General features: G+C 33.4%; 59 protein-coding genes, 2 long non-coding RNA genes and 2 other non-coding genes across 116 annotated transcripts in view; 32 read left to right on the top strand and 31 right to left on the bottom strand.

Moving 5' to 3' along the window:
* Positions 1–19,950, bottom strand: part of LOC123007627 — a 23,148-nt gene extending 3,198 nt beyond the window's left edge. The window contains exons 1-2 of the mRNA XM_044403021.1: positions 19,640–19,950; positions 6,769–6,829 (exon numbers count right to left, since the gene is read on the bottom strand). Of these exons, the coding sequence (XP_044258956.1) occupies positions 6,769–6,829; positions 19,640–19,796 (218 nt within the window). The 5' untranslated portion in view covers positions 19,797–19,950. The remainder of the gene's footprint in view (positions 1–6,768; positions 6,830–19,639) is intronic.
* Positions 19,951–20,659: 709 nt separating this feature from the next.
* LOC123007486 lies at positions 20,660–32,872 on the bottom strand. 9 transcript variants are annotated; one of them, XM_044402815.1, is made up of 13 exons: positions 32,355–32,872; positions 31,808–31,933; positions 27,104–27,517; positions 26,706–27,055; positions 25,784–26,656; positions 25,610–25,732; positions 22,174–22,438; positions 22,069–22,095; positions 21,702–22,004; positions 21,581–21,651; positions 21,505–21,520; positions 21,256–21,264; positions 21,006–21,149 (listed from the first exon to the last, which is right to left on the bottom strand). In XM_044402815.1, the coding sequence occupies exons 2-13, from the start codon at positions 31,901–31,903 to the stop codon at positions 21,141–21,143; spliced, it is 2,556 nt and encodes an 851-aa protein (XP_044258750.1). In that variant the 5' UTR covers positions 31,904–31,933; positions 32,355–32,872; the 3' UTR covers positions 21,006–21,140. The 9 variants fall into 9 exon arrangements, 8 of the variants coding, with proteins under 8 accessions (XP_044258743.1, XP_044258745.1, XP_044258742.1 ...); XM_044402808.1 differs by lacking the exons at positions 21,256–21,264; positions 21,505–21,520 and having other exon boundaries at positions 20,660–21,149; positions 32,355–32,548; positions 32,622–32,872; XM_044402810.1 differs by lacking the exons at positions 21,256–21,264; positions 21,505–21,520 and having other exon boundaries at positions 20,660–21,149; positions 32,355–32,400; positions 32,622–32,872.
* Positions 32,873–33,661: 789 nt separating this feature from the next.
* LOC123007294 (geranylgeranyl pyrophosphate synthase) lies at positions 33,662–35,054 on the bottom strand. Its single transcript, XM_044402510.1, has 7 exons — positions 34,892–35,054; positions 34,688–34,842; positions 34,497–34,641; positions 34,323–34,443; positions 34,135–34,274; positions 33,984–34,086; positions 33,662–33,926 (listed from the first exon to the last, which is right to left on the bottom strand). Exons 1-7 carry the CDS (start codon positions 34,955–34,957, stop codon positions 33,733–33,735), a joined length of 924 nt encoding a protein of 307 aa, XP_044258445.1. The 5' UTR covers positions 34,958–35,054; the 3' UTR covers positions 33,662–33,732.
* Positions 35,055–35,196: 142 nt separating this feature from the next.
* LOC123007003 (tachykinin-like peptides receptor 86C) lies at positions 35,197–45,330 on the bottom strand. 3 transcript variants are annotated; one of them, XM_044401999.1, is made up of 10 exons: positions 45,109–45,330; positions 43,668–43,857; positions 43,510–43,621; positions 42,326–42,427; positions 39,710–39,844; positions 39,582–39,659; positions 38,300–38,450; positions 36,393–36,589; positions 36,181–36,293; positions 35,197–36,000 (listed from the first exon to the last, which is right to left on the bottom strand). In XM_044401999.1, the coding sequence occupies exons 1-10, from the start codon at positions 45,133–45,135 to the stop codon at positions 35,810–35,812; spliced, it is 1,296 nt and encodes a 431-aa protein (XP_044257934.1). In that variant the 5' UTR covers positions 45,136–45,330; the 3' UTR covers positions 35,197–35,809. The 3 variants fall into 3 exon arrangements, with proteins under 3 accessions (XP_044257934.1, XP_044257937.1, XP_044257935.1); XM_044402000.1 differs by lacking the exon at positions 35,197–36,000 and adding an exon at positions 36,016–36,128; XM_044402002.1 differs by lacking the exon at positions 42,326–42,427.
* A 1,161-nt stretch (positions 45,331–46,491) lies between these two features.
* LOC123007036 (tyrosine kinase receptor Cad96Ca) lies at positions 46,492–59,745 on the bottom strand. Its single transcript, XM_044402050.1, has 8 exons — positions 59,416–59,745; positions 53,961–54,208; positions 53,397–53,903; positions 53,218–53,343; positions 53,032–53,167; positions 52,646–52,980; positions 49,784–50,065; positions 46,492–47,059 (listed from the first exon to the last, which is right to left on the bottom strand). The coding sequence occupies exons 1-8, from the start codon at positions 59,465–59,467 to the stop codon at positions 46,835–46,837; spliced, it is 1,911 nt and encodes a 636-aa protein (XP_044257985.1). The 5' UTR covers positions 59,468–59,745; the 3' UTR covers positions 46,492–46,834.
* A 614-nt stretch (positions 59,746–60,359) lies between these two features.
* Positions 60,360–63,209, bottom strand: LOC123007033 (nucleolar MIF4G domain-containing protein 1). The gene is made up of 7 exons (XM_044402045.1): positions 62,888–63,209; positions 62,629–62,830; positions 61,532–62,573; positions 61,308–61,483; positions 60,911–61,260; positions 60,735–60,866; positions 60,360–60,687 (listed from the first exon to the last, which is right to left on the bottom strand). The coding sequence occupies exons 1-7, from the start codon at positions 63,122–63,124 to the stop codon at positions 60,403–60,405; spliced, it is 2,424 nt and encodes an 807-aa protein (XP_044257980.1). The 5' UTR covers positions 63,125–63,209; the 3' UTR covers positions 60,360–60,402.
* Positions 63,210–63,543: 334 nt separating this feature from the next.
* Positions 63,544–64,701, top strand: LOC123007034. 2 transcript variants are annotated; one of them, XM_044402048.1, is made up of 3 exons: positions 63,544–63,642; positions 63,695–63,745; positions 63,802–64,701. In XM_044402048.1, exon 3 carries the CDS (start codon positions 63,811–63,813, stop codon positions 64,588–64,590), a length of 780 nt encoding a protein of 259 aa, XP_044257983.1. In that variant the 5' UTR covers positions 63,544–63,642; positions 63,695–63,745; positions 63,802–63,810; the 3' UTR covers positions 64,591–64,701. The 2 variants fall into 2 exon arrangements, with proteins under 2 accessions (XP_044257983.1, XP_044257982.1); XM_044402047.1 differs by having other exon boundaries at positions 63,551–63,745.
* Positions 64,696–66,059, bottom strand: LOC123007035. Its single transcript, XM_044402049.1, has 5 exons — positions 65,948–66,059; positions 65,786–65,888; positions 65,269–65,366; positions 64,865–64,988; positions 64,696–64,818 (listed from the first exon to the last, which is right to left on the bottom strand). Exons 1-5 carry the CDS (start codon positions 66,012–66,014, stop codon positions 64,728–64,730), a joined length of 483 nt encoding a protein of 160 aa, XP_044257984.1. The 5' UTR covers positions 66,015–66,059; the 3' UTR covers positions 64,696–64,727.
* A 1,110-nt stretch (positions 66,060–67,169) lies between these two features.
* Positions 67,170–69,194, top strand: LOC123007467 (chloride anion exchanger-like). Of its 2 annotated transcripts, none has more exons than XM_044402778.1 (5): positions 67,170–67,463; positions 67,508–67,793; positions 67,841–68,011; positions 68,058–68,713; positions 68,757–69,194. In XM_044402778.1, exons 2-4 carry the CDS (start codon positions 67,685–67,687, stop codon positions 68,273–68,275), a joined length of 498 nt encoding a protein of 165 aa, XP_044258713.1. In that variant the 5' UTR covers positions 67,170–67,463; positions 67,508–67,684; the 3' UTR covers positions 68,276–68,713; positions 68,757–69,194. The 2 variants fall into 2 exon arrangements, with proteins under 2 accessions (XP_044258713.1, XP_044258714.1); XM_044402779.1 differs by having other exon boundaries at positions 67,171–67,793; positions 68,058–68,359; positions 68,406–68,713.
* A 909-nt stretch (positions 69,195–70,103) lies between these two features.
* On the bottom strand, positions 70,104–75,694 carry LOC123007606 (odorant receptor 94a-like). The gene is made up of 9 exons (XM_044402990.1): positions 75,602–75,694; positions 75,443–75,547; positions 75,237–75,392; positions 75,131–75,183; positions 70,723–71,340; positions 70,577–70,676; positions 70,425–70,529; positions 70,218–70,373; positions 70,104–70,163 (listed from the first exon to the last, which is right to left on the bottom strand). The coding sequence occupies exons 1-9, from the start codon at positions 75,611–75,613 to the stop codon at positions 70,104–70,106; spliced, it is 1,365 nt and encodes a 454-aa protein (XP_044258925.1). The 5' UTR covers positions 75,614–75,694.
* A 1,740-nt stretch (positions 75,695–77,434) lies between these two features.
* Positions 77,435–89,576, top strand: LOC123008124 (vacuolar protein sorting-associated protein 13). 2 transcript variants are annotated; one of them, XM_044403751.1, is made up of 23 exons: positions 77,435–77,807; positions 77,854–78,138; positions 78,190–78,410; positions 78,462–78,600; positions 79,447–80,040; positions 80,094–80,340; positions 80,386–81,238; positions 81,288–81,441; positions 81,491–81,991; positions 82,039–82,274; positions 82,321–83,205; positions 83,254–83,820; positions 83,871–84,059; positions 84,103–84,286; positions 84,408–85,345; positions 85,393–85,896; positions 85,948–86,163; positions 86,222–86,269; positions 86,368–86,571; positions 86,621–86,905; positions 86,954–88,684; positions 88,733–88,902; positions 88,948–89,576. In XM_044403751.1, exons 1-23 carry the CDS (start codon positions 77,708–77,710, stop codon positions 89,399–89,401), a joined length of 9,705 nt encoding a protein of 3,234 aa, XP_044259686.1. In that variant the 5' UTR covers positions 77,435–77,707; the 3' UTR covers positions 89,402–89,576. The 2 variants fall into 2 exon arrangements, with proteins under 2 accessions (XP_044259686.1, XP_044259687.1); XM_044403752.1 differs by lacking the exon at positions 86,222–86,269.
* LOC123008125 (DNA polymerase zeta catalytic subunit) lies at positions 89,571–94,713 on the bottom strand. The gene is made up of 7 exons (XM_044403753.1): positions 94,441–94,713; positions 94,208–94,394; positions 93,197–94,161; positions 90,558–93,088; positions 90,286–90,476; positions 89,790–90,240; positions 89,571–89,744 (listed from the first exon to the last, which is right to left on the bottom strand). The coding sequence occupies exons 1-7, from the start codon at positions 94,586–94,588 to the stop codon at positions 89,601–89,603; spliced, it is 4,617 nt and encodes a 1,538-aa protein (XP_044259688.1). The 5' UTR covers positions 94,589–94,713; the 3' UTR covers positions 89,571–89,600.
* A 2,069-nt stretch (positions 94,714–96,782) lies between these two features.
* Positions 96,783–99,959, top strand: LOC123007617 (protein toll-like). 3 transcript variants are annotated; one of them, XM_044403003.1, is made up of 5 exons: positions 96,783–96,919; positions 96,970–98,290; positions 98,337–98,897; positions 98,945–99,100; positions 99,150–99,959. In XM_044403003.1, exons 2-5 carry the CDS (start codon positions 96,983–96,985, stop codon positions 99,858–99,860), a joined length of 2,736 nt encoding a protein of 911 aa, XP_044258938.1. In that variant the 5' UTR covers positions 96,783–96,919; positions 96,970–96,982; the 3' UTR covers positions 99,861–99,959. The 3 variants fall into 3 exon arrangements, with proteins under 3 accessions (XP_044258938.1, XP_044258940.1, XP_044258939.1); XM_044403004.1 differs by having other exon boundaries at positions 96,804–96,903; XM_044403005.1 differs by lacking the exons at positions 98,337–98,897; positions 98,945–99,100; positions 99,150–99,959 and having other exon boundaries at positions 96,970–97,948; positions 98,013–98,182.
* On the top strand, positions 99,951–102,526 carry LOC123007619 (cAMP and cAMP-inhibited cGMP 3',5'-cyclic phosphodiesterase 10A-like). The gene is made up of 4 exons (XM_044403008.1): positions 99,951–100,594; positions 100,643–102,133; positions 102,181–102,367; positions 102,414–102,526. The coding sequence occupies exons 1-4, from the start codon at positions 100,090–100,092 to the stop codon at positions 102,508–102,510; spliced, it is 2,280 nt and encodes a 759-aa protein (XP_044258943.1). The 5' UTR covers positions 99,951–100,089; the 3' UTR covers positions 102,511–102,526.
* Positions 102,527–102,581: 55 nt separating this feature from the next.
* Positions 102,582–105,253, top strand: LOC123007618 (cAMP and cAMP-inhibited cGMP 3',5'-cyclic phosphodiesterase 10A-like). The gene is made up of 7 exons (XM_044403006.1): positions 102,582–103,152; positions 103,202–103,482; positions 103,532–103,972; positions 104,023–104,376; positions 104,424–104,841; positions 104,892–105,078; positions 105,126–105,253. The coding sequence occupies exons 1-7, from the start codon at positions 102,630–102,632 to the stop codon at positions 105,220–105,222; spliced, it is 2,301 nt and encodes a 766-aa protein (XP_044258941.1). The 5' UTR covers positions 102,582–102,629; the 3' UTR covers positions 105,223–105,253.
* A 29-nt stretch (positions 105,254–105,282) lies between these two features.
* Positions 105,283–108,096, top strand: LOC123007210 (cAMP and cAMP-inhibited cGMP 3',5'-cyclic phosphodiesterase 10A-like). The gene is made up of 7 exons (XM_044402365.1): positions 105,283–106,023; positions 106,068–106,514; positions 106,561–106,676; positions 106,729–106,966; positions 107,013–107,430; positions 107,477–107,663; positions 107,710–108,096. The coding sequence occupies exons 1-7, from the start codon at positions 105,325–105,327 to the stop codon at positions 107,768–107,770; spliced, it is 2,166 nt and encodes a 721-aa protein (XP_044258300.1). The 5' UTR covers positions 105,283–105,324; the 3' UTR covers positions 107,771–108,096.
* Positions 107,791–109,309, bottom strand: LOC123007212 (sorting nexin-12). The gene is made up of 3 exons (XM_044402366.1): positions 108,977–109,309; positions 108,689–108,909; positions 107,791–108,240 (listed from the first exon to the last, which is right to left on the bottom strand). Exons 1-3 carry the CDS (start codon positions 109,151–109,153, stop codon positions 108,135–108,137), a joined length of 504 nt encoding a protein of 167 aa, XP_044258301.1. The 5' UTR covers positions 109,154–109,309; the 3' UTR covers positions 107,791–108,134.
* A 421-nt stretch (positions 109,310–109,730) lies between these two features.
* Positions 109,731–113,444, top strand: LOC123006897 (myelin expression factor 2). Of its 3 annotated transcripts, none has more exons than XR_006412836.1 (4): positions 109,731–110,457; positions 111,321–112,241; positions 112,320–113,280; positions 113,327–113,444. XR_006412836.1 is itself a non-coding variant. In XM_044401805.1 (4 exons), the coding sequence occupies exons 1-4, from the start codon at positions 109,852–109,854 to the stop codon at positions 112,780–112,782; spliced, it is 1,722 nt and encodes a 573-aa protein (XP_044257740.1). In that variant the 5' UTR covers positions 109,731–109,851; the 3' UTR covers positions 112,783–113,444. The 3 variants fall into 3 exon arrangements, 2 of the variants coding, with proteins under 2 accessions (XP_044257740.1, XP_044257739.1); XM_044401805.1 differs by having other exon boundaries at positions 112,320–112,455; positions 112,724–113,444; XM_044401804.1 differs by having other exon boundaries at positions 112,320–113,444.
* Positions 113,445–115,234: 1,790 nt separating this feature from the next.
* LOC123007348 (fibrillin-2-like) lies at positions 115,235–132,718 on the top strand. Of its 2 annotated transcripts, none has more exons than XM_044402595.1 (30): positions 115,235–115,289; positions 116,052–116,205; positions 122,461–122,543; positions 122,597–122,809; positions 122,857–122,952; positions 123,002–123,196; positions 123,250–123,654; positions 123,702–123,947; positions 124,016–124,258; positions 124,312–124,461; positions 124,508–125,097; positions 125,189–125,414; positions 125,463–125,765; positions 125,814–126,155; positions 126,213–126,341; positions 126,391–126,885; positions 126,931–127,124; positions 127,173–127,485; positions 127,540–127,788; positions 127,838–128,043; positions 128,093–128,345; positions 128,395–128,553; positions 128,633–130,020; positions 130,073–130,205; positions 130,255–130,503; positions 130,553–130,756; positions 130,801–131,540; positions 131,587–131,832; positions 131,879–132,073; positions 132,123–132,718. In XM_044402595.1, the coding sequence occupies exons 2-30, from the start codon at positions 116,060–116,062 to the stop codon at positions 132,339–132,341; spliced, it is 8,610 nt and encodes a 2,869-aa protein (XP_044258530.1). In that variant the 5' UTR covers positions 115,235–115,289; positions 116,052–116,059; the 3' UTR covers positions 132,342–132,718. The 2 variants fall into 2 exon arrangements, with proteins under 2 accessions (XP_044258530.1, XP_044258529.1); XM_044402594.1 differs by having other exon boundaries at positions 115,245–115,452.
* A 2,865-nt stretch (positions 132,719–135,583) lies between these two features.
* On the top strand, positions 135,584–171,724 carry LOC123007526 (Krueppel-like factor 13). Its single transcript, XM_044402879.1, has 3 exons — positions 135,584–136,262; positions 169,467–169,617; positions 169,999–171,724. Exons 1-3 carry the CDS (start codon positions 135,743–135,745, stop codon positions 170,132–170,134), a joined length of 807 nt encoding a protein of 268 aa, XP_044258814.1. The 5' UTR covers positions 135,584–135,742; the 3' UTR covers positions 170,135–171,724.
* On the bottom strand, positions 171,722–177,527 carry LOC123007524 (protein Peter pan). The gene is made up of 6 exons (XM_044402875.1): positions 177,297–177,527; positions 176,919–177,242; positions 176,687–176,871; positions 176,192–176,637; positions 175,960–176,144; positions 171,722–171,968 (listed from the first exon to the last, which is right to left on the bottom strand). The coding sequence occupies exons 1-6, from the start codon at positions 177,477–177,479 to the stop codon at positions 171,789–171,791; spliced, it is 1,503 nt and encodes a 500-aa protein (XP_044258810.1). The 5' UTR covers positions 177,480–177,527; the 3' UTR covers positions 171,722–171,788.
* LOC123007525 (tRNA (guanine(10)-N2)-methyltransferase homolog) lies at positions 174,091–175,942 on the top strand. Of its 2 annotated transcripts, none has more exons than XM_044402877.1 (8): positions 174,091–174,251; positions 174,299–174,364; positions 174,414–174,662; positions 174,705–174,839; positions 174,891–175,154; positions 175,202–175,340; positions 175,385–175,583; positions 175,638–175,831. In XM_044402877.1, the coding sequence occupies exons 1-8, from the start codon at positions 174,186–174,188 to the stop codon at positions 175,690–175,692; spliced, it is 1,173 nt and encodes a 390-aa protein (XP_044258812.1). In that variant the 5' UTR covers positions 174,091–174,185; the 3' UTR covers positions 175,693–175,831. The 2 variants fall into 2 exon arrangements, with proteins under 2 accessions (XP_044258812.1, XP_044258811.1); XM_044402876.1 differs by having other exon boundaries at positions 174,092–174,251; positions 175,633–175,942.
* Positions 177,528–178,341: 814 nt separating the features above from the next.
* LOC123007830 (cell wall protein DAN1-like) lies at positions 178,342–179,050 on the bottom strand. The gene is made up of 2 exons (XM_044403297.1): positions 178,969–179,050; positions 178,342–178,884 (listed from the first exon to the last, which is right to left on the bottom strand). Exons 1-2 carry the CDS (start codon positions 179,038–179,040, stop codon positions 178,621–178,623), a joined length of 336 nt encoding a protein of 111 aa, XP_044259232.1. The 5' UTR covers positions 179,041–179,050; the 3' UTR covers positions 178,342–178,620.
* A 681-nt stretch (positions 179,051–179,731) lies between these two features.
* Positions 179,732–183,916, top strand: LOC123007214 (anosmin-1). Of its 2 annotated transcripts, XM_044402370.1 has the most exons (8): positions 179,910–180,029; positions 180,083–180,179; positions 180,721–180,916; positions 181,593–181,916; positions 181,966–182,168; positions 183,244–183,385; positions 183,439–183,653; positions 183,702–183,916. In XM_044402370.1, exons 2-8 carry the CDS (start codon positions 180,135–180,137, stop codon positions 183,870–183,872), a joined length of 1,296 nt encoding a protein of 431 aa, XP_044258305.1. In that variant the 5' UTR covers positions 179,910–180,029; positions 180,083–180,134; the 3' UTR covers positions 183,873–183,916. The 2 variants fall into 2 exon arrangements, with proteins under 2 accessions (XP_044258303.1, XP_044258305.1); XM_044402368.1 differs by lacking the exon at positions 180,083–180,179 and having other exon boundaries at positions 179,732–180,029.
* Positions 182,237–183,254, bottom strand: LOC123007215 (prothoracicotropic hormone-like). The gene is made up of 4 exons (XM_044402371.1): positions 182,921–183,254; positions 182,665–182,868; positions 182,500–182,618; positions 182,237–182,444 (listed from the first exon to the last, which is right to left on the bottom strand). Exons 1-4 carry the CDS (start codon positions 182,921–182,923, stop codon positions 182,237–182,239), a joined length of 534 nt encoding a protein of 177 aa, XP_044258306.1. The 5' UTR covers positions 182,924–183,254.
* Positions 183,917–184,190: 274 nt separating the features above from the next.
* LOC123007100 (zinc finger protein 845-like) lies at positions 184,191–187,387 on the top strand. Its single transcript, XM_044402144.1, has 8 exons — positions 184,191–184,423; positions 184,512–185,028; positions 185,079–185,319; positions 185,371–185,568; positions 185,810–185,977; positions 186,024–186,216; positions 186,267–186,588; positions 186,638–187,387. Exons 2-8 carry the CDS (start codon positions 184,554–184,556, stop codon positions 186,787–186,789), a joined length of 1,749 nt encoding a protein of 582 aa, XP_044258079.1. The 5' UTR covers positions 184,191–184,423; positions 184,512–184,553; the 3' UTR covers positions 186,790–187,387.
* LOC123007101 (carbonic anhydrase 14-like) lies at positions 186,574–188,513 on the bottom strand. 5 transcript variants are annotated; one of them, XM_044402150.1, is made up of 7 exons: positions 188,408–188,513; positions 188,201–188,323; positions 188,034–188,154; positions 187,884–187,989; positions 187,605–187,835; positions 187,416–187,555; positions 186,574–187,302 (listed from the first exon to the last, which is right to left on the bottom strand). In XM_044402150.1, exons 2-6 carry the CDS (start codon positions 188,313–188,315, stop codon positions 187,454–187,456), a joined length of 675 nt encoding a protein of 224 aa, XP_044258085.1. In that variant the 5' UTR covers positions 188,316–188,323; positions 188,408–188,513; the 3' UTR covers positions 186,574–187,302; positions 187,416–187,453. The 5 variants fall into 5 exon arrangements, with proteins under 5 accessions (XP_044258085.1, XP_044258084.1, XP_044258083.1 ...); XM_044402149.1 differs by having other exon boundaries at positions 186,575–187,302; positions 187,416–187,561; positions 188,379–188,510; XM_044402148.1 differs by having other exon boundaries at positions 186,579–187,310; positions 187,416–187,561.
* Positions 188,514–188,684: 171 nt separating this feature from the next.
* Positions 188,685–214,073, bottom strand: LOC123006990. Its single transcript, XM_044401978.1, has 4 exons — positions 213,643–214,073; positions 193,362–193,534; positions 190,004–190,110; positions 188,685–189,955 (listed from the first exon to the last, which is right to left on the bottom strand). The coding sequence occupies exons 2-4, from the start codon at positions 193,395–193,397 to the stop codon at positions 189,445–189,447; spliced, it is 654 nt and encodes a 217-aa protein (XP_044257913.1). The 5' UTR covers positions 193,398–193,534; positions 213,643–214,073; the 3' UTR covers positions 188,685–189,444.
* A 5,143-nt stretch (positions 214,074–219,216) lies between these two features.
* On the top strand, positions 219,217–221,769 carry LOC123006989 (putative carbonic anhydrase 3). The gene is made up of 7 exons (XM_044401977.1): positions 219,217–219,429; positions 219,792–219,830; positions 220,525–220,674; positions 220,725–220,845; positions 220,898–221,003; positions 221,055–221,279; positions 221,334–221,769. The coding sequence occupies exons 1-7, from the start codon at positions 219,375–219,377 to the stop codon at positions 221,520–221,522; spliced, it is 885 nt and encodes a 294-aa protein (XP_044257912.1). The 5' UTR covers positions 219,217–219,374; the 3' UTR covers positions 221,523–221,769.
* A 2,338-nt stretch (positions 221,770–224,107) lies between these two features.
* Positions 224,108–225,496, top strand: LOC123007236 (odorant receptor 33b-like). Its single transcript, XM_044402416.1, has 6 exons — positions 224,108–224,642; positions 224,689–224,887; positions 224,936–225,035; positions 225,090–225,194; positions 225,242–225,397; positions 225,449–225,496. Exons 1-6 carry the CDS (start codon positions 224,108–224,110, stop codon positions 225,494–225,496), a joined length of 1,143 nt encoding a protein of 380 aa, XP_044258351.1.
* A 179-nt stretch (positions 225,497–225,675) lies between these two features.
* LOC123007235 (facilitated trehalose transporter Tret1-like) lies at positions 225,676–227,362 on the bottom strand. Of its 2 annotated transcripts, none has more exons than XM_044402414.1 (2): positions 227,145–227,362; positions 225,676–227,102 (listed from the first exon to the last, which is right to left on the bottom strand). In XM_044402414.1, the coding sequence occupies exons 1-2, from the start codon at positions 227,203–227,205 to the stop codon at positions 225,787–225,789; spliced, it is 1,377 nt and encodes a 458-aa protein (XP_044258349.1). In that variant the 5' UTR covers positions 227,206–227,362; the 3' UTR covers positions 225,676–225,786. The 2 variants fall into 2 exon arrangements, with proteins under 2 accessions (XP_044258349.1, XP_044258350.1); XM_044402415.1 differs by having other exon boundaries at positions 225,676–227,092; positions 227,145–227,222.
* A 906-nt stretch (positions 227,363–228,268) lies between these two features.
* Positions 228,269–229,342, top strand: LOC123007237. Its single transcript, XM_044402417.1, has 4 exons — positions 228,269–228,773; positions 228,821–229,028; positions 229,079–229,212; positions 229,263–229,342. Exons 1-4 carry the CDS (start codon positions 228,269–228,271, stop codon positions 229,301–229,303), a joined length of 888 nt encoding a protein of 295 aa, XP_044258352.1. The 3' UTR covers positions 229,304–229,342.
* Positions 229,343–230,981: 1,639 nt separating this feature from the next.
* LOC123007605 (odorant receptor 94b-like) lies at positions 230,982–239,691 on the top strand. The gene is made up of 10 exons (XM_044402989.1): positions 230,982–231,516; positions 231,560–231,782; positions 231,838–231,937; positions 231,988–232,092; positions 232,145–232,300; positions 232,350–232,380; positions 235,682–235,926; positions 239,283–239,387; positions 239,433–239,588; positions 239,641–239,691. The coding sequence occupies exons 1-10, from the start codon at positions 230,982–230,984 to the stop codon at positions 239,689–239,691; spliced, it is 1,707 nt and encodes a 568-aa protein (XP_044258924.1).
* Positions 239,692–240,688: 997 nt separating this feature from the next.
* On the top strand, positions 240,689–241,805 carry LOC123007631. The gene is made up of 3 exons (XR_006412879.1): positions 240,689–240,916; positions 240,979–241,451; positions 241,515–241,805. It is a non-coding gene; the product is annotated as an uncharacterized LOC123007631 (long non-coding RNA).
* A 7,388-nt stretch (positions 241,806–249,193) lies between these two features.
* LOC123007508 (histidine triad nucleotide-binding protein 1-like) lies at positions 249,194–249,889 on the top strand. Of its 2 annotated transcripts, none has more exons than XM_044402852.1 (3): positions 249,194–249,350; positions 249,401–249,622; positions 249,671–249,889. In XM_044402852.1, exons 1-3 carry the CDS (start codon positions 249,264–249,266, stop codon positions 249,830–249,832), a joined length of 471 nt encoding a protein of 156 aa, XP_044258787.1. In that variant the 5' UTR covers positions 249,194–249,263; the 3' UTR covers positions 249,833–249,889. The 2 variants fall into 2 exon arrangements, with proteins under 2 accessions (XP_044258787.1, XP_044258788.1); XM_044402853.1 differs by having other exon boundaries at positions 249,198–249,309; positions 249,360–249,622.
* Positions 249,890–252,145: 2,256 nt separating this feature from the next.
* Positions 252,146–253,748, top strand: LOC123007946 (odorant receptor Or1-like). The gene is made up of 4 exons (XM_044403483.1): positions 252,146–252,912; positions 253,230–253,434; positions 253,483–253,638; positions 253,692–253,748. Exons 1-4 carry the CDS (start codon positions 252,146–252,148, stop codon positions 253,746–253,748), a joined length of 1,185 nt encoding a protein of 394 aa, XP_044259418.1.
* An 8,028-nt stretch (positions 253,749–261,776) lies between these two features.
* Positions 261,777–276,092, top strand: LOC123007604 (odorant receptor Or1-like). Its single transcript, XM_044402988.1, has 11 exons — positions 261,777–262,360; positions 262,413–262,512; positions 262,571–262,675; positions 262,730–262,885; positions 262,936–262,986; positions 274,622–275,156; positions 275,204–275,447; positions 275,499–275,598; positions 275,650–275,754; positions 275,807–275,962; positions 276,013–276,092. Exons 1-11 carry the CDS (start codon positions 261,783–261,785, stop codon positions 276,061–276,063), a joined length of 2,181 nt encoding a protein of 726 aa, XP_044258923.1. The 5' UTR covers positions 261,777–261,782; the 3' UTR covers positions 276,064–276,092.
* Positions 268,937–270,242, bottom strand: LOC123007947 (odorant receptor Or1-like). Its single transcript, XM_044403484.1, has 4 exons — positions 269,647–270,242; positions 269,392–269,596; positions 269,185–269,340; positions 268,937–269,021 (listed from the first exon to the last, which is right to left on the bottom strand). Exons 1-4 carry the CDS (start codon positions 270,225–270,227, stop codon positions 268,956–268,958), a joined length of 1,008 nt encoding a protein of 335 aa, XP_044259419.1. The 5' UTR covers positions 270,228–270,242; the 3' UTR covers positions 268,937–268,955.
* A 1,633-nt stretch (positions 276,093–277,725) lies between the features above and the next one.
* On the top strand, positions 277,726–278,938 carry LOC123007948. 5 transcript variants are annotated; one of them, XR_006412912.1, is made up of 4 exons: positions 277,726–277,840; positions 277,892–278,038; positions 278,095–278,172; positions 278,246–278,938. It is a non-coding gene; the product is annotated as an uncharacterized LOC123007948 (long non-coding RNA). The 5 variants fall into 5 exon arrangements; XR_006412911.1 differs by having other exon boundaries at positions 278,223–278,938; XR_006412910.1 differs by having other exon boundaries at positions 278,095–278,938.
* A 3,692-nt stretch (positions 278,939–282,630) lies between these two features.
* On the top strand, positions 282,631–284,123 carry LOC123007945 (odorant receptor Or1-like). The gene is made up of 6 exons (XM_044403482.1): positions 282,631–283,165; positions 283,222–283,432; positions 283,485–283,584; positions 283,634–283,738; positions 283,795–283,950; positions 284,003–284,123. The coding sequence occupies exons 1-6, from the start codon at positions 282,631–282,633 to the stop codon at positions 284,048–284,050; spliced, it is 1,155 nt and encodes a 384-aa protein (XP_044259417.1). The 3' UTR covers positions 284,051–284,123.
* Positions 284,124–284,627: 504 nt separating this feature from the next.
* LOC123008326 (mitogen-activated protein kinase kinase kinase 4) lies at positions 284,628–290,031 on the top strand. Its single transcript, XM_044404129.1, has 11 exons — positions 284,628–284,806; positions 284,884–285,073; positions 285,122–285,584; positions 285,640–287,042; positions 287,658–287,793; positions 287,845–288,006; positions 288,060–288,526; positions 288,611–289,007; positions 289,055–289,346; positions 289,398–289,504; positions 289,558–290,031. The coding sequence occupies exons 2-11, from the start codon at positions 284,949–284,951 to the stop codon at positions 289,756–289,758; spliced, it is 3,753 nt and encodes a 1,250-aa protein (XP_044260064.1). The 5' UTR covers positions 284,628–284,806; positions 284,884–284,948; the 3' UTR covers positions 289,759–290,031.
* A 491-nt stretch (positions 290,032–290,522) lies between these two features.
* On the top strand, positions 290,523–480,349 carry LOC123007161 (disks large 1 tumor suppressor protein). 16 transcript variants are annotated; one of them, XM_044402267.1, is made up of 22 exons: positions 290,523–290,736; positions 315,198–315,329; positions 389,932–390,065; positions 422,793–422,861; positions 426,127–426,291; positions 443,393–443,428; positions 455,400–455,438; positions 458,825–459,100; positions 460,150–460,371; positions 461,979–462,126; positions 462,674–462,779; positions 476,677–477,042; positions 477,092–477,341; positions 477,392–477,494; positions 477,622–477,675; positions 477,931–477,972; positions 478,077–478,163; positions 478,935–479,084; positions 479,135–479,307; positions 479,358–479,467; positions 479,519–479,610; positions 479,661–480,349. In XM_044402267.1, the coding sequence occupies exons 1-22, from the start codon at positions 290,715–290,717 to the stop codon at positions 479,765–479,767; spliced, it is 2,883 nt and encodes a 960-aa protein (XP_044258202.1). In that variant the 5' UTR covers positions 290,523–290,714; the 3' UTR covers positions 479,768–480,349. The 16 variants fall into 16 exon arrangements, with proteins under 16 accessions (XP_044258202.1, XP_044258204.1, XP_044258199.1 ...); XM_044402269.1 differs by having other exon boundaries at positions 290,524–290,733; XM_044402264.1 differs by lacking the exon at positions 290,523–290,736 and adding an exon at positions 307,270–307,345.
* LOC123007166 (tetra-peptide repeat homeobox protein 1-like) lies at positions 321,015–322,372 on the bottom strand. Its single transcript, XM_044402284.1, has 2 exons — positions 322,254–322,372; positions 321,015–322,203 (listed from the first exon to the last, which is right to left on the bottom strand). Exons 1-2 carry the CDS (start codon positions 322,266–322,268, stop codon positions 321,109–321,111), a joined length of 1,110 nt encoding a protein of 369 aa, XP_044258219.1. The 5' UTR covers positions 322,269–322,372; the 3' UTR covers positions 321,015–321,108.
* Positions 322,842–324,537, bottom strand: LOC123007164 (fibroin heavy chain-like). The gene is made up of 2 exons (XM_044402281.1): positions 324,383–324,537; positions 322,842–324,332 (listed from the first exon to the last, which is right to left on the bottom strand). Exons 1-2 carry the CDS (start codon positions 324,395–324,397, stop codon positions 322,917–322,919), a joined length of 1,431 nt encoding a protein of 476 aa, XP_044258216.1. The 5' UTR covers positions 324,398–324,537; the 3' UTR covers positions 322,842–322,916.
* On the top strand, positions 330,432–332,225 carry LOC123007165 (PCI domain-containing protein 2). Its single transcript, XM_044402282.1, has 2 exons — positions 330,432–330,793; positions 330,866–332,225. The coding sequence occupies exon 2, from the start codon at positions 330,870–330,872 to the stop codon at positions 332,064–332,066; it is 1,197 nt and encodes a 398-aa protein (XP_044258217.1). The 5' UTR covers positions 330,432–330,793; positions 330,866–330,869; the 3' UTR covers positions 332,067–332,225.
* Positions 392,985–398,821, bottom strand: LOC123007172 (cuticle protein-like). The gene is made up of 3 exons (XM_044402290.1): positions 398,666–398,821; positions 397,945–398,606; positions 392,985–393,540 (listed from the first exon to the last, which is right to left on the bottom strand). Exons 1-3 carry the CDS (start codon positions 398,675–398,677, stop codon positions 393,045–393,047), a joined length of 1,170 nt encoding a protein of 389 aa, XP_044258225.1. The 5' UTR covers positions 398,678–398,821; the 3' UTR covers positions 392,985–393,044.
* Positions 400,062–400,883, top strand: LOC123007167 (cuticle protein 21-like). Its single transcript, XM_044402285.1, has one exon. It carries the CDS (start codon positions 400,102–400,104, stop codon positions 400,792–400,794), a length of 693 nt encoding a protein of 230 aa, XP_044258220.1. The 5' UTR covers positions 400,062–400,101; the 3' UTR covers positions 400,795–400,883.
* On the bottom strand, positions 402,443–405,608 carry LOC123007174 (cuticle protein-like). The gene is made up of 3 exons (XM_044402291.1): positions 405,582–405,608; positions 405,045–405,527; positions 402,443–403,018 (listed from the first exon to the last, which is right to left on the bottom strand). Exons 1-3 carry the CDS (start codon positions 405,591–405,593, stop codon positions 402,506–402,508), a joined length of 1,008 nt encoding a protein of 335 aa, XP_044258226.1. The 5' UTR covers positions 405,594–405,608; the 3' UTR covers positions 402,443–402,505.
* LOC123007170 (larval cuticle protein A2B-like) lies at positions 407,077–407,743 on the bottom strand. The gene is made up of 2 exons (XM_044402288.1): positions 407,678–407,743; positions 407,077–407,625 (listed from the first exon to the last, which is right to left on the bottom strand). Exons 1-2 carry the CDS (start codon positions 407,708–407,710, stop codon positions 407,140–407,142), a joined length of 519 nt encoding a protein of 172 aa, XP_044258223.1. The 5' UTR covers positions 407,711–407,743; the 3' UTR covers positions 407,077–407,139.
* On the bottom strand, positions 409,951–410,869 carry LOC123007169 (larval cuticle protein A2B-like). The gene is made up of 2 exons (XM_044402287.1): positions 410,721–410,869; positions 409,951–410,565 (listed from the first exon to the last, which is right to left on the bottom strand). The coding sequence occupies exons 1-2, from the start codon at positions 410,730–410,732 to the stop codon at positions 410,020–410,022; spliced, it is 558 nt and encodes a 185-aa protein (XP_044258222.1). The 5' UTR covers positions 410,733–410,869; the 3' UTR covers positions 409,951–410,019.
* On the top strand, positions 412,389–412,953 carry LOC123007171 (larval cuticle protein A2B-like). The gene is made up of 2 exons (XM_044402289.1): positions 412,389–412,413; positions 412,473–412,953. Exons 1-2 carry the CDS (start codon positions 412,402–412,404, stop codon positions 412,851–412,853), a joined length of 393 nt encoding a protein of 130 aa, XP_044258224.1. The 5' UTR covers positions 412,389–412,401; the 3' UTR covers positions 412,854–412,953.
* LOC123007168 (cuticle protein 21-like) lies at positions 415,151–416,199 on the bottom strand. Its single transcript, XM_044402286.1, has 2 exons — positions 416,040–416,199; positions 415,151–415,873 (listed from the first exon to the last, which is right to left on the bottom strand). The coding sequence occupies exons 1-2, from the start codon at positions 416,049–416,051 to the stop codon at positions 415,226–415,228; spliced, it is 660 nt and encodes a 219-aa protein (XP_044258221.1). The 5' UTR covers positions 416,052–416,199; the 3' UTR covers positions 415,151–415,225.
* A 40-nt stretch (positions 480,350–480,389) lies between the features above and the next one.
* Positions 480,390–494,248, bottom strand: LOC123007162 (protein GDAP2 homolog). Of its 3 annotated transcripts, none has more exons than XM_044402278.1 (11): positions 494,160–494,248; positions 489,253–489,450; positions 488,789–488,931; positions 488,585–488,717; positions 487,532–487,641; positions 487,021–487,260; positions 486,377–486,548; positions 482,493–482,646; positions 481,893–482,087; positions 481,695–481,838; positions 480,390–481,643 (listed from the first exon to the last, which is right to left on the bottom strand). In XM_044402278.1, the coding sequence occupies exons 2-11, from the start codon at positions 489,438–489,440 to the stop codon at positions 481,602–481,604; spliced, it is 1,521 nt and encodes a 506-aa protein (XP_044258213.1). In that variant the 5' UTR covers positions 489,441–489,450; positions 494,160–494,248; the 3' UTR covers positions 480,390–481,601. The 3 variants fall into 3 exon arrangements, with proteins under 3 accessions (XP_044258213.1, XP_044258215.1, XP_044258214.1); XM_044402280.1 differs by having other exon boundaries at positions 494,219–494,242; XM_044402279.1 differs by lacking the exon at positions 494,160–494,248 and adding an exon at positions 491,841–491,966.
* Positions 494,249–496,727: 2,479 nt separating this feature from the next.
* On the top strand, positions 496,728–496,800 carry Trnak-cuu. The gene has a single exon. It is a non-coding gene; the product is annotated as a tRNA-Lys (tRNA).
* Positions 496,801–505,838: 9,038 nt separating this feature from the next.
* Positions 505,839–517,982, bottom strand: LOC123007349 (terminal nucleotidyltransferase 5C). Its single transcript, XM_044402596.1, has 2 exons — positions 517,566–517,982; positions 505,839–508,547 (listed from the first exon to the last, which is right to left on the bottom strand). The coding sequence occupies exons 1-2, from the start codon at positions 517,734–517,736 to the stop codon at positions 507,273–507,275; spliced, it is 1,446 nt and encodes a 481-aa protein (XP_044258531.1). The 5' UTR covers positions 517,737–517,982; the 3' UTR covers positions 505,839–507,272.
* Positions 517,983–550,284: 32,302 nt separating this feature from the next.
* LOC123008040 (2-oxoisovalerate dehydrogenase subunit beta, mitochondrial) lies at positions 550,285–553,433 on the bottom strand. The gene is made up of 7 exons (XM_044403612.1): positions 553,077–553,433; positions 552,579–552,859; positions 552,371–552,526; positions 551,702–551,873; positions 550,867–551,012; positions 550,507–550,593; positions 550,285–550,457 (listed from the first exon to the last, which is right to left on the bottom strand). The coding sequence occupies exons 1-7, from the start codon at positions 553,201–553,203 to the stop codon at positions 550,317–550,319; spliced, it is 1,110 nt and encodes a 369-aa protein (XP_044259547.1). The 5' UTR covers positions 553,204–553,433; the 3' UTR covers positions 550,285–550,316.
* Positions 553,434–553,681: 248 nt separating this feature from the next.
* LOC123008036 (centrosomal protein of 290 kDa-like) lies at positions 553,682–564,535 on the bottom strand. 4 transcript variants are annotated; one of them, XM_044403609.1, is made up of 22 exons: positions 564,056–564,535; positions 563,917–564,002; positions 563,684–563,866; positions 563,503–563,638; positions 563,319–563,455; positions 562,890–563,270; positions 562,657–562,841; positions 562,310–562,608; positions 561,960–562,261; positions 560,582–561,912; positions 559,670–559,961; positions 559,161–559,583; positions 558,938–559,110; positions 558,676–558,894; positions 558,421–558,619; positions 558,184–558,371; positions 557,599–558,136; positions 554,423–554,589; positions 554,186–554,375; positions 554,009–554,125; positions 553,871–553,954; positions 553,682–553,816 (listed from the first exon to the last, which is right to left on the bottom strand). In XM_044403609.1, the coding sequence occupies exons 1-22, from the start codon at positions 564,357–564,359 to the stop codon at positions 553,757–553,759; spliced, it is 5,994 nt and encodes a 1,997-aa protein (XP_044259544.1). In that variant the 5' UTR covers positions 564,360–564,535; the 3' UTR covers positions 553,682–553,756. The 4 variants fall into 4 exon arrangements, with proteins under 4 accessions (XP_044259544.1, XP_044259541.1, XP_044259543.1 ...); XM_044403606.1 differs by having other exon boundaries at positions 553,871–554,125; positions 564,056–564,532; XM_044403608.1 differs by having other exon boundaries at positions 553,871–554,125; positions 558,676–558,885; positions 564,056–564,531.
* Positions 554,813–557,618, top strand: LOC123008037 (cytochrome P450 6a2-like). Its single transcript, XM_044403610.1, has 4 exons — positions 554,813–555,733; positions 556,064–556,641; positions 556,781–557,032; positions 557,402–557,618. The coding sequence occupies exons 1-4, from the start codon at positions 555,198–555,200 to the stop codon at positions 557,566–557,568; spliced, it is 1,533 nt and encodes a 510-aa protein (XP_044259545.1). The 5' UTR covers positions 554,813–555,197; the 3' UTR covers positions 557,569–557,618.
* Positions 560,405–560,528, top strand: LOC123008330. The gene has a single exon (XR_006412946.1). It is a non-coding gene; the product is annotated as a U4atac minor spliceosomal RNA (small nuclear RNA).
* On the top strand, positions 563,609–566,953 carry LOC123008042. The gene is made up of 4 exons (XM_044403614.1): positions 563,609–564,678; positions 564,725–564,847; positions 564,892–565,016; positions 565,061–566,953. The coding sequence occupies exons 1-4, from the start codon at positions 564,489–564,491 to the stop codon at positions 565,145–565,147; spliced, it is 525 nt and encodes a 174-aa protein (XP_044259549.1). The 5' UTR covers positions 563,609–564,488; the 3' UTR covers positions 565,148–566,953.
* LOC123008041 (probable enoyl-CoA hydratase echA8) lies at positions 565,151–566,328 on the bottom strand. The gene is made up of 4 exons (XM_044403613.1): positions 566,163–566,328; positions 565,871–566,115; positions 565,528–565,822; positions 565,151–565,482 (listed from the first exon to the last, which is right to left on the bottom strand). The coding sequence occupies exons 1-4, from the start codon at positions 566,215–566,217 to the stop codon at positions 565,202–565,204; spliced, it is 876 nt and encodes a 291-aa protein (XP_044259548.1). The 5' UTR covers positions 566,218–566,328; the 3' UTR covers positions 565,151–565,201.
* On the bottom strand, positions 566,325–567,967 carry LOC123008038 (DDB1- and CUL4-associated factor 13). Its single transcript, XM_044403611.1, has 4 exons — positions 567,796–567,967; positions 567,030–567,744; positions 566,677–566,977; positions 566,325–566,623 (listed from the first exon to the last, which is right to left on the bottom strand). Exons 1-4 carry the CDS (start codon positions 567,863–567,865, stop codon positions 566,372–566,374), a joined length of 1,338 nt encoding a protein of 445 aa, XP_044259546.1. The 5' UTR covers positions 567,866–567,967; the 3' UTR covers positions 566,325–566,371.
* Positions 567,968–568,090: 123 nt separating this feature from the next.
* Positions 568,091–568,876, bottom strand: part of LOC123007125 — a 117,555-nt gene continuing 116,769 nt past the window's right edge. For all 4 annotated transcript variants that reach the window (XM_044402191.1, XM_044402192.1, XM_044402194.1 and 1 more), the window contains one exon: positions 568,091–568,876. This exon is cut by the window's right edge and continues 172 nt beyond it. In XM_044402191.1, the coding sequence (XP_044258126.1) occupies positions 568,839–568,876 (38 nt within the window). In that variant the 3' untranslated portion in view covers positions 568,091–568,838.

Genomic DNA, 568,876 nt, shown 5'->3' with positions numbered 1-568,876 from the left:
ACTTCATTCACCCTTCTTTAAGAAAATTCCAAGGCATTCGTATGGAAATTTTGTATATGGTACGTGCTTTCGCATTTTAGTTGTTCACAATGAGCTTTTTATTAATATTTTACCGAGAAAGTTCGCAGACACGGAATTTAACATAATCAAATTGGATGCCGTATTGCACAGAAAATGCGATATTAAGTAGCTAAACCCGATGCACAAAATCTTAGCTGAAGCGACTAAATATTAAATTTATCCATAATTGAGTGCGACATTTTCCATCTAGCACATGGCCGCCCTGCCGGCTCTTATTAACCCTATCCTCGGTAATAATCGTTTACAATTCCACTTTCTCCTGTAATTCTCGTTTTTAAGCCCTCCATTTAGGCAGAGCAATAAGAAACCGTGGTGTTAGATATACTTTCTTCAGTAAGCAACCTCCCTCTTTGTAAAAGCTTTTCCCGGACTTGACAAGGAGGTAAAAGCTCGAATTACTATTCTAGTATACATCGGACATGCAAGAATGGCAAACGGTTGTTTCCGGCAACGTTATAGCCCATTAAGACTTGTATCCTATAATTCTCCGAGTTTCTTTTTTCCTTCCAAGTTCATAGTCGCCAAGAGTGGGATTATCATATTTTTAAATAACACCCCCGGTTACCTTATAAATGCAAAATCAGAGGCATAAATAAGCAGAGAAGAAATGACAATTTTATGAAATTGGGTCGAGGGTTTGCGGCCAAAAAACTAAAAAAATTTAGGTGTGAAAGTGGAGTCACAAGTCTGCTAGAGGAGAAAATTAATTTCAATGCTGGTTTAATCTAGCGCCTTTGATAAATAACGGTTTAAACCAGAGTCTAATTAAAATATCCAGTGTAATGTTTCACAAGGTTGTTGTGGTTTTGTTGGTGTCTTCAGACGCGACCTGGGGTGTTAAAAAACTTGCAAATGAATGAATATTTAGTTGATGTGCGAAATTAAACTTGAAGCTTTCCCCAAGCTGTGATTTCGGTATGATTGCAGTTCTAATGAGGTCAGTGTAGAATAAACAATGCCTCGGGCACCCCAAATATGTTATATTCGGCCGGAAAGAGATAAAGTAAAATGAGAGACAAAGGATACTTAGGTTAGGAGTAGGCCTGCAGCAGGACACGTGTCAGATTTAAATCCCCACAGAACGCTTTGCTAAATAAGCGATGAAGATGATAACACCTGGATTTGATTAATCCTTGGTGAAAAAATATTTTTTTAAAAAAGCTTCGTTAAATCATTCAAATTAGGACGAAGCGTTTGGATTGTCATTTACAAGAAAAGTAATTGATTTAGGTCTGGTTTCCGAGTTGTATAATTTGGAGGTAGTCACGTTCGCGACTGTAAAACCCCAGGCACGACAATGTCAGATTTCTAGTGGAAAGATCTTTACGTATTCTATAATATTCTTGAGGTTATCAGGGTTACAAGCCACGTGATGCAGCCGCCACAACGAATTTTATTGGCTTTTTGTGAATTAAAAATTTGTTTTTGGCTATTGGTTCTTGAATCCAAGTGTGAATAAAAAAATTATATCAAATAAACTCGGCGCCTCCACCTTTTTTTATTTTGAAATAAATAATAAAGAAATTTAATTTTGCATTAACTGCTACTTTTTAAATAATTTCAGTGGTTTCCTGAAACAAGAATTTTTGTTATTTTATATTGGTAGGTTTTCACCACACATCTGTGAAAGTCAAAATTAGGGCAATTTCCTTTTTTATGACAATATTTCATCAATTTTCTTTTGATTATTTACAGAAATTCCATTTTACAAATTTTGTGAATTCTTTTGGGTCATTATATTTTTTAAACATTCTTTTTTTACTTCAGTAAATTTTTCATTTCTAACAAAATGAACCTAACATAACTAAAACAAAGCGAGTGACAAAAAAAATATAAGTTGCAACTCTGTTATAAATTTCTGGAAATTTTTGCACATTTTATACACGTATATTATGTTATGTCATATTATATTGTCAGTACACAACTTTGTGTTGAGATTTTCAAAAGTGTTTTTTTTTTATTTAACTAGTGCAGTTAGTAGTGCAACATGTCAAATGCTGATCTACAATGTACCTCTCCAAAAACTGAAACAGCGAAAGACACATTGGTGAATGTCAATAATGTCATGGGACAAGTAAAAACATTTAGGGGCAAAAAAAAATTTTTACTTTATAGCTGACATTTTGTGACATTTAGTCATAAAAGTGTTGTTTAAAAGTCTCAAAGATAAAAAACAATTTCAATTTTTCTGATATTTGACCTTAGTTATTTCTGCTTTAAAGGTAAAAAAGTAAAACATTAATAATGAAATTCAAAAGTATAACGTTTGTTTATATTTCTAATAACTTGAAAAAACTAAATGAAATTGTTATCTATATCAGCTAAATAAATGGGATCAGACGTGCAAACTTTAAAACTCCATAATTACGAAATTATTAAAGATTGAATTTTTTACCATTTTGTTGGTTTGATTTACTTACTCCCTAAGTAAAAAATTAAGTTTGTCGTTATTTTACAATTTAACAAATTTTGCATTTGGTATTTGAGTTACCCGGCGCATCCACCATTTTTAAATGATTTATTTAACGTTAACCGATAATTTATTTTAAATAAAAAATGTAATTTTTGACGTATGTTGATGCTGAAGTAAAGGTGGAACTAATGTTTTTGCGTTTGTTCCATTATAATCTCGTTTGTGGTGGAATTTATGCAGGCAACAATTTTTCACTAAATATATTAGCCTTATCAGCAATAAATTCTTGTTAAGTTTTTGTTCTCTCCTCTTCACCATGTAATTTATGATAACTGTAATTTCTCAGGTGTGTTAGAAAAAATACGAGGTTGCTTGCAACTGTTGTTGCAAGAACTCTTTTGTTTATTACGGAAGCTGCGGTTAGAACATATTGGATTTTGCACCTGAGAGATCTGAATATCTAATATGTTTCGTAAGCTGGAAGCAGAACAGAGTTGAAATTAGTTAGTGTTCTTCAGGATCACACGGGAGATTGCACTTTGAGTTTACACAAAACTATGAGAATTTACTAGCAACATCGCAAACTTTGGATTATTTATATATTTCCGTCTGAGAAGTGTAGTTGCGAGACGAGCCCCTAAATTAAATAAAATTATTTTTGACCGGCGGGTGTCTAGTGGGGCTAATTTACACTTAACCAAATTACAAGTTTACATACAAACACTGGTGGCTTCAGCGGTCTAAACAGTTTTATTTTAAACGCGATTAGTTCAAACATTTATGACACATTAAAGCAAGTTAGTGTATTAAAATAAATTGCTTGATTTAGAGCAAGCATGAAATTTTTATTGTGCCAAATTGGATGAAATTATCCAAGCAGCGTGTTCTAGAAATGAGCTTTTAATTACCAAGGGTCGAACTGTTGGTCCGAGTTTGTCTTTCCAAAGTAATTATGAAACAAGTGCGGTAAGTCACAAGGAACATGCCTCGTTAAGTCATTTACCAAGGTGCAGACATTTGACCCTAACGTTAAATTAGAACGCTAATGGCCATTTTAGAAGCGAACTTCAATAAGACGATAGGCACTTATTTTTCAAACATTAATCTTTAAACTCAAATTAAGTTTTATCTTTGAGATTTTATAATGACGGAACGAATAGCGAATAAAATTTTTACTAACACACAATTTATTCTCACCCGGCGCATCCACCATTTTTGCAATTTATTATTTTGGTTTGTAACACGAATTACTTATAAAAATTGAATAAAGCGTGTCAAAATTTGGGAAAAACAGCGAAATATCAATGTAACTTTATTAGAAGTGACGGTTGCGAAATTGGTAGAAAATTGCCTCAAATAAAAAACTTGCTATCGTAATAAACCAATTATTGGTTTGATCATTCCAAAAAAGCCCGAAATTGAATTGAATAAATTGAATAACGTGAACAGCAAAAACTGAAACGTGTGAAAATGTCGTTACAAGCCGGAATTGTTTTTCCAAGTTTCACTTAAATAATTAATCAATTACGGTATCTCGTCAGTTATTCAGACAGTTGGAATAATCCGGCTTTTAACGCTGATAAATTTAATCTAACTATAATTCCCATTATTCAGATTCTTGGCATAAAATGGTAATATACAAATAAAAATTTCCAACTTTTGCAATTAAAGTTTGCCATTTTAATTTGAATTTAATTGAGCTTTCACAATAGGCTGAGGGTTTTAGCATAATTACTTTTCGAGAACTCTAATTTACTACCTTGCAACAGCCACGTACGGGCTTTTCTCGGGTTAAATCGTGCTTAAAAATGTTGTAAGGATCAAATTGATCGTCTTTACTTCCCAATATTAGTGTTATATCTCGGCCAAACAAAAGCTATTGTAGAAAGCCAAGTCGTTTTGTAGACGTTACTTTGTATACCAAAAACGTTCACCAGATTTGAATTCTATCGGATACGAGATAACATTTTCCAGTATCATATCGCCGCACAAATCTGCTATTTGAAAACCTCTTTGAAGTATGAAAAATTCAAAACACAACAAATTCACGCTATACATATTTCATAAGCAAATTGAGCCACGCTCTGTTTTAAGCAAATCAATTAATAATTCAAGTTTTGTTTACAGATAAACAACTTTGAGGCCGTTACTGTTTTTAATTTGTTGACAATGTAGTTTGATGCTCAAATAGTGGCACCGAAACTTTGCTAATTTATGTACACAACTTGCTAATCTAAATCGGCCAAAGACCGACTTTTTGCCCCAACGACTGGTTCTCACTCTCTTCGCCTTCGAAACACAACAAAAAAACACAATTTCTAGTAAAGAAAAAGTAAAAAACATATAAAAACTGACACTGCGCAACTACCATTTTTACAAATAAATAAGCGTAATAATTAAGGTAGCATCTCCACTGCCGGCAACGGTGCCCGTGCCAGCAACCGGCAAGGAATTTTTAGGTTATGCCGCTTGTTAATTTCACTAGTTGTATTTTCGCAGTTTAAAATAGTTTTTTTAAGTACCAATAATAGTTTTTGAAGAACTAACCCGAGGGATTGTCAGCGACCAAAACCCTCTATATTTCAGAATTTAGGTATAGTTTTTGCTGTTTAACTAGTGTAAACATTTACAGAATGTAAATTAAAATAATTTGTTTCTTCTGATTGCTTGACAGTATAGGGTCAAAATATTTAGATAATAATTTGTTCAAACATCTAGACGCATAGTAACAATTGTTAATTGTTTATACATTATTTGTTTAGGTAAATATTATTGTAATGTAACGGAAATGATGAGTGTATGCAAAGTTGCAGCTTGTTGGAAAAGAGAAACTGTTTCTTTGATTCATAAAAACAGACAACAAAGCAACAAGAGACAAAACTTTTAAAAATAATTTACTAAAGGACTATTAAATTCTTCATATAAAGAAAACCTGTCTCCAGCTTCCCTTTAGATATTTTAATGTTATGAAGTTGACAGTTTGAAACTTGTCTTTGCTCAGAGCGCCAATACTGAATTAAAATTATACCAACAAAGCCCGGGCACCGTATTAATTAATATTATTTAAAAAAATATTTTTAAACCGATTAGTTTAGAGCAAGAAAAGTGGTGATTATTTATTTCATAGAGTTATTTTTAATTGTTTTTTTTTCGAATTTCGACAGGTTAACTACGAGTAATTCTTAAACGTGAAGAAACAAATTTTTTAACATGTTGTCTTCACCACTTTCTACGGGTGTTTCTACCTGTTAATGACGGCGATATTGCATAAGAAAATCTCCGCCGAGGCAGTCTGTATTTATTCGTGTCGCGCCTTGCTCGTATTAATTTGCTTTTTTCCCTTGAGCAACAAAAGTTTAGCAAAAAGTCTAATCCTAAGACGTGGATATTTTTCTGGTCGATTTTCGATTTAGTCTCTGTAATCTTATTAGAGTCTTCTGCTTTTCTGTATATGAAAAGCCATTTTTCAAAGGCGAACAAAGCCAAGGATCGTCGGATAGAAACATAAAGCGTATTGGCCTCAAACCAGCGGTTTCATTATGTGCGTACCGACCACATACGCATCCAAATGTCACCATCAACAAAACTTGAAACCACCAAATATCGAAACAAAAGCTTGAACGATGCTCTCGCACGTAGACAAAGGCCAGAGATAGGTGAGAGCACGTAAAACCATAATTAACATCGTACAAAGGATAAACAAAGTTTTAATTGACCTTGACGTGTATGTTTGAAATAATTAGCCTTTGTGGGAGCTTGTGAAAAAGTTAAGATGCTTAGATCGGTTCCAATTCGATCCTTCTGACTCAATACACCGAACTAATCTCCTAATGAAATCTTAGTTAGGAGCTCCAGGAGTCGAATATGCATGATTGTGATTATGTTTGAACTGTCTGAAAAGCTTTCCTGGCAAGTTTTCATAACTCTTTCTCTGAAAAGTCCTTGCAAAAGCTTGAATTTTCATCGTGTTGCTGGTGAACATTTTGTGTTATGTAATTGCACTCTCAAAAGCACATCAAACGCAAAAACCTTTCTTGTGACTATTGTTATTTTGCTCGAAAGGAAAAATAAACAGTTACGAGCTTTTATATTAAATCCACATCTGAAAATAATCGAGATTCAATTTCTAATTTCGAGCTTTCACGCCTTTTTATTTCTAAAAGGATTAAATTTGCACAAACACGCCTCGAGAACGTCAAGCTCGTAAAATCTAATGGCGGAAAACATACGGGAAAGGAGGGTTGTAAAGCTAGTGAAAAATATTTTTTACTTACATGAGATAGTATCCGGAATTGTGTTTGTGGAAGGCCAAGTCGACTCCGACTCCGCAAAGTACTGAAAAAACACAAAAAATTACAAGTCGTTTTATCGACTATCGCAAAGTAAACAATTTTTCAAAATTAATGTTGGAGCGGCTTTGTATATTATTAAAATTAGAACCATTTAGGTTCTTTGAACCGCGGTAATTATCCGTTTTGTAAAAAATCCCAACTATCCGTTATAATTTAAGTTGAAGCTTTGATAATTAAATTTTTAATTTTTCGTTTAGCACACAACAGAAATTTCTTCTTTTTCTCTGCAAGTTTATAATTAGAAGATTACTGAAAGTTGGATGGTTAATATTGCACAAAAGTCGTTAATAATGCAGAACCACTTTAATCTAATATTTACCCTATTTGTTTAAGTTACAGTCAATTTTAAAGCAAGTCAGAATTTTTCGCAAAATTTTCAATAACCGATAATTGAACTAGGCTTTTGCCCTTTTTGATGTGACACAAAATGACAAATCGATGGCAAATATTGCCAAAAACTTCGCCGATATATTAGGTCGTGCAACAGCAAGATGAAGTGGAGTAAAGTTGCGATACAAAATAAATTAAAACACTGAAAATCTACTAAAAGGCTTTATTACACGAAATGTGAATTGTTGCAATAAAATAAATTTCAGTCATTAAATGAACGAGAGTAAAATTCAACTTTGATAATGAAATTGTTTCGTTTCGGGCAAAACCCCAATGGCAAAAAATCGTTTAGAAATTAGTATTTGGCTCCTTTAGGCAAGCATTTGGAAATATGGTAAAACCATCTTCAGGCAACCTTTTATTGTCTCGTCTTTAATATTAACAACCCTCTCGTTTTATTTGATTACGATTCGTCTTGTATAAATACGAAAAGTGAAAAGGTCTTAGAAAGACGGTCAACAGTGTGTTCATAAGTTTGAGGAAAACCTTTCATGATATATCTTTCAGCGACAACACGTAATCATCCAGATTCAGGAATATTACACTTTCAGCGTTTCAGACTTGTAAAGGAAGAGAAACAAGTTAGCCGTGATTGAGTTTCAGCCCTCCATATCTCCGAAACTACGCCTTTTTGTTCCTTGATATTTTTCATGTGAATTTCAGCAAATACTTGAAAGATTGCCGAAATTACAAGTCGAGATTTAAGTCTCATATTTCATTTTTTATTAGTAACGTGTCATTGATCCTGAAACGTGGCTATAATTTACTAGTTTGTTGTAAAGCTGTAAAAATAGAGACGCGTCTGAAAACATGAAAAACGATGCTTCCCTGCTCGTACAAATCCCTAGGAAAACATGTTTAATAAGAGTGCAAGTTTACTTTTATCCCGTATTATTTCAGGTGTGTGTTTTTGACGGATGATTTTCAGCTGAAACCGACATCAAGTGATTCGATAATCGAAAACTTCGCGAATGACATCAATTGCTGGAAATTTAATCCTTGAATTCCTGTCAATATTTACAACTCATTTTATGTTTTTGTGCGCCAAATCCATTGTTACTAGGCAATTTTATTCAAACAAGAGTCCACGATCGTCTTGGGACCTGACTTTCAGGTCTACTCTGGGTTTTTAAACCCTCTTCCATTGGCATATTTATAGCCTTGCTAAAAACGCTATTCTAGGGAATGTTATTTCGGGAAGGTTTTTATTTAAATAAACTCAACTTTTCTCTGGCATCAAACAGAAGCAACATTCAGTTTTTAATGGAATGTAATGGCACGACGTTATTTTAACTCAGTTGTATTTAAATTCGTCAAATGCAGGAAAAGTTGATTATCTTTGACGAGACAAAGAGACGACTGCAAACGTATTTAATTTGCATTGTAAACAATAACAATTTTGATGTCTCCAGCGCAAACCCTTTCATAAAAATTTAATACCTCGTCGAAATTAACCAAAACAAATTTCTAGTTCTAGAATTGATTTCTTTGCTTCGATTGCAATGTCATAAATAAGCCATCGGAATAATTCTCGTCAATTTTCCAAACGTTTGAGCGGGAGATTAGGTCGTAGTAAAATGCATCACAGGCAGAGTATAGGCCGAAGGGATGAACAAGAACCCGCACCGTGTTAAATCACTGAACATTGCGATTAACTCCATAAATCAGCGTTAGTAACATTGCGTGTCGCATTTTTATAGACTCATCTCGTTTCTCACCGCCTAATCGAATTTTTCTCCAATTACACGGAAATTTATACTTAACGATAATGAAGCCAGTGTTAATAGTCGCCATTTTGCAATCGACACGAGTTGAAAAATTAAGCACGATTTGTATGAAAAACGAGCGCTCTCTCTGCAAGTCAGCTCATGCAAAATGCAGAAAGTTCATCACGAGTCGGGCAAACGTTTAACTAAATTGCGACATTAGAGTGCAAGTTGCAAGAAGCGAGCTTTGGCTCACCCAACCTCATAAACATTAACACAAGGTAAAAATAAGTAATGGTTATAGCTCAAACGGTCTAAATGAGCCAAGAATTAAGTAAAACTTAATTAAAAAAATCGGTGCCTTTTTTAAAATCGATACAAGCAGATGGCGTTTTCACAAGGTGAAAATCTTAACACTTTGAGAAAATCCTCTTTTTTCGTTCACTACAGTGGAAGTAATTTGACAGGCTAACTAATGCGACAAGACTACCGGTTACGTGGCGCTTTATTTACGATACTTGTGTCAACAAGACCAATTTGCACGGTTATTGATTGCTGAAGAGGTTTCCAATCAAAAGTGGATGTTTGTTTAAAACTTCAATACGCCAATCAAAACAAATAAACTCAAACACAGTTTTAAAATTTTCTGATTCTAATATTTTAATTAAATAGAGTAGTTATAATAGTGCATGTTTTAGACCAGATTTTTATGTTTCATTTTTTTTAGACAAATGACATTGTTTTTAAAGTCTTTGTTTTCAAAACACTCATTTAGATCGTTACCGCTGTCAAGTTTAGTTTAATTGCTAGACCAGATTTTTTGGTTGTTCAACAACTAGATCAGATTTCAAAAACTTCAACGTCAAGTTTGGTTTAATTGCTAGACCAGATTCAAGAACTGCACTAGATTTTTGCATTTTTTTTAGGTAAATGAGTCTGATTTTATGCTTGAAAAGCTGGACCAGATTTTTTAAAATGACGCTTATTAGTTGAAAATGATGTGAAAAAACAAGACTATTTAGTTAAAGAAATTAAACACAAATGGGTAGAAAAGAGAGGTGTTCATTTTGGTTTCAAATTGTCTCAGGAATTTCGAAAACTTCAACGGATAAAATTTCAAAACAACCCATTTTCCCTCTAAAACGTGTTTGGAAAAATCTGGTCTAGACAAAATGGAACGATTTTCATGGGCGATGGGGAGGGCAGGGGGTGAAAAAAACTTCAACGCTTGAAAATCAGGGTTAAAATCCTGATTTTTGTAAGTTTTTATAAACTTCAACGATAAAAACTTAAAAATCGAGCTGTTTTGTTCAAAAAATGCGTTTTTAGAAAACCTGGTCTAGAAATATGTTTGTATTTTTAATGGTTTTTGGTTAAAAAATGAGTGTTTTGAAAACAAAGACTTTAAAAACAATGTCATTTGTTTAAAAAAATTAAACAAAAAAATTTGGTCTAGAACATGCACTATTATAACTACTAAGTAGAGAACAGGTAAATCAACACAATGAAACACAATGTAGACAATTTAATTAAATTCTCAATGATAACAGAAGCGAAGAGCAAACTAAGTTCTAAATAAACAGGCGGTAGCTCCACCCTTGTCATGTGACTGGAGACAAGACTTCATTGGTTGAAAAGTCATCACGTGACTTGACTATTTTCCCAAGTAACACAACCCTAACCTGACTCTAGTCAGACACACTATATTATATTTTACACACACTACGGGGTGATTTTAAAGTATGTGCAAATATTTAACAAGTGGTAGTAGAGCTCAAAAGAAGTCAAAATAACTAAACTTGCCTTATACAAATGTTTATAGTTTCTGAGTTATAGAGAGTGCAACCTTCACTTTGACGTTGGAAAAATTGTCAAAAAAATGCAATCTAAACGAAATTTAAACTTTTTGAGTACCTAATTTATCCAAAAGTTTACATCTCTTGTCGGTAACATTTGACGTAATAAAATTTGGTAATATCTTCATCAAAATTTTTAGCATCTTATGATTTTTTTTTATATTCTCTGCCTGTTTTTGCAAATTTTAACTCAATTTTCTTATAATAATGTAATAGATTATGAAGAGATAACCTCAGAGATCATATTTGTTTAAATTTGAGTTGGTGAAGTTAAAGTCTGCGCCCTAAATTTAAATTTATTTGACAAACATTACCCTCTCTATCTCAAAAACTACAATTACTCGAGTTGTTTTGACTTCTTTTGAGCTCTTCTATCACACATACTTTAAAATCACTCCGTATATCATAGTGTGTTTATTTTGTTTTTTCTTTATATTTGAGCTTTAAAATGAAGCGACATTGTCATTTGGATCAAATTATAATTTAAGTTTCAAACACGATATTGAAGTTCAGTAGTTCACTTTGAGTTCTTAGTATGCAACATTCTTGTAATATTATTACTTGATAAGAATCTTGGATTTAATAAAAAGTGTCTCACTTTTATTAGAAAAGTTTTTGTCACTTCAGATATAATTTTTATCATTTTTGTAAAAAATATTGAGATCAAGAAACGATAAAAGCCTCTTACGGGCAAATTCTTTTCAAGGGAAAAATATTTGTTTAATCTGATCAGCAACAATAGCTTCAGCTGCGAAAAAATACAAATTATTCGTATTTTTACTGGGTACAAGCATCTCTGTGACGTCAAAAGGGTTCTATAAAAATCACAAAAAGCTCTATCTACACTTGTAAAATGTTTATTTGTTTTATTAGAAGAAAAGTTAGTTTTTGTTTTACAATGACATAAATTAACAGTGTGGCTGTCCTAATCAGCGGTTTAATTTATGCAAATTAGCACTAATCGGACACTATTTACCTATAAAACCCAATCATTAACATTATGTCAATCTCTGTGATAAAATCTTTTGAACATGGCCAATTAATTTTGGGAAACCAAAAAAATTACACTATGACATACATCCATCATTGGGAAATCGGATAGTTCAATTAAATTATAGAGTTTGGGATAAAGTCGATAAATTTTGATTTAGTTATGAATTATGCATTGAAACAAATTTTATGGATTTATTACTGAGTTTCTCACCGTGTGAGAAAACACGTTTAACTAGAGGGATTGTTTGATCGTCTGCCTTGTTAATGGCCATACTCCGGTTATTTTATGCCTTGTTTGTGTTTATTTATCAGTGAGTAGCAATTGTGTTAAATAAACAAGTAATAATAACTTGTTTCAGCTTAGTTTGAAATTTGCCAGGATTACAATTTCATTTGGGGCTAAGTCGCCTACTAGTCCAAAATTAGCTTTTGTAATTTATTCGTCTGTTTTATATGCGACAAACGTTTTGGCTTAAAGTGAAAAATGATCAGCATATTAATAAGGCCCTCGGCGTTATCATCATAAACATAGCGCAATATTTATCCTCGTTTTTTGGTGATTTAACGTAGGGGATTAGTGTTGGAGAAAATAATTTCAGTGTTTACATAAATTCATAAAATCGATATGGGCAATTTACCGAAATTTTAATATTCCACCCGAAACGCATTGAAAAATAAACAAGCTAACTTGAGTCAACAAGAATTTGAGAGATAATTGGAAATAGGCCCATCGGAATTTCGAATTAAGTCGATTTCGAGAATGATAACAATTGAAATCAACTGGAATTCCAGTTATTATTATGTGCTTGGTATCACCATTTCGGTCCCAATAATAACTAATCGTATCAGAAATAAAACCATTGTCAAGGATTTTGTGTTTCGAGAGGCGATAAGGATTGATAAGAAGAAAAACACGGCCATGACATGCCAGGCAGAAAATATGAGAGTGGACGTCAGTCGGTCGGAATGAAGTGGCCCCAAAGGACACCGCGACGCCAACTCCAGCGTCTCATCACTTTTTGTTCGAGATCAAGGTAGAATAAGTTGTTCTTGTTGAACCAAAAGCGATTAAGATTCTCTCCTTGAGCTAAATTACTTCTTGATTAATGTTACTGTTGAAACTTGTTCATTGTCTTTGTGGCACAAATCCGATCCGATTATTATTGCAACTGAACCGTATTGATGACTGTATTTACGTTTAATATTACTATCTGTTTACTCGGTCCAACGGAAACTAGCGCCAGTACATGCTTGGCTTACACAAATGCAAGCATTTGCACCGAATCTCAATTAGAACGACTTTGTCCAATTAACTATTTATTTCGGAGACTGGCAACCCTTTGAAAAGATGATTGACATGTTCGAAACCACAATAATTGGGGTAACTCCGCACGAATAATTTATAAGATGTGAACGAGTATCAATACATGATTTATGACTGGAACATTCACCAAGATGGGGCCGATTTATACGAGAAGCTCAACCAAATAATTAAATACTATGTTTGTGTAAGTTTTCATGAAATATACTTCAAGTTTGCACTTTATTTTATGTTTTAAAACGGCGGAAGTCAAGTGGGAACAATAAAAAGCAGCAAGGAAGAAAAATACGTTTTCTGTTTAGTTAACTCATTATGGCTTATTTCTGCGACTTTTATTTTATTAATTTAATTCGTTTTTCGTAAGTTAATTAATTTGAGTGTGATGCAGTATGAAAAATAAATTTGTGTTGAAATCAGTGTTTCGGGATAACGGAGTAGTGCAAAACTGTCAGCTCCGTGAAATAATTATTTCAATTACAGTTTTGGTGTTAGAATTTCAGGAACAATGTCGAAGTGCAGTTCCCGAGTTGTGAATATTCAGAAACATTCTTGCAATATCACTCAGAACATTCCTACAATTATGACACAAGTTAAATCAGACTTAATTTATGCTCGAACTCAATTTTACAAAAATACTTGAATTAATTTCCGAGAGTAATAAATAATTTACCAACAATGCCATTGAAACCATTGTCTTATTGCCTCAGGACCTTATCAACTCTTATAGAGACCTTATGGGAACAATTCTGATTCAACATTCTTTGTTGTGTGATTTTTAATTATTTGTGTCGGATTAGAATCAAATTTTTATTTTATTTGTGTGACAAACTCCTTCGGGAAATCGCCCAAATACCTATCGGAAAAATTAATAATTTATCCCGACGTGAACCTGGACATATCAGGGAACATAAATTTCGCCCAGAATTTGCCACTTGAAGATCCGAATTTATGGCTTTTGGGGGATACTTTTGTTATTTCACGTATGCAAAATAGCCAATTAGGCGCATTTCGCCGAATTTGCAAGTAAATGCAGGGTACCTGTGACAATTTTAAATCACTACAATGTTAAAAAAATCCCAAGAGAGTGTTTGTTATCCAAAAATTATGCTAAACACGTCCGGGACGCTATTAATTACACGAAAAATAATAGGCGCGGTGTTAAGAGACCTTATCATCGTTTCCCCTTTTCGTGATTTATTATTATTTAAATTGAGATTTTTACCTGTTTCATCCTTTTGTAATTCTCTTTGAGTGTTCTTCAATTTTGTTTACATCCTCCACTCAAACGAATTAACATCACTAATAAACTTAGAAGTTAGTAAAGTCAGTTCCCTCGAGTTTACCCAAAGTTGAGTATCTCAGATGTAGGTACAATAAATTAGTGTTTGCATATGTAGAAGATTTTCAAAGAAATCCAATATCATTACTACATCAGCAAAGCTGTTACATTAGATATACAAAGAGACATGTGAATACTCTTATCTAGCAGGACAAAGCTTTCACCAGAAAGGGATAAAAAGAAACATTTATTGTAAAACTCATAGCTATTGACAAGCTTTTGAGAGTATCGAGGTGCATTAAAAAATTCAATAAATGAAATACGTTGTTTTGTTTCATAACATAAAGACGTGAAGCTTTTGTATACATTTTATTACGACTCTTTGTTCTGTGTACGCTTCATAAGTCATATTTTATCTAGGAATTTTTCGGGAGTACATCTGTTTTAGTCTGTCACTCTTTTGACAAGTTAGGGTAATTCTCCTGTCTGCTCGCTGTGAAATGGCACATTTCTTTGCACTCCCTTATCGCTTTTTTATGTTTTTTAATATTTCAAGATGGTGCTAAGTCTTAATTGCTACTAATCTTCCTTTTGGTTGATTATTTAGTTAATTAATGCGACCTGGAGTAATGTGGGGTCGCTTTCAATAGCTATTCATTATGCACAGCTAATTGCAAATGGAGCGACCTGTACAAAGGTAATTGCATTTGCAGCATTATTGTACACAAAGGTTTCGGTTTGTTAGGATTGAGACTGCAATACACCATTCAATTACGTGATGTAACAAAAATCGCTGCACAGGGCAAAGACCCCGATAATAGAGATGCGGCAAGTTTAAATTAGTAGAGCGATAGAAGTTTTAATACGGAAAAACAAGCAGCTGAAGAAAAAGTTTTTCCGATAATAAATGGCTAAAAAGTTGCCCCCCATGTAAATTGTGGCCTTAAACATCGAGCTCAACTTTTCACATAAATCTTTTCAAATCCTCAGGAATTCGTGATTTACACGGACAGAGACAATGTCACATGTAACAAAAGAGATTTTCCAATTAAATGATTCCGCAATGGAATACTGAAATTTTGAATCAGAAACTTTAAATTGAGTTGATCAACTTGTGTAATTTTATTATTTCACTATAAAAGCTCTTAAGTTTCAGCGAATTATTTCAATGTCACAACTTTGAAGAACTAGCCGCTTCACATCTCGACAACTAAAACGATTACAAGAGCATTTGAAAGTTTTGCACAAAATTTAAGCTTGTTTTACATAATCCTTACATCGTTTAAGATGAGCCAGTTATAGACCTGGAGATTGATTAAAGAGTTATGTCGTGTACCATTTTAATAATGTAAAATGAAATTGAGATACAAAAAGGAAAATTTCAGCTCTCGTTTTACCCAGCTTTGTAGGAAAATAGCACAAAGTTTATAACGGAAACTGAAAATTAATTAAATATTTTTACATTCTACTTCCATTATTTAAGTATTAATAAAACTAATTAAAATGTGTTCTAACTGACATAAGCTCTTTTCGACTTATTATTCATCTCATCAAAATTTAAGTCGATCGATAAACTCGTTCTAAAGTTTCATTTGTTTGACTTCTTGATAAACTTTTTAATACTTAAAATTTAAGCTCGATTACTTAAGCCACTTAACCGATTATGCAAAATCTTCATTGCTAAATTCACAGTTGGTAATGTTTTAAACCTGAAATTCGGCTCATCAATCTCGCACGTCTTCGCGAGTATACAATGAAATTTATGAAAAGCTGGCATGTGTAGTCGCTTGTATATCACACTCAAATACGCTCTTTAATTCAGATAATTAAACCTAAATTAACTAGTGGGATAATTAATTCCAAGGTTCAAACTTAACTAAGACCTGAAATTGTTTGATTACAGTTCAAAGACAACGTAGTGAGCCGGCTTGATGGGCATCCGGCTGATTAAGATTCCGCAAGTTTGATAAAGGGCTACCGACTAAACAATAGCCGTCCGCTTGCAACCAAACATCACAATCCTCCTGCATTTATAAAATGGACCGACGACAGATAACAAAGATTGATGACGAAGAGCATCGATGTCATCAAGTTTCATTAACGTCCAAATACCTTCACTTGATGCGCCTTTTGTACAAAACAGATGCTTTCTTTGCAAACGGCATGGCTCAGACAAAATTCTGCCTTTTAAAAGCTTATTTGAGTCGTTTGGTGTCAAGAAAACCGCAAAATTCTTGATTTTTGTCTTTACCAGCTACTAGCTATTTTTCAATAACTATTTATCGCAGAATTATGATTTTTTTCTTATACGATAGGGAATTAAAAGTGCTTTTCAACGATACCAAACATAAGAGAGTTATAAAAAAAAGTGTCAAATTTATTAGTTGATATCCACTCCGGGTACCGAAAATCTTGACAAAAATCGAAAATACCTATAGTATCTTCAAAATTCAACCAATTGCACACCTTGGGGTTTAGGAAACTTAGAAAAGTGCCAAAATGTTGTAAAATACTCACAAATGTGTATAAAACCTTATAGGGTTGAGTTAAAAAAAAATCGTGTTTTTTTGAGTTGAAAAAAAAGACAAAAATGAAAAATTTCACCTTATTAGCTTGACACTAAATTTTAAGAAATCATGATTTTCGTCCACTTTGACTTAAAAAAATAAATTTACGAATATTTGTCTTAAAAGAATTGTTATTTTAGGAAAATACAAAAAACAAAAAGAAGAAATTCTGCCTTTTAAAAGGTTAAAGTTTGACACAAATTGTTTAAAAAAATCATAGTTTTTGGACACTTTATTGTAACACTTGACTTAAAAAAATCAATTTGAAAACATTTGTCTTCTTCCCCGAACACAATTTACAAAAACATTATTTTCATTATGAGAAATTACATTTTTACACCGGAACTGTTACGAAATGGTTTTTGTGCCGTTTTTGACGAAATTATTACAATAATTAGACTTAGCCAAGCTCCCGTACGAGTTACTTGAATTGTAATAATTGTCCAGATAAATTATTACTTATTTGGTGGTTCAGTACGAAATTCTGTTGAACTGGAGACTGTACACACAGTGAGTTTGTGTTGTGTATTTTCGCGTAGGAATAGACATTTAGTAGTGTGCCATTTTTAAAAATTTCTAATGATTAGTGGGTGGCAATGGGAGGAGTTTTCTACGGAATGGAGGAAGCAATCGTGTTACAAAGATCTAGAATAAAGAGTAAGTCCGCAATACTTTTTTATTTTTTAGAAAAATTACTTTTAAATGTTATTTAATGTTTTCAACTAATTTAATAAATACAGTGTACTGATTTTGTGTTTTTTTATTTCAGTAGGTCCGTTCTATGAAGAAGAGGAGGGAATCGATACAAAGGGCAGCAGAAAAAGATGCCATAAGTATAAGGTCAGTATATAGACGAGTGCAAATTTATTTTCATAATAGTTTTTATCGAAAACTTGGACCTTTTGTCTAAATTAAAGTCTTCAGCAAAATCAAAATTTTCATCCACTTGGCGTAAAAAACAGTTTGCAAATATTTGTTTTTCTTAAAGTTAACAGTCATTAAAGAGTTGTTTTTTAAGAAAATACAAAAAGATGGAAAAAGATAATTAATTCTTGTTTACTTTTCTGGCAAACGAAACGCTTCTTTTTACTTTTACTTTTGATTATTAATTAATAAAGAACAGGTGAAAAAGTCCAGTGGTGATTTCTTACTGATGGGGTTATTAATTATGAGAAGTGCATTAACTGTAACTGAAATACCTGGAGCAAACATCAGGGACTGTTGAAAAATGCCTTCTTCCTGAAATCCACATTCAATTATTCTCCCATCCTCTGGAAATCCCCTCTCGAATAAATGTTTAAAAAAACTGGACAAACAACTGCATCGCCTAGTTCAAAACTCCAAACTTTACTTTAATACCTGGAATTTTTCTTCCTGAATTTTAAATAAGTTTGGAATGTTTGTTTAATGTCACGCCCGGAAATATCTCCAGAATTGACCGGAACCGTAAATTAGGGTGACGGGGATTTATTGCGGTTTAAGGGTCACAAAACATTTCAAATTGTTTCGGAAAGTAGAAATTTGCTGATTTAGAAATTCTCTCGCGGCGCATCCGCCAAATGTTCAACTTACTTAATCTCCATTTATATTGAGGAATAAAGAAATAGGAATGCAATTTTTCGGCCTTGTCGTGTTTCGAGAATTACCAAAACTACAAAAAGTGTTTGCGTTGCATTAAATAGCGCCATGTCAACAAAATGGCACCCCTCTAGTGCAATTAAACTTTAAGATAAATGTTGTTCCAAATGTGCTAATGAAAACATAAAAGTAGAACTCGCTTTGACAGCAGCTCCGGTTAGATCCCACGAGGACATAATTTTGAATGTAGTTTAACCGTGGCAATGTATCTCCACGTTGACAAACGTTTCCCAGTTGTTACAACTTAACTAAACCGTCTATAAAGCACCTTTAATCGTATCAAAAAACACCAATTTCAATTTTTAAAAGCTCATTCATGCAAATTCCACGCGAGATTGTTTATTATTATTCAATTTAAATTATAGTTGCAAATTTTTCAATTTTCTTCCCCGACATGTGTCCCAAATTACTTTCCAAGAAAGTGGAGTGAAGTATTTTTCAGTCACGATAGCCAATCAAAAAAACAATGTTTTGTTCCTCCTAATCTTCCTCACATTGAATATTTTTGCATCTCGCTGTTTCGCTTGTTTTAATAATTTATCCACACACCGATTCACCGAAATTGGATCGGTAAATGAACATTCGACACACAGTTTTGAATTCAGTGCGGCATGCAATGAGGTCCTTTATCGAAATGTTTTATTTTATGGAATAAATGCAAAGAGTTTGTGGAAACGTTATTTCAATGCGGAATTCTGTATGCATAAAATGTAAAGTAAGACCTTCGTTGCGGCATAGGCTTTAACGACTCTTTGTTTCGTTAAGAATGATGGCCGAGATAAGAGTATTAATTAGACTATTTTCGAGTTATCCAAATTCGGGGGCGCACAATTATCAACTTTGAGGTCGTTAAATAAAAGAGTAGATATTATCCGAAATGATAAATACCCAACAGAAGAAGAACCATTCGTCTTGTAAGTCGCTATATCCATAAATCAAAAGAAAATTACTTTTGGTCTTACATTTCCTTTTAAGACAAAAGGTTTGTGCATTTTCGGGGACAAAAGGAACTCGTCGTCAATAGTATCCAATTTCTCACTTACCAATAGCTGTAAAAACTCCCCAAAAACGAGTAAAAGGTAGAAAACAGTTGAAAAAGCTCGAGTACCGATTAGGACTGTCTCTGATAGGAACATTGTTCATTGTTCTCGGACCTCCCGCACATTCATTGCCGACTGGGGGATTTATACTCGGGAACATTTTCAACAATTTAATCACTTGTTATTATTTATTAAAAAAAAAATTAGAAACAAGTCACATTTTCAAAATTTCCCAAAAATTACATCTGGGAAAAAAGCGTCAATCGAATCGAGTCACGTAAATTCCAAATATCGGAGATGAAGCTCCAGCGTTGGGAGCTTTCGCCAACAAACTACGTACTCGGTGAGCTTTGGAGCTTTCGCGAGAGGTGCTTTAAGAGTGGGGAAATGATGCTGCGGTTGCGTGCTTAAAGCACTCAAATAAAGCAACTTGTCATTAAGTTTTACATAGAAATGATTCTAATAGGATTAGATTATGCATATCATAAATTTCTAATTTCATCCTTATCAAATATGCACCACCAAACTTTAATTACTTTAAACCGGGACCACTTTCCCTGCTTTTGCATGCAAACGTCGCACACAAATTTTAAAATAAACTCGCCGGAGCTACTTTTATTGCGACTGTAACATCATTTGTTTAAAAACAAACTAAAACTGCACTGCAGGAAATCGTAGAATTTTACGGGCTCAAATATCAATTTTTCAAAGCTGCATTCTCGCTGTTTGTTTAGGTCAGGTAATTAAATAACCCCGCAATTTTAATTGAATTTTGTCTTACGAAATGGTTTTTGTGCCGTTTTTGAAGAAATTATTCCGATAACGAGTCACTCTTAGCCAAGCTTTCGTACGAGTTACTTGAATTGTAATAATTGTCCGGATAAATAAATTATTACTTATTTGGTGGTTTAGTTAGAACTGTGTTGAAATGAGGGCTATACACAGTGAGTTCAGGTTGTGTATTTTCGAATGCTTAATAGACATTTAGTAGTACGCAATTTTTAATAGTAAATAAATAACCCAGCAATTTGATTTGATTTTATTCTTACATAAATAATACATTTTTCTATTTTATTGTATATACTTATTTGAGTAACAATAAATAAAAACAAGAATCACCTATTTTTCCGAAAGTTGAATTTAAGTTTTATTGTTGTAGAGATTAGTATGACTTTTCTACCAGTTACATGTTGTTATTAGGTCAAGTTTAAAGACTGACACCTTCAACAAAAAATACGTTGAAAAAATAAAGCCACTATTCCTTAACGTAACAAAATCACAGTCAAAGTTAGTCTTTTGCCATTCTTTACAAAAATAATTAAAAAAAATACATAACGTTATTAATTAAAATCAATATCACGATGGTATCGAAGGCGTTCTAGTCCGACTATTTGCACGACGAGGGATTGATGAGTAACGTTGGGGTGAAGGGGGCTCTCCAGGTTGCCGCCACAATTTCGTAGTTTTTTTTGAAGATTGATGGGGCCGAGATCTTTGGGGAGATTCATTCGCACTGCAAAAAACGCCAATTTTTAGTGCAATAAAGTTGGTAGTAGTGACAGATGGTGCAACACCACCTGTGTTTGTACGTGTTGTGATTTTTGACGCATTAATCTTACCCGAAATTGCTACAAGGCAGCGTGAAACATTCAAATTCGCTATTACTAGTTTTGGATATGGACATTTAATAATATATTATTAGAAAAATAACGCTTCAAGCCGAAACTATACTTTTATAAAAAATATTAAGACTCTTCAATGAACTGATTCAAGTAACACGAGGAACAAGAATATAAAATGTTTAAAAGGCACAATAAATTAACAGCACACAAGACAATCACACCAAATAACAAATCAGCTAACACTACCTTCCCAATCCTAAAGCTGTATCCAGCAGCACAAAAAAAACTGTTAGGGTTTTTCGCACCAAAAGTGATTTCTTACCTGACTAGAGATCCGATACTTCCTTCGGAAGAACCGTTAAGCAACGATGGACCAGCTGAAATTGGACGAATCTAAAACAAATAAAATTACCCCAATTACAGATTCCTTTTTTATCAAATACCCGTTCTGTTTGCGTGGCAGCATTGCACATTGAACTTTCAACGGCAACAGTCGAGGCAGGAGCCGAGTTTGACGTATAATTTTCAGTTGCAAGTTTAAGCATTTGTTCTTGTAATTCTTGAACTGTCTTCTCCTTATCCTCCAACTGGCCTTGTAAAAACAACACCTGTCTTCGCAATTCCGCCAATTCGAACCTATTCTCGGCGGTTTCATCATTTTGTGCGTCGTCTGATGAGGAGCATAGGCCATTGAAGAGACCATTCGTCAGACTTAACTGACCATCAAATGGAATGTGAGTTTCAGACTGGAACAAAAAATTCGGATGCAACCACTGGCGAGGTGTTTTTTCGGGACAAAACGCGACTTACCCTCAACAAAATATCTTCGTCTGGCTGCTGTGATGATAATGAAACATGCAAAAAAAAATGGAGACGGCACAAATGAAACAAAAAGTGAAAAAACTGAAACTATACCTCGTTTAGGACACGTCGTAGTTTCAAAAGCATGGTTTTGATGCTCATAATGTCCTGTTTCATTGCGGAGTGATTCGCTCGATCTAATCTGATTGAATCATCCGAATCGTATCCAGATAACGGGATTCGGGAGAGTCGAAGAGGACTACTGGTGACGGAATGGCGCGACCTGGCTGTCGATCTACTATCTACAGATTTCGGTGAATCAGGAATTGAATTCGGCGTTCCGGTTCGAGACCACAACAGGCGAGTTTTACTCGCATTGCTGCAACAGAACATTATGCTCTAGTTCGATTAGATGCGACAAATTTGCTTATTAGAGCAAAAAATCCTTTTTGAATGACAAAACCACTTCGAAAAATACCTTCGGCCTAATTTCGGCGAACTTATTGGCGAACACACACTCTCCTCGTCAATTTTTCTCCTGCATCTCAGTTCCGTGGTTCGATTTGTCTTAACATTCTTCATTTTAGCAAAAATAGGCTCATTTTAAACTAGTTAAGGCACTTTTTTCGGTCCGAAAACTTTAACTAGGTCTCTGGTTTCATATTTAAGTTTTTTTGCACTTGTTAAGATAAAGATTTGACGCTCCCGTAAGCTCATTTGTTGCATTTAAAACGCGCAAACTCGACCAAATTTTGCTCGATAAAATTAACGATGCGCAGTTACTAAGGCCGTAAAAGCATTTTTTCTACACATAAGAGAAAATTAAATTGTCTTGCGGCACTTAATTTCAATGAGATTTTTAATATCATTCGTGTGGGATTGCACCCAAATTAAATAATTAAATTTCTCCACAATGCACAGTTCTCATATTTGTTTCGGTGGCCTAAATCGCCCAATTCGGACTGCAGTGGGAGTTTTGAAACACAAGAATAAAATATTGTTTGCCTATTTATTAGTCACCTTTAGCCTAGAGCCTCAATTTCAATTTTTACAAATTGAAATAAAAATAAAAAAATGAAATAAAAAATCACATGATCAACGGTTGATAAAATGATAGATACCCATTTTGGTAAATCATCCCGGGCGTTTTGGGTTGAGTGCCTGCGCTGGCACTTCTCAGTCGGTTCCCTTTGTCTTTTTGTCCTTTGTTCATCACGAGTTCACTACTAATTTCGGACTGAAACGTGGGTAACTCATAATCACACACTTCGTGATAAGATAATATGCGAAATAATTTTGTAAAAGTTTGTTGGGTTCAGCGCGAACGTGGTACAATAACTGGTTCACCAGCAGGTACAACTCCTGCTGTGTTGCCAGCATTCGAACGGAAAATGATGCAAAGTTAGAACGCGGAACGATTGTTCTTATGGTATTTTAACTGAGTAGGTAGTGGTGGGTGAGTTATTGTTTTACCTGAATTTGAAAAATGTGGCAACGGTGCTCAAAATATATTCACTTGATAAAAACTGATAACTATTGAAAGGTGTGGAACAATTAGAGCATAATTGCAAATTCACCGATCAGAATAACTATAGTTTTGCTTTGATTTTTAATTAGTTAATTCTATGATGAATTGTATTAAAAATTACAGTAATTTTACTGAAATCAACGATACCTTATTGTTTGTTTCAATTAAATTTTCTTAGATAACAAGTTAATAAACGATTCGAAAAGTGAATCATCCAATCCTAACTTCATGGTTTCTGAATTATGAAATAAGTGATTCAATATTTTAAATTTCGCGCGCTAGCAAGTGTATCAAAACAATTATTACAAAACGACAAATGATTTGAAAAAAAAGAAATTAAATTGTAACACACTAATTCTTGTTTAAACTATTTATGTATTGAAAAAAAAAAGATAAAGTACTAGAACGTTTTTGAGTTTTGCAAAAATTTTAATATTGTTGAAATGCATGAAAACCCACTATAATTTTTTTTTACAAAAATTGAGATCTAAGGAACTAAAATGCATTCAAGTTGTATTTTCCCAACCAGATTTAAGAAATGTTGCAAGACTGAATGTCATTAGGCAGTCATAATGTAGCTAGTAATTTTCAAACCGTTATATTTCATTCTTGTTGTCAGTTTGACATCTTTTGAGTGGAAAGTTCAGGGGTAAAATATTTTAAATTATATATTATTAAATTTTTAATATAAAATTATTTTAATAACTTTCCGATTTGACACACAGATTTGGTAGCTATAATGTTACCAAATCAATTCTTCAGTAACTTATATACTGCTCAATTTTATTTCCAGACGATTGACATAACTAAATTAAAAAAAAAATGACCTTGAGCGGGAAAATCCAATTTGAAAATTCTCATAGAAACTGTCATTTTGAAGAAAAATTGCTCAACTCAAAAACATATTTTTTATAGCACTTCAATTTTTAATAATTATTATTTTCTAAAGACAATTAATGATTATTTAAAAAAAAACCTGCTTGGTTCCATGTTTTTTGTTCACTTTGTATAAATATTTTAGTACCCAAAGTTATTGACACGTACGAACATGGAACTATTTAATTACCAAATTTTCCGCTAAAACAGATAGGTGAATATTTAATCAATAGACGAATAATAATAAGCTTATTAGTGTAATCAAATAAGGTTCACGAGTTCAATGATCTGAAGTTTTAGGAAAGGATTAGTTTCCTCTAATTACTGAACCAAAATTTAATAGCGATAGGAAACAATAAATCTTAATATGTTCAAATAAGTAAGCCAATTAAAATTTCAAAGCCAAAATGTTGTTGTCTTTAGAAACAAACATACAAAATTAGTCAAGAAGAAATTAGCACCTAGAATTTAAACTTTTAGAAAAATTACGATCTTCATGTTGCTTGTAACTAAAATTTTTAGAAGTAATTTTGGTTGGTTGCCCGTTGTTGTTAACGGTTAACGTATTCTGTCAATATCAATTGAGTTATTCATACAAGCTGGCAGGTGATTTAACTTGAATTTTTGACAAAATCTTTTGTTTTCTAGTAGCAAATGTCCTTAAATTATAGGCAGTAATTTCTTGTATAGATACGACAATAACAACTTTTACAATTTGATTTTGTGATTCATTTGTTACAATGAAAATTAAGTATCATAAATTTACATTTACTATAAATGATTTAAAACGGGAACTATTATTTATTATTTCATTGCAATTTTACTCATTGGAATTACTACAAAACATATAACCACTAAATCCTAAATAAACTCATGGTAAAATGACCGATGTTAAGTGCAATCATATATTTTTATCATTACAGAATGAATAATTCGTCAATCGGTGTATAATACATTTATTGTAATTACTTTTTGTATCATTTTTACTTGCTATATAATGTTAGTATTATAATAAATTGCTTTTGGGTTTGGCTACAGACTGAGTGTTCATTTTTTTCTTCATAATTATTAATTATAAATATTCAACGAGTGATTTTTATTTTTAAACCAATCAATACAAAACTGAATAATTAAAGTGTTACTTACCTTTTTATACTCTTGTGCCCCCCTAATAAGCTCGCCCAGTCCCTCAATCCCCCTTCCTCATTTTCCGTTTTGCGTATCACAGTTTCGTCCAATGACGAAAAGCCATGATTGTGGCTATCATTCCTGAAAAAAAGCACAAGTCACAAAAATTCCCCAGAAATCGTTGTGAAATACCTGTCACAATCCTCCATTCCGCTGCTTTGACTGTAGTCATAATCCATCATCAAATCATCGCTTGCTATACTCTCACATGGCGATAGGGTGTCTAAAGACCCGGTTCGGCTATGATAAGCCTTTTTCTTCCTCAGTGTCAGAGGGCTGTTTTCGAGGAAACTCCTCCGTTTCGGTTTGGGAGTCGAGTCAACAATTGTGGTACTTTCCGAGTTATTCCCGACGAGAGTATCGTCGAAGAGGAGTGCCGGCTGGTCTGCTATCTCATCATCAATCAGGAAGTCGTCCTTTCCGTCTGATAGTGATAACGAGTTTGATGCGTTAGTTGGAGTTCCAGGACTCGGCGGAGTCAATTTCTCGTTAATATCCTTTGAGTTGGAGGAACTCCTGTTTATTTTCCGTTTGAGGATTTCCTCCGATTCGGAACAACTCAGTAAACTGTCGACGGGGGAGGTTTCATCGTCGAGGAGGAGACTCGCATTGCTTGCAACAGCAGCGAATTTCGGGTCCTCGATTGTTAAGAGGACGTTCCTGAAGGTGACATTTGTGGGTGTTGTGACCGGTGCTTGCTCCTTCTCTTTACTTTCATCACTTGAACTTATCGAAAAACTGACTTCGTCAGCCATTGCTTCGCCCCCGTGGGCCCAATCGTGCTCGTCGGAACTTGGAGGGCTCGAATCGTCCGATCTTGGCTTGAAAAATGAACCGGACTTGATGAAAAACTTCTCGTTTTTGTATTTATCGCGCGAGGTTTTTTCTTCATCGTAATCACTGAAACCTTCAGAAGAAGTGACGGAGATTTTTCGTCGATTGTCGGAGTCGAGGTGGCGCTCGTACTCTTTTGCCTTTTCTCTCACAAATCCAGAATTGTACACTCTGAAACACATTATTACTTTGATGATAATAACTAAAAAATCGTAATTACCCTCTGAGAGTTTCCGGATTGGTGAACGCACTCGGAAGTTGCGGCAAAGGCACACAACTTTCAGAGTCGTCCAAATCCCGGACGTCGAAAGTATTTCCGGTTTTGACAACTTCCAAATTCCTAGATTTTATAAATCTACGGCCGTAAGTCGGTGAATGGTTCAAGCGTTCCAAACCGGGGATTTCATTACTGATTTGACTCCCAACTCCTGAATCTTCCGCCGAGGAATTATCCTCGTTGTAGGCTATTTTCCGGCTGTTATTGGCTAAAGTCTTGGCTGCTTTCGTTTCAATCACTCTGATTGGTTCCGGTCGTGGCAACTGTGTCGATTGTAACATAAACCGTTCCGCCTTGAACAATTTTATCAACACTCGAGAAAAATTCACCAAAAAACTCACCTGTGGCATGCCACTTTTTATCATTTTGTTCTTATTGCTGTCAACTTTTTGAGTGACTTTTTTGGCAACATTATCCAATGGTGGATTATTCAAATCAGCTACTTTATGTAATCGGTTGACTTGAGGTTGACGAAAACCAAACCGATTGACTTTGGTAGCAATGCCCTCTTTTTTCGGGGGCATTAATCGGGGAGTGGAACGAGCTGTTGGTGCTATGTTTGTTGTAAGTGGTTCAGTGTCACCGTTGCCGTTTCTGTCGATGTAATCAATGTTGGCAAGACGCCGAGCTGCATTCGAGTTGGATGCGATGGAAGGAGCGGTTGTTGGACGACGCTTGAAGCCGAAAGACGTCGCGACGCCTTTCGTGCAGTGGGGGGGCTTGCGGGGCAGCTCTCTCTCGTCGTCGCCGGGACTCTAAAATACATATGGACAATTTTTGCAAAGTTGGTAACGCTTCTATTAACATCAAATTTTAAAAATTAGCATTTAATTGTAAGTTTTTCATTCTTCTGTTTCTACCGTTTATTATTAATAATTTCAAATTTTTGTAAAGACTCACACTCATTGTCACCGCCATCTATGACGCCAAAAAATAAACACGCATTATTAATATCAAAACTACGGGGAACTACATACTAAAGGAGACGAAACGAGATACAAAAAATAAACACGCATTATTAATATCAAAACTACGGAGAACTACATACTGAAGGAGACGAAACGAGATAGGTACAAAATGCTCGATTTTTTAGACCCAAAAAAAGTAGTACGGCGAAGTAAAAATGAGGGTGCTTAAAGCGTTTTACCGTCTCAGTTTCAAATTGTTTTAAATTAGTTTAAATTCAACCAGTCTACTAATTGCTTGGAAAAAAAATGCAAAAATGTCGGGCTTTACATTCTTAATAAGCTGTGAAAAACGAACGACTAAATTTTTCACGAGAAATATAAAAAAAAAATATTTAAAATTTAAAATCTGTGTTTCGTTTCATGTTTTTCAAAATGCTGCGAATACGGTTGAAGATACAAGAAAAATGTAAGAAAGAAAGTTGTAGAGAATAAAATTTTCTTGTAAAAAGACCATACCTCTCTATCTTTAATGGTTTAGGCTTCAAAAACGTTCAAATTCGCTCAAGTTTCATTTTACTGGTGATTCAGTGCCAGAGGACCACTTTAATGCAATTTAAACCTAAAATAGAAATATGGACTTTTTTGTAGCAAATTTTATTCTCTACAATTTTGTTTCTTACACTTTTTTGTACCTTTAACCATATTCGTAGCGTTCTCAAAAATATTGGGAGGAACGCAAACTGATAATTGTTTATTTTTTTTTTTTTCGGTATTTATGAAAACGTTGCGAATATGGTTAAAGATATAAAAAAAAAATGTAGGAAACAAAGTTGTAGAGCATTAAATTTCCTACAAAAAAATCTCCGAGATCATATCTCTATATACAACCGTTTAGGTTTAAATTAATTTTCCGTCTCTTGACCATCGGTAAAAATGATATTCATCACTTGAGTGTCTTTGAACGTCTTTAGGACTTAAACCATTGAAAATAGAGGTACGAGTATCAATAGCGGACTTTTTTCTGGAAAATTTTATTCAACTTTATATTTCTCTTGTATCTTTAACCGTATTCGCAGCATTTTCAAAATTTTGAGACGGGGCGCAAATTGTTAAATGTTTAAAAAAAATAATTTTTCAATAAAAAGTTTTCAATAAAATTTTTGCATTACCTTTACCTCTTATTATTGAGAATTTAATGCTCTAGGGGTCTATATTTTTTTATTTGCGTTTTGGCTCACCGTTATGTTAATACAGCCAGAGAACGGGGACTTTTTATTTTACATCGTGTCGTATCCTAGTCTTTAGGTATCCGTAATCAAAACTAAAAAAAATCTCATATAATTTTGTATTTATTTTTAGTTTTTCAGTTGTTGCAAAGTTTCTATCGTTTATTAATAAAACACTCATTTCAATGTTTTTCCTTTTTATTTGTTGTAGAGACGCCAAAAAATAAATACGCATTATTAATATCAAAACTAAAAAAAATCATATAATTTTGTATTTATTTTGAGTTTTTCATTTGTTGCAAAGTTTCTATCGTTTATTAATAAAATAAACATTTATTTTTTTTTCTTTTTATTTGTTGTAGAGACTAATCTCATAAAAAAATCACTGAGTGTTTAAATAGCCACTAAAACACATATTTCAAAATTTCAGTTCTTAATTTTTGATAAGTTGGTGACATTATTTATATTTAAATGACAAAATTTGTAGATTTGATACATTTGCGGTCACGGAATTTTGGACAATTTGTCATTCGATTGACGTAAAAATGTAAAACAGACCTTATGTACAATTAACCTCACTTTTGGTTTTTGTAATTTATATCCTGACAGTTAAAGAAAAAATGACAATAAATCAAAATAATTTATTGAAACACGTGCATGCATTATTGGCATTATTGTTTCGAAATTGTACTATCGCGGACAAATTACTTTGGTCGTCATCGTCAATGTCACTTGAGTGACATAAATTTATAAAGCAAGCATTAGAATGGTTAACCTTATTTTTTACTACTATCAACCATTACCATTGACTGTCACTGACACACTCCTCATTACAAAATGTTAAATACCGAAAAATGGATCACTGAATGAAAATTTCCAGGAAGGAAAAATTGGAAGAGTTTCCTCAAGGCATTGCAATGAACGATGAAAGGTGCCATATTTTTGCCAAGAGAAAAGTCAATGATTTGTAATTGTTATCAATGTTGTCTTGACGTTAATATGTTTTTTTGAAGTGACAGAAAAATGATGACCAAAGTATTTTGTCCGCAATACTAGCATAAGAAATGTTTATTTTTGTACAAAAATAAATACATAATTCATAGTTTTTCATTTGTTGCAACACTCATTTCAAAATTTTTCCTTTTTATCTTTTTGTTATAGACCCAAGAAAACACTCATATTCAGTTCTTAGTATTTGTCAAGTTAATGACATTGCTGATATTTAAATGACAAAATTCTTAGTTTTGTCAGATTTTGATACAATGTAGCATAAGAAATGTTTATTTTTCTTCAGAAATAAATACTTGCTTTAATTTTTTTCCGCTCGAAAAACATCCATAATTTTTTTTGTGTTTATGGCGTGTACCTACTTGGTTTAAGTTTGTATTTGATTTTTGACTTGTTTGTGAGTTCTTAATTGGACTATAAACAGGAAACTGTAAACCGCTCTTCAAGAATAGCTCCTGTGTATTTTTATGGTTGAGAATGCACCAGGTGGGGAGGTGAAAGGTGACGATAAAATCTGCTGTCATCAATCAGCGAGAATTCACACAGCAGGAGGTATTGTTTGTTAATTTTCTTACCGCAAATAATTAGATTAATGAATTGCAGTAGCGTGGGATAATTAAAGTAATAAGGATTCAAAGTTGAAGGAGAACTTTATCAGTTATACATAGCTGTATGACTTTTTTTCAAATTTAATTGCTACACTCCTACGTGTTTACGGAGAAAAAAAGCTTCAAACGGTTGACTGTTCTAATTTAATTCACATGATTAGAAATTAGAGAGTGTTGTCGTGAATTCCTCTAGGATTATTTGCAAGAAATTTACCACTTTTCACGTGAATAAGTAAACAAATAGTTCATAGCTTCCGGGGACACGTGTAATGAAAGTAAACCGATTTTGAGATATCATTTACCGGTTTTGCGTTGCTTTATCAGATTGAGCTAAAATAACAATTTTTTGATACTGGAAACTGGAAAGTCAACAAACTCTTACGCAAGACACAATTACAGCCAAACACAAGAGATGCTTTACAATACTACAATGAAGTGTAATTATTATTAGTCTCTACTAGTGGTAAAATTAAGTCAGTTTCTTGCTCTTTGAGGAGAGAAAATCCTCTTTACTAGCCATGGATATTAGGATAAAGTAAGGTCCAATGGCCACGAAAAAGTCATTATGTTTGGATAAGTGAATGTAGAAACGAGTCTTGAATTTTAATTGCGACAAATCCGACATGTGTTCCCATGAGCCAATCGTCCACCTGACGCTCTATTCATCTCTACACACCGTTTTGCATTCCAATAATTTCCTGTGCGAAATTAATTTAATTACAATATGCAAAAACGCTAAGGTTTGAAAAATGTTCCACTTCCGCTTTCACCTCAATTGATACAAGTTTTTTCGCCCGCATAAATTACCGTCCTGTCGCAAATAATAATACCTTTAAAAAATAACTGATGCGATTCATTTAATGAGTCAAAATATTTGTATGTTTCTCCTTTCGCCGTACATTTTACATAAAATCGTGACTCGGTTCTGTAACCTACAAGACAATAAATATCAGTGATTGGCTGTTTTCAACGGAACATTCGAAGAATATGCGCTGAATGTCTTGTAACTGTACACAGTTACATCTCATTAGGGCATCTGACCCCGAGTTTCGCGCAAAGACTCACCTGCAGATCAGGCGGACATTCGTCCATCAAAAGATTCGACAAATTTGACATTTTTCGCATTTAAACACCGAACACAATGCAGAAGTGATTCATCTTTGATTCGCGTCAAAGAATTGATCGGCGGCGGAAGGCCAATGCGGCGTCGCGACGGCATGCGCCGTCAACGTCATTAAAACAATTAAACATTTCAATGTTATTTTTCTAATGCTCAGAAGCGGTTTATTTCTTACCTGAATATTATGCTTCTGCATTTTGGTGGGCTTGTGGGATGCGGCTGCAGAAGCGGCGAAGGCACCTGCGGCCTTACGCGACATGCATTGCCCCATGAGAGTTCAAACGAAGAGTTTTCTCGAAACCTGGCAAAAATATCGTGAGAGGAAAAAGATAAGTGAGAAAGAGTAGTTGCGTAATGAGATATTTTACAGACTAGAGTGTGTAAATTATGAATCTTATTAGCTATAAAGAGTATAAAGTGTGCAGAAATTAAGTAATTAGGAATAAAAGACAATTAGAACCTTGACCAAGCATAACAGTTGAGACGGACTTGTTATTTTTATCGCACTTTCTTTTTCATTCTCATTTTTATGATTCTGCCATTGCCTATGTTAATGGCATCAATTAAATGCAGTTAAAAGTTTAGACCACTTTTTTAAGATTCTTATCATTTCTTAGAAAAGAAAGTAAATGTAATGCATTATCAAAAGTAGTAATGAAAGTTTCAAACTGGTCTACAAAGCCGATTTTTCCCATCACCGAAGCGATTGAAACTGTACTTACAATAAAAAAAATCGTTCCAGTAAAATTTGTTTGACGTTCGAAGATGCTGGAAAATTACTCTTTGATTAATCGTCCTTTAAGGATAATGTATGCGCATAGTAAAAATCTGAAATCTCCTTGACGCCTGAAGGTCAGGTCGTAACTTAGTTCAATCACATTTTTCAGATTCCAAATTTTGTAAAGGTCAATCACGCCTACGCAGACATGCCGAAGATACCAATGAGTAATTTCTAAATAATCATTAAAAACTAGACGAAAAATTTTTACCTTCCTGAAAACGAAAGCAACTCCGAAAAAACATATTCACATACTCCGAAAACCGCGACGAAATGTTTTTAATTCAATTTGAGCACTTTAATCTTTGTGTACACAGTGTTTTGAGGTGAATGAGATAAGCGTCAAGTGTTGTAACACAGGTGTTACACCTCCGTAACCGCACACATTCCACCGACTGCACTTAAATGGCAAAAACGTTTTATTACAAGTGCATTGAACATAATTCCCAACCTAACTTCCCATTCCCATCCCATTCAGTAACATCGAGAATACGCAATCTGGGGCGCATGCCTCACATAGGCAACACCCTATACAACTTGTCGATATACAGCCGGGCAGAAATACAAGTGAAGTCTGTTGGCAATACTGAATTCAATTTTTGTCTGACAGTACTATTCAAAACTTCAAATTTGGAAATTTCGCATCAGTTTTTAAAATGAAGATTACGCTGGAACATATTATACCTACTCATTCATGATATATTAACCCACCAACAATTAAGTATCACAAACCGCTGAAAAAAAAGTGTTTTTTTCAACAGTCATTCATAAATTTCATATTAATGTGCATCAAGTAGTGATGGGCGATAACTATCGATGTTAAACGAACATCGATATTTAACTTTCCATCATCGATGTTTTTGCATCGATAGACTTAAATGTCAGAAATCGATGTAATATCGATGTTTTTTCAATTACCAAATTTTCGATTACTACAAATATTTTTGATGCCATCAAGTAGGTTGTAGTAGTCCAAATGAATCTTTAAATTAAAGGCCGATTCACACAAAGTGTCATTCAGAACAAATCTGATCACATCAATAATGACAAAAATCTTTATGTTTGCTACCCTATGTTAATTACGTCGTAAATTTTAATTATTTTTTGCTACCTGGAGTACACATTTATTTGGAAAAATAATTTTAAGGGAAGATTGAGTTTAAGAGATTGTTTCAATTTTTGCATGGTTGCCACCTTAAAATGTTCCCCTGAACGACTACTTTGATGCTCGTTAATATGAAAACGAGTATATTCATGAAATAGTGTTTATTTAAAGCAACTTAACATACATATCACAATAATTTTATCTTATCTTGAAAAAATTACTCTAACTTAAAGATGTATTCCATCACTTCTGCCATGTACGGGTTTTCGCCTAACTTATTCACTTCATCTTGGGCTTCTTGTTTCAGTTCTGCCAACACTTTTTTGGTATAGTCGAAACTCCCATATTTTTCTAGCAACGAAACACAGTATTTTTTCACTTCATTGTCTTTGGTTCTTTGCCTTAAAATATCTAAAATTGAGTTAAGTCATTTTCGTCAATATTTGCTAAAAAAGTGTCAAAGGATACGAATAACTTGATTATCATGTGGTTGGCTATGAATTGCGTGAATTATGGGGAAACTAAATTTGCCTTCTGTTAAATCCTCACAATAACTCTTGTGTAACATATACTAGAAAAAAAATATTAAATTCAAATAATTTAACAGTTTGTTGATTACATCTTTAGAATATAGGTTTAGAAAGTCGTCCCGAATTTGGAAAAACAATCCCAAAATCCCCGTAAGTTTAGTATAATCAGCCTTATTTTCACTGAAAAGTTGCATTAATCTAATTGCTAGCATAAAAAGGCCCCCAGTTTCTATAAAATATTTTTTTACATTTTATTTTAATTGGGTAAGAAAAATACTTCTAATCGTCATTTGTTTGTACTCATCTTCTGTAGGACATGTGTAGCTATCTCGCCAATAAATTTCCATGCCTTGACCTCTGTGAAGCTCCAAAACTTGTTGTGTGTACACATTTACAGCCTAAAATATTTGAAATTTCGTAAAATGAAACCTTTCGTGTGATTGAAATCTACTTCAGGATGATTCAGTTCTAAAACTCTTTGCAATGCAATAAAAATTACATAATTGGCAGCGTTTATGGTGCTTGGCACCCCGTAGATCGAGTGAGCAACAGGTACACCTCTTCTCAATATTGAGTTATCTTGGATATCATCTAAACTACAATAAAATCTTATAATCAAGCCTAAAATTAATAAAAACATACAGAAGACTAGCATTATGCATCATTTCAACAATCTCCTCAATCGCTATTAATTTCTCTTCGCAAATATTCAACCAATAATTGAAAGCTCGCGCTAATTTCGACCGGATGTTTTTCCCCGGGGTTTGCATGATGTAAGTGAATGGTTGGAGCAATTTCTGAAAGGAAAATGTGAGAAAAATTATAAATTTCCAAGTGTGACATAACCTCATCTTGGCACTTGTCGTTGTCCCGACTGTACACACAAGGGGCTGTTTTTTTCGAATCTCCCATTGTTGGTGACTATGTAAAAGATAAGTGTTTTTTTTGTGGGAAAGTAAAAATTATGGGTGTTTTTTAAGGTTAAAAAATTTGAAACTACCAACATTTGGTGATTTCGGGATAAAAAACCCTAAAAAGAAAAGGCGGGTCTTGGAATTGATCGGGTTTTTCCATATTTAAATTTAGTTTGTTTTTCTGATTCATTATGAGATATTGTGTTTCGACACGAAAAAATAGAACACTTCTTCCATTTACGTCTTTTATTTTTTATTGAACTGAGTACATTTTTTTGTAAAATATTCAGAAACACATACTTTAAATTTAAAGTCGTGAAAACAATGATTGCAAAGTTGAATTTCTAAGATCTGGTAAATTTAAGTCTTTTAAGTTGTCTGAATACAGTTGAAAACAATCTTGGTACAAAAATCAACAAATGTTTATTAGAAGAGTTAAAATTTAAAAAAATGTTACTTAACTAAAGCGTCTCAACCAATTTTGTACCATCCTTCAAACAATGGTTGATTCTATATAATTTATTTTTCAATTGACATTTTTTTGTTTTTCACTAAATTTAATTGGGATATACCAACTCGAAAATAATAATAAAGATCACTTCAAGGCCGCCAATCATTTATTTCACGAAATAAGTTGCAACTTAGGTGCAAATATGATTATTTTACCTGTAACAAAAATGTGTCTAAACTAGGGCAGTAAATTTATTTAAAAAATAAATATTTTTGTTATTGTTATCAAATATCACAGAATTTACATTCAAGTCAATACACTGTAACAATGCGCAACAATTAACTAATTAAAAAATGGATAACGTACAACCGCTTTTTATTATTCTGTTCTCAAAACTAACTATAAATTGACGGTTGTTCTTTTACTATCGTTTCGAAACGACGTTCGCACCCATCTTTGAGTGTTTTTCGCTTTGTCTCTTTTAAAACTTTCGTCAAATTCGTGAGTTTTCGTTGTCGGTGAAGCAACGTTGTTTGGACTATCGACTCCTAACTTTTCCTCTCGTTTCGACTTCCTCGATCTATAAAACCCTGAAAAAGACATTTTTTACTCGTGATGATTTAGCAGTATAATTCAAATCTTATTTTAAATTCAAATCTCTGAGATGCAGGGTGGTAATGACGGGTATATTTGATGATTAAGCGCCCGACTAAAATCTCTATTAACCGGGATTAAGTCTCTCTGCTACTAATTATTAAAAAATATTTTACCCGAATGGGATTGTCGAAACTCAGTGTTAAGGGAAGAGTCATCTCCTTTGCATTTCTTGTGCAAAATACACTCTTTCCAGCCACAAATCGCTGTCTTAAAATATTGACGAAATCTGAAAATTCAAATGGTTAGAAACTCGTATCTTTTTTCCAATAAAATATTTTAATAGAGTTATACATAAAACTCTGAACTGAATCAAATTTTTACATACCTCGCGTTCATCCAATAATATATCAAAGGATTTACCATCGCGTTTGACATTGCGAACCAGTAAAATGCCAGGTAAACGTGTTGAGTATATTTACTGAATATTATCTCCGTGTCATAGTAAACATACAGGAAATAGCCGTGGTAAGGAAGCCAGCAAATCGCAAAAATAAAAACCACGAATATAAACATTTTCACCACCTAAAAAGATCAAGGAAACAATTTTAGTGTTTTACTGGTTGCATAACCACACATTATGCAACAGCACAGTTGGAGACAAAATACTTTGGTCGTCAATGTCACTCGAGTGACATTAAATTGTAAAGCATGCTTTAGGACTGTTACCTTTATTTTTAGCTACTGTCAATGACAGTTGGCAAGTTGTATGTACATATTTTTGATAGGAAAATATAATAGCTGTCATTAATTTGAAATTGTCATTCATATTAACGTTAAAGCTTGAACTACATTAAAGTGTCAGAAAAGTGACGACCAAAGTATTTTGTCTCCAACTGTATTAATACAGTGACTGATTCAAAATTTTGGATATCAAATTTATGTCAGTTAAAAATGTCAATGTAAGTCACGCTTTATTGTCATTATGATTGACGTTTGAAACTGGAATTTCAGAGTTTTAGTTGAAATTGATTTTTGGCGTCGATTTTCCGAAACAATAATACTAGCAATACATGTTTTTATATAAGTTCAATAAAATATTTTGATTTGTTGTCATTTTTTCTCTAGCTATCAGGTAAAAATTACAAAAATCGAAAATAAGGATAGTTGGTTAAGGCCCGTTTTACATTTTTAGGTCAGTCGAATGACAAATCGTTCAAAATTCCGTGTCCGACAATGTAATTAATTTTAATTAAAATCTTAAAATACAAAATTTTATAATACTGCAGATTTTACAGTTTTACGATATTATATTAAAATACTTATTACACAAGGCATTTATTCCAGCACAAGTTTGAAATTGTGATACGAGCCCGAGTTGAGGAACAAACGATTGCTTGAATGGGCTTTTGTAACGAGTCTTTTATATTATTTTGCGATTTTTATGTTGTTTTGAAAAAAAAAACATTGTTATTTAGGGAATTTTGCGTCAGTTGGTGACACGTAGCTGAGTTATTTATGAAGGCGTTGGAAAATTCAACTCAAACTGACATTTGTAATTGTATATAGACTGAAAATAAGTTTTTCATGTTTACCATAAAAAATTCGTAAAATTGGTAACTTTATTGAAAGCAATTTACTTCTAACGGCATTATCACCGATATTAAGAACATAAAATTCACTAAGCTGTTAAAACGCCCAAACGAGTTCATCACAGAAAAAAATAATGTTTTTCTTATTTTAAAAAATTAACAGCGAAATGTACTTGTTTCGTGTTTCATAATGAACAGCGTTTCCGCCTCCAACATCACTCCTTTAATCAACTTTAAATTAATTTGCAAGTTTCTAATGGTACATTTAAAACAAACATTAAAATGTCTAACTGATGGATTACAAGTTTTTTCATGCCACATAAAGAGCTCTATCTATCCACCAAGCGTAACAAATATCCTGACAAAACTTTTTCCAAGTTCATTGTGAAAATGCAAAGTTTTCTAGAATTTTATTTTATTCAAATTTCACAAAATGAGATTCTGGGGAAATTTTGAATCCACTACTGGTACATACGTAATAGCATAATTCCATTCATTAGAATACACAAACAAGGATCGAGAAGTGTTTTGAGGAAAAGTCTTGAAAACATTATTAAATTTTCATGAGGCCTACCTATCATAACAAATTAATTAAGAAAGTCGTCTTCGGTCGACTTTGCCTCATTAACTTTGATTAAAGTACAATGAAAAGGAATTTTTTATGTAGATTACTTGTCTGTCTAATTGAGAAACCCAAACTCACCTTTCTTTTCGACCGGATCGAGTCGATCTGTCTTTGGGTCATCTCCCCAATCGAGCGCGAGCCCCAAAGCTCCTTCCCCATTATGGTGTAAGAAAAAGACATCAATGTGACGGGAATTACGTAAGTTATTATTAGAAAAAACATCTGGTACCTGAAATAGAGCCAGGAATGTGTTAAATGAAATTCCACCCCAATTACAAACTCGCAACTTTCCGAAATGAACATGAACAGAGTCCGATTTAATTGGAGAAACAAACTTGTGTTTTCTACTTCTCAAATTTTTGCCTTTATTGCACGGCGATAAATTTCATCGAAGACAAAAAACAAATTTGTTTATATTAAAACAAGAAAGCTTCGAATTTGAACTCGGGTATAATTACAACAAAAGTATTTTTCACATTTAAATTTAATAAAAAGTTGAAAACCGTGTCGTGTTTCGTGGCAGTATTGACCAAAAACTCTCAATTTTTCTTAAAGTGTTAAATATCCTGCCAACAGCAGGATCATAAATCAGGACAGGTGATTCCTCAGGCTAGACTTTGACCACAAATTTACAATTTTTTTAAAGTGCTAGATAACTTGCTATCAGCAGGATAATAAATCGTGACAGGTGATCCCTGAGGCTTGAATATCATGATAAACATACATTTATTTCAGTTATAACTTCACCATTTTAATTAAATAAACGCAACAAAGAATTGTCGATGTCTTTCGGGGTTTCACAATTTCCGGTTAAAACTAAGCTTAGTTTACTGGTGATTGTTCAACGATCTGTACAACCTACATCAAAAAGTAAAACGTGCAAAGTTGTCTGATACAAGAAGATATCTTTCAAAGGTTCTATTTATGGTCGACAACTTTCTAATTTCAGAAATCAGCTCGTTAAAACATCAGTTGTGAATGCGGGCTGATTACATCTTTGGTGGGATTATTTGATCAATTGATTGTTCGTAAAATCAGAAGTCGGAATTTCGCACGGTCTGATTAAACATTTCAAGCTTATTTTGATCAAAAAAATAAAATTGTATTATTTGAGTTGCAAATTTGCAACTTTTAAAATTATTATTACAAATTGGGGCGTCGCATAATGCTTCGAATGGCCACAAATTATCGAACATTTTCGAGTATTTTTCAAGCACACTCTATCATCATCAACCATATAATACCCTCCATTGTGCCAGGATTTACATTTTTTTATTTCATACCAACTTTAAAGAGGCACAAAAGACGGTGGTCTGCACAAAAACACTCAAATCGAATTGAAAAGATTGATTTTACTCACGCAAAGTCAAAATGAGAGCCTACGACTTTACCGTCTGGCCAAATAAGAATACAACCTGTTCTTTCTTTCCCTTTATATCTGTAACAACAAAGTATTAATAAGATGGACTCCAAGTAGTTGAAACTTACTTATTTGTGATTGTGGTTGAGTACAACAGACACGGAAAAGCCACTGTCATGCTAGCCAACCAAATAAACGTAATGGTGATAAGTGAGGACCGTTTAGACATTCGTGGTTTAAGCGGATGGACGATTGCTAAATATCTGCAAAATATTTAATTGTGTGTGACTTGGCAGAAATGTGGTTATTACAAGTCTGTGTGGATGGAAACAGTGGTTGCTCAAGTCCAATTACAGTACTAATTAATTAATTAAACAATGCAGAGCCTAGACGAAAATTCAGTTATAATTAACCTATTGTTTGAAATACTTCAAGAAAAGGAATAAGCATCAAGGCAAAAAGGTGTGTTAGTTTATGAGGTCTGACATCTCACTGAATGCCAATGAAGACATATGCATGCTTTGAATTTGAACGAGAGCTTAGCTGTATATAAAATTTAATTGAAGGATGGTAGTGTGTCAGGAATACGGCCGTGTTGAATACGATTAATGAATTCATCTCTAATTAATCTAAATTCAATGAAACTTTTACCGTTTTGTATTTTTTCGTGTGCTGGAGCTTTTAATGACAATGAAAAGTTAATGGTTACATTTGCATGACACGAAACTTTTAATTAATTCTCTGATGTAAATGACTCAACATCAATAATGGTTTTGCTGGAAATAACTGAACGTAGCAGTAAAAGTTAGCGGTTTAGAACAGATTAGAAATGGTGGATGCGCCGGGATAATGTTATTATAATTTACTCAATTACAAATTAACATTTGAATTATTTTCTATGTTTGTAAATTGATGTTAAATGTAACTCGGCTAAATTTAAATTGGTAGATTTATAGCCGTGTAAAATTGGTGGAGGTGTCAGATAACATTAATTAGGTATATTTACACCGATTTCAATACATTATAGCACACAAACATGATTTATTTTAATTTTTATAGTTTAATTATTTTAATTCTTATAAAGATGTGTTTCTAAATAATTGATCAAAATACAACCAATGGAGAAAAAAGCATTAGCTTCATAATGGAAGTGACAAAATAAAGATTAAAAAATAAGTTGAAAGCTCTTTGTGTTTCTGTTTTTAAATTATAAATAAATATCCTACTTTATTGAAAATAAGAATAAAAGAAAATTGTTATCGTGTATGACTGTTTTTCCAGTTTTTTTGTGTTTATAATGTTAGAAAATATTCAAGATAAATAATAATATGAAACCAAACGGTTGTTTTTAATATTTTTTTGCTATAAAAAATATGATTGTGTTCAATTATTTTTTCTACGAAATATGTAAATAGTATATAGTTTAAGTTAAAACATTTTTTTAACAATATTAAAGAAAATTGAGTTTTAAGTCATTGTGTTTGGATTTTTTCAAATTACACACAATTAAAGAGAAAGTAAAGTTTTAACGTCAAATTGTTCCACTTCTTAAAATTTTCTTAATTATGTTAGAAGTTAGCAAAAATGGCATTTAAAAAAAACAATATTACGTTTTTCAAAACTAATATAGATCTTATAAACAATTCAATTTTATTGCGCTAATAATTTTATTAACAAAAAGTAAGTTTTTCCACCTCAATTTTAAAAAAGAAAGTATCAAATTACCTCTCAGCGCGGTAAAAGTTTTACCTCGGGCTGTAACTTCCACCTGTGGGAGCAAAAGATACACTTTCCTACTTTGTAATACTGTAATCATAGTGATAGTTCCACTTCTAAGCTTTTTTTTTTAGTATCGTATATTAACCATTGTGGTTTGTACGTTTTTTTGAAATTTAAGCTATAAATCGAATGGCTTTATTATTAATACTAAAATTGTGTTTTGGAAGTTACATTTTTGATTTCAGAAATGGATGACTGAATGTTGACTATGTGTAACATCACTATTAAGTATTAGACAATTAGCAAAAAAAAAATAATTTTTTCCTTTAAATTGTTGACTGGTATAATGTGTCTTTTTTAGCAATCAGTTTTTACAGTTTTTGAAGAGTATCAAATAAAATAAAACGTTTTTGTAAAATACAATGTAGACAATTATTACAAGTCAATAATTTTTCTTTGAAGTGAGATTTGAAATTTTGTAAAGTATAAAAATTGTGCTTCAATTACTCTAGCTTTAACAGTCATTATTTTTTAAGCAGGAAAAATTGTGGCTGCCACAAATAGTGGTAGCCGTGCAGAAATAATTGCATTTGGTTCAATATTGCACCTTATTAAATGCTATTGTTTCTTATTATCACTGTATTTACTTGCATTTATAAATCTTTAGTTATTTATTAACAATTTATAAAGCAGAAATTAGCGACGCTAGCGCTGAATTTACGTTTTGTGAGCAAACACACTTTTGCAGGTCCTAATCCAATCTCAATTTCCAAACACTTTTCAGTCGAGATTAAGTTATGTTTTATGAAAATGGCGTAGGCGGTACAAAACGACGCACTTTAGCCGACTTTCGAGTTTTGTGTCACAAATGCTTTCTTCCCGATATAACCGAAAAAAACCCTTACATATCAGTAAAGTTTTATTATTACGAGTGGATTTGGCTAGTTCTTTGTGGAAGTATTGCAGACGTTGTCTAAACGTAATATTTTTTGAAGCACGAAAAATAGTAATTAAAAAGTACAAACCTGTCACAGGAAATTCCAGTCAAGGTAAATACGCTGGCTGCTACTGTAGCGTTTGCAATAAAGTTGCTAACAATGCAATAAAGACTCCCAAACGGCCAGTCTCTACAAAATTGTAAAATTGTTAATTAAAAAGCTCAAGTGGGTTCAAAACTGTCCAACATTTTTCCACTCATATATAGAAGCAATTAAGGAAAGAATTTTAATTAAATCTGTCCTTAAAGCAATTTTCTGTGTACACCACAAAAAGCTTATTATTCTTCTCGAACACTGGAAATGAGCGGTTTGGTTTCTAATAATAGCACTCCTTATCTAGATGAAAGTTTGATCTCAGTAGAAAACTCAAAGCTTTTTTCTTTTTATTAATATTTATCGTTGAGAAAAGTGCGAGCTATCCGGTTTTAATCGAGTGAAACTCTAACATGCCATGACAGGATTTGAAAGAGTTTCAATTTCAGGAAATTGAACAAATCGAAGGACGCTTTAGTTATTGCGTTGGATATTTCAGGTGGAGAGCTATCAAAATCATAAAGTGAAATACGTTTTTTTGTCTGTGACACAACCAGAACAAACGAACAAACAGAAGGGTCTCTTACGTAAATATCCCACAGCTGTGTCTTCTATCCAGACTTTTAAAAGTTTTTTAAATGATTTAGCGGAGATTCAATTGCTTTCTAGTGGTGATTACTGAACTTGGTTTCATCGAATCTAATCATTCTTTTATTGGTTTTCTTTGGGAATGCTCTTAAACCTAATTATAACACTCGATTTTCTCCTGCGATGCAAGTAATTTTTTTTTAGTGAAAGCCAAAGTTCGGGGATCATTTATTCAGTGAACGAAACTTTCCTTTTCACACATAGTTAATTATTATCTGGCGACACTCTCACATATCTGTGGAATTTACAGCCACAATAATGTTCAGAATTTACAACCCTTTAGTTTGTTTGCATCCTCGTAATCCATTTATAATTTAGTTGTTCCATTTTTACCTAAAGGTTAATAAAATTAATAAATTGCGTCCAATTTAATTGCTTGAGTACTGGAAAGCGTCTCTAAAAGCCCGTTTAAATCTGATATTTATTGATCCTCGCAAAGAGCGTGAGTGCAAATTGGCTCTTTCATTAGCATCATATTAAGTTTCGTGTCTTAATTAGATAAAAATGTGTTTCCTAAATAAATAAATTACCTTTGAATCATGTAGGAGAAATTAAAAATGCAATTGAAGGTTGTTAGAAGTAAGTCGGCTAAACTTAAATTAACAAGGAAGTAATTAGTGACTGTCCTCATCCTGCGATGAGCTACAAAGTTAGAAAATTAAAAGTGTAATAAAAAATTGTGACCTACCGATGACAATCCAAATAACTATACAATTCCCTCCCGATGCAACTAAAATCATGACCAGGAAAGTAATCGTCCAGAGGATTTTCACCCATATGGGCATGAAAATTTCCCCGGAATCGGCAACAGGAGTTTTGCTTGAAATAGGTACAAGCAACCCGTAATCAAATCCTTGGAAACTTCCGTTAACTTCTTCCTACAATCATGAAATCCGACGGCTTTACGGGTATATAAAACTCATTTAGTTAATTAAATTGAACCGTTTTGAAAAATATTTGAAATTTAATCGCGTGCTAGGGTATCACTTAGGAGAAGCTTGATTTATCGACAAAATAACCCCATTTCGAGTGTATTATTACAGTTAAATCTGATTTAATGTGACGATAAGCTGGGAAAATGGGAGTCTAGCGAACGCAACATCATACTTCGAAGACAGAAATCTCGACGTTAATTTACTGGAATTTACAAGTTTAGGTTTGATTAAATTTGCCTGATTTAGCGGTGTTTACCAAAACAAATGTTTGGTCCAAAATTCTTTTAACGCAGTGCTTTGAAAACCATAGAAATGCCAAATTAAATTGTTTCCTTAAGATAACGATTATTCTTGTCTGTTTTTTGCATTCAAAACCGTTAAGCAATTATTAATTGTAACTGAAGTAAAGCATTTTTCTTTTTATGCAATCATTTTGCTGTTAAAAATTTAATCAAAAATGGGATTTTAATTTTTCTAACAAAAGATTTTAATTTGAAGAAAGTAAGTGTTTTATTGTAGTAAACTGAATTAAATTAGATACTTTTTCTTTTGATTTTTTAATAATGTTGGACGCTATTTACAGATTTCTTTTACAATCAAATAAAAAAACGTTTGTGTTTACTTTTAAACGTCAGTCGCAAGTTGATTAAATAAATATAGATTCGCTTAATTTATTTTTATAAAAATTATTTATTTTTTTGTAATTTTAATATGAATTAAATTGAAACACTCGTTGTAAACTTATTGTAATAACATAAATTAGTAATATGTCCATTTTCAATTATTATTTCAAAGAGTAAAATTAATAAAACTTGATTATTTTGTTGCAAAAACAAGATATGAGATTCTAAAAATGTATTTATGTTTACGTAAAAAAGTAATTTTTTAAATTGGCAAATTCCAGCTTCTATTAGTCAAACTTTTCTATTTTCCGGTCGATTATACTTTTATTGTCATACTTTTAGTTTTAGGACTACTTGCAATAAACTTCAAGTTAGAAAATTTATTAAAATTCCAGTAGCATCCTAATATTTCTTGTTTTCAAATAACAACGTCGTCTACAATAATTTTTCAGCTTTTCAGTCTCAAATATTTTTCCAGAATCTCATTAGAAGCCACTGAAATGTCATTCGAGGAGACTTCACATGAAATAAGCTTCTTAAAAATTTCATACGCATCTAATTACACTCTTACCACTTTCCAGTTTTCCGTTGTACTCATTTCTGACTTTTAAATGAGTATTATTCGACGAAAATTACTCCGCAATTATACTCCACTTGAAGCATTGTAATACACTTAACACCAATTAAACTTGAACCACACGTTCACGTTTAGTAACAAAAATAACTTGAGTCTAAATCAGGATCAACAATTGTTCGCGAATTCTTGTAACTTCTCTTCCAACCTCATCCTTTGGACAAATTATGGCAACTGGCGGGAAATTTACACGACCTGGAGGAGGCGCATGCCTGAAATGGCTCTCATTCACGAAAAAAATAACAATTTTTCATCCACAAGTGTGTTTTTTTCAGAATTTTTTATAATCAAAGGACGGCAATATCGATTTAATACATAAACATGAACTTGAAATATTTTCCTTGACACGTTGATACTAATTGACATAGAATAATCCAGTTAAGTGTCGAGGAAAATGTCTTTGATTTATATTTAGACGCAAGATAAAATAAATGAGTAATTTTGTTAAGGGTTTTTATTTTATTTAGAAAGACAGATGAAAGAAAAATGTAAATGTAGACCATAACAGCTTCAGGAAATTCTATTACGTCTTCAATGTGATTACAACACAATGCAATTTTATTTGAACTGAAAAGGGTGCAGAAGATCCGTACAAAGACCACCTTCTAGTGTCAGAATCATGATTTGCTTCGCAACTTTATAAAATTGACTTTGATTTCATTTTCTCGAGGAAATTTATTTATCCTAAAGTGAGGAAAGGGGAAATTAATATTAAATTAAAAAAGACAACATCTGGGCATTTTTTCACTAAAAAAACAACCGAAATTTATTAGATAGTAACGTTGAAAAGTGAAAAGCGAAGTTTCCAAACTTTCTAGATCAAGATAAATTTAGACAGAGCGTCTAAAACTATAAATTTATTTGTAAATATTTTTGAGACACTTTATCGATTATTGGAATAATCTGGTTTTTGCTTTGAAATTCTATACCCTTGTATAATATTTTTCATAATTTTGAAATATTCTATAATTACAAGACTCGAATCGACTTCAGAGGTAAAACAAATATTTTATTGAAATAAAACAATCCTCGTAATATGGAAATTCTTACTATTGCGTTTAATGCATGCAAACTCTTAGACTTGCATCCATAATTGCTACGGTTATTGTTCTTTGATAATGGTACAAGAGGGCAGTAGTTTCTAGGTCAACTTCCTGAGGCAGTTAGTGGTGTTTGTAAGCAGTTTAATTTAAAAATCATGAATACGATATTTACTAGCAAACATCCCTTTGAAATAATTCATTTTCGACTTTTATTTTAAAATGCATTAAAAAAATGGTGAAAAGAAAGGGTAATGAGAGTGAAATGAGAGTCTTTGGGTATTTTCACTTTTATTGCACATTGTAATAAAATAAAAATTATAATTTAGTAAATAAACTTAAGACACCGGACTTGCAGGTACTTATCGTCCTTTGTGTTCGCATCACTAATTGGGATTTACAGTTTGTGACTGAAAGTGCCCTTCTCAAGATTAATACAATAATAAAGTTGGGCACCCAATTCCAATTAAACTTACCTCAAACTTAACTAACTTACAGTCTTGTCACTAAACCTAGCATAAATAATTTACAGTGTGTGAAAAACTGTTGTCATAACTTTGGTTATTTCTTTGTAACAACCACTGGGAGTGAGCTTAACTTAAAACACTAAAACTTTGCAAACATCAGAGTTTTTCGCCACTCAAACTCATCATGTTGTAATAGGAGTGATCAGGGAAGCGTTCTAATTCGATATAATCGGTTTCCGTCATTAGAAGCTTCTCGAGCAGCTGGACGCATTCTCCAAACGAGGGCCGCTGTTTCGGGTCTTTGTCCCAGCAATAGTACATTATGTTGTAAAGTTCACGGCGGCAGTGCTCCGGTTTGTCCAGTCTGTAGCCATCCCGGACCTGGACAAATCAAACAATAAAAAAACACATAAAAATAAAGAGTTCATTTTTCACGCTTCTAGTAAACATTTATACCCGCAAGGAATCGCTTAATGAGATTTATTGGAACGGATGGGGCAGAAAGCCAAGACGTGATTGACTAAGATAAGGATTTGTTGTGCTCACAGAATTTATCTAGGAAATTTTTTATTTTAATGAGATATTTTTTGTTGTTCGTTTCCAGTCATTTGAAATAAAGCGAAGAAAGGTAAAGTCCAGATAACAAGCAGTTGAGTTTGCAAAAACAAAGTTTCTCAAGGAGAACAAAAGGCTATTTTGACTTATTAGTAAAGTCACTTTTTAGATTTCTTAATTCTGTACCTTAAAGTGAAAACAGCCTAAGCCCAAAATGTTTAATATTTAGAAATAATTCAAAACCAACATTTTCAATTAGAAACCAATGTCACAATTTGACCTAACATTTCAGAGTTCGGGAGCATTTTGTTGAAAGTGAATCTAGTAGATTAATAGAGAGATATTTGTTTTATTTATAGTTGAACAAAAACACGATCGTGTTTCCATACCAAGAAGATCCAAGAAGAAGAATTATTTATAGTTTATAAAACACACTAAAAAGACTTAATAATTTAGCGCCCTAAACATGTAAAGTTTTTTTCAATATGAAAAAAAGCTAAAATAAATGAAGTCTAAGGTATACCTAATTCTTGTTCAATTCATTTAAATTATAATGAAATTTTTTTAACAGTATATTTATTAAGTGGAAAAGTTTTCTTCCGGAAAATCATCATCATTTTGAGTAAGGAAGATTTCTATAATAGTCCTGATATTCCTCTGGTTATCGTATTTTGCTTTATTGATGAGTTTTCGTTCATTTCTAAGTTGAAGGAGTGATTTATGACAAATTTAAAAGTTTTCTTGGTTTTTCCCTGAAATGAAATTAAAAATTTTCTATGTAATTTGTATTTAAATATAATTTTCCTGTCTGTTAATTAAATCTAAAAAATTCATGATTTATAAATAAATTAGCTTTCAAACACAAGAAATAAACGCTACCAAAATTCAAAAACTCTTCTAATTTGTCTTTTATATGTAGGTATTTGTACAAATAAATTCTCTGAGGTTTTGTTTATGATTTTTTTTCCTTTTTGATCAACTATTGTTATTTGACAGCGAGAATAAACAAATAGGGGAGTTTCAATTGTTTTTAATTTTAATTTTATATGTAATTTGATGTGTAATGTTAAAGTTTGTAAAGTATTTTAATGTGAAATTTTCTTGACGTAGGGCTGATGAAAGCCAAATTGGCCGAAACCGGTACCCGATAATAAACAATTTGAAATTGGAAAAAAAAATGATTTTTGGACCATAAATTACCTATTGTTATTCCGGTTGTTAAACATTTTTTGAAAGCTTCACGTAAAAATACAGTACTAATCGATAATAAATTAAAAAAAAATAATTTCAAAACTTTCACTATTTGCATATTAATTTGGAAATGAAAATACTCTCGGCATTGTCTAACAATACTTTTTGGAACAGTGTAAGCGACAAGAAACTACTTTTTGCTATGAAAAACCTGTTTTCCAAAAATCAATAACATTTGCTGGCACTGTTCTATTATATTATTAACGATTTGCATTATTATATTCCAACTCGAATTACTTCATGGTGATTTTGTGTTTTTTGCTTCCACAATATATTTTTTTTACTTAGATACTATTCACCTCTTTTTGGATTAATATTTTGTCGCTCTAACATTACCCTGGACTTATAATACGAGTATTTCAACATCTGTTATTTTGTTAATTAATGCCGATTGCAAGATTTTATGCATTGTTTAAAATAGACAGTGTATTCAATATTCACTTTTAAAACTATTATTATTTATTTCTTGAAAAAATTGGACTTAGGCGTGAAAACAGAGATAATAAACTTTTGCAATTAAGACCTTCTAAAATCGTTAAATAAGTCGAAACTAAGAACCAAGTCACATATTCCTTGCATGAAACATTCATTTGAGATTAATAACGACATTCCATTTCACTTAGATGAGATTAAGTTGCAACTGTTGCGTAAAATCGATAAAGCTTTCAAATAAATATTTTTGTAAACGAGAGACACTATTGAGTAGTGGAAAAGTGAGGTTGTTGGTCCAATACAAAACAATCATTTCACAATTCGTGTGACTAGACGGGGTAATGGAGCGTCGGGAGTGTCGGCGAAGCTTTTACGATAAGCTCGTGAAAAATGTTTAATAAAAAAGCTGTTTAAAGCAATTAGAAATATGTGTCAACGCGTGAATTTTCTTATCTTGTCCATAAAACGTAATGCAAAATTTTACTTTTCGTTTAGTGTATTATTTACCTGCCTTGCAGCTTTAAAACTGGAGCTTACACAAAGTAGATTAGACCAACTTTGAAAGCTCCATGTTTTATGAATAAAAAAATAAAACTGGTTAATTTTTTCGCTTCCAATTAAGTGGAGTAAACAGAAATATTAAATTTGTTCGCCTCGATGCAATTATTATTGAATCGTTCAATCATTTTAACGCGAGGAGACAAAGAAAAATTTGCGTCAATATAAGCCCCAAAGCGTCTTTAAAGACACTCCGATTGTATTACTCAAACAGCATCATTTCCTAAAAGAAACGCGACAATTTCTCATCGAGTAATGTGAGCTTCTGCTCAGAGTTTTGCATTTAAATGCTCGAAAATAGTTTTATACCTTCTTCATGACCTCGGCGGCCGATAGCCCCGGATATGGCGTACTTCCCAGCGTCACCACCTCCCAAATCAGCACCCCGAAGCTCCACACGTCCGACTTGACCGAAAAAATGTTATCGTAAAGTGACTCGGGGGCCATCCAGCGGATCGGGAGTCGCCCCTCGCTCTTTCTTTCGTAAACGTGTGAGACTATAACGTCTCTAGCAAATCCAAAGTCGGCCACTTTGCACGTATGCTCCTCCGTAATGAGGATGTTGCGGGCGGCAAGGTCCCGATGGATTATCTGGAAAGTTGAAGAGTTCATTAAATTTAGTGAAATTTAAACCCAGAGATTGTTTAGTGCAAGGGATGTTTTTGATAGTTTGGCAGGACAGGTAATCGTGTTCTGGAAAGAAATACGTGATAAGATAAGAGTTTCGCTCTCGGGCTACTTTAATTATGCAATAGAAAACAGCTGTGGTGCTGTGGAGGATTTGAATTGGGTCTATTTTAGGAGAGGTAAATTACGAGGTTGGAAAACATAAAGACGACGAGGTCGAGTACGTTAAAAGTTTTGTAGAAAACAAAAAAAAAACATTTTGATTCAACTTATCAGTTTCTTCCAGAACCAATTTTTGCTTAAATCTTTCTTCTAAATTCAATTCTATTTTATTCGAAAATTTCTTTCTCAAAATTTGTTTAAGCTTTGCTTTTAAATTCTGGATATTCTGGAAATCCTCCAGTGTTTTGCAGCTTGATACTTTGAAAAATTCTAAATGTAACAATTTCTTTTTTAGAAACTGTCTCTTGATATTTAAAAATCTTTCTACAAAATTTAATGAAATTAAAAAAAAACTTTCTTAATTTTTTCTATTTTATTATAAATATAGAGTTTTTGGAAACTATTAATTCTTGATAGTTTTTATTCTCACACAATCTTTTTTTTAATTTGATATGTTAAAAGTCAGTCATATTTTTTTTTAATTCCAAATTTGTTTTCATATTTTTTGTACTCTGTTGTTTCTAACTGTCATCTACAGCTCGATACCTGTTTTGAAAAGATTCAAATGATTTTTTTAAATACCAAGTACAATTTCTTTTGTGGCTTATTTGAAGTGTCCAAAATTTTTTTTAGCTGATTTTCAGCATTGCTTGTTATTCAGTCTCTTTAATTGCGCCCTTTGAAACACTATATTTTGAAAGGTTTCTACCTACATTTTTATTTAGTCTAAATTTTTGTTCATTTTGCTTCTCGAAAATGTCTTTGATATAATTGTTTTTGTTTGTTAAAAGTCAATAGTAAATTTTAAATCCTCCATTTAAATTGGTTTTATTTTAGGAAAAGTTAATTAAGAGGTTGAAAAATATAAAAATGACAAGGTCGAGCACGGATCCGTATCCGTTAAAACTTAATAAAAAATCATTAAAACTTTAATGTTTGGAACAGAAAATAATCCTTCTACAAATTTGCGTTAATTTAAATTTAAATCAAAATTTATTTGTGACAAAATAATTGTTAGTTCCATTGAGAACCAATTTCTCTAATAATTTTTATTCTTCTCAATTATCTTTTGAGTGCGTTAAGTCTAACATATTTTTTAATTCAAGAATTTCTTTCTTGATTAAAATTTTTTATGTCTTGATAACTCTGGATATTTTGGAAAGTCCTAACGGTAACAATTTCTATCTTAGAAAATGTCATTTGTGATATTTAGAAACCCTTTCACTAAAATTTATTGTAATTAGAAAATTTCTCTTGTAGATTTTTTTATTTTATCACAATTTTATTACAAATCAAAAATTTTTGTGAACTCTTATTCTCGATTTTATTTGCGCAACTATTTTTTTTGTATATCTACGCTCTCAAAAGTAGCTATTTTACAAACACATTTTGCTCTATAAAATGACTCTTTTTCGAACTGTTTCAGAATAATTCCTAAAGTGTGTCTTTTTCGAACTCTATTTTCCCAAAAAGTATAAGAAAGACAATTTTAGGAAAAAGTCCAAAAAGACTTACTTTAAGGACTAAAATGTGTCCATAAAATAGCTATTTTTAGGAGCACAGTAAAGGAACTTTAACAAAAAAATGTTTGTTGAATTTTAGTTACTCCAGCTATTTCAAACATCAATTTTTCGTTCAAAAAAATAGTATTGTACGTACTTGTAACAAAACTAACTATTATTTAACTTGGTATGTTAAAGTCAGTATTTTTTTTTAACTCGAGAATGTTTCACAGATTTTTTTGACGGCCATCTGTAGCTCGTTATTTTTTAAGTTTTTGTCATTTTTGTGTGGCTTATTTGAAGTCAAATTTTTTTATTTGTTTATCTGAATTGTTTGTTTTTTCAGTCTCCTTAACTGGTCTTTGTAAGACTATTTTGAAAAATTGTTTCTACAGAAGTTTATTTTTTGCAGCTCGAAATCTATAGTTATAATTTTTTAAATTCACAAATATCTTTCATAGAATTCTTTTGTCACTTATTGCAAGTCAATAGCCTTTCTAAAGGTAGTATTTCTAAGTAGTTTTTTTATATTCTCAACTGTCTTTAGAACTCGATATTTTGACTAATCCTGTAACCCAACAAATCTTCAATTTTTTATTTTTCTTATTTTCAAATCAAAATTAAACGAAAGCACTTTTATGACCTAATTTTCTTATTTCGGATGCATAGATGTATATATACCTAAAATTAACTTCGCTTGTGTTAAGGAAAAACTGTCGAAGCAGCAATTTCTCCCCAACGAGAAATAATAGTCAATTACTACTCTAAACGAGAATTCATAGAAGCGTTGGCTTCCTTTATACCCGGCTTACACTCCCCACACGTGCGACCCGAAAACGTCTTCGATTTTATAATCACGCAACATGCCCCCCATACGTACCCCATTAGCGGACAGAAACTCCATTCCCTTGGCGACTTGATATACAAAAGATGTTAGATCCCTCGACGTTAGCGATTTGCTTTGGCCGTGCATGTTGTTGTAATATCTCTCCGCTCGTGAATTTCTCAAATAACTCTGCAATTTGCCTTTACTGATATATTCCATAATCAAAAATATCGGCTCTTTGTCGGTGCAACAGCCCAAAAGTCGCACAACGTTCGGATGAGTTTCCAGCATTTTCATCACGCGAAGCTCGGAAAGCAAATCCGATTTCTCTTTTTCGTTCGCGTTCTCTTTCAGGGTTTTCACTGCTACCACGGAAACGCCCTCTTTTCCTGCATAAAATGCGAAAAAGTGACTTTAACAATGTCGCATTTTTCACTTACCGTCAATATCGGTAGCTTCGCATTTCCAGACTTGTCCGAAAGCTCCTTCGCCCAAAATGTTGAAGAATTTGAGACGGTGTCGGGGAAACTCCCAGTGATCGGAGTCCTTAATCGGGGCAGAAATCTGATGACTGGCCTTAAAACAACAAAATAACACAAAAATTTCAATGAGACTTAAATAAATACCTGTGAACGGTTTACTTCACGTTCCCACAATTCGTACCGATTATTGAAAGCTGTCGGTCCTCTCCATTGTTGCATACCAACAGATGGTTCTTCTGGTAAGACAATTCCACCAGAAGATGGTTTCCTCTACAAAAAAATATTATTATTGTATTTAAATTTTGTGCAAAAGTCTCGCTTACAATATCATCTTTGGAACTTTTGGGTTTCCCTAAATGGATTTTTTTTCTAAAAACTAGAGCAATGATGCCAACCATTAGAAACACAGCACAGACTGAAATAATTGGTACTACTGTAACGGCTAAATCGGGGGGTGATTTCACCGCTTGGTCTAGTGTTTTATTATCGTATTTTATCGTCGTCTCAATTTTCCTCGTTGTTGTTTCTTCTTTTTCATCGATTTCATTTTTGACCGGTTCTATGACCTTGATCGGTCTTAGAAGCGTTGTAACGTTTGGTTTTTGTTGAAAATGTGGTTGTCTTGACGTAGCCGTTGGAGGGTTTTTCGGACGTTGATTAAAATTCGGAATTGTGAGAAATGGGGGTGGTACCAACCCATTCTGTTTACTCCCCGGGAAACTAAGGCTCGAATTCGGATCCGAATCTTTCAAAATGTTGACAAAAACTTCAAATTTGGCCGTAAGTTGGCCATCAGACGCCGTGACATACAACCGGACGTTTTGTCCGGCCTGAAAGATGCATTTGCTTTAGTTTAAATTCTAAAAGGATGCTGAATTGTGTATTACTCTTCCTTGCAAGGACTCGTTTAAATAGACAATTCCTGTGTAAGGATCTATCCGGAATGGCAGTTTCTCAGTTGGTTTTTCGTTCCCTAAAGACTGGAGGGGCTCCAAGCCGTAAATAACGCGCCCACCCTCATTGTCTCTACCGTGCGCTTGGATTATTTTACTTCCCACAGGTTCCGATTCGGGAATTTGCCAGTTCCGGTCTAACCACATGGTGGGAGGGGTGTTGTCGCTGAGCTGGCATTTTACTGAAATTGTCAAGTGATTTTTTAGGGATTTAACACAAAAACAAGAATTATGAATGATCACAATCGAAAGCTAATAAGTGAAAGTTGATGCTTGAACAGGCAGCTTGTGTTGAAATAACTGTGACGTCAATGCATCCCGGATTTACCACAGAAAGTATGCAAAATATGAGGCTTTGATAACGTAAACAATTCGGGGAAGAATTTCAAGTCTTTCATCCAGTAGTGTTATTCTTATTAAAAGACATTTTTGCACAAGTACAAAAATCAAAATTTAAACCAAAAAAATTTCAATGCAAATAAGTAAAAAATCAAAAATTAATTTTTGCAAATCAATTTATTTCTGCCTTGAAATACAAGTTGTAGCAGTCATACATACGAGCAACATAGCGGCGAGTTAAAGAACAAACTATAACTTAAATGGCTTTTTGTAACGAGTTTTTTATACTATGTTTTTGTCTTTTGCGCTTTTTATGCCGTTTAAAAAAAATAATTTAAGGATATTTTGTGCAGTCGGTGACATATTTGTCATTGCATGTAATCTGAAAATGAAACTTCAAGATTTTTTCATGGATGCCACCGGAAAGCGGGAAATCGGTAACAAAATAATATTGAAAACAATTTACTTCCAATGGCATTGTTACCAGCATTAAAAAAAATATACTAGGCTTGTAACGCATACTGAGAAGCTGTTAACACACCTAAACAACTTATTCATGTTTTGCATAAAAATTTAACTCATTTGACACATTTTTTTGAGCTAAATGCCGAAGCTGAAGATTACGTTCTAAATTAACTTAATACATTTTGAAGTTTATTTTTTTTTAACATATTTACAATGCAAAAACTGTTGTAAATTTAAATTTATTTAGTTAATTTAAATTGAAAAAAATTCACTAAACAACAGTCCAGGTGATGCTGGACAAGAGAGTTATAGAAAAATTAATATTTTTAAAAAATATATAAAATTTGTGAAAAAACCAATTTGTGGTAAAGCAATCGAAGAGATTGCAGACATAGACATCCAATATGCTAATTATTCTTTTGCCCCAATAACCTCATGCGACATAACACGTGCCTTTTTATGAAATTAAAATTATTTTGGGCTCTTAAAATTTCTACACAATTAAGTGTAGCGTAAAATGATTGGCGGAAAATAAATACTTTCAGTGGCTCACAAAGTCTATAAAATTTTCTAAAAATAGTGGTTTCGGAGGAACTAAGATTTTAATTTTTATCATAAAACTTCATCATCCTGTGTATTCGTAACGAAGCTTTATAGGACTATCGTTTATTTGATAGTGTTATTTTTCGGTGTAGAATATGTGGTTGAATTTTTATGCAGTACTAAGAAAACCCCTGTATTCCTGTTTTTAAATTTTTTTACAAAAATATAAAAGAGTTATTTATTATACAAGACGATAAACAATCTTTATCGTCGTGTATAATATTTCGTTTTATTTTGTATACCCACCTACCCGAATTTCTTAAATATAAACAGTAGATAAAAATTACTTTATTTTACTAGACGATAAAAAACAATTTTATCTACTGACATTAGTTGATAAAATATAAACAGTAGGTAAATAGTTATTTATTATACAAGACGATAAAATTGAATTTTATCTTTGAGAGCACAGCCGAGACGCTAGTGTGCTCGAAAAGATAATGAAAATTTTATCGTCGTGTACAATATAAAATTTTATTTAATCCTCACTAATTTTGTAGTCAATTTGATCGATATTTATAAATGTCATAGTAAAATTCAACAATGAAATCTAATGTCAAATATCATTAGCAACTAACAACCGCATACAAACATATACATATATAACAATAGATGTATTCTTTATCATCTAGACAATAAAATTTCATTTTAACATGGAGAAAAGAGTAGATAAAATAAATAAAATAAAATAAAATAAAAAAATAAAATAAATTAAATAATAAAATAAAATAAATTTTAACATAGAGGATTGAAAAAAATTACTTCATTTCACTACTGAAATTAGTTGATAAAAGCACTCTTATGTTATGTTATGTAGCAGTGTAACACACTTTTGAGTAATTGTCATCTCCTCGTTTTAGATCATGATTCTTAGCTTTTTTATCGATTGGTTGAACTGTCGAGTGTCGCTTCAAATTTCTTACAGTTGGGCAACCGGCGTCGTCGGTGCAATCCCCGACTTTCTTTCTTTGAGAGAGAGTACGGAAAATGTCAAAACCGCCTTCTTTGCTCATAAATCTCCCCTTTCCTGCAAATTTTCGCAACAACTGATTTCCATCGACACACACAGTCGACGAAAAGAGAAATTGTAGGAAGAGGATGTTTATAGAAAACTAGGTTGACTCATGTCCTTGGAAGTCTCAGTCGTTTGAATTATCCGAATAAAAGGAAGACGTTTTATTGCTCTCCCACCATACAATTTTAATTTGTTCGTGATAAGGTTAACGAAGTAAATGGAAGCCGTGCAAAACGGTTTTCAAAGACTCGCCGCATTTCGTTTTTAATTACGCTCACACAGATTATAACGAAATTGAAAATGAGAAGAGAAGACACTTTAATTCAACTTTAAACATGTGTAATTAGTACAATGACAAATTATACCTAGTCTTCTTAAGAAATCACAGATTAACGAGCCGAAAGTAACGTTGCTTCCATTTAACATTTCATGTGGATATTTGCTACATAACGAGTTTATTATTTTTAAAAAGGCTCATTTTGACTTATGACCCCTAAATCACGATTTTGTGAAAATTTCGCTAAACTCGAGACGAAGTTGCAAACTTAGTTCCCAACTTGGCAAATCTAAATCATTTATTTTCAGGAATTTCACTGTTTTGATCAAGTAATTTGAACCGCAGCTCAAATGTTATAACTTGTAACTTGAGACTTTACACATTTTTGATTGGACTAATTGACTAATTTGAGTACTTAATCCAGAATAGAATATTGATTAGGGCCAATAATAGAGCACCCACATGCAACTGACGGACTGAAATTATTATTGATCTCGTGGATACCCATAAAAATAAGTAGGACGTGTAATTAATTCAATTAGACGGTCTAAATAACCTTAAACTATTACTTGATATTTTTCGCGACATGAAATTTATACCTAATGTTCATACTTGAGGTTCCTGCAGAAGTCGCGTCACAATAATTACATATCAACATCAGAAAATTTACATTTGCTGAAGACTCTCCAGGGAATACAACCGCATGGTTTCGCACACTTGATTTAAAAACATTCGTTTGAAGTTTCCCAAGCATGAAATTTGTTATCGTGTTGGGCTTGAGGCTTGGCTTCATACTTTTTTGAAAAAAATCACAAAATAGAAAATTGAAACCGAATTGCGTTCTTTTATTAGGGAAAATCTTCCAAGACTGGTTTATGGGATTGTTTTGGAAGTGAATATTGATGAAGATAATTGCAGGTAAATATGTCTGTTAATTAATTTCAATGGCGATGCCTTGAAGTATTTACTAATCGTAAGAAATTGGATTATTTTAGAGGTAATTCGTCCTTATTCACAAATTTTGTAAGTGAAATTGTCTATTGGTTTGAAACGAGCATAAATAATCAATGCAAAACACAAAACATAATGAGTATTTGACAAAAGATTCAGACTAGAATATTTTTGTAAAGTTTTTGTTTAGCTACAAATTCCATATTTTATTGATTCAATTTTAAATTATGAAAATTTAAGACATTTATGTGGATATTTATGATTTCATTTTAAATTTGAAATTTTATGCATGGCCATATTTTTGTTTCTTCAATAATGTTTTATTAAAAACGCAAATTGAAAGTCATAACATCGCTTCTGTTCTACATAACTTGTCAATATAATTTAACTAGATACAGAATGTCCCAAAAGTCGAGTACCAGAGAAAAATGCCAATAAAATAAGATACCGGGTGCCTATAAATGATTGTGATTTTTTAACTCAAGTTGTGTCAAAAATTAAAATCTTAGTTTGGCAACCTTGACTTTCAAAATAAAACGTCAAACTTTTATTATACTGCTGATACAGCCGTCACCTCCATTCTGGTTTAAAAAATTGCAAATATATTCTACCCAACAGTGTTGCAAAGAGATTTTTGATTTTTTGTCACAAACAAAATAATTATAAAAAAAACATATACAAGATCATCGGTAACAATAAATAGACATAAAAAAGTTAAATGTCAAAAAATAAATTTTTTGACAGATAAGGTTTTTAAATATTTTTTTCTGCTTTCCGGCATGTAATATATTTTTGTGTTAGCCAGTTATATGAATAAAGTTGAAATGAATAAATAAACCTGATTTGATTCCTTATTTCTGAGTTGGAACATTTCTAATCTAAAATGCAATTTGCGCAATATTTTCAACTCAAATATACAAATAGATGTCTGTTACTATTCTCGAAGAAATACCCACATTGTATTCTGAGAAAAATGTTCAAAATCAACAAAGTTGCAAATACTCATAAACTCTTTTATGAATTAGATTTTTTTAATCAAGTTCCCATAAATTAATTAACATATTAGCCTTGAATCTTTAACAATAATAACGTGGGTTTGTATTACACGAACTGGTTGTGTTTTAAACACAATTAAAATGATATTTTGTGATATTGGTTGTTTTGTGCTTGTCTTAGTTTATAAAATTGCACACGTGTGCGCTATCACACTTATCACCTTTCAAACTAAACATTCTAATTAAAATTTTGGTAAATAAAACATGTTTGAAGGCAATCCAGGATATAACACTCTAAATCAATTTTTCCTTTCTAAAACCCGTCCCCTCCGTTTTTAATTTCCTAATTATTTGCAATTGTTGCTAATGGTCCGATAACAAATGTATTATTTCGTGACGTGAACGAAAACTTTGCTCTTGACCTTTAAATTTAAGCGGAACCAAAACAGTTCCTACTAGATTCATTTTGTTTGGAGGAAAACTGAATATTTACACGAATTCTTATGTAACTGTATTTTGCAACAATAGTTATTGTTTTCACATACGTCCATCTAATTAAGTACAAAATAATATGCCTTTGCGAATTGGCACATTGACGTGTAGTAATCCTTAATTATCCACTAGTCGCTTTGAAGGTCTTCCGAATTTAAATCACTTGTTTTATCAACTTTCTCTCTTACTTTCGTGTCCCAAATACGAAAACTCAAAAATGCGAAAAACCAAAAGATGCGCTTTCTCTTTTACCTTCGACGATCCAGGTGAAAGAAATTAGAACAAAGCAACGATTCCAAAACATTGTTTATCAATTTAGTCACTACACCAGAATAGTCCACATCTTCTGCTTGATCGTGCGTTGAAATCTCCCAAATCACTCACATTTTTCCGTACAGACACTGGGAATCACAGAAACTTTACACGTTCACAAAAATCAACCTTTTTCCTTCATTTTGCGAGGTTTTTAATCGGTTATAGTCGGATGGCGAACTGGAGAATACTGAATGGAGTAGGCCATGTGAGACGGCGAGTACCACGACAGGTATATCTTTAGAAAGTTCGATTCAACATTCAGGTAAAATAAATTAACGGGACTGCGAAGCGCTCGATTCAAATTGGAGACACCTGTTTCAGCAAACTTCCTTACGACTCCAACAAACATTCCAAAAGGAACAATCGAAAGTGATGTTTTTACAAAATAGACAGTTTTACAAATCATGACGCAAGGAAGTTTCTAGTTTCTACTTTGTTACAAGAGTTTTAATTTTTCCATGTTTTATTCATTTTGCGAACACAGTTGAGGAAATCTCACCAAGTTGGCAACCATTCGCATTCTTTTCCCACTCTGTTATTCACCTAATAAGGTTGTAAGTGGGAAGATGACGGGCGTGACGAGTTTTTATATCTTCCATAAGTGTTTGGCAAACTTGTAAACTTTTTTTTCTACGAATTAAGTGCTGTAGGTACCAAAACAAATAATACGTTGTTAATTCTAATCTAGTTAATGTCGCCAACAATAAAAACATAATATATTACTTCATTAAAGCAATAATTTTCAGTTTCAGTAATTACAAAAATTCCAACGGTTAGGCGACCCTTTTTGATGATGTGTATTATGAGTTGCATACTCTCTTGTTTAATTAAAAAAAATATTTTACTCTACTCTTCAATTAAATATTAAATGTAAAACGCTGTTTATTATTTCGAATTTTTATTCATCTTTGCAACAGTATCTAATCACAATCTAATTTCTTTTCCAATTAAGAGTTTTTCCACGATTTTGACCCTGTGCTGCAGCACCTCTCTCTTCTCATTTCCGATATTTTGCGATTCGAGATTTTTTAACAAAAAGTGGTGGAGGAACAGTCTCAGACTCTCCCTAAACATTTTCAGCTTATCAGAGTAGGCGACTTTTTCAAAAACTCCTTTACAAACGTCTAAATCCTCGTGTAATAAAATCCCCAACAAAATCTGTCTTAGAAATCGCAAAGTAACTTTATCCAATTCACTGAACTGGACGACCTGCAATCAAATTATGGCGAATTGTTTTATAAACTGCCTGAAAGAACCTTCAATGTCGATATTGGGAGACCTTTTTCTACAAATAGATGACTCAGGAGCTTGGCTAAGTGTGAGATTTGTTTGGCTGAGTGGTCCTTAAGGGCTTTCAGTTTGTCCCAAATTGAATATTTGATCGTCATCTGAAACCGTTAGTTTTACAAAATTCAGAAAAGAATAGTTTTACCTGAAATTTGCGGTCATACTCGCAGAATTTTTGCGCTAAAGTTGCGTAATACGGATTGTATGTTTTTTCCTGCAAACAACAGTGTAAAATCACGTGGATGATTTCCCGTTCTTGCTGGTTTTTCAACGAGAGACGGAGGAGTTTTTCGAATGCGTCCAAGTAATCCTCTGCTGACATAATAACACAAAAGATATTTTTTCGTGTATCTGTGTTCATTCTCTGTCTTGTTGCTAATTCTAATAGTTTTTGTGAAAACGTGTTTGGGGTTTCTTTAACAGCTTCTGGAGTTTTATTCTCAGAATTGCCGACCCATGCAGAACCCACAACCCACCATTTGCCCTTTTCTTCAGCTGTAAACTTGAGAATTATACTAAATAGTTTTAGCAATTTAAGCAACCTTTTAGTAAGTCTTCCAAAGAAATGTTAAGTTGAGTAACGTAATTGCCCTTTCTTATAAAACCTTTTATAATTTTTTTCAAATGTTCCGAATACGTCGTGTCATAATTTGGGATTTTAGAAACGTTGTTATTTTTTATTGCTAATAAGATATCCAACATGAATTTTACTCTTGAGCTGTGAAAAAAACAATTAAAAAAATGAGCAAATTGACGTAAAACGTACTTATCCTTCAGCTCATCAGACGCATTAGACGCCCGTTTTTGGAGCCTTAAAATGAGATTTTTTAGTGCAATTGGATTATCTTTCCGCAGATTAAAACCGACATTTCTTAGAATATGTAAAATACATTCGACGTGTTTTTCATCGAAATTTTCAGCTAAAGTATCAAGAATTTCATAAATTAATTTAGAATCAAACAATTTAAAATTGTAGAGTTGTGCCAAAATGATAATAACATTGTCAAGTTTTTTATTTTCAACATTTGGGGATTTCAAATGTTCGTCAAATAATTTTACGATTGTTTGCAAAAAGTGAGCCCCGACTTCAGTCCCAACATTCGCGTGTAAAATCGTAATTAGTAGAATGTGTTCCATGAGGAGTCTCTCTGGTGCTAGAATATTTGCAACTAAAGCTTCAGTCACTAAATTTGTGATTGTATTGTTCATGTCATTTCTGCTATTACTCATGTAGAGTTCTTCAATTTGTGTGGTAATGCTGTGCATGTTACTCTCAGCTAATCTATTTATCAAACCTTTGAGTTGTCTTTTCAATCTCTCCATTTTTTGACTCCTTATTTTATCTTCTGGTCCACTTTCTGAGGCCATTCGTGCGGCCGGTGGAACGTAGTTTTGGCCAGTTGTTACAACAGAGCCATCTTTACTCCGCAATCGGCCATAAATATCTTCCCAAGTCCCGTCATTTGTCTCTTGAGGGGTTTCCTCTTCTGAAGTTTCCTCTTCTTCAAAACTTTCCTCACCCCAGTCTGACTCTTCCCCATTTTTTTGGCTTTTCTTCCTATCAATTTCGTCGATTTCCTCAATTTTCCGCTTCTTGGAAACTGGAATTTCTGCAGTATCACTTTCACTAAAATCTTCCTCATCCTCAATTTCATCTTCAGATGAGTTTAAAAGATCGTCGGTTGGATTCTTAGTATTCTCTGTCATTAAAACTAAATCTTCTTCAAACTCATTATTTACTTCCACCAACTGCTGCTCAGCAAGTGCTGTATTTTTCAAATTTTCAGGATCGCAAACTTCCAGCAAATCTATTTATTGTTAAAGTAGCAAGAATAAAAATGGACAAAAAATATGAAAGGATACAGTCTAAGCCGTCCCTACTGAACGAAGCAGGCACCGATTTTGATTTTCTCTTGTTCAGTTTCAATTGTTTTTCCAATCTTCGAATTGTACGGTCTTCCTCCAAATTGGCTTCCACTAATTGTTTATTTCTTTGTTTATTCATGTCTTTCTGCAACTTAATTTGCTGTTTTTTCTCTTTATCTCGCACGTTTTCAGCCTCCATCTACAATGGTATCAAAGAAAATTTTTCGGTGTCAATTGGGTAACCAAATTTATTTACCTTAGTTTTTACTTGATTTTTCAGTTTTCCTTGATTGGATTCTTTCAGTGTTTTTGTGGCGTCTTCACCGTATATTTCTGCAGCCATTTGTGGGTTAATTCGAACAAATTGGCCCGGTTTTTTCCTATTTGTGTAATATTCAAGACGTCGAATTTTTTTTGTTTTTCTTTGCTCTTTTCGAATTTCTTTCCTCGTTTTTGGTTTGTTTGGCGACCTTTTTGCCTTCTTAGCCGACATAATAAAAATTATACGAAAAATTGATCCTAGTCGTGAAAAACACAAAAATATATAAAACGTGGAAAAGCAAGGTTATGATCTTTTTGACAACTGTGACCTTGAAGAAGGGTAAGTTCCACATTTAGGTATTACAAAAAACAAACAAAAATATATAAATATGTAAATTTTGTAAAATTGAAGTACATGGCAAGTTATTATACGGTAATAATATGAAATACACTTTTTTGTAATTAAAAAAATCTAAAATTCAACCAATTATGTAATCCCCTAGTGATATTTTATTTGTATTGTTGGCGGTTTTGATATTGAAACATTACATAGTTTTGGCTAACGTGACACCAGCTTTCTTTGTTGCACTTGGCAACTTTGATAGTGTAAACAGGGACAAGTAGATGTTTGTGTACCCAAAACTTTAAACGAATGTTCTTGTCATCTGTTTTTATAATTAAACGTCAAATTGAGCCAAACAAAAAAGTGATTTCAGTTCGATTTCAAATGAGAATTGTTTTCTTTTTACTGTAAAAATGATTTAAACTTCTGTATGAATTGGTGAAGTCTTCTTTTTTTTAGTATTCTATACGAATAAGGAAAAGTTTGAGAGATCAATACTTGGGCTAGTTGGTAAGTTGTGAAATCTCTCAATTGGGGTCAATTATTTTAGATTTTCTTTTTAAAAGCATTAAAAAATGGGAAACGAAGATATTGGCGAATGTTCACAACAAGGTGACAATTGCGAGTTTGGTAGACCTTTAAAAAAAGCCAAATATGTGTGGCAAGTGAAAGGAAAATACCATCTTAAGGCTAGTTATCAGAATAAATCAGAGTCTTCTGTAGAGGAAGACGAAGAAAAACGTCCTTGTGAATGCGCTCAACATAAAGTTTCAGAAGAGAGAAAATGCATCGATAATTTTCTTGCCAAATCGGAGTCTTTCTTTGACAGTGAAGAAGAAGAGGAAGAAGTCTCCAAAAACATTGACAAATCCATATCAAACGAAATTCCCATAACTTTAGTCTCCCCTTACCCTAAACCCCAAGACTATTTTTTGCGAAAATGGCAAGCTAGACAAATCGCGCGCGGCTACATCGAAAATACGATAAACAGCGTTTTGGAAACTTGGGGCTCTGCCCCTTTCGACGCTGAAGATTTTGTGGAAAACTGTGATGAAGATGGACATATTGAAGATGAAGGGATTTTAGTGGCAATTCAAGCACACGGACTTCAATCTACCAAACCTAAAAAAGAATACTCCCTGCCTGAACTCGCAGAAAACGCTTTTGATAAGATTGACACAGTCAGAAGTCAGATTCTGAGGCATGAATTAGGTCTGGAACCGCCCCCAGAGTGTAACCCTTCAAAAGATTGTGAACCTGAAAACTTGGGTGTTGAGTACAATGTAGTCGATATCCTAAATTCTGCAATTCTAGTTGCCATTGAAAAAAAGGGGCTGTCGTCCAACAGTGACTAATTCGAGCAAAGACTGTTCTTTTCTATTATAAATTTTGTAAGATTTAATTGGTATTACTAGAATTTTATTTCGTCACTTTGTCATCACAAAAATAAAAATACTTTGAAAGTTGCTGTTTTTTATTCAAATAACTAAAATTACACAAAAGAAGTTGTGGGTTTCACCGGAAACGTTCTTTTTTCCTTTTGTTTCTTTTTATAGGAAACTGTATTACCAACTTTGCGGTCCCTTCAAAAAATTATTAAAAATATTAAACTGCTGGCTAAAAACCTACTTCATGTGGACGTAAACACAAAACGCTGTTACAGCAATTGACCCAAATATGACCATGCCAAAAACAAACAATCCGGCAGCTATCTGGACTTTAATCACCGCTTCCACTTGCTCCTCCAGGTGGACTACAAAAATTAACTTGTTTTTATATTTTTCCTACAACTCTAACAGAAAGTAAGTTTTTCTATCCAAATCTGAGAAAAGAAAGTGGCTAATTATTAGGTACCTCCCAGGAAAGTAAAAATTTTACCTTTTTCAATGCTAGGTCGTAGGAAAAATTATATGTATTACACACACACGAAAGTGTCTTTTCCTCTCTTGGCGGTTACTGCCAGTAACTACCACCGGTGGGAGGAAAAGATGCACTTTCTTCTCTTGTAACACAAAAATAACTGTTAAACTCACTTATATTATCCGTGACTGTTATTACAGTCATATTCATAATGTCTGAAGCATTATAAATTTGAACACATCCCACACTTTCCCCCATCCAAGAATGAAATCTGGAATAAAATAAATTGCTGTTTCTCGTTTTGAAATATTTACATTTTACACAAATGTAAAACAATATAAACATTGTGTTTTTTTATCACTTAATATTTGATTTTGGGCCAAGTTTTGTTTAGATTTTACTCTGGTGTTAATTAGTAAATGCCATGTTTGTGAAAGAATATATTTGTAGTGGAGTTTTTATTTAATTTGAGCAAAATTTAGTTCGGTTTTATTGTTATGAAAACACAGGTAAGTAAAATTTTTATTTTTGTCTTTGTAAACGAGCAAGGACCTTGGTTTTAAACTCATTGATATACTAATTGCTCTGTTTTATGTTATTCGAGTCTTAAAATACCTGATTCAAATATTTTTTCAGGTTTTGCACACTTTTTTTCGTTATTATAATTAATTACCTAATGGTAATAACTACCTATCACAAAGACATCTCGAGGTATCTTCTTCAGCAGGAAGGCATTCATATCGATGATCCGAGCATTCTTCTGTGAAATTGCAAGGATCTCCATACGAAAGTCCTATGAATATATTTTTTATCATTAAAGAATAAATATAAAAACGGTAATTGTTTACTTACTTTGACCGAACGAACTAAAAACTTTAATAAAAACAAAAATCACTCTAATTAAATTTTCACATGCCATGTTTATAATGTTTGTGCGAACCGCGACTCACACATGAGAAGGATAATATTAAACTGTATGTGACTATAGAGCTTGATCTATAATTAAAAACATTTGTTTCACGTATTTTCAAAATAAGAATACCTGAAATGCAATTAATAAAACTTCACAAATTTTACTACAAAAAAGTATTTGTAATATTTTACCTAATTTCATAAAAAGTATTTATCTTGAACAAAAATGCAATAAATATTTCAAGTTAAAAATAAAAATGTTCTAGATTTAGTTGTAGATCATTTATCAGATCTGACAGTTTTGCCAAAAAAATACGAAAAATATTACTCATGTCCCTTCCAAAAATCATTTTTTATTCCAAAAATAATAGTCTGGGATCAATTAAGTGTACAAGCGGAAATAAAGCCAGCAACAATTGCCAAACAATTTACCAAACAATTATTTTTAACATAACAATTTTTTTTTTTGCAAATACAACTTTATATGTCATTAACAGCTCATAACAAAGCTTGCCAAGTAATTTTTCAAATTTCGTGATTTATCCATTCAAAACCTGAGTTGTTTTTATTAATATCAAAATTGCATTTGAAAAATAATAACAAGAGGCGAGACTGCCAACTCAAATGGATTATAAATTGTTCTGGATATTTATTAGGACGTTTCCAAAGATTTACAATCGTTAAATTAATCCGATTTTAATGCATTTGGAATAAACCAAGTCATAAAAGATTCAGATTTATGGTAAAACTCGCGTTTTGCAAATCATTATTTCATTCCTGAGACACGTTTTGCGTGAAAATTAAAAATCGCAAAGTAACTATTTGTTTTATTTCATTCTTTTTATAAATAGAAACGACTCGGTGTGGTTCTGCTCGATTTGAAATGACTTCAACACCTACTGGGAGATATACAGTGAAAATTTTAACTGTCTGTTTTATTTAGTTTCAAGCACGAAAATAAGTTTCTTCAGTTAATTGACTCTAGAAAATAAATCAAGGAGAATCGGGAAAAAGGCGAAAATCAAATTATTATTTATTGTAACAAGAGTGGGTTTTATGTTTTAATAAAAATATATTTACAATTTTTTGCAAAAATTCTTTTAATTGTTCTTCAAATATTTTAATGACTTGCAGGATACGCAGTCTATAATAAGTCAAACAGTTATAAATTAGGCGTCTTATCTTGACAAGGCTCACAAAACGGGCAAATAATTCTCTTCAGTGTTCAACGAGTGCGTTTCAATAATGCATGCGAATAAATTGTGAAATCCGATGAAGGTTGAAAAAGTTCAGCGAAAAAATCGCTCAAAGTTTCACGGAAACGCCAAAAAATGTATATTTTGATTCAAGGATGGACGAGCCAGTTCCGTGCCAAATCAAAATCGATAGGCCCATCTACGAACATGATACCAACTCAGGAAAGACTTCTACTGCAGTAAAAGTGACAAAAAGAAATGTGAGTAGAAAAAATTCGAATGTAACACTCGCTCATTAATATAGATTTGAATCTCGATGTTGACACAAATTTGAAGAATTGAAGAATCTTAAAAACAATCCCAGCCCTCGAATGGCTAAGTTACTATACATATTGGCCGATTTTATATCAGGATTCACCGTTGCCATAATGCACATCCCTCAAGGTAATTAAATTAAGTTAATTAAATTGAAATTATAGGAATGGCAATTGCCCTTTTGGGCTACGTCCCTCCTGTTGTGGGCCTTTACATGGCCTTTTTCCCCGTCTTAATTTACTTCTTTTTGAGGACTTTCCATCACAATTCCATGCGTAAAAATCCCAATTTTCCCGTCAAAATTTCATAAATTTTGTTTCAGGAACCTTCCCTGTTGTTTGTTTAATAACCGGAAAGGTAGTTTTAGAACACAGTGATCCGTCGTATTTCATGAAAAGTTTAAAAATCAATACCATGAGCGAAAATCCGGTCATTGAATCGGTCCATCCCGTAGAAGTGGCTGCAACAGTCATTCACTGTAGCCTTGTTTCAGGTAAGCGAAATTCAATGAAAAATGAAAATATTTCAGGAATTTTCAGCTAGCAATTGGGATTTTCTGCGATTGGGAATTGTTAATAATTTGTTTTCGGAGACTTTGGTTAGCGGTTTCACGACGGGAGCCTCTTTTCAAGTGATTGCCTCACAAATCAAGGATTTATTAGGATTAAAAATACCGAAACAGAAGGGACTTTTTGTTTTCACTAATGTAAGCACATCAAGAATCAAACACCTACAAGTTTTCACCAAACGTTTTTGATGAAATTTCTTAAACAAACACGGCGGCTGTTGTTATTTCTTTAGTCACAATATTTATTCTCATTGCACCAACTGCACCAAGTGGGTATGTTGACGAATCAAAAATCCTTTGATTTGACACAATTTCGCAGCCTCCCGGCGCCAACTACGCCCCCAATGTTTTTACTAGCTTCAGTACTACTTGACGGAGTTACTATAACAATAGTTTCGTGGAGTATCACACTGTCAATGGCTTTGATTTTTGCCAGAAAGCTCAATTACGAAGTGGACGCAAATCGGGAACTTTTAGCGTAAGGAGTTGGCAACATATGTTCGGTTCGTGTATGCCGTTCACAGCATCACCACGTTCGGGGGAAAAACCCAAATAGCGTCACTCGTTTCCTGTTTCCTCCTTCTTGTTTTACTTTGGATTGGACCGTTTTTTGAGCCACTACCAAAGGTTCTTTGGGAAAAATTAGAAACGATTTGATTAGTTTTTAAAGTGTTTTAGCGAGTGTAATCTTAGTGGCCCTCAAAGGAATGGTGTGGCAAATTAAACAGTTGGTTAAATTTTGGAAAATGAGCAACATGGATGCCCTTGTCTGGTTGGCCACTTTTCTGACCGTGGTTTTTGTTAGTATTGAAATTGGGCTTTTGACCGGTGTTGTCATGTCTCTAGCGACAATTTTTGTACTTAGTTTGAAGCCCTACACTTGGGTATATTTATGCGCTTTTTGAATAATTAAAAAAATGTTTTTAGAACCAATTTACTAAATGATTCACAAATGTGGTCTCATCAATCATAAAACTTCAATTCGGACGTTTCCAACAGTTCACGATGCCGTGGAATGCGCCACTGAGATATTTACCCTGAGTGCTTCCCCTAATTCTACAATTAGTCGAATGTACATAGTTAAGCTTTAAATTAAATAAATATTTGAAAACCGAAAAATTCGAGTTTTTGTCAATTAAGTGTCAAAAATATGGCTCCTGAATTAAAAATTCCAGAAATGGACGATTCAAACTTACTTTGCATAAGGTGCTCTTTCGAGACTTTTTTTTTGTTTTTATTTTTTTTGCTCATTTTTGTTCTAGATTTGCTTTTAGGGCCCCCCTAAAAGACATTATCAAGTCAGTTGCATTAATTATCGCTCCCTCAAATGCAATTTGAATTGTAGAATTGTAAAAGCCTGTAAACACAGGACTGAATCTGAAAGAAAACCTACTTTCTGGCGAACTGCGCTACGAGAAGTCCGTTACATGTCTGAATAGAAACTACATAGACAAACTATATAGTTCCTACATAAATGTGCTTCTAGGGGTGGGACTTACAGTATTTGCAAAATAATTTAATTAATTTAAATCTAGAAAAAATATTTTTTTTTGTATACGCTCCCGATAACAGCTGTTTTAGGGACTTGATACATAAATAGCTATTTTTGTATACGCTCTCGAAAATAACTGTTTTAGGAACTCATTTGAATTCTTAAAATGGGTTTTTTCCGGACTCAATAAAATAGTATGTAAAATGGTTATTTTAGGTACTTAGTCCTCAAAAACAATTTTTCCGGACGAAAGAGTCAATTTGGTTACTATGGTGGCAATTTTTTTTTTTATTTTTTGGGGCTTTAACAAAAACATGTTATTTGTAACACGTATGTACCTCGTGTACTCGTAAAAATATTTTCGTTTTTGGCATGCACTCGGGATATACCTAACTATACCGATTGATAATCTTATGATTACAGTAAAAAAAAAAACATTTTGATTAAGGTTCTTCTTTATTTATTTCTACAGTTAAAGCTTTTCTAACATTCTAAGTCATCTTTGTAGTTTTGTAAAATTAAGATTTAAGATTTGTTATACAAATGTTGAAGTACAGCAACATAAGAATATGATGATCTCAGGATCTAAAAACTGAAAATTAAAATAGGTACTTAAATAAAAATAGCACTGATATTTACGATGGTTAGAGTTATTAAAGAAAGAGTGATAAAATTCCCAGCTGTAAACATTATAGGCTTTTTGACTCTTTCCATAAAAATAATCAAATCTTTTCTAATTGCCACATCAGATTCATACCAATTGGACATGTAAAAATCTTGTCCGATTTCTTTGCTCTAAATATTTTTTAATTATTAGTGTATAGTTACAATTGTAAATATCCTTACTGTTGTCATAACGTAATGGCCATACCAACAATATATAGCCACTTGTGATAACATACACGTAAAGTATAGTATTAAATACAAAAATTGCATACTAAGAACAGGAGTCTGAAAATAGTTGTTTAAAATTTCAGTCGAAATAATTACTTACTTACAATTATAATTAAGAATCCCGTAAAACAAATGATGATAACACTCGCAAAAAATTGAAAAAAAATCCCTTTGGAAAAAGTTTGTTCCACCGTTTTAATGTAACTGTAAAAATACATTAAACACAATAAAAAGACAGATTGTTTCTTACTTGACGATCTCTTTGTGATGTTTTACGCAATTTTTAAATTGAATCTGAAGTAATTTTGCTTCAAGATTAAAATCGAGATTTCTGAGTTTTCTTTTCAAAATGTCAAACTGAACAGCTGCTATTGTTATTAACTTCCAGGTCAAAATATCAATTGTGGAATTAATAGAAGCAGTAATGGAAACAGCAACCATTTGAAATACACAAGTCTGATAATAATATTTAGTTGTATCATAAGGTAACCATCCTGGTAGTGGCAAAGCCATAGCTTTAGTGTTGTCTAAATACGGAACCAAACCATATGCAATACAAGCCAATGCACAAAAAATCCTAAAGAGTTTTGCAACCGTTTTCGTCGATTCAATTCCCTCTTTTAAGTTCTTCAGCTCGTTTTGTGAAAACCCGTAAAATTTTGGACGTGTTAACAAATCTTCAATATGTAGCAAATTGGTTTTGTAAAACAACAGATTTACCAATTTGCACATATAAGTCAGGTGTGTCATAAAAAAAAGCAACGTTTCTGATAAAACTGTTAAATCGTTTCCTGCGATTATAATCTGCATTACCATTGACAGAAATTGGGCTATTGTTATGAGTGAAGCAATAATCGTTATAACAAGTCTAGAAAATTTAACTTTTTCAGTAACTTGCCTCGGATAATAGCCTGAAAATAAAAAAATCGCTTTTTCAGTACTGAAAACAGTTCTGAAATCATAATCCTAAAATCAGCAAATGTAAAATTAGTTGAATTAATGAATTAAAAATACTTCAATTGTGACTCCCATTACTTCAAAATCTGAAGATAGACTGTATTAAAGATAATTTCTGAAATTATAATTATTCATGGATAGATTTAATTAGTAGTGCCTGACTGATTATTAATTGAATAATAATCAAATATCTCTTGGCCACTTGGTCAAATATTAATGCAGCGAGGGTTGGCTCTTCGACTGCTTATTATTTATTTAAGTGTATAAAATGCTGTAAAAGGTTTATTTTGGATAAATCAAGGATTCAATTTTTTCCTTTAAATGTGTCATTCCTTTTAACCTGTAATCTTGTTTTTTTTTTTCTATTTGCGTAGATATTTTTCCTTTAATATAAATTTTTCAGAATGAATACGTTTTACAGTAAAAGTGAGATTGTATACAGTATATCCCCGGATTGAGTTTACAAGAGGAAAAAAAATATCTTTGATTTTACGCCAAAACTCCAAAGGAAAAACATTTTTTGATTTATCTGAAACGAGCAAATCTGCAAACTTCATTATTCTCATTCAATGAAAAGAAAAGTAATTTTTTGGTTTTGGAATAATTTTTCTCTGCTTTTTAAGTCCTATCACATTAGCGGTTTTATTTTTTTGACAATGATGTCACTTTAACAAATGTTAAAATTAAATAACAAAAATGTTTGTGAAAAACATAATTTTAATAAATAGCAACTCAAAGAAACAGCTTTAAGATAAAAAACAAAGTCATTTTTAACAAGAACTATCATTATTCAATTAGTAAATTAATTGTCAAAGTGACATATAGTTGTCAAATAAATAAAACCGCCAATGTGATAGAACTTAAAAAGCAGAGAATAGTTATTTATTATACAAGACGATAAAATTGACGCTGACGCCGCAAATTGCTCGAAAAGATAATGAAAATTTTATCGTCGTGTACAATATAAAATTTTATTCAATCCTCACTAATTTTGTAGTCAATTTGGTCGATATTTATAAGTGTCAAAGTAAAATTCAACAATGAAATCTAATGTCAAAGATCGTTAGCAACTAACAACCGCAAATATACAACAATGGATGTATTTTTTATCATCTAGACGAAAAAATTTCATTTTAACATGAAGAAAAGAGTAGATAAAATTCAATTTTAACGTAGAGGATTGAATAAAATTTATTCTAAATTCAAAAAAAATGCTTTTCTTTTCACTGAATCAGAATAATGATACAGATTTGCTCGTTTCAGGTGAAGCAAAAAATGCTTTTCCTTTGCAGTTTTGGCGTAAAATCAAAGATAATTTTTTTTTCTCTTGTAAACTCAATCCGGAGGCATACTGTAAATGACTAAAACAAAATTTGAAACAAACTCGCTAATGAAATAGTTATTTATTATGATAAAGAAGTTGTTTGTCTACGAGTGAAAAGGTTAAGTTTACGAGTGACGAAGTCACGACTTTTTTCACGAGTAGATAAACAATGTTTATCGTTGTGTATAATATTTTGTTTTATTTTGTACTCAGCTACCAGAGTTTCTTATGTCAAAGTGGAATATAAACAGTAGATAAAAATTACTTTATTTCACTAGACGATAAAAGACTACTTTATCTACTGAAATTAGTTGATAAAAGCACTCGTTAACATTGAGTACAAAATAAATACAATAAATTTAGTTAGGAATAGAGGACCTATCGTTTGTTTTTATTGTTACAAATTTAAACAGGTGATAAAATATTCATTTTAAGACAAGTTTCCTGCAAAAGTTTATCGAAAAAAACAAAATAGTTAGAGTATTTTTAGTTTAGGACTTATTTCTACATTTGATCCCTGAATTCGTTTAGGTGTAATTTTACCCATAATGGCTTCTGAAATATTATAAAAAAAAACATTAAAAGACCCTTTTTAGGGGGTGTAGCTCTCTCTCTTACATAGTACATATTTTTTAATGTATGGTTTACAGGAAACTTTTGTCTTAAAATTGAATATTGTATCACCTGTTTGAATTGTTACAATAAAAACGGAACAGCCTGTACTGTAAAAAAACAACAAATAAAGTTTGAGAATAATTTTTTTTTGCTTTGTAATAAATCTGTTCATCCGCAAATGTCATAAAAACGACCACAAGTAAAAGTTTTATCTTTCAATCATAAACTAAAAATACCATGACGTTCACCATGATGCATTTACCAATGTTGTCTCTTCCTTACGTTTGCGGATAAAATAGTATAGGTATAAAATCGTTTTCCTAAGACCCACTAAAATTTTTATTACTTTTAAGTTAAATGCGGTTTTGTTAAGAGTAAACCAAAGGGTAAACAAATCATAAATTAGTGGAACCCACCCGGACCCTGAAACAGGTCAGTTTTGAACAGGGCCGGATTACTTACTTTCTTTTTGTGTAAAATACTTGAAATGTTTTAATCGTTTTTGATGTAGTTGTTATTAAAATCAATTATTTTAAGAAATTTAAAAAAGCCAGGTGGTTATTAACAAGCTATTATTAAATAAAGCCGATTTTTTTTTAATAATAGCTTGGTAAAACTATACCACTACTTTAGTTTTAAATACGGCCCTGTTTTATTCTAGTGGGTGCAGCAACACTTGCAAAGGCATGTTGCCATTTATGGAGGGTTACAAATTCAAGCCATTGTTTGGTTAATCCCTTATAATGTGTCATAAAATTTTTAGTAGGTCTTATGAAAACGATTTTACTATACATATATTACTTGAAGTAAAAGTGAGTTAAGTGACTCATCAGGTTTTATAAATGTTAATAGCTTCGCTACATAAGCTGTAACTTTTACTCCTAATAACATAATATACTCCCTATTTTTAATTCTATTTGGGTATTCATTATTGGCATAAAAATGAACTTTTAGTTGGAACTGATTCGCTTAGATACTGTCATTTAAAAAATTATGTTTTCTCTTAGTTTCTAAAAAGAACCTAAAAAATTATAAGAATCAAACTTTGCGTTCTTATCTTATAGATTTCACTGATTAAATAAATAAAAATGTATAGGTACAATTAATTATGTGCATTTCTAATACGAGTATATTTTTTAAGGCATAATCTTGACATTTGTTGCTTTAATTTTTCTGTATTTTTATTATTTGTAGCCCATAATTTATACCGGGTAAACAAAAAGTATGTCTAAGTTATCTTTAGTAGACATATGAATAAGATATACCCTCGCGCGTTATAAAAGAGCATTTCAAAAGTTATTTCCAATTCAAACTTGTATACACAAAACTGACTAAATTTGCTGATTTTTTACATAACAATCATAATATCAAAATAATTTAACTTGTGTTTGAGAATTCCTCATTTAAAAAAATAATACAAACTTTAAGTTTTGCTACATTGAAAATAAGAAAATATTTATTTTCTATTTTGTTCTATTTAAAAAGTACGATATTTTGTCATTTTGTGTTTTATCTCAATCATATCTCATTTTTTACTTATAATATAAATTTAAATGTAAATAATTACCTATATTATTTCTTTAATAAGAGCCGTAAAAACGAAACAAAACAAAACAAAAATAATAAATCAGACTTTATTTTACAAAATGTTCAAAAATAAAACAATTTGATACAATGATATCTACATCTATTACTTTAACTATGCTAAATAGCAATATACATATTTAAATCTGTAACCGGTTCTTCAAAGGAAAATTAAGACTTTTTGTACAAATGTTCCAACACTGCGAAATAAGAGTAAGCCGAACGCAAAATCTGGAATAAATTTGTAATAAAAATACAATAAACAAACATATTTCTTTTTTTACTCGAGTAAATGTTGTCAAAGACAGAACAACAAAGCCTCCAGCGGTTAAAGTAATGGGTCTTTTTGCTCTTTCTAAAAATATTGCAAAATCTTTGCGCATTTCCAAGCTCGAGTCGTACCAATTTGCCAGACCGAAGTACTGTCCGATTTCATCGCTCTGAAAAGTCCAGATTTTATACAGTTTTGACTGTTTTAATTATAATTAACTGTGGTTATAATTTCGTGTCCGTACCAACAATACATTCCAAGTTGTATCATCATACAACAGAAATACATAATTGTATTAGCAAATTGGAATGTAAATACTGGGACCTGAAATTTGGCGGGAAATGGAAATTTATTGTTATTGTTATTTTGGTAATTTACAATAAGCATCATGAAACCAGAAAAACAGATAACAAGAGCACTACAAAGAAACTGTAAAAGAATTCCATGAGAAAATGTTTGTTCAACTTTGGATGCAAATCTGCAAGAACTGTTTAAAAAAAAAAATTAAATTTTTTCAACAGACTTGACGATCTCTTCGTGATGTTGCACACAGTCTTTGAATGCCTGTCGAATTTCATGTGTTTTGTCGTGTCTGTAATAAATGTTTTTTAAATTTTCTTTTAATATATCACACTGAAATGAAGCTATTGTTACTAATAGCCACGACAGAATATCAATAGAAGAATCCATATGACCAACTATCGAAATTCCAACAACTTCAAAAAAATATGTTCCATAATAATATTTGTTAGTCCAATTAAATGGAAACCATCCAGGTGCAGGCAAAGTTTTTGATTTTCCAGGATCAAAATACGGTATCAAGACATAAAGTACCACACACCATACGCAAACAATTCGAAATATTTTTGCAACCAAATTAAATTTTCTGATTTTTTCTTTCATTCCTGTCTTTTCTATTAAATCAGGAGATAGTTTTTTCTGAAATCTGGATGTTTTTAACATGTTTTCAATATCAAGCAACAGATTTCTGCGATACTCCAAGTTAGCCAATTTACACACAAAGGTAAAATGAGTCGTTAAAAAATACAAAATTTCCGAAAGAGCCATCACATTGTTTCGTTTAATTACCGATTCAATTATCATCGAGAAAAGCATACCCAGACAAACAAACCACTGAATCGAGTGACTAAAAAAATAAAAATAGTTTTTTTCATGTTCCGTCAATGGATAAAATGCTGAAATTGTTAAAATTTTCTTTTCTCTTGCGAAAACGTTCTGAAAAGTGTAGTCCTAAAACCAATAAATTACTCGTTTCAAAGCAAATTTTCTCACTTCGGACATAATTTTCGACCGACTTTATCGGAATTTCGAGGAGAAGTAAATTTCTCGTCGCTGGTTTAATACCAAAATCGATTTTTAATTAATGGTCACTATTTGTTAATTAGGTAACTGAATAGAACTCGCGTAATTATTCATTGAAACTAGGGTTGTTTTCAACTAGTTATTTATTAAACTGGCAAAGAGGGTTGGAATGATACTTGGCACTTTTATTACAAAACAATTTACACCAAAGATATAATTTACGTTTTTAAAATAGATTTGTGTGCGCTGTCTGACCAACCCAAGTTGCTTAATACATAATTGAATGAAATGTGATTTTTAAATCGAGATTCCTTTGTTGAAATATCGGTTTATTACTTAGGACTTACTTTATGGAAATTTTTGTGCCTATGTATGTATTATAACAGTCTCAAGCGAAACCAAACTGGACCAAGGTATTTTTGTACTAAATTTTATAATATGTTGCCAACTGACTTTTGTAATTTGTCTACATGTCTTTTTAAGAAGAAACTTAAAGAATTTTTAATTGAAAAGTGTTTATATAATATTGAGGACTATTTTCTCTGTAATTTTAACCTGTAAGTTTTGTATTTTATGTATTATTTGACCTATGTATGACACGTTGTCTTAAACGTCAATAAATCTATCATCTATAAAAGTCGCAATAAACTTCTTGTGGTATAAGAATTATTAAATAATAGATAAAAATGGCTATATAGTATTTAGGTGTAAAAGAATTATGGACTAAAGTTCAACAATATGAAATAAATAAAAATAAGATTTAATTAATAAAAAATGCATTGTTATCATTTTTGGAGTTTTAATGCCTTTTCTTATGCAACCAACAATACACATTTTACCGGCGATTTTTAAAGTGTCCTTAGCTGTCAAGGTCAAATCTGACACGGGGCATATTATTGTCAAAATATACAAAAGTGGGTCGGAAATTCACTTTAGTGATTGTTTCAGAAATAATAAACATAATTCGTTTGATTAATCGATAAAGGAGTCAACCGTGATATTGGCTAGTTGGGTCAAGTTGTGAGATGGATTTACAAATAGCCATTGGTTGATGTCATCTCCCTCTATAGCATTTTTGTTATAGCAGAAGCAAGTAGGAGTGCATGCAAGAGCACTCCTACTTTTTCTTACCTACTGTAAATAGACCGGCGATAATAAAAAATGGTTTTTGAAAGTGTATTAACTCAGGTATTAAACCGCTTTCTTGGTGCCTATGTAGAGAATTTGGATACAAATCAACTAAGAGTGGGAATATGGGGAGGTAAGTCAATATTGTAGTTCTTGATTCGTATTGAGACTCTTTTTAGGCGACGTCGAGTTGAAGGATTTGGTCTTGAAGCAGTCCGCTTTAGACGACTTGGACCTCCCTATTCAGACTATCTATGGTAGAATAGGGAAGCTTGTTTTGAAAATTCCATGGAAGAATTTATATGGGGCTGCTATTGTTATAAACATTGAAGATATCTACCTGCTTGCGGCCCCAAATCAACAAGTTGTCTACAATGAAGAGAAAGAAGATATCAAAAAGTCTGAAGCCAAGAAGAGAGAGATTCTTAAAGTTGAATTAGCTAAAAAACAAGAAGCTGATAAGGGTTTGTTATATGTGTTTATACTGAAAAAAATATTCAATTAATATATTACAGACAAACCTAAACCTGATAATACATTTGTGGAGAAACTAATAACACAAGTCATCAAAAATATCCAATTAAATATCAAAAATATTCATATTCGGTATGAAGACAAGGTTACAAGTCCTGCACCATTTGCGCTAGGTATCACTTTGAGTGATTTACATGTCGTCAGCACTGATGAGAATTGGAAACCTGCTATAACAAAAGAAGATATTACTAAAATTTTTAAAGTATTTCTTTGTCTTTAAAATTTATCAGCTTTCACAATCAGAATTTTGTAGATTGTTACATTGGATGGTTTAGCTGTTTATTGGAATTCAAATACAGCTTGTTATGATAGACTTCCTAAAGTCGATTTGTTACATAAAATGTGTACAGAAATTGCATCAAAAAATAATACACCCATTAACTACACGTATGGTAAGTTTTCATATGTGAAACATTATGACATCACTAGTTAGTCACTTCTGACATAACTAATGTGATAAAATATGAGTCCCTAAGGTCAATTAGAGTAAACAAATTGATAAAAATATTCAGAATAGAGTTCTTTTACCAATTTATTTTTTATTAAAATACTTAATTTAGAGTAATTGAACATTGTCATAATTATAATGGCCGCCCGGAAATGTCACAACACTTCCATTGTTTGATTTTGACGACTCAATGAATAATAAAACTATGTTAGTGTTATTCTAATCTGAAAACAAAAATATATAACGAGGAAATATATTTCAATCGCGATAAAACGAATTTTGTGGTTATTTTTAGAATTTATTGGCATGCTAAAACGGAAATATTGGCCGGCTTTTGTGCGCTTTGGAAAAAGAACGATTCACACAGAGATATTTTTGAGATCAATTCTTCAATACACGTTTTCGGTTCAAAATAAATCAGTTTTATTGAGTTGAAGTAGGTCCTGACATTTGGATTGAAGGTCATCGGCGCCTGTCCTTTGATCTGAAATTATGTCACTACTAATTATATTAATTTTAAATTTTGAATGGTTTTATAAACACAAATTTATCTAAAATATTTCAAACATGTTACGGCCTTGGAGAAGTGTACTTAATTGTTTTGCTAACAAAAAGTATTTATAGAACGTTGTAAATTTGTACATATTAACAGTCACTGCATAAATACATAACGGTCATAAAACATGACATAGCTCCAATGTTATTCATTCTTAAAATCGGGGAAAAATGCAGGAAAGCTTTCCTTGAGAAATGTTTAGTCTGCGGTCCGCTACAATTTTTTTTTTTGCAGTTTTGGGACCAATCAATGCCTCGGCTCGCCTCCGCATCAACCAACGCCCCGAACTCGACAAACCCGCATTTAGCATCCCAAAAATCCACCTAAATCTCGACATGGAGCGACTTTTTGTCGGAATTACCAAAGCGCAATATCGCGATATTATAGCTCTTGGTGATTCTATGGATCGCATGATGAAGGGAATTCCCTACCGCAAATTTCGTCCTAACGTCTCTTCCTATAAAAACCACTATAAAATGTGGTGGCATTTCGCATATAACTGTGTTTTGGAAAGCGAAGTCAGAAGAAAGAGACGCAATTGGGATTGGAACCACATTTGTAAACATCGGGATTTGTGTCGGGAATATGGGATCCTGTACGAGAAAAAATTGCAAAATAATGCTACGAATGATGAATTGAGTCGTATCGAAGAGTGTGAGAAAGTTATCGATGTTTTCAATATTGTTATTATAAGACAGAGGGTTGAGTTTGAGAATGAAAGACGGGTGAAGAGTAAAGGGCCAGATAAGGGTTGGTTTGGGTGGATGTGGGGGAGTAAAACGTCTATAGATATGGATAATCTTCAGTCCGAAAGTGGCATCGAAATCAGTAAAAACAACCGGCTTTTGCTTTTTATCTCGTATATTATTTTTTTATTGCAGGAAAACAGTTCCAAAATGCTATGACCAAAGACGAGAAAGAACGCTTGTATAAAGCCATAGGTTATCAGGAAAATGCTTTACCGTCTGAGTTCCCCGAGGCTTACGTTGATAACTCTTGCACTTTTATTCTACGAACGCTTGAAGTAGAATTAAGTGACGACACAGGAAACGTCACAAGAGTTGTTTTTACTGAACTCAAAGGTGTAAAGTGTCGGGTGGACACTAGAGCTGCGGCTAACGCCTTAAAGTATGTTAAACATTGTCATTTTCGCAAATAATTTTGTTTTTAAAGGGTTCACGTCAAAATCGACGAATTCCAAACTTTTGGCCTCCAACAAGACGACTTTTTGCCAAAAATAATCACCTCAGAAACCGGGAAAGACGACAGCGGGTTACTTCAAGTCCTCTTTGAGACAAACCCTCTTGATAAAAAATGCGGTCAAAGACTCCATGTCACCTCCCAACCTCTTAAAATCATTTACGACGCAGAAACTGTCTTAAAAGCCATTGAAATTTTTAAAGTTCCCTCTTCTTCAGCTCTAGACCAGATATCGGCAGCGGCTGATTCTGGTCTTTCTAATATGAAAGAAATGACTTCTAGTGGCCTCCAGCATGCTATTGACACTCACGTTCATCTCGATCTCAAAGTCGACTTTCGCGCCCCCTATATTATAATCCCTTACGGAGGGAAATATACCGAAAATGAAAATGTCCTAGTTGTTAATTTGGGTAACTTCAAAATGCACTCACTAGATCGGCCACCAAGGAGAGATGTGAGACAGATGTATGCCGAAGGGTGCGATGAGAAGGAAATTCTGAAACAACTCATGGCTCAAAGTTACGATCAATTCGCACTCGAATTGACTCGAGTGCAAATTTTAATCGCTCAAAGTGATGAAGATTGGAAAATTCACGTGAATGAAGTGAAAACCAGCGACATGCACATTTTAGAACCAATTAATTTGAAAGTCAATCTCGCGACTTGCATGATCACTGATGATCCTAAGTTGCCACACATGAAAATTTCAGGGGAATTACCCTCGATCATTGTTAATGTTTCTGATGCTCGATTGTTACTACTTATGGCGTTGGGGAATAGCATTCCTCTACCCAAGAGTGAAGTTTCAGAGCCTACACCTCTAGCAGTAAGTTGCATGATTTTTTATAGGAACAAGATAACAGTCGATATTCCAGAAAGTTGAAAAGCGTGATTCGAGTATGATGTTGAAATATCTGGAAATGCAAGAGAAAGCGTCTAAAACGCGTGATTTACTTCCCTCCAAAGCGAAGAAAAATGATGGTCAGTTGGTCCAGTTTACGACACTAGAGATGCATTTTGCAATGTCTGGTATTCTTAATGCATTCGTTTTAAACTTTTAATAATTTCAATTTTCAAGAATTGTTACTCAATGTGAAGCATCAAACCGATATCTCGTCCTCCATCACAAACATCGCTTGTTTCAGTGTTAAATCACTCGAATTAGGTTTAATTCAACAAACCTATAATACAAAAATCACTCTAGATTTAGGTGGTATCGGTCTAGTGCAAACACTAAATGATACACAAATCAAAATGATAAGTTCGCCGACTTTTGAGGAGGGTGAACAATATCTCTTCCAGATTAAAATCACTCAAGTTAATAAAAATTCACCCGAGTTTCACTCAACTTATAAGTCGTGTGAAACTAGTCTCGTGTTGGAGTTTGCAAAACTGGGAATTATTTTACATAAAGAAGGTTTGTTGGGTTTGATTCAGTTTGCAACGAACTTGCAGACTGAAATTGATGATATATGGGGTAGTAGACCGCTTGAGAGGGTCGGTTCAACTCATACGCCGACTTTTAAGAGCCAATTATCGACAATAAGTGAAGGATTGGGGACACAATTGGTCTCTCAAGGTAAGTTTGTTGTGTTTCAAAGGATCCAATTCATTGATTTTTAATAGAGAGAAAAAAGAAACACAAGGAAACCAATATTGTTGTTGAGACAATTAAGTTTAAATTATCATCGACTCTGCAAGAGGTCAATGTTGAATTTGCGACTGAGTATGAAAGAATTTCATTTTGGGCTCTTAAGGGCGTGCATGCGAATATCATCGTCAAGGAGCCTTATACACAAATCAACGCCAACTTGAATCAAATTGTTGTGGTCGATTTGAATCCGAAAACGATTCATAATTTGGTAAATTACAAAATGTAAGATTCTCAATTTTGACATATTTTTTCAGATTTTGACTGTTGAAGGGACCGAAGCTTTGGCAGCACGAATCGTATTATACAATCACGACAAAATGGCCGAAAGTGAAAAATCTGATATCTCAGTCGACTTGACAATGGGTGGTCTGAGGATAATCTTTCTCAATTGGTTTGTGACTCGAATGTTAGACTTTTTGAACGAATTCCAAATGGCCCAAGCTGCTATAATCGAAGCGTCTCAAGCGGCGGCGAAAAGTGCCAAAGAAAATATGCAAAATGCTTACGAAAAAGCGACGAAATTATCACTTAATATTAATGTCAAAGCTCCCGATATTATAATCCCCGAAAATTCAAAAAGTTACGACGCTGTTTTGCTCGATTTGGGTCACATTTCTATTTCGAATCAATTCTTGACTTTGGATATCAGAAACGAACAGAATTTTTCGGCTGTTATCGACGAAATGAAACTCAGTCTTACTGACATGAAGATGTCACGTATTAAATTGACCACTAGTGACGAAATAGATAAAGAATTGACACTTTTGGTACCTTTGACGTTTAAATTGACCATTAAGAGGAATTTATCGACGTCGTGGTACAAGGCTGTGCCCGATATAGATATTACAGGTCGCATATTTTCCATCACGATTCTCTTAAGCCAGCTTGATTACAAAACACTTATGAGTGTCCTCAATGGTAACTTGAGTGAAGGACAGAAAAAGCTCCCGCCAAAACAACCTCTTAAAGAAACAATTGAAGGAACGAAGAAAGCCTCTGACGATAAAACCTCAATCACGGTTCACGAAAAACTATCGCATTACGAGGGCGAGAAGGAGACAAAAATCAACACTTTCTTGCGATTGACTTTTACTATGGATAATCTCGTGATAACACTATTCACTGGTGGTTCAAAAGCGGTGAGTTTGTCTTAAATATGTGTGGGTTTTGAGTCACATGGTTTGTAGTTGTCTATTGATTCGCCAGCTCATGACGAACGCCACGCCTTGGGCCGCTTCTCATTGGAGGGAATTTCAGTTAAAGTTAGAATGTTGACTGATGGTTCAATGATTGCATCGTTTTTGCTTCTCAATTGTCTACTTGATGATATGAGGTTGGGACGTGAAGGGAAGTTGAATCGGCTTATACAGAGAAGTCATCAATTTGGGGAAGCACAGTCGGTTAGTTCGGTTTCACTTTCTGAAACTGCAGCATCGAAAAGTATGATTGATATTGTTGTCCAAATGAAAGATAAAGATATTTTTACCGATGTGAGGGTCTATAGCTTTACTCTGATTTTATCGATGGATTTTCTTATGAAAATTGCTGACTTTTTGACGGTTCCGCAAGAGGAAGTTAAAGAGCCGCCGAAGTTTAGTAAGAGTAATACTTCAACGAAATCGTCCATTTCTGCGGGAATGACCGAAATGGAAGAAAAAGCATCCCAAATTACCCTAAATTTGAAGATTGAGAAATCTGATATTGTGTTGGTTGAACATATGGACAGTATTGACACACAAGCCATGTTTTTAAATGTAAATAAAATCTTCCTGTTTTTGTTTTCAGTACTAAAAGAATATTTCAGAGCGAAGTAGTAATGAAACTGCGTATGTCTGGTGAGCATCAAGTCATAAACGGTTCGATTAAAGATTTACAATTGTTCACTTGTAATTACAATCAATTGAAAAGAATTGACACCAAAAGTAACGTTTTGCATCCTGTTACGATAAGTCTAGCAGGATCAACGCCTGAAAATAAAGGATTACATCTCGAGGTGTGTATTTTTTATTTAGTAACAAACCTGATTCTGCTTTTAGCTTTTAGTAACCGATATTCAGCTTTGTGTTTCACCTGCCACTATAGAATTGTTGAGTAGAGTAACAGCAACTGCGACTGGAAGTAGTACTGAACGAACAAGTGACGATGAAGAATTACAAGACCATTCTGATGCTTGGGATCACAAAGTTTTTGAGGTTGAAGATTACTGGTTCTTTAGAAATGGTAACTTACAGCCTGAAATCATAACTTTTTTTTTACTCAACATGATTAAAATCATATTTTAAGAAGTCGTCTGTGGTTTAAATGCATTTTTTAAGATAAATATTACATGTTTTTTTTTTAGATGAGGCAGTTGAGGCGACAGAAACTTTGAGCCTTGTATCGACTACGCCTCCCAAACCTCCCAGCAAAACGCAAGAAATGTGCATAATCTCCATGCCTTCCATCATCCTAACAATCGAAGCAGGCGTCGGTAGCAAAACTTTCCCCATGTTAGTCCTTGAAAGCAGTCTGAAAGGCCATGTCAACAACTGGAGTTCGCAAATGAGCGTCGAAGCCAGTTTAACTCTCCAAATGAACTACTATAACAGTCGTCTTGCACTTTGGGAACCTTTAATCGAACCAGTGGAAGTGACCAACAGTAATAAACCAAAGTGGGTTCCTTGGGAACTCAAATTGGAAGTTTCGAAAAACGAACCGGAAGAAGTCACAACACCTACCGATTTCGAATCGTTGGAAGGTGCTCCACAGCAAGCTATGATGTGTATTGATGTATCTTCAGATCATAGTATCGAAATTGTTGTGACTAAGACGTGTCTCGAAGTGTTGAATAATCTAGGCAAGGCTTTTGCCACTGCTATGAAACCGGGAGAGGTGAAAATGCTTGAAACGATGGCTGCGTTTAAAATTGTCAACGAATTGGGGAGTTCCGTTAGTGTGAATTTGAAAAGAGGGTCGTTTGCATTGTTTGGGGGTGAAGAACCGGAGGAAGTTATTTTGGAAAGTGGAGCTGAAGCACAATTACAGAAAAAAACAATGGTACTTAGTTCACCTTCAAGACTTGGTTTACAATTAACAACCGAGGCTCTCACTGTAAAAGATTACTTTGTTAATGTCAAAGTCATTGATAAGAATTGCAACATCGATTTACCCGTAGTTCGGGCAGATAAAAGATTTTTCCCTTTGAATTATAGAGGAGAGGGAAATGATCACTGGGGACTTATTTCGGATGTTGCAGTCGATGAAGGTGTGACTATTATTACGTTACGAAGTATTTTAAAAGTGAGTCGCGCTTTTGAAATTTTCAAATTTGAGTAATTATTTTCAAGGTTTACAATCATTTTAATATTCCAATTGAAGTTTATTACATGACAGTAAGAGGCAATGAGCTTGAATCTATCACAACGATTCAGCCTGATTCACACGTTAATATTCCGTTGAAAGCCGTGTATACACCTACGAATGAATTATTCTTCAGTGTTGATAGTTATTCAGTAACCACAACTCCTTATGTGTGGAAAGACTTGCAAACCAACTTGACAGTCACTAAAACATTACATTGTCAACCTAAAGAAGTCGAACTAAGGAATGAACCATTCATTATCCAAGCTGTTGGTGAAATGGAACAAGTTTATTTCGAAAACACGTCAAAACATACAATGTCAAGTACTTGCTATAATATTCATTTAAGACCAGCTGTAGTTTTCAAAAATTGTCTACCGATTGATATCATTTGTTGTATTGAAAACACGGTTTCTGAAGTACCAGTCGAGCCTGGAAAAACACTTTTGTTACCTAATGTCGAACCTGGGAAATCCGCTTTAGTGATTAGAGTAAGTGTGAAAACTGCCCTTTGACTTCTATTAACTATATTGTTTTGTTAGTTGCCATCTTATTTGGAAAAAGAGTGGTCATCTAGACAAGAACTTCACAGAGATCCGAACGAATTTTCCGTTTGGAACTTCACAAGTTACGATAGTGCCGTCCAAATGACTTTAGCTCTGGGAATGCATGTGGTTATCGATAAAGGTTCAGTCGTTATGGCCCTTTATTGTCCCTTCTGGATGTTAAACAAAACCGGTCTCATGTTGGCATATAGAGTAAGTATTGATTTATATTTTAAATTAAAGAGAATAACATTTGTATTAAAATTCATAGAAATCTAAAAAAAGCGACAAGAGTGATTCGGGAGGAACGCCGAGCAAGGTATTTGCTGGGTGCTTTTTCGCTTTTATTTCATTTTTTTGTCATATTTATGTATTGCGTTTGTTTCGATTGTATATTTATTCGTGTTTTTTAATCAGAATTCTGAAGATTGCCTCAATGTGTTACACCATCCGGCTAATTTCAAAGGTCCAATTTTGTTTTCTTTCAACGCGAAGAATTTCTTCGGTAAGAAGAAAGCGGCCGTGAGGGTCGAGCAAGGGGATTGGTCGGATAAATTTTCGTTAGATGTCGCAGGATCATCGGGGGTGGTCGTTTGCAAATACCAGAATATGCTATATCAGGTTGGTTATCAATAAAAACAGGGGAAAATAAAGAAACAAAATTTTACAGATTGGTGTACAAAATCAATTAACTTATAATGGACTCACTAAACAAGTGACTTTCACACCGTATTATGTCATTATTAATAATGCGTCTTTTACTATTGAATTTCAAGAAAATGATAGGCCAGCCGATCCCTGGATTTGTGTAGAGCCAAAATCGTGTTCGGCTCTCTGGCCTAAAAGCGAATTAGACGATAAGTTGCTGAAATTAAGGGTTAAAGGTACAGAAGAAGTTTCAGCAGCGTTTTTGTATACTGAGAGTCATACTTCGTTACTGAAACTGAAAAATAAGGTATGTATTCTTTTCATTTTGACAGAAAATAATTTGTTTTTCAAATAGTATGGCGGCATCAACGTGGACATTCAAATCTCCGAAGGCGCCATCTACATCAACCTCGCCCCTTATGATGGCCATTCAGCCCCCGCCCTTATCATAAACCACACCATCGACACTATGAACTTTTGGGAAAAAGAATCAGTCCAAATTCGAAAACTTCCCTCCAAACACTGCATGTTGTACACCTGGGAAAACCCCTCTGGTCCTCGCATCCTAGTATGGGAAGGTGCAAATAAAAAAGAGCACAGTAACGACCTCCGTAAAGACGACATGGGTGAATATACGATAAGAGAAGGTTACCACATTTATTGGGTGTCATTCCTGGACGGAATGCAACGAATTTTACTTTTCACTCAGGATCAGTACGTGGCTCAAAATGCCCGAGCCGCGAATTTATTCGAACAGTTTCAACAAGAAATCTTAGTTTCGATACATGGAGTTGGTTTGTCGCTTGTTAATAATGTAACGAGACAAGAATTAATGTATATGGCGATCGCAAGTTCTGGTATAATTTGGGAACATTGCAAAATGACTGGTCGGAGGTTCAAACCGTTTGGGAATAAGCAAAGTTTATTGTTGGAAACGGCCTATCAGAGATTTTTGCTGGATATGCAGGAAGGCCATTCACCGAAAGTCGCGATTGATGCAAAAACTGAAGTTGATTTTAAGATGAATGTCATGACAAAACCGAACAAAAGACGGATAAGGAGGACTTTCCAGACTGGGCTGTGGATCCAAATGAGGACAAGTCCAAGTCAATTGCAAATTCATGCGAAAATAAATCGATTACAACTTGATAATCAAATGTATGACTGCATTTTCCCAGTGGTTTTAGCACCGGTTCCCCTACCAAAAAGTGTGGCTATCGATAGTGGTATGAAGCCGTTCGCTGAGCTCAGTATAGTCCAACTTTTGATGAAAAATACCCAAGTCAAACAATTCAAATATTTCAAACTTTTGATACAGGAGTTTCACATTAAAGTCGATCTAGGATTCGTCAATGCCCTTGTTGATATGTTGCAATCAGCCGAATATTCAGATACAGAGGAACAACAATTGTTTTTGAAAGATATGAGTCTAGTTGACGAACCTCTCTATTCGCACGTTTCGACCCAGTCGTTGCAAGAACAAAAAAGTTTCTACGATTTGCTCCACTTTTCACCACTTAAAATCCATCTCAGTTTTTCAATGGCGGCTGGAAATTCAGCTGGACAAAGCAGTTCGACCCCTAATTTCCTCAATGTGTTACTCCAAGGTCTGGGAGTGACACTTACAGATTTACAAGATGTAGTCTTCCGATTAGCCTATTTTGAACGCGAGTATACTTTCCTGACCCAGAAACAACTGATGAGCGAAGCGACAAGTCACTATGTGGGACAGTCAGTTAAACAACTTTACGTCCTAGTGTTAGGTTTGGACGTTTTGGGAAACCCCTATGGTTTGGTCCGGGGAATCACGCAAGGTGTTGAAGATTTGTTCTACGAACCGTTCCAAGGTGCGATTCAAGGTCCAGGCGAATTCGCTGAAGGTTTGGTACTAGGAGTTCGGAGTTTGTTTGGACATACGGTAGGTGGTGCTGCCGGTGCGGTTTCAAGAATTACAGGAGCTATGGGTAAAGGAATCGCAGCTTTGACGTTTGATGAAGATTATCAAAGGAAGCGGAGAGATCAGATTAACAAAAGACCGGCGACTGTACAAGAGGGGATAGCTCGAAGCGGCAAAGGATTGGTTATGGTGAGTCATGTGCTACATATATGTTGTTTGTGATTGGTTGGTTCATAGGGCGTGGTCGATGGTGTTACTGGTGTCTTTACAAAACCGATCAGTGGTGCCAAGGAGGAAGGAGTTGGGGGATTTTTCAAAGGGTTGGGAAAGGGAGCAATGGGGCTTATCGCACGGCCTACTGCTGGCGTAGTAGATTTCGCAAGTGGGTCACTAGATGCCGTTAAAAGGTGCATACGTCAAATTGAAAACAAAAAATTTTCATATGTTTTTAGGGTGACTGAGGTTGGCGAAGACGCAAACCGATTACGCCCTCCGCGATTTTTACAGGGCGATGGTTTGGTTAGACCGTACAACAAATACGAAGCTCAGGGACATAAATTGTTGACCGATTTAGAAAAAGGCAAATACGCAACGACTGATATTTACGACAGTCATTATGTAATAGTTGAAAATCGCGACATTCTGTTATTGACAGATAAACGTTTGGCTTTTATTTCGCATAATGATATTTTCGGTGGGTGGCAAGTCGAGTGGTCTTACACGTGGCAGGAAATTAGAAATCCACCCAGTGTAGTGCCTAAAGGAGTCGCAATTCCTACTTCTGATAAAAAAAAGAAATTAGGTTTGTTGGGGCATAGTGATAACGGGAAAATTATCTTGATCGGAGACCCACAGAAAAAGGAAGAAATTTGCGCGAAAATTGAGTCGTTGAGAAGTCATACTTAACTAGTTAGTTTTTATTATTTCACTAGTCATATGGACTGCCCCTTGTAAAATCTTTTTTTATTAATCTTTATGCAACGTAATTTTCTGCATGCAACAACTTTTTAATTGTGCTTTATTTCCGCTTTTTGCATTGGTGATGTATTTTTGGGAAAATTAAATAACGTTTTTATCAAAATTTGTTTTATTTAAATAAATATGACTAGATTTTCAGAGTATTAATCACGTTACGTACATATTTGGCTTGCTCCAAGTCACGCGATGTTTGATTTATCCTATACAAGAGAGGACAATCCAATGATATGCACACGTTTTCATCGAAAATACCCGTACAAGAATGACAAATCTGAAACAACATTATTAGATTAATTTTTTTAAATAATGTTTATACCAAATTGACGTTATAGAAACTCTGTTCCCAAATTCGCACTTTCTCATGTAAAACAACAGTCGTAGTTTGTGTATTATTCTGACATTTTTCGCACAAATCATTCTGGGTTTGCTCCCCACAGCTGGCACAATTATTGGAAACGAAATACTGGGAAATTGTGCTTTTTTTAATAGGTGAAGCGTTTCGCAAATACTGGAATTGTTTTCGCGGCATTTGGTTAAACCACCCATTTAAATCAGCTCCGATTAAATTAAAACAACGGTTAATTGGCGGAATTATCACTTTAGTAATGTAGTAAATAGCATTCGGTCGTAAACTCGGATCGTTTAAAAAATCGTGAGGGCTTCGAACCAAACGAATTAGAGGCACGCCAGGGGGACCATGTGCGATGATATAAGGGACGCGTTCACCTCTCCTTGGCTCGCTTCTTCGATCCACGGAAGTCCATTTTCTAGAATATTAATTTATGTTTCAATTAAAAAAATATTGAGTATACCTCGCGAGTTCTAAAGCCGGAACACAAGCGCCAGGGCGATATCCAGATGCACCTCTGTATTCTTTAGCAAAAGTCAAGTCCTGCAGACTCACACGACCTGTCAAAATCTTATCTAATTGTCGCAAGACGTACTTTTTGACCAAACTGACATCTTTCGTTTCGAATAAAAGACGTAAGCATTTTTCCAACATCTGAAATTGAGGTATTTAGCAAAGATTTTTGGATTTTTATTTGATCGGTGATTCAAAATTTGGAAAATAAACACTACTTACTTTTGAAACGGCTGGGCACCCATCTCGTCGCACAGTTTCAATCCCTTTAGCCAAATAAATCGGTTCTGTTTGATCTGGACTTTCGTACATATACCCCACGTATCGTTTCTTAGTCTGAAGTATACAAGGATGGTAAATTTTCTCCAATTTTAGTTTGACAGGATCTGGGTTTGAATTCGTAACAGCGTCTGCAATTTTTTTACCGATTTCGAAGGCGTCTTCTCGACTTTTCCCCGGTACTAGTACAAATAACGAATCAGTGTCACCATAAACGACTCTAGCACCCCATTCTTTTGTGTTTTCAACTAATTCGATAGCCCTCTGTAACGTCTCTCGACCTTTACTTACTACACTATCACCAAGTTCAACAGCGGGCATTCGGCCACTGAAATTCGCGGAAGTGTAACCATAAGTGACGTTCGCAATCAATTTCAGACCTAATTGTCTATTGTGAAGCACTTTCTGTAATAACTTATTGTCTTTATTTCGTTTCATCGAGTTTTTCACCATGAGTCTAGTATCGAGTATCTCTCTCAACATCCTAGGGAGAATCCCATCCCGCACTTGTTTTTTAACAAAAGCAACCCCACATGGCGAAAAATTAATACAATCCTCATTCAACAATTTTTCGACTCGACTTTTCGAAACTTTGAGTTGGTAGGCCCCAAACTCGAACGGCGTATTTTTACCCAAATGAACCACTTTACCCAAACAAGTCGAAAAACAATAATTATAAGCAATTATCATGGAGGGGTACAAACTTTGAAAATCGAGCACTATGACCGGATCAACGTACAATTTAGATTCTGGTTCGAGAATCAAAGGGAGAAACTCGGGAGCTTTCATTTTGGCCCTCTGTTGCACACTTGGAGACACAGGAATGTAATTTAACGGTTTAGCCAACCTTAACATCATTGATTCGACCCGAAATTGCGAGCCACGAGACAAGACTTCGAAAAATTGGATTCCAAAAAGTCGAGCAAGTTCGCTGGTGCGGCCTACTAAGTCTAGTTGTTCCAAAATTTGCAAAACACTATTTGTTCGGAATGTATAGTGGGAAATTGTTCGGTGGCGAAATAGAGGGTTGTGCCACCAAAATGCCAGATTCCTGAAAGAATATAAGGGAATCCTCTGGTGTAGTACGTGATAGACGATATTTTCGAAAGTGTAACTCTGAAGGGCTATTTCATGTCGTAACAACCGCCAAACGTCCAATAAAATTCGACCAGTGATTCTTAAATTGTCTTCATTGCGACTGTGTTTTTCCTTTACTCGTGATAAAGAAGTGACGAGGGAGTGTCCGAGAGCTTGGCCACGATCTAGTAAGTAGCCCCAGGACAACATTTCGATTTCATATCCGACTAAAATATCAGGATCATGTTTTTGGACCAACTTGACAAACTCATTTAACAGTTCTTCTTCAGTTGAAACATTCATTAAATCACAGCGGACTTCACTTAGTTTAAGTCGATCGAGGGTTATAATCCCACAAACATTCCCTCCAGGGCCGTCTTCAACAATTTTATAAAAAATAGCTCTAATGGAATCATACGCCGGATCTGGTTTCAAGTCCCCGCGGGTCTGTATGTGAAGTTCTAGTGACAAGATAGTGATGTATTGAAACTCGTTCAAGGCTTTAGCATTTTGATAATTCTCAGGAGTCATTTTAAAACCATAGGTGTTATTGAGACTGGTTCCAGTAATCTGACAGGAATTATCTTTTTTGGTGATTTTGACGGGTTGTGATTCGATTAATTCATCTGCTGAAAGTGACAAAGTGAGTTCCATGTCACTTTCCTCGAGCCGGTCCGGACTAACAGGAAGTGTGATTTTGATTTTCTCACTCCTGACTTCCGGTTTTGTCACCGTACGATTTTTCAACCAAATTTCAGCATCACAAATACTCGGAGCCGGGTTTAGAGGAGTTATAAGGATTTGGTCGGCACTACAGAATGAGAGTTTTACTTTTTTAACATTTTCGTTTGTGAATTTTATGCTGGGCGGCATTTTCTTCCTTCTATAGGTCTCCAAGCCGGCACATAAACCTTGAAACTCCTCCAAATGAGCCGTTGTTTTGCTCGGAATTTTTAAGACAGAGTGGCCAATTTCGACACTGCTTGTTACATCAGAGACATCGCTGTAAAATGGTGTTTCGTAGACAACTCTAGGTAAACCGAGAGACTCTAAATTTTGAAAAACTTCACTTCTAGTAGGGGGTCTGACTGATGGAGTTATGAGAAAATAATTTGCGTCGGTTTTTGGAGTTGAATTTGATGGGAAAATATCAGATTCTGATGATAATTTCAAGTCGGTGTCGGAATTTTGGGTGAGGACAGTCGAACAGCCTTCTTTTGGCTTGTAATTGGTTTGCAAGTCGTATATTTCTGCTACGGTTAAGTTTTGAGTCTCAACAATACATTCCTTTTCCTTGATTTTTGGTCTATATTCACATTCAACACTGTCTTCACATATTGTAACATTATTTTGAAAATATAATCGACGTTTGGCGTGCTCCAATTCGTCATTGATTTCTAAAAAAAATAAAGTTTTTATTCAGGCGATTCCTTGGGGAATTTCCAGTTTTACACATTGGAAATATTTACTTAGAATATCGATAACGATAAATATTTTTTATTTACCTGAGCTTCTCCCGTTATGTGTCGACACAAAAATTGGCAAACACCCATATTTACTATTTGGATTATTTTTCCTTTCTTTTTCGTCTCCTGATCCGTCCAATTGAGGAATTAGTGTTACATTAAGATCATCATCACTAACACTTTCTAATATATTTTTAAAAGGCGTAGTATCGGCCATTGAAACGCTCAAATCAAGTTCGTTTTCTTCCTCTTCTTCTTCCTTCGGTAACTGCGATAAAATACTATCCGCTTCTTCACTTTCATTATTTCTTCTCCCCAAATCTTGCAAAACTTCAAACAAGTCTCTCGCATCATCATCAAAAGTTGCATTTAGACCCACACTGTCGTTCAGACTTGACCCGGACAAAGAATGATTTTCAACAAAAGACGCATTTTGCACATTTATATTTCGGGGCGTTTCAGCTGGATAAACGCTAAGATTCTGATCAACTGTCTCGTTAGAATCACTCAAAAAACAGAGTTTCTCAAAAAAGGCCCTTTTGAAAATTTCGTGAGATTTCGTAGGCTCCACTTGTGAATTTTCAAGAGTCAAGCAAGGCCCTATTTGCGAGTCTTCTTCTTTATCCCTCAATCTTTGTTTCTCGTCTTCCCATAACGCTGCAATTCCCGGATTTATTCCCATTTTACCATCCATTATTTCCAGTCTGTTGAGGATATTTTCGCACAAAGTGTCTGCTTCAAGTTGGCAGTAGCTTTGTTTAGGGACACTCCCGTGTGAGTTATCTCTGACTTTAAGATCGTTAAGCAAAATCCTACTCATTCCATGCAAATTATAATCAATCATGAATTGCAAAATGTATGGGATGTGTGATTCGTGAGGTTGATACAACCGGCCGAGAATAACTTCGCTTTGTAACATATTACTAACTTTGCGGATTAAATTAGGATTAAACAAATAAATCTTAAAAAATTGATGTTCCCGAGTGTGGTAACCATAAAACGGACTGAAAAATTTAATTACAAATGGTAATAAACATTATTTGGACTCACATTCCTGAAACTGGAGTAATTTTGTAGACGTGTTGGGTCAAAGCTGAGGCTTGACCAAATGATACATTTAAGGCTTTATCAATGTTTGCAGCAATTTGATATTTAAGACTGTTGCAGTCTTCAATGCCATCGTATGGGATGTACAAATAGGGAAAAACGCCATGGATGTGTAAACAAATTTTTTGCCCTAAAACTGTTACTTCAAAGTGTGTTATACATTTATAGACACAAACCTGTCTCAGTAGAACCAAAAATGCGAATTATTGGGACCTGACTTATTGAGGAACCTCTAAAATCGGAATACATGACATCCCAATCCTGAATGGGGGCTGACATGTAATAATCAACGTTAACGATTCGGACAGCGTTTTTAATAGACATTTTATTTAACAAAAATAAATTTTTCACAATAAAATTAAGAACAATACCATAAAAACACAAAAATATACATAAAAAAATAGAACTGAGAGAAGCAAGGTTATATCACATGTTTACGTTCTTGTGGAGTAAGCACAGGGAGTAAGTCACAGAACGACAGGAGTAAGGATCACCGTTGGGATTGGTTGTTTAGTCACGTGACTGTCATTCATACTCCAAATTTAAAAATCCTTCCTTATTTTTTTGCTAATAAATCTCAAAGCCGTTGGTGAATTTATTTTTCGTGTTTTACAGCTTTAAAAAATAAAATTATTACAAAGTACACCTTCTAGAAAATAATAATTAATATAAATTAAAGTACTTTTTTTTCAAGATTTATTTATTCAATCCTAATTTAATCCGTTGTATCAACCTCACGAATCACACATGAATTTGCAATTCATGATTGATTATAATTTGCATAGAATGAGTAGGATTTTGTGATTGTATTTTGAGAACGAAATTTTATTTTGTGACAACTTATGTAAAAAAATTGGATAAAAATTAAATATAAAGTATTACAGATAGTTGTAGTCCTTAGATAATAAAAAATGGTTTTGTAGTGGGTTGCCATTTAAGAAAATAAAAAAAAAATGCAGAACTCAAAAACAAAACAAAAAATTTCAAAACAATTCATTTATTAATAAAACGTCACATTTTTATAGTACTTCATCATTCATCAATTAGTTTTTCCAAAAAATTAATAGTTTAAGCAAAAAATATTTGGTTCCATACTTTGTAGGGATTTTTTCAGCTTCTTTCAAAATTTTTTTGTTAGTTTAATTTTTAGTATATTTAAGAGATTTCCAACAAATATTGTTTTTTGTATACGCTCCTAAAAACAGTTTTAGGGACTCATTTGAGTTCCTAAAATGAGTCTTTTCCGTAAAGCCGTTATTTTAGGTACTTATTCCCCAAAAACAGTTTTTATAAATAATAAAATTGGTTACTATGGTAACGAATTTTTTTAATTAGTAAGAGGTGTGAATTCGTGTTTTGGGAGCTTTAACAAACAAATCTTCTATGCACCACGTACGCAACAGGTTTTAGGTGACTCCTCTCATTAAAGACTCGATTCGTCCCCTAAAACCCTATTTTGCGTAGTTGATACATAAATAGCTATTTTCCAAAACATTGCAAACATTTTATTTTTATAATAATAATAATGTATGTTGCTGTATCCGATTATCTCCCATGAAAATATAACAATTATACAACGAGGATTACTTTATCAAATCTACTACAATTTCCTTAATTACAAGCTAAATGAAGCAAAATATGTATAAACTAGTCTTGGATGGTGAATTTTTGTTTATTTCTATACTTCAAAATTTATTAAATAGTTTCTTTTTGCATCTACCACAAAAAAACCTAATCTTTAAAATTCAATATTGGCTTCTATTATTTTGATAACGATATCATGAAAGAGGTCCTTGTGTGTGAGTTTATACAAATGTAATCTCCTACTCATATAAGATGCGCCAGAACTTGCGTCCCAGAAAAAAATGTCATACGTACGATACCAGGAAAATGGAAAAAATGTTAAACAAATTCTATCTATAAAAATTTCGAAGTTATGAGAGTTTAAAATTTGATCATTGACTCTATTTATTGCTTTTGGAAAAATAATTTTCCAAGTTTTTTTGCTACAGGCTATTAAAAGAGGAAACAAGGAAGTAGGTATCATTAAATAGACATAAAAAAATGTCAAAAGTCAAATTTTTTTTACAGATAGAATTTTTATAGCTATTAATATAACCATAATAATTAAGCGATTTATAATAATCGAGGACGATGCTAGGTGACGAGGGTAGCCGATAGTTTAAACCGCTAATATTCGAGTTATATTTCAAACTTTATCGTATCATGAACTTTTCTTGTTAATGCCGTTGAAAACATTTTAGATTTGCAAGATAATTGGGTGTATAGGAGAAACAATGTGTCAAATTCAGTGTCAAAATTTGAAAGATCAATGGAATGTTTACCATGATTTTGTACCTAGTATAAATAGATAGGTATTTTGAGTTTGTATCTAACGTAAAATGTCTCGTATCGAACGTATTAAAGGATTTTAATAGATGATGATCCGATAAAACATTTTTTCCATGTTCCTGGTATCTTATCTTATTTGAAATTTTTCTCTGGGCGCGAGTTCTAACAAACCCTGTATATTACTAAAAGTGATAGATAAAAGTAAGTCTAAATAATACAGCAGTAATAAGCTAACCCCAATCTCACAGAACAATATAAACATCAAAAATTTTGTAATTTATACAGAGGTGAGTCCAATTTCCTGTAAGTAATAAAATGTTCTTAAGTACTTGTTATCGATTGTATATTTTTAGATTTTGTTTCATCATGCGGATATTATGGTTGGTTACAATTTGCACACTTCTGAGCTTTGCTTCTTGTAAAATTATTTGCAACAACTCCAAAGAAAGTAAATGTAAATGTTTTGGTCGTCGCATACAGTGTCGTACAAAAATTCAGGATGATATTATTATTGATGTTGACAACTTTGTTATTGACATTGAGTGTCCAACTGAATTAAAAAATTTCCACATTAACAAATTTCCAAACGTGACACTTGATAGGAACATTACAGTATTAAATATGCGATATTGTCCGCTACCGCTAAATGATTTCAAAGAAATTTTTGACTGGTTTTCGATACAAAATATGGATACATTTAGATTTTACCACTCAAATTTGAACGGCACGGTCTTAAGAAAAGAATATTTTCAGTCTTTCGACACTTTGAGACATTTAATCCTCACCTATAACGGAATTAAAAATTTAGACAAAAACTTTTTTGCAAATATGACACAACTAAGGCTTCTAGAGCTCCAGAATAATAACATCAACCTGACAAAAAACATATTCAAAAATTTGCAGTATTTAAAATACTTGGATTTGTCCTATAACAACTTACAATATGTACCTTATGGAGTATTTCAAGCTGTAAGAACGTTGACAAATTTGCATTTGAGGGGCAACCAGCTGACCAAAATCGACGATTTTATTTTCGCCGGACTTTTAAACTTACGATTGCTAGAACTAGGCTTTAACAAAATAGAAACGATAACCGAAAATGCATTTGCCACTCTTAAAGATTTGACACAAATTAATCTCTCATCCAATTCTCTTACAACACTACCTAGGAGACTGTTTCAAAGAAATAAAAATCTAACCAAAGTGTATTTGAAGAAGTGTAATTTAAGTGAGATCCCGGAAAATCTTTTCGAGAATACCACAACATTGCAAGATCTTATGTTGGGAAAAAATAATCTAGAACAAATATCAGAGACATTATTTAAAGGACTGGTGAGTCTGGAGACGATTTTTTTGTATGACAACAAAATAAAATCAATCTCACATTTGTTTAAAGGACTTGAACAAATTACATTGTTGTATCTACAAGATAATTTAATTGAGGAATTATCAAGTGAAACTTTTGCCGACTTGATCAATTTGAAAGAAATTAACTTAAAGGGAAATAGAATTAAACAAATTCACTCCCTTGTTTTTTCAAAGAATCACAAATTAAAAAGTGTTATTTTGTCCCATAATGAGATAGAAGATAATTTTGAAACCGTCATAACTTCAACACAAACAAACAGTTTGATTAACTGGAATTTGAATCACAACCGAATACAGCAAATAAAGGTAAATTTTTATTTGTGTTTACATAACTTCTACTTTTAAATTTCAGCTAGAAAACTTGCAAAACGTATCTATAAGACTCGATTACAACAATATCACAGTTGTTGACCTAAAAGACATAAAAGTAAATACTACCCTAAAAATATCTTTTAATGAGAATCCAATTATTTGTAATTGCCGTAATTACAATCTGCTAAATCATCTCAAAAATCAATCAAAAAGTAATTTGACAATAACTGCCAAAAATGTTACATGTTTTGGTTCTCAAGAAGTAAAAAAGACTTTTGAAAATCTTGAATTATCGAGTCTTGTCTGTTCTCTGGAAGAAATTTCAAAAAATTTTACCGAGTGTCCTAAAAATTGTTCATGCATTTGGAGACCTTTTGACAATTCTGTAGTGATTAACTGTTCAAATAAATCACTCGCGGAGTACCCACAAATTGACTTAACTCAGTTCAAGAATTTTAATTATAGCGAAATTGAACTACACCTTGAAAATAACGAATTGGAAACAGGCCCCATGAACCACTTTAGTTATGTCAATATCACAAAATTGTTTCTTTCAAACAATAAAATTAAGACAATTAATTGGGTACCACCAAGGCTCAAGGTAAAACATTTTTTTTTTCGATTAAAGTTTAATAATTTAACTTGAAGTCACTACATTTGGACCAAAACCACATCAGTAAAATTCCTCCTAAAGTCATTGAGATTTTAAACAGAACAGATTTAGTAAATTTAACCTTAAATAACAATCCTTGGTTGTGTGATTGTAATGCTGAAATTTTGGCCCAATTTTTGCGCACAGTTCCGGTAAGTTTTCGCTATTTCCAAGTTTTAATAATAAATATAACATTTCTAGGCGCTTTCTACTAACATTTATTGCGCTAACACAACCCTTCGCTTCATTGATATGAAAAGAGAAGATTTTTGCAAAAGCCAAACTTTCCTCTATTTGACAACAGTTATCATCTCACTCCTTCTCATTTCAGCCCTTTTCGCCATTTTCTACTACCGGTACAAACAAATGATCAAAATCTGGCTGTTGTCCCACAACTTATCTTGGCTCAGTGAGGAAAACCTTGACAAAGACAAAATCTACGACGTTTTTATCAGTTACTCACACAAAGACGAAGTTTTTGTTCGAGATCTCATATCATTCCTCGAAAACGATCCTGACTCTTTCAAAGTTTGTGTACAATATCGAGATTGGATTCTTGGAGAAGATATCACGACCCAAATCACCAATTCGGTATTAAAATCACGCAGAACTCTGATGGTACTTTCAAAGAATTTTCTGGAAAGTAAATGGGGTAAAATGGCGTTTAGGACTGCACATACGCAAGCTCTGAGTGACGGGATAAATCGAGTTGTGATACTTTGGTATGAAGATGTTGAAGTTGAGAAGTTAGATGATGAGGAATTGAAGGTGTATTTGAAGACTAGAACTTATGTTAAGTGGGAAGATAAGCACTCTAGGAAAAACTTGAGAAATGCGTTGCGACGGACTAGAAACTGGAGGCAAAAAACAGAAGTCCTAGAAGATGAAGATATGTTAATACAGCCCCTTTAAACATTTTTTCTTTTTTGTATTTATGCATCTAAGTATTATTTTTTTTTACTTTTGTAATAATTTGATTTGTCGAATACATTTTTGTACGATGTGAGCAAAGATCTAGAAAGTACTTTTCAGATGTAGTTGTCATTAAGACTAGTGGTAGTAGTAGTGTTTTTGCCACGTTTGGTGGCAAATTTAATTATAAGTAGTTTAATTTTTTGTGCCGTTGCAAAATTATGTAAAAATGGCGCACATGACTAAGAAAAGGCATGTACGACAACTAAAAATTAAAGGGAACAGTAAAACCAACACTAAAGAGACTAATAAGCCCGATAAATCATCAGCATGGCGTGTAATTGCTCCCTTTGTAACAGTACCAATAAAGAAAACTCACAAAGAAGTAGAAGATGAGCAGTTTAGTTTCTACTTGAAGAAAAAGCCGGCTGTTCTTCTTCAAGACTTGTCAACTTTTATGTCAGACAGTGTCGACTTGCCATCATTGTTCCACGAGACTGCTGATGTTTTACAAAAGGTTACTAAAGCTTCGTGGGTTACTCTATATCTGGTCGACAGGGCCACGAACGAAATCTATGTTAGTCACCCAAATATGGCCAGAGAAAGGCATAAAGTCAAATGGAAAATAGACGAACAAGTCACTGTTGCTACTTACGTGGCAAAGAAAATGGAGTATGTTGTTGTAGAGGATGTCCTTCTTGACATCCGATTTCCAGAAGGAATTGGTTATGACGGTAAAAATTTGCCCATTTTGTTACCAAATTATCAGTAAAATCCCACAGCAAGTACAATCCCGAAATCCGTGATGTGCATCCCGATTGTGACCCCCGACGGAGACTGTTTTGCCGTGATTGAATTTGTTAGAGAGTACCACATGAAGAGTTTCGTCGAAGACGACCTCAAAATCTGTGTTATGGTCACAGCGTGGATGGGTGTGGCCATCCATCAAAACCAAGAACGTCTAGCTTTGAAACGGCAACAAGAACTCAACGACTACCTCCTCGACCTTGTCAAGTGTTATTTTGAGGACCACGTCCTTATGGAGAAACTAATGAGCGAGGTTGTTAAATTCGCAAAAATCACTCTAGGTGCCGAAAGAGGATCTTTCTTCATCATTGATAAAGACAGTGACGAAATGATTGCCCATTTATTCGACGAAGGAGGACAAACTGAAGGTGCGGGACGAAAAGTCCGTTTTTCGAAAGAAAGAGGAATTGCCGGTTTAGTAGCTCGAACTGGACAAACGGTCAACATTAAAGACGCTTACAATGACAGTAGATTCAACAAAGAGATTGACCAAAAAACTGGTTTCATAACCAGATCAATACTTTGTATGCCGATTTTGGGAAAAAATGGAGTCTTGGGAGTTGTGCAAGTTGTTAATAAGAAACGCGGAGGTTGTTTTTCGAGCAACGATGAGAATCTTTTCAAGACGTTTTCTTTGTATTGTTCCATGGCGGTGCATTACACGAATATACATTCCGAAATCAAGAAACAAACATATTTAAACAAAATTAATTTGAAAGTTGTCAAGTTGCAACAAGTGCCGTGTATCCACGACATGACAAATTTCATCAATAGGTCCTACGTGAACATTCCGGTAGAATTCGATAACTTCCATTGGAGCATTAATAATTCGGATGAACTCATGTTTTTGCCCCAATATACGTTGTATATAATGACCCAATTGATCAGCATTTCTGAAATTAATCTTAACGTAATGAAAAAATTTATTTTGACAGTTCGCAAATTTTACAGAGACTTGCCTTACCACAACTTCGAACATGCCTTTAGTGTGTGCCATTGTATGTATCTTGTTTTAAAACGAAATTTAGAACAATTCAGTAAATTGGAAGTCAAAGCTTTACTCATTGCTTCTCTCTGTCACGACATAGACCATCCCGGTTTCACAAATAATTTTCTCCAAATCATCAAAGACGACATTACCATACTTTACGAAGCTCCAGCTTTGGAAAACCACCACTGGGAAGTAACAAAAATGGTCCTAAACGATCACGACATTTTCCCGAAGATGACTGGACAAGAGCGAGAGTTGTTTCATAGCGAAATCCAAAAGGCGATTCTCGCCACCGACCTGTCCACTTTTTTTCAAACAAGAGTTACTCTCGCAAAATTATACAACTCGAAAATGTTCAATCGGCACAATCCGATCCACAGGATGAACATGAAAGCGATAATAATGAATGCTTGCGATTTTTCGGGCATGGCGAAGCCGTTTTTGGCCGCGAAAAGAGTAGTTGATCAACTTTATCGTATGATAATAGCAAAGAATTGCATTTGGGTTAAACAAAATTTTCAGGCGAGTTCTACAAACAAGGAGATTTAGAAAAGGAGTTGGGCCAATGTCCATTGTCGGTGATGGATAGAGAGAAGGAAAATTGCATTCCAGAAGATCAGATACGATTTTTGAAGGTTGTAGTCATACCCTGCGTGGAAATTATTAGAGTGATTCTGCCAAATTGCCGGGAGCTTTACATTGGGGCTTTGTAAGTAAGTCCGATCGTAGAGTATTTTACCATTTTATTTTTTCAGGAGGTTACGCCAAACCTGGGAGGACATTGTGAAAAACACAGGACGCAAAATTTGGCGGCAAGACGATTCCATTGTTAATCCTACTTATGTTTATTAAATAATGAAAAATTATAGTTTCTTCTTTCACAAATCGCCATATCATCCTTCAATTATTTTTAAAATTATACATTGACGTTTGTCACGTATTTTTTTTTTTCTCCTCAAGTTTCCATAAAAATGCCCAAGCTTCAGACTAAAGTGGCAAAAAAAATAATCTCAGGCCATGTCACTGAGTATAGCAATAAGCCCCAGATCGTAGCCGCTAATTTACCAATTAGTGACAGAGCTACAAAGAGAGTCATTGCTCCATTTGTCCGAATTATCCGAAAGGGGCAAAAACCACACGAAGCTGAAGAAAGCAAGCATTTTAGTTTTTTCCTTCAGAGGAAGCCGAGTGTCTTAATCCGCGACTTATCTTCCTTTTTATCCGATAGTGTCGATTTGCCATCTTTACTTCACGAAACTGCAGACGTCTTGAAAAGTATAACGAAAGCAGCAGGAGTTACTTTATACATGATGGATCCTGCAACTAATGAAATTTACCAAAGTAAGAAAACCTCGCAGCGAGACCGCTATAAAATTAGGTGGAAAATCCAAGAAGGAACAACCACGGCCGCTTATGTCGCTTACAAAAAGAATTACGTTTTGATTGATGACATTATTGAAGATGACCGGTTTCCTGAAGGAATAGGATACGAAAGTACCACGTTCCCAATTAATTTAACAAAATAAACATATTTTTTTTTTAGCTGAGACTATCAAATCGGTTCTTTGTGTTCCTGTTGTCACCCCTGACGGAGAATGTTTCGCCGTTATTGAACTCTATCGCCAATTATTTGACGAGCCATTTTCAAAAGACGATCTCAAACTCACTCTCATTGTCACAGGGTGGATGGGGGCTGCCATCCACCAAAACTCACGGCGACTTGCTCTCCAACGCCAACAGGAACTTAACGACTACCTCCTCGACTTGACTAAATGCTTTTTCGGCGAGTCGGTCGTTATGGAAAAAATGCTATCAGAAACAGTCGTAAGTATCACAGTGGTCGTACTCACAAATACTTGACGACAATTTGTAGAATTTTGCAAAAGTGACTCTAAACGCGGAAAAAGGCACAATTTTTATAATCGATCGGGAAAGTGGAGATGACCTCGTCGCCGATATGTACGATGATAGTGGAGACGGAAAAGAATTTAAAAAATCGCAAAAAGTGCGTTTTTCGAAAGAACGCGGAATTGCAAGTCTTGTTGCTCGATCAGGGATAACAGTTAACGTCAAGGATGCGTATAAAGACGTACGTTTCAATAAAGAAATCGACCAGAAAACTGGGTTCATTACAAGATCGATCCTGTGTATGCCTATAGTAGGAGTAGAAGGGATTCTAGGTGTCGTACAAGTCGTCAATAAGAGAAGTGGTGGCCATTTCACCAGTACTGATGAATCGCTATTTCGAACATTCTGTGTGTATTGTGCTCTAGCACTGCGTTTCACAAAAGTGCAAAATCAAATGCAGTCGACAGTACTGAATATCACACAGTTATTGCTCTTCTTACCTTTCTGCCATTACAGAGACTGTTGAATAATTGTTTCTTGAAGATGATCCATCTACAAATGAAACCTTGCATCCATGATATCATGACATACAACGTGGCAAACTCTCAGGTGGTAATTCCCGTTGGTTTTGACCATTTCAGTTGGCACATTAGTACAGAGGACCACCCAAAAATGCCTCAGTTTATACTTTACATGTTCCTCCAGTTGATTAAAAATACACTAAATCCAGAACATTGCATCCACTATATCCTTTCAGTGAAAAAATTCTATAGACGAAATCCCTACCACAATTTCGAGCATGCACTTAATGTTGTTCATTGCATGTATCTTATGTTGAAACGAAACATCAAACAGTTTAATCATACCGAAGTACCAAAAGTACAATATCAGGACTAAGAATACAATATTTTTTGTAGATTAAAGCCTTGATGATTGCTGCTCTTTGTCACGATGTGGACCATCCTGGATTCACAAATAATTTCCTCGAGTCGAGTAATAATGATTTAGCAAATTTGTACGAGAATTCGTGTTTAGAAAACCACCAGTATTACGTGTCTATGCTTTTACTAGACTATAGTAAAATTCTTACACATCTCTCAAAAGATGATTACAGTGTTTTGAAGTATGAAATCAAAGAAGCAATCATTGCAACTGATCCTATGGTTTACTTTTCAAACAAAATAAATTTGGAAAAGACTTGCAATACGAAATCGTTTAATTGGACAAATGAGACACACCGGAGTTATTTAAAAGGGATTATGATGATGGTTGCTGATCTTTCAGGGATGTGTAAACCATTTTTGGTATCGAAAAGAATTACCGACAGCTTGTATGGTAAATAACAAATTTGGGAGATAAATCAAGGTATAAGTAACGTTTTCTAGCTGAGTGTTACTTGCAAGGGGATTTGGAGAAGGAAATGGGGCTTTGTCCTTTGTCCATGATGGATAGAGACAAAAGTAATTTTATTCCAGAAGATCAAGTTACTTTTCTATCCACTGTAGTACTTCCGTGTTTGGATATATTGAGGCAACTTTTGCCAAACACTGACGTTTTATATAACGACGCCAAGTTAGTTTTTGGAATTTAAGTCAAACCTTTTAATATTTTTTTTGTAGATTATTGGTCCAAAACTGGCAAGATATTATCGATGTCAGAGGAAAGAAATGTTGGCGTCAAGATGACTCTATTGTAGAAAAAAGATATAATTATTAATCTAACAGAAATAAAAAAAATTAAACCCAATCAATCCAGTTGTCTTATTAGTTAGTCAAACGTCATTTCTGATTTGTTTTTATATCTTTTCTGATTTTAACCATGATGGCAGCGCCTGTGAAGGACCTCCCTAAGTCTCCCCGACCCCACTTTTACCGCCAAACTTTTCAAGCAAAAGACGACAAACTTTTGAGTTTCTTCCTCCAGAAAACCCCAAGTGTACTTTTACGTGAACTGTCGTCCTTTTTGACTGATAGTGTTGACCTTCCCTCTCTTCTTCACGAAACATGTGATGTTCTCAAGAACGTCACCAAGGCGTTTGGGGTCACTTTGTATATGGTTGACTCCAACAATAATGAAATTTATTTGACAAAGAAAAAAGTGAGCGAATGGCCAAAATACCGGTGGAAAATCGAACAAGGGACAATTGTGGCGGCTTTTGTTGCTTATAAAAAAGAATACGTAATGTTGGATGATGTAACTCGAGATGAACGATTCCCTGAAGGGATCGCACGAAAGGGTGAAGCAGTCAAATCAGTACTATGTGTCCCTGTTGTGACCCCTGATGGGGATTGCTTGGCAGTTATCGAATTGTATCGACAATCAGACCAAGGGTCATTCTCCAAAGATGACCTCAAAATCACCATCGTGGTCACGGGATGGATGGGAGCTGCCATTCACCAGAACCAGCAAAGAGTCGCTTTGAAAAAACAGCAAGAACTCAACGAATATCTCCTTGACTTGACCAAAAACTACTTTTCCGATACTGTCATGATGGAAAAAATGATTTCAGATGTTGTGGTACGTTGGAAAATTTCAATGTTCAAATTCTAATGATTTTTCAGAAATTCGCGAAAAAAACATTAGGAGCCGAAAGAGGCTCGTTTTTTATTATTGATAAAGAAAACGAGGAACTTGTTGCTGATTTATTCGATGAAGGAATAGACGAACAAGACACAGGTCTGTATAAGAAAAATACAAAAATCAGATTTGGGAAAGAGAGAGGGATTGCGGGATTGGTGGCAAGAACCGGAGTTGCTTGTAACATTAAAGATGCTTACAACGATCCCAGATTTAACAAGGAGATCGACCAAAAAACCGGATTTACTACTAAATCCATACTTTGCATGCCGATAATGGGAGTTGAAGGGATTTTGGGAGTTGTACAAGTTGTTAATAAAATAAATGGCGGGTTTTTCACAAGCACTGATGAGAATCTTTTCAAAACTTTTTCTGTGTATTGCGCATTAGCTTTACACTACACCAAAGTCAACCAAGAAATGAACAAAATGGTAGCTTCTTGTTAATTATAATCACCATGAAACAATAAAATTTCAGATGCACGTTAGCAATATTTCGTTGAAATTATTACGACTTCAGATTAAACCTTGCAGTCATGATATCGAAGAGTTTATTCAGCACCCGGATCCCAAAGTAACTCCAGATTTTTATCAGTAAAATGCCCAAAAAGTAAAACAATCATCTACGTGAATGTGATTTTTTCAGGTTCAGTTGGTATATTAATCTTAATAGTTTCGACCAAATGCCCCAATATTGTCTTTATATGATACTCCAAGTGGTGCACGTGTCGGAAATCAATATCAAAAATATGATGCAGTTTATTTTATCGGCGAGAAAATTGTACCGGAATAACCCTTATCACAATTTTGAGCACGCTTTCAATGTGTGCCATTGCATGCATGCGATTTTGAGGCGCAATTTGAAAAAATTTTCGGTCGTTGAGGTAAAAAAAACTAGATAAGGATAAGACAAAATCAAGATTTTTTTAGTTGAAAGCGTTGATAATAGCGGCATTATGTCACGATTTAGACCACGGAGGTTTCACTAATAATTTTCTGCAATTAATCAACGACGACTTGTCGCAACTTTACGACGAATCTTTTTTGGAAAATCACCACTTTCGTGTGACTATGACAATTCTGAATGATTGCGAAATTTATAGTAATTTGTCGGAAACCACGTACAAAATAATTTCAAAGGAGATAAAAGAAGCCATTTTGGCAACTGATTTGGCGTTGTATTTTAAATTTAGAGCAAAACTGGCGCAAATTTGCAACGACAGTCTTTTTGATTGGGGTAATCCAGTCCACCGAAATTTCGTTAAAGCTATAATGATGACAAGTTGTGATTTGTCGGGGCAATGTAAGCCGTTTTACGTCGCAAAGAGAATCACAGATAACTTGTATCGTGAGTAATAATAATTTCTAAGTTCATGAATAATTTTTTTTTCTAGGTGAATTTTATCATCAAGGAGACATGGAAAAAAAGATGGGTTTGCATCCTTTATCCATAATGGACAGGGAAAAAACGCATACCATTCCCGAGGATCAGGTCCAGTTTTTAAGCATTGTTGTTATTCCTTGCGTGGATTTGTTAAGGGTTGTTTTGCCCAATACCGAGGATTTGTACAATGAAGCCTGGTAAGTGGTAGGATACTTTAATTAGGTGTTTTCATTGATTTTTCAGTGCGTTACGTGACACTTGGCAGGAAATGATTCATAAGAGAGGGACAACACCATCGAAATAAATGCACAGTTCTACAAAAAATCTTGATATAAATAAATTTATTTGAGTAAATATTACATAACTGACATAATCTATACATAAAGCCTAATTTTCACAAGATATAGTATGGAAACACTTCCATCAATTAACTTATTTTTTCATAATTTTATTAGTATTTTTATCAAAGTATCGTAGGCTTCATTTCTTCTTAAAAAACTACCAATCATAACATATACAATCATACATACATACATGATTTTTTAAAAAGATATCAGAAGAGAAAAATATATAATAATAAAGGTCTTAATTTCAAATTTGCAGCAGTACGTAAAAAACTCAGAAAAAGATGGAATTTAAATATAAACTACTTTTGCATCTGTGCTGGCTTACGTATTGCGAATTTTCCCGGGAACGTAATTTTTGTCAATGTGAGGCTCTTGCAAAAACATGTGTAAACAACGCTCGTTTTGGGCTAAGGGATGACCCGCAATCCTGAAATAATGATATTCAATTATAACTTTGAACTTTTCTTAACTAATTCACAAGTCATTTCAGGGTTTTGTTGATTGCATAACGTCAAAAATAGTATTATTCAAATGGTTGACCTAATTACAGTTCCTAAACGATCATATTTCACACATTAAAACATTTGATAAAAGATAAAAACACATTTTTTAATATAGTTTGGTGTGGTTTCCCATTGTAAAGAGTAACAAACAAACAGATAGAAATAATTGTATTTGATTGTGCTGAATATCCGCTGGCGTTTTTGTTACGTGTGCCAGCACGAGGTTTTCAAGCAAACGATTATCAAATCAAAAATAATATCTCATTATTTTTAATTATTCAATTTGTTCTAGTAGGCAAAATAAGAAAAAAACTCACTAATATGATCAAATGATTTTGCAAATGGAAAATACAACTTTTACTGGAAACTTACTTGTTAATAAAGACTTCCAGACCTTTTCTCCTCTCTTCAATGAAGTCTTCCTCAAATATACCATCATCACCTCTAAAAGGCAACTGCCTCTTCCAAGCCTTCCCCGGCAAGGGAGGTACTACAATTTTACTGTCCCTTTCCAATTCATTCCTTAACCATTCAAAATCGCTGTACCTCCGTCTAACGCTGGATTCTTTGACTTTAAAAACTGGCAAGTTAGTCTGAAAAAAAAACACAAAAAACTCGTTAATATTTTAAGTAAAAAATAGCACTTAAACAAACACTGACCCTCATTTTCACTTCATAATCCGTATAACGTTTTTTGCCAACGCCGATCGTTGTTACTGGATTTACAACGTCGATTTCAAGGAAATTAGCCGGGGCGGCATAAGCGTCATCTAAAGTCTGCTTTTTTACATTTAGACGTCTTGTGGCTTCTACCGTTGCATCCGATTCGGCCATCATTCTATCTGGTTGTAATACAGCTTGATCAAGAATTTGACAGTCTTTTAAGGGGGCACCAACAGGCGATTTTATTAAACTTTGGAAAGATTTTACTAGAACTTTAGAGCACCTTCGTTCACAACAAATCGCAGACAAATGTCAAATTCTGAATCTGTCAAAAAAGGAGATGCTTCGGTCGGGATAGCAGAGCGCATATTTTGCAAAGGGTTCGAATCTTGGCTTACATTGTGTGGAAAAATATGAATTGTTAAATGCCATATTTAATTAAATTATTTTTTAAATAAACTTTTAAATTTAACAAAAAATTAAATATTTGTTAAAATAATTGTAAAAAAAGTTTGTATTTTATGCGACTTAGCTAATTTAAAATGATGCCAATTCTTTTACGAGCTACTTGTTTTGAATTTAAATTTGTAGACTTATTTTGATTACATTGCATTAGTTTAAATAAATTGTATTAATGTATTTAATTTTTTATTAAATAACTTAGATTATTATTGTTTTTACTTGTAATAGAGTATTTAGCGCTGATAAGTTTTTGCCACTTTGAGAAGTGACATTATGTGCGCATGCGATTTACTATTTGTATTCTTCGCCATTTTGTAAGACAACTTTGCAGGACTACAAAGGCTTGGTTTTCGTCTAAAATCACCCAAAATTGTGAATAGACTAAACTTCATTTGATCATTGTGTGGAAAATGGGTGACCGCGACTCTTCGGTGGAGAAGGACCGGTCTCGGGAACGCTCCCGGCGAGAGCGCCCCAGCCGCTTTTCGGAGGCAAGCAGAGAACGGAGTTTGGACCGAGGCCGCGAAAGAGGCGGCATGAAGTCCTCCAACTGCCGAGTGTACGTATCAAACATTCCTTACGAATACCGTTGGCAGGATTTGAAAGATCTGTTTCGAAGTCAAGTCGGTGATGTCCAATTTGTTGAGTTGTTTGTCGATGATAACGACAAGTCTCGAGGTTGTGGCATCGTTGAATTTTCTGATTCTGCTAGTGTTAAGAAATGTCTCGAGGTGATGCAGCGGTTTGAGGTCAAAACTCGTAAACTTATTATTAAGGAAGACGCCGGTAACATCCGCGATAAGCATGGCAACATCATCGGTGGATCAGGCAGCAAAAGGGGTCGAGATGAGAATCGGTACCGAGACGAACGGTACGATTCTCAACAGAGTTTGTCGAATCGGTCGGGGCCTGACGTGCCTGAAAATAAATGGGGCAATACCTACGGGCTTAGCCCGCACTTCTTAGAGTCTCTTCGAATTGAAACTCCGCTTTGTAATCGAGTTTTTGTTGCAAATGTAAGTATAGGGATCATCCTGGTTTTTTATTAATGCCCCGTGTTCATCAAGTCGTCAGTTTCTTCTAAGGGGCCCTGATAAGACACGTGGTGTTAATAAAATGGTTTCACGGGGCAATTTTGTGAACCCTTTTTGATATTTGTCTCAGTTTTGTAAATATTACCTATTTTTGGAGGGTTTTTAAGGAAAAAAAAAGTGGATGTGATTGTAATTGCCAACTATTGTCCTAACCAAAGAGAAAAAGTAATTTTCTTTGAGTGGTTTCAACAATTTTAACAAAATCTCTTCAGCAAACCCCGTTCCCTTTTTTTAAGGTCTCTGGTAAAATTAGCCTGTACTTGAACGGTAGATGTCACTCATGTTTGTGATTCTAAAGTAAAGTAGTTCATAATAAATTTAATCCGACTTTTCAAGACGTTTTAAGTTTAGAATTTAGTCTTTTTCGTTGAAGAAAACTGTTACTTAAATAAAAATTTCAGTGGCTTAACATAAATGTTGAAAATGTAGTGTCCTTAGTTGTGTTTCTTTTGCAACGTTTGAAATTTAAAGTATTTTGATAAAAGTGTAAACACCTTTTTAAGCTGATTTGTGCTTATTTTTTCATAAAAAACCAAATTCTAAATTGCTGCATCAAAACCGGCTCTTTTATTAATTATTTTGCGAGATCTGCATTGTGTAAACACGCTCTCGGATAATTGTCCCCATTTAATTATTTGTTTGCCATATTTTATGAGTAGGTATTTTGTGGATTGGACCAAAGAAAAGGAGAGATATTTACTTGGAGGAAAGGGCTAAAGGGTTCACATTCTTCCTTGTTTCTTCCTGTAGTTTTTTAACCTAACGATTGTTGATTATTTTTGCAGTTGGAATATAATGTTGATAAGAAAAAATTAAAGGAAGTTTTTCGCTTGGCTGGTCGCATCGTGCGCGTCGATTTGCATACAGATAAAGACGGTCGGAGTCGAGGTTTCGCCATTATCGAATACGACCATCCAGTCGAAGCAGTTCAAGCAATTTCAATGTTCCACAATCAGGTTTTGTACGATCGTCCAATGAGCGTTCGAATCGATCGCGCCAACGAAACATTAAAATTACCAGAAGGTTTGAAAGGTATCGGTATGGGTTTGGGGACCAACGGTGAGCCGTTGCGCGACGTTGCTCGTAACCTACCCTCGACAACAAACAGCTCGCAGCCTTCGAATCCTGGCGCCGGTCTTCTGGGGGCGGTGCCGAATCAGGCTCTGCAGATGGCGAATGCTTTAACCAGCGTCGTAGGTGGCTCGGCTTTTGGCAATTTGAGTACCAATCCTTCAGTGCTTCAAGCGGCCAATCTCGCTGGAATGAGTGGACTTTTGAGCGGTAGTCTGAGTAATGCCGATCTGTCTTTGGCGAGTAATCTCGTTTCGAATCCTCTGGTGCAGAATAGTACTCCACTTGCTGCGTTGGGGGGATCGGGAGGTTCGGGAAATTTGCCCCAAAGTCTTGGTAGTAACAATTCAAACTCCCAGTCCTTTTCTCGAGAAAACAATTCTTTCGGCAATAATCAGAACAATAGTTTTGGTCAGAGTCAGAGCTACAGTAGTGGAAGGAATTTTCAAAATTATGAGACTAAAAGCTCAACAGGTGGAGGTTATAGCTTCGGTGGAGGAAGTAGGGACGGTTACGGATCTTTGAGTGGTTCTCTTGGAAATTTGGGAGGTACCGGACAGTTGTTGCGAAATCAGAATTCGGCAAGCAACATTAAAGATGGCGGCGGATTTTCCCGAAAAGTTTTGGTTTCGAATGTAAGTAGATAGGTTGTTTGTTTTGTTTTTTGTTTTTACAGGAGGGGTAGGTTGTGATTTGTTGATGTCGTATTTCAGTTGCCGGCATCAGCTAGCTACAAAATGTTGAATGAGAAATTTAACGAGTTTGGAGATGTTCAACATATTGAAGAGAAGGGGACCGGCACTATGCTTATCGTTTATTCAGCTGATTGGCAGGCTGAAAGGGCTATTAGTATCCTTTACTCCTCTTTGCTTTTACATCTTTGGACATTTTTTTGGGTAGTCAAGGTCTGTTTATTTGATTTTTGGGGTTCTGACTGTTGTACCTTTCTTCGTCTTTATCATTTCGCTTGATTTTGTTTACGCCCAATAATTTTTCCATGGTTAATTTCGCACCCCTCTTTCTGATTGGAATATTCAAGAATCTTATAAACAGACCTCTTCTCCAACTCTCGACTTTCTACCCCAGGTCGGATATTTTTTCCTTAACTTTGTTTCAGAAAATTTGGATCGTGCTCGTATTGACGGAAGAACTATCGAGGCGCGCTTGTTTTATTAAAGTGTTTTGAGAAATGAATTTGTTTTGTGTAATGTTAGCATAAGGTTGAAATTTCTTTTAATTATTTACCATGGTTAATTATGACCATACACAACAAAGTGTTAGCATGAGGACCTTTTTTTATTTTCCAAATAAATTATTTTGCACACTCGGTAGTCTTATTTACGGAACCTTCTTGGTGGATTTTAATTTGTCAATAGTTTTGGAGGTAAGCACTGAAGAGAAACGGATACAATCTCAGGTATGTAATGTTTCTATCTTATATTTCCAAGTTGTTCACTTTTCAAATGGGGCTCTTGATTGGTTTTTGTTACTTCATCGATGTTTCTAAAGGGTGGAATATTGCTCAAATAACAATAAAAAGAAATTTCTAAGCACAATGCTTACTTTTTTATTTTTATTGTAGTAACACTTTCGAATGATGAAAGAAAATCGCCTAGTTGAATTTGAAGAAGAATGAAAGATTATACCTAAACAACCGAGGATAAAGATAGGATTGTAAGAAAAATAAATCCTTTTATTTTTTTGATTTATGTTTTAACAGGAACCCCACATGAACCTACCTACCATCATTGAACACTGTTACCCCATGTATTAAAAAAGATTGAATGACTTGTATCTAACTTTGTAAATTGATAACAACAAATAAATGATTTACATATTCTATGTGTTTAAATACTTACTCATAAAAATTTATTTTATTCTATTTTTCATAAGGTGACTAACCGACCTGATTTCATCAGGACATGTTTACATTTTTTTTGTCTTGTCCAGTTTTATATTTAGGCCCTGATTTGTCCCGATTTAAGAACAGACTTAAATGTGCCGTTTTCGAGATTTTTATTTGCAGTGATAACAAAGTGTCTCAAGTTAAAAAGTCTTTTTGTATAATTTCAAATATGGTAATTGTGTTTGGTCCCCTGAAAACTAAAAATATAAATACTCAAGAATCACTTATAATAACCAAATTAAATATTAATTTGGCTTGCATATATAAAAAAAGTGTTTGCTAAGAAAGAAGCAATTTTTACAAAAATAAATATTACAAAATAATTAATTAATACGTTAATTATTGGATTTGGGTTCAAAAATTGTTTTCTGTTTTTCATGTCAATATTTTGCATTCTTATTGTAGGTATTTAAATTTTTATACAGTTAGAATGACCTATTTTATTTTGCGTTTTGGAATAAAATTATTTTACCCAATTATTGTCTGAAGTTGGTTCAGCTTAAATTTCTTCTCAGTTTTCAGGATTATAATTAGAAAGGAAAAAAATCTTTTGAGACTGTTCAAACTAAAAATATAAAAGCGAAGAATAATTAATAAGAAAACTTTTTGTTATTGTCTTGAAGTCAGAATAAAATTTTGTTAAATACGTCTTACGTTGTCGGTATTTTAAAAGGTGTGTAGGTGTGTTTAAGTAGTTAAACAACTAAGGTTGTAGATAAACATCGGTATATTTTAACCATTTTGCTGACAGATTCTTATAAATGTAGATATTTATTCACTTTATTTGGATAGTATCAGAGTTTTTCAAGGCAATCTCCACCTCTGAAGAGTAATTTTACCTATTATAAGCGATTTGTCTCCGCCAAGAATTTATGCGTTCACTTATACATTATGTAATTGCTATTATGTCTGGCTGACGTAAGGTCTGCGCCAAACTTTAAGAAAATTTACAAGTAGTGTGAAATAAAACTTGAATGAAAAAAAATGGTGTTTTAATTTAAGAAACCTTATCAGTACAATTTTTATTTTAATATAGACAACCAATAATACAATTAGGATTTTTACCGGTTATTTTATACTTAAATATTATTCTGCGTATTAATTTCTAGACAGAAACGGATTTACGTAAAAAATATGTGACAAATCTGTTTGAGTTAATTTGCTCCATCATCTTCAGTACGCTAAACACTTAAGTAGTCATAATAATAAATGATTATACATTGCCCATAATTCATACTGTGTAAATCTCTTAGACGCCAGTAATATGACCAGATGAACTTTCAATTCCCTTTCAAAAACACTTGATCTAAAATTCACACATGTCATTCGATTACTACATTTTACGATTTTTTTTAATATAACAGGATTTAAAGCATAAATATGAGATGATTATCCTTACTTCCTCCGAATATTTTTATTACTAAAAATGTAGGAGAAAATTGAACCGACTTGCTTATTTGCAATATGCTAATAATGTTCATGCAAATATTTGCTAAAAAATCTAATTAAAATTTCCATAATTGTTCCAATATGTTGAACTTATTTTACGACAAAAGTTATTACTCGGAGCCACATCAAAAATTTTGACCGGTGAAGAAGGTCTCAATTTCTTGTAGTAAACCGCATCTAAGTAAGAACACCCACAGAAACATACTTAAGTCTTCATAACATGCGCGCATCTACATGTGTGATTAAGTGAATGAACATCAGCAACAGTATCAGAAAAGCTCTAAAGCCAATAGTCCCAGCTGCTGTACCACAGTCGCATCTTAGCGCTGTAAGTGTTAACATCATCGTGTGATTCTTGTCAGTGCTGTCTTTGAACTTTTATCACGTTTTTACACACTCCCACGCGGACGTCTTTAGAGATTCAATTTGTGAGGACATGAAGTGTAATCTTTGATGATCTATCCTGCTATCAAACGGATTAGTGACTATTTGTAAGTGGTACGATTCATACCAAAAAAATTAGTTGACCAGTTTGCAAAATTAAATTTTCATTGAATTAAGAACTGATGTCACTCCAAGTCACTTTACTGGATCATTGTTATCAACTTCCGCATTTGTGCAGATCCATTTATCTTGAGTTTCCTTTTGACGATACACTGCAGAGCTCATTTTTAATTAAATGTTTTCATTAACACATCATTTTTCCGTGGTGTAATAATTATAACTGTCACTTTTTAAATTAGAGCTTTCAGAAGCCGAAAGTTGTACGACTGCAACCAAAAATAACTTTCAGTTTTGTGTTGTAAATAATGAAGACTGATGCGCGATTTAACTTTTCCAACAAATACGCTTTTATTAAATAGTTTTACTAAATGAAATTTTTCAGTTTAGGAAAAAATCAGTTTTCTAATCTAGATTGTGAACTACAGATCAATTACAAATAGTTGACCCATGGCTTTTGTATTGTTGTTAACGCATTAAATTAGCCCCGATACTTATCCAATTAGAACACTTGGTTCTTCGATATAGGATAAAAAAATCTTTTTTTGAGTTATTTCATAAATTGACTGACCTGTTATTTTATTTCCAGGCTATAACATGCTACTTAGAAAATCGGAAATTAGAATAATCAACTGTATTTTATTCTTGTGGATACTTTCATTAGGTAATGCAGAGTCTAATAGGCATAGCAGGAATTATCCACCCGATTCAGAAAATTCCCCTCAACCTTTGACACCAGGAGGGTAAGTAAGCTAAAGACAAACTTTTGTTAACTTATCAAACGGTGTTGAAAAGTATTAAATAAGCCTATAAAAATGATGCAAATGAGGCGCGACTTGTAAGCGCCGTCATCGTTCTTTGAATAATATTGTCTAACATAATCAAGAATTCAAGTGTGACATCAAAGCGATGATAATGATAATTGTACATATGAAGAACAGGTATATTAGCACATGTTGTCTGACCCTTGGGTTAATTGAATTTCGAAACATTGTAACACTCGATGTGATTATTAAATTTACAGAAATTTTTCAATACGTTTGCGAAAAAACTAGTTTTTGTGTATTGTATGGGCGTACCCGCCACGTGCACTTCTGTCATGTCCTGTCATTAAGAAGGGAGTGTCATTAAATGATGGCATTTAGATTGAACAAGTTGTGTTAACACTTGATGCATTCATGTTGCAAAAGAGTGTTTGCGTTTCCTGTTGGAACCAATCGGTGGTTCCGACACCCATTTTCCACCACAATGATTCTAGTAGATTCGCACACACGAAACGCTCATCAATTTTCGAAATGAATATTCATAAAAGTGAAATGTTGCAAGAATACCAGGTACACTATAAACGTCGGTGTAAATAAATTCAATAGATTATGGATTGGAATTTAAAACGTCTTTACAATGTTTTTACTGCCAACGATAGATTACCATACTTGCTACACATGTAAAGTGCGTAACCGGAACAGAAAAAGCGTGTGGTGTAGGCGCTCACAGTCAAGGTTGCATATTTTTTTCATAGTTAACTTTTGATGATAAGCCTCTTTCTTAACAAGGACAATTGCCATGGCAAATGATTTCCGGATGAACGACGCACATTTTCAAAATTTTCAAATAAAGTGCTAAGTCAATAATATTGATTTGCTAAGTAAAATAATCTCAATGCTAAGTAGGAATGCTAAGTATTCAAATAAGATTTGCTATTTTTAAAAAAAGTAGAAGACATTTTTACTAAACAACTACCTACCTGCAACAATTGGAAGGTATACATTTTTATATTGTTACTGCAATAAAAACACATCATATTCTAGGTTAAAGGATTGTTTATGCCTGTTTTTACCGTTCTCCAGAAATGGCAAATTTTTTTTTTTTTGGAAATGTACTTTTGTTTTTGTTTAGTAACAGTTTTTATAATAAAACTTTATTATCTTTACTTGTCGTTCAGTATTTTTACTTAGCGCATAGTATTTTTAATTTTTACTTTCTTAGTATTCTTATTTAGCGTTCAGTATTTTTACTTAGCATTAAATTTAATAACTTAGCGTTTAATTTTTTCCTTTTTCAAATTTCCAGTGATTTTGCCACGAAATGGGAACGTCCGGTTCAAAACTTATCTAATTATGTGTTCCAAATTTAATTCGACCTTAGTTTTAGATACTACTTATTTTTAATCAGAGTACGTTGACACTGACATCAATCCAAGAATGAATTTATCAAAGAGATAATTCTGTTTCCTCATATTTGCGAATTATCCATGCAATATCCAATTTTCATTGACTTAGATCTGATTAATGTTTGTTTTGGTTAATATTAATGTAGTAGAAAAAATAAACTGATTAACCCGTGTCTACATAAATGCGGTTCTAGGTGGTGTTTTTAATTACATATTTGATGGCTCGTAAATATGCATTAAGCACCGGCAGCTGTAAAAGTGTGTTTAAGCGTGATTTAATTGGTAGGTAACACCTTCTTATGCTAATCCGACATAAAATAAGTAAACAAATCTGTATTGATTAGAAATATTTTATAATGTTTCAATAAATAAAAGGATGTGCCTGTCAGAAGAAATCGAATGCGAAACAAGCCTATTTACATAGTTATTTTTCAGCGTACATAGTTGAACAGTGAAGTAATTCAAGTAAGACCTAATAGGCAATTTATTATAGTATACAAATTACGTACTAGCCACAAAGTCAAGTAGCTGCATTTACTTCTAGTGAATACAAAGCATGCGAATGCCGATTTACGATTATATAATGAGGTGCATTTACGTCGTTATCATTTGTATTCGCACCTCGGAGACTTTTTGTCGGATTATGAATAGTCCGAGTTGTAAATGTGATGTAGGGACGTCATGATAAAAATTTCTGACTTTGGTAAACAGGTTGTGGGCTTTTTATACTGAACGTCCGGCTTGATGTTTTGTTTGTTTTTCTCACCTTAATATTTCTGAAAGTTTATTATTTCTGCGATATGTCCAACAGATTAATTGTTCATCTGGATTACATCCATGCATATAAAGATGGATTACACGAATTAATCATCTCTACCATACTACTAAACAGATGCAGTAATGAAATTAATAAAGTAATAAAAGTGTGAAGCATGTGTCGTAATAAATCTTAACTAGATTTATTAGAATGCGTTTAAACATCAGATTTATTATATATATTTTCAAGCGAAAGGTAGCGTTTAATTTGCTCATTGTGTACATTAACACTTATTCAATAAAAATGAATTTGTGGTCTTTTAATAGCCGATATTACCTCAACAGATTGTTCCGCCTTTAATTAGAAACCGTAAAAATCAAAACGGCCATAAGTCTAATTGGAAATTGACGATAAGAAGCTTTACTAAAAACAGGTGTTAAATTTCTACTATACTCTTAACTTGGCCAGTAATTGAAAAATGAAAATTCGCTGGAAAGGAATTTAAATTAAGATTAAACGGTCCCTTCTGATAAGAAATACTATCGCCATTATATTAGCAATGCACTCGATAAATCTTTTTCTTGGCTTATCGTTTACAACCCTATTTTACACCAGCCGCTAGCTTTGATCCTATAAGCTGGCATTATTTTAAGTCACACTTGATGGCCAAAACGACTGTTTAACTAATCTGAGAACAATAACTAGGAAAAAGGAGAATTAACTCCTGTTATCAACTTCTCACACAAGTTGTCAAGATTATAACTGCGATCCGATTTGTGTCAGATTAATTGTCTGCTTCTTTTACACAAGTTTATTTTTCTTATCAAAATTTATGGAAGATGTTAATGATTTGTCAAAAGAAAACTGGCATTTGAACAAATCAATTTACATCTAGCATTGACGAGCATTTGAGAATCTAATTTATAGCAGTTAGCACTATATCAGGGGTTTATTAACCTTTTGTATGGATATTAACAAATTTACAAATAATATACCGAGTAAACAAAAAACAATGGAGGCTAAAAATATATTTTGTTTGTTCAATTTTAGGGCCTAGACTTCCTAGAGTTCCAGTTCCAAATCCTGCACTTTAGGCTTTTGATCAAATTAGCTAAGCAGCAACCAGAAGCTTAATTATAAATGATTAGTTATTCCCAATTCTTGCTAATGTAACTTTTACTCAAAACATAGTGTTTTTTAATAAAACATAACTCTGTCTTGTCGTAATTGAAGTAATAATAATCCATAATACTAAGTAACAGACCACCGCTGAGAAGAAGGCATTCCGATCGAAGCTGATATTACGGTACTTTAAAAGCAGAGTGTATTATTTGTATGATAAAGTTTATTGTTTCTATAAATTAGTCCGTTTAGGGGAATTTGTGTGGTCTATGATAATGATAACTTTTTTTGGGGAAAAAATGGCAAGTTTATCGAAGGCGTAGTTCACGCACTTGAAACAATTTTATACCATATGTATCTAAAGATAACAAGAGTGTGAGAAGTACTAGCAGGAAATTGTAGTAAAATGGGTTACAGTATGTTCTTGAAATTTGTCACTAAAGAGGGACTCTTTTGAAGAAGTACCAAAACAAATTAAGTCTAGTAGCAAGTTTTACTTCTCTGATAATTTATGTAAATTTTATAGCGCCACTCCAGTCAAAGACACCGCAGTGATTATCATAAGTCGACACATGAACTGAGTCGGTTTGCGTTTCTTCGGCAAGGGTTAAGAATGTGATCTGGCTCCGTTTCTCATTTACATTGATCTCTCAACTGTCATACATCCTTATCTCAATTAATTCCGTCAATCACACTTTTTCGATACCTAACTTTAGTTGGTTTTGTCAGTTGGCGGACGTGGGGGTTATATTACCCGAATTCAAGAATCATTAGTTTAATTTGGCGGTATGTTGCGATCATCTCCAGTCATAAACCACGATTTCAACTCATTTCCTTGCATAATACGTGACCTTATTTAATAAAAACATTATTTGAGAAAATTATTGCCTTAAACCATTTCTAGGACAAATGCACCCACATATTGCAGTTCTCTAAACGTCTAATACTCTATAATTAGCCTGCACTTTCTTGTTTGACTTAATAGGGTAATCAATGGGATTACTACAAATAAGAGACGACTCAAGGTTTGCTTGCGACAATACAGCTGTCTCAAAACTGACTCAAATCCGAACCTGCTAAACTATGAAGTTCTCAACCACAAATGTTGTAATAAACAAAGACGTACTTCCTTGTTGATATAAAATTACAATAACCACAATGACCTATAATTTTCAACCCATGATATTAACACTTTCCTATGAAAAGTAATAATAGTCACTTGAACGCTTTATTGGAGCATTTAATTGTTTATTGAATTCTTCTCAAACACAAATTAACGGAATTTGTGAGAGGATTTGACGAGTTTTATGTTAAACTGTTCTTCCCCTATTGTTACTTTAGCCGACTCCCTTTAATCCTCAATTAGGCTTATCGAAATAAAGAGATAAAAACGTAACGAAATCCACAACTCACGAATCGGTCGTTAGGACAACTTAAGGTAATTACTTTGTAATAAGCTAGTTTGAAATAAAATTGATTTGATTAGTTTAACCCTCGCTTTTTTAATGAGACGTAATGGATTTATAATAATGAGTTTAAATTTTAATATGGTGGTTCGATAAGACATCAAACATATTTATGGACGCCATAAACTAAAATTAATTGTGTCACTGGGAATATTTGTGTTTCCATAAATTACCCATGATCACTGATTTGCTTGCTCTAAAACGGGGTACCTGTCTTTTTTGTAATATCATTCAAATATTTTAATTGGGAAGAACTTGTAGAACCATTTTTAATTTATTCAAAAGCTTTGTTTTCTCACGAATTTATTCAGAATCAGAAATTGTTTACTCGCTTCACTGCGACCTATATTTCTATGCTTTCTTTATCAATTTTCGTGTTCAACAACAAATATTACGTGAAAATTGTTTGTTAAATTGAGTAACAATTATTTATATCTACTGCTTTTGGGAGTTTCTTATCTCGTCTTCGTTTACAACGCGAATCGATATATAGTTTAAAAAAAAAGTATCTCTCCTCATGTTACCGACAACTCCTCGCTCTTTGATTTGTTTATTTTAACATTTCGACTTAATGAACTCTCATTATCCAATACTGTTGATTTTACAGACATCATCAACAATCTGATCTGAGCGCAATTTCAAGACGCCTCTTCACATCGCAATAACACAGACTTTCGTCTGTGCCACACATTTTTAACAATCTCTAAGCTTCTTAAATCAATATGAACAATATGCTTATGTACCGCAGTAAAGAAACAGCATGTTAGAAGTACAAAATAAATTGTTCTCGAGACAACTTCTGACGTTTTCTTTGAACCTTTACGAAACAATAAGGTGATGTCGGAGGTATAATGTATATAGAACTCCTTTATTTTTATTGATTGTAATCGAGAATAAAAATTACAAGGGACGATATAATACCCACTTGCTTCATATTTCAAAAATTAATGATTTTAATCTGGAGGAAACTGCGTGAACTAAAGTGAACGCAGCAGGGTCCGAATATGATTAATCAAAATGTTAACACCAACGAATTATGATTTCGGGATGAAAATGCGCCGGGGCTTAATTATTTTCCTAAGTAAAGTGTCGAGTGTTTTTGAGCTCATTACAAAAAATCTGATTCTGATTCATTTATGAAAATATAACTTGTTTAATTCGGCTCGACTAATAACATAGTTGTACGACACGAAAACTATGGGTTCGTTAACAACCCGTCGAAAAAAATAAACAACTCAAATCTTGTTTGTTGTCCAATTTCCATTTGTGGAATTTTTATGAGCTTATTTTCTTTTACTCTAAGACATCACCATTCATAGTGAACACTAACAATCCCGATCAATCTGTATAATTACATACCACTTCACTATCTGATATATCTGAAATCTGAAAGCTTTTTTATGCGTTGATGTGAGATTAACGATTTCAAAACACTTCAACATATGATAAAACACAGGTGTAAGACTTTACAATTTTTATGCAGGCCCAACATATGCAGATCCAGATACAGCACCTATTGTTGTCCAGGCTGGACGACACATAACACTTTGGGACTTTGCATAATCCGTGAGTTTCACAACTTCATAGAAAAGTCGGAACCTTTACGAATTATTTTTCAGCCGTTTGTTCTAGATCATGTGGGGCTGGAAGGTGCATCCAACCCAATATGTGTCTGTGCGAAAATGGGCACAAGGGCACTTCGTGCACTCAAGGTTTAGGCCGTCAAACCTCTGATGGTAAACCTTGTCGTGCAATTTGCATGAATGGAGGCACTTGCACTGACGGAAGATGCGTCTGTGCCCCCGGATACTCGGGCGAATTTTGCACAGAACGTAAACCCCCACAATTTCTCTTTCCAAAAAATACACTTTTCTTTTAGCTATTTGCTTGGAGCACTGCAGAAACGGTGGTAGATGCATCGGACCTGACCGGTGTGCTTGCATTTACGGTTTCACAGGAAATCACTGTGAAACAGGTAAATGCATTTCTTGCAAATCTTTTTGATAAATAAAACATAATTTTAGATTACAGGACTGGTCCTTGTTATACTGGCGCTCGGGGAGCTTTGTGTGTTAACCAGCTCGAAGGTGTTGTCTGTACGAAAACTCTTTGTTGTGCTACTGTTGGTAAAGCTTGGGGACACCCTTGCGAGCATTGTCCTTCGCGTCTTGAGTGTGAAATCGGATTTTTAAAGAACCAAAAAACGGGAGAATGTGTTGGTGGGAACCATCAATCACACAAAACGGACAATTTCTATGTTTCTTAATTCCAGATATTAACGAATGTGAGGCTATACCTCATTTATGCACAGGTGGGCATTGTGTCAATTCTGTGGGTTCTTTCACGTGTGAATGTCCTGAAGGACAATCAAGGAATCCTAACACGAATAAATGCGACGATAGAAATGAATGCGAGGAAGAGAATATTTGCCTGGACGGCAGATGTGTTAACACAGACGGCTCCTACTTTTGTTTATGCAATCCTGGATTTATTCAAAGCCAGGATAAAAAATTCTGTATTGATGGTAGACAAGGGTTGTGTTATACAAATCGGTCGCCTCAAGGTTACTGTCGAAATAGTTTACCAATGCGACTATCAAAAAAAGATTGTTGTTGTGGTGTCAACATGGGTGAAGGTTGGGGTGACGATTGCTCGCGATGTCCTAAATACGGAGAAGGTTTCTTTTTAATTGATTTTAACCCAAAAAACATGTTAGTGTTTTAGACGAACATCGAAAACTTTGTTATGGGCCAACCCATCCGGGTAAAGGTACAGAACCTGTTTCACCCATTAAGGAAAAAGGGACAGGTCCTGATGCCAAAAAACCGATAATTGAGATTATTCCCATCAATGAGTGTATTTTAAGACCTAATATTTGTGGAGAGGGACAATGTGTTGACACTCCTGAGGGATACGAATGTCACTGCAAGCCGGGATATCGGAATAAAGGACATATGCAAGTGTGTGAAGGCTAGTGCTAATTAAAATATCTCAAAACGAGTTTTTACTTTACTAATAATAATTTCGACTAATTGTAGATATCGACGAGTGTAGGGAAGGGAAATGTCAGAATGGGAGGTGCACTAATACTCCTGGGAGTTTCACCTGTGTTTGCCCTCCTGGTTTTGATGTTTCTCCTGATGGAAGGATTTGTACCGACCACGACGAGTGTGCCGAAATTGGCATGTGTACCAATGGAATTTGTATTAATATGGATGGTAGTTTCAAATGTCAGTGTAAGAGTGGGTTTAAGTTATCACCGACTGGGTTTGCTTGCATTGGTAAAGTCTATTTGAATTTAAAAAGAAAATAAGAAAAATTTCAAACATTTTAGACATCGACGAATGTTATGAAAACCCGCGAATTTGCCTCAACGGCCGTTGCAACAACATCCCCGGTTCATACACTTGCACTTGCTTGCCCGGCTTTGTTGAATCAAGCGACAAGACTTTTTGTAGCGACTTAGACGAGTGTGCTAACACAGGTACTTCCATTTTTTGTCTCTTTTTTTTACCATTGGTATACTGTAGGAATGTGCGACCATGGCCGGTGTGTCAACATGGAAGGTTCCTTCCATTGCGTCTGCGACTCAGGATATCGTTTAGGCCCCGATGGTAAACACTGTATCGATATCGACGAGTGTATAACAAATCCTTGTCAATATGGAACGTGCTATAACACTCCTGGAAGTTTTCGATGTGAGTGTCATCCTGGATTTAGTTTAGGGCCTGATGGACGTTCCTGTCTTGACACTCGACGCGACTTGTGTTACCAAGAGTACAGAGATGGATTGTGTTTCAATCCATCGACTACAGCAGTGACGCGATCGAGTTGTTGCTGTTGCACCATTATTTCGGGCAAACCGATGGGTTGGGGGACCAATTGTCAACCTTGTCCCATGCCTGGTACTACCGATTTTGACCAGTTGTGTCCTCACGGGATTGGGTCGACTTTTGACGGCAACGATATTAACGAATGTGCCCAAAATCCCAACATTTGCCAAAATGGTGCTTGCGAAAATTTGATTGGAACATATAGATGTATTTGTAACCCTGGATTTGAGGTGGACGAGACGGGGAAAATTTGTACCGATATTAACGAATGCGAAGTCGAACAACTGGTAAGTTTTGCATAGTATTTTTTTCTTCCAAAAGGCATTATCGATTAAAAAAAAATTAGAAGTGTTCTGAATAGTTAGATCATTTATGTAGGTATGCAGCGGTGGCCAATGTCGCAATACTCCTGGTAGTTTTCAATGCGTATGTCCGACTGGTACTCAACTAAATCCCAGTACTTACGTCTGTGAAGACGTTGATGAATGTCGAGATTTAGGCCCCGAAGCTTGTTTTAACGGAGAATGTGTTAACACTTTCGGTTCTTACAAATGCGAGTGTGACCCTGGTTCAATTTTGGACAACACTGGACGAATTTGCATTGGTACTTGTGCCGGTTATTATTTTACAGTGTTGTAACAATCAATTTCAGACAACCGCAAAGGTTCGTGTTGGACCAAACTCAATCACGGCCGTTGCGAAAATAATCTTCCTCAATTAAGCCGTCGTTCTGAGTGTTGCTGCTCCATTGGAGTCGCTTGGGGTTCCCCTTGTGAGCGATGCAATCGAAACGAATGTGATTGTCCTAAAGGTTATGCCAAAGTTGACGGTAAAACATGCGCTGATATTAACGAGTGCGATTTACATCCCGATATTTGTCGCGGGGGAACTTGTGTTAACACTGACGGAAGTTTTACTTGCACTTGCCCGCCAGGACTTACACTTGATGAAACTCGTATGTGTCTAAAAATATAACTTTTCCCTTTTTTATTACTATTATTAGGTACGTATTGTTTGGATATAAGACAAGAACAGTGTTTCACTCGGTACAAACATGGAAAATGCACTCATCCGATCGAGGGTCTCTTCCACAAAAACTTATGTTGTTGCTCGTCTATTGGAAGAGGTTGGGGCGAAAAGTGTGAGCCTTGCCCTAGGCCTGGGACACAAGCTTTCCTCGAATTGTGTCCCAAAGGTCAAGGTTTTCTCGAACGCAAAGATATCAACGAATGCACTGAATTTCCAGGAATGTGTCAGAATGGACGTTGTAAGAATACAATCGGAGGGTATAGTTGTAGGTGCAATAAAGGTTACGACTATGATGACAACCGAATTAAATGTGTAGGTAATTAAAAAATTCTTAAAACCCTCAAGGAAGTTTTCTAGACTTTTTAAATTGTAGATATCGATGAATGCAGCATTACCACAAGTAATGTGTGTGGAAACGGAGTTTGTAGAAACATTCCTGGTGATTTTATTTGCGATTGTAACGACGGGTTTAGAACTATGGCACCTATGCAAGTGTGCATGGGTAACTTTTCGTGCAAATTGTTTTCAAATCAATTAATTTCCATTTTAAGATATTAATGAGTGTGAGGAAATTCCGGGGCTTTGTCGCGGGGGACATTGTGTTAATACTGAAGGGTCGTACAAATGTGAATGTCCCCCAGGACATGAGTTAGCTCCTGACAAACAATCTTGCAAGGATATAGACGAGTGTTCGAGGACGAGTGGTATTTGTTCGAATGGTGTTTGTGAAAATATGATGGGTACTTACCAATGCGTGTGTAATGAAGGGTACCAACAAACCGGATTAAAATCGCACTGTGAAGATATCAATGAATGTGATGATGAACCTTGCGATGACATTTGTCTAAATACTCCTGGGAGTTATTCGTGTTCTTGTGGATCAGGCTATTCATTGATGTTGGATGGCAAAACTTGCACAGATATAGACGAGTGTAAGGAAAATCCAAGGATTTGCAATGGTGGCAAATGTACCAATACTATAGGGAGTTATATTTGTCACTGCACTGCTGGTTTGCTCCCCGGAACTGGAGGAACTTCTTGTTTAGGTACTAAGTGCTATTGGAGAGTTGGATTTGAATAAATATTTGTAGATATTAATGAGTGTAAACAAAATCCTAATATCTGTGGCAACGGCGAGTGTGTGAACACCCTTGGTTCATTCCAGTGTAGATGCGAGGACGGTTATTCCGTCAAGCCTGAGGGAGGCCCTTCTTGTACCGACGAAGATGAGTGTTATCTCGGATCATTTAATTGCGACATAAACGCGGACTGCATTAACAATCCTGTACAGTCCCCGTGTTTTATTTTCTTTAATTTATTTTGTTGCTTTTAGGGATCGTATCAATGCAGATGTCAGGACGGTTTTACCGGGAACGGCATAAGCTGCAGAGACATCAACGAATGTTTAACAAACAATGGCGGATGTGACCAAAATGCTCGATGTATAAATACTGATGGTTCTTTCCGATGCGAATGCGATGCCGGTTTTAAAGGAGACGGCTATAGTTGCGTTGATATCGATGAATGTTTGAACGATCCCAACCTTTGTGAAAACGGTCAATGTCTTAACTATCCGGGCTCGTTCCGATGCGAGTGCGAGATGGGATTTATGCACCCTGACGAAAGAAGCGATCAATCATGTGTTGGTAACGCGACGTAAAGCGGCTTTTCGCAAATCGTATTATTTTACACGCTTTTAGATATAAACGAATGCAACATGTTTACTAATTTGTGCGTTTTTGGTAAATGCGAAAATACTTTCGGAATGTTTCGATGCGACTGTAATGACGGATATAAACTAGATGGATCAGGGGGAAATTGCACGGACATTGACGAGTGTGAAAGCCCCCAATCGTGTCTTTATGGAAAATGCTCGAATTTAGAAGGGGGATATCGGTGTATTTGTCCCCCGAATTACGAACTCGTCGCCGAAGGCAACGCTTGCATTGGTACAACAGTTCAAAAACTTGAAATTATAAATTGAAAATATGTTTGTAGACCGGAGAACATCACGTTGTTACCTCCATCTCGATCGTCAAGGCCGATGTGAGGCCCCAACTGCCGATTATGTCACTAAAGCCACTTGTTGTTGTTCTGTTGGGAAAGCTTGGGGTCCCCAATGTGAACATTGTCCTCCTCTTGACAGTCTTCAATATCAAGAACTTTGTCCCGGGGGAATGGGTTACAAACCTAATGACCTAACAGTGCGTAAACATAAACCTTGATTTTCACAAACTAATCACTCTTGTTCAGGTTGTTTTAGAAGATATCAACGAATGTGAAGAACACGAAAATATATGTAAAAATGGACACTGTACTAACACTTTTGGCAGCTTCATGTGTTCATGTAATGAAGGCTTCCGTCTAGACGATACAGGTTTCTTATGTATTGACATTGACGAATGTGCAGAAAATCCGGGGATTTGTCGAATCGGACAGTGTGTAAACGAGCCCGGAAAGTACTACTGTCAATGTCCGGAGGGCTACATGCCCTTACCTGGAAGAAGTATTTTTGTTTTTCTTATGTCTTTCGAAATTTCTACGATTTGTTTTAGGGGAGTGTGTCGACATGCGTAAAGACCTTTGCTTTCTGAATTATAGTAGATGGAGGTGTTCAACTCCGATGACTCAAAACCAAACTCGGAAAGTTTGTTGTTGTTCAATGGGACAAGCTTGGGGGCAACCCTGCGAACCATGTCCATTGCCAGGCACCAGTAGGTACACATTGCAGTTTTAACGCAATTTTCCCACTAGAATAACTTGCAAAGTAGATAACACCACTTTTAATTTTAGATGAACATTTTGAGCTTTGTGGACGACACCCGGGGCAAATTGTGAATCCCATGACTAACGAAACTATTGAAATAAATGAATGCGAGTTGATGCCCTCGATGTGCAAGCATGGCGAATGCATGAATACTCCCGGTAGTTTCGAATGTCAGTGCAACCGTGGCTATATCTATGACGTGAATTCTCATCAATGTATCGACGATAATGAATGTTTGAGGAATCCGTGTGAAGGCAATGCGCAATGTATCAACCTTCCTGGGACTTTCGAATGCAAGTGTCCTGAGGGTTACAAACACGGGTCCACATTTATGGATTGTGTGGACATTAACGAATGTATTGAAAAACCGAACATTTGTCTCAATGGTGAATGTAAAAACCTTCAAGGAAGCTTTCAGTGTATTTGCCAGCCGGGTTATTTACTCACAACGTCGCGGGATAGCTGTGTCGACATCAACGAGTGTCTTAGACACCCAAATATTTGTAATAATGGTTCTTGCGTAAATATGGTGGGTCAATACAAGTGTCACTGCAATCCCGGATTCAAATTAAGTACCAATAATGATTGTGTGGATATTGATGAGTGTCATATGATGCCATTTTTGTGCCGCAATGGCCGATGTAAAAACACTATTGGTTCCTTCACTTGCGAATGCGCTACTGGTTACACTTTATCGTCCGATGGTCACAATTGTCGCGATATTGACGAGTGTCAAGAAATTCCAGGGACGTGTCGTCCTCCCGGAAAATGCACCAACGTCATGGGTTCCTTTGTATGCAGCTGTCCCAATGGTTACGAACTCAGCACTGTAACAAACCTTTGCGAAGACATCGACGAATGTCTTGTTAATCCCGGTATTTGTGAAAACGGAATTTGTACAAATACCGACGGTGGGGCGTTTTGTACATGTCCAGATGGGTACATCCTCGATCATAATACCATGAAATGTATCGATGTTAGACAAGAACAATGCTATGATTCGTTCAATCGGGGACAATGCTCCGAACCTCGAGGAATGCAAATCACGGAAAAGGAGTGTTGTTGTTCTAAAGGTGCTGCTTGGGGGAGGAATTGTGACCGGTGTCCTCCTGAAGGTTCGCCTCAATTTTCAAAATTGTGTCCAGAAGGACCAGGCCGTATGGACACAGGGAGTGATCTTAATGAATGCGAGTTGATGCCGAATATTTGTGAAGGGGGAGAGTGTGTCAATACTGATGGGTCATTCCGATGTGATTGTCCCATGGGATATATGTTGGACTCGTCGGGTAGGAAATGTATTGACGAAAATGAGTGTATAACAAACCCGAATATTTGCGGCAATGGAACTTGTACTAACGTCATTGGGGGGTTTGAGTGTAGTTGTAGTGAAGGTTTTGCACCTGGACCTCTCCAAGTAAGTATATTTTATATTTATAGAATTATCTCTGGTACTAGAAGAGATTTAGGTTTGTGAGGACGTAAACGAATGTCACGAAATGGGTAACCAATGCGCGTTTAGGTGTCACAATGTACCAGGATCTTTCCGGTGCATTTGCCCATATGGGTATGCCGTCGCACCTGATGGCCGACACTGTCAAGGTATTTTTATTCAAAATTTCTGATTTTTTAACGCATAATTGATATTTAGATGTCGATGAATGTTTAACACCAGCCAACAACTGCAAATTCCAGTGCAAAAATTTGATTGGTTCTTTTATGTGCATTTGCCCTGACGGCTACACACAAGTTGGTCTAACAGACGATTGTCAGGATATCAACGAATGTGCTATTAATCCAGGATTGTGTCAAAATGGCAACTGTGTAAACCTCCAAGGGTCTTATAGATGTGATTGTTACGAAGGTTATGAGCCTACACACGACCGTAAACGATGCATTGGTAGGTTTTTGCCCAAATCTTGGACAAACTAGAATTTTCACATTTCCAGATCGGAGACAAGGAATTTGCTTCAGGAAACTAATCCACGGCCGTTGCACTACTCACAACCGCGAACTCAAACACGTAACTAAAGCTGATTGTTGTTGCTCAATGGGCGAAGCCTGGGGGCCTCATTGCGAGCTTTGCCCGTCAAAATATTCCCCACAGTATCAAGAATTGTGCCTCGATAGCGGTTTCACAGTTGATGGCAGAGGTAAAAATCGCGTATTTTTTCCCGTCGCTCAAATTTTGATTTAGATGTCAACGAGTGTGAAACAATCCCCGATTTGTGTCGCAATGGCCAATGCATCAATACTATGGGTTCCTACCGATGTATTTGCAACAAAGGATTTAAAGCTGATGTTTCTGGTCTGTTTTGTGTTGATGTTAATGAATGTGAGCACTCGCAATCACCTTGCCAGCACATTTGTCGTAACACTGAAGGCAGTTTCATGTGTTCTTGCCCCCCTGGGTATTTATTAAACGCGGATGGTTTAACATGTCGCGACTTGGATGAATGTGCGACTGGTCAACACGTCTGTCAACATACTTGCATCAACACGCAAGGGAGTTACTCATGTTCCTGCCCCAAAGGCTACAATCAAATTGGTGATGACTGTGAAGATATCAATGAGTGTAAAGAAGACACTGGAATTTGCCCCAAGCCCGGCCGTTGCGTCAACACTTTGGGCAGTTTCAAATGCATTTGCCCTCGCAGGTTCAAATTGGACAAGACAGGAACTTATTGTATAGATTCCGACGAGTGTTTGGATGACAGTAAATGTCCCGAAGGCTGTCAGAATTTAATAGGGGGGTACCGATGTGGATGTCCTGAAGGCTACGTTTTGCATTATTATTACAATCAGTGTGTTGATGATAATGAGTGTGCAACTAATCCTTGCGGTGCTAGCGGTAGTTGTTTCAATACTCCGGGTAGTTATAGATGCGGATGTCCTGATGGATATCAATTTGATGCCAAGTTGAGCATTTGCATACAGGTATGGGATAAATTTGACAGGAGACGAGGCTGATTTGGCGTTTCAGGTGAGTGCAGGTTGTAGTGCAGCCCCTTGTGCGTTCGGGTGCACGTCGGTGGGCTCGGCGGGATTTTCCTGCGGGTGCCCTCAAGGGTACCAGAGGATAGGGCAAGGGCATTGTCTCTCTACAATTTCGCCCGCAACGGTGGGATATGGACAGGATATCGGAGATGTGCCAACTTATCCCATAAATGAGTTCGGGTCAGCTTCAAACGATAAGTTAATAACAACCGAAGGTTGTTTCTCTTGCAAAGTAAGTGATTGTGGCAATATTTTCGTGAATTATTTAGGGGATTTAGGTAAACGGACGACATAGACGCAACTCGAGACACTACAGATTAAATCTGGGACATGCAAATGACACTTTGAGACAGATGTTTAAGAGGTCGAGGAGGTTTAGGAGACATCACCATGGCGAGGATTTGGAGTTGAAAATTAGTCTAGCTCAAACCAAGCACAGGTTACGGATAATTAAAATCCAGCCGTCTGTGAAGGTCAGTGGTTTTATTATCTCGAAACTTTTGAAAGAATTGTTAATTTTAGCGCGAAATGGAGTACATGATAGTCAAAGGTAATGAGAACGGTAAATTTGAATTGATTAAAAAGCACGGAGTGTGGGCGTTACACTTTAAACGAAGACTTAAACATCCCGGTGCTTTTGATTTGTTGATACATGGAAGGCCGGTCGAAAGTGACAATGTTGATGATTACAACTACGAAAAGCCACTCACACTTCGAGTCAGATTAGTTGTTACGGAATGAAATTTGTTCAGCTGGCAGTTAGGTCAAATTGGAAAATTTTTATATTACCGACACATTTAATTGTGATAACGAACATTGCCCGATTTAAAATCACACTGCCAAATTCAATGTGTTCTTTTTGTGTAATTAGCTGCCTTTCGTTGATATTGATTTTAAATGTGTTCATTTCTGCGGTGAAACCTTTTGCAACATATACACTTTTTATAATTAGCTCTAAGCATATGAAATAAACAGTAAGTATTATTACAGAATTATATGAATAGAACATATTTATGTGAATAGATAAGTATTTAATTAGTTACCTAAAATTATTATTTTACATTGAGATCTTTGTAATATATTTGCTTTTTCAGTAATAAAATATCTTTGCGTAACAACGTCGTGTGTTCTTATTTTGCATCATTTTATTGAAAAAGAGCAATTAATAAACTTAATTATGAAACTTAACTGAAAAAATATTTAATTCATAGGTGGGTACTATAGAGTTCGTAAATATTTAAAGACAGATAATTCAAATAAACCTCTATTCCAACATCTAGTTCCACTTATTTACCTAGTTATTTACAATATAACACATTTAAGGAAATTGCAATTTTTATTCGGTGATAGTTCAACGCTTGTCGCTTTTGCTCGCAGCTAATAGAACTTCTTTGAGTGGCCCGATTTCAACGCCCTTGTTATAGGTTTCGCACGTTTCCGATAAAAACTAACTTGACTACCTTGTCTGACTGACCTATTTTCATGATCAAGGACGAAATTTCGACTAATTTCTAATGTTTCTAGGAATCGTTTGTAAGTTTTTTCGAATTTCGAACGATGGCGTTGTCATTCCCAAGGTCGATTATTCGTGAATTTCATACGTTTTGTTTTGATTGAACACCAAATGAGAGCGACATATTGGATGAGAAATCGCTTTGATCAAACGTTATTTATAATCAAAATACATAAATAATAAGAGAAGTAATGAATTTTAAAATTATTTTTTCCAACACTAATATACCTACAGTTTCTATAGTGCATTTAAGCTTACTTCTTATATTGCCGTTAATATACATTCTTCTATAAAATAACTCGTCAATCACGTTTTATAACTATACCATCGGTGGACATAAAAAACTGGAACATTCAAAATTTGTTCATTGTGTATCAAACTTTTGAAATGTCACTCAAAATCAAAATTGTCAGCACTCTAAAAATGACCGTTGAAGCTTTTTGAATCTAAAGAGATGCTGGATAAATTGTGTTTTTTTATAAAACACTTGTAAATGTAGACAGCATTAAAAAACTGATGAACATTAACTTGATGTTTTTGACAATATGTCATAACTTTTACTCCTATAACCTTATTTGTAAAAAGCCAAATTTACTCGATGTCAACGTCTGATTTTTTGATTTATACGATTGTAATATTTGTCCCAGTTTTTTGTTCACCTATGGTACAGTCGCGGCCATTGAAAAGTAATAGGTACACTTGACAAATAAAAAAATTTTGGCGTTGTAAATTTTCCCTTGAAATTGACAATAACTGTCATGTTTAAAATGTCACTAAAATCTTATTCTTTGTTTTAAGGACAGTCATTTTGTTCACATTTATTTCTTCTGCGATGACTCGTAGAGGGACATTGTCCCTTACTTAATCTTGTAATAATAATAGATTTCTGTACATTCGACAATTTGTCAAAAGTGACGTTTTCAGTGACACTGACAATCACGACAAAGAAAAATTACATTATGCTTTTTTTTTAAATTTTGGGAGGATGTGTGAAAATCCCGTGTATTACTTTTCAATGACCGCCACTGTACATAAAATAGGTACTCTTTCTTGGCCTTTTATCAATTTTGGCATTACCTACTGTGATAAAGTTTATATGTAACAATTTCTGAATTTAGTAAAATTTTTGATTCAATATTAGTGTTGAAAATTTTTTTGAAAACAACACATGTTATATAGTTTAAAACTCTTGTTGTCTTAATAGGTATAAAAGAGACATTAAACATATTCGGAATTAACAGAAGGGGGTATAAAATATAAGAATCTATTACTTCGTCTAATTTGTGAATTACATAAATTCAACAATAATCCTGGAGGATTGTGTGCTTTTCATTAAAAGTGACTTCAATTTACTAAGTGAATCAAAAAAAAATGTAGTGTAATTCATTTTTAATAAACTCGACAGGGTAACGACAAATTAAATTCATTTGTGCAAACAAAAGAATTTTTAACTGATTACACCTGTTGATTCTTAGTATAAAAATAAAATCCTAGCATCGTTACGTTTCATTTTGTTCCTTCGAAAAAAGTATACCATTTCAGTGTTCAGTTCCGGTCTAGTTTTTCTGTGAGTGCCATTAGAGACTCGGATTACTCTCATACCGGAAAAATGCCTTTTTCACCCCATCTAAGTTCCAACATATTTTAGTTGGTCGATATGAAATAGGTTTCCGGCTAAAATCTTATTCGACATAATTCCAATAAAAAAAATTACTCAACATTTTATATAAACTTAAACAAGAAAGTGGTCGCTAATGCAGTTGACCAAAAAGATATTCACCATCGACTCACGTTCTTGCTTGATGATGACTAGTTTGACTGTCTGGGTCCCAAATTCAATAGACCGTAGCAAAAACTCACAACTACAATTTTGTTAGTAAATACTTTTTTTCTTTGTCTCTGCAAAAGACAAAAGAATCTAAAGCTCTAATTAATTTAAGGCTGAAACCAAAATCTGTTATTTATTCAAACTTACTTGAATATTCCTACACTAACACAAGTGTTATTTTTCAACTTATTGTGGAAGTGTTTGTTGGGTTTTATTGTAGCATTGCTGTCGTATCTTCTCGTTCTTTACCGCTGGCGTTTGCTTTTTGTCAAAGAACATTCTTTTAGAAAATTATTTAATCTCAGTCGAGTTCGCTTTTGGTGCAATTTAGCCTTAATTATTTGCAACGTATTTTATTTATTTTACGATTTTTAGTAAAGCACCAATTTTTCCTCTAGGTATAGATATAAATTTCTAGTTTTGTAGTAATAAAAATTCAAGTGGATTACTAATGGAATATTTTAAAATTGGCAAATCACGGCTTGACACAGGTGTTAATTTGAGCTATTTGTTTTGAATGGATTTGGGGGTGAGTCTCCCCTAAATATAAGCGAAAAGCTGGGCGCACTGTGGTAGGGGTCCACTTGGTGGGGAGTCCAAAGCGGAATAGCAAAGCAAAGCAAAGCCGCCGCAGTTCGAAATCGGTTCTCGTAGTGAGAGTTCGTTTCAGCAGGAGTCGAAATCGTCGTCCACGCCTCCCACAGAGATGCACACTTCCTCCACCCGTGTCACTTAACGAGCCCGATTTCCAGTTTTTCGGGTCTCTTTTCGCGACCAGCCTAATCGATCCGTGTTTGCGCCATGGATGAGGTCAATTTCGCTGCCCAGTGTCTGGTGGAGATGTCGCACAGCAAGGACCACCTCAACCGTCCGCTGGACCTCTCTTTCAACTCATCGCCGACGGTCATCGTCGAGACCCTCCCTCCGGTCACCGTTTCCTACCCCAAGGAGGCGGCGCAAGAGCCACAGGAGTCCTCTTCGTACATGGTGGCCCGTATCCTCACCGATCTCACGCGGATCAAGCAGGAGCCGGTGCCGGAAGTGCCGTCGGACTCCGAACCCGCTTTGGCCATCGACGAGGACGACGGATATAACAGTTTGATGGACAGTTCGGGTGTTTCTAGCCCCAATTCCAGTGTTAAAGTGCCCCTTGCTGAGGGTCGCAAAGTCGACGCTGTGCCGCCGCCGAGGAAATCCGCCCCCAGGGCGCAGCCCAGACTTAATTCACAAACGAGAAAGACTCACAAGTGCATCTACGATGGCTGCCACAAGATTTACGGCAAAAGCTCGCATCTCAAAGCTCACCTTAGGACACACACAGGTTGGTCACAAAACTATAAACCTAAAACAAGTCTAACACGAGGGACCTGGAGGGGGAAAGTATCGGTGCCAAACGGCATTTCGTTAATTGCAAGGATCATAAAGCACATTTAATATCTCTAAGGGACTTTTCCCTTAGTTATGTCAAGTCTCGTATATCAAGCTAATATTACATTCTTTGTTCATTTGAACATATGGTGATTAGAATAACAAAAAAAGATCAAAAGATGGTAATAAGTAACAATGATACTTAATTATATTTAGAGATGAAAGAGTTTTTTTATTACTATATTAGGAGGTAAAATGGATTTTAAAGATTTTGGAATTTGCCGTGGCAAAAACTGAAAGCAGTTTCGTGCGCTAAACTCTGGCCCAGAGCCTTGTCCCCGCTCGTGTCGAAATTTGCCACTCGTGTTTTCTTATTTACATTCTGTAATCTCGACCGTGAGGTAACATCCTCATCCCGTTTGTTAATCCTTCACCTGCCCAATACCGCTTTCCGCTTTCCTCGATAACAACCGTATAATAGGGGGTCTTTGTATGTCGACCTTGAGTATAAGCCGGTGCTTGCCCAGGCGGATTGTAGGCGTGTCCAGCTGTCTCTCGCCTTTGAAAAAAGTTCATTGCCATTGTTTTGCAACCTATCTTGACTCACCTCCGATGCGAACTTGTTTACATCTCACCGACTGCGCAAAATGAACTTGACCGGAGATAAATATCGCGGTTTGGCCAGGTTTTTCGAGCCTAAAGCAAGAAAACACCCCTGCTGACAATTAGTATAGGATGAAAGGGACCACTCGTTTGGATTTTACGGAGAGTAAACTCAATAAAAGTAGGATAAATCTTGATCTAATGAACAGAGGAACACATGTTTCTTTCAGCGTAATCTAAACAGTCAGGATTGAAAGATCCTTTCGAAGTTTCCCGTTGACAGTTTGAATTTATTAGATTTGATTAAATTTTAACGTCTGGCCTTCGAGTTTGTTGTTTCGTCAGATATGACCATCAATTCGTCTATGAATTTCCTATAATAATTACGCAATTATTTCATTATTTACTCGTGTATAAATTGAGATAAAAGATTATCAGTGAAACCTCATCAGCGCACTATCCACAATTACATTAGGACTATTATTAATTTCAATTTATTCCGGAACTGAGAGGTCACGCTGTCTTAATAATTCTTTCTTTTGTCAACATACTTTCAAATTATGGTAAAATATGTCGAGCACGTGTATTTGTTCTGCGCCAGTTACCTTGAACTATTTAGATTTGGAATATGTATTCGAATTAATTAAAAAGACATTTATCCATAATTTGTATGATTTTATAAATATTTTGATACAAACATGCTCGTTTTTATAAACCACAAAGAATTGTGACCTAGCAGCTGCCAAATTGCGCATTTCTTTCAAAAATCGTGACCTAGAATCCAATTCTGAATTATAAAAACACTAACGACTCTCAATTAGAAATTATCAATAAGTGAAACAAGATTTTTGAAAAAAAATAGCGTTTTAATGCTATAAATCCACGCCGAGCCACATGACGTGTAATTTAGCGTCACGCTAAACTACGCTATCTGCCTTCCACCTAGATTTCAACTACATAATTCGATTTTACCAACATTTTTTTATATAGTTTTTGCTCACAACGGCTTCATAACATAAATTACAATGAATTTTCAGTAATGATAATAAAACATCCACAGCATTACTGCAGTCGAGATTTTTATACTTTTTCTGAAGATTCTATAAGTGGGTTTATTATCTCAAAATCTCTGTTTCACAGTCTATTGGGCCCGCTGCAGCGAGATAACAGAGTGCTAGTTAAAACCTCGAAGAAAGCACGGTTCATTTACCACAATTATGCCCGAAAGTTTGACTGTTTAATATTTAATTACAAGCAGAAGAGCTTCATACAAATTAAAGATTCAAAGTGCAGTATAGAAGTTATAATTAATCTGGTATACCTAAGATGAAGTTGCAAGTTTGTTATTTTAATGGGTTTGTTTTTAAAATTCTAGGTTTAAAAGAAGATCTCAGCTTTTACTTTGAATAGCGCGTTGTCACATCATGACAGTGCATTCGGGTCTTACTTTAAAGAAACTTTTGTTAACGTTTCTCTGTCCTGATAATGAAAAGACTTTTATTTCAGTTTGCAATGAGAACACTGTAAAAAAAATACATAATATCACCACACCTGTCAAAAATAATTTATCGATAAGCATCATCCAATCGTGTAATTGAATTAAATGTTGTTGATAGGGTGGAAATCCGGATGAGATTTTGTCGCATTACAGCGATGAAGCTGATTTTTATTAACAACAACCTAATGTCATTTTGATCTTTTCTGATAGAGAAAACAACGATGGAGTCGTTCCTTGTTGAATATTGATTTCGTCTGAAATGTTACTTGCAGTCTCGAACATAATTATGAAGTTTTTAAGAATCTGTAGGAAATACGATCACTTTCTGATTAAAATACGTACAAGTAATAAAACCTTTTTTATTCATTTTGATATGGCATCGTTAAATTTTTAAAGCGGATGAAAAATATGATTAATGTAAAAGCCCAAACATCCATGTAGTCGCCGTAATTTTTTATTCTCTTTTAATATTCCATCAGTTGACGTTCACCACGATAATGGCTTTGTCATAATTTGATTTAACTTCTATTGCTGGTTTTTAAAATATCCTATTTGTTCAATTTGGCATTAATTGTATTTGTATTTTATAAAATAAAACTTTCGGTGTTAAATTTTATACGAGTGTAACATAATCGTAAAGTTGGGGTAACACAGCTTAGGAAACCTTCGGAAAATGTTAACTGATCTTTAAACATGCATCAAGTTTCCAATGAGCTTAATTAAATATAAAATTGCAAAAAAAAAGATTCAGTAGAGACAAAGTAGGTTACAATCTGCATTGAGTAGGTTTCATGTACTATCTGACTACGAAATAAGGTCCCGAAAACCCGGTTGCGTTACTCCCTGAGGAATTTATTTAGATTTTATCTTCGATAAGAATTTCAGCTTCATTCGTGATCATTACAATCAAAATTTGTAAGGAAATACGTCTTTTGTGTTTTTTCTAATGGCAGATGCTTCTTTTTTGCGCCGTTATTACACAAAGTCATGCAAATGCCATCATTGAATATATTTTTTGTTCGTTTTTCCAATGCCTGAAATAAATCTTGCCTGGGATGATAAGGTATTTAAAGGGTGTTGAATGGCGTTTTATATTGGCGATTCGTTGATTGTTACATTATCGCAAGGAAATTGAAATTATTGATCTTATTTATATCCCGGATCTTGAAATTATATTTTCATATTCGAAAGCAATTTCTTACTTCAAATAGAACTCTTGTATCCTTAAAATCAGATATAAAATGTTATTTAAATAGACTAGATTTACGACCTTGCAATCAGAACGTTTCTTATTTTTATTCGTTTTAAATTTGAATGTGATGTAAAAAGAGTGATGTCCTTTTTGCTTGTTGATAGGGTGCCTGACTGCCTGTTTTAATTAGTCCAACAAAGAGGATGAAACAAATGCGTTAATTTTACAGTTATATTCTCATTATTACACAGACAGTAAATTGATTTGATTTTATTAAAATTTCAACTTATTTATGACACATTTTTAGCTTCTGTGCAGTACGAAAGTAAACGTAAATGATGCTAGTTGACAGCACAACTCGCTTGTAATTTCTGTTTATTTGACAACATTACAAATGCATTGTATTACCACTCATTTCTAAATACTTGCAAACCTCGACTATGCAACATAAATGTTTGGAGTTAGTTCAAGTTGCCAGTTTGGGGTGATACATAATTGATTTAATGTTAATTACTACCCTCGCATGGATAAATTTTTGTTTGTAATCTCACTGTTGGTACTGTAGAATTCATATTTTATACTAAATGAAAACACTCTGTATGTGAAATGTGGCAATTGAAAGCCCAACCAAGTTGTTGAATCGACTCTCAACTCGCTGTAAAGCTCTCTCCTAATCCTAAGAGGCTGGCCATAAGCTCGAAAATTTTCACTGGAGCAAAAGGTTCGAGTTAATTATATACAAACAACGAGCCTTTTGCATTTATTCTATTCAGTGAAATACAACTGCAATTCCCTTAAGTAATGCTGATCTAGTAGAGTACAGCATAAATATCGGCGTAATAAAAGCAAAAATAGCGTCGATACAATGCAATTTTATAGAGTCGCAGCGAATTTCTTTAGTAGGATTTATCCGAGATCGAAGAATGTTCGACAGATGTTCAAGGTCTCAACTTCCGCACAACTTCATTTTAATAAATTCGTAATGATACACTCATCTTGGAGTAAATCTTGCAACCTTGAAGCCAGCGAGGACAACGCGTTGCCAATTCGACATCCACTAAACCTCACTCCATAGAATCGCTTTTACAAAGACTACCTTTAATAAAGCAAATTGTGTTGCGACCATTAACATCAGAATGGGCCGCTTGTTCCACACCAAACGTGGATACCTGCTCATTCTAAGTTTACCGACTTGCAAAGATATGAACGGATTGGTTACCTGCTTCGAACTTGTCGGTCTTTTACAATATCCGGTCGTTTATCTTCCAACTTGTCGAAAGAAGCAGCTCCGGTACCGCATTTTACGATATTAAAGGCAACTGCTTAGAGTTATAGCACCTATTTTGTTAACACGATGCTAAATACAATTATTTCTATACTTCACTGCGCGCAGTTAATATAAACAAAAGTGAGGCCATTTAACGAAAAGGGTCAAGTGTTAAAAACAAGAACCAAAACAGTCTTTACACATTATCGAGCTTTCTACTCAACAAAAATTTAGTGAGTGCTATGGCTAGCTGAAGAGCCGTTAAATAAAATGCGATTAATATCGCATATCACAATATAATTATTGTGGTCGGTATTTTGAATACAAACTCTTTTTGAAAACATATACGAGTACATATAATGTTTCATTTATTTAACTGTAATAACTGTTGTATAAAATTAATGAATAAGCAATATTTTGTTTAGTTTAAACATGGATTTAAAACTTCAAATTTTATTTATCGAAATAATGCAATAAAAATGCAATGCAATAAAAAATGGACCGAAGACGTCTTCGCGCATCGAGGTAACGTCGGGCTTTAAACATTTTTTGACATTTATCATTATTATAAATTTTCTGATATTCAAAATGTACACAATCATAAATACAGTTATAGCTGTAAATTGTGTTTTTGGCAAAGAAAATGTAAATTATTAATTGGATGACTTTTGTTTTCCTTTATAAACGCCAATTAAAAACTAATTAATCATTAATGAAAATAAAACATAGACAATTAATAGCTGGACTAGACTAAACTAAAGTTTTATAGACAGTTTTAAAAACGAGGTCGTAGTTTAATAGGCTGAGATTTTTAAACTATAAAACTCGTGTTGTCTTCAACATTTTTGGCAACACTGATATTGAATCAGAAATTTTACTAAATTTAGAAATTAGTATAAGAATATTATATATTATAAGAATTATGTCAAAATTGACAAAAAAAGATACGTTGCTATTGACGACGTACTTTATGGATGAAGCGGAGTTTAACGGCAACGACAACATAAGAGGTAAGTACGCAAAATAGGGTTTTAGGGGACGAATCGTAATTAATAACGAGGCGACGTAGGAGCCGAGTCTTTAATGACAGGAGTCACCTAAAACCTTTTGCGTACGTGGTGCATACAAGATTTTTTTTGTTAAAGCTCTCAAAACACGAATTCACACTTCTTACTAATTAAGAAAAATTCCTTAACATGGTAACCAATTTTATTTTATTGAGTCCGGAAAAGACTCATTTTAGGGACTCAAAAAAAAACAGTTGTTTTCGGGAGCGTATACAAAAAACTCAATTAATTGTTAGATTTGCTAAGCTTATATTTTATCGTTTAAAACTAAGAATACAGTCAAGTCAGGTCAGCAGGTGAGAAGAGTTTTTTTTTCTGTTGTAAACACATAAAATGTCCATTATTTAATTAACTATTCTATTCTCATTTGGAAGCTTTTAAATATAAGTTATGCTAGCAAAATGAAACGACATAAAAAAATAATTAGAATTTCTCTTTATTTATTTTTATATCTTACGGGAATTAAGAAATTGTCAATTTGTCAATGTTGTAGGTTAACATTCTTGTCTAGATGTCATGTATTACGAGCTTCCTTGAGGCTACTACATTTCAAATTTGTGTAGTCACGTTTTTCCCTCCGTTGAACTTTTCCAATAATTCCCTTATGTCTGTCCCAAGTTAAAAATTAAATGTCATGTAAACAACTCCAGTTATGTTTATGTTACAGAAAAAAGGCTATTATTATTTTATAAAAATAAAAGTCCTGTTGTAGGTGTTTAACCGATTTTTATAAGTAGTTGGAAATAGGTTGCTTAATGTAGGTTTAAAGGGAGTCAGTCGACCGAGTTTTGAGTCGAAACGCATTAACGTGTCATTTGCGTCCAACCAGATGTTTGCAGTTAATGAAAAAAGTTAGGACAGGTTTAGCCGGTGCTGCTTACACACTAATAAATTCTTGGTTAACACAATAACGTACCGTTGGTATTATAAAATCGAGTCTTCATTTTTTGGCAACTTTGGGACATGTAAATTTCCGGTTACGCACAGTCGGTGAGCAAATGATAAAAGCAGAGCGAAGGGATATAAATAGCCCGATTATATACAACAAATCTGATTTACGGAAGTTGAATCTTCGAAAAGCTGCTTGAGCTTGCGAGCTTTAGAATTTTATCACCGCCGAATATTAGTATCATCGTTGATGTTTTCATTATTCTGCTCGTTTTAACGGATCGTTTGGGCAAACACGAATTCATTTACGCAATTGGTCCAACAACCGTTGATCCATGACTTCTTAATATCAGACTCGAATTTCCAGAGAATAGAAATAATCGGCGAAAATGGCCCGGCGCATCCACCAAAATTCACAATGCGAGTGTAAGTTTTTTAAATATTCATTTGCGTTCGTAAGAATACTAATGAAGGTATTAAAAGAAAAGATTTTCGTTTTCTCGTTAATGGATTTTTTTCCTATTGAGATAAAGAGCTAATTGAGAATCACGGTTTCTCATTAGGTATAACGAAAATCTGTGGATTAAAAAGTTCGGTATAGGGATTTTCTGGCTCTTCTTTCTTCTCACTGAACGAAAGAGAATCTGAATTATAACGGCCTTAATGAAATGGTGTTATAAAAGACTGTAAAATATAATAAAAAGGTAAACTTCTAACACGGAGTACTTATACATGAAATATTAAATTTTATGTGATATAAAACTTATTACACTTAACGGTTTACATGGGCTAGCGAAGCTTTTAACGGGAAGCGTAAATGTAAATAATAGGTGTTGTCGGTAAAAAGTGAGCTTATTGGATGGCGGTATCGGAATGAAAACAAAGCGGTTTTCTTGTAAAGTTATTCTAGGTAATTATTGTTTGATATCGGGTATTCAATTGAATGAATAGTGTCATTAGTCTTTTGAAGTTGCTTGTCTAATTTAATAACGTCAAAGAGCAAATGCATTTACCTCCAAAGGAATATCTGGCAAGGGCCATAACCACCAGCTTGAAATTAAACGCTGCGTGACTAATTTTGACGAGAGCGAGCTCAGTTTACTATCTTGGGTAAAGTCTACAGAGGTTTAGTCACAATTGCGGAGTAATTGCTAATTGTAAATTAGTGATTGTTGCGACATCTCGAGATTTCCAGTTATGGCTAAATATTTCGTTTGGCTGTGTACTCGTATATAATGTTAGCGCGATGAATATTTCATTTAAATACCAAGCTGTTGGGGGGAAATATAATTAAATTTGCCTAGGATAAAGGATTTTATTGTTACTCGGAGATACTCGCAGTTTTAAAAAATAATAAAATTATCGTCGAAAATTTAAATGAACATTTTTATTCAAAAGAACTGGTGTCGCTTCAAGTTTCTCATAAAAATATTCATTCCGTCGTTTTACTGTCGAGAAGCAAAAAATGAAAGAATAGCAATTATGAACAAGTTTCTAAAGGTTTTTTCAAACGACGATTGCATGGGAGGCATGTCGATTTTCTTCGTTTCTCCCTTTTTTAATTCAAATGTGTCACGGAATAGATTTATTAAACCATTCGGAACATTTTTCATAAAGTATTAAACAACTTTATTAAGTCAATTAGGAACTTTTTTAATTGTAAAAAATGTACCTAACCGGATTTGTAATGGAAATAAATTATGGTTTATTACAAAATTCTACCGACGGATATAATCTCGAAAATGTAATTAAATTCACTCATCTACTAATTTTAATCAAATAAGCAAGTAATTGTAATTTATTTTTAATCTCATCTACAAACATTCGACTTTACATTTCTATTTTCTCGAGTGTTACGAGACAAAATGTGCTTATTTTTATCGTGATTTGATTTAAAACGATATTTTCTTGATTTACATTTTAATTATAAGAAAGCTTTGAAGTCGAATTTTACTGGTTTTATGCGGAAGCAATTTTATAGAGATTTGTTTGGATTAAAATATATTTGGGATCAAACATTGAATTAAAAGTTGTTTGTGTTTTATTAATAAATTGAAGTAGAATCATTTTATTGCTTATAAAAAGCAGCAACAAAAATGTGTTTTGCAGTGCATTGAATTGTATTTTATTGTGAAAAATAATAACAGCAAACTGATTGTCTGCGTTAGCTTTTGGAGTTTTCTATCGGAATAAAGTTATGACAGATTTGCAGTCAGTCTTTCAACTTCCAAACAATATTCGTTCATAAGAAATCAAATCGATATAAAGTTTTTGATTTGATTTACTTTATTCCGTTTATTCGTGCCCTTTAGCAAACATCAAAGCCATGAAATTAACTTAAAAGTTAAGTAATTGCATTAGTTCTAATTTATGAGGGTGAACTGACTCGCAGCATAATTTTATTGTTTTCCAAACAATGGAGAAAATTCAGACAATTTTACGTTGATTTTACCACTTGTTCATTAGTTTACAAAAATGGGCTCATTTTGTTTGTTCAAAAAGGACATTTGATTGTTGGTAGGCGATGTGGAAAACGTAACAAACCTAGTTGGTAAAGTTTCAAAGTGCATGCAAAATACCTCTTTCATGCAATATTGAATCTCACTTACGCGATCATGTAGGTCAAACAATGCAACTTTCATGAAGGAAGCTAACAGGAACATCAAATCAATAGGAAATATCACCCAGCGGTAAAAAATACAAATTACAAAAATTTCTCGTCCCAGATCGCTTTAAACTCTCACACAAAGTTGTGTCAAATTGTTGTTTCAGTGGTGGTTAATTAATGTTCACATGATGTTATTGTTATGTGTATAAATTGTTTTAAGAATAACCAACTGTTTGCAATGCATAAACATCTTGAACGTAAACACCTGGTTGCCATTTCCGCTATATTTCAGTTATCACAGTAAACATAAGTTATTCTGTCAGAATTTTGCGAGATTAGCTCGAGCCATATTTAGGTAAAAGCAGCTCGCCGCTAATAATACTCCGATCTTCATATGAAATTAAACGGAGGAAAATCCCAACAAACCGCCGTTACAAAAACGTTTTGCTGAACTGTTTTGAATAGCGATAGTCGGAGGCGCAAACAAAACCATTATGTCTGCGAAACGTGGGACTAGAACAAATTCAACAAGCCCGAATAACACATACATGCAATAACTCCTCAGAAATGGAAAACGAAAGCCATGTAAAATAAATTTCGCAGCCGCAACGAAATCAGAACCAACCAATATTATATTGGCACGTTGAAGTTCGTAAATCAGTGTGACACTAAACCACATCCTTACATGTATCTGAACACGTAAATCCGATATAATATACAACCTCCGCCAGATCTGATATCAATACAGCGAGACGCCACCAAATATTGATTCGAGGGCGGCGGCGTGGTGGAAGTGACGTACACAATCAGCATCCGTATACCATACTCCAAATGGGCTGCTTGCCTTCCACAGACAACCACTAATTTACACTTCACACATACCTAAGAAAATTTTTGAACTCCGTTTTACGAGGTTAAAAATAAACTTTTTAACACTTTTATTTTCAGCTTCAATTTCAGAATACTAATGCTATTTGCACCAGTGATCATAAGCTAGCAGCTACAACATTAAATGTAAATTAACTAACTTTACATCAAAACAGTTTTTCTCATGTGGAATAAAAGTATTATTTACAATTCAAAGACGGTTGGAGTGCACAAGGTAAAAAGTCTTTCTTTAACTACCTGTACCAGGGCATAACCTAAAAAATCTATTAAAACAGCTATTTCAATTAACTATCAAAAGAATCCACCGGGTAAAAAGTAGTTAGCAACCTTAAAGCAAGTTTTTAGAACAGTCTGTTGAAATTGTGGTTGTACAGAGTGTTTCGGAACTCGCGCCCCAGAAAAAAATGCCACGTAAGATAATATACCAGGAATATGGAAAAAATGTAAAAAACATTATCTATGTATAAAGATTTCGAAATTATGGGGGTTTAAAATTTGCACTTCGACCCTATTTATTTTAGTTGGAAAAATATTTTTACTTTTTTTTTGCTGCAGGCTATTAGAAGAGGAAACAAAGAAACTGTTTCCTGAATTGTAACAATTTGTAACGTTATTTGTGACTTCTATTGGCACCTTTACTAAATATTTATGAAAAAACAAATACAGGATTATCAGTAACATTAGATAGACATAAAAAAGGTCAAATGTCAAAAAATAAATGTCAGCTAGAATTTTTTAAACATTTTTTCTACGTTCCTGGTGTCTTATCTTACTTGGCATTTTTCTCTGGGGCACGAGTTCATAATGTACTCTAATCTAGATTTTTGATAGTGTACAAATTTCATAAGTTTTGACGAATAATTTTTATTTCATTCATGTTCAAAATGTTTTTATTGAGTTGAAATATGTTTTTCTTTTTTTTTTTTGACCAGCAGACGTGGTGGCAACTTATGGGAGGTGTAATTTATGTCGTCATAATTCAACAAGTTGCATTGATTTTCAACAAACGCTAGTTTAGAGCTCGATGAAATAGTAAAATCAAAACTATAACGAGCGTTAGAAATGAAGAGTGCTATAAAAGTCTGTAATAAAATTTTATCTTTGCGAAAAAAAGAGTACTTTATAAATATTAGGAGAATGCTAAACAGAAGACGATACTGTTTTTCTCAACCGTTTTAATTTTATTGCCATCGTTTCAAGTCCTTTAATTAGCTTGCCCTTTCAGACAGCAACTCGAGAATTTTAATTTTAATGTTTCACAAAACAGTTTAATCGCGTGGGTCGTAGCGTGCAGCTACAAAATTGATTTTTTTCCAATTCGGCAGTGAAACATTAATCTCGCTTCGGATTAGTAAATTAATTTTAAATTAAATTTAATGGCACGCATCTTGGAACTGTCCGCAATTTAAAAACATAATTGGCTTTCAATAATTGGTAAATCAGATTGTGTTTCCGGTGCGTCGTGAATCTAATTTTCCTGCTATACTTCCCGTCCCACGACGCATCAAAACCTATTTTGAAAATCCTCCTCTAATTCAAAATTTAGTCTCATCAACCGTATTAATCGATTTTTAACCCGGCGAAAAGAGCAGTATTTTCTTATGTAGCGTGTGCCAGTTCATAATTTAGAGTTCTCTTCATTATGCAGCAGCCTCTCGAGTGTGACAATGAAGGATCCTGGCGTCTCATCCTGATACCAATTATGAAAATTCCGCGGTACGAGTGAAACACAAAACATTATTATTCCATTTTCGAGTCTCAATTCGCGATTCTTTTCTCTTATTCCGGCACTTGGCAAACATTCCAGTCTCGCTGGTCCTCCAATTCAATCTTGAATTATTCTGAATCAAGGTTTCAGAATAACAACTCTCGTAAACCAGTTCAGTGTAAGGGTCGTGCGACACGTTGCCAGGGGGCCAAGGAGATCTTCCAGGACGTGGACACTCGAGAAACACTTCTATTCCCGCTAATGTGATTGCAGAGATGTTTATTTTATAGAATTGTCGTTATGTGGAAGAGATACACATCCAATCACGTCTAATTGGATTGAGGATGCCCTTTGCGTCAACAACGTAACGTCGAGATGTCTACTAATTATTTGGCACGTAGTTTTAAAATAAGTTTTAGATTCGCTCATTAGGAATAATGTGATTTAATTAGAGTGGAAAAGGACGCCGTGTCACCTAGAGCGCCGATTTAGACCTCTTTTGAAATGTCTGGAGGATAAGAACGTTCGTGAAATTAAATTTCCAATAGAAATAAAATTTATAAAAACTGAAATGGCTTCATGGAAAACCAGCGTCGGAGCGCTATCTTCACGTTCCAAAAATACGAAATATCAAGTGAAAAAAAGAAGACGTAAATTGAAATAATCATTTATTCGCTTCTTGTATATCAATTACAGCAAAACTGTTCCCAAGAACACGTCCAAACCACAGTATCTTATCTGAGAAATTTAATTTCAGCCAATAAAACATTCATAAAGGAGGGAATTCTATGTTCATAATACGTGCAGGAATCCTTGTAATAACTGGTGTAATATCTCCTGTTGGCGACAGGTTGGATGGAACATTTAGAATCATAAGCATATGCCCTGAAAGCATAAATCAGCCGATACGAGTTTTAATCGTTTACATCAATAACAGAGCCGGATTCACGATGACTGCCAAAAAATATCCCCGATCGTGTGTTGTTTAAGACATGAATTAAATACGCTATCAATTATCTCCGACTAATATCCACCATCATTTATTTCCATCGCACCAATTAATAAAAAGTCAATAAAGATTTTAAGCTGATTTGGGCCAAGTCAACATGCGAATAACTCCGAAAAACACAAACACAAAAGGAAAATTTGCCCTATCATAAAAAATTGGATCCGCCAGAGGGCACATTTCACATTAAAAATCAAAGCCAAATTTAACACTTTGACAAGCAACCGACAAAGACTACTCCAAATTTTTTCAATGTTTTTCTTCCGCACAATCAGTGTAAAGTTCTTTAATAAATATGACCGCGTTCCGTTGTTTAGTATTTTGTCGTAAAGTTTGTCAGGGTTGTGGATGAAACGTGGCGCTTAGTATATCCACTTATTCCCTTTCCAAAATAATTAGAGGCATAAATCTTGGTTGCATCCTCTAAGGTTATACTTCCAACACAGCAAACCTGACATGGCAATGGAGCCCTTCTCCAATTTTCCCGTAACTATGTGAAGTTAAGAATTTGCGCTTTAAAGCTTCCAAAGTTGAGTAAAGTTTATGGAGCTTTGGAGCTTCTCAAGTCGACTTTTGATATTGTCTTCGAGACAATTTCAAAAATAATTGTGTGATTTATTTAATGGTTTCATTGTGCTTCATTGTGTATTCAAATCGTAAACTAGCGTTTAGTACCATTCATCATTAGTGTGAAACTTGGAATAATGCGAAACACATAAATCACCAGGAAATGATACACACCATAACGGCATAGCTGTCGGTCGGATATTCCACCCTCTCGGTGAAGAGGGTGCTGCTCTTAGCTGATGTCTGTCTTTACATAGCCCTCGTTTCTCACGACTTGTCCCGACGTCAATAATTTAGTTACGAGAATGGTGTCGTATATTGCGAAACCGGTCGGAATTCTCTCATTTCAGGATTAATTTTTCCAATTTCGTGCACCTGTTTTAAAAATTTCACGAATGTCGGAAACGCGAGATGTCGGCTAGCACCTCAGGGAATGATTTTTGCATCCGAAACACAATACAAAATCCTAAAAGAAAAGCTTCGTCTGCACATTTCCCCGTATTTGCGTTCCCACCTCTTCAAATCTGATTATTAATTGTGTGGGTAGATCAATTATCACATTCGATGAGGGCGTCTGAGATGGGTTTCGCATATACATAGATTATGTTACGTCCACAATTTGAGTAAGGACCTTTCGGATTAAACCGAGAGCGGATAGACCTTTTCATCAGAACGGGTATCCACCTAATGCTTGCACATTTATAATTCCCACAAACGGTGCAAAGTTTAATAACACTCTTGAATAATTTCTTTCGTGTTTGCGAATTGAAAGTTTGGGGGAAAAATCGCGTCGCAGGTGATTGGGTTCAGGTTATAGATATAATCTTCGCTATCAAATCGGTTCGAAATAAGCCTCTTTAAAGTTTCAGAAAAGCGAATTCACTTCATAGCTCAAAGACGCTTCGAACTATTCTGATTTATAAGTTTCAAGAGAGCATCGAGTATAACTTTTCCAATGATGGTCTCTCAAGTACTGCGAGTTATAAGCTCGTGAATTTACGAGCGATTCTTAACCTATAAAAATTGTCATATTTATGTAGCCTGCCCAAGTCGTACTTCCCCAGAGACACGAATTTATAGATAATGCAATTGTATCGCGAAAATGAAACGCAATTACTACTTTTTAAGGCGGAATAATTAAAATGCAATTCAAGCCTTTTCGAATTTACATTTTAGATGGTCTACTCTCAAGGAAAATAATTTTACTAAGCGAGCACTAACATTGATTTTTTTCGCTTTCTATTATTGTTACATACATATTCATGAGAACGATTTGCAAATTTTGTCTTGTTTCTAGTTCAAAGGACCCTTATTTCAGACTTAACTGAATATCAGGCTTTTGGAGATGTTGGCTTCTCACACTATTAGAAGTCTTTCTATTAATAACTTTTGCGGTTTTTGGCTTAGTAAACTGATGACGTACATATTTAATTTAAATTTGGAACAGACGCTTTTACATACTTACTTCTCAGTCCGTAACTTGTAAAGTTTGCAATAAATGAATCACAAGTCAACTGAAAAACTTTTCTTAACGGTTTAACAATGAAAATTATTGAGAATTTTATTTTTTATTCTCATTGTTAATTGTAAAGTGGAATCAATGTCGATTTCTTACCCCATTTAATACATTTTTTTCAGTCATATAGGTGGGAAACGAAAACGATTATTGCCTTGCTAGCAATACTGGAGGGTGTCCACTTAATGTGTACATAGGGAGGCGATTATTTTTTGTTCCTCGATTTATTTTCGATATCTTCTTTAATCCCCGAATAGAATATCTTTTTTATTTATAGAAAAGCCTCGCTAAATTTCCTCGCTTATTAGATGCCCAACAGAGCGAAGGACAAAGCTGGAGATATTCGAAATTTAGATATTAAGGAATTTCGATTTTCTATTCACCGAAATTTTTTGTCTCGAGTTAGATTCGACATTCCTATAAAATAATTTCGATAAAAACCGACCTGAGATTGCATCTTATATTATTCTGTACACGTCTTGGTAGTGGAATAAAAATGCAAATGCAAATATTGTCGATGGCTCTATTCATTTTAATAAAGTCTGAGTAGGTCGGTGAATATGAAAAGTTAATGTTTTTGGTTTATCGATACTTCTGAATTTGAAAAAACTCGATAGAAAATCCTGTTAAGTGAAAACATAAAAGGGGTTAATGCTGCTTGATGCTATCTTCGGCGTGCTTGAAAATGTGTCACCAAGTCAGTCGTGTAATTGAAATACCTCGAGCGAAAATAATTAACAAGTAATTGTCTTTCCACTCTTTCCCATACGAGTGAGAGGAAAATGGATGTTGCAAGATTGGAGGTTACCTGTTTGCGAGCTTTTTTTTTTTAATTTTAGACTCGAGTGACTTTTCTGCTAATTTTCGAGGAGATTCATGCAGAATATTGATGGGGATGCGTAGTTTTCTCGTCGAAAAAATCTCTTTCACACATTTGTAGGAAATAAGAAAAGTGAATAGGGGAATGCAAAAGCAGTTTCTATTTATGCGTTAATAGAACACGTTCGCACTTTGAGAGTAAATGTATCAATCGATAACGACACAAGAGAACGTATCCTGAAGGGTGGAGACGTAAACTTGTGTATTTTTACAGCAGCCAATTCTCACAAATCTAAAGTCGTTTCGGCTTTTTCCAAAGAAAATTTCCCTGTGTCGCATTGTTGAATGATTTGATTCGATCTTACAATTTGTTAAATTGGTTGTTTTTCTAAATAAAAAAAAATGTTTGTTACCTCAAATGGAAAGCGTGTTATTTACAAAACTAATGAAACGCTTTGCGTACGTGATCCTTCTGAAATTTTCAAAAGTTTGCAATCCTATTATTCGTCCATTTGATTTAAAATGTTATTAACATGCAGCTTTTTATGACGAATATTTAACACGTTTGGTTAAAAAGCAATTAAATTTTTCAGGAAAATACCACTTTCAGGAACACAGCAACAAAGCAATTACCGGATTATTTCGTAACGGTTCCATATAAATACATTTAGAAATTAAATTTGTTATTCAAATGTGGCCTTTGTGTAGAAGTATCCAAAAATTGCTTTAAAGTCACTTCAGAGTTTCATTATTTCGCGACTGGATTCCCCAAAGGTTAAATGTTTAAAATAATTTCTGGCACGTTTGATTTAATCCACAATATTCGAAACTGGATTGGTTTAAATTACAATATGTTTTTGGAAAAATAAAGTTGCGACGTGATTTTTTAACAGTGACGAGGTTTTTCATTTAAAATTCAGACAAAGGCACTCACAGCTTCGCGCAACTTTTAAGTACTTCCAGTCTTCGATATCTCAAGTTGATCAGACTTCGACAAGAAAAAACTTTCTCTAGCTCAATCCAATTTTATGTATTTGCGTTATTTCCACAATAGCCTAAGCAATAAAGAGAATACTTTGTGGGCAACAGGTCATATTGGTGTTTTTGTTGCCGTCTAATTGACACTTAAGACCAAACGCTGGCCAACACTGCACTTTCATTAACCTGCCAACAATGCGACCTCGGGGACTACGTCGTGATCCTGGACGTAACTTCCTGCTAAATATCTTATACAATGTGCTTACTGACCAGTCTCCTGTTTGCCAGTTGACCCAGTGTTGTGGAGGTAAACACTTTTAATAATTGCTGCGTCTTAACCCTCGGCTATAGCAAGCCAGAACACCAACGCTATTTACGAGATATTTTCCAGAGGCACGTTCCATATTTAATGAGAAATAACGTCAACGTTCAGTTTTGAAGGATATTTTATCAAACGGTTCTTTTCAAATGATCCATAATTTATATCGATTCCGACTCGCTAGCCGACGAAAAATGACAGCTAATGCATTATTTAGCACCCATGTTCTGGGGTAGTTATAACTAATAAAAGAAAGAAGTTCTTACAAAGATTTCCATAAATGTTGAATATTCACTTTTCTCTATTTTTACCACTATTTTCATTAGTAACAAGTAGTTGGAAGTTTTTTTTTTCTCAAACTTTGTATTCTTGTATAATATCAAAACTTTTAATATATCTCAAAATGTGTTACGAAGAAGCATAGACTTCCTCTTCTAATTTTAATAAATTTCTTAGGTTGGAATTGAAAACACTTTTTTACATTCCGTGGACATTTTTCCCCAAATTTGTGTATGTTACATCATGCGTTATGCGAATTTGTTAATCCGTGTAAAAGAAGCTTTGCATTTAATACGCTTCCCTGGTAGGGAGTGCTGTTGTGCAAATGTTATTTCTGACGTGCATAATACAAGGGCATCAAGTGTAAAAGCAAAATGAGCACGGTTTCGTATTCTTCTGTCGGAAATGGCATTTCCAAATTAAATACATATTAATGCATTACTGAAAGAAAAATGAGCGTGAATCTAAAGGATTCAATGTACGAATTCGGTCACGTTTGCAGGCGCGGTTCCAGTGAATTTTAGAGGTAATCTCCTGTTGCATCAATCACTGTCGAGTTTTCAATGTCAGGATGCGTTTGCTTTGGCTTACAGAAGCGACCTCATGATCTGTCAAGTTGAATTCCAACAGATCGTCGCTTGGTTTTTCGTGGCTAACCCCTGATTGTTATATCTAACTTTATTAGTTTGTCACTGCTTCCGGTCACACACTGCGATTGAATTGACCTGTTGATCTAACTAACTCAGTCGGGTGTTAATTAGCAAAGTCAATATTTAAAAGGATGACTTGTCCACGAAATGGGATTAAAATTCACCTACAATGTCCACAAAACGATTTCTATAAGATGTTTGTTCACGTTATTGATTTTTCGGGCTATAGAAATGGCTATAAATTACACCACTAAGCATTTGTTTTTGTCCTCTCTTGTGAATTATGACTTCTTTTGGATCATCTATAATGTATCAAAAACTTAATGAATATAATACAGCGATCACTAAAACAATCCTCTTTTTATCATAATCCCACCCTAAGTCTCTGATAATTTGGGATAGAAGATAATAATAAGATCAAAGCTCTTTATTTCTTGTATTGAAAAGTGTGATTCTAATGACGGACCAGGGTTTTTTTCCTCTTTTTGATCTGTGAGAATTATAGTAATTGATCTGGGACGTCCAGAACAACGTGTGAATCGAGCAATCTTTTGTTCTTTTGTGGAAATTTGATGGCAAGTAGAAACCTGGAAGCCGGTCATAAAACCACACTTTATTAAACTTGTTATCGAACGAAATTGCTTATGACATAGTTGTCGTCGAGTTTGCAACATTCCCTGACGTAGGTATTTTTGTTATTGTCGTGATCGAGTTCCAATTTGTGCATGCTTTCAATGACATTATCCATCAATTTGCTTGATCGGCTGACGCCCTTACCAACGCAATTACACAATTGAAAATCAATAGACTGTTGTTTTGTTGCAGGTGAGGCTAGTTGGTAATTATAGTAAATTTGTGAAGATCATCCTGATGAAACATGTGTCCCGTTGGCGTATGAATTTACTCACGAGTTAAATTTAAACCAAAAAAGAACAAAAATGTATGAGGTAAACGAACTATTCGAAACTTGCTTCAATACGGTTTATTAATGTAAACAGAAACAGAAAGAAACTTCAGTTGTCTTTAATGGCGTGGTTGTTCTTAAAGGCGACTGCTGGTGTCAGTTCGAAATGATACATAGCGTGGAGAGGCTAAACACCTATTCGCTCTCAACTTGTGACAATTCTAATGTGTTGTCCCTGTGCCCGAAGGGACACTCGATCAACTCGGGAAAAATTCGCAAAACAAACGATAAACTCCTACTGCAACATATTTTATTCACAAAAACGGGTCCCAAACTCGAACTTTACGGTGACAAAATAAAATTTATACGAGCCGATTTACGAGCTGTTTAAACATCGGGCATTAATTTGTGTTTTAAAATCGTCGCAAAGTCGGATATTAGCAGCATTTCAATTGACAGAATTTTCGATAAACGTGTCAGTTGAAGAAGTGATCGATCACCTTTTCCTTATGATATCAACCGTCGTTACAAATGACTCGAAGGGGCGTCGTCGGGAATTACAATGTGACTGTAATAGATACGCAAACACTTATTAAATTGTCATTTTCCGACCTCCACCAAAGAGTCAATGATTTTCAAGTCTAGAACAAAAATCGCAACTTGAAGCTTGTTGAGAAACTGTTGCTTGCTTCCCTGAAATGTGGGTAATTTGAATTTGCATAGCGCGAAAAAACTTTTATTATGATAGGTGTTGTATATAATTAAGATAGACAAAATGCTATGTGTGATGAGGGTAACACGCTTTGTCACTTAAGCTGTGTTCTGTTAAACTGGGATGGTGACACGTAACGGTTGCAGTGATAAGTAATTATAACTTTGTCATATCCGACTGGGAAGCAGATTAGCAGATTAAACGCGTCTGCCTGTTGGTCTGCAATTCAAGGAGAAGCGAAACGGAAATCTCTTTACTACTAATGCAATTCGGTAAATCTAATGACGACACCGTTCAAATTTATTTTGTTAGAAACACTACACATTTTTGGATAAACTTTGAAACTTTCGAACTACCACGACATTAGTTTACCAGAATTTTCAGCAGCGTAGACATTTTACCAAATAATCTTTTTGCTTTAGTTTACAATTTCCAAGCAGCATGAGACGCAGTAGCGGCTCGTGACATTTTTAAGCGCTCGGTCAAGACCCCAGGGAACACAGGCATGAAACCCGACGCATATCTGACCTTAATAGGGGCATTCGTTGTGGTTTAATACTTTTATTTCAAAAATCAAAACTTGTTAATTTTTTAATTTTTTTTTATTTTTAAATTAACATTTTTTAGGATAAAACTGCAAAAATTCTATTTTATTATTTGAATTTGTTAAGATTCCGCCACCTGGTGTAGTTTTCATCGATCGCTGGAATGGCATTTAATCGCGGCTGAGATTTGGCAAATAAACTAGAAAAAGCTTTTTAGAAAAATAAATTGACATAAGTGGTGTTTAAAATTTAAGCGTCCACACCGAAGTTTAAAGCATATTGTGTTAAAACTAGCAATAAAAGCGATTAACGTGCAGCTGTGTGAGCCGCAATTTCGTACAAAAAGCTCTCATGGGCTCTCTTACACAAAGCCGTCTCTGCTCCCGTCGTTTACACTGCACATACACACGAACTTTGTCTTTCGTACAACTCTTTTCGCAATGTAAGAGAGCAATGGAACCACGCCAAATGTGATTGCTTCATAATAGAGTTCCAGCATTATTATTCAGCTATTTCCTGCTCATGAACACATTGATTCTGCGGTTTGTTTCAATTTCTGCTTGTATTGTTTGTTCCTGCCGATATTGATTCACGCCGGGTCAAACGAAGAGTTTTACAGTTTTACCAATTATTAACACTAATTGATTTTATGATTATTATGTTTGGAGGCAAGTTGGAATTGTTTCGAGTTTTTTACACAGTGTAAGTCATAATTCGCTTTGTAGCAGGTTAATGAGAATGGCGAGCTATAAAATGTTGGATTCCATTATTATTAAAATATGGCCTGCAGGATCCGGGAATGGCGTTCCATTGTTCGTTCACGAATACCCGAAAAAGAAGGGAACACAAATGGGACAGTGATCGAAGATTATTTCTCAAAAGAGCCGTGATTAAGTCATTATGTACACAACGAGGACGCTTTATATTAATATTCCTTAAAATTTATGCGAAATTTAGATTAAAATATGTAAAATGTGCTGTTTTTAGATTTGTGAACTCATAACTGAACAAAAGGTGTCCAAGCTAGACAAATGCCGGTCGTAAAGAAAAGACAATAGCGCCATCTCTTCGTTAGGTTACAAGTAATTACACCAGGAGTTGAGAGATGACTCCTGTTTTATTTCTACGACCAAGATTTGTTTCGACCTATCTTATTATTCTCGCCATGGCACGAGTTCAAGGAATTTCCTTTCTGGACAGACCTGCATTTATAATGAATGTACTTTTTGTTAAAAAAAAGAGTTTTCGATGCTTGTAAGCTTCAATGGCAATCATGCAAAATAGCACTGATTTTTGTGATCCATTAAACACTGGATAAAATCAAACGGTTATAAAGCAGTTTCAATTACACAGAGTTGCATTTTAAAATTTATTCACTTTGTTGTTTCACACAAATGAAAACTTCTGTGCATACGTGATATGCGAATAAAAATATACACACTGGAATATATGTGAAATTGTTGTAATTCAATAAACAGATAAAAACAGCCAATTTTGGAAGCAATATCGTTTTATTGGTTCAGATATGGTGTATAAATTATGCATAAAAATGGCAATTGGTAAGCCGAAAGTGTGAGAAATCTATAACAACAGTGTACACTTTAAAATCGAGCTCAACGCCCCATTTATTTTTAGAAAAATCCCGATTGATCTCAAGATTCGATTTTCACAATTTTGTTGTATTTATGGCTCCATTTACTTCAATCATTCATCATTTCTCCGTCTTTTAAAACTTTAAATGACCGTCGTTTATCCCTGTAAAATACAAATCTTATTAATTCCATCACCATGAGATCGTATTTTTCGGTTATCTTTTCGGGAAGATGCGAGACTTTAAACTGAAATAAGCGCTAATAACATGCCTTAAACTCAACATCGTCAACACATTTTTTACACCAATCTCTGGATAAATTACTAAGTGACAAGAAAATCATTATCTTCAAGGGATGTTTGGTAAGTCATAAATAATCCAGGCATATTTAACGGCCCGTAATAAATTATTTCAATTTGTTATTACAATACCTTAATTGAAGCGACAATAAAATCACCGCGCTTGTTATTAATCAGCCAATGCGTGATCTATTAATCTCTTTGGGTGGGTTTACAGAAAGTGAATTAAATCAAAATTAAGTTAATCGTAATTAACTTCAAAATCTTAAAATCTGATTAGTTGTTCATCAAAATGTAAGCAATCACGTAACGAGTTAAATTTAATTGCAATCAAATATTTAATGCGGCATCTATAAAACTACCCTTTATGTTTCACCTAACAATAATAAAAAAATACTTTGACAAAATTTACTGTATGACACTGGAATCAAAGTTTGGCAACTTAACGGGATTTATTACGTAATATGGGCTGTAATATTCCCAATTAAAATTTAAGTGACGGATGTGTTTAATATTAGATTTATGTAACACGAAGTGGAAGTCAATAAATGCGAATGGTTTTTCCACCCTTCATTCGCACATTTGTTATAAAGTTACGTAATTTCTCGTGAAATTCGTTAGGTAACGTCGTAATTGTGTAAATAATACAATCAGTAACACTTGCAAGTGAAACCTATTAATCGCATCCAATAATTAAGCAAGAACATAGGGCATTACAAGAGTATCCAGAATGGTTTAGAATTTCATCACGGCTGGGTTCATGCAAATTACGTCTGTATATGGTAATTTGTGCACAATTAGCGGTCCCTTTTGTCACCCGGGAATTGTAAAGCACCACGCTTTGCATTGCTTGGTCGAGCTCTATCGGAAGTAAACATTCCATAATCAAAATTCATACAGAAACCATAGAATTTTGTTAAACAGTTTAGAGCCACAACGTGTCACAATCTATCACAACGATTATTTGCAATTCATTACGTGATGTGTGAAAACCCACACGACTTGTAATTACTTGTTGAAGAGTAAAGTTAAGGCCAAAGTCATACTTCGTATCAACTTGTAGAATGGGGGAGTTTGCCAAAACCAAAACCCTTCAACGGAAAAGCTTCACTGTGATTCAAACACGTAGACGTATCCACGTGATAATTTTCTACTTTAACTGGCATATCTTGTTTGGAACGGAAGTCTCGAACTACATCACCTAAACTTATTTGACTTTACTCGTGTCACTAGGGGAGTTTTTCAACACGTTTAATGAAACTTTACAATGTTTGAGAGCGTAATTATGACCAAGTAGGTAATAAAACTTGGATATCTTTGATGAACATTCCAGAATGCAATAAAATGCACCACAAAGATGCTGAACTTAAACTGCATAAACTTTAAGTTTATTACGGAGATATTGGACATTACAGTTATATATTAATACGTGCTTTCCTCCAAGCTCTAATTATTTCCCAAGTTCCAAGTAAGCAAAATCTAGGGATTTGCACTAGCAAGTTTTGGTTACTACACTAGATTTGCATTCAAATTCAATTAGTTGTACAACATAAAAAAGATATTAGCGGCACGTAAGTGTATTTGTCACAGGTGTAACTGTGATAAATTCTGTCGGCATAATTTCAGTATTAAAGTTTCACTTGAAGCAAAGAATAAACCTGAAAGCTCGAAGGTCGTAAAGAACGAATTTCTCGTCGGTGGATTGTGAAGGAATTTCTTCAGAGCAATTTATCCAATATTATGCTGAAACTGGTATGAACCGTGTTCGATATTCACAGCTCACGTGGTAAAGTTTTCCACACATTACCGATGGTGGTAAAATTTTACAGTTGCAATAAAAGGATGTGTAAAATGGTTTCGTTTGTTTTCTATCCATAAGGCCTGTTGTTACATTTCAGTATATTCTAGGCTCGTAAATCTCAAAATCCCTTTGACTCTATGAATCAGAGTTGCAGAGTGTCTCGCAGCAGACTTTATCTTTTATTATACCTACAATGTAACCTTTACCCTTGACTTCACTAACAAAATAATTGACGAAACATAAGGGAAGCAAAGCCGTTCATCCCTCACAATGAGCGCAATCAAAACGAGCTTTCCCGGGAAATAATGATCATGGAGTGGTTTACAGTTTTATAAGTCGTTTTGCAAATATACTGTGCTTTTATAAATTCTGTCATTCGCTTTGATTAATTGTTCGGTTATTCGTGACGTGTCGCAGGTGCAAGACATCGCTTTATCATAACAATGACCTGCTGAGAGGCCTGAAAGGGGGCCAGGTGGGACGTTAACTTAGCCCCCACGTGCTCGCCGACCTTGCACTAGCTGTTCGTCAACACTACTTCCGCCACGAGCCTCTTAACTGGAGCACCACTCCTAGGTTAGAGTGATTGTACCACTCAGAGCCGCAGATTTCGGCCAATTTCTTTGATAAGTCAAGATTTACGACTCATGGGATTTTAATTAAGTCTTAAGGGCCGGGCCATCCAGCCCCATAAATGTTTTATATAGAGGGTGGCAGGAAGTGAATATTTCGACTCGAGGTCCTTAAATGAAACATTAAATATGTTGGCGGAAATAAATGCACATAAAATCACAATTCGAACTGAACATAAACTTAGTCCTATGATCCATCATATGGCTCCGTTGGAGATAACGACACTCTGCTATGCACCCATCGTTGACGAGGAAGATGACAAAATTTATAGACTTGTGATAGAACGAGATAAATTCGAAAGCACGCCTTGAAATATTTAATACAAAAATGATACAGATAACGTTCAATGTAATGCAATACCAGTTCACTGAACGATGCTATAAAAAACGTAATAAAATTTTTACTTGGATGGTCGGGCGTTGGTCCTTTTCGAATCATTACGAACCCGTTGCAATGAACCGACTCGAGGAGACTCGACAAAATCGAAAGTCCCATTCAGACCAGACTACCAGACTACTCATTTAAATTGTACACTTGTATCTCCAATTTATTCTTTATCTACACTGTCAGACCACTTCTACACAATCTAGAAACTCCTCAAATAAAACTGAAATTTGTTATAAAAAATCTTCATCATCAATCGTGTATGTATACATTCAACTTAGAGGTAATTGCTGGAATAACAATCTTGACACGACTTAAGTGATTACGAACATCGCTTCTTGTTAACCTGCCATCGACAGATGAGAATAAGAGTAACTGTTTGTTATTGGTTTCCGTGCACTCGAGCTTTGTTTATCATGTCAGAACATCATAATTGGTCGTAGAGCCAGCAATAAGGAAAATAAAAGTTCATTAGGGTCGTTTTTGAACATTTCTCTTGCAGTTTTCCGCTATTGTTTACAGTTTTAACCGAATATAACGCCCGGATCTTCCGGATTAGCTCCCCATCTCTCCGGATTTTCAAAACGTATTTCAGGTGTATCGTGAAGACTGCAACATTTCCTCATTGGTTTAACGACTTGCGCAGTGCGGATAGCGTGATTAGTCCGACATAAACACGACTCGAATACAATGATAACGAAATAAAATTTTAGCGAAGAATTGATGAACCTTAACTAATCGTCTATCATCGAATTAATTGTAGTTGGTATGTCTGTCGGTGCGGAAATACGGGGGTTTGTTCTATGAATAAGTAAATATGTGGATCAGTAACTGTGAATTGTATTAAATTTGATTTAGACGAGCTGATTTGTGGATTTAGATATGTATTAAACTGAAATGTATCTCGGGTATATTACGGATTCACGTGTTGTGGTAAACCCGTTGTTTGTCTGCTCGTCTACATAAGGAATGTTGAATATTCACCTCCTACTTAATGGAGTTGAGACGGAATGGGTATATGCAACACGTGAAGACCAACATTTCGGAACATTCACTTTGATACAATTTTGCAGTTCCTTCGAATGCTAAATATGCTAAATATGGACGCGGGTTGATTTTACTACCAACTTTTTCAGCAGATTTTTTATTGTTGCCACCGAAGCGATTTGCAAAGACCACAAGTATAGTATATGATTCGATTTTATGAAACCTCTGATGATTTGTTAAAAGTTTGAAACTTGATAAATTTTAATTGTTTTCAGTTGAGTGAGATTATCGCCGCAGTTCTTTCTTACTTATCTGCATTGCACAATCTGTCTTAAGTAAATACCCAACGAAGCAAAAAGTGGAACTTATCTGAGTTGAAAGTTCTCACTTGGAACAGCTTTCAGGGTTATTTGGTGTTTTAGCATTTGTACCTATACGAATTTGCGATCCCAAATTCTTCATTTAATTCCGTCAAAACAATAGTCGTGACAACACAAGGCATATTGCTTCTTAATGTGATCTTCCTCGATTACGGTATGGAGGAAGCAGGTACTAATTAGGGATTTTAATTATATTCGCAGTTGGAATGATTTTCATTTATGTAGGTCGGATAGGAATTATGAGTTTCTGCGTTTCAGTGACACGTTCTCGCAACCTTTTCAGGGAATAAAACTGAAATGTCACTCGGTCCCCTATATTTTTCAGTGACTAATGTAAAATGCTGGTTATCTTATTGGGAACATTTGGAATTTTCTCTCGGCTGGTGGAGGCCCATTACTCTTTATACTTTCATTTAATTAGAATTCTTCCAGCTAACAGGTTAATTGAATTCATGTCACACTGCACGAACCACAACGGCCTTAATGAGTTTAGCAGTTTGTATCAGATGAATAAACTTCATTAGTTCTTGCTTTTACGCTCTTCCCTTATTATGCCCGAAGACGATTGCCAAATCGTTTGATTTATTTCTACCAATTATGTTTTGCAAATTATTTTTTCCTCGTTAATAGTTACGCTATGTTATGATGTTATCGATAATTGCTACCAATTTTGTGGTATCTCTAGAAAGACGATCGCATTTAATTAAATTTGTGTACATCAGGTATTCTCTTTGTGACCGAGAAAGGCAACATTAACAACAAACGATTTGATTGTCGCTTGCAAAAAGTAGCAGTTACGGAATCACTACAAACGTTATGAACAATACAATGTCTGAAGCTTAAAGCTTAATATGCTTGAGCAGCAAAATTTGGGGCGAATTCCAGTCATAAGCTGCTTACTCTTAATACTAAAACTTAATAACGTGCCCTTATAGACCAGTAATGATTTGTGGAATAAGGCCAATCATTTCGATTCCGTTCGGGTATTCAATGGAAGATCATATTTCACCAGTCACACTTTTCCCGTTTTGCTTTTCTGGTGCTTTCATTCGAAAAATTGAAAAACATTTAGTTCAAGTGAAATTACAACCTCTTAGATTTAATAAAGCGTATTCCATCTTACCTTGATCTCGCAGTGACATTTAGAAAATGATACTATTCATGAAAGAAAATTCGGTTTGGAATTGAAGACATTAACATATTGTTTAAAGACCAGACAAGACATTTGACAAATTTTTAGTGGCTGAACATGCCACTTTGATCCAGTGGCCTCGTTTATACCTGGAGACTTTTGACTTATGCAAATTGCACGACATGGAAACTGTCGTTGAAGGCTTCCAAGTTAAATCTCGACGTGTAGGGTGAAAATAGATGGAGGAGAAAAGTTTCAATGGTCTCGTTGCCGTTTTAATTACAAGCGATTAAACCATTGTGTTCTTGCAGAGATAAAAATTTCTTCGGTGTTAACACCGAATTTAATTATCGAAATTGCTTTATGAATTTTTATACCACTATCAAATTTTTCTTATTTTTTTATAAAGCAACCATGTTAAATTAAATTACGTCAGACACCGAGGGAATGATATTTGAAACGTATTCGTTAAAGCACGAACAATGAAATTACGTATACCTGCCGCTGGGATTTTATCGGTTCCAATTGCACCTACCTATAGTTAAACACGTTAGCGTGAAAGGAATTAATCTATAACTTAACAAAAAGGAAAAATCAACCCTGTATATATTCAACTTGTTTGGTTTTTCATAAATAAGATAATAAAAAGAATGATTTTATGGCGGGTTGAGAAGTTATCATACTTTTTTATGGCATCTAATTTACTTTATACTCGTAGATCTTTTGCCCAACATGTATCCACCAAAACACTCGACTAAGAAATGAAAAAATCACTCAACAAATTCTACCAATTTTATTTTTTCTATTTTAATTTTACGTAAAAGGATGATTATTACACCGGTTCCCGGTAATAAATCCTTATCGCTGCCGAGTCTCGAAACGCAATCAAATTCAGACCATCTAATAAAAACGAGAAAGAAAGTTGAACTTAAATCCTTCGTTTCCAGTATTATTTTACTGGCAACAAATCAATCCGATGTTTTATGTAACACATGAGGGGCTTAGTGTGTCTTGTTGACATCTGTTGATTAAAAAATTCGGAGACATTATTCATCTGGGAAAGCTAATCCTTCCGTCTGTGTTATTTATGATAAAGTGTATTAATTTCGAGATATCTCAAAGCCCGTTTTTCCCCCATTTTAAAATATGAGTTTTAAAGATTTCCCTCCGCGGCATCTGTCTAATGTAAATGGGAAGTTAAAGCGAGAAAAGTACGGACGACGTAAAGTTGACATTTTCTGAATATTTGAAATTCTGAATAAACCTAAACATGAAAAATGGGAAAACTGAAAATATCTCGAACTTTTCATGTAAACATTGTAAAATATTACTCTCACCGTCAGACCCAGCCGCCTCGGCGAATTTTCTTTCTCCCAATTTGTTTTAAATTCTGTTTATGTAGAAATCCAGATGATTAAATTATTCTTTATATAATTTTGTTTTATTTAATTCGTTTCTTTGAAATTGTGTTCTCAACGTTCTTTTAAAAAATTTAAAGCAATTTTAGAAAGTTTTAGAACTGAACGTTTATAATTAATCAGAGTTGGTTATTTATACCCGTTTTGTCGCCTTCTTAAACTCAAAATGTTTCAAGCGGATGGAAGAATTGCTGGTAGGTAGAACCACTGCCAGGTGCAAGGCGATATTCGAACATCTGTTGTCTGTCAAATTTGTTTACCACTAGAGGATTAATTATTTTTTATCAGCATTGCATGACTTTCCACCACATTAACAGATTATCCACATGAAATATTTGCACCAGAAATGAAAAAATGTCCATTTTTTACATTCCCAGCCTTGGATTTTCTTGTTAAATATGAGGGTGAAACTTACTGCCGATCCCTCGATACTATATCTTTAAAACTTCAAAAGAAAGGAACTCTTTTCATAATTTATGTCCCAGTTTTATTAGTATTATCCCAGATTTATCGTGAGTGTACAGGACATTCCCAAATCCCTTTGAAAATAACACGAAATCATCCCTTTGTAGAACAACATTGCGTCGATCATTTCAAATATTGTTTTAATCGTTCGGTAGCTATTTTTTAAATTTCGATCCTTGACCTGTTAAATGTTTATGCTACGGTTTGTTTTCACAGCGTTTTAAAATTTTATACGGTTTGAATATTGGCTCTTTTCTAGTTTTGCAACTAAAATAACGCCAGCTGAAAGCGCTTTAGGAGGCTGTCTTGAGAAGTTAGTTGAGTACAGGGCTGGTAGTGCTATAAGCCAAGAGCACTTCCACTCATCTGCTGCCCCTTGGGCTACAGGTGGTCTACACCCGCAGTTCCATCAACAAAAAATCGTCTACAACTACGGAAGCACTGGGATATTCACATAATGAAACTCATTTGCGATATTGAGAACGACAAATGTTCGAAAGTGGTGTTGCTCTGAGCGCGAAATTTTGCTACTTGTCATTAGGAAAAGCGAATATAAATAAAACGGTATTTTTAGGAGGAGGACGTGGGAATAATATTTAGTGACGTGACGATTATATTTTCGAAAATATTTCGCAGCATATTTGACATTTTTCAGGATTGAAACATACTTAGTTAAGAGACACAGTTGCTTTGACTGTCGCCCTTTAATTTTCGCAAGCCAATTAATAAATGTCTCTCCTAAAACGTATTTAACTGTGAGCCTGCACCAATATTTGCATTTCATCACACGCTCGATTTGTTTCCCTAAAGGTGTTAAGTCCTTTACGAGTTTCTGGCTAAAATATTCATCAGCTTTGGAATATTCCTCCCACCTTTAGAAAAGCCACTCACATAAAGAGATGTTTTGGCCTTTGCGGGGTATAAATTTAAAGAGATTTTAAATAAAGTCAGCTTCAACAAACACAACTTTTGGTAACGTAATTAACACGCGATTATCTAAATCCATCGCGAAATTAGCTCGAAAGTTATTTCCGGTGGATTAAAAGCGAAAATCTTCTTGCCTAATTATGAGAATTTTTATCTTAGTATTAATTGCAACGGTTGTTGTCTGCGAAACGTCCAGCCACCACAACGGGCCGTAATTATTTTTATTATCAGATTTTTTCAAACGTCCGGAAATTATGCGGGTTTTACCAAAAGTAAAAAGTTGAAAAATGAGTTTCGAGTTATTTCTCGATTACTCACCAAACTATGATATCTGGAGGTGGCAGAAACAAGTTCGAGATTTCTTAGGTGTTAACTTTTTCTTGATTGAAAGTAATTATCAGCTTTTCGATAATTTCACCTGTACGTTGCTTTAAACTTTTTGATATTGGCATCATTTCTTAATCGAACTTTTGCCGTTTTCGTACAGTGACGAAGCCACTTTGTCACTTTAGTGTAGTCTTAATTTTTGAAAAAAAAAACTTCATTAGAAACTTTACAAATTTTCAAAAACAACCTGATTGTTAATTCATATGTGAGTAGAAAGATTTTTGTTATTACAGAGCACTGGTTTTTTTATCAATGCTGCTGCTTTTAAAATGTAATTACTTTTGTTAGAATAATTTTACGTGTATCTAGCAGTTTCACTGTTTGTACAAATGCGACTTTTCATCTACGGTTTAATTTGGTGTTTTCATTGTTTTCAAATTCACATTGCGCACCGACATAATTACTTGTAATGGAGTGTTTTATCAACTTTTTCATGATTTGCATAAATTCAGCATAAAATAACAGGACCAAATTGGTAATTCGCCCTATGATAAATTTATTTTTGAATGAATTTTTGACTTTACTTCAAGTTTTATTATGAAATTTTATTTTTTGATGATAAAAAATACTTTTTAGTAGTTGATCTTGGAGAACTGTTGTTTGAAAGAAATCATTTCGTTGCGAATTTTGTGATGATGTAAAGTAGGTTGAAAGGGGTGAAAAAGTATGTAGGTCTGTCGGAATGCCGGTGGTGAGACAATAGTAGCGAGTGTAGGTACTCAAGTGCATGGCTTTCCACGTGGAGCCTTGAGGCTGACGGGTTAATTCAGGCGCGCAACCTGAACCACCACGTTATTGATTTAAACCGCCCCGAGCCGCGCGCAATGCAGCTTCTGACAGCTTCATCCGCCACCCCCAATCCCTATACCCTTATTGATGGTCATTTCGTTATGTCTGATTCTGATTCAATCGCCACTTTTGCGAAATTTACTCGGTTTATGTTGTTATACGAGTTTTATGGACTGCTTGTTCGATCACCGATTTCCTGCGAAATTTTACACTTTTTCGCGCTCTTTTTCCTCCGAAAGTCAGAATCTTTGAAAATGAGATTTCGCGAAGCGGACGATTTGTCATTATTTCCAAGTGTCTTGTGTAACGTTCGCTGGAAAATTTATGACACACATCTACAACCTTTCGAGTCTGTAGTGGAAATACGACATGGGATAAAATTTTGAATAGAAATCTATTCATTCGTTGCAGACATTTGCACGTCTACGTACTTAAATAAACGAACTGTGCGAATTTATCAATCCATGTTCCAGTTTTACGAGATTTGCCTGTCTTGAACGTGACCGGCAGCGAAGATTTATCACGATGCAGATTATGCAGTTCTTCTCCAGCCGAGCAAATGGCTGTTTTGTCATTTATCACTTTTTTTCCGACTCGAGTGCGAAGATGGCCAATAATAAACTTTTTACTCTAATGGCCTACAATAATAATTCGAGGCTACGAGACACGATTGCTAATCCCGCAATCCGAGATACAAACACATGTTAGCAAAAGCTTTACAGTAAAAGTTTCCTAATTTAAGTTTTAATCTCGATTTATAGCGGGCACCCAGGACAAGGCATAATGGATATTAAATGCTTCGACGCCCCTCGCGATAAATCAACTCGAACAAATTCAGTCGACTCTCATTTTTATTCTACCCCTAACTGCAACGTTTAATTTCTATTTTAAGTGGCTATCTGTGTATATATTTCCATAAATTACTACCCGCCAAATTACAAACCCGAACTTCCACTCTGACATTTCGATTAAATTCTTCCATTCAGATTTCTTCCGATATTCCACGTAAATTAAGACATAAATCAAATTAAATATTTTTTTGTAGGATAGCAGTATTCGCACACAAAACTAATTCTATCGACAATTGCGTTAAATCGATGGCCTATAAGGTAAGGTATCTGGTGAAAAAAAAATGAAACAAACATTTCTCGATGCAAAGCTGTGGTGATTGGTCAGTTTCGATTGATTTTTATAAGTTTGGCATGTAACAGAGGAAGTTCATAAAGTTGTCTCTTTCTACTCCTTTTTCCATTTTTTTTCTAAAGGCATTTATGGAACTGCAACAAACGCATTGTAGCATTGTTTGCCAATATTTTATCAACAAAATTTTTAAATTGCAAAAATTCCTCAAAAAATGAAGCTTTGAAACATTGAAACGTAAATTTGAGTAGAGTAAAAAAAAATCTAAAACGTTACAGAGCACATCTACATGTTAGTGACACATTTGTAATGAGATTAAATTTCTGAGTGGGTGTCCGGTAGGAAAAACTTGTGTTTCTTGCAGAGTTCCAAAGTTGCAAATGTTGCAACTGCGCCGCGAGTAAAGGATAGGATTATTAGTTTAATTAATGCTGATATAATCAAGTTACGTACCTTTCTGTTAGCCATAAAATATAAATGTTCTGAAATCAAGAGGCTCGTACTAATTAAGTATCGTAGTAATTTAATTAACAAGACAAACTTCGGAGCAAGTAAGGAAGCCGCCCGCTTATCTAATGATTTATACGGCACGGTCAGCCGTTAAATACTGCTCTTTAAGCTTCTATTATGTACACGTTGTTGTAAATAATTACTTATAGTTGGTACAAATTGCCCTATAACGAGTTTAGTTTTGAGAGGTATTAAATGCTTGTTTCAATTTAACGTGCCATTTTCCATGTTGGCACTTTCCAAATTGTTTCAGACACTATCTTTAAAACTTTCAAGTGAAAAAAGCTTTTTTCGTTGCAGGAGAAAGGCCGTTTCCGTGTAGTTGGAACAATTGTGGGAAGCGATTCGCCCGTTCGGACGAGCTAGCCAGGCACACCCGGACTCACACCGGAGAAAAAAACTTTGCGTGCCCAGTGTGCAACAAGAAGTTTATGAGGAGTGACCACCTCAGGTAACTTTCCGTTTTTTTCCTAGGTCAAAAAAGCGATCTTTATAACGCCTGGAATATATGTATTTGGATCCCGCCAACCGCCATCATATTATCTCGAGCACCACCGAGCGGCTGAAGGGATGTTTTCCAATTTTATTATAATGAGCTCTCATTTACCGCTAACGGCTGACATTATGATAAGAGATTCAATAAACCAAAAGTGTCACCGTCATAAAAATAACTTTTGTAAATATTCCCCGGTTTGTTTGTCACCTCTAACATTTTGTTTTCTTTGCTTCTCAAACTTTCGACGCGATTTTGTTTGTCTGCTTTCAGTCATTAATCGACCGATTTTAAATAAAAAAATTGTTTTTGTGTGAAACATTTGTAAATTTGTTTCAGCAAACACGCCCGACGGCACCCCAACTTTGATCCGTCAGTGTTGCGACAGCGTAGGGCTCCTAATAGGGCTTTTTCCATCAATTCCAGCGATGGGACTCCTTCCGACGTGCTCTCTGACTCCATGCCCAGCCCATAAGAGGTGTAAAAAGGACAAAGTTTACCATTTTGTGCGTTTTCTAACTTCGTTTCAGCTCAAAATAGTCGATATCTGATGTCTAGATACGCTCTGACGTAGGTTGTGTTTTCTGTTTTTCCATGGTTATGGAATTACTGTTAAGTACGTTACTTAATTCGTGATAATTTACAGTTGTACTTACTCGTTTTTAGAATCTATCGGTGTAAAATAATTTTATTTAAATTGTTTGTTACTAGGAGCACACTGAATTGTAATGTTTATTGTTTTGTAACAGTAGAGTAGACTATACGCTCAATACCCTTCTCAAATTACCATTAATAGTTGTTAATTATTAATATTATTATCTTATTTCAACGCATTGTACCATTAGAAGTAAGAAATATCAAGTATTTTAATGGGAAAGTGCGTTGAATCTACGTGTTAGAAATTATTCCCTGCGGAGAATATTATTGTATATAATCATAGAGTAAGGTTTATTTTTTATTACGAGGAGATAAAAGTACCTAGAAATATTAAACTAAAATTAATTAACAAAATGCTAAAAAAAGACAAACACTTTTTGTAATAATTTCAACAAATAGTTTTCCAATTGAAGCTTCCCGTTGTTTAATTTGCATTTATTGTTTTTAATTTTTTATTAAGCTTAAGTTTATTTAATCGGTACCTGTTCCACTTGACGCATTTCGATTTTATTTCAAGTGTACGTTGCTTTATTTTATTTGAGCAATTAAACTGTAATCTCATTTTATTGAGTGTTTGCTTTTACCCTTTTTTCAGTAAAAATCATATCGACAATCGTAACATCCGTTAGACTTTAGCGTTTCAATAAAGTAGAATTTTGTTTTGACATGTCTGTTCTTCCATGCATTTAGAACTTATCCTCATTAGCAATTCTAAAAAAAAATAGTGATGAACTTAGAATTCTAAAAAACCGATAAAACTTAAAATTGTTATGATAAAAGAAATTTTTTAGAATGAAACAATGTATTATGTACATAGCGAAAAACTGAGTATTTTGTAATTAAGTAAAAAATAGTCCACCTTTTATATAGCATAGACGTGTAAATTGAAATCGACAATATCTGTGGTTACATCATTTAGAAATTACTGTTGCCTTTTATTTCCATTGTGCTTTCAAATTTCCTGAAAATTCTGCAGATGACAGCTTATCTAAATGAGCAAAATGCGTGAAATTATCCATTAACATTTCATCAAGTGTTGAAAACAGTTTGACAACCGACTAATACAATTAAAAAAAGTTTGGTTTACGACAATTGTACTAAAACCGACGATTTTTTTCTGACCAAAACAAGTTTGACTAAATTGCACTCACTCTCTTGACCAATTTAGATATGCACTTGAAGGAATTAGAGTATTTTTATATTAAATCACGCTTGTCTTGTGTACCTAATGTTCAATCACAATTTTTGTATTATAGAGATGTTTGAGTGTGTCCCGTAGGATAAAATCTGTAAATATTGTACATACAAAATACAAAATGATATTTATCAATGTTTGTGTTATCAAATGAGGTTAATAAACCCACAGATATGTGAACATACATAATGCCAATAAAATGATTAAAACTGATTGTTTACCACTTTATTGTAAATTTTTACAAACACCCAAAACCAGAGTTGAAAATAAATTCAAGTCACTCATCCAGAACTTCAGATATAGGTTTCGTAAATCTAGAATATCGCTTAAAGGGATTCTTCAGGTCAGCAGACGTCGTAAGGCCGGGGAAAGATGCGTTCCCTCTTTGAAACTTCTCTATTTGGAAATTCCAATACGACATCGCTGGAGAAGTGTATAACGGGTATTTCTCATACAACTGAAAATTACGTCCCAATAATAATTAAATAACTCGCCACCGTTCGAATTTATCTATCGTGTCATAATTTATACGGCTAATAAAATCCTGAAACCGTTTTTATGTTACGCAATTAGAGCTGTAACTTTCGGCCGACTATAACGATAACGGAAATCCAATCAAAACACTGCCTACAAACTTACGAACCCTTTTATCGGTTCTTTTCACTCCGGAGTCGGTCTCATTGTACGAAATAATGCGAAACTAATTGATATAAACGACCACTAAGGTCCGGAGGACACAAAATATGTACGTATCAATCACCAAATTTTCTTTAATTACGATTTATACACAACCGAGATAATTAAACAAAGCTCAAGCCAAACTTCAAAGTAAAATTAGTTTCGACGTCGTAAACAACACCTGAGATTCTTTATGAGAAAGAAACTTTTGGAAAGTTTATTGCTATCATTGCTCGAGAAACTTTCCGGCTGGAGCTCTGTAATTTCATGTCCTGTCAAGCTCGTCCACTTAAGAATTCAACGAAACATTGGGTTGAAGAAAAATCGATATAAATGTACCTGTTTCTTCGTATCTTCCTCATTTTCTGGCTTCTTCACCTCAACGTTACTGTTGTAATTGCCGTCGTATTCTGTGCAGTATTTTTCGATCGGTGGTGGCTCGTTGCGTTCGCGAATTATTTCCTCAGCTGCTTCGTCGTACAACTTCTTCATGATTCTCGCCCTTCTTTCACCTACAACCCCACTTTTTTTATTTCCTTTTTTCCCGCAATTAAATTAATTATAAACAGAATTTCTGCTCGATATCTCCGGAAATTGGTGGAGTTTCAGTAGGCGGATCACATGGGAGAAAGGCTTTAGAAAGTGTTTGTAAACCAGTGGCTTTACGCCTACCCTACTACTTTAATTATAAGTCAGGGTTAATCATCATGTTCACAAGGAACTGAACTATTGGAATCCATTGACCTGACAATAGTCGATCTGTGCGTCTACAGGCCGGAAGTTTAATCACAATGAAACACTGCAAACTGAAAAGTTCCAGTGGTTTATTATTTACGTATATGGAGAGTAGTTTTTCAGTTTCAAGATGATTTATTTCGCACTTGCAAGACATTAGTGCAAACAACTTTGAGTATGAAACTCGCTCTATGGTATTAATCTTATACTTTCGGTAATACATCAAAGCTCGAAACATCAGCAGGTTACACGAAAACATACACAGTCACGCCTATTCTTCAAAATTATAAATTTACTTGAGAATCAAACGCAATGATGTATCTTTTTTTATTCTTTACGAAAACTAGGACACAATGGTTATTTGTTCGCTGCTGTAAATCAATTTTAGCAACACTGGCGTTAAAACAGGTGTCAATTTTCAATAAAATTGTTGGCGTTTGGGGCACATACCTACATATTGTCTCTCTTCTTGAAAAGGGTATGGATATGTCGCTTTTATTGTAGATTTTAAACGTTCATCTGATTTTTTCCGGGATCCGTCTCTTATGAGCCATTTTCTGCTATCTCCTCTGTAAGTTTCTTGCCAACACTTCTCAGACACAACGCTATCATCATCCTTTATATTAGTATTCTCATTACATCCGTATTCTGTCACATCCATTTCTTTTTTAATGAACAAAAATGTTAAATAATTTTGCCCACAATCTGACACTTGTTATTTCCGACGGGTTTCTAGTTTTCTATTAAAAAGGAAAACTTCCAGTTGCCAGGAAAAGTTTAATCAATAACAATGAAACAAAATTTTAACTCCGTTAAGTAACATTTATTGATTTTTGGGGCTATGAACTGAAGGTCTTGCTTTAATCAATCAACAAGACATTCATGATACAAGACTACTTCAGACTGCAAAGTCTGAAAATTTGCCGTGACCTGATGCCCTGCAATCATACGCTTCACAGAACCTTTTACAGAGGTATGCACGTGTTTTGTCTGCAGCTTGCCTTTCTTGGAACACATAATGTTTATGCTCCATTGGTTGAAAGTCCCAAGAAAAAAAAAACCCAGAGAAATTTTATAAATTACAAATACAAAAAAATGCAACGGATTGTCCTCAATATGGCGCGAAATTTCATACGTGACAAGTTGTACCAACAGTGACAGATCTTATAACCTCACTTTTTCTCACTAACAACTTAACCTATAACAAACGTGTTTTTGCACTTATTTTTTATATAAATTTGTATTGTTTAGGTTATTCAAAATGAATAAACCATGGAAAAAATATCTCTTGTGGTTTGCACAAGAACATATTGAATTTCGCTTTGAAGTTTGTATTCACATTTCATTCAATGTTTTACTTAAAATGTTTTTTAGGAAATTGATTCATTACTTTCCATGTTTAATATTAAAATGAGATATTCAAACGAACCAAATAATACGGTAAAATAATCTTGACATACGACGAATTAAAATTTAATTAATTTTCTAGGCGCCTTATTGGATAGTTGAATTTGAGTCAGAAAATGACTTAAAACGTTTAGTTAGCAGATCGGTCTCCATTAGATCATGTATGGAATTGTGGGCACATGCAAAAGACATTCAGAGTTTGCACTGCCAGTTACAGAATTTTCCAAAAAAAATAATGGAGCCCTATTTTCAACCACATTTGTCTTTCAAAATTGAAGTGGAAACCTTTTGTCGCCACTTCACCCAAAAGGAAAAAATTAATAAACTTGAAGTACTGTTATATTACTGATAGCAATAGTAATTTTTTGTTCAGAGTTTTAGTTATCTGCCCGTTCAAGGCCCTGTTAAATTAAAAGATCCAGATGTTTGTTTACATTACATTGAGTATTACGGGACAAGGGCTAATGACCCACCTGAATACCCCTACGACGTTTTTTTTGGTAGATGGGTCAGTTTCAATTATTTGTAAAGTAAAAAGGTTTCACATTTTAATTTTCAGATAGCTAATGGTTTAAGACAATTAATTAGAAAATTGTCACTGAAAACTCGTAAATTTATTGGAAATACTAGTATGGATCCACAGTTGTCCTTATTGATGGCTAATCAAGCCCAAGTCAAGGATGGGGACATAGTGTTAGACCCCTTTGTAGGCTCTGGGTCTCTCCTTGTAGCAGCTGCAGAATTCGGCGGGTTTGTCATTGGGGGCGACATTGATTATTTAATGTTACATGCAAGGACTAGGCCATCACGAATTAAACAAAAGGTTTTCTAATTTATTTTTTCACAATAAAAAACGTCAAGTTATTTTAGGAAAGAGCAGCTGATGAAAGCATTAAAGCAAATATGGAACAGTATAATTTACAACACAAATATTTAGATGTGCTCATAAACGATTTTGCTTCATCTTTTTGGAGAGATGATGTTGAGTTTGATTCAATAATAACCGATCGTAAGTTACTGCTAATGAATCTTTCAATTTAAAGACTTTTATAGCCCCCTATGGGATCCGAGAAGCAACAGAAAGAGTGGGCACAAGTAAAGAAAACTTCACTGTGAGCGAAAAACACTTGCCCACACACATTCCAGCTAAAATTGAATATGGAATTTCTAGCATTTACAACGACTTGTTGAAATTTTCTGCAAAACATTTGAGGTTAGGTGGGAGGCTTGTTTGTTGGTTTCCTGTCTTCAGGTAAACTTTCCACAATTTATAATTCATACTATTAATAAATATTTCTTAGAGAAGACTATACTCAAGAAGGACTTCCGTCACATCCGTGTTTAAAACTGGTTGCCAATAGCGAACAAATTTTAACTAAAATTACGTCCCGAAGACTTTTAACGTTTGAAAAAGTACGCAATATTAACCCGAAAGACGCCAATTCAGATCAAAATAAAATTGTCGACTTTAGAGAAAAATATTATGTCGCTCGTGAGGAAAGTAGGAAAGAAAGACGAATGCGGGAAGCGATGATACGGAAAGAAAACTGGATTAAATCACAAAACAAAAATAATCCAATTTGAAATTTTATAATAGATCATTTTTTAAAATTACGTTTGTTTTTTACCTTCCCTTTGGCAAAAGCTTGGCCGCCGATGGGTCGCTGATCACGATTTTGTAAATTACGTGTGCCTTTTTTGACATTCCTTTTAATTTTCTTTGTTCCAGAATTATCTGTTTTTTCATTTGCTTTCCTCTTTCTGAAGGCATGAACCGGCCTTGAGGATTTTCTTTGAGATTGCGTGAACAAATCTAAAACAAACAATTAAAATAAATTCAAGTGGTGATGAGCCATTTACCTTTATCAGGTTCTTCCCCGACTTCTTCTTTGTAGTATTCAGCATCATTATCATCTTCAACAGTAGCACCCCCTTCATTCGACTCTTTCTTTTTCATGCCTTCTAATGACTTTTCTTTCAATTCTTTTTTCATATCTTCCTTCTTTTCTTTATTTTTCTCTTGTATCATTTTCCTCTTTTCTTTCAATTTTCTTTTAGCTTCACGTTTCTTTTGTATTTCTAATTTCTCTTGTTCAGTTTTTTCAATTAAGTCGTGGTATAAAACTTCGCCATCAAGTAGGCCATCTTCAATTTTAATTAATTGTAAAGTTAGTCTTGGCCCTAACTCTGTTAATTTAATTGATGATTTCCCAGATTCAATATTTCCTCTTGAAATCAGCTTCTGTGATAAAGTTACGTGATTACTAGGATCATCCTCAAATTCACTTTCTGACAACATGCCGGATCTACAAGTATTTTTTATTAAAAACTGATAAATCAAAAAAATAATTTTACTTTGTTAGAAATTCGGAAATATCTCCACATTTACTAAGATTGGGCACTTTGCCTTGAACCACCTTTTTCACACCTTTTGAAATTCCGACAGGAATGACTTTGATTGTGTAATGTCTAAAGTCAATTAGTTTTGTGGTAGGATTATAATTTAACAATACACAACGTCTCACATTGTTTAAATCAACCTAAAATGAATTAATTACCGAAAGTATAAAATATAGAAAAAACGAACGTTTGTTAGATTTATTGTAGGAAACATATTTTGAAACATTGAAGCCATCAGTTTCAGATGCATTCCTTCACTCGTGAAACTATTCAAAACAATCAAAGGCGAATGTTTAAACGCAGCCTCAACCACTGCTTGTTTTTTAAGCGATGAAACAACATCTCTGGCTAGAGAAAAATTATGAATTTTGAATGTCATTGTGGGCCCTCGCGGCAATCGACATATTTTCAAATACATTCCAATTTCCGTTCGCGAAAAAATCATTAAATGTGAAACATGCAACAAACCGGCAACGGCAACAAAATCCTTGACCGTGTTTTTCTTACGCTCCTAAAAAAAACATATCGTAAGAACCCTATATTCAATAGAAGCCCCTAAACCTACCTTAAGAGAAGTAGCAGTGAAGGGTTCCATAACTTTACGAAAATCTTTCGTAAGTTCTAACAAATGGCCACCCGGGAGTCCCTTATGAATGACAAACGAATGGGGGGCCTGCACCACTTCCGCCGCTTCTGTATTCACATTCGTGTTATTTTTCACACAACGGCCCCTTCTACGTTTGCCCATTTTCGCAAAAAAATGACACTTTTTTGCGGTTATGTTGTCACGTTGTTACCAAAACATCAGTGCAACCAACAGTTCAAAGCTTAGAAAACTACAACTACTATCAGGCGGACTATTCAAATGCTTATAACTCAGTATGTTTAATGCTACAAATTATACTAATTTATGAAAGTAATTGATTAATTAAACTGAGTGAGAAACGAATTGATCATAGTCGTTTTGCTCATAAAAATTTTATTTGATATCTGTAATACTGTAGAAAATAATTATAATTCTATTTATTATACTTAAAACTTAAATAATACATAGATTAAATGTTAATTACAACACAATTATAATAATAACAATAACAATATAAACTTAATTCAACAATAGTTTGCAATAATAATTACGTAAAAAAAATACGGGTGTTCCGTTTTTATTGTTACAAATTTAAACAGGTGATAGAATATCCGATGTTAACACAAAAGTTTCATATGAACAAGTATCGAAAAATGCCACGCAAGGAAGAGATGCGTCTTTTAATGGGGGTTTCCCACTATTGCAGAATAGATAAAATTTAATAAAGTTGGTAAAGCTGATAAGTGATAACGTTTAAACACCTGAACGAATTCAAAAATCGCAATTGTCGATATTTTTAATCACGGGTCTCTTAAACGGTAAAACGAATTTAATTTTTAATCTGTATCATCTTCTGCAAGACAAGTTGTAAACCGATTTTATTCAAAAACGGTAAGTTGTATTGAAAAAACCTCTTTTTTGTGAAAAATTATGGAATTTAGAATTTTGTAGTTGAAAGTGGCAAGAGCCAACAGCCAAAATAGTTAGGGTACTTTTTACCCTAAACCTCCTCAGTTTAGGACGCCCTTGAGTAAAAATTTTGACATTTTAGTTTTGAATTCGTTTGATTGTATAAAGGTTATCAGTTGTACCAAAATTTTGCATTTTTATCTACAATGTTTTCTGAAATATTGGAAAAAATCCAGATGCACCTCTTTTAGGGAGTGTAGCTCTCTTATATAATATTTTTCGATACATGTTTATAGAAAACTTTTATCTTAAAATTGAATTTTTAATCACCTGTTTAAATTTGTAACAATAAAAACGGAACACCCCGTATAAAAAAATTTAATAATTTGTGTTTTTAGGTAGCAGTTGAGTTTGCGGCTTTATTCTGCATCGTCGATGATTCGTTCTGTGATGATTTTTGTGACGTTGTAGATATTGAAGACGTCGTTGAAAAAGTTGTCGAAGACTTTGTTGTAGATGAAGTTGATGCTTGTGTTGTACTTGTAGGTAAAGTTGTAGCACACTTCTCTTCCTCAATTGTTTCACACATCCATTCACACCAAGTTTCCGTAAACACATCTCCTTCTTCCGACGATGGACACTCTTGACACAAATCATACTGCATTGAAATTTTAGTAGCAGTTATCTCTCGAATGCATCTTTTAAATCATCGCGTCCATCAAGCAACAAAAAAATGACTTACCCAACCGAAAATAGGATCAGCGCTGGAACAGGCCACCATAGCGGCGACCACCAGCAAAGAAGGGATCATCATCCTTACAGATTTTGCCGCGTCTATAAAGCTGTCTCCAAACCAATACTTGCTTTATATATAAAAGTCAACATGAAAAGACTTTATTATTCACATGCATACAATCCGAAATTGATTGCCAGTTGCCATCGCACGTATTACTTTGTCTTGCTAAAATTTTAATGCAAATCGTGAGCAATTTGCAGTTAGTTTTTTCGCCCAAGTAATTAAGAGTAGCATTTCGCATAAAAAAAGGCGAAACAAATAAATGACGCGGTCGAGTAAGACTTAAAGGAGTTTGTTTATTTTCGCGCAAGTACCGTAAGGGGAACACTATTACGCTATGACTCATTTTGCAGTTTCTGAATCGAAAAGTGCGCAATTTTGTCACAAAATCAAAGGCGTTTGCACCACTTAACTAACTTAACAAATGACAACATCTTGTGTTTTATAAACAAATCACAACGATGCAAAATGTGGGGCTAAAAATTAAAATACCTTCTAGACATTCATATATTTGAATAAAATCTGTATTCTGGATGGAGAAGCTAGTTGAAAAAGGTCTTCGTGTGAAACCTACATAATTAAAAGTAGCTTTCGGTGTGGCTAAAAAAAGGTATCAGAAATTCCTGCCTTTTTAATGTAAATCTAGAACCTGTCGTGCGCAAGTGGCCGGGTTGCGGCACTCTAGTTGTTCCCGTTAATATAGGTGATGAAAGTGGGTAAAGTTATCGCATAACAAGTCGGGATGCATTCATGAAGCAGGTCGGCTGTGTGGCTAGATCAGCAGCTAAGTTGTCAAGAGCGTGCCACCGCCAGTACGACTCTGCCTCGTCATATGAGCCGCAGTACTCGCGATGGCTCTGTTCACGGTACTCCTAGTACTAGTGCTAGTACGCGAACCGCGGGGTTTTTTCGACGCCGTCGACGCTCTCAAGACGCGGTACGAACACGACGCTCTCGCCGCCACGCGCTGTAAAACGAGCTGTTGGCACCAACCCAACAAAAACTCGGTAAGTACTGAAAAATCAGGAAGGGATTAACTACTGTTATAATTTAAATGAAGATTAATGTGGACACAGTTCTTACTAATCCTGCGATATAAATGGAAGTCTTAGATGAACACCAGTTATATACCAATTAATAGCAGTACCTACACACAGGTAGGTATACATCTTTACTTTATAAATGGAAGAACAAGTTTTCAGTTCCGCATAAACTGATACTCTTCTCGACTCGGTTTTTTTTTTTTCAAAAAATATTTTTTATGTGAAGAAATCGCATTTTTGGCACTTGATAAAAACGGGGTCACCCAAATAATCACACTTAATTAACATTATTGACAAACTGCAGGCACTATCACGAATATCTTATCTCAATAAAATTAATTAATTTATTATTCTTTGAATAATTTTAAAAACAATTACATTTAAAATAAGTGCATATGTATGTTCGGTCAAGCCGTCTTTGAAATAGTCTGTGTAAACAAATAGTGCATTAATTTAACTGCAAGTCTTAAATCTGATATTACAAAAAATCAGTTCGTACATATATGCGCTGCACTGAAGGCCATCAACCCAATAAAATAGCTAATATACAGCTGACATATAGGTATGTAGTTGTATTGTTAAAATGAAGATCATTGGCCACATACATTGTCAAAGTTGGCAACTCTTTTAGTATTTTCCCGTATATTTTTTTCAGTGTGTCAAATCGTGTCTAGCTGCACCTTTCAATAAACCCGGTCGTTGTCCACAAAACGGCAAAATCTTATCACCTTTCGACGCCGTTTGCTTAACGACTTGCACTCAAGATAATCAATGTCCAAATTTGAAAAAATGCTGCCGGCACAGTTGCGGAGTCACTTGTCAACATCCCGAAGAACTGTTATCAGCAGTGGGTGAGATATTATTCATAAATGTAGGTTACTAGTTTTAATAACTTTAATCGTTTAGTTTAAATTTCGTGCAGGTAATTCGGTTGCATTCTTTGTATGATAATCAAAACGTCCCAAACCGTTCAATTTTTGTGATAGCTTAATCATAATAATTTGGAAGAATAACCATAAAATTTAATTACCTGATCAATTTACCTCCGCTACTGCCATCTGTAACTGATTGATTTTCAGCAAGTTAATAAAACTGGTTTAGATATCAAAATAATGGCCTAGTTTTTGCCACACAACTCCTGAGATGAATTCCAATAGGACCACCAAGAAACACGAGAAATTTACAGTTGAAGTTGAATCACAGAATTAAGTGTAAATATGATAATGTCACTAATCGTTCTCGTTTTTTGAGAAACACCGCGCTCTCTAATTATCATAATTACACCTTGTTAGTATTGAATTCGGAAACAAAAAGAAATACCAATTTTATTTAATTGTTAGTCGGGTAATTAAATGAACGCAAACGAACCAATTTTACATGTTATTTCTAATTATACACGAACTTTACTATAACAATAACCATTCTTATTTCTTAAAATTTGTAATCGCATTTTTTTTTATTATTGAAATAAATTTGGTGGAGGAGCCGGGCAATTTCAGTCACTTTATCCTCATTTTCCACAAACAGGCATTCCTCCTATCCCCCAAGACATAAAACTGACCGAAGGCTTAAGAAAACGCACGGTTCATATCGAATGGAACCCAGGACTGCAATATGGGGAAAATTCCGAAGTCGTCCTCTACTTACTCGAAGAGCGTCACCACACCGGACGCAACTTTATCGAAGAACATTTAAGTGAATGGTCGCAATGTGGTCAAACTAACAAAACTAGTCACATTTTACGAAATGTTGTCAAGCCCGGTCGTTGGTACCAATTCCGGGTGGCCGCAGTGAACGAAAATGGTACTAAAGGCTTCTCCGATAATTCACCCACTTTCAGTGTTTCCGCAAGTACGTTTGGTGCTTGAAATTAGAAATAATTGTAATTGTAGATTTTTAGGACCTAGAGCCCCCAGAGCTCCTCAAAATATGACAGTTAGCTCATTGTGGAGTGACTCAAACGGGACTTTGATCGGAGAATTGTGTTGGGCGCCTCCACTCTCAGATTTGCCAATTCAAAAATATAAAGTTTTTTGGAGTCGAAGACTGCATGGTGACAAAGCTCTGAATTCGGTTCTTGTAAATCAGAGAGTGGTACCAAAGGTAAGAAAAAAATTGAAACGTCAAGATGCATTTCTTATTTGATTAAAAAATACAGTTAATCAGTTTATTTAAACAGAACATTCACACGCGACTGTTACTGTAATTATTTCGGAGAGCCAAGTTCCTTTTAAAGTGTCTGGAAGGGTCATTGAGGGTTTTATTACTTCGGGGTTTTGAGGGTCTTTCTGTTTCAAAACTCGAACCTTGTAGTGGCGTTCGTTGCAGCGGTAGGGGCCCCCACAAAGTTCCGATTTGCATACACCTGTGTGTAAATATCTAGCAAAATTGCCATTTTAAAAAAGCTGAGTTTTTTATTTAATTTGATACACACCTTGGATAATATTGGTGTCCTAAATCAAGCAGGCGAAATTCGATACCACATGAACAAGGCATCGGCCGTGAAGAATGGTAATAAGGTGACAGTCTTGTTGTCTTTTTACCCATAACGACCTAAAAATTCCGGTTAAACCGAACCAAATCTGAGCGTATAACCCACTGATTGGTAAGCCGTGTCTTCGTTATCTTTCACCTTTCTCTTAATCAAGACGTCGAAGTTGTTTTGGCAAATCTCGTTATCACACTTATCGTCGTCTACTTTATCATAATCTAAAAAATTGTAATTTTTGTCTTTCCAAATTTCCATCGGATGCGTACATTTAATAAACGTAAAAGTTAGTAAAATTGCAATTATTTTTTTTTTCTGAAAACAATTTTTATTATTATTGGAGGATAAAACTAAATCAACACCAAACCATATTTAACACTGTACGAAGTCACTTTGCCACTATCGGAGAGTTATGAAGTGATTTGTATTTAGTTTCATCTTATATATCTTTCGTAACAATACATCCATTAATTCCTGTGGGTGACGATATTAGGTTGCGTTTTCTTTTAGAATCACAACAAAAAACGAAGGCTTTGTTTTTGGGAAGATGTCTAAATATCAGAATTGTTTATACAAAGTTTTAACGTCTTAAAAAAATTATTAGCACTTTGATTGTACCTAATATCCGAGATAAGAAAATCGTTTTGTTATTTCTGCATGTTTACATTTAAAGCACGAATTACGTTTCAGGAACAAACAAGGTTTTTATTGCAAAACCTCCAACCTAACTCTTTGTATTTTCTTCAAATTCAGGCGTTAGCTCAATATGGTAAAAGCCGCCTAAAGGGAGAAAAATCAGGACTTGTTTTAAACACAACAAACTACATGAATGGTTTAAATTCAAGTCCAAATAAAACCAAACACGATTAAAATATTTTTTTCTAGTTACTCATAGTTTAGTCTCGACTAAATCACCGATTAGAAATAAAATCCAAGACTTACAGGTGTTAAAAATCTATTGGTCTCAGAATAGTTTAAAAGCGAAAATAATTTGGAAACCTGGGAAAGACTCTTCAAAATATGCCGTGTCTTTATGGGCTTGGCCTTGTCACAAAAATTCAAAATCTCGGAATCATTTTAAATTAGCAGTGACAACAAAAGTAGGATTTTTTATAGTCCTCTTCCTTAATCATAAAAATTATTTTTAGATGTCTCATTATGTTTTAACTAATCTCGAATTTGAGTATCGATATAGAGTTAGTGTTAGAAGTATATCTGAAGAAGGAATAAAGTCAGTGGAGGATACTTCAATAACGTTTCTTGTTCCTTCTTGTAGCGAATTTAAAAAAACCAATCAAAAGGCGAAATGTACAAATTAAAAGTGTAATATAATATTTATAACTTTGTTTAGCAACCGAATAAATGTTTTATAAAAATTTGGTGTTTTATTTAAACAAAAGCATTGTCAGTAAGGTTGTTTGTGTATCACTACTTATTATGTTGTTAGATTCTTTAGTAAATAAAATGTTTTATTTCATTTTTTATGTGACAAAAAGTTTTGCTATAAAAACAAAACACAAGTGTTTTTTTTATTGTAATTCTTTTTTTCAAAACATAACTCTTAAAGATTTTCAAAAATCAATAAAACATTACCAAAAAGTGTAATTCAAATTTGGCGCTTGATTTGGTGAAAAACGAAAGTTTCTATGCAGGGGTGCGTAGACATGATATAGTGGTGGTGGTGAAATATTTTGCTTAAAATTTTAATAATGGCTTCTCTGCAACAAATAAAACACAATTTAATAAAAAATTAAGAGAAAACAGTGATAATGTGTGAGAAAGTTGGTTTTAAATTTCTCTTTTTAAAAATGTGTGTACTTTAAATTTGTTTACTTTGTGGTACTTATTATAATCGATACAGGATTCGGAGGTAATTAAAAATTAATTAATATTAGTAAACAAAGATATTTATTAACACTTACGATAAAAGTGAGATTTTAATTAGAATTTTTCTTTAGGTGACGCTATCCTAACCTAACTTTAGTTTGTAAACATAAAAAATGAGACATCTTGAACAAGAAGTTTCAAGCTCGGATCAGAGTAAATCCGAATATTTGGATGACTTTCTCGAGATTAAGGAAGAAATTCCAAAATTAGTTTTAGAGGAATGTGAAAATTTTATGAAGAATGATTTTACAAGTGATGAGGAAAGTGGTAGTAATTTAAATTTAGATTTGAACAATGATAGTGAGAGTGATGAGGATGACACAACACCTAAAAAACGACGAAATCGGCGAAAATCATTGGTACCACAAAAAGCAGTACAATTGGAAGTTAGCCAAAATGGTTCAATGTTTAGTGGTTCTGAATCATCTCAGGATTTAATAGAAAAGACACCAAATCTTTGTCCTTCAGAAACTAACATTGATAAATTTTTTCTAACAAATAATTTAAATGCCTTAGAAATGCCAGATAATGATGATTTATTAAACATAAATGAGGAAGACATTTTCAAAGATTTGCAAGAGGAAGCTGGTAATTTAATTCACTCTAGATGTAAGGTTCTTCTATAGGATTTATTTCAGATGGCGAGAAATTAGATGATGAGATTTTGGATAATGTAAAGGAGGAATGGAGGGCTCATTGGGGAGTCAAATGTAATATGTGTGAACAAGTTTTTCCTTATAAAACTGAATTTGATAAACATTACCAAGACAATTATGGATTAGTTCCAGTTTATACCTGCACTTTTTGCAATAAGACTGCTGAAAAATATTCCACTTTTAGATCACATTGTTACAGGCATATAACAGAAGGCCGTTACAAGTAATTATAAGATTTTCTACAAAAAATGTTTTGTTAATTCGTTTTTTTAAGGTGTCAGGAATGTCCTAAAGGTTTTAGTTTACAAAGCATGTTACACGTTCATGTCTTAGCCAAACACACAAAAGCTAAACCTTTTATGTGTGATGAATGTGGTAAGAGCTTTGTGACTAAACCAGGACTAAAAATTCATCTCAGAAAACACAAGACTGAACTTAAGGAGGATTACCCTTGTGTGGAGTGTGGTAAAATGTAGGTGTCTTTTTACACAGGAAATAGAAATTTGAGCTGATGCAATAATACGTTGAGTTTTTTTATTTAATTATAGATTTGTTTTTACGCAATCAGCAACTTTACTTTAGAAATTGAAACATCGTTATTTGATCGCGCTGATTATTTTTAGATTAGAGTTAACAAACTTTGAAGCAATTTTTTGCGGCTTATGTATTCGCTGTTTTACGGAGTTTCAATATTTTTTTGTTGTGTGTCTTAGATTACACACACGAGGTGGTTTGACCTCTCACATGAACGTCCACCGGCTAGGCCGCCGGTTCATGTGTGACGTTTGCGGTAAAACTTTCACCCAAAAAGTAAACATGCAACAACACGTCAAACAACACACAGGCGACAAGCCCCACGGTTGTGATAAATGTGGCAAGACGTAAGCTTTTTGACCACATTTCGAGCTTCAATTCATGGTTTTGCAGTTTTGCAGAAAAGTCACACTTGGCCCGCCATTACAGTTTTCATAGCGATCAACGGCCGTTTAAGTGTGAAGTGTGCCAAAAAATGTACAAGACTGAACGTTGTTTAAAAGTCCATAGTTTAGTTCATGCCGCAGCGAGACCTTTCGTTTGTAGCTATTGCAGTAAAGGGTTTTTGAGTAGTACTAAATTGAAGGTGGTATATAAAATACGATGATTTTCGAATAATTTATTTGGTTTTTGTAGCAACATTTTAACATTCATACAGGTGAGCGGCCTTACAAATGTAAATATTGCGAACGTACATTTACGAATTATCCAAATTGGTTGAAACACACACGAAGACGTCATAAAGTGGATCACAAGACTGGTGAAAATTTGGGACCTAAAGTACCTAAGGAAGAAACATCACAATCGACTGTGATCGAAACTGCTGATACGTCAGATCAGTTAGTAGCGGATATTTCGCTTAGTAAAACAGAAGAGCTTCTCCTTCAACAGGGACTTTTGAATTTTCCACTTACAGATGATAAGTTTGTCATTCCGCAACAAATCGATTTTTTAGCTGGTAATTATTTTTTTGTTACGTGAAAAAAAAATTACATTTTTTTTTACAGGTACTAGTAATAACTCAGTGGGGGTTATCGTTCCTTACTTCCAAACATCACTACCAAATCATCAAACATTAATTCAAGGCACTAATAACGTAATGACGATGCAATTCAGTGATTTGGTTCATTCTCAATATTTACAACAACCGCTGATTTAATTTCCGCAAAAACAATGAAGCGCAGGATGGTTTTATTTTAGCACTCTTTACTATTTTTTATTGGCAGCTTTTTAATATTTTTTCACATTATACAGGGTTATTAACTTATTATGTAACCTAAAAATCAATTTATCTTAAAATTTATGCAATTTTTATTTTGGTTTTCGGTCAATTTATATATATTTAGTTGTGGACCATCCTTGTCACTATGCATTAATAACTCTATATGTAAAAAGTATTTTTTGTTACATTTTATTGTGAGTATACGCAAAATTTACAAATTTTTACAATATTTAAAATAAAATACTTTTAGTGATTTAGGGTGTTCAGAATCATTCACTGCGTATTGTTTTAAAACACCCTGTATTTGCATTATGTGTCAACATTCCACATAGTTATCAATTTGCAACAATGTGTATGGTTCTAGACTTAAATTATAGTATTAAACTGAGTATTCTTAAATAAGTATTCGTTATATTTTGTATTTTTATACTTGAGAACGTGTCGTAAATGCTGTAAGACTTAAATTTATTTTAAATGTTTTTAATTGTATGTAACTGTATTCACCTAAAACAGGCAATAAAATGTGATACAAAATTGCAAATGTGAAAGCGGAAGCACTTAACCTGTCACTTTCCTTGAAGAAATAAATCCTGGTTTTACCTTAAATCAGACTGAAATATATTCGACGGTCATTATCATCCTGTAGCTCTCTGTAATTAGTTGTTCGAGATTTATTTAAATGTTCCCATTTTTTTTGCAACTCCTCCAACTGAAATTGATTTAATTTTAGTGATAAGAAGGATAAAAATTATTTGAGTCTGCGAGATATGATTCGGTGTTGAGAAAATCGTCCAAATCACAGTTTCATCAAAACAAGGCGTTGTTAGGGACCCGTTATACCGATAAAACTTGCCAATTTTGTCGCTTAAAAAATGTCGCGGTATAATTGGTTGCAGTAATTTGACTTGATGATCAATTTTCATTCGTATCACTGGAATCGTTTCGATTAAATTTTCAAACGCATCGTTTGAATTCTCCGTTATCTGAAGCCATATTTTAATTAAATAGCCAAACATATTTCACCTACGTACATTGAAAAATGTGCTGAAAATAGCAACACCGTCTTTATAATTTAATGCATTCTTGAAATTTTCATATTTCTTAGCATAATGAATTAACTGTCCTTCGAGAGGGTACCTAACATTCTTTTATATCGCGTTTTCTTGTTAAGATTTGTTTACCTTTGATTATCGATTAAATGTTCCGAGTCCCAGTGAAAATCTAGAGCCGTTAGGACGTACTCTTTGTACAGTCCGGCTCCAGAAACTGTTGGTAATTTCGAATCCAGAAAGTTAATATTTACTGAAAAACTCGTCACCAAAAAATTAATTCTGGTCGAAATACCTACTTCCGTGTTCCGTGTATGTTATTGCAGCATTGTAAATTTGATTATAACCGCAAAAATGGAAAGTTGTGAAATGTTGTGGTATCATATCTTCGGTGATGTTAATCGGGGATTGCATTATTAGTACTGAAAAGAGTTGTTGGCGGAAAAGTTTTTCTAATGAATTTCAAATAAAGGGAACCTGATTTTGTAATATATGTATGGATTTACCTTGAAATTTGTTTGTTTTTTGGTTGAAAATACGAATAATTTTGATGTACGAAAATTTGGATGTGGGTGATGATCGAATGATGACACCAATTGCCAAATTTGCTTGGCAATGTGATTGTTGGGGGTAAATGAATCAATGTTTTGAATGTTTAAATGTTAGTTTATTTGCACAGCTTTATTTCATTAAGTATATGTACATAATTATTTAAGATTTAATATTTCAACAATTATAACACTTATAATAAGTACTTGACAGAAAATACATTGTGTAGGCGATATAATTTTCTCAATAAAATAATATAAAAATTTAAAACTAATTTCTGAGGTACACAGTTATTACGTTTTATTGAAATGCAAAAAATTGAACAGTAATACTAGTTCCAAAATACAAAAGCAATAAATAGCAACTATTTACATAATTTTTTAAACATTTCACATTTCAATAAAAACAATATTCGGCAAATTATTTCTTAAATCTAACATTTTCAGTACTTTGAAAGTAGGTAACCATAAATAATTTAATACTAAAAATTATGTAAGAAGCGATGAGTATTGGTGATAATGTTTTTTGAGTATTAAGACAAGTAATTAAAAATCTATTAATACTGTTCGTAAATACACAAATACACTGTTATAATATGCGTGTAGGTTGTTTACGGTTGTAGCGGTACTCATTTCCACTTTGTAAGTCGAATTACCCTTTTATGGTTTACCTTTCAATCATTTTTTACAATGAGTTATATATTATTTTTTAATAGTAGACTAGTGCATTCACATGTCAAATAATAGGGTCACTTGAGTGACCAACGATAATCCTGTTTTCGTTAAACTTCCGTAAGAAGTCATTTACTGCACGAAGGCCTATTTTATTCCTAGATAATATGAACCATCTTGCATTATCAGGAAATACAATGAGCAAAATAATAGGCCAAAACCTGGACCGGCCTATGATTGGAATGTCTAACCACTAGAAAATCGTTCCAGTCGCAACTTACGCACACCTAAGTCCTTTGGTATACCGAAATTTCTTAAAAAGTTTATTTTGAATCGTCTTTGACTCTCGTCTTTCGGTGTTTCAGCCTGTCTCTCTTCTTCTTATTAGGCGTAACTACACAAGCACAACCACTTCTAATCCTTATATAGTCTAAAGTCCACGTAACTCCCCCTGGTGCCGCTAACGACGGGAAATTCTTTGGCCTCTGCATATGATGCCTCCCCAGGTCCCGAACCAGTGCATAAGTGTAGCTATACTTCTGGATGCACTTCGAGTGCTCGTGCAGCTTTTTGTCCATGAACCTGCACGGCTTCCCCAGAATCTCCTTATGGCACGACCGCTCGTAGAACCTCTGCGTGTAGTCCCCATCCCGGTACAATTCCACGTATTGGTCTTGCCGGTTTTTGCCCCCTTGGGGTTCGATCATCTCGAGGACGGAGGGGCAGCACTCGCTGCCGTTGTTGCCGCTGCTGCTTTCTTCGCGCAGCAGCATTTGGTTGTCGCGGTGATTCAACAACTTGCCGGGAAACCACAGATGAACGTCGTGTTCGTACCTACGCAAAAGTCAATTTTGGGACTCTTGAGGCTCTTAGGGCACTCACCAGCTGTCGTGATGGTGTTTGTGGATGCTGCGTTTGCTGCGATCGAAGAGCGTGTTGTTGAAATGCTCGCTGCAACTTACTGGAAGAACGGCGGCGAAGCCAAGCACCTGCATAAAAGAAATATTCTTCAATTGCACCGGAACAAATTTTCATTCTGTTAAAAAGCGGCTTATTTAATCGCGCAAAAAGAACAACATAATGACTGCCATAAAATACGCTAGATACGATCGCATAAATAAGGACATTATTAAAGCCTGTCTCCGACTTTAACGTATTAATCTCGAAAGAACGCTTAATTATTAAACTACACTATCTGTGATATCTACGCTCATTTAGAAAATGATCAATGAGGCGGTCCAGTCTTTTTATTTCATCATTGGATCACGAATCTGATACGGTTGTCCATTTTTTTCCTTTTTGGTATCTAATATCGTTCAACCCTTTGTCAATTATTGTGTAAATCAGCCCTTGGAATTGACTGGACCACCACCTAACTATCGTAGATCAACGGAGGATTGGATCACACTTCAAATCTATTGTTGTTTAATGGGTAATCAAATACTAAAAATAATGACTATTGACCGAAGTTGACTTCCAGATTTATTTCATATTGGGTTTTTATTGTCTTATTTACATCAGAGTTACAGAAAGATAATCAAATCATAAGTCACACTACACACGCATCTCATATTGCACCACACTATTGAATGATTTCTTTAACTTATTCGTGTTATATCTTTTACAATTTCTTCATTACTGTGTTTTGTAGAAATAAGCACGTTTGTTTTGATTATCTATTTGCTTTATTATTATTTTAATACTGACATTGTTTACATATTATAATATAATAGAAAATGAAGTCATTTATTGATTAATATGCAATATTAAGTAAGGTGTGATTAATAATTATCCTATTGTTTGTGTTCATGTTAAAATATCTATGTTATGACATATTTTTATAATGGGAAAATCTACTGGCCAGTTTCTGGTGAAGATAGCAATCACTTGATGAAAAACCATAACATTCATAACACATTGCCTTATAACATCCTATCATTTTTTTAATTTTTTCTATAACCGTTTTTCTCAACCAATGCCTTTAATAAAATATACAGTGTCCCAGAGCTTCGTATTTCTTCGATTACTCTGACAGTCAAGAAGATAATGAAATACAGTTTTTTTTGGATGATAGACATTCATTTTTTCTATGATCTATGCAATAGTATATTAAAGTGTTACAAACACTCTCATTGTGATATGAGTAGTAGTTGCAAGAGTATCACAATGAGAGGTTCTAACACGCCTTTTTTATACTATTTTTTTCTATTGAGCTTTTTAAATTGAATTTATTATTATAATTGATAGTCAAAATTTTTAACATTTAACTTATGCAGTAACCAAATTGCTCGAAAATAGCTTACATTGCATTAGTTTCGGTGAAATACGTTAAACAGGAACAATTTCTTACTTAAAAACGACAGATTATGGCCAGTGATGGCCAAAGTATTGTATAAAATGTCACTAAAAAAAGTGGCATAAAATCGCATTTTATGCAACTGTTTTCAGTTGCACAAAATGCTCATTGTGACACCGAAATAAAAAAAAATGTCATCATTATATATGATTCCTATACAGGGTGGCGCAACAAAGTTATATTTTTTATGGAACACGCGGTATATGTATTATGCGCTTATTTGAAAGAGTTTATAATTCTAAGAAAATCTATATTAGGTACTATGGATCTATAATCTATCACAGACCGTTTAATCATTTATGGGCAATTTTATAAGAAAAAAATGTAATTTTTGAAAAATGACAATAGCTTTGTTAGAAAAAAAAGTGAATGAAAACAATTGCAACAGTTTTAACTGAATCTGGTCCTAAATTATTATGGTTGAAATTCGATCAATCAATTTTATTATTTATTTAAAAAGTTCTACAAATAAAAATAACTTTACATACGAATTTTTTTTTGTATTTTTAAACGTAACATAAAAATATTTCAACTTTTTCTTTTAATTACGCTTCAAATTAGAGAGAAAACACAAAGAGAACATATTTTTTTTGCAATTTTGATGATCTTATTTTCACATTTAAAGAGTGCATGCTGTATGCAGAAATACTGTTGGTATGTATACACCATAGGTAGGTATACATATTTATTTTGGTCAATAAAAATGTGGGGTAAATGTGGCAAATAAATTTTCAGGGCCTTTAACTGATAAGCGGCTCACTGTGATCACAAATATAATTTTATCACAACTGGTTTCGTCAATTTAAATAAAAGGCTTTTCATTTTACATACGTCCATTTAAATAAATATAATTTCTCGTAATCTCAAATATTGAGAATCGCGAGCCATCTGTGATCATCGCAAGTGACTAGAGTTATATCGTTCTCGCCTTAAGTGGATACCTATTGTGGCTTGTTTATCTCAAATGAGAAAATGCTTTAGAGAAAAGTAGACTATAAATTTATATCAGAATAAAAACCGTGATTTACGTCAGGTGTATTTGAACCCACACAGATTAATTCTCAATGTAAAAGGGACATATAAAAAGGACTTATCTACTTGTATAAGTGAAATATTCATCGACTTTGTAGTAAGTTTATCTTTTGGTAGTCAGATACTTTCTTTGCAGAGTTAGTTATTATAATCCGATAGTAACGTTACAAGATGTTGGCATGTTCGTATTGTACACCCACAAATAGTGTCGTTTGCAGCCGAAACGGAAAGAACAAATGGCTGTTTCTTTATTATGTAATTACCAAAGAAGAAAAAAAAATGTTCATGTTCTGGAGTTGATTGTAATTCATCGGTCGTACATGTTATAAATTAATAAGCTCGTCTATAGTGAATACATAAATGCAACCTGAAGTGAGGAAGAAGTTATTTATGTTTGTTTAGGAAGGATATTAATCACTCTTGTAATTAAAAATCTCATTGTAAATCTTCATTACAACCACCTACGTCGTAAAGTGTGAGAAGGCGTTGAATTTATTGGTTATCTAATATCCCATTACACGATGTTTTATATCATATTAAAAAATATTCGCATCTTCCCATACATCTCGATCCAAGAAGACTTTTATCACGTAATTGACAAAATAGCACTATTTATACTAAGCATCATTAAAGATCCGTGTGAAATATTAAAGAAGGGTAAACAGAACATCTTTATTGGAAGCGCTAACTATCATAATTGATATTAAGTAATTGACGCTTTAGCATATAAAGGAATTTGAAATACTGCCGGAATCAAGTTGGGTTTTCCATTCATTCTATTTGCCTTATCTATTCGAACCAAATAATCCGGAATTTGAACAAACACAAACAAATTTCATAATTTTCACTTACCGCAACGAGGGCTCGGATCCAGTGTGCAATTTGCATAGTAGCCAGCGATGGCGGTGGGTAAATTCGAGGATTAAGGGCAACACCAACCCTTGCACCTCGGTCTCCCTTAATAGCGTCCTACTTTTGGAGATCCGTCAGCCACACCACCATCTTCGTAAAACATTTCATCTCTTCTGTAACAAAAATCGACTCAGTTTCCCTTGACAGAGTAATCAATCCAGAGATGATCTAATTAACTAATCCTATTCATTGAAAATTCGTTTAATATAGTGCATTAGTACGCATATCCAGAACGAGACGCCTACGTCGTGACGCTCTCATTGGCGCTTTAGACGCCCACTTGTTGCTAATCGCATTTTCATTAGGTAAGCTTGGGGGTAAGTCTAGGTTACGCCTTGCAGGAATTCGGTTTGTGCGGGCGGATATTAGTTTTTCACTTATTATTTGCATAACTGCGTGCATTTCAGAGAAGCATTTGGCGTGAGTATTAACGCATTGTTTACTATCGTCATGATTCACTGTCGCGAAACTTTTTATTGACATCTATTTATAATCTCCCGCGTACTTTATACAGATTTTTATGATTTTATTGCCATTTTTAAAACACGAATCATTCATGAATCATTAAAAAATGAAGATACATACTTTTCTTCAATGAAAATTCCTCACAGCCAGGTGTTTGTAATTTGGTAAAATTTATTAACAGACAGTAATGTATATAAATTAACAGCGTCATAACCAAAATCAGTTATCACGTGTTTTCAGTGTTTTATGTGTTAGAAACCAACACTGAAAGAAAAAACAATCAGATCAAAATTGTTTTGTAAAAGACTCGTAAATTATCTCAGGAATTTTGGTATAGGTGGGCTTATAATAATTATTTTAAGATCTTGCGTTATATGTATAATTAGATACTGAGTATTAAAAATAGCTTTACTCGGAAGAATGTAAACTAATCAAAAATTGCTACAAATAACTCTGCCAGAATCTTTCTTTACCAAAACAGTCTAAGATCTTTATTCAAATCCTTCTTTTTTAGTTTCAGCGGTGATAACATTTTTACTTTCTCTCAATATAAAATATATTTATTCTATTCTTTAAATAACAATACCTAACTTCTAGAAGCAGATTATTGTAATTCCAAAAATTTTTGATCTCTTATAAAGTCACTGAATAAAAATATAAAGATTGTTTGTCAAGAATTACTTACATCATATTTTGGTTTTGGCACACAAGGATAGGGTAATGCCGGGAAATATGGTTAACTGGCAAAGCTTTTTAATTAATTTGAATATATGAGTATTTGGGGTTGCCAAACTTAAATTTCTTTTCCTCTCTTTCTGCTTTTTATGTCTTATTTTATAAAAATTCCTAAATGATTATAAAGACACACTTTACAATTTTTTTACTTAGCAAGGCTGAAAATTGTTTAACTTTTTGTACAAAATTTCACCTTTCCCGAATCTACTCTACGAGATTCGAGAAAAAATAGAAGGAATAATGATTGGATTGTTTTCGGTGCACTTGTACAACTTGTTCAGCTTGTCACTCTTTCTAAACTCGACCCAAAAATGCAATGAATTAATGAGCAACAGGTGCTAAATTTTGCAGACAATATAATTCGCTAATGAAACAAATAAAACTAGATCATTATGAAATAACGTTTTTTGTGTTTGTGTTCGTTTTTTGCTGAACAAAGCTGCCTTAAAAGAACTTGACATACAAGTTTTAGAACGTAAATGCAGTTTAACGAAATTAAGTCAATAAAAGAGCAATTTACATATTAATGAATTTTAATTAAACGTGATATTCACATGGCTATTTTAGCGCCCCAGTAACTATTCATTACTTCCAAAAGAAATAAAAGTGATGTAAATTAAAGTTAGTGTAGGCTGCACCTTGAATAATCGATTTTTCGATTTTTTTTCAAATTCGTAGAGAGACAGTCTCTTTTGCAAGTACCTTTTACAGTAAACACACCAAGGTCTGATTAATAATGACAGTATATCAATAATTTTTATGTGACAACTTCTGGCGCCATCTTTCTGCATCCAATCTAGCCCGAGGGTAAATCAGTGATTAATTAACTCTCTTATCATAGATTTGTCGAGTCGTACACATTTCCGCATAAATTATTTTGCACATTCAAAAAGTAAAAAGAAAATGTTCGCAACTATGATAAGTTTTGATAGAATCCGGTCGAACGAGCCTCTTATGAGAGTGCGATCGGGCTTAAAAGATAAGACACCGCCCTATCATTATTCTCTGGATAAGTGGGATGAAACGGCAACCTTGTTAGTTGCACAAATACTCAATTAAGGATCGTATGCAAATTGGTGTAAACGGTCTTTCTGCCAATAATAAAAGTCGATCATTGTCTACGATGATACTTTAAATGTCGTAAAGAAGATCAACTCTGATCACAAACAACACGCCCTGATGCTCACTCCAATCTCTTATTTTAAAAAGAGTTAACTGACTCAAAATTATTTCGATTTACGAGACTATGCTAATAGGTGAAAAATTATTTAACTCAAACTGTTAGTACCCATCTTAACGTGGGAATTTTAATATAATACTACACGTGTCAAGTTTAATAAAAATACCTCCATGACGTGTTATTCTTATATGGAAATAACCAATATTTACTTTACAAATATGGTAGTAATACACAACTACTTGTTGACAAATACTGTAATTGTGAAAGTTTAATTTAACTAAGCTCAATTTTGACACTAATAACTGAAGGGCTTAACTAAAATTGGGCACTTTAATTTGGGATCAAGATGGAAATCAATCATTTTGGTTTTATTATGTCTTTGATTATTTTCGTATGAAATCGCATAAACAGTTAAGAGTTTATCTGGGGCATTGACCACCCACAAACCCATGCAACAAATGTCCGAATGGCCACTAAGAACTTTGAAAAATAAAAGCATAAATAGACAGCAATAAATCGTGGGCAGAATAATCTTTAATCTTATAATCGGATTAAATCAAACACTTTTGAAACGAAGTTTACTTGTTTACAAAAATGCAATTGCAATATCCCATGTCATAAATAAAATATACCGGTTTTTCAAAAGTTCACACAAAAAGGAAGCCATTTCGAATCAGATGTAATTAGAAAAGTGATGTAAGGAATTATTAATTCATAAGTGATTGGTATTTCTAATTCCTTCATACCTAAGAGGATTTTCTTCAGTGACTTCTTTCTTGATTTATTTATAGCCTCTCTTTGAATCTGTAGCGTGACTTACAAGAATATTAATTTAATTACCCTTGAAATTAACCGCTCGACTTTGTTTCCCCAAGAAAGAAAAGACAAAAAATTACCACTTCCATTTCATGTTTAAAACAAGAAGGATCTGAAAGAAATTTTTACTTTTCCTCTGCTTAAGGTAGAATTGATCAATCAATCACCAGTACCAGTCGAGTTTTGATTGCTTTTTTATTACTGTTTTCTATTTTTAAACTTTATGGATTATCTTTTAAATTTCTTAGATGTGCCGAAGTATGTGGAACGCAAATAACTTTCTGAATAAAAACAATTTCTATTTATTTTACTGTTTTGCTTCGAAGAAACTTGCTTATTAATTTTGATGTAGGCTTAACCACTGTTTATTTAAGCGAAAAAAGTTATTTCAATAGCAATAATTTTATATGTGGTAGAATACATTTAATTAAAACGGGAATTAAAAACCTACATAACTTCGGAGTCTAGAGCCACAACATAAAATAATCGTTCATCAAGATTTAAAAAAATGTAAAAGGGTACGCCAAACAAAATGTTGAACATATATCGACCAATAAAAATTCTAATTAGATGGCCTTTTGGCCAACCAGCACCTTGTATCTAATTTTTGAATAAATTTTCTTATGCATAAATTTGTTTTTTTTTGGATTTAATTCAATTGGATTGAGCAAAAACCTACAGATTACCGCATGACGGGTTTGAGAGTTTATTAAGTGATCATCAGAGCGGTTTAGATTTGGTTACTTTGCAATAATCTGGGTTATAAAAATTTTCATTAGTTATTGTCACCTTTGTGCCGTTATTGTAAGTCGTAAATTATCTAAATCCATTTGAATGTCTGTAAGTGGGATGAGTTTGTAATAATCATCGCCAGACAGCCCATAAAGAAATGCGCGATAATCTTAAGCTATGATTTTTAATTTTATTACGTTTTGTCGTCACCCACCATCCCATTCGTATCGATCCAATGGATTTTATTGGTTACCGCTAGCTTTCTCAATGGGCGACCACAAGGTTACGTTTTTAATTAGATAACGTTGCGAAGAAGTGAAATAAGGCGTGTTTTACAAAGTTAACATCTCGACGAAATTTGCATATTTAATGACTACTTAAGTTATGAATTATACCGCCACGTTTAATGAATTTGTTTGTTGTTATCCGAATAGGTCACGATTGTCTGGACGAAATATCAAAGTTTATAACTAATTTGACAAGGCGGAGAGGTGTGATCGCCTAAAGAGATGCCTAAATATCTTGTTACTTTTCTTAATCACTTCAGACAGCACATATGACATTTATGGCAAATCATAAAGGAGGTGGACATCGTTTAACGATCCGAATTTATTCCATTTTTCATATCTGAAATTTATTTACAATGGGACGATTAGATAAGAAAACGACTTTCAAAATACTAAGCTAATTAAAAGTAATCATAAAACTATATTAGCATTCCTGCAGGTCAATCAATTAATTAATGATACACAACGATACGCTAACATCACCTTGTCATTTCTTAACAAAAGTAGGACAAAAATCACAAGTCAGACAACACGTGGGTTGGCTCAGAATTTGCAGACTTTACTTGCAATAATAAATCTATAGTTTTGGTATTTATTACTGGATACACAGCATTGCTTTGTATTGCAGTTCCATTAGGATAATGTGTGTTATAAGTTACACGCCTTATGACTTACAATAATACAACAAAGAGTAATGTTTAATCATATTAAATTAAATTTGACTTGACATCTAGCTGTAGAAATTTTCGATTTAAAAGAATTCCATTCTCTTTTTTATCTACTCTATTAGTTGCTATCGGGTTCAGTGGAATGAAAGAACTTTTCTCTACAAATTTATAAATTAATTGTAAGTATTCAGGTTTAGAAAAGGCATGTTTATGACGCCCAGTTTGTTAACATGTCTTAGCTTTCAGGTAAAGAGTTAAACGTTAAGAAAATCAGTTAGGAATACAGTAATGATACAAGAATTTTTCCACATGTTAATTTTAATAAATTGTAGTCAGTAAGACTCGTTCGGTATCATTTTAAACTCAGAAGCGTATAATATTACAAATTTAAGATTCGCTAAAAACATATTAAACGTTTTTTAAAGTGACACTGTGGCAATTAATTTTAATAATATTACTATTATAAATGCAATTAAGTAAAATTAGCTGAATATTATGAAATATAATGGTTAAGACAACCGATATATTTATTAGAAATTTATGATAAATACACCAAATGGCTACAACATTTTCGATGTTATTAGTAAAAGGTGTTAACACAGAAATTATAATTAAACTCGCATATTTAATTCAAATAATTCTTATTCGCGGTGCCGTGACAGGGAAAGGGTGGCTAGACATGCAATAAACCAATCAACAAATATTTTAAATTAATTTAAATCAGATCATTAGGTACGCTGCTCTAGTTTGAGTTTAAAAATTTTAACACAAGTTTGATATTTTATTAATAATTTTATTACCTATTAAGTATGACATCATTATTACTTATTAAACAATGCTATTAATTAACAATTTTATTACAATTTACCGTAAAGTATTACAAGATTTAAATACCTATCTCAAACTATTTATGAATAAGAAACTGCACAAATGTCGATATCCACAGGTGTCCTTTATGATATGTAGGTATTCGCTCTTCTGGTTTGAATTTTGCTGCAGAAGAGCAGCTTTTTTGTATCAAGTGTTATCTTCGCCGTAATAAACAAAGCTTAAGTTTTGAAAAACCAGCTCCATTCAGGTTGCATTTTGGCATAAAAAATAAGCAAGAATCTTAACATCTCAATTTAGGATTTGCATAAAGTTAAAACGTTTAAATTGTGGCCTAATAAAAAAGAAATAAAAGTTAATAACAGTTCGAATTCGTTGAAACAACAGTCGGTTGCTCGTTGGTCAGCGGCCACCCATCGTGATATCTTGAAGTTGGTCATATCGTGGCGGTACACAATGTTTATTGTTTTAAAAAGTCGATAAGACCGTACAATTTGTTATGACTACTGAAATTCTACCACCATTCGGATCTTTGACCCGGAGTTTTATTGAATTTGGTGTCTAGACATATTTCGAAATGGGGAAACTCTTTCTTAGTCAGTAGAAATTATCTTGTTAAAAGTGTCTATCATCGAAATTTCAAAATGTGGCGAAGAAATTTATTGATTTGATCATGGTAAAAAATAAAAGAGACGCCACCAGTTTGTTGTTTATTGATGCAAATCAGTTTACATTATTGATTTCCAATTGAATTTAAAGTAGAGGCGCAAGTGTTCACTTGTAGGTTTCAGTCTTGATTCAGGACTTAGATTAAAAAGTATAGAAATAAGTTTATTCTTTTAGTTAGACTTAATCTGCATTGATCTGCAGTTATTGGTTGCTCCAACACTTGTAGAAATGTAGTTGGAAATGTATAAACTATATATTATGTTTACACCCATTGCTACTTACTTTTCAGTACAGTGAAAATGTCAACGTGGGTGTCGCTATGAAGTGGTGATTTGTTAAATATTTTGCAATGTGAGAATCTAAGTTTATTTTATAATACCTACGTATTTAAATGCAAAAATAAACAAGTATAAAGAAGTCGTAAGGAAATGCTTCGAGTGTGGTTACACGGTTTTTATTGGAAAATGTGTAAATTATTGGAATTTAATTCACACCTACTAGTGATGACTAAAACAAGGAACATAATTAGACAGAGGTTTCATAAATGTCAGACATATTTTTGAATAATTATAGAATTTAAGTGAATCGATGTTTCCCTAATGATCTAATTAATTAAAAGTTTCAGTAAATGATCCCTTGTTTATTGTTTGTCTCCAATTTATAAAATGTCAATTAGAGAGAAGTTTTTTACAGGTGATGCTAATTTTATCGCTGAAATTTCAGAAAGAATCTGATTCATATTTAAATGACTTGTAATATAACAAAAATTTCCATTTGCTACCGGCCGAAAAAATCTTGTTTGCCTTAATTGAGATAAAAGATTAGATCATTCAGATTTTGTCTGCATAGTACTGTTTCATATTCAAGCTCAAATATCTTGAAACAGACTTAATTACGTGGATCATTTTATTTGAAATTAAAATAATATCAAAATTTCTATGCACACCATAGTTTTCAATTTACATTTAAATAGCGCGGTACTTCTTTTTATTACATTATCATATGGTTAACATAAAATTATAAATACATCGCGCAATTTGTTTTAAATTGACTTAGTTTATTTAATTTTTATTTTTCTGAAACTCATTGTATCAGGCTGAGTTTTTTTCAAGTTGCGTGTAATATTAAATTATGGATAATATTCGACAACCTGTTTTATAAAATGTGACTTAAACAGCAAACTATAAATAGCGTTTAGAAATGGCAGCTTCGAAGGAGAGTTATTATTTATGAAAAAAATCTGAAATGTTGTCACACTTTGAAATACGTTTTCAGTACCAACAATCACTTCAATATTTGCAACAAAGGCAGGATTTATCGTCGGTGGAGAAAAATGTGAAACAATAATTGAATCTTAATGTGATATATTGCAAGTCAAATTGTTGATAACAATGTAAATTGCGCTCGCATGGAAGACAGCAATACCCGCATTGATACTTGGAATAATTGCAAGAGCGTATGTACGGTAATTATTCCAGGAGAGGTGTAATTGGTCTTACATGCTGGGAAGTTGGTACTGAAAGATTTACTGATGTATCAGTTATAGTGCCGACGCATACAGTATCTATGATTTATTACGGCGGAGTATTTCATACAGACTACATTCATCTTCATAAGGTACCAAGTTTGACACACCGTTTGATTCATTCACCCATTTTTCTAACGCATGGAAAATGAAGATAAACTCACTTTCATTATTAAACAGATTTATGGACACCTTAGAGTTCACACTTTTTTTCAGCGTCTAGTTAATTGAGAGTTGCTGAAACACACAAGGACGCTACTTAGAGATTTCAAGATTCGTATTTTCTTATGCAATTTGCACATACAGACATACTCGTAAAATACTTGTTAATGATAACCAAACGCGGAGTTACCTTCACGGATATAGGAGTATTTGATTTGTTAAAAACATGTAAATGAAGTCATCATAAGCGTCGGCATGCTTTTCCACAAGAAAAAATAGCCAATGAACGTTTGATATTAAATAAGTAAATACCGTTAGAGAAACTCGTGAAGACATCGGAAGGAAAATTAACTATCTACTATAACACATTAAAAAAAAGTACATTAGTTTTACCTATACATGCTTTGGAGTTAACTGCTAATTTATTTATGTTATGCAATGCAGCCTATTTAAACATACGTATATACAAGTATATACATTCGAAGGAAATTGTAAATCAGTTTTATATCGGGTCTAATTATTTAAATTTTCCCGATTTTGAAAAATCCAACAATTTCAACAGTGGGGCTATTAAGCACCAAGTCACGATTCTCATGACTTTATATTATTTTCAGTGCAGTACTGCTGCTATAAAATTAATCCCCGAGTACCACCTAAGTACTTACATCATGTACTTCTTTACAGCGTCTTTAATCAATTGTCCATAATGGCTTATGCAAATCGTCTACTGTTTTATATTCCTGTTTAATACGTAGTAAATTATCTTAGTTCGAATTGCAATAACCGAATTGGCAGTACATCATGCCACTCGTTGGGTGGTTCTGCCTTTATATTGAAATGTTTCAAAAACGAACTTATTAAAAAAGCCCGATTTATCTCGTTATCATCTGATTTATATCAGCCGTAGTTAGTTCATAAATAATTAATTTCTGCCGACTTACGGCAACCGTGCACTTGCCAGGAGGATGTCGTAAATATGGTTTTAATTTATTTCGCATAAATCATTATAATTATCACAAATTTATGCTTTTCTCACGAAGTAAAATCGGATTTTTCTAGGCGAAAATTTGCAGCTTTGTTACATAACGCGTTGAGGTCGCGTGAGTTCAAATCATTCGATGGGAAAAAACTGTGTCTGGTAAACCAAACATTGGTGGTCTTCTAATCTAAGGCTTGGCTGCTAAATACTAGGTAATTTGCGTGAGAACGATCAGTTTTAAGCTGAAACATATAGCGTTTGAAAAAATTTTAAGGACCACCACGCCCTTTTCACACTTCACGTTGAGACAATAACATGTTAAATACAAAGAGGGAGACAATACAGCGGCAACCCTTAACTCTTGTAATGAAGATAAAGATAAAATATCTCTGGCAGGTATAATTTATAAAGTAGCGGCGGGAACACACTAGTTGAAGTGAGCACCACGAATGATACCCACACATTTTTTTTTTCGTCACAAAAAAAGCATAAAATTATGACTCTTGTTATCATTGTTCGTGGAAAAAGTCACGCATTGCTAACATTCCGCAGACAAAACGCCGGCGCTTGTCACACCTCTTCATGAAAATACATAATTACAAATTAACATTAATATAACATGGCGCTTGCTAGGCGGTCTCGGTGTCTTTACTGATTGTGAGAACGTTTCATTTATGAAAAACTTGGAATTTAATTACTCTTTCTCTAAAAGGGAATATCTATTAAACTGATAAGAAGTCTGTCATGCTGCTGTTAATTATTGCCTTGTAATTTGTTTTATCTAATAACGCGATTTCAGAAACACCCAAACAATGTTCTCCATGCGTAAAACAAGACTCGCATTCAGTGAAACATTTGTCATCTCAGAGAAGCGATTTTTGTGTTTTTTACGACAAAATCCTCTTATACGAGTAGTACAAAATAAGTTATTTACACGCATTTATAATCTGTTTTTAATTGATTGTTTCGTTTGATAAAGCAATTAATTAAGCCTTATACGGAAACGTAATTTATATTAGCTTTATATGGAGTTTAGAAAAAGTAGGTATTAACAAGGTAATTTTACAAATCGTTGAACTTCAAGCATTCTTTGCTTCAAAAAACTTGGATAATCTTCACATTAATTCAATAAATTGCTCATAAAATTAAATCTTCTAATAATAACTCGTAAACTATTGTGGCTTTCAGTAAGTTATTTTGACTTTTTATTAAATTTTTTAATAGGTGATTTATTGGGTTTGAAATTAAAATATAAAAATAGTTGTCTGTGGCAAAAGTGTATTCGCATAAATATAAGAGTCAATGAAAAATGTAAGTGACCGGTCAGAGTAATATCTGCTTTGACAACTTGTGACAGATGAAATTTATGTGTGGAATTAATCGGAGAGTGCTACTTTTGTTTTTCATGGCAAACCAGGTTTTCAAAGTTTTTGATGGTTAATTTAACCTAAATCGTCTAGATGGTGTATTTATACCTACTCTAACAAGGATTAATAGAGGCAATGCAGTTTATACTGAAGTATAATGACAATCTAGAACTTGGTAAACAACTTTAAGTATATCGAAAATAGTCTTCAATTAATTTAGCTTATCCGAAGTAGGTATGAGTAGGTATCATAATTTGAAACGGCAAAAGTTGTTTGAGCCGGTTTCAGTTAACGTCTTTGTGATTCTTTGTCGTTTTAACAAAACCGTGTAATGATATCACCTTGCTTTTATACGCATCGTGGATAGAAAGCGTTTTAATTCCATGTTTTTTCTAATCACAATTCAAAGCTTGAACAGTAATAAAACGTGGCTGTTGAAACGGTGTTGAATTTGCTCGATTTGGATCAACCAATCGAGAAACTCGAATCTCTTTGATGTTTGCAACGAATGTCTTTCGGTTGGTTGTCGTCACTGCTAGGTTTATTTTGCAGACAGGAGGAATTAATGACGGTTATCCTTTGGTTTAAACAAAAATAATAAATGGTAGCAAGTTCATTACTGACTTAATTGGATAATTAATGGTCGTATAAATTGTCTATAATGCGGTGTACGGAGTGTTAAAAGATTTATCCTCAATCCTTTTCCAGTAGAAAGACGGATAGTTCTTCCTCAACGTTGATGATGTCGTTAAGGAGTTGACTGGTCATAAATCTGGCTAACATCAACATACATTTAACTAGCTTAAGACAATGCTTTGACGGATCTCTTGATATCTCTATATAAGGTACAACGGACAGGCGCTGATGGTTACCTATGAATCAACGAGCCGAAACGTGTTAACAGCTAAGCACCCATTGTTTTTACGGCCGAAAGCCCATAATCCCGTGTTTGTTATCGATGAACCTGCCACAAAAAAAAATTCCACAAAAAAAAACACTGCAAATTCTTAACTTATATAATTAATTTTTCTGTCAAGCCTGTCAAGAATAAAGAGAAACAGAACTTTTAATTACTCAATGACAACAAAGCTTTTAATCCAATTTGAAATTAAACAAGTTTAAATTTAGTAATTGACGAGCTTTTATTTGTTTCTCCTAGAATGTTTTTCTTACTAGAGAAGCTATGTCTTCGTGGAGTGTTTCTTGTTTGTCGACCTTCGTCACTTGATTCTTTAGTAACTCACAAGTACTCCACTTGAATGTAGAAGAATTCCAAGCTTCTTGGTACTACCGCAATATAATGCTTCTGACGAGTAAGTACCGCCAGTTTTCGGTGGGAACCGACGAAAAAACACCAACTCTCTTTCCAAGTCATTCCATTATCAAAAATTAATTCATTCTATAAAACTTAAAATCATTCCGCAGAATTTCATATTAATTGCATCTTAGATTATTTCACGATAAATACATACCTAATAAATATCATCTCTGGCCTTTTCTTACCGTTTAGAGCAATGTTATATAAGCATATTTTCACAAAATTTTTGAAATTCCTAGCAGTTTAGGTGACGTTACAGCAACACTATAGACATAGCTTGTGCAACCAGAGTTTCAAAATCATTATTTTATGATTTTATTTTTTACTGTCTACCATTAGTACAATTTATTTCAAAATACTTATGCAGAGGGGTCAATAAAATAATGTTTCAATATTTTGTTATCTATACAGGTTGCCCCAACTAAGACTTTCTCGGATATGTGTTTCATTAACCAAATTAAATCAAGTACGTTGCAGTAAAAAACTTCTAATACCAGTTTTTTGTTTTTTTACTTAAAGTTAAACACGCCACTTCAAGTCCAGAGGTCTGGCCATTTTCACAACTTCAAAATTCTTTGACACGATTTGTCAGTGTCAACTGTCAACATTTACTCTCTATGTTAATTTTTCTTATCCTTTTGTTCAATAGTAACGAGGACACTAGCCTAGAAAATCTTACCTGGGGGGTGTCTATAGGTGGACAAAAATATACAGAGTATTTAAATAGCAAAATAAAAAAATTGTTTTAGTTCGTCCGCACTGCCAGGGGTTCCAGGTTGGTTCCTGCAAGCCCTGAAGGTCATGAAAATGTGTATTATTTCTAGGCGGATAAATAAATGCTGCATTAATTAAATGGAATAAAAATTGCGTTGTTTATGGTAAAAGCGGAATTCGCAGCAACACCAGTTCACGAAAGGTGATTGGACTGCCAGACAGCGTACAGACTGACTGACACGCCCTCTAGCAAGTCTGCTCCAGAACACACGCGGCCGACAACAAATTATGAGGTTTATCACAATTAACCGATTATATGTCGGTTACGTTTAAATTTATTTCTTTGAAAGGGGAACGCCGTCAAAAAAAATCGCGCGATTGTGATGATAGTACCTCTCCCGCTGAAATTTTTTTCAATATGATGACACTATTAATGATACCGTGTCACATATATATAATTCTGGCGATGAAAACAGGATAAGCAACTAATATAGTTAAATACTTCAGGAGATTTCAATGATAGAACGTAGCACATCCGTTGAGCACTCTTCAGGACGTTACAACAAATAGGTATATCGGAGTGGTAATTGCTCTTACAATGACACGTGATTTATCATTTTTTAATTCTGTCAAGTGTTTGCTTAAGCTGTAATTGCTTTATTGTGTACCCTCGGAAGGGTCGAGCAACTCGTTGCTATTGTATCGAGTTGAAGCATAAAACACCGAATATAATTTACAACCAGAGGCGCCAGAATAACTGCAGGTAAAGGTGACGTTTATGTGGGAAGTTACTCATAAAAATTCTACAGTGTGTCCTAAAAAAATTCAAACAATAACTTGTGCTTACTTGTGCGAACGTTCAGACTTGTTAAATATCACGACTTTGCCATCATACACACGAATTTATAGCCGTATGTGCGGAATTAAAATTTCGTTGAAGGTAATCGTCTAGACGCAACACTTTACGACTAATCTCGAGAAAATTCAAAATATTTCACATTTTACGAGTGTCGTAAATATTTCAAATATGAATTTTCTACAAAGTGAAGGAATTTTATAGGCGACAAGTATAAGGGGCGACTGACATAGATATCGTCACTGTAGTTGTTAAGATTCATTTTATAGGTTATAAAGATTAGTGGTCATCTTAAACCGACTCGCACCGATATATTACATAATTTGTAACCCAAACTCGAATTTTATATTGTGTTGTAATAAAACTCAAAATTTCGTCCAGTTTGGATGTGTAACAAGATTGGTTTAATTAAAGAGTACAGCTGTGTGTGAATAAAAAGGGACACATTGCTGCGCATCTGCGAATGTAAACCACCCGCGTCCGCACATTTCGAACAAAGAAAGTTAATGGTTCGGTGACAATAAAAGTAATGTTTCAGGTGCTAGCCCGTATTTCTTCGCGTTGCAAGTGGTAAAGTGAGACGTTTTCTAGTCGTACGATTATTGTTTCTGACGGCAGCGTGCATTAGTTGTATAATGCGATTAAAGAATACTTACCATTCGATATCTAAATAGAGTTAATGAAGTTGATGACTTGTTTGCAACATTAATATCGGTAGGTATGCCCATTTCTGTCGAACATGTCGCAACATCTGCTTGACGATTGATCGATCAACTAAGTCGGAAAATTCGAACTAAATGACATGATTTACCATTTGTGCGTCGATTTTTGAACACGTGTGGAATTGGGAAACGCTTTTATTTGAAATTTTAATGTGGGAAATTGATGATACCAATTAATAATTTAATGGTCGGCCAGTTCGTCGAACTAGCACGTGGTAATTCAGGTACTTAAACAATATCAGCATATGTCAATATCGGAAGCATCTCGTGTGAAATTTTAAACTGTGTGAAATCGAGACGAGCGGCATTTGTCGTCACAGAAACAAGTTTTTTATTGTTCATAATTGAGCCATTTCTATGAATAAAATAAACTAATAAATAACAATAATTTCGAGCCGAAAACTCAAAAGATACAGTTATCAACAATATGACTGTCATCGAGTTTCTCTTTTAGGTAAATTTATTTTCTAGGTTGACTCTTTTTTATCTATGCCACACCCTGTATATTTAACTGGATAAAATTTCAAGTACTTACAAATCAGTTTCTCTCATTTTACAACCTACCATCAATCCCTTTGACCATCACTTAGGTGTCAAAAACGTATTGTTGAAATTTTGACCGACTTGGGATTAGGGACAACACACCGAGTTAACAGTAAAGACGACACTATGAATAATTTTCCAACTGTACCTAATAATAAAGTGAAATGGCCTTTTCTTGATGCTTTGTCAGGTGCTTGTGTGGCGCTTCCAAAACAAGTCATAAAAGTTGATTTTTACAAATTAAACATTCATTGGGTCTAATTTAACAAATTGGTTTTATTGTTGTTTAATATTCAATTATTGGAGTTTTTCAATAAAAATTTTATTACTTGGCGAATTGCTTCATAACTTTATAAACATGCATAATTTATTATTACTGCTGCTTGTTAATAATTTTATTGAGAATCGTACAAGGAGGTGATTAACGTCTATTGTATCTTCTTAAACGATTGCTCAAAGATTAAAACAATTATTATTTGCTAAAAATAGCGCCAACCAATTGTAATCATAATGTAATTTCATAGAATTCGGCTTCTGTGTCTTCAAAGTTTGTTTTCTTGCCCTAACAAATCATTGTAATTGTGGTTTACCGAGAACGGTTTCCGGCATAATGTATGGTGTGTGACAGTTTTTGGACGTAATGCTTTTATCGGAGCTTTTAGTTAAGTACCTGGGAGGTCTCACAAATTTAGGATTCTAAGATAAGCCGACAAAAGTAGGTAGAGTCTAGAAAACACGTCTCATATTTCTGTTATGATCTGAATAAAGGACAAATATTGTTATTCAGTGTGTGTTTGTGTTTAAATAGCCAATAAGTATTTCATCGACTTGTACTGTAGGTGGGCAAGACTTAACTCTTTCGCATATTAAATGCTTGAGGCTTCCGAACAAATGACTATCATTTATTTAAGTTTATTATGATGTTACAGTGTTGCTTCTTCCGTCATCAAAAAGTAAAGTATGGTTTAAATTTAGCATATCCTACATGTCAAAGTAAATCTTCAACAAGTAAGTATACAATCGCATGCACGTAGGCTATAAATGTCTGAGTAAATTGTTTAAGTTCTTTGATTTGTATAGTCAATAATTGCGCTCTTGTAGATCCTCGGGTCGGTGTGATTTAAGCTAATGTATATATCGTAGGAAGTAATTAATGAGATCTTTGATATAAAAGCTTTCAAGAGAAAGCCAGATATGTATAACAGTTGACAATTTTTGCGATTATTGGAAAAGAATGACCTCTAAAAGTGTGTATTTAGATGGGTCCGAGTGCAATGGACGGGAACAATAATTCACTCATTGTCTTATTTTACATTTCATTCATGTTTAATTGTAACTTAACAGTCATTAAAATACCAACAGGTACATGTACAACTACCGTGATTATCTTATTAATTTTTTACCATATGGGAACATTCCAAACAAGAATATTTTAGCAAGGATTTTTTCGAGGCTAGGCTGTGAGAAATATCTCGCAACAACCAAGATTTTTGAAAATATATTAAAAAGTATTCAGAATAACCAAAGGCGGTCAGCCTCCTTTAGTAGAAAGCTTATTAGCATTATTTATGGTTTATATAAATTATGACGCAATTAACTACCACGATCTCTTAATTCTATAACATCAAAGTGCCGTTTCTTACACTATTATAAATTTCAACTTGAATGAAAAGAAAATTAAGAAAAGTCTGGATCAAAAAGAGAATTTTGACTGAATTTAAATATTAGGAAATATGAACTTTGAATTATATCGAAAAAATGCAAATTGGTACGTCCAAAGCAACAAATATTAACAGAAAAAAGCTTTTAATTAAACATTACTTCAATACCCATTGATTTTACTAAATAAACAGTTTTACAAAATGTCAAGATTACAAATATGTCTTACTTATGTTGATTTTCATTGCCTAATTGATTAGTTTCCCGTATTTTATTTTACTATATAAATTTGTAAACACTGTAAAACTAACTTCGTTATCTTTTCGTATACATAATTAACACTATTCGGTGATAAAATGTGACTTAGGAACGATTTTGTTCACAACTCCGCCCCAATTCTACTTGAAATGATATCTAAAATTTTAAAATCTTGTAAAACAATAAAGATTTATTATCTATTATCTTTATGTTTCACTCGTAAAAATATTCTAATGAATGGTTATGGTTGTCAAATTTTGTTGTAACAAACGGCAAATACAGACAAATAGCAATTATGGTGACAACTTAGTTTACCGGATTTTGTGCTATTCTACCATTACGTAAGCCAAGCAATATATTTAAAATGCATACCATAATGTTTAAATTATACATATTTTCAAGAAGTAAATCATGATTCTTCAAGGTGGTCAAATTAAGTGGAAGAATGCATACATAAAACATAATTCAGAGATTTATTAGGTGTCTTCTAGTTATCTGTTAATCAGTTGAAAGTATACAACTCGAGATTTATGAAGTTGAAAATTTTCTTGCAACACCAAACTTTTGAAATAATTTTAATAGCTTAAGTCTGATTCGATTTTAACGAGTCAAATAGTTATAGAGAATATAAAATACGACTTTCCTACGATATTTGAACCTAGTCGTGTTCTCTATTCCACGTAGGTTCAAACAATAACACAATCAAATCAAAGTGAATTTATTGTGTCCAGACAAGTAACAAGCGTGAACAATAAACGTTGGTTCCATCACTTAGACCTACCACTAGATCGATTGTGTTGTTAACACTTTTATTGGTTCTCTATCTTGTGTGGTACATTTGCATCAATTCAATATTTTAATTGAGTTAGAAGAGTTTTTCTAATTTTATTACCTGTTATTATTGACATGCAACTAGTGAACCAGAAAATCAAAGAAGAAAATAGAAAAGCATCTGCATGAAAAACCAATAAACATGTAACACGATTTATGCAAATTTTTAAATTAGAATCGATGTTACAAACAGTTCAAAAATTTGTAAACACGTAATCCAAGTTTTGTTCGGTTTCCACATCGACAGGTACAGAAAAGTTCAGGTTGTTTTTCCCAATTTGAATAAAATTCCGAGAGGCGTTAATCAATTCATATACGGAGTGATGAATTGCATATAAATGTTGTTGTGTCGGTGTTAATGAAGAAAAATGTCGATTGTCAGTCTATAATTGAGTAAAGCAGCCACGAATAAGCTGTCCGTCAATCCTTAAACCTTCGCGACTTTATTTACAATGCGGGAAAACACATTTTAATACCGTCCTTGCAATAAATAAGCTTGTCTCACCTTGTATTTGCAAAAGAAAATGTGTTTAAATGCCTAATAATTTACTCTGAAACAAGAACTGATTTCTAACACCGCGATGGACATGAAATTATTTAAATCGAATAAAAAACTCGTCACGTTAGCACTAATAGTGGTGGGTGGTACCTCTCAACTATGCCCATTATTTCGCGTATAGGTGGCATCATTGATAATTCTGTCTGTTTGTTTCCAACTTGTCAAACACGTCGCACATTTATAATTTAAATGTCCACTTATTTGAATTTGTTTACAAGGATAGATTAGCTTTTTTCGCTCAATCGTCTGGAATTTAACACTAACATTTTTAAGCGGCGAAAGTCACAAATCTAGGACAAATTATTTTTTACACGATGCCTCGTTCGGGGTTAAAACGTAATTAACACATATTTATGTCGTACCACGTGTCATAAATATTTCAAGACCCCGAATCTGTATTTATTAAATATGGTCTGGGATCGAGAGGGTGGCAAGAAATATACGGGTTTTTTCAGGAAGTTTCTCACAATATTTTCAATTTTAAAATAAAATACATCTGTTGGGCGCTTATTCATATTTTTTGGAGATCAAAACTAATCGTTTCACGCCTTTTAAAGAAATTATGTTTCCGCGTCTGGAATCAATTAAATTACACTAATTGGAGAACGGCGAGACGTTAATTAATTGCATTACAATTACCTATTTTTTCAGAGGGGATCATAAAGTTTTATTGATGTTTTATTAGAATCAATAAATTGTTAGATTTAATATGTTATCGACTTTTTAAAATGTCACGTTTTTTATTTCTGTGTCACAGCGTTTAAAAAAGTAAAAAAAGGTATTATGAAATGCCAATACATTTACTTATTTTACTTTCGTCGGCTTCCTCTTTTATGCAAATCAACATATCAATAATTTTTCTTTTTTTTTGAGCGTAGTCAACAGTTTATTTTTATGTTTACTTCACGGATTTGGGTAATTTGGCGATGAATTTATAACGTGTGATGTAAAAGTTGTCTAATTGTAGTATGTTTGGTAAGAAAATATTTCGATCCCACGTTACTAATAAGTAATGAATTTTGATAAAATGCTTTTAGTTAATTCATACGTAATGCGATAAATATTGCCGACGTCGGTGTTGATTTCGCATCGTCGCGTCGGCTGTTAAAATATTTGTTGTGCATGTCTCCGCCTATTCTATCATATTCCTCGTCCCAAGAATTTGTCCAATATTTATCACGTCAACGAGTTGTCTATGACTTTCTAGCCAGGAAGTTCTAGTCCAATAGAAACTTGAAACATTGCTTGCTTATTACCACTCCGAATGCTTTCGCGCCATTCCCCACTCAACAGCATTGACATTAGCAATTTCAAATAGACAACAAACGCAATAATATTACAAGAGATTTACACAGTTTGTGCCATTTGCTTTATTTGTCCGGTCGAAACGCACCACAAATAGACGATAAACCGGAGCTTTGCTCTATTCTTGTTTTGTCCAACACTTTCGGAGACAGTCTAACAATAACCAGGCACGTAGATTGCAGAAAAAGATTAAAACGAACATTTTACACGCAATAAGTACACATAAACTGTCGGCTCGTTCGCTCGGATAAATACTCTGTTGAGAAATTTTGGCGTTGGATAGGGAGATTTATCTTTGCGGCCATCGCGTGATCAAAAACGCACCAACACGAGATTTATTCACATAACTGTCATTGATCGTATCGATTTTCGGGAAAAGAAATTCAACTCGCAGGAGACGTCTAAATTTTAATCAGTCGTGTCACGAAAATAAGGAATAAATGTTAAAACTAAAAGCACCGTTTTTATAGACGATGTCACGTAAGTAATAAACATGATTTCAACACATCGGGGTTCAAAAATCTTCACAAAGACACCGATGGTGCATCACTACGTTTTGTATATTTGTGAACATCAAAAATGCGTGCTTCTGAAATTCCGAGAGTTTCATTGAGAGAAAGTTCATTCCCGAACAAGATAATAAATTTTGGACTGAAATACGAGGGCTAATTATGTAAGGATTAGTTGACTTTTCCGAAATAATTAACGCGAGTAAACACCTAGCGGCTCTAATATATCAATCAAAGCAATTATGTTTGATATATAATTTTTTTATTTGCGTCTCTCCAAATGTTGCCAAAATCTAATTTTGGAGGAGTTGAAGGTAAATAGTACTTGCGTAACACGAGGAAGAGGATAAAGAGTCTAGACTTGAAATGATCTAGTTTAAGGATAATGTGGGGGAGTATTTGGGTGTCTTCGATGAATAAGTTAAATTCAATGAAGTTTATAAAAAGAAGTTGGTCTTATAAACAAGCAGCGATCTAATTAAGATATTTACAATCAGTCGAAAGTGGAGAATAAATAAAGTTTGTTTAACTTACCGTTTCGAGGGAGTCCTGATGCAGGTGTAAATAAGCAACGACAGATCACAGATGCAAGAGTGCAAGATCGGCGAGACTGTATCTTTTCTCTTTTTAACAAGTTTCACAACACAACACGAAAATAAATCAATCAGCACATTAAAGATTATTGACCCAATAAATTGCATTAATTTAATAAAAGTTTAGAATTGTAAAATCACTAGAAAAACAGTCACTTATCCCGGAGGTGAACTAAACAGTTTATTAAAACAATAAATTACTGGCACTAGAATCGCATCTGCTTTCGGGCTACATTTTAGCGTCGCCTCCTGGAAAAGCCGTCGGAGGAGAGCTGTACTCTTAACAACTCGTCTTCGCTAACTGACAGGACTTGCACTGTTAAAGATATCACTGTTGGTAGCAACAGAGGGAGCATGTTGGACACCACGACAGCAAACGCCGACTGTTCCGTAAGCTCGGAGAGTAAAACACAAGACTTGATGTTCCACTACCAGTCCGCGAAGCCTTCCAACCCATATCCCAAATTTCCAAAAAATCAACAACAGTTAATTCAATTATCATAATCGAGCCACTTTAAACCGTTCCATGCAAATAAAAATATTGAATGCTATTATTTGAATCTTAAAGACTGAATTACCATTACGGGGACACGGCAATTTAAGCCGTGACTTTGATTCAAATCGAGCTTAAATTCTCGCACCATAAATTCCCAGATATCTTCACGACAAATAAACTCAGAAGAAAATTATTTTATTATGCGTTCTTGTATTGCGAAATTAAATTCATATCGTTAAAGAAATCTCACTACACCTGCATGTGGTTGGCTGAAAACATGAGACAAATTTCAGGCTCGTAAAAATCCGGAGATGAGTAACACGTAATGACCGAATAAGAAGAAAACACCTCCTGCAACAAGCGGAACCGACGTTTTCGCTCCGTTCAATTTAATGTCCCACCCTAAAATTAGCAGCGATTATACAGTTTAAAATTATGGTCAATTTCGTTGATTTTCGGCTTCCAGCCAAAGTCTTTATCTTGTCGTATGTGTGCATTATCGGTGAGATCTTGAGGTAATACAAGTGGGAGCGAGATTTTTTCGAAATAAAATAAATTTTCTTGTACGCGGTTGAAAGTAAAGAAGTATCCTCTCACCTGCGGAACGGATGCAAAATTTATGGGTATTTAGTAGTAGGAAATTTACGTAGCAATTTGGTGTAACATTTTATATTATTATAGTAATAATAAATTGACTTACATTCTCTCCTTCGAGCTTATTTGACGATTTCAGTTATTATTAAAATGAAACGAGACTTCCAGGATAATTTGATTATTTTTGCAAAGATGTTTTTCCGTCCCAAGTAATTATTTGGCAACAACTTTGGGAACTAATGGATAAACTTAAAAATTTATGGTGTCTACTTTTCCGACATTAATATTTAAAATTTATGTAAAAAGGCATAGTAAAGCACATTTAAATTAACTTCAAACAACGTTAAGACACATTAATAATCTAATAGTATTAATTTATTAAACAATATTGACACTTTACATTTCCATTTGATACATTGTAGAAGCTTTTTCGGGTTACCGACTTTGATATTTTACACCAAGTAACATTATCTGATAAGTTTAACATACATCACTTGAATATAGCTGTCAGTAGTACACTTATTAACATACAACTTCATAAATTTAAGAGATATTAAACTGGCTTCGATCCAGTATGGTGGTTTTTGCAAAATCAACTATTTTAATCATAATAAATTGTATTAATTTAATTTTATCTGACTGTTCAGTAGCACCGAAATTAGGTGGTCAAAAATTCAGTTTGAACAGTCAACATTTGGAAACACTTAGAGCAAGAAGTGGTCTTGCTGTGTTGTTACAGATGTCTTCTTTAGCAACGACTAGAGGTTTGAAAGACTTATCGTGACTTTGTTTTCGCCAAAACAGATTTTCATAATTTTTTGATAATTCTTAATTTGCATCATTTGGACACTTTCCAACGAGGTTTGAGTAACGGAATGAAAAATATAAAGTGTCTGGTCTTGATGTAGACATTAGCTTTCATCATTACTGATGTTTTTTGAAAACTTTTTATAAAGCTGGGTATTTTCGGTAAATTTCTAATAGTAAATAAAAGCTGGATTCCATGTCAGGGCGTGTGAACGTCTTGGGCCAGTATTTGCAGAAGATGTTTTGATTGTCGACTGCGTGTCTTAAGCGGTTTCCTATTTCCACTTTGACACCTCTTAAGAGTCTGGTCACTAAAAAGGTAAATAAACAACTGTTTTACAATTTGTTTACAAATCAAACACAAGTCCAAGAATGTCCTTTTATTAGTCACATTTTTCTAGACTTCTGTTGTGGCCATTTCTTTGAAGTCGAATCTTCAAATTGCATAATCCACTGTTAAAGATAATAAGCAATTATTGGTTCGTTAACTGATTTCGTCTATAATTAGATTAGTCAATTTTGAAATGACTCTTTTATATCAAAGGAAAGAAGATTTATGTTTATAACACATTTAATATTGATGTAATGTTTATAGATGACCACATGTTTGAGAAGGTTTGATTTACTCTAAAAATGAAAAGAATGTTATGATTCGAACCTATAAATATTTTTTACTCATTTCTCAGAAACATACATTTGTTTCCATCAATTTTTATTTGGAAGAATGACAAATATTACACTTTATTGTTGTCTGGCATCATAACGCTTGTAGCAATTTTCAAAATAAAGCAATGAAATAAGACTAGACACTTAGTGGCTACTCTTCCTTTGATCTTTTCATTTGCTTATTTTCTTTTCTATTTGAAATGTTCTTCAATTAGGTGGTACTTTCCCGAAATTAACTCCAGTCTTTTCCAAAAGTCGCAGAAAATTATGAACTGTTTTTAAGATCATAAATTGAACGTCATAAAATACATGGAATGTTTTTGGGCCATGTGGTTATGATCATCTATGCAATGGAATTTTAAACTTGTAATATTCCTGAAAAGTCAAACACCTGGTGATGAAGGCAAAATCTGGGCGTGTTTTCCGGCTTACTGTTTACACAACTTCCGTCAGAATTTTCGTTGTTTTTCCAGTTAAACTCACACTCGAATTAAAGGCACAAGAGCTATAAATCTAATACAAGTTATTTGGGGACAATCTTTCCAAGTGAAAGCTTTCGGTCGCTGCTTGTCAGCCTTTTATTGCTCTCGCATAAAAGGGACGCCAAAGTTTATTTTGTTAAATTTAATGGGACTGTCGACAAAAAAATATTTATAGACAATCTTGGAATAGAGATCTCGTGATGAGTGACCGTACAAAGGAAGTGGAATGATCAAATCAATATCGATTCATGAATGAACGAACTGATTCAAGGCTAATAATAGGACCAATGTTAATATTGCACTTTATTCCAACATTTCAAATTATTAATAGATCATGGATGATATTTTTAAATTTACTGTTTTAGTTGATTCATCGCTGAGAGACGAAAAATTTAGATAGGTATACTTACTTACCTGTTATAAAAATTCTAGTTTAGAATTCATTGTCTCCAATGAAAGTATGAATATTAATGAAAGTAATGTTGTCAACCCCAAATATTAAATCAACCAATATTTAACTTTGAAAAAGCACGCTAGGAAATAAAGGTGTTAATAAATATCGCCTCACTCCAATAAAAGAAATGGAAATACATATTGTTTTAATATTTGTTTCAAATATTTTAGTAGTTTATTCGTTTGTAAATAATAATTTTTAAAAGCAAATACATAATGGTAAAACATACAGAGTGGTTATAAATGATTTTCATCTAGCCAGCTGTGAATTTTCCATGTAAAATAAAAAATGCCACTTTACGAAAATAGGGGTACCTACTTGTTTCAACTCGAAATTAAAAAATTGCCTTTTACTAAGCGTCCACTTCGAAAATAGACTTCAATTATAAACTTGTTTTCTTCCAAAGTATACATTATTATCAATTCTTATTGGTAATAAGTTAAAACAATAAAAGTTTAATTAACCACAATTTATTATTAATGAATAAGTGGCACTAATGACAGAACTAGAGCTTTCAAAAAAGTTGAGCGGCACAAATAAAGTTACATGCAAAAAAATTCCAAAGCTGGTTAGATGAAAATCATTTATAACCACTCTGTATTATTGCAGCATGTGGGTGCTAAATTGATATTATTGCCCTCTTTTGGTTTTTGTTCGAAGCAACTTACAGTTTCCTTTAGTTGTGTTGGTGTTTTCTTGGTGGCCTATCTATCAAACATTTTTATTTTACTTTAAATACTTACTAAATAATAATTATAAATAATGAGACAAAGGAGAGAGGTGAAAAATAAAACAAGGTTTTTAATCTAGTGTTTATTTTTTAAAACTTTTTAATAAATTAAGTCTTAGCGGAAGTCTATCGATTCTGATGCAGATTGTTTGACCTTTTGTGACGTTAAATTCAAATCGGCCTTTGCTTAAATGGCCGGTCCTGAATGAAGCCGCAAAGTCAATATTTGATGGCATTTCTTTCTCTATTTTTGAAAAACTAAACAAAGTTTGTACAAAAATAGTCTATTCTATTCTCGTATATGCGGTTCATCTCTTTACCGCATGTCTTCAGGTTTTTCCGGATCAGTTTAGTAAAGTTTTGTTGACCTTTATATTATCTTTGAATTGAAGGCAAAAAGAACATCATTTCGGAAGTAAAAAGTAAATCTCTTTTCCTATACTAATTTATGCAAACTAAATCACGTTTAATTTTTATTTAATTGTTATCAGTAATCAGCGTAAGAAAATTATGCACATTTTTAAATTTTTATTTAGTTTGTCCTTAACCTAAACAATTCAATTGTTTAATATATTGTTAAGCAAATTACTTTGCATTAAGAAGATATGGTCCAATAGGTACATACCAACATTTATGAGTTAAAAACTACCAGTGCTAGCCTTGTTTTGTAATTTACAAAAATTTTTATAAAAACACAACGAAAATTTTATGCTGTTCAAGTTCAGCTGACAAGATTACGAAATTTATTATGCACTATTAATTGTGAGTAATAAGTAAATGAGCAGAAAACAAGTTTTTTCATTCGATTGTGACTTATCTTAAAGTTGTAAATAAAAATTTTACATGCTAGTAATAATTGTAAAAAATTGTTTACTTTATCTATTCATGCGGAAAGAGCGAAGACAAATTATTGTAACAACTGACTCCTTTCATTTTTTCTTCTGCTGATGTACTCACTCAAGGTTAAGTGGAATTTTAGTTACTTACTTACATGAACTAATTAAAAATTAATTAAATTAATGTTTTTAATTAAGAAAAACAACGTGACTGTCTCAATACTTTCAATTATTAACATCACTCATCTAATAAGTCCCAGTTTACATCAGCAGTTACCCAGCTCAACCCAATTTAATTCGAATCAGTTTTTTAATAAAATTATAATTTTCATTGTATTGACGCGGTTTTAATCTAAGGAAGTATGAAAATGAGTACGTACGTATTGCAAAAAACCGATAAATCATTTGATTCGGTTATAATTTAATCATAATGTGTATGTACTGGTGGTGGGTGCGGAAAATAATCTAAAAATCACCGTCCAACGCCCATCGAAGGGCAATTTCCTAATAGTCTAGTAGTAGTGCATCGGAGACTATAAGGAAGCAGTCACCGGCATCGACTATCATAGTCGTAGCTCACCATTCTAGTTGTACTCACATTGTTTAATATGAATGTTATTGTGTCACTGCTCTTAGTATTAGTACTCACTCTTCTTCACACAGGTCAGTTATTTAATTTAATTCTTTTAGAAAAACTAGATTGAAATAATTTCTATCGTTATCACTTTTATCAGTTATCAAAAGTGTTTTTTAATGATTTTTCTTCAATGCAATGAGTGACAGCTGCAATGACACTCAACAAGATATACGATATGCACTTCTTTTCTAAAGGTCGCTTCCGATGAAACTCAACATTGACACCGATTAAAGAACATTAAAAAATTGGAAAAATTTTAGTTGATTTGGCATTTAACGAATTTAGCTTACACAACACAAAATAAAAAATAAGCGTGCAAAATATGCAAACAATAATATTTTTTAACCTCTTTTATTGACCATGAATTACATTTAACTATTTTTTACAGGTCTTGTATCTTCAGACAAATGGGATTACATTCATGAAGGTAAAGTAATTATTACAAACTTGCGATTTTCGATGTTGACAAAACGTCAAAGACATTGAAAATTGAAGGTGTTAATTTTGACTTACGTAGACTTAGGTGTTACACAAAGTGGTTACAGGTGATTAAAATTTAGATCAGAAAAGTAATACGGAAAATCACGGAACAAACTCGTGATAAATGATCTTTTCTAGAAATAGTAGAAACTGTTTTTCTGTTTGATAAATGTAATCGAGAAAAATTTGTTGTTATCTTTTATTACAGTTTGAAATATTTTCATAATATCAGAATTGGTAAGTCCCCTAGTGTACCGTCAATGAGGATATGTTTAGTTAAAGCGAATAATCGGTCCAATAGCTCTGAAATCGTGATATTTTTATTATGTTTTAAGAAATAGCAAGTCGTATGACGTAAAATTTTATTTTCAAATTAATTTTTCATTAAGTGGATTAAAGTAAAGATAAAGAAATAAAACTATTAACTTCAATTAGTCTATCTCTAACTGGTTTCATTTACGAGTATTTATACAAGTGAATCAATTATTTTTTTATTTGAAACGTAAAATATTCTATAAATTGACTTGCTCTCAATTACAAATCGTCTAGAGGTGTGGCTTTAAGTAATTAAATATTGATCTATCTGATACATCTTAACCTTAATGAAGCGAAGCTTCAAGTATTAAAAAAATATTTTTTAGACCATTGGCCAATTGCTTGCAAAGAGGGACGAAAGCAGTCTCCGATCGCCCTGTCTCGGGATATAGCCGAAGAACAGGATTTTTCTTCTCTGATTTTTGAAGAATATGACACTACTTATCCTGTACAATCGAAAAATAACGGGCATTCTGGTAATTAGTTTTATTAGTTTTGAAATCTGAATTTATATGACATTTTTTAGTCGAAATACGTCTGCACGTGCAAAATCAGCCCACCATAAGAGGTGGTGGTTTGCCGGACATTTACCGTTTGGACCATTTGCACTTTCATTGGGAGTCGGAACATACCATGGACGGGCGAAGGTAGAGTCATTTATTTACTTAACAAAAATAAGTTTTTCGATCGATGTTGTAGATTTCCGCTAGAGCTACACTTGGTTCACTATGCAAATAAGTACGCAAATCTGTCTCAAGCTTTGCAATATAGCGGCGGAGTGGCGGTGTTTTCTGTCCTGTTTTACGTGTGTTATACAATTATGTAATGGGTTTTTATTGACAACGATGTGTTTTAGTTGTCACCGGATGATGATGTACAATTTCAGCCTTTAATTAATGTCATCGATAAATTGCAAGATAAGATAAATTCCATACAAGAGATGCACGTCAGAGTTGATGATTACTTACCTCGGGACCGGGCAGGGTATTATCGTTATAATGGCTCACTTACGACACCGGATTGTACGGAAGGGATTATTTGGACAGTGTTTACTAATACTTTACCTATCTCTAATAGTCAAGTGAGATTTATCAGGGATTTGTAAGTCATAATCATAAATAATACACACTTTTAGGTCAAGTCTTTCCCGATGTTGAAGACGGATCATGAAGGGAATATTTTACAGAATTATCGGTCTTTGCAGGAACTTAACGGTAGGCGAGTTCATATTAGATCGAGTCCGGTGTCTAGTGCTAGTACTTACCTAATTTATACCAAGATTTTTTACTTTATTATATTTATTGTTTTAAATAGGTTTAGTTGAGTATTATTGTGAACGTGAAGCTAGTCAAATTGAATTAAATAACATTATGTATTGCCGTCGTTGTAGGATATTATCTTATACGATTTTTCATTTAAGCATGACTTATGTTTATGAGAGATTATGTAAAACATTTGATTCGAAATCCCACTACAATGCTTGGCTTGTATCGCAAACGTGCAAGCTGTTAAATTATTAGGAAAAAAATATCGGAAATTTTAACCTGTATTAATAAAGTTGTGTACTGTTTTGTTGATATTTTATTTCCAAACTTTAGGAAAACGTCTGACCCAGTTTATTTAAACCTGTGGATAATTACTAGCAAATGTAAAATCCCAGAATTATTTTTTTATAACTTTTAAAAGTATATATTGTTATTTAAAAAAAAGTTTGTTTAAAACTAAAATAATAACAATAATAAATTGCATTTAATTACAAATTTTAGCTAAATTTTTTTTTCTTAGTTTTCAAATTGGAGAACGCTATGTTTATGTTTATCTACATACATACCTATGGTTATAAAGTTTAGAACAAAAAAATTAATATAATATATAAGTTTAATGTAACTGTCAAATGCTAGAATAGCTGTAAATAGACGAAATATCTTGGTAAGTTTATAACATTTATCAATATCACTGTCTAATAAGTAATACATATTAATACATATTATAAATGTAGACAAACATAATGTAAATGACTGAATATTTTCAGGAACGATAAAAAATAAAAAACAAAAAATTAGTATATTATCAAAATTACATATTTTTGAAATAAATTGTGGGTAGACTAGTCTGTAATGTCTACTATAAAAAAAATACATATCATCTTTTGTCATCTTAAAGTTAAGTTAAACAATAAAAATGTTTTCTTTCTTATTTATTTTGCGGTTATTTTTATTAATGACACAAAAAAGAATTATATAACAAAAGATTGCATGTTTGCAAAAATAAATTTAAAATTTTACTTTGCCAGCGGAATACCTATAATATACATAGTATACAGCAAGTAAAACAGAGAAAGATAAAACTAGCTAGTTTAATTGTTCATATGAAAAGAATTATTTCTGCAATTTTCAAAATTAAAAAAAAATATATATTATGTATGTACGTATACGAGGGGCACTAGAAAAGTAATCTACCTAGCCATGAAAAAAAAAAACAATTGAAACGCACAAGCATAATTTATTCAAATAGTGCCATGTATCATTACCTGCAAAATTTGAGTTAATTGCGATAATTAGTTTCTAATTTATAAAGGGAATTGTGATGAAAAATAAGTACTCAAAATTTGGAGTAAAGCAGTACCATAAAATTTTTGACAAAAGAGGACCATTAAGCGAAAACAATCCGTGAGAGAATAAATGCCGTTTATAAGGATGGTACACCATCATATTACACAATAAAATTTTACCCGAAGCAGTTATGATGAGAACGAGTATCCGTCGAAGACGATTCCCGAAGTAAAAGTGTTTTTTCGGGACATCAGGGGCATCCTTCTCATTGAATGTATGCCAAAAAAGACAACAATAAATGCGGAGATCTATGCAAACACGTTGAAAATTTACGAAAAACAATTTACCAGAAAAAGACTTATTTTTCCTAATTGAGAAGTGTTTGTGTTGCATGACAACGCGACTGTGCATAAGGCTGCCAAAATTAAGCCAATTTTAAGGCAGACCATTCTCCCTATAGTCCGGATTTGGTTACCTAAAAGTAGCCACGACGAATTTTTGGGAGTCAAGAGAAAACATTTTTTATGAAAGTAATCTTTTACTGGTGGAGAAATGGCGCAAGAGTTTTGATGTAGGGGGAATTATATTGAAAAATAAAATTATCAAAAAAATTGTACGCCTTTTGTTTCATTGCTAGGTAAATTACTTTTCTAGTGCCCCTCGTATAACTCATACTATTGAGACAAAAGAGTGAGTATAACATAATTAAAACGTAATAGTTTAACTATTATTACTGTGGGAAAGTAGCAAGGTGTTAACGATAATATTCATTAAAAGAAAATTCGCTGCAAGCCATGGCTCATTAAAATAGAACAGAAATAAAAACAAATAATATACATTGCTTTCTAGTTTCAAGTAATAATATTTGCAAAGCAGCAAAAGAATATAAAATTTATGCTTTGAAAGATTTTATAGAAACTTTAAAAAAAATACTTAAAAAAATACTTTAACTTACCATAAAGTTTTTCTTAAGATTTCTTTATTTGTTATTTTACAGTTTTTAAAAACCTTTCTTCAAAGCTTGAAAATTTGATGCATGTTTTTTCATTTTTGTTACACTTACCTAATAACTGAAAGTGTTCTGTTAAAAGAGCTTCATTAGAGTAACTCTTTGTGTCCATGGAAATTTCTCATACAAACAAAAAACTTATAATGAAATTTTTATCAAAGTTCATTTGAAGTTACATTTTTAAATTAGTTTTAAGTAGTTTGTAAATGCTTTTCCTTTTTTGTTCATGTCATAATGTCTTTGATGTAAAATTAATGTAATTAGAGGGATGATTTATGTTTAAAAAATTCAAAAAAGGGAGAAGGTATATAATAAAAAGAAATTAGTTGAACAATTTAGTTTTTAAAAATGAAAGGCATCGTTCGAAATAGTTTTACACTCAATTTAACTGTAATGAAATTAATGGGAACATATCCTTTGGAAAATTATCCACGGCTTTACAAAGTGTTTGGTTATTTTTTATACATTTTTTCCATGATTCCGGGATCAATATTTGGATTTATTCATCTTTTTTTTAAAGGAGGTATCACAGATGTTGGCTACAAAGATTTATTTTCAGTTGTTGTTGTTGTCTTTCTTTCTCCTAAATTATTCTCCCTGGTGATTGCCGCTGAAAATATTAAAAAATGCATCATATATCTAGATGAAGGTTACTTCATTATAAGAAATCAAAATCAAGAAAAAATTATAACGGAATGTGTACAAATTTGCCGAAGAAATTCAATATTCTTTCTTGGGGGATGCGCTACGTGTTTTATAAGTTGGACTGCTACATTGATATATCAAGGGGATATGAAACAATTACCATTACTTACATGGCTCCCTTTCAATTCACAAGATTATCCTTTGCTTCACTATGTTCTTTACTTCAGCTATTATTTCGGTATATCTAATTATTTTAATTTTATTGAAGCAGGAACGATTTATAGGAGCCGCTTATCTAGTATTTGCATCAGGAGCAGTTGATCCTTTAATTGTAGGATTAATTTGTCACGCTTTTGGACAAGTCCAAATTTTAAAAGATAATTTGCAACATTTGGATGATTATATCGACGAAAGCAGAGGGAAATCCGATTTAATATATGAAAAAATCAAAAAGTGTATTGACAACTATGAAGCAATTACAAAGTAAAAAGTTTTTTAAATATTTGTTTTAAAATAATATTTAAATTTTAGTTTCATTTTTAAATATGAAAAAAGTTTTTCAACTGTTATACTTTGTCAATTTCTGGAAAGTGCTATTGTGATTGGGATTTGTTGTCTTCAAATTAGTAAAGTGATGTGTTTCGTATACTTTTTTTTTGAAAAATAATTTGTTTTTATGTTTTAGTTAAAAGATGACTATATTAATTTGATAATAACGGGCAATTATTTGGTCATTTTGCTAATTCAAGTTTATTTCTATTGCTACTACGGCACACTACTTGTCGAAGAAGTTATATTTTAAAACAGTGAAGATAAAATGATAATTTTTTTTTTCAGAATAACTCTCTCATTACCGCAATTTATATGAGCCGGTGGTATGAATATACGAAAGAATCTCAAAAAGCTCTTCTTATTTTAATGGAATGTTCAAAGAAACCTTTACTAATTACTGCAGGAAGGGTTGTTGGTGTATCCCTAGAGACATTCACTTTGGTAAGGCCACAAATTTAAATAAAATTTAAAGTTTAATTTCGTAATTTTTAGATACTCAAACGATCATATTCTTTATTGGCAGTATTGAAGAATTATTAAAAGATTTTCGTTACTCATATCTAAAAATAAAAAAAGGATATCACACAAATAACTACAATATCTGTATTCTAAAAGCCACAATATTTTTATGTTACAAGCTTGTAATAAGTAGTACATTAGTAAAATCCGCAAATAAATATTTTTCTGCAAACAAAAAAAATTCTATTAATTTACTCTTGACTTGTCACACTAAAATAAAATAAAGGTATATGGAATTAGTATTAACTTAATCTATCTAAAATTTACAAAGCTAATATGTAGGTACATAAAATAATACTCCTATATATGTTTTACATTTCGTGAAGCATTATTTGTATTTGATCCAGTGTTTTGCCTTTAGTCTCTGGCACGTAATAAAACGTAAAAATTGCTCCGAGGAAAGCAACCACAGTAAAAGTATAAAGAGGAACATAATGTCCGTAAAAGTAATTAAGATATTGATAAAAAATGAGGGAAACAAAACTAAAAACAATTAACAAGAAATCTCCGTAAGTCATACCGAATGCTTTAACATTATTTGGAAACAATTCAGAAACAATTACTTGTGGTAGAAACCCCATTCCAATTTTATACGTAATTGCATATCCCATTAATGAATAAGCCGGAATCCAGGCCACATCTTTCACATCAACTTCAAATTTTTGTAAATTAAAATAAATTCCCATAATTAGTAAACAAACTCCGGAGAGAACACTTGATACAATCAGAAGTATTTTTCTGCCAAACTTATCAACAGTTAGGCAACAGAAAGTAGCAGAAAGGACCATAAGTGAGTAAAATATGATTCCGTATCTTTCGACATTGATCACGTTTGACGAATCAGCTTCTTCTAAAATTGTGTGAACATTCATAATAATAGCACTGAAGCCGATGAAGAATTGGCAGAGGATTAGGATTGTTATAATTGTGACAGCTTTTCTGTTACTTCTGACTAGAAGTAAATCTGTACATTTTCCTTTTTGCGTGTTTTGCCTTTGAACTGCTCTTGCGATTTCATTAAATTCATCGTCGATGTTGGCATGATTTTCTCGAAGTTTTTCTAGAGCTATTTTAGCTTCGTCGCTTCTATTTTTACTCAGAAGAAAGTACGGTGATTCTGGCATCAGTGGAGAGATAAATAACTGAGTGCTTAATAAAATTACACCAACCAATGAGGGAACATAGTATGGTGTAAAAGGAGCAATGACTGAAATCAACAAAGTCCCAAGTAGAACCATGTTAAAATTAAAACATGTCAAAAATCCACGATACTTTTCATTTGAAATTTCTGAGAGATACATCGGGATTGCTACATAAGTCATATCTCCAGACACACCAGCCAAAATTCTTCCACAATACAACTGTGCAACATGTCTGGATGAACCAATTAAAATCCACGAAAACAAATTTGTGGCTGACGCAGCTAAAATTGCATTTTTTCGTCCAATTTTGTCAACTAGGGAAATAGTTATTGGGAGTCCTCCTAAACCAGAAACCAAATAAGATCCTTCTAACCAAATCTCGTCAATTTTTGTGATTTTTACGGGGCTTGTTTCGGCACGGAGAAGAGGAAGAAGAGGAGCTGACCAAGCATAGTGCATTCCATCCGAAATTGAGCTTAAAGTGGCTTTATTTTGAATTATTTTTGCTGAAAAAGAGTTAAATTTACCAATAAATGCAGCTGCAAGTTGGGGAAAAAGATCGATTAAACGAAATTTAAGTTTTTCCATGTTCTATGTTTACGATACAATAGGTATTTGTTGTAAAACTTGTAAGCAAAAAATTGCTTTTGAATAATTTTGAATTCGCATTAGTTTTATCACGTTTTAATGCTGCAGTTAGTCATTTGCGTATAAATTTTAAAAAATACTCATAATGGTATAAACGTATTTAGCATGTTTGGACTTTTAAATAACTTCTTTTGAAAAACAACTTAGTATCCTATTTATTTGGAAGACTTTTGACAACAATACTCAGTTAAATTGTCAAATGATTTCTGTCACAATCACTGCATTGAAGTGATTTAAAAAATCATCGCCGTCTCGATAGAATTAATCCTTTTCTCGCCTGGGCATTTGATTTGGCGGATTAATCTTGAATTTTTTTTTGACTAATTCAGCTTTTCAGCTCAAAATGTTTAACTTCATAATAACAATTCTCCCTTGCGTATATTGTTTTGTTGTCTTCTTCCGTCCCAGATTTTATTAGTTGCGTTATTTTTCATTAATAATTAAAAATCATTCAGTTTTTCTTTAACAATCCCCCTAACTTATGTAAAACTCGGAGTCACTGCTCAAATGCATTTTTTGCGAAATTCCCAGGCGGTATATTGATAGATCATTAAGAAGGCGGTAAAAAAAATATTGCAAATAAAATAACTATATTTACAAACTTTGTTATTTTTCTGCGAATAAGATGTGAGCTTTTATACATTGAATTATTTTTTAAACACAGAACAGCTCAATCGTTTATTATAAATTTACTAAAGATTTTCATTCTAAAGAACCGACTGCTACTTATACCTTTCATTAAAGTTTTTGATTGCATGTTTAAATTGAACTCTTTTATAACAACGGGAAAACTATACAAACTCCAGATACAAAATGAAACTTTTATTAGTGTCTGCCCATTGAAGTCAGCTTTTACATAAAGACAATTCAAATTCTTTTTTATATTTCAAAAATTCTTTGATGTAAGATTAATGCAGGCATCATAATTGATAGGGATAATTTTTAATTAGATAAAAAGTAGGTAGATAAACAGTGAAGCCTTGATCAATTTTTACTTCTTACAATGTTTGCAACGAAACAACATCTGCAGCATTTCAAACTAAATATCACTGTGTTAAATTTAAAAGGGCTTTATTCTCGAAAAATTCACTCAATCGTGTATAAAATATATTTAGTTATCATGTACGTTGCTGCATTTATGCCCACAGTGGTGCTAAACTCGCTTCATTTTCTCTTCACGGAAGATTTCGCAGCTAGTGAATTTATTATGGAAGGCTTCACGTTAATGCCGTTCCTTATAAAAACCTCTAAAATCCAGAATTGCGTTAATTATTTTGACACCATCAATATCATTTTAAGTAATGATGTAAAATTTTTTGAAGATTGTGTTGGGAGTTGTCGCAATACAAATATTTTTTTTAATGAATGTTCGGTAAGGTGGATGGGTTTTGTTACACAAGTTGTACTTCGTAAAGATCCTGAAGAGATTCCATTAAAAATGTGGTTTTGGGTTAGCAGTCATGACAAACCCATGCTGTATTATTTTATTTATTGGCTTCTTATTTTTGGTAAGTTTTTTTATTGCAGATTGTGGTTAACTAATTTTTATGGGCAGGTTATTCAGATTTTGCTTGTGGCACAATTGACTCTATGATTGGAGGACTGATTTATCACGCAACTGCTCAACTTCAAATTCTCAAAAGAAATTTACAATATATTGACGAATATATTAATGAAAAATACAAAGACAAAAGTTCAACAAGTTGTAATGTTACTTATGAAGAAATAATTAAATGTGATTTTCGTTATCAAAAAATTGCAACGTGAGTGACACATCAAGTTTTTTTCCAGTTTAACATTTGTAAATTTTCAGTTATGTCGATGAGTTAGTTAAAGACTCTTTTTCCCATGTCTTTTGTAACCAACTTGTCGGTCGTGTTTTCTTGATTGGGTTGTGTGGCTTACAAGTAATCAGAGTAATTAGGACAATTGAGTCACCAATATATCGTAGGATATTTTTTAAATGATTAAAATTGATTTAAATCTTTTTATTTCAGTAAATTATCTGCGGGTCATATTCTTTAAAAAAGCTCAGTAAATATTTTTCTTATTATAGAATTATACTCTGATCACTGCCGTTTAGATGTCTATTCTTATTAGAATTTTATACATTTGACTTCCCAAACTAGTTTGAGAGATTTAATGAGAATGGTTGTTACCAATGTTACCGATCAGCGGACCCTTCAAGCATCAACCTCCAAGAAAACAAACCTTCACAATTGTGACACAAAGACCTAAAAACTGAATTGCCTCTACTTCACCATAAAATTCAAGCATTTATAGACAAACTTTAACTGGTATGAGCTCAACATTAAGGAAATGAAAGCACTTAGGGTTTTTACGGTCTTGAGGTTGAAATCTAAGGAAGATAGAAGAAAACTAATACACTATACAGAATGATTCAAAAGTGTCGGACCACCTCCTGAATGGTGATAAAAAAAAATTCAATGCAGATTTCATGTCAAGTTTTGGTTTCTGAGAAAAAAACAAAACTGACACCTTAGCTCTTTTGTTTTCGATATTGTCAGATTAATTTGTTGTTGAATTTGATAATTTGTTAAATATTTTATACACCATAAAACACAAATTTATGATTTTTTTAATAGGTATCTGTTATGCATATGCCACAAGATTTACCGTTTCTGCTAACCAAATTCAAGAATACGTGATCTGAACGCCCAAAAACTTAACCCAAAGATTTAACCTAACAAGAACTAAGTATATCTCGTGAAAAAAACTCAAACAATTTTTTATCATGGGAACTTGTAACTCAGTTGGATGTTCTTTATTACCACCTAAGAGATGATCCAAAACTTTTGAATCAACCTGTACAAAACAAAAATTCACGTTGTGAATGAAAGTAATTTATTTTATCCGCAAACCTCAGATAAATGACCCTTTTATGACTAACTGACACAAGTAAAAGTTTTGTCTTTCAGGCATGGAGTAAAAACTTTGTGCTTAAGCATTTACTTTTAACATGACATTTAACAAAGTTGTTTTGTCTGTAACTGTAGAGATAATTTTGGACTTAGTACTCATTGGTTTTGATGTCTAAGAAAGTTGTCCCTACCTATGTGTAATTTTTTTTGTTATTGTTGTTTGTTTATATTTGTAATCGAACCTGATGAAAATTAGATATTATAAGTAGTTAAGTTTGAAATAAATAAATTATTTAGTATAATAAGGTGTGTTTTTTCTTTTTTATCTTGTGACGCAAAAACCTTATTTTTTTTTATATAATGTAATGTATTTATGTTAATATTAACTTTTTCTGGTAAAAAATTACTTACCCACAACATGCCAGTAATAATAATGATAATGATTTTAATACATGTTTTTCTTTTTAAATAAAAGAATTGATTTTAAAATATTTTTCCACTGTAGATATTTGCATAATAACTCAAAGAATTAAAAGAAGAAATTAAAACCTTAAGAGGTAAATTAATGTATCTATGGAAATTTAGTATACAAACAAGAAAGTTTAAAATAAAATTTTCATCAAGTTCATTTGTAATTATTATCTACTTCTTTAAATGAGTTTTAAGTAGTTTGCGAACTCTCAATTTTCTTTCTTGTCTTTGTAATATCTTTGATGAAACATTTATGTAATTAAAAGGTTGGTTTATGCTTTAAAAAATTCAAAAAAGGAGAACTTATATATTGGAAAAACATGAGTTAAAACACATGACCACGAAGTAGAAGTCGTTCTCACAATGCTCGAAACAAAACAGATTGTTAATCACAGTTTCAAACTTCATGTGAAAGTATTGACTTTAATCGGCCTTTATCCTCCAAAAAACCACTCAATTCTATACAGTATATATTCAATTTTCTTATTTCTTGCAGTATTTGTGCCTGTCTTAGTACTCGGACTGCCTAATTTTTTCTTCATAGAAGACGTCACCTCTATCGATTTTAGTGATTTTGTGACCGTTGGAATTATTGTTTACTTTTTTAAGATAATGCCTTTTCTTACAAGTATTACCAAAATCCAAAATTGCATCAATTATTTCGATACTTTCAAGTACCGGGTCAAAAGTGAAGAAAAAATCATTGAAGATTGTGTTGGTAGCTGTCGTCGCAATACAAATGTATTTTTGATCGGTTGTTGTGTAAGTTATTTGGGTTTTGTTGCACAAGTTCTTCTAAGAGAAGAGCCTGAGAAGTTGCCACTGAAATTGTGGTTACCTTTTACCAATGAAGAAAAACCTTTATTTTATTACTGCATTTATTGTGCTCTTCTTTTGGGTAGGTGTCAATTTTTGTCACTAGGTTGTGAGTAGATTTGTAGCCATTGGTTATGCTACCTTGGCTTGTGGAGTGATCGATCCGATGATTGGGGGATTGGCCTGTCATGCCGCTGCTCAACTTCAACTTCTCAAAAGAAATTTGCAATATCTTGATGAGTATGCGGAGGAAAAAAATACAGTTCAGAGTAATACTGGTAAAAAGGTGCATGATGTATTTTATGAAGAAATTATTGGTTGTGTTCATCGGTATCAACAAATAGTAACGTACATAAAATGTAAAATCAAAGTTGTTTAAAGTTGTTAATCTGTAAATTTTCAGTTTTGTTAACTTATTTAAAAACTCTTTTTCACAAGTTGTCTTTAGCCAGTTATTGGGAAGCGTTTTTGTAATCGGTTTGTGTTGTCTACAAATTGTTAAAGTACGTCTTTACCTAAACTCTCAAAAAAATTTCGTAATGAAAAATTTTAGATGAAAGAGATTGACGTAAATTTTGTTATAACTGTAAATTATTTTTGGGTCATACTATTTCAAATATTTTTTTATTGTTACTACGGCACAATGTTGATAGAAGAGGTAATTTTTAATTTCTAAAAACACTTAATATATTTTATGATATATATTTCAGAATTATACATTAACAAATGCCATTTATATGAGTAAATGGTACGAGTATAGTATCCGAGAACAAAAGACACTTATTATTTTAATGGAACGTTCAAAAAAACCTATGATTATTACAGTTGGAAGAATTTTAGATTTGTCGTTGGACACATTTACAATGGTACGAATTAATAACACTTCTAAAAAATACTGTAACATTTATCTTTCAGGTATTAAGGCGATCATATTCACTGCTTTGTTGTTTAAATTAAGAATGAAGATAAAAACTTATTTGCAAAACTAGATGAAAGAAAACAAGGTCGCCATTGTGAAACACTAGGTGTAGTACTAATTACAGTAATTACACTTTAAAGTTAGACAGCCAAACTCTTAGGATAATAAAGAATTACTAAAAAAAATTTTTGCTTAATTGAAGTGACTATTTTTAAAGTGATAAAAAATTATTATCTGCTTTTATAAACCGACAATAGTATCCTAAATCTATCATAATATTTTGATAATTGACAAGACATTGCTCGAAGCACATCTAGAAATACTAAGACAGTGGTCCATTACGATTTTTTGTGAAATTTTCGAGAACGTTTGGAATACAACTAGTGCACACATCTCACATAAAATCGTGGAAACAAAATACAAGCTAATTCTTGATAAAAAAATCTTTGCAAAAAGGCAATTTTTCCATTGGTACCTACTTTTTTTTACCGTCACTTACTAATTAGGTCATTGTGTCAGCGTTTTCTTTGCTGGGTTATATCTGCACTTTGAACTGTGCTTTGTGTTGTTAAAAGTGGCGTTGTTACAACTTTGTTTTTAACGGCTTCAATCATTCTTTGTTCCTCAAAATTTTGGGGCGTCCACTTTTGAGCTAATTAACACAGGGTACACCCTCTTCAAATTCCTTTATGGTCCAATAAATTGTTGGTACAGAAATATTTTGTTCTGAAATAAAAACCATCTAAAAAATTTCCAAAACTTTATACTTACGTTACATGTGGTTCCATGTTCAGTTTTCAAATATTTGTGTCAATACATTATTGTCAGGGATAGAGTTCCCCTATATTTGAATAAGTATCTTGTAATATGTATAGGAACTCTCTCTAGTCATTACTTATAGCAAACATTATTGTCGTTAGGATTGCTTGGATATGTTGTAATTGCTTGTAATGCATGACATGATTTATTTGAATTATGTGTTCAATTGTGTGTTGTTCAATTATGAATATAAAGTTAATAGTGCTCATGTTCGGCGAAATAAAATCCTCACTGTGTATACATTCACTTCCTATTCTAAAAGATTAAGGAAACGACAAAATTTCTTAAATTTTTTGGTGATCTTTGAAAAACTGTATTTTAATAAAAATAGTTGGATCTAATTAAAAAAAAAAACATTTCAAAGCTTCAAGTATCTAGTCTTGAGATCTTTTGGCAAAAAATACTAAAAAATATCTCGGGAAGAAAATTGTTCATTTTTTTATTCTTTTTTTATTGGTCCACGGACTCTGAGAAATTTTTATTAGTAAAATCAATGCATGAGCCGGACCGCTTGTTCATTCAGCTTTAATTTGCTTCTTTTATATTCCCTGTACACGTCAATTTGTTGATGAGATATCTGATTTTTAATGAAAAAGAAGTCTTGTCTTTGATCATCAATATCTCAGCAACCAATGACCGCAGAAAGAATGTGTAACGATAGTTCCAAAAACTGAAATAAATCCACATACGAGGGTTGTTTGATATCTCTTGTAAAAAACTATGACCACGTGCGTCAATTAATTTGGCGAACCGCAAGTGAGATTTGTCATCTTTCAGATTAAGTCTCTCATAGTTTCAACAAAAAGTGACGCCTGGTTGAAGAGTTAGAGAATTTTAAAAATAAGTTGTTTGAACAAATTTCGAGAATCGAGAAAAACGAATTTCGCGCTGTGATAAAACCTTTTTATTTACAAAATGGACTGCCGCTCAGGTAAAAAAGAACTAGAAGAAGTACTTGGAGACTTCGTTGAAAACTATCTATTTCTGGATAAACGAATTTAAACGGGGTCAAATATCCACCCAAGATGAAGCGCGCTGTGAGCGCCCTGTCGACGTCCCGACTTCACAAATTGTGGAAAAAATCCACAAAATTGTCTTGCAAGACCGCCGAGTGGAACTTAGGGACGTTACTGAAATTGTAGGCATCTCTACTAAACGGGTACACTTTGTCTTTCATGAAAAATTGCATATGAAAAAAAAAGATGGGTGCCGCGAGTGTTGACGGTCACCAAATGCGTACTCGAAGGGAGATTTCAGCACTCGCTGAATTATTATTTGAATTAGTTCCGAATTCACTCTACTCGCCAGATTTAGCACCGTGTGACTTCTACCTACATCCAAATCTAAAAATTTTGCTTGGTGAAGAGAGATTTCATTCAAACAAAGACACCATACTAAGGTGAATGAATATTTTGCAGCACTTGAAAAATCTTTTTTTTTTTCTTATGGGTTTAAAAATTAGAAAGTTGTTGGATGAGTGCATAGATCTTAATGAAGATCATATTGAAAAATAAAAATTATTGTTAATATTTTTTTTTTCTTTAACTGGGAATTTTACCACATTTATCAAACAACCCTAGTACATTTTTTTTCAAATCACCCTCAACAATGATTTAAAGAAGAAAGAAAAATGTAACTATTTGTTGCCTTTAGTAAATCTACCGCATATTCACAAATACTGATGAGAAGACTAATGTGTTTAGGTTTTTTTACAGTTTAATGTACGTATGTACATACCTATAATAGCTCTGTAAGTTTTTTTAAATCGATCCATCAAACCGTTTAAGTATTCGGACCGATTGATAAACTTTTACAAAAAAATTAAAAGAATTAATCGTTTCTGAACATTGTGTAATCTTCATCATAATTTAATAAAACATTTTTTTGTGCATACGCTCCCGAAATAGTTATTTTTGTTACAAGTACTTAAAGATGAGACAGTGGTAGCGCAGAGCGCCACCTGTCGGTGTGTGGAGAATCCAGACCTCTAAACACCGGGGGCTGGGAATTTGCAAAGCAAATCTCCCAAAAACGCCCACCGGGAGAGGTAAACCGACATCAGCCAAAACAGCTACTCCTCGGGCAAATACCCCGCCAGGCGCTGAATTACATGACCAATGCCGGCTCCCCCACATCAACTGGACAATTATGCCCAAATCTTGATGTGAAAAAGAGGCACAACATCATACATCGAGCAAACTGCAGACCGGTTTCGCCCTTTTGGGGCTCATCAGTGCAGTGTAGCTCGATGTGTGATGTGGCCTCGGGAGTCTTAAAGCGACTACGCCGGTGAAGATGAGACAGTGGTAGCGCAGAGCGCCACCTCACACATCGAGCTACACTGCACTGATGAGCCCCAAAAGGGCGAAACCGGTCTGCAGTTTGCTCGATGTATGATGTTGTGCCTCTTTTTCACATCAAGATTTGGGCATAATTGTCCAGTTGATGTGGGGGAGCCGGCATTGGTCATGTAATTCAGCGCCTGGCGGGGTATTTGCCCGAGGAGTAGCTGTTTTGGCTGATGTCGGTTTACCTCTCCCGGTGGGCGTTTTTGGGAGATTTGCTTTGCAAATTCCCAGCCCCCGGTGTTTAGAGGTCTGGATTCTCCACACACCGACAGGTGGCGCTCTGCGCTACCACTGTCTCATCTTCACCGGCGTAGTCGCTTTAAGACTCCCGAGGCCACATCACACATCGAGCTACACTGCACTGATGAGCCCCAAAAGGGCGAAACCGGTCTGCAGTTTGCTCGATGTATGATGTTGTGCCTCTTTTTCACAACAAGTACTTAAAACATAGTTTTTGCGGACGAATTGTTGCTGTTTCTGGATGAGGTGAAATCGAGTCTGGAATAGCAATTTCGCCACCAATTTTATTTTTTAGTCCGAAAAAACTGTTTTTGGGGACTAAGTACCTAAATAGATATTTATGTATCAAGTACGCAAAATAAGGTTTTAGGGGACGAATCGTAATTATTAATTAATGACGAGGCGACGTTGGAGCCAAGTTTTTAATGAGAGGAGTCACCTAAAACCATTTGCGTACGTGGTGCATACAAGATTTTTTTGTTAAAGCTCTTAAAACACGAATTGACACCTCTTACTAATTAAAAAAATTTCGTTACCAATTTAATTTTTTAGTCCGCAAAAACTGTTTTTGGGGACTGAGTACGCAAAATAACCATTTTGCGTACTATTTTATTGAGTTCGGAAAAGACTCATTTTAGGGACTCAAATGAGTCCCTAAAACAGCTATTTCAACTTTTTTTACAATTTCGCATTAAAAAACGATTTTTTTTATATTATATACAGGGTGTTTCACACAACTTTACGAGGCTTGCGCCTAATGTACCCACCCAAATATACAAAAGTCACAAAACACTGGATACAAAAAATACACATATAATTATTTCATATTTGGAAACCCATGACAGTAGTTGTCAAACTAATCACTGTTGCATTAATAGTCATAAACTGCAGTTTTTCAGAAACAATTATCATTTGTTATAGTTTACACTAACTAACCAAAAACGTTGTAATTTTTTAAAGGGTGAACAAACTAGGGAGATTATTTTTCAAAAATTTTTCAAAACTTGTAATCCAGTTCGTAGAGGAATATGTATTATTGATTGCATCTTATAGGCGCAGGCCTCGTAAAATTATGTGAAACACCCATATTTTCAAAATTTAGAAAAAAATCAAGATACAATACTGACTAATTTTTGAGACCATTCAGCTTTTGCATACCCTACTATAACACTCGATTTACGAACATTCATGCAAATTTTTAAAAGTTATTTTTTTTCATTTTTTCCGTTTTTTTTTTCGAATTTAACAGTAGTATATTATTTTTCAAAACTCAAATACTTGAAGCATTTTGCAACTTTAAACATGTACTAGTATTTTTTTTACACTTTTTATTGTATATGTATATATGTATATTTTGGTGTATTTACATTAACTATTCTAGTATTTTTTTACAGTTATTTCGGCACCCATGGTACGAAACATGTTTTTGTAAATTGCTTTTTAACCGCAATAAATAATACATTAATAATAATGACAATAGTTATACAAAATACTTTTTTAATTAAATAAAAAATATTTAAAAATTTTACAATAATTATTATTATTTATAAATTCGATGAAAGCATGCTTTTCACAAAGTGTAAATAATTATTAAAATTACAGGAGAATTAGGCTACAAGTTTTTTCTTATGGTTTTATTCTAACAAATATTAAAATACAACAATAAAAAAGACAACGCATATTACGTACAGGTTGTCCCACGAGTAATAATGAGCCTGAAAATTTTTTCGAAGCAACCAACATTACATTTAAGGTGGATATTAAAATACATTTCATTTTAATTAGTTAAACATAGAAATCGTATTTTTATTTTTGACAAATTTCGGTCAGTCAAAATGACTACTCCAATTTTAGGGAGTTTGTCTATTTGAATATCGCGCTTGATAGAAACGTGTAGTCTGCGAAGCGTTTTTTAAACATTCTCTATAAATGAGAATCTTACCGGTCTTTTCGTTGAAGTGCTGTTTGGTCACTATGTTTAATTTATTAATATCTACGTTATTTTTGGAAAGTAATATGTTAGTTTGGTTAAAAAAACATTTCAGGCTCATTATTACTCGTGGAACATTATTACAAAAAAACGAAATTTGCTTTGAAGTAAAACTGGTCACTGAAGATTTTTTTTTTCTGAATATTGTGAAGTTTAATTCTTGTTCCAGTGAGTTTTAATGAGAACCGACAAGTCGCAGTGATGTGCGCATTTGTGTTTTTTGTTCAACTCACCCCAACCAATAATTGTTTTTAACAGTAAATTATTTATAAGACTCAATAGGGTTGCTTTCTTGTGCTCACAACATCGTTTAATTGAAGATCTACATGCCTACCTTTACTCTAAGTTTTCTTTATTCCAAACTTTTAAAGCCCTTTGATGTAAAATTAATTGAGTCTGCTTTAATTACAGGGACATTAAATAAAAAATTACGAATCACTATATAAACGAATTTTTGATGTTTGATTACTCTATTCTTTAATTACCAAAAGTTCTTACAATGTCAAATATAATTCAAGACAGTTTTGGTATAAGTTTACGTGTTTTAGAAATATGTTTCTTATACAATCGACAAAAAGCAAAATTCTTGCACAAAGTGGTGTCATATGTTTTGTGTAGCAATGTAACGTTCACTGTCCCGGTGTTCGGTCTCTTATATATTTTTTTGGAAACAAATATTACTACAAAAAGAATGGCAGACGATGCTTTTGTTGTTGCTGGAATGTGGTGTTACGGACCTAAATTGTGGCCTTTGCTAACCAAAAGAAGACAAATCGAGAAATGCGTACGTTATTTTGAAAATCCGCAATTTGTTACATTGAGGGAAAATCAGAAAGCAATCATCAGAACACACAGTAAAATTTGCAATAGAAACTCGAAGATGTTTGTGATATTTATGACTACAGCAGTTTTAATTTGGGCTACAAAACCTTTCCTGTTCGGGGAATATAATTTTCCAGTTGATATTTGGTTGCCCTTTGATCCTAAAACAGATATAAAAAAATATTATATATTATATGTGTTTGTGTCTTCAGGTATAGAAATTCAAAAATTTCCATATTTCCTTTTATTGTATCTAATTTAAAGGGGTTGTTTATGGCTGTGTTACTAATAGTGCGATGGACACACTAATTGCGGGTCTTATTTGTTTGGCTGCTGGTCATTTTAAAGTTCTTAAAGATAATCTTCAATATCTTTATGAATACACAAAAGAAGATTTTGGAGACAAGAAGTTGAAAGTATCCTCGAATCAAATATTTAAATCCAAATTGTTTTATAAAAAGATACAGAATTGCATCAAACATCACAATGCAATTTTACAGTAAGAAATTATTTTCTACTCAACAATGACAACTAATCACGAGGTAAATTGTTTTGTAGGTTTGTGGAAATGTATGAAACCAACTTCTCTTTTATTGTATTTAATCAATTCTTGCTAAGTATTTTGATCTTGGGTTTTTTAATTTTTCAAGTCAGTTTTGTAAGTAGGTACGTTCAATTGTAACGCAAATTATAATATTCCTAATTTTTAGCTAGAACCGTTGAGTTATGAGTTCTTACAAGCAATTATTTATATGGTTTGTGTGGTCGTACAGATTTATTTCTACTGTTATTATGGAACTATTCTTTATGAAGAAGTAAGTAAATTTAGTAAACTTTTTAAACAATAGTTTATGTTTTAGAGCAATAGTTTAAATGACGCAGTATATATGGGAAATTGGTACAAATATGACGTCAAATCAAGAAAATCATTAATAATTTTGATGGAACGTACTAAGAAACCGAGTATTGTAAGTGCAGGGAAAGTTTTACATTTATCACTAGTAACTTTTACAACTGTAAGTAAATGTAACAAAAATTTAAGCCTAAAGTTATAGTACTAGTTTTTAGATATTACAACGCTCATACTCACTGTTGGCAGTTTTGAAAAACCAAAGATGAAGCACTCAAGTTTATATATCCACTGATTGTATAATTTTTTAGTTTAGTGATAAATATGTTAAATTATTATACAGGATTTGTCAGAATTCGCGCCCAGAGAAAAATTTCTTCGATGTCTTGGAAGTTGATGGTTTTAATGCCATTTTGATATCATTTTAACACTTTGAAAGCAGTGTGAGAAAAAATAAATAAATAGAAGAAAATAGTTATTTATTATACAAGACGATAAAGAAATTGTTTATCTACGAGTGAAAAGGTTAAGTTTATGAGTTATGAGACGAAGTCACAAGTGGACTTTTTTCACGAGTAGATAAACAATCTTTATCGTCGTGTATAATATTTCGTTTTATTTGGTACTCACCTACCAGAATTTCTTGAATAAAAACAGTAGATAAAAATTACTTTATTTCACTAGACGATAAAAAATTGCTTTATCTACTGAAATTAGTTGATAAAAGCACTCTTTAACATTGAGTACAAAACCAAAGTTATAAACGTATTACTTAAAACAGTACAAGTTTTTTTTCGAATTTATTAAAAAAGTTTAAAAATTAAAAATATAATAAAACTGCTATACATATCTTGCTAAATTTGTTATTATCACACTTTTTTTGTATTACTTACCTAGATATTTTAAACCGTACTTGCGAAAAGAAATATAGAAAATTGCGTGAAAAAATGCTGAAAGGTAATAGGTATTTATAACCTGAAGATACACGTGGTTAGGGGATATACATATAAATGGTTTTCTACTAGCCAGCTGTGAAATTTTCATGTAAAATAAAAAGTCCTGCTTTACGAAAATAGGGGTACCTACTTGTTTTAACTCAAAATCATCGCCTTCTTTGATGGCGATGCTCAAAATATTAAATTTGATTAATTAGGATGAAGAGAAAGGAATAAAGCAAACTTCTCATCTGCTTATTTATTTATTTTTTAAATTTAGGGCGGCTTGACTGGTTTGAGGGAACTTGCATATGCGCCTTGCAGTTTTGATACCTAACCTACCTTTTAGTTGATGTCACGATTTAATTAATTAAAAATAAGCCTTTTTTTAAATAACAGTTTATTATGGCTATGAAAAGGGCTGTTAAAGACTAAATTTAATTTTATAATGAGTGTTCGAAGTGGGCACCATTTTCCCGCATACATAAATTCACACGACGTTTCATGTTGTTTAAAAATGTGCTGCAATGTCTCTTCTGTTATTTCATTGCATTTCAAGGTAATCCTTGCCATTAGTTGATCCAGATTATCAATCCTTTCTTTGTAAACCTCGTTTTTTAGATAGCCGCAAATCGAAAAATCTAATGGCGTTAGATCTGGTGATCGGGCTGGCCCAGATCCTCTGCTCACTACTCGACCAGGGAAAAACTATTCGAGGAAACCTAAATTTTCCTGAGTAGTATGAGCCGTAGTTCCATCTTGTTCCATATTCAAATTCGTCAGGATGCACTTGTTCTAAAAATGGCATCTCATAACGCAGAACGTAGCCCATTGATTGTGTTGTGAAAAAATATGGGCCCTATTATTCGACGACGTGATACAGCTAGCCATATCCCACTCTTTTGTGGGTGTAATGGAACCTGAATGAAATTCAGGGTTAACTACAGACCATGTTCTATAGTTTTGTTTGTTGACATATCCGTTTAAATGAAACCAAGCTTCGTCCGTCAAGAAACTCAGATCGAGAACGTCGTTGTTATTTAAGTTCTGCTGGAAAAAATTGCAATATTGCACACGATTAATGTGATCTCTTGGTAAGATTTCTTGAACTACCTACCGAGACTTTATATGGATGCATGCGTAAACGTTTTTTTCAGAATTTTTGTAGCAGTACTGACAAACGACGTATTGAAGAATTTGGATTCTCTTCAACAAGTGCTTCGACTTGATCAATGACATTTTGATCAGTTTGTGGCCTTCTAGTCAATTTCCTCTTCATTACGCCTCCTGTCCTGTGAAATCTCTCCACAATTTGGTGAAGATGGTGGTGTTTCTTCAATAACTTTATCAGGAAACCTTTGTCGAAATGGTGCTTTGCATTCAGAATTTGAATACTGCCATTCGCTGTTTACTAAGCGTCCACTTCGAAAATATACTTCAATTATAAACTTGTTTTTTTCTAAAGTATACATTATTATCAACTCCTAGGACTTGAAGTATTTCAACTCCGGTTACAAAAAAGCCCCTTGAACCGTTAGAGATACACAAAAGTGTAATTTTCGACCGCTTGAAAAGAAACGTTCTTTCTTACTCCTATATTTCAGTGTGTAGAACCTTTTTAATTCTTTTAATACAAGATACACTTCTATTTAAAAGAAAAGCATACACTTACTATTTCACCGTGTAAATGGGATAATTTTCAGGCTGTTTCTAAGGTTTATTTTAAAAATTTTAGAATTTATGTGTCACTATCAATATAATGCCTCCGCACACAACAGAAGTGATAAGAACTCACAATGTCACAAAACTAGAAGGAGGTTGGTCGATTAGGTCAGTTGCACAAGAATTACACCTGAGATTTCTGTTTTTAAAATTAATCGCCGTTAGGAGCAGCCAGAAAAGATGTATTTGGTCGTAAATTAAATATAGGCTATTAAGTTCTGTTACTTATTGTAGAAGTTTCATTTAGTTCTCTAAGTAACAGTTAGAAAAAACTCCGTTTACTTTAACGAAAAATTGCCAAAATTGGACACAGCAGTGGTACAGTTGGGAATCCTGGGCAGTCTTTTCTTGTCATTTAAAAAAATGTCAGTGTAAATGCACCTTTACTGTCATTATGATTGATATTAAAAAAACTGTCAAATTAACTTTGACTTACATCAATTTTTACAAAATGCCAGTTGTATCAGTTTTTAATAAATCTCGAGCAATAGCTCTTATTCAAAGCGGGATGTGGCAGCGGCAGGCCTCGGTGGCTTTGGGGATTCCAAAAACTTCGACTTTGTCAGTGTCAAAAAGACAAATATGCCAAACATTAAAAGCTTGGTTATGACTACCTAAGGTATAGTTTAGAAATTTTGACAACTGAATGACACATCTGCCCAGTTTTCCGTGTCCCCTACTCTACTCTTTTCTTTTGAATACAAATGTACTTTGAATAAATCATCCTAAATTAAATATTCTCTTTGGGATTGCAAACACATGTTTCAAAAGTAATAGATTTTCAAAATTACAACATTATAAAAATAGTAGATTACCTCCATACCAAGGTGGGAGATGCTTCATTACCAAGGCGCAAAGCGGCGCAGTAAGCAATTAGCAGAGGTACGATGAAACAACGACCCCCAAGGTTTGTATACTATTTTACTAAAAATTTTTTCACTACATATTATTATTTGGCCTAAACTATCATTCCCTAAGTTTATGCGTATAGATATTATTTTCACCTTGTATAAACAAGCGAAAGTGTTGATGTAAATAATGGTGTTAATTTTTATTTTTAGCTACTGTCAACCAAAGTTGACAAGTTGTATGTACATATTTTTGATAGGAAAATACAGGGTGTTTCACATAACTTTACGAGGCTTGCACCTAATGTACGCACCCAAATATACAAAATTCACAAAACACTAGATACAAAAAATACACATTTAATTATTTAATTTTTAGAAACCCATGACAGTAGTTGTCAAACTAATCACTGTTTCATTAATAGTCATAAACTGTAGTTTTTCAGAGACAATTATCATTTGTTCTATCAAGAGACGGCATGAATATGATTGTAGTTTATCTATCTTAATCACTAACTAACTAAAAATGTTGTAATTTTTAAAAGAGAAGATTATCCAATTTTTCAAAATTTGTAATCCAGTTCGTATCGGAATATGTATTATTGATTGCATCTTATTACAGGCGCAAGCCTTGTAAAATTACGTGAAACATCCTATATAATAGCTGTCATTAATTTGAAATTGTCATTCATTTTAACTTTAAAGCTTGCATTACATTAAAGTGTCATAAAAGTGACGACCAACGTATTTTGTCTCCAACTGTATGCATCACACAATCTATGCAAGCTCAGCATAGGAAGCCATTTATATCAATATTCAATACGTTATACAATTTCAGTGGCAGAGACCCTTTCACCCCTTTCCCTCTTTCCTGGACAGTAGCGGTACTGACAACGCCTCTAGTGGTAAAAGCAATGAACTAGGAGGTATTTTTAGGCAAAATATATTTATTAATAATTTGAAAACAGTAGTGTTTTATTACATGGTACTTGTCGAATTAGTTAAGAATTAATATTTTGTAATAAATACCAAAACCCTAAAACGAATCGTTAGGTCTACCGGTAAATATCGCGATCTTTACATCAATCACAAAAAACACTTTTTGTAAAAAATGCTAACGCATCGGCCTATAGAATATTGTTTTATTCACAATCACTAATGTAATATGCCGATTACTAACCTTTTTAAGGTTGGGAAACATGTCATATTTCTCATGAAGAGTAGAGCTTATTCCAAATCTGGTGGCGAACTGACGTTGTCAAAAAGGACTGAATTTTGACGCTAAACATATGTTTACTATTAAAAAAAATATTGTTCATAGGCGTCGTATGAAATAGTACTTCAAAACCACTGTTATTCTTTAAAAAAATATAATAAGTAGATACATAAGATGAAGAATGATGAACAAATTATTAAATTGTTAACGCATGAAAAGCATTTTCAAAAATGATATCCCTAACAATCTTTGTTTTCAAAATTTTTAGAGAAAAAAAAGTACGCCCATGTATTCTTTTATCTTAACCAAGTGGGTGCACTCCAAGTGTCTTTTTTGTCACTGTCAGTTCGCCACCACATATGATATGATGGAATAATCTCTAATAAATGGTAATATGCAGGATTGCCAACGCTAAAATTACGAAAATACCGGAATTTTTTTCTTTTAAATCGTCAAGTTACGCATAATATTTTACTAAATTAGTATTCAATTGCTTTTGTAGCAGTTTCTCTTAATTCTGGGGGAGTACATTGCTTTATTTCGACGACTTTAAATCAGATTTACACATTATTATTTCAATATTTTCTTTAACATTTCTGAAATGTCAAAAATCAAACGTCATTTGGATAGCCTACCACGTTTGGACCTTAACTTTGTTAGAATTTTATTTTATTCAAATTTTTGACTGAAAATAATGTGATTGTGAATAAAATAGCATACAAACCTCGGTGGTGATACCCCCTTGTGCTTCTCGAAATGATGATGAAATGAAAGCGTTGTTACTTGAAAGACACCTCTAAAACTCGCAGTGATTGCTTAACAATTTCTCTCACGTCTATAAAAGGGAATTAAAAAAAGAAAAGAAAAACAATGCTACAAGAGAAAATCTTTGAGGAGCAAAGCATCTCGTAAAAAGAAGTAGCGTTAGAAGTGGCGTGTACACAGGGTATTATTTAAAAAAAACATATGCAAGGTATGTACTTAAAATCGGCCACACCGTTGAGTGAGTACACTATTGTACATATTCAACGGCCACACTCAAGAAGAGTAACGTCCGAGTAGCAAGACCGTTTTTCATGCCAAATCGTTAAAAGAGCTTTAAAAATATCTTATTCAAGCTACCGGTGTTAATGTTTCAGTTGAAACAATACGCAAAAGGCTGCCATTCAAACTGTTTTCAAGAAATACCATGTGATTTCATATAAGTTTGGGTGTGTGTAACTATTATTTTCTTAAGAGGTGTGGATTATTCTTGATAATTTTTTAAAACTGCAAGCAACGAGTAGGTTTTCTTCAACAACTAAAACATCAAATACTTATTATTATAACACATTAATATTTTAATAAAAAAAATGTAGGAAATTACCCCTGTAAAAGTTTCTAAATTCATGGGTAATATTTTTCCTGCTATAATAAGCATAGGCACTTTTGAACGTTCCATTAGAATTATTAAAGCCTTTTTCGACTTTCCATTATATTCATACCACTGGCCCATGTAAATACCATTTGTCAGACTATTGTTCTAAAAGTAAGGAACATCGTATTGGGGTAAAACATAAAAGCCACAATAAATACTTCTTCATACAATCTTGATCCGTAGTAACAGTAAAAATAAATTTGGCCCAAAACAACACAACTATATAATGTGGATGAAAGAGCGCTCATACTAACAAGATTTACCTAACATTGTTATTGATATTGAAAGTGAAATGTTTAATTTAAAATACTTTACCATACTTAACTGCAAACAACAAAAACAAAACCCCACCATACTTCCAGCAAACTGGCTGAAGACCACCAATGAAAAACAATCTTCGAATTCTTTTACAAATCTGTAAAGTCACAAAGTGAATAAAGTTAATTAAAGTTAATATACAAAAATATACGTTAATATTGCATTGTGGTGATTAATGCATTGTCGAATTTTTTCATACATAATTTGGTCACCTGCTTTATTGTTGTCATGTTTAATTTTAGTCTCTGTGTATTCCTTAAGATGCTTAAGATTTTCTTTTAAAATCTTTAATTGCCCTGCAGCATGACAGACCAAACCACCTATGAGAGGGTCAATCAAGGGTCCAGTAAATGCACAATAGGAAATTGCTAAAACAATTTTTATTTTAAAAAAAAAAAATTGTTTTTAAAATACCAATTGAAAGAAATAAATATGTTGAGTAGTAAACTCCTGGACCAACAGTGGCATCATATGGCAGCCACATATCAAGTGGAAATTTGTAACCACTCCAGAAAAGAGGTTTAGTAATGAAACTTATCACACCACAAATGACTCCATAGAGAAACATTGTAGAATTTCTTCGGCAAATATTGATGCAGTTTGTCATGATTTTCTTCGAGGTGTTTTCTTGTAATATTTCTTGGAAATAGCTGGCCCCAAAATAATTAATACATTTTTTCATTCGACGGGCATTTGTGATGAAAGGTAAAAGTTTGGTGATGAAACACACAGTTTCCGACAAATATGTTGCAGTGTAATTAAATTGTAATAAATCGAAATTTTCTTGGATAATATAATTGTAAATGGTTGGAATTGGAAATAAAATTATGAAAAAAATGTACATAATGCATGCTTGTAGTTGATGTAGTCTTGTGTAACGTCGAGAAGGATAAAGTCGCAGAATTTGCAATATGAACAATATAGAACCAAAACTTTGTTCAATTATGTCGTTCATGGTGTAAATTTGTCGGACTCACCAAAGTTCGGGTTTATATAACAATTTCTTTCTTTTTTTGAAAAATTAAAATGAATCCCTTTGTAATTAAGGATGGAATTAGATTAATTTTACATCAAAGGCTTATAATGATTGAACTCGAACTTTGTGATGCCATTGGGTTGGGCTTAGACTTGTTTAAAAACTTCTTGAATATAAAAGTTTAATGTCACTTCCTTCATAAGATAAAGCTTTTTTAACTGTATATTTTGCGCAATTAATTCCAATAGAGTTATTCTTTTTAATAAAATTGAATTAAACTTGTTTATATCGTTGCTTAACATTGTTGGTCATTAGTATGTACAATATTTAAGATAATAATTACATTTAATGCACTTCTAATAAGGTAAGTCAGATATGTATTTTGCCCTAAAATCTGTGTGCGATTAATACTTTATTTATTACCGACTATTTATTTTAGATTATTTATTTTATCAGTAAACGTCACAAAAGTAACTAGGTATTTTTGTTACTAAATGTCACAAGTAAAAGTTTTACTCTTTCAGGCATGGAATAAAAATCTGTTTTTTCGTTTTTACTTTTACCATAACATTTACCAGTGTTGTTTTTTTCTTGCCTCTTTTACTGCTTTAGCAATTTCTGGAGAGGTACATTGTAAATTATCAGCATTCGACATTTTGCACATAATAACAGCACTAGACATCTATTAGGTAGTTAAATTAATACACATTTTCGAAAATCTCAACACAAATTCAGATACTGACGTGATGTTTCTTTCGAAGCGTTGTTATTCAGAACTCGCAGCCCAGAGAAAAATGTAAGGTAAGATTCTACCAGGAACTTGAAAATGTTAAAAAAAAAATATCTATAAGAATTTCGAAATTATGGGAGCTTAAATTTTGCACTTTGACTATTTATGTTTGTTGGAATTCTACGAGTTTGAATGTAAATCGGAATCATTATTTCACCGAGTGGATTTTTAAACTACAAATGTAACGAGTGGTTTATCATCCACGAGGTGGAATAAAGCGTCCGATTTACACTCAAACGAGTTGAATACGTCATTTTATTCTTCGAAGTAGATTCAACAAGGCTTAAACTTGCTTCTGTTAAAAATAATCTGACGTTTCGTATTGAGAAATGCTAAACAGTTGTCAAAACTTCCTTATACCTACGGGAGAAAAACCGTAAATTTTGACAAAGTCGAAGAATAAATAATCTTTCAGCAGTCAATATAACAAACAAAATCGTAGAGAATAAAATTTGCTACAAAAAGTTCGCGAGATCATATTTCTATCTTCATCGGTTTAATAGGTTTAAATTTCCTCTGGCAGTGAATCACCAGTAAAAATGAAAGGAATCCGTCGCTTGAGCGGCTTTGAACGTCTTTGAGGCCTAAACCATTAAAGATAGAGGTATGGTCTCGCGAAATTTTTACTAAAATAATTTATTTTCTACAACTTTCTTTCTTGCATTTTTCTTGTATCTTCAAACGTCTTCGCAGCTTTTTGAAAAACATGAAATGGAGCACAGATTTTAAATATTTTTTTTCCTCATATTTCTCGTGAAAAATTTAGTCGTTCGTTTTTCACAACTTATTAAGAATGTAAAGCTCAACATTTTTGCATTTTTTTTTCAAGCAATTAGTACACTGGTTAATTTTAAATTAATTTAAAACGATTTGAAACTGAGACGGTAAAACGCTCTACTCCTCCGCGCCGTAGGTACTATTTTTTTTGGGTTCAAAAAACCGAGCAATTTTGTATCTCGTTTCGTCTCCTAGTACATATGTAGTTCTCCGTACATTATACCTAATGCCAAGTATCAAGTACCTATTGATTGTTCTAAACTGTGGACAAGGGGAGAAAGAGAATGTTACTTTACATCAATTTCCAGGTCAGGTTACAAATTTTGCGTTGTTGCTTCGGCAATTTCGCGAATTTCGGGCGGAGTGCAAACTAAATTCTGTTTGCTCATACTTTATTTATTATTATTATGTTGTAARACTAATAACTAATAATTTGTAAATTTTATTTTTAATGACAGATGGCAGAAATGATTCAAAAAATCAGGTGGTCGCCAAGTGTCACCAACCGACACCAACTAACACAAAATTTTCTAGACGACAAAAATATATTTTTTTAATTAAAATAAGAAAAAAGGGGGCGCAAGTTAGAAAAAATAGCATAAAATACTCTTTTTATAATGGCATTGGCGCACTCATCCCATGGAAAACTCGCCTACGGCTCGTTTTCTAACTTGGGGTTCGTGCGCCAAATCAACCCTTATAAAACTTGTTCTTTAATATACTATTTGAAGTTGAAGTCTAAAAATTGTCTGTCATAATTACTCACAAAGTCATAAATAGATGTCAACAACCTAACCTCAAATCAGTTTAAACAGCAATAACTTGTAAATTGCAAGACAATAATGATTTTGAGAAAAATATTAACTCATTCACAATTTTTTTTTTATCGTAAGCAGCTTATACCTCCAGTTGTTAATTTTATCAGATATGTACGTTAGAAATCGCCAGAAATACGACCTAACCTAAAATGAACTTCCAGAAATCGTCAGAGGTTGAAAAAGCACAAACTGCATCAAAGGACAAACAAAAAACAACAGTTTTTGACAAAATCATCTCAAAAGAAATCCCCGCAGATATAATTTATGAAGATGATAAATGTTTGGCTTTTAATGATGTAAATCCTCAAGCACCTGTACATTTTTTGGTGATTCCAAAGCAGCGAATTCCTATGCTTGATGCAATTAAAGAGGATGATAGAGACGTAGATAATTAATTGAGGGCTAACAAAGAAATTAATTGTTTATTTTAGATAATGGCAGAATTAATTGTCAGAGCTCAGAAATTGGCAAAAGAACGTCTTCCAAATGGCTATAGGTTGGTGATAAATAATGGAAAACAGGGCTGTCAATCGGTTTATCATTTACATATACACATACTAGGAGGGCGTCAACTTGGGTGGCCCCCTGGTTAACATTTAATGATTTTTTGTAACATTGTTGTATATAGACAGATAAATAAATCAAATAATGTTGAACATGCAGATTTTATTTTTAAATTACGGCAGTGCCAGTGTATTTTATTCTTAAACAGAACATTTTTTAAACTCGTATTTAATGGTTAAACTTTTATCTGGGAGACAAAAAACGGTATGTCCAAATTCATTGTGATTTATTTTGAACTTAATTTTCTGTAATGGTCTTTAATATTTAAAAAAGATTATTCATCTAGGAAACAATTTCTTTGTTTCGAAGGAAATATTTTTAATATTCTATGTTTTGTTGCAAACGCTAGAAATAATCAATTAGTTACCCACCCTCTAATGTAGTAATTACTAGTCACAAGTATCTTAGGGGTTTGGATTTCCATCCTACGTAACATGCAAATAAGAATGTATTTATTACGTGTTGTAATGAATCTAATTCCTGCTTCTAAAATACACGTACTGAAACAGGTATTTTAAGTTTAGAATAAAACAAGTGAAAAGCGCATTACTTTAATTTTAAGAATAAAAAGTCTTGTGTTTGTGCTTGCGATAAGTAGGGAGTGCTAAATTTCAGTGTTAAATTCTTAAAACAAAACTTAAATATTAATTTATTTAATTTTTTTTAATTAGAAATTTTCTCAAAAACAGAACAAGTAATTTCGTGATTACTTAAACCAACTTTGCTTTATTTGTAGGTAAAACACAAATTTTCTCTTAAACCCCGATAATAAAACCATCATATTATCTACTTACCCTACAATAATTCTTAAATTTATATAAGTTTAAGTTTGTCGTTTTTTTAGTTTTTATAACGCACAATATTCTATTCTATAAAAACTATCTAATCCCTTGCGTTATTTCTCAGAAACAACAGTTGCTAATAGAAGATGTATAGAGAAATTATTCCTTCTACTGTGTACTTAATACACAAATTTTGAGTTTCTTTCCTCAACAGAACTACAAAATTTTGTACAAGATTTATGCTTTCTTTGTTTATTGTGCATTTACAATATACAGGGTGCGCCAGAACTCGCGCCCCAGAGAAAAATGCCATACCAGAAACATGGAAAAAATGTAAAAAAAAATTATCTATAAAAATTTCGAAGTTATGAGGGTTTAAAGTTTGCACATTGACTCTATTTATTTCTGTTGGAAAAATAATTTTCCAAGTTTTTTTGCTATATGCTATTAAAAGAGGAAACAAGGAAGCTGTATCCTAAATTGTAACTCTGTTCAATGTTATTTGTGGTTTTTATTGGCAAAATTTTTGTCCCTTTACTAAATAATTGTAAAAAAAACATATACAAGATCATCAGTATCATTAAATAGATATAAAAAAATGTCAAATGTCAAAAAATAAATGTAAAAATTTTGTGACAAATAGAATTTTTTAAACATTTTTTTCATGTTCCTGGTATCTTACCTTACTTGAAAATTTTCTCTGGGGCGCGAGTTCTGGCGCATCCTGTATGTACCGGTGCTGGTAGCACTCTTACTTCTAGGAGAAGATGTTGACTTTTAGCAAATATCTGACAATGCCTTTCTTGTGAGTCAAACTGGATGCTTTATTTTCAAATTTCTACCATTTGTTGAAAGCCTCGAAAAATTTAAGCATCTTTATGATTCAACGTCTCCTGTTTTACATTTACGTGAAAAATTAAAAATATAGATGAATAAGTTGCCACTTTTAGAAGAAATTGTCGCTTGTTTTTAACTTTCTGCATCATCACGTTAATTAATTGGACCATAACTCCGTTTTTATCTGTAAAGGAATCAGTTGAGATTTGTTTACCGTTTGACCATAGAGCAATACAATTTTAATTTTGATTAGGTATTATTTAGCAGTACAAGAGACGTTAATTAAAACTCACAGTTAACAAACTTTAAGCAATTTACTATGAAAACTGCTCCCCAAATCATAAATAATCCAGTAATTTAAGGCATGTTGCATTATAAATGATTGTCTTAAAGAAATTATTGCGTGGAATAATAATTTAATGTGATAAGCATACTATTAGTACTCTTAATTACTGCTGTCAAATAAAATAAATTTTACATTAGGAAAAGTAACAAAGACAAATGCCTCCATCTGATAATTAATAAGATATTTGATGCTACTGACACAGGTAATTCCACATTCAATCAACTGCTTATTAATCTATTTGAAGCTCTAACGTCAAGCTTTAATATTTAGTCAAGTTGGAACAAAAAAATAATTATCAGGTGAGTCAAAAAACAGACTTTTTTTAAGGTTATTACAATTTCTAATTAACTAGAACTAATAAATGTTCAGCAGCGACAATGGACAACACTGACATAGATTTAACAGAATTTGTGATATTCAACATAAATAGTATGCACTTTTTTGGATACTTTTTACCCGAATTTGCTAAAAACTCAAAAAAGAAAATCTTTTATGTAATTTATGCTGTCACATTTGTGGGAACAACTTTTGGATTATCTCTAGTAAGTGAAATCGCCAATATGATAAATTCTTTCGGCGATATTGAAAGAATGACAGACGCATCTTTTCTACTTTTGACAAATTTAGTACAGTGTTTTAAAATGTACTCATTTATAAATCACGGACCAAGAGTATGGAATCTGATCCACAGCATGAATAGCATAGGTTTTAAACCGAAAAATATAGAACAACGCATCATTCTCGTCAAGGAAATCACAATGTCGAAACGAATTTCTAAAACGTTCTTCATGGCTTGTACAATTGTTTGTTCTTTATGGGGTATTTCTCCGTTTATTGATAGAGGAAGTTATGAAAAACTTAGGTTGCCATTAAGTGGTTGGTACCCTTATTCAACTGATACATCTCCGGCTTATGAGATTACGTATGCTTATCAAACTTTAACAACATGGATAAATGGGTTGGCAGATGTGGCAATGGATACTTTCATGTCGGGTATTATCATGGTTATTGCTGCGGAACTTAGTTTACTTAATGACTCTCTGAAAAATCTTACTAAAGGGTGCAAAACTGATTCACTTCGAGATCGAAAGAAAGCTAACATGAATTTGATTGAGTGTGTTATTCATTATAAAACCATAATACGGTAAGATATATAGGAATTGTTAATATATTTTCGTAATACTTGATTGTTATTTGACCATATCCGTACTGTTTGTTATGACAGCGATAACAGCCTAGGCCGTAAAAACCGTTAACGGACGTTGTTATGGTTGTTGCTATATACAAAAGACTTACTAGACTTACTAAATGATACACATTCGATGCCCAAATAATAGAGGCGATTGATACTAAAATCTCGGTTTTGCCCCGATTTTACAAACTTTAATATTCTCTATTATTTAGTACATGTTGGCTTTATGTCGTTAATAACTATTAATATAAAACATTGTATTATTTTAGGTTTGCGGATGAAGTGACTAATCTTTTCACTTTTTCCATCACAGCTCAGTTTATAATTGGTGTAATAATCGTTTGTGTTTCTTTATTTCAAATGACTTTGGTATCAGTAATGAGTTTTAAGTTTGTTTCAATGTTACTGTATCAGGGTTGTGTTTTGATGGAAATATTCTTGTGGTGTTATTACGGCAATGAAATTATTTTGAAAGTATTTTTTTGTTATTTTTTTGTCAGTCATTATAATCTGTTCTTGTAGAGCGATGAACTCACCCGATCCGCTTATATGTGTGAATGGATTGAAGAATCGAGACAATTTAAAAAGAATTTAATATTTTTTATGACACGTACACAATTTCCCCTCAAACTTTACGCTTCAGGATACTTCACTTTGTCTCTTGAAACTTTCACTGCTGTAGATATTTTTTATCCTAAATCAATTTTGTAAAACGAAATTGAATATTTTAGGTTGTCAAATCGTCATGGTCGTACTTTGCAGTTCTAAATCAAGTCCATTCGAAATAATTTTAGAAAAGCACAGTAATAGCTGTACAGTTTAATTAATGTAATTGAATCAAAACATGTAGTTTTACTGCAAATTTATGTAGCACTAAAGTAGCCTAATAAATATTCTCCATATTCCACAAATAGCTTTATTTGGCCATGCTTGTAACCTCTTAAATACTCGTAAAAATGTATAAAAAATTCCCTGGAAAAAACATCTAGCTAAACGATTAAAACGAAAGCAAACTCTTTCTACCTGATATTTATAATATTTTACTACATAAAAAAAACTAAAAGCTCCTTATATTTTTCTTAAATATGAAAAATAATTTGAGAATTATTTTTACTACCACGTTTAGAAATTTTCATTTGTTTCATTGTAAACATAAGTTAAGGCAGAGTAAAATTAAAAAATTGTTATTTTAAAAAGTTAATAATTTTATGCAAGAAAACCTGTTTAGAATATTTTTAAAACGATTATTTTTTAGCACGCAAAAAAATGCATAACTTCCTGAAAAACTTGTACACACAAGTAATTAAACACACTGATCTATGTTTTAAATTTATAGATTAACTACGTGTATTTATATTCTCAGCCAGCTTAGTATTCTTAATAATGGGTATAGTATTAATAAACGGTAGCAAAAGCTTTTACTAGTTATTTTATAAGCAAATGCTTTAATAAAATTTAGTAAATGCAAGTGGGACATGACTAGCAAATGCTTTTGCTAGTTGTAGGAAGTAGATGCTAGACAATATTAGCATTTGCTTATTTCACTATTAATAATGTCTAGCAATTACTTGAAAAAGTAAGCATTTTTAGGAAAAATGCTAGTAGTGGAAAATTATAATCATTATGCTTTGTAAAAAACTAAAAAATCAAAAGTGTAAAACAAAATTTAAGGTATGTTTCATCTGCCTAGACAATGTAAATACTCGTACTATAAACAAAGACTAGAACATCTTATTCTATCAGAAGAGAGGAAGGAATACGTGAAATTGTTTCGTTTCCGTGAAAAAAGTGTTCTAATTAAATACAATTGTTGAGTTTTTTCACACTTACTTGGGCATTAGTAAGGTACATTCTCTAATTTTTAGGTAATTTTTCATTTACAAACGAAGACAAAAAAAATAAAAAGTAATTTTCTCCCAAAAAGTTTAATGCTCATTTTTATACTGACCTACGCAGGTTCACTTCCTACAATTGTTTGCAAAATCAGCAAAAAATACCAACAAGACTTTGAATTAAACGCAATTTTCCATCTTAACTTTGAAAATCATTTTTATTTATGACCTGCTACTTGTGCCATCATAAATTTAGGTGACAATGGGAAATTGCAATTGGGGTAAAATTCCAAGGTTTACAACAAACAGACCTTTTAAAGCGGTCGGCTACAAGTAAATGATTCTTTTGTTGGCAAATTATACCATTTTGTCATAAATCACGGGTCTAGTTTGTGTTTAAATAAAAAAAGCGATTATTTGGCGAACCAAGTCAAAATTTGAAATTGTGATATTAAAGTTTGATGCGCTAACAGGTACAGATTCATTTAGTGTAAAAACTTTGGTAGGTAAATTAACAGAAAGTATTCATAAAACACACAAAACTGTTACGGACTCATTTATTATCAAAAAAAAAAAAAATAGAAATAGTTTCAAATTATACCCTATCAATAATTAGTTATATATAAGGTATATGAAATATCGTCAGTTTAAATAAATTAGAAGTCGCGATTTATCAATGGGCGTAACCGATGCCGCACCCGATATAGTGCCTTCTCGTCGAGAATGAAGATGAAATTTTTTATAGTGTGTGGTTAGGACAAGTATATTAACTAAAAATTGTTTAAATAATAATAATAAGTAAAAAAACGTCGCAAAATTGTCTTCAGAAAAATTATAGAAAGAGCACTACTTTGGATAAATTTTCTCCAAGATGCTCAAAAACTTTAAATGTCTGAAGGAGAAATATCTAAATAAGAACAATTTTAAATGTTAAAATTTTTGTCTGTTCTGCGAATTGGACGCTAAGCGCTTATAAAACAACTAGCAATTGCTTTCGTCCATCGCCGGCGCCGTGTTGATAGAAATAATCATCTTCTCGCCTGGGCATTTTTTGAGTTCAACTGATTCTTGTTGGCGGTTAATTTGGGGAAATTTTTTGACACATCCAGTTTTTTAGCTTGAGAGGTTAAACCTCATATAATATCAATTCTCCCTGGCATATCTTGTTTTGTTCTATCCTTCTTTCCCAGTTTGTATTAATTGCGTTATTTTTCGTTAATAACTAAAAATCATTCAGGTCGGAATCACTGCTTCAATGCATTTTTTACGAAATGCCCGGGCGGGATATTGATACATTTGATTAAGGAGGCGATGCTCTCGTCAAAAGTATTTGTATTTGTTTATTAATAGGAAAACAAGCAATTTCTACAAGTAAGAGCTTATACTTTTGGAAATACTAATATTATGTAGCAGTTGCTTGTATTTGCTTATTTTTATTAATATCACCCACTGCTCTTGAAAATTTCGAAAAAAATGGGTAGGTATGTATTAATATTTTTATCCTTATAAATTATTTACTAAAAAATGGATTTAAGATTTGCGGACGAAATAATTTAGACTTTCAATACTTGCATCATGACTCAGTTTATAGTAGGAGTGTATGTCAATGTTTCAAAGGAGTTTGGTATTGTTCTTAGTTTGGTGTCAGTTTCATTTTCCAATTTGTGACTATGCTTCTCTGTCAAATATGTAACGGATGTCAAATTTGGCGTCAAAGCTATCTATGAAAGTTCGAGTGTGAACAAACCATATGGTTTGTTTCTATTGGAAGTTATTAATCTGACATTTGACACCTCGCCGGCCGTATTAGAAATTGTGGTTCGTTCACAACTCACTCATATCACCGTCAACTATAACGCCAAATTTAAATAAACACTTGTTATTTTATTAAAAATATTTCTATGGTGTTTTTACGTAAACGAAGTTATTACTTCGAAGGTATAACATTTAAGAAAAATAATGATCACTATTGTTAATTTTAATATTTTCCAGAGTGACCACAAGCAGCCTATACATACATATGTGTGTGACAGGATTAATATTGTTGCTATGGTGTATTTAAACTTACCTCTTATGTTGCAGTTAATACATGCTTTTTTATAAAATACACTTATCTTGGCATTGTCAATTACTAAAACTCTATGCGTCGGAATATTTTACTTATTTCTTGAAACTTTCAAAACTGAAAGTATTTTTATTTTCAGTTTTATTTGAAATAATGTATTTTTTTTTGTAGATCATGATATCATCTTGGTCATACTTTGTGGTTCTGTATCTGGTTCATTCTCAATAAACTTACATACATCTACGACAAAAGTCACGAATTTTTCGATAAATATCTATTTAAACAATCTCAAAAATTGTTTTATTATGTAGAAAATTATGTTATACACAAATATTTCTTATGTAATAAATAAGTTACAAATGCAGACGACAAATATTTCTATTTATCTGTTGTTTCGCTTATAATTTAGAAACATGTTGTTTTCCATTTTATACAAAATTTTTAAAAATGTTTTATATTAGAATTTATAAACTAACATTAATTCGACTTTTCAAAGAAAGAAATCCAATATAGAAAAACAAGAGAAAACACCGTATTCACCATTTTTTTTACCCTATACTTTTTTACACTATACATTAGCCTAAAACTCGATTTACAGAAAACGAATTAAAATTTATTCAGACTTAATGTGAATTAAGATGTGATTTACTTTGCATTGGCAAACGTTAAATTTATATCCAATTAAAATTTAATTGCAATTACAAATTACAAATGTTCCATAAACCGGCTATTAATTTAAAATACTTCATTCGCCCAAAAAGAATTATTTGATTTTTGAATAAAAAAACATCTATAGAGATGTTATAGAACACCATATACTTTTAGTTTATATACAGGTCTTTTCGTCAACATTTTAATAATTTTCACCAAATTTTCCAAGGTTTTTTATAAATTAAAGTTGATATTCTGTTTGGTCACTATGTTTAATTTATAAAAACCAAATATTTTAATATCCACGTTATCTTTGAAATGTAATATTGGTTGCTTCAAAAAAATTTCAGGCTCATTATTACTCGTGGGACACCTTGTATAATTGCTAAATAAGACCAGAATATGCTTGTAAAATTATTGCATGTAATATAAATGTACTTACTTTACCGTTATTATGAGAAAAAAAAACAATTTGATAACATATTCAACTATATCTTGCTGATTCAAAAGCTTTTATTTGATATAGAACTGCAAGACAAAATGTTATAAAATAAATAATTAACTGTTTTAAGTAGAATAAAAAATCTTCACAAATTTTTGATATTTTACGTATTTACTCAACTGAAAGAAGCTTTAAAATGATTGAAAGTGGTAAATTGTGAGTAAATTACCAGGAAAACTAATCCCCTAACAATAAATAATTCACCTAATTTGAGACAAGTTGCATTATAAATGAAAGGCATAAGGAAAAACTGAAAACAAATTATCACCTTGTAAAATTTGAGTTGCTATTAGTACCCTTAATTACTGTTGTCAAGTGAAATAAATTTTAGATCAGGGAAAATTTAACATTCCTGCTGGTTAATAAGATATTTGCTGTTAGAGACACGTGCATTGAAAAAAAGTACCTACATATTCTCTACTTAAACCCATAATTAAAAACTGACAATGATTTAAAATTTACTACCACCCAAGAACTAATACCTGGTTGTATGATTCGAAACACTATTTTTTGCAGCGTAAAAATATATATTTAACGAACAAAAATTTCTCCAGACTTTTATTCAGAGTTGGTGTTTAATACAGCATAATGGCAAATAATCTAGACATAGATTTAACCGAATTTGTGCAATTTAACATTAAATGTCTCCAATTTTTCGGTTATTTCTCCCCAAACTTTAAAAATAATTCACGAAGAAAACTATTTTTCCGCATCTACTCTGCCTTATTTGTCGGATCTGCTTTCATTTTGTCGCTTTTGAGCCAAATTGCCAAGATGATAGATGTGTTTGGTGATCTAGAGAAAATGACAGAGGCTTCATTTCTACTTTTTACAAATCTTGTGCAATGCTTCAAGATTTATACTTTTGTGAATCACGGCCCTGGGATATGGAATTTAGTTTATAGCATGAATAGAGAAGATTTTAAGCCGAAAAATTTTAACCAATACCGGATCGTGATCAATGAGATAAAGACGTCAAAAATACTTTCAAAATTATTTTTACTCATGTGTACTCTGACTTGTGTATCATGGGCCGTATCGCCATTTTTAGATAAGAATGCCAGCAATGCGCTTAGATTGCCGTTGAGTGGTTGGTATCCGTTTAGTACAGAAAAATCGCCAGCTTTTGAGTTTGCTTATGTTTATCAAATTTTGACGACTTGGGTTGGAGGACTAGGGGATTTAAGTATGGACACTTTTATGTCTGGCACCATTATGCTTATTTCAACACAACTTAGTTTACTGAGAAATGAACTTGAAAATGTTGCGAGAAATATCAAAAATGATAAAAGATCGGCTAATAAAAATTTAATTCAGTGTGTTTGTCATTATAAGAGCATTATACAGTAATAATAATGTATGTGCTAGATTATTTATTAAAAAATAAGTTTTAGGTTTGCTGCTAAAGTAACAAATCTTTTCACAACTTGTATTACAGCCCAGTTTGTAGTAGGAGTAATCATCATTTGCATGTCTATGTTTCAAATGAGTCTAGTATCTGTATTAAGTTTTCAATTTGCGGCAATGTTACTGTATCAAATTTGTATGTTCATAGAGATTTACTTATTGTGTTTTTATGGAAATGAAGTCATTATGAAAGTATTATTGTTATCATTTTTGTTGAACATTAAGTTGTGATTTATTTTTTAGAGTGATCAGCTAACTCAAGCTGCTTATAACTCAGAGTGGCTTGATGGTACACAAGAATTCAAACAAAATCTACTTTTTCTAATGACACGTACTCAATTTCCTCTCAAACTATATGCTTCTGGATATTTTACATTATCTCTTGAAACTTTTAAAACGGTAAAAAGTTGTAACGTCATTTATTTGATTTAGACTTAATCGAACTATTTTCAGATTGTTAAAACATCTTGGTCGTATTTTGCAGTATTAAACCGAATTCACTCAGAAGAAAAGTCACAGTAAAAGATAATGCAACAATTAAACTACAATTCGAGTGAAATCTAGTAACATTATTTCAGTTAAACAAATTATAACTAAATAATAATATTTGACCCGGCGAAAGAAGTAGAATTGTTAAGTGTCAATTGTTTTTAGTAAATCTAAAACTTGTAATTTTTTAAAGATTTTAAGTGCCATAAGCTAAAAATTCCTGTTTACTGTCTGAAAATTTATTGTGTATCAAAAAAAGAACAACAGAATTTTACAATTATTTTCTTTATTGATTAGGTTTATATCATTACAAAAAAATGCGATTTTATGTTTCACATAATAGTAATTATATTGTGACAAAAACACTTTTCACTACGTTCGCCAAAATATTCAGCTGAGGCACATAAAGTCTTCTTTACCTCATATTATATTATATTATTTTATCTGCAAACGTCCTCAGATAAATAAAAAATAATGGGTAAATTACTGTTTAGCAAACCAAAATACTCTATTTTATTTTTTATTTATAGCTGAAAAATAAGAAAATCAACTCTTTTAGCAATACTAATATATTTCAAACATCATTTTCGTTAGTTTTAACTAAAAATACTTCATTGATTTATTTTTTCTACATACGCTGATGCATACTCGTATAATACATTCATTTTGGATTCAAATGTATATATTCTTTTCCTAAAAAGCACAAAAAATATTTTTATTAGTATTATTGTAAAAACAATTCGATCACAGCTAGATTGTCGACTAAATGAAGCTGCCGATAGAAAAGAGTAGACCTAATAAATAATTCGGTTCGAAGTGGAGGTGGTCGTGCATAATTAATACAAGCTCCAAAGAATGCGTAACGAAGGTAAATTATTTTATAAAAAATTCTTTTGGGTTGGGTATGTTATTAGAAGTTTAATTACAAGTGAAATAAATTTTGCATCTTTGAATGTCACTTGCATTGTAGTTAGCAGGCACGAATGTCAACGAGAAGGCATCAATAAAATATGAAACAGCTGAAATAGATTTCCAATAAACTCGTTTCGCTTTTATTGCAAATCCAATTTGCACATTTAATGGCAGAAATTTCTCATAACTTAAATTTAATTTAAATGAAAGACAATTTATAAATATTTTAATTACAAGATTTAAAAAAAAAATAAGTTTTCATTTCGCAAAGTGCCTACCTACCTATTTTAACATTTCGATTTGTGTGTTTGTCTTCAAAGAACTCCAAAAATAAGGCAGTCTTCTCCAATCGATATGTTTGATTTTTTACAAGCTCTCTCAGTTTATCACATACTCGATTTGCTTTTATTGCAATTTGCACATTTAATGGCAGTAACTTAAATTTAATGTAAATGAAAGTAAATTTATTTAAATATTATAAATACAAGATTAATGAAAAAAAAAAGTTTTAATCTTCGCAAAATACTTACCTACCTTATCACGCTTCGATTTGTTTGTTTGTCTTGAAAGAACCCCAAAAATAAGAATGTCCTCTCCAATTGATATATTTAATTAATTTTACATGCTAAATATTGCTTATTATCTCAGTTCATCACATAATTCGTAGTTTCACTTGGGTAATGAGATATTTATAAGATAAACGGATATCTCTTTATACCGGTTGTTAATTGATTGTTTCTTTAAACAAAATTATTATAAGGTGAAAGAGAACTTTAAAATCAAAATGAAAAGTAATTCACTTTGCAAATTAGATCTTAGAGACATAGTAAAAATCAATGTGAAATCGATGGAATTTTTTGGTTATTTCTGTCCAGATTTCAATTCTTTTTTGGCCAAAATTCTCTATTACATTTATGCCTCAGTGTTCGTCGGTTTTATGTTTGTTTTATACACCACAAGTGAGATGATCAACATGATTTTGGTTTTTGGAGACATTGAGAAAATGTCAGGTGCTTCGTTTTTGCTTCTCACTCACCTTGTCCAAATATCAAAACTGTATGTTTTTATTTTTCACAAATCAAAAGTGAGACGACTTATTGACAGTATTAATCGAGAAGAATTTCGACCAAAAAATCAAGAACAATACGAATATCTTGTCAATGATATTAGGTCGTCTAGACTTGTAACAATTTTATTTCTCTTTGCGGGTTTTGCGACTTGTGCTCTCTGGGCAATATTCCCCTTTTTGAATAAGAAGGAAAAAACGGTAAAGTTGCCATTAAGTGGATGGTTTCCGTTTGATACGACCAAATTTCCAATTTTTGAATTTGCTTTTGTGTATCAAACTGTGGGTGCGTTGGTTAATGGGTTGGGGAATATTAGCATTGATACGTTTTTATCGGGGATTATAATGGTTGTTTCTGGACAATTGAAAATATTAAATAATTCGCTTCAAACCCTGAAACTGGACTACAAAGCAAAATCCAGAGAAAATCGTCAGAAGTTAATTCAAAATGTTATTCATCATCAAGGTATAATACAGTAGGTTATAGTAGGAAATAGTGAAATAAAATGTATTAAAAACGATTTTCAGTTTCGCACAAGAAATGACTGGGCTTTTTACTACCTGTATAATGAGCCAATTTGTGGTCAGTGTAATAATAATTTGTATTACAATGTTCCAAATGAGTTTGGTTTGTTAAAAATAATTAAAAAAAATTATAAAAAAATTTTATCAATCATTTTTTTAAGGTGTCACCACTGAGTTTACAATTTTTGTCAATGGCTCTGTATCAAACCTGTATGATTACAGAAATATTTCTTTGGTGCTATTACGGCAACGAAATAATACTACAAGTAGGTTTGTTATTAACAACAAATAAGAAAAAAGCAATTAAAAACAAATTTCAGAGTAACAAGCTTACACAGTCGGTTTATATGAGCCAATGGTTGGATTTCCCAAAGGAATTTAAAAAAGATTTGTTGTTTTTTATGACTCGTTCACAAAAGCCACTTAAACTTTATGCTGGAGGTTATTTTACATTGTCTTTAGAAACTTTTATGGCCGTACAATATTTCGTATTTTATTCTACAAGGTGCTAATATTTGTATTTCAGATTGTAAAATCGAGTTGGTCGTATTTTGCAGTTTTAAACAGAGTTCATACTACAGACATCTAATGAATGTTTGTATTCAGTGAAACATCTTAGAACTTTTTAGTTTGTTTAATTTGTAGATCAATAGAATTATACAATTATAGCTATGCAACACAACTTCTTCTTCTTTTTTTTTAATATACAGTGTGTCTCCAGATTGAGTTTACAAGAGGAAATTTTTTTATCTTTGATTTTACGCCACAACTGTAAAGGAAAAAACATTTTTTGCTTCACATGAAACGAGCAAATCTGTAATTAAAACTTCATTATTCTAATTCAGTGAAAAGAACATTTAATTTTACCATGTCATTTTGATTCGCCCTAGGAACCACCAAAACGATTTTGAGTGATTCTTTTACACTTGAGAGATATGCCCATCCGCCCCTGCTGACCACAAAAATTACTTAATCAAAAATTAGTTGTTTGAGTTTGTAAGAATGACAATTTCTAAGCAACCTATACCTAAATCTAGAGTTCCTATATTAAAAAAGCTGGGACACTGAATGTCAATTTTCATTTTTTTTTATATTCATCGGCTGACGAGCTGACGTATATAACAATAAAATAAATTTGTCCGCGCACTAAAATAAATTAAGAGGAGAGCGATAAAACGACAATTGTTTGACAATGTACATACAAATAATATTTATTGAAATAAATTTATATAGTGTGGTCCAAATAGTGTCATTTTTTGGAACAAAAAAAAGTATTGTTCTTTCTATGTAAACAAATGCAAAACATGTTATAACTGTACACACAAAAATTAATTATTTATTATATAAGACTATAAAGAAATTGTTTATCTACGAGTGAAAAGGTTAAGTTTACGAGTGACGAAGTCACGAGTGGACTTTTTTCACGAGTAGATATACAATATTAATCGTCGTGTATATTTTGTTTTATTTTGTACTCACCTACCAGAATTTACTTTATTTCACTAGACGATAAAAGACTACTTTATCTACTGAAATTAGTTGATAAAAGCACTCTTTAACATTGAGTACAAAATAAATTAACAAATTACACAGTCACTAAAGATTTGATTATTATTTTTGCTATTTGCCATCTTGTTAGTTTTATTAGATGTAATAACTTTTATTTATTTATAGCTCATTAATGTGTTTTTTTGTTAATATAATTATTTTAAAAAGGGCAACACTTAATTTTACTATCCTTTATTGTATAAAACAAAAAAGTTATAGACATCACTGTTTCGTAAAGTTGTGGCCAGTAAAATAATTAATCAAGAAATGCACTATAGTATACTATGTAAAATACTTAAAAAGACTTTAGTCACACGTATCTAAAAAGTTTTTGCAAACTCATCTGCCATTCCAGGTTCGGTTTTGCCTCGTTTGGAAACAGCAACACGATTTGTCCACAAAAACTGTATTTTTAGGTAGTTGTAAAATTATTATGACACATTAGAGAACGTGGTTTTTATAGATCCTTTTGCGGCGTGTTCTGAGTTAGCAAAGTAGTCGTTTTAAGGCAGAGTTAAACCAAGTGTGCAACAAAGACAAGTATATTGAAATTTACTTGGCTGTTTTTAGCGAAGTTTTTGATCCAATTTTAAATCAAAAAATTGAATTCAGTTTTAAAGACATTTTGAATTTTTGCCAACGTAACACTTTTTTGAAAAAAAAATTATTTAACTTTTTTTATTCAAATTTTATATAAATATTCATAATATTTAAAAAATCGCTTAGGGGAAAGATGTACTGTGTTGATACGAATAGAATGCGACCAAAAAACTGAAAAAATTATTATTAAAGTTTTATTATTATTATTATTAAAGTATTTTATTTTAAACAATATTAAAGCATCAAATTGAAGTCCTCTATGGTTTGCACTAGCAATTTTTTTAAAATTAATTAGAAATATTTATTTTTGCGTCGATCCTAAAACCTGGGACACTGTATATAAACGATCGAACTAAGGGGGCCCAAGAACTGGTTTTTCTTCTTGTAATTCTTTTTCCTATTTTCGAGGCGGTGATTCTACACTTTCTTTAATTAAACCAACTGTCATATCCACTTTGTTCCCTAGTAGCGTTTTCGTTCATTTCTCTTCTGTTACATTCAAACTTGCTACATAATCTCTATTTTCTTTTTTGAGAATACTTGAATTCAAATTGCAGTTTTGTCCGTAATATTCTTGATCGTTTCTAGTAAGTAACATTTTATTTTTTCTAGCTTTCTTCTAAGGAAAAAATTCATTCATGCAATATTGTGACCAATTATTGGTTCTCCAAAAATCATCATCAACAATGTTGTTATCACCTACTGAAGCCCTAATCGTGCGATCTTCACTCCAGATTTTTTTCATTGTCACATCTCAACTTAATCGCGAATTCAAATATTTGTTTGTAATTAAATTATGTAAACTGATCTCAGGAAATTTGGTATAAGAGTTTGCCTTATTTAAAAATATCGTATTCTTGGGTAGTGGTTGCTTCCAAACATTACCTCCCTTACAGGGAGAGCAAAAAATGCGGCTCGGCGGAACATCAAAAAGACGATACAAAATTCGCGTTTTGATGACTTTCTCGTTATTGAATTTCAGAAATTAATACACTTTTCTTTTCAGGAAAAAATGGTGATTCGTCGCCCTACCTTGTTTTTTTCAAAAATATTTTCTATTATACCTGTTTTTAATATTTTATTCAAAAAAAAAACAAAAATTAAAAAAGTGTTACGTTGGCGGGTTTTCAAATAATATTTTATGTCCGAAACTTTTTTCCAATTATATAAAATGTGAATAGTTAAAGAGATTCCCCGCCAACTGCCGCTTTTGCAACAAACTAAAACATGTTCCCCTTTAGCCTTAAAGAGCGAATGCAAAAAACCTATTTGTTGAACAAAATATTTATTAGGTTATTTTTGCTACATAAAATTGCAGTAGAACAACATGATTTGTTACCACTAATCTTTTTACAAATTGTACAAATTTGCATTGAGGGTGGCTTTATTTTTTTTTCCTAAATTTATTTAGAATAAATTTGTTTCAAGACTGCAAAATATGACCACGATGATTTGAGAACCTGAAAGTCTTTTGCTTCCCACATTTTTTTCAAGTTTAAAAAAATACTCACGGCTGTAAAAGTTTCAAGAGACAAAGTGAAATATCCTGAAGCGTAAAGTTTGAGAGGAATTTGTGTTCGTGTCATAAAAAATAGCAGATTCTTTTTAAATTCTTTTGACTCCTCAATCCATTCACACATATAAGCCGATCGAGTTAGTTCATCGCTCTGCAAGAAGAAATTGCAGTCATTTACAGAAAATAATAAAATAAAAAATACTTTTAAAATCACTTCATTGCCGTAATAACACCACAAGAAAATTTCCATCAATACGCAACTCTGATACAGAAACATCGAGAAAAATTGAAAGCTCATTACTGATACTAGAGTCATTTGAAATAAAGACACACAAACTATTATTACACCAATTATAAATTGAACTGTGATGCAAAAAGTGAAAAGATAAGTCATTTCTGCTGCAAATCTAAAATAGTACAACGTGTTATAATACATTATGCACAGTTTGAATTTATCATACCGTATTATGGTTTTATAGTGAACAACACACTCAATTAAGTTTGTTTTAACTTTTTTTCGATCTTTCAGCGAACTATTTGTGCACCCTTTAGTGATATTTTTTAATGAACAATTAAGTAAACTAAGTTGTGCTGAAATGACCATAATAACTCCCGACATAAAGGTATCCATTCCTATGTCAGCTAATCCATCAATACATGCTGTTAAAATTTGATAAGCGTATGTAATCTCAAATGCCGGTGATGTGTCAGTGGAATAAGGGTACCAGCCACTTAATGGCAATCTAAGTTTTTCACAATCTTTTCTATCTATAAACGGAGAAATTCCCCACAATAGACAAACAATTGTACAAGCCACAAAGAACGTTTTTGATATCTTTTTCGACATTTTGATTCCATCGACGAGAATGTTGCATTGTTCTGAATTTTTCGGTTTAAAATTTTTTGTATTCATGTTGTGAATTAATTTCCATACTCTTGGACCGTTATGTATGAATATATACATTTTGAATATTTGTACCAAATTTGTTAAAAGCAGGAATGAGGCCTCTGTCATTTTTTCAATATCGCCGAAAGAATTTATTAAAGTTGCAATTTTGCTTAGAAAAGGTAAGACAAACGCAGCACTCACAAATGTAACAGCATAAATCACGTAAATAATTTTCTTTTTTAAATCGTTCTCAAATTCAGGTAAAAAATAGCCGAAAAAGTGGATGCTGTTTATGTTGAATCTTACAAATTCCGTTAAATCTATTTTCTCAATGTTGTTCATTGTCACTGCTGGAAATAAATGATGGACTAATAATTGTTTTGATTAAATAGAAATTGTAACATCATAAAAAATATTGTTTTTTTTGACTCACCTGCTTATTATTTGTGTTTTAAACGTTACTAAATATTAAAACGTGACCTTAAAGTTTCCAGAAAGATTAATAAGTAATTGATTCAATGTGAAATTACTTCTGTCTGTAGCATTGTTAATGTTAGTTTTCTAAATATAAAATTTATTTCGACTAAAAGCAATAATTACTAATAGTACACCAGTGTTAATCATATTTTTACAAAGTGGTAGTTTGAGTAATTTATTTTCAGGGTTTAGGTATTTAAGGGCCACTAGAAACGGCAGTTTACTTTAAAAGCTTATCATATGGCTACCCTTTCAATGTATAGCGGCTTAAAAGTACCAAATGAGAAAGTAACGATCCTGTATATCCTAGAAATTTTTAGGTAAGATGTTAACATTTAGTTTATTAAAACTAATAAAAACTTGGCAATTAAAACAGTTTGAAATTATTATTTTTACAATTGCAGTGTCCTGGAATGTTTTGTTTCTAATATTTAGTATCAATAAAAAATAAAGAATGTAAAATGTACTTAAGTAAGAATGGAAATATCAAATAAAAAAATTAAAAATTAAAAATAAGTCACTTGAGAAAAGTACCCCACTCGTCCTACAGGCTCGTGAGTCTAAACCTTCTCTTACGTAACTTATTTATACATACAAGGTGATTTTTTAAAACGAACAATCCTGGATATTTCATAAAATAAACAAAAATTAAGAAATCTTGAGACAGTAAAAATGAGCACATTTTGAATATTGTACTAAATTTGTTAAAAGCAGTAATAACGCATCTGTCATTTTTTCGTTTCGTCGAAACAGTTTATTAAATGCACATTGCAGCTCCTACAAATTTAACGGCATAAGTCACGCAATAAATATTGTATTTTTGACTTACCTACTTATTATTATAAGTTTTTTAATGTTACCTACTAAATAAATATTAAGTTGGCCATAGAATTTCCACAATTTTTCATTTTTCGGCTTAATTTTTTTAATGTAACATTAATTCCTTTGATAGCATTAACTTAGTCGTTAAAATATAACTTGATCAATGCCCCGCCCTTATGTAGTTACCAATAAAAAGTTACATTTTTAAAATTTAGTTGAAATTTTAATTTAAATTTGATGTTTTTTAACACAGTTCGAAGGGCCTCGTAACAGAACAATGTAAATTTTACATTTGTAAAACATGCACCATAATTTGTAGAAGTTGAATTTGTTACATGAAATCACATAAAAAAATTGTTCATTTTAATTTTTGTTTTGATACGATTGGTCTGTTTAGTTGCTAACAACTTAAAATAGGGGGAGCATTCATCTTTTTTCAGTTTATGGACAATAATTTCCTGCTTTCAAATATCATTATTATCTGTGACTTTAAATAAAAAGCAACAGAATATACAAAAATTGTCAGATCAGATCTTCTGTCTCTACATTAATTAAAAATTGATTCAAAAGAACCACAATTGCTGGTGCATACATAATTTATTCTATTGAACATAATATTTAGTGACAGTTTTCACATTTTTTTTAGACTAGGTAATCTTTAAAACCTAAGTATGACAGGATTAACATGTAGTAACTAATCTATTTGTTTCGAATGAACTTGATTTAAAACTGCAAAGTAGGACCACGATGATTTCACAATCTATAAATAAATTTATAGAAAATACATATTAACACTATACAGTATAGTCCAAATTTTTTCTTATAAGGTACTGTCAGTTTTTAATTTTTTGTAGTTTAGTTGTTTTGTAGTTTAAACTGTTGGCAGATAAAACTTGGACCAGCCTGTATGTCATTTAACTTACTGCTTTAAAAGTTTCCAGAGACAGTACAAAGTAACCCGAAGAGTACAAATTTAAAGGAATTTGAGTTCGTGTCATAAAATATAATAAATGTTGTTTAAACTCTTTTGAACTGTCGATCCACTGACATTTATATGCTGATTCTGTTAATTTATTGCTCTAGGAAACAAGTAAAATACAAAGCTTTATTTATAGATATAAAATACTTACTTTCAAAATCACTTCATTCCCGTAATAACACCACAAATACATTTCTTCCAAAATACAAATCTGGTAAAGCAACATTGCCAAAAATCGAAAACTCAAAACTGGCACCAAACTCATTTGAAACATCGATATACATACTATAATAACTCCAACGACAAACATTCCAGTAATACAAGTTGTGAAAAGATTAGTAAATTCTTCTGCAAATCTAAAAAACAAATATTAATATAAAAAATTAATAATTTATCATTTCAGTACTGCAGAATATTTCGATGATGTACAACATTTTTGATTAGACTTTCATTAGTTTTTTCATCAGTGTTCACCTGTTGTGATTTCATATTTTCCAGAGCATTATTTAAGACACTTATTTGTGCCGAAAGATTCATAATACATCCAGACAAAAATGTGTCCATACTAATATTTCCCAATCCTCCAACTGTTGTAACAAACATTTGATATGCGTATGTTAACTCAAAGATAGGTGAGGCTTCCGTTTCAAAGGGATACCATCCACTTAAAGGCAACTTTCTTCCATTGGTAACAGTTGTGTCAAGCAAAGGTGAAATACCCCAAGAAGCACAAGTGATAACACAAGCAATTAAAAATGAGATTGTTATTAATTTTGATTTTTTTATTTCTCGAAGTAACATATTGTATTGTTCTACATTTCGTGGCTTGAAAGCTTCTCGATTCATACTTTCCACCAACTGCCATACTCGGGGACGGTAGATGTTAAAAACAACAATTTTTATACTTTGGACAAGATTGGTGAGGAGGAGGAAAGATGCTTCGGTCATTTTTTCCATATCGCCAAAAGATTCGATCATTTTTGCCATTTGACTTATAAAAGATAAAATAAAAGCAAATCCAACAAAAAACAAAGCGTAAATGTAGTAAAAAACTTTTTTCTTTGATGATTTTTCAAATCGTGGAAAAAAATAACCGAAAAAATGAATACAGTTTAAATTCAAAGTCACAAATTCTCTTAGATCCAATTTTTCAAAGGTCATGTCGGTCATTTTTAGTTAATAAGAAACTATCAAAGGTTCGCACTACTTAAAACACACTTGTAGTTATTGTTGCTAAGATAAATTAAGCAAAAAAATGTTTGTATTCCAATTTTATTATTTTTTACTTATACGTAATGAGTGGTTACAGAGGGAATTTTTTTTATCTACACTACTTTAATATTAAGGGTTAAGTATTACTTATGAAAAATTTATTTCGATTAACAGCAGTAATTAAGTGTACTAATAGTATATCTGAGTCAGCCATATTTTTACAAAGTAGTAATTTGAGTAATTCATTTTAAGAGTTTTCATCTATAATGCAAGATGACTTGAATTAATGGATTATTTATAAATAAGGGCCAGTTGCAACGGTAGTTTACTTTTGAAGCTTATCAAGTGACTATTCTTTTGATGTATAGCGGTTTAAAAAATAATAAAATAAAAATCAAAGACTTTTATAAGGATTCTTTAGAAACAATATTAATATTTACTTTATTAAAAGTAATAAAGACACTTAAGCATTAAAATATTCCGGCATTATTATTTTTCTAACTGCAGTGTACTAATATGCTGAATAAGATGGGAGAACCAAAAAATTGATGTGTGTATACTTTTTCATTAATAAAAACAAAAATAAAGCAATGAGTGTTTTATTTAAAAAGTTTAGGTCTTCATCAAACACATAAAAAAAATGATGTGAAAACCCAAAAATTATTTGGGGTGAGTAAAATTTCTCACCCACAGGTTGGAAGACCTGGGTTCGAATCTGGGTCGTGTCTTGGCAATGTTTCTGTTTCTAAATGGTGTAAAAAAAGTAAAATCGTTTAGAAAAAAATAAAAAGTAAAATTAAAAATTTTGACACGCAAAGTAAGTAACATAAAGAAAAGGTAAGTGCGTAAACATAATTGGCTAAATTTATAAACGTAGAACACTAAAGCAATAAAAACAATACAAGTTTAAATGTGCACCTTCTTTCTAACATAGCTTTTACAATCTTTTTTTAGTACTTATGCCGTTATTGTTTTCTGCCTTTGTTTTAACTTCTGCCACTTCTTTCGCTGCTTTATTGGTTTTTTCGTATGAGGGGGGATAAAGGTAATCTCTAAGTTTTTCTTGGATTTCTTGCACAGGATTCCAATTTTATAAATAGCTTTAATGGAAGAGAGAATTTTGTGGTTGAGTTTCTATAAAGTTGAAAGCACATTGTAAAGTGGTTAATTCTGCGTTGCATATACTCGTACTAGTCTTTGCGAGGGAAGAATTATCTGGTGGTAGTTGGTGTAATTGCACCGTTCCCTGAAGGCATTTTGATATATCGTTTTTATTTATTTATTTATTTATGTATTTATTTATTTATTTATTTATTTATTTATTTATTTATTTATTTATTTATTTATTTATTTATTTATTTATTTATTTATTTATTTATTTATTTATTTATTTATTTATTTATTTATTTACTTACTTTAATTATAATTAGTCTTTTGTTGTATTCCATTTTGAGATTTTGCATGTGCGTTTTCCATGTTAATTTGATATTAAATGTTATACTTAAAAACTTGACAATTTCTTGTTGAGAAAGTCGCTCTGGTTCAGGTAAAGTGGGATATTGCTATTTTTTCCTGAAAAAATAAACAACTTTTTTCGTATATTTACCACATTGTTTAATTAAAAATCGTAAAAAAGTGAAACTTTTTGTGTTAGGAACACATTACTTTACGATTTTAGTTACCAACACTTTTCTTCACGATTTTCGTTAAAATGGTAAAAATAAGTGAACCTTTTTTGTTAGGAACACATTTCTTCACGATCTTAGTTACCTACCCATAACTAAATACTTTTGTTTTTATTTTTTTGTCAAAAATAGCAAATGTACAAAAAACAGCATGTTCCACTTATTCAGAAAAGTGATTTTTCCATGTTCATTTAAATTTCATCTACTCGTGAGCTAGCGCTTGCTCGTGAATTGATGTATTAACACTCATTGGAACACAATTACTTTTCTTAACTTATAGAACAAATACTAACGTTGTGAGAATTTTTAAATACGGTAGTAGATGACCATTGGCTCAATTTTTGCAATATTTGTGAAATGGTTTTGGTGTTTCGTAAAGATTTTTCAGTTTTGGTGGATGCGCCGGGCTAGAGATGTTCATATTGGCTGCTAATAAAACACTTTCTTAAATTAAAATATGTTTTTTTTATAATATATAAACTACAAAAAAAAAACTTTGTGCAAATTTTTGATTTTTATTTTTCGTTTATGTATTATGACTTGAAATGAAATTTAGAACCAAAACATAATATTTGGTATCTCGACTAAGTACAAGACCTGTGTTTTACATACATGGAATGAAATTCAAAAAAACACTGTTGGATAATGGAAGCAATTCAATGTTATCTTCCACCAATAGGTAAACAGTAGCCAGCGTAGGTAATGTTAAAAAATAATACACAAAATTGGCAAACAATTTGTATAGTTTTTTGTAATTGCAAGTGGGTTGAAAACCCAAAATTTGCATTAAAGTCAAGGAATACAAAAAATAAGATTTAAGTATTTGCTGCATTTTTTAATGCATTTCGAACACAATAACGATGACTAACGTGTGGGAGACAGTAGGTATGTCTAATTTTAAGTGCCTATCATGACAGATATTCTTATAAATAATAAATTAAGACGGGTGATTACATTATACTCGTAAATGAAGACGTAATAATTCCAAATTACTGCTTTTGTGAACGTTTAGAATCGGCGATTCTAGGACTATAATTGCTATGATAAGATGTATTTTAAATCAGAAAAATTTAATATATCATAAAGTATGTAAATACGGTAAAGGTCAAAATATGACCTGGCAATAAGGACTGTTTGTCAAATTGGATATATTCTTGCAAAGTTTGTACCTTTTTGGAAAAATTCGGAAAAGATTTATTTATATGTTAGAAAATCCACTTTTTACTAATCATGTGTCAGAACAATATAAGATCATTGATGAAGTGAAAGCGAAGCGTGAAATTAAATGTTCACCGGATTGTTTTTGCAATACCGCTTCGGACCGGTTAATTGGCCGCCTAGGTCATGTGATATCACACCCCTAGACTTTTTCTTTTGGGGCTATGTAAAATCTAAAGTCTACAAGAATAAACCGGCTACGATTGCATTGGAAGCCAACATTACTCGCGTCAATCGCCAAACACCATTCGAAATGCTACAACGCTTTATGGAAAATTAGAATTTTATAATGGACCATGGTAGTCACAGCCAAGGCCAACATTTGAAAGACATAATCTTTGAAAAATAATTGTTTAAATAAGTTCTTTTGTATGAGAATAAATATTACCCGATAAAATTAAATTTTTAATTTTTGAAAAAATACCTCTAAATGAATCACCCTTTAGTTTAAAATTCTTGTTGTCTTAACTGCTATAAAATTCAAAACTTCAAAAATTATTTTACGAGTGTATTTTTAGCTATTTGGCATATACCTACCTAACTTTTGATGTATAGGACATTTTTTTATTACATACAGGGTTTTTCTTTTGGTTTTCCTCTTTTGACAAATGTATTTCACTATTTCTCAAAACTATTTCCCACCTATGTCGCTTTGACATTAATATATCAAATGTTTTGTTTTTACAAGTTATAAATTCTTACCAATGGACAAAATTTTGCTTAAACTTCTTGGCAAAGAATAAGCAAACAGTAGGTTTTATCGTTGTTTCAGGAAAATCTTTTTTTTGTAGTTTACGTCGACTGTACTTTCTTACATCTCCTAAAACCCAGTTTTAGGTTTTAGGTACATAGCAGATATTTGTAAAGTCAAAGACGATATTTTATTTTGCGTCATTTGCACAACATAAAAATAAATTGTTTTCATTATATTAAATTTGGTGTTACGATAGCTGGTTTTCCCAATTTACCTCTTTATTTTTATTTAAAAATATTTTGAAACGTTTCATTAATAAAACAATATGCTTCTTATCCTTTCAAACCCTAGAATTAATTGATTCAAAATTTATTACAAAAAGTACTGAGTATAGCAGGCCCAGTAAGTTTACGACATTATTTTTAATTACTAGGTTAAACTCGTATTATTAATGTAATTGTACAATCCTCCAAATTTGTAAAATATTTAATAATACAAAACATTATATATTACTGATGGTAGTTAGTAATTATAGTTGAAGCGTCTTCTTTGAACGCAAAGCAGTCTTTTAAATGAAGGGAACAGTAAAGAGATTTTTTAAAATAAATTTACTAATAATGCAGCTGTTAGGGTTTTATCCCCCTAATAAATATAAAAATATTTACAAAATATACGCTTATGCTGTATATGTATTTTTAACAATTCCAGTGCCAACACTAGCAGGAATTCATTTGTTGGTTACTGAAAATGTGGATTTGGTTCAAGTGTGTGACAGTTCATTTATAATTTTTCAAGTCGGATGTTTTATTTTTAAACTAATTCCTTTCATATTTATTGTGGATAAAGTCAGGGAAAGCATTTACATGATGGAATGGCAAATCTTAAACAACTACACCAAACAACAAGAAGTTATAATTAACAATTGCGTAAAAATCTGCAAAAGAAACACTTGGCTGTTTTTGGGATTTTGCGTACTTTCTGTGATTACATGGGCTTCGACGCCATTTTTCGGAAGTGTTCATAAGTTTCCCATTACAATTTGGTTGCCTTTTGATGCAACAGCAGACACAAAATCTTATGTTTTAGTGTTTGTGTTTATTGTGTTGGGTTTGTACCTACCAAATCTCAAAATCCCAAAATAAAAAGGATTTTAGGTGTTGGAAACGGTGCAATGTCTAATGGCGTAATTGATCCTCTAGTGTCTGGAATGGCTTATTTTGCCACAGTTCAATTGAGGTTGTTAAAAGACAACTTGCAAAATTTGAGTGAATATGCAGAAGAAGAATTTGTTGCAAATTTTTCTCACACCAGGAGTTTAATCAACAAAAATGATATAATAAACTATATTATCTATGATAATATCAAAAAGTGTATAGATCATCACAATGCGATTCTAAGGTAGAAATACATTTTTATTAAAAAAGAAATTGTAATGCAATCAACTTTTAGATTTGTACAATACTATGAAAATGTTTATTCATCAGTGGTTTTTACTCAATTCACTGCATCAGTTATTGTAGTCTGTGTTTCTTGTTTACAGTTAATTATGGTATGACTTTATATTTAAAAATAATGATTTCTTATATGTTTTATGTTTTAGGTTGAACCCTTTACTTTTAATTTCTTTGGCATGATTACATTTCTTTTAACGATGCTCTTAGAAATTTTTTTGTATTGTTACTTTGGATCAACTTTATACGAAGAAGTAACCTATGAAAAATAAAAATCTTACTGAATATTACACTTGCATTTTTTAGAGCAACAGCTTGACAAATGCTGTTTGTATGGGAAAATGGTACAACTATGACTTGCAATCTAAAAAATTGTTAATAATTTTAATGGAGCGTTCAAAAAAACCTATAGTTGTTACAGCTGGAAAAATATTGGATTTATCACTTGTTACTTTTACTACGGTAATCATTCGCCATTTTTAACTTGAATTTTTAACTGATATCGTTTTTAGATTATTCGACGAGCTTACTCATTACTTGCAGTTCTCAACAATTATCAATAGTAATACCCCGAGTGCAAGTCAAGTTGACGATAATTTTGTCATGCACAAGGAGTATTTTGCACATGTCAAAAAAAATTATCTCTACTAAATCTTTCAAATTTTTGATCAGATCAGATTCGCGGTAACTTAGGACACGGGTAAATTATTGATAATAATTATTACAATTATCGCGTAATTTTAATTTGATTGGATGAATCTCAAAAATTTGAAATATTTGATAGGCTTATTTAATTTTGCGAGGGAAATTGTCAGACTAAAGTATAAATACCTTTAATAAGTATTATTGTTAGTCGCGAAAAAATATATTAGAGAGATTTAAGTTTAATTATTGTTTTGGTGCAATAAAATAAAGAAAATCTAGAAAATCTGCTTTTTTTATTGTTTGTGTCAATTTAGTCTGCCACTGTAGATACATTTCTTGTGCACACCAAATACAAATCTAAATATTTCGCTCGTGGAATATAGTTGACTATTATATAGTTCATCTCTCTTTTATATTAACCAATAAAATAGTATCTTAGCAATAAGTTCAAGCGAATATTCTACTCTAGAGTTCCTATATTAGAAGAGTTGGGACACTGAATGTCAATTTTCCAATTTTTCTTTTATATACGTCGGCTGACGTATAATAACAATAAAATTGGATATAAATCAGTGGCGTTTCGGTAAAACTTAACAAAAAGTCAAATAAATTTGTCAAATAAAAATTGACCTCTGTCCTTATTGGTCATTATGACCAATTCTGCTGGGTCCTATGTGTTAATACATAATGAAACTGTGAGTTGTTTTCTGTGCCACGTTGCTCCAATGCACCAGACAGTGTGAGACAAGTGGAACCTCTTTAAAACTAGCCAACTGGAGTGTGGGCCCCAAAAGTAAAATTTATTAAAAACAAAGGTGAAGCTTTCACATGATCCAGGACTATTATTCCGTTGTTTGGAGTGTTTTATTTTATCTACGTCAGGTCAGGTCAAGTCTAATATTTTCGTAAGTTTCAGGTTTTCCACCGTTTTCTGGAGACATTATCAAGTTTTTATTACTCATGGTAAATGCTGTATACAGCAACTGTGTACACATAATTTTTTCCTGTCTGGTCGCATCTCAATGTCCATTTATCTCCTACGTCCCTGACCAAATCTGAGGTAAAATTATGTCAATTTGTAAATAGGACAAAATTTATAACCTTAAAATAATTTTTGAAATAAACTTGACATTAGTTGCTACGAAAAATTTTAATGAAAAAGGATAGAACGTATATACCTTATCCACATAATACAAAATTGGCTCGGTTTGAGTGTGTTCTATGGGCGTTCAGTGTCCCAACTCTTCAAATATAGGAACTCTATTCTACTCGTGATAAAATATAACTGGATATTCCAGGAGTGGTTGCAGTGAATATTTTAAACTAACTTGATTTTTTATCGGTTGCTATGAAAATGAAATCATGTGCAGGGTTGATCAGCAGGCATAGGCAAATATGTTAATGAAAAACATACAACCAAGAGACGGCGCCACTTGCTTTTATTTACAGATTTCTGTAAATTACCACAAACAGTAGTAAACAGAAACTACTACTGCCATCTCTTGGTTGTATGTTTTGTTTTTACTTAAAAAAATACAGAATATAAAGCAATCTTTGGATATTTGACGCAAAATATCAAAAAACACTTTTCAATCAACTTTCACTAGTATTGTTCAAATAATTTCCTAGTTAATATTTCCCTTTGGAGTTCGAATTATTTGTTACATACTTTGTTCGTGGTACGCTCTTTTCATTGTGTGTTTAAATTTTGTTTGGTTTCGTTTTTTATTAGTATCTACTTTTAAGGTAGAATTATTCAAGTTTCAAGTTTTGAAATAGGTAACACTCTCCTAAAAGATATCCAGCAGCAATGCTCCTCAAGAGAATCTTGAAACTACTGGGTAAGAGTCCAGAAATTTGGGGATATCTGAACTGCCGTCAAAATTTGAACAGGTAAAAACATAATTAGAAAGGAAAATTTTCGCTTTTGAATTGTGGTCTATTTCTAGAACTAGAGGGAATTTTAAGCTCTTTTACAGCTAATGTCATCACACTTGGACGATATCACAAGGGCTTTGCAATATAGGGTTAGACTCTGAGAAATTTTTATTGATTGATTCTAAAAACACGGTTGTAGAATTAAAAAAGAATCATTTTTAGGTAACAAATCAATTTTGACTAAACGTCTCTCTAATAATGTGTCCTCCGCTGTGATTTTGACCGCAGTTCAAACAGAGATTCTGTCAGTCCGGATAGGCTAAAACACTTTGTACCGTAATTCGGTGGTATGTATCGAGAAATTTTTGCTCAACATTTGGAGGAATTGATAATGAGACAATAATCAATAATCTTATTCCAAAATAAAGTATAAAAAGTTCAAACAAAAAATTTACACGATAAAGTCTTCGCAACAGTTTTTTGGGCTAAAGAAGGACTTTTGCTATTAAGGTTTATACTACCTGAGACGATCATATCAAAAGGAAACTATGCAAAATAGTTTAAAGTTTTGTGTGATTCTATCAACTTGAAAAGGCATGAAATCCACACGTCAGATGTACTGCTCTTTCACAAAAACCSACTGGAGCATATATTAGCAAATGTACAGGTCGCCATCTAAATCTGTAGTGCCCASCAGTATAACCATTTACTRTACAGTCCTAATCTATCTTCTTTCAGTTAAATTTTGTTGGAAATTATCTTAAACGGCAGGATTTTTTAAGAATGCAGGAGCCACCAGTCAAAAATGTAAAAATCAAATCCATTTACTTAGTAARTTTAGAGAATGCTATCATAACGTGTGGTACAATTTTGTTAAATGCATAAATAAACAATTTAAGTCCATTATATGTGCTTCTTTATGTCTTGATCATAACCAAAATATTATTATTAAACACATATATCTGATTTTATTGAAAATTTTGGTTATTTGTGTTTAAATTGTAATAGGAAAATTAAAATTGAATGATAAAGTATTTAAATTTAAAAATAAATAAATTTGCCGCCAAATTTAGTTTAACATACAAACAAGAGACGGCGCCAGGCTTGAAATTTTGACGACCGGAAAATTGTGTGTTACTTGATTTTCTATATTGAGTATATTCAAAGATCATGTGTAACGCAAATTTGACATTTGGTTTATTGAATAGTTTGTTAAATACAATTCGTAGTCAAACATTGTAGAATATTTTTATTCATAGCCATTACGCTTGCGAACATAAGCGAATGACCAGTCATAAAAATATTCGACAATTTTTGACTACGCGTGGTATTATAACTGAATATTCATTCATTCCATTTCAAAATAGTTATTTTGTCTAAAATTATCGCCGTCATTTTTTGTCAGTGTGTGAAATAAATAAAGGATGATTCTTAAATAAAGCGACAAAATTTTATCCTTGGTAGTATCAAATGAGAACATGCTGGAAAAAATATTTAAAAAATTCTTTGTTTAATCGTTCTCCAAATAAAATTTATTAAACTTATTTTCGAGGTAAAGCGTACGTTCGTAAATAGTATTAGCACATGTAGTGGAAACCATCGTAGTAACTTGTTGAAAATGTACTTGATCAATGCAACAATTCATAAACGCCGTAAGTGGCACGGTTCAAGGGGGTTTTGCCCCTAAAAGGCATAAACGTAAAAAGGGTACTGTAATATTCCGAACCCCTTCACCCTGCAAAGCGATGAGTATTTTTTTTTCAATTTAAAAACTGAATTAGCGTTCCCACAAGCTACGGTATTATTAGCATCTGGAGAAAGTCAACATTCTTAAAAATGTGAAGGGTCGCAATTTCAAATCCAATCAATTTGGTTATGATTAAATTTCTTTTCATTAATTTCCAATTTATTAAAAACCCAGAACTTAGGAAATTTTGGATAATTTATTAATTCATTTTTCTTTTGAAATTATTTAATTTGATAGAGTGCATTGATAAACAATCAGAACCAAGTTCTAATTATTATTTTTTATGTTGAATAAATTTAAGTGTGGTTTAAAACCTGTGTTTACTTTCTTACAACGCAGCCTTATTATACTTTGGGTCTATTAGAATTTTCTAATTATTTTCCTTTTGTTATTTTCGAGACACAACAAACACAACGTAGGGCGAAAGGGGAAAATTTGGCGTCCACAATTTCGGAGGTCCAGCTGTTTGGGAAAATTAGTACCAGGCCTCTTTTTCACGAAATATTACAGTACAGTTTGTCTCCATTTATCCTTGATAAGCTGTGATAAAATTTTTATCGGTATATTTAAGAATCACCCTGTATACGCAGATGACAATTTCGCGCTCTTAAAAAAAATCTTTGGGTATTAATTTAAATGTAATAAGTAATAAGTTCAACTTTTTTCATAGTTAGAAAAAAATTGTTATTGATTAATTAATATTTTTTTATTTTCTTTTAAAATATTAATTACACATATTTTCATTGAATTCACTTAGTTTAAAATGAAAATGAAATAAATAATTAATTTGATTAATAATTTTTGATTAATAATTAATTAATTTTATGATTTTTGGTATTTTTTGTAACAGGTAATAGTAGAGCTCAAAAGAAGTCAAAATAGCAAATCTTATCTTATCCGAATGTTTATAGTTTCTGAGATATATAGACATTCACTTTGGCGTCGGAAAAATTGTCAAAAAATGCAATATTAACGAAGTTTTAACCTTTTGAGTAGGTACTTTATCCCAAAGTTTTCGTTACTAGTTGTAAGAATATTTGAACAAATGAACAACAACAACAAAAAGATGTAAAATTTTTAATCTGAGTTAAAAGTTCCCATGACAAAAAATTGTTTGAGCCTTTTTTCACAAGATATAGCTCCTCAAAGATTAGATTTAAGACTAAGTTTTTGGCCGTTCCGATATTATTTTATGTAATTTTGAATTTAGTTAGCGGAAACGGCAGATCTTGAACAGATATCTGTTGAAAACAAATCACCAATTTGGGAAAGAAAACAAGGGTATTGCACGTTAACTCAATATCTGAACGGTACCAGAGGCGAAACCATAACTAAGAGCGGGCGAAACGTAGACCTTTTTTTCTAACTTGACGCGGTCTAACCCAAAAAGACCCAAATTTCAACCTGACTCTGGCCGCGAAAGCCTACTTTCTTATTATATTTAGGTACACATACTTTAAAATCATCCTGCATGTTACATGCACGGAAAATAATATATTTTTTCATGACCGTATACGAAAGTAACTGTTTCCATAGCGAATTACCTACGAAAGTTGACGATATGGTACGAATCGATTATTCTTTTAACACACGTGTGGGTTAGTAAAATAACGTAAGAGGTTGCACAGAGGTTGTGGGGTTGGTGAAGATACTTAGGCGCGTCTGGCACGTTTGCGCGTGATTGGCTGGGTTTTTTTGATATTTATTTACTTAATTATTTGCTTAATTTATTGTGTCTGTTTTAGTTCTACATAGAAGCCATATACAGGGTTAGTCATAGGAGAGTTACTTCTGAAATAATATGGGCAGGTATACAATTCACATAAGTGTCTAACTTCCTCAATTTTTAAAATTATAAAATTGAATCCAAGAATACTTTGCATATCTTTTCATCTTCTTCTTGGATCTTCTTGGTATGGAAACGATGAACAAAAACACGATTAGCCTATTAAGTGCTATTAAGTGCTATTAAAATAAAAGTTTGGTGTGACGGGCTAATCGTGTTTTTGTTCATATCTTTTCAATTTAACATTTAAAAAGTAACAGTCAATTTTCGTTAATACAATGTATTATTACACAAATAACGAAAAAGTAGGCATGCTCTTAATCCATAGAGAATGCAAGAAAAATGCTCCTGCGGCAGCAGCTTTGTACTTGAAAAGATATCCAAATCGAATGCATCCGGTTTCTGACACATTTTGAAAACTGGAAGCCAAGTTTCGACACGATTGGTCCACAATGAAAGACCCCGTCAGAGGACTGCTACTGGCCCAGAAAATCAAATTAGAGTCCTTGAAGCAGTAGACAATTACTTTGTCATTTTGACGACTTCACTCATTGTCATCCAGCTCACATTGAATTAATTTAAATAAAATATTATATCCAGTTACATACGCTAAGGGTATTTTTGGTTGCAAACTAATTAATCTTCAAAGTAACTCTCCTGTGACTGATCCTGTATGTAATTGTCTATAGCTAATACTTACTACTAATCAGCTTTAATTTCATTAGAATTTTTATAAAGCTTTTAAAATTGTATTTTTTAATTCCATTCAATATTTGTGAGAATGTCATAATAATTAGCTTGGTAACTATCAATTATGACATAATACTCAAGTAGGTACTTACCTACTTAATTTAAAATTTACACCGCTTTATAGAATTAGAGTTATTCCCGTAAATACTAGCATTATGTCTGCTCTACCAGTAATTTTGATGGAATAGTAAATTAAATTAATTAGCACTTTACAGAGTGGCTTAAATAAGTAATAAGTCACGTGTTGAGTTATTTATAATTATCAAGCAGTATAAGAGCATCAATTGTTGTGACTCGCATCACTCAAACTTTACCAGTTTGAAAATGAAAAACCTAGTTCAAAAATCTTTTGGAGTGCATTTGCGTCTATTACAAATCCTGGGGATGTTTCCCAGTCGACAATTTGCAAAAACTTATAAAATCTACATGTACTTCATGTATTACATCATGATTACACCTATACCAATTCTGGTCACCGTCAACCTATTTTTCGAAAAACATGTAGACATTGTTAAAATTTCCGACAATGCTTTTCTGACCTGTCAAATGGCATGCTTATTGGTGAAGTTGATACCATTTCTTGGCAACATTGAATCGATTTACAACACTTTGGATATGTTAGAAAAACCACCATTTACGACGTATACAAAAAGACAAGAAAAACTTGTAGATGAGTGTATTACAACTTGTAAACGCAACTGTTGGCTATTTCTTGTTTTTTGCATCTTTAGTGTAATCTCATGGGCTTTGAAACCCATGGTGCAAGAGAAGAGAAAGTTACCGTTGGAAATCTGGGTTCCGGTGGATTTTACAGTGAATACGAAATTATACTGCTTTGCGTATCTTTACGTTGTTTTGGGTAGGTAACTGTAAAGTAAAAAAAAATATTTTGTTTAATAGTAATTATCTACAAAGGTGTAGCCGCTGGGGCTCTTAGCAATGGCGTAATTGACCCATTAATCGCAGGTTTAGCCAGTCATGCCACTACTCAACTGAAAATACTGAAAAATAATTTGCAGTTTCTTAGTGAAGATGCAGACCAAATGTTTTCTCAACAACTGACAAAAGCTCGCATTATTCAAGAAAGAATCAGAATTTGTATTATACACCATAACGCAATATTGACGTAAATATTTTATATTTGTGTTTTTACAAGTCTAAATTATAAATAATTTCAGTTTCGTAGAAAATTACGAAAATGTCTATTCTGGCGTGGTTTTCAGCCAGTTTGTAGCAAGTATTTTTGTAATTTGTCTTGCTTGCTTTTATTTGTCTATAGTAAGGATAGTTTTAATAAAATGTGTCAAAAATTAACCACTATTTTCAGGTTGAACCTTTTTCAGTAATTTTTTTTGCGATGGTAATTTTCCTTGCAACTATGCTTTCTGAAATTTTTCTGTACTCGTATTATGGAACACTATTATTTGAAGAAGTAAAAATATAAATAGGAACAGCAGTAAACAAAATGTTTTAACACTCTTTTTGTAGAATAATACATTAACAAATGCGGTTTATATGGGACAGTGGTATACATACGATATAACTTCAAGAAAAGCTTTGATAATTCTAATGGAACGTTCCAAAAAGCCTATGACTGTTAGAGCTGGTAAAGTCCTTGATTTATCTTTACAAACGTTTACCACGGTATAGTTTTTGTCCACGTTGTACTATAATTTAAGTTAATTTATTATTGCAGATTTTACGACGGGCGTATTCACTACTTGCAGTTTTGAAAAATTACTGAAAACACGATTTTGTATGTGAAAAATATTGAAAAATACATTAGGTACCTAATTTTAGAACAGATTATATAGAAGCAAAAAAAAAAATTTTACATAAATAAAGTATTACCTACTCTGTTATTATTATTAATACAAATATAGAAACAAAAAGGGAGTTTTCTAGCATAATAAAACACATGACATTTAAATTTTCCCATTGAATAAACACTGTATTTAATTCCAAGATAAATTAAAGAATCATAAACCTTGAAATGATTTTAAATAAGTAACTCAGATGCAAGACGGTGGACATTTAAAATATTGTACAAACGAAGTAATCAGTAAATCAGTAGTAGAATTTTTAGATGATAATATTATGTTGTGCAGAGATAAGTTTTGTGCTTGCAAGGCTTTGTTAGTCAAGAGAAAAAACGCATGAATTCAGTTAAAATCATAAAATTCAATTTTTGAAATAATATAACGAACCAATGGTGTTTTTCCCGTTTATTAATGGCGGGAGTAGAAAGGTTTTCTATTGGTCGAAAGTGCACGTCAGCGGTAAGCTGTCAATGTCATTAGCGTATTCGCAAGTCTGTCGAAAGATGGGTTAATTCTGCCAAGTTGTGTGCATCGTTCCACATTCGTAAAAATCGTACCAGTAATTATGTGAAATGAAAAAGTTCAGAAAGGTAAATCAATTCGTGTTGATTTACGATATTATAAAATAATAGAGTGAAACCATCGGTTTTGATAGGTTATGTAAACTTTGATAAAAATGTGTGAGTATTTGTCATTAGTGTTATCGAGTTAATTTGTTTACCGTAAGAGATTAATTATGATGAGTGATCCCTACCAGTGTATACTTTAGTAAGTTACGGTAAGGGGTGTTATATTACGCAACTTCACTGTGTATAAGAAGTTATGGCCTACAGCCCCATCGAGCAAGACTGTGATTTTAGTGACTACGATCTGTACAGCAAAACCCCACCACGCACAAAAATTTTGCGTAAAAATCGTGAACGCAGACAGAAACACAAAGATACAAGGTAAAAAACGCATATAATCTGTTACACTTTCTCATTATCAAATTCCAGCACCATGTCTTCTCCTAAAGTAATTAAGCCGAAGCCCTTAAGTCGGCGGAACACAATCAGCAGCATGTTTGAGGAGCTTGTTGCTAAGGCCGAAAATGACTCTGATCAAGGTTCCAAAAGGGCCAACAAACGCCAGTTAAAAATGCTACGTGGATCTGAACGCGACCTGAAACTGGACATTGCGAGTGCTCAAGCCGCCTCCGAGAAAAACCAAGAATTCAAACACCCCAAAACGCCTCAACCTAGCTACCAAATCGAGAGTTGTAAAAGGTTCATGAGTTTGTCATGTCGGACAGTCCCTTGCTCTAAATTATTGAAAAGTAAAAAAGACAATAAAGTGAAATGTGACGAGATAAGCAATGAGGAGTGTTCTGAAAATCGAGTCGATTTTTACAACACTTTCTCAATGTTAATTCGAATGGGCTGTGGTGATAAAACCCAGGAAATGAGTCATAGACGTGCTGTAAGTAATTTTTATTTTACAATTTTTTCAAGTGTTTGATACATATTTTTTATAGTTGAGTAGGGAGGAGCATATGTGGCAAAACGAAATAAAAGATTTAATTTGGCTTGAATTGCAAGCTTTCCACGCTGACCGAACACCAAGTGAAGAAGACAGATACTTGTGTGCTGAGAGGGAAAAAGTCGAGCCTCTCTTGAGAGATATAATGACTTATCGTTACCAAAAAAATTCCAAATGTTATTCGACTCAAAACAGCGACAGTGGAGTTGAAGACGACTGTACTGGTTGCCTTTCAATCTACTGTAGTTCGTGTCTTGAGGCACAAAATGAGGCTCTTAAAGATGTTGAGGAACTGATGCAACGATTATCAGCGGCGGAAGCTCTGTTTCCTTCAGGGCACGCTTTTGCTGAGTTATATCCATTATACAACAGTCCTGAGTTTATAACTAGGGTCAAAGCCATTAGTTTATGGTACAACATGACTAGGCAGCAGAGACTGAAGCTAATGATTCTAGTTAAATTATTAGAAAATAAAGTCAACAGAGATGATGATAAAAACGGGACGGAATCAAACAGTCCCAGTGATAGCAATAACAGTTCTTCATCTTCAGTAAACGAGTCGTTTTATGATTGCAAGTCGAGTCAAGATGCTACTGTTTTCTCTTTTGCTCCTTTTCCATTTTTGTCTGTGCATAAGTCTGAGAGCACAGTCTCGCCTTATCGAAAATACATCGAAAATATCCTCAAAACACGATCTCTTCACAAAAGTTTGAGTTTCTTAGATCACCTCCAAATGGTCGTTTTGCGCCGAGTCCAACTGACTTTGACAAAACCGGAAACAGACGATATTTACACTAAAGTAACTTGTGAAACTGAAGATGAAGAGTTGCAACGTTTTGGATGCTTGAGTCCTGAAGCAAAGGCTTTGAATTTACCATCGTATCGGGCAATTTTTCTTTTTCTCGCCGCCATTCCTCTCAAAATGATCCACGAGTTTTTGAAGATGCGTTTGGAACAAAAACCTGAAAAACCATCTCCTTTGAGTGTCCGCCAACTGATGAGAGAGCTGAAAGAGGGCCTGAAAATCGCGACTCAGCAAAAAGAGAAAATTTTGAAATACATCGATGGTGCCATTTCTGAGAGTAAAAAACCGAATGATGTGTTTGAAGAGAAGATGAAGGATTATAACGAGTGTATGTTGAGGGTTTTTAGTGACTATTTGGACTATTTAGAACAGTGGGCTTTGTTACATCATGAGACTTTTCAGAAGAACTTGTTGGAAGAAGAGTGGCATTTTTCGTGTAATGTGATTAAACATATTCCGGGTGGGTCAGAACTTTTGGGGAAAAAGTTTGTGTTTATTTTGTGTTCGATTTTAAAATCGGTCTCTGAAAGACTACATGATCGAATCGAGGATGTGCTTTGCAACATGCCCAAAGACGATAAAAATATGATTAAGTAAGTGACGTGAATGTTAAAATTGTAACCAAAAAAAAATAATTTTATTCAGTGGGAAATTATAATAGTTTCCGCCAATTCTATTGTGTGATATTTATGTTAACATTGTATCACACAACAAATACGAAAATAGCTATTTTCGAAGTTGAAATCTTCATCAATTCGTAGGCGAAAAATGATAACTTGATAAAGCTAAAGCTCTGTTATAAATATTTCTGGCTTGAACAGAATGAAATAAAAAAATGTGCAGTTGAAGGTCTCCGTTTATCATTATTTCAGTTGTATATCAGTCAAATGCAACAGTCATGTGTTTGGGAACTTAAATATGAAATGAGTCCTTTATTATCACAAAAAGATAAACATTATGCCGGGCGTTTTTTTTTACAGAAATAACCTTGTAAAAATATACTTTAATAATTCAAAATTCTGTAATAAATGCGTAATAGTTGTTTGAGAGGGTTTATTAATCGAATTTTAATCGCCCATTAACAAACGAATTTTGGCAAGAAATATAAGAAACTGAAATTATTATGATGTCAAAATTCAATTTAGGGTTTTAATTTTAATTTTTGACGCAAAAAAATCAATTGTTTTAATTCGTTGATGTTGTTTTAGACAAACTGTATTCGTCGTTTGTCGCGAAATGCAGTCTATTTTTAACGAAGAGCGCGAAATGAGCATCAAAACCATCGCCTTTTGCAAGACAGTCTTTCGCCATGACCTTCCGGCTGATTGCAGATCAGAATTGGCAGTACGTTTTCTTATTCTCTCTCATAATTAAACCAATAATCAATATTTTTAGGGCGCTATAATTTCGCTAAAATGTTCAATCCCCGACGCCATAGGCCGCGTCCAAACCGAATTCGACCAAATCAAACTAGACTCATTTGAAGAAATCGAGCGAACGGCTCTGGTCTCTCGCACAAGGGAAATCTTAATGCAAGGGTATCGTTTTGGCTTCGACGTATTATACCAAAAATCATCAACTGCATTCCCAATTAACCCTCAATTTTGTAGTTTTATAAAGAAATGTCCGATAGCATCCCCAGCGAAAAGCGCGAGAAACTTGCGAGAAGTATGGTACAATTTGCGAATTTGTGGATGAAATTCGTTACTGAGCGATGCGAGAGAGGGCGAGGTATGAGACCACGATGGGCTTATCAAGGGTTGGAGTTTCTGTTAACTGTGTGTGAACCTCGAAACACCAAACATTTGACGGAAGAAGAGTTTGAAGATCTGAAGAAGAATATGGATGTTTGTATAAGTCATGTGATAGGGACTACGGCTCCATCGACGCCGGAATCTGGGTTTTATTCAGCGTCGCCGAGGACTTCGATTGAACATATAAGGGCCAGATCGAGGGGGTCTTCTCCAAGTCCGAGGCCCTCGTATAAGAGCCAAAGATCGAATAGTCGCAAAACTAGCATGGAACAAGGATCGCCAGTTATAGATCATTTGGATGCTGTTAGTTTTAATACGCACAGGTAATTTTTGAAAAAGTAGACTAGTTAATTGTGTGTAGCTTTTTATTTTCGCCGTTTTAATTCGTTTATTGTTTATTAAATAAGCTGTAGAAAGGACGAAGCAAACGAGCGATTAACTTGGAAGCAACTCCGATTAGAGTCAATCGAAACTCTCGAAAATTACCTTGACGCTAAATTAAGAAAGCAGCAATTAATCGGCAAAGTGGTGACCTGTAGTAGCGGTATCGAAAAAGTCCACATCCGTCGAAGATTGCGCGAAGTGACCTTCACCTGGCAGAGAGGCATCAAAATCGGGCAAGGCCGTTTCGGCAAGGTTTACACCGCTGTTAATAATAAAACCGGCGAAATGATGGCAGTCAAAGAACTACCTCTTCAACATAACGATACTCACACCATCAAGCGAGTGGGCGAAGAAATGAAAATTTTAGAAGGCATTGTTCATCGTAATTTAGTCAGATATTACGGAGTTGAGATTCATAAGGTAAGTGCATCTTGATGTTTGTGCGGATTTCACGAGCAAATAAACAGGACGAAATGCTGATATTCATGGAATTCTGCGCCGAAGGAACTCTGGAAACTTTAGTGGCAGCTAGCGAGAACGGACTACCCGAACTTCTAGTTCGACGGTACACTTTTCAACTAGTTTCTGGAGTGGCCGTTTTGCACGACCACGGAATCGTACATAGAGACATAAAAACGGCGAATATTTTCTTGACTGAAAATGGCAACTGCTTGAAAATTGGAGACTTCGGATGTGCAGCTAAAATCAAGTCGCATAGTACGATGCCGGGGGAATTACAGGGGTTCGTGGGGACGCAAGGTGAGTTTTGATTGGTCATTGATTTTTTCGGAGAAAAAAGAAGAATTTTAGCGTACATGGCACCTGAAGTGTTTACACGCAACATGAGCGAAGGTCACGGCCGAGCCGCGGATATATGGTCGGTGGGTTGTGTGGTGGTGGAAATGGCGTCTGGGAAGGTACATAGTCTCATTTATCAACTTGAAAAGCCATTAAGATAATTATTTTGCAGCGGCCTTGGGCACAGTTTGATTCTAATTACCAGATTATGTTCAAAGTGGGAATGGGACAAAGTCCTGATCCTCCCGATCATATGACTGACGAAGGGTTAGATTTTTTGGAATTGTGTTTCCAACATAATCCCAAAGACAGGGCTTCGGCCCAAGAGTTACTAGATCACACGTTTGTTAAACTTGGTGATGACCTTATCTAAGTATTATGTACCTAATATACCTAAAATATTATTTTAAGTTTTTATGTAATAATTAATCTCATTATTTTTTATACATATCATTCGATTATTTTAAGGCTGATTGTGTTTCTTAAATGTGTAATTACCGTTTGTGTTTTTATCTAGACAGTTGTCTAATTTTAAAGTCGTTGATTGATAGAATGTGATATTTAAGCACCATTTTAGGTGGTGGACTTTAGGTATGGATCATTGTTGCAACTATCCAAATATTATTTTGAATAAACAATAAGTTTATTAAAAGTTGTTTTGTTTCATTTATATAGCCCATTTTCTTTTCTTTCTTGTTTTTTTTTCTACTTTAATTGGTGTAGTTAGTAGTATTTGTGGCGACATATTTCCTTCAAAATTCTTCCATTTTAACGTTTAATCTGTTACTATAAAAGCTATGACCTTTTTCAATCGAAAGGGGTAATAATACTTCGAAAAAAATATTTGCATTGAGCTAAAATAAATTACTTTTTCAATTTCTTATCCCTCGCCATTAAACAAATAATTTTTTCACGACACCAAAAGTGGTATAAATTAATATCCGGTAAATACCTGGCGTCAACAAACCGAGAAAATCCCTTTATATTGCCTCCACCGACGCTCCTCGTCTCTCCCATAGATGCCGTTATCGAGCCGGCGTCCCGACGCAGTTTTCGAGTGTGCGTCCAAGATAGACCGATGGGGGCAAAAGTGTGGTATCTATTTTGAGAAGTCGCAACCACCCCATGACGTCGCGTTGTCGGATCGACCAATCCTCGTCTCTCACGCCATATTGACCAGTGTTGTTCCATGTTGTTGAAATTAGCGTTATCGTATCTGGGACGTCGCGTTTTTGCGTGAAATCGGGATTTTGATCAGGGACGTAAAAAAACCCGCGATTTGGGTTGTGTGTTAGTGGTGCGATCGGAGAGATCTAAACAGGGATCACAATGCCCGTTCGTAAGCAAGGTGGTAAGATTTTGTAATTTTTACGCGCCGATAAATCGATTGACAATCAGCTGATTGCGGGAGAAGGCAGTGCCGTTCGTCCGAAGGAATTGTCAATACCTCGTGAAAATGCACGTGGCGGGTCGAGATGGAGGGGGCAGGATGCGGTCGAGCTTTAGAAGAGAGGGTTTTTGGGATAGGGCGCTAGTTATGTAACAACAAGGGGAGAAGATGGGTTTTAAAAATACGTATTAGCAGGTTAAGGCAGCGCGGGGAAATTCCCTTGGTGTTGTACAGATTGCGGGACTTTTTTTCGACTTATTTACATTTCCTAAAAGATCCCCACTAGTCCGGTCAAATTAGTCATAAAAATAGTGGTCAAATAACGAAAATTCCGACAGAGCTAAATTTTGGTGGAGACCTTGGGTATACCATTAGAAATAAAGTGTCAAAAGTCCCCATCGATCCCATGTGTGCTAAAAAAGTTATTCGGGGTCAAAGGTCAATATTTGACGTTTTTTAGATTTTCTTCGAAAACGGCAAGTTTTATCAAAAAAGTAGCTCAGACGAAAATTATAGATCTTAAAATTATCTACAAAATGGTCTTTATACTTTTTTTCCAAGAATCACCATTCCTGAGATATCGCGATTTTAAAAGTTGAAGGAGTAACGTTCTACATCATATGCACATACAGAGTGCGCCAGAACTCGCGCCACAAAGACAAATGCCATGTAGGGTAAGGTACCAGGAACATAAAAAAAAATTAAAAAAATTCTATCTATAAAAATTTCGAAGTTATGAGAGTTTAAATTTTGCACTTTGACTCTTATTTATTTCTGTAGGATAAATAATTTTCCACGTTTTTTTGCTACAGGTTATTAGAAAAGGAAACAAAGAAGCTGTATCCTAAGTTGTAACTCTGTTTAATATTATTTGTAGCTTTTATTGACAAAATTTTTGTACCTTTATCAAATAATTATAAAAAAACATATACAAGGTCATCAGTATTATTAAATAGACATAAAAAAATGACAAATGTCAAAAAATAAATGTCAAAATTTTTTGATAGATAGAATTTTTTAAACATTTTTTCAGTACTCTGGGGACTACCCAAGTACTCCCTTTCAAGGAAATGCGCGATTTTTTGAACAACCCTGTATGTATTACCAAATAAATTCTTTTTAATTCTAATGGAATCGAGATATTTATAAGTTTAATGAAGTAGAAGAAAAATTTCAAGTAAAATAAGATACCAGGAACATAAAAAAAAATGTTTAAAAAATTTTATCTGTCAAAAAAATTTGACATTTGTTTTTTGACATTTGACTATTTTTTATGTCTATTTAATAATACTGATGATTTTGTATATGTTTTTTTACAATTATCTAGTAAAGGTACAAAAGTTTTGCCAATAAAAGCCACAAATAACATTGAACAGAGTTACAATTTAGGACACAGCTTTTTTGTTTCTTCTTCTAATGGCCTGTAGCAAAAAAACTTGGAAAATTATTTTCCCTACAGAAATAAATAGAGTCAAAGTGCAAAATTTAAACTCTCATAACTTTGAAACTTTTATAGATAGATTTTTTTTTTATTTTTTCTATGTTTGTGGTACTTTACCCTACATGGCATTTGTCTTTGAAGCGGGAGTTCTGACGCACTCTGTATGTGCATACCATGTAGAACGTGACTCCTTCAACTTTTAGAATCGCGATATCTCAGGAATGGTGATTGTTAGAAAAAAAGTATAAGGACCATTTTGTAGATAATTTCAAGATCTATATTTTTTGTCTAGGCTACTTTTTTGATAAAACTTACCGTTTTCGAAAAAAATCTAAAAACGTCAAATTTTGACCTTTGACCCCGAATAACTTTTTTAGCACACATGGGATCGATGGGGACTTTTGACACTTTATTCCTAATGGTGTACTCAATATCTCCACCAAAATTTAGCTCTGTCGGAATTTTAGTTATTTAAAATGTTTATTTTGACCGGACTACACATCGGTGATATTTTTATTTTTAGTTGCTCCGTACTCTAACGTAAAACATTGTTACTCTTGAATTTTTGTTATACCTAATGCTACGAGCAAACGTCTCTTTTTTTTTTTTTCTTTTTTCAAACTTATAACAGCAGCTGACTGTCAGTAGATGTGGTAGAACGTTTATAATATCTTAATAAATGACAGATTTAATCAACTTATTTAGTTTCTAATCTCTTATTAGTTATTACTTACTACTCAGGACAATAGAAAAAATTCCACGCCTCAAAAACCGATTTCTCCAAAATTCTGGAACGTTTTGACATTTTAATGTGATTTTTGAAAAAATAATGTTATATAAAATAAAACTTTTTATCCAGAAATTCTGTCTTGATCTAGCCTTTTGTTTCTCGGTAAAAGAAACTTGTTCTAATAAGTAGTTTTTTTGTTTTTGAAAAAAATATGGCTGTCGCAAGTTATCTGAAGTTTGGAGTAACTTGAAAATACATTCATTTTACATTTATTTTATTCAACACGATAAAAAAAAATTGGTGTAGTAAATACATAATATACAGTATGTCCTCGGATTGAGTTTACAAGAGGAAAAATTTATTTTATTTTTGATTTTACACCACTATTGCAAAGGAAAAACATTTTTTGCTTCACCTGAAACAAGCAAATCTGTACTTATAACTTCATTACTCTGATTCAGTGAAAAGAATAGTTATTTATTCGACGAGTTTGAGTGTAAATTGGACAGATTATTTCACCGAGTGGGTTATTAAACCATGTAACGAGTGGTTTATCATCCACGAGGTGGAATAAAGCGTCCGATTTACATTCAAACGAGTTAAATACAACATTTTATTTTTCGAATTAGACTCAATAAGGCTTAAACTTGCTTTAAATCTGTTAAAAATAATCTGACGTTTCGTATTGAGAAATGCCAAACAGTTGTCAAAACTTCCATACACGGGAGAAAAACCGTAAATTTTGACAGTGTCGAAGAATAAAAGTTAATTTTTCTCTTGATTTTCGACTTAGAATAATTTTTCTCTGTTTTTTTAAGTCCTATCACATTGGCGGTTGTATTTATTTGACAACTATATGTCACTTTGACAATTAATTTATTAATTAAATAATGATAGTTCTTGTTAAAAATGACTGATTTTTATCTTAAAGCTGTTTCTTTGAGTTCCTATTTATTAAAATTATGTTTTTCACGAACATTTTTGTTATTTAACTTGCGTAACCTCATTTGACAAAGTGACATCATTGTCAAAATAATAAAACCGCAATGTGATAGGACTCAAAAACAGAAAAAACCAAGAGAAAAATGAACTTTTCTTTCTACAGAGTTAGAATAATGAAGTTTTAATTACAGATTTCCTCGTTTCAGATAAAGCAAAGAATTTTTTCCCTTTGCAGTTTTGGGGTAAAATCAAAGATAATTTTTTTTTCCTCTTGTAAACTCAATCCGGGGACATACTGTATAAAATAAGACAGCAGTTTGTAGCAAAAAGTATGTTTTTTTATTAATGTGTACTAACAATTCAACATAGGTAATGTTGAATGTAGGAAAAAACAATAAATTCTTCAAAAATATATCACGGTTTCAAAAAAATGTAGGTAAAACAAATATAAATTCTCAAAAAAGTATTTTGACTCTTTATTTTTTTAAAGAAATTCGTAGGTACGACTGACTAACATCGAATGTATGTTTTCTTCTGCTAATAGTTTTAGTTTTTTAGTAGTTTTACTTTTTTATCTTGAAGGTGATGTAAACAGATCATCTACATTGGGAAAAAAATATTTGCGAGAGCTTTAAGCCTCCGATATTTTTTTCTAAAAAGTGTCTATAATAAAGACAAATTAGCAGTTGCTAAAACCTTAAAAAAAATTTAAAATTATTGGCTTGTACAACATATACCAACACTTTTTTCAGTGTTTCTTCTGAATAATTTGCATATGGTTTGTATTCAAGTTTGCGTTTGTACTTTGAGTCATTGTTGCATGTTACTCCTCAACTGTATACCTGAATAACAAAAAAAAAAAAACAAATTAAATAATTGTTTATTGTATGTTGTGATCATAACAAAAGCATTAAAAAAGTTAGTTTATGAAAATATACTAGCATCAAAAGTGTGGAGGTTACAGTTTCATTTCGGCATACAAAGTTTTTACTTTAAAAATTGTTTTAGTTAAAATTCTTTAAATATACAACAAAATGCAGTATTTATCGAAAATTACTTAATCACGTTACCAATAATAACACTCTGCCGCTAGGCATATTATGGTTGCAGACCAATAACTTAACAACTAAAATTTTAGGGCCCTTTTTTCAAACCCGTGCATTTTATTGCAAGTAACCCTAGGTTTGCAAGTAACTATCATTGTGTGACTGCACTATGTTTGTGACTCGAGCCACGCAGTGGCGAGTGTTACAAATGCACGAGTATCACAACGAGAGGTTATAATACGCGTTTTTTATACTATTTTTTCTATTGAGCGTTTTTAAATTTATTATTATACAGGGTGCGCCAGAACTCGCGCCCCAGAGAAAAATGTCAAGTGTCGGCGACAATGGGTCGCCACAAAGTGCAGCCGAAGAAGTAACTTTTTTTTGCATAAGAAAGTTATTAGACCCTTAATTACGCCAATCCCAGAAGAGCACCTCAGGGTGGGATTGAAAAATTATATCTGTTGCTGGGTTACAAAAATAGTACCAATTTGCCTAGAATCTTCAATAATTAGTTGGTCTACTGTAATTTTCAGATGTGCTGACATAACACGCTATTTTCGAATATTTTTCTCCCCAAAGAGGTTGTACACGAGTGTAATGGTTTGAATTTGTGTTAGATGTCAATTGTGTGGTTTAAGTTAATAAGTTTCAACCATGTAATTAGCCGCTGATTATTTGGAGATAATTTTTGGAAAGTATTGGCGTAACGCCAGGGAGGCAGCTAGGATATTTTCCGAAGGTTTTCCTGACAGAAATCGCCCATGCTATAAGGTCACATTGAGGGCCATTGCCAGGGTGCAAGAGCGGTCAAGTCCTACCAGACCAAAAAGAAATTAGAGATGTTCCCAGAACGGCGCGCATAGATAAAAATGAAGAAGCTTTTCTTGATTTTTTAAGATGGCACTAAGTAGATGCATCAGAGAAGTTGTAGTCATTATAACTGACATAAAGTTTGTTTTTTTTTAAATGGAAATTACCAAGTCAAAATTTTGTTGAAAAAATTGGTAGCAGTTTGTCTCCATAGCCACAAATTTTGTTTGCTCTTTGTTTTTGTCCCTAGAAATGTTGTTAAAAAATTATGGTTATGTTTTTAAATTGAGATGTTGTCAAAATTGTGACTTTTATGAATCTTGTGTGCCGGTTTGCTCTTTGAAAGCACTATAATTGAACACCTGAGGATAGACATCATTACCTAAGGTCTAAAGACAGAATTCAGTGCTAATAACTTTGATAGAAACACACCGCAAATAAGTACAATTTTGTGGACAAAAATGAGGATCTTGCAACTGAAAAGGATTATTTAGCAAAAAGATGCAAGTAGGTACTATGATTGGCAATAAATTTTGTGTAATTTATTGAAATGAGCTCAATGTTGATGCATTTTTTAAATGCTTCTTCACTTTAGTTTCAAAATTGTTACTTTTTCAACTCGTTTCTCAAAAACGATGCACAATACACTAATTTAATTGCGTTCTTTCCGAGGTTCTTTCTCATTCATGTTTATTTTGTATTCTTATCAATTTTTACTAAAAATTGAGAATGTTTAGCAAACCTGCGTTACAAATTGCMTCTACATTTTAACGGGTCCTTGTTCTAACTTCCTGCTTGCGAACTATTCYTTTCCAAATCTCTAAAAACTGTTAGCGGTACCGAATTTGTTCCTTTTTTGGTGTTTCGTCTCTAAATTTTCTTAGACGATTTTTTATGTTGACGTTTAATGACATTGTTTTCAAATTAATTCAAAAAATCAGAACTACTAACTTCTTTCATTAAAATTACCAGGAATGAATTTACTAGTGGTGCCAACGTTGACTGTTTGGCATTTCCATTTAAAAAAAAAACAGACTTTACTCGTATTAGAGGAAATTTCAAATGCTTTGTTTCCGAGGGCAGTTCAGCAATGATTTCCAGTAAATTTGTGGACTGACTGAGAATATTCCAAATGCTTTTTTTCCGGGAGCATTTCAGCAATGATTTTCAGTAAATTTGTGGACTGTTGAGGAATATCAACTAATTTCAATATCAATATTGCAATACTCTTGTGAATTGTTTAATGATAAAGGAAGCAAGGCGTCTTATTAGTGCAATGTGTGTTTTTAGGTTACAATTACACTACCGAACAAAAATACCTTGGCAAATCTACAATTATGACAGTAAAAATTATCCTAACCTGTTTTGTTCAAGTACAAATTTTTATAAAAAGTACATTTTTCTGTTAGTTTTGCAGTAAAGTAAAGAAACTGGCGTACGTTTTTGTCTTTTTGGTTAATCTAACTCGCTTCTACCATTAGTTTTCGGCTTGTTGTCTGTGTTGTTCATATCGAAGAAAAAGTTAAGTAGGAAGAATGCTTCTGAAGAAAACATGTAAAAGTATTAAAATAGTTGTTGGTTCATCGCAATGGAAATCGAGTTTTCAAAAATTTTCAACGATTTCGTCTCATTATACTTGTGCACAGCATCTTCAGCGAGAAAAATATTCGAAAATAGCGTGTTATGTCAAAAACATGACAGACAATTACAGTAATCCAGCTATTTTTTGAAATTTTTAGGCAAATTGGTATTATTTTTGTAACCTAGCAACGGATATAATTTTGCAATCACACCCTGAGGTGCCCTTCTGGGATTGGTGGAATTAAGAGTCTCTCAACTTTCTTATGCAAGCAAAAGTTACTTCTTCAGCTGCACTTTTTGGCGACCCATTGCCGCCGGCATTTGACATTTTTCTCTGGGGCGCGAGTTCTGGCGCACCCTGTATTTGACAGTTGACGTATGCGGTAGGTACTCAAATTGCTCAAAAATAGCTTAAATTGCATTAGTTTCTGTATAATACGTTGAACGGCAACAATTTCTTACTTATAAACGACAGTCTATGGCTAGTGATGTCTAAAATATTACATAAAATGTCTCCAAAAAGCAATGTCACAAAATTGCATTTTATGCAACTGTTTTCCAGTTACACAAAATGTTCATTGTGACACCGAAATAGAAAAACAAACTCGACGTATAGATAATTGTAATTGTTAAAATTTCGTTAACTAACTGAATTTTATCGGTTAGTTTATTTTATAATTAAAGGTTTTAGTTTTTGAAATACCTATTTGTACCAATGGAATTTACTTAACAAATTAATTTTATGTCAAATATATGAGAACGATGCGCAAAATTGGAAAATTTAATCCTTATATTAAGGCCGATTCTAAAATCAATACTAGCATAAGGTTGACCAGTGGCGAAAAAGCTTAGTTTAAATTTTAAATTAATTAGGCAGGTGGCAAACAGTTTCGTTTATGAGATAAAATTTGTAGGAAATTATTGCAGACTTTGTTATGCAAAATTCTTGGCATAAGAGTAATCTAAATTAGATATTTCGGTGTCGGCAATAACATATACGAGTATTTTTATAGCATCCGATCTTAGTATTTTATTACCCTTTTCTCAGATAGCTTACAAGTTATGTATATGCGCTATATGTCTCTCTAGACTTGAAACAAATTTTATTGGAAATATTGGATTTGTATAAAAAATATCTAATGTGATTAGAGAGAGCTACACTTCTAATGATAACGCAACGAAAAAACTTTTAAATAAAAGAGAAAAACGCACGAAATGACCATTAGTTCGAATTAAATGTTCCGTAATAAATTCGAAAGGTTTCTGCAGGTTAATCGCCTGACTATTCGTTAAAAAGCTCTGCTAAAGAGCAGAATTAGAAAATGCTACAAATATAAATTATACTTTTGGTTAAATATGTCGTTAAGAAAGTCGAGCACGAACTAGTAGAGAATAATGAGAGTTTTTGCATCTATTATCTGTCTATAAAAATGTTGGCAAAGACTTGTAGGGCTCCTTTATCGCTTATGTTAGGTTCCTAGTTTAAGCAAAAATGCTGTAATGAAAAATCTGATCAGGAAAATGACGACGGGTACAGCCATCAAATGATTGCGAAATACACTTGACCAAATTGATTCTTGAGATGATTTTTTTCTATTTATTAAATTATCACGAATTTGGTTTTGATGGGTGACATCTACTGCACTATTTATTTTTCCCTACTTACAATGATTGCATTTTATAAATAGATCGACGCAACATTGCTGACCTACTATACCAGCATTGGCGTCTCGCCAATTTCTGCGCCTTGACAGTACCTTCACAATCAATATGAACACAAATAACAGTAATTAATATTTATGAATTTTTGAAGATATGATGGTTCTTTTATTTACACATGCACCTAAGATCAAAACATGGGTCATTGACTGTTTGCAAACATGCGAACTCGAAAGTTAAACGATACTTTAATGTGTTTACTATAAGTTAACTATAAATTTTTATTAGGATATTATAAGTTTTGGCACTGAACTTAAGCTTGTGATAAGCGCAAGTTTATGTTTATTGAGGCGTTTATTTTTATAAACTAATTGCCGGTCAAGTTGGCACTGTGACTGAGCACATGTTCACTGTCGGCATTTTGCCGATCAAAGCAATCGGTGTGTTCACCCCTAACGGACCCCCTGATTGCATAACAACTCCTTTAGAAAAAATCACACTTTTTGCTAAAGTTGCTACGTAAATAACTTTCAATAATTCGGGCGTTTTCACCCCTACGCTTTTTTAACTTTTCAATAGTTCCAATATATCTTTCTTTCTTCATGAAAGTTTTAAATCTATCGATCGTGTTGAAAAGAGATTGTGTATTACACTTCGTTCACATCTTCGCAGGATTGGATCTCAATATGCAATGAAAGCAATAGATCAAATATTGACCGAGAAAAAGCTTCAAGCTGACTTTCTAATAATCTCGGCAAACATATCTGTGAAAAGGTCTTTTCAAAGCTATTTATATGTTCTCACTGAAACGGTCAAATTAGCGCAATTTGACATCTCACGACGGCGCTTGCATAATACATGTTCGACGCCCGATGGAAGATTAAAACTTCAATCTTCAAAAAATCAACTCTCGCAAAAAACTTTTATTGTTTCAAACTTAATAAAGTTTGTGAAATAAAAATACCCTTAATATTTTCAAATTTGTTATGTATAGCAGCGAAGACTTTGTAGATCAATAATCCAACAAGTTACGTCAAAAACAGACTCATCTCAAGCTCAAACTTGATGCACAATAGACTCACATAAAAACTTGACACATCAAAACATTCGAGTGTGCATTGATATTCAAATGCTGTTGGTACTTAAAATATTATCAGTTTTGACGTACCTATCCTGTATCATCAGAATGTGGTGCATTGTTGTAGGCAGGTTTGTTGTATTGTTTACTGCAGTTGTATGAACACGTATTTCTGATAAACACCTGAATGGAACTTTGCTGTCTGGATGAATGCAAACTCCCACATATTCAAACACGTCATAAATTTTGCCGCCTGAATAAAACACCATTACCTTCAAAACGTAAACGAGCCTTTCGCAGATTCACAATGCGAATGTTTAATTAAACTCCAGACAGGTGGTTAAAATAGGTAAAATAAGAATGTGACATGGATATGGAGAATTCATCACGCTCTGCGTAATAAAACAATTACCGAGCACATTACATGTTTATTTATTGTATTTTAAGCTCGAAATTAATTTCAGCTTTCAGCTATCAGAATTTTTCGAAATTGTAGCTTATACAGGGTACGCCAGAACTCGCGCCCCAGATGAAATTTTCAAGTAAGGTAAGATACCAGGAACATGAAAAAATGTTTAAAAAATTCTATCTGTCAAAAAATTTTGACATTTATTTTTTGACATTTGACATTTTATTATATCTATTTAATGATACTGATGATCTTATTGTATATGTTTTTTACAGTTATTTAGTAAAGGGACAACAATTTTGCCAATAAAAGCCCCAAATAACATGGAACAGAGTTACAATTTTGGATACAGCTTCCTTGTTTTCTCTTTTAATAGCCTATAGCAAAAAAACTTGGAAAATTATTTTTCCAACAGAAATAAATAGAGTCAAAGTGCCAACTTTAAACCCTTATAACTTCGAAATTTTTATAGATAAAATTTTTTTAACATTTTTTCCATGTTCTTGGTATCGTACCTTATATGGAATTTTTCTCTGGGGCGCGAGTTCTGGCGCACCCTGTATGTATAGCTTTTACCATTATTGCAACGATTATCGTGTGCAGCTGCTTTCATGTTGGTTGTGTTACTTGATTTTTATATTGTAGTGATTGCAAATCAATTATTGCATTAATCACCTGAATCACGGCAATTACCTACTTATGCTGCTCAAATAAGTAGATACTTTTTTCCTATTTTGCGTTCATACTAAGGTCAGTGCTAGACAATGGCTGTTCCAGTCAATCCCCTTCCAAGCTTGCCACCGGAAGTTTCAATTTTTATTTTTTATATTTTAATGTAAAGGGTAATGACCAAAAGTTTTTTAAGATAAACATTAGATTTTTTTAAATTTCTGACTATGGTATGTATCTAAGAAATTGTAATTTCTAATTTGTATAGCTATAATCAGTTAGGTCTTGCTCAATGAAAATGTTTTCAAGATAGCGGCACTTTCGGTTATACCGGATGTGGTTATTAACTTTGTTATTGTAAATAGAAAGTTATATTTTTTATTGCGTTTTTGGATTATTCAAGTGATTTTGAGAAAACTTTTCTATAGGTACCTAAGCTTAATCGTTTTCGAAATATTTGAGATTTTTTAGATTTGAACGACATTGTTTTGCTTAAAAAAGATGCAAAGTAGAAAAATACTGTACGATATTTGTAAGGCATTTTGTTGCACTGATTTTTTTATGGCACTCTTTGCAAAGCTCGTCGTGCCCTAACTCGTGCGGGTGGCAAAATGCTGCTCTTTCTTCTATTTTGTGTACCTCTTAATTGTTAATAACGCTGGTCACAAATATTGTTTAACCAGACTACAAATCTGAGTCATAAAGCTTTGTATCGACAAAGACATAACTTTGCATGTGCATCACAGTGTTTGTGAGTTAAAAGCAACTCCATAGTATCTATGCTATTTCAGCTTCAGATCTTCACACCACCGTTTCAAAGACCTAATTTATCGTAAAATCAAATCAGGCTGCAATATTTTCTCTTCCCACCACAAATTAACTTTTGCGATGAAAATTTTTATCTTGGTTTGAATGTCCTACAGTAAACTTATTTTTCGAGTGAGTTTCACACGAACCGTAAACCTCTCGTGACATTTTTTTAATTAATATCTTGTCTACCCTCACATGAAGAGAAAAACAAGCAGGAATGTGAAATTTTAGTTGCGGGCATTTCTTGTCGGAAACGTAATTTTACTCTAGGGAAATAAACGTCGATTTGCTAGGACATCGGCTCGACGTTTGACATTTCAACAGGTACATATTTTATTGTGTTTGTCGTTATGTTCAGTAAGTTTATGAGCGAAAAAATTACGTGCAACAGATGATTTGTGTTTAATTATGTAAAACAGTGAGTTAATAAGAGACTGGAGGAAACGTTATACTTGATAAATTTACATACATATAGGGTGTCATAGTTTAACATTTGTGAATTTAGCAGTCTTGGCAAGTGTTTCTTTACTGATTTGGGGAGAATTGAGAACAATGAACTGTCTTTCGATTATCGATTATTACTCTGAATATTTTGTCATTAACGGTTGTTCACTTCTTCCACATAATGGATTTAGCTATTATCACGCTTCTGGTGCTTCATAAAATATTTGTTGCAAAGATTTGAGGATTGCGTGTTTTCATATAAAATTTTGTTTATTCTATTTATGTATGAATTTGCACCGGATGAAGGCAACGAAGTATTTCAATTTTAAAGAAAGAAAACAAAAACCAATGCAAATATTAGAACTGAGAGAAACGCCCGAGGGATGAAATAAAAAACAATTATTTATTAAAAGTTTATTTTATTTAAACTCGAGTTTAGTTTTTATAAAACTTGTTTTAACTCTATACGTTTCCAATTTTTGGACGTGTAATTGGTGATTTTCTCATTTACTATGAACACAAAAATGTACTGGTTTATTCACGGGAGGGTTATTTTTGCAATTTTTTTTGCCGCAACCAACAATACCAATCTCACTAATTGCTTAATTAAATATGTTAATTCTTTTAAATTACAAATCAAAGTAAGTAAATTGAATAGATTTGCCAGAAATGTCAGATTGACAGATAATCTAAATTCAACAAATAAATTAACAAGTTAAGTTAATTTAAAAGGTGTTTGAAGTGTCTACCATCGACTTCTAAACATGCGCCTAGTCGGTTGGTAAACGATAACAAAACATGTTTGAGAGATGATTTTTTTTTGCTTTAATGTCAAAGAGACAAATTGTTGCAATATGTACAATGGGTTGCGGCAAAAACAAATTCAGAAATAACCCTGTCGTGACTAACTCTGTATAAAATCTGAATGTCAAAAATTTTTGTTGAATGTTTTTGACTTGTTTGAAACCGTATTCTTTTCAAATGTTGTGATTGGGTCAAGCTTTAAAGGACCGTCAATTTGCTCTTTTCTGTGAAGATGTCATTTCCAGCAAAAAATGTTTAAGGCTAATTCAAAATTGACCTCTTCTCACAAACCTTATGACCGATGGTCGAGCTTAAAATAATCCTTCTTTAAGAAAACATGTAATTCCACAAGTGGTTCGTGGTTCCACATTTGAAAATTGGTCACATAGATTTAAGGATCTCGCATATTGTGACTGAATCCATTTTTATACGAAATATCAATGTAGCAACGCTCCGATTATAGTAACTTCTAACGATTTCCGGAGACGTTCGATAACGGCATTTTTCCGGGAGGTCTCAACGGATCAAACGTGAGGTGGCATAACCATTTCCTCGTACGCTTAGTATGTGTCTGGAGAATACCGGATTTTTTGCTGAAATCAAATAAACGGAATAAATTTATTAGTCAACGTTTTAGGGAGTTTTGTTTATTCGTCGGGAAGTTCAGGGCCTCGAAGCGGAGCAATCCATAACTCGATTCGATAAATTCCAGTGATTACGCGCTGCTTGGATGGTGGTAGTTAGATATGCTTTTCTCATTCGTTGCTGGAATTAAAGCGCTTTTTTAGGTCAACTTGCAAACATCGAAGGATTGTAACAGACGACATCTAGTTTACATACATTAAAAAACTAAGTATGGAAATCAAAGGAAGATTCCGGGTGATGTTGTCAACCAAACTGGGAAAATATGTAGGTCACATCTTATTATTTCGCAACGTTTGTTCGAAACTATGAACATAATGAGAGATTCTTCTAACCATTAGTCGGAAAAAATTAGAAAGCTAATATTTTAAGTTAATGGTCCGGATATGGAAAATGTCTCACGGAATAATTTTAAATGGACAAAAGTGCGAATGTTTAGTCTTTTCTAACAATCGGGTTTTTATGCTGAATATTGAAACTGTGGAAAATTGGGTCGCAAATATTGAAAGATTTTGAAACGCTGTCTTGCACCCATAAACTGTTCACGCGACTATTATTTCCTTGTTGTGGGTTGGAATTTATAAGGGTCAAAGAAGCCAAGAAATCATTTTTGGGCGGCGTGTGTGGATTATAAAAACATGCCAGTCGATATGAAAATGAAAATAATTCTCTTGCTACAATGAGGACGATTTAGTAAAGCGGCCGAAATAAACTTAAGAAATTTTAATGAAGAAGCTCTTAAAAATCTGCAATGAAATTCTATCCATAGCGGCTAAAAATTAAATAGTTCAATTTAAGCAGGACTCATCAACTGTAAAGTTTTAATGAAGAGGTGTGGACGTAATTCAGTTTTGGGATTTTCGGGATATTTTGATTAGGTTTAGTTTGACTAATTATATTTTGATATTGTATCAAGCGTTTTGACACGGGGGAAAACTTTTTTTCTTAGTAAATTTTATAGCGCATTTGCGTTTCTATTACAATCTAGAAAGGCTCTATCAATTTTATTGATTTAGTAGCATAAATGGAAAATTGTGATAGCCAAATGGTTATATAGGATTAAAACATCAAACATGTTGTATTTTAATCCTCTTAACCATAAGGTAACTCATCGTCATAATGTCGTTAAAAGCGATTATCGCCCAAAAATGCAATTTTTTATTGTAAAATTCCTATTTTGGTTTGTTAAAAATTTATGGATGCTAACATTTTCCGGGTACACCTATATATTACACTTAACTCTCCTACCTCTGTAACAATCGTACGAATTTGATTTCGCATACGAATTAGGCCCTCGCAACATTTGCATATACCTCTCTTGTTTACCTAAATTAATGCGAAACAATACGATTTTATTGAAAGAATATTTTAAAGACTGCTTGGCTTTCGATATTTTGTTCTAGAAGGATCAAGTTTCACCTTTTTCGTGGGGTTTGAACTTTTATTCGCGTGTTACTAATAAGAAAACAAGAAATTTGCATTATGCACCCTTTACTGAAGTGGAAAAGTTGGGTAGTAAAACTTATTACAACGCCATAGGGGATAATTGTGCATTGACTCTGATGATTTTGTCGAGTCTATAAGACGATGCTATGGATATTACAATTTTTTTATGAATAGTTTGATCTTACTTTGGTTTATGAAAAGAGCTCGTGTTGGAGGACTCGAAATGAGTATACAACCTACAGAAACATAACCGCAGCTGATTAAGGATAAATAATACATATGCGTTAACGCGAAACCATTTCACACAGAAAGTCACTAACCGAGTAAAACAGGGAACAATTAATTGGTGGAAGAATTTTTGTTGGCTTTATTAACGCTAACGAGAATTAAGCTCGCTTTGGGAATAAACAATTTTTTTTAAATTGCGTTTAACTTGACCCACTTTTTCCTAAAAAATAATGTGACTGTGGAATATTTCGACCAATAAAAATCGGGATTTAAAGAGAATCCCATATAAACGCTTTCTTAAAATATCACCACTTTACAAAATTTAATGCTAGGCGGCCTTAAATCTCCCACAGGGAAGGTAGGGATCTGCATCGTGGTTTGTTTATTCAATCGACATCTCAGGATGCTGATTACGGCTTAGCGGGATTATTCCCAATTTTGACAGAACTGGCAATTTGATAATCGTAAGATACGTGTGTAATTGTTGATACAGCTTCGAAAGGTGACTTTTTTCTAATCGTTTTGACCACAAGAAGTTTACGTACACCCTAAATTCATAAAATCATCAAATTTATAACATCGTCTGTTAGGTTCAACGTCAAAACAACACGGAAATAGCAGAGAGGATATGGTTCATACAAATAAAATTTAGGTGTACTGGGAGTTGTAATTGTTTTATTTTGATAAGATTTATTTCTACATGAGTTTCAGCTGGAAATAAATTAACATTAAAATTGTTTTTAGTACTGTAATTTAAAAAAATAAAAATTATTACAGGCTACTATACAAGTAAAAATAGAGTAACATAATTATTATTTCCGCAGACGGAAAACGCTTTAATAAGTCAACTTTGATTAAATATAGGATTTTTAGCGGCACCGACTGCTAGAGTTTTTTGAATAATTCTACATTTAATTTGAATCTACTTAATTTAACTATTCGGGTTGTCAAAATAAAAAATAAATAATAAAACTGAAGTTTTACTCGTTCACGGTTTACTTACACTTTTTCACTAGTCTGTGATAATAATCGCCTAAAAAAGGAACGACGGGCGTGAAGTTTACTTGTTTTAAGATTAATGTTTTATATTAATAAAGTAGCAACTCATTAGGAGAAAGCGTTTAATTTTATTATGAAAATTAATAGCTATGTAGGGCTGCATTCTCTTTTAAAATTAATTCTGTCATCTTTGCCACTTATCACGGTTCCAACATAAATATTTTATGATTTTATCAGCATATTACATTGTATAAATTTTGTGTAAAATGTTGAGTTTCGTGACGACACATTATCGAAGCAGTTATGTAAAATCAGTAACAATATGCTTTTCATACAGAAACAAAGTTTAACGAATAAAGTAGGTGAAATTGAATTTTACCACCGATAAGGCTGTTAGGAACAAAGACTGATGCACACATCTAAACAAAGTTTAGTGTTTCAACAAGAGTTGTATATATAAGTTTTATTTAAAATGGGAAATTTGGAATTTCGCTTCATTGTTGTCACCTAAAATTTTCTTTGGAATGCGTGCCGCAGCCATGAATTTAATAAAGGGCCAGAATAATGTCAGGTGTATTTGTTCTGGGAGATAATAAGCATACGATAGTTAGCGAGTATAAACATGCTAGTTTCGGCACACGTGCAGACTTGGATTGTGCTCGAAAGCGCCGAAGCAGGAATCGATCTCCGGAGTTCTGGAGTTTGCCGCAGTTAATGCCGGAATCCGGAGCCGGTTTGTGCTCCGGGCGGCGGGCTCGCGATCACACAATGTACCACGAGTATTTCCGGGACAGGCCCATTATTCACAATAGGATATACAAAGTCACAGGTATCCGATACCTTCCTTTCTCATTACTGCCGGATTTTGTGATGCTCCCGGCCCAAAAAGTTTGGTCTTTGAGACGTGGTGAAGTTTAATGTTACTCACTTTTCATACGTATCTTTTGTAAAGTTACTGATAGCGGGAAATAAAATGCTGCCATTAATTTATTATTCAAATTTTTCGAGGTATCGGTTTTTGGGTGATGTGTGTGAATGAATCGCGCACGTGATTTGAATCGAGATAATTTGAAAAATAGGGTGAATTCGGTGTACAAAATTTTACGTTGGGTTTAAGGAGATGGAATTATGTACAAGCTACAAACTCTGTTCTTAAGGATTAATAAATTTTTAATTTGATTTCATAAATAGGTTGCTTTTTATATTTCTTTTTCCGCTCTGATTGCGCCTCACTGACTCTCATTTAGAAGTGAATTGAAACTTTAGCTAAATAAGAAAAGTTTTGCTTTTTCAATGGGCTTGTATACATTTTTATTTATTCAAATAGAAAGTCTGTGCACAAAACTTATGCTTTTCACTGATTAAAACAAAATTATTTTGTCATAAGATATATGTTATTCAGTCAAACTCAAGCATAATTAAAGCTGCATAAATCAAAGGGGCGTTGATTTTGTTTGTAAAATTATTTTACAACAGGTATAATCTATAACGTACATTATACATATTAAAAAAAGATGAAATCAAATAAAAAACTAATTTGAATTTTACCTTTAGAGCATGTTAAAAAATAATAAATGCGACATTATATAATTTTATAATTGACTTGTGTGATAGGAGAATTAGATTTTATCTGGCTTTTCTCGTAATCGAATCGGAACTCATTGTGACTGTTGTGCGCAATTCAATTTTTAACTAGAATCAAGTTCATACTTTCAATCAGAACTGGATGTTGATCGAAATGCTTAACTTATTCTTTTACAATGGATTTGAACAACTGGAAAAAAGCCAGAGTGTGTTTAAGGGTTCGTTTGAAACCGAAATAAATTCGAGTCTGCATTTAATAATAGGCGTGTGTTACATTTGAATTACATCCAGCTGTTTTAGATAAATAATAATTAATTCAATTTGTACTAATGTAACTTTTCTACAGCTTCCATCCGACGTTAGGACAATGGAAAACCGGATTATGTTCTTCAATAAGACATCATTCTCCACTAATTGTTTGGGTGGGTCGAATTATATTATTGCTTCTCAAATGTCTTTGAGACACAATTAAGTACGAGCACCGCTTTAACAGAATTTTTATAAATTTTAGTTGCTTCTTTTAAACACAATTGGCTATTTATCAAATGTTTTTGAGTTCAGCTTTTCACGTTTATTTGTCTGGAATCAGTATTACAAAAGTGAAGGCTTTTCAAACGAGCTCTTAAAGTTATCCTAAAATCAATATTTAGTGTGATAAGACTGATAAGTTTCTGTTGTCGTCTATTCTCATTAATATTTATTGTTTATTAATATTCAGCTTTTCGGTTGTGCCGCTTTCTGGTTTAGGCGTGCCAAGTTCCTAAATTGAATTTGCAAATATTTTATTAGTTAGTAATGGTCTAATGGTACACAAACACTTTCTTAAAAACCGAAGAGCTTTACTTTAAAAATCAACTTTATGGCCTTTCGTGTTCAGTCAAAACGATTTTTAAATCGAATCTAATTATGATTCTAATTTTACACTATTGTTCTTTCTTAAACGGTAATCATTATTGTACTGATTTAATTACGAAGCTTTTGCACCTTTGCCGACTAGGTTAAATTAATTTTACAATTTTACACCGGTGGTATCGTAAAAGAAATGCATTTTCTTTGATTCATTTAATTAACTCTAACTTTTAGTGCATTAATTAAGTTTAAGCAAACAATTTGTTTGTTTTTTTTGAGACTATTAAAACGACAAACTTCGGTTTTAGGTTTTGATAAAAAATAGAACAAAAAACATTGATCCAGTTTTCGACTGTCCATTTTATTTAATTTATTCATATCAGAATGAGTGTCGATGTTATCAGCACTTAATCAATATCAATTTTACACATTATGTGTTTTCATGTGTAATTACGAGTAAAGTGGCGTGAAGGACTTTATAAGCATAAAGAGATAAAAAATAATAACAGCGTAATTATTTTCTGATTTTTGTTCCACTGGACAATATAATCCAAATCACAATAATGTGGCTAACGCTTCCGGCCCTGTCAGCATAAACTTTTTCTTTTATTGTTTTTCCGTTTTGGATGTTTTTCTTTTAACTATAATTGAGAGTTGGGGTCTCTGAAGACACAACGTTTATACACTTCTATTCGTTCAATTGAGAGGACTCTCAAATGGACAGCGTGTCAATTGTAAATATTTATAAATAAATTTTGTTTGACTAAGAAGCTGCGTCATTATAGTCTTTATTTGTTCAGACTAATTCCGATATATCCCAAGGCGCGAGCTTAATTAAATAGAAATGTTATACTGTTTCTCGCCGACTAAATTAATTCACAAAGCATTTCTTTATTTTTCCGGGGAAAATATTAGTTAATGTCGTCTTGTAACCAGAAGCAAAAAGTTTTAACACAATGAAATTAATCCTTTATCGGAGATGATTGAGTTGAAAATGTACGATTGTAATAAAACGACACCGGAAGAATTTTAATCGAGTTAGACTCCGTTTCACTGGATCCATTCATCTTGGGACCAAGTCTGCGAAGATAATTCGTGATAAAAATGATTAATTAGAAAAAAATGTTTGACAGATAATGTAGTTGCCTGACACAACTGCCAACAATTTATTGTTAATTTTACCTTATAGAACCTCCTTGAAATGATCGTGTAGACTTTCTAACTGTGTGTATTTGGACTGAGAGCAACAAAGTTAATTTAGAGCTTTGCACTAAGACTTTTTATATTATCTTGGTGGTAAAGCGAATTTAAAAGATCCTTTACGTTATAAAAATAAGGGTGAAAGTAGACTAAATTATTTTGAGTGGGATGGTGGAAATAAACTGTATGTGAGTTTTGGAGTGTCTTTTAATATTTATCATAAAAGCATTTTATAAGTTAACAATATGTGTGCAAAACTAAATTAGGTTTCCTAAACAAATGTTTAATTTACCTCTGTTCTTTACTTATTGAAAAATAACTTTGTGGTTGTCTTGAAAGTGTTTAACCTTCTTTTACTCTAAGAATCTTATCTTTATATTAATAAGCCAACAAGTTGGTATATTGACATTGTCAAAGTAGGCACCTGTATTTAAATTTAACCCGTGGGAATGAGATTTGTCGGAAAGAATGAAAATGGTGGAGAGGCTGTCCAATTCGCTATTTATTATGCAGTCGTAATGGCTTTGGTATCATACCTTCTAAGTGGTGGTTTTTATTTTTGAACGTTGGGTTATTTAACGCTGCTGTTAATTGAATAAACTGAGCAAAGGGATTAGTTAAGACGAAAATAGATCGTCGAGAGAGGTAAAAAATGTGAATTTGCGAACGCTGCAACTGGAATCACAAAAGCCACTTGTACAGATTCATTATTGGAGATCAATACAAAGTTCTGAATTAAAATGTAGTGGATGTGTTCAGTGATGTCAACTAGGATATGTATCACAATGCAGTGCAGTAATAATAAGGTAGACGTCTATTACGAAAGTCAAGTCTTGAACTCGGAATGCTCGGATTTCTGCCAAGTAGCTATCTACCGATGGAATAATATTAACAATTTGAAATTCCAGCAGTTTAGGAAATTTCTCCAACATGAACGGGTTATCGTTTTATTTGATTGAAGGAGAGGAAGGACGTGGCGGATTACTCAACAACACGCTTTATCGCTTTATGTAATACATTTCTATTTGGTTCTCAGCATGACTTATGAACTGCTGAGCAAGAATATCAGAAAATACACAAAATAACTCATCTTTAATTAGAGAGAAGGCGTTAAAGCAGTTAATTCATTTAGAGAAAAATAAGAGAATCCATCTGTTAATGCCGCCAAGTGTTGGGAAAGCAGCGAATCTCGTTAACGGTTTTCATCCCTTACAAAAGATTTCAGACAGTTATTAAATGTATTGTGCTCATTCAATTTTTCCACAAATCTTGCGAACGCAGTTCGGAGGCGCTCCGTGGATTTTGTAGACATGTTTACTCGTTTAGCATGTTTCGTGTGCCAGTTACACAGAATGACTTGTGAATTATTCCTCAAAACTCCTTATTATGAGGCAAAGAATGAACTTAATTGATTTGATTTTTTTATTATTACGACTATCATTCTACTAAAATTAGGTTTAATCCTATAAACAATAAAAAAATATTATTGGAGTTTTTTTTTCACTTTGTTTTTAAAAATGTGCAGATTTTAATCCAAAACGAAAAAAACGAATTGAAAATGGGTGGAGTAAATTACGACGATTAATAAAACCTTAAAGAAGCACAAAATAACAGATAGCTTTTTTTTTACTTCAAAAATTGACAAGAAAATTAAATGAATGAGAAGGCAATTAAATTAAGGCGTACGTATGTACATTAGGGACGAAATTCCGTTCTTGGGACATCATTGGATTGAGATCAGAAGTTTTATTGTTAACACCTTGTCGATTTGTCTGTGATTTCAAATCGAAGCCGATCAAACCGTGACGAAAACAAATATCTTTCCGTCTCGAACGTGATTTTAACGCCGGTCTTGGCAGGTGTCTCATCAGCCTGTCGACGCAACTTTACAAACATCTCAACTACTGTTAACTAATTGTTAACATGAGCGTCAACCAAGAAAAATATATGTATAATTAAACAGGGCTTTGGATTATGTTCCCGTCATTAAATCCCGACTTTAACTTAAACCTAGTTCTGCGAATATCATTTAATGGAATTGCCACAGAAGTTGCTCTATGATGGGCTTCCTTCATAATTCGTTGCAATAACAACGCTCGTTCTCGACTCTCTTCTGGGTCACAATCCCACAATAATCTTCTATTTTTCTTGTGGTGATTAGTGAATTGACATGTCTAATAAGTGTAAGTTATCAACATGTATTCCACGAATCTGCACGTCGAATGTTTTATTCAGGTTTAAGCCAGAATTTAAAGTACCTTATTGAAGAAATACCGGTCGGTGGCATTGTAGAGGAAACAGTCACCAAATGAAAAGTAAATAGGAAAAGTTTGGGAACCAAACCAAAACAAAACTTATGTTTTTGTTGAAACCAAATTATTTATAAAAATAAATCGCAATGGCAAATTAAATTTTCCACAGAAATACCTGGCTTAAATTCTTTCACACGAGAGTTCATTTTGATCTGTACAAATGTGCTCTTGGCGTAAGGACGGTTATTATTCAGCGACATGTTTTATTCATATACGAATAAACGAACAAAAGTGGATCATATTTACGCTTTTTTACAGTTAATGTTTGTTTGTAAATTACAAATGAAATTAGGTAAACTGAACGTCTCTTTATGACTAACAGTATCGTAGTTTTTTATCGCGCGACAGTATAATGAAATTTACAAGCGATAACTATATTTTTAACTATGTATACAATTGTGTGAAAGGCATATATCTTTTATTGAAATTTCACCTTTACATTCACCTATGAATAAAATCTAGATTGGAGTGTACTTCGATAGCTCGGCTTCTCAGTTTTAGTTTGTGAGCAACATATTGAGTGGTTCAAGAGAAAGAAAATAAATACTCGTAGACATATTTTTCTCGGCTTTCAGTTGATTTTAAAAAAAAACCGAAAGTTTGCGAATAATAGAGAAACTTTATATCTGTATGTGACGATATTTGTATTTTGTAATAATATTTGGAGTTAGAGGAAGGTTTCTCAAATTAAGGGTCCGGTGGTCTAGGCATTATTTACTGGGGGTGGGTTATAAAATATTCTGTTTAGATGGGACCCATTCGATTTTCAGAGGGTACAACAAAGATGTGCTAACGCCGCAAACTACGTTCATTTTAGCTAGAGGCACAAGGCGACTATTCATCTTTGAGTGGTCCCCGAGGACGTAACCAACGTAGACTCAGTAATAAACGAAGCTTCCGCTAAAACAAAAACTCGGTCCACCAGCATTTATCTCTATAATCCAATCCACTATCAATTACAGAATTACATTAGCCTTTAGCACATTTGTAATTAATACAGATGGATGTGTGGCAGAGTAAAATGTGCGGTCTAGAACGAGTTTTGGATGTGATTATTTCAGTCGACTCGCAGTTTAATCAAGACTTTTTTGACGTGCAAAGGCGTCACTAAATTCACTTAGAGTCGATTGTTCCCTGGGATTTAAGTTAGGGAAACGCGGTTAGTTTATCAACCAACTTTGAGCGTTGCGTTTACAAATGCGAATTAAACATGAATCCTCTAAAATTTTGAATTTTTGTTTTCAGTGGGGTTCCAATAATAAAATCAATCATTTCCGGTTTCCTATTCAAAACTCGTCGAAAAGAGGATTATTAAAAAGAGCAGATGTAATTTCTCTGCATCTGGCATCGTTTCAGGGACGTTTTCCGAGCTTTATGATAAAATTTGAATCATCAAGACTGAAATGAAACCCGTCAAGGTTACGCAACGGCAATTTACTGGACTGATGGTCGATTAACTCCGATGAAAACCCTAGGTTAAGACCAATAAAACTGGACGAAAGGCAATAAAAAGGCCCCACTTCAGATAACTTGAGTTTGGAAAAGCGCCGGCTAATTTGTTAAAGCGCCTCAATTCTGTCAAGTGCAGTATGTTGTACAACGTTTAGATCAAAACCAATGTTTATTCGTCGTGAAAATAGTTAATCAAAACAGGGAAAAGAACGGTTTGATCTCTTAATTTGCCCCTGCAAATATTATTTTTAGAGATACAAAATACTCGTAGTTATTTTGGATTAAGTGTGCAAAACAACTATTTTTTTTAACGTGTGATTGAGACAAAACGGCATTTGAGATTTTAAAACTATTTTTACACACGTAATATAAACAAAGCTTTTTCTACAATATTTAATTTAATTATTTGAAATTGAAACACAACTTAAAATTAAACTAAATTTTGTAGTCAAATTTTTTTCTATCAGTGCGTGAAATGCACAGTATTGCTATGAATTTACTGATTTCGATGTGTGAAATTCAACACACATGATTGTAGAAAAACAATTTTTTTATTTACTCCACAAAGATGATTTATTTTGTTTGCAGCGGCGTTGGAACTTATCGACCGAAATTATCTACAAATTTTATCTCTAGAAAACAAAGCGGATAGACGTTTACCGAGTTATTTTGATCTTTCAGACCCACTTCGTATACCACTGTGGTCAAGAAACTGTAAGAAAGGCAATTTCACTCGCCGAATATTATTATTTGATTTGACGTTCTTGAACAGTAGTGTTTTTAAAAATTATTAAAACAGATAGTGTTCAATCATTTCTACACCCGCTTTAATAGACAACGCAGCTTTGTAATTGTTCCTAAAAATCAATAAACCGCATTTACAAAATGCATATGGTAGGCGATTGTCAAATGGTTTTTTGCTGCAAACACGTGTTATTTATTTAATAATCTCTAAAAATAATTTTTTTATTACCACTTCTTAAAGGCAAATTAAATGAAAATATAGAATATTTCTAAACCAATAATAAGGTGATTTTTGATCGTAGGGAGTTATGTTACTTTTCTTTTAAATACCTTTAGTTCACTTCGTCGGAAAACGGAAGTAAACTTCTTGTCGTATCGGATTTGGAACATGTCGCACGTCCGGAAAAGTCCGTTCTATTGTATTTGACTAAATTAGTTTAACTTTGAATGTGGACGAACTAGAGATAGCAACGCTTAATTAAGCCTTATTTTGTTATTTAGTTTTGTTTAAACTTCAATAACAATGTTTCTCTTTTACAGAAGCACATAGAGCTTTGGAACTGCTTGAAGATTATCATTCGAAACTTATCAAACCTCAGGATAAACAACTGAGATTGGCCATCGAGCGAGTCATCCGCATCTTCAAGTCGCGATTGTTCCAGGCTCTTCTAGGTGAGTGGTGTTAATTTTTTATCTACTCGAGGGAAATTACTGCGAATTGCAAACGTAATCGTATAACAATTTGATGTACATAATTCAAGGTAAATTAAGAGAAATTAATGTGGGGCGCCCACGGCGATCTTAATTAATTAAAACCGAGATTGATTTATCACTTTTGATATTACTTAATTGAAAACACGATTCTAACTTTATACTTCCAACATATTCACGACTTGGCTTAGAATTATCTCGAAAGTTTCGTATGGTAAATGGTCTTTACGGTTTCCGTGCAGCGGAACTACAAGGAGGACCACGCTGATAAGACTTGAATCACTTCTTTACTCGAATTACAATAATGGAAGTGGCGATGCTATTAAATTTGAAATTTATTAGAGACCGTAATTTGGTAGCTGTTGTAAAGAATTTTGTTTAAGTTGATGACTGTATATGAAAAATGGAATGATTTTTATCTCGTGTTTTAATTTATCAAAAAAGTAGATTAAACAATTTCTCCCCTCGAACTTTAATCGAAACCCATTGATTTAGTTTGAGCGTGTTTATTTTTTCTGTCCTAGTGATCGCAGAGATGCTTTATCTGCAATTTTTATTTATTTATTTTTTAAATATTCTTGCGTTGATAAAGTTTATTTTTTATATCTTGCTTTTAAATAAACTCTATCACTAGCTTGAAACTTAATTAATTTGCAAGGATTTCGTATTGCTTTATTATTGCTGTTGATGGTGATTTTCTAAACTAAATAACCTTTTGCACAGCTTTCAGTCTTGGTATTACTCACACCACTAAGCTGTTATTTGCTATTAGGCTTTCGGATTTGTTAATTAATTAGTTACTGGATGATTAAGTTTTTAGTGTATGTCGTAAATTAATTGTCTTCAATAGTTTCCAATATTTTGTGAAAATTGTTTGGGCAAAGCTTTGCATAATCATAAAATTAAAACTTTGGTGCAAGAACTTTATTTACGTTACAAATAAGTAAATTTAGGAAATCATTAAAAAATCATTGGCCACCTAATAAAAGCTTGTTATTAGAAATTATAAACTTCTAATTAAATTCACTAAAAATGAGATAGTTAAAACTTAAACTGCTTCTCAATATGCATGCAACAAAGATGTTGCCAAGCCGATAATTTTGTACCAGCGAAAAAGAACTGGTTTACAACAAAGTTTTAATGGATTATGAAACGGGTCATAATGTTTTTCAAACTTCGGTTTATGAAGGATTAGTATTTTGTTAATTATAAGCAAATCCTGTGAGAATAAAGGGGAACAAGTAACACTTTTATAAATTTTATTTTTATTATGAACGCTGGGAGGTCTCTGTATATTTGAAGTCGAAAAATAAATAAGGGTGTTATTTTCTATTTAAAGCATTTTTTTAGCAATTTCACTCTGGATAAAGTTTGTCAAATTGCTAATGAGAACTTCTGAAACAAGTTGTATAATAATAATTTTTCATTTTAAAGTATCCAACTACATACTTTCAAAGTTAATGTACTTACCTATTAAAACTCATTAAAATATAAAACGCAGTTTTGTTTTTTGGTTTTAAAAATAAAATATTGTTTAATAATTTATTTTTGTTGTGGAAAGGGTTGTTTCAGCAAATATTATTTCTATTACAGCGTCAGTCACAGGAGAGTTACTTCTGAAATAATTTAGGCAGCAACCCATTATACAATTCACATAGGCGTCTAGCTTCCTCATTTTTAAAAATTATAAAATTGAATCCAAGAATACTTTGCATATCTTTTCATTTTGACATTTAAAAATAACAGTCAATTTTCGTTAATACAATGTATTTTTACACAAATAACGAAAAAGTGGGCATGCACATAATCCAGAAAAATGCTCCTGCGGCAGCAGCTCTGTACTTGGAAAGGTATACAAATCGAATCTGAGACATTTAGAAAACTGGAAGCCAAGTTACGACAAGATTGGTCCTCAATGAAAGACCCCGTCAGAGGACTGCTACTGGCCCAGAAAATGAAATTAGAGTCCTTGAAGCAGTAGACAATTACTTGTCATTTTGACGACTTTACTCATTTTCATCTAGCTCACATTGATTACTGAATTAATTTAAATAAAATATTATATCCAGTTACATACGCTAAAGGTATTTTTGGTTGCAAACTCATTACTTTTCAAAGTAACTCTCCTGTGACTGACCCTGTATTTATTATTTTAAATCTAGTAGTTTGACTCTTATTTAAACACCTTCGAAACTTTGATTAGATTGATTGGAGATTCTCGTTTTTACTGAAAGGGCAAAATAAATTGTTCGGACGTATTTTATTGATCGAAGGATATATAAAATGTTGCTTGATTAATGCTTCTTGTAGACAAAGTAATTGAACCAATTTAACATGAAAAATAACCATCAAACAGTCCGTTCGTTTTCTTAAAATATTATTCTACCCATATTTGGGTTTTATGTTCTCAGTTGACATCTTTTATTGGGGTACGTCTGATTTGTATGTGCTGGAGCACGAAACTCTCGTGAAAATCTTTTTATGCAATTCGCACAGTGGATTGATTGCTCGATCAAGTTCAGAAGTTATTTACTGTTCATGACTCGGTTGGAAACGTCACCGAAACTATACATCTAAGCTAGGTTTGTACACATTATCACACAAGACTTCTCGCCTTTCTTCTAAAAAGAGAACGAGCAAATTTAACTTGAGCTTTTGAAAAGTAATCCAGTAGTATTTTGTTGTCTTGTGACAAGCTCATCTTATTATTGATAAGAAACAATAATCTTCATATTTGTCTGACGATACATTCTTTCTTGGTAATTTTATTTGTATGTTTGAATCGAAAAAAAGCGGCTAAAACAATGTGCTTAATGTTATCATCTTGGTTTAATGAGGAATTAATTGGCGTTTTGGTACCACAATCAATAAAGACAATTTTATTTGTATTAAATCGTTCGAATGATCTTTTTATGCATAAATTTTGCTCTTCGATTGTTTGATTAATCATTATTATCGATTGTACAAAAATTTAATTACTACATATGTCTTGGTATCTGTTTAGTTAACATTTATTTCGTCATCACATAATTATGTGAAACGACGTGCAGGTTCGACTTTCAACTTGAAGCGCCAACTCGAAAAGAGCATCTTGAAAGCTTTGAAGCTTTTTTTGTGAATATACAAGCCACAATACTGATGCGCCTTGTTGATTGTCTAATCTGGACAAATAATTAAAAGAGACGTCTGGAAAATCTCTTAGGGATGTATTCAAAACTGCACTTGAAATGAAATATTTGTGTAACCGGATTATTAAATTCGTTAGTGTAATATTGTTAGGACTCAATCATAAAATTTAGTTTAAGGGGAAAGCAGTACGTGACCTTTTAAAATTAAAAACTAGGATATGTTACTCGGAAAGTTTTGGGAAGAGATAAAAGTTTTAAATTGTTATTACGTTTTTTGCATAATTTTGTTACGTAAAGTAACACAAACTGATGACAATAAATGTAAATCGATTTAAATCGATAGTAAGTTAATTTTAATGTAGTTGTACCTAATAAGAAACTTTCAGGTCAAAATGCAATTTTTGAAAAAAATTATTGGTGTTTTTACAAAACATGAATGAGACAATTTGTGTTCAAACTCCTATTCTACGTCTCGAACGGCTGAATTTTAAGCGTAGCCTGTAGGCAACACCAAACTTCCGAAATTGTGTAGGCCAGTTTCCGTTTTAGCTTTCGTAAACTTGCAAACTCTATAGTAAGTTCATTATGCTTACACCTCGTGTATCTCGGGATATTCGACATTACTCAAAAGATGTAATAAGGAAGGAAAAATAAGACGAAATAATAAAACAAGCAGTATAAGCATTTTTCTTTTTCTTTATTTTTTGTGACGGTTTAGATATTACGAGTCAATGGTCGATTTGCCCTGACGTTTTACTCTCGACTTATTTTTCTGCTTACGCACCATTATTTTAACAACTTAAACATTTGTTAACGATGAGCTTTACGACCTAACAAAAGTGGCAATTACTGTGGTTTTATTTTATTTAAATTCGGTGGGAATCTGTGGTGATATCAACGAAAGTAACGGCAATTTTTGTTTCGTTATTTCTTTGTAATTTGTGAAAGTGCAATTGCATTTTGTAATCCACATTATTTATTGCACTTCTGTCAGTGTTAAAGTATTCTGGATGTTTTGTGCAGTCATGTTCTAAATTACATCTGGCGTTTTCTCCTCCTGTCACGCTGATTTACTGCTTTAGTTTTTTGCAAAATTTTTATTTTTACTTGCATCTTTCATGCAAATAAACTGTAATCAAAATATTTAAACTATTTTTATTATATAAATTTTAAAATTGCCTAATAATAGATATTATACTTCTACATGTTTTAACATAAATTTGCAAATTTTAGTACTTTCTCTCTATTCATAACGACTTTCTTTTACAAATCGCTTTATGTCTTTTGCAACAACCATTTAAGGTATAATTTTTACATTTTAAGAATGTATTCATTTCAGAAAATGTTCTACCTAAACTACAATAAAAATTTATGTTGTATTTTAAGAATAGTTCTATTTAGCTACTACATACATACATGGCGTGAACTACACGATTGTGCTTTCATATTAGAGGAGTATTAAATGCATTCGTATCTACTTTCTACTATTTTATAAACCAGAATCTGAAGCTTAAACAATTTACTTAAGAGATTTTCCAACTACAACATTTAGGTTACATTAAAAATTTTATAGGATTTTTTTTTGTAATGCTAAAATTGTATGACCAAATAAATAAAATACAGGTGCGCCAGAACTAGCGCCCCAGAGAAAAATGCCATATAAGATAAGATACTAGGAATATGGAAAAAATATTTAAAAAAATTTATCTATAAAAATTTTGAAGTTATGTGGGTTCACATTTTGCATTTTGACTGTTTTTATTTCTGTTGGAAAAATAATTTTCCAAGTTTTTTTGTTATAGGCTAAGAGGAAACAGGGAAGCTGTATCTCCTAAATTGTAACTCCGTTCAATGTTATTTGTGGCTTTTATTGGCAAAATTTTTGTACCTTTACTAAATAATTGTAAAAAAACATATACATGATCATCAGTATCATTAAATAGACATAAATGTCAAATAATAAATGTCAAATTTTTTTGACAGATAGAATTTTTTAAACATTTTTTTTATGTGCCTGGTATCTTACCTTACTTGAAATTTTTCTCTGGGGCGCGAGTTCTGGCGCAGCCTGTATAAATATATACACTTAATAATAATCAATTTCTCTTTCGGCTTCCTGTTACCTACCTACTATACTATTTTAAGTTAGTTGTTCAATTTCTAAGCATAGTTACAGAAACATAACATGTAAATAAATGAAATTCATAGAGTGAAACTGTGGTCAGTTTTTAGCAGTCAAGCTTTTAGATGCCTAAAAATGTCTTCAACCCATCCGATTTCTTGCAGATAAACCATCACAATATGAATTTCTTCCGTGAAATTTGATTGGAATATGTACACAGGTGTGGTCTTTCGTGTAATATGTAAATTGAATAATATAAGATCGTCGATCTGGTTCATGTTTCGGCACGTTGCCGCACGAGATGAGAAAGTTTTATCTTAATTTGATTCATAAATAAGGCCGAGAAAATACGCCTGATTTCTTTCACTTTTTATGAGTTATAAAAGAATGACGAAATATTATGAAAATAAACTTTATTGAACACTTTACAAACTGAACAAAACGCAATAATGATAACGACTAGATTATAAGGTAAAATTACAAGCTTCTATTAATATTTGTAGCCACCGTTACTATCATACAGTTGTCCTGACCCATGAAAATGATGATCGTGGTGATTGTGAAAATCGTGATGATCATGAAAATCGTGATGATCATACAAATTGTGATGATGGTGATGATGGTTGGAAAAACTGCCACTACCACTGAAATTGGGGCCACTTATGTAATTACCATGGCTGCCAGCATATGATGAATAACCACTGGATAAACCACCAATTAATTTACTGCTTAAACCACCTTTTAATCCTCCGGGAATGACAAGATGGCCGTGGTGGTGATAATGATGGTCGTGGTCATAATGGTAATCATGATGATCGTGATGGTCATGATGATGATGATGAACCGGGATCGGTACAGGAACCTCAACTTTTGTATGTACTTTAACGGGGACTGGTTTCGGGATAATAACAGGATAGGGTTGTGGAACACTAACCGGGACTGGTTTTGGCACTTTTACATAAACAGGATGGTGCACTGGGACAGGAACGGGACGTGGGACGGCCACAGGAACTGGTTTTTTAATAACGACAGGAACTGGTTGTGGAACTTCAACGCGGACTGGTCGTGGGACGTCGACAGGTTGTGGGACAGCAACTGGGACGGGAACGGGACGATTGACAACAACTGGGACGGGATGTGGGACTGGAATTGCCACTTGTTGGGTGTTTCGGCTGTAGGTGGTTCCAGCATCGACGATATTGGCTGTACCTAAAGCCAGACCTGAACCTAGGACTCCTCCGCCGATAATTCCTGCGATTCCTGCGGGGACTGCGGCCACACCTGCTGCTGTTCCTACTGCGAGGCCGTGAATTCCTGCAACAGCTGGGAGAGCAGCGACTCCTACTGCAGGGGCAACAGCCGCTTCAGCTCCTGTCGCGACAGATACTCCGTGCACTCCAGTAGCAACAGCTCCTTGAGCAAGGGCAAAGTGACCTCCGTGAGCTAGATGTACTTGATCTACAACCGCACTTCCGTATCCGGTTGCGTAGTCTGTGCTAACTGGCGGCGTTAAATCGGTGCTAATTCCACCACTCAATACTCCACAATTTGCTAAGTTAGCAAAGGCTAGTATGATCGGTAGAACCTGAAATAAAATAAAAATATTTTCGAATTTTAAGCTACACTAAAACGTACCGCGATTTTACGCATTTTGTGCGTGTGTGTTAAAAGAAAAGTGAAGATGAAATGATACAATAAGGTAGACGAGTGACTTTCTTATATATTGACCACACCTTGGATGGACGACAAATTTTACTTTCACGACTGTGGCGAGACGTAGGCCAACACATTATGAATTATGGGGATTTTTTTCACAAGAGTCGAATTAGAATAATGTCAATATAGGTCATCGGTATGCATTTACATACATTTTTAAAGAATAAAAACATATTATAGAGTCGAAAGTAAAAATATGTAAGTACCCAAATTATAATTGCCATTTAAATGTTACTAAATTTTTAATATTAATAACAAAATTATATAATTCAAGAGTGATATATTAAAAATTGAATTATAATTTGTCTATTTTAGTATCACTTTAGGTGACTTTTACTTTGATGTTTATTTTATACGTATAAATTAGCATAAACTTGAAATACCAGCTATTAGAATATGAATTCGATGTTACCGGAACAGACTATACATGTGTTTATCTTTTTTATAACATAACTTGTGAAGAAATGTTAGTTATGTAATATTGGAATGAATTAATGAAACATTTAGTTATATTATAGCATCACTTTATGGCTACGCAGACAGTTTACATATTTTTTACATTGCATTAAGACTAGTTACAGATCACAAATGTTTCCACTGGGTGTTATGAACGGTGTGACCTGAAATTCCTCCGTAGACACTTGGTACGTAAGATCCAACAAGTCCATGGTTGCTTCCGGCAACAAAATGAGCGGATTTTCCGGCAACAATTTCAGCACCAGAAGTGAGTCCTGAGCTGATGGCTGATCCGTATTCGGCTCCAGTGGCCAATCCGGATGTTTCATATCCTGAGCCGGTGCTTAATACTGCGCCGCTTCCAAATCCTGATCCGCTGATAATTTCAGCACCAGTTCCATATCCTGATCCATACCCAGATCCATATCCAGATACATATCCAGATCCATATCCAGATCCATATCCAGATCCATATCCAGATCCATATCCAGATCCAAATCCATAGCCTGATCCGTGGACAACTTCCTGAACTCCAGATCCAAAGTCGCTTCCGATAATTTGACCAGCGCCGGAATCGACATGAGTTACAGTATTAATTCCAACGACTTCTGGTACTTTAACAACAACGGGGGTGGGTACTTTGACGGCAACGGGGTGTGGTACTGCAACTGGTACTGGTTCCCTGACTTTAACAGGAACAGGGTGGGCTACTTTAACGTAGACGGGTTTTTCTACGGGAATCTTGACGGTTTTGGTAATGTGAACTGGGTAGGGTTTGGGTACTTCGACTGGTACTTTGACTTCGACGGGCACAGCCACGGGTTGTGGTACTTTAACGGCATAGGGTTTGGGTACTTCAACAGGAACGTTGACTTTGTATGGAACTGGTACTGGTTTTTCAACTTCAACGGGGTAAGGTTTGGGTACTGATACTGTCTTAGTGATATGGACGGGATAAGGTTGAGGTACTGCTACTGGCACGTGTTGGGTAACAGTGTGGATTTCGTGGGATCTTACGTTGGACACTTTGGCCAAACCTTCAATGGCTCCGTAGCCACTGCCAGCACGGACGCCGGTAGATTGGCGGCTGGTAACAACGCCGGCTCCCAATCCTGATCCGTATCCAGCACTGTATCCGTAACCAGATCCATAACCAGATCCATAACCGGATCCATAACCAGATCCATAACTATAGGTAGACCCAAGACCTGATCCATGACTATAGACAGATCCAAGACCGGATCCATGACTATAGACAGATCCAAGACCGGATCCTTGACTGTAGACAGATCCAAGGCCGGATCCATAACTATAGCCAGATCCGAGACCGGATCCATAAGTTTTGTATCCCAAATTTCCGTAAGTGGTGTCTACGGTGACGCCACCCAAAGATCCAACGGTGTCAAATCCAGAAAAATCGTAATTGTTGTATCCATTACCAAAAATGTGCCTTTTGGGTTTGTCTTCTTTTTTGGCTGATTTTTCAGTTTTGTCTTTATTTTCTGCTGCACATAGTGCGACTATAGCGAGGAAGACAAAGCACTGAAACAAAAAATTGAATTATCTTTAAAAAAATTTAATTGTTGACGTACCACAAAGATTTTCATTTTGATGTGCTTGAAGCAGCAACAAAACCGAAATGATGAAGAAAATTTTAATTTTCGGTCTTTATAAAGGGAAATATTCTGATTTGAAGGACGAAGATGTCATCATTCCAGTTTTTTAATAGTCTTTAGATGTCACAAACATGTTGAATAAAAAATATTTTATCATAGACAGATGTGATGCTACAATATAGATGGTGATCTTTAAAATCATTTACATCTCAATTTTTTTAATAGTCAATGTATTTTGCATTCTTAGTAAGAGAAAAATCAATATTTTTAATAAAATTATTCAGGACGAGTGCATTAATTTTATTCTTGGACAAAAAATTTATACAAAACCGTTTTTAAATAATAGCAAACAATTTGACATTTAAAGAAATGTGAATATCTTGTAATAATTTGTCATCAGGTAGGTTGAAGAATTAATTTGCTCTTTTTGATTCAAAATTAATTATTTATTAATGACCATTATAATATTTTTTGGGCAGTCTAGTTTATTTATTAAAAACTTTAGTAAAAAATATATGGAGTGTAATAATGGAAAGAGCATCACAGACAACGTCTCATTATTTCAATCTATCGACGTACACAGAAAATCAGCCAATACAGCTGAAACGGATTGAACAAAATACATGAGAAGCTGCAACAATTGAAGCAAACAATTTATTTGTGTTATATGTTAGTGTATTTACTGCACTCTGTAGTCTAGTGAGATCGTAAAACGTAGAACTTTTTTTATTTATTTACGAGCAACATTCAAACCACGTACTTACACACTAGTTCATGCAAATCTCATGTCTTCACATTATTAACAGCTTCACATTAATTAGATTGTTTTAATAAGTAAATATGAAAGCCAACTGGTTCAAAGGTTGAATAAACATGATCCGATCACATATCGTTGGAAAATAAATTAGTAGTGTTGGAACCAAGGAATATTCTCTTATTGTTTACCAAAACATAATTCAACGATTTGTTGAAAGTTAAAGGAAAACTAGTTTCTTCAGTTTAAAAAATTGCACTTGGGGTAGGATTTACCAACACGTAGCTAGGTCCTTATTAAAGAGGTCGTTTCTATTGCAGGTAGGCTCTAATAAATCAAACTAGCTTTGGAGCAAAAGCTTCCTAAATGACGAAATATTATTGCCGGTCTTTATATATTAAAAAAGTGATATAGGTGTTGTGTATCTATTGAATTATGAAATATTTAAATCTAGAAACGGTACATTACTTTTAATGTATTTGATATTTTGATAATTGTTACGGTGGCCATTAAATCGATGTGTAAAATAAACCAGCAAATGCATTCAAGCAAAATTATCATATTTTGTTTATACAAAATTATGTTAATTAAGGTGATGTTTTTGCTAAGTTATAAATATTAATAGAGGAATTTTGTAGCAAGGGTAAAGGTTACAAGAAAAAATGCTAAATTTTGGATTATAGTTTATTTTATGAAAAATTAATTGATTTTAACTAAAAATAAAAATTTGTGTCTATTCGAGGTCCGGTTGGAAACTAAAACAGGTGGACTGTATGGTGATATTAATTTATATTTTAAATGGTGTCGGTATTTTTAAAAGTTCTATAACTCTCGAAATTATCTTAGATTTGGGAAGAAGATTTAAACTATGTGGTAACGTCTTTTTACAAGTAATGAAATCATGAACACTCAGATTTCTTCCAAATGCACCGAAACATTTATCTTATATAAATTATACGGAAGCTTATTACAACTTTGGCCATCAATTATAACTTTCATTATTATTACCAAGCTTTTATAATTTCATTGACGCTAAAACAAAAGCTATTCACTGTTCATTTTAAAATTTTATGCTCAACCTACAGTCTTTTATTATTTTTTGCAAAAGTTCATTGTTTTTATCGATCACCAAATGAAGTATCTTTTGCTCTCATCTTCCCACACAAGCTACTATGCGACTAATAAAAATAATAAAGTCGCACAAAATTGTCTAGACTGTGGTTTTTGTATTTTTTAGATGGTCGAATTAGGTACTTTAAAAAATACTAATGTTACTTTAGGGATCTGCAATAAATCAAAGATTTTCAGAGTTCCAATATTAGTGTTTTTTATCTCCAAAGCCAATAAATCACAAATTACAACCCAAAAAATATTTTTCGTGCTCTCTGACCCACCACACACTTTCAGAGGCATTTGTTTTGTTTTTTTCTCTAAATATTAGTAACTTTCATTTTATAAAAGCTTAATTAAAAATAGAAATTGATTCAACTACACAATTGTATTGTTTTCGAAGTAATTACAGTTTTTTGCAATTAAATAGCAGATTTTGCGGGTTTAGTGGATTTACATGGTTCGTCGCACTTGACCTAAATTTACATATTTGTTATGTGGAATAGAAAATAAAACGAAAAGCGAGCATCAAATGATAATCAAGTCTTGTCGTTATCAACAATTTTATGAAAAGAAGTACTTAAAAATTTAATAAAAGGTAGCTAATCTGAGATATGTTTTCTAACATTTCTCAAATAAGAAGTTGGGAAGTATTTTTGCAAAGACACTTTTTTTAATTTAACTTGTGAGTAGAAATAAATTTGTTTTAAATTTTAAAATTCTTAAAAACAGCTAACACACTGAGGTAAAAATCTGTGTTTTACATTTCTTGTCCTGAATAGATAAATTCTTTGAGATAACGAAGCTACACTTTGTCTTACGGAAATGGTATCAACTTTTTTATCTCAAGTCCTTAGTTCATATCAAACGATATGCCCACGGCTCAAATATAATATTGTCACCGCTTTTGTTCGCCGAATTCAACACAGTTGAGCTTTCACATTTCTTCTAGCTTCGCCGCTTGTGGTATTTTCCCGTCATTATAAAAGAAAAGATTAGATTAGTGTTTCTCGTTCGCGGAGTTCTCTTATTGTCCGATCCGACTAAGTGAATTCAGTTTCATCACTTTTGCCTCAAAAAATTGCTCTTTATCCACTACTTTTCCATCGACATCACAATACTTCGTTATGTGCACAAAAAGTTATGTAATTGTCCGTCCCTTTGTCTGGGTTTAGCATACGCGTTGGGTTTTTTGGCGAGTTTCTTTCTCCAAGTGATTCATGTCACTTTCATCGGAAACTTGTTCTTGGGCAAACTCGCTGTGATTATAACAGGAAGTAAGTTTGTTTGGTCTGTCGTGTAACTACACGTATCTATAACATCAATGGATATATTCGATAACGCACCCTCTTTGAAATCACTTGAGCTACCGAGGCGAAAATCTCAAGATGGGATCAACCCTTAGCTTTTTCGCCTAATATACGATATTCGCAGCCTATGTTTTAGAGGGTTTCTTCAGTATGATGTCTTTTTAAATAATTTGCAATCGACTGGGCTCAAATCCATCCACATTTAACTATTGAAATAAAATAGTATGTTGCCATTAAATGGACTGGCAATGCGCAATTGTTGTAAATATTCCTAAATAACAACAAAGGAGTATATTGTATATTATTTTAAATTATCTGGCGATATGCATGTGTCAATGAGTTTGAACGATGAATAGAATTTATCAACAATCAGTGACATTGTGTCTGTTGCAGTGCAAACTCATTTTTCTTTCATTTAAACTGAAAAAAAAAATACAAATAATTTTGAAATGAACATTTATAGAGATTTATAGAGGTTTTTTTATGACAGATTTTCATAATATACGATTCACTACTAATTTAAACATTTTCCGTAAGTCCACTTTCTGTGATTTCTTAAAACATGTCCTTTCACTTAATTTTCTTTGCAATAGTGCAACTGTTTAGGCCATTACTCTAATGTGAGAGTGACCATTGCCTTATCACCTATAACCTTCAATTTTTTTCTTTCTGCGAACTAGTAGGTATTTATTTATTATGTAACTTTACTGGTCGTAAATTTTATTTTATGTTAATATCCTGTTGGTAGGTTTACGATTAGGCCAGGTCGTAAGATGTGAAATTTATAGTTTGATGGGTTTCTGATCACAGGAAGAACTAATCATATCAAATACTAATTATTGTTTTTGTTCCAGGTGAGTAACTAATGTAATATAATCCTTTCTGGACATGTCTTCGTCATGCAAAGGTAAAGTTTCTTTCTAATTATTTTTTCTCTCTGATCTTTAAAGCAGATGAAACTTTTCAGCTTTTTGTTCTTGACATTTTATCGTGAAATCTCATTAGAGGAATTCGGCGAAAAATCGATCCGATTGGCAATTTACATACTAAAATATACCGTGGGTTTGTCATCGTAAATCCGGGACTACGAAAAATTTTCTAGGGCGAATTACGTGATCGGTCCTAAGCTTTCACCGCTTATTATCAATTAGTTTGGTCAACATGTAGTAAACATTACCTAAACAGCATGCTAGCGAATTAATCAATTGATCACAAATTAAACCGAAGCTCAATCTGCGGTCTGTAGGTTTTTATCAATGGTGACGCGTCCGAAAACGGCAAAACGTGTAATAAGCATTAAGCAGTGTTATATAATGAATTTGCATGTGAAATTTAGTGTTAATTGACTGAAACATGATCTTGGATTTTTGCAGCCTTGGCAGTGAATTTCATGTGTTCTAACAAAGTAAATTTTAATTCATCCGTTTTATAAAGGAATTTTATTTACTTGTAGTAGAATAAAATAAAGTTACGAGCTACAAGGATGCGAACTGATTGACCCAGTTTCTGTTTGTTTAAATTTCTATCATGTTGTACTGCTCCAGACTGCATGTCTAGTGCAAATTCTTATCAGACTTCAACAAATTGATTTTTATTGTGCTCTAAATTATTTCAAGAAGGCCCCATTCTTCGTGTATTAAAAAAAAATGAAATCAATCATTAAAAATAAACCTATTAACTCAAACACGAAAGCCTTTTTTTAATACTCTTAATTATTATAAGGGCTTTGTATGAAACTTTGTTAGCGGTCATCATTTGAAACATAAATCGCTGCTAATTTCAAACCAACTCTTGCATTCTCTCTTAGATGTCTGGGGTTTGTGGTACTAACTTTTCTAGGGAACTTTTTTTCTAATTAAAAAATTTAAATTTAATTTATTAAATGATAAAATCTACTTATTCATGAGATTTTATATTAAATAAAGTTTTGAAAAAAAAAATTTTTTCAAATAGGTAGTATCAAACAAATAAATGGATTTTTTTTTCATTTTCTTCTTAGGCATAAATAATGAAGCTTGTAATTTTTAATAAACACTTGGCAGTAACTTGATTTTTATGGTTAATAAGGAGTTAAAAGTGATCTAAAACCAACGTTAAAATTGTATAGTGTACTGATTTATGAGTCTGGCACGTGTACCATGATTAAAGTTTAAAATAGAAGAGAATACGTATTTTTTTTATAAATTGCATTAATAGGTTCTCTCACCGGCAAAATTATCACATCACGAGAAAAGTGTTTTTTTATTGATATTGAAATAATGCTTAAAAAATTAATTGAATCAAAAATTAATTTATTAATTAATTAACGTTAAGTTAAACTAAAATTACGACTTCAACAATTAAACTACAATTTATAATGAAAAGCGAATTTTGTGCGGATCAGTTCTATAGCTTAGATAAGCTTTTCTTACATTCAGAGGCAATCATTAATACTTAGTATTGCCTCCTCGAGCCTGGAAAGAAGTTCAGTTTTTTATTGTTGTCTTTCGAAAATTAGCGGTGATTTTGATAATTTGACATTTAATCAGTAAACAGTGAATCTACACCAATTGTTTTTGAAAAATCCATAGTCGACTGAGTTACTTGATAATGCTACTATCCTATATCATCAATTTTAGTACTATTTTCAGAACCCTTGAACCATTAAATCTTAAAAATTTAAGTGATGCGATAATTATGCCGGTCACTGTAGGTTCTTTAAATTAAAATTATTGTTTTTTTATTTTATGTATTTTTATTATAACTTATGTTAGATAAGTAAGATACTACAATAAACTTTTTTTACTTATTTTTTTTTACAAAATTAATAATTCAAAGAAAATTCCTAATCAATTTGTTTCTCTGCAGCGCCATCTGTGATAGAGAAGACAAAAGTTGTTTTCAGACATAGACTCTGAACAGTTTTCTTTTCTCTAGTATTTAACTACACTGATTTGTAATTAAATTAAGCTTATTATTACTGTTGTAAAACTTCATAGATGCATGTAGATGTAGATTCTGAACATCTTATACTGTGTTAGGTCACAGAAACCATTATTGATCAAACATCTACCTATTTCAGCGCCCCATGTCGGCCATTGTGTGAATCATTTTTTGTTATTTTGTTACGAAGGTTCTGTGAGGCATTTTTTCATCATTAGAATTTTTATACATAAAATATAGTGGTTTTTGTGTATCGGAAGTAATATAAAGCCACAATTGTATCTAAAACACGTGAGTAACAACTCAGTTTTCTTAAAATGATTCATTTTTGGATATATAACTGTTTTAACCTCACTTTTGTAGCAACATGACTTTTATGTCCGTGGCTCATTATCTACAACTTGTGGAAAGGTATTGGCGGTCTCAGGATGGTGCTAAAGTAGCTAACTTCTTATCACTTCGACACGAACATGCAGGTTACGCCAATTATCACGTTGAAAGTCCTGAAGGGATAGTGGAACGTTTTTTAACCGCCCCCATCGACGAGTTGGTGATTTTACATTTAAAATGTTTGTTTGCGATCAGCCAGAATAATTACTTAATGGCTTATAATATCCAGAGTAATCTTACGCAAAATTTCACTAAAATCCTGCAATCGCAAAAAGAGGAGAATTGGTCATTGCCTATTATGTATGTCTTGTGCTTAGATTTGCGTCTTCTGGCACAATTAGCTGAGAATCAGAGAAGTGGAATTAACGAAAAACCGGGTGAAATTCTGGAGAAGGCTGCAGAATGTTTGATGGGTTGTTTCAGGGTGTGTGCTGCTGATAATAGGTCAGCAGAAGAAGATACTAAAAGGATAGGGATGTTGGCTTTAGTAAATCAATTGTTTAAGGTTTATTTTCGGATAAATAAGTTACATTTGTGCAAACCTTTAATCAGGGCAATTGAATCATCACCTTTTAAAGAAAGTTTCTCACTGGGCCAACAGATTACATACCGGTATTTTGTAGGACGAAAAGCTATGTTTGACAGCGACTACAAAGTCGCAGATGAGTATTTAACATATGCTTTTGAAAATTGTCATAAACTGAGCAAGAAGAACAAAACGCTCATATTGATATACTTAGTTCCTGTGAAAATGTTATTGGGGTATATCCCAAGTAAGGAGGTTTTAGAAAAGTATGACGTTATCCAGTTATGGGATTTAGTACAAGCTGTATGTCAGGGTAATCTTAAAGTTTTTGATGAGATTATGGAAAAACACGAAACTTTCTTTATAAAGTGTGGGATTTACTTAATTGTTGATAAATTAAAAATCATAGCTTATAGAAACTTATTTAAAAAAGTCTATTTGATTTTAAATACGCATCAAATACCAATTGAAGCATTACAGACTGCTTTAATTTATTTAGGACAGACTGATGTTGATTTAGATGAAACAGAATGTATTGTTGCTAATCTAATTTATGAAGGAAAAATTAAAGGGTACATTTCGCACCAGCATAGGAAGGTTGTTGTTAGTAAACAAAACCCATTTCCAGCACTTACAAGTCTATCATAACTATTTTTTTAACACTTTTATAAAGTGAAAAAGGATATATTTGTATAATTTATTGTTCAATTCAACACCTGGATTGCTCATTGCAAGTTTTAATCTTAAAATAAAAAAATTACATGCAACTATTTTGTACTTGGATATTAAATAAATTATTTAAAAACATTTCGTTTTTTTTTATGTGTTTCACTGGAACATATTAAAAGTAATGTCTATAAATCCTTTTACTGCAAAGTGACTAAACGACCATACTGTCATAAAGAAAAAGCTAAATATTGTATGCATAATATAAACCACATTAAAAAGAACACTTTAGTAGATATGTTTGTTTACGGAAGTAGACAATAACTTGTTTTATTTGAAGCGTTCACAACTGCAAAATTTTTAAAAACTTGGCTTGAGTGGTAATACTATAACTGATTTAATGCAGATTTAAACCTATTTTGAATATCAAAAGTAATAAATAATGTACATTCGTTATCAAATCGGCTTATTTATTATGCGATGCTTTTAGCTACAAATATTTGTTTAAGCTTAATATGCTTAATAAACACGTAACTACTAAATTCTCCTTGCTGAATTATGAAAATACAATTGAGATTAACACTTTTTTATAACAACGGGATTTAATTTCGATAAGTAACACTAATTGTTTCTCACATAACTTTGTTACACAAAAATTAAAACTAAACGTTCATTTGGAAATAGAGGGTGTTTGCACCCTCTAAAATCACCCATTTAGTCTAAGATTGGAAAAATGCCCAAAGAGGTCAACTGTTAAAGGGGGAACAAATTTGATCTTTGTTTCAAAGTTATTTCTGCATCCTTTTGAGACCCAGAGCTTACCCCTTCAAAAAATTAAGTAGCAAGAGGGGTCGAGTAACATCATTTTGAAGCTGCTTTCGTTGTCTATGCAACTATGTTTTTTTTTTCAATTTTAAATAATTTGTTTTCGAAAATCACGAAATTGTTTTAGGCTCATTATTGTAATTTTCAAAATTGTCAATCCGGTATACTCGTTCAAATTATGGATGTCTTATCTTATTTGCACTATTGTTTTTATTTTTTTGTTGGACATTTTGAGCATTTTTGTTTCCTCTCAAAGTAAGTAATCTAGTGTTCTTAAAAAGGATTGTTCAAAATTGAAAAAAAATTGGTTGCATAGATAACGAAAGCAGCTTCAAAATGATGTCTTTTTAGAGGGAAGTATCTTTGAAATTAAGATAAGATGTGGTCTCCCTTTAAGTTAAAATTGACCTGTCTTTTTCAAATTTGGACGAAATATGAGATTTTAGGGGGTGCAAATTTTAGTTGGGAGTTTATTTAATAATATTAGTATATTTTAAGTATGAATGATGATAATCATCATCGGCTTGATAAATGGATAAAAATATTAATTTTTGCAATAATGTTATTTCTAATTATCTTTAGTTTATTTTGGGTGCGCATTGGCGAAAGAATGTAGGAAATTATTTTTGGAAAAATAAGATAATCTCAGTTTTTGTGACGGCAAATACTGTATTCGAAGGATTTAAAACACGAAAGACAAAGAAAAATGAACTGTCCAATTAGAATTGCAAATTAAAGAAGATTGAAAGCAAATTTATTCAAAGACTTTCAGTTAGTCTTATCAAATCAGCGCCTGAATGACCCTATACACAGAACACTGTTGTGAAGTAGGCATTTAGATCTGAAACATGTCCACAGCACAAGATATAAAATTTGGGTTAGGTAGATAATGTCTGAACCAAGCAAAGGAGGGCTGAATTCATGCCTTATCGTTGTATCTCTTATGATCCATATTGTTTATAAAATAGGCACTCCATGTGTTTCCAGGACGAAGTATATTGATTAAATTTCACTCCACGTAATCTTGAGCAAACCCCAGAACATAGGGATAAATGTAATATGCATGTACCTATTGTAGCATGCTTCCAGTAACAAAATACGGTCTTTGTCAGATAAATCACCTGTACGAAGTTAAAGATTACGCGGACTGCTAAGCCGGGCTTTAATTAAAATTTGCACCTAACCCACATGAACATCATACAAGCTTTTACAGTTAATGTACACATAACAACATCTCCAAGAAATGAGAGTCAACCTAGTTTTTCCCACCACATCGGCGGTTTTTTGTGTTACATTTAATTTTTGATTTACTTTTATTACTCGGGGATTCAAATGCACGTTTGTGGAAAATTGTAAGGTACAGTGATTTAGAGACAGCTGTACAAACAGCCTAAACAGGACGGACACATTCAAATTAACAAAGGAATGCACTCGCCAAAACCTTGTAATGAACACAGTCATCCCTTATAAAATATTTATTTTGCAAGAGCGTAATCTAGAATTTAATTAGGATATAGAAACAGGAGGTACCTCTCCAGAGAAAGTTAGACCACAGGATTTCATTCTGCATGTATGTAACTGTAATGTTGTCACTTATCAGCACAATTTTAAGGATTTTCACTGAATAAATTTAATGAAAGAAGTTTCACTGCGTTCTTAACAAAATGACTAAGATGTTAATCAGACCGAGTCATTTTTATTTTATTCAGATCGGAGCGTATTAATATTCAAAAACTGGGATTTGTGTGGAATGGAGCTTGCATTAATTCAAGGGATTTTTTGTTTGTTTGAATTCTACGTTGCGTGTCCCGGAAAAGCGTAAATTAACGATTGGGCAATACATTTTTGCTCATTTCTAGCATAAGTTATTCAAAGACACCTTCTGGTTGTTTATGAAGCAAGAAGACGTCAGATGCGTTGTGACATGCTTTACTGCAATTCCCTTATTAGTTTCATAGTTCTCTGGATTAATAAACCAGCAGACGGTTGCAGCCACGGTTGGGATGCAATTTAGTGCATCTAATCTTGACAGTTTGAGTTTGGAGGCACAGCTTCTGTTTCAATTAGTTAACTAATATATTTGGAGAGATACTTGATTTGAAGAGTTTTTTTCAATCGAAAATTGTAAAACTTGATTCTCGGATGTAAGATTTTAATGAACGGGTCTTTTAATTTAGCTTTTCTTTATCTCGTTTGACGGATTCACTTAATTAACTAGATGAAAGGGTGCTGCAAGCTTATGACACCACATTTTGGTACCCGGAAAAAATCCCTTCCTCAAGGTTTTCACCTACTTAAAACTTTGCAAAATTAAGTCGTGATGAATGCGACTATCAGTAGGTATATACAAAAAGCGCTCTACTTTGATGAACTTTATTAATTAGTTATTTTTCTTTGAAGAAAAAACGTAATAAGTAAACTAGATTGGGTGGAGAGCCATCAAAAGTATGTGCAACTTAGGACGCGAAGTAATTATCGAGAGCATAAAAAGTATTAATTAGTTTAACCCTTCAGCATTAATTTTTTATAGGAAAAGTTTTTACTTTGAATTTGTCTCTGATAATTTGAAGCAAGTCTGGTTTTATTTTTCTTACCATTACACTAATAATTGTAGTCTTAACGTTGTAAAACGTCAAAACTGTGTAAATATGTTTAGTTTATATCTCAAACAGACTCCTTTGTGCGAATACTGGTAGCAAACTAGCGAACATTCAATACTTGAGGATAAAGTCCGCAATACCTACATTGTTAAACAAGTCCTTCCTTTGAACCGGTGGAAAAGCAGATTTAAAAAACACAACTCTAATGATGTGTCTGCAAAAGTGATTTGCTTTTAAGGCTTTATATACTTTTTAAGAAAAAACTTGATGCATTTGCATTATTTACTGTGTTTTGAAAATACTCCCTTGTTTGCCAATCGAACGCGCGTTTTATTGACAAACTTTAAAAAAGCGCAAATATTATTTCTGATCTTTGTTGTATCAGCAAAGAAAAATGTTCGAAGTTTTGCTTGTAAAAATAATAGTTACTAATTTTCAGCAACTTGAAAACTTGTAATCATATGCTTCAGTTTCAGGTTTTCGCTTGAATAGTAGCAAATGAGTTCCTGAATTTGCATTATTTTGATTAGCAAGTTTTTTCTCCAACGGATTTAAAATCGTCAACGAAATTTTCAGACCCCAGCTTGGTTTCTAAAAAATTGTATAGGCGGTAAAGCTTCCATCTCAGTTAGCAAAAACTGTTCCAGTTTATAAAAAAAATGAAAAGGAAGGAATGAATTAGCTTGAACAACATTGTGAAAGCGAGCACGGAAATTTATTGAATTACTTGTAATTACAATAATTATGTATATTTTGTTCTTATGAGTTTTCCTGAGTGACAATAAAAAACACGAATAAATTTGGCTCTCATGAATGTATTATTTGTAACTGCAAAAGATCAAACAAAACACTGATGGTGCGCCACTCTTTTAAAAATCAAATCCTGCTTTGTACTTTAAAGCTCGTTAGTCCGATTTTATTACTGTCAGCGGTTGAGTGTTGACCAACCCTTTCGCAGGTTTATCTTGTATTATCTTTTATTGCGTCATTATTTTAATGAAAAGTGAGACTTTCTACCTATCCGAAGTAACATTTTCATTTGCAGCTTGTGCAATAAAAATTACTTAGTTGAAGGTAGAAGCTTGGCTCTGTCAAGTAGTTTCTTGTTTAATGAATAATGATTAGTGAGTCACGTATTTATGGTCGAATAAATTGTCAAGCTCGAGATATAAAGGATTGTGCATATAAGCAGTAGGATCTGTACTTAATAACTTGTGTATGTCGAAGATGGCAAAACCAGAAGTCAAAAAAAAAAACAGTTTTTTTATAAACGTTTCACTAAAAGCGAGATTTTTTTATCTTTTCTCAGATTGACGCAACGTTTTTTGGTAATTTATCAGTATCATAGGATTTGGCATAATGACCACCGGTCGGCGCTTTGGATTTATGTTTTCGCAAAGGTTTCCCACCACGACTATCAGAGTCGGCCCAGTGTCGTACGTAGGCAAAACTCTAGAATAACAATTATCAAATTGTGGTAACAGTAAAATGGTCCTTGACAGATTTACCTAATTATAGGACACTAAAAAGATAAACAGTTAGTACTTACATTTTGGAAATTTGGCTTGCAGAAAAGCGTTCGACGGCATGGCACTGCGATAGCGCTATGTAGTGGGGTTAAATAAATTTCGATAGGCGAACAGTAATAATGACAGAATGGATTCGTCTCTTTTATTTAATCATCGTTTAAAAAGGCGTTCGATTTGTAGTTTATTTGCATTCACAATTTAGATTTATTTGCCTTTTGCAGGCTTTTTTGTAATGCAATTTGCTCTTCTCGTATCGATTTTTATGAGCCAATGGCAGATTAGGTAAAAGGGTTTGTCTGGTTCGTTTTAATCTTCCAACACATACTGCAAAATAGCAGCACATGGCAAATTAAACTCCAAAAAATTACTTACAAATTTGAAATTGAGCAGAGAAAATTTGTTGAAATTTTTTATAAATAAATGCAACGATAGTTTTTACTATCCTAATATTGAAAATTTTCTTTATTAGAATCCTTAACTAATTTTTGCGTTGAAACTTTGCGGCTTTTTATGGGTTTCTAATTTTTGATATACTTTTCATGTATGTATACATACCAGGTGAATAAAAAGTATGGAACCAAACGTTTTTTGCTTAAACTATTTATTTTTTGAAAAAACTAATTGATGAGTAATAAAGTACTATAAAAATGTGATGATTTAACAAGAATAAAATTTTTCGAAATTTCCTTTTGTTTTTGAGTTCTACAAAAAAAAATATTTTTTTAAATGGCAACCCACTATAAAATCATTTTTCTCATAAAAGCTATACTCAAAGGATTACAACTAGCTACTTTATATTTAATTTTTTCAAAAATTTTTTTTACATAAATTGCAATTTTGACAAAAAAAAATCGTATAACTTAAAAAGAAAACAAAATTTCGTTCTGAAAATACGATCACATTTTTTATATTACTTTACTTTATATTAATTATTTTTTTCTGGAGGCAAATGATTAAAAATACCGCTTGGTTCCATACTTTATATTCACCCTGTATAACACAACCACTAAAAAAACATTTTTATTAAAAGCTGAACAGAAAAAGAAACCGCAGCATTTAAAATTAGCTATTGAATAGCTTAGTTTTCATACATAAAGCTTTGCATAAAGTGAATACGGCCCTGGAAACCAGCCCAGCTGGCTAAGTTCGGAGATATTTTCATTGGGGGTTAAGACCGCCGGTAGCCGTCTTTGGGTTTACCAAGGATAATTACATCCATAAAGCAATTGACTCTGTTCTCACTTATTTCTAGAAGAACTATACCTTGATAGGAAGATTGGTTATAAACATAAATACAGGGTGTTCGTTTTTCTAGCTCCACCATGGAGAGTATAAGAGATACGAGGTCGGTTAAATTAGGCGCATTTGTATTCTGAACAAAAATCTGAAAGAAAATTTAATGTGGCATTTTTAGTTTTTGAATTATTGGAAAAAAATGGAAATTTGTAATTTTCGTTTTTATTTTTTCAAGTACAACACTCAACTTTGGATTTTCTTATGGACACCATATTTGATGTATCGCACGATATGATCAAATTTTACATGCTGATCAAATATTAAAAAAAGAGTTTTTGCGAAGAGTGCTTTGGAAAAAACACCAACAATTTTAATTAATAAACTAGATTTTGACTGTTCAGTTGAATGTGGCTCTGAAAGTCACATTTCCGTCAAGCTTACCTACTTAAAAACTAAAGTTTTGAAATAGGAACAATGTGATAAACTAGAATTTATTCTTCGCTAAACAAAACAACACAAAGTTATAAAAGATGCTCGAATCCACCACCTTCAAAATTTAGTTTGTTAATTAAGATTGTGGGCGTTTTTTTTTCCAAAGCGCTCTTAGCAAAAACGCTTTCTCCTAATTTTAAAATTTCATTTATCGTGTATCGTTGTAATCACAAACAAAAATACTTTTCAAAAATACAGAAATTAAATATGCCGTCCATAAGAACATCCAAAGTTGAGTGTTGTAACTCTGATATCAAGAGCGCCTTGGAAAATACAATGGCAGATTTAGATTCCTTGTAAAAAAGTGCCTTTAATAACGTCCTAGTTAAAAACGTCTAGGTTTTTAGTTTTCGCTTGAAAAAAATAAAAACGAAAATTACAATGTTCCGTTTTTCAGATTTTTCTTGTTTATTTCAGATTATTGTTCAGCATAAAAATGCGCAAATTTGCCCTAATTTAACCGACCTCGTACAGTGATGGACAATGAATTTCGTCCACCCAATTTCTGTGAATTCACAAAAATTCACTGTAGTCTGTGCTTTATTGTCATGATAACTGACATTCAAATACGTATTGTCAAATTTAATCAAATTCCAACATGCCAGCAGTAAGTGCGTTTAATAAAATAAAAATTATCCCTCTGGTACAAGAAGGTATGTCTCAAAGACGTGTCTCCATATTTTTGGGCATACCAAGGACTACCATTTCAAAGGACAAAGGTTAAAAGTAGCAAGAATTATCGAGCATTCTGTCAACATGACAAACGTTAATCAAAATTCTGAAACAAGGTTAAGAAAACTTAAAGACTAATTTACACTTTTAATCTGTCAGGGAAATTGGGTGGACGAAATTCACTGTCCATCACTGTATCTCTTATAACACAGGGCGACAAAAAAAAAGTCATGTCGTGACAACTTGACAAATTATGTATCATTTTGTTCGTCTCAGTGAGACAAATCAAATGCACTAAATAAAAAAAAATAAGTCCACACACTTTGAACTAAATACAGGGTGCGCCAGAACTCGCGCCCCAGAGAAAAATGTCAAATGCCGGGGGCAATAGGTCGCCAAAAAGTGGAGCCGAAGAAGTAATTTTTGCTTGCATAAGAAAGTTATTAGACTCTTAAATCCACCAATTCCAGAAGGGCACCTCAAGGTGTGACTGAAAAATTATATCCGTTGCTAGGTTACGAAAATAATACCAATTTCGCCAGAATTTAAAAAAATAGCTGGTCTACTGTAATTTTGCGTTTGACATTTATCGTGATGTGGGTGACATAACTTGCTAGTTTCCAGTATTTTTCTCGCAGAAGAGGTTGTACACGAGTATAATGAGACAGAATCGTTAATTATTATCAACAATTATCAAAAATTATTGAAACATTCTGGAAATTCCTGATGAACCGCGACTTCTCTAAAACTTCTTTACAGGTATTGTTCCTTCTCAACTTTTTCTTCTATCTGATACAGATTAACAAACCGATAAATGAATTTTAGAGCTTGAAAACTAGTGTATTATCCTTATGGAACAAAGAAGCAAGTGAGAGTGAGAGACCAGAAAAACATGAAGTAGGTACGCAAGTTTCCTTATTTACTTTAATGCAAAATTAACAGGAAAATGTGCTTTTTATAAGAAATTGTGCTTAAATAAACCAGGTTACTGATTTTAATATCAAAATGTAGTTTTACTCTCGTATTTAGGCATTTTTGCCCAGTAGAAATTCTAACCTCAAAATTTCAACAACAATTTATTGTTGTTTTCTTCCACTCACATGAGCTTACTATAACCCCTTGGCTGTTTTTTCATTAAAAAATCCAGAAGAATGTTGCAATGTTTGTATTTAGTACGAAAAGTTAGCATTTTTGCTAATGTTTTAATTCCGAGGGCATTTCAGCAACGCTTTTCGGTGAATTTGTGGGCTGGTCTTTCGAGGAATCATGTGTTTTGTCAATAATATCAACTAATTTCAACATAACGTGACTCCCTTTCTAAAAAGTAAATTTTTTTGTTAATTTTGCATTAAAGGAAATAAAGAAACTTGCGTACTTCTTCATGTTTTTCTGGTCTCACTCTCACTTGCTTCTTTGTTTCATAAAGATAACGCACTAGTTTTCAAGCTCTAAAATTCATTTATCGGTTTGTTACCTGTGAAGAAGTTTTAGAGAAGTCGGTTCATCAGGAGTTTCCCGAATGTTTCAAAATAATTTTTGATAATTGTTGATAATAATTAACGATTCTGTCTCATTATACTCGTGTACAACATCTTCAGCGAGAAAAGTACTGGAAACTAGCAAGTTATGTCACCCACATCACGATAAATGTCAAAGGCAAAATTACAGTAGACCAGGTATTTTTTTAAATTCTGGCCAAATTGGTATTATTTTCGTAACCTAGAAACCGATATAATTTTTCAATCACGCCTTGAGGTGCCCTTCTGGGATTGGTGGATTTAAGAGTCGAATAACTTTCTTATGCAAGCAAAAATTACTTCTTCGGCTGCACTTTTTGGCAACCTATTGCCGCCGGCATTTGACATTTTTCTCTGGGGCGCGAGTTCTGGCGCACCCTGTATATTTTTTTTAATTTAAATGAATTTAAAATACTTTAACTTAAAAAAATCATTACTCAATAACTATTAGGCTCATTTCCTTCAAATAAAGACCATTTTCAAGGGATAGCCTTGCCCTTTAGAATGACATAAAATTTGAAGTCAAACAACTTTTCGAACAGTGTTCGAAGAAGTTCGAAGTAAATCGAAATAATCTAAGAAAAACCCTACGAGTAATTTTTTTTTTCATCATTACCATCGTATAGCGCATCTCTTTATTAGTTGTAATCCAAATTTGCAAAAGAATATACCGAGTAGTTTTCAAGATATGATTTTTTGATGTTAAGGTTTGCTTTTCAGGTATTGAGGAGAAATGCATGTTAATCTTACTTAAAATTGCATTTTTATAAAAGTATTTGTTTTAAGACTCTTCTTTTGCTTAAAAATGCTTAACTGCACCTTCTTTGTTCTAATTAGAATAAACAAAAACTGTTTATTTACTTAAAATAAATAAAGAGTACCTGCGTACTAATTAAAGCAAATAAAGAGTTTTTTTGTTGTAAAAATGACCACTGATCATTGAGTAAAGAGGAAGAGGAAGTTTAAGGCACGAGCCTTAAATATAAGGGCAAATCTTTTTCAAATCAAATCACTTTCCATTCAGATTTCGTCTTGTTCACTTTGTTCTAGCTTTCTGAAATTTTTTTGAAAATGTTCTGACCAAATGCTTTCTCATCACTTTCGAGTCAATCGCAATAAGTCACCTGATTTATGCTGTTGGTACATTCTGCGATTAGCTTCAGTTAGCTTGTAGGTAGTAGTTTTTGTGATAACAGTTGCACACGAAGCAACTGACTTATTGAATTCAACATCACTCGAATGTGATCAGAAAGAATTTGCTGAGAACATTTTCAAAAAAAAGTTCAGAAAGCTAGAACAAAGTGAACAAGTTGGAATCTGAATGGAAAGTGATTTAATTTGAAAAAGATTTGTTCTTATATTTAAAGCTACTGCTTTAAACATCTAGATCCTTTTAGCTCAATGATCAGTGATCATTTTTAGAACAAAAAAACTCTTTATTTGCTTTAAGTAGTCCGCAGGTACTCTTTGTTTGTTTTAAGTAAAGAAACAGTTTTTGTTTATACTAATTAGAACAAAGAAGGTGCAATTGACCATTTTTAAGCAAAAGAAGAGTCTTAAAGCAAATACTTTTATAAAAATGCAATTTTAAATAACATGCATTTCTTCTATATGGCGCAATACCTGAATAGCAAACCTTAAAAACTACTCGGTATATTATTTTAAAAATTTGGATTCTTACTAATAAAAAGAAGCTCTACAGGATGGTGACGAAGAAAAAATTACTCGTAGGGTTTTTCTTAGATTACTTCGATTTACTTCGAACTTCTTCAAACACTGTTTGAAGAAAAGTTTACCAATGTTCAATTTCAAATTGCATATCATTCTAAAGGGCAAGTCCATCCCTTTAGAAAGGTCTTTATTTGAAGGAAATCGGCCTAATAGTTATTGAGTAATGATTTTTTTAAAGTTAAAGTAATTTAGATTCATTTAAATTATAAAAAAAATATTTGGTTCAAAGTGTGTGGACTTTTTAAATTTTTTTTATTGCATTTGATTTGTCTCACTGAGACGAACAAAATCATATAAAATTTGTTTTGTTGTCACGGCATAACTTTTTTTTTGTCGTCCTGTGTAATAACTGGTGGAGCTCGAAAAACGAACAGCCTGTATACCTTGATATGTTTGTTTCGTTTTTAATTGAGTTTTATGGAATGAGCTTTGCGACTTCTTTTCGTACTTTTGCGGTGTTGTAACTTTTTAATTAATCAGATCCTTAATTCATATTAAAAGCAGGTAGACTTCGTTCTCAGTTCTCAGATCTCAATTTTCATGCAAATGTCACTACATATTTATGGAAGAGGGCAGATTAACCAAGTGCACACCGTCGAAGAGCGGCGGAGAGAGGCGGCATCCTGGCAAAAACACGCAGTCGCGCTATGCACGAGGCGTCGGAAGCGTCGAGATGCCGCCATCCCCAGTTCGCGGCATCCGCGTTGCATGAATGTTGCACTGAAGACGTACCTGTTGAAAAACGAAACTTTGCACTGACGTATAGACATTTCGTGCACCAATACATTTAACTCATGTTTAGATGGGACTTGGCGAAGTTTGTGTGGTGAGAGTGAATTGTGTTACGTGGAGTTTTACTTCTTTGGTTGGGTTGTAAGTAACTTAGGGTTTGTTGGGAGATGTGAAAACGCCTCTGATAACGGCCCAAGTTTTGCTATTAATTGTACTTTACTGATTCCAAGGGAGAAAGAAATACAATAATAAAAAACGATATTATGATATCTTCAGTTTTCTTCCTAACTTTCAAATGAGTTTAGGAAACTCCAAGTCGACGGACCGCCTGTGTTTATAAGGATGAAATACGATAATCTCTTTCCATCCGATAGCGTAAGTGTCAAAACTGCGAAAATGTGATAATCAGGAATAAATTAGTACTCTCTAATCTGTGCTTAATAGCATAAAGCACTGTTTGTGAATTTCTAATGACCAAACTGTTGGGAACAGGAAGAAACAAAATGAACAAAAACATAAATCAATAGTTAACGAAAAATCACAATGGTGTCCGTTATTATCCTGAAGGATTAGCAACGCCATTTAGTATTAGCCTGTCTACAAAAAATATGAACTTAATGTAATTAATAAGGTAATAACGGAAATTACACATACGATTAATTTTGTACATATTTTATAAAATAAAATAACCCGAAATGCGAATGTTAGATATTTTAAATAGGCTTTGCTTAATTAATATATTACTACGCTATATAAAGCATAATTTTGATTAAAAAAAAGCACTTTTGTGTGCTTTGCATAAATTGGATTATATTTTATTCAAGCAAATCTTTGTGAATTTATAATTGTTTACTTGTTTTCAAAATTATAAAATTTAAAAGGCTATATGCATACTTTTATCTCCTTTAAAGAGTCTTTTGCAAGGTTATGAGTTAACAATATTAAAAATTATACAAAACAATAATAAAGTTTTCTGTTCACTTTGGTCTGTTTTCAACTATTATGATTATGGCAGAAGTTAATTGTGGTCTGTTTTGTGCACTCTGTGCCCATTTAATAAATTCTTATAAATTTTCCTCCATGTTCCTCTATGTTTGTATGAAATAGATTATTTTCAGTCAACTTGTCATGGCTTCAACAAGATATACTTTCATTGTTAAAATTGCTTTTTGCTTTTCTAAGTATCTAGTAAAATGTCACTTAGCATAATGTTCTTTGTAAACAATCTTGATATTGTGAACATTTGAACATGACAAAGCTTCTATCAATTATACAATTTTTGATTGCTAAATAATTCATGTAACTGCAACGTTAATTTATTCATTTCATTTAATTATCCTAAAATGTGTACATAGACTAACTTTGTTTAATAATTAATTATCTTTCATGGTAACCATTATTTTGTTCGAGTTGATTTAATATCGTTTTTTGTAATCGTTGTTGGTAAACGAATGAGTTTAGCGAGACTGATTAAGATTTTCTCGTTCTCCATGGATTTGACTAATGAAGCCAATCAAGGATCGATTTATTTACACCTTAAATATCAGATCTTTAGAGAATTATTATTTCATTTAAAATTCAACATTTACAGTACGTTAAATTAGAATTTCAATCAGGATTTATTGATTAACTTGTTCGTTAATTGGAAGAAGATAATCTGTATCCTTTAAAATCGCAAGTTGGATTATATTAATTGAAAAAGTTTATTTTGGTATAGTAACATATTCTGAGTAGTTTCCAATTGTTTTTGGATTTTGTTAAAGAACACTTTCAGCGAGTGAAAATTGCCAACAATGAATAATTATCAATATATTAAAATTACTTTTATAAATGTCATAAATATGATATCAAAAAATACGCAGAAACGATCGTAAACTAACAAGGATTTGTTAATTTTTATGGTTTCATTCCTCGCAATATTTTTCTGATGACAAGAAACATCATAAATGTTTTGAAGTCTTTGTATGCAGTTTTTAGCTCGTTATTTGTATACGTGCCTAGAATTTAAAATGGAGAAAAACTAAAACTATGTAAATTGTTAGGGTAAATTAACGTGTAGAGAATTTATTAAATAAGTACCTTAAGCTTAAGATTTGTTCACTTGAAGGAGAAACTAGTTTTTGCTTCTGAAACTAATTAGGTTTCTCTTTCTCTACAAAATCTGTTCGATTAATTAGACATTTAAGCTTCAGTCTTAATTAAATTCGGTCTTAATTAGGCAAATTTATATCGTCGAAATTATTCTTCTTTCAACAAATCCATGAACTTTTTTTCCAAAATTACAGAGGTGTACATATTGATTAAATATAAATTTCGTTAAATTGGCTTTATTTCCGAAAGTAAATAACCTACATACCATGCGTTTATATGGTTTTGAAGTTCCATTTTAACATTTACTACATGTCAGTAACAACACTTGGAAAGTTAGTGGCCACTTCCATTACAACTTCTACAGTTAAAAGTTCCATCTTGAGGTTAATTAAAGGGCCACCGCACTGATTAATATTAAATTAAAGTTTCTAAATTTTTTGACAGTAAGTTTTAAGTAAACAAAAAGTTGGAACGTTCAATTTTCTAAATTGTTTTGATCAAAAATATGCTAACGGAATAAGTTTAGTTTGCAAAGTGGATAACTCGTTGTAGTTTAATAAGTTTGGTGTCAGCACATGACAATATTTTTGGTCTCCATAAATCGATGAGAGATTTTGCTGTCGGATCCACTTCCTGGCAGTACATTGCTCACCATAAAAGGAGATAATTCCTAACATGTCTTATAAGATCCGACGTTATTTATTGCTTTTTGTACGCTGTCGACAGACCGGCTAGAAGCCTAACAATAAATACATAAAGAAAGTACAATAAATCCAGCTTTCAAAGCATGTCTGGAAATCCTCGCGAAATGCATCTTCAAGCCTAGATCCACTAGTACCTCAATCATTTCCTTTTTTAATAAAAATGATTTAAAGGCTCAAAAATGATTTGAAACGGAAAACAATTCATTGAAAATATTGCAAAATCCCAGTCAAACTTCTTTGATATTGATGCGGTGTACTAAACAATTTATTAATGAAATTTAGTTAGAATACATTCAGTTTTATTCAATGTTTTACTAGTATTGTTGTCCTTACTTTACATTAATCAAATGTGGTTGGTTGAGAGAAACTGGATTTTAACAAATTCAAAAATTTGGCTTATTTTGGACTGACATTGCTACAATAATTTTAATATTGCAGGAAATTTGAATTATTTTTTAACAGTCTTAAGTTTTAACTAAATGTTATTAAAAGTATTATTGGTAACAAATATCCTAGCATTTTTATTTAATTTTAACTGAAATGAGGAAATAAGTAAGATAAATACAAATACGATTGAAATCTGAAAAACTGGAATTTTTTGTTTTTTTCTCTTTGATATGCGGACTTGGCATATCTTCTTAATTGGATGTTGCATTCAAAAAAATCTTAATCGAAATGAAAAAGTAATAGCTATAACAATATGAACAGTGTACTCCTACCTGCATGTTCTGGTGTTTACAATGAACATAATAATAATAATAGATTATATTCCACAAACGGTTTTAAAATAAAAACTCAGATTTTGACAAATATTCATTAAATGTATTTACAAAAATTAATGTACTTATTTGTTTTTTTTTGTTTTTCAAACCATTCAGAGTGCTTTTGTGGAATTAACAGTACACATATAGATATTTTTTTATATAATCTATGCAATAGAGTTGAATTGAAATATTTTAAATTACAAACTCTCAACAACAAATTTCAAGTTGCTCATTCTGGACGCAACCCTAAGTACTATATTATACTTAAATAATAAAATTATAATAACAATAAAGGCTGCGGCGTGATATTTCGAGGATTTGCCATCCTCATGCAAATTCGCTTTAATAGCAAGTGGCTATGGCGTGATGGTTTAAGGCCAATATTTGTTATATTACCGTGTAAAATTCAAATTTTGCATGTAAAGTTCAGAGAAGTATAATACGAAACAATATCACGAAATGAAATGGAGAAGAGACTTCCTTCGTAGTATTATTTTCGACAAGTTTTGATGTTTTGTTGCGAATTGATATTCGATCCATAGGGTTGATTCCCTCTCCAACAGGATGAAATACATATTTCATTTTGGTATTGGCTTTCAAATTTAAATCTCGATGATGATTTGATTTGGTGCAAGTTCCTGGGCACTTGACCACTTAATATTGAAATTTTTTATTTTGTGTGCTGAACGACTATTAGTCATCTTGCAGAAAAGTAAATATTTGCAGTTGTACCTTACATTAATTACCTAATAGTTAGGAAAGTCTCCGGTGGTAGCAAGTTTTTGCTCAAGTTGGACACACTTAAGCCTGTAATTTAATAAATCAACAACTCTGTCTCAACTCATCACCGCCATCTCTTTCACCAAAAGTTAACTACTTTCTGTAACAACCGATACAAATTTTCAGATATTTATTACTCCAACTTTTCATACTCGTAGCGATAAGAGTGTATTATTTCATTACGATTCCGTTTCGAAAACATGCTCTAGGCATTTGGTCATATCTGCCCCTAAATGCCGTTGTCGTTAATTACTTCATCGGCAAGACGGGCGTCGCGACGCTAACGGGGATTTCCGCGGCAGCGCTTGTCCTCCGGCGCCAACGAGACTCATAATTTAATTACCGACTTCAAATTGGATAACACTGATTACGTTACCCCCGGCACAGTGACAAATCAAATATATCAAGCCCATTGGAGATTTTACAAGCCGCATTCTCACAACCAGACAACGTATTTATTCGATTTATTAATTCTTGAAGTCCGACCAAAGCAAAATTAAAGACAATTCTGACAACGAACCGTTCTTTCACTGTAAACAATAACGAAATAAGATTTCGTGATAAAGCCTGGCCCTGATTCCTAGGAAGGTGTCAATTTCGAATTATGTTCGACACCATGTGTCAGTTCGCTGTCGGCTCATATTGTGCTGAAAACGAGAAAATTAAAGCAGAGTTAACGTTGAGCTCCGCAGGGATGATAGAGGTGATTTCATCCCTTTATCTTGATTTCTTGTGTCGTGCTGGGAATTCAGATATTCAACGGATTTCTCCATTACACCATCTTATTAAAAAACGGTTTAGTTATTTACTCTAATACTTTTAATAGAAGACCGTGCATTCATTACTCGAGCTCTTCTTTATGTTGCTCTCACAATTAAATCACGGAGCTTACTAACACTGCGGCACAAGTAGTTCTGTTATACACAATCGTATAAAGCTAGATAAATTTACAAAAGAAATGAGGTAAAACATTCATCGACAAAAGGGCATTGTGAAGATGAAAAGTTATTGTACAAACGCAGTTTATGCTTTTAGTTATCAAAGAATGCAAGTTTCGCAACCGAAAAAAAAATTTTCCAAAAATTTTTTCAATCCAAAAAACTTTAGTTTTTTTTTGTTGTTAAAAAATATCAGCATTGTCAACCCTCCGTGGTGGTTAAACTACCCATCAATTCTGTTTATGAGAGAATTTAAAAGCCAATTCATCAAAGTCTTTTCACTTTTGAAATTAATTTTCCCAAATCTCTACGGACGACGGATTTAATTCGATCATAAATTTCAAGAAAAATTTCAACGTCGTTAAATATGGCTTTTTCATGTATTTTAATTTATTTTAAAATTTGAAAACAAAAGTCTGTCAGAATTTTTTATTCTTTCTTATATTAGCTGGAATTGTATGTGAGCTTTTGCACATTTAAAAAATTTTTGATTGTGCTTTTTCTTACTTAAAACTTTAACCATTAATGTACTCGTAATTAATGTTTGTTACTTTTGGCAGTTGTGGGTTTCTGTACTGGCCAGATTTTGTGTGTTTACACACTACATTTTAAAAACCTTTACTCGAAACAGAAGCTTAAAATGCGCGTCCAAAACAAACATGAAAGTTTTTGTAATTACAGTATCCCATTTGGAGGTAATTAATCTTGATTTAACCAGAAGAGGATAAAATAAGCAAAATTTACGAAGCACCCTCAGTATATTTTTGAATTATTTATCCAGTCCTTTTTCCCTTGAAATGTAAATCTCTCTTTCATTAATAAATAGTACATAAACATATAGGAACTACAATTATTCATGTTCTCTTTAAAAAGAATTTTATATGATGTTAATTTATTCTAGTCGGTTTTCTAGTCGGAAGAGATATAATTAGCTTAGGTTGGGATTTTGGGCAAGGAACGATGTTTATTCCCAATGCATTTAACATGTTAATTTACAAAGACGTTTCTGGTTAAAGGCAAATTGCCTCCATCAGAAGCTTTTATAAATAAATAACTTTTTGCCTAGTTGAACAAATGGAGAATTTCTGTTTTCACATTTTTAAAACCAACAACTAAAGAACAATGACATAATTGTTGTTTCTCAAATCAGATGGTGGTAACTCATAAATTACAAGTATCACATATTGCACTCGACTGTGCATCAAAATCACGTGATATACTTATTTATCTGCAATGAAATTGCTTGCTTTAAATTTCAATCGAAAAAGAATAAAAATTGTTAGACATTGGGGTATTTATGTAGCTCGTCCATTTTTGTGATAGATAATAACCACGCTTTTATCTTGCTTTTGTATTCTGACACGTCGTTGAAAGGGTGTTAAATGTTATCACACTTTCTGAATTTCGTGTTGTAAATATGTTGTGATACTCTATAGCGTGTATAAGCGTGGGAATGCATTCGCTTTTAAGTAAACTAACGCACAATCCTTTTATTTGTTCAATGTAGCCTTTCGCGGATTTTGAATTATTCAGGTTGTGTACATATTCAATGTATTTATTTAAGTACAGTAATCTGGTAACATTCAAATAGCAATATTGATCCAGGTTAACAAAAAAGTTGCACGGTTTTTGCACTCAATAAAGTTTTTGGTACTCGTATAATATTCGAACTAATTTATTGTGTTGTGCAGATTGCGGTGCTCAACTAGTAAAATTTAAACGCAGAGCCATTATTAAAATATGTTATAATTTATTAACTAACTATTTCTGCTTAATTGTGTTCCTGCTTTTATACCAGAATTGTATTAAACAATGTAGACCTTATTTTTCATCATTTTCCTATTTTAATTTGATTCTCTGAGGAAGCAGAGTATTGCACAACAGCAAAATTATTATATGAAAACGGACAAGTGAACAGAGTAAAATTAAAGCACTACACAGTTTTTTTAGTTTAAACGAACCAGATATACAGGGTCAGTCACAGGAGAGTTACTTCTGAAATAATTTGAGCAGCAACCCATATTATACAGGGTTATTCATAAATATGAAGCAATATTTGAACCTCTAAAATGACCTATAAAATGATGTTAATTTAAATAATAACTCGTGTCCTATTTCTACTGATAAGAATTTTACAGCCCTCGGAATGTGGGTATGGAAATTTGATTTTTTTGTAATAACTTTGGAACTATTTGACCAGATATTATAAAATTTGTGACAACATACCCTTTAAACTGGTAATCACGAAAACCGGATCCATCCACTCAATTTCCGGTTCCAGCAGTTGCAGGTCACATTTTCTGAGTTTTTCCATTTTTTTGCTCTCTTAACACCAATTTTTTATTGCCCAAATAGATAGAGTAATCAATTTCGATTAAAAAACGTATAACCTTTAATACCCCTAAAATAGACCGTTTCAAAGATATTTTAATTTAAACTGAGGACTGCACAACGCTGAAATCAAAAAGTAGGGATTTTGAATGGATGATATCCACGGTAACAAATGACCATGGTCTCACTAATCGCTGTCAGGCATCTTTCAACTTTGACATTGGACGATTATTAGACAATTAATCGAAAATATTTAATAAAAGAGTTTACCTCAGATTCCAAACATAACTTAGAATAAATCCAAATGGATCACGTAGCATTTAATTCATAAAAAATTCACAAAAATATATCGTCAAAGTTAACAGATGCCTGGCAGGGATTTATGTGACCATGGTCATTGGTTACCGTGGATAGCACTTATTCAAAATCCCTATTTTTTGATTTCAGCGTTGTGCAGTCCTCAGTTTAAATTAAAATATCTTTGAAACGGTCCATTTTAGGGGTATTAAAGGTTATGCGTTTTTTATTCGAAATTGATTACTCTATCGATTTGGGCAATAAAAAGTTGGTGTTAAGAGAGCAAAAAAATGGAAAAACACAGAAAATGGACCTGCAACTGCTGGAACCGGAAATTGAGTGGATGTATTCGGTTTTCGTGATTACCAGTTCAAAGGGTATGTTGTCACAGGGAAATGTTCCAAATTTTATAATATTTGGTCAAATAGTTCCAAAGTTATTACAAAAAAATCAAATTTCCATACCCACATTCCGAGGGCTGTAAAATTCTTATCAGTAGAGATAGGACACGAGTTATTATTTAAATTAACATCATTTTATAGGTCATTTTTGAGGTTCAAATATTGCTTCATATTTATGAATAACCCTGTATAATTCACATAGGCGTCTAGCTTCCTCATTTTTAAAAATTATAAAATTGAATCCAAGAATACTTTGCATATCTTTTCATTTTGACATTTAAAAAGTAACAGTCAATTTTCGTTAATACAATGTATTATTACACAAATAACGAAAAAGTGGACATGGTCTGTACTTGGAGTGGTATCCAAATCGAATGGACCCGGTTCCTGAAATATCTAGAAAACTGGAAGCCAAGTTACGACAAGATTGACCCCCAATGAAAGACCCCGTCAGAGGCCTGCTACTGGCTCAGAAAATGAAATTAAAGTCCTTGAAGCAGTAGACAATTACTTGTCATTTTGACGACTTCACTCATTTTCATCCAGCTCACATTGATTACTGAATTAATTTAAATAAAATATTATATCCAGTTACATACGCTAAAGGTATTTTTGGTTGCCAACTAATTAATTTTCAAAGTAACTCTCCTGTGACTAGCCCTGTATAAGAAATTTGGTCGATTTTTGGCAGTTATTTTTTAATTTCTAAAGAACGTTTTTTTTTTAAACAAATTTGACTCTTACTGTGTACCTTCCTTTAAGTAGTTTTGAAATGCGACATTAAAGTTTCAGTTAGAATTAGTCAAAAAGTTGCATAAAACTGGCTTTAACCGCTTGTCCTGGAAATTCGTTTAAACAAGTTGTTCAATTAGTTGGGGTTTTGCCAGTGTCAGGTGCTATGTATGAGTAATTGAATAGGACCTGTCAACATTATCGCAACATTATCACATCATATTCTTTCCATTTTAATCGGCTGCGCGCCATTCCGTTCTCCCGTCTCGTCAAGGAAATTTTGATCTTGCTTAATTTCACTCTGTACTCAGTGTATTCGGATCAATTGTGTCCAACTTTTTTATAATCCGACAGGTTATAAACCTAAACCTGAAGTGGTTATCTTCCTGCCGCAGCCGATAAAATTTGCGCGTTCGACCCTCGAAGGGTGTTAGGGTATAATTTTTGGGCTGGGCAAAGTTGAACAAAAGTAACTTCGTATCTGAGCAAGTCAACTGGGAAATCTGTGTATGAGAGGGGAATTTTTGTAGGGCGCAGCCTATGTGTTTACGCAGGTAATGTTGAAATAAGTCACGAGGGATGGGAATCGTATTAGAAAGCTATCAAAATCCCGCAAAATGCCAGGTTAACTGAGAGGCGTCGCGTTGGTATTGCCAGATCACGCACGAAACGTCAAAGATTGAGGGTGAAAAACTTCGTATGTGTGTCATCTAGGGCAAGGTTCAATATGGCCTTTATGCCGCGGGATACATTACAGCTAAACGGGAGTAATCCCCTTCATCGATAGCTTTCAGTCGATTCCGATCGATTTCGAGTTGATTGAAAACCTTTCCCGTGTGCAAGCGTGTTGATATTTACATACATGCGACGTCAATTTGCTTCATAGCAAAGGCAAAGCAAAAAAAGCGAATTCGCTTCACACACGTGTGGCGATTTTCTCATCAGGATTAAATCTATATCCGGTGCAACCAATCCCATAAATCGGAAAATTTCAAGAACTTTAATTACCAACACGGATAATCAACAAACGGTTATCTTGTTTGTGAATTAGTAAAGAGTCGGTTTGATGAATTTTTTTTGATTTAACAGCGTGCGGCAATCGATAACTATTTGAAATCGCCAATTGCTGTATTCTGCATTGCAGACAGTGGCAAATTCTCCACTCGTGGCTCGATTAATGATCCTCTGACAGTCAATTACGACATTACAACTTTCGGTAGCGTCAATTTCAACAAATGTAAGGACCTTATTCGAGTGATCAGGAAATTAATCTCAGCGTTCCAAATTTTTTACTCCAAAGAACCCAGTTGAATTCAGTTCTATTGGTACGATGATTATGCAATTGGATGAGTTATCTTTTACAATTTGTCGGGGAAAATTTGATGGAATATATATTAAGGGAAAATGTCAACAGACATTTATAACATTGGAAATGAAGAAAGAAAAGTTACCCTAAAAATACTTCTTGAGCAAACAACCTTGTTTAAACTAATGTTTAAACTTCACCAAACATCTTTCACGTCGATGCTTCTCAAACTCGTTCTTGCCAAAAGCGCTGAGTTTGTTTTAAACGTGTATTGTTATGGTGTTTTTGCAAACAATTTAAGCATACTTTTAGAGTTTTAGGTAATTAGGAGGTAATAAATTTGTGATGGATCGTGTACTTCAGATTTCGGATAATGTGACGTACAACAAGTATAGAGAACAAGAAATAAAGCAAGCGTTGGGTCTAAAAAAGCTAGAGAGACTGCGAATGCACTGAAAAAAAAATGATATAAGAACTCGCAGGAATAGGGACAATGAATGAAAAGATGAATGTATTTGGATGAAATAAAAGCTACATGACGGAACCTGCTTGGAAGAGGGAGAATAGTAAGAATTTAAGCGTCAACTTGCATCGACGATGAACCGAATAAGTATATCATCTACTTACGATTCAGCTGAAATGCCGCCAATTATCCGCACGCCCTGACGCTGTCTCAGCTTTTTTCTCCGAAATAATACTCAGCATGCAAGTGCTCAGAACGCTTCCGGAGGCAACGGTCCGGAATTCCGAAACATGAAGATCGTTACTGTGAATTATGTGGAAGGCGGGTGTGGCTGCCGATTTCGACATAGACCATTCGCTTCGCATGCAATATCAATGAGACGTGTTCCAAATAGTGAAAAATTACACCAGTATTGTCGCGTTGCCAGAGCAAACACAATTATTGAAGATACCGGAAACGTGATCATAATCTCACTAGAGGGAAATCTAAACGTATACAACGAATTTACTCTGATTTTGCGCAACTTTGCGAAGCGTTAACTTTTGTGTGAAATGATAAAATTTTAAAAAAAGCTCTTAAAAAGTTTTGGGGTGCTAGTGTATGAAGAAATTGAAAAAAGTTAAGAAACCTATAAGACTTTTCCACTACTGCGCACATTATGAGAAACGTGTTACGTATTTTAAACTTATCTCGCATCAAAGAATTTACGGACAATATAATATAGTTCCTGATCAAAATTTTAATAGCACATCCTGATTTTTTATCACTTTGCAATCTAAATCTCAGTAAGAATGATCACGTTACAATATGTGAATAGATAGATAATGATCTGTTCGATATAAATTTCTATTCCTGCTGCGTATTGACGTGGTTTACACCCTAACACCAGGTGCTGCACATAACCCATTCGCCGCCGCGAATATATACCAAAACTATTAATTACCACCGTTGAACTGTTAAATTTCGTGCAACGTTCAGTCGCAACATACACCTCGACTATCTATCACAGTTGACAAAAATGAATTGTGACAATAGTCGTCTGTGAAACTCGTCAATTTCCCATAATACGTCCCTGGACGTATTCACGCAGTTTTTCAATTCAAGCGACTTTATAAATATTGGATATTTGTGCTGATCGGGGTGAGCTTATTTCCGGTCAAATGAAATTTTAGTAATCAATCAGAGCACTCTGCGACCACCATGACTCTTTCATCTTCTGATTCGGAATCGGCTGTATTGTGACGGTTTGCTGGCTTCGTAGATGATAATTAATCATATTTATGTTTTTTTCTCTCTTGTGACATGGAAAGAGGAGAGCTTGTATAGTTACAGAAAAATTAAAACAAAATTGTTTGGATCTAATGTTATAAATGCATAAGCTAACCCGGCGCCTCCACCAAATTTGCAATATTACGATGTTAAAAGATAAAGTTTATTACTATCTCTAGTGGTAAGCTTTAACAAATGGGGTACAATGATGTCAAATTTCAATTTAACACAATTGGTTTTTAATTGATCGTCTTTTTTAAAACTATTTCGTCATAATGGAATTCATCAGATAGTTGCAAAATTATTTCTATTAGAAGTAAAAGTCCTAGTGCTGTTTGCAGTCGCAATTAATGCTCTTAACAGCCAATGGTAGAATTATTGACTTAATTTGAAGCCTTTCATTTATAGATTTAATCTAATCTCATAATGTATTTTACTTGTATTTTTACACAGCCTAATTTAATTTTGTTTTGGATAAGTTTCGAGTTACAAAATAAACTCAATTGTTGATTTGTTCTAAAAGTCTAAACATTTTTGCCGGCGTGGTATATTACGGCAAACTTCTTAGTAAAGTGGTTGTTTTGCATGTACCATTCATCATCACCGTTAGCTCATGCGAGCCTTCTTAATCGAGATTCTCATTACTCATCCTTTCCGAAGTTCACATAACCTTTTGTTGTCATTTAGAGTTAGAAATATCGATCATTGTCTGCATCACCTAGAGAAAGATTCAAGTAAAATAAAAAAGTGTTATTTGTATCGTTATTGCAAATCGCGTAATGTGTAAAAATAATTTTCTTTCTTCATGTCTCATTAAAAACTTTTACTTTGCGAAGAAATTTTACGACAGCGCAGTTGTGAAACTTTGCTTGGAATATTATTATTTGGAATTTTTAATATAAACTGCTAAACTAATAAAAAAATTAAACTCGTTCTAAAATTCTTGAAGGTTGTGAAGCTACCTTGGCCATATGGACCAAGAGAAGAGTATCTCGGTAATTATGAGCCCATTTGGGTAAGTTCGGCCTGAGTTTCCATTAATCTTTAGGGGCAAAGTTGAGAGTTAACTACAAGACATTTCCCTTGCGACCTTTGCGCGCTGTTAATGCGGCAGCTTTTTACTCCCCTCCAAAACAAGGTTTTAAACTAACTTCAACTAGGAGCGTTATTAACATTGTAAACTGGATCCGCCTCCCTTTTAATATCTCCGCGATATATTTATATCTTTACATCAGTTTAAACAACTTGGAATTCATTAGACTTGCTTGACTATGACAGGTAAATTAATTAGATTTGGTCTGATAGGGGTTCTTAAAGAAAGCAAAGGATGCAAATTGCATTTGGTGTGTACTCAAGAAGTGGATAAATTGATGACGTTTTTAAAGTCGCAAGTGAACAAGCTAATAATGTAGTTTTTAAAGGTATGAATCGTGTTGCCAGCCGTTTTATTGCTGTGGAAGACTTATACAGAGCTGACTATTTAAAATGTAACAGTGTAGGTATCTAAATTTTAATGTTTGGCTGGTTTGCTTGGGCTAAGGACGAGGAATTTTAAATCGACAATTTTTCAGTGGTCCTTTATTTTTAATTTTTTGTATTTATAATTCAAAAGTTTGGGGAAATTAGAATATAAAGTTAAGTTAAGATGGGTCAGAAGATTATCTAATTGTATTTTTTGAACATGAAGAACTTTCGAGAAAATTCGCTTACTTGAAAAGACGGTAATGGTTTCGAAAGCAACCTAGACGCTTGTAGTACGTGCTCCAATTAAAGATGAGACTATTGACCAAAACTTTATCTTAGAGTTTTAGCTTTATTACCATGTTGAAGAAAATTTAAAATGGAAAAGACTCAAGTAATCTTTTAATAATAAGTTGAGTATTTATATTAGAGACTTAGTTCTTAACAAGTTTAGAAAGTTTTTTGATTACATTGGGATTTTTAATACAAAACTGAATTAAAGAAACAAAAGTTTTTCTCGTGTGACTTGACATGTGAAATAATACATTAAAAAAACATCCGACAACCTGGAAGCATTGTTGACCTCTCTGAAATATAAGAGAAGGTCCCATACGTTGTATGGAGACAAGAGTATTACACAGCGATGTAAATCGAGTAGCTTTTATTAAAATAAAGAAAGAATTACTTTTTATTGAATCGAGTATCAACAATTTTAATCAAGATTTGTAAAAATTATATTCCACAGTAACTCACAGCGTTCCAGCCAAATCCAATGTTTTCGTGTATTATCCCTCCAGACTACTATCTCCTGTTGGGATTATGTTGGCAAGACTTGGAAGAATTTTCCAAAGAAACCGTTGAGATTTACAGAGATTACAGCATTCTATGACATTTGCAAGCAGTTAAATTAAAAATGTTGCTATCACGGAAGAGCAATTCTTCGTTTCTGTGTATTTTTAATATTATTCAACTATTTTGTTTTTCTAAAAAAATCCTTTTTATCTCATGATGAGTCTAAATTGTAGAATGGGTAATAAAAATTCAAATACGGGTCTTATCTTATGAGGCAATTAAAATAAGCATCCGTGGAGGAAAATATGAACCTTCTGTACTAATACGACATTTGCATACGTTTCCACTGTTGGAGTGTATAAAACCAAATCACCAAATTTGTGCTGGCGAGTACTTAATTTAAATGCAGCAACGGCAGACTATCTCCCACTGTGTATTAGGTTTCATTCCACCGCCTCCAAGCTATTGTATTACAATGCGAAAAATATCTCGGCGGCAGTAACAGCTACAATTCTCTTTATTAATATCAAGACAATTTGAACAGTGCTAGTCTAGATTTTTAGTATCGCATCTGTCACAGTGACATGCAGCGTTATAATGGGATTTTCTTTGTATTTGCGAATACAAATCCAATTTCGGGAAAACCATTAAAGCTACGCACCGAATACCTGCTTATACAAGACACACAATATTATGTCTATCTGTTTAATACCAACTAATGGAAGTGAGAGATTAAGCCGCATCAAAGAACTTGCTCTACTAACATGCTAAGATCGTTAAGGAGGCGCTTGTATAGTAAGCATCATCCTCTAATACCATCAATGGTATTATTTTGGTGGCTAATCAGACAGCAAAAGTAAAAAAACTTGCGAGTTTAAGTAACTTGCTATCAGTCTTGGTTGTCGTGAAAAGGACTTTGCAGCTTCGGTTAATATCAGTTGAATATATCCCGGCAATCCTAGATTTATCGCCCTGAATGGCCGTAATGTGAGTTCAATTTGAAACACGTAATAACTCCACGAAGCACTCGTTCAGCCACATCGTTATCTCAAATATTTATGAACACCAAGTGTGTCCTGTGTTTCGATAAATATATATGTCGGCCGGAAAGGCGACGACATTTTAACGTCGAAAAAACATCAGTTTAGGGTATAAGTGGAACGACGAGATACATATTCATAGGTCATGAATATTAAAAATATTAATTTGATGCGGAAGTGGTCTCGGCCGGTAGCGTCTCTTTAACCTAAAGCTTTTAATTTCGTACTCAATGGAATTAAAATTTATTGATAAGGATAAGAGGAAGATTTTTCCATTTTGAAAATTACCTATCCGAAAGCTGTTGTATGTATTTGAAAATTTATTTCTATCATGAATAGTTTACGGATTATTTAACGACAATACGACCGATAAATTTAATTGGTTGTAATCTACATTTGAGCCAATAGCGGAAATTAAATTTTGCTAATTAGCAGTAAGACTAAAGCATAAAACAATAAATAAATTCCATTTTGTGTTTAAACATTTTGTTATAGGAATTTTTCAATTTTCATTAAATAGAAGAGTGCTACCCTCAACGAATTCCAAGCTTTGGCTATCTCTGTTCTTTAGCGTTTACGAATCGTTTATTGCCTATTGATTTTTTAGACAAAAAACAATGGTACTTAATTATCTTTTGATTGGCATTTGTTCAAAAGGAATGCAAGCTGGTTTTATCGATCTAAATTCTATAATTTTTGGACACTAAAAAGCGATGATTGAAAATTAATGGGTTATTTTAATATGTTGTGCATAATTAAGCTGTCAATCAGCAAGTTTTGCTTTTTCAGAATCGTGGTTTTCGATCTATGAGTGCTTCTGGTTTATGCTTGGTGTGGTTCAGCATTTAGGTCCAATTAAACTTGTTCATAGTAACTTGCATCACCATAATCCTGAGTAAAACTTCTAAAATCACCTTAGTTTTCTTAATTGACCATTATTCCAGTTACCGTTATCCTATTAGAGCTTCAAAATATTTCAGTTGGTTAAAATCGGGAAAATAATACCGTCCTTTTGTAAAAAAAGTGCAAGCGACGCGATTTGGTCACACTAAAACCATAAAATAAAATTGAATATTCGATGTAATTCACGAATACTCGACTGGAATATTAAATTTAAGCTCGGTGCCGGAGTTCTGTCTAATACTTCAAATATATTGTTGGTCTTGTCCTGGAGCCCGAAGTCGCCGAGTTTCAGCAATCGTAAGCCTGAAGATTTTACTTCCCGGCCACAGGACGCATGTGGAATATTTATGAGTTATATTTTTATGTTATGCATTGTACAAGACGGTTATTGAATTGATGCTACTTGAACCGGAACCTATAGCACCTACTCGGAAAAATCTATTTTAGGTTTCCATCTCAAAATAGAAAATACTGAGGGAGAGTTTTACCCGTCTTGAAAACCCGAATAAAACTTTTGAAATTATAATGTCATTTTCACTAGTTCTGGAGAAAATGGAATCGTTCTTTCGAAATGTTGAAGGTGGGTAAACAAAAGCGCGATAGTTAATTCTCAAAGTATTATACGTGAGAATTCGGCTGTCAGATCTGGTCTTTAATTTGGAAATTCGAAGGAATGCTTAGCGGATGGGTGGCTTTATTTGCATATGATGCTACAAACGCCATCGGCGAGTATCTCTTTTTCGCTAGTGATTACTCATGATGCAAATTAGACCACAAACACAAGAACGTTCGTTGCCACATATTTAACTGCTTCACACGAGTTGACGCTTTAGTGGGGCCAAATGGCAACCACAAAATAAATGGTCTTATTAACTCATGCCTACTGGCAAAAAAAATAATAAATAAAACTCTTTATTTGCTTTTTTTTTTAAATGTTGAAATTGTTAAATTATTACTGCTGACTGTCGGTTATTATGTGAGATATGTACGATTGCCGAAATTATTGTTGCCCTAAATTTAACAAATAAATTAGGTTCCATTAAGTAATTAATATAGGTTGTTGTTTCTTCAACGTTTAGTAGTTTGATGATGTTAAATCGGGATGTTTTTTGTAAGAAAACATGAATTTGGGTTATGTTTTTTTGCTCTGATGGCCAGCTTTGCCAGACCCTAGCAACAACCCAATAACATTCCCGTATTTACTCATGAGCTAAAATAAACACGTAGTGCGGGCGGTCCTCTTGATATTCAGCATAGTGTAAATAGGATAAACGAGAAATGTCCCATAGGAGTGAGGCCACCACCATTTCTGCCTTGTGCTGCTCTTGCGGTTTAACCGGATTTAAATTTTAAAACGGACGTTTCATTTGTGAATCGACATCAGAAATGATGACGGAAATGACATAGTCGAAGGAAATGACGGGGTTACAGAGGTGGTGGCGATGACACTATGGCAATACCAATGTGATGGTTTCCTTTTCGTATTTAGTAGCACAGAAAAAATAAAAATGTTTCCGCGAATTTTTAAGAAAACCTTAAAATTGCTCGCAAGATGAACGAAATTGAAAATGAACCAATAAATCTAATCTTTTCATAACAAAATTGATCTTTTTCTACACATATTTTCAAATTTCCTTTCTGATGTTGTTTAGATTGGAGATTAACCCTGTCAACGCTTTTCAGAAAATGTTTTCTGCCATTTACAAGGGCAAATATTGATAGAAATTTTCGTACATTGCTTCGGCAGTTTCCATATTGATATTTTCATTCAAGTTTGGAGCAAGGTAATGCAGGGCGAAAGTCGCAAAAGCGTAATTTTACTTGGGACAAAATAAATGTAAAATTATATCTTGCAGAACCCCAAAAAATAGAGGAATTTGGCGTTGACGCTGATCGTTTAACTGATCGTGAACCTGAAAGCTTATTTATTTCAGGGTATTAGAGTAAATTCCCTCCCGAATGAAATATTGTCGCACAATCGCATTAATTGTAAGCGGATATTGAAAAAATATTGCTTCAAAATTGGTGTTAGCAGGCACAAAGGAACACCCTACCTACATAAAATTCAACTTGTCGTTAAATAATTTAATTTATTCCAAAGGTTTTCATTAAATTGAAATTACAAAACCAGTCTTGCACGCTTTACCGGAAATTAATAAAATATAAAATTTTCAAGTAAAAAAAAAATTGATTTATAAAAAAGCTTTCAGCTGCAGCGACATATTGGCACTCTCAAACTGGAATTCTAACTCGTTCTGCATCTAGCTGGTTAATAAAACGAGTGAGTGAAAGCATTTTTTTAATCCTTTTAAACGTCAAGAACATCACGTTTTCCAACTCTTTGGTCTTTGTGGGTGTCTCATTTGACCATAAAACTTGCACCAGGGTCATCTGTTCGAGTTGCTTTACCCCAACTCTTCGTTTTTATTGGCGACAAGGGGCGCACCACAAATAGGAGTAACCGACAGATGAAGAAAGCCATGTAAAAGCAAAGTTGGGAGGCGTGAAACTTGTCACACACACAACATGCGCAGTAACATAAATCCGGTATGAATGAAAAGTTTCAATTCTGACCGGTAACGTAAGTGTAACAAAAAGTTCAAAGGAGATTCTTGCTGCATTGCACCATTTCAATAAATAAAAAAACAACAAAACAAGCGCTTTGCGAAGGAAGAAGTTCGTAACCTTCTCTCATCGCGGAATCTCTTGGATAGAGTCAGGACTGATAACAATAATTTATTTACCGTCGCTGGAAAGGGCGTAACTCCACCATGCATCAAGACACGTAAAATTACCCAACCGTTTCAGAGGATTAAGTGCGATGTTATCACCGGTGGTCGTTTTTGCAATTTCTATCATTCTAAAGAGCCGACGATGCCTTTAAGTTTCTGAAGTTGAATTTTCAAATTGACCTCCACTTTCCGGCTCATTTCACGATGAATTACTACCCTCCGGTACTTACGCGGATGGAATTTCTCCGAGCTCATTGCGAGTTTATGTTACCATTTACATATGTTTCTCACATTTAAGTTTAAAGAGATTTAAGTTTTATGTTGCGATAGTAAAATTTCGTCCACCGACTCCTGAGACAAGTCAATTTCAAATGGAATTTTGTATAAACAAACACGGTGCACTCTTGCACAGGATTGCCAGATTATTTGCATTGGGAAAAACATTAATGTCAAGAGGGAACTTTTTTTGTATAATGTTAATGCAGATGTTTTAATTTCGGTTTAAATCGACGACGAAATGGCTTGAGGTTTTCATAAAGCTCGTTTCAATTTGTTGGTACGTTGCTTCCAATGAACAGAACGGAACATTAACGTGTGAATTGACCCTCAAATACCCACATAATTGAGTTAACCATACTTCAAAAGCTGCCAACGGCGTTAATAATTTTTCTTATAGAATTTGGAACGCATACTTTGAGTCGAAGTTACAAAATAATATTTTTAATTTGAATCAGTGGCGGACTGGCAAATTTTTTCATGGGGTGCTAAATTGAAATGAGGGCCAATAAATGAAATAAAATATGTATAAAAACTACTTACCACTTAATGCAATATTGATGTTTTTTGAAGAAGTGCATTACTTTTTCCAAATTCATTAATTATTTCCTTTACTGAGGGTGTGACGTCACGTTCAGTTGAGATCATGACGGTTTAATAAACGAAAAAAAGTTTTTGATGAACGTGTTCAGAGCTGCTTGTAATTTTCTTTTTTTTTTCTTTTCGTTTCTGTGCACCAAGTTTATACAGCCTGTTCCAAAATTTTCATCTAGTCGCCTACATGGAATTTCTTTAAATGTAAATTATCCTGTGCCGATCTATTATTGTTGAACCCACCGCCACCGTAATCAAATATATCAATATCCCGCCTGGGCATTTCATAAAAAATGCATTGGAGCAGTGTTTTCGATTTTTTCTTACGGGGGTTACTAAGGAAAAACTGAATGATTTTGAATTATTAACGAAAAATAACGCAATTAATAAAAGCTGGGAAGGAAGGATATAACAAAACCAGATACGCCAGAGAGAATTGATATTATGAGGTTGAACCCTTTAAGCTAAAAAACTGGATTTGTCTAAAATTTTCCCCAAATTAAAGCGCCAACGGGCATCATTTGAACTCAAAAAATACCCAGGCGAGAAAAGGATTATTTCTATGGAGACAGCGATGGTTGAACCAGATAGATCTGTCTAGAGAACTCTAGATCTGTCAACAGTGACAGCCGTCAATCGAAATAAATTAACACTTGAGGTTAACTCTAGGATACAACGAACAGAAAAATACCCTAGAGGATTTTGACGTTATTTTGACCACTGAGATTTGAATTATCAAGTTGTATTATTGTTAAAATAATAACTGCTTATTTAAACAAACGTTTTATTAACATTTTCTACTTTTATATCTATAGAGAGTGTTCTTTACACATAGGTTCGCTACTTGTACACACAGTAGGTTGCATTTGCGGTTTTCTTTTGTTGGGCATATAAAACACTTTTTTTGGTTGTTAATTTTTTACTGGTGTGTTGCTTGTTGGTCTGTTTATGCAATTGATATAAATTTTCAAATGTCTTTTAAAACTGACTTTTAAAAATCAGACAGAGTTTGAATACGTTTAAACACCTGGGTTATGTGTAATTACTAAACATATTTTTTTATTCTGTAAATTACAATCTTTGTAAAATATAACTTCAATTATTATGTTAAGAACAATATAAAGAAGGCATAACTATAATCTTATAAAATTATGAGTAAAAATGAAAAAGAAATTTTGGTACAAAATACCCGCGTTATGCATCCTAGGGTTAATTAAATACAATATTTTATAAAGTGGCATTTTTTATTTTAAATGGAAAATCCATAGGCGACTAGACGAAAATCATTTTGCATATATTTTTCCATTATGCCCACATAAAATTTAAGTAAAAACGATATCTTGTATAAAATCGCGCAGATTTTTCTTACATACGCTTAGGACCGTATAAATAAAACTGAACTAAAATCATTAAAATTATAGAGTTGGTTTAAGTTTTACGAATTTGTTTTGGCTATATTTTTAATTCCTACAAACAAACACACTTAGCTTCGGCGAAAAACGTAGTTCAGCACTTTATGGAATCAGCTCTATGTAATATGAAATTATGTACAACCTTCTTCTGCATTGTGGAAAGTTTATTTAAAAAAATGTAAAATTGATCTTATTTGTTTGCGCTCTTGACATAATAAATTAATAAATATACGTATAGAAACATTTAATTTACAAAAAGAGCCTACCATAATTGGGGCCCTGGAAGACAAGAGGACCCGGTGTGCTGTGGCACCCCTGTCCAGTCCGCCGCTGATTTTAATGGTGCAGATAGACGTGCAATACTAATAATATGTGTGTTAATTAATTTCCATTTTGGTTGAAAACGACTCGTTTAACGCATTTGCAGTTCGTAAGTATGGAATCGTTAATTAAGAAATCAAACAGCTTTTAATTATACCGCAGCGTGGTTTTTATGAAATAAGCTATTTTTGATTAATTAAATGGAAGCCGCGTTTCGTTGGAGTCTTTTGTTGACAGTTTTCTTGAATGGTAGCATTCTTCATCGACAAATTGCCGATTTTAATCGAATTGTTTTAATCAAATGGAATCGAATTTCAATTGAAATCGCGGTTTATCATTGTATTAGCAAACATCAACCGTAAACCAAATCCATACCTTTGATTTTCTGCCTGGCCCAACTAGCAGCAATTAAATTGGTAAAACTTTCATGTCACTTTAATCAAACCATACGAAAGGATGACAGTCGTTCATCCAAAACAGAATTAACACAAAGGAAAGCGAGTGAATCTTCAAAATTGATTACCTTCGAAATGAAACAAAGGGCTTGACCGGGTATTAAATTCCTGTAGATTTGTAGTTCTAGAAATGTAATTATTTTCGGTGTGTGTTTATTCAATTGATTCATTCTGAGTGGTGAAATTTCATGGGAAGATCGTCGAACATTTCCTATAAAGCAAGGCTCCAGATGGCGACAAACAACTTACTAAGAACGAGGAACAATAAAGGATTGTGTGCAGGATGGCGATAAGGCGCCTGATAGATTTATGTTCTAGACTTATAAATACGGTGTGCACATTACAGCTCATCGGAAAGAACTCTCGGAAGGAAAAAAGGTACCGAGACTATCGCATTTGAGATGAATCGACTGAATGTATTAACATAATGTAACTTTTCGTCTAATCTCAATTCATCAAGCGTGTTAATTTAAAGTTTCTTATCTCTTGGAAAAAATCGACAAAGACGTGATATTTATTACCCGCTAAATTCGGTTTTAATGGTGTCAGAAATTTTCAATTATCATAACTCAGTCGCCATTACTGGCATTTCCCCGTTGCATTATTTTCGTTTTATCAGATATTTCCCAGGAAAATCCGAGTCCTTAATATTTATTGATCGATAAATACATTTCGTGGTTTTTCCTCACTGGCAAACTTAATTACACGAAATATTTTAACGATAGGAAGCCGCAACTCAACAATACCCTTGACATAAAATTCCCCGTTTGTTTTTCCGCTCCTTATATATGAAACGGACCGTTGGTTCGGGCAAGAACTGTGAAATGTAGTTTTACATAATCCTTCCCTATTTTATGTACAAATCTCTGACTATGTGACCTCTTTTTGTGCGCTTATTTAAAGCCGAATATGGATTAGATGTCATCAGTGAAGAACAGCATTGTATCCCAACATTTTTTAGACGCCAAATGTCGCCATAAAAAATATCTCCATTTTTTAAAGAAACTTACAAGAACATTTTTATTTATTTCAGAAAAATATAATTAAAGCATTAGGGTTGTGATTCGCCTATAATTGGTCCTGACCGAATTTTCTCGACAGCTTTTCAGGATTTTATATTAGCTTGAAAACGATCATGTCGTCTTATGAAATCATCAAAAATCTGATATGTGCTCTTTTCAGTGACATTGCTTTAACAAACCGAAAATCGCCTTCTGAAAATCATCAGTCTGTACACAGATAAAGAATGCGCAGTCAGACAACCGAAAAGAAAGTGGAAGTATTTCACATTAGTGGGAGAAGTTTTCAGTCGGAGTTAATTTTACAGGATGCAACGCCGGAAACGAGGTCGTTTCGTGCAAAAAATAATTTTGTTACAGGACTTGTTCGCAGCAGAAATGATTAAAGAACATTCGGAACGGCTAAAATCAATAACAACAGCTAAATGAAAAATCCAAACAATTAATACACTTTTCGCAATTTTACAGTCAAATGGTCGCTGTCATCAAAAGTGTAGGTGCTGTGAGTTTTTCCGGCAGGCATAGTAATGTAACGATCGACCCTTCTTCGTCTCGAAAGACTGATCATGGTTGTGCGTGCAAAGAATAGACAAAAAGAATAAAACACGGATTTTTTGCACAACTTTATATTCATTCAAATTTTATCTGTCTGTCCCGAACTTTAGAAATAATTTTGCGTGACTGTTAATAAAATTTTGGTTAATTTGTTGACATGTGTCCCACACACTTAATAGAATTACCACCACGAATTGGTTGATTAATGTTTAGAGGTTTTACGTTCAAAATGTGTCACCATATTTTCAACTTACTATGTATAATTATTGTATTTGAAATAAAACGCTCGAACAATCGTGTATTTAACATTTTAGAAAATCCTAATCTGTCTCTGTTTCAACTTTTGTTAAATGCTTAAACCGAATTACAATAATTTTTCTCGCAGTTTATTTTATATTGAGAAGATTTACGTCCAATAATTGTTTCGAAGTTTATCTTTCACTTCACTTAGTTTAGGTTTGGTAATAATATTCATAAAATATGTTTTAATAACATGTTTGAGCAATTTAACACTTGTTGAAGTTATTTCAACTGATAAAATGTAAAATTTTAATTTTAAGTTCATAGTTTGGGTCCAATGGTAGATTTTCCACCTACTTTGTAATAACAAGAGAAGAAACGGCTTGAAAATAAACGCATTTTGCACATTTCAAAGAATTTCTCGGACCCATTCTCCACAAAGTTTAGTTCTTGGGGTGTATTCGTCCTGCAAATAATATTTTGTAAATGCTTGAGTTCTATTAATTAATCCCAAAAAGGGAGTCAACGATATCGTCTATACAATATAAAAAATCATCAAAGGTATAAAATAAACGAACTTATTATTATCCTCTCGAGGAGTATCTCAATTTCATTTTTATTATGATGGATAGACTGATTACAAACTTGCCAAAGGCAACTTTTTGTAGGTGCTCAGTTCTTTAAGAAATTGAATCAATCATCGCCGTCAGCCTATAGGCTGGTGTAAAAGAAGCTAATTGGCAAACGCAATAATGATTTATCTTGTATGTTGGATTATCTTTTGGCACTGATGGAAGAGGGGCAGTTGTGGCCATCTCTCAGTGCCACAATACGAACTAAAGGACACCTGCAGTAAATTGAGTTTGTTGGGTTTACCAGCGCTTGCCAAGCCTAATGCATACTCAGGATTTGTGCAGCCAAGGGTCAGTTTACCAATTAATTGAACGGCAGCTAGGATAAACAATAAGCATATTGTTTCGGAATTGATTAAACTGAGTTCTAAATCAAATTTCCAACGAGAACAAACAACTAGACTTGGTTGTTTTTCATTACAGCATTAGCATACAATGAAGATAAAACCGGACCATTCAATTAAATTTTAAGTGCGATGATATAAAATTTTCATTTACGAGACAATTTCGCGGTAACTTTGACTTAAAGTCCCCTGTACCATAAAGTTTACTTTGGACAAAGATACCTCAAAGTTAGTGAAATTGCTAACACAAGCTCAACATTTTACGGTAGTGACCTTTAATAAACTTTGAAGTATGTTGCTTTATAGGCATTATATTTAAAGCTTTAATGAAAACGCATTAGATTTTGTTTACATTTTCTCCAAGCTAGAAAGTTTTTTAAAGCTGTTGTTTGTGTCGAGTTTTTGAAATCCTGCTGGCTAACTAAATTATCATGATCTAGATAAGGGCTGTTAGTTTATTCATCATCTTGCTGAATAATTTTCAAGACGCTTAATGAAATTTCAGAGCTGGGAAGCAATTTAGAACTGAAACCAATTTTTAAATCTCTCCCTAAGTGGTAGGTAAACATACTTTATTTTGCGGTTGGCGCAACTTTCGTCATAAACTTAGTCGAAATGAGGATGTTTCACATCACGTTCGTTACATTCTGACATCTCTTTTTCAAGTTTGAGTTTATGCTAATATTCACGCGTATTTGTTTCTCCACATTTATTATTTAGATGCAAAAATTGCGCCTCCGTTTCCACGTTTTACTACTTTATTTTTTATTTTTATGGACAGTATTTTATATTCTGGAAAAGTGAAAAATTAATGTAACAATTCTTACACTTCTCTTCGAAGTAAAACTGACCTAACTACATTTATCATAATTCTTTAACCCTAATCGTTGTAGAAAAATCTTAAAGATAATAATTTGAAGAGATTTCGTACAAATAGTTTATGTAAAACGAAATTCAAAAGACACCCCGAGGACTTTTAAAAATTGGAATTTTCTTTATCCCAATTTTGTTTAGACTTCTCGGTTACTAACACTGAGGAACACGAAGGAGGAAAATGAGAATGCAATAATGTCGACCATTTAAGTTTCTCTGCAAGTGCAAAAAAACAAAATATCGGAATGCAGTTGGATGAAGTTTCTGTGTATCACTTCGTATTAAAATTTAATTGAACCGCTCTCTAAAATGTTACGACTTTTGTGCTATTGAATATTTAACTAAACTAACTTAAAAAAAAATAGTAGCAATTGGAATGTCTAGACAAAAGTACAATAACTTAAGTAGACTTTTTGTTTTATCCAAACTATTAAACATGAAAATTCGCAACCAATTATTTATGCTGAAAGAAGACCCAATTTGTTTCAGTAAATCAACGTAGCACTTTAAGTGAGCATTTTCCTTTTCATTTTTTCAGTGAACATAAAAAGAATCTTGTGGGGAAGTAAAATACGACAAGACTGTAACAAATACCTGCGAACTCAATAACCATCACAAATTATCACAGCGTCTGCGTTTTAACAAATTAATTTTTAGATGCAATTAAATTCTCTCTATCTCTGCGTTTTTTGACAATCTAACTGGCGATAAATCATTCATATCATAGAGACACAGATGAATTCGATCGGGGGAGTGTTTTTTACAACGTCAGTTTTTGATTGGCGACGTTATATCTGGATTTTATTCGCTTTGTTCATTTCCGTCGAGCTCTGAGGACAAATTTAATGACAATTAGACGAGACAAAGATTTTAGATTTTACGACGGAGATATCACCGCCTGATTTAGATTTCATTATGATCAAAGACGTTTGATGTTGAGAATGGTGGATTTTGTGTTTTCCATCGTTTATTGGGTTCGCGTTTTTAATCTATATTCATGAGGACCCAAAACATGGGCCACACTTGTAAGATGAATTTAAGGAGGATCGAAATAGATCTTGAGGGTTTTATTAAAGATAAGTTATTGATTGGGAGGCTAGCACTTTACCAGTGTTTACTAATACATCACTTTTGAAAAAAGTCATAAGCGAAGTTTTTAACGAATATCCATATTTCGCTGAATAAAAAGGGATCTTTTTTGTTTTTGATCTAAGCAGAAAGATAAAACTACTAAATACTTTTTGAAAATAGGTAGGTTTGGATACAAGATAGGAGTATTTATATTCAAATAATTCACATTCAAATAATTGTAAATGAGCTAGTTTTTCCTGAACAGGATGTATTTGAACTTTTTCCGCTACATGCATTTAACCTGTTTTAATGAATTTAATCCTCGATATAAATTATTAGTTTAACAATATTCGGATAGAATTTTGTAATAAACTTGAATTCGTGTTTCAGCAAGAATCTAATTATGCAGAATTTATGCGCACTCAATAAAATTGCAAATTAATACGAGTTCTATCGGTGAAATTCCTTTATTCTGCAGTTGACCGCGTTCGTATAGAACCTGTCGACCGCGATCCCCCATCAATCCTTCAGTTACAAGAGTTGGAAAATAACATTGGCCTGTATATATTCGTATTGGATCACATTTAGTGTCCACTTTTCAATGTCAGAATTGAGATTGGGTAATAACCGGTCATGTAACAATCAGATTGCATTACGAAATCGGCTTAATACGTGTTATGCCAGGCCTGGATTTGGAGATTTGGGTGTCACCACTTTCACCAGACCAGTTCTAAATTCGCAAATACACATTTACATTTGGTACTGTAATTCCCAGAGACAAGTGGGTCGTGTGCAGCGACCGATAGGTGCGCACAATATTATACTTGCAAAATCTGAATACGTTTCAATTATATCAATCCGAAATAACGTTGTTTCGTGGCTGCATCGTAAAATATTGCCTTGTCAGGGATACAATAAATATTTCAAAGCTCTGAAGGAAAAAGTATGAAACGAGGTCTTGGAAGTCTTTATATTTGTAACACCAGCGATTTCAGCTCTATTGATATTTGTTGTGCTGAAATTTGGATGGCCTTAGTCAGAAGCGTGAACAAAATTGCTGTTTAATTTGGAATAGAGACAGCCATTGCTAGTGTTTGTTTTACTAATTCAGAAGTCTTAACGCAGTGTTCTATATTTTTAATGGTGCAATTAGCGCCGTTCCCGGGGGGTGTTTTGGAATTACAAGATTGTGCTAATCGCTAGATGGTTGTCTTGGGAATTACTCACATGATGCGTCCTTGATAACAGGGCGATAAATAGAAACATGCTGGAGCACAACTAATCTGAAGCATTACAATTTCGTATTATCTACCTCCTTCCTGACGTCGTCTGAGCTATTTCCGTAACTTGTGTATTGTGGTGTTTAGGGGGCTGGTCGTAATTAAATTCAAGTGCGCTATCTGACTTTATGAATAATAATGGCAATCTTCTATGAAAGTCACGTCCGTGCGGCGCTCCTATTTGATATTCCAGACGACTTTCAGGAAGCATTATTATGCGCGATAATGTGACTATCTTGACGTTCATCATAAATCGAGGATTGATTGTTCGAACCGAGCAAAAAATTTCAAGATATTAAAAAATTACAAAGTTGTGGCAAACACGCGCCGAGAGACTGTCGACAAATGTCCTAAACTTTAACCCAATTTGTCGAGATACGTGACATAAATTTCCCAAAATGTCCAACTTACTACAACGGAATTTTTATTTTAATTGGACGTTCCTGGCATTAGTGTGCCGTCTTCAATCAAGACCCGACTCTTGGTCCTAATCTCCATTAATTCCGCAACAAACCGAAATCTAGGCCGGCCACCAGACTTGGGATCTAGCTAACAAACCCTAAACTTAAATGGTAAATAAACTACTTCTGCTGACATATTCCGTCTAGCCTCCAAACCGCAAGAAATTGCTGCTCTATTACTTAGCAAAAACGTCAGAATCAATAAAACACTCATGCGTTAAATTGCATTGTTAAGGTTTTCATTCAATAAAGGCATCACCAACCACTCGTTTACATTCTGTCAGAAGAAAACTGATAAAAAAGCCACTAAACGAGACCCATTATCATCTATTTAAATGAAACGGTTTTCGTGATTTTGTGGACTCTTTTATTCAGTGTTCTGAAGGCATTTGGTGTGAAATAATCTCTTAATAACGATAGCGATAATATGTATGTTGAAACCAGTTTCCTATATTTACATAGGCGTAAAATTGATCCTAATCTTAAACGATCTTTATGTAACATATCTTCATAGAAAGCCAACCCTCTTTTAGCTCCATGAAATTAATTACATCATCAAAACATTTTACACAACGTTTCATTTGCAAGATAACATCCAAATGTTTCTAATGACGATAATAACGCCTCACAAAACTGAGAAAACCTTTCCCTTTTCAATTTCCCAGTAATACCATTGTACAGACTTACCCATCCAATACTCGTTATTGATATTGAGGTAAAATTATATATTTATGTATCGTGCTATTGCCTTCCGTGACCTCTGTTTTATTGTCTATTCGAGGATGGTACGACCTAACGAAATTGGCCTAAAAAATTAAAGTCGTTAAAATAGTCGTGGGGTTTCTTTTTTATCTTAATAAATGTCATGGAAAAAGAAGCAGAAAATTTCTGAAACTGTACAAAAGCCATTACCATCAATTGTCTCAATAATAAAGGATCGACTGAAAGAGTCGTATTAAGAGAAAGGACGTCCTTGATTCTGTGATAAGCTGACACGAGGAGCTTGCGTGAAAAGTAAAAAAAAAGAGAAAAAATAGTGAACACAAATAATAATTAATGAAAGATAACAACGCCAGCGTTTAGAATTCACTGTGTGAGTTGTTTTCAATAGGAAATATAGAGAAAATGGAAAAGGTTCGTGTTACTTGAACCGAATTTGCATAGGTATAAGCACATCATGCAAAATACGACACTTTCGACAAGGATCGAAAGAATCAATCAATACTCTGTGGAAAAATATTTATAGCTTTGTTTCTGTACGATTACGTGTGAAATAGTAAAAAATACGAAAGTTTTATTACTTATTGATTGTTTCAAAACTTGTTTCTTTCTGAATGTTGGCATTCACTTCAAAAACTATTATGAAGTCCTAAACAACAATTTAGCAGTTTAAAGTTGTTCCAATACAAACTCGGATTACACGGTGAGCTATCAGTTTTAGGAAAGCTAATTCCACATTACTTTTGACAAAAACAAAGCACATCCCCTGTTTTGAAGTAAAATTTTTATTAATTGCTGCAAACGTGTTGACAACAAAACAAGTTTATTCATGCAGAAAATAATTTTTAGTTCGCGCTCAACTAACATTCGATAATTAATTCATTCATTAATGTAAAGTTTTATTCAAGTTATATTAATTTAGCGTTTGTTTATTGATCATCATTGTGACAACGTACCTTCTCTATGAAGTTTTGGTGATATCAGTAAGTTTTAGGAATGATCCTTTAAAGTAACTTCTGAAACATTAGCGCTATCTCCACCTAGTTATCTTGAGGGCAGTTGCATAATTCAGGGGCTCTTGTAGCATATTATATGGAATATAATATGCGGTAAATGCTTTACGTGTGAGCAACTTTGTGAAATGTTACCATTCAAACCGGCACACATATAATTTATGAACTAATTAAAATGCTTCTTATCGGAAGCTTGAAATTAAATAATCCAGTAATGAATTAATTAAATACCTTAAACAAGGTTCAGACGGCTCTGGACGTCAGGATTAAAAGCTTTTACAATCCACATTTGTAGAAATTTGTTGTTATTTGTAGTTTTTGGATGTAAATAATAGATGTGTTTTAAGTCAATTTATCATTCTAATTAGTTTCCTTTTTGTTGAAATTTAGAGGAACTTTAAAGAGAACTCAAATATTGACAATCTTTCTAAGGGATGAGAAGGCTTAAGCCGTTGATGTTTGCTCCAAACATCATCTATTCTTTTTGTCGAAGATTCATGGCCTGTTATAAGGTAAATAATGAATCTGTTGAAAACAAATTGCCTTAATTTTTTACGAAATAAGAATATTTTCAGAATTGAGAACTCTCAGTTAGGTGATTTTCTTTCTCCCGAGCTGAATAATCCCTTTATTTTCTTGAAAATAAGAATTGTGGGGAACGTAAATAATAAAATGTTTGAAGTTTTGCTTTTGAGTGAGGCGTTTTCACTAATCTCCTTAGTAAAATTAACGCGTGTTTTTTCATCCAAACTTCGATAAATTCTATGAACCGCCGACGTATCCCACTCGCTTGTCTTAGCAACCCTTCGAGGGCGGCTAATGTCGACGAGCTGGTGCGATATTTCCGGCAAATTGCTCCGATAACAGCAAATTTTCCCTAGGCTTCGGCGATGGGTGAGCTTTGAGAAAGCCTGAATCGGCTTTAAATAGTTATGTCGCGGAGGCGGGGGCGGTGCTGACGTTCCCGTCTCGTATAGGGCATGTGTGTCAAAGACAAGAGGCGCATCCTAAGAGGACTCAGGTATGACCAGGTTTCTGCCATGAGGCGGCCGACCGCCGGCATGGCTCTCTTCGGCATGGTGTGGCTGCTGCGAGTGCGCTCTGAAATGAAGCGCTGTGCTAAGTGCCGACGCCAGGAGATCGTCCACGCGGAGGAACGGGCGTCGGCCTCTACCTTCTTCACCATAGATGCGCCCTCGGCTATGCCTTCGACGGGAACCGCAAGTCCGGGACCGCTAGCTCCCACCACCTACTGCGAAGTTCACGGATACAATCTACCCAAAGAAGGTAAACTTTGACGAATGGATAGACAAAATTACAAACTTAGTTTGAGGAACCCTCAAGTGTCTCCACAAAGTTTAACGCAAACGAATATACCTTCGATAAAGAATAAAGTTTGTAACAGAAACACCACGAGACAAAACCTTGACAAAAATTATTCAAGTTTTGTCTTACTCTTCACTGAGAGTTCTGAAAAAAAGTAGAAAAATATTTCTTTATATTCATTATAATAAATAATTATTGAGCATTATTTAACTAAGAAAGTTATTCCACATAATAGATTGTAGTTAGATTGTTTTATAATTTTTCACTTGTGCAGAGTTTAAGAGGGGTTTTATTTCTTATAAATAATAAATTATGAACCAAAAAGAAACTTACTTTGTTCCACTATACTGGAACAACAGTAGTGCAAATAGAAGGAACTGAGATGGAAATAAAACGCGAGTTATTGTTTTTATTCACAATCACTAATATAATATGCCGATTACTAACCTTCTAAAGGTTGGGAAACGCATCATTAATTTTTTTCTTTTGGGCGGTAACATGCAGGTTTGCCTGCGTTAACATTACAAAAGTACCGGAATTTTTTTCTTTCAAATTGACAAGTTTCCCATAATATTTTGCTAAATTTGTATTCAATTGCTTCCGTAGCAGTTTCTCTTACTTTTGGGGGAGTACACTGCTCCATTTCAACGATTTTAAATCAGATTCACACATTATTTCAATATTTTCTTTGACATTCCTGAAATGTCAAAAATCAAACGCAATTTTGATGGACCTTAACTTTATTAGAATTTTATTTTACTCAAATTTTTGGCTAAAAATCATGTGATTGTGAATAAAATAGCATACAAACCTGGGTGGTAATGGCATTACCCCTTGTGCATTATACATGAGCACTCGGGGTAATGCTATATTTACCACCTCGCATGTAATGTACATACTATTATTTATCGATTACCTATTACCATTTGATTCATATGTTATTTTGTTGACAACTGTCACAGCTCGGAAATCTAGGTGCCGTGCTAACTGTAAGAATTTATTTACTTACAGTTTTGCCTCGCGATTTATTGTTTAAACATGAGTTACTATTATCATCACCATTCTATTAATTATTAAATTTATTTAAAATCCAAATTTTTATCTGGATTCTTTGGCTCACTAGTCTGATCACAACAATGACTGACATTTTGGTTATGTTACTAGCAGGGAGTAAATTGTGAGAACATCCGTAAGAATTCTACAAAATTTTCAAATGAATAGGTTTTAAATGAGGCCTAGTTTAAACTGCTTTTGTAGAACGAAATTTTCAAAAACTGCTTGTGGTTTTCTCATTTTTTTGTCAAGACGATGACAATGAAAATCAGGAATATCTGCGAACGCTAGTTTAATCCTTTATCTCAAGGACGCAGTTGATAGTTTCTCCCTAAAAACTACCTTAAATTGGTACAATATGAGCTCCCTATGAGACGTTTGCACCCACACCAGTGTTGCCTTATGTGAATCAGGCAGAGTAGTAAATTACAAAAATTTATCGAACCAAAGATTTTCTGTTGGACTTAAGTTTAAAACTGCTAACATCAATAAATTGCTTGCGTTGCTTCTAAAGGACCACCAGAGTTGCTTAGGGAAAAAATAAGGTAAACAATATAGTCTTATTAAAACATAAATCAACAAAAATACAGGTATAACAATTTCTAGCTGTTGAAAAATAATACTGCTTGAATTTACAACCACTTTTTAGTGGTTTTACTCGTATAAATAGGTTGCTTGTATGAACCTTGTAATTCCTAAAGCACGTTCGACGTTGAATAAAGCATAAAGTTTGATGGTTTCTTGTTTTGTTGTGTTATCTCGTTTAACATACGTAACAAAACGAACAATATTCTATAGATGCAAGATGCAACTGTCTTTTTTTGTTTAAATGTTGATTTAATGCTTCAACTAGATCCCATTAAACTTTCGTATAAACGAGTACTTTTTTATCTAACTGCTTGAATTGCATTAAATCTTTCGTTGAGCTCTTGTATTTGTACATAGCTGAATTGGTATATTTCATTTATCTCTACAGTCGACATTTATACAAGAAAATAGAAAAATTTTTTGCGAAGACGTTCAATAATTGACATTTTTTAAGAATCAATATAACAAGCAAACTTTTATTAACAAAATAGTAATTCAAATTTCGATGAAGTTTTCTACACAATGTCAAAGTTGCACTTTTTATAGAAGATTTTCCAGAGCTCCAACATAATGTTTCATACTCGGTTTCATAATATGTCCTACAAAACGAAGTGAAGTAAAATTATCATTTTTAACTAATTTTCATAATATAAACTTTTCAAGTTTGGTTACATAATATTAACATTATAACAATTGCTGTATTTTTTGTTACTTGTTATCTTATTAAATAAATTTTCACAAAATTGTAAAATAAAGAGATGGCGTGATTCACTCGACCGAAAACGAGGGAATTCATAAATCATTCATGAGATAATAGTATTGTTATTATCATACCAACCAGTGTTATGATAACAAACCGCTATTGTTTTATAAATTACCTATAGTTTTAGACTATATTTTCATGTAATAAAATAACTGGGATAAACATTTTTGAACAAAACGCCTCTAGCATGTTAGTCTCGCCCTTCATTCGTTCTCGATTTGAGTCAGGTTTATATTCAGGGCTGGGTCTAGGGACCAGATGTATTCTGGGATTTGTGTGAAAATCTTTTTTATCTTTGACCATTGGTTGTTTTCGCGAAAAAATGCAGGATTTATGGTGTCTTATCCAAGATTTATTTGATGGTTTTGAGTTGTTTGTCCGACTCATCCCAGGGATAGGCGTTCGTCTTTCCGGAAAATCTAAATGCATAACGTCGGCGCAGTGGAGCGCAACATGTTCCGAATCTAAGTTTGCAACCACAAACCTATAAGGAATAGAAAGAAAAATACAGTTAGTCGATAAAAGTGCTCAACTTTGTTGGAAACAACAAGAGTTAGTCGTACAGTCCAAACCTCAACATGGCTTTCCGCTAAATTGGCAGAAAATATAATACACTTGTTACGTTTTATGAGGTTCGGGTTCTTTAGCAAAGGGTTTGGGATTAAATTTGAGAAATGTTGTTTCAGGTAACTTGCGAATATTCTATGAGTGAGTACGAACTGACAACTTCGCGAGTGAGTGAGTAATCATCACGTGGGACCTTCACACCTTTCGCTTGAAAATCCTGTCTTTTTTCTTGCTGATCTGAGGTTGCCGAATTTCTCCCTGTTCGTTCGAGTCTCCGATCTCATTTAGGAAAGAATCAATTTTCATTTAAAGTCTGTATTCGGAGAGATATTTACACTGCTATCGAAGATTGAAATCACAAATGGCTTCGAACGATGAAAAATGAAACTAAAAAAATCATCCAGCCAAAAATGGGTAGTTGTTACCGATCTACCGCAATTTCAACTATACCTATATATAATTCAGGTCAGATTGAATGCATCTCCTTTTTTGTTTCATCAGAAACGCTATCGAATAGAGGAAATTAGTTCTAGAAGGAACAATCTCTCTAGCCAGATTAAGTTGTGTATAGCCTGCTAAATTTTCCAGATAAATTTGGTGCTAAATGCGCTCAGAAATCCAAAAACCAATCAAACTTCCTCAACGCAAATAACGTTTGCAACCATAAAGTGAAACAAAGTGGAAGTTATCGATGGCGAAGGGAGCGCCTGCACAGCTCGCCCGCCAATAAAACCAACTTGAATTTTGACCTAAATGACAAAGTTATAGTCTAACACCACATACCAAACAGCCACATCAGGTTACTCTAACACCATTCCATCGAACAGGCTTTAAAAGGTTCACATTTCAATTTCAAACGAGCAAAAAGATATCGCGATTTGTAAATATCCTCTACACTGCATTGCTATTCCCTTTGGACCACTATAACTGAACTTGCGGATTAACAAATTGGAGAACAAGAATGGTGCTAATTAAAGCTACTGTTCTATCAATGGGGTCCAATTACACACCTCATATAAGAATAAACTCGGAAAGTTTAATTTAAAGGCGTACACTCCTTTGTGTAACTGGAATTAAGTAAAATTTAGCCACAAATTATTGCTTTCTACTTTCAAGCATAAATAATGCGAAATTACATTTCTTCAAATTGAAAATAATTAAGTTTTATTATTATTAAGGACGTACGTGATGGAAAAGCACTTAGATGAGGAACCTCGATAGAGAGACAAGTGTACGGTATTAAGATACTATCATGCTTTAAACAAGATTGCATTTTAACTCAAGTAAAAGAAAAGCTTTTAGAGTGATGAAGTGATGAAGCAGCAAAACTGCTGAGGATGGATCTGAACAAAGTAACTCATTTTTAGATCAGCATAAGCAGAGTAATCCTGCTTAAACTGCGTGACATTTTTGACATGTTTGCTTCAATAGATCACGTTTTTTTTATTTTCTGAAAGTAATAAAAATTTAATGGGAACTTCTACAAGTCCCATATCGTATAAACTTAAATATTTTTATCATGTTGAAGAGTTCTAGGAAGTGCACAAGACAAGTTTTAGAGCAATCAAGGTTTTATTTTCCGGCTGTATATTTTTATAGATTGTGCGGATGTTTTTTTGCAAATTCGAGTAATTAAAAAGACAATATTTCTGACTATATAGCACTCTTTTATTTTACGACTTGAGTGTCATTAACTCATTAGCATTCCAGAAGAAACTGCAAACAACAATTGAGTAAAACCTACTTACAAAATAATTAATTTTTGTGAAGTTTTGCAATTCATCTTGAAAGAAAGTTCAAACCCTTTTTTATGTTGATATTTTTATAACTGTGACATATTGGTTTCCCTATAATGGGAATCAAGTGGACCATAAATACAAATAATATGATTCTGTGTAACCTGTAGGAAATTACAGATGCGGAAAATTTTAAAGTGTTTTATATTACTGATATTTGCCTTTTTTTTATTGTTTTGAAAAGAGACGAGCTAGTAACCCCTTGTGTGCCGTAAGCGATATTTTCTAGGAGCATTCTAGTATATTGCAGCAATGAACAACAAAATATTAGCGTAAACTTAACATGTCTTTATCGCTGTAGCAAATAGCTTGAAATTTTTCCCCTGTTTATGTTTTCCTTTTTTTGTCTAGGTATGTCGACTGGAGTTTCCTCCTTGATTGCAAGGACGGTACTTTAACTCTAAGTCAGAGCCGGCGACTTTTGTCGATATAATGCTGAAAAAAGAATAAGCTAACGACTCCTCAAAACAATAACAACAACAAAAACATCTCAGAGTGGATTTAGCGAAAAATCCGTGTTTCTGGAAGTGATAAATCGTCTACTCATCCTAAAAAACAAAGTTGATGTCGTTATTAAAATCGAAATAGAAATGATGCGCGTAATATCTTGATTAAAACCTTCTTATTGGTATCGACATTTACACTCGCTTCAATCAAATATTGCCGGCTAGTTGACAGGAAATTAAAAGCTGGAAGCTGGTGGAGTCATCGTTCGACTCTTGTCACTTATCATTATCAGGAGAAAGATGGCGTCGATCGTGTTTACCAAGCGAAAATTGGAAAACTAAATCGTCGGGATTCCAAAGTCACAAGTTTGTGATGACGGCTTTGCTTTCGCGAAAGAGATTTAGTTTGAATTGAGTAGGTAATGTCAGAGATTACAGCTCTCTGTAGCAATTAATTTCCATAATTATTCTTAGTTAACTTGGAATAATATCAATAAACTATGGTTCTTAGGGGACAGATTATTATCAATCTGAGGTCTATCAGATCTCAAACGTGCAAAATTTATGAGCATGGATTTGGATTCTGACTGAATTTACTATATTAGCTTTATTAAAGAGAAAATTGACACAAAAACTTAGAGTTCACTGTAAACAAAAACAATTCTGTAACTTAATTTTTATGGGACTATTTGAGTTGCTTGCTAGATTTTGAACAGATGTCGGCGATCCATCTCGTTAATGGCCTTGAAACACTCTTGAGTCTACAGAGTTTTCGCTTCATTAAATTCTCAGACCATATGTTACACCTTCCTAAACATGTTGTTTCAAAACAAGTATTTTGAAAAAAAACTTTTCCTTCGAATTGAGCTTTCATAATCGCGGTAAAGACATTTAGGGGAGATTATTACAGGAAAATTGGATAATGAGACGCGCCATTCTAAATGCAAATATGTAAAATTTAATACAATACACCTTTGTTGATAACGACCATCCTCAACACCAGACAAGAGCAGAAACAATGTAAATTGTATTACATTATGCGCAAATATAATTCAGTCGTGCCGTTGAGGAAAGTGTAATTCCAGACAATTGTGACGCACCAGTACGTATTAAGTCTTTTGAATGTCGTTCAAAAGGTTGGAAAAGGATTTGTGAAAAGCTGCCGCAGCTCAGCGCAAAAATCAATTCTTTATTGCTATAATATCATACTTTATGTGGTTTTTATTTCGAGCCGAGGAGCTTATGATTTACATTTAAGGGTGCCGATTTCACGCTGGAAATGTCCAGATTTGGTTTTTATTCCGTTCTTGCGTCTGAATTTTTGTATAAATTACTTCCGGCGAGTTAATGACTATGCCTTGTCGATTTTTTGCCCTTGTCTGTTTCCAGTGATTTGTAAAGAAACCATTTACTTGTGCTGCGCTTCCTGTTTATTTACAACTTTACTACTTTCCTTAATTGAGTGAAGGGCCGAAAGCCAACATCTTAAGGAAATTTTATTTATGTTCTGCAGCTAGATTTAATACAACCAACTCTGTGTAACTGCTTGCTCCGCATTTTAACAAATTGAAAAACCCTTATGGTCATGTTTTCTTTCATCTGGATAATTTACGAGTATATATTTTGTCTGGCTGAACTTTGTTGGCACGACATAACTTTGAGCTTAAATTTGCAATAAATAAAAAGATTGTTGCAGTAAATGCGCAACTACCATATCATTTCTCAACATTTTTTGAAAATAACGAGCAAATATTTAAAATGAATGTTTCCGGTTGAACTCGCTGCTTTCGATAATCTGCGAAATGCCGCAATTAAAAAAATATTACGTAATAACTCATTCACAGACCGTTATAATAGAGGAAAATGCAGCAATAAATTTATTAAAAACACATTCTGAAAGCGTAATATAAAGTATAAGACCAGCGGAGAACCCGTTTTCGCGTAATCTTCAATTTCACAAGGGATTTCATTCGAAACGCGTCATACGTCATGTAATGTTTGTTAAAAAAGAAAGATTCGTTTTTTTTTTGTTTTTCGAGGTGTTATTTGATTCCTAGTTTAATATTAACGGTGACTTTAGATGGATACGGTTTCTAAAGGGATATTAAAATTTATGTACAATTTCAGTAACACTGAAAAAGATTTTCACCAACCTTTATACAATTGGAATATAATCTTTTTCTATTCAGTTATTCAAATGATTTAATATGTTTTCATTTCTCAAGAGTGTTGAATTTTATAGTCCTTTCCATAAAACCAAGACTGATATTAAATGAAGCAATTCTACATCTGTTCCTTAGGAATATTTAATTGGAAGTTATATTCCATTTAAATTTTATAACTAAAGTTACTACTATTACTACCGCTTACGTGTTACTATCGTATGAAAAAACTGGCGGCACGAAAGTCAGAAAATGCTTCAGAGGAAAAGTCAGAAGCATTTCAAATTTGTCTAAATAGTTAATAAAAGCAACTGTTCCTGTCAAAGGTCTACAAGCTCGCTCATGAAAATAAATTAGGTAGCGTAAGTGAAAAAACGAGTTCTCACTTTATACGCTCTCGTTCATAATTTTAGATTAAGTATCCGGGTTATGTGAGAAAAATATATGAGGCGAATAAGTTGTAATAATCTTCCTTTTTTAACAAATTTTAAGCGTTGTTTTTAATGCATGCGCTGAAATTCATCATTTGGGATTTTTTTAAGCTGATGTTTGGCAAAGATGTGAGACACCACATTTACATAAAAAATATATGCATTGCCTTCAAGAATTTAATATTGTTTAATAGCCTTTAACTATAATAAATTACCAACATTTAAAGCAGGTCTTGTTCTAAATTTCCAGCTATAATACTAATGAAAAGTCATAAGAAAGTTTAGTTTCAATTAATTTTTGCAATTATCAAGGTCGTTAACCAAAGCCTCGTACTTGGCGTAATGGCGTTTCTTCATTTTTTGAGTACTCCAACTCTTAAATAAATCGACATACTTTTGTCTTGTAGATGGCACATTTTCACGCCGTCGTCAGTTTCGCGAAAAATCTCATTATTTTCAGAAAATTTCTAAAAAGATAAATTCACGAAGAGTAACTCCTTGCCAATTAGTGTAATTGAAATCTTTCCGGAGCCCTGTCACTCCTTTTCTCGGAACATTTTTTATCGGAAGAATTGTACGTTATTTGAGTTTATGATTTAATTAGTCGAAAACGCAATTAATTAAAATATGCCTCCTGCAAATAAACCCAAGGCCTGCCTAATTACATTCGGATTAGAGAAGGAAGAGATAGGAAAGCCCGACAAGATTAAAAATTCAGAAAGCGTTTCGATATTCCCATCTGGTATCTGTGAAGCCAACTTTACGGCTCTGTCTTATCTTGGGGTTTCATCGCGTGATCTTGATTTTCGTTGTTTCTGGAGTAATCGATACAAAATCGAAATTAACGCGTATGGACTTTGAGCGGAAACCGAGCTTGATAAAGGCAACTGTGGAATGCTTTGGTGAAACGTTCTTGTTTCTGAATGTTCTCGTAATTGAGATCTCAACATCTGATCTGGGTTATATATAGAGACATATGGGATGTTTCTCATTGAATTACCTAGCTGCTTCGACGACCGAGGAAGCGCTAGATGTTATCAAAACAAGCTTATTATCATTGGGGTGAATTCTAGCAACATTAGCTGAAAAGTACTGTGGCTGTAAAACCTTAGAGGGTGTAATTGCAATTTATGTCACTCTTCAATAAAACAAAACGCTACGATTAATTTGTTTCTATTTTTAAATTTTGACTGTTAGGTAGCAAACTGTGGCTGTTAAAATTTAATCCCCTCAAAATATGCAAACGTGCACCCAATTCTATGAATAATGTGAGTAAAGCGTCGTTCTTTCTGCTCTGTTTCTCGACATAAAAGTTAAAGTTTCACGTCGCTTCGAAGAAGTGAAATATGGAAGAAGCCTTCCACATTGCTCCCGTCTAACTAAGTGAAACAGATAGACTGACTAGAGACGGGAAGGTGCAGATAAACGATTGTCTGTCTGTCTGTCACATGTCGCCAAGTTGGTGGGCATCAACTGATTGTTTTTGAAATTGCAGTTTTGTTTGTGCGGTCAAAGCTAAAATGAAAGAGTGTCTGTCTTTAAAAATTGATGGGTTTAAATGGGTTGGTTATTCGAGCTTGCTATTCTCAGACACTGCTTAGAAACGTTGAAATATTAACTGAGAGAGTGCTACTATTATTGCTAGTTTAACAGAGCAACGCTTTGATAATGACATAAGTAACAGAGAAAGCCACATATTGGGTCACTTAGACGCGTCTTGAAATCCTAGCTTAGCGAACTTCTTGATTATAAAGGTTTGAGTAGTTGAGGAGGGAAACTTCAACCAAGCATAGCTTTTGAGTTACCGTGATTAATAATGCTTAGTGGAATTAGCCAAGTTATTGAAAGAGTTGTTATCTGACTTTCAAATGAAGTAATCATCGTGGGACTTGAACGAAAGAACATTTTAATGCTAAAGTGGAATAAATCATTTGCATCCGATATTTCTTTATTATAACAGCATCAAGCGTAACATAATCAAATCCATCACTGGGAAAAATAGACTGTATTCTTTCTTATTCGCTAATATCATTTACTAAAAGCATCATTCAACGAGTAATCTTTTTGAATAGAAACGTTTACCTTACAATGGGTAGTCTGAATAATATCTGCACGTAAATACACTAGTGAATATCTCATTTCACCAGCTACTAATGGAAGCATGTCGTTTTGCCACTATGTAGGCTATTTACGGCTATTTAGTTAACGAAGGCCTATTGTGATGAAATTATAATAGGTTAAAACTAAACTAATAAGAAATAAAATACAAAAACATATAAATAGTGGTCCTAGAATCATAAATTATATTATATAAGGGTCATGTGCATGTATTATAAACACCCCTTTAAAATTAATGTGACTATATGGCTTGAAACTCAAACCGAAAGGGACGATAACACCAACTTGATTACTTTCAGAGAAGAATTTATGCGCATTTGTTTTACAGATTAGCTTGATGAAAAAATGGTTTTATGGCCATAATTGTGCTTCAGCTCCCCGAAATAATTTCCCATTGTTTGGGCAATAATGACAAAGCAATTCCTCATTGTAGATTTTAATTGTTGTATTGTTTTGAAGTAGATTTGATTTAGGATAACGAGAAAATAGCTCCTTCTAAAGGATTTCACTCTAAGAGAAATAAAAAAATTGCGACGGTTCGATTTTTTCGAAAGAGCACGGATCTGAATGGGTATAAATTGGTTCTAATAAAGATTCATGGCAGCCATTAAATCGAGGCTCTAACAGAAGGGATACAGGAATTATCCATTACCTCTCTTGAAAATAAAAATAGTATGTTTATTTCCGACAAGCTAATGTTTGAGCTTAAAGAACAACGAGTGATTGACAAATACCAATATCTTCGTTTCCTACATTGTATGTGGAACAAATTTATAAATTTATTTGCTAGTTTCATCCTTAAATAATTTATTTGGACCTCCGATCATAAATCCTGTATTACATACCTTATTATGTTAATTTTCATAAAACTACGCTCTACTCTCCCTATATAATAAATAAATTATGATCTTTTTGGCTCGTTTAAGCCGAATCTTGAGGTGTCATGTCGGTTAATAAGTATGAAAAAAGTTTGTGTATAATAAACCAGCCTATAAGAAGTTTCAATGCCCTATTACGTCCTTAATTATGTTACAAGGGAGGACCTGGTGAACGTTTGAAAAAAGACATTTGGTATAACTACTTTTTTCTTTGGTCTTAGAATTCCAGAAATAATTCCCAAGGCTTCCACTTGTACTGATTAGCGGGCGAACTAATCGTAAACCTGGAAACTTTGGATCGCTTTCTTTATATCATCGAAGCATTTCTATCTCGCTTTGTTTCTTGAAAATTGCACGGAAATGTCACTCGACGTTGTTCAATTCAAAGACAGATATTAAAGTTCCGTGCACGATTCTGTTTTCGTTATTTCAAAGGCTGATTAAAACAAATGTCGCGAATTTACACGAGTTTAAGCTTCAATTCACTGCATCACTTTAATTCGAGAAGATTAAAGGGCACACAGAGGTTTAATCTTTTTTATCTTTGTTTTTGAGGAAACAAAGAATGTTAAACAGCACTACACTGTTTAACATGCTGTAATTATAACGGTACCTTTATTTCAATCCACAAACTTTTATTTGATGTTTTGGCTACATAAAGTTTCGAGTTGGTTGCAAATGGGGGAAGATATCTTACAGTGAGAAATTATCTCTTTCAAATGTGCTGTGCAGTTATTTACACAAAACTAATGCACACTATTAGAACATTATAGGAGGTTGCAGCTGATTCTTTTTATTAGTTATTTTAACGTGAATGTTATTGATGTAGGTAGGTGTTTAAAAAGAAAATTAATTCTTAGTATCAAAATTCTGAACACAGAAAAATAATTCAGAGATGTATAAAATAAAAATTACTACATTTCCAGGATGCTATAAAAGTTATATTGTGATTTATTAAAAAGGAGTTGTTCTTATTATGTTGATGTTTTTGTTTTGTCATATGATATTTTTTCTGTGTTCCTAATTGTAAAAATCCCAAAATCCTGAGAGTTGGAGTTGGTCGTCCAGACATATAAAATTGTTTTTTTTTTAACACCGGTCAGGATTAAAGTAAAGATGATCTCCTGTGATCCTGTTTATCAATTAAGCGACGTAATAAATTTGGAGTATGGGATAAATCAGTTAGGGGTTTCCGGGCAGAGCCTACTTGTTTAGCGGTGACCGTGCGTTCAAATTAACGTCCGGAATGAAATACGTAGTGAAAACTAGGTATTTGGTGCTGGTTTTGCTAACAGCATTAGTAATTATGCGTAGTTTTCAACCTCAACGAATTACATCGAACCATTTACCTGGGCAGCGGTTACGCATAAATCCACTCGCATGGAATACCGCATATTCGCCATAAATGTAACGACTTCTAGTTTCAAGATAAATGTAACAGGGAGAGGATCGTAACAATGCCACCCGATAAAATGCATTACTGGCTTTAGCCGTGTCAGTGATAAAATGCATTTTTGATTATTGGCAATTGTAAATTGAAACTAGGAAATGTCCATGTACAAGTAAATTAGTTAAAATAATAATAATTTACAACAAAATATTATACCGTATCTTTATATAATTTTAAAAGAGGTAGGATTTGCATGGAAGCACTCAATACAAAAATGTAGCGTATTATGTAAATATGTTTTCATTGAGTGGATATAATCCATCAGGTGGAAAAAAGTTACAGTGATTTTATGTTCCTCACAAAACTAATATCTCTGGTCATAAAAAATAATATAGAGTTTGTATGTGTGACGGATGGCAGGAATATCAAAGAGTTTTTTTCGTAATATGTATATGAACTTTAAAATAAAAATTCTTTTATAACTTTTTGTAGCAATATTCCATTTATCTTTTGATTAACTGAATTGTACTCTTTTGTTCTTTAAAACAATGGATTCATTTTCGATTGCTCAAAACAATGTGAAGTTTATACATTTAAACATTTCAGTGTTGTATACATATAAACAGTTATTTGTGTTTGATATTAGAATTTCTGAAATAATAAAACCATTGGTCTCATTCAATAAGTGATAAAGTAAAGATAAAGGTAAATTATATCAGATAGTGTTTAGTTTTCGACTTCTCATTTAAAATCGGTGCACATCTAATCCACGTGGAAGTCGTCATTTATTCGCGAATCGTTGGACACACACGTATGTAGTGCAGAAGCTGAAATCAATTTATCTCGCTTGAGTCAACATCGACAATGCACATTCGGTGTTGTTTCTTCTCATTTCTGGTGAGAAATTGCTCATATAACAGAACGACTCACATCAAATAATATCATAGTTTATCTTCATTTCGATCCACCAACTTTCGACCACCAAATCCTTCTCGAAATGGCATCTGTCCATTCGGAGATCCCAGTCGTGATCGTTTGCTGATAAGTCATTCGTGAAACTATTTTGAAATTCAACGAGTAAATATTGACGGTGAAAAGTTGGAACAGTTGCAAATTTTTGTACCGTCTGCGCACGTTGTACGGATTGTTCCTAATTTATGCAAATATTTGATAGGGTGTCAGTGTGATACATATAACAAGCTTTTTGCCTTCATAAATATTTCTGAGTTGTTCATTGACTTCTAAATCCCGAGGCGCACTCGAAAAGTCAATTCGAAAAGCGTGTCTCGAGATTTACTACAATTAAAATATTTGTAATTAACTAAGAAATAAGATTTTCAGGAGTAGCAATTTTGGATATGGAATCAGATTATTTACTTTTATTTGATTATTCACAGTAACTTTGTCAATCATCGACTTTCCTCTACGACTTGGTGAAAGAACTTCTTTACCAAACTTTTACGACTTGAGTTATTTGGTCTGACGGGGCAATACGCACCAGATTGACACATTTTCTCTCCAAACACGATTGACATCCCTATAGTTGAGATAAAAAGACGAAATAGATTGCTGTTTGGTTTTTCCCACTGTTTTGTGATAAATAAAATTTTTAAGTTCAAATAATATCACGAAAGAAATTTGATTTTGTTGACATAAATAGTACCTAGAAAAAAATTAGAGCCATATGAGTAAATTGTCGATACATCTCCCCCATCAAGTTTTAGCGAGATTTATAGGGATTCTGTTTTTGATAGTGTTCATTAGAAAATATGTTGAAAAAGTCTAGCAACATAGATATATTTCTGTCGAATGGAACAATGAAATTTATTTTGAAACAAGTCAACATCTCAAGTTAAATGTTTGTTTTTGTTTGGTAAACACAAAATACATATTTGCTAGATTTTATACTGCAAACATAAATAGTTGTAGATATAACTTGAAATTTCACTTATTAAATAAAAGAGATTTATGTAAGTGTTTTCTTTCTACAAGTGTCTATTATAGAGCACTGAAAACTGAAACAAATCCCATCGAAAGAACCGACTCGACTGTCAAATAACAGCCGCTACGTTTTTTAGGGTAAATATAAACTTTATTGATTTTACAGCAGTCAAGCAGTGTATGTATTTTGAACGTAAAAAAGTAAACAGAAAATTCGAATTGTTTCGTGGTTTTGATTGCAGAAACGTGTAGCATATAGTTTTGGGTAAAGTTTCTCGTTTATTGTTTTGAAAACTAGAGGAAAAGTTTTTACTATTTTCTACCCAGAAAAACTTTTCTCTTTTCGCAAAGACAAAAGTCATAAACTTCCCACCATCCCCAAATTTTAATATCTTGAGAAACTATTTCAGAAAGCTGGAATGGTGATTTAAACAAAGTCACGTTTAGGGCGAAAAGTAAAACGTTTAAAGCGTGTACTCCACCGTCTCAATCAAATCACTGGGAACAGGATACACAAAGTTTGATTTGGGGAATTAATTTGTTGTAGATTTAACATAACAGTTGAACTGCATTTACGTTCCAGTATTTTTACATTTTCATTTTTTCGCCAATAATTTGATTATAACCAATCCAACTCGAATCTGTCCGAATTTAATTAATGGTTCTGTTGAACGAACAAGTTCTAATTACATGTCTTTCATTACTTATACCGATTGAATGTGTCCATTAATCATGAAAATTCAACCAGAGCAGAAAAAGTGAATTGGATTTTGATTTTTTTCAGATATACAAGAATTTTACGAACTTACCCTCCTCGATGAAACAAAGTCGGTTCAAGAAAAAACTGCAGAAACCATTCGAATTGCAAACAAATGGGAAACCAGTGATGGACCTATAGCTTCCTACACCAACAATGACGTGAGTAAATTTAAACATTCGATTTATACAATTTACAAAACACGATTGTATACACATTGCCTATGATTCAAGCGTGTTCTCTTGAATAACAATTTTATTACGGCCGCTACTCCTTCTCATAGTCTCGCAGTTTCGTTGCGAAACTGCCATGTAATGGAAATTGCTGCAAAAGGAATGTTCTCTACAAATCTCAAAGCGCAACAAGCAACAAGGATTAAACAAACGCCATGGAGAAAACAAGATGTAACAGAAATTGATGAGAGAGTATAAAAACCCACGAAAAATTTAATATGGTCGGGTTATATTTAAACATCTCAGTTGAAGATAGAACAACGTAATATCCTCTGAGCGCTTTTTAGGTGTCTGTTTTATTTTCCCAAAATAAATGTTTTAATTGCTGGAAGAGAAGCGAACTGCTTGCTGAAGTGATTACGGAAATCCGGGCAAAATGGAATGAAATTACATTATTTTATAACTTTCATATAATCAAACCGAATCGTTAAATAGCAATTCTTAGGGAATTAGTCTATTAGTTAACATGATTACGTGGAAGATGGTTTGCAGGACAAAGGGAAATAAAAACCATTAAATTCGTCGCGACGTTTCGATACTTTTATTGTATCTTCTTCAGGGGAAGAATTTTTGTTGAGTTCTTCCTTGACTGTGCCATGCCTCCTACGCTCAATCAACAACAATTCTTCGCCTGAAGAAGATACAATTAAAGTATCGAAACGTCGCGACGAATATAATGGTTTTTGCAAACCATCTTCCACGTAATCAGGTTAACATATTTCAGGGACAGGAAACACAAAATGGAGAATTTTAGTCTATTAGGCGATGTGTTGTTTTGCTTGCTTTCAATAGCGAAAAGCAGCCAATGAAAAATAGATTTATTATAGGATCTTCCTTATTGAATTTATTGACGGCAACGCTGACAAATAGACGTCGAACTTTTACCCTTAAGTAAGAAAATTTCTTAAGCGCATCTCAAACTTCATTAAACTTAAAATAACTAGATGACACCAACTTTCAATTCATCAAACTTGCAAATCAAATTATTTACTTATCAGCAGTTCGTATTTTTGCTTATCAAAACGGAAAGTGAATTAGCCAAATAGCAACTGAAATGAGAGGCAGCAACTCTAATTTGATTTTTAATTTTAACGGGTTTGCCATGCAAAAGCTCGATGTTTGCAGATTTCCTAGCCTACTCGTATATTTGTTACAAAACATTGTGACGTTTTTATTAGACCTGAGTTGTAAAGTGTATAATGTTGACATTTACTAACACCAATTTGTAGTTCTAGTTCTAGTTGCTCATTTATGTAATTAAAATTTATTTAGTTTTTGTTATATCACCATTGTTATATATTATTGCCGACCAATATTTAATTTTAAAACGACCGTAACTCGTATATCCACCTTCAAAAACACGTGAGATTTCAATAACCGATGTTGCAACGATATTCTAAAGACTGGCTAAATAAAAAAATGTCACTGTACTTGACCTTAATGTCACATTACTAATTTATGAAAAGCTTACAATTTTTAGAAAACTTGTTCTGTGTAATTTTAATTAATGACAACAATTAAAAATTGTATCGCGACATATTTATGTAATTGCACAATTTGGCAATGGAATTTGTGCATTTGGTAATTTAACTACAAATTAATTAATATTAAACGTGTTCTTTCTATTGTTTTGAGTGACACAATGCTATCAAGCTGTGGAGTTGAAATGAAAGAAAAATTTTCAAATATTTTAACCAAGTTATAACCAAGATTAACCAAGAAATAAGGGTCTTTTTTATACACGTCATCGGTATTTGCAGAATGTTTTTTTAAGCGATGGCGATTTTAAAAGAATTTTGTTTTAATAAATAATATTTTTGTTAGAACGATAAGATGAAATTACGGTGCCAACATTGTTTTGTGTTGTAATTGAGAATTTTTTATTAAGAAAATGACTCAGTATAAAAATAACTAATTTAAACCATAGTATATTTATACGGGCTTCTGAAGGATTTTGACAAAGATTATATACTTATGATCTAAAAAATTATTGATCTAGCTTTAACTCGAACTTATAATTTATAGACACCGATGATTATACACCGATCTGCTCAAGGATGTTTACTATTTTTGGTCACCTCGGTTGGGAATGAATGCTCGGTCTATCTGCTCGAATTTTAGATTTCTCAATAGTTAAAGGTTAAACATTTATTTGCTACGAGACCTAGACATCGATTTTCTATTTTTCGATTATTTTTTTAAGACAGTTTTAATTACCTGTTGTATTAAATCTCAAACAATAACCAACAGGTACAAAGAAACGTGTTTCTATAAATTCATTCCCTGTAACGATAAAATCAAGTTTTTGCACTTTTTCAAATAAATAAAATGGTTTATTATTGATTTAAAAATAGTTATTTATTGTACGAGTTTGAATGTAAATCGGAAGCGAGTGGATTTTTAATAAACCATGAGTGTAACGAGTGGTTTATCATTCACGAGGTGGAATAAAGCGTCCGATTTACACCCAAACGAGTTGAATACAACATTTTATTCTTCGAAAGACTCAACCAGACTTAAACTTGCTTTAAATCTGTTAAAAATAATCGTTTTGTATTGAGAAATGCCAAACAGTTGTCAAAACTTCCTCACACGGAAGGAAAACCGTAAATTTTGACAGTGTTGAAGAATAAAAATGATTTATTTTTTAATTTAGGCAGTCGTAGAGAAAGTTTTGTACGTAATAAAATTGCAATGACGAAGGTGTTAGTCCGAATTAGTGTAAGAGAGAAAGTATTAAATAACAATTAAATTATTTTTAATATTTACATAATATCTTTTTAAAAACCGCCACTTCACAAACTTTGCACTGATTTGAGTGATAGGTCAAATAATTGAAAATGAAAGTTGGGTCAAAACCGGATTTTTTATTAATCCATTACAATAAATAAAATAACAGTTCACTTCTTAATGGAAGACGGAGGTGGAGTATGCAAGAGGGGCATGTACTTTGGCTACGGGGGCAGCATAAGCTAAAGGAGCGTGTACTTTGGCAATGGGAGCGGCATAAGCGACAGGGGCGGCTACTCTGGCGATAGCTGGGGCAACAGCTACGGGAGCGGCAACTTTAGCGACGAGAGGTTCTTTGTGGACAACGGCGTTGAATCCGTTGATGGGGTCGGCGGTGTATTCAACGGTACGACGGGTGCCATCGGGGTCGGTGAGGGAGTAGCTACCATGGACAACATCGCCATCACGAGTTTCATGTTGGTTTTTGCTGTCTCCGGTTAAACCGTCTTGGATGTCATATCCGTAGGAGTATTGAGGATGGGGGTCGTATTCGTCGGAAACGGCGACGGGAGCGGCATGAGCTACAGCAACTGGGGCGGCGTGAGCGACAACGGGAGCAGCATGGGCTACGGCGACTGGGGCGGCAAAACGGGCAATTGGGGCGGCGAAGGCATGGGCACCGTAGTTGATGGGGGCGTGAGAGAGGGTGGCTGGGGCACTGACGATGCCGGCGCTAGCGTAAGCGAACAAAGCGCTAAGGACTACAAGCTAGAAGAAAGAGAAAATGTTAAGTGAATGGTAATTTAGAAAAAAATTAAGGTTATACCTTGAATGCCATTGTTGCTCGTTGATAGTCAACTGAGTTGTGCTGATTATTCCGATGTTTTCTCGAGTTTTTATACTGGGGTAAGCGTTTGAAATTGCGCGGGTGAGTTTCGAAATTACCACACCTTGATTAAGGTTAAGTTGTTCAAGTACAGGTTCTTCATATCAGCAGCCAGTTTGAGAGCAGAGAAATGGGTGATCGGGTTTTTGAAACTGATGATAAACAATTATTATTAAAAATATTTTTTTACACCGACTTTTTTGCAATACAGATGCAAGATATATACAGTATGTCCCCGGATTGAGTTTACAAGAAGAAAAAAAAATCTTTGATTTTACGCCAAAATCGCAAAGGTAAAACATTTTTTGCTTTACCTGATACGAGCAAATAATAATGAAAACTTTATTATTCCGAGTCAAGAAAAGTTTTTTTTTTTTTATTTCGGACTTATTATTTTTTTCTTCGTTTTAAATCTAATCACATTTTCAGTTTTATTTTTTGACAAAGATGTCATTTTAATAAATGAATTTACGTAAATTAAATAACAAAAATGTTTGTGTGAAAAATAAAATTTTAATAAATGGCAACTCACAAAACAACTTTAAGATAAAAAACAATCATTTTTAACAATTAATTGTCAAAGTGAATTCGTCAAAAAATAAATCCGCCAATGTGATGATACTTGGAAAAGCAGAGAAAAATTTTTAAGAGTCCAAAATCAAGAGAAAAATGAATTTATCTTTCTACTAAAACAGATTAATTAATTACAGATTTTCTCGTTTCCGGTTAAGCTATTCTTTTGAAGTTTTGGCGTAAAATCAAAAAAATTTTTTTTTTCTATTGTAAACTTAATCCTAGGACATACTGTAGAATAGAAGAAATATAGTAATCAAATAGTGTTTTTAAAAGCTTTTCCTTGACGCAAAACACAAAAATGTTAATTTTTATATTCAACTGTAAACAACGCTTAGTAATAATTTTTATGCACTATATTGTAGAGTCTTAAATTGATGGTTCCAATGAGCCTTAATCAAGTTTCTCTACGCTTTTGTGTTTACTATACCTACTTTATATTTTGCTACATACTTGTATTAAATTAAATAATTTTTTAAATAAATTTATTCGCAATTATATTGTAATCTGTCATGGCATGGCAACAGCTGGGATCTAGATGATTACTGAAACTAACCTGGAATAATGAAACTAGCCGAGAATAATTATTACATACCCCGAAAATATTACACACCTGGAGAATGGCTTGCATAACATTGATGAGCCCTGCTATCATTACAATTAGTTAGATAATGTGTTCTTCTTCTTCTTTATTTACCAACATGGCCATTTATAATATTCAGAAACTATATAAAAAAGGATTAGGAGTCTTTTAATGGAATTGTCATTTTGACAGTATTATAATTTTTATATTGTTATTGTCCGCTTACGTTGACTTGCTCGTAAATGTGTTAGATCCCCATCTAATTATTCAGAATTTATATTAAATTGAATTTTAACATTGGATAATTGCAAATGAAATAGTATACAAATCTCGAAGAAATGCTTCATTTATATCGAGCTTCCCTCTCGAACATTTAACCAACGCTCGGCTGTAATGAAGCTCTTCCTTGTTCGGTTTGTAATATACTATTATTCACAATCACTTATGTAATATGCAGATTACTAAACTTTTAAAGGTTGGGAAACACATAATTAAATTCCGTGAACAGTAATATCATTTTATCTCTTGGGCGGAATATACAGGTTTGCCAACGTTAAGATTACAAAAATATCGGAAATTTTTTCTTTCAAATTGTCAAGTTACGCATAATATTTTACTAGATTACTATTACTATTCTTGTTGGTCCATGAAAATGAAATTAAAGAAGACGGATTAAAAAGCAAAAATCTCTAAGTACACGTTTTTATTTTAAATTGAAATAAGAGATCCTAATTAAACATAAAAAAAAAATACAAATTAACTCACAAAAGTAACAAAAAATAAAATAAATTTTTAATACTTTTTATTGTTACAAATTTAAACAGGAGATGAATATTCATTTTTAAAACAAAAATTTTCTATGAACATACAGGGTGATTCTTAAATAGACCGACAAAAATTTATCCTTGGTAGTATCAAATGAGAACATGCTGGATAAAATATTTAAAAAATTCTTTGTTTAACCGTTCTCCAAATAAAATTTATTAAAGTTATTTTCGAGGTAAAGCGTACGCCACTGATGTGTTCGTAAATAGTATTAGCACGGGTAGTGGAAACCATGGTATTAATTTGATCAAAATGTACTTGATCATTGCAACAATTCATAAACGCCGTAAGTGGCACGGATCAAGAGGGTTTTGCCCCTACAAAATATAAACGTAAAAAGGGTACAGTTTGTCTCCATTTATACTAGGGAAGCTGTGATAAAATTTTGTCGGTCTATTTAAGAATCACCCTGTATATCGAAAAATGCTACGCAAGGGGTGCGTCTTTTAATAGGTTTTTTTTCAATATTTCCGAAATCATTTTAGAAAAAAATTTCAAAATTTGCTACAGATGATAACTTTTATACACCTAAACAAGTACAAAAATAAAATGTTGAAATTTTTAATTAGGTGCTTCCTAAACTAGATGGGATTAGGGTAAAAATTTACTCTAACTATTTTGCCTGTGGTTTCTTGCCACTTTCAGCAACAAAATTTCATAGTTTTTCATAAAAAAAAGGTCTTTTGTGTTTTTCCGATACAATTTACGGATTTTTAGTAAAAATCGGTTCAAAAATTTATGTTACAGACCATAAACAGCATAAAAATTAAAAATTAAATTTGTTTTACCGTTTAGGACGCCCCTAATTAAAAATTTTGTTATTTGGCATTTGTTTGGGTGTACATTATAAAGGTACCAAATTTTGTAATTTTATCTATTCTGAAATATTAGGAAAAACCCTTTAAAAAACGTACCTTTTTTAGGGGGTGTAGCTGCTTTTCATAGCATTTTTCAAAACACTTTTATCTTAAAATTAAATATTTCATTAACTATTTAAATTTGTACCTAACAATAAGAATGAAACACTGTATAATTAACACATGAAAAATTTATTCACAAAAATTTAAAATTAACTCATTAAAATAACAAAAAAAACTAAATTTTTAACACTTATAACACTATATAACAAAGTGCTCATCATTTCGGGGGGGAACCCCCTAAACCCCCCCCCCCCTTGGGTACGGCCCTGATTCACGAGGAATAATGAGCCTGACCAAATTCTCGATGCAACCACCATTACTTTTCGCAAGTTATTTTGCGACAACTGTAATGTTGGTTGCATCGAAAATTTGGTCAGGCTCATTATTCTTCGTGAATCACCCTGTATTTATCAATATCTCTGAAAAGAAGTTTTTTTATTTGCTGAATAGTTTAATTTAAATTTACTGTTATAGAATCCCGATCCTGGCCATAATGAAATTCCCAAATCAGAAGCGAATACGAGTCTACACTGCGGTCAATCAAAGCTCTCTTGTAATTACACTCTTATTTTACTGGATAAGCTTACGGTCAGAAGTTAACACAAAAGCCATGTTTCTAGAAGATAAGAGCAAAGTGCCACACTTTTTAACATTATTTATCAAACAAAAGCATTTTTAATGATCTCTCAAAAGTAATAGGGAAGGTTAGATACCAAATTGAAAAGTATTTCATTTCTGTTGAAATTTTTGAAAGTTTATCGAAACGTTTAATTAATTTGATCGTAAATTCAGGTCCTCGCCAATGTGTTCGCACGTATGTACATACACTGGTGGACAATAAAATTGCGTACTTATACAGTTTTTTTACTGGATTATGTGACCATTAGCATGACATAAACCTTGTCAGTATCAATAAGGAGAAATTCCAAAACTTACTCAAAACAAAAAATATTTATACTGTCTAAACTGTAGAAGGGCTATAGCCACTTTCCGGCAACAAAGCAATTGCAGACTAACAGAATTTAACCAAAAACACAATTTTAAGAGTGAAGAAAAGATGGAAACAAGAATGGAATATAACCTCTTTTCTAAAAATTACTCTGATACTTCAAAAAAGACAAATTCACACAGTGAAAAAGTATGTTACTTGATTTTTACAATAGGTACTTTAAAATGAGGATTACCTATGCATAAATAGAAAACATTTTGATGGGTTTTTATTTTTATTGAATATTTTTAATAAATTACTATTTACAATAACAAATTTAACCGAGGAAAGGAGCGGCATGTACTTTGGCAACGGGGGCAGCATAGGCCAAAGGAGCGGCTACTTTGGCAACGGGAGCGGCATAAGCGACTGGGGCGGCTACTCTGGCGACGGGGGCGGCATAAGCAACTGGAGCGGCGACTTTAGCGACAAGGGGTTCTTTGTGGACAACAGCATTGAATCCATTGATGGGGTCAGCGGTGTATTCAACAGTACGGCGAGTACCATCGGGGTCGGTGAGGGAGTAGCTGCCCTGGACAACATCACCATCACGGGTTTCTTGTTGGTTTTTGCTGTCTCCGGTTAAACCGTCTTGGATGTCGTATCCGTAAGAGTATTGTGGATGGGGGTCATATTCGTCAGAAACGGCGACGGGAGCGGCGTGAGCTACGGCAACGGGAGCAGCGTGGGCTACGGCAACAGGGGCGGCATAACGAGCAACGGGGGCGGCGTAACGGGCAATGGGGGCGGCGTAACGGGCAATGGGGGCAATGGGAGCAGCGTAAGCACGGGCAATGGGAGCAGCGTAAGCACGGGCAATGGGAGCAGCGTAAGTATGGGCTACGGGAGCGGCGTAAGTATGGGCTACGGGAGCGGCGTAGGAAATGGGAGCGGCAGCGAGGGTGGCTGGGGCGCTTACAATACCGGCACTAGCGTAAGCGAACAAAGCGCTGAGAGCGACGAACTATCCAAAAGAGAAAATTTATTAATATGGTCATTTTTCGAGTTTATGATATGGTTTACCTTGTAAGCCATTGCTGCTGTTTAGAGATGTTCGACTGAATTGTGTTGATAAAGGTTTTGCACGCGCTTTTATAGTGGGTTTTTACCACCCGATTTTTGAAACTGGCAAAATGCAGGGAATTGCGCGGGTTAATTTCACAATGACCACGCCTTGGATAAGGTTAAAGCGGCAGTTCGCAAATATTAGCAACTTCAAAAACTAGTCATACAAGTCGTATTTAAAACATAACTGCAATACTTACACAAAATTATTGGGTTACATATAAAGGCATATTGTGGGAATAAACGCGCTTATTGCCAAAAATAACTAAATAAATAACTGCCAAAAATGGTCTAAATGTGTTTTCACCAAGAAATTATTTCTAAAACAGTATCTATTTTGGGACAAGTTGATTAAAACTTAACATGTATCTAGTTTTATGCGTTTCAAATTTTATAGGGTTATGCATTTTAAGGAAACGCAACAGTAGTGCACTTGTTGCATTATTAAAATTCTACTGCGTCATTTGATTGAAAATCATTTCGTAGAAAAGTTAAACGATGAAACATTCAGTCTATTACAAAACTGAATGTATATGTACATTCTTACGTTCCATGAATTATTTATTGTACATAATACTTAAGCTGATACAAATATAATTGGATCATCGGATTGACCTACATTTTGCAAGGTTCCTTTGACACAATATTTAAAAGTCAATCACCTGATATTTAATTTTATTAAACGGTCAAAAAATTAAGTTCATTGCTACTACTACATTTACGTTTCTGATGAAACAAATGTTTCAGTTGCAAACTAAAGCACAAAACTTTTATTTATGTTACAAACAGTGCAGAAAACTGTTATTTCCTCATTGGAATATTTTTGTAACACATAACATTTTGAATTATAAAATTCAACAAAATTACTGTCATTAGATAGGAATAAGATATTGTTGGTCTATAATTATTCACTTGAAAGTGAATAAAAACATGACTTGTGTTTGGATCAAAGAGATTTATGAAATACAGTGGAGTGTGGAACCATTATTTATATAGTTTTGGAATAGGAAGGATTTATTTCAGCGACCTTAAAAAATATTCTGATTTTTTTATTTTTTTATGTTCGTCCTTTCCATATCTTAATGTGATTTATTGGGTGGAGTCAGTTGTTGTCCTTTATTTTCCTACATAATTTTTATTTTACATATTGGTATCCGCAAGACCAGTTGTGTCGAAAATCCTTAAACTTTTGATTGTTTAAAAATTCTTTAAGATAATTATTCATATCCTGACTTAAGTGGTTTGAATTTTATGGATCAATTTTTTTTGCTGAAGGCCAGCCTCACTTACCAAATCGCACAATTCCGCAAAAGAGCATTAAACTAACCGGGTTAATTTTGATATAAATACAAATTTTGTGCTCTGATCGTCATTCGTTCGATTGCATCTCGACAATGGCTTTCAAATACGTCCTCTTGGCTGCTTTGGTCGCCGTCGCCCACGCTGGTAACCCTCAATACACCTTCGGTTATGGTGTTTCGGACCCCTTGACCGGAGACGTCAAGAGCCAAGTTGAAAGCCGAAGCGGAGACATTGTACAAGGACAATACTCTCTTTTGGACTCTGATGGAACCCGGCGTGTTGTCGACTACGCCGCCGACGGTATCAATGGATTCAACGCTGTTGTTCGCAAGGAAGCCGCCGCTGTCGCCGTCGCCGCCTCTGCTGTAGCTCCAGTTCTCCGTGCCGCTCCTGCCATCGCCGCAGCTCCCGTTCTCCGTGCCGCTGCTCCAGCTATCGCCACCACTCACGCTTACGCCGCTCCTGCTGTAGCCACCGCTCCTCTTCTCCGTGCCGCCCCAGCCATCGCCGCCACTCACGCTTACGCCGCTCCCGCTCTGGCCGCTGCTCCTCTTCTTCGTGCCGCTCCAGCCTTCGCCACCTCTCACGCTTACGCCGCTCCCGCTGTAGCCGCTGCTCCTCTTCTTCGTGCTGCCCCAGCTATTGCTACCACCCACGGTATTGCCGCTCCAGCTATTGCCACTTCCGTTGTCCGTTCCGCCCCAGCCCTTGTACATGGTGCCGCTTATGCCGCCGGTGCCCATGTTATCAGTGCCCCCATCGCTGCTCGTTATGCCGCCTGGTAAATTGTGAAGATGTTTTCGAGTTTATATTTATTGTAAATAATATTTTCTTCAAGGAAAATTGTACATAAATATACAAAATTAATATAAAACTTTCAATGTCTTTTCTTCTAAAGAGGTTATAATGCTAAAAAGCAAAAAAGTCAGCAGTTATTTTGATAAGAAATACAAGTAGGCATTATTTAAAATAAGTAAATATTCAACAAGAAATATACATAAAACCAAAATATCTCAACGAACATCACTTTGTTATGTTTAGTAAATCAACGTTATTATTAAAATTTGAGTATAAACTTTTGTTCAAGTTTTGAAAATGTAAATTTTGCAGAGGGTTTAATTGAAATTTTATTTAACTTTTAAAAAGATTATTAATTAGGTAAACTTGCTCTCAAATTTTCAATATGCATATGTAAGTATGTATATTGAAAATTTAAAAGCACTTTACTTTTGTTTGCAGAGATAACATAAATTTTTATTGAGAGCTTTTGTTTTTTATTCTGAATTCATAATTTAACGTACATAACTTTTAAATAAATAAGTTGTTTCCTTTGAACTAAAAAATGATTTTTATACGTTGTGTAAGGCTGTTACGACATTATTACATCCGAGGTTTGTTCAAGATTTTATCGGTTTCTGTCGAATAAGCCAAAAATTGGAACAAATTAAATCCAAAAATTCTAGGATGTAATGACAGCTGCAGATGTCAGTTTGAAATCCGAGCGAGTTTACAATTTTACAATATCGATATGTCAGTAAAAATGAGATATCGCTATTGTAAAATTGACATTTCAATATTGTAAAATTTTACAGCAATCATTAAGATTATGCCATAGTTACCAGACTATTTTTGTGCATCTAACATTGTTTTTAACAGACAGAAACCGATAAAAAAATGAAACAAACCGTATGTTGGTTACAATTCAAATTCGAAACATGTTGAATTTTTTGAAAATGATAAATGTTTTTGCATCATAAACAATTTAATAGAAACTGATTATAACTCTGTTCAACTTTGTTTCGAAACCGATTTGCCAAAAGTGCTGGCACATTTTACATAAACTGGATTTTTCAACCTAATTCATTGGCAAATTATGCAAAGTTCTAATTATCATGAATAGACTATTTATGAAATTAATTTTATTTTGCCCAATGAGGGATCAACGAAAAGTAAGTTCTCAATTAATTTCTAACATTAGCACCCAGTACGCTTATTATTGACAAATGAAAATTGGTCCTGGTTTATTTGATGCTAACGTAATTAATGAAGTAATAGGTACCATTTCAATTTATTTTATTGAATGATGTAAAAGTGTGTAGTTATTTCTGGAATTTTCGAATATTGTGGAATTTTCGAACCGGCCCGAGTTTTAATTTGTTTTTGCATTCTGCGATGAAAAACACACTAAATCAAACGCTACGAGAAAATCGAATCGGTAGAAGCCAGACAAGGAAATTTAAATTGCACTACGTGAAATGTCCTCGAACGACTGTTTTCACAGATCGCAAACTATGCCACGCGTAAAAATCCGCGAGACAAAATGCGTAGCAACACCACTTATCTTAAGAAGAAATTGCTTTCACTTTCGTTAGGCGTGACGACCTAGTTGCTTTTCACATTGACATTGATCTCAATACGAAGAAATGCGACTTATTAGATAATATGACTTTTATTAAACTTCAATAAATTAATTTATACTAAAACATAGCAGTCGACTTAGTGGTAGTATTTGGCTACGGGGGCAGCATAGGCCAAAGGAGCGGCTACTTTAGCTACAGGGGCGGCGTAAGCCAAGGGGGCGGCTACTTTAGCGATAGCTGGGGCAACAACAGCCTTAGCTACGAGGGGTTCTTTGTGGACAACAGCGTTGAATCCGTTGATGGGGTCAGCGGTGTATTCAACGGTACGGCGGGTGCCATCGGGGTCGGTGAGGGAGTAGCTGCCGTGGACAACATCACCATCACGGGTTTCTTGTTGGTTTTTGCTGTCTCCGGTTAAACCGTCTTGGATGTCGTATCCGTAGGAGTATTGTGGATGGGGGTCGTAATCGTCGCCGACAACAGTCTTGGCGACGGCGACGGGGGCAGCATGAGCCACAACTGGAGCATGAGCATAGGCCACAGGGGCGGCATAGCGGGCTACGGGGGCAGCGTAGCCTAAGGGGGCGGCGACGGGGGCACCAATGAGCCCAGCACGGGCAACGGCGATAACAGCGGTGAAGGCGACAAGCTGTAATCAATTGCAATTAAAAATAATTATAAAATTACTCTATTTAGCTACCTTGAATGCCATCTCGGTAACTGGTCTTGACAAATGATGCTTGAATTTTAACTTGATCGAGCTTTTATACTCGTAGTATGTTGTAACTAGAACACTTTTCGACCGGCACCGCCCTTGTTGAAGGTTACCATCTTTTATTGAACAGATATTTTTTTGTGTGTCCTCACGTGCTTTTTCGACAAGTATCGTAAAACACTCTCCACCTTGCGAATGTAATTCGTGTTCTAAATTAGGGCATTTTTTAATGGATCGAAAAGACGGGGTTTTGCGAGATTAGCTTGGAGATAATTTTCTCAAAGGACAAAGACAAATTGTAATAAAAACGCGAGTTTCAGAATATCTCATTTTTATATAAAATTCTGCACACAAATCCAACGCATACCCAGTCTCTACTTTTATAAAAAAAAAAGTTAGTCAGAAATTTTGTACAAAAAAGTTGATTTTCGTATTTTACGTAAAACACTGATGTATTTCGTTTTATTTTTTTCTAATTTTGATTTGCTTAAACAATTTTTTATATCAAAGCAAATCAATATGATTTGACATATTTTTAAATGTTATATCAAGATTTTTAATATTCAGATGATGTATATGCTTGCTTCAGTGTTGATCTTTCAGCAAATATAATATTAATATTACAGTGATGGACAATGAATTTCGTCCACCCAATTTCTGTGAATTCACAAAAATTCACTGTAGTCTGTACTTTATTGTCATGATAACTGACATTCAAATACGTATTGTCAAATTTAATCAAATTCCAACATGCCAGCAGTAAGTGCGTTTAAAATAAAATAAAAATTATCCCTCTGGTACAAGAAGGTATGTCTCAAAGACGTGTCTCCATATTTTTGGGCATACCAAGGACTACCATTTCAAAGGACAAAGGTTAAAAGTAGCAAGAATTATCGAGCATTCTGTCAACATGACAAACGTTAATCAAAATTCTGAAACAAGGTTAAGAAAACTTAAAGACTAATTTACACTTTTAATCTGTCAGGGAAATTGGGTGGACGAAATTCACTGTCCATCACTGTACTAAATGTTTGTATTTAAATCTCACTTATATTTTATTTAAATGTGTATGAATATTTAAAGAATACTCAAAGACAACTATCATACAATAATTTACAGTTATGTGTCATGTTAGTATCATATTTCACAATAAAATTTACAGAGGAATTCGGTAACATTATAAACACCTTTTTTGTTAAACACACTGAACTGTAACTGTTATTACGTATCACAAAATCTAATAATAAACTGTAGGTTTCAGCATTAGCTAAAACCGTTGTTATCTAAAAGTATTAATAATTTTATTGTCCCAATATTTTCATTTCACACATTGTTATAGAGCTACATTACATGAACTAATAATTATTATCCACGACAGATAAACCTGTGTTCACGAACAGCTGTAAATTAGAGATATTGTTATTATATCTATATAGTAATGACTATGCGTACTAACTGGACAAAGGACTAAAGTAATGGAAAATAAGGGTTAAAACATTCAGCCAACAACATTTAACCGAGATTTCAAAATTAGAATTTATATTTACTTTTTAAAAAACGGGGGCAATGAAAGTACAAAATCTAGATGAATTGTTTAAATAATCATAAAATATTTGCTTGCATGTTACACATTTTTTGTAAAATGAAATTTATTGTTCAACTGACATTTTTCAGTGCGTTGCCTACCAAAATTATGCAGTAATTAAAATGTGTAATGTACGGTCACAAATCATGCTTACAGTCTTGGTGTTTTCTCTAGGTTACTTTAATTATGAAATCATACAAATTTTATATTATATTTTATAGAAGATTATTTAATTTATTTATTTTTGTTTAATTTTAGGGTATTTTGGGGAAAAAAATGCGAGAATATATTTTCTTTTTTTACTTAAGAAATAAGAAAGGCTATGTACAGGAAAGAATAAGTTAAGTTGTATCTATCTTAGTGATGGATAAGAGCTGGGGCGGCGTAAGCCACAGGGGCGGCTACTTTAGCGACAGCTGGGGCAACGACGGCTTTGGCTACGAGAGGTTCTTTGTGGACAACAGCGTTGAATCCGTTAATGGGGTCAGCGGTGTATTCAACAGTACGTCTGGTGCCATCAGGGTCGGTGAGGGAGTAACTGCCGTGAACAACATCTCCATCACGAGATTCTTGTTGGTTTTTACTATCGCCGGTTAAACCGTCTTGGATATCGTATCCGTAGGAATATTGTGGATGAGGGTCGTAGTCGTCGGCGACAACAGTCTTGGCGACGGCGACGGGGGCAGCTTGAGCTAAAACTGGGGCGGCGTGAGCCACAACTGGAGCATGAGCATAGGCCACAGGGGCGGCATAGCGGGCTACGGGGGCAGCATGAGCATAAGCAAGAGGGGCTGCAACAGCAGGAGCACCGATGACACCAGCACGAGCAGCGGCGATCAAAGCAGCGAAAACTACGAACTGAAATGGGAAAATTATTCAATTGCATTTTCAAATCACTGGTTTCGATCCTACCTTAAATGCCATGGTGGAAGAGTTGAATGATGAGATTGGGTTGTTTGCGGGTTTTTATATTCAATTTGAACCGAAAAACCGGAGTATTGCCAAACATACGGACCGACCTTGTCTGGTATAACTTGTATCACCAAGTCACTTTCGTTTAGGTTGCAATTTGTCTATTAACATCTGATATTGTTTCGCTTAAAGAGGAACCTGATCGGGGGTATTTCGGTTACGATATCTGCTTGTTTTCATATTATTCTTTATTAAACTCAAATGTTTTAAAGAAGTGTTAAATATGGAAAAAATGTTATCTATTGTGTAAAAAATACACAACCTAGCACAAATTTGATTTTTCAACTAAACAATGTACTTAGTCGTTGTTATAAAGGGTCAAAATTTTATGACGCTCCGAACGGTTCGCCGAACATAAAAAAAGATACAGCCTTACATTGCACGATACATTACATGTTACATTACAGTAGTGTGTACCCGGCTTTTATACATAGAATAAAAATCTGACTAGATAATAATAATAATAAGTCAAAAGACCAGTCTTGAAGCACAAATTCAAATTTAAAAACGAGTGGCGTAGCTCGCTTGTCGTGTCCTAAACACGACGAAATACTTCTTATAAAACTAGTATCATAATATACTATTATCTGCGACTGTTAAATAATAATGTTGTTATAAGCGTATCCATATGGACACATAATTTTGTGTATAGTACACTCCGTGGAATATGATTTTATATCGCATGATCATGACCCTTTATATTCCACGAGTGGAATATAATATTATATTTCACGACTTCTCCCTGAGTGGCCTACTGTTTGAACACAATTTGACATTTTTATTATAACGTCAACTTTGTTAATACCAAAAATCGAAAATATTTTATAGTCGTAGATAGTATTCTACTAGCATATAATGACTATTTGTCACTAATCACTCAGGTGATTAAAAAACTCATCTACGACTCGTGAATATTAGCCATCATTATTTGCTTGTTGAATAATATACTATTTTTTAAAGAAAAATCAATTTAAAAAAATGTGTCAAGTAATAAAGAATAAATTAAATATCAACATTCTGCTGTTAGGAAACTAATAAAAGATTCGGTAAAAGCCATTGTGGTCTTATGATCTGTTTACGAGTTTTTCTTCTGAAATATCAAAAGAAAAGTCGAAGCGAAACTTGAGTTGCTGGAAATGTTATCAAACAAAAAGTGTACAATACCACCGTCATCTATCTTGTGATATTTGGTTCAACAAATTTTGAATTAAACATGTTATGGACTTATGGAAGTTTTTCTTGCAAAAACATGTTTTATTTATTATTACAGTCCAGACTGCAAGCGCAACAGCGACAATAGCACTAAATCCACACGTTACAACTTCAGGTTAACGATCTGTTGTAAATTGTTGATGTATTTACGATTTTCAATCCAACAGTTTTTACTACCACAGGTACTTCCAGGAAAAATCAATCAAATATTGTGACCAATAAATCACATTCAAGCTTTACAATTTTATTAAATAAATAAATAATTTACATTTATTACAAACTCAGTTCAGTGGTAGTAATGGCCTGGAGCGGCATAGCCAAATTTAGCTACTGGAGCAGCATAACCGATTTTAGCAATTGGGGCGGCATATTTGGCAACGGGGGCGGCGTAAGCGACGGGAGCGGCGACTTTGGCAACAACAGCCTTGGCGGCGAGAGGTTCACGATGGACGACGGCGTTGAATCCATTGATTGGATCGGCGGTGTATTCGACCGTACGTTTAGTGCCATCGGGGTCTACAAGAGAGTAACTTCCTTGCACTACATCACCATCACGCACTTCGTGTTGACTTTTACTGTCTCCAGTAAGACTGTCTTGGATGTCATATGCAAAATTGTATTGTGGATGCGGGTCGTAATCGTCCGCTACGACAGTCTTGGCGACGGCGACAGGGGCGGCAACTTTAGCGTAAGCAGGAGCAGCATATCCATGGTAGGGTGCACTGATGACTCCGGCACGGGCAACGGCCACGAGGGCGGCAAAAGCGAACAACTGAAATGCAATAATTAATTGTGAGAATGATGTTGGATTATTTTGTTTATACCTTGAAAGCCATATTAGTTTGAGTGTTGTTCATGTTATGGTTTTGGTATGGTGCTCAAGAGCCTTTTATACATAAGTTGGTCGGTACCTAATAATGGTGCAACTCTTTAGACACGCCCTTGCAAAGGCCATTCTATGTTGCAGACAATAACGTTGCGGTCCTTTCATTTGCCCGCGAGGGTAGCTGCCCAATTATTCAACGTTAGAATGATCTCACATTGTAATAATTCAACACCTATAACTAGATCCGGCACGTTTCTAGCACAAATTTAACTGAGAGACAGCTTAACCCCGGATTGTCTTAATTTCACCCCGAATCGATAGAAATTGCTGCGGTCCGTTAGTTTATCTACATTAGGAAGCCATTACAATGGACCATTACGTCCTGATAATATTCAATTTTCAGGAGGATGCCGCCAGGAATAGAACCGTAAAGTACTTTTTTTTCACCGGTAATTAGTTTTTTTACGGTTAATTTTTTTTTAATTTCGCCAAGTCCTGAATTATCACAAAGTAGACTAAAAAATTTGCGACATTTCCATTCTACATGGTCAAAGAAAGTGGACTAAATAAAACCCATCGACGTAATCGTCAAAGTTACTCATACAAAATGCGTCACTGAACTTGCCGTAGCATTTCTAGCATTTTTACTTTCATAATAACACCTTTCCTAATGCGACGAATAGAAATTATTCAACGTTGCACAAACGCTATAGATATTAGCATTGACTTGAATTGCTCACAGTGCCAATTTTTTTAATGTGCACCAAGTTTTAAACGTTTAATAATAAATTAGCTTTTACTAATGGGACGGTGTGCGTTGGGGTTCTGACATATCTCGGATTTCTCTCCGGAAAATTGACCGCTGTTGACACAAGCGATTCCACTAATGGAACAGCGACAACTTGTTTGACTAGCGGCAACTGAGCAAATTATTTTAACGAAGGGGTTGAACCCTTAGCTTTTCTTGCTGATTCTTTCACGTTCGACGTGATTGCCTCACGTTAGGTCAAGATCAAGGTATTGGGAGTTAATTGAGCGTTACAACTTTCAATCCTTTTTTATCAATCTCACCACAAAATAATTACGGAAAAAGAATCTGTCGCACAATTTTCAATTAGAGTCTAGGGTGACTGTTCGGGCGGTCCTCTGTACCTGCCACCCTTATAGGGTGGGGGTTGTAATACATTTTATCTGTATCTGACGAACAAGTGTACGAGCAACACGTATCCTAAAATATAAGTATTAGTTATAGCAAACAGTTTTTCATTATTATCAACATTTGGTCCTTCGAGCAAACAATTCAAGACAAAACGGGTACCCACCAAACAACGCGTCCCAACAGTGACAAACAATTAAAAGAGCCAAAAGCAGCGAAGAGAATTGAAGAAAAATTTACCCGGGATCGAATACTGTCATAACAACATGTTGACAAATTCTTCGACTATTCGCACTTACCCTTGCGACATTGACCGTAGTTTACGAGGACAGACAAATTAAATGAAATAAAATGGAAAATAGGTTATATTGAAAAGAGTCAAGAAAATGCTATAATTAAAAGACCTTAGAAGTTAAAGGGAATTTTGTCAAGTAATGACTTTGTGTACCTTTAGGACGATATATAAAAGTGAAATTGGAGGAATTTAACAAAAGGGCTTAAAAAAGAGTTACCTGTAAATGAAACGAGGTTTATGTGACGGGGAGACAAGAAAATTAGACATGGATTAGGTGTTAAAAGCAACAAGAGAATAATAGAGAAAATTGTACAAACCATTTATGTTAAAGGAAAGCGCTTACCTTATCAAAGATATTTATGCTAATTACGAAGGATTTAATAAAAGAGAATATTACGTCGTTGAAAGTAACGAGAAACGCTGGAGAACTTCGACATTTATTTTAAATTGGCGAAGGAAAATCTAAAATAGTGTTTTCTAATGTTTTTTTTTGTTTTTTGTAATAATGATAGAGAATTTTTGCTAGATCTAAGTTAAATCAATAATTAATAATGTAAAAAGCATTGTCCGTTAATCCCAAAGTGGACTTTAAGCAGTATATCAGCAAATTGTTATAGGTAATTTGTTGTTCGATCTGTGTCAATATTATCTTGTTTGCACGAGTAGTCAGGCTGTTGGAGTTTAAACCAGTTATTAACCCAATATCCCCAATCATGAACCTATTCATAGACCGGAAGTAAATTACCTAAATATACTTGCCGATTGTTTGATAATGATATTGTTTCCTGTATGTGAATGTAATGTGAATAATAACATATTATATTTTTTGTTTTTTTATTTATCGTAACCTAAATTACATTGTACAGGCATCAAGTCTTAGTCAAGGAACCTAATAGTAGTGGGCATTAACGTAAGGAACGTGGTAAGCGTTGTAGGCGTTGTAGGCATAGGGGTGAGCGTAAGCGCTGTACGCCACTGGGGTTCCGACGACATTGTGGGCCACGGGGGCGGAGTAGGCGACGTGGGACACTGGAGCGGAATAGGCAACGGTGTTAGCGACATTAGCAACAACCTCGTTGGAATGCACTACAGGAACTGATTTGACGACGGGAGTGGCAATAGCGTGGACAAGAGGACTTTTCTTGACGACAGCGTTGAATCCGTTGATAGGGTCGGCAGTGTAGTCTACAGTACGGCGAGTACCGTCAGGGTCGTTGAGGGAGTATTGTCCGTGGACGACATCTCCGCTGCGGCTTTCAACTTGGCTCTTTGAGTCACCGGTGATGGGGTCTTGGACATCGTAAGCGTAGGAGTACTGGGGGTTGGGGTCATACTCGCTGTCGACTACGGTCTTGACGACGGGAACGTGAGCATAGGACACAGGGGCGATGACTGAGGCCCTGGCGACGGCTACGAAAGCGGCAAGAACGAAAAGCTGCAAGAAATTTTTAATAAAATTTTGTAATTTGTAATTTACGCTTTGACACGCTAATTGAATGAATTTAATGGAGAGATGAAAGGTTGCAATTCGATAATATTGTGTCAGTTTCTCGTCAAATTTAATATTAATTTCGAGCAGAGTTGGCTTACCTTGAAAGCCATTGTGGAATGTTTCGTCTCAAGTGGACTTGGGTCGAATGATACCCAACACACCCGGTAGCTAGTTTATATAGGTCGGGCTAAGTGACTTCTTGCCGTTTTCCTACACGACGATTCTTCACCACGCCCATGGAAGGTCATCTACGTTAGGTTCACACCAAAAAAGTACCGGAAAAAAAAACTGATTTTCTTCGCATGAATAGTTCAGTCTCTTATTCACGCAGACAATACGAGATTGTTACAAACTTTTTTCCATTTTTGTTACCATAATAAAGAATTTTTTTGCTGGCAAAATGCAGACATCGATTATCGAAAACGAAAAGGAAACGGATATTCTCCCAATAAATCAAACTATCAATAAAGCGTTCCAAAAATATGAGCAAAAAACGTGATTCTGAATCGTGACATTGCGACTTATTAAATACAAAAGTAATAATTTAAAAAAAAATTATTTTAAGTAAATAAAATCATCATAGATAAATTTGCTTTTAATGTGACGAAATTTATGGAAAATAAATGATAATTTAATGGGACTAATTAACACCATACTTTTCGCAAACCCATTATGTATGCCTCATTAGTCATTATCAATAATTTATTTTATTTTGTTAATTTATGGTAAAAGTTACTTGCGGTAGATTTTTCAAAATTAAGTTTTCGTTATTGTTAATGTATTTGTAACAATTTGACTTGCAAATGATACATTTATTTTATTAGCATTTTAGTTATCGCCTGATTTTTCTGATTTTATTTTTATGCAAAGATGTTGTTTATGAATTAAAAATTTTCCAGAAAAGTTTCAACATACAAAATTTGTCTGAAAGAAACACAATTATTTTAGTTTTAGATTGCAATTAAAGTTGTAGTATAGTAGTACAAAAATAAGCTCTATATTATAATGACCGTCTAGTTGGCCCTGTCATATCTACTCCGTACATATAATGGTAACTCTTTTGTGAAGAAAGCTCTGATAAAATAATTGGTTCTTTGAGGAAATGAAAGAAAAATTCATTACGATCCAGAAAGTACACAGAGTGGAAAAATAATTAAAAGACGAACGCGAGTAATTGAAGTTTTCTTAATTTATTGCTACCAGACGACAGCTTGAAAAACAGGGTTGATAAACTATTCTAATTTATTTTTATCACTATCTAATAAAAGAGTTGACATTTTCAGATTGTTTATTTCGTTATAAAACTGTCACTTTGCGCATATACGATCTCGTTGCTTTAATTTCACTATCTAGTCAATCTAAACAAAGAAAATAGGTTTTTTTACGATTCTGCGGTTATAGTTTTGATATATGTAGTAAAGTTGTAGCCCCGAAGCTATATATGTCACACGATATTAGGTCTTACCAAGGAAGTTAACATTTATGAAGTCGATTTTTCATGTTGTTTTTATCCATACGAAAGCACTAAAGTACCGGTGTTTTTCGTTAATTTTACGGGGTGTAAATTATTCAACTTTAAAGTCTTTCCTTACATTGAGCAACAACACTCGCACGCCTGACATTAACTAAGGAAGCGAATATTTTATTTCATAATAATATAGAGTACAATAAAATTAGTATGCAGACACTTCATCCAATTACCAGTTCAATAGTCTTGTCGCCTATAAAAGCTCGCAACAATACATTTTCACTATCAGTTATCTATTATCACCCATCGTCATGACTTTGATGGTAAGTCTGTAGGTGTAATTTTAAAGTGACACTTGATTTATTTTATGTCACAATCGCAGTTCTTTATCTTCACGACTCTCATCGCTTTAGCCAGGGGTGGACTCATCGCGGCACCTGTCGCTCCTGTTGCTAAATTTGTCCCTAGTCCTTTATACTCGTTTGCATATGACGTGAAGGATTCGCTAACAGGTGATTTTAAAAGCCAAGTTGAAACTCGGAGTGGAGGAGTCGTTCGAGGACAATACAGTGTTATCGATCCTGATGGTACAAAACGCATTGTGGATTACACCGCCGATCCTATTCATGGTTTCAACGCTGTTGTCAGGAAAGCTCCTATCGTAAACGTGGTTCCTCCGGTAGTGGCCCCAGCTCCGGTTGTACCGGCACCGACCTTAGCCAGAGTCGCTCCGGTTATTCCCAGACCAGTATCATTTTTTTAAATGTTCCCTAAATATTTAAAAGCTGTTCAGTATTGTATTTATCTATTAAGTACCTATTGTCTGTGTTATTTTTATACAATAAAAAGATTATTTTAAAATATTCGTGGCTTTATATGTACATACATATACATAATTAATAATAGTTAATTATGTATTAATAATAATAATTAGGAGATTATGACATGAGGAAGCCCGAGGAATGAGGGCTTTTAAATTCCCGAGAGTCATAATCGCCAATTCAGCTAAAATTTGTGTCCGTGCAAATTTTAGTGTTGTGTAGAAAGTTAGCTCTTTTGATGTTGTTAAGGTTACTGTGCTTATTTAAAAAGCACATCATTTTTCGAAATAAACGTTTCTGAAGCAGAAAGCATTTATTAAAAAGACATTTTACAACAATTTGAAACTTCTCAGGGAAAACTGACTCCCCACAAATCAAAGGATTTGTATGTGAAAGAATATGACAAGTTTTGATACCATAGTTTGAATAATTAAATCAACCGTTGCTTGCCGGATTTTTGACAGATCTGTGCCATAAAAAACAATTTATGCCCTCATTTGGGGGCGTATTATTATTATTATTAACTAATATAGGTCCGTTTTTTTTATTATACCTATACGTGTGGATCAATTAATAATTCGAAAGACATACTTATGGCTATCTCTTTTCAACATTTGTAAACAACCGTGTTGCTCTGTCGCTACGTATTTGTGTAAGGTCGGTCACGCTATTTACCTCACTTTAACAAATGCGATTAAAGTAACACAGGGCTAGTGACGTATGTACATACGTCAAAAGTGTACCTTGCTGTCAAGTAGGACATTTGTAATTTCATTTTTAATGTGGAAAACTGTTTTCAGGCTAATATTTATACCCTCTACATTATCATAACATTCATAACAATCGTAATTCAAGCCCTATAAAAACCTAATGCCAGGGAGAAATTTTAATTTTTTTAACTTTAGTACCAAAAAGGTAGAAAGAGGTCAGGTCGTCTTTTTGATTCACACTTCCCCACCAGCAAATAATAAAAAAATAGACTTTACGTTTAGGTACACAAGAAATTTTAGATGTTTTAAATAAACACTTCATACATAAACTGAAGCACGTAATTAGTGCAAAATTATTTCAACATGGTATATAAACTAGGTAGGACTTAAATTTTTATACAAGTAACGTAAATAAAATAATATCTAGTTGTTGGGAAAGGAAGCTTGAAGAAACTACATTTTAAATCATTCAAGAAGCGTTGTTTATTTATTTTTCTAGTACATTAAGTCTAAATAAAATTCTGTTAATATTAATGATATTTTACAACCCAGGTTTGTAAGCTTTTATTTCACAATTATTATTTTTTTTAATAAATATAAAATACTCCTATCTACATAATACCTGTGCCAAAGCCATCGCCACCCTAGCAACGTTGCAATTGCGCATTTTGAGGTGAAATATGTCAAAAATATTTGATTTCTATGTAAAAAACTAATTTATGTTACAACTGAACCCGACTGATAAATTTTGAGCCAAGAAGCTCCATTCTTTCATACAGAAGAAACATCGTGAAAAGTGACAGCAATGGGGATGGCTGTGGCACGACATAAACATCACTTATTATCATCAAAGGGATAGAATGCCATCACATTTCGGAATAATACTATAGTGATTGTGCATACAAATCTAGCCAATTTTCACATTTACACAGAATGTTTTAGTTAAAAATTGATTTTAATCTTTCGAAATGTAAAAAGGAAAGGAATGCATTCGCCTTTCAGAATTTACCAACCTTCACCACAGAATTTCATTAATTTAACGTTTTGTTTATTTTTGAAGCGGTGTTGCAAGCTGCCAAACTGTACAAATTAAATTTACTTTAAATTTTTCACTAGACACACATTTCACAAAAATGCATTATTTCTAACTGTAAATTGTTGTGCACAATGGGCCTTAGATGCTTCAGTGCGCAACTCGCTTAAGCGGGCAGTTCCTGATTACAAAAAAATATATAAATTACAGCTTAGGTATATTAAACATAACAGTTTATTTGCGTGTTTTTGACGTGTAGTTATAACTTTTAACTATCCCAATCTTGGGTATCTTTAAAAATTTTCTCATAGTATTTCAACGCCTCAAACTTTTTTCCATTTATCCAACTTTTTATGTTTTATGATTTACGGGGACCCAATTGTGAACATTAAACTACCACCAACTTGACGCGAGTACTTTTTAATTTATAATTTTAAAACAATGGGTATTATCGAGCATTTCCAAGTCGAGCGTTTCCAAGATCAAAACAATAAAATATAATGGTTCAGTATTTTATTTAAACGATAAAAATATGTACATTAGGCAAATAACAATTTTATAGGCAGGCGAATTACTTAAAGGCAGCGTAGGCGAAAGGAGCTGCCACTCTCGCAAATCCAGCAGGATACGCGTAAGGAGCGGCAGCGATCGCAGGAGCGGCTAGTCGGGCATAAGCAGGAGCAGCAACGATTGGAGCGGCCAAAGGACCCGCCACCCTGGCTAAAGCAGGCGCAGCTGCAACTCTGGCAGCGACTACTGGAGCAGCAGGAGCTGCAGCTACTATCGGAGCAGCGGGAGCAACTCTCGCGGCTACAACAGGAGCAGCAGGAGCGACTCTTCCGGCTACGACAGGAGCTGCAGCTACTCTAGCTGCCACTACGGGAGCAGCTTTTGCAACAACAGGAGCTGCGACAACTTGGGCTAAGGGAGTCTTGCTCACAACGGCATTAAAACCGTTAATAGGGTCAGCGGTGTAGTCCACGACTCGTCGAGTGCCATCTGGTTCGACCAAACTGTATTGTCCTTGAACGATATCTCCGTTGCGACTTTCCACTTGACTCTTGGAGTCTCCAGTTAAGGCGTCTTGAACGTCGTAAGCGAAGGAGTATTGAGGATTAGGGTCGAATTCGGCCACACGAGCTGCAACTGCTACTGGAGCTACTGGTGCACCTACAACTCCGCCCCTGGCGACGGCAACGAAAGCTGCCAAGATGATGAACTGCACAGAAAAAAGTCCGTCAGTATTTTTATTGGAGTAAATGAGATTAACATCCTCGAAGGGGGATGATTCTACTCGGCAGCACTTTTTCACACTTGGCACTAATTTAATTACACATCCTAAAGCCCACGACACTTTGCACTTTTTGTTTACACATAAGACCTACCTTAATTGCCATGTCTTCTAATTTACGCTACAGAGGAAGATCGACTGATGTATTGACTTGAGTTGTGGGCGGTTTATATACTCAACACATTAAAATTTCACAACGTGTCAACTTCTATCTATGCATACTAACTATTTATTTGGTAACCTGGAATCATAGAACTTTCAAGGCACCACTTTATGTAGTATTTAAATGAACGATGTTTTCGTAGTAATTTATTATCTGCGTTCTTTGTTACAGTTGATTTTGCTCGTTCTGTTAACTCTTGCACTTGTTAGATATTTCTTTTGCCAGCTCCCAGTGTCTAAAAAGTTAATTAAATGTGATCTTAAACTTTCTTCTGGAAATTAAACAGCAAGTGAATTAATTGTTCCTCTAGTATTTTACGTAACAAAGTCTCAATGGTGTAAATATCATAGTCATACGCGGTCATCTACTGCACATAGTAACTTATATCTGTCTCCTGACGATTTATAGTCATTCTTAACTCAGGTAATTTATTTATCAGTAAAATGGGATATGTTCAGCATTGTAAGTTACGCTCGACGACGGCTCTTACTGGGGTAAAAAAGGAGTATTGCTTCCGCCACCCTTCACTAAAGTAATATCGTTTATCAACCCTTACCCTGTTTATTGACAGTTATGTTTGTTGTCCACAAATTTCTTTCGCAACACACATTATTGGCTAACTGATAGAAAACGCAGTTGCGTGACGAAGCTGCTTTGTATTCAGATTATTGGATGAAATCGCGTCCGGAATGAACAATTATCGAAGAAACCCCGAATTTATTACATAACAGAAGAGATGACGACGAAAAGATGACGGCGTTAAAAACAGATCTGGAACCAAAAAATGGATCGATTTACAGTCAGCTGGTGGTGATTGACCTCTTCAAACTATAATATCAAAGACATCAACTAAAAAGATTTGCATGACAAAAAGCTTCTTTTGGAATATGAATCCGGAAGAGATTCGTAATGTGACACACTGCAAGCAAATGGGGAAAATTTCATTAAACATTTTGAGGTTGCCCTACTTTACAGATTTACATCAAACCTTATTACTTTTTATGCATGTTGTAATTATAATACTATTGAATTAAGTCTATTATTTGAGAAATCTTCATGCGAAACACTAAATACATACTTTTGCACGGACTATTTTTAATTTACAATTAAGAGTATCTAGTGTTTCAAGATATTCAAATTCACCACAAATGTAGTTCTTGATTTTTCGCTTGTATCAATATTTTCATTTTTAAAATAAAATGAAAGGGTATTCCATAAAATAACACACTGTCAGAAAAGGTTTTTGTTTAATTAGGTACAACGAAGTATTTCAGAATGAACAGTTTCAACATCTTTTATAACGACTCAATAATATGAATACAACATGATATTTTCTTAATCAAATGATTAAAATATCGTAGAAGCTGGGTTGGATCTTAACCATGTTCTAATTTAATAATAATAGTTGACGGAAAATACATTTAAATATTTTATCATAAATTAATATAATTTATTTAGATAATAGCAGAGATTTGGGACTTGCGTAACTGGACGATATTTTGTGATAGAACCACATTTTTGTTGTGTCACTGGAACAGAATTATGGTTTAAATTAAAACAAAGCTAGTGGATTGTTTTGTCTATTACGAACTATTGACAAAGCAATAAATGAACAAATTTTACAAATAAATGAAATAATAATTATTTCATACCATTTGATAAATTGTGATGCATAAATTATTCTTCGACACTGTGAAAATTTACGGTTTTTCTCAAACAATTGTTTGGTATTTCTCAATACGAAACGTCAGATTATTTTGTTCAATTTAAAGCAATTTTATGTCTTGTTGAGTCTAATTCGAAAAATAAAATGTTGTATTCAACTCGTCTTCGCGTAAATCGGTTCATTTATTCCACCTCGTAGATGATAAACTACTCGTTAACACTCTAGGTTTAAAAATCCACTCGTGAAATAAAGCGTCCGATTTTACACTCAAACTCGTCGAATAATCATTTGAAAAAACACATACAATTAAAAATATAATAGAGAAAGTTTGAACTATCTTGTTTGCATTTATGAAGATTAAAATGTAAATTCTATGTCATGTGCATTAATTTGTTTTCTGTCATAACAATGTGCGAAATGTACCTGAAAGCACCTGTTAAACAGCATTTAACGTTGTCTCGAATATGTAATTTTATTTTGCAAGTCAATTTTAATTCAACTCACTCTAGACAACGCCTATTTTTACATTTAAATGTGAGAAAATTGAAATTTAAACTTAATGATTTGATTAGAATCCAGTTTTACCAAAACGTTTCATTGACTCTATCGAGTTACCTTGAGAAGAATCTATTTTACAACCGTCTATTCTAATTTATGAATATAGAGGTGTGGTCAGCAAAAAATACTCGGGATAAGCAGAACGATAGTCTTCACTGTCGTTTTCTTTTTAACTGTATTTTCGGCCCTAGGTACATTACTATTCTACACCTCTTTCCTCCTGAAGAAAGACAATTACTCAAGAACGTGTACCTTTAGAATTAATGAGAATTTTAAAGTGAAATATTCGATGTAGGTACAGACGGGCCACACCTTTGCTTTCTTACATTACCCGACATTGACATACTTAATTAAACACTTGCATTTTCATATCAAGTCTCGTGATCTAGTATTTCGATTTGTGTAACAATTTGGCACAAATGTTTTACTCCTATTAATTAAGTGGGAGTAATTTTTTTGTTGTGACAGATCATCAATTTGTTGGGGTAAAGGGTGCAATTTACTTTCTGAATTTACAGCTGACATTTATTCAATAAACCAATCACGAAATGCTATTGTTGAAAGATTTCGGAATATTAAAATATTCTCTGCTCTGGTGTAAAGATTTACAATATGATAATAAACTACAGTTGTATGGAAATAATGTGATTAGGGAAAATAAGCCAAGTGTGAAATAGTTAAGTTCACGACCATCTGTGAAGTTTTTGTTTATTCCCCAAGACCACAATAAGCGCCATTTGCCTGAAATTAGCTGTATCCAGATCTTGCATAAACTCTCGTTATTCTTATTAACGACGGTACAAAACACAAAAGACCTCCTAATGACTTTAATAGCTTCTTTGTTTTCAACGGAAAAATTAATTTTCTTGTTGTCTTATTACACAAAGAGGAAGCTTTTTGACAAAAACTTGTACAAACGTAACAGATTCTTAGCGAAATTGCTGTATTAACTTTCAAGACTAGTTCGAGGATTTTCAAATGAATATGCAAGAAATATTTCACCGACGCTCCATCTCAACAACACCAACAGTCGATAAAGAAAATTTCCCGGGAATTCCCGGGTTAGAATTTAATTAAATTATACGCCAAACACTTCCAATACCGGACAAAAGCTCTTCCCGGGTTACACACTTAATTACGATCTATTATACAGGTGCGATGGCCGGTTTTGTATTACAATTTAAACTTCACTAAGGCGTTGTATTTACTTCAAGCATGAAGGCGTTCAGAAATTTATTAGTTGTTGCAGGAACTCCATATATCACAAAAAAATATTTTGGGATAATTATCATTTCTAAAAGCGAAATAAATTACAACGTTTGTTGTCTATGACAAACGTGTTTTACATATTTGGTACTCTTGACTTTTTATTTCAAATGTATTTCGTTTATAAAAATTTCATTAACTCACTGCATATATGCGAGTTAATTAAAAAACAGCTTTGATATAAATTTACTAACAAAGAGTTTTCTTCTTTTGTAATATGTTCATATGTGGAATTTACATAAATAAATAAGTCTATGAAAATAATACATGTGATAGTTATTTTTTTTTATTTCAGGTTTTTGCCTTAGTGTGATGTTCATTATCATTTGTAAAGGCTGTTTGCTCCAACGAGTTCATTTAATTCAATGTAAAATCTCAATGCAATAGATTTACTAGTACTAGTAGCGGCAAATATGAATGAATATTGAATTAAATTAACGAAGGTCATCTAGACTGCATTTTGAATAATTACACACTCGTAATTGATTCATGCTGATAGATAGTACGTCACAGCTGAATAACTCTGCTTGTTGAAGTCGATTTATTTTCGTGTAGCAAGAATTTATTTCTTATATTGGTTAAGCTTCATCATCAATTTTCTAATCAAGATGTGACAATCCAATAAATCACACGTTTCGCTTTAATTAGTTGATGCAGTAAAATAGTTAATGAGAATTCTCTGGCGGTCTTTTTTCTTTTAATCCTTGTTAGATGAGTTTCGACTTTGAAGATTGCCAATCTCTACCAACACTAAAACTACTGCTTTGATTAGATTGACATCTAAAAACTTCTAATGACTTGGGATAATTATTACAAATAAAACGAAATTAAGACGGAGAGAACGTTTTATACTGGCGAGAGTGTGACAATAAATTTTCTTCTAGGTTCGATCGATCCAAAGTTAAAATCGCAAATTTGAATTAATTAATATGTATAAAAATTTAGAAATTGACAAAAACATAATTTAAATCGAATTAAGAAAGTCAGATAATGAACAGTAATGATTTTTTGAGTACAGACTTAATTTTTGTTGCGATTTTAAAATTTTTGGTTAATGACTTTGACTTTGAAAACTGAAGAAATATTTTGGTGTTGTGTAACAAGGAAAATTTATTGTGCCGTTTTCCAACGTTATATTCCTATTTATCGACTTGTTCGACGTGTGATTTTTCACATATCAAAGATGAAATCACTGAATTCTTTACAAGAATCGAGCAGATCTAGCAGCGTTATTACACTTTTTCGTTCTCCCGACGCCTTTGATATGTCGTAGACATTTTTTGTGAAAATTGTCTCTTATATGTGGGAAAAAAGGAAATTTTATTTCGATTAATGTTGCTGGATGGAAATTTTTGAAAACATAATTTGTTACCTAATCTTTGCCAATTTATGTGCATAATTCAATTCATCAATTCATCGGTGCTACAAATTAATCGAGCTTGTTTGCATGTGTCCCACCCAAAAAGACGAAACTCGAGCCAACATTGTTTCTGTCCTCCTACAAAAGGTCAAGATTTAATCTAATTCCACCGAAATTATACAACCACATGGGCGTTGATAAGGGTGGCAACATTTAAATGGTGACAGATTCTAGCAATCTTTCACTCTTTGGTTCAATTGGAAGGAGTGATGTCGCTAAGCGTGATGCCCATGTTTACGAGCAACATTAATTGGGGATTCCGAAAAAATAACTTTATTTTAAACGTCAAAACCAATTTAGAACAACGTTTTATATGTAGATCATGGCCTTGAACTATAAGAAGTGTGCTCATATATTTTTTTATTCATGAAAACGTTCATTTACATTATATCCACGTATGTGGGAAATAAACAAAGTCATTAATAATTTAGATCGCGTAGGAAAAAATATTAATTTAAACTTTATTCATTTAATTAAAAACCCTTTAATAGCCTCTTTTTAGCTGCGAAAGAGGTAGTGAAGTTTTTACATGAGCGTAAAATATTAATTGCCGATGCGATTTATTATAGTCTCATTTTTTTTTCTTTTATAAACAAGCTGATTAATCAAGGAAGCTTTTACTTTCGTCAATTATAATAACCCCTAAGTGGCTGTTTTAAATTGGGCTGAGAAATGGTTAGTCAAGATTTTCCGGAGATTTACCACCGTAAGGCTAATTTATCTTATAGCCCGGAAACACGTCAGTATATTATTATCAAATTCCTTAGGTTACTTATTACGGTAATAAATTTATTTTGTTCACGCGATGACAACCCTCCATCAATACAAGATTTAGTTCAAAAACGGCATTTTTGTAGACCGATCTCGTTTAAATTTTAAAATAATGTTATGGGGTTGTGGTTTAAATCGACAAACAATTATTTTTAAATACAACAGATTATCCACGTGCGGATTACCTAAGTTTTATTTAGAGGATAACACAACACTTATTGATAACCATGAAATAATTACCCTTTAGGTTGGCCGAGTTAATTAGTACGTAACTTTAGTTCATACTTGCTGTTAATGCCTCATGTCAAAGCAGACTGATCAAAGATCACAGGAGCGTTAATGTTGGAGCTCTTGTTTGTACAAGAGAAGAGCACATTTTGTGCTAATTAACCTAAATGTTACTTTTAGAAAAAGAATAGAACTGATAAACCGGGGTTTAGTTCAATAAAGCAAATCACGGGGTGAATGAAAATTTGAATTTTTAAAATATCCTGGGACATCAGGTCATAAATCCTAGTTTTTCTGCACATGACTTTGCAATAAAGTACTTTATTGTAACGAATTCGTATTATAATTTACAATGTTTTGAAATAAATGGGATGATAAACCTGCCAACAGGGTCTTCTTTCCTTACCCTCTATTACAAATTTAACGCTTCTGGCCAGTTTATGTACTCAAACGTAACATGAAATTTACATAATTCTATATAATTTTGAACAAACTGCAATGAAAACGTAATGCGTTTTTCATCTCACGTACAAAAATACTAAAAGCAAGAAGGTGAATTTTAACGTATGATGAGATAGTGTTATCAATTTTCAAGTTACTAAAAATTTTAATTTGTTGGTGGCTCGAACCCCAACTGATAATTCACTATTTACCCTCATCAATAACAGTCAGTTGGGTTTATTACCATATTCGCCTACATAATAAGCAAGAATAAAGTCATAATTCAAAATTTCCCCCACGAAGGCGAGAATTAATTTGGCGTTTTTTTTTTCAGGGTGGTACGACAATTCCCAACGTGCCTCACGGCCAGTCCGCCAGCAGGGAAAATTTATCGTACATTCAGGTAAATGAAGCGTTTCAGTATAAAAACTTCCAAACTTCTCGGAACAATTCGTTTAGGGTACTTTACTTGTTGAAATACGTGTGGTAGTGAATAATTCATCGATTAAGTGCCTCATAACAATTAATTTTATTTAGACTCGATTACGAAAAAGCTTTTCTTTCGCGCCGATTTTCTTAAATTATGTTCACGAGAGCGAAAATCAATACTTTGTAGACTTTCTAGATGGCAGCAGGAGACCGACTGTTTTATTTCGCACCTAAACTCAGCAGCGCTCTGTTTTCGGACTCTTAGTGGTGGGTTAACAGATTCGCTGTTAGATGTCGCTCGGAATATTTTCACTTTCTTGATTCTTTTGACTCCGGATCCTTATGCACCCGGAGTCACATATGAAGTAAAATGAAAACAAACAGTACCAAACGTGTTTTATTTTAAACTGGAGATGGAGTAAGATACGAGTCTAAAACAAGGGTTCAAGCACCCTCGCATGTTTGTCCTCCGGTAAGGGTAATAAACATATATCCTCGGTGACGATTCCGGTCTTGTTTCCTTGACAACCGTAGCTGCGCGAGGTCAAGACGCATGACAACGACGCCGATTTTAAGCTTCTAGTAGTGCTTTGAACCGGGCATGCCTACTACGAACGTAAATAATGTATTTTACCTGAAGTAATAATAATTTTCCGGACGATTGTAACTATAATGTGTTAAACGTGATTCGGTTTTTTATTTGACACACGTTTTCAATGATTTGGAGCACAAATTTATAATAAGCGCGACGAAAGAACGATATTATACTCTAAGCAATTCATATCCATGAAAAGGTGTTATATATAGGTATATTCTAATCTTAACGAGATTAAGCTGTAAACAGGTCGTAACAGCGTGTAATAGCAAAGAGATAGGAACAGAATTAATTTATAAAATTTTAGCGAAGATCAAAGAAACTGTAAGATACGCGAATGGCGTGCTAAAAACGAAATTAACTTAAACTGCACTTGAGTTCTTTGTTCTAGTTGACAGTTTTTTAAAATTAAAATCAACGGTTTGTAACAAATTTTACTTTTGCATACAGCATAATAAAAGTAAAATAAAATTTTTTGATAACGATTTTTGAGGGATTATGAGACGTATCTAACTGAAACATCATTTATTTATAACTTGAATATATTATTTAATTCCTAATAGTCCAAAAACACTAATTTAAACTGGTTCAATAGAATTGATAAATATTACAATATTCTCTTGAACTGAAAATCCCAATAAATTAATCTTTCAAAATAAAATTTCCTAAATGCATGGTGGCATGGTAAGTTTAAAAATAATTTTATTGTTGTTTAATAGATTTCTGAGGTGATTAATTGAAATGTTTTAGCGGTGAGTAAGATTATAACATCTGGTGTGTTCAATGTTTTATCTTAAATGTGGCTAATTTAAAACAAATATTTAAAAAAAAGTTTTTGCAAACATAAATATTCATTTGGCTTTTAAAAACTTTTTTTTCAAACACAAACAAACCTATTAGACTTTTAATTCCAGAAATTACAGTCTACAAAAATTCACGATATTTGGTATTCGTTTTGTTTATTTTCAATCCTGTTTAGAAAAGTCTTTCAGCGATCCAGTTTAAATTTTTCATCGACTCATAACAGTTGATTTCAGTATTTTCATAACCTTTTGCTCTTTCGATTTGACTCGAACCTGTGTCAATTAAAAATAGATTTTTGAAAACAGCTTTTTATCAGTGTTATTAAAATGCAGTTACACAATATGAAATAATGTTATAATAAAAATAAATAAACCTGTTCAATTTCCTTGGCCCGAGTTATACTCAAGAAAATCATTAAGGTTTCCTCAAACCGGTATACATTTTCTCAAGTACTTGAAGTCTTTTTACTGGTCTATATGTTCCGAGTACTGATGAAGCGTGTTCTAAATTTGATTGCGGGCGTCTGAAGCCTCCTTACCTGAATATTTCTACGCCGAAGCCGCGTTAGTAGTCGTCGCGGCGCGCTTGTCATGAAAACGCCGCAGTTTCGTTCTTTGAATAATAAAAATTTATTAAAAGTACACTTCTTTTCATACTCCGGTTCAGTTTGTAATTGAACGGAAATTGCTGAAATAAAATTCCGGAAATAGACGATTTCTCAACCAAACTATCATGATTGATTGGGTGTCAATAGTGCGGCATTCGAGACGTCGGTTTTCAAATTATATGTATGGTGTACCCAATAAAGTTCGAAGAAAAAGGAGAGCCGTTAAGAAACCTGTTATCGGAAACGGCAATTCCAATAGTGCTCCACACAGTTCCAACTGTTCCTGCTGTTGGAGCGACAGAGTTGAGGTAATGGAACGAAAAATGCGAATTGTTTTCGCTGCTAAGCTCTCAGCTTTTAGAGGTTTCAGCCGGGAACTAGCAGTTATCTACACACACCTGCTTCGAGTTTTAATTAAATGTCTCTCTAATTTGTAGCAAAGCTATTCACTGATTAAAATTTGATATAAAAATAAGATTAATAAAAGGGATAAAAGTAATTTTGTTCAGTTAATTCTAGATTCCATTAGTGAAATATTCTTTTACCTTGAGAGAAAATAAAGTAAAACAGTTTGTAGTGGATTTTCACTGAACGATATTTCACACAAAACAGGCATTACGCCAATTCATTTCTACATTTTTAGAAATTTTAATGCTCACATTTTACCGCATATTTTTCATTACAGTTTTAACTATATACTCAAATACTTGAGCATAAAACACATACGTGTCTGACAGTTCTGTATAGTCTGGTGAATTTAAACAGACGTTTGTGAAGTTGCATGCCTTCAGAGAAATCACATCTTATAATATTCAGGCAAATAGACATTAACATAACACTTGCTCTACAATAGCAGATTCAGTTTCTGTTTTACTCACACTATGTGTTCGCTTCCATTGAATAAACTAAATGCCACTCAAGACTGACGCATTTTGATCCAAAATAACACTACAAAAGCTCCTTGTCTGTGTTGTGTTAACGTATTATAGACGATATGAATTGTGGAATTTCTAAATATAACAAAACAATTCACTAATTGCATTAGGTACGACCAAAAATTTCTAGTCTTATGATTTCAAAGTTTTCAAACGAATAATTGGGTCTCGTGTCCTTTTATATAAAATAATTATTTAATTAAAAGTGCATTTAAGGAGCTGTTACGAGTTAATTAATTTTACATCTAAACGCACGTTTTAAAAAAAATGTGAAGCAAAATTATGTATTTTGTTGCAGAAATCCCGTTACGCAGAGGAGGAAATGCCGCCCCCGCCTTCGCCTCCATTGCTCCGTGAGACCGTGATCCACGACAATGTATCTCGCCAAGGATCTTTGGAACGAGGTGGCCGCAGGAAAAGCTCAATAGACAGAGATCAAATCATCAAAGAAACACACAAGCCGGTAAGTCAAGTTTATGATTACACAAACGAGACGGGTTGCCCTTTGATGGACTAGCTTTAGTCCTTTTAAATAAACTCTTTAAAAGTTCAAACGTTTGCGCAAAACCGATGGAATTTTCTTTTCCTAAAAAAAAAAGAAAAAACCTTTCCAATCAGTGTTTTCATAGGATGCGGTTACTTTAAATTAACTTTGTAGCGAGTTGTAAATCATTCGTCGATATCGATGTGAAGAATCATTTGGAAAGCTCCGAAAAAGTAATCGTGCAATTTATTTTAATTGACGTTTATGAATTGGCAATCGGCCATTTGATATGTTTTGGTTAGAGGGAAGAGTTTTACTGCATTTTAATCACAGGTAATGTAATTGTTAACGAGGACGTGACACAGGTGGTACACACCTGGCCGGATTTTTCGCAAAAGGAAGTTTGAATAGTGAAGAAATATTAAATATAAAAATGTATGCACACACAAGGTGGTTCATAACTCACGCTCTAGAGCGCCAACCAAATGCCAACCAAGCAAGATAAGATACCAAGAACATGGTAAAAATGTTTAAAAAATTCAGAAAATTCATAATTATATCATAATTATGTATAGTAAAGCTACAAAAAGAGGGTCAATAAAATTCCATATAAAGCTAAACATAGTTACAATTCAAGATTCAGCTCCTTTGTTTTCTCTTCTAATAACCTACAGCAAAAAATCATGTATGTACCTAAAATTATTTTTCTAACAGAAAAAGTGCAAAACTTAAGCCTTATAATTTTGAAATTTTTATAGATACTTAGAATTTTTTTAACATTTTATCCATGATCTTGGTATCTTATCTTACTTGGCATTTTTTGAGTTCTGAACTATCCTGTACGGTTTGACATTTTTTCAGTACTGTTTCATTTGAAATTAGTGATATTTAAACAAAAAATCTATAAGGTTAAAGAACTCTACTCGAATAAAAAATAACTCTTGAACAGAATTTTAGATGGAGAAACAGTTAACAAAGACTTGATATTTTTATCAAAAGTTATGGAAACTAACATCTCTCATTATTATATTCTACACTGGAAGATTGTTTAGAGTTTATATTTGATACATAAATAATGTTATTTTAATTTAAATAAACTTAATAATTGTTGATTGAATAAAGGTCTAGACCATACGGAATGGTGAGTGTGAGATGAGATTCCGCACGGCGTACGAAATTTTCTCACATCTCAACATTCCGTGTGGTCAAGAATAGGACCCTTAGTCAATTTTAAGCAGCTTAATCGAGCAATGTTGTGTATAAAGCTCAAAGCACGATGCATATGTCTAAAAATCAAAAACACGTAGTAGCAACGAAAAATTAATTAACTTATTTACACCCTTTTTGGTGGATCAATGTAAAAATTTATTAGGTGTTAAAAGGACTAACCAGGATACAAGGGTATGGATGAGACTGGGGTTTTCTACCAAATATTTAATCGCATCAAACGGTTCGCCATTAATTTTTCAGTTTAACAAATACGTAATTCGTTGACGATTCTTCATTCATTTTTCTTCTGGGATACCTATTTTAGGTTTATTTTAATATTTTGTTGGTCGGGGCTATACCATTAAAAAACTACTTAAATATTAATAAAGCTTGTATAAAACGGAAATGAAAACAAATTAACTCTTTAAATTATAAGTTAGGTCCTTCTAGTGTTCGGATTATCAAACTGAAAAAGTGCTGCAGTTTTTAACAAGAAATAGTAACAGTTATTCACCTGCATAGATTTATGAATGAAGTTTTAAATAAATAGGTCGATTTAAAAATACCTGATTTAAAAAAGTATTTGCATTAATTGTCAAATCCAGTAATTCTGTTTTTATGTCACTGTGAACAATGGTTGTTGTGGTATAAACCATGTAGTAACCCGAATTCTATTTAAAGTAGACCTAAATTATTTATCGCTGTAATTGACGTGTTGTCAAGTGTTGATTTATTATTATTACTAATTAATATTATTGTTAACAATCTGGTTCACTATTGGATGATTTTCATTAGCAAAGCTTGATGAATTGCTTTGCGGCAATTAATAAATATTAATGATTCTTTCGAGCAATTTAATTAAATTAATATTTAGTCACAATGTTAATATTGGCACGATGCCACTTATGCTACATTGAGTTATAAAATTATTAACGCATTATTCTGTTTATGTAGCAAAGAATAAACGTAAACTAACTACTTAAAGTTATTCCAAAATATTTGTCAGATGCAATAACTAAATATTTAAGAGAAAATTGTTTAGGTTAGTGAAAATTTCTAATGCGTCTGGCAGCGAAACTATAGCTCTAATAATCTGAATGTTGGTAAATTTTGTAAGATAAATTGAAACTCAATTATGCATCTGTACCTGAATGCTATTGAACTGCAAAATTTCAAATTCCATTTGTGGTTGTAATACCACACAAATTCTGTCATTGTTTAATTCTGGACAATGTTCACAAATCTACGTCACTGAAAATTGATGAATCAGAAAAACAAACATTTTCACTATTACCAATGAACACATTAAATGAAATAAACGGCTTGCGATTACAAAGGCACGTGTTTATCTTATTTTTTGTAAATTGTTCGAACGGATAAAAATATTGGATATTTCAGTTTTGTGAATCACGACGTTTTAAAAGCCTTTACTTTATTAAACAGTATTACAAATTATAAACATTTACTAAAATATTATACCGAGGAAATATATTAAGGTTATTCTGCTCGACCAGAAAGCTGGAATCCCGCCTAAAGAAGAACACCGCTTGTAGTTGTATCTCTTTAAAAATTGATTTTCATTCTATGATAAAGCTCGGTTCCGGTTTACACTGACCGTCCCGGACTATTATCCATATAGAGGTGGTGATGGCATCTGCAGGGCTATAAATTTAGTAGGTGATAACAGAATCAGTAGTGTGGGTTTTCGTTAGTTGCGACATCTACTGGAGGTACAACTGAGGTTGCGCGGTGGTTAAAAGCGCTCCGGTTCGATGTTGGTAGTGCTAAACCGCGATGTGTCAGAAGAACCGGTGAACGAGCTTATAAAAATTTTCACACATTTGTTACTAACAGTCTTGTATAAACAACCGCGACACTAGTGCGATGGCAGCTACCCGAAAATTTAGTTCGATTTTCTCTCGTCATGTGACTTGAGTGTCATAACCTTAATTCCGGGTTCCGGTGGATTTGTTGTGGAGTGAGATTTTCTCTATAATAATCCAGAGAATTGCTTAATTGTTGATTTGGCTCTGCGAAACTCTTTATTTATACAACGAGTTTGTATTCAAAAGAGTGACTATTTAAATATTCTACACGCTATCGGGTGTTTTGCTTTTTTTGCACGTAATCTTTGAAGGCAAATATTGATTGATCTCTTTTATTGGCACTTGTGATTAATTTCTTTTAGGTCGACTGATCTTACGACCGTTCAAGTGTGTATAAATTATAATTAATTACTTCACCCACACGACATTTTCTTTTTAGAAAACTCCGGGAATCGGAGCGACAAAATTAAAGACTGATTTTTGCCTCTTATAAAGTAGGCGCTCATTATATTTTATTGATTTTAATTAAAACCAATTTTGAAATAGTAGTAAATGGAGGATTTTCAAGTAAACAAAAGAAATTATCTTTGATAGTATTCCGAACATCTTGCTGGAATCCTTTGAGGTGCAATTACTTAACTGTTGAAAGGAACAACAAGTGTTTGAAATGCAACTGCATGAAAATTAAGTGTTGTAGAGACGGAAATAATTAAAATCTATTTTTAAAGAACGAACCGCAATGCAGTCAAAAATATTTTAGGATTTTTTGAGATTTAAAGTACTTAGTTTTAAAGCAAAAAAACACAAAATTAACTGCATTGCAATAAAATATTTTATAATTTTATTGTCTGTATACGTTTTACTATCATAAATGTACATTAACCCAATGCATTGCCACTTCAGTTCCAAGTTGTTGTCTTCGAACAGATTAAGCCGTTGTGTGCAAACAATACAAACGCTGCAAGCATAAATAATGGTCCTACGAACAACTTTGGAATAAATAAACTGATTTTATGGAACAGAAGTGCTTTATGTAACGCAATATCTGCAGCTAAACCTGTTGCGAGCTTTACTCAAAAATATAAATATTTTAGTGCTATAGTATACAGGGTCGCTAAAAAGTATGAATGCAGTTAAATATTATAAGAACTATAAAAAAATTATCAAAACTTATTAAAATTCGGTATATGCTTAAAAGTACTCTCTCGCCTCAGATGTTTATCTCCATTTGTTCTGGGGATACAAGGCTAACTTGTTTTTTTTTAAAGGCAAGAAGGGTCAAAAATATTTTTAAAAAGAGTATTTTTTTCTGAGGTCTTTTTAGAAAACTCCAGGAACCGGAGCGACAAAATTAAAGACTGATTTTTGCCTCTTATAAATTCGGCGCTCTTCTTTATATTTTATTGATTTTAATTAAAACTAATTTTGAAATTGTTGTAAATGGAGGATTTTCAAGTAAACAAAATAAATTATCTTTGAAAGTGCATACCTTACTCTTGCATACCTTATTTTAATCGAAAATTATCGAATTAATTAAATTTTGAAAAATGTAAATTTCTTTAGCCTTGTAAATGTTCTCTTTATCTATCGTTAGTTCTTTTCCGCCTGAATTTTGACCAAAAAATAAGTAAACTGTTTCCCAAATTTCAACGTGCTCTGCTACACCGTTCTGAAAACATTGCTGTAGGTATCCATACTTTTTAACGATCTTGTATAACGGATTTTTCTAATATTTTTTAGAAATCCTGCAGTTCACACAGTTCAATATTTATGTATAAAGTAAGTATAAAGAATAATTTCATTTATGAAAAATACAATGTACATACTAGAAATTTTAATCAAGCAAATTATAAGAAGTTGTTGCTCGGTGAACTCCTTAAAAATTCAGACATTCAGAGAGCTACAAGTACAATCCTTCCGAGCTTCTTATATTATTTAAAACGGCACAGTTCCTGCAGAAACAGTCAGACGAATAGAACGAGATATTATGATTTCGTTGGGTAATAAGCTCCTATCCAATCGAAAAATCATTTTGTGAGTCTTGTTGACCGTCTAGAAGTTTTAAATCAAGTCCAACTCACGAATCAGAACTATATTAGTCGATTCATTTATTTGATCGATTTGTGAGATTTCGGATGATTGCAAATATTTGAACATCTGGGGCAGATGGATGTCTTAAATTCTAAGTCGTGAAACTTGGCTGGAAGCCAAAATATTTTCAAAATCGTCAATAGTAGGTCATCACAAGCGAGTCAACTAGTCTGTGATGTGTTTAATCACGAATATTGGCTCAAATGATAGCAGTTTCATTTAAAATAAACGATGTCTGTCTCGTTCAGACAAAAAAATTTAAAAAGTGAATTTTTTTGAACTAAATGTTATAACAAATATCAACATGATATAATTGACTATTCAACTCACCTCTATTTTTTCAAATATTAACTAATAAAATAGCAAATATTTACTTTTGCATCTTACCAACAACAAATTCAAGCGACTATTGAATTCACCTGTCTTTTTAAATATTAACCAGCACTTACTTTCGTATCCTAGCAACAGCAAATTCAAGCGAATATTCCACTCGTGATAAAATATAACTGGATATGGTCGCAGTGAACTTGATTATTTACCGGTTGCTATGGAAATAAAATCATGGATAACGCAAATTTGACATTTGGTTCATTGAATTGTCTATCAATTACAATTCCTAGTCAAAGATTGTAGAATATTTTTATTCATGGTTAACCATTCTACCATTCGGAAAAATATTCGACAATTTTTGACTACTCGTGGTATTATAACTGAATTTTCCAAGTGATTATTTACCAGTTCCTAGGAAAATGAAATCATATGTAATGTAAATTTGCTATTTGGTTCATTGAATATTTTTTACAGCTTGTTTTTGCTGTCGTTAGCAAATATTTGTTGATTGACTGTACAATAAACAACAGCAATAAACCCTTATAATTGTTCTTCCAACGTAAACACAAACATTATTACCTCTGTTATTTATTATGTCAATAATGACAAGGACTTGTTGTAAAAATAAAAATTTGGTTCAAACTTGCTAAAAAAGAGATTAATATTTTTGGACCAAATAATTGAATTTGTTGACAAAGCACGGTTAGCATAAAATAAAGGTCATTTCATGATTTATGTTTGACCGACATGAATATTTTTTAATTTTTTAGTAGTTTTATGCCGGGTTTCATAAGTGGTCTTATGTCATTAAATTTTTGCAGCTTGTATACTAAATTACTAATTTTATACAATAACTAAAAACATATTTTTTTCGTTATTAAAATCATAAGTGAGCTAACTAAGCTTTGTTAATGTGAATGATATTAATATTGAAATAATAATGCACCGAACATTGGTTTTATCAAAATTATTACCTTGTTATTAACAGTGCTATTTTTGTTCCGCTGATAAAGCATTGCCTGTTCAAATCGATCTACTTTTTGTTAATACGTATTATATGTTCTTGTAACGTGTAAATATACAAGTTTAATAAAAAATAGTTTATCTCCTAATTACCCCAATGAGAATAAACACTCGTGAGGGCCAAATCAATAAACATTTTGATTATCCACCCTGCAGTTTTCATTCCTGCAGAGCGCCATCTGTCGCTTAGTGACTGAAAATCTAAGTTGAAACAAGTGTGTTATAACATCGCTAGGTCGCGCTTGCCTAGTTAAATTCGAATTTTGATCGTGGACTTTTAAAATATGCCCCCGACTACAACAAATTCTCAAAAAATGTGCTCCTTGTGTCCCCGAAAAAAACCACCTCCTAAAAAAGCGGTTCGATTCGATTCGTACGTCGACACGTTTTCGATTTCAGATACTTCCATGCACAGGGTAAGTCTTAATTAATTTTACTTAGTGAGTTCTGAAAAGTTTCTTGTTTTAAAACCGATGCAAAACAGTTGCGCGAAATTAATTTACTAAATTAAAAACTTTGCGAGAATGAAATTAGTTTCGCTGATCGAGACATCTCTATACATTAAATCACAAGCAGAAACTTTGCGGCGCTAAATACAATATCATGTGTTTTTTAAGCAACTTTTAAGAAAATAAAAGAAAAATGACGTTAAGATAGTGGTTACATTTATGTCCAACTGGTGCACTTAATTTTCATTTAGGATCCGAAATTGATGTTCGACTCTTGAAAGCTTGTCCGAGTAAACGCCGAAAGTGTCATCAGTCAACTCTCCACGCTTCAAATAACAAGAAAAAATTCCAAGCATCTCTCTGGAACGGAACCGTTCGATAAAGAGTCCGGTGTTTAGTGCGCGCCAACTTAAATCCGGAACTAGCCACAATTTCCGGCAGCTCCGGACTTGATGGACTTGAGCAGTTCCAGCAAAAGACCAGTTTACTTTTTTTCAACGTTCACAGGATTGGCCAACTTAATTTTAATTTCTGGTTTTGGTTGAATTTATTCACACACTGATAGCTTTGCTTGAGAAATAGTTTATTATATTAGTTACAAGTCGTGCTGCAGACATGTTGTATACACCAATTACACGCGAATGGGAGTTGCCTGTAAACATTGTAGTGAATAATTAATATGATGTTTAGGATCGTTTGAATAAACTGATAATTTTTTAAAAAGTGTTTTTATTTTTCTTCTTTTCGAGAATTAAGGCAAAACTCGAAAACAAATTAACAAAAATTGTATTTCAAACAGCCTGTCTACAATTACAGGAAGAGAACTTGAAAAAACAGCTTTCAGACATCCTTTGAAAAAACATCACAAAGTGCGCCAACAGCAATATCAAAACGAAGACTCCTTGTTAAAACATGATAATTTTAAAATACTTTCTGAGGCGATTCAAAGAGAGATCTCAGTTAGAATCAACCAACTAGTCTTGACCATCAGTTACAGTTTTCTTACTAACATTTTTAAAGCCCTCGTACAGAAAAAAGTGACCCAAGCATTTTTTTCTTTCCGGCACAGGTCAGCAATTTGCCATTTGTCCCTAGAAAATTTTACATCACCCCATAAGGTGTTTTCCCTCGGCATCTGTTGATGTCGTAATTGAATACGCACGAATGAAATATCCGTTTTCCAACTCAGAGGTGCTATTATGTCTATGCCTGGAACACGACGCATAATAAATGGAACGCAATTGTCTCGAATCTGTTTTTGCGTAAACAAAAAGTCGCAGCTTAGATTAGTTTTGGCTGAAATCCCGCAGGATAAGTTGCCTTTTCGATAACGCATTCAATTACCGGATGCATGTTGCCATTAATACAATGCCTGCGAAAATTGCATCTGGTATGCAATTAAGGTTATTGCATTTGCTCATACCACCAAGTATTGTGAAGTTGATTACAATCGTGTACTTCTCGAGGTTTGAATGGATGAGGCAAAATGGGAATGTTGCTGGATTTGATAAGTTACAAAGAAGCTCGATCGAGCCTATTTCAAGAAAAAATTAACTTGCCAGATTCTTAATTACGTCATTAAAATGTCGCGAAAACGCTGTGTAAAAAGTAATTAAGTGAATCATTTAAGTCCAGTATAAATAATAAATCCTGTGAAATGTTGCTCGCCTTGATTTACAAGCTCATTTTAAATATGTCGCTTAAGAGGAATGACACATTGGTTGTTTACCGAGCGTCGTTTCCACTGCAGACGCTCATTAATTAATTAATTACGTTTTTGACGAAATTAAAGCTAGAAGTAATTAAGAGATGAAAATATTTTGCACGAACGCTACAGTCACAAGTTTTACAGGCGTGGTTGGCTATAATTAATACTTTTGCACCCACCTTACTAGAAAAAGCGTTTTCATTAGAGAAATTGTTTCGTGTACCTACACTAAAAATGAAAAAGCTATATTTCCACTTCGGTGGTTTCTTATCTTTGTCGAACATTATAGGGAAAATAATCATTTTTTTTATTGGTTTTGTTCATAAATACCATTTAGTTGTCACACTAAATATACTCCTGTATTTTCATTTTATTTTCTGACATTTCTTTTCGATAAGGAACTCATTTTTCAGATCACGGAAACATGTTATTGGTTTTACTTTTTTATATAAAATTAAACGACAGCGACTAATCTCAAATCTGAAACGTATTTAATTATCAGACAACAAATACGGAAAGGTAATCCTTGGATTAACGAACTATGATAAAATTAATCTTCGACAGAAAAGCTCCGGAAACTTTAAAATATTTCGTATTATCGATTACGTATCGAAAGCTTAAGATTTATTATGCACTTTGGATAGATAATGCGAATATAATTTATGTTCCTTTTACGATGAGAATCAAATGCGTATTTTATAGCTTGCATAAGAAGTACACTACTGACAAATATTTTTTTTCTGGGATTTACGAATCAAATAAAAAGCACTTACAGATTTTATTGGTGACAGAAGCACCGTTTCGGTAAAGTTCTGACAATCCACCCTTTAGTGATATTGTCAGACAACTTGCAGCTGCTCTATTTCCTGTCTTTGGTTTTGTTATTTGAAGTGTTGATAAGATGACACCGTTGCACTTGACAGGGCTTTTCTCGTTCATTTCCAAGGAATTCAAGTGGAACAATATCTGTAACTATTCCACTTTTGCCGGTGTTAAATCGACAGTGCAACGTAGATCAATAGCTTTTCGTTTCAAACTGTCTGCCACCTACAATTAATTTTGTACGTTGTTGTGTTTGAGAAATCCATATTTTAGAAAAACACTCATATATTACGTACTGTTGTGAACCTTTTAGAGTTGGAAGAAATTTGACAAATTTATTTATCCCATCGGCGCAGTAGATACTCCAAGTAACATATACAAACACGCATTAAAAGGATAAAGCACTGAAAAAAGAAGCGTCTCGGTTGTTATGATTTATAGGAATTTCAACAGAAGAACAGAAAGTCGGGAAAAAATGCCTGTGTTTTAGTTTAATAAAAAATGTGCAACGTTTAAATTTCAGCTACCAGTAAATCTAACACTGGGCAATTTATAAAACTGGATACCAGATGAGGAAAAGTTAAAAACTTAAGACATAATCCTTCAGCGATATTTCACTTTGTGGTTGTTATATATGTTGTGTTTTTTGAAGTGCTGATGTAGTTTTCATTTCTTTTTTTTATCACAAGTCATATAATTTTTTTATTACGCAACTTTCGTGCCTACTTGAATTTTATTTGAGCCGATGAAAATACGTCTTATTACTGCGGCTGAATGTGCGAAACGGCGAGAGAAAACCTAGAAAAAATTAAGCTTTTCGTTTTTGTTGATTCACGTTTCTATAAAAAAATTCCATGTTTTATTCTCTCACTTTGCGAGAAACTTCATTTACGAACTAATAATGAACAGTGCTTAATTTAGAAGGGCTGATTAACTGATGGCGCATAATTTCCCAAGGGGCCGTTTACCCAGTCTAATGAAGCGGTTCAGATTCTTATTTTTCGGGTTTGGAAATTTATCTGGACTTTATAATAATTGTAGAGTATTTGGACAAACAGACGAGGTAGAGCAGTGACGTGCATGTACAATCCGAGTAATCCCAACGATGTTGCAAAATGTGCACTCGCCTTGTCCCAGTTTGTCCATAATCGACATTTTACCTTAACCACATTTTAAATATAAAACAGGTGGAAATTCAGGAAGATAACCTGTTTGGACTTTGTCAGCTAAGGGAATTGCTAACTCAGCAACATAGCGAATCACAATCTTTTTGTTCGGTTAATCTTTGTTCTTATTTTCGAAGGAGGTTTCGCCAAATTGCTTACTGTTCTTGAAATATTCAACAAAGAGCCTTAGACCATTGTGCATGTTCGCAATTTTCATTATGCCCCGAAACTGCTATTACTAATTTAGATAGGATTATTATTTCTTTTCGAAAATTATTTTCCTATAAAGCTGTGTGCACACCACGTGTTTCGGCTTTGTTAATTTGTATTTTTTTTATTTAAAAAAAATACTTTAGACAATGCGCTTTTTTAGAGTAATAACTTATGTTTAAAATTTAAATTTCCGGGTCTTTTTAAATAAAAGAATTCCTGAATTTGGATTTTTGTTTAGTATTTATTTGCTCTAAATGAGAGAAATTTAGAATGAATTTCAGAGTTATAATTATCTTATTTGCAATTTATAATAAATTGTTTGATTTGTTTACCATTTTCTCTCAGATATGAAAACAGAATTAGTATTTTGTACAAGCAACAGTAATTTCATTCTACAAACCTGACTTGCATTTAAATATAGCTAACTTTTATTAAATTAAAGCGTGAATTTCCTTTAATTTTTTACTGCAATTTGCAAAAAGCAAGAAATATTTTTTTAGTTAAAAACGCAATTTTCAAACTTGGTAAACATTGTGAAAGTTTGCTGTTAATTTATTTTTTAAATGTTAACATAGACATACAGAGTTTTATTTTTGAAAAAAGAAATGGATTTTAGTAGCATTTTTTTTAGACATTTATTTTGTGGCTTTTTATTTCAAAATTTGGCAAACAAGTTCAAACGTCGTAAAATACTGCATTGTTTTTGTGAAAGTTTTTGTTTCGCAAAGGCCACAAAAACCTTAACCCCTAGGTAGGACTCAGCGTGCGCCGCGACGCTATCCCTCAACTGACGGCGTTTACGCAGCATCCCTTTCAGTATTCAAACTGTCGTCGTGACGCTCGTCACGACGCCGCCACCGGCTGCGCGTATTTTACGTATTTTGGCGGTAACATTCCTACGTCTTATATTTCAGTTTTTATAAAGTTAATTGTTTTAAATTTTTTGCATCGAAATGGGTTGAATGATTTTTAAGCGTTGTAGTGTGAAAATGTGAACCATCATGGGCTTCAACGACAAAAAACTGAAACGTCTTCGTCGTTTCCGTTTCTTCGGCAGGGCCAAAGTCTACTTGATGGTGCGATGGCCTATGCTGGTACGCTGAAATTAATAATTTTAGAATATATGGCATGTATGTGCATTACTTTGGAACAATATTAAGAGGCGGTATAAATTATTATGAAGACGGTCGCAGCTTAGACGGCGGCGTCTCTTCTAATAACTTGTATAACTTCGCTTATTACAAGACCACCCCTTGATAAATTCATTCGCTTGCATAAATTTTGGTATTAAATTTTAATGAGATGACAAACGCAAGGTTTTGGGCATTTTTGATGCTTCCACACTGATTTAATTAGCAACTAAAAGCGAAAAAGTCTAAATTTGTATTTCATCTAGATATAAAGTCCAAAAGTATATTAAATTTTTCAACTGGTCATTTGTAAAAATTAAAAACAGATTAAAAATACTGCCTCGTTGGAAAAGGTTAAATTACTCGTTTTTGTTTTTCGGATTTTCTCATTTACGTTTCTTGTAATTAAGTCAGTTAATTTTTTATTTTACTCTTTTAAACAGTCGTGCACTCTTAATTTGTTTTTCAGCTACCGGGTTTAAAAATAAAACCAAAATAAATTTTGTGTTATTTTTACATCTTATTTTATTGGCTCTCTAAAATTAATTACGAACCAATACAAAGCTTTTGTTACTACATATAACTTTTTGATGGTCTATGTCAACACAAAATGGTAGATAACTTTTTATTATGAAAACAAAAGCCGGAACTACGTAAATATTTTCATTTGATTGAAATTATAATAGGCAGTTCGATATGCATACATGTTACTAATAATGTCTTCTTCACGTTTGTGAGCTTTAGATGATAATACATTCATACAGTAAAGTGACATAAATTGAGCACCCACAAATAACGCAACCCAGAATTTTAATTTCAAAGTGGTCGTTTGTTTGCAAAAATTAAACAAAGTTTGCACAAAGCTTTCAAATGAAACAAAAGATTCTACCATGCATTTTTAATAGCACGATTATTGTCTTTTTCATATGGTTTGTTTGATGTCTTCATTGACAAAGCATATATTACCTGTGCTATATTTCAATCTTTCACAGGGATTTTATTAATTTGTTTTCGCGGACAACGCAGAAAGAAATGAAAGTTGTTTCACATTGTTTTTTCATAAATATTTACTGGAAAAAATGCATTGTACAAATGACGTGTTTACAATTTCCGTTTGAAGTTGGCTTTTGCTATTATGTGCTCCTTGCATTATCTTGAGAACAAAGCAATTATTTATTACAGAGACAGGTCCCATAAGCCGATGCAGCTTTTGCAGATCGCTTTATATACGGCTAAAAGCTTGCAGGTTTTTGGAATTGTAATCAATATTATTCTTGGATAAATGCCTCGTGTCAGCCATCAAACTTATGAGGATATATAATCAAAAGACATGAAATAGTTTTCGTGTCTGGTGAAATATCAGTATAACTGTTAGCAAATAACTGGCACTACCAGGAACCGCTTTTGCTACATTATTTCTTGTTGTACAATTAGTGTACAATATTTTTATTTTCCCGGCGCCTCCACCAAATTAAAATGTCATTGATTATAATTAATTACGATTAATCATGATTTTCTACTTAATCATATTGACGTTTCCTCCCCTTTATTATATACATTTAAGGTTTCGATGTAATAAAATCGCATATAAAATTGAGACAAAAAGCTATTGTTTAGTCGTTGGTACCGAAATACATTTAACCATCACCATAGCGGCTATTTATTTCGTGGAAAAGTGAAGTTACCTGCAACTCTGCTATTGTTCAGTTAGCGGTGTTAATGGGGGTTTAATAATCCCTTCGCTTGGTGTTACTTTCTGCAATGCATTGTGGAAGTGGTCTTTAAATTTATCATTTTGTTCACCCTTTAGAAAGTTTCATTGAAACATGATTTTATGAAAAATGTCCCAAAATTAATTAAATATGGGGAAAAAAGATTGCGGGACCGATTTAAATTGGTCATGTTATATATCCACGGCAAAAAATTATAAAAACATTAAAGCTTTAACATAAGAGTCTGAAAAAAATGTGTGTAAGGCCGAATATGATCTATGCTGGCACGTTTCTTTAAACATATATCTTTCATGATAAATTATGCGAAAGTCTCTCCAACCTTCAGGATTACAGTAGCATTCATGCTGAAGCGTCTGTAAAGAATACGCGGTCCATAACACTGCAAACTATTGCCCTAATGTCAAAATTCCGACATGAAAAGAAAACAGTTTCCGCTCTAGACCGATAATTTATTTGGAAATTGTCTCAATTAGAAATTGTTCAAGACATTAAAGTACTAAATTTATGGTAATTACTTGGAAAGCATCCCTCCTTTCAACTAGACCAATTTAATAAGTACTACACTTAAACTTAAATCTCACTTAGCGAATAATTCAAAAGTTGGACCATCAACCGCGGGCTACACCATTATATTTGTTAATTTGAAAGGAAGAACGATGATTTTTCTCTCTCGCTTTGATCTAAATTTTCCGTTTTACTGTCATAAATCTCGACTTTGTAGATGGCTTGTTCACAATTTATCGTGATTTTACGATAGAGCTAATTAATTAATGTGACACGCTTGGTTCAATTATACCAAAAAGTGTCAAAAGACAAGAATAAATCGGTCCATTTAAAATTGTATTGTTTCATACGCGTTACTATTTTGATTGACATAAAACTCATCTTCACAAATGGAAACTCGAAAGTTATGAAAAACTGTCAAGAAGACAAAATGTGTGACAAATTAGTAAATATGGATTCTCGAAAAAGTCACATCGAGAGCTACAAACTTAAAACAAGGCAAAGTTTTATGAAACTAGAACACTCAACAAAAGCCTGCTTTAAAAGATTTGCCTTAACTTCTCAAAGTTATAGCATTTGCTCGAGTCTTGTTCACTAACTTATAATAGTGGAATTTAAGTTTTTGCAGTTGTATGGACATTTTCTACTAGTAAAGTGCTTAAATATGTTTTATTTGATTGTCGAGACAAACCACATTACCGATTAATTACATGGATAAATTGTTGTTTCACAAACTAAAACTGGAACCAGACAAATAATTAAACTGCGTGTTATTTGGGCATCAAAAATTTACGATTCTCTAAGTACCTATAATCAACCTATTTAATTACGATTATAATATAATCAGGATTTTTGTCGAAATTGTGATTCGATTTATTATTTTTCACAGGTAAATCTAATCACAATTTCAGCACATCGGTTAAATTAGGGTAAAAATGGTTGTAAATATTGGATGAATAACAACTTTGTTACGAAATAATTATACCGTCTGTCTGTGTAATATAAGTCTTTGGGATTTTTTGCATTTATAAAAACTTTAGAAGTTTATCTCCTGATGTCGTTTGTGACTACTCCCTTTCAGCTTAGGCAAAATTCCCTTCGACCAGAAAGATTATCTGAGTTTGTATCATATCGACAATACATTTGAACAATACAGCATTCACGCTGCAGTGGACTTTGTCGGTAACCGCTTATAACCTAGTGTTTTGATATTCAAATAACTTTATCGCGTGTTACACGGGACGTTGTGTGTTCACAATTAAAGCGTCGCCATAAATACCAACACAGCAATTGTTCTTGGTATAAATAATGGTCTGGTGGCTTAGAAACAGTTGAGTAGTTCATTGTGTTCGGAGATGGAGTACGACTTTATACAGTCAACGAAGTGTGTACTCGAACAGTTAGTGTAGCGATGTCGACCTGGAAGATCTCTATATTCTCTATAGACCGTTTCCTATCTCTCGAAACCGTCTGGTTGAGAAGTTTGAAGTTTAATACAGCGCCAAAATCGTTAGACGGCCTCGGCTGCGCCTCCTTTGTAAATACCCGGAGACGTTTCCCACATTAATCAGGGAATTTATAGCGCCAAGAAAACAGTGCAGTTGATGAGGGACGTTGCGGTGTACAATTTCACGGCAAGCAACCCTTGCCGTGTCAAACAATACCAATATTACAAATCAATTTGGGTCGATGAAGATAAATCATGTTTAGATTTGTTATAACACAAACACAATTTATTTCGACAAGAATTGGGGGAAAAAGATAAGTGTGGTTGCAAACAACACCCCAGCCGGGAACGTGGATGACATTTTCAACGACACTTGGTCAGGTCATTGTCGTCAACTGATCGAAAAACAAACTTAAAGTTAAAATTCACTACGCAAAATTTATTTACAATGCCACAACGTGCAGCGTACTTCAATTACGAGAAATGCCGAGAATCCGATGTGCTACATACATTATAGGTCTTGCTAAAATGTTGCTCTCAATTAGATACACTGCCAATAATTAATTTCTGGCAGTTCGGAATGCGGACGCTTAAGCGAATTCCAACAGCTCGAATGTATCATTTGACCGGAAGCTTCCAAGTTACCTAGTGGCTTCCCATTATTATCCTCGGTACGGGACTGAACCTATAGATGTGTTAAATCATCCGAAACAACCGACGTTTTGTTTTCAACTGTCCTAAAACAGCTTTTCTAAATACCTACAAAGTTACCACCGGTTTCAAAGTATCAACAAAACTATAAAAATAATATTTTTGTTACAATCTACTTGTATTTTAGTTTCGTATTTTTACTATCATTTTTATTTTTTGTGTCATTGCGATTAGTGAGCAATCCTTTTTTAGTTATTTGGTTTAGAGTGTCATTACTGAACCTTTTTTTTATTTGAAAGTTTTGGGACAGATCACGTTTTGAGGTGGCCTTTATCTGACTTCGACTGAAATCTCGACAAAATGACAGAAGTAAGCACGTTTCGAGCCGCAATAAAAATTTTACTTGTTTTCCTGCTTGGTATATCGGGTCAAATTGGACGATAATCCTGGTTTGGAGTTCTTTTGTAAATCAGAATCGATATCTGCGACTAAGCGCAATTGTGAATTATTTAAAATATTGGCAAATAAAAGTTAAATCAACAATCATCATGTCTTTTCCACGCTTTCTGCAAGTTTTAAGTGGCGATGATTTGAACATAAAGGCCTGGCAGAGACAAAAAAACTCGTCTGAAACTTTTCTGAAATCAAATTATTCCATCAGACTAATCTAAATATTCAAACAGCAATTTACGTCCTGACTTAATTTTCAATATTACATCGTAAATCTGCAATTGATGGCTGGCTTAATTTTAATATTTACGAATTTTCTTGATTGCAGGGAAACGACAGCTGGCAAGGAAATGACAGCGATCAGGTAAGTGATTTCTTTTTGAACCTCCACACGTTTTAACTTAATTCAAAGATTTTCCGACGTGTATAGTTGGTTGTCTAGAGTTCGCTCGGTTGGAAATTCACACATCGATCAAATCGTCGATTCATTTCATAACCAAAGCTTCCATTTTCCATGCGGAGAAGAATTTATAGCTATTTTAAGAAAACTTGCAGTGTTCGGATTTCAGGAGACGGAAAGAATTTATTTTCGTTTTCAAGTGAACAAAAAGCAGTGTGATATTCGCACCTGCGTGAGAATTGAAATTCTTCCGCATGTATGTATTCAGAATTCAATCTTCACCCTTATTATTATACCTTCGTTCGCAACTTTTACTACTCGGGCTATTTCTACACAAATGTTTTCACAACTCGGCGTTTCGCTCGTACTCGAGTTAAATAAATGATAATAACAGACTAAAACAAGATCACCATTAGTTTGAATTTATGGAGCTATAAAAGTAATATCGAGAAAACTTGAGGCAGGTCTAGTGCATCCGCTTGATATAGCTGGGACGATCTAATAAGTACGATAGTACCAGCTTATTCAAATGCTTCTCCGACGTAATAAATAAAATATATTACTTAGGCGCTCCTTAAACATATTTTGCACGAAAAACTTCCAAACTGTTTTCCATAAAGGATAAATCAACAGCAATTTTGCCAGATATGTCACTAACACAGCTTTTATTGATTCATTCAGTGTTTAAGAAGCAAACATTTTCCTTATTATGTATGTCTCCGGATTGAGTATACAAGACGAAAAATTTTAATTTTTGCTTAAAAAACTGTAAAGGAAAAACATTTTTTGTTTCACTGGTAAGTGGTAACAAGCAAATCTGAAACTAAAATTTTATTAATCTGACTTATTGAAAAGGAAAGTTCATTTTTCTCTTGATTTTGGATTTGTAATAATTTTTTTTGCATTTTAATTACCATCACATTGGCAAGTTAAATAAAAATGTTTGCGAAAAACATAATTTTAATAAATGGCAACTCAAAGAAACAGCTTTTAGATAAAAAACAAAGTCATTTATTAACAAGTACAATCATTATTCAATTAATTAATTAATTGTCAAAGTGATATCGTCAAAAAAATAAAACCGCCAATGTAATAACATTTAGAAAGCATATAGAACAAAATTCCAAATCCAAAATCAAGAGAAAAATGAACTTTTCTTTTCACTGAATCAGACTAATGAAGTTTTAATTACAGATTTTCTCGTTTCAGATTAAGCAAAACATGTTATTCGTTTGACGTAAAATCTCAGACATTTCTTTTTCTCTTGTAAAATACTGTATATGAAATTATGCGACCTATTTTTTTAATAAGAGATTATTTTGAGGGAATATTTTTAAATAAACAATTCAAAACTACCAATGTTTAAAAATCACTCAAAAAGGCTTGAATCAACCATATCAATAGATATTCAAATATATTCACAATCGGCGGTAGTTACGAGTATATACCAATATTTTTCCATTAGAGAATAAACCCAACGAGAAGCTGGATTTTATCAACAGATTGTTGATGTCCAGCACGAGATCGTTTGTTCTCCCTAAATTCCATTTATAGCCGAAACGAAATTAAGGTTTACATATAAATCGTAATATGTTGGCATTATTGGGATATTTGATTAAGATAAAGTCAACAACAAAGGCATTTTCTGTTAAAACGTGAAACATTGTTTGGGAGTTTAATGTGAGCCCTATTGATTTAATTAGCAAATTCTCTGAGTTTGCTACTTGAATAAAAATAATTGTTAAATTACTGTAGTACTAACTACTAATGTAAAACTCTAAAACAAACTGGTAACAATGTAAATTAATTAATAAATAAATATTAAAATATTTCGTTTAATTTAGTGATGCTTATTTTACCGCGTTGTTTTAATTAGTTGCTCTGTGAATTTAAGTGAAATGTCCATATGTATCTAATTAATTTAAATTAGTAATTGAACTACGGCAGAAAAACATTGCATTTAGTTTTATTGTATTTTGGACCGAGTTTGGACTAAATAGTGAAAACGATAAATCTTTTTTTTAATGAAAGACTTTATTTCGTTATTCTTTTTGTTTAAGTGAAGTATTTGAAAAACAACCGTTTTGAATCACTATTTTCTATTTTACTTCTGTTAAACTTATGTATTGGGTGTTGTCTAACTAGAAGCATGGTTAGATACAATTTACTTGGATTCGTTTATATTTCAAAATATGTATATAATACAAATTATTTTGTTTTATTTTTTATTTACCCAACCATTTTCATAACCATTTAACTAACTACATAATACCCACATTTTGTCAATAGAGACAAATTTTGACAATAGAGACAATAGAGATAATTTTTGAAGAAAATTTTTTAACTTTCAGATTGCTTCATGATGCTCGATGACGAAATACTAATTAGCATTACAAAAAGTGATAAATACAATAATTACAACTCTTTAGTGACCGAATTTGGGTACCTAATGTTTGGGACTAACCAATTCCAACAATGCAATCCTTTCTACATACTATATGCAAATTAAATCAGACGGCATAAGACTTCTAATTCGATTTCCTATTTCTTTATGCAATAGAGAAAAAAGATAAACACAATATCCTGACGAAATAAATGACGTAATTGTTTAAAGTAGCGGATATGCGGTATGGTTTCTGTTAACTCTGAGGCAATTAAAGCAAACAAAAATATTAAGAACAAATAAAAAACAGGTAACAATAGGTGGCCATTGAAATCAAGGTCACTTAATTAAGTAACGACAGCGGAATTATTCCCAGTATTGCTTAATGCACTTGCTTTGAAGAAATGCACTATACAACAGTAGTAATTGTTTCAATCAGGAAAACGTAAGAAAGAAACAATCCCAGCAAGAAACACCACCAATCCGAAAAACCTGTTCGGTCATGTTCGGTACCAAGCGTACCAACGGTCGTGCATACAACAAAATGCCTTTTATGCCGTATCCTCCCGGTTTGTGACGTTGCACCCTATCAAGCTCGGACGCCATGCAGGCAAAATGCCAACGTTGGTGACCAAACCGGCAAAGCTACAAGTGGTTGTTTTGTGATTGCGTTTTTCGAGTTGATAACATGACGATGTTTACATATCATTCGGTGATACACGAAGGCTTTTTCGAAAGTTGGAGTGAACGAGTGCATCAAACGACTCTGTGACATTTAAATGTGATTTTTGTGGCATGCGGATTGTGAAAAGTGCATTTTCGACGGAATTTTGACGTTTCAAGGCCGACCTAACCTAAAAATTCGATTTTGACAGACGCGTTCATGGCCTACCTTTAAATTATTATTAAGTAACGACTCACGTGTGTCTAGCTTTTATTCGTCTATAGTTAAAAAAAAATTCAATATATTTTTTTAAATAATACTGTGATTTCGTGTTTGGCTGGAATGTTGAAATATACTTTTTTGGATTAACTGTACCGGCCGCTAGTTCTAAAGGTAAAAAGGTGAATGCCATTGAACGTAGATCATGACATCTCAAGCTAGACTAACCAGTCTACACTGTCTGTAATGTTGTCTTAAGTTGGCTTGCAAAGTATGTGGGAGTTTCTTCTTTAACAGCGTAAAACAAATGAACTCACGGGACAGGTGATGCGATCGTCTCATTTTCCCGCTCAAATTACAGATCTGTGTATTAATCTTTCTGTATCATTCAGTTTTGTCTGTCACAGTTTCAAAACGCTATATAAAGGAAATTACTCGAGCGAATTTGTCATTTGGATGTTCCAAGAAATACTATTTCAAACTCTAACAAGGGATGGCGAAAGCGGAATTTGATTTTGTTTCTTATTAGAAATTGAAGAGAAAATTAGAAAGTGATTAAACGTATCAAACGTTTTTAGTAACTTTTGCAAAAACTCCATAACCAGTTTAATATAAGTGGTATAAGTAACAAGAGAAGTTCATTATGTGTTTATTAGAAGATACCTGAAACTTGAGAAAACTATCTCACTTTTTTAGAAATTCATGAATGAGCTTTACTCGAAAATAAATTGTACACAGAATCTGGGTGGAAATTCTTTGTTCTTTCATGTCTTCGTAGTTTGTAATTTGTTTTTGATATGTAGGTGGTGTCTTGATCAAAGGAAACAAGTTTGGTATAATGTTTGGACTTGTCTTAAAAATGCAAAATTTGTTAATTTCTAAAGCAAAGTGCCTTTCAAGAAAGTAATTTAATCTCAATTTCATTTACTTGATGTAACTTTAATGTTTATATTCTAGTTGCAATCTCATAGATTGCTCAGTTAAATAACCTTTCCTGCACTAAACAAAACAATACCCTACATATCACAAAATACATAACATAGTTTATTTGCACCTAGGTACGTACGTCATAGATAGTTTTTCATTTTGTCTTTTGATTTTGATGTAACTAATGCTAGTAGGTAACTCGTTTATAGTCTGGAAATTATTATTAGTTTGTAATAAAATTCCTACATATTTCGCAAGCCAAATTTTTGTATTACGGATATCGAATCCAGATTGAAACAGACCTAATTGTGAAAAAATGTGATTTTAGTTGAGTGAAGCAATTAATGTGTTAGTGAAGTTCGTTTAATTTACTGTGATATGAGAGTAGTCCCGAATTCAATTTTTTCGTTGTATATTGGTGGATTAATCATCACGAAACGGTGATAACAAAACGAAAAATGACATCGAGAAGGAAGAAGCGGCAACAAGACGGTTTTATGAAAAAAGTTTCGTCCTTATTCAATTTGGACACGGTGAGTGCGAACAATTCATCAAGTCACGTTGTAAATTAACGCGTGTGGCATACATTTATTTTACTGAAAAACTAAAGGTGTATGTATCTAATTTGTCTTGATGAAACATGTGGAGGGACAAAGTATTTTGTTTAACCTTTGCGTTTACAACCTGTAAATAGACGATAATAATTATAGCGTTATCAATTGGTTCCAACAGGGCTACACCCTGTTTCATGAATCATTTTATAGTCCGTAGATAATATTCAAATGAAAAAATATCGTTTACGGTTTTTTTGTAATCATCACTGAGAGTTGCCAAACAAAATCAACAAAAATGTGGTACAACATACGCAAACAAGTAAATTGTTTAAAAAAATATTATGTAACATTGACTTTTCATTTATCTTAATCATTGTCTAATCACCAAATTTTGATTCTCTCTTTAGAGATACAGATTTTAATTCCCAATTCATAGATTATCTTGATTTGTTGCATTGAAAGACATCCCTTTTTTGTCTAGAATTTTTTTGTCAAAGCACCCCCGCGAGAGAAGGGCATAAGTTATTTCAACTACGTCAACTTTATTCAACTTCAGTTTCGACCCTACGAATTGCTGATTGCGACATTGGTGTTGTTAGATAAATCATCTTTTATTTTTCCAATTTTTGCATCAAATTTATTTTCATTTTATTGCGTTTAGAAATAATTTATTGTGTATTGTTCGTTGAAAATCAGTTTCAGAACTAGCAAATTATTTTAGAGGTAACACATCTATGACTTCTACTTATTCCGGTCATGTGCTTAAAATTAGTTAAATTCTCACACCGGAAACTTGAGAACAAAAACTACTTGGCTACAACTCGTCAGAATATATGGTAGTGGAATCAAGTTGTTATACGGAGCAAAACACAATCTTATTGCCCTTGCTGTTCATGTTTTTTAATAAGTTTTTCCTCCCAATTTCTTTTAGTTATTTATGAATAACAAGCTCGAGTTGATCTGATGAATGAGAACTTCAAGACAATCACTCTGGGGAAATAACGATAAACCCAATTCATCATTCACTAACATTAATTTAGATTGTATCAAGTGTCATCATAATTGGCGGAAATACGAAAATATCTCCAGAATTCTTCCTGGTTATTTCACTAAAACCCTTCATTCTCTTTCTTTCATATTCTCCGAAGAGGACAAAGAGGAGATATAAGTTGGTTCATATCGTCAGTTAATGAAACCTCGTAATTGATCCGTTTGTATGTATTATATTTCAACCAGTTTCACCTGCATTTCAGTTGATTGCTTCCAAAAAAAACTTTGCACTTGACGTCCAACGGCCGTCAAATGCCTCAGCTTTTTACAGGTTGCATCTCTAGAACGCGTTTACCTCCATGCTGTGTATGTGGTAATAATATAATGGATTCCACACCGCACCTAGTCTATGTATCACTACACAATAACAGTCGACAATATTATGGTCAGTCCGCATCGTCTACCTCGACACACCGCTCGTCCGGAAATCACACAGTTCCCTGCTCCGGCATTCAATGATCCTACTTAATTTTTACGCGGTATTGTATCTTAATTTAAGGCCGTGGGTACGCAGTGATTGTCAGTTAACACGTGATGTTTTCCTCGAAAAGACACCAGAACAAGGAAACTTTCGTGTCGTATCTAGTAAGTTTTATTCTGTGTGAATTTCTAATTGAAATGAATCATTGGGTGGGTGGGTGATATCGATAGAATCATACTTTCGATGGATTTTTAGGATTTTAGGTTAAGTACTGACGATTCTTCCACGGTAAAACGGACGTGCGCGTTCCGCAGCACGAGCAGTGTCATGCATAATTTACATTTAAACTACTGTACTTATTTTGTCACTCATAACTGATTTAACCTCTAGGTAAATAACTCGAAACTGCTTCAAGACCCGATATATCGAACGCTAACCTTGGTATTGGTATATTTCGTGCATTAATAAAATTCTACTGTATTAACACACAGTTTGCTTGTTTACTTATTACAAAAGACGTTAGTCAAGAATGTGTTAATTTAATTTGAAGATTAAAGATTGTTCTTATTGCAGTTCTTGTTTCCATGGTCTCCCGAATTGTAGAGTGTTTTTTGAAGATAGCTAGGTAGTTTGTATTGTCCAGTATGAATAGTTCAAAAATTTGCTGATACTTTGTGGTGACGAGTAAAAAATTGTCTTTATTTGGGCGTGAAATTACACCATCGGTTTAATCTCCATTTTAAAGTTTCTAAAAATGGAGACAAAGTGAGTGGATTATCCGAAACTGATTATAGTGTAATTTAAATTCAATATCAAGGGACCATACCTTGAGCACATGCTTTTAATGCACTTGCTTAATGTCCTATTAGTGCCGTGTCACGTATTTGTACGACAGACTTTGCTCCGGATATAATCTACCCCTTAACAAACTTTTATGGCTCCTAGGATCGCTCCTCATGTGTGTACAGTACTTGTTATTACGCTGACTTCAAAATCCACAGATAATTTTAAATTATTCCATTTAATAGCCCCTGTTTAGCTGCGATATAAGCATTTCGTGCCCGGACGCTGTACCTATGGTAATGTACGAACGAAATTTAGCTGACTAATAGTGCGGTTACAACGACCTTATCTGTTGAAACAAGCGAGAAATTAGGACAGTTCCTCCAAGTAAATCGTGAACGAAGCTCAAATTAATATGCACTCGAGGAGGGTTTTGTTCAAAAAAAATTCACTTCCGATTGTCCCGTTTGGATGAAAATAGACGTTTGAAGTGTGTATCCTTTGCCATGCAAAGTGTGCGACAGTTGGACGATCTACTCAAGTGGAGTAAGAAGCGGGCGGATTATCTCTGAATTAATCAAGCATAAGGAGAACGCAGTAGCGAGACGTGTTTAAGCAAGTGTCTTCCCGTTTGTATCTCATTTCCTTAAGGAAGAAACTCTAGCATTATCATCCGTTAATTGCCGCCCGTAAAGACGTGACTTCGTCAAAGCACCCGTCCCAAACTTCCCACCTCGTATAGGTGTATTTACATAAACTGCCTCAGTAAATTAAAACGAAAAGTATATTTAACGAAATGTTACGAGCGTTTGTATTATTATTTGAGGAAAGAACACGTAATTGGAGCTTTTGCTCCTCACCTCTTCGCTTAATTTTCGCAGGAAAAGCTCTAATCGAATCAATTTGTCCCGATTCGGTAGCCGTTTCGTTACAAACCTAATTTTGAAGGTTTATAAATGTCTTAATAAGTTAGAACATCATTGTCTTCGGTGCGAAGTGTTTCGTCAAAATTTGCCAAGATACCTTTGAGAGTGAAAAAATCCTAGAAGGATTTATAAATCTTGCCAATAAAAATGGGATTCTTCTTAATTGGACGTCCGTTGTGTCGGTTATATTGCGTTTTGATTAAACAACCGGAATTGCATACAAATTGGATTGAAATTGTCGCTTTGTCGTCCCATATTCCGAAGAATTGATTTCATTTCAGCGCCTAATAGCTCGAAAACGGACAACTTTATGTAAATCTTAAATTCGGAGTAAATCGAGCAACTTATTTGTTAACAAAGTTATCTCACTGGGGCTTTTTTAGAATACAACCAGACTACAGGATGACATGCAAATCGAATTATTATGTCATGAACATGAAGTTCCAATCAGAAATATCAAATTTATTGGAAATGGAATTTGGGTGGTTTAAATTGTTCCTTCTGGTTGCTGTAGGAGTAGCTTCTGCACTTTTTTCGATGAGATTTATTATAGTTTCAAACCAATAACTAATAGGAAACTTTATTATAAATAAAACATTGAAAATCGCAGTTTCTTCTCTTGATTTACAAGGAACATACATATTGCATTAAGAAAAGCAAACAGCATTTAAGAAATTGTAAAAGTGATTAAGTTAATTTAGAATTACATTGATTGTAGTTTTGGTATCTTGATTGTTTTTGTAAATGACCATTAAAGAATCGTTTTATTTTTTTGGAAGTGTTGAAGTTTTTACATTTCACTTGAACTATTTGTGAGTGGTGTTTTTTAAGCAAAAATTTCGATACTGTGAGGCAGACGAAGGATTAATCTTGTTGGCTCACCGGTAAAAAATCTCCCAGGAACTGCTTTTAGTGGCGACTTAAGTCCCATTTACGGAGAAACCCTTGCGCAAAATAAAACAAACTTGAATTGTCTGGCGACGTAAGTTTTTAGTGAGTCCTTTCCGAACCTCTCGAAATCCGTGAAATCCCTCAGGCGCGAATTGGAATTCCATAATGTATAATAAACGATGCGGCAACAATGTGGAAAGTCTTTCGAGTCTCAAGATAACGGCCCGAACCACTACAATTCATCACGGAGGATGGGCTGAAGAAGCTGTCATTACCTCCTCGACTTACGTAAAGGTAGAGTAGGAAAATGAGGGAGACGAAGCGTTTCACGGACACGCCGATAAGATGTTTCAATTCCGGTCGGGGAGAGACTCGTCTCGATTTCAAACCGGCATTACATCTTCATAATCTGGCCGTATCTCCAAACGGATCTCTTATTGCGCTATATATACGTTGGTTTATTCAGCGTGAGGTTTCAACGCATAAATTCCATCGAATTTGCACCCACAAGGTTGCGAGTCATTTCAAACAATAGGGTTCGTACACATGCCCTTACATTTAAAATTCTGGAAGCGGGATCTTGGCTTTATTGACTTTGGAAAGTTGTTTTAAATACGAAGTAAGGAAAACAAACTTGATAGAAGCGTGGTCCTTCAAAAAATTTCAAGATCCCCTGAGAAATAAAACGAAACTCTACTACCACTACCATATTATTAGAAGACGCAAAGTTTGCAAATTAAATATAGGGACATAACTTGTTTAATCAATTTGTTTCACTTGAAGGGAATAAATTATATAAATTTTACGTCGAACATTTTTTAAGCGTAAAACTAGTGACTTTCTGGTTATTAATGGAAGAGTAAAAAATTAGACTCTTTCTTTTGGAAAAGCTGGCTAACGGTGTCTTCGATCTTAAAAAAGTAATTGGATCTTTTTAAGTCTCCTAACGACCAAGTACATTAATTTAATTTGATTTCAAACTGATTAATTAATTCCATTGATGTTGAAATGAAATAGTTGACAGTAGTCGATACGGTTGGTGTGTTAACGTGATGACCAACGTTAGGACGTGATATGCCCTAGAGACATTAACACGCGCCGATGATTTTATTATTACATTATCCCAGAACGGCCGAAAGAGGGAAGTTTGATGTAACTTACATTGCGCTAGAGTTTTTTCCCATAAAACTTAAAAATAATGGGGTTGGCCTTTCAAAGAAACGCCAAAGAAAACGTTAACGGTGTTTCGGAAGTAAAGTGTTATCGTTTGGCTACAGAATGACCATTTAGTAGCATGCAGGGTTTATATCGGTTTTTTTATGGCAAAATTTTACACTGTTCATAAAATATTGCAACCTTATTTATAGCAAATAAGAAGTAATAATTTTGAGAAAACTGCGAAAACAATAAGAACTCGTGGGAATTGCTACAACAGGAAGAGGGCGATATGCAGTGGTGAGTCGAGGAATCAGATTTCGCCTCTTGAAATGTGTCAAAAATAAAAACAGCAGGATTTGTTTGCATCTGTTATTTTTTGGTTGAAATTGATAAAATTCAAGTCGGAGTTGATGCCATCATCAATTTAGTACTTGTTCTGTCGAAACACGTTTATTCCTATCATTCTACTCCATCTTCCGAGAAAATAAATGACCCGGTTGATTTTTAAATAAAGAACTAGGTATATAATGCAGGTGAACAGTAACATAAAGGCCGCTAGTTTCTCTTAACCGGTAGTTTATGTGGGTCGTCGATTCACCGCAAAAGCTGGAAAACTTTATGCGCGGTGCGTTACTCGATTCCTAAGCACGTATCTCACGCAACCCTCTAGGGAAATCGTCTAAACTGCACATATATTTTAATTTAAAACGAATTACGTCTTTTCGCATAACCTTCTCTTGGCCCGTCTGAATTCTATTCTCACGTGCGTTATTGTTTTGCCTCACTGATCAAGACTGTATCGATTTGGTGTCGAAATTTCACCTGGTTTTAGCTTTCTTGCAAATGATCTGATTACATTTGCATTTATCTTGGTTTCAGAAAAAACCTTAATGAAATTGCTTCAATTGATGGATTGGGCAAATGCTTTGGTTGCTTTTTCGTATCCAAATATATTCCTTTAGAGTTTTTAGATTTTTCCAACCATTCTGTGCAGAACGTGACGATTTGCAGTTATACGAAAGTTTGCATTCATTTTCCGGCGTAAGTTATGTGCACGTATGAAATTTTGATGCATCGTTTAGGTCACAAGCTGCATTTTAAACGTATGTTAGTCGAAGTAATTTCTGTAGGACGCAAATTGTTTGCTCGTTTCCGACATTTTATTTGATTAAAAAGGTTTTCCACTTGAACGATTCGCTCAAAGTTTTAAATAATAGATTGACGATTTGTGAAAATGTGCACATTTGTTGGCGTAATTGCTTTTGTTTGACGGAAAGTTGAAACAACTGCTTTGTTGAAGTTGGAGTCTCGTCACATCTCGATTTGATTAGTCCTCTAATAAGTTCTACGGTCATTGTCTGATACTTTATGAAATCGTTTGACGAAAATTGACCACAGTAGAACAAATTCTCTTCTCTCTTCTGTTTACCATGCAAATAGAATTTTGCGTGTCTGGATCGTGGTTGAGAAGGGCTAATCTCCAGTAATTGAATTCCCGCCGACCAGACACGTCAGATTTTCTAACGTTTTGTTGGCAAAGGACCAACTGTTACCGAATCTCCTGCATTTTCAACGACCACTTGTGACGCTGTTAAATTCTCGTTGCATTGGACTTAGTGATTAATGCCCAACTTGACAAATTCGGTTTTTTGACGCTTGAATTACAAGCTTAATGAATTTGATTGATAAATTGAAAAACCTTATGAATAAATATAGAATTTTATGTTTACTCGGGTTTATGAATTTCTTATTAATTGATTGAGACGGGGAAAATGCACTCTATCAGTCTGGAAAAGATAATATGCAATCAATTTGCGTCGTATGTAATTTACATGCAAATATGTGCCGTTGGATAACACTTGATCCAGGCTGATGAGTGGAACGTTTTCCAATCTGGCGAACAGAATGATTAAGTTTTATTTTATTTTGCTGAAACTTTATTTTTGTTTCTTGTTTCAGGCACACTCTCCTCTGTTGGGTTCCGGCGACACCAAACCTGTAAGTGAAATAAATAGTCGTTTCAGTACCCTATTGCTTCCACGCCTTTCCACTCGCATTTCCCGCCTTTCCGATGTCGGATTTTCTTACCGGCGTCCGGTTTTCGCGAGTGCTTCTCGTGAGAGCCTCCACTTATTATTACAGAAACAAGTGTGAGAAAAAATCCTCGTTCTATTTCCACTCGAATTGCAAAGAGCGAAGGTAAATTTTAATAAATGGCTAGGATTACGAGAGCAGTCAGGATATTTGCAGTTCGGGAGAAATTTATGATTAATTTAGTGCAGGACGTAGCTCTCGTCTCTCAGATATAAAATGTGTAACGAGCATTTTATTAAAAGGCGCTTACTGGAGCAGACATCAGAAACGTAATTCCACCAAGTGCAGCCCTATCTAGCACGAACTCTTCGTCTTAATCTTATTAAAAAGCGATCTTGTTGGGAAACTAGTGCAACATTAATGATTTGCTTGTTTGAGGCGAAACGTTGCATTTAACAACATAATCAAATTAGTGTTAGTGTTCCAGATTTGGCATTCAGACTTGAAACTTTAACTGACTCTAACTTGATCGTGGCTCCAAGTGTGAACTGGGGTAATTCACAAATTGCTTTTTCACTCATAACGGAAATTATATTGAGAGAAACATCGATTTGAAAAAAAAGTTATCGTTATTACATGTGATCAGATTTTATCGGGTTTGAAAAAGTGGGTGGTTTGCTGAAATTTTCTTAAGCGGTATTACACCATGATTATCAAAAACAAGCTTGAACTTATCAAAGTAATTACTTTCCTCTTCTTAATCGCCTTAAAAGTTAAAATGTCGGTGTTGTTGATTCTGTTCACTCTCCTGAAGGATAAAATAAAACAACAGGTGTTAACTCCTGGTGGCTTTTACATTATCAAGATTAATGAGCGAAGGCAATTTTATATAAGTAGAAGAATCTAAAATTTTAGTCTTTGATAATTTTATCGCGAGAAAAACCACATGTGAATGTTCGCACTTTTCTTTCATCATATTCGAAATAAACTTAATTGACTTAAACTAGATTTATGAATTTTTAAAGACGATTTAATTTCACGGTGAAATTGCAGAAAATGCAAGCATGTTTTTTTGACATTGTTTGTAGTTGGCAGTTGTATCATCCTGATATCTTGCGAAATATTACAGCTGTCTGGATATGAGAGTACTATTTCTAGAATACGAGGAGACTACACGCTGATCAACGACCTGTCTCAGCATTTATCTAACTTTAATCAGTTTGGCTAAGCAGCAGGAGTAATCTACATTTTAGCCTGGGTTTTAGTCTCATTACCGGAAGGCTCACTGTATTCTTCAATGTCAAAATAAATGAAACCACAAGCAGTTGCAAACAATGGATTATTAAAATTTTAATAAAAAAGACCTTTACGGCACGTTTCTTGATAAATAAAAACAAATGATTATTATTTGTTTGGTTTTATAATTATTGCTTTTGCATCGAAACACGTGGCCGAACTTTTGTGTATTTCAATTTTATCAAGTTTTCAAGGAAATCAAACAGTATTGTCGTTGGCAGAAGCGAGCCAGTTTCTCATGTTATGTAACGTGAATAAACAATAATAATATTAGCATCTGTCGTCGAGAAGCCTAACTGTAAAGTTCGCCGGTTTCTAGCGGGATTTAAATTGATGTGGCGTGCTCCTCTTATGCTGAGCGATTTTCAGTTTCCTTTCATTCGCGCGCGTTCACATACGCCGTCATCTCTTTAAATGATTTTTGTATTCTGGTTCCGGACGTTGAAAGAAGGTGATCTTTGGGACTACGTGTACCATTTGCACGTGACACCCGTGTTAAATACAACAACTTTTCTACAAAAGACTAAATGGGCTGCGGAGTGAAACGGGACGTTGGTAAAGCTAACTTAACAGTACGTTTTTGACTTTTTTAAGAATTTATTTAATTATTTTTCATCTAGTTTGTCTTTCTTTACGCTTCAGTGAAAACCAGGTTAGATCGAGATAGCTATTTCTGTTGCGAATATTCGGCTAGTTTGGTTCACTCTGGTTTTAACTACCCTGACGGGGCTTTATGTAATTTTGCATCTGATCCAAGAGAGTTTTTCGGCTTTTAATCGTATAGCACCCGAGCCAAAAAAAAATGTGTTTCCTCATCTTCAACGATATTTTTACGCCGGTGATGTCACGAGTATAAATAATTTGCGATCCATTTGCCGATTTCTGATTGTTCGATTGTTTATTGCTTCTGCCAACAAATGTATGTTTTTCTGATTTGTTCACGAAAATCCATTTTATTTGTTTGCGGAATCTTGAGTTCATTTCAATCAGAAAGCCAATAATGCAAACAACAAAACTACATTTTTATTTTAATTGAGTTTTGGTATTAATTAGCTTTTGTTGAATTTACAATTGTGTAAAGTTTGTATAAATAGAACCAATTAAATACCAAGGGCTTGGATTTATTTCGGACGCTAAATTTAGTGCATGAATTTTAATCATGATTTACGGTTCAAATTAATTTTACGCTTCTCTAATTATATTAAAAAAAATTCTAAAACATAATAAAGGATCGTGTTTGAAAGATAGTCTAGGCGAGTAAATGGAAGTTTAGCCAAAAATATTGCACAAATTTACTAAATATATATAATGGTTGTTGGCAGAAGTTATTAACAATTATATTTTGTTCAATATTGATTATGTTGTTTTAAAACGGAATTACCTTGATTAAACTACATTTCTCCATTAGGATTGTTTACATAGATGTTACATACATATTCTGACACTCTAATTTGCAGGTTTCATGTTGAAAATGTAATTATTTGAAATTTTTATATTTTTCGAGACCAAGCGATTCATTCTTTATATTGTAGTATCAATAAGTCTATAACAAAAATTGCTTTTGGTGGCTTCATTTCAAGAAATCTATAGAAATTGATTACGTTTTTTATCTTCGTTCACGTTTTTTAAGTTTCTCTGTTAAAATGAAATTGAATGTAAACCTAGTTCGAGGATCTTACATTTTTACCGCAATTATTAGTGAAATATCGTTTAATATGTCAGTCTCGAATTTCAGCAGATAATCCGTTCCGAAAATGCCCATTTCTATGCAAATTTTTTCGGGCAAAGCGATAAATATTTAAATTAAAAGGTCTAGCCAAATGGCCTTTGCAAAAGAAGTAACAGAATTTTTCATATTTAAATTTATTCGTAACAGAATTATTAAGAAGTTATCGAGCTTTTGGTTTCGATGATCGATTTCATTCATAAAATATTTATGCACACATAAACTTTCATACCTACTTAATTTAGATTGATGTTCGAATAGCTGTAAAACATCTCATAAAGACTTTATTCCTGTCATTTTTTAACTATTATTCTCGTGGTTGTTTCAGGTAAACGGCGACGATGAATGGGAGTACGAGGAAATTATTTTGGAGAGGGGTGGTGCCGGATTGGGTTTCAGTATCGCCGGAGGCACGGACAACCCCCATATTGGTGACGACACCGCAATTTATATCACTAAACTCATACCTGGGGGAGCCGCGTCGGCGGACGGTCGACTCCGGGTAAATGATTCAATTTTATCGGTCAACGATGTCCCAGTCGTCGATGTTCCTCATGCCAGCGCCGTCGAAGCTCTCAAAAAGGCTGGCAACACAGTCAAATTAGTAAGTTGCGGTTTTAATGACGTTTCCTCGTTATTTTTCGCTTCAATTCAAGTGTAAATAATGATACCGCTCACGGATTCAAAAGATTGTTGAAAACTCGCGAAGAAACTACTATTGTAAAGATTGTCGAGAGTCGTCATTAGTTACACTCAAAAATACTATTTTATTGCAGATAGTGCATCATCGTAACTTCTGTGTCAATTCGGGCTTTCAAGTCGACAAAAGGCGGATGCGCCGGGTTATGTCGTGCACCCATGACACTGTTCAAATTTATACAAGTGAAGAAAAATGTTTTAGTGTCGTATTTAGGTGCATTCTCATGCAATTTCAGTTTCAGTTTAGTGAAACTTGTCAACGCAAAAACATTATTTTTTGTCCATGCAGGTGTTTTATTTAATCTTGAAAAATATGGGGGTGAACAGTCCCCAAATCAATTTCAAAGGTGTCACCATTTTTGTGAAAGGATTATAGAGTAATCATTTTATTTTTTCTGGAAATATTTACTTGACGAGTTGATTGCAAAAATACGTGGAGAGGAGTATTTAATCGCGTCTGTTTTCTCAAAGATAAACTCGGCCTATTTCCCTTCAGGGAATTTCACGCTCATCAAAATCGATGTTGTTCCGGTCCTTCGATTGATTGATCAACGAGGAAGAAAATTGTTCCGGAAATATTGACGATGCTCTTCGATAGTAATAAATATACTTAGAAGCGGAATCAAATTTCGAACGACACGATTTTTACTTCTATCAAAGGCTTTTCCCAAGGGCTGAACGTCCAAACTCGTTAGCACTTAATTCGAAAAACGCTTATACTTAAATGATTATTTTCAAACAACGCGATAACACAATTTTTTTTTATAATCGAATTATAAATTCTCATAAACAATTTTTTATGTTTTTGCTTAGTCAATTAATTAGAAAAACTTTTTGTTGCAAAGAGAAACCATTAGCTTTGATCAAAGCGTTGATTAGTCGTAGTTCTAGTCTTAAGACTTTTGTTAATTATTTTGTATTACAAAGTGAATTTAGTAATTTGTAATTTTTCAGTGCGTGAGACGACGGCGACAGCCTCGCAACATGAGACTGATGGAGATCGAGTTGGTAAAAGGCAACAAAGGTCTCGGCTTTAGCATTGCCGGTGGCATTGGCAATCAGCACATCCCCGGTGATAACGGCATTTATGTCACTAAAGTGATGGAGGGTGGTGCTGCTCAAGTGGATGGTCGTCTCCTTGTTGGCGATAAACTCGTCGCAGTCAGGGACGCTGTCGTAAGTATCCTCTTATCCAGACGTTTCGTCGACTGAACGTCTCAAAATCTCAATCGAGAGACACTTCAACATTTACGACGCGAGAATTTACGTTTATAAAGCAACAAGTTTTAAGCGATTTCTTGTTTTATGTGACATAAAAAAGATGCATTTTTTCAAATTGTGGTTGCGACTTTAAATAAATTTGTTTTGTTCTACGTTTTGGAATCGTTATTAAAGTGCTAAATAACGTTCACAATTCTCATTTTTGTTTAGTTATACGTTCTTTTTGTAATATTTTATGATACGCTGTCGTCAGCCCGTTACTTTGCGTTTACAATTTCCATGTTCTTTTGACTACGGGGCTTTTCATTATTCTGAGAAAATAGACGACGACAAACGTATTCGCTGAACGAACTTCCGTTCAACGTTAGTAAAAGAAGCAAATTTTTTTAGAGGAAAATAGTTGAGGTATTTTTGCCTATCAGGGATGTTTTTTTATATACGAACTGATAGTGCTATTGATTTTCAAAAGCAGCACGAAATGGAAATATTGCTGTAATATCTTTTTTCATATTTCTCTTTTCTACTGTTTCTAATAACGCGTGATCTTTTCAACAATGTGGATTTTTCCTGATACTAGTTTTATTTGTTGCCATAAGCGATGCATTGAAACACTATTATTAAGGTCTATTCATATCAATTAGAAACGTAACAAATACCAAGAATAGTAATTTATCATTTACAAAAACATATTTTAGAGTTTATCAATGTTTCTATAACTGTTACAGTTACTTTTTTCGATTGGGTTTTGAATTTTCATTTATGACTATACGTTTGTATCATCAATGCGGTTCTGCCTAAATTACAGATGTGACATTTCATTTTCCTCGTCTTGTACTCGTGTATTTTCTTTATTCAATGCAATGTTTCTCTTTTATAATCTCAAATATATGCGGTCGTCTTTTGAAATTTGCAACGATACGGTGAATGGTATTGCTCTGTAACATGTCGGCATATTATTAAAAATGCACGAAACAATTTGCAAAACAACACAACGCATGCACACTGAGTGTATCTGCTTTTCACGCTTTTTAAAATGTGGAATTTATTACGGAGAAGGGTGTTAAAATTTCATATTTCGGCGATAACCCGATTCAATTTTCGCTAATCGAAATTTGTAAATTTACATCATAAATACGGCCGAGATGATTTGTTATATTCCGGAGCGGATTTTCCGAATTTAAGACGAGTTTCTGAATGAAAAACTGACGCTCCTGAAAGTTGCATAGCTCAACTTCCTCATCCGTTCTTCCGTCGCATCTGCCGAGGAGCACTCGGATTTTGTAACTTAATGATCATCCACCTGCTCTGTTATGAGGAAAGGATCCGTTTTGTAGAGTAAGCGACCAAGTAAAAATTAGCCAACTAATTTCTCTGAAGGCGCCAGCAGGTTTAAAGAAAAGAAAACACGTATTTCACATAAAATAATGTCAGTTCTTCCAACATAATTACCTAATCAAATTTTCTTTCGCTTGTTCTTCTCTATCGGTGCCTGCAACAATTTCTTTTTTCCTCACAGTTTCTTCGTTCTCTTTAATTAAATGTTTCTTACTGTTCTTTTCCAGAAAGGCGAAGTTAACCTGGAGAATGTCACCCATGAGGACGCCGTCACAACGCTCAAAACAACGCAGGACAGGGTTGTGCTTGTCGTCGCCAAACCAGACAGTGCCTTTAATGCTCCCGCATCAGATACTTCCTATTCGCCGCAATTGTGTAAGTTGGAGTTATAACTGTTTCGGACAGAAATTATAATTCAAACGTCAGATTTTACCTTAGAGCCGAGGAGCAGTTATCCATTCATATTTTTATTAAATTGTAGGAAGGTTAGGCGCTAGGCGGCGACATCAACAATTGCCGCTTCTAAATGCTAAAGACCATTATCTTGTGTGATGGCTGCAAAGAACAATAAATCTGTCTCGGGTAAAAATTACGAGGTTTTTCTTTGTGTAACTTTATGAAAAACTCACGGTTACCCGAGAGCGCGTATAACTGGTTGCCTATATTTGATATTAAGAAAATCACAATGAAACGTTGCAGAAACACGAGTATTAAAAATAAAACCAAAGTTTTAAAATCGATAGTGTCTCTATTTATTTACCCTCGTAACGTGAAATAAGATACAGATCCTTTTTCATTATGAAACGACGACGCTAAAAAATCCTCAAATCCAATTTAATTCTATCAAATGGAAGGTTATTGTTTATTTTGCACAGAATTAAAATGGATCAACTCAAAAATTGTTTTAAATTGTTGGTTTCAGCTACGAAGGCATCAAACGCGTATCCTGAGTCGATTCACTCATCAAACCTCGCACTGCACCATCCACCCTCAACACCAAGGGCTGTCAGCCAAGAGGATGTATCTCGGTAAGTTCAAACTCGGCGTAATCCCCAGGCTTCCAGTATATTTTATACTCTCTGTGTGAAGTTGGCAAATTAATTATTTAACAGGGCGGTAACGGAATTTCTCCTCAAATATTTCGAGGTGAATTTACTAATTAATTCAATAATTAAAACTTCTCTTCTGGAAATAATGACAAATTTGGTTTTGTTTGTGGCCGTGTTTGGTCGATTGTAACAAAATGTTTAATCATTTGTTAGGTCTAATTATTATTGTTTCATAATAATAACGGATCCGCTTAGTGAATTTGTTTTTATTCCGTAGCGCTCTATTGAAATCCATTGATTTGTCGTCATGCGGTGTCCAATGTCCATAAATTACCACTAAAATGGATGTTTTAATAAAGCCTCTGCGGCAAAAATGCGCATTAATAATGAATAATTGTTACCACGAATTTAACACAACGCGGGATTTGTATTTTTATTCAAAATTGCATTTGCAAACCCCGGACTATTTTTCCAAATTTAGAAAGTTTACAGCTCGGGCTTCAACTAAGAATTCGATTAAAGTCACTTTGTTAAAATTCCTCATTAATAAGGAAGTTTGAAGGCACTTCAAAGGCAGCTAAATTAAAAGTAAAAGGAAAAAGTTACCACAATTGAATACAATAAGTTAATTCGTGGAGAAAAAACCGTCACTGCATCACTCATTCATGAACTTTAACTTCCTTGCCGATAGAATAGTAATGAGTTGACAACCAACCTTTAATACCTTATTGGCACTGAGATACATTCATCGTTAATTTCGACGAATTAGTTTATGCTAAATGATATCATTAACAATTTTTTAACGGGGGACTTCTGAGTTAATTTGCTTGCAACTGTCGTTGCATTCCTACACGTTTTTTCGATTCTTCTTCCACAATGGCTTGAAGATTCATGAGTTGGTGCTTGACATTCAAAGTTAGTGGATGTTTCATGTGGATTTTAACATGATCAGGTTAGTTGATTTAATTTAATTTCGTTAGCAAATGTTGCTGATTTAACTAAAATAATGCGAAACCATGAATTACATTTTAATTAACCACTCATTAGTAGGTCTTCTCACGACCCGCATTCAAATCAATTAGTTTATGCTGTAATAAAATAATCATTATACAATTTTACTTTAAAATTTATGATTATTTACAATTTCATTAATTTTTTTATTTCGCTCAAAATCGCAAACTTATATTTACTCGTTTTTTACATTTTTTACCTTGATTTTTATCCAGTACGAGTCGTATTTATTTACAATTATGTATATCTTGTTTACGTTTCATTTTTTGGCAAACAACGTTTAATCTTGAACATTTGGTAAGCAGTGGCGGCTCGTGATCATTAAAACTGGGTAGGCAGGCAAAGCTGTGTTGACCTCTCCCCCCTCATCTAATGCACAACTTTTTCTAAAATTATTATGTATACGAACATATTTATATAAAATATATTTTACTTTAAACTGACAAATCTAAAATAAAAAATAATTAATTAATTAAAATTAAAAAGTTTTAAGCTTTTTATCAGGCACATGATGTTCAGTTTCTTTTTTAGTTTTACAATTTTGTATTCTTTGTTGCATTCTTTGAATTTTGTATCGCATAAGCACTGCCTATGTTGCCGCCCCTGACGAGCCGCCACTGTTGGTAAGTGTAAACAATACATTATTGACCTGTTTCTTTATACAGGGGGTCCAAAAGTCTGGAAACGATTTTATTCTGGCAAAACTATTAATTTTTTTGGCAAATAAATTTATAGGTGTGCAATGGCTATAAAAATGCTCTTAAAAAAAAATTGATTATTAATTAATTGTTTATACTACGAGATAAACATAGTAACATTTTTTTTAATGGAAACCTACCACAATTTTTTTAGGCAATGAGCTTGTTACAAGAATTGTTGCTATGCAAAATTTTTTTGTATACCTCACACTTTTTTATTAAAAAAATGTTTGACTTACAAAAATTAAAGAATTTTTTTTGAGTAAACTACCAGTTTTTTTGGAAATAAATTAATAAATGTTTAAAGGTTGTAAATGAGCTATGCCAAAATATTTTTTATTTTAATTAATTGTTTAAACTTTGAAGTTTACCATACTAATAATTTTTTTCTTAAATAAAAACGGTTTTTTGTTTATTGTTTTACGAAGATATGCTTATGCATTTTATTTATGTTAACTTTGTTGCGCCACCCTATATAGAAATTACCTATAATAACGAAAATATTTTTGAACCATAGAAAAAATGATTGTCTATCGTCCAAAAGAAACCGCATTTTGTTATCTTCTTTACTGTCAGAGTAATCGAAAAAATACGGAGCTCTGGGACAGCCTGTATGTCTTGTTACTCCATACAAAAATTTAATTTCCATTGAAAATGGAACCTGTGAGCTTTCTAATTAGTAATTATGTACAACCTCTAATGATTAGATTTGTTTTTAAGATCTAAAAGTCAAAACAATATTTAGATTGCAAGATTTTTCTGGGGCAACTTCCAGAAATTCCAGGGATAAAAATATTAGCGAACTGATCTTTTACTTTTATTACAATTTATCACCCTTACTAATCCAACTCCTGAATACAGGTAAAGACTGAGTTTGGACCTCGTCTTGGGTGTATTGCTGGGTTGCTTTTGAATAAGAATAATAAGTGCTGAAAACCGTCTTGCCCGTTCACTCCCGTAGACAGCCTTAAATGTTTTATGTAAGTTATTTAAATAAGTTGAAAGTAAGTCATTTCATGTGAATTTTAGCTACATGGTGTTAATAATTAACAGGTCAGGAAAGTGTCAACAAATACTAAATTTTAGCTTTGAATTTTTTTCTTCTCGCAATAGTAAATTTTTATTCACTTTGGTGTAAATTGAAATCTCCATTTTAGCACTTGCAAATTGCACTTAATACCAGTATTGCATTATATTCTTGTTTAAACAGTGAATTTCAATTGAACATATTGTTACCATGCATTTACGTACAACAGTCTGATTGATAATATAAATTGTTGCAGAGGGGTTTTGTGCTAGTTTTAGTTTGGTAAATCAAGCTTGTTATTTAGACTAATTACAAGTTTCGAGTCAATGCAATTTCCAGATGCAATTAACTTTTTCTTCCAATTGATTTTTTGCAAGTTTCTGTTCTAAAAGTGCAGGAGAATCGGAATCTCGTGGAGCTTTCCGACAATATTTTTCGCTAATTGTGTACAGTTCGAGTAGTTCGACGGCAATGAGTTTACATTTTCAGTGTAAATCTCGATTTTTTGAAGTGATTCAAGTCTGGAGCTGGCGTTACGCCAGTTTGCGTACTGTAAAAAAAAACTAATTATTAGCAGTTCTAGATCGACAAGGCTTGAATTACAAACAGAGGCGTCTATTCATCTATTCATAGCTCACATTTGAAAGCAATTGGAAATGGTTCAAATACAACCTATCCAATAGGGCGCTTTTTGCTTTTCTAAGCGAGCGTGATGTAGCGAAAAGTTCATCAAGCAATCGGGCTTTCTCATTACCCATGTAGAGTTCCGATTCCGTAATCAACTGTTAAAATAAATTATCGAACACATGTGTTTCATTTCCTTTGAAAAACTAGCACTGTTTAATTTTGCCGCGAAAAGCGTCAGGTTTTCCGAATTATTCCTTATTTTAATTCGATTCGTGACCCATAGTTTTCTCGTTTATTAGCGGTTGAACATTTCGGGTTTCTTTAATCTAGACGCAAACGTGATCGATTCATTTGCCGGCTTTCGTCTGGCCCCGATTAAAAACGAGCGCGAATGACACTAATAGGAGTGTTAATTCGTTCATTAAACATATGTAAAATGACGAATTATTTATAATTACTATACTGCTTAATTTATTCACATTGAAGTGGATTTATTATTAAGGCTAAGAGTTTAACAGCTCAATAGTTACGATAAGCCGCAGTAACAATTTTTAAAATTACACATTTTTGTTGCTAAATTGTAAAAATGTAATTATTGTTTTATTTTGGCTCTATTGTGAAGCCTAAAGCTTTTCATGATTCAGGCCATCGTCGAAATAATATTTTGCTGTTCTTTCTTTATCCACGGTGCAATAAATGCCAACTTGAAGAATATAATTTTGAGCTGCCCGTGAGCAGCAATTACAAGAGAAAAAGTATAATCGGCATTTTTCGTGTTTGGGTAAAGCAAAAAATATTGCTTAGAGACAACACCTACCCAAAACCGTTATTTTATAATCACTGACTTGGAATAATTAACGGCGTTATTAACATATTAATTCCATATATTCACACAAATCAAAACCGTTTAATTACAGGCATTAATTTATTAATTACTAGATATCATAGATTTGTTTGCGGTCTCAGGTTTTTTATAAATCGTTTCTTTTGATTTATTTTGGTTATTTGAAACGTGATATGAAAAACGCAAAGAATGTATCAAGGTGTCGGTCAATTACAAAGATTTATGAAAAGATCACAAGTTTTTCCCAATTAGCATTTTTCACTGTTTTTCCTTGAGGTAATTTGTATACAGGGTGAATATAAAGTATGGAACCAAGCGTTTTTTTTTTAATCATTTGCCTTCAAAAAATAATAATTTATATAAATTAAAGTAATATAAAAAATGTGATAGTATTTTGGGTACGAAATTTTATTTTGTTTTTGAATTATGCGATTTTTTTTTGTCAAAATTTCAATTTATGTTAAAAAAATTTTTTTAAAAAATTAACTATAAAGTAGATAGTTGTAATCCTTAGATCATAACTTTCATGAAAAAAATGATTTTATAGTGGGTTGCCATTTGAAAAAAATTTTTTTTTTTTGTAGAACTCAAAAACAAAAGAAAATTTCGAAAAATTTTATTCTTGATAAATCATCACATTTTTATAGCACTTTATCATTCATCAATTAGTTTTTCCAAAAAATAAATAGTTTAAGCGAAAAACGTTTGGTTCCATACTTTTTATTCACCTGGTATATGACAGCAACTGTGATTGTATTACAGCCGGACAGCGTAATTCTAATTTTCAGGTTTATGTTTACAGTAGATGATTAGGAAGTATTGCATTAAACTTGTCTCGTTTATCATTAAGTAAAAGCTTATTTTCATAGCAAATTCATAGTAAATTCCTAATTATTATTTGAAAACGATATTTCTATTATTTATTAATTGAAGAACCAGTCAGTTATTCTGATATGTTAGAAAAAGGGAAAAAAATAGGCTCTATTGAAATTGTGATTTGAGTTACTGTTTTTTTTTTTCGAACGATAAAACTAGTCAGTATTTCAGAGTGCTAGAGCTCACTAGATGTTGTCAAATGTTTTGAGAAGACCAACTTCAAATTTAATTGAATAAAAGCTAGTGGTTTGAAATAAAATTGAACATTAAATGGACAGGTGTTTTTTTTATCTCATGATTTTAAATTTGGTAAACGTGAGCCAGGTAAGAAAATGCAACCTTGTTGTAAGTTGAAATTATTTTCAATGTAACGATTTTAAGCTGATGGTAAATAAAATCTCATCTGAAAGGTGACTTTCACACTTGATTGGCCAGTCATTCTTTTAATTATTACACGACTTTGCCACCACTTTATTGCACTTACGGTATCAAAGAAGCCATCGATTCGAGTCGAATACAAACGATAGCGGCTAGATGGCGACAAACTATAATCGATTGACCTAGTGTCGTTTATGTTCGTTTTTTCGAATGTATTTGAAACCACTAAATCCAATTATGCACTTTGAGCTACCACGTGTGTAATTCGTTCAATAAAATTAACCAAAATGATTAATTCATCTAACAACTGAATTGAATACTTATCGCAATCTGCATTTCGTGTTTTGTGTTCGTTCTTGCAGGATAATTTATCAATTTTTCAATCTTTCGATGAGTCGTTGTCATCCCCTAATTACTGCTCGAAAACAATATTAATTAACAAACGTGCGATACGTTCCGTTGGCACATACACATATGCATCTATTATTTAACAACTGCCTTGATGTAACCCTCGTGGAGGGACCGACCGGTCGTGAAAAATATTCGTTAGGGGTGAACAGCATATTGCACCGAAGGTTATTTGAAACGATTATGAAGCTTATGGTCGTCGTTAGTTGAGTAGGATTTCCCGCAGCAAGCTTGAACTTGGACTACTTTGAAAGGTCGTCCAATGGGAAAGCCGTATTCCGATAAATGAACGGCTTCTACGCTATAGTAGTTGTTTATGGACAGTGTAAATTTGCTGTAGCGAGTGTGTACAGTGAGTCATGGGGGTGTCTGCTGTGTAATACCAAAGTGACGTTTAAACGGTAAAGATTGACGGGGGAAAATAGCGTAAACGTGAAAATGCACCATAGAATATTTAGCGTTGTAATCACCTAAATTGGTTTGTTTTTAACTTGTCCGGAAATGGTCAAGGCGAGTTGTTCAGTCGCCAATAAAGATCCTCAAAGTTTAAACTTCAAACAAACTTTCCTCCCCAATAAGTATTCCAAATTTATGGAGATTGTTTACTTTTGATGGTTTATATCTATCATCCATCCCGAACGTAATTCACTGGTTGCTAATGAAGCTTCTCATATGAAATTCTTGATTTTTTTTATTTACATTGTAAATTCCTAATTTACGTAGACGCCACAAAACTTGATATAAACAAAAATCAACTGAAAGACATCCCATCGATTCGATTCGAAATTCACTCACACCCACAAGATTGCCATTTTTGTATTTACAGTTATTAAGACACTTTTATTACAGGCCACGAAATTTCTGACCTTCTCTCCCTAGTTATTCGACCATGAGATTTTACAATACTCTAATTGAATTCGTTAGTCGTAATTACGCTTGTGTTTATTTTGAGTCGAAATCAAGAGTGTGAAGGCTTTTGTTGATTGTTTACCAATTGCCAATAGTATATCAAAGAATTAATAAGTGTCCGGGATGGGGACAGAAAATTACTTTCGTAGCTACTGTTTGGTAACTCCGAACTTGCGTCATTAGTGAGTCATGTATAACATTGTCCCATCGATTGCGGACACCCCAAAATCGTCAACCATTATATAGGCTGTTCCGTTTTATTGTTACAAACTTAAACAGGTGATACAATATTCAATTTGAAGACAAATGTTTTCTATGATAATTTTAATTGTTACAAATTTAAACAGTGTCATAACTTTATATAATTATTTAAATAAAAATGACCAAGTTTTGGTGACAATAATCGAGCAGTAAGAATTCCAAACTAGTGAATAATTTACCGATTTTTCGTTGCGTCACATCAGTCACGGTTAAAATAATAATTTAGAAAGTAAAAAATTATGTAACGAATGCACCCGTTAAATGGGTTCAATTGTATCGATTATTATGGGGACAGTACAATTCAATTGGGTTGAAATCTGGTCAGCGACCTGGATCGATTAAAATTATTGTCTTTGTTTTTGTCGTTAATCATCTCAATTAGGATTTAAAATGGAGATCCATTAACACGATACTAATTAATTGGGCGATATTAGCCACTGTCGGCCTAATGTAATTAGTTTTATCGGATGTAGCGGGCGGACATAAGTCTCGAATTACTCCCGTTATAAGGGTATTCCTTCCTGTACCATATTTCTTGCAAACTCCCAGTAAATGTGAAAGTACGATACCATATCGTCTTGTCGATACTATAACCACAGAGATATCGAACTCGTTTACAGCTAATTAACGCGAAATGGACACCATAATGACGGTAATTGGAAAGTTGTGCGAAATATATTCGCAAAATATACGTCGAACTTGCACTGCTCTCAGGGGTGGAGTGGAGTAAATGTCGACGTTTATCACAAGTTAACAAGCTTCAGGAGCAATTACCCAAAAATGCTTTTGCAAACATTCCGGTACACAACTAGGAAATTTCAATACGTAATGACCTTCGACGTCACTGATAACGCGAGATAATTGCTGAAGGCTTTTTAACCAGATGTATTTTTGCTTTCATTAATTCAGTGACACACTAATGTAATGTCTCTTGAAGAGAGATCAAATTTTTAAGTGTCACTGCAGGCGTAGTCATAAATCCGTGACTAGCCAAGTAAATAGTTGTTGCCAATTTATAAAAAGAGAGACGTGCAGGTGACGCTTTAACTTATTAGCTGTCAATTATTAAAAAAACTAAATTTCTGTCTCCGTAATGACTTTATAATCACGCAAATATTATCAGAAATAAGTGAGATAGTGCAAATAATGTTAATTAAATACTTGAGCTTTCACGATAAGATTTTTCCACCGAATTCTTTCTGTGGCTTTCGTTCTCCAAAAATACCTTTCCGGATATACACACACCGGAAGCAATAACTCCACCGCCGCCAAAGCATTTTCCTCGGATATTTCCGTACATCATAAAGATAATTATTATAGCCGATTGGTAGGTTATTGCCTTACCAGTGATGCCGTTTGAATTTTTATTCAAAAACACAACCTTTGTTACGGGTGAAATCTGTCAAACGAATACGAAACTCAGGCATTATTTATAAGGAATAAAACCAGTCAGTCCGACCGAATGACACATGCTGGACCTTTATAATTGCTAAATAAAAAAATCATGGCGGAATTATTGCTGCAATACCTTATAAAGCCATGCATAGTTATTTAGAACAGTTGCGTGTTGAATTGCTTGGTTTGTAAGCACTGAAGAAAATTTTCTAAGGAGAAAGGGTGAATAAATTTTGATGTTATCTGCTTCATCTTTACCAGAAATGGATCGAACGTTTCTAAACGGGACTAACTTTGCACGAGATGTTTGGACCAAACGAAGAATTAAATTAAAATTGTTATTTACGAAAAAACTTATCAATAGGATATTTACTCATGTATGTCTAATTATTTAGATGCAGAAATCGATGAATCTAACTATGTGTGTGCAAAATTTAAATTATGTTAGGTTGAGTGAATCTGGCCCAATTTTCCGGTAATGAAATCGGACTGATCATTTGTAAATTTTCACTAATAATATATGTGCATTAAATTGCCAGGTCAAACTCCGTTAGGTTAGAAATCTATTATTGGGGCTCAATAATAAACCAGAGCATGTAATATACATGTTTTATTTTTCAATTACAAGCAAACACAGTTTTTAATTCCATTTTCCGATTAGAAAGTTCCCTAGCATCGCTTTTAGAGGAATATTAATAAGATTTTTTTCACTAAAGACATTTAAATTTTTGTGTGGTTAGTTTTTAGTGATTATTAATTGATGATGACACTTAAGTTGATATTAATGTTCCGGTTTACTGGTCAACTTTCCTAACGTGTGCATCTCGTTAATGCTTTTTTGGTGAATGTCTGTAGTTATTCGTGTCCTATTTTGCGCTTTTGGGGGTCATAAGATATGTAGGATGGACCCTCAAGGCTCGTTTATGTTCAATAGACCGTGAAAACAAAGATTCAATTAAAATCGTCTGATGGATTCGGGAAACTCATTCAGTGCGTGTATCCATCAACTTCACTACGTATAGTGGCTTTTAATGTGTCGGAATTTCATTACGAGGTATTTGAATTAAATTCGCGAGGTGACAGACTTGATTACCACCGAATAAATAATCTCACGGGCACATTTTCTTACATTATCAAGGGATGATGGATCATTTTTCCCCCTAATTGGACACTTATAACTTTCTCTTCAATCCCCCGACTCCTAAATTTTTGATGGTGCAATTATTCACGTTTCTGCTGTTCTGAAATGACTCATTGTTTGGTTATTACATCAAGATATCAGTCTATGAGTTGTTGTAGAAGCTAACTACTAATTCAGTGGTAATTCAGTAACGAACGATTCAAATGTGAAAATGGTGACACGTTTCGCGTCTTTTTAAAAAAGGCCAGCTTGAAGAAAGTGTTGAAAAATGACGAAGAACAAGCAGCATAAGTTCCCATTGATGCGTGCGACGTTTGCTACTCTCAGCAGAAGATTCAGGAATAAAGATAAACTGAAAAGGTAATAATTTTGGTACCGTTCATCGGTGCATTTTTATTTGAGTGTTATTCTTAAACAAAATGGACCTGTTGAGTGGGCAATTTTAATGAAATTTCCCCACGGAATTTATGATAAAACGCGTGCCTGTACCGCATGTTTGTCAAATATATGTAACATCTCTAAAAATAGAGCGACCAGAGAAAAATACGCAATGACGTGGAATGATAACTTTATAAATATTAATTACTTGTGAAAAAAATTAATTTTATTACTAATGTGAGATTTTTCGCTCGTGGTAACCCTTCAAGTTGACTCTTCAGTTTTGTTGGTATGCAGCAGCCCCTTTCGTCGGGTATAATCGTCACGCTTATCTGTTATTAGGTATTACTTAAAATTCTTCTCATATCTGGAATTTTTATCACAAAAACGAATTGGGACAGTCGAATTATAAGCAGTAAACAAATTTAAATTGTTTCTGTTATTTCAAATACTGAACTTTTATCATTCACATTTTTTGTTCGTTGACGTAGTTTTAAAATCAAAATAATTATTATTAGAATCGAGAAAAAAATGTACATATAGTTTGTCTACTGATATTTAAAAACGCCTTTTTTATCACTAGTTAACATTTTGAGTCTTTTACGATGGTCTCCTTACTAGAAGATTATTTACCTACTCTGCAATAAACTCTCGAATGCTGAGGTTCTTATAATTCCAGGTCTGTACTCACATATTTGAAAAAGAACTACATAAATCAAACTCAGACACAGGTCTATAGTGAAAACTTGTTTTTAAAAGAGTATATATTGATTATTATTAATGCTTACTTACATTTTACGAACACTTTTGATTCAAAATTAACAGATAGATACGGTCTTTAAAAAAAAATTCAAAATTCTCAACTTGAGTTAAAGCTTTACACTGTTTTCTTGTTGATAAATGTTTTAAAATATAGATAGACGCACTTTATTTATAAAACTACCCCAACAATTTCTGCGATTTTCAGGCATTTTTTTCTTATTTTAGATTACCTTGTTTCCAGTAAATTTGAAACATTTCAACAAGTTCGTGTCGGATTTATAAACACCGAACTATTTTGCTTTTGATAACTTTCAGGGGAAGGCTTAGTGAGTACAAACAACAAGCAACTAAAATACAATTTCGCGCTGGAATTATTGATACAACAGAGTTATTTAGAAACAAAAACGAGTGGGTCCCAAACCCAATTTGTTAGTAATCTGCGACTACCTATATGATTATGAGTAGGTACATATATAAAATTTAGTCTTGGTGCTGTATTGTAACCTGCTCGAAAACAGGTCCAAAATTACACTTTTTTAGCAATTTTGAACTACAATGAACAGCCTTGAGCTGAATTTTACAACGCTTTGGCATGTTTATGTAAATATTTCATTTTTCGTATTTTTAAGGACGTTGAATTTAATCTAAAAACCCGCCGCGTGTAGATTCAAGTGTAAATTAAATTGGAAAAAAGAGACTTCCGCTTGCAGATTTTTCCATTTTGTCGGCACGTTTATTATTTATTAATAAATTTGTCCTAGCAAGCGTGCCAGAAAAACCTTTTGTCCCCGACGAAATTACCTATTTAAATGTCACGTTAGAACAACGAATGCCCCAAGACTTTCATTTTGCCATTTTAAACATGTGGTGTAATTAGCAAGTGACCGGAGTTTCGCTACCTGGAATAATTAAATGTACACGACAATATATTGATTGGAATCTCATCCAGTGGGAGGACAGGCATTCCTGAAACGCGCGCGCGCCCTCCCTCATTCCTCGCCAACGACAGTTCACCCGGAGGTTCTCCACTTGGTACAGGTCAGGGTGGCCTCCGGCAATATGTTTCGGGTTTTCCGGACTCACAAACTAATTGCATCCGTTCGACATGAATCGCAGTGATGCGGTCGGAAAAACGACCAAATCCCGATGCGTAAGTATTGCCGTTTTAACCCCCTCGTGTGAAATCAACTTCCGGGACCCAACCTCGGAGCGATAAATTTTACCACGTTCGTGTTTTTTTAACAGACGGTCGTGGGAATTGCGTTTAATCAAAATAGAAATCTTTGTATGTGTTGAAGGCGATGTTTAATGATGAATTTCCTATTTCTGTTGACATGGAATTTTTTATTTAAAACGTGTAATACCGACGATTAAAATTCTTAAAATAACCCGTGGTGATATATTGACAGGAATTTCAGAACACGGTTTAGCACTAAAAATGTCAGATCATATCAGAAAAGTGTGACTATCAGGATCCATTTTAGCCATTTAAAAAATCACCAAACATGGTGTTATGGGATGAAACTTCCGGTTTTCACCATTTCGCTCGTCGTTGCTTTCTCCTTTATCTACTCGTGTGTCCCTTTTTTTTCTTCTATGATCCATTACAGTATTCTGTTTACATGATAAACACCGTTTGGTGAACTTCCTTATTTCCCCAAGGTAGTTTTACGTTTCTACCTATCTAAAATCTTTATTGAAATAATGAAAAATAGAATTTCCACAGTTTGATCGTGTTTCATTTGTTCATAGTTTGATATTGGATAACTTTGTTAAAGTTTTCTCATAGTTTCAACCCCTCATTCTATTAAAATGGATATTGGCCAATAAATTTCCTCCACGTTCTTTATTAACGAGCAAACAAATTCCATTCCATTAATAGGCACAGCTTCGTTATTGTCTGACGCAAAAAGAGCTGCATTTCATCAGAATTTTCTTTTGATTTTGAAAGCTTTAAGCAAAAATACCAAACAAGATGAGACAAGTTTATTGCCATCTTAGGCTTGTTTTAGACATTTTAATGTCAAATATACATATGTTCAAGTACTTACTTTTCTATAAGCATTCTTAATTACCTATGTATTCTTAATAAACTCACCCAGTTTGTTACCAATAAGACCATAGAATGGACACTTAAACTTAAGAAAAAAGAGAGTCGACAGAAAGATATATCGTGTTTACAAATTTTATGGGTTTGATTCTTTATGTTTATGGCCACCCCAACATAAAATTGTCACCAGCACATTCACACATCACATTCTAAATCTGTTTATCACCCTTTTTTGGGGTCTAGATATGATGGTTTTCATAAAAATTAGTAAAAGTTAAATACTGGATTAAGTCATAAACACGGTATATCTTTCTGCCGACTCTAGTAGGAAACCTTGCATGAACATTAGTACAACCTACCTATTTCCGAAAAATAATTAAATTGTTGTGAAAAATGACATGTTACTAGTGCGTTTATATTTTGTGTTTTTATCTTTTCACTTCATTTGTTTGATAAATATTTTGTCCCAAATAAGAGCCCTGTCCATAAATTCAGACTCTAACTGATTATGACTGCTAATTTTTTCCATCTTTAAATAAAAGCAATGTTTTCTTGTCTTTCTAACTGACTCAAGAGCCACACATTGAAATATTTTGTACCTATTCAAATTAAAAAAAAAAAGTTTTAGATTTTAGACTAGTGGCAAAAAAATGGAGATGGTATGCAAGAAAAACAGTTTTTTCGTTTTTATCTACATTATTCCAATTTTATGGATGCAACCCTTGAACTAATTTAGCATCTCAAGTGCTCATTAAATGCATAAGTAGACATATAAATAATTTCCCCGATTAATGTACCTTGGAAAAAAATTCAAGGATTGAACTGATTATTATAATAATTGGACATTGGAGAACTATTTCAAAACAGATCAATAATTTTTTTTTTTTCGTACTACTCATTATTCATTATTTTAATAAACAGATTGTATTTTTGGTAAATAAATAATAATAAACCCAAAACCATGATGAATCCTAAAGCGGGAGCGACTGGTCGAGTCCAAAAGATTCCCACTGTTGCTATGACATCCAACACTTTGATCGCTGATTCCATTGCCTTAATCCAAAGTCTAATTGTTTCGTCCTGAATTACGACTCGTGTAATTTCTTTGCAGAGAAGTGCGCACTGTGATACTACAAAAAGGAGGCTCTGGTTTGGGTTTCAACATTGTTGGAGGTGAAGACGGAGAAGGAATCTTCATATCATTCATTCTGGCCGGAGGTCCGGCCGATTTGAGTGGTGAATTGCGTCGAGGCGATCAAATACTCAGCGTGAACGGCGTTAATTTACGAAATGCCACTCACGAAGAAGCCGCTCAAACTCTCAAAGGAACGAGTTCAACGGTCACAATGGTGGTGCAGTACAGACCCGAGGAATACAACCGCTTCGAGGCCAAAATCCATGACTTGAAACAACAAATCACGCATCCCGTCACGGGGACTCTACTTAGGACATCACAAAAACGGTCTCTCTACGTCAGGTGAGGGTGAAAGAGAAGGGTTGACGATAATTTCTAAATGAATTTGTAGAGCTTTGTTCGATTATGATCCAATGAAAGATGACGGGTTGCCGAGTCGGGGACTCGCCTTTCATTACGGGGATATTTTACACGTGACGAATGCTAGTGACGATGAGTGGTGGCAGGCGCGGAGGGTACTTAACACGGGGGATGAACAGGGTATGGGGATTGTCCCGTCGAAAAGGAGGTGGGAGAGGAAGCAAAGAGCAAGGGATCGCTCGGTGAAATTCCAAGGACACATGCCCAATATTATGGATAAGGTTTTATTTCCCGATTTGCATAGTGCATTTTTCTTATTGGTATGTTACAGCAATCAACATTAGATAGGAAAAAGAAAAATTTCTCGTTTAGTAGAAAGTTCCCCTTCATGAAAAGTAAAGATGACAAGTCGGAAGACGGCTCAGATCAGGAACGTAAGTCACTTTTTTGATTTTCCTTTCACTCATTTGATTTTTTTTTTCGATTTCTTTTACCTCCTGAGATTTGAGTTTTATTTTGATATTGTTTTTATTTATATTTGTTTTTTTTTTCTACCTTTAGACTCTCCTTCTGCCACTCCTAACTCTGCTAATGATAATGAACGAAATCCCTCATGTAAGTACTCATTAACTACTTTTAGGTGTAAACCGGTAATGAATAGGTATCCTTGAAACCTGTATGATATCCGTTATTTTTGTTATTTTGTACTAACAGCACCCCACTAATCGATTCTATTGTACGGTGGTTGTGGACTAGTCTAAATAATTATTTCTTATAACAGTCAAGGTTATTGAGTGATTTAGATCATGAACATAATTCATGTGTATTAAAAAATGTTACCCCGGCCTAATGTGATGGTTTGTGTTACAGCGTTCATGTTATGCTACACCCAGGAGGACGCCAATGCTGAAGGTATAGTATGATTCATAATTACTGTCTTTATAAAAATATTGCATCGTCGTTTTGGTTTACTACATAAATTTTCTTTTGGCTTCTTTCTGTGTTTCATAGTACAGGTGAAATATTATATCGGGTTGAGCTACCTTACATGGAAGAGATCACGTTAATTTATCTGGAGAATAATGATAATAATGACGACTATAGTAAGTGTTAGTGTTGTGACTGCATGGCGATCAGCAGCGCCCCTTGCACTGATTCAGCGTGTTCCGATCATTTGTTTATTCTGACAAATGGAGTTTTCATTTTGGCCTAACATTTCATCGTTGAAATGTCAGTTTGGTTTCAATGTTACCGAATCGACACTCAGACCCCAGCAGGAGTTTTGTTGTGCGGTTTATGCTAACTATCACGTCCCACCCCTCCATCTAGGCTGAACATAAAATAATGTGACATCGCGTGCTTTACAGTCGTATTAGGCCACTGGGGTATCCGTCAGCTGAGTAGCAGTAGCTTGTTGTTTTTTCTTGGGGCAGCTTTTAGATGGCGCTGTCACATTATTTGAAAACGCCTGCGCTATCATGTAGGGTGAATGTGCTAGCCTTCTAAACAACTAGAAAATAACTGCATTAACATAGACTTAGCGTACTTTGATTTGTACGTAAGTAGGTGTGTTTGTTTTTATTTGCGAATTTGCAATTGATTTGTTTTGTGTCACTAAAACGAGTTTTCTGTCTTTTGTCTCTTTTCACAGTTGTGTCTTTATAGAGTTTTAACATGTTTTCAGCTTCTTATCTAGGGTAACTTCATGTGAATGTGTGTTATAGATTGTTAGAGGTTTCTTGGTTTGATTTTTTTGTAAGTTGGCTTGTAAGTTTTTCCAGAAAAACGGGAAGATTTTAATACCAGGTTTTTGCCAAGTGTCCAACCATGTGAGTTATGTTTCACCAAAATTGATCTTTTGGTTTTAATTTCAGGCAATGAGGAAAATGTTCTCTCATACGAACCTGTGCAGCAGATGGCAATCAATTACACGAGGCCGGTTATTATTTTGGGTCCTCTCAAGGACCGCATTAACGACGACCTCATCTCCGAATTTCCCGACAAGTTTGGAAGTTGTGTCCCACGTAAGCTGAAACAAAATTATTTGCAAACAATAGGTAATTCGGATTTATAGATACGACTAGACCCAAACGGGAGTATGAAGTAGATGGAAGGGATTATCATTTTGTCAGTTCAAGAGAACAGATGGAGAAGGATATACAAAATCACCTGTTCATAGAAGCGGGACAATACAATGATAATTTGTATGGAACCTCGGTCGCTTCAGTTCGGGAAGTGGCAGATAAGGTAAACCCCACAACAAAAAGAAAAAATTAATTTACCTAAATTTATTCCAGGGCAAACACTGTATTTTAGACGTAAGTGGCAACGCAATCAAGAGACTACAAGTCGCTCAACTTTTTCCTATTGCCATATTCATAAAACCCAAATCAGTCGAATCAATTATGTAAGTGTTTTCCGCAATTAAACCAATGCGTTACATGTTGTTTTTTTGCAGGGAAATGAATAAGAGAATGACGGAGGAACAAGCAAAGAAAACATTCGAAAGATCTCTCAAAATGGAGCAGGAGTTTGGGGAATATTTCACAGGTATTTTTTGCTGATTTAATTGGATGAAACTAGTTAATTGTGTTTTTCAGCGGTGGTGCAAGGTGATACGCCTGAAGACATCTACGAGCAGGTCAAAGAAGTGATTAAGGAACAGTCGGGTCCAACAATTTGGGTGCCAACGAAGGAAAAACTGTGACAATCGGCCCCTCCAGTGTGGACGCTGCCATCGCGCTCACGGCTGCACTGAACAGTTGACAAAAAATAGACACATTTTGTTGTTATGTGCGGTGCCTCCTAATTGCGTGCTTACAAGACCAGCTCATTCATTAATCATACCTTTATTATTGCCCAAATTGTTGATAATGACAAATACAAGAGTAGTTATGAATTTAAAGTAATCTTAGTGTATGGTGCGGCGGTGAGAGAAATACCCGCAAAGCTTGTATAGATGTGGATAACCTCCGAGCCCTTATTTCATTATTAAAAAATGCACTTGTGTTACTTAATGACTTAATCTATGATGAATAAGCATAATAGTCAAATCTTGAAATCGTTTATAATATAATTAGCCAATTGTTATATGACTTTTAGGTAGTTTTATCAATGTTTTTTGTAGTGTACGATGTATATTTAATATAAAGGTTTCCCTGCCAATAAGTTAAATTGTATATACACAAACAAAATGATATATGTGTAGTATATAACAGAAATCTGTTATTGTTATTTGAGACAAGTTGTGACCTAACTTATTTGAGTTAATAAAAGAAATTTTACTAAATTTAAATGAGTTTTTACTTCGTCCTGAATCAAACAAACAATGAGGTGTACAATATTTATTCCATATTGTTGTCATTTATAAAATTAATACTCAACAACTTGCAGATGGATTTTTCCATGTAAAATATTTATAAGTAATAACATCATTATAATATGCAACTACAACACTATAATAAATTTAGATTCATATCTTCATATTGCTCTCTTGATGTTCATTTGTTGATCATTAAAGAAATTTTCAAAATTTTTGTGTAAACGTGATTAACAGTATCCCCTCAGGAACATAGTGACTATGTTATCAAGCAACAGTAAAAGGATCTCAAGTATCGAAAATTTTAGTAAAATTCTTGATAGAATACAAGAAAATTGTTATAGAGGTATAAATGCATCAACATTGACAAACGTTTGGAAAATTCGACAGACGGTCATTGCAATCAAATCAACAATATGCAAATTAGGCGCTATAAAAAAACTCTTCACTCATCCCTGACCGATATTTAATAGTTGAAAATTCATTTTTGCTATTAAATATAAGTCACTTGAGTTCCAGGACTACTCAGCCACCTCTTACGTCGATTGAGCACTCTGACTACCTCAAACCTTATTACATAAGATTAAAATATAGTTAGTAAGTTATTTACTGATACAACAATTATGAAATTTACGTAAATTCACCCAACGAATCCTAACTACGAATTTTAATTGTCTACAAACACAAATAAAATAAAAAACAAATTAGTCTTACAAAATATACTGTAACATTAACAATGACATAAAATTTAACAACATGGAAAGGCTATCTACCACTGACAATCCAATAGTTTGGCACCTTTGAACTTTCATTCCAGTCTTTTTAAATAAATTTGTGCAAGACAAAGCTGCCTGGAGTGTTACAATGGCAGAGGACCTTTGCATAAACCAACAATCTCATTAAAATCTCCAATATTTCAGTGGAATGCAAACTTAAACCTAAGTACAGATGAATAAAATAGGTACGTCAAATAAACTAACTGTCGTCCATGAAATGATCGATTTAAGCAGTTAGAAGTACGCTATATATCTCGGTTAGTTCTCATGATTAATAATATGTAATTGATTAAAGGCGAAGTTGAAAAATGAAACGTCGGCTGGAAACAGCGACTGTTCTAATATATCAGTTGGCACAGCACAACTTAGCACTAGTCAAATATTGCAAACTTATCACTTGGGGGATGAATACTAAGTTCGGCACTAAACACTAACGTTTAGAGCGATTATGTCGGCGCTCCGGGCTGAAAATACCTCAGGCCGTTTATCTGCAACCAAAAATTATAGTAAAACGAGCAAAATAGAAAGTCGACACTTACAGTCATATCATACTCGGTAATAAATGCTGGAATTTCCAACTGATCAGGCGACATCACCGCATAGAGATACTCCACTCCGGGCAAACTGTGTACTTTTTGCTTAATAGCCGGCGCCATAAACGTCGTAAACCACCAAGTCATCATCTGGGAGCAAAACGCATGTTATAAATTTTTTGTTGAGAAAATGAATCGAGTTACCTTCGTCCAAAACGTCGGATGCACGATGTAGAAAGCCTTAAGGTTCTTCTTATACTTGTAAGGCAACACATTATATACCTCTCTCAGCCATGAAAACGACGGATAGTTGCTGCTGGAGGTAAGCGTATGGAAGTAGGCGATAACATAGTCGCCCTTCACGATCGGATCCAGCAACGTTATTAGATACAATAAAGCCTGCCAACATAACGACACAAAATAATTAACTTCATACAAAGTTGAAATTATTCGATATCAAAGCGAGGGTGAAACACAAAACTCATTTCGAAACACGTGACGTATGTATTATAGACATCTCTTTATTGTTCACTCGCCGGCTTTTCTATTATTCTATTTGCATATTGTTTCGAAAACAAAAGACATACTGGAGTGAACACGATTCTAAGATACAACCTGTTGCAAACTTCGAAATTCGAAACGCGCACTTAAATTTCATCTTTTATACCCTGTTGATTGTCGACCAAAAGCCACTATCAAATCAAATTAACGATCACAAACTTACAAGTAATAGAATTACGAACCACATTAGCCGAGTAATTGAATGAAATGATGCAAGGTCGATGCATGTACAGCGATTCTCACCTTATCTAAATTAATTTTGTTAAAAGGAAACCATTTTCCGATGAATACCACCACTGGCCGACCAAGTCTATCTACTCCACTCTGATACAGACAGCCGATTCCAGAGACCTCCGTCAGGTCTTCGGTTTTGGCACGTCTCAAGAGCCGCTCGTATCTGGAACAAAAGCGATTCTTATCAAAACAGCTAAATTAAATACTGGATTTTTTCCACTCGCAGCTTATTGGAGGCTAAAGTCAATCAACAGAAAAGAAGGAAATTCGAAATTTTCCACAAAAAGCAAAGATCTAAGCCTCCTTATTTATGTTCTCTGACGTGTATTTTTATACCCAGTTACGTGGGAATAATAAAAATCAAAACAAAACAATTAAAATTTGTTCTGCATCATGTGATTTGCAAAGTAAAAGATGTAATATTAAAAAAGTAAAACACTCCCTATAGTTCAGGTTTAAATTACTTTGGGAAAACCTTCAGGAAAATTTCCCGAACATAAAACTGTATCTCGGATGTAATCAAGAGTATTTCCTGCAAAACCTTGATCTTATCTTTACGCTTTAACTCATTCATTCATTTTCTCTGAATTTTTCCACTTTTTTATACATTCAATACCTTTTAAAGTCGAAAAAATACGACTCAAAAACATGTTTATTATAATTATAACTAAGCAAATGTGAAAGTAACAATTTTAAAATTGTGTTGTAATCATCGCTTAACAGAATTGTTTCAAACCACCTTAGCAGAATGGCAAATTATTTAAAAAGATATTGAGAAAAAAAATAAAGTACAAACAATTTATAATATAAAAAAAAATTCTAGTTGTTTGCTTATAAGACTATAAATTAATACTATCGCAACTATCAGTTTTAAATTTAGTCCTACTTTCCATGTCCATTCCAGTGAAATTTACAACTGCAGACCACCTTAAAAATAGTCACAATGCAATGTGTAACTTATTAAAAACGCAATTAAGAAGACCTATTGTGCCAATAATAAAAGCTAAAAGCTAAAAGCATACAACTCATTTGTTTACTAATCAGGTCTTAAAGTATTATCTCCACTAATATATTTTTTATATTTCGAGGCGTCAAATGCGAAAAATATTACTAAAATATATCATAACTCACCATGAACCTATAAAATGCAAACATGAGTGACGAAAAACTCACGCAAACGCTTATTTTTAGAGTGAAAACTTGGCTGTAACTATGTCAATTTTAGATTTTCGAATACCTGTCTTCGTCGATTTCGATGCTTGTCCATCCTAGAAACTTGGTGACGCTTGTCAGCACATTCGGATAGGGACTTTCGACGGCCATCACGACTGTTAACAAAACATTAAGAAAGTCCGGAGTTGCGTCTTGTTCTACTGCGAATGTCTGAATGGTACGGTACGGCAACTCCGGCAGCGCTGATATCCGACATACACCAACAACCCGCTTGATGGTGTGTTTGTTGCGTTCAAACACGCGCACTAAATTCGCGAAAATCAGGAAGTTACGGAAGAAGCACTCCTTATATCTAACACAAATATGTACACTGTATGGTCCAAATAACACTTTATGGCCGGCTTATACCAAATCAGTTTCGTGGGAGCTTAACTAAGCCGTCAAATTACTCAGAAATTAAACAATTTTAACATTAAACTGTTTCTTAAATAAAGAAAGCGAGTAAACTAATTTATTAACGACCCGTCCTCTTTTCTACTTCATTTGCATTTGGGTTTTATTGCAACGGTCTGGTGCAAATTAAAACCCTTCTCTTCGGTCGGCGAGACAGAACTAAAACATGTTTTGCATTTCTATTTGCGTATTGTAGTTCTAACATCTGGTAAAGTCTTTGAATTTCATTTTGTTGCAAATCGTTACCGTTAGCCAAATAAGAAAACCTACCATAATTATATAAAATCAAATCAAGAATTTCACTATTAGTCTCCATTTTATTACTGGAAAATATAAGATTTTTACAGCTTTTGTTGCAGTGACGAAATAATCGTTATAATCTTGCTAGACACATAAAATATTGAGTTTGTTAATTTTTAAGTGCACGCCCCAGTTTCATTGAACTACATTATTAGCAGTTAGTGATTCTAGAAAGCGCTTCATCTCGTAAACCTAATAATGTAATAATAAGTATTGGATTAGCAATAACACAATATTCTGTCTTATATCACTCATAAAAACTATTAATTTTCCGTATACATTATGAAAAAATAATACAGCAATAAAATGATTATATTTTTAAAAACAAACAAAAATGTAAAATAAACCAAATTTTATTACAAGGATAAAAACATGAATAAAGCATGTTTATAGATTACACTTGTCGTTGAATTGTTAATGGGAATTATTTCTACTGCAAATGTAATGTTTTGTTTTAAAAACCACAAAAACCCAATCAAATTTTATAGCTAGCTGTTTTCGCAAAACGACTGTGTTTGATAATTTAGAAGAGCTTTCATCAATTTCTCACAAAAAATTCAATGTTGAAACCAGAACCAGAAATTCTAACGTTGTAAGTAGTGGTGAGATGTTCTGGAACACTTTTAAAAGCCAATAATGTAGTTGCATTGTCTCAAGAGGTGGACTTTTATTGAGTTTCATGATAAAAGTTTTATGTCGCTATTATTACAGACATTGTTGTGGAAATGTGACCATTTGATTGTAAGAGTTTAATCAAAACTTCTTTTTAAAAAACACCTTAAATATTTTATTAAGGTCATCAAAATACACCTACGGTTAATTTCAGTGTCAAACTATTGATTCAAGTTATTTTTCCATAAAGAACTTTATCGACAGAAAACTAAATCATCAATTTCCATACCACTTACTAACCCTGTTGTGAGTTAATGAATTTTCATGGTCAACCAATCACGCATTGTTACAATGTTTCTATTAAACTTTCATTTCTAATTTGCTGATTGATTGTTTGAACGAGACAAATCATTGTCAATAACAAAAATACAACCCTAATATAAAAATGTCGCCTAAATCCACTAATACTTTAATTATTCCTCTAACTCTGGATTAACGCGATTATTTTATGGAAGAGCTTTACTTATGACGTACATAACTAATCGTCACAGTTGAAAACAAATAAATAATCAGTTTTTACGGAAAACTAAATTTTTACCTTGCTTTTAACAACCACACGTAGAAAGCCCTCTTGAACGATGCGTTGTTATGCTTGTTGATTTTGCTATGTCTTTCGCGCATAACGGACGACATGTCCGCCTCAAGATAATAAACTTACATTAATTTCCAATTTTAATAAGTCGAACCACATCAACGAGAACGAAGTAACTGACGGTTGTAACCGGGGTTGCTCGATAACAACACAGTTAGATGGCAACCAATAACAGCCAACATAAATTGTTTCAATGAATTATTAAAACATCGTTTTTGTCGATGTACAAGGCGATCGATAAGCTTAATGACGGGAGTAGGCGGTGATAGGATGTTTACATGAAGACAGGAACTAATAGTAGACAATTGCAATGATAACGTAGCGCGAACTCGAACATAACCGAGCCAAAATGTTTTGAAAATGTAAAAAAAAATATCTAATTCGTGGACAATCAGAAAAAGGAAATGCATAGTGAAAGGTACAGTTGATAATCGCAAACTTAAATCGCTTAAACCTTACTTATTTCTTTAGTTCTTATATTTTCTTTGCCTTTATTTTTATTTCCAAATGTTTAATGCATTTGTTTGTATTCGTGATACACGTTATTAAGTGCACAAAATATGAAAAACTGCATTAAAAACGAATTAATGGAAATTTTCCAAATCTGTTGCATCAGTTAATCCACCGGCAACCGATGACGTAACGCCACCATGAGATGTTCTCAGGTGACACACATCGTCAAATTCACTTTACTAAAACTTACCGTTCCTGGTGTTGTATTTCCTTGACCATAATGTCGGCGAGTGGATCATTATAGGGTCTTTCCCCAAGAAGCCGCTGCTGATCGAGATCACCCTGCATTTGACTGAATGCATGTTCACCAACGTTTATGGATGTTTCCAATTGAGACGACAAATCTATAGATTCTTCGTCGGCTGCAATCAATATTGGAATTGGTAAGTATGTCACATGGTTAATTTATCAAATGATCGATTTGAAACTCACACGAAAATTCGTATGACTCGTTTATCATGATCGAGGCATCCCGAAGAACAGTATACAACAAACAAGTAAGAAAAATAGCAGCTGAACGTCTTATCTTAATTAGAGACAAACAAAATAGCGGATTACCATTCATTGTTTATGTTCGTTAAATTTTTCAACCCGGTTTTAGTTTCCTTGAACCTGACCGATCTATACTCTAAACAGTTGCGTGCTCTAAATTATAGTTATTTAGTCGGATCAGAGCGATCAATTTGTCTATTCTTATCAATTTATCCGATTAGAAATTTATTAGCAAACTCATAATAACGCGTAATTTCAAATATCGGACACCCAGCACCATCTATGTTTCACTTCTAGAACTTTACAATAAAAACTACCTCTCTCAAGACAAGTGATACTAACCGTGAAGAGTGTGTTGTGGATTGTCGATAATCCGAATTTGCCTGTCTGGCACCATGGGCTCTCCGTCGTGTCCTCCAACGTCTGAAGGTAATTGCCACCGAGCGGCGTCTTCTTCGAATTTAGATCGTGGAAAATAAAGAGGTAATAGCACTTCGTAAATACCTAAATCTGTATTGTCGACCGTGAAGATGACGGTATCAAAAGAACTACCGTGGTGTTCGAGAAACCTCCTCACCGTACCTACAAAAGTTCAACAACGACACTAAAGGGATTGGCACAATAACCTTCAACTAATTCTGCAATGGCTTCGTAATTAAATGACCAACCCGTTAGTTCAATAATAATGACTAAGTCGTCACTAATCAGATTACTAGACGCAAAATAAACAACTCACAAAGAATCGAATTGTGAAAATGGAACAATTGCAAAAACTAGTTCTGGTTGAATAAAGATAACTGTTAGGTGATAAGACGTACAAATGTGTATTTTCTTAAATAAATACAGTGCTTACGTAATGCTATATGTGCTCCTTCGTCGGGGGGATAATTTCTTTTCACGGAGTTTATGACACACAGGGCGATGGAGTGGAGACCCATTTCTTTTGATTTCTGGAGAACGTTTCTGCAAGGAAAGGTCCAGTTTAGTTTTAAAATAAAATACAAATTTTCTTGATTTTACATCAAAACAAAGATGATCAGAAGTATTAAACGTTTACTTCTATGAAAAGTGAAGACTTTTTTGCGTTCAAAACACCCAGTAAACTGTACTTTAAGAATTGAAACCAAATATTTGTTTAGTTTTAAAAGAAAATCGATAATTCATCCATCATTGGTATATAACTTGCTACACGTGGCAAACAAATAGAAAGAGAAAAGTAAGCAAATCATTTTGACATGAGAGAACTTTCTTGTATAAACTCCTACATTTACTTTTATTGTATTTTTATATTAATTTATGTAATGTTTTAGTTTATAGCAACTCATGTTGTGAAAAACGAATTGTTGAAATACAGCACAATTAACAAAAAATAAATGTAAATAAATGTTTTTTTTCTATATGAACTTAACTTTGATTCATTATTTTTCTCAGTTTTCATGTCAACTGGTTGTTTAATTACCTGACAGATTCATTTAATTCAATTACCAAATTTCTCAATAAAAAATTCTGAAATAAATTAAATACGTGAATCCATTTTCAAATATTTTCTTCATATAATGATTTCTAAAAAATCAAATGCTCAAAATATTAACCCAACAAAAGTTTTCTTTTTTCGTACATGGCATGGCGTATGCCAGTAATTCAAGAAACACAATAAACTCATTAAATTTTTAAACATGCTTTAGGTAGGACATTAATTCCATTTACACGGAACACAAAAATATGCCATTAAGCTTAAACAAACGAAAAATCTTATCTAGATATGCTATTTACAGAAATTTTTACTTTTATATTTACACATTTCCGGACTATTTGATACATGCTTTTTGTTCGATAATCTAGTGATTTTCTAAATAAAAAACTATTCTAGTAGAGTTAATTCTTCCTGTAATGTCTTCATACTAACCTATAACATATATGTAATGTGTTTTCTGAAGCAGATTGGTATTTTATATTATATTTGGGTCCAACGGTGTGTATAATATATCGAGCTGGCAGTGCATGTCCTTGTGTAACTCTGACTTCTCCTGTTCTACACTCTGCAACAATGTAGATTATTAACTCTCAGTGTGATGTACATCACGCCATCGAGTCTTATTAGAAAATTTACCTCTTATATCTAAATTGATTTCCTCTTTAAGCTCAGATCCGGCCCTTTGGAAAATTCTATCACTGACCGAATTACTTTCGTTCATCGATTCGTTCGTGGAATTGACTATAGCATCTACTTGGAGTGCGGAAATATCACCAGACCTGCAAATCGATTAATTTTAATGAAAACAAATCGATCTTAATAAATATTTATCGCGCTCATTTCCTTAATTATGAAGAAAAAACAGAGAAGTAACGCCGGCCCCAAATGGCTTATTTATAATGTAATCAGTTGTTTAGCGTACAGCCCGTGAAAGATCTCCCATAAAATAAATATTACGTCAAAAATCGATACATCAACTGACTACAGGGAGTTACGTGACACTCAAATCGCAAATGTAAAATTAATGGATTGCAATTTGACAATAACACAAAAAACAGTTTCGCGTCGTTTCCAAATGTGACTCCTAGGTTGTCACTTACCATAAGATAATTTTGTGATTGAGTTCGGAGTCGTACGGGAAGGGTGAGTTATTGTGCTTGGGTGCTCCGCTGGCACTGTAATCAGTCAGATAATGAGCTGGAGCTATTTCGCTCCACCTCGGCAAATCGTTCGGGTGCACCACGTCCGATGCTACCCCTAAGGGCTCCTGATTCATTATGATCCGCATCAAGTATAACCTGAAACAGAACAATCCATTTGATACGGGCACTTGGCTTGCATGACGGCAACAGTGATATTTAAATGTCGCCATCTGGGGCGCAAGTGAAGCACAACCTTTAGGAAGGCAAAAAAAAAAGAAAATACCACGATGCAAGGAAATCTTTGCCCTATAGATGCAACCACTATCATATCGTGTTTTAATTTAATGACTGTCTATTTTCAAGTGATACGAATACATTATCCCTTAAATAATAAATCTAAAAGTATCGAAAAAACTGCTTTTATAACACAAATCTATATGAAATTACTTTTAGATTAGCCTCTATTAAGGTTCACTGACTCAAAAAATAATCAATTTCTTCGTTTTTATAGGGATATATGATTTATAGACTATGCAAAGCAACAATGGTGCTAAAAGGGTTAATGTGTGTATTAATGTTGATTGTTAATAGATAACGAAGACACACGAATAGAAACAGATCTAAATCACTGATTATTCTTTGTAACATTGATACATACCAGAAAACTGTTAAACCATTATTAAATTGACAAAGCCAGACTTTTGCTTTCAACGAATTTGTAACAAACAAGGACCCTAAAGAAACAAAAAGCTAAAAAAGAATTTGAAAAAAAAATTGAGACATCATGTAACAAAATTATAAGAATTTTAATTATATATGGGAGGTTTATTCCAATTTAACAAAATCTAGGTCACTTCAAAAAAACATTTTTTTTACCTCTGTAAACTAAGACTAGTTTTATAACCAATCTTAAGCTACTACCTTAACGTTTTTTTGATCTTGATTATTAATGTTTGTAATTAGATATAAATGGTAGATAGAGGTGTTGTATGGCGTCGTTCAACTCGATCAATTCCAATATCATGCACAATACTACACAATTATTTGCTTGATAAAATTATTCATGTAGATAATAATTACTCATAGCATCAGGTAAAAACCAATTCCTCGTCTGATCACAGGATAAGTGGTCATGACCTAATTTCCTAAGCGTAATAAAATTCAACGAGTTTGCTTGAATAATACCCGTTAACATCACTGAATGAGATATTGATTTCCGAATTGTATTTTTTTAGGAGTATATAAAAAGTGCAGAGATGCCATGTTACCCCTAGTAAAAGAACAAATTTTACTAATTTCCAACGAACGTCATCACTGGAACCCCAGTGGAGTAAACTGCCGACATTTACCATTTAAAAAATGAATTAGTCAACAATGGAACTATTTTTAAATTTGTCCCCAACACTCGATGTTACTAAAATAATTCTAAATGTTCGATACCAAAATTGTCAATAATTTTTAACGTTTAGATTTTCTTTACAATTAAAATTTTATGGCTTTATTTCAAAGAGTAAGCTGGGCGGACATCCAACATATGAATAATGTAGCAATTCTAAATTACCGGCTTTCGACTTGTGGTGACATCATTTACTGTTAAAAGAAACTTTTCCCCTTTTTAAAGCAACAGTTCCTGCAGCAAACATGCACTCGGGAATTTACAAGAAAAGCATGAAAAATCGTTCTTCAATGACAAAAATTCTACATTTATTACAATCTCACTGTTACTCGTAATAACTATCGGAGAGGAACACCCAATTTTTGCTGAAATGATGGCAAAAGTATGGAAATAGAACTGCCTTAAAACCGAAAATCAAACGATCACCTATGCAGTTGTACCATTTCGTGAAAGTTTCCCTGATAGCGGTGATAAAGTATTAATAACAAAACCCCTTCCTCCACCTTGAAGTAACAACGAAAGGACCAATTCGTCATTTCCATTTTCTTTGATTCTATCAACCCACGTTTTTATCCATTTGCCGGTGCAAATCGGTCGATATCCAATATTTTTGTAAGGTTACAGTGTAGGCAGAAACTTAAAGGCGCCGGATTAATATCCCACAGTTAACGTCATCAAAAAAAAACACGAACGCCGGGGAAATATTGTCAGTCAACACTGATTGTATCACACGAATCGATAAAATTATTAATTAGATTAAAGAAAATCGGGGTAAGAAGCTTATCCAGTGGAACTCATTTGGATGCATTTCCACAAAAAAACACATCCAGCGATCGTCGACCTTCTACACCCCAAGAATCGTTGACCTAACTCGTAAACAAGAAAAATAATCACGCTACATAACTAATTGTAGCACTACGATTTCCGATTAATACATATGAGAAAAAGTCATTGTGAAACAACCCCGATAACCCCAACTATAAATAACGCATCAAATAAAAATTATCAGTTTATTTGCTTGGAATTTATAAATTTCGATTAAATATTTCCACATTTGGTTCAATGAAAAGCAAGGATCCGGTGAATGGCTGGAGTCTACAGGATTTAACATTTGAACTGAAAGTGGGTCATTCCCAATGAAATCTCTTACCCTCCTACGGTTGATGACGTCTACTGGAGCAGTGACGTCAAAGACGTCCTGTTGAACTTCTGGGAAAAAATCACTTATTTCTCCAGGATTGCAATCTTCTAGTCACGTTTTAAATGATTCTTTTGTCTTTAAATAGGAAAAATACCGTGTTTTATACATTAAAACCAAAGCAAATAGAGATTAAAGATGATATTTACCAAGTAGTGGACTGACTACTAATAATAAATTATTTGATTCGTTTATTCAGCCAACAGAAAGCTTCAAGGTTATGTACTATTAATATTTGTTCATTAATCTTCTTTACGAGATTTACGTAAAAGCAGAATAAAAAATTGAATTTGGAAAAACTACTACATGTTTACCATAAACAAATACCATAAAGAAATATAACTTGGTTTTCTCGTATGCAAGGCAGGAATTGTTTCAACTCCAGCTTAGATTTATAACGATTAGATTTTTTCAGCCTTGGGCCAAGAATTTCCCTAAAGACTTAAAGTTTAATGATTTCGCTTCCACATGCAAATGATCTTATACTATTTGAAAATAATAAAAACTTAAAATTTGTATGTAACAATAACAGTAATAAAACATTTTTTAGCCATTTTAACAGAAATCAACATGCACTTAATCATTTTCGAAATAGTAGGTAAGTATGTACTACTAATTAAAAAAAAAATCAAAATAGTCCAAAATTGTACTATACCTACATCTTGGCTCAAAATACTACACAGGTGCGCCAGAACTCGCGCCCCAGAGAAAAATGTCATATAAGGAACATGGAAAAAATGTTAAAAAAATTTTATCTATAAAAATTTCGAAGTTATGAGGGTTTAAAGTTTGCACTTTGACTCTATTTATTTCTGTTGGAAAAATATTTTTTCAAGTTTTATTGCCACGGGCTATTAGAAGAGGCAACAAGAAAGCTGTATCCTAAATTGTAACTCTGTTCAATATTATTTGTCGCTTTTATAGGCAAAATTTTTGTCCCTTTAACTAATTAATTGTAAAAAAACATATACAAGATCATCAGCATCATTAAATAGATATAACAAATGTCAAAAAATAAATGTCAAAATTTTTTGACAGATAGAATTTTTTAAACATTTTTTTCATGTCTGGTATCTTACCTTACTTGAAAATTTTCTCTGGGTCGCAAGTTCTGGCGCACTCTGCATAATCTTTAAAATAAAACGCCAGAATAACCACCAATTCCCCCAAAAATACTCTACATTTATCATAAAATAAATATTTACTATTTTAATTTAAAACTTAGAATTTTTTATTTAATTTCGCAACCTTTATCTGTAGTGTAATGTAGTAGTGGAAGTTGAATGCTCTAGATACAATTAATAATTGAAACGTCGCAAACTGAATGACATCACGCAAGAAAGTCTTCAAACAATTTTTCATTTATCAAAAATAAATCAACTGTTTTGTGCATGGGAATTATTAAAATGCATAATAATAAGTTGTGTTATCACTATGAGCAATTAAAAAAAGTTAAAAAAAAGTTTATCTTCTGAACTTGAGGAAATTCAAAGAGAATTATTCTATAAATAAATAGACGTTAGAAACAGTAAGATTCAAGAATCAGATAGTCAACTATAATAAAAAAAACTGCTTATGCACACATTTAATGTTTTTGATCTTTGAATAAATATCGGTCATGTTTTAAACATTTCAAATTTTAGCATTCCATTTTTCAGATTTGCTCATAATTGGATCTTCTAAGACTGGGATTTTTGAGTTTCCAATTCAAAAAATTAACGGGTGGTGAACCCAAGTTCAAGGATGGATTTTAAAAAACCCATAGCTGCGCGACGAAATCAACCTTGAAAGTACAATTTGTGCAATTATTTGATCCAACACCTAAAGATGACTAAATCATAAAAATAGAATGACCAGGTCCAAATTGCTGCCTTTAGTATAATAGAAGTGAAACCAGAAATTTTCCCTGATTGGAGTAATTGGAACCACAAACAATAACATTGTCCAGTATTTGATGTAAACAATAACCTCTCTACATAACAGTAAATTGTAGTGAATTATAAAAACATAATGAAGACAACAATATATAGTTGCGCACGACTATAAATGGCTCTGCTATGGCTAATTATATGCCCACGTAGAAGATAATCATACCCATTTCTAGGTTATTAGTTTATAGTTAGTAGAAGCAAAAAAGTAGGGTATTTTTATAATAAAAGGGAAATCTTATAGGCAAGGGCAAGGTCAACCATAGGATCCACATTCCTAACAATCCCAACTAAACTAAAGAACATAATGTTAATTATTTGAAAGTATTCAACTAATACTTACTTTCAGTATTAACGTTTTCACAGAATTTTACTATTTTCATACAAAACCATTACACTTACCACACGAAACAACACCTACATGAACTGTCAAACCAATGACGTTTTTACGGAAACCCCTTCCACAAATTGGTATTCAGTTGTTTGCGCAACGTAACAACATTGAAGAGTTGGTTTGGTTCTAAGCTTAATAAGAAAGTGCTGCCATGTGGCTGCTGGTTTCGATACAAAGTTTTCAACTCACTTTCATAGATGTCACGTAAATATTTAAAAAAATGCAGTAACCATATTAATATCAATCTTTCTTTCGTTTATAAATAAGGTATGTTTATAGTATTATACTCGTAGTAGAAGAATCTATTATTATGTAGAACTGGTAGAAAAACTACTTGTATGCAGACGAACTAAATACATAAAGTCTGTTTTTTTCTTAATGGAAATGACAAACAGTCTTAACGTTGGTATCACTAGTAAATTCATTCATGGTAATTTTAATAAAGGAAGTTGGCAGTTCCGGTTTTTTTTTTTAATTAATTTGAAAACAATGTCATTAAACGTCAACACAAAAAATCGTCTAAGAAAATTTAGAGACGAAACACCAAAAAAGAAACAAATTTGGTACACTAACAGTTTTTCAAAATTTGGAAACGAATAGTTCGCAAGCAGGAAGTTAGAAAAAGGGCCCGTTAAAATGTAGACGCAATTTGTAATGCAGGTTTGCTAAACATTCTTAATTTTTAGCAAAAAATTGACAAGAATACAAAATAAACATGAATGAGAAAGAACCTCCGAAAGAACGCAATTAAATTAGAGTCTTGTGCATCGTTTTTGAGGAACGAGTTGAAAAAGTAACGATTTTGAAACTAAAGCTGAAGAAGAATTTATAAAATGCATCAACTTTGAGCAGATTTCAAACAATTACACAAAATTTAGTGTCAATTATCATAATACCTACTTGTATCTTTTGGTAAATAACTTTTTTATGTAAATACATCCTTTTTCTTCAAAATTTTTGTAGCAAGAATCTCATTTTTGTCCACAACATTGTACTTACTTGCGGTGTGTTTGTGTCAAAATTATTAGCACTGAATTCTGTAGTTAGATCTCAGGTAATGATGTCTGTCCTCAGATATTCAATTATGGCGCTTTCAAAGAGCAAACAGGCACACAAGATTCATAAAAGTCAAAATTTTGACAACATCTCAATTTGAACACATAACCATAATTTTTTAACAAAATTTCTAGGGACAAAAACAAAGAGCAAACAAAATTTGCAGCTATGGAGACAAGCTGCTACCAATTTTTTCACCAAAATATTGACTTGGTAATTTCCATTAAAAAAAAAACAGACTTTACTTATTATAAAATATCAAATACAGTAGCAATGGTAGCAATATCAATCATTATTTTGTTTATAAATAAAAATGACAAAAAATGAAAATAATTTATTGAACTTTGTTACGCCAAAAATATATTTCAACTGAAACTTAGAAATTTTAGTTTCAATCATAATGATTAATGACAATGAAGCGTGACTTACATTGACATTTTTTGAACTGACATAAATTTGATGTCCAAAATTCCGTGTTTGCAATTGTATGTACAATGATGAGCATTAAATTTTGGTCGTCAATGTCATTGCCTAACACTCTTTTGTGAAACGTAAGTGTGGATGTTAAATACTGTCAAATAGCTGTCTTAAAATTGACGAAACTTCTTACGAGCCCCAAATGATCAACCACCTCAACTTCAAAAAATCCTTTCTCCAGCATGGTAAACATTTTAACTTTATTAAATAATTTAGTGACTGGCGACACAATAAAATATTTGTTACTCGTAATTAGTTTTTGGCGTGGTATTTTGACATTTGTATTTATTCATTTTTGAAATACGGTTGACAGCAGACAACATTACACAAGGAACTACTTTTTTTGACACTAAGATGAAGTTACAAAATGTCATTACCTACCAAAATTTAATGCTCGCCATTGTACATACTACAGGGCGATTCAGATAAGATAATAAGCCTGACGATCTGGCGATGCAACAATTTCAATTAGGATTTGCAAGTTGAATCCTAGTTATCATCTGGTGCCACTCTGACATCAGTGCAGAGAACGATTATTAGTGCCATTCAGTTCTCGAGGAATGATAGAAAAATTAGAGAAGTCTTTCGGTGTAAATCCAATACAAAATGTATAAAACAATGAAACATTAAAGGTAGGCAAACAGTTTTTTTTTATAAATCATAAATTGCTTGTCAAAGCACTATCAGTGCAACATGAGACAACTTGGATCGGATGCAAATCGTACTTAATTAAAGTTAGATCAAAACGTAAATAAAATGTGTTTTTGGGTTGCATCGCCAGATCGTCAGGCTCATTATCTTATCTGAATCGCCCTGTATATAGAACATGTAAAAAAAACACTTATTGTATGAAGACGAACTAAATACTTCTAAATCTATCTCAGTTGCTTTTGTCATTAAAGTTTAAGCTCTAGTGTAATGCACTGTAAATCATTCAAAAAAAGAGTAATTGTATGTAGCATAAGTAGAAGTGGATGATGAAAAGCCCGGCTAGCTCAGTCGGTAGAGCATGAGACTCTTAATCTCAGGGTCGTGGGTTCGAGCCCCACGTTGGGCGACTTTTTTGTAATTAGAAAGCAAATTACTAACACTAATTTTTATCAAAAAAAACTTATTTAAAACAAAAATTTATTTTACATAAAAAAGTTTTTTTCTAAATAATTTAAATACATGTTGCGAAAACAAAAACTGTTGTAGTTTAGAAATGTTAAATCAAAACTAGATTCCCTCGTTAATAGATGGCGCAAAACTCGCTACTTAAACTTTTCGAACATATTTAGATTCATTTGTAATTGAAGTAACACAATTTTCTTTCCAATTGCGACTACTTTTTCATCTTTTCTGATTTAGCTTTTCTATGTTGTTCTCTTTAACATTTTCAAATTTTATTTTCCTCTAGGTGTTAGCCTAGCAATATCGATTGTCTAAGTATATCAAGCATATCCCTACAGTATCAGAAAACCGATTATCCCTGTTCACCCAAAATCAACATTGTTTTTGTATCTTTAAACCAAGAGTCCAGTAGGTGAGAGGCAATCTTGCTTGTTGTCAGGGCCGCCTAGTGGCCGAGGTGAACTGCCTGCGACAAGTGTCTCTAGGTGCGTCTTTTGCTGACATTTAGCGCCGCCACTGACATCACTCTTGCTGTCATTCTTCACGAACTGCCACTCAGAGATGAGTTGATGACTTTATTTTTATTTTTTCTTTCTTTATAATTGCACGATTAATTAACCTCTTGTGTGGATGTAATAAAAGCAAAGCGCGTTTTCCTTTCTTTCCTAAGTGCTTTTTAGATCTCTTGATCTTTAATTTATTGTTCCTGTACATGCGCAAAAAAGCTATAATAGGGTTTTATCTGCTACTTTAAAGGACGAGCAATTTCTCTTACTAGACAAAATTCGAACGTAACCACCTAAGGGAGGGAAAAATCCGTTAATATTCCGGGACCTTGCAGAAATTTGGATTAACGTTAACGACATGATGTCCTTTGACCAATTCTCTCGTAAAATAGAGTACATCACTAAATTGAATTTTCTAGTTGGAACAAGGACCTGCCTTCACGTCTAACAAAAAGGCCGTAATTCTGTGGGTGGATCGATTTATTCCAATGGATTTTCCTTAAACTCCGTAATCGTTCAATTTCCATTGTATTGTCCTCGTAAAGTCGGATACCTGACATAGTTGACGAACTGATTTGTTCAACAAGAACACGTGTTTGGCATTTATGGAAACGTACTTTTCCACGCTTGCCACTAACGAATTTTTCTTGCGAGGAGAGCCAACCCTTGTTTTTATTGGGAGATGTATTAGGTGAAACTGGTTATACTAGTTGCATTTTTAGCGAGACATATCATTTAAGTATTCCTACTTGAGGTCATTGGACATTCGAAGTACAGGTTTTCTGCAATGTTTGGGATCCAACGCCATCAAGAACTTATTGTTATTGGCACAATCAACTCGCTTTTAGGTCCAAACGATCTCTCGCTCTTATTTTATGTTACATGGGACGACAAAGTTTTCATATAGGCTTAGCTTGCATTATTGTTCGCACACTCATATATCATGGTCGTAATAAAACACCTGCAGCCCCTTCAACAAACACATTGTTGAAACAACCGAGAGAATCCCTTTTGTGGGTCAATTTTAATGGTAAATGATACAAAAACAACTACTAATTAATTGCTTTTGGGTATCCTCACATTACACACAGCTACTGAAGAATAAATAAGACAATAAACCATGAAACAACAAAACCTCACATATGTGAGAGTATTTTAAACCCAACTCTTTGTTGTTTTTTTGAAGCAAATAGATAATATACACGTACTTTATAAGGAATAACAATTCATGGGTATAACTTGCTGGGATCACTATTTCATAAAAAAAAATGTAAGATAAGGCACTAAAAGCGCCAGTTTTAACTAATAATGTGATGATCGTTAATTTGAATTATGTATTTCGATAATTTAGCTGTAAATATAAAAAAAATGCTTGTAACCAATGTATACAGGGTGCGCCAGAACTCGCGCCCCAGAGAAAAATGCCATGTGAGGTAAGATACCAGGAATATGGAAAAAATGTTAAAAAAATTCTATCTATAAAAATTTAGAAGTTATGAGAGTTTGAATTTTGCACTTTGCCTATTTATTTCTGTTGGAAAAATTATTTTGCAAGTTTTTTTGCTACATGCTATTAGAAGAGGATACAAGAAAGTTATATCCTAAATGGTAACTCTGTTTAATGTTATTTGTGGCTTTTATTGGCAAAATTTTTGTACCTTTACTAAATAATCATAAAAAAACATATACAAGATCATGAGTATCATTAAATAGACATAAAAAATGTCAAATGTCAAAAAATAAATGTCAAATTTTTTTGACAGATAGAATTATTTGAACATTTTTTCCATGGTCCTGGTATCTTATCTTACTTGAAATTTTTCTCTGGGGCGCGAGTTCTGGCGCACCTGTATATTTAACTATTTTTGTGGTAACCACTTACTTAGCACTTAACATGCCCATTATTTAAAATTTTTAATATCTATATAATTTAACTAATTGTTCCATTTACTTTTGAAGCAATATTAACTTTTCCTCTCTCACCTGCAAGGAATAACAACTTTTACTAAATAATATGATTAAACACATGCAATACGTTTTACTAATCAAGAAAAAATATCCGGATTTGTTTCCCTATTAGGTTGAAGCCGATTCTTGGTGGAGTGCATATCTAATTAACCATTTTTCTGCCTACGTTTCACAGTCGCAGTTCGTGATCATGAATTCAAATAATCTCTAAAAGTTGGAATAAGTCAATTAAAACTGTCATGGGGGTGGCGTTAAAGTCTTTTTTCGAGACATGCACCGAGTTATTTGTTATGTAAAACGAAGTGGAAATAAATAACGTTCTAAATTATAAATAATGCAAAACCGCACCTCAACAACGGGAAAGTTCAAGGCCGTTATAGTAACCTTGAAAATTTCAACTGTACCTGGGCTAACTGGTTTATTTTTCAGTTATAAGACACGATCTTTCGAAAAGTATTTTTAGACTAAAGTGGAATGACAATCAATTTTTGTCAAGTAATCGGATTTAAGGAGTTGCAATTGGGTTTCTTTGAGGTAATTTGTTCGGGGATTACACCTGTCAGAGCTTTATTCTGCTAAATACCATCTTTGTTCAATGAAGCATGTCAAATATTAATTAAATCCTGCACTAAATAATGAATTACGTATTTCTTATTAACAAACAGATCAATACACTAATTATTGTCAACATAATAATCAAATCGTTCTCCAATTTATTAATTACCTACTTGCAATTACGTAACTATTCAAACATATTAGTTCTTTGTTAGAAAGATACAAGATTCTGATTTCCATGCTTAAATTGTGTAGGTAAGTGCCTGCTTATTATCACAATTACTATTATCACCAACAAACACGTGTTAATAATAAATAACATATTGTTAAAGCTGGAAGTACGTTGGAAAGCATTGGCGTCCGGACGAATCATATAAAACAAGTCGTGCACAACTCAACATTTAAAAAAATTGGTTCTATTTTCCATTTAAAATATCACCTTCTTCTGCGTTATCTGAAGATTTATGCTACTCCGTAACCTACTACTTACCCGTTACTTTTATCTAACACGCAATTATGAAAATGTTGTGAACATATAATGTCATTTAAAAACAACGCAAATAATAGAAAATTTATGAGAAAATTTCTTATATACTTCTGGGTGATTACGATGAGTTTTCGACGCCTATGGTTAATGAATCGAGGTTCTACAGAAAAGTTATTAAATGTATGAATTCATCGTTAACTTTTACATAACATTTCATGAAATCATTTCTGCCACGAAGCATTGGGTAAATATTTACTACCATTAGCATTATTGTTCTCAAGACTGGTTTAAACGCAAATATTATTTAAATTTTGACCAAAGGAACTCACAAGACGAAAACTCACAACAAGAACGTGATTTATAAGTCGGGGTGAAACAGAGGTTAAAATAAATGGCCGTTGTTATTAAAATCAAACCCTCAATCAAGATTAGTCCTATTGAATGTGGGTCTCGTAATGGCGAATGACGATTTATGATGCCGGTATTTCTCCAACAAAATATTTATTTAATGTTCAACAATACGCAATTTATTTCAAGCGGAAGGATGAAAATGTAACTAAGTAATAATTAAAAAAAAGTTAACGTAGCGAAAGCTAAGAATATTAATTCGAATTAACGGAGTAAATAAAATAAGTAAATGTTTTTTGTCGTTTTGAATTTAAATCATTTAAGGTTAATTGAGAAGTTCAAGGGTAAAGAACCTGAACAGTGAGCATCGAAAGTTCAAGTTCAACAACAAAATTAGACGAACGAAAACTTCACTCGTTTGTTGAAGTCAGCAAGATACAATTTTCTCGATTTTTCACAGACTGATAATAAAGATTCAAAAAATAAATTTAATAGCCACTAATCTTCATTTCATTTCATATTTAAGAGAGAGAAATTGCCAAGTAAAGTAAATATTAAAAATGCTTTAAAATGTTCATGAAAAAATTTCGGATGGTAGGTATAAAGTTTTCAGAGGTTGTCACCGCCGACCCGAATTGTGCAGTGATTTATTTGCTCCAAATTTTGGGAGTATCTCAATCTACCCAAAGGTTATAAACCATTAGGATTCATCCCTTTCCTGCAGATATGTACTAACATGTGGCTCTGCAGGAGCCCACTGCGCACATTCACTGTGACGCCTATTGCATAACAATGCGGCCACCTGCTCTTTCGACACACAACCCATAACCAATATTATTTAGCTTTCGCCAATCACCAGTGTTTTATAAATTTCATAAAAATATTTAATCAGGTTACTTGACAACTTTTAGTGGTGAGTTACAAGTGTAGAAATTTTCACCTTATTTCACTTTTATTAAGACGGGTATCTTGTAACTGTCAGACCTGCATCCTTTCCTCAATCATGCCACCATTTGCCAAGACCTCAGATTTAATTAATTTCCCTATTCAAGCATCTAACTAAATTACCTCCGTTAGAAGCCGATTTGATAAAACAAAACCCAAGACTCGAAATTAGCCTTCAGAGAACATCGCTCTGATAAAAATTATACAGGTACTTAATGAGCTGTTCACTTTAATAAGCTTTTATCGTTAATTTTTTTCTAAAGACTCGTTTGCACTAAGAGCGCATATTATCTCCTTTTCATCGTTTCACTTTGCCTTCTTACACCTCTCTTTAATTAATTTTTTTATATTATTAAATATATATTCGTATGATAAGACATGGAAGAGTTACGATCGATCCAGATCACGTTCTTCTCGATCTTCGTTTAGAAATATTATTAAATAATATATTATCATATTATATTATATGAAATAATATAATAATATACTGGGTGTCAATTTTAAAACTTGCAATCGGCAATATCTCTAGAACTAAAAAAGTTATTGAGAATCACTCAAAACCGTTTCGGTGGTTTTTAGGGGAATCACAATGGCATGGTAAGTGACGCTCCTCCACCCACCCTTCATGCCACAGCCACCTTAAGTTGAAAATTTTAAATGGCACAACCCTACTTGCGATACATCGTTAGAAAGCTCATAACAAGCGTTTTGCAAAAAAGTCATACATAACAGCCTATTTGGTAAAGCCATTTTTCCAATTATTCAGTTAAATTTTCATTTTTTTATTATATTCAAGGGTGGGTGGAGGTGTGTCACTTATCATGTCATTTTAATTCCCCATAGGAACCACCAAATTATGATTATTAATGATTATTAATTACTTTTTCAATTGAGAGAAATTGCCGATTACAACTTTTAAAATTGACAAAGTGTATATTATAAATACTCAAACTTTATGCCGTCTCTTTCAGATAATGAAAGTGATACCAGACAGTGTGAATTTTTGTGTAAACTATAATTAACTACCTAATAAAATAATTATAACACAATTAATATTTAATTTGCGAATTTGTTTTAATTTTCATATTAGAATAAATTGTTCACCTATTTACATTCAATTTTAAATAAAATAACAATAATTTATTTGTCTTTTACCAAAATCACACATATAGACAAATTTTAATTTTTCTTACTTTTTTCTTTTGAAAGATGTGGGTAAACAATTTATTGAAAATCGGAACTTATTTCTGTAAACAACAGTTTATTTTATTAACGTATCTAGGCTGTAACTTGTGTTAATGGAAAAATAGCTACGTTTTCTAAATGAAATATAAATGAAACTTTATATGTGTGGCTATGAAATATTCAATTTTATGGATATAATTAATGCAGTAAGCAAAAGAAAGTGCGTGAAGTGTAACATCGAGGACAAAATTCCTGTCATAAATTGATACAAAGAACGTGTTTTGTATCATTATCAAGGTTTGTGTTGAAAATTTTGTATATTCTACAACTAGAAATAAATTTTACTAAAAAATTACTAATCAACAAACCGTTTAATTTATAGACATTAATAACAATTTCTTTCTAGTAGCAATCGAATTGTCGAATAACACAAATTAATTCAATGAAATTTTGCGTTGGAAATCAGATCTTTTGAATAGAAAGGTATTACAGAGGTCATCTTTAATGGCTTCCGTGAGTATTTGCTTTCTACTCACCTTTAACCTCACCGTACATGACCAGTCGTTGTTGTAATTCTTCACAAAACATCTCTTCGCCATATTAGTCCGCCATAAATAATATTGTGCAAATTTATGTATTTCTGACCAATTAACAACTGTTCAATAACAAATATATAAAGCAAGAGAATGTGTTTGAAAATAACACTTTCAACGGAAATTACATTTAACCATAGTAAAAATTCAATCAGCAAGACGATCTCTAAATTATTTTTACAATTTATCGAGCAATTTATACATAGATGAGGAGAAATAATCGATAGAGAGAGACAAGACTAGGTAGAATCAAAACTTCCTCAGTTCCTGATTCGTGTTTGAAATACAGCGGATTTAACCCAATTTTTCTTCATCAGAAAATTACCGCGGCTTTCTGTTTGTAAAGTATGGACTACAACACTATTATTAAAAACAATTTTTTCTGAAAAACATTTTAAGATTGTTTAGGAATTGTGTAATTTATTAAATTAATTTTTCTAACTTACCTAATTATTACAAAAAACAATTAGGAGTATATGACCTATTGCTCCAATTTATTGTAAACACGATAAATCAAATAATTCTGCTGATAATAAGAATATGAAGATAATAAGTACCTATCATCATTTGAAGTTCACAGTTAAGTCATTAAAGAAATGTAAGCTGATATAGAGAAATTTATGAGATTTATGCTATTATCACATTCTTTTTGCAACATTAAATATTTATTTGAAGCGTTTTTCCGAGTTTTTGTTAACAAATGTGTCTCACTTAAAATTGTTTGAAACTTATCCGACGTTTATTTACCTTTGTTCAAGTGGTTTGTGTAATGTTACAATTTATAAACAAACATGAAATTCAATAAGTGGTTACACCAAACATCGGGAAATGTTTACAAACTTTCCTTTTGATGTGCATGGAAAATATCAGATCTAATCTGTATAGGTAGAATCAGCTAATAAAACGGAGCAACGCTGTATTTAAGTGCTTGGAAAACATTCGCTTTATATCCCCTATGAATAATAAAATCCGTTCTGGCTTCCTGAGCAATCACCGTCCTCTTATTTCCAATATAGAAATATTTTTGTATTTCCGTGTAAAACGTCATGAGTCCCTGTGAATCTTCACAGGCGAGGTGAATGTTTGATTGGGAGTGAATATCGGTCCCAGCATTGTTCCAGTAGTGGTAGCAACAAAGATAAACGTTGAAAACAATTTTTTTCTGGTGGTAGTAGTTCGTTGACGCGTTTGATGTTTTTAAGCTGAATTTTGTGAAAGCGTCCGGACGTTTTAGTACACGTTTTTCAATCCCTTTACTCACGACCTTTTCAACAGCTCAGTGATCGATCGAATAGCTAACTCCTATCAAAATAACTTGCGGACAAGTTACCCTTGTCAACGATTTGCGGTTATGTTGTGGGAACGGATATATATATATATCTGTTATAAATATAGATCTAATGCCTTTAACAGACAATGTTAAGAAATCGTTGCCGCAAGCAGAACCACACGAACCACTTTATACAGTTAAGACGGTGCATGATCCGAACGGAATCCTTGGCCTCAATCGACATTTTACTCTATGAGATTTTTCTCCTGTCCGCGCACTTTAAATACAAATTTGCCCCAAGAGGAAGACACTTTCAGATGGTGCAACTATGCGAATTCTCTAATAACAAAGTCTCTCACGTTCCTACGCGTTTGAAGAATTGTGTATGTGAAATGAGCGCGCATTGATGGACGTTTTACATTACTCCGTAATTGCGGCAGAATGTTTTGTACTTTCACTAGTGGTCGATGCCAAAACTGATGTAGCCTTCCGTATTGTAATCTTTAGTTACACAATACCGTATAACTCTATTTCATGGATTGAATTAACAGATTTTCTAACACGGTTTCCTAAACTCTTACAAAAAGGTTCGGCGTACGCTAGTTGCTGCAACTGAATGGTAAGAGGAGATCGAATTCAAATCAGGTCTTAATTGAAGGCATTAGATGTTTAATTAATAACTAGACATCGAGTTACGTCCGCTATTTGCTGACGTCCGGGACTGGATAGCGTTGCAGTGGTTCTGTATGTTTGCAGTTTGGGATGAATGTAATCTTACAAATTATCCGTAAAACAATTCTATTTGAACGTTGAATAACTTTCAGCTATTCAGGACGAGGCAAGGACGACCTTGCAAACGTAAGTAAAAGTATAAAAGCCGATAAAGTAGGTTACTGTCGATCCGCCATAGTAAGTCTAGACTAGACTTGCAGTGTGGGGCAACGGAACTGTTTCTATATTGGCGAAGTTCCCCAACAATAGACGTCACGAGGATATGCGGATGTCACGTTGCAACTCTCATATATGCAGTAAATAAACATTTCGTCAGAAGTTCAATGAATTTCTTTTACGAACTTTCTTTTCGTGAACGGGAAGATATGTCGGGGATAATAAAAACAGAAAAGGTAATCATCTCAGAAATGTTTACACATTTTATTCATTTTTATTGGGTTTTTACATTTTTCTTAGTTTATTCTTATTGGGCCTATGGAACAATAAAAATATACAGATTAAGCCCATTATAACATACATACATTTCAATCAAAATAGACATTTTGTATTTTTTTAAATTTTTGTTTCTTATGATAGATAATAGCTTAGAGCGAATCCTAAAGATCCAGTAATATTATGTATGTAATTTTTCAGTCAGTCACCCTCGCGACATAAGTACTTGTAGGCATGTTAAAGAGGTCACCGAGCAGTCTATGATAATAACTACTAGTCAGACTGAGCATACAACAATATTAATTAGGCCAATTCACAAATTCGTTTTTTTTTTGTTAAGACTCAGTTTTGAACATTTTTTTAAGTATTTTTTTCTAAAGTATCTAAAAATAAAAATCCGATTTTATCTATCATACACTTGCTAATTTTACTTGTGACAAACTACATACATATTTCTGAAAATATTCACTTAATATGAATTATGACTTGTATTTTACATTATGTACAATGTTTAATACTTATTGCGATCGGGCGACGTTTTGCACTGATTGCAGAATTTCTTAAAATATAACATGTATGTATGCAGCCTGAAGGTCCCTGGTAAGCAGCAAACACTAAAAAAATACAATAATAAAAGGCCCAATGTCGATGCAATACTTAAACATCAATACACTATTAAAGATAATAAGTATTTAAAGTACACAATAATGTAAAGGAATAAGTAACGTGATATAACATTACTTTTATAAAACCTAAATAAACGGTTTTTTAAAGCATCAAATATAAAATACAAAGGAAGAAAAAATATGTCGGTGAATAAAGTGGTACAAATGTGTTGCTATAATTCTTATGTACGTATATAATATGCGTATAAAATGCATTACGGCAAAGTTCCAGAGTAGGAGAAGAGGTCTAGGAGTGGCGGCGGAGCGCCCGAGAGGGTCCTTGTGACCTACAATATTGAGTAAAATTGAGCGACGTATCGGACGCTTCAGGCTGCATCTCTCGAGAAATACGCTCCAATCGCTAAATCTCCATGTACACAACCCAATTATAAATGTGTTTCTCACAGCCACACACCAATGATGCGTCAACATGTTTTGTTAAGAACTTTCAGCCTCATGTTGCAAACGAAATCAAGAAATAGCCTTCTGTGTAAAATTTCGGAATGGTTTCGTAGTCAAAGAGACGACACGTTAAGCCTGCGTTCAGAGAGTTCATACGGGCTCCAAAAATGGAAACCTCAGTCAGTAATAATTTGTCTGTACGAGGTGTAAACAAAATGACTAAAGTCTAATGAGTCTTTGACACGCGGCGCACAACAGCTACCGAATCTAGACGGATAGATAAGATGCTGTGGTTCCGCTTTGGACGACTCGCACAGACTTATACACATCACGACGAACAGCACGACATCCATGTGTTGCACGTACAGTAGCAGCTCGTCTGGATAATGGGAGCGTAGACGATGCCATTGGCGTACATCAGGGGCGGCGGCTGTTGAGTCATTATGCGTTGTTGGTCTTGGTATAGGACTTGCCAAGCCAGGCTCTTTATCAACTGGAGGGTCTGTCGCCGCTCGTGTCCCATTAAACAAACGGTGGACTCCTCCACCACGTCGTGCAATAGCATCAGGTACTGGTGTTTGAGAGCCTCTTCCTCCGGCTCGACGAAGTGATTCCAAAGATAGTTCTCCAATTTCCCCCTTTGTTGATTAATGTCAGGGAAATCGATGAAAAACCGCGAGCACATGTACTTTTGGAGACTCTTGATGTAATCAGGACTCGCCGGTTTGTAGTTCTTGACTAGCAAATTGCAATACTTGAGCAGACCGCCTCCGCGGATTTCCTCGGGGTGTCTCGTTGAGATCAGCTTCTTGTGTAAGTGGTATAGAGCTTCCTGGAAGTCGCCGAAGAAGGATTCACCGACGACCGTCGGGTAGAAATTCTCGCTGATAGGAAGCTCGCTGCATTCGTAGAAGAGCAAAAGAGAGTCCAAGATTATTTGAAATGAGTCCACCGAGAACTCAAATTGTCGTCGCATGCTATCGACGAATTTCAATTCGACGCCGCGACCACGGGAATTACCGAGAGAGATGAGGGACCAGCGATCACCATCATTATTACTACTATTCACTTTCACCATTTTGCTTACGTAAGCTTCCTTGAGACTGCATGTGGACATGCGTTTGCGGCTGACGCCATCAGGTAACATTTCATAGAGAGAACTTAAAACGGCGGACTTGACGCGGTCAAAATTCCGCACGTTAGACAAATCGACTCCGAAGATGAGATCCAAATCGTTATATGGCTGAGACTCGGTGGCCAAAACATGCGATGCTGCACCACCGTTCAGACGTATATCGCGGACACGCATGCCCGCGCCGCCAGAAGCCGTATCAGTCTCCAACTTCTTTCTCACGACGTTTACCAGGTCCCTCAGACGGACTTCCAAAGTCGGAAAATTGCCACGTCCGTGGATGCTCACTACCTCATCCATCACATCATTCAACCGGCAGACCTGCTCGAAACTGAGCACTGCTAGTCGTTGTTGAGATTCGATATTCTTGACATCCCCAACGCTACTGTTATTACTCTTCATTCTCTCTTCCATCTCAAGGAAGTAGTTCACGTCTGCTATGCAGTCACCGTACTCGTCTGGTGTGCTGCACTGTAACAGAAAACAAATCAATTAGTATCTCGCATGCAGAATCGTCCCGACGTTCCCACCCCTTCCATCTCATTTTCGGCTGAAGCCGAGGAATGTTCGATGGCAGGGACAGAAGCCGTCATCCTGACTCTTCGATGGCGTGTCCGCGATTGTCCTGCGATCTGGCGCACGATGCTGCGGATCACCAGTTGCTAGGTAACAGGACTCCGGGATAACGAAAAGAGTAAGAGGGGTGGCGCCGCACAACCGAGTGACGTCATCGTACTCTCGTGGGCGGATTGAATGGATGGCGTGGGCGAATGGTGCAGATGAACGACGCCTACGTCTAAGGAACCCCGGGCCCCAAATACAGCTATCGATTGTGAGAATGCACGCCGTTCACGTCACGACGCCATCATTACTCCGGACCCGGACCCGAAGCAACGCAACAAGTCCACTTCGAGGTTAAAAATCTAATCAAGTGCAAGGAATCCAAATGCGTAACACCTGAGAATCGCCCAAGGTCGGTAAACAATAGAGAAAAGCGTCGCCAATTGTTACCCTAATTGGGAAAACGCTGTTGCATTTGGCCTGAGGACATGGCGAAACTGCGCCAAGTTAGAAAGCTCAAATATTAAACATCTGGCGCTAAGCAATCTACAGGATGTTTCAAATAGAGCATATACAGATTTACGTAACATTGCACAAGACCATGAATCTGATTTATCTTTGCAAGGCATACCTAGGAACCAACTTTGTTGGCAAACTATTGATCATTACTCATGATACAGTGACAAATGACCACAAAACTCACTGTAGTTACACACAACGAGCTACGAGCCGTAATTTCAAGATTTCATGAAGCGTACCGACTGTTTGTACACATTTACTTGCAAGACTTTTCAACTTTTCACCAATAAAATAGCAGCATCACAAATTCGGATTATCTCTCGTCGTAATTAACGAAACCATAATCTCTAATAACATTCCTGTTGAAGGTAGGCGCAGTGAGTACATTTGCGATAATTAAACCGATAATGAATTTGGAGCTTACAACCATATTTAACTACCATTAGCAAAACGAATAAGTTACAAGTATAATTGCAACAACGTATACACTTACTATAGAATTAAATGTTTTAAACTGGTCTAAATGCAACACCATTAAAATTATCATTAACTGTAACATACTCGTACCTCTTCAATTATTGTAAAGACCATGTTGTAAATTATCACCAAGACGTTCACTCTACCTTTAAACAAGAAATTTCCTGTGCCTTGATATTTATACGGAGATAAAGAACATCGTTTATCGTGAATTCTAGGAGACTGATAATATGATTATCCGACAAATTTATTGCATATAAAAGACACGAAAATAGAACCAAAAAATACATAATCAAAAGGTTATATCACACTTAACTTCGGCAAAAGCATCAATATTTTTACTGGAATTGGATTATTATAAATGTAATGACATCTGACGCTTGTCTGAGCAAATTTAGCGTAAGATAATCTATTTTGAGTGACAAAAGATGTCAATCAATAAAATGTATCCAATATCTGATAAACTCAAAGAATTTAAAACTTTTGTTTTCGTGTTTTGATCGAAAGGTGCATTTACGAAATATCTGCAACGTTGGCAAAAATCACGGTGTCATGCATGAGCATGTGTAAATCCGACCATTCATTGACCTAGACATGGATTCTTCATGCTGTGTTGTTTCGCATTTGCATCACAATTTGGAATTAAAATCGAATTAGGGGTTCATGAAACAAGAATCGACAGTGACCCTTGGTCGAGGTGTCAAACAGTGATAAGCAACAAAATGTTATTGTTGGCATGTGGTCATGCGATAGTATTTCAAAAAACGAACAAGTAATAGAATTTTGATGTAATTATAAGTCCATGTTTTTGTTCACAAACGACGTAAACATAAAGATGAGGATGAAAGTGAAAGGTCGACCACATTGTTCCGTTACGCAATGGCACCAGTGAAGCACGTAACCTACTATTCACTTATTTAATTACCAAAACAAAATTCATTCAACTTAGATCATCTCTTGAATAATATAATAGCGTCGACAAAAAAGATCACCGTTATTATAATGGACTAAACAGAAATTATAGCTGGAATATCAGAGTTGTCTAGTTGGTTCACTTTCGGTTTCAATTTGTGACGGTGACACATATTCCTTGCTTTTAGAGATAGTTCTAACAGCATCCAATTTTCGAAGCGGTGAAATATAATAAAGGAAATTGGTAACAATAGAAGATAAAAACTCTACAATTTATCCACTTCACTAGCGATATTTCCGATAAATAATAAATAATCATAATGTCAAAACGCATAAAAAAGTGAAACAATTGATTTTTTTGATAATAAAATTCATTGTTAAATAATGTGATAAATTACTCTAACGTGCTAAAAAAATTGTGCTCAATGTTTTGTGATTAAAAAATCAATATTTCAGAGAAATGATTATATTAAATATATTACAATTGCGCTTGCTTTCTAAAACACTTAACTAATTGAATACATAAAGAATTAACTTTGTTGACGACTATTTTCGTTTACAAATGGACGGTTCCAGAAGGTGCAAGTAATAAAACTCTTAATAATATAACATAAAGAAGGGAAATATTAGATTATTCGTTTAGTTGAAACTTTATGTCCGTTTTATTGCTAATATACACCAAGACTGAATTTATTGCTTTTATAATAACTTTCTTGTTATTACATTAGGTATAATTCCAATAATAATTGTTGACACAGACTTGTGCATAACAGTAAAATCATTTGAGCTTTTAAAAAGCTGTAAAATAATTCCATTAAAACGACAAACAAGGTTTTGATTTGACTGAACAAAATAAAACCTGCAAAACATTAACATCTAATTCGTTCTATTGAATAAAATTTTACATAAATTATTTCATATCCCATTCGAAAATACAAATTTCTATTTGCATTAAGGTACATAAGTTTTTGACTCATCGTCAAAATGATAATTTCATGTCAAAAGTGCATATTTAACGCCATGTGTCACTGGCGTTAAATTCTCTATTAAAATTTCCAATGCTGCATAAAATAGATTATTATTAGCAATTACAATTATTATTGTAAAGTAGGTACGACGATAAAAGTGTTCAAAAATAATGTTGGTGCGTGATCTTTCACTACTCATTCTTTTCTTACGAAAGAGTTCTAATAAATGACGTCATAAGCAGATATACAATCAATACCTTTAAGGTCATCCGCAATCTCAGAACCATTCATTTTTTGGTCCATAACCTACAGTGGCACTTCGCACCTATGAAGTAATTTTACAACAGCAAAAGGCTTTTGGATTTTTATTTTAATACTTATTGACCCCATTTGCAAAACAAACAGTCACTATTCATGTTTAGGCTTGACATTAACAATTGTGTGTAGAGTGAAACAGAAGACAACAATTAACATGAAGTGCTTCTTATTGGAAGTCACGCATTATTTAATTAATTTAAGAATTATTTAGCTTAAGTACACTAAAACTGTATCTAATCTCTGGAAGTTTCTAGTGAGAACTTTAGTATCGAAGACGCAATACCGGAGTCTAATAAATTAATGAGTGTTTCCTCTGATTAAAAATTTATGGTTTTGACTTTTAAATTTTTAATTCAGTTACGTATAAAAAAATTCAAGTCGGTTTGTCAAAGGTCCATAATTACTATTAATGGGTCATCTAAAATCATCTGTTACCGTCTGAAAATCGATACCCGATATTACAAAGACCGCCTCGAATGTGACATCCTATTTCATGTAATTATAGAATATTCAGTCGCAACAAAGGTCGATTCCGGTTGTCGAATATCAATTCCGGAATATGAATCGAAGCTTTGTTATTCGCCACACATATAATAAAAATCATTTACGAGCATCCCTCGGGAACGCAACACGTGCCTATAATAAATTCCAGATGGCAGTTTTTAACCTGAAAAACGCTTATCAATCCGGGCTCGTAGCCACAACGCAGCAATTTCCGGTTGGACTGATAAACAATAACGTCGCTAACCAATCTAAACAATAATTCATAAAGAGAAAATTATTGGTCCGGGTGTCCGGACTCGTAAACCGGAAACCTTAGACGCTTAACCGTGTTAGTCCGTTACATATTGTCTCATAATCCAGTTACAAGTTAAATTACGCGCTCGGTCATAAGAGGGTGGCAACACCCTCCTTCATCCCTCTCGTCGGCGCCAGTCTGGGGTATTGTGTCGATCAAAAAATTGCAATTGTGGCGACGAATACATTAAAGCAAGGACGTGTGCGGAAGAAGAGGCGTAATTTGAATCAACCTTGTAATTATTAATTATTTTCAAGTTTCCACAATAGTGCTAATAATTAAAATTGGACGGAAAACAGCTACTTGACAACAGTCACCGAAAATTAATACTTAAGGGAAAAGACTGAATTCGCCAAAAAGATAGACGATAGACTTAAATACACTCAAGTTTATTTAGTTATTGATGCTCGAATACACAAAAGATCGCAAGATATTTGTTATGTTGACATAAATATTTTGCCATTTTATAGAAACGAATTGAATTCAACAGGTTTAGGTTTCATTATTTCGTATGTTATTTATTAGGTATTACGTTTATTTAATCGAACGGTGAAATTACTTTTATGTATGCTAATCCTATTCCGTCATTTATCAATCTTATCAGTATAGAAAATTACATTTACCTATTTGTGGGTAACTATGTCCAATAGAGATATTATACAGACAAAGATTTAACAATGACAATGTGTAAGGTCGAGGCGCCCACTTTTATATTATTTCCAGTTTTCATTATCATATCAGGGTGTCAGAACTCGCGCCCCAGAGAAAAATTTCAAGTAAGACAAGATATCAGGAACATGGATAAAGTGTTTAAAATATTCTATCTGTCAAAAAAAAATGGTGACATTTATTTTTGACATTTGGCATTTTTTAAGTCTATATTTAATGACACTGATGAACTTGCATATGTTTTTTTTAGAATTATTTAGTAAAGGTACAACTAAAAGCCACAAATAACATTAAACCGAGTTACAATTTAGGATACAGCTTCCTTGTTTCCTCTTCTAACAGCCTGTAGTAAAAAAACTTGGAAAATTATTGTTCCAACAGAAATAAATAGAGGCAAAGTGCAAAATTTAAACTCTCATAACTTGGAAGTTTTTATAAATAGAATTTTTTTAACATTTTTTCCATGTTCCTGTAGAACAGAAGCATGTTTTACTTTTAAAACCTGTTTATGTAGAACTATTAGTATTTTTTCACTCTTATTATAAACTGACACAAGTTCATTAAACAAATGATTTGAAATTTTTAATAACAATTTGCTGACGAAAGTCGAGTAATAGACTATGAATTTCAATTTAAAATTGTAATTCTATTAGTGGTTTTCTTTGGTGAGAATAATTACCAGTCATTCGTTATTATTGTTGTTACTTAATCGACACTTCTGAAAAAAATTAATTTAAACATGCTTCAAAAGAAAGTATAATCTTTCTCAAATTTCTTTCGTATTCCAATCAAAAAATAGAACCAAAAAAATTTTAAATTAAAAAACACATTTTCCATCTAATCAATTCGGTTTATTGAGGTATTCATTACCGCATTTTAAAACTAGAATACATATAAATTTATCAGTGGTAAGTAACCATTTAGCAGTAATAATTATTGTATGTACATAAGTACAGATAAACAAGCGAAAAATGTATTCTTTCAATAACACAAGTTATGTTTTAATTTTAATCGTGCGGCGCAATTTTGTTATAAAATGGTTACACTTTGTGTGTTACATCAAATGAAAAATTAACTACAATTCCGCAGCCACGTTTTTCCATTTAACAGCAAATATCAAGGTCGTAAAAATAACACCATTTTAAACAAATAAGTCACTCATTTTTATTTAGTCCATGAAAGTTTTAGTTCCTTCCAGTTTATATTAAATCAATTCAATTATGTTCGTCTCCACTGCGCCATATACGTCACACTTGATCCAATTTATATGCAATCGTTGGTACAATTCATCAGTCTACAATGTGGCAGTTTCCAACGTTACAAAATTCAATTGAGTTCATAAATAAGTGTCGGCCATAAATCTGTATAGTTCAAAATTCATGTCGTCAAAAACAATAAAAAAGTGACCTACTAGGATATGAAGCGCATGAATGAAAATTTTTCATTGATACGCATTTATGTATCAAAAATTATTATCTTCAAATTAGCCCGCACAAACGTACAATTATTTCGTCCAATTATATTATTCGCTTTGTACGTCACGTCCGCTGTTTACAACAATCTCGAAGTCACAATACATATTTTTATGTCATTAATATTTAAATACAATACAATCAGCACATAAAGCCGACGTGATATAGGTTACTTGCTAGTTTTCATAAAAGTTTGACAATAACGTCGTTTATTGCGAGGAGGTTTCCGTGTGACAACAATTTGCAAATATTTATTTAAGATAATTACGTGTTTTTGTTACCGGACTAAAAAAGCAGAATTTCCAGACCTTGACCGCTTGACAATTAGGTTGTGCCACTAACAAGGCATAGAAAAATTTACCAAAGGGCGGAACTAAACTATAATTTTAGATCATACCGTCATTACCAATGATATAAATCAACACACGAATATAGTGCGCCATGATTAAAGAAACTCAAATTTCACTTTATCACAAAAAACGATTTTTTAACTGGAATGGAATTTTTCCTCTGAAAAGAATATTGCACTTTCATGTTTAGAGATAAGAATAGCCAAAAATTGTGTTAGGCCTGGTTAGCAACAGCCAAGTATTATTGAACGGTAACTCTAGTAGTACACGAATCCGTGTAAAAATAACTTTAGTAGCTAATAATGACGTAGAATTTTTGCCTGCGATGTGCTGCTATCTTCATACAATAGTAAATTAGCTATTAATCTAATGTTCAATTCAAATGTAGAATCTTCTTGACAATATTGCGTAGCCGTGTAATCATCTAAAACATCTCGAGATTAATTTCCAAGTGTCATGAGTGATGATAGCTTGGTTAAAACAGAGCTTAAATCTACAGCAAAGCTTAATTTAGACAGAGAGTGAATGATTTTGGTTATTATCTTTGCTTCAAATCTTTACTCCAGAAAAAACATTAATGTTTTAATAGAATTTGAGTTTTGAGACAAGGGTGTTATAAAAAAGGTTCTTGAAATTGAAAATGAAATCCTATTTACATAAAAAGTGTTTAGAAAATAAATTAATTAACAAATTTTTACATAATTATTATGCCACAATTCTTTTATATAAATGACAAGATATCTTATTGAAGGCACTTTGATTTTTTTGTCCTTTAATCTAAACCAACATGCTAAAATTATGTCAGATACAAAATCATTTATTTGAAAAGTCAAGGCCGTTACATCAACATCGTTAAGATACGACTGTTAATAAATTATAGACATCAGACGTCTACATGGATCGCCTTTAGATCCAAACAATTATTAATGAAGTAACTCACGTCGGCACAACATATGCAATAAAAATTGTAATTTAGTTATAATTCATACAGGGTGTCCCAGGAGTAATAATGAGCCTGAAAATTTTTTTGAAGCAACCAATATTACATTTCATAGATAACGTGCATATTGAAATATTTTGTTTTAAATAGTTAAACATAGTAATCGTATTTTTATTTTTGACAAATTTTTATTAGTCAAAATGACTACTCCAGTTTTAGAAAGTCCGTCTATTTGGATATCGCGCTGGATAGAAACGTGCAGCCTGCAAAGCGTTTTTCAAATATTCTTCATAAATGAGAATCTTGTTGATTTGTTTGGCAAAAATTTTAGTAATTCTCATTAAATTTTCCGAGGTTTGACTTTTTATAAATTAAAGTTGAAGTGTGCTGTTTAATTTATTAAAACTAAATATTTTAATATCCATGTTATCTTTGAAATGTAATGTTGGTTGCTTCCAAATTTTTTTCAGGCTCATTATTACTCGTGGGACATCCTGTATAAGTTAGTCCCTGAAGTGCTTATCAAGGTTTAAAGAAAAAGTGTAATCTCTCCAACATATGATCGAAGCAAGACTACAGGTGAAGAATTGACCGGTCTTACCTACTGATTTATTGGTGTTATTATAATGGACAAATTCTTGTTTGTGGTTCACTATCATATCTGTCAATCCCTATCAGAGTTGCCGTCCAGGAACTTCCTATACGAACCTAACTTTTGATAAGTGTGGAAACGATCAAATGTTCAAAGTACGAAAAATCTGCTTCGCCAACTAAATTAACATCCGGAAGATTAATTTTAGAAACTATAATGATAAAATTTTAGCGAAACTGCATGAATGAAATTAACACGTCCTTATCAGCTACGTTTTCATTTATTCGTTCTTATCAACCATGTTGCACAAGCAATAAAAAGAAAAGTTCATGGAATCGATAATTTAATGCAACAGCTGTCTTTTACTGAAACAGTTCATTGCAAAATCAACAAAAATTGATGACACTGTAAAACAGCAGCAAAAGATTTGTCTTGATGGAAATAACAAGTAAGCAGTAAATAAATTATTTTGGTTCGGTTGAAGTTGCATAAATTATTAAAACGTAATTAATAGAACACTTTTGGGGTCATGTCTATTCAGGAACAGCAAGTTGTGTGAAATATTAAATTTGACCATCTGGCGTAAAAGTAGAGCTTATGGAAACTAAGATAACGTTTTTATTCGAGTGTCCCGCTAATTAATTTAATTGAGTTAGATTGTTGGGAGTTGGAGAAAATCGTATCTTAGATCCTTGACATGAAATTTTAATGGAATGCGTCCACGAGAGTAGTGAAACGTTTTCTTTCTGCGTCGCCAGTTTCCCAATCACGTGAAACAATTCGCACGTGAAGTTAACGGAATAATCCGATATAATTAGGCGAAGGAAGCACAAGAATCACTTGTTACGTCATGGGCGCACGTAGGCCGTCGTCGTATTTGGTCAAGCAAAAACCATGTAGGGCCTTACGAACCTGTGGGAGTCGCAGCTCGTCGCTGTCTCCCTCGAGGTCGGAAACTTGGACGCCATCGCCGTCGAAGTCGGTGTGGTCCGAAGGGCCGCTGTAGTCGGAGACGACGCTGCTTCCGCAGCTATTGCCGGAGTCTTCCATGTTCACATCAACATCCTTGAATTCTGTGCCCATGCTCACAAGAACTACAACTGTGACCGGCGGTCAACACAAGGAATGTGTGATTCTAGGACGGCACTGCACAATTTCACGCTTGAAGAAAATGCAAGTTGTGTTGCTAATAAGACTTCACCGTGGCCAACCACACATTACACTATCACACGCCGCACTGGGAAGAGCCTCCGACAGCGGACTCAACTCGCGATACTCCAACCTGGCGGCTGCGCATTCAAACCCACCAGGATACGCGGACACTCACGGAATATTCGCGATCCGCTCACACCGTTCTGGAAAAGTCCTCCTGTCTTACGCTTTTTATGCTTTTCCAGGGACGAGACGCGGCCAAACAAGCTCACAGCTTTGACTTGTTGCTTGGCTTGGGTACGAACTGTCCGACTTACCCACAAAAACAGATGATCTACGAGATTGCACTCAAAGCACCCGGACTAGAACGTCCTGGATTATCGCAGAGCTTTTCAAAGGAGTAAAGGACAAGTGGAAACAGGCAACTAGCTAATCAATTACTAAACTACTATTGCCAGCTTTGCCACATATAACTTACGCTTATTTTATGACAAAGTTAGAAGCATCTACTCATTTCCCTTATAAAGATAATCACAATTGCGAAAATTATTACTTCAAAAGTTTAAGCTGGTTGAGCTTAGTTAGACTCAGAACACCGACTAGACTCCACCACAATCCACAAAATCCGGCTCAAACAAACTCAGAGTAATTTCTTTTATATTTCAAAGTAACGAGAGAAAACAATTCGTATAATTTTCCGAGTTTTTAAGAAAAGATTAAACACTAGCTACATTAACAGAAAACATTTTAAACAGGCATAAATAGTCCACTCGGAATCGAATATTCCAGTTAAAAAAAAGTGTAAATATTTTTAATAGTTTAACAATTGGTTTGAACTCAATTAGTAGTAGACTTATTTATACTTGTATTATACTTCTCTTGTCACAACATTTAATGAAATAAGCCGTCACTTCCGTTATTTAGTTGAAGCAAAGAAGCAAGTACATACATATATATTTATGTTCACTATTTTTATTTTGTTTTAGGGGTTTCTTATTCTTGGTTTGTTTTGAAAATAATTTTAAACCACCAGAAAGCAATTTCAAAAGGTTGTATTTCAAGCGATGCATATTACAATTTTTATAATTTATTTTTACATATTATAAACCATTGTAATACCTAATTCAAATCTGCTCACAATTTATTTATCATTATTATTCCCCCATGATCAAATTTATATAATGTTATTAATGTTTGTTATTAAAATTATTACTAAACAAATATTCTCGTAGAAATATATTATTAATAGACGTAGAAAACATAAATTAAAGTTTTATAAAAATAACGAATAATTTTATTAAAACTAAGATTTTTTATTCTTCGACACTGTCAAAATTTATGGTTTTTCTCCCGTGTAAGAAAATTTTGACAACTGTTTGGCATTTCTCAATACGAAATGTCAAATTATTTTTAACAGATTTAAAGCACGTTTAAGCCTTGTTGAGTCTAATTCGAAGAATAAAATGTTGTCTTCAACTCGTTTGAGTGTAAATCGGACGCTTTATTCCACCTCGTGGATGGTAAACCACTCGTTATACTCGTGGTTTAAAAATCCACTCGGTCAAATAAACCGTCCGATTTACACTCACACTCGTCGAATAAATAACTATTAGCATTTTTCGGTTACTAAAATAAAAATAAATATTCCACTCGCTGAATGGTTGAAGCGTGAGCTTTTAAACTAACAATAATTTTCATTAATTTCAGATAAAATCTGCAAATCCTGGTTTACCGATTATTTAGTTTATTGTTGAACATTAGATTAGTTAAATTTATGTTTTTCCGACAATAATAAATTAAAATATCGGCTATTAAAAACTATTTTATTGTGGCATATCCTAAACAAAAGTTAAATATTTACAAAAGGTTTTCTAATGGTTTATATGCATGTAGGATATGGTCCTAGGGTTTGGAGATTAAATGATATCAATAAATTATAGACTTCGAATTAAAGCTTCTGAAAAATGTTATCAGGATTATGCTATAATATAACCTAATAATTACAATTTATTGAAGGATTACGAGAGCTACATAAAATCTGTCTCATGCTACTGTCCATATTGTATTAGCAGCGGTTTAAGAAGAAGACGAACGAGGGAGCTGGAAATCTCCGACTTATTACCCACTGGATTAACAAACAAAAAAGAACGTCCCAAACAGAATAGTAGGCAGCGGAAAAACAATTAGATCAAGAGAAATGTAACAGGATTCATTGTGTTTTTGATTTCGAATTTTGTCGACTCTAAGCTTTTAATATTTTTTGTAGGTTGTTATCGTTATTTGAGATCGAAAAATAATTGATTTTATCTTTATTAACATGAATAACCACACAAAAACGTGGCGGCAGAGGTTGCAATGTGGGAGTATTGTGCAACTGATAAAATACCTACACAGTACTATGACGAATTTCACACAACGATTTTCAGACGTCATTTATATCAAATCCAATTCACGACTCAGAGATGACGTCAAAAGACGCTCTTTTACGGATTCCTTATGTTTGCAATTATCGATTATATGTGTATAAATATGAAAGAAGTAAACAGATTTTTTGATATTTTTTATAGACATGTGATTTACGATAAACAGTTGTAATATTTCAACAAACAATAAAAATCTAAGATACAACCATCGTTAGTTTTATCACGAAAAGAAAATTGTTCGAAATCTAAATAAAATTGAATTCAAACAGTGACCAAATTGAATTTATGAATAATAAACATTACGTATGTGTATTATAAATCATCCGAGTTCCGCTATATTGTTTGGGAATCACATAATACGAAGTCTGTGAAAAAATGTAAGAAAATATATTATTTTCGAGATCAATAAATTGTGAGTGCAACAATATATATCTCGCGCTGCTGAGATTTCACAAGAACCAGATAAAAAAGTATTTTACTACTTAAATAGATAATGTTTATTTTAGTTTGGTCTTTAACAGGCAAATATGTGTTATCAGTACTGATAGAAGTAAGACTTTCGCATCATAAACCTTGACATTTAGAGTTCAACGCCTTAAACATTTTATTAACACAATTAATTATGCATGCACTATTTGGACTCTTTTGTATCGAAACTGTGTAATAAGAGTCGAATATTTTACAAGATAAATTCGGTATCTACTGTGTTATAATGAGTGGGTAAAAATTTTCTGCCAGAATAATTAACTAATAAGCTAATAACTAATAAAATAAGACAGCAAAAATTATATCACGCCGATTCTGTAAAATTAAAAACATTTTTTAAATTATAAATAACTTTGTCTTGACATTATAACTAAATGTATTTGTTTTTATTTGCAATGAAAATATTTCATAAATAGATGCGCAAACTAGAAAGGAATTTGTTTTTTAACGGATTCCTGTCATGACTTATTTCCTGGTCTGTTGAGGTAAAAATCCCAATTTTTTGACAAGGAATGCCCAAATATAATTACATGTTGCAATGTTGCGTGCAGTAAAAGCTTATCTCTGACGTCACCCTAAATTTGGCGATTTTTCGTGATAAAACGGTGAATTGGTTAAAGGTTTGCGGAGGTTATGTCGCCATTAATTGATATACAATATGTAAATAATGATTAAAAAACTTAATCGTTGTGTAAACGGTGGTCGACTAAAGTACATACCATAATTAAGTTTAATTTAATTATGTATTAAGCCTGCTAGGTTTAGCAACCTGACAATTGCAAATTAGTCATTAAAATTTTTTTCCGAAATAAGCAACAATCGCTTGGAAAACTTTATTTCCTTTCAACTGCAACCGGAGCGCACAAATAATTGTTGTTTCGTAAACTTGACCAACTACTGTGAGAAAATGTGGCCTATAATTAAGCACCATATACAATTATATATTTTCCACCTTTCAGCGACCTTACAATCGACCTTGTTACAATCATTATGAATTGATATAAATGAATTTTTGTCTCAAGGTTTGTGATTGAGAGTTGAAAGTAAAACTGACCACGATTTTCGACGAAATCTTCCGAAAACAACATTTTTCACCGAAAATTGCGTGCTTCACTAACTCTGTCTCTGAGTTAACAAATCGACCCTAATGCGGTTAAAGCTATTAAAATTATCGCAAACCATTAAAGAAATGTTTTAAAAAATTTACTCTATCGTACTAGATAAATGCACATTTTCCCCATTTTTTGCTGGCTTGACGTCACTGAATTTTGTCTTATTGGTCTCTTGAAGTCCCACTATGTATTAATGAAGCCTTACTGATTTCCTTTCCATCACAAAAAAAAACAAAATAGGATACGACCCAGTTACGTTGTACTTGATATTCATATATTAGAAATTATCTTTGGTGGACGAGATTTGCTTATCGTAAAATTTATGACACTATCTTTAACCTTCAAACAAATTTGCCTGAAATGAAAGCGACAGGCCTTCATTACTCTCAAAGCTTTTCAATCTTTGTTATGTCACACCATCATACTCGCATGACTTCACTGCAAAAAAACAAACAAAAATTATAAAAATATATTTATTATTATTTATCTAAGTTGGTATCAGTGTTTATTCCTTTTGTTACCACTATATGCGATAAACATGTTTTTAACGTTATTTTATCATTGTTAGGAGTTCATATCACCCTGATTACTATAATTAATGCCCAATAATTCTTTTATTGGACTTAATTTGGCACCTACGAGATCGGAATTTCGATATCTATCTTCAGTTTTCCAAATCTAGGCGAAGAAATCAACCAAGAAAATAAATAATAATCTAAAGATAAAATCAGACTGTCCAAATCATTTCCATTATTCTCCCACAACAATCATAATACATTACAATCATTTATAACAGTAGATAGTAGATTTGTTTTAAACTCGAAAAGTAAAAATTAATTCCTACAAAATTAATTTTGAGCCCCGCCTAATCCTTTCAGTTTTAATGAGCTATGCGAAAAAAAATGTCACTGCGATAATTTCATGGAAATATGATGGCGTGGACTGTACAAATTACCATGGTAACAGCTCGACCAGAGTTATCTCACCTACGCAACAGATCGAAGAAAAATATTAACACTAAATTTTCCGAAAAAATCGTTTATATCGTTTGTACACTTTTGTTAATAAATACAGGATTTTAACAATGTAATTTATGTTTTTATCAGCTCTAATTAAGATCAATTTTTATATTAAGAGCACAAAAACAAAATTTATTATTATTACCAGGCGATAAATAATAGTAAATAAAATGTAATAAATATTGTATATGACTTGAAAACAAATCAAATTAATTAAAGCAATTATTACACTCCTACTTTGTAATAAAATGTGATCAATTCGTTGTCCAATTTTTTCGCAATATTTATTTTAAATGGACTGACTTATTAAAAATTACAACGTGCCACATCCAGATATTCACTTTTAAATTAAATTAAAAGACGTGAAAGCAAATTAAAGCTTTTTAATTCTACGTTATTTTTCCTTTCCATAAGGAAAAATTTTATCGATCTGCCTAAGTAATCCAAACAAGCGCCGTTTTCTAATTTCTATATCAGGTGAATAAAAAGTGTGGAACCAAACGTTTTTTGCTTAAACTATTTATTTTTTAGAAAAACTAATTGAAGAATGATAAAAATGTGATGTTTTATAAAGAATAAAATTTTTCGAAATTTTCTTTTGTTTTTGAGTTCTACAAAATTTTAATTTTTTTATATAGCAACCCACTATAAAACCATTATTCTTATGAAAGTTATGATCTAAGGATTACTACTATCTACTTCAGGTATATTCAATTTTTTCAAATTTTTTTTTACATTTATTGCGATTTTGACAAAAAAATTGCATAACTCAAAAACAAAAACTAAGTTTCGTTCTCAAAATACGATCACATTTTTTATATGCATTATTTATATTCATTTAATTTATATTATTATTACATATTTATATTATATTCTGAAGGCAAATGATTTAAAAAAAACTGCTTGGTTCCATACTTTTTATTCACCCTATAAGTATGTATTAATGTAAGAACAGGGGGTGTGCTATTTTTAATTTTTTTTTTGTATATCATACATACATATAGCTCATCCATTTAGAGCTATGAATTGTCATATGCCAAAGTCGGCCAAAATTTATGGTTGTACTATTAATTTTGAACAATATGGAAATTTGATTGCGAGTGTACCCACTCGTAAAACAAAGTTGTCATTTGAGTCAAAATGTGTGTTTAGGTTTTAGGTTATGAAATCTTTGTTAATTTTGATGGTAATAGTAATTTGACGTGACTTAATAACAAGAATTTGTGTTTTTCTTTATCAGAGAACAGTATTGTCTTCTTTTACCCATTTTTTTTTATTAACTTTTTAGAGATTTTTAACGTAACAACATTAAAATCAAGGGCTTGTCAAAGTTTGAAAAAATATTTTTTTGTATTGCTGCCACAACTAAATATGTAGTTAAAATACTCATTGGCGTGCCTAGTAACTTTATGAGTAGATATTGCTAACGTAACGGCACTTTGATAATTCACATCTACAATGGATGATCTGTACTTACGTATGATCTTGAAGTATAGAAAGTAAAAAAACTTATATTTATTGTTTTCTCTAATAATAGCTAATGTTTTATTAATAATGATAATAATGTATAGTGACAGTAAGTATATTGTTGAAACATTTAGAAGTGTTTGCACTGTTATTTACTAAAATACTACGAAATTATTATTTAAATGTTTTTGGTTTCTAGTATGTATAAGTGATAGATGCGAGTACATTAAATTAATGTAATTATAAGAAAGTGTGTAAATAATTAAATATCACAGCTTAAATATTTATGATTTCGTATAGGATAAGTATTACATAATAAGAATGAATCAATAATTAAACAACAATTACTACATTGCGTAATAGTACCACTTCTTTTTCATTTTTTCTATGATATTTAGAGAGCTTTTCAATTGAACTATGACATGCTATGAGTCGTCTATTATCGATAATTTTCCACCATTTAAGTGCAAGAAGTCAAGCAAATATGTTGACATTAACAGGCTTATAAATTGTCCCATCGTAAGTCGTCCTATAATCACTATTGTGTTCATCTGTTGCGACGATAAATTTTTATCGGCATATTATGGTGGTTATTGGCAGATATCGTGACGCAGTTCAATAGTGTAGTTAACTTTCTCTATCACGGAGTGCATTACTGATCGTAGATACTGAAACGAATGCGGATGATTTGTAACTTCTTTCTTAAGCATTAGATTGCGAACACGAAAAAGTGGGTCATTTAGACACTGCATTTCCGTGAATTAAATATCATACATGAATTAAATCTTCGAAAAAACATCATAATGAATACGCCTTACATTAAAAAACGTCTCAAATCTGGGACGATTTGAAGAAAAAATTAAAACGTCCTGCTAAGTGCGTGTTTGAAATGCTAATTTTATTACAGTACTTGCGTAAATAAGATTTTCTGTTTTTCTCGTTTAAAAATACGCCCGTGCATAGCGGGCCTTAGAGCAACGCAATCTGCCGTGATGTAACATTTGCAAAGAAGTACTACACTTACGTAACAACGTTTTATAGATGATGTTTTGTGATAAACGTTCGACTGCAAAGTTCTATAGAGAACTGCCTTGAATGCAGTCACGACCGTGTCACAGACAGTTCGTGCAAGATGCCAATATGTAAATGGCACTTAGACGAAGGATAAGAAAGAAAATTTTGACTTGAAAAAACAGCCATGCTCTTGGCCTCTAGTGTTTACAGAAATGGTCAAGGGAGCAAAAGAAATTTAATCAACCGGACAGACTACCACACAATTTTGTTTTTATTATATGTGCGTGTCTGGTGTGATGAATTTTTCCGCTATGGTTTTGTTATTGGAAGACAATCTAATTATAAATAAATACGCCGTCTCGGTCGAGATTTAATTATAAGAGAACTGATACCACAGAAAAAAACTAACAGATAAGCTTGTAAAATTTATTGTGACTGAGTGATTAGATCTTATAAAAGTTGAAGTGGTTATCAAACAACACTTGTCATTTGTGACATCTTCTAAATTTTGTCGATTTTGACCTTTATTTTGTAAGTGAAATGTTTGATGTTGTTTTGTTTGCACAATAATATGAACGATTATAAGAATGACGATTTCTTTGAGATCGTGATAAATGTGCTGACCATTTGTTAATATAATATTAGAAAAACAATGAACTTGATTTTAATTTTTAATGATATTAAATACATATTTATTATAGATATGGCTATTAGCATACATTTTTCTATTTTATTTTACCATAACCGTAGTATTATGTCTATCTTTATATCTATTGCATATTCACCTGAATATTTGCATAAATGTGTTTAAACAAAGATTATATGAAAAAGGTATATTAATAGTTAAAAAAACAAATCTGAACCAAACCCTCGCCAAAATCAATTATCAGTTTAAATACCAACTTTTAAATTATGCTGATTATACATTCTTGTGTTTAAATTTCATTTGATTCAGTTTCAAATATTAAATAAAATTTCCTCAATATTGAATGTCAACCTCAAGCGTAAAAGAATCCTCTTGAAGTTTAACCGTTTTGATGACATTAAAACTATTAAAAGAACGTTCTCATTTTACATTTTTTAAATCTTTTCATAATTACAATTTTTGCCAAGATAATGCAACTTTTTCATTTAAATTTACCAGTTGTTTTTTAAGTGAGTTTCGTGACGCATCCTTACCTAGATAATTCCCTGTCGAATGCCTAAAACTTGAAACTTTGTTGGCTCATTTTCTCAATGTTGGGTTAGTTTATAAAGTTCCAACCCTTTCTAAATTATGCATGTAGTAGACAAGGTAATATCTATAATTTTTAAATACTCCATCGATTTATTTATTTTTGAAGTAAGCTGTCTTTATCCTTGTCATGGAAATAATAGTTCAAAATGCAGTTATCGTGTGGTAGACTAGCACGAAGACTGACTGACAATAACCGGGGGGGTCAGCATAACCGAGTTTTATTACTAAAACAAGCAAAGACCTATGTATGTATGTACGCAGTCTGCTACAATTTTGGTAGGCGTCAAGTGTAGTAGTTTCGAAATAATTTTCATGATACTCGGTGCAATTTAATTAAAGAGAAAATTCAAGTTCTCTTAAACTCTTTATAATTTTTACTGTGCAAAAAATAAAACAGATTGTACAAACTCCGACAGAAGTTCATGGACTTTTTTGTCCTACTGCGTAGTGGCGTAGTAAAGGAGTATTGATCTTAAAATCGGGATGAATCAGTGTTAAAATTGAACTGTTCACTCATTCTTATAAAAATATCAGAAAAGAAAGGAATATTTTGATAAATTTAGGTCGTAATAGTTAGAGGCAAGCATTTGCAGGTCATCAATAGATCCACTGCTACCAGTTGAATGCGCCACAATGAACCAAATAATTCAGAGAACATTCTGGATTTGCCCTATATTCCAGAAGTACGCAGCGCGCATTCCCGTTACGTCACCACCCTTAAGCAAGGGAGGGCTTGAAATATTCCTCAAGGAAATATTGCGTAACAAGGTTAAATCTATTTCCAGTGAAGCAGATATGGCATCAAAGGATGGCAAGTTTGTTCTTTGAAAAGTTATTCATCCGATTGCACTTACATACGTTTACTTGAAAGTCGCGGAACACTGAAGTTAGCGTGGGTGAAAACAACCCGGTGATAATAACCACTGTATTGCGTCATAAATTTTCATCTTTATCTCTTTGCCTACCCTCGCAATATTTTTCCAAGCTGAAACTTGTTGAGACATGAGGTATAGTCACCTTTAACCCAATCATGTGGTTGCATTTGATATGAAAGTGATTAATTTCTACGTCACGGCTTAAATTTAATTTTTTTTTGTATTTTGAAAATTTTGCAATATTATATCGGAATTGTGTAGCATAAATGGAAACATTAAGAGATTTGTTAAACATTATGAAAGAATTTGAAAGTAACAAATTTATGCAATTCAGCAGCATTACATAAAATATTTTGTGTGTTGAGCTTGCTCTAAATTAAGTCGTACTCGCAAATTTATTTATTTATTGCCACTATCGCGCCATGCACTGCTTTATTTTATGTAGGTTGTACCTACAATTTTGTGTTTGCGTAAAGCGTTATTTGCTATTTGTTAAAAAAATTAATAGGTTTTACAAAAAGTACCCTAAATCAGTATGCCCTCTACGATATCCGTGCATCAACACAAACATCTATCGATAAGAGATAAATTGAACGCCTAATTGACACCACCGAAAAAAGGTGGTCAATTCAGTTTTATTGCTCCACTCTCTCAATTATATTTTTATTACCTCTAAAAGATTATTTTTTAACGTTGGTTTAAAAACTTTTAAAAAACATTTCATTTCAAATTTATTTGTATATGCCCTCACGATGGGTTTTCCCCAAGGAAAAGTTAAAGTAAATACATTATATTGTGTATTCTTAAATATACAAATATTTTATAGATACTAAAAAAAAATTGGATAGAGGCATTCGAACGTAGCGCAATGCTCCTGCTTCCGGTCCAAATCTCCTGAATAAAACAAGTCTCGCCCTCTTGAAAATCCTGCAAAGTAGAACGTCTAACCTCGTGACTTGCCTGCAATGTTAAATTTTCTTGTACATTTATTGCCATGGTATTATTTTTCACCGTTGGGGAAAACAGAGTTTTTCATGTGTCAGAAATTACTGAATTAGAGAAAGATCCCTACTGAAAGCGAGTTTCGAAATAAGCAACAAGTTGTCAAATTGGGTTGAAATGGGGCTGTATTTTGTATGAATTTTTTACGAATTCTTAACAGCTAACAGTTACCAAACCAGTTTTTACTCCATTTATATGTAAATTAAACACAAGTTATACAGCACAAAACTAATTAAATATTGTAACACCTTATCTTTAGAGTACGTATTGATTGAAACACGTATGCATTCACCTAACTATTCGTATTAAAGTTCACACATGTTCTACATCGTGTAGGTGTTATTGCATTGAATTATTAATTTGCATGTTCCAAATAACACACACGATTACGTTTTTTCAAACATCAAACGGACTCACTTTAATACAATGAGACATTTGCCTTTGTATCAGATCTCGGGGTGCAAGTTTAATTAAAACACTTTGTGTAACAGAGAGACGGATGTAGACTTCCATCAATATGTGGATATTAATATCAAAATAAAATATATTTTGTGTAGTATTTGTGAAGTAATTAACTACAAAACAAAGCTTTACAGCCCCGTAACTGGCTCTAATATAAATATGCAGTAATTAAGAGCAATAAAAATAAAAATATCGTACAATAAATCATTTTTCAAAAATAAGCAAACATTTACAATGACGTGAAGCAATTGTTTTAGGATGCAATAATTTTATATAATTGCACCTATCTGTGAAATATTAGATAAAAAAAAATAAAATTAAAAAATAATTCATTTATAACCGCCTCTCATTTATTTATTTCTATTGACAATTATTTAACATAAAAAGCTTTGCCAAAACCTATTGTCGTTTGTTTAAATTTTAAATGACAATTTGTCAACCTGTAGAATAAATCCGTGCAGTTATGGTATAAAAATCCAAAGCTTCTTCAATAAAGCTCCCAGCTAGGACGATATACTACGCGAATGGGTGTTTAAGCAATGTCGAAAATAATTCCATGAATGGTAATTTCGCCCTTGTTTCAGCATGCCCACGTTCTCTTATCTGAAAGCTATAAGCTACCGCCCGGAAACATAGGGATTCAAAACCTTTGACCTTTCGTCATAACCTAACCGCTGGAGGTTTTATTAGTTTTATTTTTATGCGGCACGTATAAGTTCGCACCCTTTGTGTTAGGGCCAAGTGTGTTAATTTTATGTAGTCATTTACATCAGTATGTTGCTTCGTGACGTAAAAAAATGATGGGACGCCTACACTGAAATTTTGAGTGTTTGGCTGGATGAACCCTATACTAACGAGATAAAGGGGTAATTTAATAGTAAGACCTTACAACCTTACGAATCAATACAATGTGTTGCGTCATAGTGTAGGTGTAAACAGCTTTTGACTTGTGGGAAATACTGATAAAGTGGAGTTACGTTGCACATATTTCACAATTTTGTACAAGTACTTGAACACAACCACCGAAGTTGGCGAAACGTGGGACGATGATTAATTTTTTTGTCAACAGTTGCTCAAACTGTCAGCGCAAAAAGCATTCTAGGCGATAAAGTGAGTTAAATTACCCACTCTCAACGTCAACAAAGAAATCGTAAAATAGATACATATTTATGCAGAGAAATAAGTTATACAACGATACAAATACCCCTTAGAATATCCCGAATTAAGAAAGTTATTTGTGGAGATATTAAATGCTATGCAATTAAATTCACAAAGCTTTTATTATTCATTATTCACTAATGAGAAATAATAACGTCGCCGTCGGTAAGTGTAAAGCGGAAACATTTCTCTGAAATAATTGCACTTTTTTCAGTTTCCGATTTTCCTCTATTTTGACGAGTTCATACAAAAGCAGCTAAATCAACGTGTTAATTTAAATCGTTCGTAATGAGTTAGCATTGCAAACAAGTTGGGTTTCGTATTCATCATATTTAATAGTTATTTATTGTAAGAATGTGTTAGATAGCATTTTATTACGTGGATAAAACGCGACTAACACACAACTGCAATATAACGTTTTATCCACAATCACAGGCTCAAATTATTCCGAACTTAATTAAAAATTAAACTGAGATTTAAACGTCACGCCAAATGTGTTTTCGGTTAAACGTAGTAAGCTGTTACGCGGTATACGCTGGTTACTAACAGAGGAATAAAGTTACTTTATTCCACTAGTGGATAAAGTGGTACTTTATACGCATCTAAAGTGTGGAGTAGTCTCTTTATAGAGTGATTGTGGATAAAAGATTTTTATTTGTGTTAGGAAAATTAAGTAAATGAGCTGTCCAATTTTTTTTTCGAATAAACCTAGAATAGAATTATTCATTAGGTAGGTACTCATTACTGACCTGTTGTCGCAAAAGTGTATTCGAAACAAACATTATTGAAACGTTTATGTGCGCGTGTTTAAAATAAATTTGTAATTAATTTGAAATATGTCAATATAAAAGGAAATTTATGCAAAATTTGCTGCTTTTGCCACTTTCAAATTAACAAATTGTCAAACAGAATGCAATACAGAAATGGGATAGGATCGGAACGATATACCGTGACGTTACCACATGCCCTGTTAACGTATAATAAAATGTCAAATGTTTACCCGAGCGTCTGCAAGAAAACTAGTTTCTCAAAAATAATTTAATCAGAAAATTTCCGAGCAACAATGGCATTGTAACAGACAAGTGATTAAAACAAGCGTGTCCTTCATGACTTACCTTGAAGTGAAGTGCGGCTTAATTTCGGAGAAAACAGTTTCGATAAAAAATAAATAAACAGGATTTGAAGCAATGAGGTTATTGTTTCTCAGGTAATTTTCCACAACCTATCTCAATGTTTGAGATAATGCATTCGCTTGACATTCATTACAGCGCTGGATGCAAGAACCTAAGCGGATATCGAGTGGCATATTCAACAAATAAAAATAGACAATATGCCAAAACACGACCTATTGTGTGCATTGTAATAAAATATTTATCCACGTCGTGCACAGTTATATACACATGTTTGTGATATTTATCGGCGATAGTAACACTCACCTCCCAATACCTTTACTCCGAAGGCCGTCTCCGTTCTTATTCTGATTACATATGCATTGGTATTATTACACCGCTTGGAGTTACGAGAGCAAAACCCGTTACTGATAGAGTATGCTGGACAACGGAAAAATTACGAGACAAAAACAAAGCTGCCGGCCTTGTATAGCGCCCGTTCCTTGCACGGACAAACACCACTTTTCCCTCGTTACATCCCTTATCACCACTACAAAGGCTCAAAGTAAACTCCAAAAGAAGCTCTCGGCTGCGTCTTATACATCAACATTAATTAGCTCCATACACAAGGAAATAATAACATTAATAAATTTAGCTCATTCGTATAATGAATAACAGCAGTTCAAATACAGTCTTTTTGTTAAAACACCCATTGTAAAAATTAAAAAAATTGTCTTTCATCACAAAAATGCTAATGAAGATTTATATGTATAGGTACTAGTAAAACGCGTAACTGGTCTTTTTTTGACTTTTGTACTTAATAAATTCTTTTTTGTAATTTAAAGAAATAAATTGCACTGTGGCTGGGTCTTGAAGGAAAATAGCTATTTTAAAACAATTTATTATCCTCTCTGAGCATCGATTTCATTAGGTAAATTCGAGTCTCGTGATTGCTACTTGTGGCTCTTTTATGAAAATTTCAGAATTTAAAGCAAACGTGAATATTGTGAAATTATCTTCATTTGTGATCGATGCACACAATCCGGTGAATGCGTGGGTGGTGCAATGTTGTCCTTCGTCCACAACTATTACTTTAATTCTCAGCAAACAGAGTTTGTGTTTAACTTGAAAATTACTAGCAAAGTATTTAAACCTACTTATGTTAATCTGATCTGAAACGTTGGCAGCTAATTAGCAAAGCTAATTCAAACTTAGAACAGTTCAGTTAACACATAAACTGAAATTGCAGAATTTGAATAGGATTTGTCCGTTTGGTTGAAAATGGTCGAGTAATAACCTTTTAAAAATGCATTTTCAGCAGAGTGCAACTTTGTGCCACATTAAGTAGCAATATGTACACAAAGATCATTTTCCCAAACTAGTTTCCCAAGTGAAGTTAATTAGCTACATGCGGAGCTTCCAGAGATTGATTGTTTTACTTTGTGTACTTGTGATACATCCAGTGTCATTTGACTTTAGTTTGTTTTTCAAAATATTTGTTTTATTATTGCTTTATCTATTGCTGTATTTTCATTTTTTCGTTTTGTCGTTGTCATGCTATTAAAAGTTACAAAACATTTGTCTAATGACAAAACGTTTTTTCGATTACGACCACATATTTTGTTATTATTTTAATAATGAGTGGAAGAAAATATTCTTTATTAAATGGGAAACGGCATTTAAAATAGGAGGAAAACAAATACCAGTAGTCTGTTAAGTTAAAATGTGTGTTCTTCATTCACTTATGCAAATTTGTTGAATAGGAAATGTCATTTATTTAACAACGACCAATACTTTTATTTAATTTTATCTTTACCTATTTAAAACTCTTGTGTGGTAATTTTTCGAAAAGTGTGCATAGTAATTAATAATGTTACATTATTTGGACCATGGATAATTTATGATGCGTGACTATACAATTACCGAAAAAAAAAATTTCTTGTGAATATTAAGCAGACTTCGCAAGGATCTGCTAATTTGCTTGTCTTATTGACCCGTATTATTGCGCTTGCTAACGCAGTGCTTTAGCAAGAAATAGTTTTGTGTTAAATAAATTTTTGATTTTTTAGTAAACAGAGTTTGTGTAAGTTTTTTTTTTCACATTCCAACTGCACGAATCCGCAAAACCTTGATAAATGATTTGTAAAAAACTGTGTGACATTTAAACCCCAACTACAGTTTTAAACGCTTTAATAAATTCACAGTAATTGCATAACAGTGAAACATAAACAAACATCCAAACTGGCTATTCTTCCAATTCCTTGACAAGGTAATCTATTATTATCGGGTAATTGCGGACAAATTTCTGTTTGGTCTTTTTGGCTTGAAATCGGCACTTCGAAGCGTGTAATTTGGCCACTGTACTTGCAATTTGATTTATTATTTATGCCAGTTAGTGTTGCAGCAGTCCGGAGATTGTCGCGAACGTGCGACGCTGAAATGTCAAGGCTGGTCGGTCCCAGCTCCGGCTTAGCTCCGGTTCGCCCCGCTATAGATAGTGAAAGTTCGTCGCGTTCAAAGCACGGATATGCCAGTGGCGGCGACAACCTTGCCCATCATTTACAATTTTGATCAACACAAAATAATGCCCCAAAAAAGTTGCAATTGCACCAATTAATATTTCAAGTAACAAAACAACGTACTTTCGGTGCTCTTCTGGGACTTGTTAGCGCAAGCTCCTGGTGAAATAAATTTGTATTTCAGGTGGGTTTCTGATCTTCATTAATGTCTTGCGCAAAGAATTTTCATACCATTGCATGCCGTCATCCAAACTGACATTTAAAATTATGAGGAATCTATTTTATTAAAGGAAGATACTGGTCGCCTTTAATGGAACACTCTGTAGAAAATTTATGATTGTCTTAATCTCTATTTCTAATTTTTATTTTTACATGTCGTTAGCCTCATCTTGATGCTACCGCCCTGTCCATAAATATTCTTTTCATTGCATAAGTACTTTCATTTACCGTATTCCACAGATCTTTATTACTTCTTTACATTATCCATATGCATGCAATTCCAATTTTTTCTTGTCTGTAATTGCTTTTACTCGGTTTATAGCGTCTTAAATATTATTAATAATTTACAAATTAATGTAAATTAAATATTTAGGAATAAGGAATATGCAAAAAATTGAAATAAATCACATACAGTTATACAACAAATTGCTAATAGATAAATAAATTAAATGATGCATGGAAACATTGATAATAACATACCACTAAATAATTTTATGTTATCAATGAAATTAGATTACAAAACTTTGTGAACAGCTGAACATGAGAATAATTAAATCAATTTATGTATACCATCATGCGGGTCTTAAAAAGTGGGTATTTTTTCATACAAAGTAAAAAAGAACAAAATCATACCGCATTTTGTTTGATTTAATACGAAATAGTATATTAACCATCAAGAACGGTAAGGAAGATGGAAGGCAATTGTTTGGAAGAGGAGCGAAACGACAATAAACAAAATATTTACCGACAAGTTTGGGATAGCAACGAGTAAATACAACTTACTGTCTTGGAAACAGACATAGTAGACAATCGAATAGAGACTAATCGCGCAAATAGTATATTAAGTATTAAGAACGGTAAAGACATTTTACCGATGGAAGACAATTGTTGTGTGAGATCGGTAGTCCTTAACGTTTTTTGCATGATAGAAACATTTTTATACCTTGATCTGCATAAATTATTTGAATAAAAATGTCAATTGTGTCATTGCATTTTTACCTAAATTGGTCCCAACAATAGTTGAGCTTGATGTTGCCTAGACAAAAGTTTGTTGATAGTTTGAAAAAATTCACTTTTGAAAAAACAGCTTAGAACATTTCATGAGTTTTCTCAAGAGAAATGTATGATTCAGACTCCGCCTGTGTAGACAGTGAAATCGAACAAACTTGGGACATTGGTTGTTCATCACTAATTCCTGAAAAAGAAGACTTCGATATGAAAATGCCTATAAAATCTTTAAAAGCTGGTGTGAGGAAGAGTTGTGAAATTAGCCAAAAAATTACTGGAAAATAACTACTGACGACGTCGGAGGAGGATTTACGTTCAATTCAGCAACAGTTTCTGTTAGCGCTACTGCCAAAAAAGCCAGTGGGAATTACAATTAGTAATTGTAGTGTATACTATTGTGCATTTAGTTTTAATATAAAATAATTTGTTGGGATTATAATGTTTATAATAATGTTTATGCTATCAATAAATGTTTTGTGGATTTTATCTGATTAATGTTTGAAATTACTTACCGTTTTAAAATGGTAAGTAAATTAATTACCGTTCTGTTTATCATAGAAACCAGTAAATACAACATATCGCTCTCGAAACTAATTAAAAGCGTTCTATCGTGCAAAAAAGTATATTAAATGAGTGAATAGGGAATAGGCAATAATCAATAAATCGAGTGTTAACAAGAAGATTAAACTAAAGATTAGTGGAAAATAAGTCTGTGAGAAACTTTCAATTTCGCGACAAAGCTATTGTTGATCCTCAAAACGTTGCTTCTTGTGTGGGATTCAATAGCTTGAGGAATTAGCGAAATTTTTTGTGAACCGCCGCCGCTGTTGTCTTTGTTTTTTGTAAACTGTTCTATTGCAAATCGTGGAACAATGAGCGCATAAAAGAAGTTTTATACACCGGTGAACTTTCAAATTAATTATAGATTTACGTTGTATGAATGGCCTCGCTTCCTGGTTTGTCTCCTTGTGATTTAAAGCATCCAAGACGAAACATTACATTAGATGAAGTAATAAATTTGAAATGAATGAATGACACAACAATCAAACCATTTCAATTGGCGGATCATTATTTTTGGAAATTGACGATGGCCAATTACGAGATTTGGAACAGACGCTACTCTAGATTATTATTATTATTGATTTTCGCAGTGGCGAAACGCAATAAGAAATTGATAATTGCCAACTAGGATACAAATTCTTGTGTAAATTGGTCTATTATGTAATTTGACAACTGAAAACGAGTTATCATTCTTCGATTAGACGAATTACAGACAATGAGCTTACTTTTACCGATTCTACTTTCATTTTGTGTCTGCTGCACCATTTAGAAAGGTTTTTTTTTAATAAAATGACAAGTTGTAGGTGGTTGAAGACTTTATTGTGCTAATTGAAAACTAAATATGTTTTTTAGTTGGATACATTAAGTGCATTATGAAAATCTTTTATGTGTATATATGCAAGTACTTATTACGCGAAAAATTACTAAATGATGTCCCAAATTAGAATAATACACAAACCATTCTAGAGAAAAATTTAGTAGGTCATATCATAAGTGCTTTTGTCTGTAAAGTTCAAAATGACATACACATAGGGTGTCAGAACTCGCACCCAAAAAAAAAATTCAAGTAAGATAAGGTACCAGGAACATGAAAAAAAGAAAAAAATGTTAAAAAAATTCTGTCTGTTAAATTTTTCTGACATTTGACATTTTTTATGTCTATTTAATGATACTCTGATGGTCTGGTACACTATCTGCCAAAAGTAAAGAAACATTTGCGAATATTAAATATTTCATTGTAGGTGTATTCGATTTTTATATAATTTATTACAAGTAATTTGTTGGGTTATTCTTAAATATATTTTACAGAATTTAGTAAGAATTAAACAGTTGATGTTGTTGAATGAAAAATATATTTTATTTTTTCGAGGAACAAAAGTGAAGAAACAATAAATTTATAATCACATATAAATGTTTCAGTTTAATAATGGGTTGCAAATTCTTTATGTTTAATTACCTCATAGCATCTTTTCGGCATGGAATCGATTAATTTATTAATATATTCTAAACTTACGTTTCTACACGTTATTTTTACGGCTTCGATTAATTCTTGTTTTGAATTGAAACCTCGACTGTTTTCTTCTCTTAATTGACGACCAATATGGTCCCAAAGATTCTCAGTAGGATTGAGATCGGGACTCTGAGCAGGCCATTTCATTTAGGTATTTGTTCCTTTAGAATCCAATCTTTTACAATTTAGGCTGTATGTTTGGGGTCATTCATTAACGTGTTAAAAAGTCCATCTCATATTACCTTCAGCAAAAGGAAGCATTTCTTCTCTTAAAATAAGAAGATAAAAGAAATCTGTCCATTACTTCATCAATAACGTAGAGGGGTCCTACTCCGTGACCGGAAAAACAACCCCAAAACATAGCGCTGCCACCACCATGCTTCAAAGTTTCTTTTGTGTATTTAGGATTAAATATTTCGTGTTTTGGTCGTCTTACCCACTGAATTCCGTCTGAGCTATGCAGATTAAACTTTGATTCATCGGAAAATAACACATTTTTCTATTGAGTAGGTGACCACTTTAAATGCTCTCTAGCAAAGTCCAATCTGCGCTGTCTATTTTTGGCAGAAATAAACGGTGTCTTTGCTGGAATGGACGAATGGACCTCACTGATATACCCACACATTTAGAATTTGTTGTCTTATTTTTACAGCAGATAAAAATGGATTATTTTGAGAAAGTCTTTTAATTTTTTTATCAGTCACTTTATCCGTTTTACGTTTTTTTGGAGCACTTACTAAAGTTTTTCTTTTTTTTAATAAGGCAATTGTTTTTGACACAACACAGCGATTTAAGTTTAATTGCTTAGCAATGTCAATTTGTTTCTCAACAATTAGAAGTCTTTAAAGAACAATTTTTATAGGAACTGCACTGACGTTGTAATTAACTTTGCAATAAGTAAAATGAAAATGTTTTTTATTTTTGTCTTTAACAAAATAATAAAAAGTTCACTGTATGTAAAAACCTTATCCAACTTGACCAAAAAGCTTATAAAAAATTATTCGAAGAAGTAAGTCTTAGTGAACATAAATCGTTTTCGTTCTCATATTTAAAAAAAATAAATAAAAATTTCAATTGTTTCTTTACTTTTGGCCGGCACTGTATATGTTTTTTACAATTATTTAGTAAAGGTACCAATAAAAGCCACAAATAACATTAAACAGAGTTACTATTTAGGATACATCAGCTTCCTTGTTTCCTCTTCTAATAGCCTGTAGCAAAAAAAACTTTGAAAATTAATTTTCCAACAGAAATAGAGTCAAAGTGCAAAATTTAAACTCTCATAACTTCGAATTTTTTGTAGATTACAATTTATAACATTTTTTCATTTTCCTGGTATCTTACCTTACATGACATTTTTCTCTGGGACGCGAGTTCTAACGCAGCCTGTATGTGTATTACCTAACTGATTTTGTTGTACCCCTCTATAACTCTCATTTTTAATAAGTTTTTTATTCTTATAAAATATTTAATTGAAATTTTAGTTCAGCGCTCTTGCATTTGTTTTTGTTACGGTGTTAAATCTATAACCTTTCCTATTGTTTAGTTTAAACTTTTTAGGTGTAAAACAGATTTGTTCATTCGTAAAATTATGAAAATAATGCAAGTGTAAAATTATTATTTTAGCCAAATGTCAAGTTCTTCGTATTTATGAATCATTTATGTTTAAAAGACCGTTAAGTTTGAAATAATAGAAAACATTTTTAGAACTTCGTATTTCCGCAGCATTTTCACTACAGAAAAAATATTTTATCGCAAATTAAAAACCTCTGGGATAAAAATGATGGATTTTTGTCGTGTCGTAGGTTTTGTCTTGTTTGTGCCACATTTACTATTGATTAATCAAAAAGAAAACTCGCACTTTATTTTAGTCCAAGGTTTTCTATTTATGTGCGATCGGTGTCCTGTTAACATTTAAATTCGTTATCAATCACTGAAAAATTATGATTTTCTTTCAGCATGCGAAATCACATTTATATTATTTTAAACAGAAAACACTATTTATTATTCTAAATGAATGCGCATACATTCACACCTCTTCGTGAATAAGGATTTTGTTAAATCGATAAATCAATAAATAGTCAGTTTTACCAAGCTTTGAGTGGAAGATATTATTACTACCTTCAAATAATTAAATTACACATGTTACAGGATTTGTTAAGACTTGAATGATCTTCTAACCTTAAGATGATATTTAGTTTCGACATAGCTCACGTTTACAGATAGGGAGCCTAATTTGGCGTCGTTCTCATAACCTTATATTACATTTTCATTCAATGGGCCTTTATAAGAAACTAATAGCACGCCCCTGGGCACTATTAGTTTAATGGCTTGGTGCAATTACTCATCGCACTTAATTTTTATTTGAAGTAGCTTTTTTCAAGTCGAGACTGCCCTGAATAACAACAAGTTTTGAAGGTTTGTGTCAAATAAATAACAAATGTATGATATTAATTAATAAGCGACAAGAGAGAACAGATGGACAAGTGCAATAATAATTAATTTTATATTTTTAATAAAAACAAAAACAAAAATATCTCTCATAGTAATTGTCAAGATTACATTATATCATAAAATTGATAAACCAAAGTTTGGACCAAGTTTACACGCAATTGGTTCGTGCATGTTTGAATTAATTTTTAATCAGGTACGATACAAACCAGTTATTTACCTTAAAAAGATAAACAGATATTAATTAATAGAAATTTTTTACGCAAATGCCTAGTCGTAATTGTACAATTCCAGTTTGTTGTTAGAGCATTTTCAGCTGTTACTATTGCAAAACGACCAAGCGTATACGTAATTCCGTAATTTAGATTTATAATAGTCTGCAGTGACTCGGAATATTGTTGGTAAGCCTATTTTAATTGTTCGATATTAAACATCGTCGTGTTATTACTGTAAAGTGGATTGTATAGAATAGAACTCTGCTCGGTTGAGTTGACCTCAAATTTGAATATTTAACCAAGTAAGCTAACGATGAGGTTTTATGTCTGCTTTTTTTGTAAAGAAAGCTCCAACCTGGGCGAGTCCATCTTATATAATGGGTTTAATTTAGCATATCCTGTACGCATGAATAATAATATTGAGCAAGGTTAGTGCTATTACTGCGGCATTTTAGATACGCGATTTCGGATTAATCTTATTCCAGATTGTGTAATTAAAGAACCTCGACTTTGCTCAAAACAAATTTTGGGTAAAAATAGCCTAAATATCAGTCCTTGAGCTTGACTTGATGCAATATTTGAGAAAAGATAAATTTATTTTTTTTAATTTTTATTAACTCTAATTAGATTTAGGACAAATCTAAGTTCATGTAACCTTTCTCAATTTGTTTTAAGTGAAAATACGTAATAAAGTTGTGCCAGTTTCGTTACTTTTATTAAAAAGAGTTAATACATTTTTATTTCGTGATGGCAAGTCCGTGTTAAAACTTTTATGTTGCTCTCATTATGTACTTGGAAAAGAGTACTTTGAAAGAAATGTAACGTAAAAGAGAAATCACTCTTAGGAAGATATCGATATTAAAAAGATAACTAATAGGAAATAACTATACTAAAATTTATTGCCACAAACGTGTTTGGTTCAAGAATAACTAAGTGACTTTTTCTCATATTTGAAAAATTGCAAGACTAGTGAAACTTTCTTGTCCAATTTGATTAAACTGATGTTACTTTCCTGGTTATTGGTTTTCCTACTAAATCGTGTTCACTCACGTATGTTAAATAGTTTTTTCCACATAATGCAACCACGGTTCAGCTATAACCTTCGCAATAATTTTTCTATAAGAAACTATTTGTTTTGAGCAGTCTTACTGACCTTTCTAGGTAAGTGCGATAGTGCGGATAGAATTCTTCGTTGTAAAAAATTGCGGCAACACTTTTCCTGCAACGGTTATTAACTTTAGCCGGATCTTGAGGTTTTCAAAACATTCTTTAAGAATATTAAAAATAGCAAGGCAAAAAAAAACGTTTAGTCTTTACATGACTGGAATTTCTAAAAGATAAGTTGATTTGGATTTGGAACCGCGATTGAAGTCAGATTTTGTTAGAAGATATATTGGAATTGCGTGACTACAAAGGACTGAATGAAACACAATTTTCTCTTTTTATTTAACACATATTTTTCCATATTGAATATTTTCCTGCTGAAAGTTGAACAAAAAACTTGGATTGTTGTAACCGTAGAAAAATTTAAACCTATAAGTAATGTTTGCAAATAAATCGTTACGAGTTTATTGAAATTCACAACAGATGACTTTTACGGTCACGAAAGTAATAAACACAGACAAGGTGCATCACCTTGCTACGAATTGCAAAAAGCCAGCGTTTTCGTTCGGTTTTGTATGCAGAAATCATTAAAGGTGGTCTATTCGTGCAATAATAATGACTAAATACCATTCACATTACAAAATTACTTAGAAAAAACAAGCCATTGCATTGAAAACAAAATTAGGATGAGTCGCTTGGTACAGTACATATTCGCAAATGTCAGATCGTTCCATTATAGAGAGTATATTCGAAAATTTCAAGGTTTAAGAAACTGATGAAGCAATTAACCCAGTTTAATGAATGATGAGCAGTTTTGCAACGTAGATGGATTGCCTTTGTGAATACCTTGCCAATTAGAAAATTGTTATTACACAAAAGTTTAATTTAATTCCGAGAAGTTATTGTCTTGGAACATACAAAATTGATTATCTTTTCAAAAACGGTTCGGTTGAAAGATCGATCAATAACTAACAAATTATTTACAACATGATGTACTTAATAAGTTACGACACAATATCTTGGCAACAGTATTTCGTGTAATTAAACTACACTAGACATATAATTACCAACTAATTGTTAGGAATTTATTAGTTGCAATTAACCATTGATGAAGTGGTTTATCAGTAATTCAAAGACCTAACACCCACCCACCGCACTGAGCTTAATTCAGCCTAACAATAATTGCCAAAAGATGGTCATTACTGAAAAAGCATCGTTTCAGTAAGATTTCGATCAAATCTTTCTACAACAGCAGAAATTGTAATTAAATAAATATTTTTGCTCAAAATTACTTAATGTGTAATTAACTAATAACTTTTAACTTTATTTCGTAATGTGAGATAAAAAAATGTTACAGTAATTCATTTTGACTCAAAGTTTAATGAGGGATAAATTGAAGCAATTAAATTTTATCGGATATGGGTTACCTTACGTTTATAAAAAAAACAAGACAAAATCGATATTAAAATCATCGTAAAATATTTGTCTAAGGTATCTAAACATTTAATTAAAAAAGTTTTCGCTTAACATATTTCAGATCTGTGAAAACTTGAAACTCTTTCAGCGCATAAAATTTATACCTCGGTAGATAATAATGCCTCTCGCATTATAACAGTTATTAAAACAACGGATAAAAAAGCAGTTCTTTGTGATGTTCCCTCGAGTCCTGCAACTTTTCCTGACTTTAAAATTAGATATTAGTGAGTCACCGAAATTTAAATGCGTAACAGTAAACAATGATTCGTCACAGTAACGCATTATTAAGTGTAAATTAAAGTTTTAGCAGCAAATAATACCTCCTTTCTCTTGTCTTTTTGATAGATTATATAGCATTAAACAGTAGCTCTGACGTGAGCTTTTTCCATTGTCGTAATTATGATACGTCATAAAAATTAAAAAACCCAATTATTTAATACATTTTACAAGTTACATTGTGACTTGAAGAATTGACTTTTTGCTATTTCTTTCGAGACTGTCCCGTTGTCGCCCAGGGCACCTAACAAAATCGCCCTTCAAACGATCTAAAAGCTAGTGAAAGGAAAGAAATACACGTATTTATTGCAAATACTTACTTCAAAGATTATTAATAAGAAATGTTTATTATTACACGCCACAAGTCGGCCCAGCAAGGCTGTTGGTCGCGTCCGTTGCGGATTTTCGACAAGGTCGAGTTTTTTTCCTTATCGTGATTAAATAACACGTCTACTGAGTTAATCTGTAACAAAAAGAAAAAAGTATAGGAAGTTAAAATTAATAAAAATTGAATTTATAATGCACGAGTACATTCGTCGAGCGTGACGATTAACCAACAAAAGGGTTTAATCGCCATTTTGTCTACGCTGACTTAATTATTTATATTTTCAATTATTATTATTACTTATGTTTTACTTACTCTCACAGCAAGAAGTTTCAACCTTATCCAAAAAGATAACCAAAGGATTAGAAGTTTTTATAACATCACTTTCTACTGTTCCATCTCTTCCTATTTAATTTATTATCATAATTAACTTGTATCATTAATTTCAAATACGCATAAGTTAATCTTTTATAAGTGATTATCATTGTATCTGCCTTGATCATACTGTTCACTTGATACGAGTTGTTAGCAAAATTTAAAATGATTTATAATAGACAATTAACGCCAAACGAGTCTAATTAACTGCGTGTAGGTAAGTCAATGCACAAACAAAAATCTAAATTATTATAACCTTATAGAACCGATTTTTCATTTTTAATGTTTCAAAAATCTATTGACATAATGACACAAATCAGCCTCTAAAAAGACCTTGCATTGAATGTATAATATTTTTAAGGATTTTTGAAATATCTTGACCTTAAAAGAATTACATCAGTTATAATAATCAATAGATTAGTTCGATGGTGCTTATTGATTCCATACATTAAATATTTATCCTGTACAAAACTCTTTGTCTTCTATTGCAATGATCAACTATATTAATTAAAAATCATGACTAAGCTGACGCCTGCACTTTTAAGAAATGGTAGTTACATATGTTGTAGAAACAAAAAACAGTATATAATAACTCATTAGAAACTAAATTTGAAACTCTGTACTTGGTTATTAGTTGTATTCGTCATTTTTTCAACATTTGTCAAGAAATCAACTAAACTGGAATTAATTTATTATGCAGTGACACTTGGAGAGTGAAAAATGCGTTCATAATTAATCATATCCTGTCGAGTTCTCTGTAGAACCGTCCTTCTGACTTGATTCCAAATACGAAAAATAAAATTGATTTGTTGTGAATAAATTATTTACAAAGTGGGATTATAACTGTCCACATGGGAACAGATATCTTGTTGTTTGTTGGGATTTATGTAACAATAAACTAATTTTAAAAGTTAAAATGATCCGATCTGATTGACTTTTAGTAGGTTGGAGTATTTTTCCATTATTTTATCGCCTAGAGTTGTTTTTTACGTATTTATTTGCATAATTACGTTAGATATTATGACGACGTGAAGAAGTAAAGAAAATAGAAAGTAATTAGATATTGTTTTGGTATCTTGACATTTAGCAAGTTACGACTTTAATAATATTTCTTCTCAAACATTTACTTTCATAAATTTGAATAATTCGGTGTGCATTCTCTTTGTAAAAAACGCCAAAATCGGTAATACGTGACTTATCAATGCATAAGCCAATGTACCCAATTAAGTAATAATCGTTCAATGTAATCGGCATGCTTCCAACGGCCTCGCCGTATCATCTTGAATGATGCCATTAACCGTGTGGATTACTTTCAAATCGTAACCCGATTACAAGAAAATGTTTAAATTTCTTATTAAAGCAATTATGTTGTTTGTGTCGTAATTAACAATCGTACAGAGTTACAGACTCTATTAATGACTTGTCACAATCATAATGAGTTTATTTCGATCTATTCCCCAAAATTCCGGGCCTCTGCTCCTGACACCCATGTCACACTCTAATAACTTTTTCGACATCGGTAATTCGGTGCACTACTAGTGTTAAAATATGTTATTTCGTTGTGTTATATTTTGTAATAATTTGGAATGTTGGCCTCAAGAAAGCTGGAATTAGAAATCGAATGTGAATTGCTCAGCTGAAGCAGTTTGGAACGGCGGAAAAGAGAGGGAGATCTATGGGGTACAAGGGGACCACGGTAGGTTAATACAACACTAGCCGCCCGCACTAACGTCCTTGTCAAGGATATCAACTACCGTCAACACTGCTGCGGCTTTCGACCGGCATAAGCTGCTGACATCTCACGGCATTAACTGAAATGTCAATGCAAAACAGGCCGCGGAATCGATCCACAAATGCAATTTTTTACTTAATTTGTCTTTGTCTGCCTTTGTTCTATATACTTTGAATATATATACTTGAAAGAATAATGAGCTAAACAACTTGTTTTCATCCGGTTATAACTCAACTAGTTGAATGGTTCACATAGAGCTAGCTCTTTCACAGAAATAAAACCTTTTCAACATTTCAACTTTTGAAATTTAATGAGTGCCATTTTGCCGGATTTGCTATACAAACAACTAGCAGGACCGGTCCAAGGACCTTGTTGAACTTGATCATCAGCCAGATCAGGTCCGCCTTTTATGGAACCAATTTGCTGATTTTAAGAGATTCGCTTTCTTAATTCTTCGTATGAATACTTTGTTGGAACAAAAGACTGTTACAATAATTGTTAACAAATTATTACAATAATTGGCATTTTTATTTTTACCTACTTGGGGTGTCAACAAACAAAAATAACTTTATTTAGAAACACTCAAAACACAATAAAACGGGGTTTAATAATAATTTGTAGACTGAGGCTATGAGGTTTCTTTATAGAATAAAAATACAAAATAAATACATTTCCACAAACAAACTTTAATAAAAGTCAAACTCCATATACATGCTAGAATATTTAAACATTACATTATTGGCCCAGTACAGGTTTGCCAAATAAAAATTTAATGAGTAAAATAACAAATCGAATTTATTAGTTTTTAATAAATGCCACGCAATTAATCAAAATTTAATAATATTGATTCATGGTAAATCAACTTTATATTTAGAATCAAACTGTAGTACAATTTCATTCGAGTTGATTGCATTTTTTACCGTTTAATCAACTTTACGCAATTACAACATCAATTATTACATTACACTCTAATCTGAGAGAGAAATAATTACCATTTAAAACTTTTACACACTTTTTTGTCAGATTCTTTTCAATTACTTGCTTTAACGGTATACAATTTGCAAATTTCGAAACTTTGAGTGTTAACATAGTTGAGCTTTTTAGACGTGCGTACCTAATTTGAGAACTAGTTACGAACTCCTTGACTATCTATTAATTTTCTGAAGTCTTATCGTAATACCCGAGCTTAAGCTTTTTTGCGAAAACAGATAATTTTAGTTTATTTTCTCGTGTATTTATTCGCCAGCGCGATTTTTTTCTAAACAAAATTAAATTGTTACGTAATGAGATTACAAAAAAATGCCAAAAGGATTGAATACGGCGAGCAGTGTTAGAAAAAAATCCTCGATCGATTTCCTCAGTTCCTTTCTAGGTAATAAAAGAGAAGGTGTTGACAAGTCTGAGCAAATCTAATGCATGAATCTGTTGCTACCACACCCAAGCTTAGGCGAGTCCTTGATTGTTTTTATCTCTTGTTTTCGTTCAAGTCCGTTCGATATGTTAATTTGATTGTTTAATATTATTTACTTGATATGCTTGTCAGTCCACATTCGCTGAATAAAATCGATTCAGCCCTGACCCGCATTTTTTCGAAATATTTTGACTACATACAGGTTCGAAACCTAGACAAAAAGTTGTAATTTTCACAAGTTCAAAAGTTTAGAACAAATTATCGGGTAAATTCCTTTACAAATAACTTTGGTAATTTATGGCCCTAACACCATAAAAAGTTTGAAGGAAACTTAATTAATCAGGGTACAACACGTTTATTAAAAAGAAAATTCTCTAAAACATAAACGTTTCATAAATCGTTGATACCTGTGGTAACTAGTTATCTAATTAAATTATGCATTTTATAAAGGTAATAGTTATCTTTATTTGTGGCTTCATCAATGGAATGAATTTAATATCGACAACTTATAATCTCTTAAATACCAAAAATATAAAATGTTTTATTATGGAATTTATGATACAGTCGCTGTTTCAAAATTAATATTAGAACGAGAAATTATTGTTTAAACTAATTAAAATACATAATGTGTGCCGTTATTAAATAAATTAAGTTATGAAATGCAAATTAAAATCAGAGTAAACGCAATAAACGATCACACTAGCTGATAGATCCACCACTTTCTATCTGATGTTATCGGAATGTTTATGAAATAGTTGTCCCACGAGTTTTCACCATATCTAAATCAGATAATTATTTATTAAATGCGGTCAAACTGCATTTCCACAATTTTTAGCAACCTTTACAGAAAATGACATATAATTATCTTAATATTCTGTAAATGTCATCACACTAAAAAAGGTTCACTGGACCATGTATTAGCATTTAATTAAAAAATGAGAAGAATTCTGTAAAAAAAATCGTATTAGCAAACCAAGGTTGGCAAATTGATTAATTACCAAACCTGCGAGTGCAGCATATTAAATTCCTCAATCAAATCAAGGCTCGTTGTATTTATGTGATGATGCAAATCACGACGCAAAAAGAATACTTTCCAAGAGTAGATAACGAGTAATTAAAAAGTCAATAAAGTTTCAGAAGTATTATTTTCGAACACCTTTCTTTATTGGACGATAGAAAATGCGTAGTTAATTTCAACTCAGAAATTCCACTATTTACCTAATACAGTGGCAACGGAATTTCATAAATGAAGGTAATTTATAGCAATAGTTAAGTGCCTTTTTGTCCCCCTTTCAGTGTTAGTTCCAGACACTTTAATCTTGTAAAATTTCAAATGTTTTGACATCCAATTTTCAATTAAATACAAATAATGCAAAATTGAGTTCATTATAATCAAAAAAATCAGAGTTTTTGTTGGCAAAATTAGATTCAACGCAATTACAAAACGAACGCCAATGGTTACCTTGACATATAATTTGTTTTTTCACGTTGTGAAATAAATAGAAAACAATCCAGTAATTTTTTTTATTTCCACTTTCAATCAAAACTTCCGCACAATAGATGCACCAAATCCCGAAATAATGCATGCAAAATAGCTCTCATGTTTATTAATTTACTGCACGTTAAGGAAATTGCTGCCGCCAGCAGGCGTCGTTTCTGAATCTGATGAAGTTGCCAGAGCTGGAACAAGGTGTAGGCAGACTCATTAAATGCGAAAATAGAGAAGAATCGCTTGCTACTTTTAGATAATCTATGTCAAGTCTGTCAAAAGAAAATGTCAGCGGGTTAAAGAAGAAGTGCTTGACATATTTTTTCATAGTACAGTCGAATGTTTCGAATTCTCTGTTGGCATCCGATCCGTCTTGTATTGACTCGACAAGCCATACAGAAATTCGCTAATTAATTAGTTCTGTTCTGGTCCTAAATGTGGTGCTTTGAAGCGAATCGATCCGTGTTAACATTTCCTGTCAACTCTGATGCCCTTGATCTGCAGCAGAATTTTGATTAATAAAGCGCCGTGTCATAGACGTCAAGGACGAAAACGTCGGGTCATAATACTGAAGTCAGTAAAGTTATTGACGAATCACTTTCACTGATCATCGCTTACGTGCACAGGTGTGATCGTTTGTTTCTCAACGATAGGGGTGGGTTCGCACGTTTGCACATTATTTTCTTTCACGACTCTTGCCTGCAACTTTAATTTATCGAAGAGAATATCGCCTGATACATGGTTATATCGAACTGATGACTACTTGATTACCAGCAGTTCGGAAAACGAGACCAAAAGCAAAGTATATCATTATGCCATAATTCAATTTTTTCACTTCAAATGTTGCATGCCAAAGGATTTATTCAAGATGCAAATTTCTATGCCATTATCAGGAAATATTTCAACTTTAATAAAAAACTCCACGAATTGTACCTTGAAATCGATGAGAACGCAACTTTTAGCGAATTTTACACAATTTTCAAATTATAGAATCGCTTTTTGCCACATTATTTTTTTCATAATGAGTAGGTAACTTTTAAATGTCCTTTACTTAATAAATAGAATAAAAATAAATATTTCTACTTCGTCATTATGTCGGTGAGGATTTACTATTATCCATACCATTTTTGCAACTTTTGTGGTTAAACCTTTTATAATTGATTTCGGATTTTAAAGTCGAACACCTTTACGAATAATTAAAACAAATAAGAAGTATTACCACTATTGTCTCTCTAATAAAAAACACATCAATAATGAAAAAATATTAAATGTGTAGTTTATAATATGACCTAAAATACAGTTAATGCAAATCAGCATTCCTGCATTAGAACTCTAGACAAAAAATCAAGGTTTGACGCCGTCTGAAATGAAATTCTTTAATAAGGAAAGATCATAGCAATGTATTTAATTTTTTGCCTGGTAATTAGGTACTCTCCATTAATTTTAAGTACACGTTTCAAAATATCCGGAAATGCTCGTACATTTCTAGGACACTTTTTTTAGTTAAATGCGGATTTATTATTATTATCTAAGTGGAGTTGTTATGTTTTTGTGAGTGTTGTGATATGCCCGAAAGAAATGAACTGATTATTAAAACACATTCTTGAGCCAACACCACTTATATATAAAAAAAAATGAAGCATTGCTTCTAACGTTTATCTGTTATAATGACTTGTCATGAGGGACAAACTGTTTACAAAAATATCAAGCAGACTTTTTTTTATTTGTTGCCTACGCAAATAAGCTTAGGTGTGCATAATGTGAATAATTTGTCATGTAAATCTAAAATAATAAATACAATTATTATACATATTATAAATCATAAACTAAATGTCAAAATTAATAATTTGAAAGTCAGCTTTTATTGATTGTGTCAATGCAAGTTGCAACTTCGTATCACCATGTAATATTGCGTTTTGATGTACTTTTTTGACCTTTGAACCTTCATCTAGGGTCAGTCATAAAAGTGTCTAGCATTTACAAGTCGAAAATGTAAATGTTAAATATTTAATGTGGTAACTTCAATTTTTGTTTTTATTGCTAACGACCTGCTTTTCTTGCGAAGGACAGTTAGTCCAGGTTCTTGAATGACGTCATCCAGGATGGAAATGATGTAGAAATTCTTACATAAACAATTCTTGTTCTCATTTGTTGAATCCAAAGAAAATCATCACCTGACTGTCTAACATGAGTCGGCTGAAATCTTTTGCCAAATTAGACTTAAAACTCTCTATTACTTAACAAATAAATTAATTATCAGAGTGAATGTCCCCGGAACAATAACACGATGCAAAAAATTAGTTAGTCCACTAAGGAAACGTTCACTTACCTTTTTTCCGGCGACTTTCATCGCTCTCGTTGTTTCAGTTTTATTTGCAAAAATAGAATTTAATAAATACGACCCGGAAATCGGTTGAAAACAAAAGAAATTACAATTATAAGAAGCAATGCTGTTGTCACTTTATTAACCGTAATTTCAATATTCTAACATGTTACGTATTGCTTCCAAACATCTCCACTTATCTGGCAGATAGAAGGGCTCGAAAACGTGAGGGAACGGTGTGTCAAAACCCGTGACTCGCACAACAGGTGCCTCAAGATGCAAAAAACACTCCTCCTGCAAATTCCCAATTATTTCACTCGAATCGGTAAAATAAGTTGCGTACTTGGACTGTTGCCGCCAATTCCGCCCCAAATCCTCCAGTTAGCGGTGCTTCGTGGGCGATTAGGAGTCGCTTCGTTTTCTTGACAGACTGGAAAATCAGCAATAAATCAAACATCGAATAAAACAAAGAACCTTAAAATTATTTCTTCAGAGAAAAAAACAGAATGCGGTAATGTTATTGAAGTTTGTTTCCGGTTCCTTCAACCGGATTCGAGACGAATTATTTCCATCAACAATCCACGGCCACACTATTAGCCAAATGACGAGGCTAACAGATTCCCAATAATTATTGATACCATCATGCCATTAAGTTGAATTGGATTAGAGTAAAAAAATGTTCAACACAAGGTCACTTAATTACCTGACAGACAGTGCTTTTATCCCAGGGCAAAATCGAAACCAAGTCAATCACTTCACAGAAAACGTTTAATTGTTCTTTGGCCAGTTGAGCTACCTCGAGCAGTACGTGAACCTGAGTGCCCCATCCTATTAAGGTCACATTATTGCCTAGAAAAACATTTATTGATCCTTCATACAGAAATTTGAACATTCAAACATTGACATCCTTTCAAAAAATACATTGCACAACCTCAAGTAGGTTCCCCATTGATCCCTCTTTAGATAATTATTACGGCAATTTAGAATTCCGTTTTTTGGGGTAGCAAATGTGGAACAGTGTGCAACAAGTGGAAGGATCCATCCGCGTTACAATTGTAGGGTTGTTCTTATTTTGTTAAATAAGTAGGTCATCCTAGATGTTTTTCGTAAAAATATCGGTGTTTACTTGTATCGTATCTGTCACTTCCGGATTTATTTAAAACCCGCATCCGACAACAAAACCACTCGATCAAGCCGCAATAGCGACTTGAAATGAGATAAAATTGATTTTCACCCACGTAAACAAAAAAAAAATAAAGGCAACAATCTAAATAAATACTGCGCAATAAATCAAATGCATCAAACTGAGTTTCAAAATTATGACTCGCTTTTTACCGAAAAAACATGCGACGATGCGTCAATTTAGTAGAAGAGCAACGTAAAAGGTATCGAAATTTTTATAGGCTTTAGCAGTGCACTCATTTTGATTGAAACTGCGCGTTTACTTTCCTACTGCGCTGCTGAACGTTACTAGATCTCCAAGTATGTTTTAATATAAATATTAGGTTTACGTCGAAAATTTATCCTATCTGAAATACCTTCGAGCAAAACGTCTGCTCTTCCTATCGGGAGGACGAAATCGTCGACGGGTACTTCTTCCACAGCTGCCCTATATAACGTCTTAGGTTCAAAGATAATGCAAGGATCCGGGTCTCTAATACAGGCCGAGAGGAGGCCTTTCGCTTTTATTGGACCGCGTGGTATGACAACCTGAAATTTAAATCTATATGTTGGGTTGCCTATTGGTATTTTGCAACAAATAAAATGAAAAAAATTGTCGGAAAGCACTGAACTGTAAGAAATAAACAAACCCCCAAACAAAGGAAATAAAAACATTACATTGAAGTTTTAATTGTGCAAAGTCTACAAAAAATGGTTAGAGCACAAAGTCTAGTGAAATGTTAGGTACACTTTCCAGTAATTTATAACAATTAGTATAAATTTAGGGGTTTGCGTAAAAATATCTGCTATGTGGAACCAATTATTGACGATTTAGTATTGTAAATATGTACAAAACAATTATAGAAATATGTATTCTGATGTTTCAATATTTGTATATTGTGGATTAATAATAATTCGATAAATTTTGTGTGGGGAAACATCAACTAGTGTTTGGCCAGTAGATAAACTTGTGCATGTAAATGAATGTTTTCCATAAATTTAATGACGATATTTGCTTCATTGTCCTTGCCTGTCCTTTAACGAACCTTTAATCCGGGTGTATGAGCGAAATACGCCTCAGGACTTTGTGAGTGGTAAAGCCCTCCATGTCCTACGGCTCCGCAGGGCGCCCTGACAGTTAATTTTCCGCAATCATATTGCCCCCCGCTCCTATACCTCATTTTAGCAGCTTCATTCACCAGCTGCAATCTGCATTATCAAATGAAATTATACTGGAACTGTGTCAGTTTAAACCTGATCAAATGCCGGAAATATGTAATCGGCGAATTGAATTTCTGCTATTGCCGTAGAACCCATGTTGGCTGCACCGATCGCAAAACCAACAATACCCTGTTCGCATAGGGGGGTATTAAATACGCGACCAGGACCGTACTTTGATTGCAAACCCATTGTGCAACGGAACACACCACCAAAGGCGACGTCTTCCCCGAAAACTAGCGCTGTTTCGTCCTGTTTCAAGGCTAGGTCTAGAGTGTTGTTGATTGCTTGAAACATGTTCATTTTTTGGGTCTCACCTGAAAAGAGATTCGTTCCATTTAAAATTGTTATAAAATTGCTTTTGCCTCGGAATACCGAAATTTATTCAAAAAAATAATCTGATTTCAAACAATACGACTACGAGTCACGTCAAATATTTATCATTCGCTTAAAATACATAAAAAAGTCAATGACGTGTTTATCTTTGCATTCATCGTGTTTTGTTTGTAACAAGTGAAAACGGCGTCCATTTACCTTTAACAGGTGATTTTACGTCTGGCGTGTAAACAAAATGGTGTCTTTTATTGATTAGACTATGCAAAACTCTAAGTTCATTTTTGCTTTGTCGCAAACACACCGTACAAATTTTATTTAAAGCCATTTCGTCCAAATGAACTCACAACACTCACAAACACCACACACTATCTGGTTTATTTGAATTGAAAAAAAGTTCGGGTTTTCTGACCTTGATAACATGTATTATCATATTATATGGCATAATTTACATCATTTGTTGTTATCGGCAAAGAGATGTTTGAGATTTCGAAAGTTGAAGCAAGTGTGTTGAGAAATGCCGTCACATATATGAAGTGAGCGAGATAATTGACTTGCCAAGATAAGAATCCAGTTAAATGGCAAAGTATCGATTTAATGTATTGAGTGAAATGTTGGTCATCTACAATTTACCACTATAAATGATGGGGACGTACGGGGGCTTCATTGTCAACTGAAAGCACTTTGTATTTGTGCTAAGCACTTAGCTCCTCCAGGGAAAAGACAATTTACAATATAAAAGAACAAAATTCGGCGTTAATTAATTTTTGTCAAATTTAAAAACGCCCCAATAAAACAACATTTAATAATTGTGCATTTATTTATTTTGTAAAAAGTCGTGTAATAAAACTTAAATAAATGTAAAATGTTGATTCTTAAAGTTAAGGCTGTTCGCTTCCAGAATTCCCTGTTTTCCTGATTTCGAGTTTCAACTCTTCCAACTATAAAATAGAAAACTTGCAAACAAAATTTACCTCACTTCCCTAATTATTTACCTCTTGCAATAACGCTTTTTCTTTTACTGCCGCTCTTTGTAATAAAACTTTAACTTTGTTTAACAACTGTGTCTTCTGTTCCAACTGTAACTTTACTTGCGTGAGTTCATCTGATAAAAATGTTACACTATCACTAACAGGTTTGTTTGCTTTCAAAGCTTTAACCTCTTCTTCCAACTTGGCGACCTTTTGAATACTCTCACAATATTGCTCTTTGAGTCTTTGATGGTCTCTTTTCAACTTATCACCACAACCCTACAAAACAAAAATACAAATCGATAAAGCAATAAGAGGAAAACGAATTCAATTCATTACTGCACGATCAGGGTAAAAACGTTTTCCGGTCAACAACCTCTTATTTTCTGCTTGAAGCTTTTCCACCACTCTTTTCAAAACGAATATTGTTCGTTCTAATTCTGTTATTTTTTTAATATCGGTTTTTGGATTCAAAGCCACGTCCGAAGTGATACTTTCCATGTTTTCCTTCTTTAATACCTCGATGTAGCTGGAAATAATCGGGGTAATTGCGGAAATATTCAACTAGAATATTACTTTTCTAAATGCTGAATTTGTTCGCGCAAATGAGGTAACTCCTTTGTGGACTTTTCAAGATCTAGTTTCAATTCCAAATTTTCCGCTTCTAAGCAGAGATTGTTCTTTTGTAAGGTCGATATTGTATTCTGAAGGCGTTCTAATTCTGCGCGAACTTCCACACTGCCCTAAAAAGCACAAAATAATACAGCCGACACTAAACTAGACCATACATTTTAAAAAATCATTACGGATTATGAAATATAAAATAAAGTAGGCAGATAATATTTGGATAAAAAATTTACTAATAATAAGTTAGTAAAAATTAAATTAATATTAATTTATCAAATAATTGAGAAGTTGAGATACGTATGGGGAAAGTTTAAAACGTAAGAAGTGAAATTTCTCTGGCATTTCTTGTACCAACAGCCGCGTGAACTGATCTATTCAAGTTCAAGAAGCCGGTAGATCTGTGTGTGGTGAAGAAAGTGAAGTGCTTTCATACAAAATATGCCCTAATTATGATAGTTTTAGTGTTTCTGGACCATTTTTACGTCTTTTTTTATTTGTTTTTCTACATTTTTTTCAATGTCATAAGTTACATGATTTACGAAGGTGTTAATTTAGACGATGTAGCTCGCTATTCGTCGCTTGTAAAAATCTTCTTATAAGACTGAATAAATACCGCAAAAATACTTGTGAGAATCATCTTGTCTTATTAGTGAAAGTGGTTAACCCAAACACCTCGCGGCTCTCTCAGTGAAATTCGGTTCATCGACTCTAACAAACATTAAAGATGGAAAGTGCTGGAATTATTCTATTGACGATTTTCTTCTTCGTATACTTATATTTCAAGCACGCCTACACGTACTGGAAATCCCGAAACGTTCCCCAACTCACACCCACGTTTCCTTTTGGCGACATGGCCAGCGTCATTTTCAGACGACACAACATGGGAGATAAAATCAAAGAAATTTACGATCAAATGAAAGCGCGAGGACACAAATACGTCGGCTTGTACTTTTTTAGCAGAAAGGCATTTCTGCCAATTGATCCGGTCCTGATCAAGAAAATTCTCGCACCGGATTTTCAGCATTTCCACGATAGAGGAATCTATTATGACGAAGAGAATGATCCGATAAGTGCGCATTTGTTCTCGCTAGCTGGACCTAAGTGGAAAAATCTAAGGGCCAGGTTAACACCGGCTTATTCGCCAGGCAAATTGAAATATATGTTCAATACGGTCCTGGCGTGTGGGGAAGAGATGGCCGACATTCTTAAAGAAATCGCGAAACGCGAAGGAAAGGTCGAAATCAAAGAAATTTTGGCGAGGTACGTTGCAAAGTGTTTATTGATATTTAGGGTTTCGGGGGAAGTAGAGTATAAAGTCGTTACTGCTTTATCAGGGCTAAACCCAAGAGACGTGCTTTGCCCGAATTTACTTTTTTGGATAAAGTTTGTCTTGGAATGATTTGATTCCGAAAGAAAAGCCATTTTCCCCCTTGGGTATAAAGTGTGTATTAAAACGAGTGCGGAAATGCTTTATCCCTGGTTTTGAGGTCAGTCATATTTCACACTAACGCAATAAAACCTCAAAGTGACGAAAAATGTCTACCTTGAATAACTGCAATAATTCGTTAAAAAATCTTTCATTTTTCCTAGATATAGCACCGATGTGATCGGGTGTTGCGCTTTCGGGATCGATTGCAACAGCATGCGAAACCCCACGGCCGAATTCCGTCTGATGGGCCGTCGCGCCTTCACTCAAACTGTCGGCGACGTACTCAAAATGATAGTCATTCGAAGCTTCCCTCGTTTGGCTAAACTCCTCGGTTTCGGCGTTTTTTCCCCTACTGTCACTGGATTCTTCCAACGAGTCGTAAACGAGACGATTCGCTATCGCGAAGAAAACAACGTTACTAGAAACGATTTCATGCAGTTGTTAATTCAGCTCAAAAACAAAGGAAAATTAGAAGGCGAGGGCGAAGAGAAAGACGGCGCGTCGGCCGTCGGGACGTCTTTGACACTGGACGAGGCCGCGGCGCAAGCCTTCATTTTCTTCTTGGCTGGATTTGAGACGACGTCGACAACAATCAGCTTTGCGCTATTTGAGATGGCCCGAAATGAGAACATACGCACTAAAGCACGGACTGAAATTAACAAAGTGCTAGGAAAGCACGGAGGGAAGCTGACTTATGAGGCCACAATGGAAATGAAATATTTGGATACTGTTATTTCCGGTGTGTGAGGCTTTGGGGATTTAGTAATAATTGTTGCATGGTTTGGAACTTAAGGGAAACAAGAGAATTGGAAGTTCTAGTTGGTTCCACATAAGTGGTGTTAATTTTTTATTAGAAAATATTTTCTCTTTTGTTGCAGAAACGTTACGTAAATATCCTCCAGCACCGGTATTTCTGCGAAAATGTACAAAAACTTATCGCGTACCAGACACGGATGTCATAATAGAAGAGGGTTTATCGGTGTTGATCCCGGCTTATGGATTACACAGAGATCCTGAATATTTTCCAGATCCTGAGAAGTTCGATCCTGACAGATTTAATGAAGACAATAGAACCAAAATATGGGATTACACCTACATTCCCTTCGGTGACGGACCTCGCATTTGCATTGGTAATTATCAAGTTGATCACTAAGAATAACTTTCGATGACACACTTTACCGACGATTGTTTTTGACTCAGTTTACACGAATATTGGCTTTCATTTCTTAATTAGTAAAGGTAAATTATTTATAAAGGTATGAAAATCATTACTTTCTACTTATTTAATAAATAGTTCAAAATAATAAATCGGAATTAAATAAGGAAACACTAAATCAAATTATCGCTTGTGTAGGAGTCGCATAAATTTCCGCAAACATCCAAAGCATACTGTTACACCACTTGAGCAAATTAAAATCTGACCCATTTTCGCTAAGTTGTGACTATAAATCACCACATGAAATCGAATCGTAAAAATACTCATCGTATTATTGTTGCAGGTATGCGTTTCGCCATGATTCAAATAAAAATCGCATTAGCGTTGATCCTGAAATCCTTCGAATTTCCTCTGAGTGAAAAAACAATTCTTCCGATGAAAATGGAAAATTCCGGCATAATTTTGGCTCCGATCGGAGGAATATGGTTGGATCTGATTGCCTTAGAATAATACTGCAATTTAAAATAAAGCTTTACTTACTTTTGAAGATAATTCCAAAATCGCAATTTTCCTCTCCTGTCCCTCAAGTTTTTCCTGTAGCATTGCTGCGCCTAAACCGCCCGAATGGTATTGTTGCATCTCGAGTTTCGAAGTTAAAGCTTCATTTTCCGAAATCAGTTTCATGTTTTCAAGTTTTAACATTTCAATTTCGTGATTGATATGTTGAGCGGTCCCTGTTTTCATGTTTCTTATTTTATTCTCGAGATTATATTTTTCTCTTTCCAAACGCTCGATCAGAATTCTGTAGCCGGCGCAAGTCTCTTGCAATTTTTCAAAGTCTGCCTCTTTCGCCTTCAATTTGTTTTTAAGTTTCTCGGAGAGTTGTTGAAAGTGTTTTTGTTTATTCCATCGTTCAAAATTTTGCGCAATTTTGACTCGGTGACCCTCATTAATAGAGATTTGTGTTGTTAATTTATCCTTTAATTCGAGAATTTCGTTTTCTAATGAAGTGACTTTCCTTTGAAGTTGCTCTTTAATCGACTTTTCGCTTTTGTCGCTGCGTGCGGACAAAATTGGTCTACAAGCTATAATTTACGAAACGATATTTTAAATAATGAAACTCACTTTTTTAAAAGTTTTCCTTTTAATTCGCGAATCTCTTCCCTTGCAGTTCTTTCACGAACCAACAATTGATCAAACCTTTTCTTAATGGCTTCGTGTTCTTTCAATAATTGCTCTTTAGTTGATTCAAGTTCGCTGACTTTGCTAGACGACTCTGAATCAAATTTCTCAACATTTTTCCTCGCCTCGCTCTAAAACGTCAACACACATTATAAAAATTCTAATCTGTGTAGACTTCACTACTTTGGCGTGCCGTAATATTACATTCAGCTCATGTATTTTATCATCTTTTTCTTTAAGCTGCTTCTGAAAATCGAAATCATGTCCCGTTTCACTCCTGTACTTGCTGATCATTTGTTTTAGAGTCGTGACTTCCTCCCTCCACTTTTCCGCTTCGCTTTTGTACGCCATTATTTCATTACGATGCAAATCCTCCAAGCTACAAATTGGTCAGTACAGTGTAAATAATGGATGAGCGCTTCAGGATAATTATACTCTTTCCCGAGCTTTTGCATTGTTTCTAGTCTATCGTTAGCGAGAACGCGCCATCTGACGGCTTCCTGTCGGCTAGCCTGTAATTGGGACTCCAAACTGGAAACCTGGGTGCGTAAATCCGACAATTCGTCCTCTAAAGATTGCACCTGAAGGAAATATTGCTCCAAAGCTGCTTTACTGGGATGAGCACCGTTCACGGCTGATTTCAATCTAAACAAACTTCATTAAATAATGCAAACTTGAGTAAATTTAAACCACTAACTCGACAACTTTCTGTTTCTCCTCAGTCAGGCACTTTTGCAACACCTTCAGCTCGTCTCTCATTAGAGATGCTGCCATGCTGTGTTTGTCGCGATCCTCTTTCAACAACGATTGGTATCTCAAAATGTCCTCTTCCTTCTCCTTCAGACTGTCCTGAAAGGTTTTGAGCGAACACTGCCCACACAAAAATAATAAAAGCCGAGTTTTAAGTGAAATATAATCACCTTAAGAGACAAAATTTCTTCATTTTTATTTAAATCAATTGTTTCAGATACTGTTGGTACTGCCGCCACTTCTTTTTTACTCTGTAACTCCATAATATGTCTTTCGTAAAACGTAATTTGGCTTTGTTTATCCACGAGTTGTTTTTTCAGTGTACTTAAAGACAATTCATTTTCATTTATTTTGTTTTTAAGTTCTTCAATAGTCTGATCCTTAACTGCGATCTCTTTACTCAACTGCATGTAATTGGTTGTTTCCTTGTGATCAATCGTGATTTCGGTTTCTAAATCAAACGCGAAATTTTTATGTAACGTGAATAATTCTTCCTCTAGTTTAATTATTTGTTCATCTTGTATTTTTACCCGATCAAAAATATGTTGAAGTTGAGTTTCTTTCAAAGCACACTGACGCCTATATTTTATTTCCTGAAATTTTTTAGCAAACAGTATAAAAAAAAACTCTAGACATTTTATATAGTTTAATTAAAATTCTAATTGCGATTAACACATACGTTAAACTCTGACGATTTTTTATCCTGGTGGCTGCTCAAAATTTCTTTAACCGCCTCAAGGTTAGTGAAATTTGATTCTAAAGCTTGTTCGAGATTTTTAAGCTCTTTCTCGCATTGTTCTTTGAGAATCGAACTTTCATTAGCTGTTATTTGAGCGTTGTACAAATTCAAGAAAGCTTCGTGTTTATCACTAATAGCTTGTTTGATATTATTGATGAATTTTTCTTCAGATGGTAAGGGTACACATCCCAAATACTGTAGCTTTGATTTAATTAAAAGCTCACGAAGTATGCTGAAAATCAATAATAATGCGTTAAAAATCAACAAGGTGTCTCAATAAAGTTTTTTTTAATAAACTTAGCAAAAGGAAAAGAACTTATGTTTTATGATAAAGACAAAATTAGCTCATAAAAAAGTATATAAAATGCAGAATTTCATTTCTATTGTAATTAACTATAATTACATTATAGTTACATCATAAAAACATTAAAATTTGGTCATAATAAAGTGTTGATTTATTTTTTTCTTGGTTACTAGTTCTCAAGATAAACACGTATTTTTAAGCAAATTATAAATAACCTTACTTTGCTATAATCTGTTTTATTATTATTAAGATAAATAAAATTAGAATTTGTTGTTTGTTTGTGAAGCAATTCAATAGATGTCCCTACTTTTTCTACTTCCCTCATGCGCAAGTCTCGAAACGTTATAAATAAAACCTCATACAGACGATCGTTCTTCCTTGTCTGGGGGAGCTGAGTGTTCAATGATCAATTAGTGAGACCACTCCTGCTGGCACCCATAGATTTTAAAATTCATCGCACCCGCGCCCAGTGCTGCGAGTGCAATTTTTGGAAAGCCTCCTTACTTTATAGGAGGCGCTCATTGAAAAAATTAAACTAAAAAAAATACCTGACTTTCTTCTGCATCTCATTTTCTTTCTCAATGGCATTCAAAGATTTCCGCTGCATTTCTTTAGTTAATTCGTCGTATTTCGTCTTGCAATCGTGCAATTCTTCGTTTAATTGCTCGATTTGACGCTTGTATTCGGCTTCTTGCAACCGGGAATGCGACAGTTCGCCGCCTAAGCGAGCCATTTGCATCTTTTCATCGGAAATTGCCTGCAAATCGACGATTTGGTGCTTGAGGTCGAGTAATTCTTGTTCTCTTTCTGCATTCCAGTGACTGATTTCTCGGTTGGAATTTTTCAATAGTGACAACTTTTCCGTTAAATCGGCTGCAGACGAAGTCAAATTAGTGTTAATTTGCAAGAGTTCGTTATATTTCGTTTGGAGCGCCTTGTAAGTCGCCGTATCGATAAAATTGACGAGTTTATTCTCAGCGTCTTTCAACTGTTCCTGCAAGACTAGATTCTTCTGTAAAATTTCGTTGTTGTATTTGTCGGTTTGTTTACATCGATCTTCGGATTTTTGTAACTGTTCTTTCACCAGTTCGTATAAATTGTTGGTGTGATTAGCTCTTTGCCTTTCACTAATTTCGTTCGCTTCACTTTGGGCCAGCTTCTTGGCTAAACTTTCGATACCTTCATCACATTCATTGACAGTTTGACTTGCATGTAACTTCGCAGACAGATTCAGTACTTTACTCTCTAACTCGGCTTTCTCCACTTGCAAATTCTTGCGAATCTCTTCCAACATTTTAAGTTGAAAGTCTTTATCTTGACAAGCTTGATTGTATTTCGTCAATAAGTCGCGATATTTTAGTGTTAACGTTTCGAAGTTTGTTCGTAATTCGTTGTGATCATTGGGATCGACCGCAAATTTCAACTGATTGGTTAAAATCTCGACTGAGTTTGTTAAAGTTTTGTTTCTTTTTGAGAGATCGTTGATTTTTCTCAAACAAGCTGTTTCTGCATTTGCTAAATCGGTTTGTAAATTCGTGACCTGACTTGTTAGTCTTTTTATGTCACTTTCAAGATAAGACCGCTTCCGACCAAGTATCACATTATCTTCAGCAAGAAGTAGAGATTTAGACAAGATATTCTGATCCTCTGAAGACTCCGTAGCCAACAAACTTAATTGTTTTTCTTTAATTTCATTTGCTTCCTGCAAATCACATATTTTTTCCTCATATTCTGACATTTTATCGGTCACACTCTGTTTCTCATTTAAATATTCTTGATACAACAAACCGATTTGTTGCCGAATTTGATCAAAACTCTCTCTGTACGATAAAAGTTTTGCTTCAATTTCATCATCCCTCATCGAATCTTCTTCAAGTTTCTACAAATTAAATATAAAATTGGGAACATCACGACTACGCTAATTACCATAAACAGATCTTGCAAAGTTTTGTGTATATTAGTAATAGTAGTTAAATCTGCTGTGGCAATCGCATTTGAAAGACTGAAATCGACGAGATCTACACTTTTCTCAGAAAAACTTTTAACCGATTGTGATTCTAATCGTGCTAATCTCAACTGTTCTCTAAGTTCCGAGTTTATACCTTCCTGATTATGCAGTTCAGCCTGTAGTCTCATGGCCGGGTGATACCATCCCGAAATATGCTTAACATCCAAAGCTCTTAGCAGTTGTTCAAACGTTTCAGATTTTACCACCTTCAAACTTGTCTCTGTAAAAAGTTTTAAAAATTTATCGAGTAAACACAAACTTTTAATACCTTTTCTTGTATTCAGACTGTCTAAAATTTCATGCATTCCTTTTCTCAGTGCCTCGTTTTCCTCGACTAAAGCTTTGATTTGATTTTTAGTCGAAATGTCTTCGTCCTGTGACCTACTAGTGTCGGGTTGTTCTGACATATGTTTCTGGTTGTGAATTTGCATTCGAAGTTCTAATTTTTCTTCCTTCAATTTTTGGACTTGTTTTTTCAATGAAGATATTTCTCTTTTCTGCTGTTTTTGCTTAGCTGTAATTGCAGATGTGTTTACAAACTCATCGGACGTAATTCCTAGTCTGTCCCTATATAAAATAATTCAGTTATGGAATGCTATAAAAAAGTCATTATACCTCAAAGCTTGATTTTCTTTCTCATAACGATCACACGAGTCTTGCAATTTATTCGCAGATTTAACCAAATCCATGATTTGTTTCTCATTAACTCTGTTTTGACTCTTAAGGTGTTGAATTTGTGTCAAATATTCCGATAAATCCGAATGTCCTTTATCTTTGAGTTTTTCCAAAATGTCCTTGATCTAAAAATTTATTGTAATTTATAACAAAAAATTGTTTAAAATACCAACATCATCCTCCTTGTGTTCCACTAGTTTCTCAACATGTGTCAACTCATCTTGTAAGTCTTGGGCACGTCCATGAGCCGCTTTTAATTGCTTCTTCAATTCTTCCAAAGATTCCGACAATTCGTCAATTTTCCGACTGTCTTCAGTCTTTTCTTCCTTCAAATTTTTAATGATTGCGGTTGTTTCCTCCATTTCTTTCACTGCTTCGTGCAGTTGTGTCTTTACTTCCATCAACTGTTTTTCCCTTTCGTTTAAAATTTTATTCAACAGTGCGACCTGCGATTCGCTATCTTGTGGCAAACTCGACAACGAAGAGTGATGACTTGACTGCATTTGGCGGGATCGAAGATCAGTAATTTCTTTTTCTTTTTCTTCTAATATTTTCTAAAATAAAACTAATAACAAATAAAATTAAACAATACAAAACCGTACCTTCCATTCGTCAACTCGCATATTCACTTCTTCAGTGAATTCTTCCATTTCACGTTCAAAATTCTGTTTCTGTTCCAAAATTTCGTGAATTTCATCGCGCAGATTTTCGTTCTCAGCCAAAACGCGTGTTAGATTGTCTACAAAATAATTTTTTTATTCTAAAATATAAATTTTTCATTCTTACCGGAAAATTCGTTTTGTTGTATTTTCGAAGCTTTCAAATTTTCAGTCAACATTGTTAATTCCTTTGTGGCAGCAGCAAGTTCGTCTCTGACAGTTTCAAGCTTTTCACGTAAAACTACATTTTCTTTTTCTGCTATCTGTAATAATCGATAAAAACTGAAAAAATATATTCAAGTCTATACCTCGATGTCTCGTAAAAGATCTGAAATTTGTTTATTTTTGTTATGTAGAGTGTTGACAAGCTCCTTGTGTTGCTCCTTGATAGTCTCAGATACATCCGATTGATTGTCTTCTTGGTTAATCACTTGTAATTCATTGATCAAACGACTCCTTTCTTGTTCTAAATTTGCAACCTTTTTTTGAAGCTAAAAATCAAATAAGTCAGAAATTACTTGAGCATCTATTGAGAAAATACTTTGTCAAGTTCAGTTAAATTCTTTTCATTTAAACGGACTTGTTTCTTGTATTTACTCTTCAATTCCAAATATTTTTGCTCTAAACCTACAATAACAAAATTGTATCATGTCTTATTATTAATAAAAAATAAGAAATACTCTCAAACTCCAAAGAACTCGATTTACGCGACTTCGAACTTCTTGCGTCTGTATCCGATTCCAATTTCTTGGTATCTTCTTCACCTTGTTGCGTAGCCAATTCGTCCAATTTATGTAATAAAATTTCCACTTGTTCCCCTTTATATTTTAAAACTTCCTGACTCACTTTAATGAGTCTTACACATTTTTTTAAATCCAAATCTTCACCGTCACAGTTATACCACGTCACTGTATTATACAAATCATCTTTTTCTTCTTCAGTAAAATCTTCAGGAGAGCGTGAAAACAAATATTCCCAATCCATTGTCACGGATGACTAACAGTCATATCACGGTAGAGCTTTGACTTGTTTATACCAAGTTGCTAGGTGTTTTCCATACAAACAAATAAAATTTTTGGAGGGAAAATTGACTTTTGTGTCAACTTAAGAATAATGTACTGTGTTTTACAATATATTGACTACCTTAATTTCAAACGATTCAGAGATACTTCTTCGGCAACTGTAACAAGTTTGCAGTCTTCAGATGAAGAAATAGTTAATTCGACATTGTATTTTAACCCTAACTGTACTTTACAATTAATCTTGGATTATATTTGTATTGAAGCACATTTAAATGTGGATGGTAATTTTCCTTGAGAAATAATTATGTACATAGAGATTCTTTTAAGGTACTAATTATGATTTGTGCAATGGAGATGGTGATCTTTTGGGTATAAAAGATTACAAACCGAATGCTAGTGGACTCACTATTTTTCATCGGAGAGAAACTTATTTTCTTGTGATGATTAAGAGTTGGTAGAAGTTTATCAAACAATGAATTTATTGCCATTTTTAGGAAATGACAGTGGTACCACAATTGAAGAAATAACACCGCTTCTAAATCCTCAAAGTACGGCTTATCAAAATTTAATTAAAAATATGAATAAAAAGTTGAACAAGAAGAGGAACTCTTTTGCGAAGGTTTTATCGTTATTTATTTTGAAAGCAATAAACGTTTGTTTCAGAGACGCAGTAATAGCAGCAAACACAGTATAACTCCCTCCCAAAGCTCAAACACTAGCACTATAAATAATTCAAAAAAAAAGATTTAGTGCTAAAATTTAAAAAATAGATTTATTAACTAAATTGACTAGTACACAACACATTCACAATTTACTCTTAGTTTCAAACTCCTTCTCCCAAACTTTCAAGTCTGGCACTTTCAAATTCGTCGATTTTCCATGTCTTCCTACACCGGCAACAAATCTTTTAGCCCCCGCGATAGATTCAGTCCTCACCACTTTAACTCCATTCTCTTGTTCATATTTCAAAAGATCTAAATACGCTGAATTGAAAGCCGCATTATATGTTGAATTTCTATCAGTCAGCAAACACTCCTGAGGAAATTTGACTAGCGAATTCGCGAGTTGGATTGCTTGTCCCAGGGCTAGTACAAAAATTAAAACATTTACCACTAAGAGCTCGCAATTACCTGTCCCACATGCCACAATCCTGTTTGCTACACCCCACTCAAAGGCTTCTTTGGCATTAAGAGAGCGCCCTGTGAGGATTAAATCTAACGCTCTTGATAGCCCAACCATTGCTTGAAGTCTCACTGTGCCCCCGTCGATTAAAGGAACACCAAACCGTCTACAGTACACCCCCAAAACTGCAGTTTCCTCCATGACCCGCAAATCGCACATTAGAGCCAACTCCAAGCCGCCCGCAACAGCGTATCCGCTTATGGCAGCTACCATTGGTTTTTTTATGAAACGTAAAGTTGGGCCCTGGAATAAAAAATAAGAAAAATGGGCATATAGCAGCGTGAGTTTTACCATCTGGCCTTGAGGGTTAAATGTGGTGTCAGAGTTGTCCATTTGAGATAGGGAGTTTAGGTCGTAACCGGCACAGAAGTTGCCCCCTGTCCCGTATAAAACAGCAGCTTTGACTGTGTTATCATTTTCAAAATCTTCAATAGAGTTACGGAGTAAAGTGGCTGTGCTGGGATCAACACAGTTTCGTTTCTCTGGCCGGTTTATACCAATGGTAACGATTTCTCCAATTTTTTCGGTTAAAACCGCTAAGTTTAGAAGTTAGGTTATGATCATTGATTTCAAGTTCACTTACTTTGGGGGTTATTGCTGTATCGTCGCATTATAATTGAAGAAATTTTTGTTGCCATCAGAGTGTATTTTCATTGATTTAAGTGTACTTTAACCAAAATATATCAGCAACCTTGAAAGCCAGAAACCAGATCACATAACCTCAATTTATCTTCACACAATAGAATAATATTACGAAATCTTTATTTAGAATAACGAATTACAAAAAGTTTATTATTTATCTTCCTTAAGGACATGTTTCTTTCTTTCTGGCTCATAAGGCACCTCCCCAGGTTTAGAATGAGCCCTTCTGTTAGCTTCTTTCCTTTTACCCTTCTCTTTAATTGTCCTAAGTTCATTTTGTGCGTTATAAATGTGTTTAGGGACATGTCTATGTCGTGCTATTCTTCGTACTTTTGGATGTGTTGCATACTTTTCTTTGAGAGCTTCACTGTAATTGAGAGCAGCTCTTTCTCTAGGTTTGAGCTGCAAAACAAACTGAATTAGAGACCAACATTATTAATTACTAATTGACGTACTGGTCCTAACTTCTCAGATGCTCTTGCTTTCCATATCCTAATATTCATTTCATCTGATCCACTTAAGATATATTTGTTATCAAGGGTCCATTGTACACAAGTAAGACGTTGTATGCGTTTTGTGTGGTAGATTTCCCTGGAATGGCCTTTGTTTGTTTCAAATATCCTGACTGTTTTATCATAGCTTCCACTAACAAATTCTCTACCAGTGGGGGCATAATCTATACTGGTTACAGCCCCAACATGATCCATATGGACATTCACAGGCCGATTTAAATTTCTGGTATCGAAAGTATACAAGCTGAAAAAAAAAAATAAGTAAAATTGAATAATACATAATTAGAAGAAAATACTTGTAGTCCTCATTAGCTCCTGTGAAAATAAAAGCTTCCATTGGATTCCAGCAAATTTTATTAGTTCTCAACTTCATAACAACTTTTCTCAAAGGCTCACTATCCCTTGTATCATATAAAATGATACTCCTATCACTTGCACACGACGCTATTATGTTAGTTTCTATTGGATTAAAAGCGATATCATGTAAACTATCAATCCCCCACTCAAAGGTTTTAACAGGTTCATTTCTGGTTTCCTCCCAAATCTGACACACCTCCCCACAAGTTGCAAAAACGTGACTACTTATATGATGAGTAATTCCCGTTAAAATTGTCTTGCTAATGACAGTATTAACGGGTTCTTCATCTTCTCCAACATCCGGAGCTTTAGATTTCCAAGTTTTGATAGTTTTATCATCACCAAGAGTTATAAAATGATCTCCTGATGGATTATAAGAGATACCTCTCACAATGCCCTCATGAGCTACAAATTCGCGGATGCACAACTTTTGGGGTAAATCCCAGACTCGTATTTCCCCATCATAAGAACCGCTGATCAAAACAGAAAGTCTCTTAGGATGTTTGGAGATGCAGGAAACACCATCTCTGTGTCCGTCTAAATTGCCGACAAAAGGTTTAGCAAAAACTTTTTCTAGTTTGACGGCATTTACAGCTCGGGTGTATTCGCGGGCTGCTTCAAAGGGGTGCAAAGCAGGATCGTAATTACGAGGAACTGAAAAAAATGTTTTTTTTTTTAACTTTTTCACAACATTTATAAACGTACCTTTATGAATATCATGTTTTGTCTCTCTGAGATAATCGTCTGGGTTTCTACTAATCACTTTTACCTTCATTTCTTGTAAAGAATAGAATAAGAAGTTTTTAGTCGATTCTTGTTGTATGTATGTATAACCACAGAACTACATAACCTAAAAATTCGTAGACACACACGCGCCTGTCAAATTAGTGACTTTTGGTTTTGTCTATTGTACATGTACTCTAGCATCTTGTGGAGCGGGAGATTTGATTCAAAAAAGCACTATTAGGTAGACATGTGGTAAGAGGAATATAAGTGCTTATTTATAAATAAATTCAAAATTTATTACAAGAAATAAATAAATAATATACAATTTTAACCTGTACATCTGTATACTTGTGCAAGCTTACGGATTAGACATGCTATTTACGTAATGAACATTAGATGAAACAAAGCAGGTATGTATGTTACACACAGAGATAACAAAGGAATTAGAATAATTAACCATTTTCGTGACTAGTATACAAAATTAATGAGTTGTGTAATTTCGACAACTGGGAATGGGTTATAGGTGCGTCCGTTATTTTGAACACTTTTCGCTTTAACATTAAGTTAACAAGTTACAAAGTGTAACAACAAGTACAAACAATTGACAAAACAATGGTTGTTCTTAAAATATAGCTCGACGATGGCTCTCAATAATTTCAACTTTTTTTGTATATATTTACAAAAAATTCACTGCGCATATACGACTAGGTGACTTAAATTAATTTTACATTTACATATAACAGATTTCATTGGTCCAACAAATCACTGACAAAATTTATAAGCAAAATTCATTACCAGCAATTTTTGCTTGTAAAGAGAGGATACAACTGTAAGTAAGTCATAAATTTCGCCTCAAGTAAAAAAGAAACAAAACATGTCAATTTGTTAATAAGTACACTAGTAATAAATCGTGGAAACACTTTATTAATTATTATTCAAGGTATCACAAGGTACACAAAATTGCGTCTTTTTTATTCACATTTTTTCTCGACTAGTTCACTGTCACGACGACACTTTTGGTTTTAAACGTTTAAATCAGCCATCATTTTTCGGAAATCTG

Source organism: Tribolium madens, unplaced genomic scaffold (assembly GCF_015345945.1).
Source record: "Tribolium madens isolate multiple individuals breed KSU strain unplaced genomic scaffold, Tmad_KSU_1.1 Scaffold_3;HRSCAF=73;Tcas5.2_LG2, whole genome shotgun sequence".
Taxonomy (NCBI): Eukaryota; Metazoa; Arthropoda; class Insecta; order Coleoptera; family Tenebrionidae; genus Tribolium; species Tribolium madens.
This window is presented reverse-complemented; position numbering and strand designations above follow the sequence as displayed.

What these genes read in the sequence shown, in the direction of transcription:
- LOC123008040 (XM_044403612.1), bottom strand. Translation starts at nt 553,203, where the DNA reads ATGGCTTTAAATAAAATTTGTACGGTGTGTTTGCGACAAAGCAAAAAT. An exon ending in TATTTCCGGCATTTGATCAG is followed by an intron (nt 552,527 to 552,578) that starts GTTTAAACTGAC and finishes TGCAGATTGCAG; the next exon opens with CTGGTGAATGAAGCTGCTAA. An exon ending in AATTGGCGGCAACAGTCCAA is followed by an intron (nt 550,458 to 550,506) that starts GTACGCAACTTA and finishes GGGAATTTGCAG; the next exon opens with GAGGAGTGTTTTTTGCATCT.
- LOC123008038 (XM_044403611.1), bottom strand. Translation starts at nt 567,865, where the DNA reads ATGAAGGTAAAAGTGATTAGTAGAAACCCAGACGATTATCTCAGAGAG. An exon ending in GGAGCTAATGAGGACTACAA is followed by an intron (nt 566,978 to 567,029) that starts GTATTTTCTTCT and finishes TTTTTTTTTCAG; the next exon opens with CTTGTATACTTTCGATACCA. An exon ending in CATCTGAGAAGTTAGGACCA is followed by an intron (nt 566,624 to 566,676) that starts GTACGTCAATTA and finishes TTTGTTTTGCAG; the next exon opens with CTCAAACCTAGAGAAAGAGC.
- LOC123006897 (XM_044401804.1), top strand. Translation starts at nt 109,852, where the DNA reads ATGGGTGACCGCGACTCTTCGGTGGAGAAGGACCGGTCTCGGGAACGC. An exon ending in ATCGAGTTTTTGTTGCAAAT is followed by an intron (nt 110,458 to 111,320) that starts GTAAGTATAGGG and finishes TTATTTTTGCAG; the next exon opens with TTGGAATATAATGTTGATAA. An exon ending in GAAAAGTTTTGGTTTCGAAT is followed by an intron (nt 112,242 to 112,319) that starts GTAAGTAGATAG and finishes GTCGTATTTCAG; the next exon opens with TTGCCGGCATCAGCTAGCTA.
- LOC123007604 (XM_044402988.1), top strand. Translation starts at nt 261,783, where the DNA reads ATGATCAACATGATTTTGGTTTTTGGAGACATTGAGAAAATGTCAGGT. An exon ending in TTTTAAACAGAGTTCATACT is followed by an intron (nt 262,987 to 274,621) that starts ACAGACATCTAA and finishes GCAGTCTTTTAA; the next exon opens with ATGAAGGGAACAGTAAAGAG. An exon ending in CACTTGTTACTTTTACTACG is followed by an intron (nt 275,963 to 276,012) that starts GTAATCATTCGC and finishes TATCGTTTTTAG; the next exon opens with ATTATTCGACGAGCTTACTC.
- LOC123007348 (XM_044402595.1), top strand. Translation starts at nt 116,060, where the DNA reads ATGCTACTTAGAAAATCGGAAATTAGAATAATCAACTGTATTTTATTC. An exon ending in GACTGGGTTTGCTTGCATTG is followed by an intron (nt 124,259 to 124,311) that starts GTAAAGTCTATT and finishes CAAACATTTTAG; the next exon opens with ACATCGACGAATGTTATGAA. An exon ending in AAATCCAGCCGTCTGTGAAG is followed by an intron (nt 132,074 to 132,122) that starts GTCAGTGGTTTT and finishes TGTTAATTTTAG; the next exon opens with CGCGAAATGGAGTACATGAT.
- LOC123007033 (XM_044402045.1), bottom strand. Translation starts at nt 63,124, where the DNA reads ATGTCGGCTAAGAAGGCAAAAAGGTCGCCAAACAAACCAAAAACGAGG. An exon ending in AAAATCAAGTAAAAACTAAG is followed by an intron (nt 62,831 to 62,887) that starts GTAAATAAATTT and finishes ATACCATTGTAG; the next exon opens with ATGGAGGCTGAAAACGTGCG. An exon ending in TTTGGAAGACTTACTAAAAG is followed by an intron (nt 61,261 to 61,307) that starts GTTGCTTAAATT and finishes TCAAGTTTACAG; the next exon opens with CTGAAGAAAAGGGCAAATGG.
- LOC123007945 (XM_044403482.1), top strand. Translation starts at nt 282,631, where the DNA reads ATGAAAAACCTAGTTCAAAAATCTTTTGGAGTGCATTTGCGTCTATTA. An exon ending in CACCATAACGCAATATTGAC is followed by an intron (nt 283,433 to 283,484) that starts GTAAATATTTTA and finishes AAATAATTTCAG; the next exon opens with TTTCGTAGAAAATTACGAAA. An exon ending in CTTGCTTTTATTTGTCTATA is followed by an intron (nt 283,585 to 283,633) that starts GTAAGGATAGTT and finishes CACTATTTTCAG; the next exon opens with GTTGAACCTTTTTCAGTAAT.
- LOC123007467 (XM_044402778.1), top strand. Translation starts at nt 67,685, where the DNA reads ATGGCAATTGCCCTTTTGGGCTACGTCCCTCCTGTTGTGGGCCTTTAC. An exon ending in TTTCCATCACAATTCCATGC is followed by an intron (nt 67,794 to 67,840) that starts GTAAAAATCCCA and finishes ATTTTGTTTCAG; the next exon opens with GAACCTTCCCTGTTGTTTGT. An exon ending in TCACTGTAGCCTTGTTTCAG is followed by an intron (nt 68,012 to 68,057) that starts GTAAGCGAAATT and finishes AGGAATTTTCAG; the next exon opens with CTAGCAATTGGGATTTTCTG.
- LOC123007237 (XM_044402417.1), top strand. Translation starts at nt 228,269, where the DNA reads ATGTTTGCAACGAAACAACATCTGCAGCATTTCAAACTAAATATCACT. An exon ending in TTATTGGCTTCTTATTTTTG is followed by an intron (nt 228,774 to 228,820) that starts GTAAGTTTTTTT and finishes TTTTATGGGCAG; the next exon opens with GTTATTCAGATTTTGCTTGT. An exon ending in AATTGAGTCACCAATATATC is followed by an intron (nt 229,213 to 229,262) that starts GTAGGATATTTT and finishes TTTTTATTTCAG; the next exon opens with TAAATTATCTGCGGGTCATA.
- LOC123007235 (XM_044402414.1), bottom strand. Translation starts at nt 227,205, where the DNA reads ATGGAAAAACTTAAATTTCGTTTAATCGATCTTTTTCCCCAACTTGCA. An exon ending in ACTTGCAGCTGCATTTATTG is followed by an intron (nt 227,103 to 227,144) that starts GTAAATTTAACT and finishes TTCAAAATAAAG; the next exon opens with CCACTTTAAGCTCAATTTCG.
- LOC123007236 (XM_044402416.1), top strand. Translation starts at nt 224,108, where the DNA reads ATGAAAGGCATCGTTCGAAATAGTTTTACACTCAATTTAACTGTAATG. An exon ending in AACTATGAAGCAATTACAAA is followed by an intron (nt 224,888 to 224,935) that starts GTAAAAAGTTTT and finishes TTTAAATTTTAG; the next exon opens with TTTCATTTTTAAATATGAAA. An exon ending in CCCTAGAGACATTCACTTTG is followed by an intron (nt 225,398 to 225,448) that starts GTAAGGCCACAA and finishes CGTAATTTTTAG; the next exon opens with ATACTCAAACGATCATATTC.
- LOC123007170 (XM_044402288.1), bottom strand. Translation starts at nt 407,710, where the DNA reads ATGAACAACACTCAAACTAATATGGCTTTCAAG. An exon ending in AAACTAATATGGCTTTCAAG is followed by an intron (nt 407,626 to 407,677) that starts GTATAAACAAAA and finishes ATTGCATTTCAG; the next exon opens with TTGTTCGCTTTTGCCGCCCT.
- LOC123006990 (XM_044401978.1), bottom strand. Translation starts at nt 193,397, where the DNA reads ATGCAAATTGCACACTGGATCCGAGCCCTCGTTGCG. An exon ending in GGATCCGAGCCCTCGTTGCG is followed by an intron (nt 190,111 to 193,361) that starts GTAAGTGAAAAT and finishes TCTTTTATGCAG; the next exon opens with GTGCTTGGCTTCGCCGCCGT. An exon ending in AAACACCATCACGACAGCTG is followed by an intron (nt 189,956 to 190,003) that starts GTGAGTGCCCTA and finishes ACTTTTGCGTAG; the next exon opens with GTACGAACACGACGTTCATC.
- LOC123007526 (XM_044402879.1), top strand. Translation starts at nt 135,743, where the DNA reads ATGGATGAGGTCAATTTCGCTGCCCAGTGTCTGGTGGAGATGTCGCAC. An exon ending in TCACCTTAGGACACACACAG is followed by an intron (nt 136,263 to 169,466) that starts GTTGGTCACAAA and finishes TTTTCGTTGCAG; the next exon opens with GAGAAAGGCCGTTTCCGTGT. An exon ending in ATGAGGAGTGACCACCTCAG is followed by an intron (nt 169,618 to 169,998) that starts GTAACTTTCCGT and finishes AATTTGTTTCAG; the next exon opens with CAAACACGCCCGACGGCACC.
- LOC123007035 (XM_044402049.1), bottom strand. Translation starts at nt 66,014, where the DNA reads ATGGCATGTGAAAATTTAATTAGAGTGATTTTTGTTTTTATTAAAGTT. An exon ending in TCGAGATGTCTTTGTGATAG is followed by an intron (nt 65,367 to 65,785) that starts GTAGTTATTACC and finishes ATTTTATTCCAG; the next exon opens with ATTTCATTCTTGGATGGGGG. An exon ending in TGTGTTTACGTCCACATGAA is followed by an intron (nt 64,819 to 64,864) that starts GTAGGTTTTTAG and finishes AATTTTTTGAAG; the next exon opens with GGACCGCAAAGTTGGTAATA.
- LOC123007215 (XM_044402371.1), bottom strand. An exon ending in AAGACACGGCTTACCAATCA is followed by an intron (nt 182,619 to 182,664) that starts GTGGGTTATACG and finishes CGGAATTTTTAG; the next exon opens with GTCGTTATGGGTAAAAAGAC. An exon ending in GGACACCAATATTATCCAAG is followed by an intron (nt 182,445 to 182,499) that starts GTGTGTATCAAA and finishes CAATTTTGCTAG; the next exon opens with ATATTTACACACAGGTGTAT.
- LOC123007508 (XM_044402852.1), top strand. Translation starts at nt 249,264, where the DNA reads ATGATTTTGAGAAAAATATTAACTCATTCACAATTTTTTTTTTATCGT. An exon ending in TTGTTAATTTTATCAGATAT is followed by an intron (nt 249,351 to 249,400) that starts GTACGTTAGAAA and finishes ATGAACTTCCAG; the next exon opens with AAATCGTCAGAGGTTGAAAA. An exon ending in TTAAAGAGGATGATAGAGAC is followed by an intron (nt 249,623 to 249,670) that starts GTAGATAATTAA and finishes TGTTTATTTTAG; the next exon opens with ATAATGGCAGAATTAATTGT.
- LOC123008036 (XM_044403606.1), bottom strand. Translation starts at nt 564,359, where the DNA reads ATGGATTGGGAATATTTGTTTTCACGCTCTCCTGAAGATTTTACTGAA. An exon ending in GAGTTCTTTGGAGTTTGAGA is followed by an intron (nt 564,003 to 564,055) that starts GTATTTCTTATT and finishes TTGTTATTGTAG; the next exon opens with GTTTAGAGCAAAAATATTTG. An exon ending in AAAGAAAATCAAGCTTTGAG is followed by an intron (nt 562,609 to 562,656) that starts GTATAATGACTT and finishes TATTTTATATAG; the next exon opens with GGACAGACTAGGAATTACGT.
- LOC123008124 (XM_044403751.1), top strand. Translation starts at nt 77,708, where the DNA reads ATGGTTTTTGAAAGTGTATTAACTCAGGTATTAAACCGCTTTCTTGGT. An exon ending in AAGAGTGGGAATATGGGGAG is followed by an intron (nt 77,808 to 77,853) that starts GTAAGTCAATAT and finishes GACTCTTTTTAG; the next exon opens with GCGACGTCGAGTTGAAGGAT. An exon ending in CGGGAGGAACGCCGAGCAAG is followed by an intron (nt 86,270 to 86,367) that starts GTATTTGCTGGG and finishes TTTTTTAATCAG; the next exon opens with AATTCTGAAGATTGCCTCAA.
- LOC123007172 (XM_044402290.1), bottom strand. An exon ending in GCTGCCCCCGTTGCCAAAGT is followed by an intron (nt 393,541 to 397,944) that starts ACATGCCGCTCC and finishes CTACGGTGCCCA; the next exon opens with TGCCTTCGCCGCCCCAATTG.
- LOC123007174 (XM_044402291.1), bottom strand. An exon ending in CTGTGGCTTACGCCGCCCCA is followed by an intron (nt 403,019 to 405,044) that starts GCTCTTATCCAT and finishes AATTGATTACAG; the next exon opens with CTTGTCGCCTTCACCGCTGT.
- LOC123007100 (XM_044402144.1), top strand. Translation starts at nt 184,554, where the DNA reads ATGAGACATCTTGAACAAGAAGTTTCAAGCTCGGATCAGAGTAAATCC. An exon ending in ATAACAGAAGGCCGTTACAA is followed by an intron (nt 185,320 to 185,370) that starts GTAATTATAAGA and finishes CGTTTTTTTAAG; the next exon opens with GTGTCAGGAATGTCCTAAAG. An exon ending in TGTGATAAATGTGGCAAGAC is followed by an intron (nt 185,978 to 186,023) that starts GTAAGCTTTTTG and finishes ATGGTTTTGCAG; the next exon opens with TTTTGCAGAAAAGTCACACT.
- LOC123007036 (XM_044402050.1), bottom strand. Translation starts at nt 59,467, where the DNA reads ATGTTTTGGAATCGTTGCTTTGTTCTAATTTCTTTCACCTGGATCGTC. An exon ending in CGAAGCTACCGATATTGACG is followed by an intron (nt 52,981 to 53,031) that starts GTAAGTGAAAAA and finishes CATTTTATGCAG; the next exon opens with GAAAAGAGGGCGTTTCCGTG. An exon ending in CCGCCGAGGTCATGAAGAAG is followed by an intron (nt 47,060 to 49,783) that starts GTATAAAACTAT and finishes TGATTTGTCCAG; the next exon opens with GTCCGGGATGGCTACAGACT.
- LOC123007619 (XM_044403008.1), top strand. Translation starts at nt 100,090, where the DNA reads ATGGCGCACATGACTAAGAAAAGGCATGTACGACAACTAAAAATTAAA. An exon ending in AGAAGGAATTGGTTATGACG is followed by an intron (nt 100,595 to 100,642) that starts GTAAAAATTTGC and finishes AAAATCCCACAG; the next exon opens with CAAGTACAATCCCGAAATCC. An exon ending in GAGCTTTACATTGGGGCTTT is followed by an intron (nt 102,368 to 102,413) that starts GTAAGTAAGTCC and finishes TTATTTTTTCAG; the next exon opens with GAGGTTACGCCAAACCTGGG.
- LOC123007162 (XM_044402278.1), bottom strand. Translation starts at nt 489,440, where the DNA reads ATGCGGATCATAATGAATCAGGAGCCCTTAGGGGTAGCATCGGACGTG. An exon ending in AATCAATTTAGATATAAGAG is followed by an intron (nt 488,718 to 488,788) that starts GTAAATTTTCTA and finishes ACATTGTTGCAG; the next exon opens with AGTGTAGAACAGGAGAAGTC. An exon ending in TCCACAACACACTCTTCACG is followed by an intron (nt 486,549 to 487,020) that starts GTTAGTATCACT and finishes TATTGATTGCAG; the next exon opens with CCGACGAAGAATCTATAGAT.
- LOC123008125 (XM_044403753.1), bottom strand. Translation starts at nt 94,588, where the DNA reads ATGTCTATTAAAAACGCTGTCCGAATCGTTAACGTTGATTATTACATG. An exon ending in TTTTGGTTCTACTGAGACAG is followed by an intron (nt 94,395 to 94,440) that starts GTTTGTGTCTAT and finishes TAACAGTTTTAG; the next exon opens with GGCAAAAAATTTGTTTACAC. An exon ending in CCGGCTTTAGAACTCGCGAG is followed by an intron (nt 90,241 to 90,285) that starts GTATACTCAATA and finishes TTAATATTCTAG; the next exon opens with AAAATGGACTTCCGTGGATC.
- LOC123007830 (XM_044403297.1), bottom strand. Translation starts at nt 179,040, where the DNA reads ATGATGATCCCTTCTTTGCTGGTGGTCGCCGCTATGGTGGCCTGTTCC. An exon ending in CTGATCCTATTTTCGGTTGG is followed by an intron (nt 178,885 to 178,968) that starts GTAAGTCATTTT and finishes ATTTCAATGCAG; the next exon opens with TATGATTTGTGTCAAGAGTG.
- LOC123008042 (XM_044403614.1), top strand. Translation starts at nt 564,489, where the DNA reads ATGTACTGTGTTTTACAATATATTGACTACCTTAATTTCAAACGATTC. An exon ending in AGCACATTTAAATGTGGATG is followed by an intron (nt 564,679 to 564,724) that starts GTAATTTTCCTT and finishes GATTCTTTTAAG; the next exon opens with GTACTAATTATGATTTGTGC. An exon ending in AGAGGAACTCTTTTGCGAAG is followed by an intron (nt 565,017 to 565,060) that starts GTTTTATCGTTA and finishes CGTTTGTTTCAG; the next exon opens with AGACGCAGTAATAGCAGCAA.
- LOC123007617 (XM_044403003.1), top strand. Translation starts at nt 96,983, where the DNA reads ATGCGGATATTATGGTTGGTTACAATTTGCACACTTCTGAGCTTTGCT. An exon ending in ACCGAATACAGCAAATAAAG is followed by an intron (nt 98,291 to 98,336) that starts GTAAATTTTTAT and finishes TTTAAATTTCAG; the next exon opens with CTAGAAAACTTGCAAAACGT. An exon ending in AATTTTTGCGCACAGTTCCG is followed by an intron (nt 99,101 to 99,149) that starts GTAAGTTTTCGC and finishes TAACATTTCTAG; the next exon opens with GCGCTTTCTACTAACATTTA.
- LOC123007605 (XM_044402989.1), top strand. Translation starts at nt 230,982, where the DNA reads ATGCTCGAAACAAAACAGATTGTTAATCACAGTTTCAAACTTCATGTG. An exon ending in CGGTCTGCAGTTTGCTCGAT is followed by an intron (nt 235,927 to 239,282) that starts GTATGATGTTGT and finishes CCTAATTTTTAG; the next exon opens with CTAGAACCGTTGAGTTATGA. An exon ending in GAACTATTCTTTATGAAGAA is followed by an intron (nt 239,388 to 239,432) that starts GTAAGTAAATTT and finishes TTTATGTTTTAG; the next exon opens with AGCAATAGTTTAAATGACGC.
- LOC123007349 (XM_044402596.1), bottom strand. Translation starts at nt 517,736, where the DNA reads ATGGGCACAGAATTCAAGGATGTTGATGTGAACATGGAAGACTCCGGC. An exon ending in ACGAGCTGCGACTCCCACAG is followed by an intron (nt 508,548 to 517,565) that starts GTTCGTAAGGCC and finishes TTTCTGTTACAG; the next exon opens with TGCAGCACACCAGACGAGTA.
- LOC123007214 (XM_044402368.1), top strand. Translation starts at nt 179,874, where the DNA reads ATGGCTCTGTTCACGGTACTCCTAGTACTAGTGCTAGTACGCGAACCG. An exon ending in CACTTTCAGTGTTTCCGCAA is followed by an intron (nt 181,917 to 181,965) that starts GTACGTTTGGTG and finishes GTAGATTTTTAG; the next exon opens with GACCTAGAGCCCCCAGAGCT. An exon ending in CACAACAAACTACATGAATG is followed by an intron (nt 183,386 to 183,438) that starts GTTTAAATTCAA and finishes ATTTTTTTCTAG; the next exon opens with TTACTCATAGTTTAGTCTCG.
- LOC123007034 (XM_044402048.1), top strand. Translation starts at nt 63,811, where the DNA reads ATGGGAAACGAAGATATTGGCGAATGTTCACAACAAGGTGACAATTGC.
- LOC123007606 (XM_044402990.1), bottom strand. An exon ending in GACACGAAATTATAACCACA is followed by an intron (nt 75,393 to 75,442) that starts GTTAATTATAAT and finishes TGGACTTTTCAG; the next exon opens with AGCGATGAAATCGGACAGTA. An exon ending in TTGGAACATTTGTACAAAAA is followed by an intron (nt 71,341 to 75,130) that starts GTCTTAATTTTC and finishes TAAATTTTCTAG; the next exon opens with ACTTGTTATAACGATTATTG.
- LOC123007618 (XM_044403006.1), top strand. Translation starts at nt 102,630, where the DNA reads ATGCCCAAGCTTCAGACTAAAGTGGCAAAAAAAATAATCTCAGGCCAT. An exon ending in AAATGCTATCAGAAACAGTC is followed by an intron (nt 103,483 to 103,531) that starts GTAAGTATCACA and finishes GACAATTTGTAG; the next exon opens with AATTTTGCAAAAGTGACTCT. An exon ending in AATTACCGACAGCTTGTATG is followed by an intron (nt 104,842 to 104,891) that starts GTAAATAACAAA and finishes AACGTTTTCTAG; the next exon opens with CTGAGTGTTACTTGCAAGGG.
- LOC123007946 (XM_044403483.1), top strand. Translation starts at nt 252,146, where the DNA reads ATGGACAACACTGACATAGATTTAACAGAATTTGTGATATTCAACATA. An exon ending in GCAATGAAATTATTTTGAAA is followed by an intron (nt 253,435 to 253,482) that starts GTATTTTTTTGT and finishes CTGTTCTTGTAG; the next exon opens with AGCGATGAACTCACCCGATC. An exon ending in CTCTTGAAACTTTCACTGCT is followed by an intron (nt 253,639 to 253,691) that starts GTAGATATTTTT and finishes TGAATATTTTAG; the next exon opens with GTTGTCAAATCGTCATGGTC.
- LOC123006989 (XM_044401977.1), top strand. Translation starts at nt 219,375, where the DNA reads ATGAATGTTATTGTGTCACTGCTCTTAGTATTAGTACTCACTCTTCTT. An exon ending in TGTTTTCTGTCCTGTTTTAC is followed by an intron (nt 221,004 to 221,054) that starts GTGTGTTATACA and finishes GATGTGTTTTAG; the next exon opens with TTGTCACCGGATGATGATGT. An exon ending in TACCTATCTCTAATAGTCAA is followed by an intron (nt 221,280 to 221,333) that starts GTGAGATTTATC and finishes ACACACTTTTAG; the next exon opens with GTCAAGTCTTTCCCGATGTT.
- LOC123007294 (XM_044402510.1), bottom strand. Translation starts at nt 34,957, where the DNA reads ATGGGAGATTCGAAAAAAACAGCCCCTTGTGTGTACAGTCGGGACAAC. An exon ending in CAAACAAATGACGATTAGAA is followed by an intron (nt 34,275 to 34,322) that starts GTATTTTTCTTA and finishes AATATTTTATAG; the next exon opens with AAACTGGGGGCCTTTTTATG. An exon ending in ACATGATAATCAAGTTATTC is followed by an intron (nt 33,927 to 33,983) that starts GTATCCTTTGAC and finishes ACTCAATTTTAG; the next exon opens with ATATTTTAAGGCAAAGAACC.
- LOC123007486 (XM_044402807.1), bottom strand. Translation starts at nt 31,903, where the DNA reads ATGGGGCAATGCATGTCGCGTAAGGCCGCAGGTGCCTTCGCCGCTTCT. An exon ending in TGCAGAAGCATAATATTCAG is followed by an intron (nt 27,518 to 31,807) that starts GTAAGAAATAAA and finishes TATGTATTTTAG; the next exon opens with AGTCCCGGCGACGACGAGAG. An exon ending in CTGCCACGCAAACAGAACGG is followed by an intron (nt 21,652 to 21,701) that starts GTATTTGATAAA and finishes TATTTGTTTTAG; the next exon opens with ATTCGTCCAATTTCAGCTGG.
- LOC123008326 (XM_044404129.1), top strand. Translation starts at nt 284,949, where the DNA reads ATGGCCTACAGCCCCATCGAGCAAGACTGTGATTTTAGTGACTACGAT. An exon ending in CAGAAACACAAAGATACAAG is followed by an intron (nt 285,074 to 285,121) that starts GTAAAAAACGCA and finishes ATCAAATTCCAG; the next exon opens with CACCATGTCTTCTCCTAAAG. An exon ending in GACGATAAAAATATGATTAA is followed by an intron (nt 287,043 to 287,657) that starts GTAAGTGACGTG and finishes ATGTTGTTTTAG; the next exon opens with ACAAACTGTATTCGTCGTTT.
- LOC123007165 (XM_044402282.1), top strand. Translation starts at nt 330,870, where the DNA reads ATGACTTTTATGTCCGTGGCTCATTATCTACAACTTGTGGAAAGGTAT.
- LOC123007101 (XM_044402148.1), bottom strand. Translation starts at nt 188,315, where the DNA reads ATGCAATCCCCGATTAACATCACCGAAGATATGATACCACAACATTTC. An exon ending in TTTTCAGCACATTTTTCAAT is followed by an intron (nt 187,836 to 187,883) that starts GTACGTAGGTGA and finishes ATATGGCTTCAG; the next exon opens with ATAACGGAGAATTCAAACGA. An exon ending in ATCATATCTCGCAGACTCAA is followed by an intron (nt 187,562 to 187,604) that starts ATAATTTTTATC and finishes AATCAATTTCAG; the next exon opens with TTGGAGGAGTTGCAAAAAAA.
- LOC123008037 (XM_044403610.1), top strand. Translation starts at nt 555,198, where the DNA reads ATGGAAAGTGCTGGAATTATTCTATTGACGATTTTCTTCTTCGTATAC. An exon ending in ATCAAAGAAATTTTGGCGAG is followed by an intron (nt 555,734 to 556,063) that starts GTACGTTGCAAA and finishes CATTTTTCCTAG; the next exon opens with ATATAGCACCGATGTGATCG. An exon ending in CGGACCTCGCATTTGCATTG is followed by an intron (nt 557,033 to 557,401) that starts GTAATTATCAAG and finishes TTATTGTTGCAG; the next exon opens with GTATGCGTTTCGCCATGATT.
- LOC123007210 (XM_044402365.1), top strand. Translation starts at nt 105,325, where the DNA reads ATGATGGCAGCGCCTGTGAAGGACCTCCCTAAGTCTCCCCGACCCCAC. An exon ending in ACCAAGAAATGAACAAAATG is followed by an intron (nt 106,515 to 106,560) that starts GTAGCTTCTTGT and finishes ATAAAATTTCAG; the next exon opens with ATGCACGTTAGCAATATTTC. An exon ending in AATCACAGATAACTTGTATC is followed by an intron (nt 107,431 to 107,476) that starts GTGAGTAATAAT and finishes TTTTTTTTCTAG; the next exon opens with GTGAATTTTATCATCAAGGA.
- LOC123008041 (XM_044403613.1), bottom strand. Translation starts at nt 566,217, where the DNA reads ATGGCAACAAAAATTTCTTCAATTATAATGCGACGATACAGCAATAAC. An exon ending in ATACAGCAATAACCCCCAAA is followed by an intron (nt 566,116 to 566,162) that starts GTAAGTGAACTT and finishes TTCTAAACTTAG; the next exon opens with CGGTTTTAACCGAAAAAATT. An exon ending in GATTGTGGCATGTGGGACAG is followed by an intron (nt 565,483 to 565,527) that starts GTAATTGCGAGC and finishes TTTTTGTACTAG; the next exon opens with CCCTGGGACAAGCAATCCAA.
- LOC123007161 (XM_044402261.1), top strand. Translation starts at nt 374,669, where the DNA reads ATGTGTGTCAAAGACAAGAGGCGCATCCTAAGAGGACTCAGGTATGAC. An exon ending in AAACGGTCTCTCTACGTCAG is followed by an intron (nt 477,043 to 477,091) that starts GTGAGGGTGAAA and finishes ATGAATTTGTAG; the next exon opens with AGCTTTGTTCGATTATGATC. An exon ending in GGAGGACGCCAATGCTGAAG is followed by an intron (nt 477,973 to 478,076) that starts GTATAGTATGAT and finishes TTCATAGTACAG; the next exon opens with GTGAAATATTATATCGGGTT.
- LOC123007947 (XM_044403484.1), bottom strand. Translation starts at nt 270,227, where the DNA reads ATGGCAAAAATGATCGAATCTTTTGGCGATATGGAAAAAATGACCGAA. An exon ending in CATCATCGAAATATTCTGCA is followed by an intron (nt 269,597 to 269,646) that starts GTACTGAAATGA and finishes TTTGTTTTTTAG; the next exon opens with ATTTGCAGAAGAATTTACTA. An exon ending in GGAATGAAGTGATTTTGAAA is followed by an intron (nt 269,341 to 269,391) that starts GTAAGTATTTTA and finishes CTTGTTTCCTAG; the next exon opens with AGCAATAAATTAACAGAATC.
- LOC123007003 (XM_044401999.1), bottom strand. Translation starts at nt 45,135, where the DNA reads ATGAGTACAACGGAAAACTGGAAAGTG. An exon ending in ACTGGAATTTCCTGTGACAG is followed by an intron (nt 39,845 to 42,325) that starts GTTTGTACTTTT and finishes AATATTTTGCAG; the next exon opens with ATATTTAGCAATCGTCCATC. An exon ending in TCAACCACAATCACAAATAA is followed by an intron (nt 39,660 to 39,709) that starts GTAAGTTTCAAC and finishes TTGTTGTTACAG; the next exon opens with ATATAAAGGGAAAGAAAGAA.
- LOC123007524 (XM_044402875.1), bottom strand. Translation starts at nt 177,479, where the DNA reads ATGGGCAAACGTAGAAGGGGCCGTTGTGTGAAAAATAACACGAATGTG. An exon ending in CTACAATAAATCTAACAAAC is followed by an intron (nt 176,872 to 176,918) that starts GTTCGTTTTTTC and finishes AATTCATTTTAG; the next exon opens with GTTGATTTAAACAATGTGAG. An exon ending in CGGGGAAGAACCTGATAAAG is followed by an intron (nt 176,145 to 176,191) that starts GTAAATGGCTCA and finishes TGTTTGTTTTAG; the next exon opens with ATTTGTTCACGCAATCTCAA.
- LOC123007167 (XM_044402285.1), top strand. Translation starts at nt 400,102, where the DNA reads ATGGCTTTCAAATACGTCCTCTTGGCTGCTTTGGTCGCCGTCGCCCAC.
- LOC123007212 (XM_044402366.1), bottom strand. Translation starts at nt 109,153, where the DNA reads ATGATGGCCGAATCGGATGCAACGGTAGAAGCCACAAGACGTCTAAAT. An exon ending in ATTATGAAGTGAAAATGAGG is followed by an intron (nt 108,910 to 108,976) that starts GTCAGTGTTTGT and finishes TTTTTTTTTCAG; the next exon opens with ACTAACTTGCCAGTTTTTAA. An exon ending in CTGGAAGTCTTTATTAACAA is followed by an intron (nt 108,241 to 108,688) that starts GTAAGTTTCCAG and finishes TCATTATTTCAG; the next exon opens with GATTGCGGGTCATCCCTTAG.
- LOC123007525 (XM_044402876.1), top strand. Translation starts at nt 174,186, where the DNA reads ATGAATAAACCATGGAAAAAATATCTCTTGTGGTTTGCACAAGAACAT. An exon ending in CAAACGAACCAAATAATACG is followed by an intron (nt 174,365 to 174,413) that starts GTAAAATAATCT and finishes TTAATTTTCTAG; the next exon opens with GCGCCTTATTGGATAGTTGA. An exon ending in ACGTTTTTTTTGGTAGATGG is followed by an intron (nt 174,840 to 174,890) that starts GTCAGTTTCAAT and finishes TTTAATTTTCAG; the next exon opens with ATAGCTAATGGTTTAAGACA.